Source organism: Phyllobates terribilis, unplaced genomic scaffold (assembly GCF_046119375.1).
Source record: "Phyllobates terribilis strain yellow unplaced genomic scaffold, ASM4611937v1 Scaffold_12__6_contigs__length_324123572, whole genome shotgun sequence".
In the NCBI taxonomy this organism is placed as follows: Eukaryota; Metazoa; Chordata; class Amphibia; order Anura; family Dendrobatidae; genus Phyllobates; species Phyllobates terribilis.
This window is the reverse complement of record NW_027362772.1, coordinates 124170265-124663285: the sequence shown is the minus strand read 5'-3', so window position 1 is coordinate 124663285 and position 493021 is coordinate 124170265. Positions and strand designations below refer to the sequence as shown.

Sequence of the window (493021 nt, the reverse complement as noted above, 5' to 3'; positions counted from 1 at the left end):
GGGGGGGGGAAATAATCGTGTTTGACAGCTGAAACCCCATCCAACCAACAGAAATTCCACTCACCCAGTGCTTTAATGGGCTGGCTACAAGTGAGCAGGGTTTTGGACGAGATGATTTCATCTTAAATACGCGTTCATGTGCAGTGAACATATATTTCAAAGGGATCCGTTTGGGATATGAAAAAAACAGCTCTTTTTTGTGAGTGGAGCCAAGTGATCCAGATTAGCAAAAAGAGCCGGACTGCTGGAATGCTTGCTGCATATTGATTGATAAATCCTATTTACTGGACTGTGTGCTGCATTAAGCAGCGAGCTCCCTCTACTGACAACTACCAGTAGAAACACTGTGTCAAAGGGAATAATAATAATCTTTATTTTTATATAGCGCTAACATATTCCGCAGCACTTTACAGACATTATGGGCACTGTCCCCATTGGGGCTCACAATCTAGATTCCCTATCTGTATGTCTTTGGAGTGTGGGAGGAGCCTGGAGAACCCTGAGAAAACCCACGCAAACACCGGGGGAACATACAAACTCCTTGCAGGTGTTGAAGACTGGCAAAACCCACACGCTATGGTCCAGATTAATCCTTTACATATTTTTCAAGACACTTATTTTTTCTCTTGTGGAATTTGATGTTTTTTGTGCCAATTTTTTTTAATGCCTTACGGATTTTATAAATTTTATGCAAAATAAAAATATTGTTTAGTTTTGTTTTTAGCTTGTTTTGCTGCTTTTTAGAACAAAAAGTTGCATATTCTGAAAATTCCAGTGCACATAAAATCAGGGGACAGGAGTACATTAGAGCAAAAATTTGGTGACTTTATAAAAAGTCACAGTTGAGGAATCAGCCTCAAACATCTGGAAAAGTAAAACCTCATCCACATTGGCGAGCAGAAAAAACAGGCAAACACATATAAAATATAAAAAGGCGCAAACTAAAAAAATTTGGCCTAAATAAAAAACAGCTTAAAAGCGCCAAAAGCAAGACAAAAATCAGGCACAAATGCAATAATGAATCACATCCTTGGAATACAATTTGTGCTTCAGCGCCCTGTATATTCTCAGATTATGATAGCACTCAGAAGATGTAATGTTTCCACAAATACTATCAGCATTTGGTTCGCAATATAAAAGGTCTTGAAAGTGGCACGCGTAGGGTATGTTCACATGTTCCATTTTTGCCACTAGAGATGAGCAGATCGATCCTTGGCTGATCAAGGCGTGGGCCTCTACATAATGCCCTGCAGCTATGACATTTTACAGATGATCATACCTTGTACAGTGGTCATCAGTACCTGGGTCATCCCAGATCAGTGGGTACCAGTGGAGCACATTTGTATGGCTGAGTCAGTTTCCATCTTCAGAGTCACTGGGTAAGTTTTTCTCTTCTGTAGAGTGTAAGCTCTTATGGTCAGTGGGGTACTCTCTCTTTCATAGAGTGTAAGCTCTTATGGTCAGTGGGGTACTCTCTCTTTCATATAGTGTAAGCTCTTATAGCCAGTGGGGTTCTCTCTCATAGAGTGTACATTCTTATGATCAGCGGGGTTCTCTCTCTCATAGAGTGTAAGTTCTTAATGTCAGCAGGGTTCTCTCTCTCTCCTGTAGAGTGTAAGTTGTTATGGTCAGCATGGTTCTCGCTCTCCTGTAGAGTGTAAGCTCTTATGATGAGTGTGGTCCTCACGCTCTTCTGTAGAGTGTAAGCTCTTATGGTCAGTGGGGTACTCTCTCTTTCATACAGTGTAAGCTCTTATAGCCAGTGGGGTTCTCTCTCACAGAGTGTACATTCTTATGATCAGCGGGGTTCTCTCTCTCATAGAGTGTAAGTTCTTAATGTCAGCAGGGTTCTCTCTCTCCTGTAGAGTGTAAGTTGTTATGGTCAGCATGGTTCTTGCTGTCCTGTAGAGTGTAAGCTCTTATAGTCAGTGGGGTCGCCCTCTCTCTCTCCTGTAGAGTGTAAGTGACGCGCCCCTGGGCCTGTGTCGCGCTGCGATGCGCACGCGGGAGCTTACCCGGAGCCGGATCTCTTGAGGGTTGTAGTCTCGTGGCGGCGACCCGGTCCGTGCCCAGGGAGTCAAACTGAGCGGCGATGTACTAGCAGTAGATGGTTGGTGACTACGCCACCCGTTGAATGCAGCTATGGAGCTGCCGCTGCAGGGCAGACCGCTGAGGCCGGTGGAAGGATGGTGCAGCGTGGATGGTATAACCCCCAACGGGAGGGGTATGGCCTCAGGGCAGCCGACGTGGATGATGGGGGTAGCAGGAACCACTCAGAGACGGTGCGGTGTAGTTCAGGGTCTTTACTGGTGACAAAGAAAGACCCTCCCGGAGTACTTGCTAGTGATAGGGGCCTGGTCAGTCCTTGAGCAGATGGGATTTCCCCTGGCCAGGCGGAGTTGTAGGCCTTCCCAACTAACTGTACTCTTCTGGCTACCTTGCTAGAGGCGGGAATAAGTAGCCCACGTCCCTGAGTGTACCGTGTGGTGCTCACCCGTATGGCCGGTGACTCGGGGCCTTCTAATGGCTTCCGCTCCACGATGGCGGTGCTGGTCCCACGCGTGTGACCGTGCCTTCGGGCTTCTGGGCCAGAGGACCTGAAATCCTCTGCCGGACGGTTTCTGCTGCTGGGTAGGAGTTAGTCCCCACAGCCTCGGACTCCGGGTCCGGTTAGAAATCTTCTCAGTCAGGGCGAGCTCTGCAGCTGCCAGCCCCTGACTCGTTGTAACACTGCTCCCCACAGAGCTCCTGATGTTTCTTGTTATGCTGCTTCTCTTCTCTACTCTTGTTCTGTCTTCTTTCTCACTAACTCTGCCTCAGCCCCGGGTTTATATAGGGGAAGTCCTTCCCCTCCCAAGACTGGGCAGGAGGTGTGGCATGCACAGGATCCCTGACCAAAGGACCTCCCACCTGCTCTCAGACGTAATATCTCTATCACTGTGGCAACCAGACCCCTGGGGTGTCACATTCCCCCCTAGTGAAATTTAGTACTCCGGGACTAAACATATTTTTTTTTTTTTTTTTTTAGAAAAACATAACAAGGTATAACAATAACAATACAATAAGAAAAACACATAAGATGGTTACGGCGTGTCCGCAACCGGGTGCAGTTTTGAAAAGCAAGGTGTCCATTTCACCAAAACAGGGAGACGTAACCAGGTAGGGGCCTGTCCTGCCCCGAGTCCTTAACAGTCTTTAGTCCATCCTGGGTTACGCTCCAACTATGTACAAGGATTCCCGGTAAATCCACCAAGGACTCCTAAAAAGAACTAGAAACACAAAATTATACACAAGCAACTATAAACAAGTAAACATATAAGATAGCTTAAACATTTAGATCCTCCAACGTGCGGGTAGCTGGCCTCTAGTGGCCCTAGTGGACCTACGGAGCTGACTGTCTGGCCCTGAACTACAGGGTGTAGGAGCTGTCAAGGGTAAACTGGGCAGCTGTCTATGGGCCCTCTGGCTCACTAGGGGTATGGCAGGCTCACTATAAGCAGAGGGTTGATTTTCCGGGTCTGCTTGTGTAGAGTCTTCTGCCTCCTGGACTGGCTGTTCTTCCAGCTCTACCGGTTGCTCCGTAGGTTCTTGGGATGATGGTTGGAGGAAGGTGAGTACGGGTACCACAACTGCACCATTGACTTGAGTCCAAGACCGAGGGAAGTCCCCGAGCACGGTACTAACCATATCTTCCCTTTCCTCTACGGGTCGATGGTCTTCTTGTTCCTCTTCAGGGTTCCTCAGTTGTTCGGGACACTTCTTCAGGTGGTCCCGAGATACAATGGCTGTGGTTTCCCCTCCGTCTTTACTGATGGTACAGACCTTCGGGTTTTCGTGGCTTGAGGGCAGTACGGTGTACGGGTCCTTCTCCCACTGGTCGTCCAACTTGTGGAGCCGTCTCTTCCTCTTCAAGACCTGCTCTCCGGGTACCAGGGGAACAGCGGGAGCATACTGGTTGTAAGTTTTCTCTTGTCTTTCCCTAGCCTGACAGAGACTTCGCTCCACGCTCTCCTGTACTCTCCGGTACTGCTGCTGCCTCTCTGTGTCCCAGTCTGTTTCTGGTGAAGTGTCCTCGGGTGTCAGGACTCCCATTTCCAGGTCAACAGGTAACTTACCAGGTCTTGCCCTCATTAGGTAAGCCGGGGTACAGTTGGTGGACCCTACCGGGATGTGGTTGTATAGGTCCACCAGATCGGGCAACTTTTCAGGCCACAGACTGCGTTCTTCCAGGGGCAACGTTTTTAGAAGATCCATTACCACCTGGTTCATTTTTTCACAAAGTCCATTAGTCTGCGGATGGTAGGGTGTCGTCCTTATCTTCCGGCAGCCATACAGATTACAGAATTCCTGGAAGACCTCCGCTTCAAAGGCAGGTCCCTGGTCCGTCAGCACTTGGTCCGGGTACCCGTGTGGACGGCAAAAGTGCTGCTGGAAGGCTCTAGCTGCTGTTTGAGCCGTTAAGTCCTTGACGGGGACGACAACCAGAAACCGGGAGTAATGATCCACGATGGTTAACGCGTAGACGTAGCCACTTCTGCTTGGGGTCAGTTTTACATGATCCAAGGCTACCAGTTCCAACGGTTGCCGGGTGACGATGGACTGCAGGGGAGTCTTCTGGCTGGCGCGGTCCTTCCTTCTCAGGTTGCACGGGCCACAGTCTCTGCACCACTTCTCAATGGTTCCCCTCATGCCTACCCAGTGGAATCGCTCGCGCAGCAGGAACTCCAGCTTCTTCCACCCGAAGTGTCCAGCTCCGTCGTGGTATGCCTCCATCACCATGGCTGCGTCTCTTCGTGGCACCACTACTTGCCAGAGTAATTCATGCGTCCGGGAGTTAACCATTCTGCGGCACAACTTCCCTTTGTAAAGGAACAGTCGACTCTTCTCTGCCCATAGTTGTTTGGCTTCCTCCGGAGCGTCTGGTTCAAGGCGAGCCTCCGGCCGAGTCAGCATCTCCTTCACCAGTCGGACGGCAGGGTCGCTGTCTTGCGTTTCCGCCCAGTTGTAGTGAGGTAAGGGGTTCAACGTAGCAGCCTGCTTACTCCTTACCCGGTGGGAATACTGGATAGTCCCATGACGGTGGAACGCAGGGAGTTCAATTTCCTCCAGTCCCTCCGGATCTTCTCCTTCGTCCGGCAGGTTGGGCATCCTGGACAGGGCGTCCGCGTTAGTATTGGAGCACCCTGCCCGGTATTTGATTATGAACTCGTAGTTGGACAGACGGGCCATCCACCTCTGCTCCAGGGCACCGAGTCTTGCCGTGTCCAGGTGTGTCAACGGGTTGTTATCCGTGTACACGGTGAACCGGGAAGAAGAAAGGTAATGCTTAAAGCGCTCAGTGACTGCCCATACCACGGCCAGGAACTCTAGCTTAAATGAGCTATAATTCTCGGGGTTCCTTTCGGTGGGTCGCAGTTTTCGGCTGGCGTAGGCGATTACTCGTTCTTTCCCCTGCTGGATCTGGGACAGTACGGCTCCTAGCCCGATGTTACTGGCGTCGGTGTAGAGGATGAAGGGCTGGCTATAATCCGGGTACGCCAAGATTTCATCCCCCGTGAGGGCCATCTTCAGCTGGCGGAAGGACTCTTCTTCTAGCTCTTCCCATTTGAAGGGCGGCTTCTGGTTCTTGGCCTTCCGGGACTGGCCTATCAGGAGGTCCTGCATAGGCGCTGCCTTTTTGGTGAAACCGGGAATAAACCTTCGGTAGTAGCCTACCAACCCGAGGAACTGCCGCACTTCTTTTACGCTGGAGGGGCTTGGCCATCCCTTAATTGCGGTGATCTTATCGGGGTCGGGAGCCACTCCGTCAGCGCTCACCACGTGTCCCAGGTACTGCACCTTTGGTTTCAGGAGGTGACACTTGGAGGGTTTCACCTTTAGGCCGTAACTCGCCAGAGCTTCGAACACCTCCGCCAGGTGTTTCAGGTGGTCCTCATAAGTTTTGGAGTATACGATGACATCGTCCAGGTACAACAGGACCGTCTCGAAGTTTCTGTGGCCCAGACAGCACTCCATTAATCGTTGGAAGGTTCCTGGGGCGTTGCAGAGTCCGAACGGCATGCAGATGAACTCACTAAGTCCCATCGGGGTGGTGAATGCGGTCTTCTCCCGGTCCGCCTCTGCTACAGGAACCTGCCAGTACCCGCTAGTGAGATCCAAGGTAGAGAAGAAGTTAGCAGATCTTAAAGCAGCCAATGACTCCTCTATCCTTGGTAAGGGGTACGCATCCTTGTGTGTGATACGGTTGATTTTCCGGTAATCTACACACATCCTCATGGTGTTGTCTTTCTTTTTGACTAAAACTAGCGGGGCTGCCCAGGGGCTACAGCTATCCCGGATTACCCCAGCCTCCTTCATGTCTCTAAGCATCCCCTTGGCGTGTTGGTAATGTGCAGGGGGTACGGGTCGATACCTCTCTTTTATGGGAGGATGATCTCCCGTGGGGATGCGGTGTTCTACCCCCTTGACTCGCCCGAAGTCTAACGGGTGTTTACTAAACACTCTCTCATACTCTTGAACCACCCGGTAGACTCCTTGTTTCTGGTGGGAGGGAGTGGAGTCAGTTCCCAAGTGTAGTTGCTGACACCAATCCTCCATTACTTTCTTAGAGCCGTTACCTTCCTCCGGGTGAGATGGAGGCAAGGGTTCCACAGACTGTATAGAGTTTTGGTTGATGGTATATAATTTTGCTAGCGTGGCATACCGGGGCAGGTACACTTCCCTCTCCCCGATATTGATTATGCGAACGGGCACCCTCCCATGGCGTACATTGACCACCCCCCGTGCTGTCAAAATGGTGGGCCTACTGTCTGAGTAAACTGGTTCTACCATTGCCTGGTAATCTCTACCTCTCAGACCAATAGCTGCCCGGCACCAAATCATCATTTCGCTTTTTGGGGGCATGGCAATAGGGAAAGGGTCACACATTCTTACGCTACCAATCTCACCGCCGGAGAGTTCCACCTGTTGCCGTCGCATCAGTGCCCGGATCTCTTTCTGGAGCACTCGCTGCTCGCCGGAGCTGGCGTTCTTGGCAACCTGCTGTAGAAGGAAAATCACCTCTGCAAGACAATTCTCAATTACATTAGTTCCTAGAGTTATTTTTGGGTGGCTCTCATGTTTGTCAATGTCTACAATGATCAGTCCCTGTGCTGCCAGTTCGACTCTACCGATTTTGATGGTCACCTCTTTAAATCCGATCTGTGGCACGGGCTGGCCATTGCTGGCGATGATACTCAAGTCGTCGTCAGGGTAGCGGGTAATATCCGAGTCATTCCAGTACTGCTTAAAGAGCACGTACGGGATAGTGGTGACCTGTGACCCGGTGTCCAGTAGGGCACTCATGGGAATGCCATCCAGTACCACAGGCAAGACTGGACGTCCTCCCACATATCTGTCGCGCCAGTTCGATGGGCCTGGTGATCTTTTTCCTGGGGGTTGGCCCTCTACCCCAGGTTGTGCCCGTTTAAAGAACAGTACCTTTCCATATGTCCGGGTTGATTGCAGCGGCGGCAGATGGGTCGTCCGTCCTCTCTGTATCGGTCACTGGGTCTTCCTCTGGCCGGTGGGGTCCTCCTTGGTCGACGCCACGGGATGTCCTCCGGTCCGGATGCCAGCTGGATCTTCCCTGGGGTGGAAACCTGTAAAGACTGCACAGTTCGGGTTAGCGCAGCAACGCTCTTAGCTAGCTCTTGGACCTGATGGCGTAGGTCTGGAGCCGGGTCATTGTCCAAAGCCTGCGCATCAGCTCCCACAGGCCCTGCCGACAAGGGCGCCGCCTCCTGGTGGTAAGTGATAGCTGGGCGCCTGTGGGTCACAACGCCACCCGGTGCCGGTTCTCGGAGCACCCGGATGGCTCTGTCCTTGAACTGTGCAAAGTCCAGATGGGGATCCTGTAAGGCCATTGCCCGCAACTGGGTTCGGTGGGCATTGCAATATAAACCCTCTATAAATTGTTCAGTCAACAGCCTGTCCTCGTTTCCCACCCCATCAGGGTCGGTCTGCTTTATGGCCCTCAGGGCCTCTTGTAGGTTTAGTGCATAGTCCCTTATACTCTCATGCGCTCGCTGCTTGCACCCGTAGAATCTAAGCTTAATCTCGGCTGAGGTGCGGGTATCAAAGGTGTCCTTCAGCCGGGTTAGTATCCCTGCGACAGTCTTCCTCCCAGGTGGCCAGGATTTTACTTCCCTTTTGGCTGCCCCGGTTAGTTGGGCCACCAGGATGCTCACTTTTTGCTCTTCTGTGAGGGGGTACACCTGGAAGAGGCTATCCAGCTTTTCTCTAAAGTCATGCAGGGTATGTGACTCCCCTGAGTACTGGGGTAGCCAAGCTGCTCCCGGGATATAGGGCATGGTGAAGGGCATAACTGCAGCAGCGGTGGCGCTGGCGGGGGTTGAGGCAGTGAAGCTCTCCTCCGTATCCGACATCTTCCTCCCCCCTAGTGGACCGTGGCCTACCTTGCGATGATCCTGTTCTGTAGGCCGCGGCTCCGCAGTGGATCGTCAGGGTTGAGGACCTTCCGTCGCGCTCCGGTGACGTCGGCGTCTGCTGGGCTCCTTCCAGGACCTTACGCAACGTCCGGACGTGAGGCGGGGCTTCAGTTCTCGCGCGCTTTCGGAGTCCACGCCCCTCTTCTTCCCGCGCGGCGTCCTCAAGATGGCGTCCAATGGCGGGAAAACTCCACGGATGGCGGGAAGAAGGTCGAAGATGGCGCCGGATGGCGGGAAAACTTCGCGGATGGCGGGAAGAAGGTAGAAGATGGCGCCGGATGGCGGGAAACCTCCACGGATAGCGGGAATCTTCACCACTGGTAAGTTTGAACAGTCTTTGCTTTTCAGGCACGCAGTACCCAGTGGTTGCGGGCACGAAATCCTGCCGACTACGCCAAAGTTGACGCGCCCCTGGGCCTGTGTCGCGCTGCGATGCGCACGCGGGAGCTTACCCGGAGCCGGATCTCTTGAGGGTTGTAGTCTCGTGGCGGCGACCCGGTCCGTGCCCAGGGAGTCAAACTGAGCGGCGATGTACTAGCAGTAGATGGTTGGTGACTACGCCACCCGTTGAATGCAGCTATGGAGCTGCCGCTGCAGGGCAGACCGCTGAGGCCGGTGGAAGGATGGTGCAGCGTGGATGGTATAACCCCCAACGGGAGGGGTATGGCCTCAGGGCAGCCGACGTGGATGATGGGGGTAGCAGGAACCACTCAGAGACGGTGCGGTGTAGTTCAGGGTCTTTACTGGTGACAAAGAAGGACCCTCCCGGAGTACTTGCTAGTGATAGGGGCCTGGTCAGTCCTTGAGCAGATGGGATTTCCCCTGGCCAGGCGGAGTTGTAGGCCTTCCCAACTAACTGTACTCTTCTGGCTACCTTGCTAGAGGCGGGAATAAGTAGCCCACGTCCCTGAGTGTACCGTGTGGTGCTCACCCGTATGGCCGGTGACTCGGGGCCTTCTAATGGCTTCCGCTCCACGATGGCGGTGCTGGTCCCACGCGTGTGACCGTGCCTTCGGGCTTCTGGGCCAGAGGACCTGAAATCCTCTGCCGGACGGTTTCTGCTGCTGGGTAGGAGTTAGTCCCCACAGCCTCGGACTCCGGGTCCGGTTAGAAATCTTCTCAGTCAGGGCGAGCTCTGCAGCTGCCAGCCCCTGACTCGTTGTAACACTGCTCCCCACAGAGCTCCTGATGTTTCTTGCTATGCTGCTTCTCTTCTCTACTCTTGTTCTGTCTTCTTTCTCACTAACTCTGCCTCAGCCCCGGGTTTATATAGGGGAAGTCCTTCCCCTCCCAAGACTGGGCAGGAGGTGTGGCATGCACAGGATCCCTGACCAAAGGACCTGCCACCTGCTCTCAGACGTAATATCTCTATCACTGTGGCAACCAGACCCCTGGGGTGTCACATAAGCACTTATGATCAGCGGGGTCCTTTCTCTCTCGCTGTCCTGTAGAGTGTAAGCTCTTATGATCAGCGGGGTCCTCTCTCTCTCCTGTAAAGTGAAAGCTCTTATGATCAGCGGGGTCCTCTCTCTTGTCAAGTGCGCTGTCTTTGTCCACATCACTCAGTGCACATTGCACAGGTACTTCCCCAGCCCCTGAAACAAACTTCACTGAGGACGCTTAGTTTCATGAAGGGGGCAGAGGCTGCGGCAGTGATCGCAGCTTCTGCCCCAGATGACGCTTTGTTTGAATATCCCAGCATGCACTGGGATTTTCAAACAAAGTGTCATCAAAAAGGAAGTAGGAAAAAAAAAAGAAAAGCGGTTAGATAGTGTAGTTAGAGAAGGATAGGGAATTTGTAATGTAAGTGTAGTGAGCTGGCCGGCTCTGGCTGTTCTGTGATTATTGATATAGAGCCTGTTACAGAAGTGATTACACAGGATGATGTTGCCACCTTGTGGCCAGAGGTTGCACCTGCGCAGGGTGTGATGACAGAGAAAAAGACTGAGCCTCCTGTGTCCCGCCCTAGAGAGTCACGTGACCAAAGTGGGAAGCAGAAAAAAGCGCGAAAAGAGTTTGCTGTGGTCTGTGAAAAGAGCCAGGACGGTGTGCAGGTCCTCGTGCGTGGCGCAGGAGAGACTCTCAACTTGATTTCTTCTATCTGACACCATATCCTCGGAGCCTTCCCCAGCTTCTTCACTGCCGAGGGATACAGCTATTACACTCCCTGCTACTGGAGTGTGGACTACATAAGGGATCCACCAAAGCTGCTATCCGGATCAGAGAGACTGTAAGCGGGACCTCTGGCGAGAGGCCGAAGTATTCCCTCCTTTCAGCGTAATTTGTTGTTCCTGTTTTTTTTTTCTCTGGCTGGGACGCCCTCCTGCAAAGACGGACAGGCCTGCGACGGGGGACACATCCTTCTGGAGTAAAGGACTGGTAATGTGTGAGTAGGGACAGTGAGGGTCAGCTTATCAGTACACGTCATTACTGTGCATATTTACGGTTGTCATTTATTGTTTTTTTTCTTTGCTGTGTTAAAAATGTATACGAGTAAAGATACGGTTATCAAGATGGAGTCTGTGTGTGGGGATTTTGCTAGGCCAGATCATAGATACCAACGCGCGGCCTTGCCCGCGGTCACTTCATCTGGCGTAGTCGGCAGGATCTGTGACCAACAAGATTCCCACCCAGGCCATGTGAACAGTCAGAAACCCCCGCCGGTGTCTATTGTGAATCAGGTCAGGAAATTTGGCGGACGAAACTACCCTGTACCAGAGTGGGCGGAACAAGTACGGATACTGGGGGAAATGTATAATATTGACCCTAAGACCTTGGCAGAAATGGCGGTACTGACGCTAGAGGTGGAGGCATGGACGACAGTCAGACTGGAGACGGTCAGGGGCCAGCGTACAGTAGATGATTTGGTGCGGGTGCTGGAGAACACCTATGGGCCGACCACATACCAGGGAACACTGCGACACATGTTCTTTAGACGGATGCAGCTTGAATGGGAGGATATTCCCCAATATGCGAACGCCCTTCAGGTACTCCTTGAACAAACCTGTGGAAAAGGGGAGCAACTAGCTGGTATGGCTTCTCGTGACCTGGTACTGAGAGACCAATTTGTAATAGAACTGAGAGACCAGTATCTTAACCGCACGTTACAGGACTTGATCCGGATGATGCCGCTCTTACTTTTGCTGAAGTCAAACAGGAAGCCATAGAACGCTCAAGGGGACCCGTCATGGATGTGGGGATTCAAGGTGCTGCGTGCAGATCCATATCTGACATTAAAAATCCGAACAGTGACACGGAAGACCTGAAACAGATGGTAGCAGACTTACAGAGACAGATATTACAGTTAACATTAGACCGACAGGGAGACCAGCGAAGACAGCCTAGTCGTCCCGTGGGACAGTGTTGGTCATGCGGTGATCCTCGCCATAGGGCAAATCGTTGTCCTCAACACTTCCCTCCGCAACAACCTCCGTCGCACCAACGAACAAACCCTCAGTCACCCCAGCAAAGGGAATTTCGATCAGACCAGCGAATTGAACCCCAGCCATATCCACAAGCAGAGCTACCACGCCGGGCCTCACCACAATGGCCGCCGTTAAACTAGAAACCCCTGCAGCTGAGGCTCGCGCAGCAGGGGAGGCCAAGGAGAGGGGTGTGGAAAAACAGAGCCGATGGCGAAGTGCTCTTGCCTCGAATAGCCTGACACTTGAAGTTGTCCTGGAAGGAATTGCCGTACAGGGACTGATGGACACCGGGTCACAAGTGACCACGATCTCTGAACAGTTTTACGAAAATTACCTCAAACCAAGAACTGCTCGTGACCCAGACACCACCATTAAGATTATTGCGGCTAATAATCTACCCATTCCAGTGACCGGAGTTGCTTGGATGGACACAAAGGCCTGCGGACAGGACTTAGGGAAACGAGGGATCGTCATCGTCAAGGAAGGTTTCGGCTCTGAGACCCCAGTGATAGTTGGAATGAACATCTTGAAAGACCTGGATCTTATGCTGTTGACAAGAAAAGGACCCAAATACTGGCAGAAAGTCACCAAACATAAGCCGACTCGTCTGGCGTTCCAGCGCGTAATCCGGACCATTGGACTTCAACAGATGGCAGAGGAACAACTACCCCTAGCCGCCATTACGGTGCCACGCCGTACCCGGATTACTTTGCCCGCTGAAAAAGAGACAGTCATTTCCTTACCCCTTAACACCCACCAACAACTTGAGGGGGTTGAAGTGTTGATCGAGCCGAGGACCCCAAGTGGGGGTAAGCTAAACCCACTAGTTGCTCGCACTCTAGCTGTCGTGAGGAACGGGAGAGTCCCTGTCAGGCTAAACAACACCGCAGACGTAGGCCTAGCCCTTGAAGCCGGCACTCAACTTGCCCGGGTATATGCTCTACCCACGGAAGTGAATCCCATTGGACCCCTAGAATTCACCCCGTCTACAGAAGGCGACTGGACGGTAACCGTCTCAGCCATAAACGCTCAAGTAGACGATGAAGACATTGGGCGAAAACTACGGGAAAAAGTGCAGCTAGACACATCTCAGTACACCGAACAAGAAGTGTTTCAAGTGGAGGAACTTCTGCTGGAACACCAAGACTCCTTTGCAAAGCATGACACAGACTTTGGGTGTACCACCAGCATCCAGCACGAGATACCCATGGGAGATACCCCCCCTATCCGCGAGAGGTACCGGCAGATACCACCTCAGCAATACCAGGAGGTGAAAAGCCTGTTAGAATCTATGCTACACGCCGGAGTGGTACGTGAAAGTCAGAGCCCGTGGGCTGCACCCGTGGTGATAGTCAAAAAGAAAGATGGTTCCCTAAGGTTTTGCGTGGACTACCGTAGGCTGAACGCTTGCACTATCCGGGACTCATATCCTCTTCCTCGGATCGAAGAGTCACTGACCGCCCTGAAGAAGGCCAAAAATGTTTCGTCCCTAGACCTGGCCAGTGGATATTGGCAGGTTCCAATGAGTGAGAAGGACAGGGAAAAGACCGCCTTCATCCTTCCCATGGGCCTGTATGAGTTCGACCGGATGCCGTTCGGCTTGAATAACGCACCGGGGACCTTTCAGAGACTAATGGAACGCTGTCTGGGGGACTTCAACTTTGAGTTTACGCTGATATACCTTGACGACATCGTGGTATACTCCGCCACCTTTGAAGATCATCTTCACAAGCTTGGCCAAGTGTTCCAGCGCTTGAGGCGACACGGCTTGAAGCCCAGCAAGTGCCGTCTGTTCCAGCAGGAAATCGACTACTTGGGTCACCGGATCTTGGCCGAAGGCGTCCAGCCCTCTCCGGAGAAGATAACAGCCGTTCAAGAGTGGCCGCAGCCAACTACCGTCAAAGAAGTCCGGGCTTTTCTGGGGCTAGCAGGCTACTACCGTCGGTTTGTCAAGGACTTTGCTCGGCTTGCTGAACCACTGCATGAGGTTCTCCGAGGGACCGCGAACAGCCCCAGAGGACGACGCATCAGTTGGGGGCCTGACCGAGAAAAATCCTTTCAGGCACTTAAGGCTGCTCTAACATCACCCCCTGTTCTGGCATATGCAGACTACACATTACCGTTTCAGTTGCACACCGACGCCAGCCTTCAAGGTCTAGGGGCGGTCCTCTCTCAAGTTCAAGATAATAAAGAACGCGTGATAGCCTATGCCAGTAGGTCTCTCCGTGACACCGAAAAGAATCCCGTCAACTACAGTTCCTTCCGCTTGGAACTCTTGGCTCTGACTTGGGCTATGACGGAGAAATTTGCCAGCTATCTGACAGGAGCGGAGGTGCTGGTCATGACGGACAACAATCCTCTTGCCCACCTAGAGAATGCCAAACTAGGGGCAATGGAACAGCACTGGATGGCCAGGCTCTCTAGATTACAGTACAAAATTAAATACAGAGCGGGGAACGAGAATCAGAATGCTGACAGCCTGTCTAGAGTGACATCATCTCCGCCAGTGGGGGACCGGGATGAAGAGTTGGAGGAAGATGAGATGCCTGGCTTTGCCCGGCTCGCAAAGCAAATAGAAGATAACCGCCAGTATGCTGTAGGAGGGATTGAAGCCGTAGTGGGATCTCCCCTGTCCCAGCAAGAATGGGCCAAGCTTCAAGATCGAGATCCCGAGCACGTCTTACTGAAACAGTATGTGAATAAACAAGAGAAACCGCCCTCTGAAGTGCGAGCCCGACTATCGACCGGAGCCTTGGCTCTGCTTGCCCAGTGGGATCGGCTGATTGTGAAAGATGGAGTCCTGTGTCGCAGGGCCCTTTTATCCCATATGCTGGAGGAGTGTTTGCAGATTGTCGTCCCGGTGCAGTTGGCTCATGAGATGGTGGGCGAAGCTCACAGGAGGAACGGCCACTTCGGCATAGACAAGACCCTCCGGTGGACCCAGCAGTTCATTTTTTGTCCGGGGCTCCGTAAGCTGGTTGAAAATGTCTGTCAAGCATGCCGTACCTGTGAATTCCACAAGTCTGCAGAGCAGCGTGCCCCCGTCCAGACTATTAAGACGTCGAGGCCCCTCGAGCTGTTGATGGTGGACTATCTGTTGATCGGAACGGCGAATAGTGGCTACCAGTACTGTCTGGTGATGGTGGACCACTTCACGAAATTCGCTGTCGCTGTTGCTACGAAGGATCAGACTGCTGAATCAGCTGCACAGGCTATCTGTCAGCAATTCATTCGGGTCTACAGGTGTCCGGAGCGGCTACACTCTGATCAGGGGGCTTGTTTCGAAGGGCGAGTCATTGAAGAACTCCAACGGATGTATGGAATCAAGAAGTCCAGGACCACCCCTTACCATCCACAAGGGAATGGCGCGTGTGAACGCTTTAACCAGACCCTCTTACAACTGATCCGGACTTTGGCTGAAGACAAAAAGCCGGACTGGCCTCGATTCCTCCCGGAACTGCTGTGGGCCTATAATAATCAGGTCCATTCCGTCACCGGATACACCCCATACACCCTTCTCTTTGGCCGTCCAGGCAAAGACATCCATGAGTTGCAACTGTCTAGCTCCGAAGAAGATACCTGTGGTACCTATCCTTCCTGGCTACAAACACACCGCCAGAGAATGGAGACTGTCTACCGGCTAGTAGGCCGACAAATTCAGGATCAAGTGCACGCTGACCCACTTCCGGTACAAGAAGACCCACTGAATGTAGGTCAACTGGTCCTAGTCCGAATAAAGAAGCCACAAGGGAAACTCCAGTCCAAGTGGGAGACCGAAGTCTATCGAGTAATTGGACAGCCGTACCCCGGTGGCCCCGTCTATCGAGTGCAGGGCGAAGACAGCGGCAGCATCCGAACTTTGCACCGTAATATGTTGCGCCCCTGCCGTTCCCAGCCTGACTCCCCTACTGTGATACCTAGAGAGATGGATATCACTAATACTGTCGGAGACACTGACCCCGGGGATGTAGAGACTGAATGCATGCCTACCCCTGTGAGTCCGACTGACGCACTTGAACCAATTACCTCCTCTACTGACATGTTGACTGGGAAAGAGAGTGGGGTGACTGATAGGAGAGAGGGGATCCAACCCGTTAGGCGGACAACGAGGACCACTGCAGGGGTACCTCCAGGACAGTCCTACAGAGACCAATATGTGTGGCCCTCTTCCCAGCCGCCCCCTGTCACATCCACAGCCATCGCCGCCCTGGAGCCGGTCGTTGACAGGGACTGCCAACCTTTGAGTGGGGGGGCGTGTAGTGAGCTGGCCGGCTCTGGCTGTTCTGTGATTATTGATATAGAGCCTGTTACAGAAGTGATTACACAGGATGATGTTGCCACCTTGTGGCCAGAGGTTGCACCTGCGCAGGGTGTGATGACAGAGAAAAAGACTGAGCCTCCTGTGTCCCGCCCTAGAGAGTCACGTGACCAAAGTGGGAAGCAGAAAAAAGTGCGAAAAGAGTTTGCTGTGGTCTGTGAAAAGAGCCAGGACGGTGTGCAGGTCCTCGTGCGTGGCGCAGGAGAGACTCTCAACTTGATTTCTTCTATCTGACACCATATCCTCGGGGCCTTCCCCAGCTTCTTCACTGCTGAGGGATACAGCTATTACACTCCCTGCTACTGGAGTGTGGACTACATAAGGGATCCACCAAAGCTGCTATCCGGATCAGAGAGACTGTAAGCGGGACCTCTGGCGAGAGGCCGAAGTATTCCCTCCTTTCAGCGTAATTTGTTGTTCCTGGTTTTTTTTTCTCCGGCTGGGACGCCCTCCTGCAAAGACGGACAGGCTTGCGACGGGGGACACATCCTTCTGGAGTAAAGGACTGGTAACGTGTGAGTAGGGACAGTGAGGGTCAGCTTATCAGTACACGTCATTACTGTGCATATTTACGGTTGTCATTTATTGTTTTTTTTCTTTGCTGTGTTAAAAATGTATACGAGTAAAGATACGGTTATCAAGATGGAGTCTGTGTGTGGGGATCTTGCTGGGCCAGATCATAGATACCAACGCGCGGCCTTGCCCGCGGTCACTTCATAAGTATAATAGAAAATAGATTAGATTATGGCATTAAATAGATAGGGGTTTAGGAGGAAAATGAATTTCTATTTCGGAACACCCCTTCAAGCTATTCTGTACAGGTAATTAATAATAACCACATTCAGACGCTGAACATAAATTTGTTTTATTATTTAATTCTTCCTTAGCCAGTCTTAGCTGAGCTTGACTCCGCATTATAGACATTCATCCCAGCTGAATTTAACATCAAGGTCTTTCATTTTCTCCTGATACATTTTATCCATAGTTTCTTTTTGTTTTTGTGTGAAATGGTTTTTCCAGTCACCAATGATTCCTAAAAAGAAAAAAGTTGAATAATTCAGACATTTTGAACAGTCATAGCTACTATATCTATTATCAGTGACTCATTATAGATCTAGTCCAAAACCCCACAGGATCGACAGAAATGTCAGCTTCCTATCATAGACGGTGATGGCTATTGGCGGATCTGTTAGCTCCTGTTTTTTTCTGCGATTGCAGCTAAGCTCCATTCTAATTTTTTTTCCAATACTATCACAGGCCTGACAACTCTAAAAACAAATCAGGTCTATACCTCTGACCTTTGGGTAAAATTTGGCAGGAATCTGACATCTTAACCCTCAACTGGTGAGGTGGGGTTTTTGTCACGCACCCGGTGATGTGGAGTTTCCTATACCCCAGTGTTTAGAAATCTCTTATTTTTACAGAAAATGCAAAGATCACGTTTGTTTTAATAGTTTTCTTATTGGCGATTGATTACACATGAGTATAACAAATTTTTGACACCCACAAATGGATGGAAGCTAGTGAGACACGTATCCTCATACCTGCATTTTTAAAAGAATGGCAGCCGAACAAAAATTCCCTGGGGTGTGGCAAACCCCACCTCACCAGTTGAGGGTTAAGATCTATATGTGTCCATTATGCTATTAGAGTAAAATAAATTACATACATAAGGGCTCTTTCAGACAAGTGTATTAAATGTCCGTGTGCTGTCCATACGCAAAACTAATAGCATACAGACAGCACACTGACCAACGCAAGTCAATGTGCTAGTTGCTTTGTCAGCGTGTAAAATATCGCAGCATGCACTATTTTGATCCATATTTTGGATCATCCTAACCCATTATAAATCTATGGGTGCAAAAACAGATCACATAGGGCTTATCATCCGTATGGTATACATATTTTAAGGATCCCTTGCACCTATTAACACAGAAAACTCTATTTGCCCCTCTATTGTTTATTAAATTGTTGATGTAAAAATCGGATGTCATACAGATGTCACATGGATGTAAAAATTAGACATATTAATTCTATACAGATAACAATATGCATGAAATTCACCTGCCTTTTTTTTTCATAAAAATATGGACAATTTTTCATACGCTCTTGAACTTAGCCCTGAGCACACACCCGCAAGATATGTAAGGTTTTTAATAAGTACACCAGTTTTACCTAACTGTTAACTTTAACAATCACCTGGTGCCCCAATATACTGATTTAATCGCTGTTATAATGTGTAAGGTGGATAACGGTCGCATAGCCGATGGGAGATATGTATCACAGAGATGGCTGTCCTCTGTGATGTAACCCGGAGTGTTGCTCTAGTGCATGTAAGCACTAAGAGGATGTGGAGAGTTGGGCGGGTCCAGCTACCCACATACCTCACCTCTGGGTATGGTTAACAACCTATAAAATGGACTGTGTGTTTGGAGGGAGAAGGCCTCCTGCGGGTTGTTGTCTCCAGACCAAGCCAGGACACTGGACGCTACCCAGACTGTGTGCCCACAGGACTGGCTAAACAGAGACTTGCTTGAAGGACACTTTACTTTGTTTGCCTGGACTAAAGGCTGTTTGTTTTCCTTTTTTGCTTTTTGGTTTATGAAGTAATAAACCGACCTGGACATTTAAAGGAACATGCCTTCTGTTTTCCTCCCATCGCACCCAAGTGAGTAAAAAACCCTATAAATGGTATATAAGTTGTGCAGAGTAGGGAAGTGATTTACGTTGTTGTCGTCCTCCTTTCCTCCCAGAATATACAACATGGCAGTTGTAACTGAAGAATATATTCATTCAGTTTGCTTTCAAAGAAGGGTAGGTATTTCCCTAACATCCTCTTTTCTTGCCTTTAGGTCTCATTCAGATGTTTGTGCAAATCGGTCTGAGCAGAGACTGCTAATGCACGGACTGGCCATAGGTCTCTATGAGGCTGTCACACTTGGGTCGGGAGACCCACAGCCAGCGTTTGCATTGCGGTCCAAGATCTACGGACATCTGCATGAGCCCTTATTCTGAGTACCTCGCCATACTTATTCTCTTCCTCTCTCTCCCTGGCCCCTCTCATGTCGGGTCTTGCATTAAATGACATTACTGCAGTCCCCCACCTTGGCTACTTTAACATTTAGGCATTTACAACACCAAAGGGCTCAATAAACCAGAAAAACCATGTTCCAGGAGACCCATTTTAAAGCTTGCAACATACCAGAAGGTAATCCTAAATATTATGCTACTTGGTCCCAGAACCTTCATCTGAATAATAAATTAGGTGGGTTCTCTATTGTACTTCATAAGCCCCTACAATTTAAACTTTTAAATTCTGTGACCAACTCTGAATGGAGATAACTGATTCTTAAACAGTTGATTATGGGTTTCATATTGATAGTATCTAACAAAACAGTGGTGGCTAAACATTTTGAGACTGACAACATTTTTATTTTTCATACTTTGCTGCTTCAGTGTTTTTAGATATTTCAATTGATCCTATAGTTACTGAAGTTTCAACATTTCATAACATTTTAAACTTTTATGGACAAATATCTCACGTTTATGAAGCAACTCAATATTTACAGTGTTGACACTTATTTTCAAGACTTCTACAATTCGCCCTGACATGCTGGATATTACCTTCTGGGCCAAATCATGCCTGATGACAACCCATTCTTGCCTAATTGGTGCTTAGAGTTCAAACACAATTTCTTTGCTGTTAATTGTACACTTGCTTTATGAGGATTAATCACAGGTTTTCAATGGGATTGATATCTTGGGAGTTTCCTGGACATGGACCCAAAATTACATTTTTTTATTCCCCGAGTCACTTAGTTATCACTTTTGCCTTGTGATATGGTGATCCATCATGCAGAAAATGCATTTTGTGTCACTAAATTGTCCTTGGATCTTTGGTTAGAAGTTGCTCTTGGAAGATGGGATGTTTAGATACCATTCATGGCAGCGATCCTAGGAAAAATTGTGAGTTGATCCACTACCCAGGATGTAAACCCCCCACACATGAAGGGTTTCAGGGTGTTTTACTGTTGGCATGATACAGGAATCTCCTTTTCATCTCTGGACAATCATTCTTCTAGATGTCCCAGTCTGAACTGGGTTTCATCAGAGAAAATACTTTTACGCCAATCTTCTGCAGTCAAATCCTTGTACTTTCTGGAAAGCTATTTTCTCTGACCACATTTTTTTTTTTACTTTATTTTTAATGGGCAGGGTGTGGGAGGGAATAGTGTAATTTGAAATGTTATAGTTTTTTACATTTTTAAAAGTTTTTTCATTTTCATACTTTACTTGTTGTTTCCCATATGGGACTTGAATCGTCCAATCACTTTTACTATAAATTGGAATACCAGAAATTGAGATCTTCTATGAAGATCAATCTGGAGCTCAGCTTCATAGGAGTACCAATATGATAGAGACTGGAGCCTTTAACAAGTCTCGGCAACTATGGCAACCTATTAGTGTCGCATGATCTGGATGTGCAAAAGCACTGATGCAAGCTCCCTCCACACTGCAATCATATAAATGTTTGTTATATATTAACATAAAACTATTCTCTAAGGCCTTGCCCTAAGATTGCAAACTTTAATCCTATCTGTTATTCATAGCGAGCAGGTGACGTTTGTCCTAGGTTGTGAAGCATGAGACATTAAAAACATATCCCTGATTGTCAAAGCTCAACTCTTGGTGGCCCTCTTTGTCTCTTGACTATAGACACTGAAAAAGAGTCTGGAAGTTCCTGGAGGAGACTATCTATAAGATCGACCTAGGATGACGGAGTGGGTGATGATCTTATACCATAACACCTCTGAAACAATAAGATTAAGGGCTCTTTGTCAGGTACTTTTAGGATCAGTAATGAGACCAAATAGGGCTGTAACTTTTCTCAATTCCTCTATATTTTACTCATGGATTCCATAGCAAACAACGGCAATATCCAAGCCCCTGGCCTCTGGGTGAGCCATCCTTCAAAGTCCTTGGATGATGAATTCAAAGGGATTCGCTGGGTTACCTGAGAAACCTCGTGTTGACTACTGCAAACGGAGACTATCATTAAAGGAGGGAGTAAAGGCCAGTGCTTGAGCTGGGACAGCCAAGTAACACCAATCAGTTTTCCCCTTTACATGACAGAGGTTCTACATTAAATAAGGTGGGGTCCAAATGCAATCAAACACAAGGGAAATCTTAAATCTCAAGTGCAAACTATTAATACTTTTCTCTAGAGTCTGAATGAAAAAAAATGGAAAGAACTGCCATTATCTTGGCTTGAGAGGGTTAATGTGCTAAAAATTGATCTCTGCCTGAACTATTCAGCATAATTCAGACATGACACATTGACCTCTCCGAATTATATTTTTGACTAGCTATTGAGCCCGTTCTATGCCCGGGTGGCAAGCATTTTTATTGGTATATGGTTTCCCATGCTGGTATGTGCTGCCCCCATCCTGGTATTTGTGCTGCCCACATCCTGGTATTTGTGCTGCCCCCATCATGGTATTTGTGCTCCCCAATCCTGTTCCTCCATCCTGTTATGTGCAACCCTCATCCCTATCCTTGTATGCATGGCACGCCTCATCCCTATCCTGGTATGCATGACACCCCTCACCACTAATCCTGGTATGCATGGCACCGTTCACCCCCAATCCTGGTATGCATGGCACCCCTCACTTCTAATACTGGTATGCATGGCACCCCTCATCCCCAATCCTGGTATGCATGGCACCCCTCATCCCCAATCCTGGTTTGCATGGCACCCCTCATACCCAAACCTGGTATGCATGGCACCACATCTCTCATCCTGGTATGTGTAGAACGAGCTAAAAAGCTTGTAACAGAACTTCAACATGACGTTTCAAGGATGGAGCGAGACTGCCATCTACTGGCCAGAGACAGTCAAGCGGAACCAAAATACACAAAGGAAGCTGCAGGCAGGGCAGATTCAGAGGCTGGACCCGATCAGGTGACTTCCAGGAAGGAGTTCAGAGAGATAAGAGGCCAGCGCGCCAAACCTGAGGGGTCTTTGGCGCCAAGCAGCAGAGAGGAGCAGACGTGCTCCCTGCGTCCTGAGAAACCCCGCGTGACAGGCCAAATCCAGAGGCCTGAGAGGTGCTCCAGCCGGGCACCGGTAAAAGAGCTCCGGATCCCTCACAGTTGTGACTCGAGTGCTGTGCCTGCTGAGGATACTAGGAACCTGATCGCTGTGCTGAGTGAGTTCGCGGAACCCGACGTCGGCCGCTGACAGACGAGGCCTGGACCCCCCTATCCAAGGCTCGAGAGACTGCCCCCAACAGCCAAGCAGAGAGGAGCTGCATACGTGAGCAGGGCCGTCACTTCCGCTGCTCACCCACGGTACCGGGGACAATTGGGTTTAAGTACTCAGGTTGGGAGGGGGGCGGTTGGGGCTAAAGTAGCACAACGTGATTTAATTGAATTCATCCGGAAAGAGACTCACGGCCTAGCGGGAATAACCGGTGACCCCCGCTAGGGCCAAATTCACGGTTAAAGAACTTGTGTGGTGCTTCTCATGCTTGAGGGCATCACCTTACTTTAAGAGACTGCGCCTTATTTTAAGAGACTGCGCCTTACTTTAAGAGACTGCGCCTTATTTTAAGAGACTGCGCCTTATTTTGTGAAATTTCGTATTTTTCTGATATTTCAAACCACTGTTCATTACCCTTGTTGCTAATCCCTTGTTTCAGTATACCTGTTGTATAAAACTGTTTACAAACATCTCTGACTGTTCTCGCCTTGTGTCTCTGTGCGTTGCATTCCGGCACCTGCATTACATTTGGCGTAGTCGGCAGGATGCAACATTCAGACGCAGAGATGGCGGATCAGTCTATGGCTGGGTCCGGCCGGAGCCATATACCCCTGGGGGCTATGCTCAGCCATCTTCCCAAGTTTACAGGGGATGGCATGTCACTTTGGGACTGGGCAGAAAGACTGAGAAGTATGCTACGTATGTATCCCCTTGACCCTCTAGCCCAGGCGGAGTTGGCCCTCCTAACCCTTGATGGAGAGGCCCGACAGACTGTGATGTACCGCCCACCTGGGGACCGTGACACCGTGGATAAAGTGATAAAAATTCTAGAGGACATGCACGGTGACACTACAGATTTGGGACACTTGCGCTTACGGTTGTTTCAGCGGGTCCAAGGGGAAAATGAGACAGTAAATCAGTATGTTAATGCATTACAGGAAGTGACGGCCCATATCACTAAGAAAACTCGAGATGGGAACCGAGGACTGGGACCATTGGATGAGGTGTTGCGTGACCAACTGATTGTTGGCTTGAAAGACCCTTCCCTGAGGCAAATCCTGAAGGAGCGGCTGCGATTGAGCCCTGATATGGGCTTCCTGGATGTAGGGGCTGAAGCTAGAGTCCTGGAGAGAGAAGTTCCTGTTCTCAAAGCCACAGTTAGAAGTCATGAGGCAATTGCTCCTGGATTCACCAACCAAGAGCCTGATTGGGTACGGGAAATACGTCAGGAAATTCGAGACATTCGGGGTGAGCTGAATTCTATTAGGAAGACTCCTACTGCCCCCTTGCCGACGGACCGTACTGCTCAACGCGGACGGAGACCAGAACGAGAAAGACGTTCCTATCCGACCCCAGCACGACATGTACCCGACCTATCGGCAGAACGAGGACCGGAGTGCTGGACCTGCGGAGGTAGGGGGCATATCTCCAAAGACTGTCCCCTTCATCCCAAATTTGATATACATGGCACCCCTCATCCCAATCCTGGTATGTATGGCACCCCTCATCCCCCAATCCTGGTATGCATGGTACCCAATCCCTCATTCTGGTATGCATGGTACCCTTCATCTCTATTCTGGTATGTATGGTACCCCTCATCCTGGTATGCATGGCACCCCTCATCCCAATTCTGGTATGTATGGCACCCTTCATCCCCCAATCCTGGTATGTATGGCCTCCTCATCCCCCAATCCTGATATGCATGGCACCCAACCTCTCATCCTGGTATGCATGGCTCCCTCATCCCCAATCCTTGTATGTATGGCCCCCTCATCCCTATCCTGGTATGCATGGCACAACATATTCCTATTCTGGTATGCATGGTACCCCTCATCCCTATTCTGGTATGCATGGCACCCGTCATACCCAATGCTGGTATGCATGGCACCCCTCATAACCAAAGCTGGTATGCATGGCACCCCTCAACCCCAATCCTGGTATGCATGGCACCTCTCATCCCCAATCCTGGTATGCATGGCACCCCTCACCTCCCAATCCTGGTATGCATGGTCCCCTCACCCCCAAATCCTGGTATGCATGGTAAACCTCACCCCCCAATCCTGGAAAGCATGGTACCCCTCATCCCCCCTCCTGGTATGCATGCTACCGCTCATACCCCAATCCTCGTATGCATGGTTCCCTGACCCCCAATCCTGGTATGCATGGTCCCCTCACCCCCCAATCATGGTATGCATGGTCCCCTCACGCCCTAATCCTGGTACGCATGGTCCCCTCACCCCTCAATCCTGGTACACATGGTTCCCTCACCCCTCAATCCTGGTATGTATGGTACCCATCATCCCCCAATCTTGGTATGTATGGTACCCCTCATCCCCCAATCCTGGTATGCATGGTCCCCTCACCCCCAAATCCTGGTACACATGGTCCCCTCACCCCTCAATCCTGGTATGTATGGTACCAATCATCCCCCAATTCTGGTATGTATGGTACCCATCATCCCCCAATCCTGGTATGTGTGGCCCCCTCATCCCCCAATCGTGGTATGAGTGGCCCCCTCATCCTCCAATCCTGGTATGAGTGGCCCCCTCATCCCCCAATCCTGCTATGTGTGGCCCCCTCATCCCCCAATCTTGGTTTGTGTGGCCCCCTCATCCCCCAATCCTGGTATGTGTGGCCCACTCATCCCCCAATTCTGGTATGTGTGGCCCCCTCATCCCCCAATCCTGGAATGTGTAGCCCTCTCATCCCCCAATCCTGGTATGTGTAGCCCCCTCATCCACCAATCCTGGTATGTGTAGCCCCCTCATCCACCAATCTTGGTATGTGTGGACCTCTCATCCACCAATCCTGGTATGTGTGGCCCCCTCATCCCCCAATCCTGGTAAGTGTGGCCACCTCATCCTCCAATCCTGGTATGTGTGGCCCCCTCATCCACCAATGCTGGTATGTGTGGCCCCCTCATCCCACAATCCTGATATGTGTGGTCCTCTCATCCCCCAATCCTGGTATGTGTGGCCCCCTCATCCCTTTCACGCTGCACACATACAAAAAGGACCCAATCATACTCACCTTTCTTCCCTGTGCTCCAGCGCTGCGGTGTCCTGTTTTGCTGAAGGCCGGGGGAGGAGTGTGGCGCTGGAGTTCGCGCGTGCCCATACTGCGCTGTCCGGCACCATTTTGCTGAAGACACACTGCAAATGTGTCTTCAGTAAAATGGCGCCGGATAACGCTATGTGCATGCGCTTACTCAGACGCCTTCACTCCTGCCCCGGTCTCCGGCGAAAAGAGAGGCGCCGCAGCAACGCTTCTCCCGGTCAGGTAAGTATGTAAGTATGGCGCCGGAGATCGCGGTATGCATTCAGTGTCTACGCATACTGCGATCTCCGGCGCCATACACTCCTCTTACCTGTAACGGCTCCCTCGTTCTTCTGTCTGAAGCCAGACTGTGCAGGCATGTCGCACTTCTGCAGTCTATAGAGGTTTCAGACAGAGGGAGGCTTGTAGCGTTATATTATAGACTACCTATTGATCCCGTTCTACGCCTGGGTGGTGAGCATTTTTATTGGTATATGGTCTTCCATGCTGGTATGTGCTGCCCTCCTCCTGGTATTTGTGCTGCCCCCATCCTGGTATTTGTGCTGCCCCCATCCTGGTATTTGTGCTCCCCAATCCTGTTCCTCCATCCTGTTATGTGCTGCCCTCATCTCTATCCTGGTATCCATGGCACGCCTCATCCCTATCCTGGTATGCATGGTACCCCTCACCACTAATCCTGGTATGCATGGCACCCCTAACCCCCAATCCTGGTATGCATGGCACCCCTTACCTCCAATCCTGGTATGAATGGCACCCCTCACCTCCAATCCTGTATGCATGGCACCCTTCACCCCCAATTCTGGTATGAATGGCACCCCTCATCCCCATTCCTGGTATGCATGGCGCCCCTTATGCCCAATCCTGGCATGCATGGTGTCCCTCATCCTGTTATGCATGGCTCCCTCATACGCAATCCTGGTATGCATGGTACCCCATCCCTCATCCCTATCCTGGTATGTATGGTACTCCTCATCCTGGTATGCATGCTAACCCTCATCCCTATCTTGGTGTGCATGGCACCCCTTCCCTCATCCTGATATACATGGTACCCCTCATCCCTATCCTGGTATACATGGCCCTTCATCCAAATCCTGGTATGCATGGCCTCCCCATATCCCTATCCTGGTATGCATGGTACCCCACATCCCTATCCTGGTATGCATGGCACCCCTCATCCCTATCCTGGTATGCATGGCACCCCTCATCCCCAATCCTGGTATGCATGGCAGCACTCACCCCCAATCCTGGAATGCATGGCATCCCTCACCGCCAACCCTGGATGTCCCCTGACAAAGGGACACCAAAATGTGCGTTGGAGCGTCCGCTCCAGTGTGCAACTTCTCAATATATGCCCTTACATACTTCTGGCTGTCCTCTGTTGTCTGCCTGTGACTCCCTGGTATGTATACACAGGGTGCTGTGCGGACCCTATATGTTTGATATATGACTTCAGATGGTATCTAATTGATTAAATATTTTATTAATTAACAACTAAGTGTATTATATTGTAAATCATATCTTCTAGTTCACAACTTGTGGTTAATTTGGTGCCACAGCTAAAATAAAGGTAGTACCTAGATGGTAAAACAATATATATATCTATACTGACATTTACTTTGTTACAGTTTTACCCAGGCTACCATTTTTGATAGGACCCTGCATATTAGATATGAATGATGTAATTATATATCCACATTTATTATTCCCAGCATTTGCCATGTGGAGCTACGAGCTTTAGGTTCTTTACCGGTTACACTTGCACTTTCTTTCCCCAATTTTTGTGCTTGTCATTATTCTTAAATAAACTTTGATGTACTTTCATAAAATTTAGAGGCTTGTGTATCGTTGTTTGATCTAGTGCCCCAATCCTGGTATGCATAGTACCCCATCCCTCATCCCTATCCTGGTATGTATGGTACCCCTCATCCTGGTATGCATGGTAACCCTCATCCTTATCCTGGTATGCATGGCACCCCTCACTTCCAATCCTGGTATGCATGGCACCCCTCATCCCCAATCCTGGTATGCATGGCACCCCTCACCCCCAATCCTGGTATGCATGGCACCCCTCACCTCCAATCCTGGTATGCATGGCACCTTTCACCCTCAATCCTGGAATGCATGGAACCCCTCACCCCCAACCCTGGAATGCATGGCACCCCTCATCCCCAATCCTGGTATGCATGGCACCCCTCATCCCCAATCCTGGCATGCATGGAGCCCCTCATCCTGGTATGCATGGCTCCCTCATACCCAATCCTGGAATGCATGGTACCCCATCCCTCATCCCTATCCTGGTATGTATGGTACTCCTCATCCCTATCCCGGTATGCATGGCACCCCATCCCTAATTCTGATATACATGGTACCCCTCATCCCTATCATGGTATACATGGCCCCTCATCCGAATCCTGGTATGCATGGCCCCCCCCAGATCCCTATACTGATATGCATGGTACCGCTCATCTCTATCCTGGTATGCATGGCACCCCTCATCCCCAATCCTGGTATGCATGGCACCCCTCATCCCCAATCCTGGTTTGCATGGCACCCCTCATACCCAAAACTGGTATGCATGGCACCACATCTCTCATCCTGGTATGCATGGCCCCTTCATCCAAAATTTAATATACATCGCACCCCTCATCCCAATCCTGGTATGCATGGCACCCCTCATCCCCCAATCCTGGTATGCATGGTACCCAATCCCTCATTCTGGTATCCATGGCTTCCTCATCCCCAATCCTGGTATGCATGGTACCCCTCATCCCCAATCCTGGTATGCATGGCACTCCTCATCCCTATCCTGGTATGTATGGCACCCCTCATCCCCCAATCCTGGTATGCATGGTACCCAATCCCTCATTCTGGTATGCATGGTACCCTTCATCCCTATTCTGGTATGTTTGGTACCCCTCATCCTGGTATGCATGGCACCCCATCCCTCATCCTGGTATGCATGGTACCCCACATCCCTATTCTGATATGTATGGTACCCCTCATCCTGGTATACATGGCACCCCTCATCCCAATTCTGGTATGTATGGCACCCTTCATCCCCCAATCCTGATATGTATGGCCTCCTCATCCCCCAATCCTGATATGCATGGCACCCAACCCCTCATCCTAGAATGCATGGATCCCACATCCCCAATCCTTGTATGTATGGCCCCCTCATCCCTATCCTGATATGCATGGCACCACATATTCCTATTCTGGTATGCATGGTACCCCTCATCCCTATTCTGGTATGCATGGCACCTGTCATACCCAATGCTGGTATGCATGGCACCCCTCATAACCAATGCTGGTATGTATGGCACCCCTCAACCTCAATCCTGGTATGCATGGCACCTCTCATCCCCAATCCTGGCATGCATGGAGCCCCTCATCATGGTATGCATGGCTCCCTCATACCCAATCCTGGAATGCATGGTACCCCATCCCTCATCCATATCCTGGTATGTATGGTACCCCTCATCCCTATCCCGGTATGCATGGCACCCCATCCCTCATCCTGATATATATGGTACCCCTCATGCCTATCATGGTATACATGGCCCCTCATCCGAATCCTGGTATGCATGGCCCCCCCAGATGCCTATACTGATATGCATGGTACTGCTCATCCCTATCCTGGTATACATGGCACCCCTCATCCCCAATCCTGGTTTGCATGGCACTCCTCATACCCAAACCTGGTATGCATGGCACCATATCTCTCATCCTGGTAAGCATGGCCCCTTCATCCAATATTTGATATACATCGCACCCCTCATCCCAATACTGGTATGTATGGCACCCCTCATCCCCCAATCCTGGTATGCATGGTACCCAATCCCTCATTTTGGTATCCATGGCTTCCTCATCCCCAATCCTGGCATGCATGGTACCCCTCATCCACAATCCTGGTATGCATGACACTCCTCATCCCTATCCTGGTATGTATGGCACCCCTCATCCCCCAATCCTGGTATGCATGGTACCCAATCCCTCATTCTGGTATGCATGGCACCCTTCATCTCTATTCTAGTATGTATGGTACCCCTCATCCTGGTATGCATGGCACCCCATCCCTCATCCTGGTATGCATGGTACCCCACATCCCTATTCTGATATGTATGGTACCCCTCATCCTGGTATACATGGCACCCCTCATCCCAATTCTGGTATGTATGGCACCCTTCATCCCCCAATCCTGGCATGTATGGCCTCCTCATCCCCCAATCCTGATATGCATGGCACTCAACCCCTCATCCTGGTGTGCATGGATCCCTCATCCCCAATCCTTGTATGTATGGCCCCCTCATCCCTATCCTGGTATGCATGGCACAACATATTCCTATTCTGGTATGCATGGTACCCCTCATCCCTATTCTGGTATGCATGGCACCCGTCATACCCAATGCTGGTATGCATGGCACCCCTCATAACCAATGCTGGTATGCATGGCACGCCTAAACCCCAATCCTGGTATGCATGGCACCTCTCATCCCCAATCCTGGCATGCATGAAGCCCCTCATCCTGGTATGCATGGCTCCCTCATACCCAATCCTGGAATGCATGGTACCCCATCCCTCATCCCTATCCTGGTATGTATGGTACCCCTCACCCCTATCCCGGTATGCATGGCACCCCATCCCTCATACTGATATACATGGTACCCCTCATCCCTATCATGGTATACATGGCCCCTCATCCAAATCCTGGTATGCATGCCCCCCCCCCCAGATGCCTATACTGATGTGCATGGTACCGCTCATCCCTATCCTAGTATGCATGGCACCCCTCATCCCCAATCCTGGTATGCATGGCAACCCTCATCCCCAATCCTGGTTTGCATGGCACCCCTCATACCCAAACCTGGTATGCATGGCACCACATCTCTCATCCTGGTATGCATGGCCCCTCATCCAAAATTTGATATACATCGCACCCCTCATCCCAATCCTGGTATGTATGGCACCCCTCATCCCCCAATCCTGGTATGCATGGTACCCAATCCCTCATTCTGGTATCCATGGCTTCCTCATCCCCAATCCTGGTATGCATGGTACCCCTCATCCCCAATCCTGGTATGCATGGCAACCCTCATCCCCAATCCTGGTTTGCATGGCACCCCTCATACCCAAACCTGGTATGCATGGCACCACATCTCTCATCCTGGTATGCATGGCCCCTCATCCAAAATTTGATATACATCGCACCCCTCATCCCAATCCTGGTATGTATGGCACCCCTCATCCCCCAATCCTGGTATGCATGGTACCCAATCCCTCATTCTGGTATCCATGCATGGTACCCCTCATCCCCAATCCTGGTATGCATGGCACTCCTCATCCCTATCTTGGTATGTATGGCACCCCTCATACCCCAATCCTGATATGTATGGTACCCAATCCCTCATTCTGGTATGCATGGTACCCTTCATCTCTATTCTGGTCTGTATGGTACCCCTCATCCTGGTATGCATAGCACCCCATCCTTCATCCTGGTATGCATGGTACCCCACATCCCTATTCTGGTATGTATGGTACCCCTCATCCTGGTATACATGGCACCCCTCATCCCAATTCTGGTATATATGGCACCCTTCATCCCCCAATCCTGATATGCATGGCACCCAACCCCTCATCCTGGTATGCATGGATCCCTCATCCACAATCCTTGTATGTATGGCCCCCTCATCCCTATCATGGTATGCATGGCACAACATATTCCTATTCTGGTATGCATGGTACCCCTCATCCCTATTCTGGTATGCATGGCACCCGTCATACCCAATGCTGGTATGCATGGCACCCCTCATAACCAATGCTGGTATGCATGGCACCCCTCAACCCCAATCCTGGTATGCATGGCACCTCTCATCCCCAATCCTGGTATGCATGGCACCCCTCACCTCCCAATCCTGGTATGCATGGTCCCATCACCCCCCAATCCTGATATGCATGGTAACCCCCACCCCCCAATCCTGGTAAGCATGGTACCCCTCATCCCCCCTCCTGGTATGCATGCTACCCCTCATACCCCAATCCTGGTATGCATGGTACCCCTCATCCCCCAATCCTGGTATGCATGGTCCCCTGACCCCCAATCCTGGCATGCATGGTCCCCTCACCCCCCAATCCTGGTACGCATGGTCCCCTCACACCTCAATCCTGGTATGTATGGTACCCCTCATCCCCCAATCATGGTATGTATGGTACCCCTCATCCCCCAATCCTGGTATGCATGGTTGCCTCACCCCCCAATCCTGGTACACATGGTCCCCTCACCCCTCAATCCTGGTATTTATGGTACCCATCATTCCCCAATTCTGGTATGTATGGTACCCATCATCCCCCAATCCTGGTATGTGTGGCCCCCTCATCCCCCAATCCTGGTATGTGTGGCCCCCTCATCCCCCAATCCTGGTATGAGTGGCCCCCTCATCCCCCAATCCTGGTATGTGTGGCCCCCTCATCCCCCAATCCTGGTATGTGTGCCCCCCTCATTCCCCAATCCTGGTATGTGTAGCCCCCTCATCCCCCAATTCTGGTATGTGTGGCCCCCTCATCCCCCAATCTTGGTATGTGGGGCCCTCTCATCCCCCAATCCTGGTATGAGTGGCCCCCTCATGCCCCAATCCTGGTATGAGTGGCCCCCTCATCCCCCAATCCTGGTATGAGTGGCCCCCTCATCCCCCAATCCTGGTATGTATGGCCCCCTCATCCACCAATGCTGTTATGTGTGGCCCCCTCATCCCGCAATCCTGGTATATGCGGGCCTCTCATCCCCCAATCCTGATATGTGTGGCCGCCTCATCCCTTTCACGCTGCACACATACAAAAAAAACCCGCTCATACTCACCTTTCTTCCCTGTGCTGCAGTGTCCTGTTTTGCTGAAGGCCGGGGGAGGAGTGTGGCGCTGGAGTTCGCGCGTGCCCATACTGCGCTGTCCGGCACCATTTTGCTGAAGACACACTGCAAATGTGTCTTCAGTAAAATGGTGCCGGATAACGCTATGTGCATGCACTTACTCAGATGCCTTCACTCCTGACCCGGTCTCCGGCGAAAAGAGAGGCGCCGCGGCATCGCTTCTCCCGGTCAGGTAAGTATGTAAGTATGGCGCCGGAGATCGCGGTATGCGTTCAGTGTCTAAGCATACTGCGATCTCCGGCACCATACATTTCTCTTACCTGTAACGGCTCCCTCGTTCTTCTGTCTGAAGCCAGACTGTGCAGGCATGTCGCACTTGTGCAGTCTATAGAGGTTTCAGACAGAGGGACGCTTGTAGCGTTATATTATAGACTAGCTATTGATCCCGTTCTACGCCTGGGTGGCGAGCATTTTTATTGGTATATGGTCTTCCATGCTGGTATGTGCTGCCCCCCTCCTGGTATTTGTGCTGCCCCCATCCTGGCATTTGTGCTGCCCCCATCCTGGTATTTGTGCTCCCCAATCCTGTTCCTCCATCCTGTTATGTGCTGCCCTCACCTCTATCCTGGTATCCATGGCACGCCTCATCCCTATCCTGGTATGCATGGTACCCCTCACCACTAATCCTGGTATGCATGGCACCCATAACCCCCAATCCTGTATGCATGGCACCCCTCACCCCCAATTCTGGTATGAATGGCACCCCTCATCCCTATTCCTGGTATGCATGGCACCCCTCATGCCCAATCCTGGCATGCATGGCGCCCCTCATCCTGTTATGCATGGCTCCCTCATACGCAATCCTGGTATGCATGGTACCCCATACCTCATGCCTATCCTGGTATGTATGGTACCCCTCATCCTGGTATGCATGCTAACCCTCATCCCTATCCTGGTGTGCATGGCACCCCATCCCTCATCCTGATATACATGGTACCCCTCATCCCTATCCTTGTATACATGGCCCTTCATCCGAATCCTGGTATGCATGGCCTCCCCATATCCCAATCCTGGTATGCATGGTACCCCACATCCCTATTCTGGTATGCATGGCACCCCTCATCCCTATCCTGGTATGCATGGCACCCCTCATCCCCAATCCTGGTATGCATGGCAGCACTCACCCCCAATCCTGGAATGCATGGCACCCCTCACCGCCAACCCTGGATGTCCCCTGACGAAGGGACACCAAAATGCGCGTCGGGGCGTCCGCTCCAGTGTGTAACTTCTCAATATATGCCCTTACATACTTCTGGCTGTCCTCTGTTGTCTGCCTGTGACTCCCTGTATGTATACACAGGGTGCTGTGCGGACCCTATATGTTTGATATATGACTTCAGATGGTATCTAATTGATTAAATAATTTATTAATTAACAACTAAGGGTATTATATTGTAAATCATATCTTCTAGTTCACGACTTGTGGTTAATTTGGTGCCACAGCTAAAATAAAGGTAGTACCTAGTTGGTAAAAAATATATATATCTATACTGACATTTATTTTGTTACAGTTTTACCCAGGCTACCATTTTTGATAGGACCCTGCATATTAGATATGAATGATGTAATTATATATGTACATTTATTATTCCCAGCGTTTGCCACGTGGAGCTACAAGCTTTAGGTTTTTTACCGGTTGCACTTGCAATTTCTTTCCCCAATTTTTGTGCTTGTCATTATTCTTAAATAAACTTTGATATACTTTCATAAAATTTAGAGGCTTGTATATCGTTGTTTGTTCTAGCGCCCCAATCCTGGTATGCATAGTACCCCATCCCTCATCCCTATCCTGGTATGTATGGTACCCCTCATCCTGGTATGCATGGTAACCCTCATCCTTATCCTGGTATGCATGGCACCCCATCCCTCATCCTGATATACATGGTACCCTTCATCCCTATCATGGTATACATGGCCCTTCATCTGAATCCTGGTATGCATGGCCCCCCAGATCCCTATCCTGGTATGCCTGGTATCCCCGCATCCTTATCCTGGTATGCATGGCACCCCTCATCCCAAATCCTGGTATGCATGGCACACCTCATCCCCAATCCTGGTATGCATGTCACCCCTCATCACCAATCCCGGATTGCATGGCACCCCTCATCCCCCAATCCTGGTATGCATGGTACCCAATCCCTCATTCTTGTATCAATGGCTTCCTGCTCCCCAATCCTGGTATGCATGGTACCCCTCATCCCCAATCCTGGTATGCATGGCACTCCTCATCCCTATCCTGGTATGTATGGCACCCCTCATCCCCCAATCCTGGTATGTATGGTACCCAATCCCTCATTCTGGTATGCATGGTACCCTTCATCTCTATTCTGGTATGTATGGTACCCCTCATCCTGGTATGCATGGCACCCTATCCCTCATCCTGGTATGCATGGTACCCCACATCCCTATTCTGATATGTATGGTACCCCTAATCCTGGTATACATGGCACCCCTCATCCCAATTCTGGTATGTATGGCACCCTTCATCCCCCAATCCTGGTATGTATGGCCTCCTCATCCCTCAATCCTGATATGCATGGCACTCAACCGCTCATCCTGGTATGCATGGATCCCTCATCCACAATCCTTGTATGTATGGCCCCCTCATCCCTATCCTGGTATGCATGGCACAACATATTCCTATTCTGGTATGCATGGTACCCCTCATCCCTATTCTGGTATGCATGGCACCCGTCATATCCAATGCTGGTATGCATGGCACCCCTCATAACCAATGCTGGTATGCATGGCACCCCTAAACCCCAATCCTGCTATGCTTGGCACCTCTCATCCCCAATCCTGGTATGCATGGCACCCCTCACCTCCCAATCCTGGTATGCATGGTCCCCTCACCCCCCAATCCTGGTATGCATGGTAACCCTCACCCCCCAATCCTGGTAAGCATGATACCCCTCATCCTCCAATCCTGGTATGCATGCTACCCCTCATACCCCAATCCTGGTATGCATGGTACCCCTCATCCCCCAATCCTGGTATGCATGGTCCCCTGACCCCCAATCCTGGTATGCATGGTGCCATCACCCCCCAATCCTGGTACACATGGTCCCCTCACCCCTCAATCCTGGTATGTATGGTACCCCTCATCCCCCAATCCTGGTATGTATGGTACCCCTCATCCTCCAATCCTGGTATGCATGGTCCCCTCACCCCCCAATCCTGGTACACATGGTCCCCTCACCCCTCAATCCTGGTATGTATGGTACCCATCATCCCCCAATTCTGGTACGTATGGTACCCATCATCGCCCAATCCTGGTATGTGTGGCCCCCTCATCCCCCAATCCTGGTATGTGTAGCCCCTCATCCCCCAATCCTGGTATGAGTGGCCCCCTCATCCCCCAATCCTTTTATGAGTGGCCCCCTCATCCCCCAATCCTGGTATGTGTGGCCCCCTCATCCCCCAATCCTGGTATGTATGGCCCCCTCATTCACCAATGCTGTTATGTGTGGCCCCCTCATCCCGCAATCCTGGTATATGCGGTCCTCTCATCCCCCAATCCTGGTATGTGTGGCCCCCTCATCCCTTTCACGCTGCACACATACAAAAAAATCCCGCTCATACTCACCTTTCTTCCCTGTGCTGCGGTGTCCTGTTTTGCTGAAGGCCGGGGGAGGAGTGTGGCGCTGGAGTTCGCGCGTGCCCATACTGCGCTGTTCGCCATCATTTTGCTGAAGACACACTGCAAATGTGTCTTCAGTAAAATGGCGCCGGATAACGCTATGTGCATGCACTTACTCAGACGCCTTCACTCCTGACCCGGTCTTCGGCGAAAAGAGAGGCGCCACGGCAACGCTTCTCCCGATCAGGTAAGTATGTAAGAATGGCGCCGGAGATCGCGGTATGCGTTCAGTGTCTATGCATACTGCGATCTCCGGAACCATACACACCTCTTACCTGTAACGGCTCCCTCGTTCTTCTGTCTGAAGCCAGACTGTGCAGGCATGTCGCACTTGTGCAGTCTATAGAGGTTTCAGACAGAGGGACGCTTGTAGCGTTATATTATAGACTAGCTATTTATCCCGTTCTACGCCTGGGTGGCTAGCATTTATATTGGTATATGGTCTTCCATGCTGGTATGTGCTGCCCCCCTTCTGGTATTTGTGCTGCCCCCATCCTGGTATTTGTGCTGCCCCCATCCTGGTATTTGTGCTCCCCAATCCTGTTCCTCCATCCTGTTATGTGCTGCCCTCATCTCTATCCTGGTATCCATGGCACGCCTCATCCCTATCCTGGTATGCATCGTACCCCTCACCACTAATCCTGGTATGCATGGCACCCCTAACAACCAATACTGTATGCATGGCACCCCTCACCCCCAATTCTGGTATGAATGGCACCCCTCATCCCCATTCCTGGTATGCATGGCACCCCTCATGCCCAATCCTGGCATGCATGGCGCCCCTCATCTTGTTATGCATGGCTCCCTCATACGCAATCCTGGTATGCATGGTACCCCATACCTCATGCCTATCCTGGTATGTATGGTACCCCTCATCCTGGTATGCATGCTAACCCTCATCCCTATCCTGGTGTGCATGGCACCCCATCCCTCATCCTGATATACATGGTACCCCTCATCCCTATCCTTGTATACATGGCCCTTCATCCGAATCCTGGTATGCATGGCCTCCCCATATCCCAATCCTGGTATGCATGGTACCCCACATCCCTATTCTGGTATGCATGGCACCCCTCATCCCTATCCTGGTATGCATGGCACCCCTCATCCCCAATCCTGGTATGCATGGCAGCACTCACCCCCAATCCTGGAATGCATGGCACCCCTCACCGCCAACCCTGGATGTCCCCTGACGAAGGGACACCAAAATGCGCGTCGGGGCGTCCGCTCCAGTGTGTAACTTCTCAATATATGCCCTTACATACTTCTGGCTGTCCTCTGTTGTCTGCCTGTGACTCCCTGTATGTATACACAGGGTGCTGTGCGGACCCTATATGTTTGATATATGAATTCAGATGGTATCTAATTGATTAAATAATTTATTAATTAACAACTAAGTGTATTATATTGTAAATCATATCTTCTAGTTCACGACTTGTGGTTAATTTGGTGCCACAGCTAAAATAAAGGTAGTACCTAGTTGGTAAAAAATATATATATCTATACTGACATTTACATTGTTACAGTTTTACTCAGACTACCATTTTTGATAGGACCCTGCATATTAGATATGAATGATGTAATTATATATGTACATTTATTATTCCCAGCCTTTGCCACGTGGAGCTACGAGCTTTAGGTTCTTTACCGGTTTCACTTGCACTTTCTTTCCCCAATTTTTGTGCTTGTCATTATTCTTAAATAAACTTTGATATACTTTCATAAAATTTAGAGGCTTGTATATCGTTGTTTGTTCTAGTGCCCCAATCCTGGTATGCATAGTACCCCATCCCTCATCCCTATCCTGGTATGTATGGTACCCCTCATCCTGGTATGCATGGTAACCCTTATCCTTATCCTGGTATGCATGGCACCCCATCCCTCACCCTGATATACATGGTACCCTTCATCCCTATCAAGGTATACATGGCCCTTCATCTGAATCCTGGTATGCATGGCCTCCCAGATCCCTATCCTGGTATGCCTGGTACCCCTCATTCCCAATCCTGGGATGCATGGTACCCCTCATCCCCAATCCTGGTACTCATGTCACCCCTCATCCCCCATCCTGGTATGCATGGCACCCCTCATCCCCAATCTTGGTATGCATGTCACTCCTCATCCCCATTCCTGGATTACATGGCACCCCTCATCCCCCACCCTGGTATGCATGGCACCCCATCTCTCATCCTGGTATGCATGGCCCCCTCATCCCAAATTTGATATACATGGCACCCCTCATCCCAATCCTGGTATGTATGGCACCCCTCATCCCCCATCCTCATATGTATGGTACCCAATCCCTCATCTTGGTATGCATGGCTTCCTCATCCCCAATCCAGGTATGCATGGTACCCCTCATCCCCAATCCTGGTATGCATGGCACTCCTCATCCGTATCCTGGCATGCATGGCGCCACTCATCCTGGTATGCATGGCTCCCTCATACCCAATACTGGTATTCATGGTACCCCATCCCTCATTCCTATCCTGGTATGTATGGTACCCCACATCCTGGTATGCATGGTACCCCTCATCCCTATCCTGGTATGCATGGCACCCCATCCCTCATTCTGACATACATGGTACCCCTCATCCCTATCCTGGTATGCATGGCCCTTCATCCAAATCCTGGTATGGATTGCCCCCCAGATCCCTATCCTGGTATGCATGGCACCCCTCATCCCAAATCCTGATATGCATGACACCCTTCACCCCCCAATCCAGGTATGCATGGCACCCCTCATCCCCAATCCTGGTATGAATGGCACCTCTCATCCCCAATCCTGGTATGCATGGCACCCCTCATCCCCAATCCTGGTATGCATGGCACCCCTCATCCCCAATCTTGGTATGCATGGCACTCCTCATCCCCAATCCTGGTTTGCATAGCACCCCTCATCCCCAATCCTGGTATGCATGGCACCCCATCTCTCATCCTGGTATGCATGGCCCCCTCATCCCAAATTTGATATACATGGCACCCCTCATCCCAAACCTGGTATGTATGGCACCCCTCATCCCCCATTCTGGTATGTATGGTACCCAATCCCTCATCCTGGTATGCATGGCTTCCTCATCCCCAATCCTAGTATGCATGGTACTCATGGCACCCCTCATCCCAATCCTGGTATGCATGGCTCCCTCATACCCAATACAGGTATGCATGGTACCTCATCCCTCATTCCTATCCTGGTATGTATGGTACCCCACATCCTGGTATGCATGGTACCCCTCATCCCTATCCTGGTATGCATGGCACCCCATCCCTCATTCTGACATACATGGTACCCCTCATCCCTATCCTGGTATGCATGGCCCTTCATCCAAATCCTGGTATGCATGGCCCCCCTGATCCCTATCCTGGTATTCATGGCACCCCTCATCCCAAATCCTGGTATGCATGGCACCCCTCACCCCCCAATCCTGGTATGCATGGCACCCCTCATCCCCAATCCTGGTATGAATGGCACCCCTCATCCCCAATCCTGGTATGCATGGCACCCCTCATCCCCAATCCTGGTATGCATGGCACCCCTCATCCCCAATCCTGGTATGCATGGCACACCATCTCTCATCCTGGTATTCATGGCCCCCTCATCCCAAATTTGATATACATGGCACCCCTCATCCCAATCCTGGTATGTATGGCACCCCTCATCCCCCATTCTGGTATGTATGGTACCCAATCCCTCATCCTGGTATGCATGGCTTCCTCATCCCCAATCCAAGTATGCATGGTACCCCTCCTCCCCAATCCTGGTATGCATGGCACTCCTCATCCCTATCCTGGTATGTATGGTACCCCTCATCCTGGTATGCATGGCACCCCATCCCTCATCCTGGTTTGCATGGTACCCCGCATCCCTATTCTGGTATGTATGACCTCCTCATCCCTCAATCCAGGTATGCATGGCACTCCATCCCTCATCCCGGTATGCATGGTACCCCGCATTCCTATCTTGGTATGCATGGTACCCCTCATCCCTATTCTGGTATGCATGGTACCCCTCATCCTAGTATGCATGGCACCCCATCCCTCATCCTGGTATGCATGGCACCCCATCCCTCATCCTGCCCATATTGCACTGTCCGGCGCCATTTTGCTGAAGACACACTGCAAATACCTTCACTACTGCCCCGGTCTCCGGCGAGAAGAGTGATGCCGCAGCAACGCTCCTCTCGGTCAGGTAAGTATTTAAGTATGGCACTTGAGATCGCGGTATGCGTGCAGTGTCTATGCATACAGCAATCTCCGGAGCCATACACTCCTCTTACCTGTAACGGCTCCATGCGTTCTTCTGTCTGGAGGCAGACTGCGCAGGCATGCTCACGCTTGTGCAGTCTATAGAGGCTTCAGACAGAGGGACCCTTGTAGCGTTATATTATAGATAAACTATGTAAGATGTGCTTGCCATTTACTGTATATAGAAAGGCAGTAGACCACATCTGAATTATTTCCTGTGACGCAATCAAATGTGAATGGTGGCACTGATCTTCCTGATTTTTCCCTTTATGAAGGTGCAATGTGTAACAGACTCTGATAAAGTTCTGGGAGTATTCTGGTTACTGCCAGGGACAAATAAAAGTGACCTACATTTGTTAAACTTATCCCTCGCCCTTCAAAACTTCTCCAAAGTCTTGGACAGGTCCGCAACACACTTGGGTCCACTAAGTCCCTATTAAAAAAAACTGAAATTGGCTAAGGCTAGTAACTCATCATTATTATCTCTTACTCCACTACAAGTATTAGGAGTTAGAAATGTGCTACCCTTTAGTATATAAATGCTGGCAGGTATAATGTGAAGTTCACGGCCTCACTCGAGGAAAGAATCCAGCTTTTACAATTATCTCAAGTCTTTGGCGCCGAGTTCTGTGCTTACAGCTTCACTTACAACATTTGAAAATGTGTACAGTGCCTTAGAGCTTGGATGTCAAATACACAGAGGGCCAAAATTAGAAGCTTGGAAAAGTTGCGGGCAAACCTTGATATTTATTAAAAAAAATGTCTACAATAAGTAGGTTTTTCTTTATGATCAAATATAATGAAGAACCTTTTCATATGGAAACAAACTTAAAAGGGTTGTCCCACAAACAAAGTACATTTTAATTTATATATCTTAGCATATTAGAATAATATAATATGTTAAGTAAGAGCAGTGAAAAGCAAATGGCCCAATGTCATAATTTAAATAAGTAATAACAAAGGATAAAAACCTTGAATGATACAGATACAGTATGATGCCAACAAAAGTGCCCCCCAAACACAGTAAGACACTCCTACAGTGAATTTCTCCACAGTACCCTCCACATGCATGGTATGATGACCCTACTGTACCTGCCCTTAACACACCCAGCAAAGGATGGTGACCCCATCACAGTGTGATTCCCCAACTGTAATCCCAACACAGCCCTCCATACAGTATAATGGCCCCACATAGTCCTCCATAAAGTATAATCGGCCCTGCATTGCCTTCCATACAGTACAATGGCACTTGCATAGTCTTCCATACAGTATAATGGACCCTGCATTGCCTTCCATACAGTATAATGGCCCCAATAGGGCTCCATATATTATAATGGGCCCTGGATTGCCTTCCATACAGTATAATGGCCCCACATAGTCCTTGGGACAACACAGCTTCTAATCTTAATTAGCCAGATGTCTAGATTTGTTAGGCCAAGAGAATTACACTATTGTGCTTGTGTTGGCTTTTGAGTGGAAGTGTTTTTCTTTGGCTGGTCAAGAAGGACATAAACATGTTTATTGGCTTCTCTTGGTCTGGAAACAATGATGTTTGTTAATATGCTAATAACATATTTACTAAGCCAACTGGCTGTTGATTTAAAGAGTAGGGGGATACCAACTATGTAAATTGATTAAATGCTCAAACAATGAGATCTGAGCCCTGCACCTCCCCCCTGATCTGTGAATGATGACTTTAGCCACATACAGTATGTAAATAAAAAAAGGGTTTTCTCTCCTGCTGCAAGGAGAATCAAGGAGAATCAGAGATTCAGAGGGATGCTTCAACACGGCAGATTGGTAGCATGGCTCCATCCAGAGAGACACAGATTTGGATTCTACAGGATGCCAGCCTAAGGGTACACGGCCCTGGCTGGAAGGATACAGATATGCTCCACTGACCATCAGAGAACCCATAGGTACATTTGGGGAAACCAGGTTGGGACAATGAGGTCACCTGGTCCCATGGATATGTTGTTTAGGGTTGCCAGGTGGGACCCTCCTTGCCTGGAACCCATGGAGACATTCAGAGAAGCCAGATTGGGACCAGCTGGTCATCTGGCCTCATGGAAAATCTCGGAGAGGCCAGGGTGGGATCTTCGGGTCTCCTGGCCTTGTACCTCGATGGACTGTCAGCTTCCTAAGCTTGCCGCTACCTCCTCTCTGTGGGGGCCTGCCAAAAGTGGGGGGCCACTGGTTGAGGTAGCTGGCCCTGGAAGTCCTAAAGTCGCAGCTGTTATATTCACGGCGGGCCAGTGGAAGAGTGAGACTGTGTAATTTTGCACCATCTTGGGTATTTGCTGGGACTGTACAATATGTTTATTGTCTGTTTGGTGGTTCAATAAAATATTGCCACATTGTTTTACCTTCACCCTGTGTTGTCTGAGTAGTATTATGATCACGGAAGACCCTGTGTCTTCACATTCCTCCACACAGTATAATGGCCCCATATAGTCCTCCATACAGTATTATGGGCCCTGCATTGCCTTCCATACAGTATAATGGGCCCTGCATTGCCTTCTATACAGTATAATGGCCCCACATAGTGCTCCATGCAGTACAATGGCCCTACATAGTGATCCATACAATATAATGGCCCCACATAGTGCTTCATACAGTATAAGGCTATGTGTGCAGATTCAGGATTTAAAACAGAAATTTGTGCAGCGTTCCTCCATCTCCTTGGCAGGAAAAATGCTGCGGAAAAAATGTGCATTTTGCCGCGTTTTTGACGCGTCTTTATAATGCGTTTTTTGAAGTGTTTTTGTACATCAGTGAATGCTTTTTGGAGCTAATAAAGTTATTTGGTGGGACATTGCTTTTGGATTACCATCATAACTAAGGTGAGTATATTGGTTAATTTAAATGATTAAACAATATGTCTGTTGTATTTCAAATAAAGTGTTTACTCTGTGTCTGTGTGTTTATTTAACTCTTTACTTTACTTTAATTACGTTTGGTGATGAAAGGGTCAGATTGACACCTTGTCATCACCAAACAAAAGAGGTAGGTGCCAGCTAATCCCATTCACCCAATCTTCATTAGCATTTCCATTCATGTAATTTCTGGGGCAGCTGTGAGCTGCTATTTTAGCCTAGGAAGGTGCCCTTAGACAAACATGGTCCCTGGCTATTATTAACAGCTCAGAGCTGTTTTGTTAGCCACTACATCCCCACAAACAGCAACCAGCAGCACTTTGGACACAGCGCACTTTTGCTGCATCCAAACCGCGGTGTTCTAATGCCGCACTTTTGTTGTCAGTACATGTGAATTCACCGCATATAATGACACTTCAATCGGTCAAATTCTGCAGCGGACACTAGCGTGTACGCTACAGAAATTGACATGCTGTGGGTGAGTTTGGGTACGTGGCCATGGTCAGGAGCCGCTGCAAGTTTGACGCTGTGTGTTTATACAGCGTCAAACCCGCAGCACCCAAATGATACAGCATAGTGGATGGGATCTCTAGAAATCCCATGTTCACTATGCGTGCATGCGAATCACCCACTGACACTGACCTGCCGTGTGTCTTTCAGGACCGCAGCATGTCAAATTCTCTTGCGGAGTCGTTAGTCTCTGGAATAAAGTATTTTAATGAAATAAAAAACACGTTTTTTTTATTGTACTCTCAGTCCCCAAAGCCCTCGTCTCCTGAAAAAAAAGTTAAATAAAAAACAACCATATCCCTCACCTGTCTGCCGTCATGACGTAGTCCACGATTACCACCGTCACAATTGTCCCTCGGCGATCCGGGTCACTTCTACAGCAGTGACATAGGCAATCACTGATGTCACTGCTGTAGAAGACAGCAATGTATACTGACAGGAGTGTAAAATCATCCTGTACATGCTGCTGCAGGAGTGAGGTCACTGGGGTTCATCAGCTGATCAGCCCCAGTGACCTCAGGACCAGTACTGGTGGGAACATTCTTAAGAATGTTCCCACGCAGCACCGATGCCGTAAAGTGAGGTCAAGTGAGCTATCAGCTGATCTTCAGCTGAGAGCTCACGTGACCGCAGGTACTGGCAGTACACTGCTGTGACCGAGCGCGCTCCCGGCAGTGTACCGCCGGCTGCTGGGAGGATAACATCGCCGGGGCACATCGCCGGCCAGATGAGAATAGCGTAAGTGGCGGTCGGATGAGGGGAGAGTACTCCTCCTCTGCCGACCCGGGTACCACTCGCAGTGTTTCTGCAGCATTTCACGCCCATTGGCTTTAATTGAAACACAGCCAATCCGCAGGTATAAATATTTTACCTGCGGATTTGCTGCAGTTCAAGGAAAGTCAATGGGCGGGAAATGCTGCATAGAAATTACATGCTGCATTTTTTTCCGCAATGGTAATCCTGAGCGGAAATTTCCGCATCATGTGCACAGCACATCAGGATTGCCATTGCAATAGCTGGCAGATCAATTACCAAGCATTCTCGATGCATTTCCTTGGTTTTTCGCAGTGAAAATGCATAAAAAATGCTACGTTTGCACTTTACCTAATAGGCTCTGCATTGCGTTCCATACAGTACAATGGCCCCTGCATAGTCTTCCATACAGTATAATGGCCCCAATAGTGCTCCATACAGTATAATGGGCCCTGAATTGCCTTCCATACAGTATAATTGTCCATATAGTCCTCTATACAGCATAATGGCTCCACATAGTCCTCCATACAGTATAATGGCCCCGCATAGTGTCCCATACAGTATAATGGCCCAACATAGTGCTCCATAAGTATAATGGCCCCACATAGTGCTCCATACAGTATAATGGGCCTTGCATTGCCTTCCATACAGTATAATGGCCCCACATAGTCCTCCATGCAGTATAACGGCCCCATGTAGTCCTCCATACAGTATAATTGCCCCACAAAGTGCTCCATACAGTATAATGGCCCCACATAGTGTTTCATACAGTATAATGGCCACACATGATACTCCACACAGTATAATGACTGCAAATAAGGCTCCACACAGTACAATGGGCCCCACCCATTGCTCCATATAGTATAATGGGCCCCACATAAAAAAATAAATACACACCTCTCCCAGTTCCCCCGCTGCTCCAATCTCTGCAGGGCATCTTATGATGCTCTGCACGGCTCAGCACAGCTGGTATGTTGTAATGATGTCATGGCGCCTGCTGCACTGAGACGTCAGATGCACAGAGAGAATGACGGCAGAGGCTGATGCTGCTTCCTTCATCATTGTTTTCAACTGTATCAGAATCCAGGATGCCAATATAGTTAAAAGTGTGATATCGGGCGGGCCCCCCAGATTTGGTCCGCAGGTCAGAGTTTGACATGTGTGCCTTAGAGGGGATTCCAAATCTGTTTGTGTTCTGGAATGGGAAAAAGAACTGGGTTGAACACTCCCACGAAAAATGTCAGTCACACACAAATTATTACTCTCTTGTAGATTACAGAAACTCAACATTAAAATCCTTTCACAATGGTACAGGATTCTTGCAAAATTATATAGAATGTTCCCCTCAGCCTCACATGTTTACTAAAGCTATGAAAGTATGCCTCAGCCCCAGGTTCAATTAATTATGTGTAATGGACCTGTCCATCCATATTTTCATCTCATTGTGTATCATGTAATGTCATACACTCCTCCAAATTACCCAAATTGATAAGCATGCACCCCAGACTACAATTAACCCCTTCATGACATAAGACATAAATTTAAGTCATATGTAGTGTCCCTGCCTTTGATGCGGGCTCACACGCTGAGCCCGCATCTTTTCCGGCCACAGGTGGATCAATGACTGTTAGCCTGTTAAATACCACTGTCAATTTCTGACAGCGGCATTTAGCATACGCTGAAGGGCATGCGTCGTTCCACACACCCAACAGCGCCCGTGACTTGAAGGGTTGTTATGACAGCCGAGAGTTTGCTGAAGACCCCCATGCCTGTCATTATGATACTATACCTATTATAGGAGATTGTGATTTTAGCTATACATAGAAGTGCTGATACACTGCTATGTATAGTACAATCGATCGGATGATTGCAGCTTCAAGTCCCCTAAGGAGACTGTTAAATGTAATAAAAAGTGGGAAAAAAAGGTTTTAAAAATATCAAAAAAAATGTACAAAGTTCAATTCACCCCTTTCCCCATTAAAAATAAAGCAATTAAAAAAATACACATATTTGGTATTGGTGCATTCGTACAAGTCCAACCTATCAAAATATAAAATAAATTAATCAGATTGGTAAATGGCTAAATGGATAAAAAAAAAAATCAAAATTCCAGAATTACGTTTTTTTGGGCCTATGGCAACATTGCAATAAAATGCAATGAGAGGCGATCAAAACATTGCATCTACCCCAAAACAGTATCAATAAAAACGTAATGTCACGGCGTAAAAAATAAGCTATCACCCAGCCCTATATCTCGAAAACTGAAAAGGTTACGGGTCTCGCAAAATGGCAGCAAGAGCAACATTTTTTTTCTTACAAATTTCTGATTATTTTTTCACCACTTAAATAAAAAAAATGAAACAGGTCTTGTATTTGCGTACTCATAATGACTTGGAGAATAATATTGCCAGGTCAGCTTTACTGTATTGTGAACATGATAAATAAAAGAAACAATTGTGAAATTGCACTTTTTTTGCAATTTCAATGCACTTGTAATTTTGTTCCCGCTTTCCAGTGCATCACATGATAAAATGAATGATGTCATTCAAAATTACAACTCGTCCCACAAAAAACAAGCCCTCATACGGCTATGGGGACGGAAAAATAAAAAAGTTATGGCTCTTAGAAAAACCCGATGAAAAAAATGAAAACGAAAAAAAGGGAAAATGGCGATGGCGTCAAGGAGTTAAAATAGGACTACTGACTGAGACATTCAAACCGGCAAAGCGCCAAATTATTTCCAGACTATGGACATCTTCATTCTCCCCTACCAGTCTATTGTGGGTTGAGGCATTAATTGCAATAACACAGAGGAAGGGATGATGACAATAGAGCAAAATATTTATTTAAAGGGAACCTGGCATGTAAAGAAATGCTATTAACCTGCAGATATAACGTTAGTCTATTGGTTAATAGCATTACAATATTATCTGGCCACCTTACTTTGCACAGTTACTGGGAGAAAATAAGCGGCCTGATATCTGATTATTACTACAACATAACAGTTATTGAACTGTAAAAGAGCATACCAGCGGAATGGAAAAGTGAAAAATGTTTAATGGCAATGTGATACACTCTTACTTGTTTGATTTTTACCTTTTCTCATAAAATTGCTGTTTTTTCTATCAAAGATGAAGTTTGGAGTCTGACTGTTATTAGCCATGTTGTTGAATTTCATGCTGCTGAAGCTGGAATGCTCCACAATTAAGTCAATGGCGTCTTCTTCTAGCTCTTTCTCAAGGAATGTACAAATCTTCTTTACAGTTCCTCTATGGTCCTAGAATAGAAAAAGTAAGCTTTTAAGCACCATAACCCTTTACACTTTAGACATGAAAAAAAAAACAACTGTATGACAAAATTCTAAAAATTACATTAGGAGAATATAAGTAGAGATGAGCGAACATGTTCGGAAAACGTTAACCAATTTCAAATTCGGCACTAGCGTTGCACATTTGGATTCGTGATCGGACACCCGATCGTTTTTACTTAAAATCGGCAAAATCGGTAAAAGTGCAAGAAATGATTGTGTTTCCACTACAGTATTTTTATCACTTTGGCTAGGATAGTGGTGATGTATGATGAGCAGGGGGGACCTGTTTTATGATGGGAGGGGGTGGAAAGAGGTCAGAGTAGCGGTGGGCTGTTAATCTTATTTTTTTTTTAACTTAATGTGTGCAGTGTTAAATGTTAATTATGGATATTCATTTTATTCTTAATTCTGAGTTCTGTACCATACATTATAGGTACAATGGTATAATTAAGAAGGGTATTACATGCAAAGTTGCATAATTTAATAATTTTTGGTAATACAAGGTTATGACAAATATTATATCATCCAGATAATGGAAATATAAGGGTATTTTTATGAAGAATATAATTACTCTGCATTTGTCATTAACATATAAACGCCTTATTTTTATTTTTATTCTTATTTTTTATTCTTAATTTTATTTTTCATTTTTAAATTTTATTCTTACTTTCTTCTTATTTTTCCATTTTTCATTTTTAATTCTCATTTTTTTATTTTATTTCAGTTCAATATCTCAATTGAGAAAACACATTAATGTTTAATAAAGTAATGTCTAGTACAAGAATATTGCTTCATTAAATATAAGGATATGGTTGAATATAATAAGAAAAATGTTTATATTTTCTGAGTAAACTCAAGTCATTCATTCATTCATTCCTATATTTATTCATTTTGGTTCATGAGTAGACATCCTTTGGTATTATTGGTTTAATAAAGATATAAACACTTGTTGTTTCAAAACATACTGGCACCTATGGGTTGGAAAAGGTAATTACACCTATGACATAAAAATGTTCTATCACATGAAGAACTTGATTAATAATGAATTACTATCTATTATTGTTTATTATTCCAAACATAATGTATTTTAATATTTTGATAATAATTAGAAGGATATTATTGATTGTTATGGTACGCTGTGATATTATAAGTTAGGAAAATTGCCAGATTTGGTATCAGATTAGGGAATGAAGACTTCAATCAAGACATCGCAATTATGGATTCTATCTTAATAAAGACTTTTCATATTTATAAATCAAAGAGACTCTCAAAAGTTACAAGAAGAAGCAACTGATATCGGGAAATCTCAGAAGGTAAAGATGTTGTGAATGCTGCATGATAATAGACTGTGTCAAATACAATACAATTCACATCACTGATAACCGGGACGGCAGAGGACGATGATCCTAAATGAACTGTGTTGTGTTCAAGTTTCATCACGTTCCAGTAGTTTCTTATCACCTGCAACACTTCAATGAAAGCTGGTGAACAAGTAATTGTCAGAGAGCTGCCAGCCTGACATATGTATCCTGTACATTAAGGACTGAATACTGGTTATGGTGCTATATAAAGCAGGGAAGTGTCAAGTTAACCCTTGCTTTGCTGACCAAAGACGTCATATCTGTTCCAAAAGTGACACGAGACCAGTGCGGATGACACGGAGGATTCCAGAATTATCCAAAGACAATCCAACGTAAGTCCAGGTGACACTGCACAGATATTAAAGCTACATTTCATCCATGGACTTTGTTTTCTTATCAATTAACACACATGATCTTTCTAATAAAGAGAACAGTTTATGGACTGAACAATAATGAACACAATTATGGACTGTACAATATCTACACGCTATAATTTATTTCAAAGGAGTTTTCATCTAAAGACCGTGCTTTAAAAGAACCAAGAAGAAGACGAGACGAAGACCCGATGACATCAGATGATGACGATTGGACCCGTGATTACTTCGATTTAGATTTAGGGGAGTATAATTATATATGTTAAATGAATATTAGTCACGGCTTATCATAACATGAATTCACATCATTATATAACAATAATCCGATATTGATATTATTATTATTATTATTAAGAACATTAAATGATATTGCCAAGGAAGAAGAAAAAGGAAAATGAACCTGTTATCCTAATGATGAACGTATCTCCTTTGAGGATTTCAGTTGTCTGTCATCCTCAAAAAGGGGGAATTGTTTAATATTTATTATGGATATTCATTTTATTCTTAATTCTGAGTTCTGTACCATACATTACATAAGATTGCATCAGCCATCGTTTCTAGATGACACGCGCTATTTGTGTGTATATTTTTAGTTCACTACCATATGCGGAATGACAGGTGCTATAAAAACCCATGTTAGAGACAGGGGGGGTCTCTTGCCATTCCACAGGACACAGGACGAGCGCTGTGTGTAAACCAGCTGCTGATGTAGGCCCAACGGACACATGGTGTCATCCTGACAGACGTGCTGGACACAGAGAGACGCAATCTACCATTCAGGATCCCAGGAAAAGATGGGTGAATCTCAACAATTAAGCTAATTATGGACAAATGGACAATCACTCTGTAACTATATAATTGCTTTATGTAACTATCGCAATAATTCTTTTTAATGGACAATCCAAGAATAAATATATACATTTTTTTATAAGAATATCTTGATATTGATACTTTGAGAAGTCCTCGATAGAGAAAATTATACAGAAAGAAGCATTTTTTTACATGCAGATTCCGGCAAGCCAATCAGGGCGCAGGAACCATCCATGTCCAGACAAAAGGGCTTGTGCCTTTGGCTGCTGAAGTCACATGTCCCTCTCCATATAAAGAGCAGACATGTTGTTTTAGCGCCATCTTGTCAGTATAACTGCGCAAAGAGGATGCTCCTGGATACTGAGAGATTTTAAATAGTTATCTAGGCGGTTGCTTCTAAGTCAGATAGTTTAGATAGATAGGATCCTGTGTGGCTGGGAAATCGACTTTCCAGCAGATCTATCATTTTTGCCATTAGTGAGGTCCAGACAGAGACAGCAGGCCACATTTCTGCATAGAACACTGTTGTGCACTACTTATATTGTGCTCCATGCATGAGTACACCTTTGAAAGTCAATTTTTTCTGTTCCTACTGTGCTACATGAAGCAAGCCACATCTGAACTTGTTATTGTTTGCGCTGAGACTCAGCAGTATCCAGGGCTCCACAGTAAAAAATCTATTTTTTTCTCTTACTACCGTGATACATACAGCAGGCCACATAGCAGTTTGAAATATTTTTTGGGGCGCATATATTCTGCCGTATACAGGCCTCATAAACTGTCAAAAAAATCCAATTTATTGTGCTACTAACATGATACATAGAGCAGGCCACATCTCTGTTTCTAATTTTTTTGGTGTTGATATTGTTCTCCATCCAGGGGCTCACAAGATAAAATCCAACTTTGTTGTCTTACTACCGTGCTACAAAAACCATACCATATTTGAGCTTGAAATTGTTTGGTGCTGATATTCACATGATAACATCTAATTTTTTTCTGCTATTACCATGCTACAAAAAGTAGGCCACATCTGAGGTTGCAATTCTTTTCTGCTGAGATTCTGTTGTATCCATGGCTAGTTCACAGTAAAAAATCGATTTTTTTCCATTACTACTGTGCTACATAGATCAGGCCACATTTTATATTTTAATTATTTTGTGCTAGTATTGTGCTCCAGTCAGGAGTCCGCATTTCACAATATAAATTATTTGTGCTAATAGCGTGTTCCAAAAACCCGGCCACATTTCAGCAGATAAATATTTTGTGCTAATATTGTGCTACATCCAGGAGTCCAACTTTCAGAATCTAAATTGGTTGTGCTAATAGCGTGGTTCTGAAACCTTGCCATATTTAAGCATTGGACAGGGCTTGGAGCAGTATTTCTAGCTTAATCTTTGATCAGTAAATGGTGGATGAGTGACAGGTGTAAGCCTGGTGCTCTGAGACCTCTGCCAAATTCAGGCAACACAAATGAAGGAGACCCAACTTGGAGACCAAACATTTCCAATAATTATGGGCAGATACCATTAAAGTGGCATCAATTTCTATTTACACTACAGTTCAAAAGTTTGGGGTCACCCAGACAATTTTGTGTTTTCCATGAAAACTCATACTTTTATTTATCAAATGAGTTGCAAAATGAATCGAAAATATAGTCCAGACATTGACAAGGTTAGAAATAATGAATTTTATTAGAAAGAATAATTTTCTCCTTTGAACTTTGCTTTCGTCAAAGAATGCTCCCTTTGCAGCAATTACAGCATTGCAGACCTTTGGCATTCTAGCTGTCAATTTGCTGAGGTAATCTTGAGAAATTTCACCCCATGCTTCCTGAAACCCCTCCCACAAGTTGGATTGGCTTGATAGGCACTTTTTGCGCACCATACGGTCAAGCTGCTCCCACAACAGCTCAATGGGGTGGAGATCTGGTGACTGCGCTGGTCACTCCATTAAGATAGAATACCAGCTGCCTGCTTCTTCCCGAAATAGTTCATACATAATTTGGAGATGTGCTTTGTGTCATTGTCCTGTTGTAGGATGAATTTGGCTCCAATCAAGTGCTGTCCACAGGGTATGGCATGGCGTTGCAAAATGGAGTGATAGCCTTCCTTATTCAAAATCCCATTTACCTTGTACAAATCTCCCACTTTACCAGCATCAAAGCAACCCCAGACCATCACATTACCTCCGCCCTGCTTTACAGATGGAAACAGGCCCTCTTCCAGTATCTTTTCAGTTGTTCTGCGTCTCACAAATGTTCTTCTTTTTGATCCAAATACCTCAAACTTTGATTCGTCTGTCGATAAAACTTTTTTCCAATCTTCCTCTGTCCAATGTCTGTGTTCTTTTGCCCATATTAATCTTTTCCTTTTATTAGTCAGTCTCAGTTATAAGGCTTTTTCTTTGCCACTTTGCCCTGAAAGCCAGCATCCCGGAGTCGCCTCTTCACTGCAGATGTTGACACGTGCGTTTTGCGTGTACTAATTAATGAAGCTGCCAGTTGAGGAACTGTGAGGCGTCGATTTCTCAAACTAGAGACTCTAATGTACTTGTCTTGTTGCTGAGTTGTGCAGCGGGGCCTCCCACTTCTCTTTCTACTCTGGTTAGAGCCTGTTTGTGCTCTCCTCTGAAGGGAGTAGTACACATCTTTGTAGGAAATCTTCAGTTTCTTTGTAATTTCTCCATGGAATAGCCTTCATTTCTAAAAACAAGTATAGACTGTTGAGTTTCACATGAAAGTTCTCTTTTTCTGGCCATTTTGAGAGTTTCATGGAACAAACAAATGTAATGCTCCAGATTCTCAACTAGCTCAAAGAAAGGTCAATTTTATAGCTTCATATTTGTGCAAGGGTTTCTAGGGTTTTCTAAACATCCATTAGCCTTCTTACACAGTTAGCAAACACAATGTACCATTAAAACACTGGAGTGGTGGTTGTTGGAAATGGGAATCTATACACCTATGTAGATATTGCAAAAAAAACAAGACGTTTGAAGCTAGAATAGTCATTTACCACATTAACAATGTATAGAGTGTATTTCTGATTCATTTAATGTTAGCTTAATTGAAAAAAATGTGCTTTTCTTTAAAAAATAATGAAATTTCTAAATGACCCCAAACTTTTGCACAGTAGTGTATGTATTTATTTATTTTACTCACTTATAAAGCATCAATAATTTCACAGCGCTTTACAAACATTAGTGCCATTGTCCGCATTAGGGCTCACAATCTAAACTTTCTATCAGTATGTCTTTTGAGTGTGGGAAGAAAAATGAGTACCCAGAGAAAACCTTCGCAAACACGGGGAGAACATACAAACTGCTTGTCCTTGGTGGGGTTGGAGCCCAGGACTCCAGCACTGCAAGGCTGCTAATGTTTTTGCGTTGACGACTCAATGTTCCCGGGGTTGGAAGTCTATCACTGTGATGCCCACTGTGTGCCTCACTGCTGTCTCGGGAAAAAACACTCTCAAAGGTGCAGATATCCTTCATCTGTGTCCACCAAATCCATACTGCGTTTGCCCAGGCTGTACGATATGAGATGAGTGCGTCATGGCTCGTCGCTGCTGCCAAAGTAGCTGCAACATGTGCATAGTTGAATTACACCATGTCAACACATTGCATATCAACCGGTTAATCGGTAGGCCGAAAGATCTCTGTAGTGACGCAAGTTGATGACCCGCGGGTTGCGAATGGGGGAAGTGAGCACACAGCGACCGTGTTTTTGCAGAAGAAAACATCCAAGCCGGGATAGTAGCGGTGAATTTGCTGTACCATCAGGTTGAGTATGTGAGGCTGCCCCTGCGTAGGGCCGCCACCAGGTTTTCACCATTATCGCACATGGCCTTCCCTTTCTCCAGGTTCAGTGGAGACAGCCATTGCTGAAACTCGGCATGGATAGCTGTCCACAACTATTGATCTGTATGACTGCGATCTCCAAGGCATATTAATTTAAACACTGCCTAATTGCGATGAGCCGTGGCTGCGCAGTACGAAGGTGGGGGGATACTCTCTGCACTGTTGAAACGCGTGTCTCATTAAGGCAGTGGTTGATGGCGCATGTGGAAGCCCTAAAGGAGGTGGAGGAGGAAGAAGCATTGGAGGAAGTGTTAGATACAGAGGTTTGTCCCACAAGCCTTGGGGATTCCAAGATGTGGTGTCTAGGGACACCTTGGTGTCTAATGGTTTGGTTCTCCATCCCCTGGTGTCTAGTGGTTTAGTTCTCCAACTATAGCTATTTAGTAGTTTAGTTCTCCAAACCCTGTTGTCTAGTAGTTTAGTTTTCCATCTTATGGTGGGTAGTGGTTTAGTTCTCCATTAGAGATGAGCGGTGTTCGACTAGAACTGTTCGCCAATCTCAAATTCGAGCTGTTTTGGGCGGTGTTCGAGTCGCTCGAAGAACGCGAACGATTTGCAAAAAATTCGGCTGTTCGAGGTTATGTTCGATAACTGTTCATGCACCAAAAGCGTGTCCTGCATGTCTGGCGCTATTTAGAGCACCAATCATGCAGGGATTGTCTGCCACTCACTGTAATGCCACAGCCATGGTGGTTGTGGCATTACAGTGGTTGCCCAAATCGATGGGAAAAGCGGGCAATTCAGCAGCAACATACACCGGTACCCGACAATTTAGAACCGAAAGAATAGAGTATCACACATAGATTAGATACATAGAAACATGTCAGTCACATATATAAGAAGTACAGTGACAGTGTTGGTTACTGTACTTGTCATTTAGTGTTAAAGGATTTATTTAAAAAAATATTAGTGTTTTCATGCACCGTCTCTTTAAAAAAGCCGGCCGGCAATTCAGCATCGGTACCCGACAATTTATAACAGAAAGAATAGAGCATCACACATAGATTAGATACATAGAAACATGGCAGTCACATATATAAGAAGTACAGTGATAGTGTTGATTACTGTACTTGTCATTTAGTGTTAAAATAAAGGATTTATTAAAAAAAAAAATAGGCGTGGGGTTCCTCGTAATTTTAGTCTCTAGCGGAGGTTAAGCAGACGGCTGGGGCAGATGTTTGAAGCCTGGGAAGGGGGTAATACCCACGGAGCTTCCCAGGCTACTAATATCAGCCCCCAGCTGAATACCTAGCCTTTACTAGCTATTAAAATGGGGGACCCCCAAAAAAATGATGTGGGGTCCCCCCTATTTTAATAGCTAGCAAAGGCTAGGCAGACAGCTGGGGGCTGATAATAATAGCACAGGAAGGGTGCCATGAATATTGGCCCCCTCCCAGGCTAGAAACACCAGCCGTCAGCCGCCCCAGAAATGGCGCATCCATAGGATGCGCCAATTCTGGCACTTAGCCTCGCTCTTCCCACTGCCCTGTAGCAGTGGCAGTGGGGTAATAGGGTTGGGGTTGATGTCAGCTTATAATGCCAGCTGACATCAAGCCCAGGTTAGTAATGGAGAGGCGTCTATAAGACACCCCCATTACTAACCCCATAGTCAAAGTTACAAAAAAAACACAAACACCCAGAATAAAGTCCTTTAATTGAAATAAACACACAATTCTTTATTGTTCTAAATTAAACCGTACTTACCGTCACGCCCATTCCAGCTGAAGCCAACGATCTCCTGCAATAAAAGTAAAATAATAAAGCAACATCATCCTTACCTTTCCATGGTTCCCACGACAGCTTCAGCTCTGCTACATTCACATGACAGGCTGGATCGCAGCCGAACGCTGCCATCCAGCTTGCCATGCGGCAGACACTGAGAAGCGCAGGCATGCTTGCGCTCTGCAGTGTCTCTGAAGGATGACAAGCTGGATGGCCGCGCTCAGCTGCGATCCAGCCTGTCATCTCAATGCCATCCCAGCGTGGGAGAATTCTCCTGCTCAAGCGTTGAGCGCTGAGAATTTTCCCACGCTGTCAGTGACGTGCATGAGGTGAGCCGAGTTCATTGGACATGAGCTCACCTCATGCACGTTACTGACAGCGTGGGAAAATTCTCCTGCACTCACCGCATGCGCAGGAAAATTTTCCCACGCTGTCAGTGACGTGCATGAGGTGAGCTGAGTTCATTGGACATGAACTCGGCTCATCTGGATGCCGTTACAGCCAGACACTGAGGAGCGCAAGCATGCCTGCGCTTTTCAGTGTCTGCCGCATGACAAGCTGGATGGCAGCGTTCTGCTGCAGTCCAGCCTGTCATGTGAATGTAGCAGAGCTGAACCTGTCGTGGGAACCATGGAAAGGTAAGGATGATGTTGCTTTATTATTTTACTTTTATTGCAGGAGATCGTTGGCTTCAGCTGGAATGGTTTAAGTATGGTTTAATTTAGAACAATAAAGAATTGTGTGTTTATTTCAATTAAAGGACCTTATTCTGGGTGTTTGTGTTTTTTTGTAACTTTGACTATGGGGTTAGTAATGGGGGTGTCTTATAGACGCCTCTCCATTACTAACCTGGGCTTGATGTCAGCTGGCATTATAAGCTGACATCAACCCCAACCCTATTACCCCACTGCCACCGCTACAGGGCAGTGGGAAGAGCGAGGCTAAGTGCCAGAATTGGCGCATCCTATGGATGCGCCATTTCTGGGGCAGCTGACGGCTGGTGTTTCTAGCCTGGGAGGGGGCCAATATTCATGGCACCCTTCCTGGGCCATTAATATCAGCCCCCAGCTGTCTGCCTAGCCTTTGTTAGCTATTAAAATAGGGGGCACCCCACATCATTTTTTTGGGGGTCCCCCATTTTAATAGCTAGTAAAGGCTAGGTATTCAGCTGGGGGCTGATATTAGTAGCCTGGGAAGCTCCGTGGGTATTACCCCCTTCCCAGGCTTCAAACATCTGCCCCAGCCGTCTGCTTAACCTCCGCTAGAGACTAAAATTACGGGGAACCCCACGCCTATTTTTTTTTAATAAATCCTTTATTTTAACACTAAATGACAAGTACAGTAATCAACACTATCACTGTACTTCTTATATATGTGACTGACATGTTTCTATGTATCTAATCTATGTGTGATGCTCTATTCTTTCTGTTATAAATTGTCGGGTACCGATGCTGAATTGCCGGCTGGCTTTTTTAAAGAGACGGTGCATGAAAACACTAATATTTTTTTTAATAAATCCTTTAACACTAAATGACAAGTACAGTAACCAACACTGTCTCTGTACGTCTTATATATGTGACTGACATGTTTCTATCTATCTAATCTATGTGTGATGCTCTAAACCTTCTTGTCTAAATTGTCGGGTACCGGTGTATGCCGCTGCTGAATTGCCGGCCGGCTTTTTAAAAGAGAGTGTCTTCTGAGCAGTTTATCAGCTTTTGGACTCCTTTGAAGGTGTTTTCTATGTGTTTCTATGTGTTTTTGTTTGCCTGCCATTGGTTTTAACGGTGATCGATGGTGTTCTTAGGTGTTCGACGAACAGTTCCACGAACATCCCGGTGTTCGACGAACCGAACCGAACTCGAACACTATGGGGGTGGCTCAACACTATTCTCCATTCCCCAAGCACCCTGCAAGCCTTGGGGATTCCAAGACTTGTGAAGCAGCTCATTTCCCGCCTGCCCCTAAGCCGCCAGAGTCAGCCAGTGCCCAGTTAAGTGAGATGTAACACAGCTGGCCATGCTTGCTTGTCTAGGTGTCAGTGGTGAAGTTCAGCCTCGGAGACATAGATTTTTTCAAGGAATGGGTGATGTTGTCTGGAACATGCCAGTGTAGCGCATACACATCTTTCTTAGAGAAGTAATGGTGACTGGGCAACTGGTACTGGGGGACTGCGAAGGCCATCAGCTTTCAAAAAACATCTGTATCCACCAGGCAGAAAGGAAGCTTTTCTGTACCCATCAGATTGGAGATGGTGAAGTTCAAGTTCTTTGCTTTGGCATGTGTAGGAAGAAACAATCTTTTACGTGACTGCAGACCAAGGGCTGGCTGCTATGCTGAGAGAGGTTGAAGTAGGGTGAACACGACAAACTGCTGGACTGTGAGAGATATGTCCATTTCCGTAACAACTAATGGGCTCTCACTCACCCCGACTGTAGCGGGTAAACAAGTGGAGGTTCTGCGGCCAGAGACCTGTGTGAGAACACTTTCCACGGTGACTGAGGAGGAAGAAGAAGCATTTGCGGTTGATGTGGCGGCTTGTGGTTGGCGAGTCTTGCTAGTCTGCATTTTAGCGCAGTGAGATTCCAAGTCTAACGCATGTAGATCATGTATGTGCCAGTTCATGCATGTAGTAGTCAAATTATTGCAATTTTTGCCTCTACTCATATATATATATACACACACACACTGCTCAAAAAAATAAAGGGAACACTGAAATAACACATCCTAGATCTGAATGAATGAAATATTCTCATTGAATACTTTGTTCTGTACAAAGTTGAATGTGCTGACAACAAAATCACACAAAAATCATCAATGGAAATCAAATTTATTTACCAATGGAGGCCTGGATTTGAAGTCACCCCCAAAATTAAAGTGGAAAAACACACTACAGGCTGATCCAACTTTGATGTAATGTTCTTAAAACAAGTCAAAATGAGGCTCAGTATTGTGTGTGGCCTCCACGTGCCTATATGACCTCCCTACAATGCCTAGGCATGCTCCTGATGAGGTTGCGGATGGTCTCCTGTGGGATCTCCTCCCAGACCTGGACTAAAGCATCCGCCAATTCCTGGACAGTCTGTGGTGCAATGTGACATTGGTGGATGGAGCGAAACATGATGTCCCAGATGTGCTCAATCGGATTCAGGTCTGGGCAACGGGCGGGCCAGTCCATAGCTTCAATTCCTTCTTCTTGCAGGAACTGCTGACACGCTCAAGCCACATGAGGTCTGGCATTGTCCTGCATTAACCCCTTTACAACCCAAGGTGGTTTGCACGTTAATGACCAGGCCAATTTTTACCATTCTGACCACTGTCACTTTATGAGGTAATTACTCTGGAACGCTTCAACGGATCCCACTGATTCTGAGAATGTTTTTTCATGACATATTGTACTTCAGGATTGTGGTAAAATTTCTTCAATATCACTTGCATTTATTTGTGAAAAAAATGGAAATTTGGCGAAAATTTAGAAAATTTTGCAATTTTCAAAATTAGAATTTTTATGCCCTTAAATCAGAGAGATATGTCACACAAAATAATTAATAAATAGCATTTCCCACATGTCTACTTTACATCAGCACAATTTTGGAACCAAAATTTTTTTTATTGGTGAGCTATAAGGGTTAAAATTTGACCAGCGATTTCTCATTTTTCCAATAAAATTTACAAAACCATTTTTTTAGGGACCACATCACATTTGAAGTCACTTTGAGGGGTCTTTATGACAGAAAATACCCAAAAGTGACACCATTCTACAAACTGCACCCCTCAAGGTGCTCAAAACCCCATTCAAGAACTTTATTAACCCTTCAGGTGCTTCACAGGAATTTTTGGAATGTGGAAGAAAAAAATGAACATTTAACTTTTTTCACAAAAATGTTACTTTAGACCCAATTTTTTTTATTTTCGCAGGGGTAACAGGAAAAAATGGACCCCAAAAATTGTTGTGCAAATTCCCCTGGGCACGCAGATACCCCATATGTGGCGAAAAAACACCGTTTGGGCGCACGGCAGGGTTCGGAAGGGAAGGAGCGCCATTTGACTTTTTGAATGTAAAATTTGCTTGAATAATTAGCGGACGCCATGTTTCATTTGAGGAGCCCCTGATGTGCCTAAACAGTGGAAAACCCCCACAAGTGACACCATTTTGGAAACTAGACCCCTCAGGGAACTTATCTAGATGTGTGGTGAGCACCTTGAACCCCCAGGTGCTTCACAGAAGTTTATAACATTGAGCCGTAAAAATAAAATTTTCCCATTTTTCCCACAAAAATGTTTTTCAGCCCCCACTTTTGCATTTTCATAAGGGTAACAGGAGAAATTGCACAATGCAGTTTGTTGTGCAATTTCTTCTGAGTAAGCAGATACCCCATATGTGGGGTAAAACCACTGTTTGGGCGCACGGCAGGGTTCGGAAGGGAAGGAGTGCCATTTGACTTTTTAAATTTAAAATTTGCTTGAATAATTAGTGGACGCCGTGTTGCATTTGGGGAGCCCCTGATGTGCCTAAACAGTGGAAATCCACAACAAGTGACACCATTTTGGAAACTAAACCCCTCAGGGAACTTATCTAGATGTGTGGTGAGCACCTTGAACCCCCAGGTGCTTCACAGAAGTTTATAACATTGAGCCGTAAAAATAAAATTTTCACATTTTTCCCACAAAAATGTTTTTCAGCCCCCACTTTTGCATTTTCATAAGGGTAACAGGAGAAATTGCACTATGCAGTTTGTTGTGCAATTTCTCCTGAGTTAGCAGATACCCAATATGTGGGGGAAAACCACTGTTTGGGCGCACGGCAGGGTTCGGAAGGGAAGGAGCGCCATTTGACTTTTTGAAAGTAAAATTTGCTTGAATAATTAGCGGATGTGCCCCTGATGTGCCTAAACAGTGGAAACCCCCCCCCAAGTGACACCATTTTGGAAACTAGACCCCTCAGGGAACTTATCTAGATGTGTGGTGAGCACCTTGAACCCCCAAGTCCTTTACAGAAGTTTATAACATGGAGCCGTGAAAATAAAAAAATCAAACTTCTTCCACAAAAATGATGTTTTAGCCCCAATTTTTTTATTTTCACAAGGGTAAGAGGAGAAAATGGACCCCAAAAACTTTTGTGCAATTTCTTCTGAGTACGCCAATACCCCATATGTGGGGAAAATACAGTGTTTGGGCGCACGGCAGAGTTCAGAAGAGAAGGAGCACTGTGTGACTTTTTGAACACAAAATCGGATGGAATCGAGAGCGGACGCCATGTCGCGTTTGGAGAGCCCCTGATGTGCCTAAATAGTGGAAACCCCCCACAAGTGACCCCATTTTGGAAACTACACCCCTCAAGGATTTTATCAAGGGGTATAGTGAACATTTTGAACCCAGAGGTACAACACAGAATTTGATGACATTAGGTCATCATATTGAATAAGTTGTCATTAGTCTTGAGCGCAAGTGTTCACTACTTGAGTTTGCATCGGGTACTCAGGTATGCACCATGTATCGCGGGTGCTCAAGTGAAATGCTCGAGTCCCCGCCCGCATGTTTCACGGTTATTAGACACCCCAAAAAAACATGCGGGGATTGCTCGTGCATGGCATGCAATCCCCGCGAGGTTATTTTGGCCGCAAAGCATATGGGGCGGAGACTCAAGCACCCGCGATACTCAATGCATACCCGAGCACCCGATGCAAACTCAAGTAGCGAGCACTTGCATTCAACACTAGTTGCCATATCGTCATCTTTTTTTTTTTTTACTTTTGAAAAAAAAAAACAACCCTAACCCCAACCCTAACCCAACCCTAACGCAACCCTAACCCTAACCCAACCCTAACACCAACCCTAACATTAGCACAACCCTAACCCAAACCCCAGCCCTAGCGTTTATTTTTTACGCCGTTCCTAGTGCAGTATAAGTGATTAGACAATCTTATTCTTCGGGCCGGTATGACTACAGAGTTACAGAATCATATCGGGTTTTTATGATTGACAGCTGTCACACACTAAAAGACTAAGTATTTTGTAAAATCTAGTTTTTGCAACGCCATATTTTGAGAGCTACAATTTTTCCATACTTTGACCGACAGAGTCATGTGACAGCTTGTTTTTTGTGGGATGAGTTGACGTTTTTATTGGTGCCATTTTCAGGCACGTGCCATTTTTTGATCGCTTTCTATTCCAGCTTTTGGGAGGCAGAATAAACAAAAACGAACAATTCAGGAATTACCACTCCGCATGTGGTAAAATTGATAAGGTAGCTTTATTCTTCGGGTAAGTAAGTTTACAGCAGTACCACATTTATATTGTTTTTTTATGTTTGGCGCTATTACACAATAAAAGCTATTTTATAGAAAAAAATATTTTTTTGCATCGCTTTATTCTGAGAGCTATAACTTTTTGATTTTTCGGATGATGGAGCTGTATGGCGGCTTGTTTTTTGCGGGACAAGATGATGTTTTCAGTGGTACCATTTTTATTTACATTTGTCTTTTTGATCGCATGTTATTCCATTTTTTGTTTGGCGGTATGATGATAAAGCATTGTTTTTTGCTTCTTTTTTTTTTTTTTTTTTACCGTGTTCACTGAAGGGGTTAACTAGTGGGACAATGTTATAGGACAGGTCGTTCCGGACGTGACGATACCAAATATGTGTACTTTTACTGTTTTTTTTTTTTTTTTTCATAATAATATTTATTGATGGGTACATTATATTTTTATTTTTGGTGGATTATTTTTTTTATTTTTTTTTATATTTTTTTTATTTTTTTTTTTAAAAAAATTTCACTTTTCTTACAGTTTTTTTACTTTTTTACTTTGTCCCACTATGGGACTTTCACTTTTTTTATTCTGATCGCCTGCATAGCATAGGGATGGAGCACCATCCCTGTGCCATGCAGGCAGTCAGCGCTGCACAGTGAGAAGATTGTTTGGTCATGCACTGCGCATGACCAAAAAATCTTCCTGCTGTCTAGTGACCTGGATGTTGTCATGACAACATCGGGTCGTCATGGCAACACCCAGGAAGCCGCGGCAGACAGCGCTGGAGGCCGGAAGAGGAGGTGAGTATTGCGATCACCTCCCCTTAGCCACCGCAATGCTGTGATCGACTTCGATCGCAGCTTTGCGGGGGTTAATGTGCCGGGAACGGTGCGGGACCACTTCCTGCACATAGTACCGGGTGTCAGCTGTAACAATCAGCTGACAACCGGCGGCGATCGCGCCCGCACAGCCTGTGTGCGCGCGCGATCGCCATGACGTACTAATACGGGTCAGGCTCTTAAGTCCCAGGGCACAGAAACGTAATAGTACTTCATGGGCTTTAAAGGGGTTAAGAGGAACCCAGGGCCAACTCCACCAGCCTATTTTCTCACAAGGGGTCTGAGGATCTCATCTCGGTACCTAACGGCAATCAGGCTACCTCTGGCAAAGAAATGCGGATGTGGGGTGGCAAAGAAATGCCACCCCACACTATTACTGACCCACTGTCAAACCAGTCATGCTGAAGGATGTTGCAGGCAGCAGATCACTCTCCACAGCATCCCCAGACTCTGTCCCGTCTGTCACATGTGCTCAGTGTGAACCTGCTTTCATCTGTGAAGAGCACAGGGTGCCAGTGGCAACTTTGCCAATCCTGGTGTTCTGTGGCAAATGCCAAGCATCCTGCACGGTGTTGGGCTGTGAGCACAACCCCCATCTGTGGACGTCGGGCCCTCATACCACCCTCATGGAGTCGGTTTCTAACCGTTTGTGCAGGCACATGCACATTTGTTGCCTGCTGGAGGTCATTTTGCAGGGCTCTGGCAGTGCTCCTCCTGTTCCTCCTTCCACAAAGGCAGAGGTAGCGCTCCTGCTGCTGGGTTGTTGCCCTCCTACAGCCCCCTCCACGTCTACTGGTGTACTGGCCTGTCTCCTGGTAGAGCCTCCAGCCTCTGAACACTACGCTGACAGACACAACAAACCTTCTTGCCACAGCTCGCATTGATGTGCCATCTTGGATGAGCTGCACTACCTGAGCAACTTCTGTGGGTTGTAGAGTCCGTCTCATGCTACCACGAGTGTGAAAGCACAGCCAACATTCAAAAGTGACCAAAACATCATCCAGAAAGCATTGGTACTGATATGTGGTCTGTGGTCCCCACCTGCAGAACCACTCCTTTATTGAGTGTGTCTTTGATAATTGCCAATAATTTCCATCTATTGTTTCAACAGCATGTGACATTGATTGTCAATCAGTGTTGCTTCCTAAGTGGACAGTTTGATTTCACAGAAGTTTGATTTACTTGGAGTTATATTCTGTTGTTTAAGTGTTCCCTTTATTTTTTTGAGCAGTGTATATATATATATATATATATATATATAAATATATATATATACTGTATATACATATATGTAAATAAATATATATATAGAATATATAAAATATCTAGAATTAATAAATATATATCTAAACTATAACGGGAGATGCGTGTCTCTGTCTGAAGCCTTTATAGACTGCGCAAGCATGACACACCTGCGCATTCTGGCTCCAGACGGAAGACCGCATGGAGCCATTGCAGGTAAGAGGAGTGTATGGCGCCGGAGATCACGGTGTGCGTAGGCACTGAGCGCATATCGCGATCTCTGGTGCCATACTTACATACTTACCTGACCAGGAGGAGCGTTGCCGCGGCGCCTCTCTTTGCCGGGGCAGGAGTGAGGCGTCGGAATCGGAGCATGCGCATAGCGCTATGCGGCGCCATTTTACTGAAGACACATTTGCAGTGTGTGTTAAGCAAAATGGCGCCGGACAGAGAGTTATGGGCACGCTTGTACTCCGGTGCCACACTCCTCCCCCAGACTCCAGCAGAACTGGACACAGCAGCGCTGGACCACAGGGAAGAAACGTGGTATAAGTGTTTATTTTTTTGTATGAGTGTGCAGCGTGAAAGGGATGAGGGGTGCCACACATACCAGGATTGGGAATGAGGGGGCCACACACACCAGGATTGGGGGGGATGAGGGGTAACATCCATACCAGGATTGTGGGGTGAGGGGACCATACATACCAGGATTGGGGGGTGAGGGGACCATGCATACAGGATTGGGGGTTGAGGGTATCATGCATACCAGGATGAGGTGTACGACACATACCAGGATTGGGGCATGAGGGGACCATGCATACCAGGATTGGGGGGTGAGGGGACCATGCATACCAGGATTGGGGGCTGAGGGGACCATGCATACCAGGATTGGGGGTGAGGGGTAACACACATACTAGGATTGGGGGCTGAGGGGACCATGCATACCAGGATGAGGGGTACCATACATACCAGGATTGGGGGGTGAAGGGACCATGCATACCAGGATTGGGGGTTGAGGGGACCATGCATACCAGGATTGGGGGGTGAGGGGTAACACACATACCAGGATTGGGGGGTGAGGGGACCATGCATACCAGGATGAGGGGTACGACACATACCAGGATTGGCGCGTGAGGAGAAAATGCATACCAGGATTAGGGGGTGAGGGGACCATGCATACCAGGATTGTGGGGTGAGGGTACCATACATACCAGTATTGTGGGGTGAGGGGACCATGCATACAGGAATGGCAGGTGAGGGGATCATCCATACCAGGAAGAGGTGTACGACACATACCAGGATTGGGGCATGAGGAGACCATGTATACCAGGATTGGGGGTGAGGGAACCATGCATACCAGGATTGGGGGGTGAGGGGTACCACACATACCAGGATTGGGGGGTGAGGGGACCATGCATACCACGATGAGGGGTACCACACATACCAGGATTAGGGGGTGAGGGGACCATGCATACCAGGATTGGGGGGTGAGGGGACCATGCATACCAGGATTGGGGGAATGAGGGGTACCATTCATACCAGGATTGTGGGGTGAGTATACCTTATATACCAGGATTGTGGGGTGAGTAGACCATACATACCAGGATTGGGGGGTGAGGGGACCATGCATATAGGATTGGGGGGTGAGGGGATCATGCATACCAGGATTGGGGCATGAGGGGCCCATGCATACCAGGATTGGGGGGTGAGGGGACCATGCATACCAGGATTGGGGGCTGAGGGGACCATGCATACAAGGATTGGGGGTGAGGGTTACCACACATACCCCGATTGGGGGGTGAGGGGACCATGCATACCAGGATTGGGGGGTGAGGGGACCATGCATACCAGGATTGGGGGGTGAGAGGATCATGCATACCAGGATGAGGGGTACGACACATACTAGGATTGGGGCATGAGGGGTCCATGCATAGCAGGATTGAGGGGTGAGGGGACCATGCATACCAGGATTGTGGGGTGAGGGTACCATACATACGAGGATTGGGGGGGTGAGAGGACCATGCATACAGGATTGGGGGTGAGGGGATCATGCATACCAGGATGAGGGGTACGACACATACCATTATTGGGGGATGGGGGGACTAACCATGCATACGAGAATTGGGGGTGTGAGGGGACCATGCATACCAGGATGAGGGATACCACACATACCATTATTGGGGGATAGGGGACCGACCATGCATACCAGAATTGGGGGGGTGAGGGGACCATGCAGACCAAGATTTTGGGGTGAGGGGACCATGCAAACCAGGAGTGGGGGTGAGGGGACCATGTATACCAGGATTGGGAGGTAAGGGGACCATACATACCAGGATTGGGGGGTGAGGGGCACAACACATACCAGAATTGGAGGGTGAGGGAACCAGACATACCAGGATGAGGGGTACCACACATACCAGGATTGGGGGGTGAGGGGACCATGCATACCAGGATTGGGGGGTGATGGGACCATGCATGCCAGGATTGGGGGGTGATGGGACCATGCATACCAGGATTGGGGGTGAGGGGACAATGCATACTAGGATTGGGGGGTGATGGGTGCCATGCATACCAGAGTAGGGATGAGGGGTACCTGTTAGAACCCTACTGTTTGTTTTTTTCCATCTTGTGTTTTGCGGTCACGTGACCATCTGCCTTTATATTCCAGCTCCGCCCTTTTGGCTGTGCTGGACTTCAGTGTTTGACTGTTTCTCTAGCCAGGTGCTTTGGTGCCTTTCTCTGTCAGTTCGCTTGGTCCTTCTGGGACCTCTAGTACCTTTTTGTCAGTTTGTCTTTTTGTGTTCTGCAACAACTTCTCTGTTTAGGAGATGTCCCATTTTTGTCCCAGTCCTTAGTTCTTTTAGGGACCCCTCCGCTTATGCTATAGGTCTTCGTTCAGACTAACCAAGGACTAAGGCGGGTCTGTTCGCTAGGAACAGGCAGCCCGCTACATCGTAGGGATTCAGCTTAGTCTTACTGTAGGGATGGCTTTCCCTATCTTTCCTTAGTACTATTTGCAGATCATAACAGTAAGTCCAGCCCAAAAAACTAAAAGGAAAGAAATTCGGGGATCAGTATGTTTTCCATCCAGGATTTGGCTCAACGCTTGCAGAGATTGTCTCTGGAGGTGGCCGAGCTACAGCAACACGTGTGTAGCTGTTCTGGAGCACATTTTGTGGAACCCAAGGTAGGGTTGCCTGATGTTTTTTTATGGTAAACAGCATGATTTTTTTTCCTTTAAAAATGCTTGTTTGTTATATTTTCGTTTGAGACCAAGGTCCTCTGGGAATGAATCACAGCGCATTGGTTTTATTATGTCACTTTTGTGCAATGAACCTCAGGGGTGGGCCTTTTCTCTCCAACCTAATGATCTATGCTTAGGGTCTGTAGAAGAATTTTTTTCTGCTATGGGTCTATTATATGACGATCCTGATAGAATCTCATCTGCTGAGGCAGAACTCAGGCATTTGAATCAGGGGTCAGGTGATGTTGAAAATTATTGCACACACTTCAGAAGATGGGCTTCAGAAGTCGTATGGAATGATCCTGTCCTGAAATGTTTATTTCTTGCTGGTCTGAGGTAAAGGGTTAAGGATCTGCATAATTGCTTTCCCTGCACCTGAGACACTGCAGGATGCCATGCAATTAGCTGTTCAATGTCGACAGGAGGCTGAGGTTCAGGCTGAATGAGGTAAAGACTCCTGTAATGTCAGGTCCTAGACCCCAGAAAATCTGCTCAGACGGCGCAGAACCGATGGAGGTTGGGGCGATGTCACTCCGCTCTCAGGAAAGAGACCGGAGGTTCGCTGAGGGATTGTGTCTTTATTATGGTAAAGCTGACCATTTGATTAAGTATTGTAAGCTTTGTTTAAGTAAAGAAAAACAAAAGGTCAGGTACGCCTGTATAGCTTGTTTATGCTCTGCAGGAGTATTTCTTTCTGGGAGTACTACTTTGCAGAGAGATTTGATTGAATTTCAGGTATTTGTGGATTGTGGTTCAACACTTAATATGATTGATAAATGTTTTTTGGAAAAACTTAACTTGAAATCCAAACCTTTGTCATCATCTATTTCTGTGATTGCAATTGATAACACTCCCTTGAAATGTATTACTCACAAGGTTGCTGCATTTCCCCTCGCTATCAATGGAGCTCACCAAGAAATTTTGGACTTGGTTGTTTTAGATAATTTACCCTCTCCGGTTGTTCTAGGATTGCCTTAGTTAAAACTGCACAATCCTTTACTGGACTGGTCTACTAATGTGATTAAGACTTGGAGTCCGAAGTGCTATGACAAATGTTGTAATGGTCGCATTGCGGCTGTGGAAAAAGGGGAATTACCGGTACCTATTCAAGATTTTTGGAGGGTTTTTTCGGAGGAGGAGTCGCAAGTTTTACCTCCTCATAGGGATTACGATTGCGCCATTGAGTTTGTTCCGGGAGCTACTCTTCCCAAGAGTCGCTTGTTTAATCTGACTATTCCTGAAAGAAAGGCCTTGGAGGAGTACATAGACTAGCCTGGCTGCTGGTCACATTAGACCTTCTAAGTCGCCTGTGGCAGTTGGATTTTTCTTTGTTAAAAAAAAGGACGGGGGTTTACGTCCATGTCTGGATTTTTGTGAAATTAATAAGATTACTGTACGCAATTCCTACCCATTTCCGTTAATTCCTGACTTGTTTAACCAGTTAGTGGGGGCCAAGTGGTTCTCTAAAATTGATCTCAGGGGGGCATACAATTTGTTTACGAGTGAAGGAGGGTGATGAATGGAAAACTGCTTTTAACTCTCCGGTAGGTCATTTTGAGAATCTGTTGATGCCTTTTGGTCTTACCAATGCACCTGCATTTTTTCAGAACCTTATTAATGATATCCTGAGACCTTTGATTGGTAAGAATGTGGTTGTGTATTTGGATGACATTTTGATTTATTCACCAGATCTAGGGTCCCATTGGCAGAGTGTACATGAAGTTTTGCAGTTATTGAGTGATAATTCACTCTTTGCTAAGCTGGAGAAATGTGAGTTCGCTGTGCTGAAAATTTGTATTTTGGGCTACATTGTCTCCAGCGAGGGCTTTGAGATGGACCCGGTAAAGGTTCAGGCTGTGCAGGAATTGCCTAGGCCTATTGGTTTCAAATCTATACAGTGATTTTTGGGTTTTGCCAATTATTACAGGAAATTCATTAAGAATTTTTCTGTAATTGTTAAACCTCTAACCGATCTCACCAGGAAAGGTGCGAATACGGTCCAGTGGACTACTGAGGCCATTGAAGCGTTGAAGTGCATTGAGGTGAAGGGTACATTGCTGGAAAAGGAAGAAAAAAAAAAAAAAAAAAAAAACACTTTAACCCCTTAATAACATCTGACGTACTAATACGCGTCTGTGCCCTGGGACTTAAGAGCCATACCCGTATTAGTACGTCATGGCGATCGCGCGCGCACACAGGCTGTGCGGGCGCGATCGCCGCCGGGTGTCAGCTGATTGTCACAGCTGACACCCGGTACTATGTGCAGGGAGCGGTCACGCACCGCTCCCAGCACATTAACCCCCGCGATGCTGCGATCGAAGTCGATCGAAGTCGATCGCGGCATTGCGGGGGCAAGGGGAGGTGATCGCCGATACTCACCTCCTCTTCCGGCTTCCAGCGCAGTCTGCAAAGGCTTCCCGGGTGTTGCCATGACGACCCGATGTCGTCATGACAACATCCGGGTCACCAGAGAGCAGGAAGATTGCTTGGACATGCGCAGTGCATCTCCAAGCAATCTTCACACTGTGCACTTCTGACAGCCTTCATGGCATAGGGATGGTGCTCCATTCCTGTGCCATGCAGGCGATCAGAAAAAAAAAAGTGAAAGTCCCAGAGTGGGACAAAGTAATAAAGTGTATAAACTGTGTGAAAGTGGAAAAAAAAAAAAAAAAAAATGTGCAAAAATATTATAAAAAAATAAAAAAAATAATACACCAAAAATAAAAATATAATGTACCCATCAATAAATATTATTATAAAAAAAATAAAAAAAAAACAATAAAAGTACACATATTTGGTATCGCCGCGTCCGGAACAACCTGACCTATAAAACTGTCCCACTAGTTAACCCCTTCAGTGAACACGGTAAAAAAAAAAAAAAAAAAACCAAGCAAAAAACAATGCTTTATCACCATACCGCCAAACAAAAAGTGGAATAACACGCGATCAAAAAGACGCATATAAATAAAAATGATACCGCTGAAAACGTCATCTCGTCCCGCAAAAAACAAGCCGCCATATAGCTCCATCAGCCGAAAAATAAAAAAGTTATAGCTCTCAGAATAAAGCGATACTAAAAAATATTTTTTTCTATAAAATAGCTTTTATTGTGTATAAGCGCCAAAACATAGAAAAATTATACAAATGTGGTACCGCTGTAAACGTACTGACCCGAAGAGTAAAGCTGCCTCATCAATTTTACCACACGCGGAACAGAATAAAAAAAAAAAAAAAAAAACAATTCCTGAATTGTTGGTTTTTGTTTATTCTGCCTCCCAAAAATCGGAATAGAAAGCGATCAAAAAATGTCACGTGCCTGAAAATGGCACCAATAACAACGTCAAGTCATCCCGCAAAAAACGAGCCGTCACATGACTGTCTGCCAAAATTTGGAAAAATTATAGCTCTCAAAATATGGCGATGCAAAAACTAGATTTTACAAAAAATGCGTCTTTTAGTGTGTGACAGCTGTCAGTCATAAAAACCCCATATGATTCTGGCATTGCTGTAATCACACCGACCCGAAGAATAAAGTCGTCTAATCACTTATACCGCACAAGGAACGGCGTCAAAAATAAACTCTTGAGTTAGGATTGGGCTAGGGTTAGGGCTGGGTTTGGGGCTAGGGTTGTGCTGGGGCTAGGGTTGTGCTGGGGCTAGGGTTGTGCTGGGGCTAGGGTTGTGCTGGGGCTAGGGTTGTGCTGGGGCTAGGGTTGTGCTAGGGTTAGGGCTGGGGTTGGGATTTTTTTCAAAAGTAAGAAAAAAAGATGACGATATGGCGACTAGTGTTGAGAGCAAGTGCTCGCTACTTGAGTTTGCATCGGGTGCTCTGGTATGCATTTAGTATCGTGGGTATTTGAGTGACATGCTCGAGTCTCTGCCCCATATGCTTCGCGGCCAAAAAACTTTACGGGGATTGCCTGCCATGCACGAGCGATCCCCGCATGTTTTTTTTTGGGTGTCTAATAACCGTGAAACATGCGGAGCAGGGACTCGAGCATGTCACTCGAGCACACGCTGTACATGGTGCATACCTGAGTACCCGATGCAAACTCAAGTAGCGAGCACTTGCGCTCAAGAATAATGAAAACTTATTCAATATGATGACCTAATGTAAACAAATAATGTGCCGTACCTCTGGGTTCAAAATGTTCACTATACACCTTAATAAAATCTTTGAGGGGTATAGTTTCCAAAATGGGGACACTTGTGGGGGAGCTCCACTGTTTAGGCACATCACGGGCTCTCCAAACGCGACATGGTGTCCGCTAACAAATTGAATGGAAAATCGGCTCAAATTGTTAGCGGACGCCATGTTGCGTTTGGAGAGCCCCTGTGTGTCCAAACATTGGAGCTCCCCCACAAGTGACCCCATTTTGGAAACTAGACCCCCCAAGGCACCTATCTAGATGCATAGTGAGCACTTAGAACCCCCAGGTGCTTCACAAATTGATTCGTAAAAATGAAAAAGTGAAAAAAAAAACACTTTTTCATTTTTATGAATCAATTTGTGAAGCACCTGGGGTTCCAAGTGCTCACTATGAATCTAGATAGGTGCCTTGGGGGGTCTAGTTTCCAAAATGGGGTCACTTGTGGGGGAGCTCCAATGTTTGGGCACACAGGGACTCTCTAAATGCAACATGGTATCCGCTAACAAATTAAATGGAAAATCGGCTCAAATTGTTAGCGGACACCACATTGCGTTTGGAGAGCCCCTCTGTGCCCAAACTTTGGAGCTCCCCCACAAGTGACCCCATTTTGGAAACTAGACCCCCCAAGGCACCTTTCTAGATGCATAGTGAGCACTTGGAACCCCCAGGTGCTTCACAAATTGATTCGTAAAAATGAAAAAGTGAAAAAAAAAACACTTTTTCATTTTTATGAATCAATTTGTGAAGCACCTGGGGTTCCAAGTGCTCACTATGAATCTAGATAGGTGCCTTGGGGGGTCTAGTTTCCAAAATGGGGTCACTTGTGGGGGAGCTCCAATGTTTGGGCACACAGGGACTCTCCAAATGCAACATGATATCCGCTAACAAATTGTCGGCTCAAATTGTTAGCGGATATCATGTTGCATTTGGAGAGTCCCTGTGTGCCCAAACATTGGAGCTCCTCCACAAGTGACCCCATTTTGGAAACTAGACCCCCCAAGGCACCTATCTAGATGCATAGTGAGCACTTGGAACCCCTAGGTGCTTCACAAATTAATTCGTAAAAATGAAAAAGTGTTTTTTTTTTCACTTTTTCATTATTACGAATCAATTTGTGAAGCACCTGGGGGTTCCAAGTGCTCACTATGCATCTAGAAAGGTGCCTTGGGGGGTCTAGTTTCCAAAATGGGGTCACTTGTGGGGGAGCTCCAAAGTTTGGGCACAGAGGGGCTCTCCAAACGCAATGTGGCGTCCGCTAACAATTTGAGCCGATTTTCCATTCAATTTGTTAGCGGATACCATGTTGCATTTAGAGAGTCCCTGTGTGCCCAAACATTGGAGCTCCCCCACAAGTGACCCCATTTTGGAAACTAGACCCCCCAAGGCACCTATCTAGATGCATAGTGAGCACTTGGAACCCCTAGGTGCTTCACAAATTGATTCGTAAAAATGAAAAAGTGTTTTTTTTTTCACTTTTTCATTATTACGAATCAATTTGTGAAGCACCTGGGGGTTCCAAGTGCTCACTATGCATCTAGAAAGGTGCCTTGGGGGGTCTAGTTTCCAAAATGGGGTCACTTGTGGGGGAGCTCCAAAGTTTGGGCACAGAGGGGCTCTCCAAACGCAATGTGGCGTCCGCTAACAATTTGAGCCGATTTTCCATTCAATTTGTTAGCGGATACCATGTTGCATTTAGAGAGTCCCTGTGTGCCCAAACATTGGAGCTCCCCCACAAGTGACCCCATTTTGGAAACTAGACCCCCCAAGGCACCTATCTAGATGCATAGTGAGCACTTGGAACCCCTAGGTGCTTCACAAATTGATTCGTAAAAATGAAAAAGTGTTTTTTTTTTCACTTTTTCATTATTACGAATCAATTTGTGAAGCACCTGGGGGTTCCAAGTGCTCACTATGCATCTAGAAAGGTGCCTTGGGGGGTCTAGTTTCCAAAATGGGGTCACTTGTGGGGGAGCTCCAATGTTTGGGCACACAGGGACTCTCTAAATGCAACATGGTGTCCTCTAACAAATTTAACGGAAAATCGGCTCAAATTGTTAGCGACACCATGTTGCGTTTGGAGAGCCGCTGTGTGCCCAAACATTGGAGCTCCCCCACAAGTGACCCCATTTTGGAAACTAGACCCCCCAAGGCACCTATCTAGATGCATTGTGAGCACTTGGAACACTCAGGTGCTTCACAAATTGATTCATAAAAATGAAAAAGTGGTTTTTTTTTCACTTTTTCATTGTTACGAATCAATTTGTGAAGCACCTGGGGGTTCCAAGTGCTCACTATGCATCTAGATAGGTGCCTTGGGGGGTCTAGTTTCCAAAATGGGGTCACTTGTGGGGGAGCTCCAAAGTTTGGGCACACATGGGCTCTCCAAACACAACATGGCGTCCGCTAATTATTCAAGCAAATTTTACAATCAAAAAGTCAAATAGCGCTCCTTCCCTTCCGAGCCCTGCCGTGCGCCCAAACAGTATTTTTTCCCCAAATATTGGGTATCTGCGTGCCCAGGGGAAATTGCACAACAAATTTTGGGGTCCATTTTTTCTTGTTACCCCTGTGAAAATAAAAAAAATTGGGTCTAAATTAACATTTTTGTGAAAAAAGTTAAATGTTCATTTTTTTCTTCCACATTCAAAAAATTCCTGTGAAGCACCTGAAGGGTTAATAAAGTTCTTGAATGTGGTTTTGAGCACCTTGAGGGGTGCAGTTTTTAGAATGGTGTCACTTTTGGGTATTTTCTGTCATAAAGACCTCTCAAAGTGACTTCAAATGTGATGTGGTCCCTAAAAAAATGGTTTTGTAAATTTTGTTGGAAAAATGAGAAATCGCTGGTCAACTTTTAACCCTTATAGCTCCCTAACAAAAAAAAATTTTGGTTCCAAAATTGTGCTGATGTAAAGTAGACATGTGGGAAATGTTATTTATTAACTCTTTTGTGTGACATATCGCTCTGATTTCAGGGCTTAAAAATTCAAATTTTGAAAATTGCAAAATTTTCAAAATTTTCGCCAAATTTCCGTTTTTTTCACAAATAAACGCAAGTGATATCGAAGAAATTTTTCCACAATCATGAAGTACAATATGTCACGAAAAAACAATCTCAGAATCAGGGGGATCCGTTGAAGCGTTCGAGAGTAATTACCTCATAAAGTGACAGTGGTCAGAATTGTAAAAATTGGCCCGGTCATTAACGTGCAAACCACCCGCGGGGCTTAAGGGGTTAAATCTCTTAGTTTGCGAGTGTGAACGAGCTGCGTGTGTCCGGAGCGTAAGTGCGAACGAAAGTAAGTGTGTGACTTGTTTTTCAGTGAAGAGGTATTTGGGAATCCTGCAGAAAATACCTGTGTGAATTGCGGTGAGTGCTGCATTGTGACCTGCTGAGTGCTTTTCTACCTGTTTAGATTTATTGGGCTTTTTAAAACCTATTTTCTCACTACAGTTTTAGTTTCTTAGTTTACTACCTGTGTATTTAAGGATTAACTACATTGCACTAAAATCCTGAGGTGTAGATTTACTCACAAGGGGTTAATTAAGGGGAAGGGGTCATAATTAAGGGTTTATAAGGGGCAGCTGGTTGGACATCAAGTCCTTTGGAAGTGCATTGAGGTGAAGGGTACATTGCTGGAAAAGGAAGAAAAAAAAAAACTCTTTAAATCTCTTAGTTTGCGAGTGTGAACGAGCTGCGTATGTCCGGAGCGTAAGTGCGAACGAAAGTAAGTGTGTGACTTTGGATTCAGGGAGTTTGGAAGGGAGGACTTAGGACTGAATTGCTGACTGTATTTCATTCTTTCTTTACTTTACTTTTTACTTAATTAATCCACCTGACCTACTTATCTGATTCCCCCGTCCATACTTGATACTTAACTGATCCCCCGCCGATATCTAATTGATACACTTGCACATCCCTAATTGATCCCCGTCCATACACCTATATATAAATAATTGTGTTTTGTACTTGTATATATATACTGACTGTATCCCCATATTTAGAATGACGTCCATTTTGGCCGGAGCCGTGCAGTGTACATCTTGCACAATGTATGCATTCCGTGAGCAACCGCTCGAGGATCCATACCGCTGCGAGAGATGTGAGCATATCGTGCACTTGGAAGCCCAAATTCTGGATCTAAGTGCTCAGATAGCGGTACTGAGGAGCATCGACAACATGGAACGGAGTTTGCTGCTCACCGAGCAGACACTCAATGGGTCAATACTGGGGGTGGAGCATAGAGGGGAAGTGCAGGCTGAACAGGCAGGGAGCTGGATAACAGTTAGGAGGGATAGAGGGATAGAGGGAAGAAGTATAGGAAGGCTGGTTCAGAACCGGCATTATTGGAGCACGACAGATCCTCTGACCGCCGGGGGAGTGTATGCTCCAGTAATGAGGGGGAGGGGGGAAGTGTAGGGCAGGCAAGACAGGTTCTGGTAGTGGGTGACTCTATTATTAGGGGGACAGACAGGGCAATCTGTCACAAAGACCGGGATCGCCGAACGGTGTGCTGCCTCTCTGGCGCTCGAGTCCGGCACATCACGGATTGGGTTGACAGGTTACTGGGTGGGGCTGGCGAAGACCCAGCGGTCATGGTCCACATCGGCACCAATGACAAAGTGAGTGGTAGATGGAGGGTCCTTAAAAATGATTTCAGGGACCTAGGTAGGAAGCTTAGGGCAAGGACCTCCAAGGTAGTTTTCTCAGAAATACTACCAATCCCGTGAGCCACACAGGAGCGCCAACGGGAAGTTAGGGAGGTGAATAAGTGGCTAAAGAGTTGGTGCAAGGCAGAAGGGTTTGGGTTCATGGAGAACTGGGCCGACTTCGCGGTCGGCTACAGGCTCTACCGTAGGGACGGGCTGCACCTCAATGGGGAGGGTGCAGCGGTGCTGGGGAAGAAGATGGCTAATAGGTTGGAGGAGTTTTTAAACTAGAGACGGGGGGGGGGAACCAAGGAAATAGGTGGGATGTGAGGCAAGCAAGGGGGAAGGGGAGAAATGAATATAATGAGGGTGGAGAGGGGGGTGGGGATAGTACAGTTAGATCGTTAGAGAAGAATAGGATGCTAAATAACCCCAAAGTTTTATCTTGCATGCTGACCAACGCAAGAAGCCTGACCAATAAGGCGGATGAGCTGCAGGCGCTTATATTGGAGGAGAGGTATGACATCGTAGGTATAACAGAGACTTGGCTAGACGATAGCTACGACTGGGGGGTAAATTTATTAGATTATAGTTTATTTAGAAGGGACCGGAAACAGGGGAAAGGCGGAGGAGTCTGCTTATATGTAAAGTCATGTCTAAAACCCAGACTAAGGGAAGATATAGGAGAGGGAGAAGAGGGGGTCGAGTCCATGTGGGTAGAGATAGAGGGAACTAAAAATAATAATAAAATATTACTGGGGGTCTGCTATAAGCCACCAAATATAACAGAGGAGAATGAGAATCTGCTATTAGGACAAATAGACAAAGTAGCAAAACATAATGAAGTGATTGTAATGGGGGATTTCAACTACCCGGATATTGACTGGGAAACAGAAACCTGTAGATCTCAGAAAGGAAAAAGGTTCTTGACAAATATTAAGGATAATTATCTCTCCCAACTAGTGCAGGAACCAACGAGAGGGAAGGCCGTGTTGGACTTAATATTGACTAATAGGCCTGATAGAATAACTGAGGTACAGATAGGGGGGCACCTAGGTAATAGCGACCATAATATTATCGACTTCAAAATGCCCTTCAGTAGGGTTATCAATAAGGGAACAACAAAAACATTAAACTTTAGGAGGGCGAAGTTTGATCAGCTGAAAGAAAGCCTTCAACTTATTGACTGGGACAAAGTTCTTAATCAAAGGAATGCGAATAGTAAATGGGAAACCTTCAAAAGAATTCTGAATACTCAGTGCGAGAGATATATACCGTATGGGAATAAAAGGGCCAGAAATAAGAGGAAACCAATATGGTTGAACAAGAACGTCAAACCGGCGTTAAATAGCAAAAAAGAGGCATTCAAGAGATTAAAACAGGAAAACAGTAAGGAGGCACTAATGTGTTACAAGGAAAAAACGAGAACCTGTAAAAAACAAATAAAAATAGCGAAGGAGGAAACAGAGAAACGTATTGCTAGGGAAAGTAGATCAAATCCCAAACTGTTCTTTACGTATATAAATAGTAAAAGGATTAAATCGGATAATATTGGACCGATAAAAAGTGAGGAAGGCAAAATCATAGAGAAAGATGAGGATAAAGCTAATCTATTAAATAATTTTTTTTCGACAACTTTCACAAAGGAAATAGAACTAACAGGAGAAATGAGAAGTGACAAGCTTAATCCTCCACTAAGTATGACAAATCTAACCCAAGCTGGGGTACAGAAACGCCTCAGTAACATTAAAATAAACAAATCACCAGGACCTGATGGCATACACCCACGGGTACTAAGGGAACTAAGTAATGTGATAGACAGACCATTATATCTTATATTTAAGGACTCTGTTGAGACTGGGTCTGTGCCACTTGATTGGCGACAGGCGAATGTAGTGCCAATATTCAAAAAGGGAGCGAAAAGTGACGCCGGAAACTATCGGCCGGTGAGTCTGACGTCCGTTGTGGGCAAAATTTTTGAAAGCTTCATTAAAGAGGCAATTACGGAGCATCTTGATGCTAATAATCTTTTAATCCCGAACCAACATGGATTCATGAGGAATCGCTCCTGCCAAACAAACCTGATTGACTTCTACGAGGAGGTTAGCTCTCGAGTAGATCAGGGGGAACCAGTGGATGTCGTGTATCTCGACTTCTCAAAAGCGTTCGATAGCGTGCCACATAATAGGTTGGTATACAAAATGAGAATGATGGGGCTGGGGGAAAATGTCTGCAAGTGGGTAGCTAACTGGCTAAAGGATAGAAGGCAGAGGGTGGTTATAAATGGAATATACTCAGATTGGGTAAGCGTCACTAGTGGGGAACCACAGGGGTCTGTACTAGGCCCAATGTTATTTAATATCTTTATTAACGACATAGTCAATGGGATAAATAGTAAAATATCAATATTTGCAGATGACACAAAGTTATGTAAAACAATTAATACAAAAGAGGACAGTGCAGACCTACAGAGGGATTTGGATAAGCTGGGTAGGTGGAGCATTAAATGGCAAATGAGGTTTAACGAGGAGAAATGTAAGGTCATACATATGGGAAGGAAAAATGGAAGTCACCAGTACTCACTGAATGGGAAATCATTGGGGAATTCAGAGATGGAGAAGGACTTGGGCATCTTGATTGATAGCAAACTAAATTGGAGTGCCCAAAGTCAGGCCGCTGCTGTAAGGGCAAACAGGGTAATGGGATGTATCAGAAGAGGTATAGCTGCAAAGGATGAGAACATTGTTCTTCCACTGTACAAAGCACTGGTCAGACCACACTTGGAATACTGTGCTCAGTTATGGGCCCCAATATATAGAAAGGATATAAATGAGCTTGAAAAGGTACAAAGGAGGGCAACAAAATTAATAAAGGGAATGGAGGGACTGCAATACCCAGAGAGGTTGGCAAAACTAGGACTATTCAGCCTGGAAAAGAGAAGGTTGAGGGGGGACATAATAAATGTGTACAAATATGTTAGGGGACAGTATAGAGATCTTGCCCGGGATTTGTTCAAAAGGAGGGATATTACGGTAACAAGAGGGCATTCACTAAGACTGGAAGAGATAAGGTTCCAGCACCAGCATAGGAAGGGGTTCTTTACGGTAAGAGCAGTGAGAATATGGAATTCACTGAGTGAGGAGACGGTAATGTCGGATTCACTACACCAGTTCAAGCGGGGACTGGATGCATTTCTAGATACCAGGCAGATTTCAGCATATACTTAAAAATAAAATAAAATAGTAGGTTGATACAGGGATTTATTCTGACTGCTGGTTTCAGAGTCGGGAGGGAATTTTTCCTCAGGTGAAGATTGGCCAAATCATTTGGGGTTTTTGCCCTCCTCTGGATCAACTTTAGCAATTACAGAACTAACAGGTCGAACTTGATGGACGCAAGTCTTTATTCGGCTTTACAAACTATGTTACTATGTTAAGTATCTTCAAGAGAGGTTCAGTTCTGCCCCTATCCTTATGCAGCCTGATGAGACCAAGCCTTTTTTGGTCGAGGTCGATGCTTCATCGGTGGGGGTCAGAGCAGTTTTGTCTCAGGAGAACAGGGATGGAGTACATCCTTGTGCCTTCTTTTCAAAAAAATTTTCGGAAACCGAGCTGAATTATGATGTTGTAAATCGGGAGTTGCTGGCTATTAAACTCACGTTTGAACATTGGCGTCATTTCTTGGAAGGTGCTAGATTTCCTATTCAGGTTTTCACAGATCATAAGAATTTGATCTATCTGGATGCTGCCAAGCGCTTGAATGCCCGTCAAGCTAGGTGGGCACTTTTTTTTTCTCGGTTTCATTTTTCTGTTACCTATATCCCTGGTACTAAGAATGTTAAACCCGATGCTTTATCTCGCAGCTTCTCTCCTATGGTCGGTGTCGAGGAGGAGGAGAGCATTTTACAGAAAGGGGTTGTGGTGGCGGCATTGGACTCCGTTTTGGAGGATGGGATTCTGAAAGCTCAAGATGATGCCCCATCTAACATGTGAGGTTGTTCGTGCCTAGAACCTTTAGGAGAGATTTGTTTATGGAGTGTTATGAGTCTCGGTTGGCAGGTCATCCAGGAATTTCGGAGACTAAGAGACTTATTAGTCGCAGTTTTTGGGTTGCTTTGCCCTCTGGAGGTTCCTAGTGCGCCTTGGATGCATCTCACAATGGATTTTATTACTGATCTTCCTGTGTCTGAGAGTTTTACTGTCATCTGGGTAGTCGTGGACCGTTTTAATAAGATGTGTCATTTGGTTCCATTCATTAAGCTGCCCTGCGCCAAGACACTAGCTAAGGCGTTTGTTAAGGAGATTGTCAAGCTTCATGGCGTTCCCACGGATATTGTTTCTGATAGAGGACCTCAGTTTGTGGCTCGCTTTTGGCGTGCTTTTTGTGACAGGTTGGGAGTCCATTTGTCATTTTCGTCTGGGTATCATCCTGAGTCTAATGGACAGACTGAAAGAAAGAACCAGGATGTTGAACAGTTTTTGAGTTGTTTTGTGGAGGACAATCAAGAGATGTGGTCTGAGTTACTGTAAGGACAGCTTTCCCCTATCTTTCCTTAGTACTTCTTGCAGATCATAACAGTACCATGTATACAAGAAGAGAGATGAGGGGTACCATGCATACCAGGAGTCAGATGGGGGGCCATGCATACCAGGATAGGGATGAGGGGTACCATGTATACCAGGATAGGGATGAGGGGTACCATGTATACCTGGATTGGGGATGAGGGGCTCATGCATACCAGGATAGGGGTGAGGAGTGCCATGCATACCAGGATGGAGGTGAGGGAGCCATGCATACCAGGATGGGGGATGAGGGAGCCATGCATATCAGCATTGGAGATGAGGGAGCCATGCATATCAGAATTGGGGATGAGGAGTGCGATGCATAACAGGATTGGGGGAGGGGTGCCATGCACACCAGGATTGGGGATGAGGGAGCCATGCACACCAGGATTGGGGATGAGGGGTGCCATGCATACCAGGATTGGGGATGAGGGGGCCATGCATACCAGGATAGGGATGAGGGGGGCCATGCATACCAGGATTCGGATGAAGGGCCATGCATACCAGTATTGGAATGAGGGGGTACCATGCATACTAGGATAGGGATGTGGGGGGCCATGCGTACCAGGATTCAGATGAGGGGCCATGCATACCAGGATAGGGATGAGGGGTGACATGCATACCAGGTTGAGTTATGGGGTACCATGCATACCAGGATAGGGATGAGAAGTGCCATGCATACCAGGATGGTGGTGAGGGGTGCCATGCATACCAGGATGTGGGTGAGGGGCCAGGATGAGGGATACCATACATACCAGGATAGGGATGAGAAGTACCACACATACCAGGATTGGGGATGAGGGGTGCCACGCATACCAGGATTTTGGATGAGTGGTGCCACGCATACCAGGATTGGGGATGAGGGGTGCCACGCATATCAGGATTGAGGTTGAGGGGTGCCACGCATACCAGGATTGGGGATGAGGGGTGCCATGCATACCAGGATTGGGGGTGAGGGGTGCCATGCATTACAGGATAGGGATGAGGGGTGCCATGCATACCAGGATAGGGATGAAGGGTGCCATGCATTGCAGGATAGGGATGAGGGGTGACGTGCATACCAAGATAGGGATGAGGGGTGCCATGCATACCAGGATAGGATGGTGTGGACAGGATGGGGGCAGCACAAATACCAGGAGGGGGGCAGCACATACCAACATGGGAGACCAGATTCCAATAAAACTGCTCGCCACCCGGGCGTAGAACGGGTTCAATAGCTAGTATATATATATATGTATATATATATAACGGGAGATGCGTGTCTCTGTTTGAGGCCTTTATAGACTGCGCAAGTGTAACACACCTGCACAGTCTGGCTCCAGATAGAAGCACTCATGGAGCCGTTACAGGTAAGAGGAGTGTGTATGGTGCCGGAGATCACGGTAGGCCTAGACACTGAATGCATACCGCGATGTCCGGCGCCATACTTACATACTTACCTGACCAGGAGAAGCATTGCCGCGGCGCCTCTCTTCGCCGGAGACCGGGACAGGAGTGAGGCGACGGAATCGGTGCATGCGCATAGCGCTATCAGCGCCATTTTACTGAAGACACATTTGCAGTGTGTCTTCAGCAAAATGTTGCCGAACAGCACAGTATGGGCATGTGCGTACTCCGGCACCACACTCCTCCCCCGGCCTGCGGCAGAACAGGACACAGCAGCAATGGAGCACAGAGAAGAAAGGTGAGGGTCTGGTTGCCACAGTGGTAGTAATACCATGTCTGGGAGCAAAACAGGAGTTTCCTGATCAGGAACACATTACATGCAACATCTCCTGCCCCAGACCAGAAAGGGGAGGATCCTGCCCTATATAACTGGATCTGGAGGCGGGGTTAGTCAGTCTGAGTCGGAGTCTAGAGCTCAGTGTGTGGAGTCAAGTAGGACACGAAGGAGAAAAGAGCCAGGGGCTGGAGCTGGAGTTAGCTCGTCCTGGATAGTATCTACAGAGGACCGGACACCGGAGTCCGAGGCTGTGGGGATTGCATACCAAACAGCAGATACCGCAGGGCAGGAGATTGCAGGTCTCCTTGCCCAACAGAAGCCCGGAGGCTCAGCCACACGAAAGGACCCGTACCGCCACAGAGGAGCGAGGAATACACAAGGTCCGAGTCGCCAGCCATACGGGTGAGCGCAGCACGTTACACTCAGGGACGACTATAAGCGGGATAGCCAAAGAGTATAGTCAGAACGGCAGGCCTACCAACTTCACCTGGCCAGGAGGACTCTAGGATTGTTCCCAGACTGATCAGGCCCTCATCACTAGCCAGTACTCCCGTTGGGGCCTATTTAATTGCCAACAGTAAAGACCCTGGGACTGCACTGCAAAGACTCCGTGTTGTCATTACTGATACCTTACACTACCACCACCATCATCCATACACGCTGCCCTGAAGCTCCACTCTTCCTGTGGGGAGTTACATCACCTTGCTGCACATACCACCAGCTTCAGCGGACTGCTCCGCAGCGCCGGTTCCCAATAACCGCATTCCACAGGTGGCGTAGTCGGACTATACATAACAGATATACATAAACTACCCTTAGATTGACCACCTGGGTCACGGACCGGGTCACCGCCACGGTGACTATGTAGTGCCCCGAGGGTTCGGCCACTACAGAGGTATTGCATCTCATCCAGATGTGCGATATCTCACTTCCAGGTAAGGATGAAGTGTGGATCAGGACCCCGATACCTGCATGCATTACACCACATTTCCGGGGAGGCAGGGCGACCGATATGCTCCAAGTAGAGCACGACAGTCCCTGTCCCTGGCTGGAGTGGGGGGAGGGAACACCGAGGAAGGGGGGACCCTGTAGTGCATAGGAGGGAGAGGGCAGTTCCTGGGTGCACCTAGAGGGAGGTATAAAAGGTGGGCACCATCTTACTTCAAGAAGAAGTCAGTCGGCTCAGTAGTTGGGAGAGAAGGAGGCTGGGAGCAGAGGCTCTGCATGGGCTCTGCTTCGCAGGCCGGCCGGAGAGGGCGGCCGGAGCCTGGAGGAAGGAGAAGGAAGGAAGAGGAGCGGAGGAGGCTCCAGGAACAAGGAACGAAGGGACCCCAGGGGTGTGGACAGGCGAGTCGCCACCACACGCCCGAATCTACCTGCGTAGAAGGGTCAGGCCAAAGGGGGAGACCGGTCCCCGAAACTAGTGGAGGCGGGGAACTACCGTCAGCTAGAAACCGGAGGCTGTGACATTTCATGTGGCGCAGCCCCTCGCTATACCCGCTAGGAAGGCACCACATAGGGTCAGGGAAACTGGCGCCAAGGTTTACCAGAGAAGGCCCGAGGCAGCCGGACAGAAGCGAGGTCACTAGCGGGGTATGACAGGTCAGAGAAGGGACACACAAAGGGGGCCCTGTGAAACGCTCCAAAGTTATCTGGGAGTAGGCCGAGCCCCTCACCTGGTGAACACAGTGCGATGTGGGACGTTATGACCAGCTGTAGTAAAGTGGATAATGAACGGTGAGTAAATACCCTGGACTGCATTACAGGACTCTGTAATGCTCCCGCGCACCATCACCCGCAACATCCGCACTTGCTGCCCTGAGGCTATACTCCTCCCGTGGGGAGTTATACTACTCTCTGCTGCGCACACAACCCCACAGGCTAGGGGGCGCGTCAACTTTGGCGTAGTCGGCAGGATTTTGTGCCCGCTACCACCGGGTACTACATTCTCCATGCCATATATACCGGGGGCAGCGTGGTTGCCCCAGTACTCAGGAGAGTCGCACACCCTGAGTGACTTCAAGGAGAGACTAAGTAGTTTATTTAAAGTATACCCCCTGTCCGAGGAGCAGAAAGTGAGCATCCTCGTAGGCCAGTTGATTGGTGCAGCCCAGAGAGAAGTAAAATCAGAGAAAAAGGACTGTAAAAGAGATACTGGTCCGCCTAAAGGACACTTTTGACACCAGTACTACAGCAGAGATAAAGATGAAGATGAAGTTTTATGGGTGCAAACAACGGGCACAGGACAGTGTACGGGACTATGCTTTAAACCTGCAGGAGGCGCTGAGGGCCATCAAACAGGTAGACCGTGACAGTGTGCGTGATGAAAACAGACTGTTAACTGAGCAATTTATTGAGGGTTTATTGTCCAGCGCCCACCGAATCCAGCTGCGCATAATGGCTCTGCAAAACCCTGACTTAGACTTTGCTCAATTTAAGGACAGGGCCATCCGGGTGCTACGGGAACCAGCACCAGGTGGCACTACAGCTCACCGGCGCCCAGCTATCACCTACCACCAGGAGGTGGCACCCTTTTCCGGGGAGCCTGTAGGAGCTGATGCATAGACTCTGGACAATGCCCCGTCTGCAGACCTGCACCATCAGGTCTAAGAGTTAACTAAAAGTGTAACTGCGCTAATCAAAACTGTGCAGTCCTTGCAGGTGTATCCCAAAGGAAAGATCCAGCTGGCTTCCAGTCCGGAGGACGTCCCGTGGCACCGACAGAAGAGGATTCCACCAACCAGAGGGAGGAACAGCGACCGCTACGACCAGGATGGACAACCCATCTGCCGCTGCTGCAACCAGCCAGGACATTATGCAAGGTACTGTCATTTAAACGAGCAAAACCTGGGGCAGAGGGCCAACCCCCAGGCGTAAGACCACCAGGCCCATCAAGCTGGCGAGACAAATATGTGGGAGGACGACCAGTCCTACCTATCATGCTGGACGGCTTTCCAATGAGCGCATTGCTGGACACTGGGTCCCAGGTGACCACCATCCCCTACATTCTTTTCAAACGTTACTAAACTGATTCGGACATTACCCGCCATCCAGGCGAACATTTGAGTATTTATGCTAGTAATGGTCAACCCATACCTCAGGTGGGGTACAAAGAAGTGACCATAAAGGTTGGCAAAGTCGAACTGCCAGCACAAGGACTGATTATTGTCGACATTGATCGCTGAGAAAGTCATCCCATGATAACCTTAGGCACTAATGTCATTGAAAATTGTCTTGCAGAAATAATTGTCTTGTTACAGCAGGTTGCGGAGACCGCCAGTTCCAGCCAACAGCGGGTTCTAAGAAAGAGAGATCAGAGCCCTGATGAAAAGACAACAGGTAGAACTGTCTGGTGGTGAAATTGGCAGTGTCAGGATGAGTGACCCATTCCCTATTGCCATGCCCCCAAGAAGTGAAATGCTGATATGGCGCCGGGTAGCAATCGGTCTCCGGGGTAGAGATTACCAGGCCCTGGTAGAGCCTGTCTACTCTGACAGTAGGCCCACCATTTTGACAGCCAGGGGGGTGGTTGATGTCCGCCATGGGAGAGTGCCAGTCCGCATCCTGAACATTGGGGTAAAATAGAAGTCCATTTGCCCCGGTATGCCACCCTAGCCAAGCTATTTACTGTCAATCAAAATGCTATAAAAACAGTGGAACCCTTACCTCCATCCAACCAGGCGGAGGGTAATGGCTCCGAGGGACAGATGGAGGACTGGTGTCAGAAGCTGAATGTGGGCACTGACTCCACCCCTCAACACCAAAAACAAGGAGTATACCGGGTGGTCCAAGAGTATGAAAGGGTCTTCAGTAAACACCCGCTCGACTTCGGGCAGGTAAAGGGGGTTCAACACCATATCCCCACAGGAGACCATCCACCCATTAAAGAAAGGTAACGGCCTGTACCGCCAGCACACTACCAAAATGCCAAAGGGATGTTGCGAGAGATGAAGGAGGCTGGGGTAATAAGAGACAGTTGTAGCCCCTGGGCAGCTCCATTAGTTCTTGTAAAGAAAAGGGATGGCACAATGAGAATGTGTGTAGACTACAGGCAAATTAACCACATAACACATAAAGATGCATACCCGCTACCCAGGATAGAGGAGTCACTGGCTGCGTTAAAATCTGCTAATTATTTCTTTACTTTGGATCTTACTAGTGGGTATTGGGAGGTTCCTGTAGCAGAGACGGATAAGGAAAAGACCGCATTCACCACCCCGATGGGCCTCAGCGAGTTCAACTGCATGCCATTCGGGCTCTGCAACGCCCCAGGAACCTTCCAGCGGTTGATGGAGTGCTATCTAGGGCATAAGAATTTCGAGACAGTCCTGCTGTACCTGGATGACGTCATCGTATACTCCAAGACATATGAGGATCATCTGAAGCACGTGGCGGAAGTGTTTGAAGCCCTGGCTGGCTTTGGCCTGAAGGTGAAGCCGTCTAAGTGCCACCTGCTGAAGCCCAGAGTAGAGTACTTAGGACATGTGGTAAGCGCTGACGGTGTAGCACCAGACCCCGACAAGGTCACCGTAATCAAGGACTGGCCGAGACCTTCCACCATCAAAGAAGTGCGGCAGTTCCTCAGGTTGGTAGGCTACTAGCGAAGGTTTATACCAGGCTTCACCAAGATGGCAGCACCCATGCAGGACCTCCTGATAGGCCAGTCCAGGAAGGTCAAGAACCAGAAACCACCATTCAAATGGGACAAGCTGGAAGATGAGTCCTTCACCAGGTTGAAGATGACCCTAACAGGAGACGAGGTCCTGGCCTACCCTGATTATGGCCAACCCTTCATCCTTCACACAGACGCGAACAACGTGGGACTAAGAGCGGTGCTGTCCCAGATCCAGCAAGGCAGAGAAAGGGTGATAGCCTATGCCAGCAGGAAGCTCCGGCCCACAGAAAGAAACCCAGAAAACTACAGCTCCTTCAAGTTGGAGTTCCTTGCCATCGTCTGGGCTGTGACTGAGAGCTTCAAACATTATCTCGCCTCATCCAAATTCACTGTGTACACGGATAATAACCCGCTGACACACCTGGACACTGCAAAACTTGGTGCTCTGGAACAAAGATGGATGGCCCGACTGTCTAATTATGAATTCACCATCAAGTACCGGGCTGGGCACAAGAATGCAAATGCAGATACGCTGTCCAGAATGCCTAACTAGCCAGACGGGGGAGAAGACCCAGAGGAGCTGGAAGAGATAGAAATCCCTGCATTCCACCGCCATGGGATAAAGCAGTGCTCCCATTGTGTGAAGAACAGGTGCTCTGCCAACAGAGAAGCCACGTTCAATCCATTGCCCCACCATGGATGGGCAGAAACACAAGACAGTAACCCGGCTGTTCGCCTAGTCAAAGAGTTGCTGACACAAGCTGACTCATACCCTGATTCAGATGCTCCAGAAGAGAGCAAACAGCTGTGGAAAGAAAAGAGCAAGCTGTTCATCTATGAAGGGAAGCTGTGTCGAAGAACTGTCAACTCTCGGACACATGAGCTGGTCTGGCAGGTGGTAGTCCCGAGGCGAGATGCTTCTATGGTCCTGGAAGCGTACCACGATGGAGCGGGACATTTTGGATGGAAGAAGCTGGAAGTCCTGCTACGTGAACGGTTCTATTGGGTTGGAATGAGGAAAGCAGTCGAGAGGTGGTGTCGAGAATGCGGACCATGCAACCTGATAAGAAAAGACCATGACAGCCAGAGGGCTCCCCTGCAGCCCATCATCACCAAGAAGCCACTCGAACTGGTAGCCCTGGACCATGTGAAGCTATCCTCGAGCAGGTCAGGCTATGTCTACGCTCTCACCATCGTAGACCACTACTCCCGGTTCCTGGTAGTAGTGCCAGTCAAGGACCAAACGGCTCAGACAGCAGCCAGAGCTTTCCAACAGCACTTCTGCCCCCGGCATGGTTACCCAGAACGTGTGCTAACTGACCAAGTTCCGGCCTTCGAAGCAGAAGTATTCCAGGAATTCTGCAACCTGTACGGCTGCAAGAAGATCAGGACGATGCCTAATCACCCCCAGACCAACAGGATGTGTGAAAAGATGAATCAGGTGGTGATAGACCTACTGAAGACGTTGCCCCTGGAGGAACGCAGCCTGTGGCCAGAAAAGTTGCCAGACCTGGTGGATCTCTACAACCACATCCCAGTGAATTCCACCAACTGCACACCTGCTTACCTGATGAGAGCGAGACCTGGTATGCTGCACATCGATCTGGATATGGGAGTTCTGACACCAGAGGATGCCTCACCAGATGCGGATTGGGATACTGAGCGGCAACAGCAATACCGTAAGGTACAGGAAAGTGTTGAAAGAAGTCTGTCCCAAGCAAGAGAAAGGCAAGAGAGGACTTACAATCAACATGCACCTGCTGCCCCCTTGTCACCTGGAGAGCAAGTCCTAAAGAGAAAAAGGCGGCTCCATAAATTGGATGACCAGTGGGAAAAAGAGCCATACACCATTCTACCATCAAGTCATGATAACACCAAGGTGTATCTCATAAGTAAGGATAGAGGAGAAATGACAGCAACAGTTTCCAGAGACCACCTGAAGAAATGTCCCGAGCAGCTACAGCATGCTGAAGAAGGCCAAGATATCCCTCAACCCGCAGAGGAAGTGGAAGAAATGGTCAGCTCAGTACTCGGAGAATTTCCCCGGTCATGGACGCAAGTGAATAATGCCATTGTTGTGCCAGTCCTTACATTTCTCCAACCAGCCCCTCAGGGAGCTGTAGAAGTCCCAGTAGAGTTGGAAGAACCATTGGCTCCGGAGACAGAAGATTCCTCATCAGCAGACCAGGAGAATCTACCCTCTGCTAGTAGCGAGCCTGTTGTACCCACGGTAAGCCAAAGGATCCATAGGAAGCTGCCCAACCTACCTCCAAACACCTGTAGTGTGGTGAACATTGAACCCACCACACCAGGGGTAGACACAAGGGACCAGGGTAGAGCACTGACAGAAAGTGTACTCCGTAGATCCACCAGAAGTACAAGAGGTCAGCCCCCTGCCCGTTGGAGAATTTAAAAATGTAAAGTTTAAAGTAAATGCATGTTGTATATAGTTACCCGTAAGGGTATGCCAGAGACAATGCTATTTTGAAATGTTTTATATGAGTGCATTTAACCTGTTTATCCTGTTACCCAAAAAGGGTCCAAAGACTTTTAGGTTATGGACAGTGAATAACCAAGAACTTTCCCTTATAAATAGTTGCACCTGTAAAAGTGCCCCTTTGTGCCAGACCACAGAGCAAAAACCTGTGGAGGTGGCTGAAGACGTGGTCCAACATCCGGATCATCAATGCCCTGTTGCCACCCCAGGCCCCCGTGGAGAGTTTGGGACGGGTCCCTCAAACTACATCTTCTTCAGTGGAATGGACACCTGGTTACGGATGATACCGTGATCTAAAAAGACAGTAATGCCTGTAAATATGTTCATGCATTGTTATTGCTATTGTTTATTGTTGTCTGTTATATTTTTGCAAAATATGCTCAGTCCCGGAGTACTGAAATTTACTAGGGGGGAATGTGGCACCCAGAGGGTCTGGTTGCCACAGTGGTAGTAATACCATGTCTGGAAGCAAAACAGGAGTTTCCTGGTCAGGAACACATTACATGCAACACCTCCTGCCCCAGACCAGAAAGGGGAGGATCCTGCCCTATATAACTGGATCTGGAGGCGGGGTTAGTCAGTCGGAGTCTAGAGCTCAGTGTGTGGAGTCAAGTAGGACATGAAGGAGAAAAGAGCCAGGGACTGGAGCTGGAGTTAGCTCGTCCTGGATAGTATCTACAGAGGACCGGACACCGGAGTCCGAGGCTGTGGGGATTGCATACCAAGCAGCAGATACCGCAGGGCAGGAGATTGCAGGTCTCCTGGCCCAACAGAAGCCCGGAGGCTCAGCCACACGAAAGGACCCGTACCGCCACAGAGGAGCGAGGAATACACAAGGTCCGAGTCGCCAGCCATACGGGTGAGCGCAGCACGATACACTCAGGAATGTGGGCTACAACATGACTATAAGTGGGATAGCCAAAGAGTATAGTCAGAACGGCAGGCCTACAACTTCACCTGGCCAGGAGGACTCTAGGATTGTTCCCAGACTGATCAGGCCCTCATCACTAGCCGGTACTCCCGTTGGGGCCCATATAATTGCCAACAGTAAAGACCCTGGGACTGCACTGCAAAGACTCCGTGTTTTCATTACTGATACCTTACACTACCACCACCATCATCCATACACGCTGCCCTGAAGCTCCACTCTTCCTGTGGGGAGTTACATCACCTTGCTGCACATACCACCAGCTTCAGCAGACTGCTCCGCAGTGGCGGTTCCCAATAACCGCATTCCACAGGTGGCGTAGTCGGACTATACATAACAGATATACATAAACTACCCTTAGATTGACCACCTGGGTCACGGACCGGGTCACCGCCATGGTGACTACAACCCCCAGCATCTACAGGCCCGGCTCCGGGTACCCCATGGCCCAGGGGGCGCGTCAAGTGCAACGTGAAAGGGATGAGGGGTACAATGCATACCAGGATAGAGATGAGGGGTGCCATACATACCAGGATTTTGGGGTGAGGGGACCATGCCTACCAGGATTGGGGGCTGAGGGGTGCTATGCATACCAGAATAGGGATGAGGGGCACCATGCATACCAGGATAGGGATGAGGGGTACCATACATACCAGGATTGGAGGATGAGGGGTGCCATGCATACCAGGATGAGGAATGGGGTGCCATGCATACCAGGATGAGGGGTACCACACATACCAGGATTGGAGGTGAAGGGACCATGCATACCAGGTTTGGGGGGTGAGGGGACCATGCATACCAGAATTGGGGGGGGTGAGGGGACCATGCATACCAGGATTGGGGGGTGAGGGGACCATGCATACCAGGATTGGGGATGAGGGGTGCCATGCATACCAGAATTGGGATGATGCATACCAGAATAGGGATGAGGGCTACCATTAATACCAGGAAAGGAATGCGGGGTACCATGCGTACCAGAATAGGGATCAGGTACCATGCATACCAGGATTGGGGATGAGGGGTGTCACTCATACCAGGAATGGGGGGTGAGGGGTGCCATGCATAGCAGAATAGGGATGAGGGGTACCATGCATACCAGGATAGGAAAGTGGGGTACCATGCATACCGGGATAGGGATGGGGTACCATGCATACCAGGATAGGGATGAGGGGTACCATACATACCAGAATAGGGATGAGGAGTACCATGCATACCAGGATAGGGATGAGGGGTATCATGCATACCAGGATAAGGGAAGGGGTACCACGCATACCAGGATAAGGGATGGGGTGCCATGCATACCAGGATAGGGATGAGGAACCCATACATACCAGGATTGGGGCTGAGGCGTGCCATGCATACCAGGATGAGGGATTGGATGCTATGCATACCAGGTTTCTGGGATGAGGAGGCCATACATACCAGGTTTGGGGCTGCGGAGTGCCATGTATACCAGTATAAGGGATGGGGTGCCATGCATTCCAGGATAGGAATATGGGGTACCATGCATACCAGGGTGAGGGATGGGGTGCCATGCATACCAAGATTGGGGGATGAGGGGTACCATACATACCAGGATTGAGTGATGAGGGGTGCCATGCATATCAGGATGAGGAATGCGGGGTACCATGCATACCAAAATAGGGATGAGGGGTACCATGCATACCAGTATAGGGATGAGGGGTACCATGCATACCAGTATAGGAATGAGGGGTACAATGCATACCAGTATAGGGATGAGGGGGTACCATGCATTCCAGGATAGGGATGAGGGAGCCATACATACCAGGATTGGGAATGAGGCGTGTCATGCATACCAGGTTTCTGGGATGAGGAGGCCATATATACCAGAATTGGGATGAGGGGTGCCATGTATACCAGGATGAGGGATGGCGTGCCATGCACACCAGGATGAAGGGTACCATACATACCAGAATAGGGGTGAGGGCTACCATGCATACCAGGATAGGAATGCGGGGTACCATGCATACCAGGATGAGGGATGGGGTGCCATGCATACCAGGATTGGAAGATGAGGAGGCCATACACACCAGGATTGGGGGATGAGGGGTGCCATACATACCAGAATAGGGATGAGGGGTACAATGCATACCAGGGTGAGGGATGGGGAGCCATGCATACCAGGATTAGGGATGAGAAGTGCCATGCATACCAGGATTGGGGATGAGGGGTGCCATGCAAAGCAGGATTGGGGATGAGGGATGCCAAGCAAACCAAGATTGGGGATGAGGGGTGCCATGCATACCAGGATTGGGGATGAGGGGTGCCATGCATACCAGGATTGGGGATGAGGAATGCCATACATACTATGATTGGGAAGAGGGGGCCATGCATACCAGGATAGGAATGAAGGGTACCATGCATACCAGGATAGGGATGTGGTGGGGCCATGCATACCAGGATAGGGATGTGGTGGGGCCATGCATACCAGTATTCGGATGAGGGGCCATGCATACCAGGATAGGGATGAGGGGTACCATATATACCAGGATAGGGATGAGGGGTGCCATGCATACCAGGATGAGGGATGGGGTGCCATGCATACCAGGTTAGGGATGAGGGGTACAATCTATACCAGAATGAGGGGTACCATACATACCAGAATAGGGATGAGGGATGGGGTACCATGCATACCAGGATAGAGATGAGGGGTGCCATGCATACCAGGATAGGGATGAGGGGTGCCATGCTTACCAGGATAGGGGTGAGGGGTGCCATGCATACCAGGATTGAGTATGAGGGAGCCATGCATACCAGGATGAAGGGTGCAATGCATACCAGGATTGGGGGTGAGGGGTGCAATGCATACCAGGATTGGGGGTGAGGGGTGACATGGATACCAGGATTGGGGATGAGGGGTGCCATACATACCAGGATGGGGATGAGGGGTGCCATGCATACCAGGATGGGGATGAGGGGTGCCATGCATACCAGGATGGGGATGAGTAGTGCCATGCATACCAGGATTGGAATGAGGGGTGCCATGCAGACCAGGATAGGATGGTACGGACAGGATGAGGGCAGCAGAAATACCAGGAGGGGGCAGCACATACCAGCATGGTAGACTATATACCAATAAAAATGCTCGCCACCCGGGCATAGAACGGGTTCATTAGCTAGTATATACAGTGCCTACAAGTAGTATTCAACCCCCTGCAGATTTAGCTGGTTTGATAAGATGCAAATAAGTTAGAGCCTTCAAACTGCAAACGAGAGTAGGTTTTATGAACAGAAGCATAAATCTTACAAACCAAAAAGTTATGTTGCTCAGTTGAATTTTATTAAATTTTAAACATAAAAGTGTGGGTCAATTATTATACAACCCCTATGTTTAATATTTTGTGGAATAACCCTTGTTTGCAATTACAGCTAATAATCGTCTTTTATAAGACCTGATCAGGCCGGCACAGGTCTGTGGAGTTATCTTGGCCCACTCCTCCATGCAGATCTTCTCCAAGTTATCTAGGTTCTTTGGGTGTCTCATGTGGACTTTATTCTTGAGCTCCTTCCACAAGTTTTCAATTGGGTTAAGGTCAGGAGACTGACTAGGCCACTCCAACACCTTGACTTTTTCCCTATTGAACCAGGCCTTGGTTTTCTTGGCTGTGTGCTTTGGGTCGTTGTCTTGTTGGAATTTGAAATTACGACCCATCTTAAGATCCTTGATGGAGGAGCGGAGGTTCTTGGCCAAAATCTCCAGGTAGGCAGTGCTATCCATCTTCCCATGGATGCGGACCAGATGGCCAGGCCCCTTGGCAGAGAAACAGCCCCACAGCATGATGCTGCCACCACCATGCTTGACTGTAGGGATGGTATTCTTGGGGTCGTATGCAGTGCCATCCAGTCTCCAAACGTCACGTGTGTGGTTGGCACCAAAGATCTCGATCTTGGTCTCATCAGACCATAGAACCTTGAACCAGTCTGTCTCAGAGTCCTCCAAGTGATCATGAGCAAACTGTAGACGAGCCTTGACATGACGCTTTGAAAGTAAAGGTACCTTACGGGCTCGTCTGGAACGGAGACCATTGCGGTGGAGTACGTTACTTATGGTATTGACTGAAACCAATGTCCCCACTGCCATCAGATCTTCCCGGAGCTCCTTCCTTGTTGTCCTTGGGTTAGCCTTGACTCTTCGGACAAGCCTGGCCTCGGCACGGGAGGACACTTTCAAAGGCTGTCCTGGCCGTGGAAGGCTAACAGTAGTTCCATAAGCCTTCCACTTACGGATGATGCTCCCAACAGTGGAGACAGGTAGGCCCAACTCCTTGGAAAGGGTTTTGTACCCCTTGCCAGCCTTGTGACCCTCCACGATCTTGTCTCTGATGGCCTTGGAATGCTCCTTTGTCTTTCCCATGTTGACCATGTCTGAGTGCTGTTCACAAGTTTGGGGAGGGTCTTAAATAGTCAGAAAAGGCTGGCAAAAGAGATCTTTAATCCACACATGTGAAGCTCATTATTCTTGGTGCCTGAACTACTTCTTAATACTTTAGGGGGACCAAACAGAATTCTTGTGGTTTGAGGGGTTGAATAATAAATGACACTCTGAATTAACTTTTTACGTTTTAAAAAAAAAAAAAAAATTTGCTGCAGTGCATTTCCCACTTCCAGGCTGATCTACAGTACAAATGTCACAATGCCAAGTTAATTCCGCATGTGTCAACCAGCTAAATCTGCAGGGGGTTGAATACTACTTGTAGGCACTGTATATATGTATGTATATACTGTATATACACTGTGGGTATCTAAAGTATTCAGACCCCCTTTCACTGTGTGTTTCATTGCAGTCATTTGGTAAATTCTAAAAAGTTAATTTTTTTCTTATTAAAGTACACTCTGCACCCCATCTTGACTGAAAAAACAAAAATGTTGAAATTTTTGCAAATTTATTAAAAAAGAAAGACTGAAATATCACATGGTCATAAGCATTCAGACCGTTTGCTCAGTATTGAGTAGAAGCACCCTTTTGAGCTAGTACAGCCATGAGTCTTCTTGGGAATGATGAGGTTTTTCACACCGGGATTTGGGGATCCTCTGCCATTCTTTCTTGCAGATCCTCTCCAGTTCGGTCAGGTTGGATGGAGAAAGTTGGTGGACAGCCATTTTCAGGTCTCTCCAGTGATGCTCAATTGGGTTTAGGTTAGGGCTCTGGCTGGGCCAGTCAAGAATGGTCACAGAGTTGTTCTGAAGCCACTCCTTTGCTATTTTAGCTGTGTGCTTATGGTTATTGTCTTGTTGGAAGGTGAACCTTTGGCCAAGTCTGAGGTCCAGAGCACTCTGGAAGAGGTTTTCATCCAGGATATCTCTGTAGTTGGCAGCACTCATTTTTTCCTTCAATTGCAACCAGTTGTCTTGTCCCTGCAGCTGAAAAACACGCCCATAGCATGATGCTGCCACCATCATGTTTCACTATTAGGATTATATTGGGCAGGTGATGAGCAGTGCCTGGTTTTCTCCACAAATACCGCTTAGAATTATCACCAAAAAGTTCTATCTTCGTCTCATTAGACCAGAGAATCTTATTTCTCATAGTCTGGGAGTCCTTCATGTGTTTTTCAACTCTATGCAGGCTTTCATATGTCTTGCACCGAGGAGAGTCTTCCGTTGGGCCACTCTGCCATAAATGCCCGACTGGTGGAGGGCTGCAGTGATAGTTGACTTTATGGAACTTTCTCCCATCTCCCTACTGCATCTCTGGAGCTCAGCCACAGTGATGTTGGGGTTCTTCTTTACCTCTCTCACCAAGGTTTTTCTCCCACGATTGCTCAGTTTGGCTGGATGGCCAGGTCTAGGAAGACTTCTGGTTGTCCCAAACTTCTTCCATTTAAGGATTATGGAGGCCACTGTGCTCTTAGGAACCTTGAGTAATGCAGAAATTCTTTTGTAACCTCGGCCAGATCTGTGCCTTGCCACAATTCTGTCTCTGAGCTCATTGGGCAGTCCGTTTGAGCTGATGATTCTCATTTGGTCTGACATGCGCTGTGAGGTCTTATAAAGACAGGTGTGTGCCTTTCCAAATCAAGTCCTATCAGTTTAATTAAACACAGCTGGCCTCCAATGAAGGAGTAGAACCATCTCAAGGAGGATCACAAGGAAATGGACAGCAGGTGACTTAAATATGAGTGTCTGAGCAAAGGGTCTGAATACTTATGACCATGTGATATTTCAGTTTTTCTTTTTTAATAAATTGGCAAAAATTTCTACATTTCAGTTTTTTTTCAGTCAAGATGGAGTGCAGAGTGTACTTTAATGAGAAAAAAAATTAACTTTTTAGAATTTACCAAATGGCTGCAATGAAACAAGGAGTGAAAAATTTAAAGGCATCAGAATACTTTCCGTACCCACTATATATAGCATGGAGTACGATAAAATGTACATTTTAATGAAAGTACGATTAAAATATACACGCAACAACCACAAATAGGGAATTATAAAAACAATGCATATTCTTGCACATACAGTGAAGGAAATAATTATTTGACCCCTTGCTGTTTTTGTAAGTTTGCCCACTGACAAAGACATGAACAGTCTATAATTTTAAGGGTAGGTTAATTTTAACATTGAGAGATAGAATATCCAAAAAAAAAAAAATCAAGAAAATAACATTGTATAAATTAGATAAATTTATTTGAATTTTGCAGTGAGAAATAAGTATTTGAACCCTACAAACCATTATGAGTTCTGGCTCCTACAGACCAGTTAGACGCTCCTAATCAATTCGTTATCTGCATTATCAGCTGTCTTACATAGTCACCTGTATAAAAGAGGGGGTGGAATATGGTGAACCAGACAAACTGCTGGACTGTGAGTGATGTGCAGGCGGAGATGTTACGGTGGATTGATGTGGTGTGCTCGGTGAAACAAACACAGCAGGTATGTCCGCTTCAGTTACAGTTGACAGGCTCTCACTCAGCCTGACTGGAGCGGATAGAGAACCAGAGGTTCTGCGGTGGGAGACCTGCGTGACAATACTTGGCACGGTAACAGAGGAGGAGGAAGAAGCTGCGGATGAGGTTGATGGGACAGCTGATTGTTGTTCAGGTTCGCTGGTCTGCATTTTAGCACAGTGAGATACCCAGCGTAATGCATGTTGTGTGCGCATGTGAAGGTTCATGCATGTAGTACTCAAATTATTGCACTTTTTCCCTCTACTGAGTTTTTTATCGCAAAGTGTGCAGATAACGTGAGTTGGCTCATCCTTTGCGATCTCAAAAAAGGCCCAGGTTAGGCAACCCTTGCTGCCCCTGCAAGCTGCAGACCCACAATCGTCGCTGGCCACAGTCACAGTTGTGGCTAAGGATGCAGTGCTCATCGCGGTTGCATCACTCCGTATGTGCACCGTAGGATGCAATGTAACCTCCTCGTCTTCCTCCTTCAACACCTCCTCACATGAGCTACTCAGCTGCATGCCTCTGGGTTCACACTAAGTGGGATATACAACCTCATCATTATCCATTCCTAGCCCTGAGAGTCACCCTCCTCCTCTTCTTGCCCTGACAATACAGTGCAGTCAGAAAGCTGATTGGACACAACCTTTTATTTTTTTTCCCCTGTAAGGAGAACAATATCTGCCCCAACAAATTTTAAGCCGAGATGTAGTCTGCTTAATATACTAATTTTGAGTTTATCAGGTCTGTGTACCCCTGTGTAGAGAAAAATATCTGCCCCAAAGAATTTTAAGCTGAGATGTAGCCTGCTTTATATACCAAAGTAGTAGGAAAACAATTTTGAGTTCATAATGTCTGTGTACCCCTGTGTGGAGAACAATATCTGCACCAAAAAATTAATTTCACTAGAGTATAACAATTGTAAAGGAGACCAAAACCTCTTCCAGTACAGCCAAACTACCAGGAGATGGAGATCTAACCAGGAGTGTTCACTAGGCCCTAAATTAGGTCCTAACACTACCAAAGTGGCATCAATTTCACCAGAGTAGAAGTAGTTTAATGGATACCAAAACCTCTTCCACTACAGCCCACCCAATAGGTGGAGACCCAATCAGGCTTCTACACATTTCCAAAAATTAGTGTCAGACACCAGGTAAGTGGCATCAATTTCACTACAGTAGAAATTGTAGAGTTAGGACCGACACCTCTTCCAGTACGGCCAACCCAGGAGATAGATACCTAACCAGGAGTGTTCACTAGGCCATAAATTAGGGTCTAACACAACCACAAAGGCATCAATTTCACCAGAGTAGAAGTAGTTTAATGGAGACCAAAATCTCTTCCACTACAGCCAACCCAATAGATGGAGACCCAATAAGGATTCTCCACATTTACAACAATTAGTGGCAAACACCAGCAAAGCGGCATCAATTTCACTACAGTACAAATAGTAGAATTAGGAATGACATCTCTTCTACTACAGCCAACGCAGCAGATGGAGACACAATCAGGAGTGTTTACATTTAAAAAAATGAGGGCCTATAACCACCAAAGTGGTATCAATTTCACTAGAGTATAAGCAGTATAATGGGGACCGACACTTCTTACATTACAGCCAACCCAGCAGATGGAGACACAATCAGGAGTGTTCACATTTTAAAAAATGAGGGCCTAAAAACACCAAAGTGGCATAAATTTCACTAGAGTATTAGTAGTATAATGGGGACCAACACCTCTTCCACTACAGCCAACCCAGCAGATGGAGACACAATTATTATTATTTATTGTTATAGCGCCATTTATTCCATGGCGCTTTACATGTGTTAGGAGTGTTCACATTTATAAAAATGAGTGCCTAATACCTGCAGCAGCAAGAGCAGGCACAGAAGCCATATCACAGACTGCAGCACACTAAAAACTAGAACATCACCTAGTCTGTACAGTCTGCGATTGGGGTGCAAAAGTCCTTGGAGATCCATGACTTGTTCATCTTGATGAAAGTTAGGCAGTCTACACTTTCATGGGATAGCCAGCTGTGCTTATCCATCAGGACACCACCAGCAGTGCTGAAAACACGTTCTGAGAGAACGCTGGCTGCCGGGCATAATAAAACCTCCAAGGCGTGACAGGAGAGCTCAGGCCATTCATCCATTTTTGAAGACCAAAATGTAAAAGGGTCCACATCCTTCCTGATGGTATTCATATTGAGCTCTAGATACTCCTGCACCATCCTCTCCAGTCGTCCACCACGTGTCAGACTTGTACTCTGTTGTGCTGGTGCACGATCTGGTCTAAAAAAATGTGTGAAAGGACTCACAGAAATTGCTTCTGCCATTTACTCTGCTGCTGCTGCTAATGTTTTAGCATTGACGAACTGATGTGCCAAAGGTTGAAAGACAACAGCTGCGATGCACACTGTGTCATCACTGCTATCTTGGGGAGCACCTCTCTTAAGGTTGCTTAAAAGCTGGCTTTGATACTCCAGCATTAGCGGGTCCCTTTCCAGGACGGGAAGCATCTGGCAAAATTTACTTTTATAACATGGATCTAACAGAGTGGCAACCCAGTAGTCAGCATTATTTCAAATCCTAACTATACGGGGATCATGTTGCAAATAGTGCATCAAGAAGGCACTCATATGTCGGGCTCTTCCAGGAGATCAAAAGACAGGCTGTTTTGATGGCTGCGTAACACTGATGCTTGTTTCCTTCGTTCCCTTCTGAAAACCACTATGTTCAACAGAGAGGGGATGATTACCCTCTTCATCTTCTGACTGTTGCTCGCCCATCACCACTTCCTCCTCCATTTGCACTGTGACGCCTCTACTCGAAAAGCCCTTTTCTTTACCCTGGGAGATGGGGGACTCGGAATCGGGTCCTGTGATGGAGAGATGGGGTGCAGCCGTGGCCCGGAGCCGACCCGTGCTCAGGGCCGTCACAATTAAAAGGATGGTGTGGGCTTATCCGAGTTGAGTGGCTGATTAATGACTACGCCACCTGTGGCACCTGGTGAAGGCCACCAGCGCCGCTGCAGTCCGCTGAGGCATGGTGTTATGGTGGCCAAAGTTATTACTACTCCCCATAGGCGGAGCAAGGCCTCAGGGCAGAGAGACAGGATGGAGGGGGTAGTAGTAGAGGAGAACAGATGCCGCGTCGCGCGGTGTGGCGCAGAATAAACAGTCCGGAGGCGATGGGGGTGAACTTCCAAGGCTTTACTCACTTTAGAGTTGGCAGAAGGAAGGCGACTCCCTGCTCCCCGCGGAGTCCTGTGGTCACCAGAGACGGGGGTCCGACAACCTCCGAGTAAGTCCAGCGTTCAATCGGGACCCTACGCCAGAGTGTTCCTGAACTACAGATTAATCCTTTCCTGTCCGTGTGTGTGCGAATAGGCCGGATCTCCCTCTGAGCTCCTCTCAGAACAAGGGTACGGGTGGCAGCTCCGCTCCTTCCGATACTCGGTGGGATCCTCAGGGCCTACCGGGCTTTCCCGACCAGGACATGGAGTAGCAAGGTCGGGTGTCGGGGGCCGGTACCCCTCTTGCAGCCAGACTCCCTCTGAATATATCAGGTTGGTGAGGACAGGTTGCGTACACCGCTCTGTCTGCATCCTCCCCGGGATCCATTTGCTATGGAGCCACAATATTAAGCTCCGGGCCTTCTTGGTCGTGGTCCTTGACTGGGTCGAGACATTCCTTGTCTACAACCTACCCCTCGTCCCAAGGCCGGGGCACGAGGGCTGTGTCTCCATCCGATGCGGGCCCACACAGGATCCGCGTTAGGGTGGGAGATCACAGTACCCTCCACAATTGACAGCATAAAGACAGTCAAAGAGCGATCAAAGAGCAGTCAAAGACCCAAAACCCAAGATGGCTTTTTATTAAATATGAAATTTAAAGTGCAAGTAACTTGTAAGTCCTCCACCCTCACCCACTAACTGGTTCCCCTCACTCTTGGTTCCCCAGTCTCCCTGTAACCAGGAGGACAGCACCTAGTGCATACTAGCCCCCTCTGGTGGAGAAATGTGGTGTTGGATGCAAAGGTTGGGTCCCGACCATCACACTGTTCTTACCTCAGAGGAGGAATACTACACTCCATTAGAGAAGTGCAGCATCCCTGTGGCGGTCGAAGCCTCAGGGGCGCCACATTCCCCCGTGGTAAAACACAGCACGTCCATGGGCTGCAAAAGAGTAACACCCAGGAAATTTTCTTTTTATATAACAAAACCATCTTCCCTTTATGGGAGGCACATCTTCTTAAACGTTTCAAAACAGGTTATACAGTACAAAAGTGCAAAAGTATAAAATTATAAAAGTTCTAGCATTTTCCAGAGACATTATGTGCAGACAGACGGGTTAAGGTGCAAAGACGCAGAGTCAGTTCAGAAGTGCGAGGGACCTGTCCCAAACCCTCAATGTGGGCCCTGGGGTGGCTGCAGGGCATGAAGATCCCGAGTTGGACCTCCCAGAGAGCCACCCTGACAGGTTTTCCTTCTGAGGTCTTGAGGTAGAAATCTCCGCGGTTTTGTATAAAACCAATATGGAGCACCTAAAGAGATGCAAACTATTTACAAAGGAAAGAGTCTGTCTGCTGCCAGTCCGCAGGGACACATGTCTCTAGAATCCGGGGATATAAGAAAATTAAAACTTAAATGTCAACATTTCAACTTTTAAACAAACTGCAACAGCCAGGGCTGCCTAAACCTCGGGTTCCCTCCTGGGAAAAGGTTCGTTCCTCCCGACGGAAGCTAATCGGTCCCCTGAGGCCGAGCGCGAGGGGGCGTCGCCCCGGACACTTTGTGTACATCCAGGGCGTACCACCCCCGCACCCCCTGGTGGCGAGAAAAGGTCACTATATCGCCCGGGAAGAGGTTCTGGCCAGGGTGTCCCTTCTTCAGATGCGGCTCGACGTCCCGCCGACTGACAAAGACGTCGTCCTGGTACTGGGGACTCCTGATGAACCCCCACCCCGCCTCAAGGTGGAAGCAGACGACCTGCCCTTCCACCCGGGGACTGGGACGGGTGGCCTCTTCCTGACGAGCCCGGGATTTCGCAGCTTTGGCCCGTACCTCGAGGCGTTCGCAGCGAAGCTCCCGTTGACGTTGCTCCCGAGCGAGCTGGAATATTTGGTCGCCGCACCACTGGCTCCTTCTGTGTGCTTCAGCCCGGGTCTCCCGGGGGAAGCCCATCAGGTCCCCCCCCTGGTTGTCCCAGGCCCACTCTTCAGCCTCTGGCCAGGTTACTGCTGGTGCGGGTAGCGGGGTCATCAAGGGTTGCTGTGGGTCCTCTGCAGGTGCGGACCAATCCGGGTTGGAGCCGGTGGATACCTCTGCAGCTTCAGGCACTTCGGGATCAGGGTTAGGGTGGCATCGCAGGTCCCCACCTATAGCTGCCGCTTGCAGCTCCGGAGCCAAGGCCTGCTCCCAGGTGGCCTCGTGGGGTATGAGGTATTCGGCCATGAGGTCCAGGATAGGGACGGTAGGCTCTGCAGCTGGGGCAGGGATAGCACACTCACCCGCCGCTGGGCCGCTCACGACCTCTGTCACCGCGTCTCCCTGTCCTGGGACTTCAACTCCTTGGCGGCAAGACCGGATACGTAGCAACATCTCTTCCCGCCACGCAGCCGTCGCCGCCTCCTGGGCCTATCTCTGTCTCCGCAAGAGACCCGATGCTTCCTGCCGGAGAAATTCAAAATCTCCAGAGGTTAACGCGCTGCCGCCTCGCTCTCTGCCGGGTGAAGGGCCTGAACTGGGTTCAGAAGGTGCGTTGGTTTGCTCTCCAGAAGCGTCCATGTCTGCCTTTGACAAGTGCCAACCTCCGACTGCAATGGCCGCACCTTGTTGCCTCTTTTCTTCCTCCTCTTTCGAGGTGGTTCCTGGGTGGCATGCTGACAGGCCCGCCTTCGTTCAGCCCATCCGGTTTGACGGGCATTACCCCGCGGACAGTCTCTGAAGGAAGGGGCAGTCCACACTTTTCAGCCCAGCCCACGATGGGAGGTGTTTAAAGACAGTCTTTTCACAGCATTATGGCACCTGTTCCTCTTGGGCGGGCACCATTTTAAGTGTAAAACAACAGTTCAAGGTGTAAGGCACACAGTACCCGTTAGCAATAGGTAATTCCTTCCTTTGCTGCGGGCACGCGATCCTGCCGACTGCGCCAGGTTTGTGACGCCTCTACTCGAAAAGCCCTTTTCATTACCCTGGGAGATGGGGGACTCGGAGTCGGGTCCTGTGATGAAGAGATGGGGTGCAGCCGTGGCCCGAACCCGACCCGTGCTCAGGGCCATCACAATTAAAAGGATGGTGTGGGCTTATCCGGGTTGATGATATGAGGGGTGTGAACGGCAGAAGTGAGCAGTTCGGGATAGTGGCGGAGAAATCGCTGCACCACCAGGTTGAGGACGTGAGCCATGCAAGGCACGTGTGTGAGCTTGCCTTGGCCTAGGGCCGCCACCAGGTTCGTACCGTTTCCACACACGGCCTTCCTTGGCTCTAAGTTCAGCGGAGACAGCCATTGCTCAAACTGAGCCTGGAGAGCTGTCCTCAACTCTTCATCTGTAAGACTGCGATCTCCAAGGCATACTAATTTTAAGACTGCCTGGTTGCGGTGAGCCCTGACTGCGCAGTACGGAGGTGGTGTGGATTCACTCTGCACTGTTGTCTCATTAAGGCAGAGGTTGAGTGCGCAGGTGGAGGCCCTAGAGGAGGTGGAGGACGCAGAAGCACTGGAGGAAGTATGAAATATAGAGGTTTGTTCTGCAAGCCTTTGGGATTCCAAGATTTGTGGAGCAGCCCCTTCCCTGCCTGCCCCCATTGCCACCAGAGTCACCCAGTGCCCAGTCAGCGAGATGTAACGCCCTTGGCCATGCTTACTCGTCCAGGTGTCAGTGGTAAAATGCACCCTGGCAGACATACATTTAATCAAGGAATGGGTGATGTTGTCTGCGACATGCTAGCATAGCACAGGCACAGCTTTCTTAGAGAAGTAATGGCGACTGGGCAACTGGTACTGGGAGACTGCAACGGCCATCAGTTTTCGGAAACTGTCTGTATCTACCAGGTGGAAAGGCAGCATCTCCGTGGCCAACAGATTGGAGATGGTGGAGTTGAACCTCTTAGCTTTGTCATGTGTAGGATGAAACAATCTTTTAAGTGACCACAACTGCAGGACCGAGGGCTGCCTGCAGTGCTGAGAGAGGGTGGAGTACGGTGAACAGGAGGACAAACTGGTGGCCCGTGAGTGAGGTGCAGGCGCAGATGTTACTGTGGATTGAGAAACATGCTTGGTGAAACAAAAACAGCAGGCATGTCTGCTTCTGTTACAGCTGACAGACTCTCACTCAGCCTGTCTGGAGGGGGTAGAGAACCAGAGGTTCTGTGGTGGGAGACCTGTGTGACAATATTTGGCATGGTAGCAGAGGAGGATAAAGCAGTGAATGCGGTTGATGGGGCAGTTGATGGTTGTTGAGGTCCCCTGGTTCGCATTTCAGCGCGGTGAGATTCCCAGCGTAACGCATGTTGTGTGTGCATGTGAAGGTTCATGCATGTAATAGTCAAATTATTGCACTTTTTCCCTCTACTGAGTTTTTTAGGGCAAAGTGTGCAGATAACATGAGTTGGCTCATCCTTTGCGATGACAAAAAAAGCCCAGGCTAGGCAACCCTTGCCGCCCTTGTGAGCTGCAGACCCATGACCGCTGTTGGTCACAGCCACAGTTGTGCCTAAGGATTCAGTGCTCCTTGTGCTTGCATCACCCGTTTCTGCGCCGTAGAGCGAAAGGTAACCTCCTCGTCTTCCTCCTCCACCTCTTCAGATGAGCTACTCAGCTGCGTGACTCTGGGTTCACACCAAGTAGGATCTTCAACCTCATCATCATCATCCAATGTGTTATTCCATTCCTCGCCCTCAGAGTGACCCTTCTCCTCTTGTTGCCCTGACAGGAGAGTACAGTCCGCATGTGCCTCAGGTATCTGAATCTGATCAGGATCACCTCCCTTCCCGGTGGTTAACATCTGGTGACGAGGGTCAGGAATCTGCTTGGACCCTACTCTGTCCTGCCCAGAATCCAACCTAAAAAAAATTTTGGACATCGGTGCAGATGCTTTCCTCCTCTTCTTGATTCTGTGAATGTTTGGAGTACACTTCTGATGCCCATGGTATAGAATGGGTGAAGAGTTCTAAAGACTCGCCCATCTGTGGTTTGCTACAGTCAGTTGGGTACTTGGACAGTTGTGATGCGGGGGGAAGCAAGAGTAATAGGGGTGCCACCTTTGTGGCCACTTGAAGCAGCGCTTGCCATCCACTGGAGCACCTGCTCTTTCTGACCCTTATCAACAAGGTGTATCGCTGTGTGGCTGCCAAAGAAAGGGAGTGGAGTCGCCCGTCCACTAACAGAAGTTGTCAGTTGTCTTCAGATAGGACATGACGGTGTTGGTTCACTAGTGCTTTCACTAACATTACCACCTACCCCATGTATACCCTGAACACCAAGCCTATTCCCCCTTTCACCGCGACCTATCTTTTTCCCACTCATGTTCCTCAGATACTGTGGTAGGAGTACGCTATTAGCAAAAGAAAATTAGATTTTTTCCTCTGCAACAGCTCTGCACACACCTGAATTTCAGTGGCACTAAATGGCTGTATAACGTTACTAACAGAAGAAAGTATTTTTTTTAGTGTGGAACTGTGAGTGAGGCCTATATAACATACGAGCTATTCTCCAAACTATTTCAAACTGAGATGTCCACTGCTGTATAATGTTACTAACAGAAGAAAGTATTTTTTTGTGTGGATGAGGCCTATATAACATACAAGATATTCTCCAAATTATTTCAAACTGAGATATCCCTGCTGTATATCGTTAGGAACCGAACACAGTATTTTTTTTACTGTGGATGAGCCCTGTATAACATACGAGATATTGTCCAAACTACCATATTTTTCGGACTATAAGACGCACCGGACCATAAGATGCACCTATGTTTTAAAGGAGGAAAATAGGGTAAAAAAATGTAAGCAAAAAATGTGGTCATGATTAGTGATGAGTGAGCATGCTCTCTACTGCTCGGTGCTCGCCCGAGCATCTCACTACTCGAGATGCTCGGCGCTCGCAGAGTATTTCCGGGGTTGCTCGGCGGGAGCTCGGGTCCCCTCCCTGTATGTTTGGCGCTCTTTAGAACACCAATCAACATGCAGGGATTGCCTGCCACTCACTGTAATGCCATAGCCATGTTGGTTGTGGCATTACAGTGATTGGCTGGCCGCACAGCGTCATCAGGTCTATATCAGACCTGGCCCTGCCATGTTTGTCACAGTCACTCCAGAATTAGACAGTGTAGGGAGAGGTGCTGCTGTGTCAGGGAGAGATTTGCTTGTGTATTAGGTAGTGTAGGGAGAAAAACTGTAGATTACACATATCCATCTTAACAAACAGTCCTTTTGAGGACTAACTAATCCATCTGCAGAGATATCAGGCAGGCAGTGTATATAAGCAGGCAGGCAGGGTATATAGCAGACTGCAGTGCATATAGCACAAGAGGCTCCATTCCAATTCTGCCTTTTGCTGCTGTTAGATATTTCTATACAAAGGCCCAGGTCTCAGGGGCCAAGAATACTTTTCTTTGGATCTTAATCCTCATTATTTGATTCAAAAAGCAATGCAGAGAACACCGTTTTTTCTGCGCCATTTGCTTGTTGGCACTGCAGAATACAGCCAGGTCCTTTCCATATTACAGCGCTAGAAATCCAGCTATTTGAAACTGTGTTTTCTCCGACAAACGGATCACATATACGTTGTCAGAAAAAACTGCCATTTCTGGCCTCCATTAAAAATTTCCTTTAGTGGGTCAGTGAAGCAATTCACAGCAGTTTACTGTTCAAACTACTTACCTACTGGCCAGGTATTTAAAACTCTGCTTTCTCCGTCACACGGATGACATATAAGTTCACTCCAAACTCAGTCATTTGTAGTGAGCGTGGAAGATACTGTCCTCCATTTAAAATGGGCAAGGCACGTGGCAAGGGACGGGGAACTTGACGTGCTGGTAATGGTGCATGCAGAGGCTGAGGACAAGGCCGTTGGCAAGCTGAAATTGTGCCACAACAAACACCCACATCTTCTCGCCTGACTTTCCTGTCCCAATTTCTAGGGGACCGCAGCACACCACTATTGAATCCAGAGCGGTGTCAAAAGGTTGTTGGTTGGATAGTGGATAATGCTTCCAGTTACTTAGCCACCACCACCACCACCCTGTCTTACACAGGTCAAGTCACAGTAGCAGTGAGTCTGGATCGCATATTCCTCACACTGATCCTCCTTCCTCCCACCATGCCGAGGTGCCCAGAGACAACTGATCCCACACTTGGACACTCTGAAGAGCTGTTCACTTTTCCATTCATAGATTCGGGCCTCTCGCCTGGTCCACTTGAAGCGGGGCAAGAGGAGATCGCGTGTAGCGATGGCCAAATATTTGAGCAGCCACAGTCACACGAAGGTGACGGTGGTAAAGTGTCACAAGAGGTGTACGATGATGAGACACAATTGCCAGAACGTCAGAAGGAGGACCAGGGTGCGGAAGTGGAAGACGAGGTGGTGGATGATATAGTAACTGACCCAACCTGGCAGGAAGACATGCAGAGCGAGGACAGCAGCAAACAGGGGGAGGGAGGCAGAGCACCCCAATAGGCAGGAAGAAGCAGTGTGGTGGCCGCAGACTGAAGGCAGGCAAACATTCCCCGTAACACCAACACAAAGGAAGTTGCCAGTACAACTGTTAGGTCTTCCCGAGTCTGATTGTTTTTTAAAGACGCTGCCGATAACCCCAAAAAGGCCATTTGCACCACCTGCCAGGCCAGCATCAGCAGGGGTGGCAAAATGACCAGCCTGACCACCACCAGCATGATCAGACACATGGCAGCAAAGCACCCGACTTTGTGGGCCGAACCCCAGGGTACAGGAACAGTGTCTGCAGGAGGCAGCATTGCTTCTTCCGCTGTTGTGCATGCAAGCCAATTCCCTGTCTATGGTGCATGCGAAGATGCCTCCTGCCCTGCACCTGTTGTTGCGCACTCACAAGTAGCAGAATCAGGAAGCACGTCCATGTCCTTGTCCCAGTGCAGCGTTCAGTTGTCCATACCCCAGTCCTTGGAACGCAAGTGCAAATATGCAGCCAACGCCCCCCAGGCCACACTACTAAATTCTCACATTTCACGACTGCTTGCGCTCGAAATGTTGCCTTTTAGGCTCGTGAAGACGGAAGCATTCAGCAACCTGATGGCGGTGGCCATCCCTCGGTAGTCGGTCCCCAGCTGCCACTATTTCTCTCAGTGTGCAGTTCACACATTACACAAGCACGTGTCCCAAAACATTTGCCCTGCCCTCAATAACACAGTTACCGGGAAAGTCCACCTAACCACGGACACGTGGACAAGTGCTTGTGGGCAGGGATGGTACATCTCGCTGACGGCACACTGGGTTAACATAGTGAAAGCCGGGACCCAGTCGGACCTTGGGACGGAACACATCCTCCCGACGCCAAGGATTGCGGACCCTAGGTCAATCAGGGTTGCCCCCACGGTCTACAGCTCCTGCACCTCATCCTCCTCAGCCTCCTCCTCCTCTTCAGCCTCCATCTCCGAAATGACCACATCAGTCACAAGCTGGAAGCACTGCAGCACTGCCTTGGCCAAGAGGCAACAGGCTGTGCTGAAGTTAATATGCTTAGGTGACAAACCGCACAATGCTGAAGAGTTGTGGACTGCTCTGTAAGAGCAGGCAGATCTGTGGCTCACACTGCTGAACCTACAGCATGGTCGTGTGTGACAATGGCCAGTACCTGGCGGCGGGTCTGAGGCGAGGTGAGCTCACACACGTACCATGCCTGGCCCATGTGTTTAACCTCGTGGTTCAGCGGTTTCTCAAATCCTACCCGGAGCAGCCGGATCTGCTTGTTAAAGTACGCCGCCTGTGTGCCCATTTTAGAAAGTCAGCTAGAGCTTCCGTTGTCCTTGCTGCGTTTCAGCAGCATTTGCAGTTTCCGGCTCACAGACTGGTGTGTGATGTCCCCACGTTTGGAACTGCAGATGTTGGGAAGGATTTGTCAGCAGAAGAGGGCAGTTGTTGAGTACCAGCATCAACAAGGCCGTCGTATTCAGTTCAGACTCCACACATAAGACATCAGGAGTGGACATGGATGTCAGACATATGTACCATCCTCTAAAACTTTGAGGACTCCACCAAGATGGTGAGCGGCGATGATGCCATAATTAGCTTCTCTGTCTTCTGAAACACTCTCTGCTTACAATCAAAGAGGATGCATTGCAGGCGGAGCACGATGATATGGAGCAAGGAACCATACAGGGTGATTACACACCACCACCACCACCCTGTCTTACACAGGTCAAGTCACAGTAGCAGTGAGTCTGGATCGCATATTCCTCACACTGATCCTCCTTCCTCCCACCATGCCGAGGTGCCCAGAGACAACTGATCCCACACTTGGACACTCTGAAGAGCTGTTCACTTTTCCATTCATAGATTCGGGCCTCTCGCCTGGTCCACTTGAAGCGGGGCAAGAGGAGATCGCGTGTAGCGATGGCCAGATATTTGAGCAGCCACAGTCACACGAAGGTGACGGTGGTAAAGTGTCACAAGAGGTGTACGATGATGAGACACAATTGCCAGAACGTCAGAAGGAGGACCAGGGTGCGGAAGTGGAAGACGAGGTGGTGGATGATATAGTAACTGACCCAACCTGGCAGGAAGACATGCAGAGCGAGGACAGCAGCAAACAGGGGGAGGGAGGCAGAGCACCCCAATAGGCAGGAAGAAGCAGTGTGGTGGCCGCAGACTGAAGGCAGGCAAACATTCCCCGTAACACCAACACAAAGGAAGTTGCCAGTACAACTGTTAGGTCTTCCCGAGTCTGATTGTTTTTTAAAGACGCTGCCGATAACCCCAAAAAGGCCATTTGCACCACCTGCCAGGCCAGCATCAGCAGGGGTGGCAAAACGACCAGCCTGACCACCACCAGCATGATCAGACACATGGCAGCAAAGCACCCGACTTTGTGGGCCGAACCCCAGGGTACAGGAACAGTGTCTGCAGGAGGCAGCATTGCTTCTTCCGCTGTTGTGCATGCAAGCCAATTCCCTGTCTATGGTGCATGCGAAGATGCCTCCTGCCCTGCACCTGTTGTTGCGCACTCACAAGTAGCAGAATCAGGAAGCACGTCCATGTCCTTGTCCCAGTGCAGCGTTCAGTTGTCCATACCCCAGTCCTTGGAACGCAAGTGCAAATATGCAGCCAACGCCCCCCAGGCCACACTACTAAATTCTCACATTTCACGACTGCTTGCGCTCGAAATGTTGCCTTTTAGGCTCGTGAAGACGGAAGCATTCAGCAACCTGATGGCGGTGGCCATCCCTCGGTAGTCGGTCCCCAGCTGCCACTATTTCTCTCAGTGTGCAGTTCACACATTACACAAGCACGTGTCCCAAAACATTTGCCCTGCCCTCAATAACACAGTTACCGGGAAAGTCCACCTAACCACGGACACGTGGACAAGTGCTTGTGGGCAGGGATGGTACATCTCGCTGACGGCACACTGGGTTAACATAGTGAAAGCCGGGACCCAGTCGGACCTTGGGACGGAACACATCCTCCCGACGCCAAGGATTGCGGACCCTAGGTCAATCAGGGTTGCCCCCACGGTCTACAGCTCCTGCACCTCATCCTCCTCAGCCTCCTCCTCCTCTTCAGCCTCCATCTCCGAAATGACCACATCAGTCACAAGCTGGAAGCACTGCAGCACTGCCTTGGCCAAGAGGCAACAGGCTGTGCTGAAGTTAATATGCTTAGGTGACAAACCGCACAATGCTGAAGAGTTGTGGACTGCTCTGTAAGAGCAGGCAGATCTGTGGCTCACACTGCTGAACCTACAGCATGGTCGTGTGTGACAATGGCCAGTACCTGGCGGCGGGTCTGAGGCGAGGTGAGCTCACACACGTACCATGCCTGGCCCATGTGTTTAACCTCGTGGTTCAGCGGTTTCTCAAATCCTACCCGGAGCAGCCGGATCTGCTTGTTAAAGTACGCCGCCTGTGTGCCCATTTTAGAAAGTCAGCTAGAGCTTCCGTTGTCCTTGCTGCGTTTCAGCAGCATTTGCAGTTTCCGGCTCACAGACTGGTGTGTGATGTCCCCACGTGTTGGAACTGCAGATGTTGGGAAGGATTTGTCAGCAGAAGAGGGCAGTTGTTGAGTACCAGCATCAACAAGGCCATCGTATTCAGTTCAGACTCCACACATAAGACATCAGGAGTGGACATGGATGTCAGACATATGTACCATCCTCTAAAACTTTGAGGACTCCACCAAGATGGTGAGCGGCGATGATGCCATAATTAGCTTCTCTGTCTTCTGAAACACTCTCTGCTTACAATCAAAGAGGATGCATTGCAGGCGGAGCACGATGATATGGAGCAAGGAACCATACAGGGTGATTACACACAGCCAAGCCTCATCTCATCCCAACGTGGATTGGGTGACAATGAGGAAGAGGAGGAGGAGGAGGAAGGACAGGAGCTAGTTTCATGCACTATAGATGGCACTACCTGCACAGCTGTCATACCGTCTGTTCAGCGTGGATGGCCAGAGGACAGAGAGGAGGAGGAGGAGAGCATGGTCAGTCATCCTCTTGGTGAGGACACGGAAGTCCTCCGTGATTCCTCTGTGCCTTATAATTATTGGGTATCCAAGCTGGATACGTGAATGAACTGGCTCTCTATGCCTTGAAGGTCCTGGCCTGGGCTGCTGCCAGCGTTTTATCAGAGCGGTTTTTTATTGCCGCTGGTGGAATTATAACTGATAAGCGCATCTGCCTGTCAACTGAAAATGCTGACAGGCTGACTCTTATAAAAATGAACAAGGGCTGGATTGGGCCAGACTCCTCAACACCACAGAATGATAGCAGCGTAACATAAATTCAAATCCAGTGTCTTTTCTTGGGAGGTGTATTCCCATGCACCTTTTCACACCCAGACATGGGTATACGCTTCCTGATTTTGGCTATTTGCTCTTGTCCTCTTCCATCTCCTCATCCTCCACGAACATATCACCAGGGTGACCATGGTCCGTGATGCAACACCCACATCATTTTTTTTTTTTAAAGGGTGTTTATGATGCCCGTAAAAAAAAAATTTATACAGTAAGTTCATGCATATCCCCCAGGGGTAAATATTTGTCAGCCCATACAGTTAGCGCATGGGCATTATAAGTATAGGAGGCCCGCTCCTTTCTAATGGGAACATTTTTTTATGAGGCCCTCCTTCACGTCTCTTCCAAGGAGCATTAAAGTGCCTCCAAATTTTAGGCACTCCCTTGGATTCACTGCATAGGCCAATACTATGGGAAACTCTGTCCTTTCTAATGGGAATTTGTCATTACTGTGGCCCTGCATACCTTATAACTACATAGCAGACCCTCTCCTTTCTAATGGGAACATGTCGTACTTGTTACTGTGGCCCTGCTCTGTGTGTCTTTAAATTCTTAGTGGCGTTTTTCCTAAAATTGGTCAGCCGTTGGACTCACTGCATTCCCTATAACTGTATAGCCGACTCTCTCCTTTCTAATGGGAATTTGTCGTTACTGTGGCCCTGCTCTATGTGTCTTTAAATTCTTAGTGGGGCTTTTCCTAAAATTGTTCAGCCGTTGGACTCACTGCATATGTAGCGCCCCTGAGGGTTCAGTCGCCACAGGGGTACTGCACCTAAGATAGAGGTGTGGTATCTCCTCTTTCAGGTAAGGATGGAGCATCTCACAGGACCCCACTTCACCACTCAACACTACACCACTCCTGTCCTGTAGGGGGCCAAAATGCACCAGGATGCTGCCCTGTCCCGGGATAGAGGAGCTGGGGGGAACCAAAGATAGGGGGAACCAAGTAGTGGTTGAGGGTGGAGGACACACTTATAGGAAGCATTTATAGAATCTATATAATTCCCGGCCATCTTTAGTTCAAGGTCTTTTGATTGTGGTCTTCTGTCTGGGTCCAGCAAGAGTCTGCAGCTGGCTGAAGATACACGGTCCTCGTACTCTGGCCTTGAGACGAGGAGTGGGTCAGAGTTAACCCGTGTCTCTGCCCGGTCAGGGTCCTGTTCTAAGAAGGCCTTGGAGGGGAGCAGAGGAGATAGGCTCCACAGGCAAAAGGACCCCAGGGGGATACGGACGGAGCGGAGTCGCCACCTGTATTCTTCATTTTGGCCTAGTCAGAGGGATTCCTGCTGCAAAAGGGGTAACCGGCCCCCGATATCTGACTTTGTCACTTCAAGTCTCAGTCAGAAAAGCCCGGAGGCTCAGTGGACCCCAGGGGGATACGGACGGAGCGGAGTCGCCACCCGTATCTCTCCAAACTGCGTTTATCCAGTGGGACCCGGCCTTACATCACGTTCATACCACATACAGTGAGGAGAAGACTCAGTTGGAGAACAAACTAAGGAGAGGAACACACCAGCGGGGTCTCGACAGGTGCTCCTGATCTACCTGGAAAGTGCTGAACCCCCCTACCCGGTGGCCGCAGTACGCCGTGTGTAGCAGAGAGAAGCTTTGTGGCTGAAAGTTCATCTAATGTGAGTAAAGACCAGGGTGACTTCATACACCACCTCCGCTTGTTTATTCCTTCACGGCACTGCACCCACCATACTTCCACATAGTCCTCCTACCCACTGCCCTGAGGCCTACTCCGCCTGTGGGGAGAAGTACCAACTGTGCTGCCAGAACACCGGCCTCAGAGGACTGTCGCAGCGCTGGTGGCCATCACCAGGAACCGCAGGTGGCATAGTCGAAGAAACCACTCATCTTTGAAAGCCCAATATTTTTTATGTGACAGGCCTGGTCACGGAACGGGTCGAGGCCGCGACTGCATCCCCCCCACCACCACATCTACACTGACCTGGCTCCGAGTAACCCCATAGCCCAGGGAGGGCGAGTCACTCACATACCCTATAACTGCATAGCAGACCGTCTCCTTTCTAAAGGGAACATGTCGTACTTGTTACTGTGGCCCTGCTCTGTGTGTCTTTAAATTCTTAGTTGTTTTTTTCCTAAAATTGGTCAGCCTTTGTACTCACTGCATACCCTATAACTGTATAGCAGTCTCTCTCCTTTCAAATGGGAATTTGTCGTTACTGTGGCTGTGCTCTATGTGCTTTAAATTCTTAGTGGGGTTTTTCCTAAAATTGGTCAGCCTTTGGACTCACTGCATACCCTATAACTGTATAGTAGACTCTTTCCTTTCTCATGGGAATTTGTCGTTACTGTGGCCCTGCTCTATGTGTCTTTAAATTCTTAGTGGGGCTTTTCCTAAAATTGTTCAGCCGTTGGACTCACTGCATACCCTATAACTGTATAGCAGACTCTCTTCTTTCATATGGGAATTTGTCATTACTGTGGCCCTGCTCTATATGTTCTTAAATTCTTAGTGGGGTTTTTCCTACAATTGGTCAGCCGTTGGACTCACTGCATATCCTATAACAGTATAGCATACTCTCTCCTTTCTAATGGAAATTTGTCGTTACTGTGGCCCTGCTCTATGTGTCTTTAAATTCTTAGTGGGTGTTTTCCTAAAATTAGTCAGCCTTTGAACTCACTGCATACCCTATAACTGTATAGCAGACTCTCTCCTTTCTTATGGGAATTTGTCGTTACTGTGGCCCTGCTCTATGTGTCTTTAAATTCTTAGTATGGTTTTTCCTAAAATTGGTCAGCCGTTGGACTCACTGCATACCCTATAACCTTATAGCAGACTCTCTCCTTTCTTATGGGAATTTGTCGTTACTGTGGCCCTGCTCTATGTGTCTTTAAATTCTTAGTGGGGTTTTTCCTAAAATTGGTCAGCCTTTGGACTCACTGCATACCCTATAACTGTATAGCAGACTCTCTCCTTTCTAATGGGAATTTGTCGTTACTGTGGCCCTGCTCTATGTGTCTTTAAATTCTTAGTGGAGCTCTTCCTAAAATTGTTCAGCCGTTGGACTCACTGCATACCCTATAACTTTATAGCAGACTCTCTCCTTTCTAATGGGAACATGTCGTACTTGTTACTGCTGCCCTGCTCTATGCGTCTTTAAATTCTTAGTTGGGTCTTTCCTTAAAATTGGTCAGCCGTTGGACTCACTGCATACCCTATAACTGTATAGCAGACTCTGTCCTTTCTAATGGGAATTTGTCGTTACTGTGGCCCTGCTCTATTTGTCTTTAAATTCTTAGTGGGGTTTTTCCCAAATTTTGGCAGCCCTTGCAGTCACAGCATGGGCATTACCACTATAGGAGACCCGCTACTTTATAATGGGAACTTTTTTTTACTGAGACCCTCCTCTGTGTATCTTCAAAGGGGTATTGGGTTGCGTCCAAATTTTTGGCAGCCCTTGCAGTCACTGGATATGCAATAACAGTATAGGAGACCCACTTGTTAATAATGGGAACAACAAAGCATAGCTGGCTGATGGCTCTCTAACAATAGCGAGGGCCGAATGCTGGCCTTTTAAGAATAGTAAGGGCCATCTGATGGCCCTATAAAAATAGGCTTTATGACTTTCAGAGTCCCTCCATCATAAATAAAAAAGGATGTTGCCAGATAAGATTGTAAAATGTTAAAATGACATTTCCCGGTGAATGCATTTGTCTTAAAAATAACGTAAAAAAACAAAACAATAGCATATTTCTTTAGTATAAAAAACAGCATCACCAATTTAACCTCAATGTAATCACATTGTTTAGCTGCTGCACCTCCTCCTCCATCTCCAAAATGACCACATCGGTCACAAGCTGACAACACTGCAGCACTGCCTTGGCCAAGTGGCAACAGGCTGTGCTGAAGATAACATGCTTAATGCTTAATTGACAAACCGCCCAGCGCTGCAGAGTTGTTGAAAGCTGTAACACAGGAGCCTGATCTGTGGCTCTCACCGCTGAACATACAGCCAGGCATGGTCGTGTGTGACAATGGGTGGAACCTGGTGACGGAGAAATGACACCAAGAGTAGATACGGTTTCCCTCTATGCCAGTCCTTTCACCGAGCTAAAGAATATGGCTGTGGTGAAATACAACTCAGCAAAAAAAGCTGTGGACTGGCTCCGTACCGTCCCTGGCCACATTCACCTGTTCACGCGTTTGTGGTTAGGCGGTCCTTCCCAGTAAGTGCACTGGGGAGGGCAAGGGTAATGTTGCGGGACCCGTGCTTGTGGAAGGCGGAGACGACACCGGGAGAAACAGTGGCGGCTGGGGACCGAGTATGGACACCTGGCCGCCGCCGGCATGAGGTTATGAAAAGCTTCCGCCTCCACGAGTCTAAAAGGCCACATTTCAAGTGCAAGCAGCTGCCCAGAAATCTGGCAGTTTAGTCTTGCAGCCTGTGGGTGGATAGGCGGCTGGCTGCATACTTGCGCTTGTATTCCAAGTAACAGAAACCTAAGCAAATGGTGGCCTCTATCATAATCATGGCCTCACCTCGGCACTATGAACTCTCCTGAAGGAGAAGCCGGGGCCCACCGGAGGAGTCTCCGGTTTTCTGGTGGGTCCTTCCAATCCTGCCGAGAAGCAGCCCTGGCTAAGAAAAGTGTGGGGGGAAGGTTCCCGGACACTCTATCGCTGTTTTTTTAAAGTGGATCGGACGTGCTTATGCATGTTATTTCTCAAACCGGATTGCAGATCAGGCCATTGCCCAACTCTGTAGTCATGAAATTAAATGCGCAAAGAAAGATGTTTGTGTGTCAAAACACCACCGAGAAGTGCGAGTTGATGTTGGATGGGCTGCCATTGCTTCTGCAACAAGCTGCTTTAGAGGACTTCCTGGGTGAAATGACACCCAGAGTAGATACTGTTTCCCTCTATGCCAGTCCTTTCACCAAGCTAAAGAATATGGCTGTGGTGAAATACAACTCAGCAAACAAAGCTGTGGACTGGCTCCGTACCGTCCCTGGCCACATTCACCTGTCCATGTGTTTGTGGTTAGGCGGTCCTTCCCAGTAAGTGCACTGGGGAGGGCAAGGGTAATGTTGTGGGACCAGTGCATGTGGAAGGCGGAGACGACACCGGGAGAAACAGTGGCGGCTGGGGACCGAGTATGGACACCCGGCCGCCGCTGGCATGAGGTTTTGAAAAGCTTCAGCCTCCACGAGCCTAAAAGGCCACATTTCAAGTGCAAGCAGCTGTCAAATATTTGGCAGTATAGTATTGCAGCCTGTGGGTGGGTGGGTGGCTGGCTGCATACTTGCTCTTGCATTCCAAGGAATGGGGTAGGAACAACTGAACGCTGCACTGGGACAGGACGTGGACGGTGATTGTTGCAAGTCTGCAACGACAGGTGCATGGCGGGAGGCATCTTCGCATTAGCCAAGGATCACTTATGATGAACACACTTTTAGGCAGTGACCTGGGAGTCAGAGATGCTTCCAGAGGTCTTCCCCATGCTGTTCCCATGTCTTTTTAGCACTGTATGCATGTGTCTCATGATGTGTCACACAACACATGGCCAGATAAGGTTGTAAAATTTTAAAATGACACTTCCTGGTTAATGTATTTGTCTTGGTTGAAAGCAATGCAAAAGTGCAAAAACGCATCAAAAACGTTACGTGTGAACATAGTCCAAGGTGTGGAGGAGTATTTTTGTTTTTGGTTATTTATTTTGCCTTATATACAAGTCATTACCCTGGAAAGGATGCTCCTTAACATACAGTACAGACCAAAAGTTTGGACACACCTCATTTAAAGATTTTTCTGTATTTTCATAACTATGAAAATTGTACATTCACACTGAAGGCATCAAAACTATGAATTAACACATGTGGAATTATATACTTAACCAAAAAGTGTGAAACAACTGAAAATATGTCTTATATTCTAGGTTCTTCAAAGTAGCCATCTTTTCCTTTGATGACTGCTTTGCACACTCTTGGCATTCTCTTGATGAGCTTCAAGAGGTAGTCACCGGAAATGGTTTTTACTTCACAGGTGTGCCCTGTCAGGTTTAATAAGTGGGATTTCTTGCCTTACAAATAGGTTTGGGACGACCATCAGTTGTGTTGTGCCGAAGTCTGGTGGATACACAGCTGATAGTCCTACTGAACAGACTGTTAGAATTTGTATTATGGCAAGAATAAAGCAGCTAAGTAAAGAAAAAGGAGTGGCCATCATTACTTTAAGAAATGAAGGTCAGTCAGTGAGAAAAATTGGGAAAACTTTGAAAGTGTCCCCTAGTGCAGTTGCAAAAACCATCAAGCGCTACAAAGAAACTGGCTCACATGAGGACTGCCCCAGGAAAGGAAGACCAAGAGTCACCTCTGCTTCTGAGGATAAGTTTATCCGAGTCACCAGCCTCAGAAATCGCAGGTTAACAGCAGCTCAGATTAGAGACCAGGTCAATGCCACACAGAGTTCTAGCAGCAGACACATCTCTTCAACAACTGTTAAGAGGAGACTTTGTGCAGCAGGCCTTCATGGTAAAATAGCTGCCAGGAAACCACTGCTAAAGACAGCCAACAAGCAGAAGAGACTTGTTTGGGCTAAAGAACACAAGGAATGGACATTAGACCAGTGGAAATCTGTGCTTTGGTCTGATGAGTCCAAATTTGAGATCTTTGGTTCCAACCACCGTGTCTTTGTGCGACGCAGAAAAGGTTAACGGATGGACTCTACATGCCTGGTTCCCACCGTGAAGCATGGAGGAGGAGGTGTGATGGTGTGGGTGTGCTTTGCTGGTGACACTGTTGGGGATTTATTCAAAATTGAAGGCATACTGAACCAGCATGGCTACCACAGCATCTTGCAGCGCCATGCTATTCCATCCGGTTTGCGTTTAGTTGGACCATCATTTATTTTCCAACAGGACAGTGACCCCAAACACACCTCCAGGCTGTGTAAGGGCTATTTGACCAAGAGGGAGAGTGATGGGGTGCTACGCCAGACGACCTGGCCTCCACAGTCACCAGACCTGAACCCAATCGAGATTGTTTGGGGTGAGCTGGACCAGAGAGTGACGGCAAAAGGGCCAACAAGTGCTAAGCATCTCTGGGAACTCCTTCAAGATTGTTGGAAGACCATTTCCGGTGACTACCTCTTGAAGCTCATCAAGAGAATGCCAAGAGTGTGCAAAGCAGTCATCAAAGGAAAAGGTGGCTACTTTGAAGAACCTAGAATATAAGACACATTTTCAGTTGTTTCACACTTTTTTGTTAAGTATATAATTTCACATGTGTTAATTCATAGTTTTGATGCCTTCAGTGTGAATGTACAATTTTCATAGTCATGAAAATACAGAAAAATCTTTAAATGAGAAGGTGTGTCCAAACTTTTGGTCTGTACTGTATTTCCCAGGAAAATCCATTTTGGTTTAGTTTTTGTAAGTTTTATTGTGAGTCCGTAAAAGTGGCGTAATACTCTGACAACGTTGTTGGCAGCAGTGATCTGGAAGACAGAGATGCTTCCAGGGGTCTTCCCCATGCTGTTCCCATGTCATCTGAGCACTGTTCCCATCGATTTGGGCAATTTTCAGGCCCTCTGCAGACCGCCAGGGGGAGCCGCCTGAAAAATGCTCGAGTTTCCCATAGACTTCCATTGGGCTCGTTGCTTGGGTCGAGCACCCGAGTCTTCCAATTTGCTCGACCCGAGCAACGAGTACCCGAGCATTTTAGTGCTCACTCATCACTAGTCATGATGCCCTGTTATGGGGGAGGGGGTCTGCTGCTGACACTGGTATTGGGGTAATATTCCCCAATTGTGCTAATATCCTCCATCCTGGTATGTATGGCCCCTCCTTCCTGGTATAAGTAGCCCCCATCCCATCCTGGTATACCTGGCACTTATCCCCATCCTGGTATGCATGGTACCCCTTGATCCCCCACCATGGTATGCATGGCACCCCTTAATCCCCCATTCTCATATGAATGGCACCCCTTTATACCCCATCTTAGTATTCAAGACACCCCTTGATTTCCCATCCTGGTATGCATGGTACCCCTTTATCCCCCATCGTGGTATGCATGGCACCCCTTTATCCCCCATCCTGGTATGCATAGCACCCTCTGAGCCCCCATCCTGGTATGCATGGCACCCTCTGAGCCCCCATCCTGGTATGTATGGCACTCCTTGATACCACATCCTGGTATGCATGGCACCCCTTGAGCCCCCATCCTGGTATGCATGGCACCCCTTAATCCCCCATCCTGGAATGCATGGCACCCCTTGAGCCCTCATCCTGGTATGCATGGCACCACTTGAGCCCCCATCCCGGTATGCATGGCACCACTTGAGCCCCCATCCTTGTATGCATGGCAACCCTTAAGCCCCCATCCTGGTATGTATGGCACCCTCTGAGCCCCCATGCTGGTATGCATGGCACCCTCTGAGCCACCATCCTGGTATGCATGGCACCCCTTGAGCCCTGATCCTGATATGCATGGCACCCCTTGAGCCCCCATCCTGGTATGCATGGCATTCCTTGATTCCCCATCCTGGTATGTATGGCACCCCTTGAGCCCCCATCCTGGTATGCATGGCACCCTCTGAGCCCCCATCCTGGTATGCATGGCACCTCTTGAGCCCCCATCCTGATAGGCATGGCACCCCTTGAGCCCCCATCCCGGTATGCATGACACCCTCTGAGACCCCATCCTGTTATCCATGACACCTCTTGACCCCCCATCCTGGTATGCATGACACCCCTTGAGCCTCCATCCTGGTATGCATGGCACCCCTTGAGCCCCCATCCTGGTATGCATGGCACCCCTTGAGCCCCCATCCTGGTATGCATGGCACCCTCTGAGCCCCCATCCTGGTATGCATGGCACCTTCTGAGCCACCATCCTGGTATGCATGGCACCACTTGAGCCCCCATCCTGGTATGCATGGCACCCCTTGAGTCCCCATCCAGGTATGCATGGCACCACTTGAGCCCCCATCCTGGTATGTATGCCACCACTTGAGCCCCCATCCTGGTATGCATGGCACCCCTTAAGCCCCCATCCTGGTATGCATGGCACCCCTTAAGCTCCCATCCTGGTATGTATGGCACCCTCTGAGCCCCCGTCCTGGTATGCATGGCACCCTCTGAGCCACCATCCTGGTATGCATGGGACCCCTTGAGCCCCCATCCTGGTATGCATGGCACCCCTTGAGCCCCCATCCTGGTATGCATGGCATCTCTTGAGCCCCCATCCTGGTATGTATGGCACCCCTTGAGCCCCCATCCTGGTATGCATGGCACCCTCTGAGCCCCCATCCTGGTATGCATGGCACCCCTTGAGCCCCCATCCTGGTATGCATTGCACCCCTTGAGCCCCCATCCTTTAATGCATGGCACCCCCTGAGCCCCCATCCTGGTATGCATGGCACCCTCTGAGCCCCCATCCTGTTATGCATGACACCCCTTTACCCCCCATCCTGGTATGCATGACACCCCTTGAGCCCCCATCCTGGTATGCATGACACCCCTTGAGCCCCCATCCCGGTATGCATGGCACCCCTTTATACCCCATCTTGGTATTCATGACACCCCTTGATTCCCCATCCTGGTATGCATGGCACCCCTTGAGCCCCCATCCTGGTATGCATGGCACTCCTTGAGCCCCCATCCGGTTATGCATGGCACCCCTTGAGCCCCCATCCTGGTATGCATGGCACCCCTTGAGCCCCCATCCTGGTAGGCATGGCACCCCTTGAGCCCCCATCCTGGTATGCATGGCACCCCTTGAGCCCCCATCCTGGTATGCATGGCACCCCTTGAGCCCCCATTCTGGTATGAATGGCATCCCTTGAGCCCCCATCCTGGTATGTATGGCACCCCTTGAGGCCCCATCCTGGCATGCATGGCACCCTCTGAGCCCCCATCCTGGTATGCATGGCACCGCTTTAGCCCCCATCCTGGTATGCATGGCACCCCTTCAGCCCCCATTCTGTTATGCATGGCACTCCTTTATCCCCCATCCAATGCATGGCACCCTCTGAGCCCCCATCCTGGTATGCATGGCACCCTCTGAGCCCCAATCCTGGCATGCATGGCACCCTCTGAGCCCCGATCCTGGTATGCATGACACCGCTTGAGGCCCCATCCTGGTATGCATGGCACCCCTTTATCCCCCATCCTGATATGCATGGCACCCCTTTATACCCCATCTTGGTATTCATTACACCCCTTGATTCCCCATCCTGGTATGCATGGCACCCCTTGAGCCCAACATCCTGGTATGCATGGCACCCTCTGAGCCACCATCCTGGTATGCATGGCACCCCTTGAGTCCCGATCCTGATATGCATGGCACCCCTTGAGCCCCCATCCTGGTATGCATGGCATCCCTTGAGCCCCCATCCTGGTATGCATGGCACCCCTTGAGCCCCCATCCTTTTATGCATGGCACCCTCTGAGCCCCCATCCTGGTATGCATGGCACCCTCTGAGCCCCCATCCTGGTAAGCATGACACCCTCTGAGACCCCATCCTCTTATCCATGACACCCCTTGACCCCCCATCCTGGTATGCGTGACACCCCTTGAGCCTCCATCCTGGTATGCATGGCACCCCTGGAGCCCATCCTGGTATGCATGGCACCCCTTGAGCCCCCATCCTGGTATGCATGGCACCCTCTGAGCCCCCATCCTGGTATGCATGGCACCTTCTGAGCCACCATCCAGGTATGCATGGCACCCCTTGAGCCCCCATCCTGGTATGCATGGCACCTTCTGAGCCACCATCCAGGTGTGCATGGCACCCCTTGAGCCCCCATCCTGGTATGCATGGCACCCTTTGAGCCCCCATCCTGGTACGCATGGCACCCCTTAAGCCCCCATCCTGGTATGCATGGCTCCCCTTAAGCTCCCATCCTGGTATGTATGGCACCCTCTGATCCCCCATCCTGGTATACATGGCACCCTCTGAGCCACCATCCTGGTATGCATGGCACCCCTTGAGCCCCCATTCTGGTATGTATGGCACCCCTTGAGCCCCCATCCTGGTATGCATGGCACCCTCTGAGCCCCCATCCTGGTATGCATGGCACCCCTTGAGCTCCCATCCTGATATGCATGGCACCCCTTGAGCCCCCATCCTTTTATGCATGGCACCCTCTGAGCCCCCATCCTGGTATGCATGGCACCCTCTGAGCCACCATCCTGGTATGCATGACACCCTCTGAGACCCCATCCTGTTATCCATGACAACCCTTGACCCCCCATCCTGGTATGCGTGACACCCCTTGAGCCTCCATCCTGGTATGCATGGCACCCCTTGAGCCCATCCTGGTATGCATGGCACCCTCTGAGCCCCCATCCTGCTATGTATGGCACCCTCCGAGCCCCCATCCTGGTATGCATGGCACCTTCTGAGCCACCATCCAGGTATGCATGGCACCCCTTGAGCCCCCATCCTGGTGTGCATGGCACCCCTTGAGCCCCCATCCTGGTATGCATGGCACCCCTTGAGCCCCCATCCTGGTATGCATGGCACTCCTTGAGCCCCCATCGTGGTATGCATGGCACCCCTTAAGCCCCCATCCTGGTATGCATGGCACCCTCTGAGCCCCCATCCTGCTATGTATGGCACCCTCTGAGCCCCCATCCTGGTATGCATGGCACCTTCTGAGCCACCATCCAGGTATGCATGGCACCCCTTGAGCCCCCATCCTGGTGTGCATGGCACCCCTTGAGCCCCCATCCTGGTATGCATGGCACCCCTTGAGCCCCCATCCTGGTATGCATGGCACTCCTTGAGCCCCCATCGTGGTATGCATGGCACCCCTTAAGCCCCCATCCTGGTATGCATGGCACCCCTTAAGCCCCCATCCTGGTATGCATGGCTCCCCTTAAGCTCCCATCCTGGTATGTATGGCACCCTCTGAGCCCCCATCATGGTATGCATGGCACCCTCTGAGCCACCATCCTGGTATGCATGGCACCCCTTGAGCCCCCATCCTGGTATGCATGGCACCCCTTGAGCCCCCATCCTGGTATGCATGGCATCCCTTGAGCCCCCATCCTGGTATGTATGGCACCCCTTGAGCCCCCATCCTGGTATGCATGGCACCCCTTGAGCCCCCATCATGGTATGCATTGCACCCCTTGAGCCCCCATCCTTTTATGCATGGCACCCTCTGAGCCCCCATCCTGGTATGCATGGCACCCTCTGAGCCCCCATGATGTTATGCATGACACCCCTTGACCCCCCATCCTGGTATGCATGACACCCCTTGAGCCCCCATCCTGGTATGCATGGCACCCCTTTATACCCCATCTTGGTATTCATGACACCCCTTGATTCCCCATCCTGGTATGCATGGCACCCCTTGAGCCCCCATCCTGGTATGCATGGCACCCTCTGAGCCCCCATCCTGGTATGCATGGCACCCTCTGAGCCCCCATCCTGTTATGCATGATACCCCTTGACCCCCCATCCTGGTATGCATGACACCCCTTGAGCCCCCATCCTGTTATGCATGGCACCCCTTGAGCCCCCATCCTGTTATGCATGGCACCCTCTGAGCCCCCATCCTGGTATGCATGGCACCCCTTGAGCCCCCATCCTGGTATGCATGGCACCCCTTGAGCCCCCAACCTGGTATGCATGGCACCCCTTGAGCCCCCATCCTGGTATGCATGGCACCCCTTGAGCCCCCATCCTGGTATGAATGGCATCCCCTGAGCCCCCATACTGGTATGTATGGCACCCCTTGAGCCCCCATCCTGGTATGCATGACACCCCTTTAGCCCCCATCCTGGTATGCATGGCACCCCTTCAGCCCCCATCCTGTTATGCATGGCACCCCTTTATCCCCCCATCCAATGCATGGCACTCTCTGAGCCCCCATCCTGGTGTGCATGGCACCCTCTGAGCCCCCATCCTGGTATGCATGGCACCCTCTGAGCCCCCATCCTGGTATGCATGACACCCCTTGAGCCCTCATCCTGGTATGCATGACAGCCCTTGAGCCCCCATCCTGGTATGCATGGCACCCCTTTATCCCCCATTCTGATATGCATGGCACCCCTTTATACCCCATCTTGGTATTCATGACACCCCTTGATTCCCCATCCTGGTATGCATGGCACCCCTTTAGCCCACCATCCTGGTATGCATGGCACCCCTTGAGCCCCCATCCTGGTATGCATGGCATCCTCTGAGCCCCCATCCTGGTATGCATAGCACCCCTTGAGCCCCGATCCTGGTATGCATGGCACCCCTTGAGCCCCCATCCTGGTATGCATGGCACCTCTTGAGCCCCCATCCTGGTATGCATGGCATGCTCTAAGCCCCCTTCCAGGTAGGCATGGCACCTCTTGAGCCCCTATCCTGGTATGCATGGCACCACTTGAGCTCCCATCCTGGTATGCATGGCACCCTCTGAGCCCCCATCCTGGTATGCATGGCACCCCTTGAGCCCCCATCCTGGTATGCATGGCATGCTCTAAGCCCCCTTCCAGGTAGGCATGGCACCTCTTGAGCCCCTATCCTGGTATGCATGGCACCACTTGAGCTCCCATCCTGGTATGCATGGCACCCTCTGAGCCCCCATCCTGGTATGCATGGCAACCTCTGAGCCCCCATCCTGGTATGTATGGCACCCCTTGAGCCCCCATCCTGGTATGCATGGCACCCCTTGAGCCCCCATCCTGGTATGCATGGCACCCTCTGAGCCCCCATCCTGGTATGCATGTTACCCCTTGAGCCCCTATACTGGTATGCATGGCACCACTTGAGCCCCCATCCTGGTATGCATGGCACCCTCTGAGCCCCCATCATGCTGCCTCCAAAAAAAAAAGAAACAATCATACTCACCTCCTCTCTCCTCCAGTGCTGTCCTGCTCTTCTGCTGACACTCTCACTGTGTGAACCGCACATGACATGGTGCGCATGGCGTAACTGCCATGCGCCCTCACACAGTGTGAGACGCTGTGCTGGAATAGTCACTGCTCCCCACACCGGGACTGTGTGCGTGGGGAGCAGTGACCATTCAGTCTGTTCAATAGCCGGCACACTGTACCGCAGCGCGGCTCCTGCTTCCACTCTGTGGTCAGTGTGCCTGCTATTAAAAACCATGGATATTCACTACAACCCATGGGAGTGGGTTGTAGGGAATATTCATGAGCTTTAATAGCAGGCGCACTGAGCACAGAGCGGCAGCAGGAGTGCACTGCAGTACAGTTTGCTGGCTATTAAGAAAAATGAATATTCATTGCTCTCCACGCACATGGGCGTGGGGAGCATGGAATATTAATTTTCTTTAGTAGCGGGCACAGCGTAGGCTACAGCAGGCGGCTGCTGCCTCCTGTGCCCCGCTTATCCTCCACTGCCGCTCCCCCACAACCACCACCATGCACAGCCATGTGTATAGTATTTGGACTATAAGACGCACACCCCACTTTCCTCCAAAATTTTGGATGAAAAACGTGCGTCTTATAGTCCAAAAAATATGGTATTTCAAACTCAGATCTAGCCTGCTGTATCAATTTAGTAACAGCAAAAAATAGATTTTTTTACTCTGCATACAGCTGAATTTCACCGCCACTAAAGTAGTAGATGGCTTATAGCAGAGTGTATCACGTTTGTCACATAAAAAATAATTTTTTGAACTCTCTCTAGCAAGAGAAAAAAATCTAATTTTTTACTCTGAAAACAGCTGAACTTTAACTCCACTAAAATAGTAGGTGGCTTTTAGCAGAGTGCATCACGTTTGCGACACAAAAAAATCTTTGGTGGACTCTGGCTAGCAAGAGAAAAAAATCTATTTTTTTTACTGTGCATACAGCTGAATTTCACCCACCAAAAAATGGCAAGTGGGCTCCTATAGCTTGCACATTAGCAAATGAAAAAAAAAGTTTTTTTGTGCTCTGCACTGAGAAGCTCTGCAGAGTCTGCATACAGCTCAATTTCAATCCCACAAAATCAAAAGGTGGGTTGCAAGGGCTTGCTAGCTTTATCACATTAGCAAGTGAAAAAATAGATTGAAGGCATACTCATGCATGGAGCACAATACAACCGCTGCACAACACTGTTTTATGGCATAGGCCCTGCTCTTTTTGTGAGAATCTCAGTAATTGCACAAGAAAAAAAAATGTGCTGCAACATCGATTTCACAGGTAAACAGCACAGGAATTATCTACACTCTCTGACTTCCACACAAGCGCCCATCTATCTATCTAAAATCTCTCAGTACACAGGAGCACACTAAGCAGTGTCTGGCAGTAGTCAGTGACATGCATAAAATGGCACTGAGGGAACATGGCCGTTCTTTATATAGAGAGGACATGTGATTTCGGCAGCCAATGGCAGAAGCCCTTGTGTCTGGACGGTGTGGATGCTTACTGCGCTCTGATTTGCTAGCCGTGCTTTCCTCCCTTAAAGTTACAGGCAAAAAAAAAAGATTACAAGTGCGCCACTGATTTGACCTGTTCTGAGCTATTACTAGCCCCCCCCAATCATCTAACACATCCCCCCGTTCATTATAAATAGTCACTATGCTAGCCAAACTGTTCAAAACGCTGTATTTGCCCCGCATTCACGTTCCCGCACTTGTTCGCCAAACAGTGCCGATTTTTACTGAATTTAAGAAAAAATGCTCACCTTTCCGATCATGAATCGGAGATCAGATTTCGAAAATATTCGCTCATCACTAATTACTAGCGCTGAGACCAATCTCCTCTGCACGGGCGCCCTCCTATCAGGCCATGCACCCTCTCATCAGTCTTCGCACTGCTTATGAGGGGGAGGGGGAGGAGGGAAGCACTACTGATGAGGGGATGGCGTGTGGACTGAGAAAAGTAGCTGCGGCGGCAGTGCTGATGAGATGATGCGTGTGCCCGCAGGTATTAGTGTGATATATGAAAAGATCAGATCAGCGTTGGAATGGGCAGAGGTGAGTAGTTTTTTTTTTTTTTAATGTGGGGCCTTTATACTATATGGAGCACTATGTGGGGCCATTATACAGTATGGAGAATAATGTGGTGCCATTATATTGTATGGAGCACTATGGGGCCATTATACAGTATGAAGGACTATGTGGTGCCATTATACAGTATGGAGGACTATGTGGTGCCATTATACAGTATGGAGCATCACGTGGGGCCATTATACAGTATGGGGCACTATGTGGGGCCATTATACAGTATGGAGGACTATGTGGCTCCCTTATACAGTATGAAACATTGTGTTGGCCATTATACAGCATGAAGCAGTATGTGTGGCCATTATACTGTATGGAGCACCATGTGGGGCCATTATACTGTATGGAGCACCATGTAGGGCCATTATACAATATTGAGCACTATGTGGGGCCATTATACAGTATGGAGCACTATCTAGGGCCGTTATACAGTATGAAGCACTATGTGGGGCTACTATACCATGTAGGGCCATTATACAGTATTAAGCACTATGTGGCTATGTGGGGCCATTATACAGTATGGAGCACTATGTGGGGCCATTATACAGTATGAAACACTATGTGGGACCATTATACAGTATGGAGCACTATCTGGGGCCATTATACAATATGAAGCACTATGTGGGGACATTATACAGTATGGAGGACCATGTGGGGCCATTATACAGTATTGAGCATTATGTGGGGCCATCATACAGTATGGAGCACTATGTGGCGCCATTATACAGTATGCAGCACTATGTGGGGTCACTATACAGTATGGAGGACTATGTGGGGCCATTATACCGTATGGAACACTATGTGGGGCCATTATACAGCATGGAGCACTATGTGGTGCCATTATTCTGTATGGAGGACTTTTTGTGCCCATTATACTGAATGGAGCACTATGTGGGGCCATTACACTGTATGCGGAACTATGTGGGGCCATTATACTGTATGGAGGACTTTTTGTGCCCACTATACTGTGTGGAGGACTATGTGGGGCCATTATACTGTATGGAGGACTTTTTGTGCCTATTATACTGTGTGGAGGACTATGTGTGCCCATTATACTCCATGGAGCACTTTTTGTTCTCATTATACTGTATGGAGCACTAACAGGGACCTTTATACTGTATGGAGGACTATGTGGAGATTACAGTTGGAGAATCATACTGTGATGGGGTCACCATTCTTTGTTGGGGGGATTGAGAGAGTGGGGTACAGTAGGGTCATCATACTGTGCGTGTCTAGGAATTCACTGTGAGATGTCATACTGTGTTTGGGGGCACTTTTGTTTACATTATACTTTATTATCTGTTTTATTCAAGGTTTTTTATCCTTTGTTATTACATATTTAAATTAGGCCATTGGTCATATGCTACTTACTGCTCTTACATAGCATATTATATTATTCCAGTATAATTTCAAAAGTTAGTCGTTTTATTTGATAAGGAAAAACTTCCTCAATTGTAGACATTTTTTTTAACAAATACCAAGGTTGGCCTGCGACTTTGTCCATGCTTTTAACTTTGTCCCTCTGTGTATTTGAGTTTGACATTCCTGGCTTAAAGGGTTATTCTCATCATGATAAAGGGTTACAATTGCAAAGCGGTTGTAACAACAAACAACTTTGTAATTTTACTTTTGATTAAAAATCCTCTCCATTCTCAAGAAGAAACCTCTGTGGGCACTTTAAGGTTATTGTGTTTTTTTATAGGCTATATGTGCAAGAATATGCATTGTTTTTATAATTACCTATCTGTGATTGTTGAGTGTATATTTTAATCATACTTTCATTAAAAGTTACGTTTTATTGCATGACAGAGGCATATAAGGCGCATAGTCCTGGGGGCAAACATATATTGAGTACTGCAGAGAAAAGTATCTCCTTGTAGACATTTGTAGACAATCTGCTATTGACAATGGGCCCGAAGCAGCAGGCAATGATTGCAATTGTTTCTAAATCTAAACCAGACATAAGTAGGTTTAAAATACTATAGATGGGAAAACATCTCAGGGACAGGTAAGAAAATATTTTATTTACCTGAATTAGGTCTTCATATGTAACAAACAGGAAATTTTTGTTTTCCTTCATCTGCATCCAGTCCTTAATGTGATCAAACCAGGAGCCAAAAGGTACTGAAGAGAAATGATATAGGTAGTACATTTGTGTATTGAAATAAAATAGCAAAAGCAAATAATAATAATAATTGAATTAACCCCTTCATGTTGCAGCAAGTTTTGACCTTCAAGACAGAAATCGACTTTTAAAACCTGACATGTGTCACTGTATGTGGCAATTACTATAGACTGCTTCTGTCAATCCCCTTTTCACATATTAAGAGAAGACCTACCTAGAGCGCCACCTATTGGAAGTTGTAATCCTATAGATCAATACTATCTCTACAACATGACATAGAATAAAAAGCAAAAAACCCTTATCCGAGCACGTTCGCTCATCACTAATCATAAGTCATGCTTTTTCCTGAAGCGTCTTCTGCTTCAACATCTTCAATATGTGTATGTACAGCTGTAGCAGTGTCTCCTATTTGATGTATAATGACTTGAAAAACTATTCATACGCCATGAACTTTTCCACATTTTTTCACTTTACACCAACAAACTTAAATGTATTTTATTGGGATTTTATGCGATATACCAACAAAAAGCAGCAAGTATTTGTGAAGTGTAAAGAAAATGATACATGGTTTTCTAATTATTTTAAAAATATAAATTGGAAGATTGTGACGTGCATTTGTATTCAACTCGGTGTAGTCTGATACCCCAAAATAAAATCCTGAGTGATCAATTACCTCCAGAAGTCACATAATTAATACCAGAGTCCACCTGTGTGTAATTTATTCTCAGCATAACTACAACTGTTCTGTGAAGGCCTCTGAGGTTTGTTTGAGATCGTTGGGAATCAAACAGCATCATAAAAACCATGGAACACAACAGACAGGTCAGGGATAAAGTTGTGGAGAAGAGTAAAGCAGGATTAGGATATAAAAAATAGCCCAAGCTCTTAAAATCTCACAGTACAACTACAAACCTACCAAGACAAGGCCGTCCACCTAAACTGACATCCCAAGCAAGGAGAATCAAGCATTAGAGACTCAGCCAAAAGCCTCATGATCACTCTGGAGGAGCTGCAGAGATCCACAGCCCAGGTGGGAGAATCTGACCACAGGACAACTGTCGTACGCTCCGCTGTCAGGGAAATATTGAGAAATATTGAAAATATTCTTTCTCTCCCGTCATAGATATTAAGAAGTCTTTCTCCCAAGCCCCTCTTCACCCCTCCCTTATCCCCCGTTTGTCATAGGAGAACTGACAGTCCAGCATCTGTCTCTCTGCAAATTATCACCTACAGAAGAAGTGACTTGTAAAGATACAACCTAATTAAAATGCCTTTCTCCCTGGCAGAAACAGAGGGTGATTAGACACAGGCTGGCGATCCATTTACACGTAACTGTTGGAGCTTGATTACCGGGACGTCAAAGTGAGTTTTAGGCGAAGCCCCAGTCCGACCGGAGCCGATATGAAATATGGAATAACTGAAGTTCCATAATTCTGATAATAATGGGACCTATATTTTCAGTAGCAGGGTCAGCCAAGGAACCATATGTTATTTTTACATTGCTGTGAGCCCCTTCAGGGAGCAGTAATGCAAAAGCACCAGAATAACGGATCACAGGTACACCATGTGTGGTCTCTAAATGAAGGTAAAATCATAATAGAAAATATGGTACCACTTTTGAGCTTCTGGGATCAACTAGCAATAAGTTATCCCAAAAAACAGATTTTTAATACAAATATGAAGAGTAGAGCCCAAGCCCACATGATGTCATCACAGGGGTGTGCGGGCCGATCTTCCCCTTCGGCATAAGAGAGCCGACGTAAGATTGATCAATATTCTTGCCGGGAGTATATATTTAGTATAGCAACGAATCCTGTTCGATAACAGAAAAATCTGCAGCGTCTCCCCTCCACCTATGCTGATTCGTCCCTGCAAACAGTATAGAGTAAGTTTCTTCTTTAATTCTTAGTATTTTGTGTAACTGCTTATGTATTGTAATGTATCCTTTGTAAAATCTTTTATATTTTTCTTAAACACTGCCTCCCTTTTGGATTAAGTATAAAATTTAATAGCCCTGTTTCTTTTGTCCTGTAATTGTTCCCTCCCCCGAAGCCATACGCTACCAGAACGCAGGCGTCTGGCCAGGCCTGTATTATATTTCAAACTCGGCCAGTGGTGGCAGAGAATAATATTAATAATCGGGCTATCGTGAAGCTGACAGTGACAATACAGAGGGAATAAACACATATTCCATGCATTGGAATCCAGAGGTGTGACGCCATAGAGTAGTGGGGACCGTGTGCTCGCGGATCCCTGACGAAATCTCGACAGAGTGAGGGCACGGTGAGATATTGTGTGATCTCCCTGGTGTCGTCTCTGTGGAATACCTGACAAATTGGTGGCAAGCGGTGAGATATTCCAGAACATCAGTGGCTGGATTGAGCAATCATTCCTGTCACTGAAAACTTGTGGGGTTCTTGAGAGAAACCTGTGCAGAGTTTTAAGAAAGCAGACTCAGTGTTTTAATATTTTTTATCTGGGACATTACTGTACGTCAAGCAGTTGCATCCCCTCCCCTTCTCTTGTTTTTCTGTCCTATCTTTTATTTGGCAATGATGGTTATGCGTGGAGAGTCCTGGTATCAACAGCAGGTGAAGACCACTATCACGGCCCTCTGTGAGCTGAGGCAGATTGACCCCCCAGGCAAAACCAAGGCCCAAAGGATTGCTTAACTGTTGCAAGGTGCCACAGAGCCAGTCCGACAGCAGAGCCCGGATGGCGCTGCTGCAGGGGTCCCACCTGTGATTGCCAGCCAGACCCACAGCCAGAGTATTGTGGACCCCCACCTGCAGATGGCCTTGGAGCAGCTAGCTGCAGACGATCGTGATGGATGGCTGCAGCTGATCCTGAAATTCCAGGAGTGAGCAGAGCAACGGGTCCAAGCGGACCGGGCTGAGCGAAGGCCCAGGCTGAGAGAGATGAGTGACAGGCCGAGGCTGACCGACAGTACCAGCTGGAGCTAGCCTGGATTCAGAAGAAGCCATCCATCCTGCAGGTCCATCAGTCCAACAGCTTTAAACCCAGTCCTGAGCATTTTCCTGTAATGGAGAAGGACGGAGACTTGGACCTATTTCTGCGGGGATTTGAAAAAGCATGCAGACAGTACCAGTGGGCCAGGTACCTAACTACAGGACTCATAGTAAAAGCTCTGGAGGTGTTTGCTTCTCTCCCTTGAGAACACGATGGAGACTATGAGGCCGTCAAGCAGGCCCTGATAAAAAAGTACCAGCTGACTCCGGAGGATTACCAGAAAAAGTTAAGAGTTTTGAGCAGTGGATCGGAGTACTGTCAGTCACCACCTTCGAGGACCTGTAGGAACTGATGTTGAAGGACCAGTTTCTTCGTCTTTGTCCTGTGGAAGTGCAACAGTTTGTGCTGGACCGGGAGCCAAAGGAAGCCGCCAAAGCAGCCCAGATCGTGGATGCCTATGAGGCCCACCACACACCAGAGGTGCGGAGGTCAGGCGCCGAAGATTGATAAATATTCTTGCCGGGAGTATATATTTAGTATAGCAACGAATCCTGTTCGATAACAGTAAAATCTGGAGCGTCTCCCCTCCACTTATGCTGATTCGTCCCTGTGAACTGTATAGACTAAGTTTCTTCTTTAATCCTTATTATTTTGTGTAACTGCTTATGTATTGTAATTAGTGTTGAGCGAGCACTAAAATGCTCGGGTGCTCGAAGCTCGGGCCGAGCTCACTGTGATACTCGGGTGCTCGACCCGAGCAACGAGCCCAATGTTAGTCTATGGGAGACCCGAACATTTTTGCGGCGGCTCCCCCGGCAGTCTGTAGAAAGCCTAAAAGTGCCCAAAACGATAGTGACAGTGCTCAAATGACATGGGGACAGCATGGGGATTGCCCCTGGAAGCATTTCTGACCCCCAGGTCACTGCTGTCAACAACGTGGTCAGAGGTATTAAGCCACTTTTACAGGCTCACAATAAAACGTTCAAAAACGAAAGTGAAAGTGCTTTCCTGTGAAATATGTTAACCCCTTAACGACCATGGGTCTTTTTGTTTTTGTGTTTTCCTTTTTTGCTCCCCTTCTTCCCAGAGCCAGAACTTTTTTAATTTTCATTCAACATGGCCATGTGAGGGCTTATTTTTTGCGGGACGAGTTGTACTTTTAAACACTGGTTTTACCATATCGTGTGCTGGAAAATGGTAAAAAAAATCCAAGTGCAGTGAAACTGCAAAAAAAATGCAATTCCACAGTTGTTTTTTGGGTCCTTTTTTTACCACGTTCACAGATTGCTAAAACTGACCTGCCATCATTATTTTCCAGGTCGTTACGAGTTCATAGACACCAAACATGTATAGGTTCTTTTTTATTTAAGTGGTGAAAAAAAAATCCAAAGCTTGCTAAAAAAACAAAAAAAAATGACGCCATTTTCCGAGACCGTTAGCTTCTCCATTTTTCGGGATCTGGGGCCAGGTGAGGGCTTATTTTTTGCGTGCCAGGCTGACGTTTTTATTGATACCATTTTGGGGTAGATCCGATGTTTTGATCGCCCGTTATTGCATTTTATTGCAAAGTTGTAGCGACCAAAAAAACTTAATTCTGGCGTTTAAAATTTTTTTCTCGTTACGCCGTTTACTGATTGTATTAATTCTTCTTTTATATTGATAGATCGGGCGATTCTGAACGCGGCGATACCAAATATGTGTATGTGGCTTTTTTTTTATATACAGTGCCTACAAGTAGTATTCAACCCCCTGCAGATTTAGCTGGTTGACACATGCGGAATTAACTTGGCATTGTGACATTTGTACTGTAGATCAGCCTGGAAGTGGGAAATGCACTGCAGCAATTTTTTTTTTTTTTTTTTTTTTTTTTTAAAAAACGTTAAAAGTTAATTCAGAGTGTCATTCATTATTCAACCCCTCAAACCACAAGAATTCTGTTTGGTCCCCCTAAAGTATTAAGAAGTAGTTCAGGCACCAAGAATAATGAGCTTCACATGTGTGGATTAAAGATCTCTTTTGCCAGCCTTTTCTGACTATTTAAGACCCTCCCCAAACTTGTGAACAGCACTCAGACATGGTCAACATGGGAAAGACAAAGGAGCATTCCAAGGCCATCAGAGACAAGATCGTGGAGGGTCACAAGGCTGGCAAGGGGTACAAAACCCTTTCCAAGGAGTTGGGCCTACCTGTCTCCACTGTTGGGAGCATCATCCGTAAGTGGAAGGCTTATGGAACTACTGTTAGCCTTCCACGGCCTGGACAGCCTTTGAAAGTGTCCTCCCGTGCCGAGGCCAGGCTTGTCCGAAGAGTCAAGGCTAACCCAAGGACAACAAGGAAGGAGCTCCGGGAAGATCTCATGGCAGTGGGGACATTGGTTTCAGTCAATACCATAAGTAACGTACTCCACCGCAATGGTCTCCGTTCCAGACGAGCCTGTATGGTACCTTTACTTTCAAAGCGTCATGTCAAGGCTCGTCTACAGTTTGCTCATGATCACTTGGAGGACTCTGAGACAGACTGGTTCAAGGTTCTATGGTCTGATGAGACCAAAATCGAGATCTTTGGTGCCAACCACACACGTGACGTTTGGAGACTGGATGGCACTGCATACGACCCCAAGAATACCATCCCTACAGTCAAGCATGGTGGTGGCAGCATCATGCTGTGGGGCTGTTTCTCAGCCAAGGGGCCTGGCCATCTGGTCCGCATCCATGGGAAGATGGATAGCACGGCCTACCTGGAGATTTTGGCCAAGAACCTCCGTTCCTCCATCAAGGATCTTAAGATGGGTCGTAATTTCATCTTCCAACAAGACAACGACCCAAAGCACACAGCCAAGAAAACCAAGGCCTGGTTCAAGAGGGAAAAAGTCAAGGTGTTGGAGTGGCCTAGTCAGTCTCCTGACCTTAACCCAATTGAAAACTTGTGGAAGAAGCTCAAGAATAAAGTCCACATGAGACACCTAAAGAACCTAGATAACTTGGAGAAGATCTGCATGGAGGAGTGGGCCAATATAACTCCACAGACCTGTGCCGGCCTGATCAGGTCTTATAAAAGACGATTATTAGCTGTAATTGCAAACAAGGGTTATTCCACAAAATATTAAACATAGGGGTTGAATAATAATTGACCCACACTTTTATGTTTAAAATTTAATAAAATTCAACTGAGCAACATAACTTTTTGGTTTGTAAGATTTATGCTTCTGTTCATAAAACCTACTCTCGAATGCAGTTTGAAGGCTCTAACTTATTTGCATCTTATCAAACCAGCTAAATCTGCAGGGGGTTGAATACTACTTGTAGGCACTGTATATATATATTTTATTTTGAATGGGGAGAAAGGGGGGTGACTTAAACTTTTATATATTTTTTATTTTCTTTATTTTTTTAAAAACTTTTTTTTTACACTTTCTGCTTGCTTCTATAGTCTCCAGAGGAGACTAGAAGCAGCAGTTGTCTGATTGCTTCTACTGCATACAAGCGATGAGCAGATCGCTTGTATGCAGGAGAAATGCTCACTTGCTATGAGCGCTGACCACTAGGTGGCGCTCATAGCAATTGAGACATGACAACCACAGGCGTCTGCTGCAGACACTGAGTTGTCATGCCCACCCATTGGTGACCCGCGATCACGTGACGGGGTCACTGATGGGTGGGGCTTAGGACTCCCGGAAGCGCGAGTTAAATGCCACTGTCAAAGATTTAACATATTAACAGCCGCGGGTGGATTGCGATTCCAATAATCAGCTGACGTGCTCGCTTCAGTGCGGGCTCACCGCCGGAGCCCCCGCTGAACCGGCCTTCCCGACCTGGTGCGTACTATTACTGACCAGGTCGGAAAGGGGTTAAGGAACATCCTTTCCAGGGTAAAGACTTGTGTATAAGGTAAAATAAATAACCAAAAACAAAAATACTCCTCCACACCTTGGGCTACGCTCACAAGTAGCATTTTTTATGCGTTTTTGCACTTTTGTATTGCTTTCAACCGTGACAAATGCATTCACCGGGAAATGTCATTTTAACATTTTACAACCTTATCTGGCCATGTGCTGTGTGACACATGGATACAGTGCTAAAGAGACATGGGAACAGCATGGGGAAGACCCCTGGAAGCATCTCTGACACCCAGGTCACTGCCTAAAAGTGTGCCCATCAGAAGTGATCCTTGCCGCATCAGAAGATGCAGACTTGCAACTATCCCCGTGCAAGTCCTTGTCCCAGGGCAGTGTTCAATTGTACCTCCCCCATAACTTGCAATACAAGCGCAAGTATGCAGCCTGCCACCCACCCACCCCCCAGACTGCAATACGATACTGCTAGCTTGCTTGAACTTGAAATTGGGCTTTTAGGCATGTGGAGGTGGAATCTGGCCACCACGTCATGGCTGCGTTGGTAACCTGGTATTCATACTCAGTCCCCAGCCGCCCGGCGGCCGGGTGTCCACGCTTGGTCCCCAGCCGCCAGGGGGCGGCCGGGTGTCCATACTCAGTCCCCAGCCGCCCCGCGGCCGGGTGCCCACACACAGTCCCCAGCCGTGTGGGGGTGGCCGGGTGTCCATAAACGGTCCCCAGCCGCCCCTATTTGTCCCGGTGCGCCTTATACACAAGCGCGCATACCAAAACATTACCTGTGCCCTCCCCAGTGCATTTAGTGGGAAGGACAGCCTAACCACAAACACGTGGACAAGTGAATGTGGCCAGGAATGGTCCATCTCACTGACGCCTTCACACTGGGTTAATATTGTGGAAGCCGGGACACAGTTGGACACTGGGATGCAACACGTCCTCCAGACGTAGAGGATTGCGGGTCCTGGGTCAATCAGGCTTCAACACAAAGTTCAGAAGGTAGACAGCAGCAGTGGTCGGCCTCCTACACAATGAGTAAATTATTCATGATCATGAGGTCATCCACCTCCTTAGCTTTCTGTTCCTTGGAATGCAAGCGCATGTATGTAGTAGCAGCTAGGCCTGAGGTGGTCAGCGTTTTGGCGCATATTCTACCTCCTTCGAGGATTGCTGGATGTTTTCCTGCTACTATCCCAGTTCTATGACTCCCGTTAAAACAAAGCTTCAGGTGATGAATGATGGATGAGGTGGTGGCAAAGGAGAAAGAGCAGGAGGAACAGGGACCATTCACATCAATATCAGGCCAGCCAACCACACATGTCTTGTAGGATATGTTTCCGTACCAAAAGGAGCGGTTCAGCTACACAGTTATAAGGCATACAGTGAATGCAATGCCTACCAAAAATTTCGAGGCACTCCAATGCCCCTTGGAAGTGACATGGAGGTCAGAGGGCCTTAACTAAACCGTTTTTTCCATTTATAGCAACTGGGTCTCCTGTACACTGTTGGCCTAAGCAGGGAATGGAAGGCTTTCCAAAAATTATTAGGCACTGCAATGCCCCTTGAAACAGACGTGGATTACAGCGTATTAAAAACCTTCTACCCATTATTGGGGAGTGGGTCTCCCTTAGTGCTCGCCTATGCATTGAAAAGCAAAAGCTGACAAAAATTAGGAGGAAATGCAATGCCCGTTACAAGAGTCGTGGAGGTTAGAGGTAATTAAAAACAACATGTCAATGCCCCTTGGAAGAGCTGTGGAGTTCAGAGTGGTTTAACAAGACGGTTTTAATGCCCCTTAGAAGAGACGTGGAGTTCAGAGTGGTTTAACAAGACAGTTTTAATGCCCCTTGGAAGAGATGTGGAGGTCACAGTAGCTTAACAAGATGGTTTTAATGCCCCTTGGAAGAGAAGTGGAGTTCAGAGTGGTTTAACAAGATAGTTTTAATGCCCCTTGAAAGAGTGGTGGAGGTTACAGTGGAATAAAAAGACAATATCAATGCCCCGTGGAAGAGACGTGGAGGTCACAGTAGCTTAACAAGACGGTTTTAATGCCCCTTGGAAGAGTGGTGGAGGTCGCAGTGGAATAAAAAGACAATATCAATGCCCCTTGGAAGAGTGGTGGAGGTTACAGTGGAATAAAAAGACAATATCAACGCCCTGTGGAAGAGAGGTGGAGGTCACAGTAGCTTAACAAGACGCTTTTAATGCCCCTTGGAAGAGTGGTGGAGGTCGCAATAGAATAAAAAGACAATATTAACGACCCTTGGAAGAGACGTGGAGGTCACAGTAGCTTAACAAGACGATTTTAATGCCCCTTACAAGAGCCATGCAGTACAGCATATTAAAAACACTATTCCCATTATTGGAGAGTGGGTCTCCCATAGTCTTTGCCTATGCCTTCCAAGCAAAAGCTGCCAAAAATTAGGAAGGGGGAACTTGCAATGTCCCTTACAAGAGCCATGCAGTACAGCATATTAAAAACATTATTCCCATTATTGGGGAGTGGGTCTCCCATAGTCTTTGCCTATGCCTTCCAAGCAAAAGCTGCCAAAAATTAGGACAGAGGAACTTGCAATGCTGGCAACATGGACCAAGGTCACCCTGGTGGTATAGTGGTCGTGGAGGCTGAGGATAAGGAGAAGAGCAAAAAACAGCCGAAATGAGGAAGCGTATACCCATGTGTGGGTGTGAAGCGATGCATGGGAATACACCTCCCGAAATAACACAGTGGATTTGACTTTATGTTACTCTGCTGTCATTTGGTGGTGATGAGAAGTCTGGCCCAATCCAGCCCTTGTTCATTTTGATAAGGGTCAGCTTGTCAGCATTGTCAGTTGACAGGCGAGTGCGCTTATCAGTTATAATTCCCCCAGCGGCACTAAAAACACGCTCCGATAACACGCTAGCGGCAGGGCAGGCCAGGACCTCCAAGGCATACAGAGTGAGTTCATTCCAAGTGTCCAGCTTGGATACCCAATAATTAAAAGGCACAGAGGAATCACGGAGGACGCTGGTACTCCCTCACCATCTTTTGAAACTTTCCACTCCTTGTGAGAGTACCCCGCGCCTCAGGGCCTGTAAGCTGGGCAGGTCTCAGAAAACTGTCCTAGAACATTGACAGTGTTCCCCTGCCTCTGCTGGATTGGAGTTGCGTCTCTCTCGCCTGTATGCCTTAGTTGGGCAGCGAACTGTGACCTCTGCCGCTACCGTGTTCAGATGGGAATTTTTTTAATAGTTCTGCAGCAAGGGCCTTCTGGTACTGCCCCATTTTTGTAGACCTCTCCAACTCAGGAATAAGAGAGTGAAAGTTCTCCTTGTAGAGGGGGTCTAAAAGTGTCATCAACCAGTAATGACTGTCACCCAACATTTTGACAATGCGAGGGTCACGGTTAAGGCAGCGTAACATAAAGTCAGCCATGGGTGCCAGACTGGTAACGGGCAAGACTTCCGTGTCCTCACCTGGATGACGACTGATAGTGTTGAGCGATCACTAAAATGCTCGGGTGCTCGAAGCTCGGGCCGAGCTTACCGTGATACTCGGGTGCTCGACCCGAACAACGAGCCCAATGTTAGTCTATGAGAGACCCGAGCATTTTTGCGGCAGCACCCCCGGCAGTCTGTAGAAAGCCTAAAAAGTGCCCAAAACGATAGTGACAGTGCTCAAAAGATATGGGGGCAGCATGGGGATCGCCCCTGGAAGCATTTCTGCCCCCCAGGTCACTGCTGTCAACAACGTGGTCAAAGGTATTAAGCCACTTTTGCGGGCTCACAATAAAACGTTCAAAAACGAAACTGAAACGGTTTTCCTGTGAAATATGTTAAGGAATTTCCTTTCCAGGGTAAAAACTTGTGTATAAGGTAAAATAAATAACCAAAAACAAAAATACTCCTCCACACCTTGGGCTATGTTCACAAGTAGCATTTTTCATGCGTTTTTGCACTTTTGTATTGCTTTCAACCGTGACAAATGCGTTCACCGGGAAATGTCATTTTAACATTTTACAACCTTATCTGGCCATGTGCTGTGTGACATATGCATACAGTGCTGAAAAGACAAAGGATCAGCATGGGGAAGACCCCTGGAAGCATCTCTGACCCCCAGGTCACTGTCTAAAAGTGTGCCCCTCAGAAGTGATCCTTGCCGCATCAGAAGATGCAGACTTGCAACTATCCCCGTGCAAGTCCTTGTCCCAGGGCAGTGTTCAATTGTACCTCCCCCATTCCTTGCAATGCAAGCGAAAATATGCAGCCAACCACCCACCCACCCGCAGGCTGCAATACCATACTGCTAGCTTTCACTTGAAATGGGGCCTTTTAGTTTGGAGGAGTCCGAAGCTGGCCACTACCTCATGGCCGCTTCGGCAGCGAGGTATCCATACTCTGTCCCCAGCCGCCCGGCGGCCGGGTGTCCACGCTCGGTCCCCAGCCGCCAGGTGGCGGCCAGGTGTCCATACTCGGTCCCCAGCCGCCCTGATTTCTCCTGTCACCTTCCCCCACACTTTTCTTAGCCTGGCCTGCTTTAGGGCAGCATTGGACGAGCCCACCAGAGAACCAGACTCCTCCGGTGGGCCCTGGCTTCTCCATCAGGGGAGTTGAGAGTGCCTAGGTGAGGAGCATGATGATGATGATAGAAGTTAGCATCTGATTTGTTTTCTTGGAATGCAAGCGCATGTATGTAGTAGCGGCTAGGCCTGAGGTGGTCCGCGTTTTGGCGCATATCCTACCTCCTCCGAGGATTGCTGGATGTTTTCCTGCTACTATCCCAGTTCTATGACTCCCGTTAAAACAAAGCTTCAGGTGATAAATGATGGATGAGGTGGTGGCAAAGGAGAAAGAGCAGGAGGAACAGGGACCATTCACATCAATATCAGGCCAGTCAACCAGATATGTCTTGTAGGATATGTTTCTGTAACAAAAGGAGCGGTTCGGCTACACAGTTATAGGACATACAGTGAGTGCAATGCCTACCAAAAATTTCGAGCCACTCCAATGCCCCTTGGAAATGACATGGAGGTCAGAGGGCGTTAACTAAACCTTTTTTTAGATTTATAGCAACTGGGTCTCCCGTGCACTGTTGGCCTAAGCAGTGAATGGAAGGCTTTCCAGAAATTATGAGGAACTGCAATGCCCCTTACAAGAGCCATGTGTGGCACTCCAGGGGTCTGGTCACCACAGTAATAGAGATATTACGTCGGAGAGAAAGTGGGAGGTTTCCTGGTCAGGATCCCTTAAACATGCAACATCCTCCTGCCCCAGTCCTGGGAGGGGAGAATTCTGCCCTTATAAACTGGATCTGGGGCGGGGTTGAGTGAGTCAGAGAACAGTCAGAGTCAGAGTGAGAGCAAGGGAAAGTAACAGCAAGGAGCTCTGTAGGAGCTAGGAGCTAAAGACCAGGGGCTGGAAGCTGAGCAGAGCTCGCCCTGGCAGAAGACAATAGGAACCGGACACAATAGTACGAAGCTGTGAGGACTTATATATCCAGCAGCAGAAACCAGCCGGCAGGGGATTTCAGGTCCTCTGGCCATAGATGCCCGGAGGCTCAGTCACAAGCAAGGGACCAGCACCACCGTCGTGGAGCGGAGGCTAACAGAAGGCCCCAAGTCACCAGCCATACTGGTGAGCACTACACGGTACACTCAGGGACGTGGGCTACTTCTACCCGCTTACAGCAAGGTAGCCAGGAAGAGTGCAGACAGACGGGGAGGCCTACAACTCCACCTGGCCAGGGGAACTCCTGCTTGCTCACAGACTGACCAGGCCTCTTATGCTAGCCAGTACTCCCGGGAGGGTCTACCTTATAATCATCAGTAAAGACCCTGAACTGCACTGCAAAGACTCTGAGTCATTCCTGCTGCGCTCGTGCACCATCACCCCCATCATCCACACTCACTGCCCTGAGGCTATACTCCTCCCGAGGGGAGTTATCCCATTCTATGCTGCGCACACAGCACCAGCCTCAGCGGTCTGCCTCGCAGCGGTGGTACTCCCTGACCGCAATCCACGGGTGGCGCAGTCGGACAATTAACCTCAAAACCTAAGAAAGACTGCCACTGGTTTGACCAGCCTGAGCCACGGGACCGGGTCACCGCCACGGAGACTACAGACCCCAGAGACCCGGCACCGGGTATCCCACACACGTGTACACACGGCCCAGGGGGCGCGTCACATGCAGTACAGCATGTTACAAACATAAGTCCCATTATTGGGGAGTGGGTGTCCCATAGTATTTGCTTATGCCTTGCAAGCAAAAGCTGCCAAAAATTAGGACGGAGCAACTTGCAATGCCCCTTACAAGAGCCATGCAGTACAGCATATTACAAACATAAGTCCCATTATTGGGGAGTGGGTCTCCCATAGTATTTGCTTATGCTTTCCCAGCAAAAGCTGCCAAAAATTAGGACGGAGCAACTTGCAATGCCCCTTACAAGAGCCATGCAGTACAGCATATTACAAACATAAGTCCCATTATTGGGGAGTGGGTCTCCCATAGTATTTGCTTATGCTTTCCCAGCAAAAGCTGCCAAAAATTAGGACGGAGCAACTTGCAATGCCCCTTACAAGAGCCATGCAGTACAGCATATTACAAACATAAGTCCCATTATTGGAGAGTGGGTCTCCCATAGTATTTGCTTATGCTTTCCCAGCAAAAGCTGCCAAAAATTAGGACGGAGCAACTTGTAATGCCCCTTACAAGAGCCATGCAGTACAGCATATTACAAACATAAGTCCCATTATTGGGGAGTGGGTCTCCCATAGTATTTGCTTATGCTTTCCCAGCAAAAGCTGCCAAAAATTAGGACGGAGCAACTTGCAATGCCCCTTACAAGAGCCATGCAGTACAGCATATTACAAACATAAGTCCCATTATTGGGGAGTGGGTGTCCCATGGTATTTGCTTATGCTTTCCCAGCAAAAGCTGCCAAAAATTAGGACGGAGGAACTTGCAATGCTGGCACCCTGGTGGTATAGTGGTGGTGGAGGCTGAGGATAAGGAGAAGAAGATTAAACAGCCGAAAAGAGGAAGCGTATACCATGTGTGGGTGTGAAGCGGTGCATTTGAATACACCTCCCGAAATAACACAGTGGATTTGACTTTATGTTACTCTGCTGTCATTTGGTGGTGATGAGAAGTCTGGCCCAATCCAGCCCTTCTTCATTTTGATAAGGGTCAGCTTGTCAGCATTGTCAGTTGACAGGCGAGTGCGCTTATCAGTTATAATTCCCCCAGCGGCACTAAAAACACGCTCCGATAGCACGCTAGCGGCAGGGCAGGCCAGGACCTCCAAGGCGTACAGAGCGAGTTCATACCAAGTGTCCAGCTTGGATACCCAATAATTAAAAGGCACAGAGGAATCACGGAGGACGCTGGTACGATCGGCAAGGTACTCCCTCACCATCTTTTGAAACTTTCCACTCCTTGTGAGAGTACCCCGCGCCTCAGGGCCTGTAAGCTGGGCGGGTGTCAGAAAACTGTCCCAGAACGTTGACAGTGTTCTCCTGCCTCTGCTGGATTGGAGTTGCATCTCTATCGCCTGTACGCCTTGGTTGGGCAACGAACTGTGACCTCTGCCGTTAGCGTGTTCAGATGGGAATTTTTTTAAGAGTTCTGCAGCAAGGGCCTTCTGGTATTGCCCCATTTTTGTAGACCTCTCCACCTCAGGAATAAAAGACTGAAAGTTCTCCTTGTAGCGGGGGTCTACAAGTGTCTCCAACCAGTAATGACTGTCACCCAACATTTTGACAACGCGAGGGTCACGGTTAAGGCAGCGTAACATAAAGTCAGCCATGCATGCCAGACTGGTAACGGGCAAGATTTCCGTGTCCTCACCAAGATGACGACTGACCATGCTCTCCTCCTCCTCCTCTTCCTCCTCCCCCCTGTCCTCAGGCCACCCACGCTAAACCAACGGTATGACACTTGTACAGGTACTACCGTCTACAACGCATGATAGCAGCTCCTGTTCTTCCTCCTCCTCCTCCTCCTCCTCTCCCTCATTGTCCCCCAATGCACATTGGGATGAGATGAGGCTGGGCTGTGTGTAATCGCCCGCTACGGCTTCTTGATCCATCTCATCATACTCTGGCTGCAATGCCTCCTCTTTAATTCTCTGCAGAGAGTGTTGCAAAAGACAGACAAGTGGGATGCTGACACTAATGATGGCGTCATCGCCACTCACCATCTTGGTGGCCTCCTCAAAGTTTGTCAGGATGGTACATATGTCAGACATCCAGGTCCACTCCTGAGGTCTTATGTGTGGAGTCTGACCTGAATATCGACGGCCTTGTTGCAGCTGGTACTCCACAACTGCTCTCTTCTGCTCACAAATCCTTTGCAACATGTGGAGGGTAGAGTTCCAACGTGTGGGGACATCACACACCAGTCGGTGTGCCGGAAGCTGCAAACGCTGCTGCAACACAGCAAGGGCGGCGGAAGCTGTAGCCGACTTGCGAAAATGAGCTGACAGGCGGCGTACTTTCACGAGCAGATCTGGCAACTCGGGGTACGATTTAAGAAACCGCTAAACCACGAGGTTATGCACATGAGCCAGGCATGGTACGTGTGTGATCTCACCTCACCTCAGAGCCGCCACCAGGTTACGGCCATTTTCACACATGATCATGCCAGGATGTAGGTTCAGCAGTCTCAGTCACAGATCTGCCTGCTCTTTCACAGCTGTCCACAACTCACAAGCAGTGTGAGGTTTATCACCTAAGCTTATGAGTTTCAGCACAGCCTGTTGCCGCTTGGCGGAGGCAGTACTGCAATGCTTCCAGCTTGTAACTGATGTGGTGATATCTGAGATGGAGGCTGAACATGAGGAGGAGGAGGAGGAGGAGGATGCGCAGGAGCTGTACACTGTGGGCGCAACTCTGACTGACATAGGGCCCGCAATCCTCGGTGTGGGGAGGATGTGTTCCGTCCCAAGGTCCGACTGGGTCCCGGCTTCCACTATGTTTACCTAGTGTGCCGTCAGAGAGATGTACCGTCCCTGGCCACAAACACTTGTCCACGTGTCCGTTGTCAGGTGGACTCTCCCAGTAACTGCGTTGTTGAGGGCACGGCAGATGCTTTGGGACACGTGCTTGTGTAGTGCGGGGATGGCACACCGGGCAAAATAGTGTCGGCTGGGGACCGAGTACCGAGGGACGGCCACCGCCATAAGATTGCGGAAGGATTCCGTCTCCACCAGCCTTAAAGGCAGCATTTCCAATGCAAGCAGTCGTGAAATGTGCGAATTTAGGACTGTGGCCTGTGGGGCGTTAGCTGCGAATTTCCGCTTTCGTTCAAAGGTCTGGGATATGGACAATTGAACGCTGCGGTGGGACGTGGACGTGGATGTTGATGCTGTTTCTTGAGAAACTGCCATAACAAGTGAAGACTGAGAGGAGGGGGCATCTTTACATGCAGTATGGACAGGGGATTGCCTTGCACACACAACAGGGGGTTTTATTGCACGCACAACAGTGGAAGAAGCAGTGGTGACACCCGCTGACACTGGTCGTGGACCCTGGGTTTCGCCCCACAAAGTCGGGTGCTTTACTGCCATGTGCCTGATCATGCTGGTGGTGGTCAGGCTGGTAGTTTTGTCACCCCTGCTGATGCTGGCATGGCAGGTGGAACATATGGCCTTTTTGGGGTTATCAGCAGAGTCTTTAAAAAAATTCCACACTCTGAAAGACCTACCGCTTGTACTGGCAACGTCCCTCGTGTTGGTGTTAGGGGGAACGGATACCTGCCTTCTGTCTGCGGCCACCACACTGCTTCTTCCTGCCTGTTGGGGTACTCTGCCTCCCTCCCCCTGTGTGCTGCTGGCCTCACTCTGCATGTCCTCCTTCCACATTGGGTCAGTTACTAGATCATCCACCACCTCCTCCTCTTCCACTTGCGCACCACGATCCTCCTCCTCACTTCCTGGCAATTGTGTCTCGTCATCGTCCACCTCTTGTGACAGTTTGCCAACGTCGACTTCCTGTGGCCGTGGCTGTTCAAATATTTGGGCATCGCAACATGGGATCTCCTCTTCCACCACTTCAAGCGTATCAGGCGAGGGGCCCAAATATGGAAATGGACCAGTGAACAGCTCTTCAGAGTGTCCAAGTGTGGGATCACTTGCTGTCTGACGACACTCGGCATGGTGGGAGGAAGGAGCATCAGGGTGAGGAGGAGTATGCGGTCGAGACTCACGGCTACTAAGAGTTGACCGTGTGGAAGACAGACCGGAGGTGGTGGTGCCCAGGTAACTGGAAGTATTGTCTTCTATCCAATTAATAACCTGTTCACACTGATCAGTTCTCAATACTGGTGTTGTTCTGTGCTTTCCTAGTAATTCGGTCAAGAAGTGGGAGCGAGAAGATGTGGCTGTTGGTTGTGGCACATTTTCACCTTGGCCACGGCCCCGTCCTCTGCACGAACCATCACCAGAACATCCACTTCCACGTCCCTTGCCACGCGCCTTGCCCATTGTAAATGAAGTAAAATAGCTTACACTTGCACTACCAATGGAAAAAGGGTAATAAAGAGTAGATTAGAACCGTGGAAGAGGAAAACCATAGTTGTTTTTTACTGGGGTATACCACACTTTTTTAAATTTAGATATTTGCGGCTGAACAGTGAGCGACACACTCAAACTGCTTTTTTTTTTAGATACCAAAGGCCCAAAACTGGATAGTACAGCGATTTGACCCGTGGAACTGTGAAACCACACTGGGATGTCGGGCCTACACAAGACTATTTTCAACAGATATATTTTTGTGTCACAACAGTCAGGAGACACTACTGTTTTTCTTTACGGAAAAAAATACCAAAACCTGAATAATAGAGATTTTTTACCGTGGAACAGCAAAACCACAGTTATAATTTACTGGTGTATACCAGGCTTTTTAAAATATATATATATTTGCGGCTGAACAGTGAGCGACACACTCAAACTGTTTTTTTTAGATACAAATGGCCCAAAAGTGGATAATACAGAGGTTTGTACCGTGGAACTGCAAAACCACACTTGTATTTCTCGGGCCTACACCAGACTATTTTCAACAGATATATTTGTGTCTGAAAAATCAGGGAGACACTATTATTATTTTTATACAGCAAAAAATGCCAAATAGATAATAGAGATGTTTTACCATGGAACATCAAAACCACAGTAATAATTTACTGGTGTATACCAGGCTTTTTAAAATATATATATATTTGCGGCTGAACAGTGAGCGACACACTCAAACTGTTTTTTTTAGATACAAATGGCCCATAGAACTGCAAAACCACACTTCTATTTCTCTGGCCTACACCAGACTATTTTCAACAGATATATTTGTGTCTGAAAAATCAGAGGCACACTTTTTTTTTTGGGGGGGGGGGGGGCACCAAAAGGTTAATAAGATGGGTATTTGTACATAGTGAAGGAGGAAAAAAAAAAGAGGATTTAGATAAAAAAAAGGATTTTTCCTGGCCCCCGGGACCTGGAGCTAAGTCCAGCAATTTCAGCAACAGGAGCAGCACACAGGACTGTAATGCAGCGTTTGCTGGTATAACCACTGCGTCTCCTATACAGCCTGCCTGCCTGCCTGCCTGATATAACTGGGATGGATATTAGTCCTGAGAAGGACTGTTTGTTTGATCTGGCAGCCTTTACAGACCCTACACTAACTATTTTGCAGGATATATCTCTCCCTAAATCAGCAGCGCTGTCCCTACACTGTCTGATCCGGAGCGACTGTGTCCAAGATGGCGGCGCCCAGTTTTAAATACTCGAGGTGACGCTGTGCGGCCAGCCAATCACTGTAATGCCCACAAACAACATGGCTGCGGCATTACAGTGACTGGCTGGCAATCCCTGCATGTTCATTGGCTCTGTAAAGAGCGCCAAACATGCAGGGCGGAGACCCGAGCTCCCGCCCGAGTAACCCGGAAATGCTCGGTGCTCGCCGAACATCCCGAGTAGCGTGATGCTCGGGCGAGTACCAAGCAGTGTCGAGCATGTTCGCTCAACACTAATTGTAATGTCTCCTTTGTAAAATCTTGTATATTTTTTCTTAAAAACTGCCTCCCTTTTGGATTAAATATAACATTTAATAGTTCTGCTTCTTTTGTCCTGTAATCGTTCCCTCCCCCGAAGCCATACGCTACCAGAACGCAGCCGTCCAGCCAGGCCTGTATTGTTATGAACTGCTACAAACACTAAGGAAAGATAGGAAAACTGTCCCTACAATAGGACTAAGCTGATTCCCTACGATGCAGCGGGGGACCTGTTCCTTGTGAACAGACCCGCCTAAGTCCTCGGCTAGTCTGAACGCAGACCTATAGATATAAGGGAGGGGTCCCTACAAGAACTAAGGACTGGGATATAGTTGGACACCTCCTAGCAGAAACTGTAGCAGGGAAAATACAAACATACAAACAAAAGTACAAGTGGTCAAAGACCAAGCAAACTACAGAGAAAGGTACAAAGCACCTGGCTAGCTTAAGAGTAAAAGTAACACTGAAGTCCAGCAAGGCCAGGAGGGCGGAGCTGGATTATATAGGCAAAAAGTCATGTGACCAGCAAAATAGAAAAAACTAACAGGAGGGTTCTAACATGTATTATATTTCAAACTCGGCCGGTGGTGGCAGAGAATAATATTAACCCCTTCGCAACCTTGGGTTTTGTCGTTTTTGCTTTTTCGTTTTTTGCTCCCCTTGTTCCCAGAGCCATAGCGTTTTTATTTTTTGGACAATATGGCCATGTGAGGGCTTATATTTTGCGGGACAAGTTGTACTTTTCAACGCCATTACTAGTTTTACCATATTGTGTACGAGAAAACGGGAAAAAAATTCCAAGTGCGGTAAAATTGCAAAAAAAGTGCAATACCACAGTTGTTTTTTATTTTAATTTTTTACCACGTTCACTGAATGCTAAAACTGACCTGCCATTCTTATTCTCCAGGTCATTACGAGTTCATAGACACCAAACATGTATAGGTTATTTTATATTTAAGTGGTGAAAAAAAAATTCCAAAATTTGGTAAAAAAAACTAAAAAAAAATAGTGCCATTTTACGAGACCTGTAGAGTCTCCATTTTTCGTGATCCGAGGATGGGTGAGGGCTTATTTTTTGCGCGCCGGGCTGACGTTTTTATTGATAACATTTTGGGGTGGATCCGATGTTTTGATCGCCCGTTATTGCATTTTATTGCAATTATGTGGCAACCAAAAAACGTAATTCTGGCGTTTAGAATTTTTTTCTCGTTACATCGTTTACCGATCGGATTAATTCTTTTTTTATATTGATAGATCGGGCGATTCTGAACGCGGCGATACCAAATATGTGTATGTGGGGGGGGGGTTATATTTTATTTTGAATGGGGCTAAAGGGGGGTGATTTAAACTTTTATATATTTTTTTTTTTTTTATTTTTAAAAACATTTTTTTTTCACTTACTGCATGCTTCAATAGTCTCCATAGGAGACTAGAAGCAGCAGTTGTCTGATCGTCTCTGCTACATACAGGGGACGAGCAGATCCCCCGCATGCAGCAGAAATGGTCCTGTGCTATGAGCGCCGACCACTAGGTGGCGCTCATAGCGACCAGATCATGACAACCACAGGCGTCTGCTGCAGACCCTGGGTTGTCATGCAAGCCCATCGGCGACCCGCGATCACGTGACGGGGTCGCCGATGGGCGGGGCTTATGAAGCGCAACCCAGAAGCGCGCGTTAAATGCCGCTGTCGGAGATTGACAGCGGCATTTAACATGTTAACAGCCGCGGGTGGATCGCGATTCCACCCGTGGCTGTTGCGGGCACATGTCAGCTGTAAGAATCAGCTGACATGTGCTCGGTTCAGAGAGGGCTCAGCGCAGCAGCCCTCACTGAACCGGGGGTACGCAAATGTGTGTACTAATACGGCAAGGGTTGGAAAGGGTAATCGGGCTACTGTGAAGCTGACAGTGACCGTATGGAGGGGGTAAACACGTATTCCATGCGTTGGAATCCAGAGGTGTGACGCCATATGCACATTGGTCGCTTGCCGATACCTACGTAGAGAGTAGTGGGGACCGTGTGCTTAGCGATCCCTGACGAAATCCCGACAGTGACGGCACGGTGAGATATTGTGTGATCTCCCCGGTGTCGTCTCTGTGGAATACCTGACATGATCATTCTGGAGAAACTGCAGAGATCCACAGCCCAGGTGGGAGAATCTGTCCACAGTGCAACTAATAGTCGTATGCTCCACAAATCTGGCCTTTATGTTAGAGTGGAAAGTTCCGTTAGCAGTTTGCAAAAAGCCATGTATTGGACATGGCTTCTAGCATGTGGAAGAAGATTCTCTGGTCAGAAGAGACCACACTAGAATTTTTTTATGCTAAATGCAAAACACTATGTGTGGCTGAAAAAGTAACAGTATACATAACCCTGAAAACTCCATCCCCACCAGCAAACATAGTGGTGGCAGCATCATGTTGTGTTGATGCTTTTCTTTAGCAGGAACAGGCAAGATGGTCAGAGCTGATGGGAATATGGATGGAGCTAAATACAGGGCAATCCTGGAGAAAAACCTGCTAAAGGCTACAAAAGACATGAGAGTGGGGCGTAGGTTCACCTAGCAGAACAACGACCCTAATCATACTGGCAGAGCTACAATGGAATGGTTTAGATCAAAGCATATTCATGTGTTTGAATGGCCCAGTCAAAGTCCAGACCTAATTCCCATCGGGAATCTGAGGCAAGATTTGTAAATTGCTGTTCACTGATCTTCTCCATCCAATCTCACTGAGCTAGAGCTTGTTTGCAAAGAAGACTTGGCAAAAATTCAGCCTCAAGATGTGCCAAGCTAGTTGTTATGGGTGTGTCAGATGTGACAGACAGTCACCCTGCAGTTGGTTGCAGAAGATCTCTTTGTTTGGCATTACAGACACTTTCTTAGCTGTTTCACTCTAGGACCCAGCGGCTCTCTCCCGCTCTAATTGACACCCTTGCCTGGGTGTTTAAATAGTTTCATATTGCTACAGGGGGGTGCCGGTGATATTCACGTTTCCTTGTGAAAGCTTGGAGCGAGTGCAGTTTGTTTACTTCCTCTCTGGTGCTAAGAGGTCTTCCTCTCTGATGTCGGCTCAAGCTAAGTTATCTTTCCCCTGTGTCTGTCTACCTTGTTGTCTTTAGTTGTTAGTGGGGATCGACTAGTGCTCACCCCCCCTTCCTTATCCAGGGCCAAGCGTTAGGGAAATACAGGGATAGGTTCCTGTGAGGCAATTGGTGAAGAACCAATGTAGGGATGGTAGGGGAGACAGGGTGATATCAGATCGGCCTAGGAGGTCTCCACTCCCCCCTTTCCCTAGAGTCTGGGCTCCCTTCCCCTCTTTCCTTTGTATTGCACTTAGTCTTTCCAACACCTTGCGTGACACTAGTAGAGACATACCCCAAAAGACTTGCAGCAGTAATCACAGCGAAGGTGGTCTTACAGACTATTATCTCATAAGGGGCTGAATACAAATTCATGACTCAATTTCAGGTTTATATTCTAAGTAAGTAGCAATCCTAAAAGTCAATAACAACTTTTTAATGAGCCTTACGATATACTGAACAGTCGGACATATGTATTCAAAAGTTTAGAGACGGTCACATTAAGTTCACCTGAAAAGCTTAGAGTGCATTTTAGGATCATCCTGAAATTTCACCCGAAAACCAAATATACCTAACTTTTAGTGAGTAGTGCATATATATTGTAAGGTGGCTGGAAGATAAACCTGAAGTAATGCTTTAGTACATATAGTACAAAAATGGGTTAATCAGCCATGACAGGTTGATTATGAGCAGCTGAACATCTCATCATATCTCCATCCCTGGGTGTGGTTCACTGAGTAAAATGAGACCTGTTGGTCTCACACGTGGTTGTACATATGTAGGTGTGCAGGATTGAGTGCCTTTGCTAAAGAACTAAGATGCTGGACTCCAAGCCAGGTGGGCTAACCAGCACTATTGTATTGACTTGCTGTTTTATGTTTTATTTCATGTCGGACAAGAGCTGCATTTGAGTTTCCTGTGATGTAGTTTATGAGGACTGAAAAAAAAACAGCCAGATGTCACATAGAAATGGTTCCTGTGATACCTCAGATCGCTCCCAAGTGAGTAGCATTGTTACAATTGGTGTTAGAAGTGCGGGCAGTTTTCCCAGGGAACACGTGTGACTGCTACAAAACTACTGCATGTTGTTGGTGAAGGCAGTGTGACAGAGTCACTGGTGATATATGTGAGGGGAGATATGTTTCACTGCGGCTGTTAGCTTCAGTGAACTGAACCTTGAAGTTTTCTCCAGCATGTTATGTGCTGGAGGGTTAAACCACCATTTTAAAGGGGCTTGGTTTTTTGTGAATGACTATAGAGCAGGAGGGAGGTCATTCACTATATCTCCACCTCAAGGGTGTGGCTGGGAAATTTAAATGCTCAGTCACTGTTTATTTTCTCTGGTGTGGTCTGGAGAAGGAAGTCTCCAGACTCCAAATAGAAGCCAGAGAGCTCCACAGAAGGAATCTGCTGAACTGTTTTGTGTTACCCGGAGTGGGCGAAACCTTGCTCACCTATGAACTGGGCTATACTTTATCTTTTTGTTTCCCTTTATCCTGGAGAGGCCATGTTTATTTTGTGTAATCCTGATGTGGTTTATGCCGTATATTAATAAACCCACAGAAAGTTAACCCAAGAAGTGCTTCCTGTGTCTGCCTCTGTGAGAGCCGAGCAAGTCGCTTTACCACAGCAGCTATAAGTCAGGGAGCAACGTCAGACAGCATAAAGGACCTGATTAAACACCTGGTGCAAACCCAAAAGCTGCACCAGCAACATCTACAGTAGCAACAGCTGTAACAACAGGAGACAAGTAAGCTGCTTATGCAACAGTTCCAGCAATAGCACCGATAAAAGCAGCAGATTGAATTACTAACAGAGGCGGTTCGTGGTATGGTCGCAGCTCCAACTCCAAGGTCAGCTGATGATTTTTCTATCCGGAAGGCAGTGAAGAAAGCCTTGCAGAAAATGATCCCGGTGACAATATAGAGGCCTTTTTAACCGTTTTTGAAAGGGTTGGCGATATGGAGACACTCCCTCCTGAGCAGTGGGCGGAAGTCCTGGCACCATACTTAATGGGGGAGCCTCAAAAGGCCTAATATAATTTAGCCTTACAGGATGCCAAAGAATATGAAAAATTGAAAATGGAAATTTTGGCGTGCTTGGGGGTGACAATGTATGTCATGGCACAACGGATCCATCGCTGTGCATATCATCATGAAAAAAACCCTCGCTCCCAAATGTTTGATCTGCTGCACCTTGTCCAAAAGTCCTCTACCCCAGAGCAGATTGTAGAGCGAGTTAGAATGTATCTGATCGTGCACTCCCTACTGAGTCCAATGCAGAGTTGAGTTGCCCAGGAAGATCCCTGGAATGCCAATGACTTGGTCGGACTGGTCAAAAGGTATCAGAGGGTCGATGGTTCATTGGGAGGCATCCCACTCCATACTGTGGGTCCAATCAGGGGACAGAGGCTAAAAAGGGGGTGAGGAATCCAAAATACAAGGGGGCGGTGGAGGTCATGCCGAAGGTCTCATTGGGGAATGTAATTTGTTGGAGAAGTCATGGCCCAGGTCATATAGTTGCCCATTTTCCCCTGACCACCGAGCAAATGGACTGTAGCATGGGACGCCAATGTCCATTCTATGCATATCCGACTTGCAGCGTGGACTGTCCACCTGGTGAGGGGTTCCAAGATTGTCCTGCAAAAGTAAATGATCTGCAAATGACTAGACTACTAGACTCAGAGAGTTTGGTGACCCTCGTGAGTGCCACACTCCCTCTCCAATTGATCCATGGGAAGCAGGTGGATGTCTGCTACATTCAAGGGGATGCTAAAGACTATCCAGTGGCCAAAATGGTCATTAAGACAGCCCAAGGTACTGAGTCCCATGAGGTCGGCGTGGTCCAAGATTTATTGCGCCCAATTATCATAGACCGGGACTTTTGGGGGAGACCTCAATTGCTCGGCTAAGAGATAGGTTGGCCCTAAATAAGTTTCACCAACCCAGAGCCTGATGAAATTCCTTTCTGCGTAATTGTGGGAGATGAGGAGGTTTTATCCCTCAAAACTCAAGAACGGGCCATACGGAGGTTCTATTGGCCTGGATGTCACTGGGAAATCCTAAGGTATTGCAAGTCCCTCGTGCCGCTACCCATCAAGGCATGGCAAGACCCCGTTGAAACTCCATGTTTGCTGGTTAAACTAGAAGGGGACATTGAAGACGTCACAATAGCAAAGACGTTGTTAAAGGCCCTAAAACAGAAATGTGGGGAATTGCTGCAGCAGAAATGAAACCTGTTCTCAGAATTGCAGGGATCTACCGAAGTCATAGAACACGAGGTTCTGACGGAACCCCATGTGCAAGTGAATTCGAAGCTCTACCAAATTCCAGAGGCCAATCGACAACTGATCTCCAAGCAAATGAAGCGTATGCTGAATCTCAGAGTCACTGAAGAATCTAAGAGCGGGTGGTCTAACCCGATTGTCCTTGTTGCAAAACCCGATGGAGAATGGAGATTCGATAATGATTATTGGAAGCTGAATGAAGTCTCCAAGTTCGACGCATATCCGATGTCGCGTGTGAATGAGATGATCGAGAGACTTGGGCTGAGCCGGCAAGGTACATAACCATCTTGGGTCTAACAAAGGGGTATTGGCAAATGATCATGTCAAGAGAAGCCAAGGAGAAGATGGCTTTCTCTATGCCCGACGGTTGCTTCCAATATATCTGGATGCCATTCGGACTGCATGGAGCTCCGGCCACCTTCCAGAGGGCCATGGACCGGATTCCTGCACCCCATAAGAATTATGCTGCGGCATACCTGGACGGTATCGTAATCTTCAACCCGGATTGGGGAAGTCATCTGGGTCCAGGCAGTGTGTGATTTTCTCAGGAAGGCGGGGTTCTTATTACAATGGGTACGGAAAGTATTCAGACCCCTTTAAATTTTTCACTCTTTGCTTCATTGCAGCCATTTTGTAAATTCTAAAAAAGTTCATTTTTTTTCTCATTAAAGTACACTCTGCACCCCATCTTGACTGGAAAAAACAGAAATGTAGAAATTTTTGCAAATTTATTAAAAAAGAAAAACTGAAATATCACATAGTCATAAGTATTCAGACCCTTTGTTCAGACAGTCATATTTAAGTCACATGCTGTCCATTTCCTTGTGATCCTCCTTGAGATGGTTCTTTTGCTTCATTGTAATCCAGCTGTGTTTAATTAAACTGATAGGACTTGATTTGGAAAGGCACACACATGTCTATATAAGACCTCACAGCTCACAGTGCATGTCAGACCAAATGAGAATCATGAGCTCAAAGGAACTGCCCAAGGAGCTCAGAGACAGAATTATGGCAAGGCACAGATCTGGCCAAGGTTACAAAAGAATTTCTGCATTACTCAAGGTTCCTGTTAGAATCTATGTTGTTTTACTATCGGCCATCTTGTTGTGGTTTGCTGGCTTCTAGTCTTTTCTTCTGGTTTCTGGGTCACGTGATCTCTGCACCCTTTATTACTCAGCACCTAGCTCTCATTCCCCGCTGGACATCAGTGTTGTAACGCTCGTGCTCTGGCTAAGTAGCCTTGTTTACTTCTTCTTGCTTTGGACTATTGTTATCCTGGGACTTCTTGTTCCACCAGTTTTGTTTCCTTTGATTTTCGTTTCTGCAACTAACTTTTTTGTTAGGAGGTCTCCTGCTTTCGCTCTCAGTCCTTAGATCTTTTAGGGACCCCTTACCCCTTCCTACAGGTCTTCGTTTGAGTTCAGTGCAGGAGTTTCGGTGGGGCTATTCATAAGGAATAAGGCACCCACCCCAGCGTAGGGTAAAGCTGAGTCTCAGTGCAGGGACAGCTTTTCTCTCCTATTCCTTAGTTCTAAGTTGCAGAACATAACAGTATGTCCAGCCGCGGTTAAAAAAAAAAGGGGGTTTTTTTTTGTTTTTTTTTCTTTTCTTCTCCTCTTCCTGGATTTTCTTCAGTATGGTTACCATCCAGGAGCTTGCTCAACGCTTGCAAGGGTTGACTCTGGAGGTTGCCGATCTTCAGCAGTACGTGAGTAAATACCCTGCAGAACGTTATGAAGAGCCTAAGGTAGGATTACCTGAGTGTTTCTCGGGGAAACAACACAATTTTTTTTCATTTAAAAATGCTTGTTTGCTGTATTTTCAGCTCAGACCTAGATCTTCTGGTAGTGAACTACAGCGTGTAGGAATTATTATGTCTCTATTGTGTAAGGAACCTCAAATCTGGGCGTTTTCCTTGTCTCCTGATGATTATTGTTTGAGTTCTGTGGAGGCATTTTTTAATGCCATTGGTTTGCTATATGATGATCCTGATCGGGTTAGATCAGCTGAGGCAGAGCTCAGACATCTCAAACAGGGATCTCTTGATGCTGAGAGTTATTGCACCCTGTTATATGAATATGGTCTGCAGAGGTCAGGTGGAACGACCCTGCTCTCAAGTTTCACTTTCTGGCAGACTTGAGTGAAAGGGTTAAAGATTTGCTCATTGCATTCCCTGCACCTGATACTTTGCAAGTTGCCATGCAGTTAGCTATCCGTGTGGATAGAAGGTTGAGGGCTAGACAGAATGAGAAGTTTCCTGTATTGCTGGATTCTGTTTCTCACGATATTCCTGCCGACACCGGGGAACCTATGCAGGTCGGGGCAATGTCCAGCAATGTCCAGCTCCAAGGAGAGGGACAGGAGGTTCTCTGAGGGACTTTGCTTGTATTGAGGTAAGGCTGCTCATTTTTTAAAGCAATGTGAGGTTCGCTTAAGGAAAGAAAAAAAAATGGTCAGTAGAAATAACACTCCCGTTCGTATCGCGTTTTTACGTTCTGCTGGGGTGTTTTTTCCTGGTAATACCACCTGTCAGGGTCATTTGATTGAGTTTCAGATTATGGTGGATTGTGGTTCTGCACTTAATTTGATTGATCAACAATTTCTTGAAAAGTATAAGTTTGATTCTGAACCTTTGTCGTCTCCTTTTCCTGTGGTGGCGGTTGATAATACTCTCCTGGAGCATGGGAGCATTCTTCGAAAGGTCACTGGGTTTCCGCTTACTATGAATATGGAACATCAGGAGCAGATTGACTTATTTGTACTTGCTAAGTTGCCTTCCCCGGTCGTCCTGGGGTTGCCCTGGTTAAAAGTGCATAATCCTTTGCTGGACTGGTCGTCTGGTTCCATAGGATCCTGGGATCAGGGGTGTTATGGTAAGTGTTGTAATGTTCACATTGCGGCTGTTGTGAAAGGGGAGTTACCTGAACCCATTCAGTATTTTTGGAGGCTTTTTTCGGAGGTGGAGTCTAAAGCTTTACCACCTCATAGAGATTACGATTGTGCTATTGACTTCGTCCCTGATGCTAAGCTCCCTAAGAGTCGGTTGTTTAATCTGACAATTCCCGAGAGGGAGGCTTTGAAGGAGTACCTTCAGACTAGTTTAGCTGTAGGTCACATAAGACCCTCTAAGTCTCCTGTGACTGTTGGGTTCTTTTTTGTCAAAAAGAAGGATGGGGTCTTAGGCCATGTCTGGATTTTCGGGAGATTAATAAGATGACTGTGCGCAATCCTTACCTGTTACCACTTATTCTGGATTTGTTTAACCAATTGACCGGAGCTAAATGGTTTTCTAAGATTGACCTTCGTGGGGCATATAATTTGCTGCGGGTGAAGGACGGAGATGAATGGAAGACAGCTTTTAACACCCCGGAAGGACATTTTGAGTGTTTGGTGATGCCTTTTGGGCTTACTAACGCTCCTGCATTTTTTCAGAATTTCATCAATGACATTCTGAGACCCTTGATCGGTAGGAGTGTTATTGTTTATCTGGATGACATTTTGATTTGTTCATCTGATCTTGAGTCTCATTGGCAGAGAGTCTGTGAAGTTCTTCAGATTCTGAGAGATAACACACTCTTTGCTAAATTGGAGAAGTGTCAGTTTGCTGTCCAGAAAATTTGTTTTTTGGGTTACTTTGTCTCTTGTGATGGTTTTGAGATTGACCCGGTTAAAGTTCAGGCTGTGCTGGAGTGGCCGAGGCCTGAGGGTTTGAAGTCCGTTCAGAGGTTTTTGGGGTTTTCCAATTATTACAGGAAATTCAGAAAGGATTTCTCTGTCATCGCTAAACCCATTACTGATCTCACCAAGAAGGGTGCTAATACAGTCCAATGGTCCATTGAGGCTATTGAAGCTTTTGAGTATCTCAAGGAGAGGTTCAGCACTGCTTCTGTTCTTATCCAGACGGATGAGACCAAGCCATTTTTGGTTGAGGTGGATGCCTCATCTATAGGCATAGGGGCAGTTCTGTCCCAGTAGGGTGAGGATGGGGTTCATCCCTGTGCTTTCTTTTCAAAAAAATTTTCTGAGACAGAGCTCAACTATGATGTTGGGAATTGTGAGTTGTTGGCTATTAAACTCGCGATCGAGCATTGGCAACATTTTTTGGAGGGGGCTCGACATCCTATACAGGTTTTCACTGATCATAAGAATTTGATTTATATGGACGCAGCTAAACGTTTGAATGCCCGTCAGGCTAGGTGGGCACTGTTTTTTGCCCAGTTCAATTTTTCCGGAACCTTTGTCCTGGGGACAAGGAATGTTAAGGCTGACGCTTTGTCTCGTAGTTTCTCTCCAGCGGTAAATGCTGAGAGGGAGGAGTGTATTTTGCAGAGAGGGGTGGTGGTGGCCGAATTGGATTCTGAGTTGCTAGGAGCTCAGAGTGTGGCACCAACTAACACTCCGTGTGGTAAATTGTTTGTGCCTAGAGCCTTGAGGAGAGCATTGTTGTTGAATGTCATGAGTCTCGGTTGGCGGGTCACCCAGGGATTTCGGAAACTAGGAAGTCTATCGGTAGGAGTTTCTGGTGGCCAGGGTGGCAAAGGGAAGTCATCAAGTGGGTGCGTCAGTGTTCTGTGTGCGCTAGGTCAAAGGCCTCTCACGCTCCGACTGCGGGGTTGCTATGCCCCTTGGAAGTTCCTAGTTCACCATGGACGCACCTTGCCATGGATTTTATCACCGATCTGACTTTATCGGAGGGTTTCTCTGTCATCTGGGTTGTTGTGGACCGGTTTAGTAAAATGTGTCATCTGGTTCCGTTCAACAAGTTACCTTGCACCACGACTCTTGCTAAAGCTTTTGTGAAGGAGATTGTTAGGCTACATGGTGTTCCCACGGACATTGTTTCCGATAGAGGACCACAGTTTGTGGCTCGCTTTTGGCATGCTTTTTGTAACAGATTGAAAATTCATTTGTCATTCTAGTCGGGGTATCACCCAGAGTCCAATGGACAGACTGAAAGGAAGAACCAGAATGTCGAGCAGTTTTGAGATGTTTTGCGGCAGACAATCAGGAAATGTGGTCAGAATTTCTACCACTTGCGGAGTTTGCCCTTAATAATCATACTTCTTCCTTGGCTGGTTGTTCTCCTTTTTTTGTTGTACTGGCAAGTATCCATCTATTCGTCCATTTTCCAAAGTTGGGGCTGCTGTACCGGAGGAGGACAATTTTTCTGGTGATTTGGAGAGGGTTTGGACCAGTGTACGTCTAAACCTTAAAGAGGCTAACAGGTGATCAAAAAGGTATTTTGACAAAAAAAGAAAGGAGTCCTTGTTTGCTGTTGGGGATATGGTTTGGTTGTCCTCTAGGAATCTTCGTTTTAAAATTCCTTCTAAAAAACTGGGGCCAAAATTTGTGGGTCCTTTCAAAGTGGTTCAGATTGTCAACTCGGCAGCGGTGAGGTTGGTCATTCCCTCGTCCTGGAGGATTAATTCTGTGTTTCATGTGTCATTACTTAAGAAGGCGGACACGCCTGATAAGCAGGCGAAGCCTACTGTTCCTCCTGTTGATGAGGACGGTGAATTTGAGATTTCTCACATTTTGGATTCCAGGTGGCATAGAGGAAGATTACAGTATCTTGTGTCCTGGAGAGGTTTCGGCCCCGAGGATAATTCCTCAAGGCTAATTAAGGCTTTTCACAGGAGATTTCCTGGTAAGGCTTGGCCTAGAGGATCCGGAGGATCCTCGTAAAAGGGGAATTACTGTTAGAATCTATGTTGTTTTACTATCGGCCATCTTGTTGTGGTTTGCTGGCTTCTAGTCTTTTCTTCTGGTGCGGGGTTTCTTGGTCACGTGATCTCTACACCCTTTATTAATCAGCACCTGGCTCTCAGTTCCCACTGGACATCAGTGTTGCAACGCTCGTGCTCTGGCTAAGTAGCCTTGTTTAGTTCTTCTTGCTTTGGACTATTGTTATCCTGGGACTTCTTGTTCCACCAGTTTTGTTTCCTTTGATTTTCATTTCTGCAACTAACTTTTCTGTTAGGAGGTCTACTGCTTTCGCTCCCAGTCCTTAGATCTTTTAGGGACCCCTTTCCCCTTCCTACAGGTCTTCGTTTGAGTTCAGTGCAGGAGTTTCGGTGGGGCTATTCATAAGGAATAGGGCACCCACCCCAGCGTAGGGTAAAGCTGAGTCTCAGTGCAGGGACAGCTTTTCCCTCCTATTCCTTAGTTGTAAGTTGCAGAACATAACAGTTCTTAACAGTGGCCACCATAATCCTTGAATGGAAGAAGCTTGGGACCACCAGAAGTCTTCCTAGACCTGGCCGTCCAGCCAAACTAAGCAATCATGGGAGAAGAGCCTTGGTGAGAGAGGTAAAGAAGAACCCCAAGATCACTGTGGATGAGCTCCAGAGATGCAGTAGGGAGATGGGAGAAAGTTCCACAAAGTCAACTCATTGTCAGAATCCCCCGGTCAGATATGTTGGGCAAGTGCAAAAAACAGCAGAGACAGAAAAATAAAAAAACGGTATTTGTAACAACATACAGCAAGGAATATAGTCAGATTGAGTTAATTGTTAAAAATACTTGCCAATGTTAAAAAGCAACCCAATCCTAGACAATATTCTGAAGGAAGGTTGTCTATTTTCAACCAGGAAAGCTCCAACCTTATCCAATCTTTTATCACAAGGTTTGGTGATGACAGGTTTGGGAAATAGAACATGGCTATCAACAAGGGGTTTTTTTAAGTGTTGAAATAATAAGTGTGGAACATGTAGATATGGAGTGAACACTAAACAGTTCCAAAAGGTAGCGACTGGTGTTGAGCGAGCATGCTCGACACTGCTCAGTACTCGCCCGAGCATCTCACTACTCGGTATGTTCGGCGAGCACCGAGCATTTCCGGGTTACTCAGGGTGGAACTCGGGTCTCCGCCCTGCACGTTTGACGCTCTTTACAGAGCCAATGAACATGCAGGGATTGCCAGCCAGTCACTGTAATGCCCCAGCCATGTTGTTTGTGGGCATTACAGTGATTGGCTGGCCGCACAGCGTCACCTCGAGTATTTAAAACCGGGCGCCACTATCTTGTGCACAGTCGCTCCAGATCAGACAGTGTAGGGTCAGTGCTGCTGAGCTAGGGAGAGATTGATACTCCGAAATAGTTAGTGTAGGGTCTCTAAAGCCTGCCAAATCAAACAAACAGTCCTTCTCAGGACTAATATCCATCCCAGATATCAGGCAGGCAGGCAGGCTGTATAGGAGACGCAGTGGTTATACCAGCATACGCTGCATTACAGTCCTGTGTGCTCCTGTTGGTCAAATTGCTAGACTTATCACCCCGGTCTCAGGGGCCAGGAAATTTTTTCTTTTTTCATCTAAATCCTGTACTTTTATTTTCCTCAGTCAGACTGTCCAAATACGCATCTTATTAACCTTTTGGTATACCCCCCCCCCCAAAAAAAAAAATTGAGTGTGTCTGTGACTGTTCAGACACCACTATATCTGTTTAAAAGAGTCTGGTGTAGGTCAGAAAAATATAACTGTGGTTTTGCAGTTCCACGAGTCAAATCTCTGTATTATCCTGTTTTTGGCATTTTTTGCCGTAAAAAAAATCTGTAATAGTGTCTCCCTGACTGGTCAGACACCAATATATCTGTTTAAAAGAGTCTGGTGTACGCCACATAGCTATAACTGTGGTTTTGCAGTTCCACGGTTCAAATCTCTGTATTATCCAGCTTTTGGTATTTTTTCCGTAAAGAAAAACAGTAATAGTGTCTCCCTGATTGTTCAGACACAAATATATCTGTTTAAAAGATTCTGGTGTAGACCAGAAAAATATAACTGTGGTTTTGCAGTTCCATGGGTCAAATCTCTGTATTATCCTGTTTTTGGCATTTTTTGCCGTAAAAAAAATCTGTAATAGTGTCTCCTTGACTGGTCAGACACCAATATATCTGTTTAAAAGAGTCTGGTGTAGGCCAGAAAAATATAACTGTGGTTTTGCAGTTCCACGGGTCAAATCTCTGTATTATCCAGCTTTTGGTATTTTTTCCGTTAAGAAAAACAGTAACAGTGTCTCCCTGATTGTTCAGACACAAATATATCTGTTTGAAAGATTCTGGTGTAGGCCAGAAAAATATAACTGTGGTTTTGCAGTTCCACGTTTCAAATCTCTGTATTATCCAGCTTTTGGTATTTTTTCCTAAAGAAAAACAGTAATAGTGTCTCCCTCATTGTTCAGACACAAATATATCTGTTTGAAAGATTCTGGTGTAGGCCAGAAAAATATAACTGTGGTTTTGCAGTTCCACGGTTCAAATCTCTGTATTATCCACTTTTGGGCCTTTTTTACATAATTAAAAACAGTTTGAGTGTGTCGCTGACTGTTCAGCCCCAAATAAATCTATTAAAAAAAGTCTGGTATACGCCAGTAAATTAGAACTGTGGTTTTGCAGTTCCGCGGTTCAAATCTCTGTATTATCCAGCTTTTTGCCTGTTTCACATAAAAAAAAAAATAGTGTCTCCCTGTCTGTTCAGTCACAAATATATCTGTTTAAAAGATTCTGGTGTAGGCCAGAGAAATAGAACTGTGGTTTTCCTCTTCCACGGTTCTAATCTCCTTTTTATTACCCCTTTTCCATTGATAGTGCGAGTGTAAGCTATTTTACTTCATTTACAATGGGCAAGGAGCGTGGCAAGGGACGTGGAACTGGACGTTCTGGTGATGGTGCGTGTAGAGGACGGGGCTGTGGCCAAGGTGAAAATGTGCCACAACAAACAGCCACATCTTCTCGCTCCCACTTCTTGACCGAATTACTAGGGAACCACACTACAAAACCAGTATTGCGAACTGATCAGTGTGAACAGGTTATTAATTGGATAGCAGATAATACTTCCAGTTACCTGGGCACCACCACCTCCGGTCTGTCTTCCACACCGTCAAGTTTTAGTAGCCGTGAGTCTCAACCGCATACTCCTCCTCACCCTGATGCTCCTTCCTCCCACCATGCCCAGTGTCGTCAGACAGCAACTGATCCCACACTTGGACACTCTGAAGAGCTGTTCACTGGTCCATTTCCATATTTGGGCCCCTCGCCTGCTCCGCTTGAAGTGGTGGAAGAGGAGATCCCATGTAGTGATGCCCAAATATTTGAACAGCCACGGCCAGAGGAAGTCGACGCTAGCAACTTGTCACAAGAGGTGGACAATGACGAGACACAATTGCCACGAAGTGAGGAGGAGGATCGTGATGCGCAAGTGGAAGAGGAGGAGGTGGTGGATGATCTAGTAACTGACCCAATGTGGCAGGAGGACACGCAGAGCGAGGCCAGCAGCACACAGGGGGAGGGAGGCAGAGTACCCCAACAGGCTGGAAGAAGCAGTGTGGTGGCCTCACACAGAAGGCGGGCAACAGTTCCCCGTAATACCAACACGAGGGACGTTGTCAGTACAATCGGTAGGTCTTCCAGAGTCTGGAATTTTTTTAAAGACTGCTGATAACCCCAAAAAGGTCATTTGTACCACCTGCCATGCCAGCATCAGCAGGGGTGACAAAACTACCAGCCTGACCACCACCAGCATGATCAGGCACATGGCAGCAAAGCACCCGACTTTGTGGGGCAAACCCCAGGGTCCACGACCAGTGTCAGCGGGTTTCACCACTGCTTCTTCCGCTATTGTGCATGTAATAGAACCCCCTGTTGTGAGTGCAAGGCAATCCCCTGTCCATACTGCATGCAAATATGCCCCCTCCTCTCAGTCTTCACTTGTTATGGCAGTTTCTCAAGAAACAGCATCAATGTCCACGTCCACGTCCCACCACAGCGTTCAATTGTCCATATTCCAGACCTTTGAAAGAAAGCGCAAATTCGCAGCCAACGCCCCACAGGCCACAGTCCTAAATTCGCACATTTCACGACTGCTTGCATTGGAAATGATGCCTTTTAGGCTGGTGGAGATGGAATCCTTCCGCAACCTTATGGCGGTGGCCGTCCCTCGGTACTCCGTCCCCAGCGGACACTATTTTGCCCGGTGTGCCATCCCCGCACTACACAAGCATGTGTCCCAAAACATCTGCTGTGCCCTCAACAACGCAGTTACTGGGAGAGTCCACCTGACAACGGACAGGGACTGTACATATCCATGACGGCACACTGGGTAAACATAGTGGAAGCCGGGACCCAGGCGGACCTTGGGACGGAACACATCCTCCCCACACTGAGGATTGCCGGCCCTATGTCAGTCAGAGTTGCCCCCACAGTGTACAGCTCCTGCAACTCATCCTCCTCCTCCAGCCTCCATCTCAGATATCACCACATCAGTTACAAGCTGGAAGCGGCAACAGGCTGTGCTGAAACTCATAAGCTTAGGTGATAAACCTCACACTGTTTGTGAGTTGTGGACAGCTGTGAAAGAGCAGGCAGATCTGTGGCTGAGACCGCTGAACCTACATCCAGGCATGGTCATGTGTGACAATGGCCGTAACCTGGTGGCGGCTCTGAGGCGAGGCGAGATCACACACGTACCATGCCTGGCTCATGTGCTTAACCTCGTGGTTCAGCAGTTTTTTAAATCGTACCCCGAGTTGCCAGAAATGCTCATCAAAGTACGCCGCCTGTCAGCTCATTTTCGCAAGTCAGCTACAGCTTCCGCCGCCCTTGCTGTGATGCAGCAGCGTTTGCACCGACTGGTGTGTGATGTCCCCACATGTTGGAACTCTACCCTCCACATGTTGCAAAGGATTTGTGAGCAGAAGAGAGCAGTTGTGGAGTACCAGCTGCAACAAAGCCGTCGATATTCAGGTCAGACTCCACACATAAGACCTCAGGAGTGGACCTGGATGTCTGACATATGTACCATCCTGACAAACTTTGAGGAGTCTACCAAGATGGTGAGTGGCGATGACGCCATCATTAGCGTCAGCATCCCACTTGTCTGTCTTTTGCAACGTTCTCTGCAGAGAATTAAAGAGGAGACATTGCAGCCAGAGTATGATGAGATAGATCAAGAAGCCGTAGCGGGCGATTACACACAGCCCAGCCTCATCTCATCCCAACGTGCATTGGGGCACAATGAGGGAGAGGAGGAGGAGGAAGAACAGGAGCTGGTATCATGCGGTGTAGACGGTAGTACCTGTACAACTGTCATACCGTCGGTTCATCATGGGTGGCCTGAGGACAGGGGGGAGGAGGAAGAGGAGGAGGAGAGCATGGTCAGTCGTCATCTTGGTGAGGACACGGAAGTCTTGCCCGTTACCAGTCTGGCACGTATGGCTGACATTATATTACGCTGCCTTAACCGTGACCCTGGTTGGTGACACATTTAGACCCCCGCTACAAGGAGAACTTTCACTCTCTTATTCCTGAGGTGGAGAGGTCTACAAAAATGGGGCAGTACCAGAAGGCCCTTGCTGCAGATCTGTTAAAAAAATTCCCATCTGAACACGCTAGCGGCAGAGGTCACAGTTCGTTGACCAACCAAGGCGTACAGGCGAGAGAGACGCAACTCCAATCCAGCAGAGGCAGGGCAACACTGTCAACATTCTGGGACAGTTTTCAGACACCCGCCCAGCTTACAGGCCCTGAGGCGCGGGGTACTCTCACAAGGAGTGGAAAGTTTCAAAAGATGGTGAGGGAGTACCTTGCCGACCATACCAGCATCCTCTGTGATTCCTCTGTGCCTTTTAATTATTGGGTATCCAAGCTGGACACTTGGAATGAACTCGCTCTGTAAGCCTTGGAGGTCTTGGCCTGCCATGCCGCTAGCATGTTATCGGAGCGTGTTTTTAATGCCGCTGGGGGAATTATAACTGATAAGCGCACTCGTCTGTCAACTGACAATGCTGACAAGCTGATCCTTATCAAAATGAACAAGGGCTGGATTGGGCCAGACTTCTCATCATCACCAAATGACAGCAGAGTAACATAAAGTCAAATCCACTGTGTTATTTCGGGAGGTGTATTCCCATGCACCGCTTCACACCCATACATGGGTATACGCTTCCTCATTTCGGCTGTATTTTGCTCTTCTCCTTATCCTCAGCCTCCACCACCACTATACCACCAGGGTGACCTTGGTCCGTGTTGCCAGCATTGCAAGTTCCTCCCTCCTAATTTTTGGCAGCTTTTGCTTCGAAGGCATAGGCAAAGACTATGGGAGACCCACTCCCCAATAATGGGAATAATGTTTTTAAGATGCTGTACTGCATGGCTCTTCCAAGGGGCATTAAAACCGTCTTGTTAAGCTACCCCGACCTCCACCATTCATCCAAGGGGCATTAAAACCATCCTGTTAAGCTACTGTGACCTCCACCACTCTTCCAAGGGGCATTAAAACCATCTTGTTAAGCTACTGCGACCTCCACCACTTTTCCCAGGGGCATTAAAACCGTCTTGTTAAGCTACTGCGAACTCCACCACATTTTCAAGGGGCATTGATATTGTCCTCTTATTCCACTGTGACCTCCACGTCTCTTCCAAGGGGCATTAAAACCATCCTGTTAAGCTACTGTGACCTCCACCGCTCTTCCAAGGGACATTAAAACCATCTTGTTAAGCTACTGCGACCTCCACCACTTTTCCAAGGGGCATTAAAACCGTCTTGTTAAGCTACTGCAACCTCCACCACTTTTCCAAGGGGCATTAAAACCGTCTTGTTAAGCTACTGCGACCTCCACGTCTCTTCCAAGGGGCATTAAAACCGTCTTGTTAAGCTACTACGACCTCCACCACTTTTCAAAGGGGCATTAAAACTGTCTTGTTAAGCTACTGCGACCTCCACCACTTTTCCAAGGGGCATTAAAACCGTCTTGTTAAGCTACTGCGACCTCCACGTCTCTTCCAAGGGGCATTAAAACCGTCTTGTTAAGCTACTGCGACCTCCACATCTCTTCCAAGGGGCATTAAAACCGTCTTGTTAAGCTACTGCGACCTCCACGTCTCTTCCAAGGGGCATTAAAACCGTCTTGTTAAGCTACTGCGACCTCCACGTCTCTTCCAAGGGGCATTAAAACCGTCTTGTTAAACCATTCTGAACTCCACAGCTCTTCCAAGGTTAATTGAAATGTTGTTTTTAATTAACTCTAACCTCCATGACTCTTCCAATGGGCATTGCATTTCCTCCTAATTTTAGTCAGCTTTTGCTTTTCAATGCATAGGCGAACACTAAGGGAGACCCACTCCCCAATAATGGGTAGAAGTTTTTTAGTATGCTGTAATCCACGTCTGTTTCAAGGGCCATTGCAGTTCCTCATAATTTTTGGAAAGCCTTCCATTCACTGCTTAGGCCAACAGTGCACAGGAGACCCAGTTGCTATAAATGGAAAAAAAGGTTTAGTTAAGGTCCTCTGACCTCCATGTCACTTCCAAGGGGCATTGCAGTGCCTCTAAATTTTTGGTAGGCATTGCACTCACTGTATGCCCTATAACTGTGTAGCAGAACCGCTCCTTTTGTTACGGAAACATATCCTACAAGACATATGTGGTTGACTGGCCTGATATTGATGTGAATGGTCCCTGTTCCTCCTGCTCTTTCTCCTTTGCCACTACCTCATCCATCATTCATCACCTGAAGCTTTGTTTTAACGGGAGTCATAGAACTGGGATAGTAGCAGGAAAACATACAGCAATCCTCGGAGGAGGTAGGATATGCGCCAAAACGCTGACCACCTCAGGCCTAGCCGCTACTACATAAATGCGCTTGCATTCCAAGGAACAGAAAGCTAAGGAGATGGATGGCCTCATGATCATGAATAATTTACTCATTGTGTAGGAGGCTGACCACTGCTGCTGTCTACCTTTTGAACTTTGTGTTGGAGCCTGATTGCCCCAGGACCCGCAATCCTCTATGTCTGGAGGACGTGTTGCATCCCAGTGTCCAACTGTGTCCCGGCTTCCACAACATTAACCCAGTGTGAAGGTGTGAGATGGACCATCCCTGGCCACATTGACTTGTCCACGTGTTTGTGGTTAGGTTGTCCTTCAATTAGGGGGGACTGGGGACCGTTTATGGACATCCGGCTGCCCCCAGGTGGCTGGGGACCGTGTGTGGACACCCGGCCGCGGGCGGCTGGGGACCGAGTATGGACACCCGGCCACCCCCTGGCAGCTGGGGACCGAGCGTGGTTATCCGGCCAGGCCACCGACGCAGCCATGACGTGGTGGCCAGATTCCGCCTCCACATGCCTAAAAGGCCCAATTTCAAGTGCAAGCAAGCTAGCAGTATGGTATTGCATCCTGGGGGTGGGTGGGTGGCAGGTTGCACACTTACGCTTGCATTCCAAGAAAACAAAGCAGATGCTAACTTCTATCATCATCATGCTCCTCACCTTGGCACTCTCAACTCCCCTGATGGAGAAGCCAGGGCCCACAGGAGGAGTCTGGTTCTCTGGTGGGCTCGTCCAATGCTGCCCTAAAGCAGGCCGGGCTAAGAAAAGTGTGTGGGGGGAAGTTGACAGGAGAAATAGGGGTGGCTGGGGACCGTTTATGGACACCCGGCCGCCCCCAGACGGCTGGTGACCGTGTGTGGACACCCGGCCGTGGGGCGGCTGGGGACTGTGTATGGATACCAGGCCGCCAACGCAGCCATGACGTGGTGGCCAGATTCCGCCTCCACAAGGCTAAAAGGCCCAATTTCAAGTGCAAGCAAGCTAGCAGTATGGTATTGCAGCCTGGGGGTGGGTGGGTGGCAGGCTGCATACTTGCGCTTGCATTGCAAGGAATGGGGGAGGTACAATTGAACACTGCCCTGGGACAAGGACTTGCATGGGGATAGTTGCAAGTCTGCATCTTCTGAGCCCAAAAACGGATCCTCACAAAACGATGTGTCTGAATGTCATATCTTGAAACCCATTGACTTTGCTGGGATGCCCAGAGACACTGCATTTTGCTGCAAAAAACAGATCAGCAAAAACGCTGTGTGTGAATCATGGCGGTAGCCAGCGAGGGGCAGGTGGGGTGGCTGCCCCCCCTAGAAGCAGGGGCACGCACCTATCAAAACTCACTTGTATGCTGCAGTGCTCCCGTCCTGCACTGGCTCCAGACTGCAGGGGGCAATCTCCCCTCCTCTGTCCTGTCTTCTGCCATCTTCACCAGAGAGAGGAGGGGGAGGGTTGCCTGCCCTGCACAGGATCTGATTCCTGGGCCCCGAGCTGGAGAAAGTGAAAGTACTACTGCTCATCGCTGTCACAGGAAGGTAACTAATGCTAATATTGTAGGTGATTATGATGTGCTCTCTGTACAATGTGTGTAAACTATATGTGCGATATGTGCAATGTACTATTTGCTGTCTGTAGCTGTCATCTGTCTATCACACTCTATCCCTCCATCTATCTATCTATCTATCTACCTATCCATTCATCTATCCCTCCAGCTATCCATCATTATATTCTATCTAAATATCTTGATTATTGTATCATAAAAATGATTAAATGTCTGATGTTCACATTGTACTACACTAATTTTCTCACTTAAATATAAGCAATATATGTGGGAGTCGGAGTCGGAGTCGGTGTAAGGGAAATTGAGGAGTCGGAGTCGCAGGTTTGGCTTACCAACTCCACAGCCCTGCTTTCAGCATGACAATGACCCTAAGCGTACCATCAAACCAACAAAAAAATGGCTATCAGTTTTCGAATGGCTAGCCAGTGCCCAGACATGAATCCAATTGAAAATCTGTGGGTTGATCTCGGCTCATGCTGAGGAAAGACAGATTCTGGAGCTCTGTTAAACTTGATCTTTGTTTGGAAAAATCTCAAGCATCCAACACTCCACAGCCTCCACAATGAACAGTAAGAACAGATTACACATCCAGAGGCGGTTTACTCAGTCCTTCCTTGTCCTGAACACAAAAACTGAATCGCGACATAGTGGACTGCCTAAAACCTTTGCCTAGATCTTGGGTCTTATGTGGTAGCGGGGACGGACTATGAATTTCTCCCGCCAACTTTTCAGTCTATCTCTGGGGTTTGATGATCTCCCCGGTCCTAACTGTGACTGCTACCAGTTGCTGGAATAGTTTGCCGACTGCATGGGAGCGGCAGTGCCCAAAGGAATTACTTCTCAGTCAGCGAAAACATCACGCTTGACGAGGAAACCCTGCTCCTTACCTCATGTGTAGCGAATGGTTAAGCTTGACCGGCCCTAGTCCATATCCATATTCTGGCCTATCTAGAGAGGCTGCTTATAGGCCCATATCTGGGCCCACAACATGGGAAGTCTTTTCCGTGACAGCAATCACTGTTTCCCCAGTGAGAGTCAGAGTGTTGTCCCCTGCAGCATCCAAAGATATCTTTACCGCATCATATCTCCTGTGACCCCTCGGCGAAGGGGAGTGAGATGGTCAGTTGTATTCTTTCCCCATCTTCGGTGGCAGGCCCTGGGCGGTCTGACTTCTGCATTCAGAATTCCCTCAACCATAACTACCGTGGCCTGGGGCTGTGCTGGGCTCAGAAACTGCACTACTATAGTGCTGTGGACCTACTTCATCTCACCCACAGCACCAATCGGTAGTCCATCTGGAATGGAGGCTGTCGTGCAAAGAGGGGGCTCATCGCTGTAATGCGTTTGGATTCGAAACCTAGAGCTTGTGCTTCTCTTTCTGCCAAGCCACAACAGATACTCCTTTTCTGTTGTGTTTAGTTTCTGTCATCCTCGCTTCAGTATTTTTAGGGTAACAGGTATTTTCATTTACTTTTCACCCTATTACCTCTCAGGTGCTGTTTTATATACTTTCCCCCTGCTGGAATTTACTGCTGGTGACTTGGATGTCCAGCCATACTACTATAATTTAAATGGAAGGTGTCATAAAAAAAAACATTTTTCAACTATTGAAAAAATGTTAAGTATTAATGTTTTCATTTTTTTTAAATATAATTTATTATTAATGAAGTAAAATATGAAAAAAAAATTAAAAAGGTTTGGTATTTCCATTTTTAAAGACTAGGGGGAGCAGCTGCTGAAATTTGCCATGAAAACCTATTGTACAACTAGCTCACATTATGTAGGCTGAATCTGCTCACATGTAGGTGACGTCACTTCTCCCCTCCCCTTCTGGGTGTTTGCAAAAATATAAGAGAGGATGAAGTTTAGGATCACAGTGCAGAGCCATTTTGTTGGTGACTGCAAAGTGATACTGACAAGTAAACAGTGTCACCGAGGATGGCCGGCAGCACTGATTCTGTTAGTGCTGCTCGCTTTATCATAAGCTGGAGTTAGATACATGGAGTGTATCACATGCGCGATTAGATACGCTTAGACTAAAACACGCTGGGATTAGATACAGGGCTCAGTGTAGTGTATCACATGATGGATATTGGGCTCAGGATCGGATTAGATAAGCAGCATCTAATGTATGTAAGATGTGACCCTGCTCCGTCTACCTCAATGGGACAAGTGGTGTAATGTGTGCCCCCTCTCCATCCGCTACATTACTACTCCCATGGAAGTGGACGGAGCGGGGTAACACATTACACCACTGCTCCCATAGAAGTGGATGGAGCTGGGTCACGCATTACACCACTGGTCCCATAGAAGTGGACAGAGTAGGGTCACATATTACACCACTGCTCCCATAGAAGTGGATGGAGCAGGGGTCATGCACAACACCACAGCTCCCATAAAAATGGATGCAGCAGAGTCACACATTACACCACTGGTCCCTTATAAATGTGTGACCCTGCTCTAATCACTTCTATGGCTGCTGTGGTGAAATGTGTGTCCCTGCTCTGTCCACTTTTATGGGAGCAGTAGTGTAATGTGTGACCCTGCACTGTCTTCTGTTTTACTACTCCCACAGAAGTGGACGGAGCAGGGTCACACATTACACCACTGCTCCCTTATAAATGTGTGACCCTGCTCTAATCACTTCTATGGGTGCTGTGGTGAAATGTGTGTCCCTGATCTGTCCACTTTTATGGGAGCAGTGGTGTAATGTGTGACCCTGCTCTGTCTTCTGTTTTACTACTCCCACAGAAGTGGACGGAGCAGGGTCACACATTACACCACTGCTCCAATAGAAGTGGACAGATTAGAGTCACACATTACACAAATGCTCCCATAGAAGTGGATGGAGCGGTGTCACACATTAAACCACTGCTCCCTTAGAAATGTGTAACCCAGTTCTGTCCACTTCTATGGGAGCAGTGCTGTAATGTGTGACCCCGCTCTGTCCACTATATTACTACTCCCATAGAAGTAGACAGAGCGGTGTCACACATTACACCACTGCTCCCTTAGAAATGTAATCAAAATAAAAGAACTCCACAGCAACCAAATACTTGCAAATTGTACACTGGTAAGAAATATTACAATTAAATTCATGTCGCTGCTCAAAAGAGAGGATTGATAATGCACCAGTCGTCATACACAATATATAGGGGGGGATGGCCGAGGCCAGAATGAACGACAGAGAGGTGATGTTAGAAATATAAAAATGCTTTATTACACATACATCTATGGAAACAGGGAAAGATTAAAAAATAGGATACACAAATATAAAAACAACAACGGCTGTCCAGCAAGGTGGCACTTTATAATATAAGTACTTTGCTCTGCATAAATAATGGGAATGGGTACTACTAACTAAATCGAAATGCTCTCCATATGCCAATAAATATAAACTGACCCATTACATACCTCCCAGAGCGTTGTATACAACCAGGCCACCGAGCTGAGGCCATTCCCCAAAGCGCGTTTCGGCGCTTGCCTTTCTCAAGGAGTAATGATGGTTGTCACATACCTGCTATAAATAGGGGGCTAGATACTTCTCAATCACCGCACACATGGTTATCATAAACACGCCTCCTTACAAACACATGGTAGCGGCGTCATCCCCTGCCGCTATGCATACATGCGGAAATGATGTCAATCACGTCATCAAGTGAGGTGGAAGTGACCAATGACTTACTTACAGCCAAAGCTAACAGACAATTCTCTGTACTCTTTCTTCTTGACCTGTCTTCTGCTTTCGATACAGTTGACAACTGCTCCTACTACAGATCCTCTCTACCTTTGGCGTCAAATACCTTGCCCTATCTTGGATCTCCTCATACCTTTCTAACCGCACGTTTAGCGTCTCCCACTCCCACACTACCTCCTCACCCCGCCCTCTCTCTGTTGGAGTCCCTCAAGGCTCTGTCCTAGGACCCCTACTCTTCTCAATCTATACCCTTGGCCTGGGACAGCTCATAAAATCCCATGGTTTCCAGTACCATCTGTACGCTGATGACACCCAGATCTATCTCTCTGGCCCAGATGTCACCTCTCTCCTGCCCAGAATCCCAGAATGTCTAGCAGCCATATCCTCCTTCTTCTCCTCCCGCTTCCTCAAGCTTAATGTGGACAAAACTGTCCACATTATCTTTCCCCCATCTCGCATATCTTTCCCACATCTCGGATATCTTTCCCACCTGATCTTTCTATCACAATAAATGACATCACTCTTTCCCCTGTACTGACAATCCGCTGCCTCGGAGTAACCCTTGACTCTGCCCTGCCCTTCAAACCCCACACCCAAGCTCTCGCCACCTCCTGTCACCTCCAGCTCAAAAATATTTCCAGATTCTGTCTTTTCCTCAACCTACTAAACTTCTTGTGCATGCCCTCATCATCTCCCGCCTCGACTACTGCAACATCCTCCTCTGTGGCCTACCTGCTGGCACTCTCGCACCCCTCCAGTCCATCCTTAACTCTGCTGCACGACTGGTCCATCTCTCGCCTCGAGAGATTGACCAGTCGAGAGGAGAAGGAAGAAGTAGCAAGGGGGCAGAGGAGCATACCAGGCTCACCACGAGATATATACCGGACACCGGGTCCGTGCCTACAGGGACTCCTTACACCCAGTAGGGACTACCGGATCCCCTGGAGGACTACAGGTCCCAGGTTTGCCAAACGCTGACTACAATACCAGGGCTAGGAGTCACGGAGGCCCCAGCGTCCAGGGAGAGTGATCTCCAAAGAGAAGGCCCTACCACCAGGTCAGCAGGCGCAAGGGAGAGAGAGACAGTAACCAAGCTAGGCCTAGTTCCAGGCAGGCCAGAAGCTTAACGAGAAAAGCCACGGATCAGGAGGCCCTATACCCGCTCACTGGGGAGAGTCCAAAAGTGCACCCTTCGCCCGGAGTACCCTGGACCATGCCTGCAGCATCACCAGTAAAGGTACTGAAGCTTACCCCCGTGTGAGTGTCCGTCTTTCCTCCTGCTGTCTCTCCCCTGCACCACCATCCATTACACCCCACGCTGCCCTGGAGCTAGCTCTACCTGTGGAGAGCCACACCATCCCTGCTGCCGTAACACCCGCTCCAGAGGACTGCTCCGCAGCGGTGGCTCCCCTTTTGCCGCATTCCACAGGTGGCGTCACGAACTTTCCAAATCCCCTATAAAAATTCCCCTTTTTACTGACCGCCCTGGGTCACGGACCAGGCCAGCCACCATGATATCCCCCACCAACATACACAGAGGCCCGGCTGCCGAGTACCCCACGGCCCAGGGGGCGCGTCAATCATTGTTAGTTTGTTTACTGTAAGTGATATCTGTATTTGGTATGTAACCTCTTCTAATGTACAGCACCATGGAATCAATGGCGCTATTTAAATAAATAATAATAATAAAAAAGTGACGTCAATCGCGTCATTGATTAGGGCGGAAATATAGAGCAGGACGCTGAGGATGCCGAAAGCCAGCGCGTACACTAGGACCGTGGCCCCACTGCGTACAGGCATCGCATCTAAGCGGATGACAAAAAGAGATCAATCTATATCGCACTATACTATGGTCCATATATATAGGCAAAGGAAATCTATTGTATAAAGTCCCAGCATAGTTATCATAGGAAGACAATATAGAAATAAATGTATTATAGCCCTTATGGAAAAAAATTAGTATGACATAATGTTAACATTATTTAGGATTTCATTAGGATCCATCTTGATAACAATGTGATAGAAATGTGACCCAGCTTTGTCCACTTCTATGAGAGAAGTAGTGTAATGTGTGACCCCGCTATGTGCACTATATTACTACTTCCATAGAAGTAGACAGAGAGCGGTCAAACATTGCACCACTGCTCCCTTAGAAATGTGTAACCCTGCTCTGTCCACTTCTATGGGAGCAGTGGTGTAATAAAATAGAAAAATAAAATAAACGTCCTGTACATATATAATTTCACAAGCCCCCTACATATAATAAAGGTGCACCGTTTAGTGCATTTCATATGGCACTAAAGGGTGTTTACCCTTATAAATGAAAAACACGACATGGGATCCTCACCCCCAATTTTGGTAAGCAGCCAAGGTAAAGCAGACAGCTGGGGACAGCTGGGGACTTATATTATCTGGATGGAAAGGTCCCTGGTTATTGGGTCCTTCCCAGCCTAAAACTACCAGCCCATATAGTGCCCCACAGTATAATAGCCCCATATCGTTCACCACAGTATAATGGCCCCATATAGTACACCACAATATAATGGCCCCATATAGTACACCACAATATAATGGCCCCATATAGTGCACCACAATATAATGGCCCCATATAGTGCTCCACAGTATTAAGTCCTCATATAGTGCCCTACAGTATAATGGCATATAGTACAACACAGTATAATAGAGCCATTATAATGTGGTGCACTAAATGAGTCTATGTAGTGTCCCACACTATAATGTGCCTCACATAGTGCTACACAGTATAATGGTCCCATATAGTGAATCCTGGTATATAGCCCCCATCCTGGCATATGGCCCCCATCCTGGTTTATGACCCTCATCCTGGTATATGGCTCCTCCATCCTGGTATATGGCTCCTTCGTCCTGGTATGTGCCCCCATCATTCTGGTATTGCCCTTCCATCCTGGTATATGGCCCCTACATCCTGGTATATGGCCCCTCCATCCTGGTATATAGCCCCTCCATCCTGGTATATCCCCCCATCTTGGTATATGACCCATACATCCTGGTATATGGCCCCCATCTGGGTAAATAGCCCCCATCCTGGTATATGGCCCCCATCCTGGTATATATGGCCCCCATCCTGATACATATGTCCCCATTCTGATATATATGTCCCCATCCTGGTATATATCCCCATCCTGGTATATGGCTCCTTCATCCTGGTATGTGCCCCCTCCATTCTGGTATATGGCCCCTCCATCCTGGTATATGGCCCCCATCCTGGTATATGGCCCCCTTACTGGTATATGGCTCCATGTATTCAGTGCATAGAAAAAGAAACAAAACACTTGTACTTATCTCCCCTGCGCTCCCACACAGCGCTGTGTCCTATTCTGTCTGTTCAGAGTACAGCAGATGGATGTGTGGCGCCCCTGAGGGTTCAGTCGCCACAGAGGTACTGCACCTCACCCAGAGGTGTGGCATCTCCTTCTCTCAGGTAAGGAGGGAGTGCTGCCGGGAACCCCAACACCTGCATCCAACACTACACTGCTCCAGGCCAGCTGGAAGGGCAAGACGCAATGTATGTTCCTGCTGAGCCCTGTCCCTGGCTGGAGTGGGGGGAACCCAAAGGTAGGGGGAACCAGTAGTGGGTGTGGGTGGAGGAAGAAGTCAGGGGAGCACTTTGTTAGGAGAGATAAATAGGGAAGCCATTTTAGGGTGGCAGGACAGTAGTGAGAAGACAGTTCAGAAGAACAGTCTGGGAGCAGAGTCTCAGTAGGAGCTCTGCTCCACAATTAGGGCCCAGTGTCAGAGGCCCAGGATGGGAGCAGGGAGTAGGCTCTGTTCTGTTGAAGGGATCCCAGGGGGTACAGCGAGTGCAAGACGGCACCCGTACACCCCGAATCTGTCAGAAGACAAAGGGATCGTAGGCCGCAAGAAGGGGACCAGTCCCTGGACCAATTGTGCACTTCAAGTCTCGGCTGGAAAAACCGGAGGCTTCTGGCTTATATAGTCAGTTGCCGGAGCCTCATTCTAATCTCCGCGAGGGTCAAGCAGGTCTGTCAACTCCGACGGACAGGAGGAACTTCAGAGCACCCGAGCAGGATTCAGAGTGGGGAAGCGCAGGGCAGGAGAGAGAAAGACCCAGCGTGAAGACGGTCTAACTAGGAACACGAGAAAGCGGGGTTCTGTCAGGTACGCCTAACCTGCCTGAGGAGGAACTGAGCCCCTGCCTGGTGAACGCAGCGCGACGTGGGAGGCTAGCACCCGTACAGTGCACCAGTGGAACGGTCATAATAACTGTGAGTAAAAACTCGGATGACTGCACCGCACTGCCTCCGTCCATTCTTTAATCTGCGTCATCGTTTCCTCTCTGCACAACAACGCCCAGCGCAACCACCATTTTCCTACACTGCCCTGGAGCTTGCTCTACCTGTGGAGAGCCACACCACCCCTGCTGCCGTAACACCAGCTCCAGAGGACTGCTCCGCAGCGGCGGCTCCTTTTGGCCGCAATCCACAGGTGGCGTCACGAACAATCCCAAAAACTCCATATAAAAGTATTCCCCCCTTTTTGCACTGACCGCCCTGGGTCACGGACCGGGCCAGCCACCGTGATACTCCCCAGACCGGCATCCATAGGCCCGGCTGCCGAGTACCCCACGGCCCTGGGGGTGCGTCAGATGATCTCCCTGCTGAGCCCTGAACAGGTTGGTAGTGAGCGGTGATCGCAGCCTGTACTGTAATACTGACAGGCTGTGATCACCGCTCGCCGCCGCAGATATTCACCTCACCCGGTACATCTGCTCCCCGGCACTTCCTCTCCTCGGCAGCTCCTGTCATCGCATGTACTGAGCAGTGTGTGCGATCTCAGGGGGAAAAAGAAGCTCGCAGCATACACTGTGGGCTTCACAAAGATGGCCGCTATCTCCTCCCACAGCTGTGACCTGGACAGCACAGAAGGCATGCCCAGGTCACAGCTAGAGGCAGGAGGAGCGGCTTTAATGCAAGAGATGCGGGAAGATGGCGAATCGCAAACACTATGCCCTGAGGCTGCTGTATTTGAGGTGTGTCAGTATCGTGCTCGGACACTTACACATGCCCAAATGCAAATGGCAACCCCCAGTGGATGAAATAAAAATTAATTTTAAAAAAACTATTAAAGTATTATATTTAATTTTGTATTAAAAATAATTGATTTTAGAATCAATAATTATTAATTTCAAAATTAAAAATTGCAGCACCTTCCCTTTAAGCCAGTCAGTGAAATACCAGCTAGGGTTTATCTCTCTGCTGTTTATGTTCTTTACCCTGCACCTATCTTCTGTTTCTTTTTAGGAAGTAGGCGGCATATTCTCTAACTGTATGTACTAAATCCTTTATTTTGTTTTACTCACTCTGGGATCTCTTTCTGTTTCAGCACACTTTCCCTTCCGTAGGTAATTTACACCCTGTTCTGCCCTCCTGTGCTTAGGAAGAACGTGAAGTGCTTGACGGCCTTTCAGACAGCATAGGTCCAAGTTGCCATCTTCTAGTCTGTGATAAGGGTTATCTCAGCTCATGCAGGAACCACTAGGGATGGCAGGGTCAGGATCTCTAGTCTGTACAGGAACCATCAGGGTCCGTTGCAGTTTTTAATGTTATCTATTTTCCCAAGTGAGTTGCTACACTATCATATCAACTCCCGAACATACTATATAAGGATTACCACACAAAAGAACCTGAGGCATCCTAGAGCAGATAAGCTGTGTGAATATCGAGCTATAACTGGCACTGAAGCCATTTTCTTTCATTTGTTTCTCCTCTACATCAATATAGTGTGAACATCTGCTGCCATCAAGTGGAAATAAACCTAACTGCACCTGCAGAAATCACCGCTAGGAAGAGATATTTGCTTACAAAGAACTGCTTTGGTCCATTTCCAGTTGAATCTTTTTGCACATATATCTTCTAATTATACCAATAAGAGTTTAACTCCAAAGTTCCATCTGTAAAATAATATTTTCTTCAGATTTAACCCCATAGTCTCTATGCTGTTTGCATAATTATGTAAATTCACTGACTGTGGTGGAATAAAAATAAAATATACCTTTTATTAATTATTATTATTAAAATAATACCAACTTATCCACCGTGCTTGTTTGCAGTCTGTCCACAGTGTCTTAATAAGTAGGTATCAGGAGCATGATATGTGACAAAAATCTGTATCAAAACATCTAAGTAGAGAGGTATACAGGTATGTCCAGAGAACCATATTCAACTCCAATATAGTGACATCTTTGGCATATTTAATATATTATATTCTAGGATTAGGGCAAAGTGCAATAGATGAAAAAATATTTTGATTGCACTTTATACTTATATGGGCTGTATAACATTTGATAAGGTCACATATATCTTAGTATTTACTATTGAGCTGTTTCTTGGACTATTAAAGACACTGAGTTGTCTGTTTTTAGAGGGATTATTGTCCACATCATGATCCGGATACTTACTTATTAGGACACTGTGGACAGACTGCAAACAAGCACGGTGGATATTTTTTTCCACCAGTCAGTGAATTTATGTATTATGTGGGTGGTCAGTTTAATTTGAGTTTATAGGTCTTCTTGTCAGTGAATTCTGCATAATTATGTAGACTTGCTTATGTAATATAAGGATATTCAGATCTGCATCACTTGTGAAATCGTCAAAATTGGAGAAGTCACTGTAAGAGAGTCTAACTGTGATCTGAAAACTATTAACCCAAAACATAATATGGAAAAATACGTTAAAAAACCAACATCAGCACAGAGCACAAATTTAGTGTACTATTCAAAGATATAACGGAAAATAATAAGGAGGTCTCAAATGACGACTTGGACAGTGACAATGAGAGATCATCCCAGAGTTCCCTGCTTGGGTCTCACTCGTTTATTCAGAGGGCTCTTACCAAAGCTTTGGGCCTTGTTGTAAAGGACTTACGTGACATCAAACAAGAGCTAAACCAAATGGGTTCCAGAGTTGAAAAACTAGAGTCCACACAAGAAAAACTCTGCCATTATTCCACAGTCAACTGTTTATCTCAATCCTAAATGACAACTTCCAAGAAGAAATTATTATTGAAAGAGCACACAGAGCCCTCGGTAAATGTCCAAACTCTACAGACCAACCAATAGACGTCATTTGCGACTTACTAAACTTTCGGGTTAAATAGGATATATTAAGGAAACTGAGGAACTTGAATCTATCAAGAAGACATTGCCACACGTACCTAACTGAAAGGAAGAAATTTAAAGCCTTTAACTGACAGACACAACTAATTTTCTCAGGCTAGAAAAAACTGATTTCAACTGTATCCATCTTTTTAACACGGAAGTCTATGGAAAACTGATCCGCTAATTAGACATCCATTTTTCTTTCACTTGTAAAGGATCTAGTTTTTGCTTGATGGATCAGTTTCAAATGGAAGAAAACGGATGGCAGATCAATTTCAATGGACTTCAATGATAAAAACCAGATGCAGTTAAAATCAGTTTTTTTTAGCTGGGCAACTTTTTTGTGAACCGATTGCTGCTCGATCTGTTCTAATGGATGATTACTGGACATGTGAACATAGTGTAAGGTGGCTACGGTCACATAGTTGATGGGAGGTATCTATCACAGAGATGATTGCCTTCTGTGATGTAAACCTGGAGTATTGCTCTAGTGCACATAGTACTAAGAGACTTGCTTTGTGCATCTGGTCCAGGTTTTATGGGCAGCCTGAGAGATGGGCGGGTCTGGCTGCCCACATACCCACCCCTGGGTGTGGTTCACAAGGTAAAATGGGGTTTGTTGTTTGACACATGGTTTGACACATTGTTCTGAATCTGAAGGTGAGAAGGCCTCCTGTGTGATATCCCCAGACTGGGCTGGTGTACTGGATGCTATCCAGACTGTGTTTCTTGGACAGTCTCAAAAGTGACTTTGATAGAACTGTTTATTTTGATTTGCCAGCACTAAAAGGCCATTTATTTTCCATGGCTTATGACCTGGGTTATGAAGCACCAATAAACCAGCATGGACATTTTAATGGAAATGGTTCCTGTATTACCTCACCAAGCGTCCCAAGTGAGTAGCATTGCTACAATAGCCTAGGACAAAAAAAATGCTATCCTTTACTAAAAGCACTTTGAATAGAGGGTAACATTCAATTTGTCTAAAAGTGCTCTATGTTAAAACAAGTTTCACATCAAATTTAATAAGTGTTTTCTAACATTTCAGTGAAAGAAGTTCTTAGTGTCACAATTCTCATTACTCAATTTATGGACTGCAAAATTACATTACAGTTATGTATAGGCTGAAAATAAACATTACAATACATACCTCTGCCTTGCAGGAAGTCCTCCATGAATTCATCAAAGCTGTTAGGTTTTTTCACAACATATGCCATATGAGCATGATGATAAAGAGATACCAGGACATCTTTTGGGCTTCGAGCTGTATAAATGATCTGCAAATAAGATAGAAACAGAAGGCTTTTCTAAGATACAAGCAATAACCAACAGTTTTGATTGCAAAGTCTTGACTTTTCATGAGAAGTTTCCGGCTAGCCTCCGCCTTAGCACTAGTAACTATACTGTATATTTGGTATGAATAGTCATCCTGCCTTGTGACTTTTTTTGCCTCCCACTTCCACTTCTGCTGAGACCGATGGTCTGGTTCTCTTGCATTCAAAATGGCCATCGAAGGGGCACAAGAAGCACAGGGGTGAGTCTGACCCACAATATCCTGTGCTGTGAAGGTGTGGTTAAGACTTACCACTGTCCTTATGCCACAGCATCTTGGATGTAGGAAGACCAGAACAATGGTTTTAGTGTAGGAGGCAGCAGGAGGTGAAGGGAGAGCATCAAGTATGGTGACTATTAGTGATGAGCGAGCACAAAAATGCTCGGGTGCTTGTTACTCAGGTCGAGCAAATCGCAATGCTCGGGTGCTCAACCTGAGTATCGAGCCCAATGTAAGTCAATGGGAAACTCAAGCATTTTTACGGCAGCCCCCCGGAGGTCTCGAAGGGGCCTAAAAGTTGGTCAAATCGATGGAAACAGTGCTGAAATGACATGGGAACAGTATGGGGAAGACCCCTGGAAGCATTTCTGAATACCAGATCACTGCTGTGAACAATGTTGTCAGAGTATTACACCACTTTTACGGACTCACAATAAAACATACAAAAACTAAGCCAAAATGGATTTTCCTGTAAAAAAATGTTAAAGAACATTCTTTCCAGGGTAATGACTTGTATATAAGGCAAAATAAATAACCAAAAACAAAAATGCTCCACACCTTAGGCTATGTTCACACATAGCGGTTTTTTTTGCGTTTTTGCACCTTTGTATTGCTTTCAATGGTGGAAAACACATTCACTAGTAAATGTAATTTTAACATTTTATTACCTTATCTGGCCATGTGCTGTGTGAGACATGATCAGATATATCCTGCTTCATTTATGAAGGAGGGACTCTGAATGTCACAAAGCCTAATTTTACAGGACCATCAGGTAGCCCTTACTATTGTTGGAGGACCATCAGCATATCAGATACTGCAATATAACGTATCCATCTGAGGTGGTAAAATTTTCTTTTTCGTATATATTCTATAAAGTTTGAAATTTGGATGTCGAGCAGGCGGACCTCACAATTTATGGATGTCCAGAAGGCGGCCCTCACAATTTATGGATGTCCAGCAGGCGGCCCTCACAATTTATGGATGTCCAGCAGGCGGTACTCACAATTTATGGATGTCCAGCAGGTGGCCCTCAGAATTTATGGATGTCCTGCAGGCGACCCTCACAATTTATGGATCTCCAGCAAGCGGTCCTCACAATTTATGGATGTCCAGCAGGCGGAGCTTACAATTTATGGATGTTCAGCAGGCGTCCCTCACAATTTATAGAATGGCACCAGGGCTCCTAATAATTTATACAATGCCAGGAGGCAACCTCCACTATTGTTAGAGAGTCAGCAGGCGTCTTGGGGACAGATGAGACCAAGATAGATTTTTTTGGTAACACACATCATTCAACTGTTTACTGTAAATGCAATGAGGCCTACAAATAAAAGAGCACAGTTCTTACAGTCAAATATGGTGGAGGCTCAAAGAAATTTAGGGGTTATTCTGCTGCCTCCGGCACAGGGTGCCTTGACTGTGTGCAAGGCATCATGAAATGTGAAGTTTCCCAAAGGATTTTGGGTTGCAATGTAGTGACCAATGTCATAAAGCAGGGTTTGCATCCTAGGTCAAGGGTCTTCCAGCAGGATAATGACCCCAAACATACTTCAAGAGGCGCCCAGAAATAGATGGAAACAAAGCACTGGAGAGTTCTGAAGTGACAATTCCAGCTCCAGTAGCGTCAAGTCTCCCACCACTAAATCTTACATTCAGAAGCTACAGAGAAACTGTGAATGGACACATTAAATCAGGATATTTTTTTACTTTGATTCATTTCTAACAAATTTAAAATATTTCTACCAAGTTTGATGATTTTCTGTGTTCTATGATAAATTTCTGTCAACTTTGATTAATTTCTGTGTACAGATCACCGTAAAAATTATGAATCGGTCAATGAGTCCATGGAAAGAAATCTATCAAGTTATGCACTGTTGAAGATATGTATGTGACCAGAATGAACACTCATTTCCAGCTGATGATACCTAGGACCTGTACCTATTCTAAATGCAGTTAAACAGTGGTATCAATAGGGAATAGAATTTTATTTTTTGGGGGGGGTTGGTTGCAGCAGCACGGACTATAAGGCAATAATCCATGTCTGGATTCGTGTAATACGCTATCCATAGAGCGATTGGTCACCCGTAAACAAATTGCAGATAAGAGAGGTAATATTGTAGAATATAGATTCCATTTGAATTGGTCTTCCCATTATTAAGGAGTGGGTATTCTATACTATTAATGTGTATGCAATGACTGCAAGGGCTGCCAAAAATTAAGACGCACTGCAATACCCCTTTGAAGAGACGTAGAGGAGGGCCTCAGTAAAAAAAAAAAATTCCCATTATTAAGGAGTGGGTCTCCTATACTGTTATTGCATATGCAGTGACTGCAAGGGCTGCCAAAAATTATGACGCACTCCAATACCCCTTTGAAGAGACATAGAGGAGGGCCTCAGTAAAAAAAATTATCATTATTGAAGGGGTTTTGTCACGGGGTTACCGCGACAAAGAGGTTCCAGAGAACTGCAGCGTTCTGGGCATAATTCACATGCAATGGACCGAAGCTCCTCTCCAGTTTATTAACTTATTGCTTTTTGCCAGCAGTGCAGGAGCTAATCTGGGTTGCTGGGTTTCCTGAGATTCTGGTCTCTCAGCTGATTTGGGTTAACTACTCTCCCCTTCTATATAGACTCAGCTCTGACTTCCTGGAGTGTCAGTGATAAGTTCTTCTGCCTGACTTGGAGAGTGAAGGAGGAGTGTTGTGTATAGGAGCTTGGAGGTTTACTTAGCTTTCGTGGTTGCTGTTTTGCTGCGTGTTTACCTGCATTCTCTCCTTTTTGGTTTCCCCTCCTTATTTCCCTTGTGTTTCCACTGTGGCTGAATGAGCATTTCATGTGACTGCTATTTCTGTTTACCCTGTCTGTATTTCCCTGTCCTGTCACAGTATCATTATTTTCTACTGTCTTCCTCCCTGGGGGTAGAGGGGGTCACTGTCAGGGTCTGCGCAGGAGATAAGGAGACGCTGGCGGCTCAGGCCTCTTCACCATCAGAGGTACCCCTGAGATAAGGGAAAGTCAGGGATCCCCTAGTGTGGCAGAGACAGGTGTGGGTCCCAACACTTAGCCATTTCCCAGATTCACCGTTTTGTGGCGTGACAGGTTTTCCCACGAACAAAAGTTCATTTTAAAATTGGCTCAATCTGACCGTGTACAGAACATACCACAGCTCCTGGGCAGGGGAGGAAGCAAAAGAGTGTACAGACATTACAGCAGGGGATCGCAGAGGATTCATTTTGTGAGGTAAAATATTTCACTGCCTGTTTTTAAACAATATTTTACCTCACAAAATGAATCCTCTGTGATCCCCTGCTGTAATGTCTGTACACTCTTTTGCTTCCTCCCCTGTCCAGGAGCTGTGGTATGATCAGAACGTGTTCCATACACGTTCAGACACAGTCAATTTTTAAAATGAACTTTTGTTCGTGGGAAAACCCCTTTAAGGAGTGGGTCTCCTGTGCATGGGCTGAAAAACATTTACCCCTGGGGGTATACATGAACATACTGTATACATGAAAATACTGTATAACATACAGTATGTTAAAGGTAGGCCTCTAAAAAAAAGTTCCTACGGGCATCATAAACGCCCTTAAAAAAAAATAATGTGGGTGTTGCATGATGGTCACCCTGTTGATATGGTGGTGGAGGATGAGGAGAAGGAGGCGGACAACATAAAATAGACGAAATCCTGACGCGTATACCCATGTCTGGGTGTGAAGGGGTGCATGGGAATATACCCCCCAAAAAATCAAAACACTGGATTTGACTTTATGTTCCACTGCTATCATTCTGTGGTGTTGAGAAGTCTGGCCCAATCCAGTCCTTGTTCATTTTGATAAGAGTCAGCCTGTCAGCATTTTCAGTTGACAGGCGGATGCACCTATCAGTTATAATTACCCCGGTGTCACTAAAAACCCACTCTGACAAAACGCTAACGGCAGGGAAGGCCAGGACCTGCAAGGTGTAGAGAGGCAGTTCATGCCATGAGTCCAGCTTGGATACCCAATAGTTGTAAGACACAGAGGAATCACAGAGGATGCTGGTACGGTCGGCAAGGTACTCCTTCAGCATCTTCCAAAATTTTTCCCTCTTTGTCAGAGTACCCCACGCATCAGGGCCTGGGCACTGGGAGGGTCTGAGAAAACTATCCCAGACCATTGACAGTGTTCTCCTGCCTCTGCTGCATCTGGTTTGTGTCTCCCTCACTTGTACTCCTTGGTTGTCCAACAAACTGTGACCGCTGCCGCCAGCATTGTCAGATGGGAATTATTTTAATAATTCTTCAACAAGGACCTTCTGGTACTGCAACATTTTAATAGACCTCTCTGACACAGGAAGGAGATAGAAATTTTCCTTGTAGCATGGGTCTATAAGTGTGACCAACCAGTAATTGCTGTCACCCAAAATGCATACAACGCGAGGGTCACGGGAAAGGCAGTGGAACATAAAGTCAGCCATGTGTGCCAGACTGCCAACAGCCAAGACTTCCCTGTCCTCACCAAGAGGATGACTGTCCATGTTCTTCTCTTTGTCCTCCTCCTCCTCATTCTTCCTCTCCTCAGGCTATCCACGCTGAACAGACGGTATGAATGTGGTGTGGGTAGTACCATCTGTAGCGAGGGAAACCAGCTCCTGTTCCTCCTCCTCCTCATTATCACTGAATCCGCGTTGAGATGAGATGAGGCTGGGCTTTGTAGCATCACCCTGTATAGTTCCTTGCTCCATCTCATCGTGCTACACCTGCAATGCCTCCTCTTTAATCGTGAGCAGCAAGTGTTTCAGTAGACAGAGAAGTGGGATGGTGACGATAATTATGATGTCATCGCCGCTCACCATCTTGGTGGAGTCCTCAACGTTTTGGAGGACGGCACAGATGTTGGACATCCATGCCCACTCATCAGCTCTTCTGTGCAGAGGCTGACCTGAATTTCGATGGGCATTTTGAAGCTGGTAATCAATAACTGGCCTCTGCTGTTCACAAATCCTTCCCAACATCTGCAACGTTGAGTTCCAATGCGTGGTGACATCGCACACCAGTCAGTGAGCTTGAAGCTTCAAACGCTGCTGAAGCACTGCCAGGGCAGCGGAAGCTGTAGGTGACTTTCTGAAATGAGCACACACGCGGCATATTTTCACAAGCAGCTCAGGCAGATCTGAGTAGGTTTTGAGAAACCACACTAAGTTGAGCACATGGGCCAGGCATGGTACGTGTGCGAGGCTGCCAAGCCTCAGACCCTCCACCTGGTTCCGGCCATGGTCACACATGACCATGTCTGGCTGTAGGTTCAGTGGTGACAGCCACAGATATTCCTGCTCTGTTACAGCTTTAAACAACTCTGCAGTGGTATGCAGTTTGTCACCTAAGCAGATTAGCTTCAGCAGAGCCTGTTGCTGCTTGGCCGAGGCAGTGCTGCAGTGCTTCCAGCTTGCAACTGATGTGGTCATTTCGAAGATGCAGGCTGAAGAGGAGGAGGAGGTGCAGGAGCTGTAGAATGTGGGGGCGACACTGATTGACCACAGGCCCGCAATCCTTGGCGTTGGGAGGATGTGTTCCGCCCCAGGGTCCAACTGGGTCTCGGCTTCCACAATATTAACACAGTGTGCCGTCAGTGAGATGTACCATCCCTGGCCACAAGCACTTGTTCACGTGTCCATGATTAGGTGGACCTTCCCAATAACTGCGTTGTTGAGGGCAAGGGTAATGTTCTGGGACATGTGCTTGTGTAAGGAGGGATGGCACATAGGGAAAAATAGTGGCGGCTGGGCACCAAGTACTGAGGGACGGCCGCCGCCATGAGGTTGCGGAAAGCTTCCGTCTCCACGAGCCTAAAAGGCAACATTTCCAGTACAAGCAGTCGAAAAATGTGACAATTTAGTATTGTGTCCTGTGGGTGGTTGGCTGCGTATCTGCGCTTGTGTTCCAAGGACTGGTGTAGGGACAACTGAATATTGTGCTGGAACAAGGACACGGACGTGGTTGCTGATGGTGGTGGTTGCAAGTGTGCAATGACAGGTGCAGGGCAGGAGGCATCTTCACCTGCGCCACGGACAGGGGATTGGCGTGCACGCACAACAGTGTAACAGGCAGTGGTGTTGTCAGGCAAAATTTATTTTTGTCCTAGTTTTAAAAATGTTGAAAGGACAGCCAGAGATGTCTTAAATCTCCACCCCCTGTTTACTTGGAAGGGACCTCCATAGAACCCTACTCTTGCTTTCCCCAAACAAGGAATTTTTATAACCGCCATAAACCTCAGCCAAGAGCAAGCATACTGGTCTACACTGGATTTCCCCTCCAAAGTCCTATTGTGTAACTGTACAAACTTTTAATGCTGAGTTTAATAACGCACATGACTGTCACAAACACATGGACCACATTTTTGGGATGCTCACCTTTTTCCAGTTATGATGGTGTATCTTTCATAACTGGGAAACCACCAGAAACCTAGGAAATGGGTTCTGAGCTTCTGAACATCATAGAAATATCATATTTGATATCAATCTTTGTGAACATTGGTGATGGCAAACATGATGTATCCATCTTGGATGTGGGCTCCCCCCCCCCATACCAAGATATGAAAGATGAAGGATTTTTATGTCTTGTGCTGCTGGGTGGGTTCACAAAACCGAGCCCCCCGTGTGAGGTAAACAACATGGGTGTGTCCTAGGGGGTACCTCTTCCGGAACGGCATTCTCTGCAGGATTCTTCCTGGAATCAGCTCTGAAGTCATCTGGTGGATGTTTGGCGATGTCATCTCGGCTGTCATCTCTGGAGGGATCTCGGACATCATCTGTCAGGCAAAGATTCAGCTGGCTACGGTGTACCGTCTTGATTGTCTTTTCATTCTCTTTAGAGATATTGTAGATTTCTACTCCAGGCAGAGGGATAGCTCGAACAATGTTTGGGCAAGTCTCCCACTTCTCATCTAGTTTGCTGGTGCAATGATTTTTCTTAAGCCAAGCTCGATCTCCGACTCTCAGGGGTTTTGCTTTGGCATTCGAGTTGTGGTTCTTTTCTTTTCTCTGACGAACAACTTTCATTCTCTCTTCTACAATATTAGCTTCTTTAGTCTTCGCTAATGCTCCGTGGCCCAATCCGTGTGTGACAGAGGGTTGACTGTCTCTGGAACTTGCACTTTTAAGGCAACATCTGCTGGTAGTCTTCCTTGTCTACCAAACATCAGGTAATAAGGCGTATACCCAGTGGAACAATGGACATTGTTATTGTAGAGCTAACATGTCAAACTCTGACCTGTGGGCCAAATCTGGCCCGCAGGGTGGTTTTATTTGCCAAGCGGCACAAAAACCACTACCGTTATTTTGTATGGGGGACTATGTGGGGCCCATTATTCCGTATGGAGGACTATATGGGGCTATTATTCTGTATGGAGAACTATTTGGAGCCCATTATTCTGTATGGAGGACTATGTGGGCCCATTATTCTATATGGAGGATTATGTGGGGTCATTATTCTGATTGGAGGACTCTGCGGTGCCCATAATACTGTATGGAGGACTATGAGGGGTCCATTAATTTATATGGAAGACTTTGTGGGGCCCAGAATACTATACACTAGTTGGCCCGCTACTTTGTCCAAGCTTTTCATTTTGGCCCTCTGTATGTTTGAGTTTGACATTCCTGTTGTAGAGGTACACCAATTCTGGCAATAGATTTGGCCAATCAATTCTCTGCTTAGCAGGTATTGCATGTAGCATGTCAATTAGAGTCTGGTTCATCCGCTCACACAGATAGTTACACTGTGGATGGTGTGCAGTTTTTCTTACTTTCTTACAGCCATACAGGGTACACAGGTCTTGGAACAGTTCAGATTCAAATGCAGCACCTCTATCAGTTAGGATCTTTTCTGGATATCCATAAGATTGTACGAAAGTCTTCCAGAAGATTTTGCTGTCGTTTTCACTGTAAGGTCTTTCACTGGCACTGCCACAGCAAATTTTGTATAGTGGTCGACGATAGGGCGTATGAGACACCAGTTGCACTAGGGTGTAGTTTCACATCATCCAATGCAACCAACCTCAGTAGCTTGTGAGTGACAATTGGGTGCAGCGGTGCTTTCTGGTCAGAGCTTTCTCCACGTCTCAAGGTACAAACGGTACATTCACGGCACCATTTTTCGCTGTCATTTCTCATCCCGATCCAATGGAGTCTCTTTTGGATGTTGGCCTCAGTTTTGTGACAACCAAAATGTCCAGATTGGTTATGAAAAGCTTCCAAGACAATGTTGGCATCTTGCCTTGGTAAGACGATCTGGATTACTCGCTCATGGGTAGTTGGATCAATGGTTCTTCGAACCAGCAGTCTTCTTTCAAAGAATAGCCATTTCCGCTGTTTCAAGAGTCTACTCGGCTCAATGTTCCGGTAGCTGCCCTGGTGTCTATGGAGTCCGTTCTTTGTACTGAAGATGTCCTTTAAAGTATGTCAAACAGTCACAAATCATGCGCATGGAGTGACTAAAACATAACGCCCGAGCATGCTGAAGATACTCGGCGAGCACCCAAGCATGCTCGCCGAAAGGGTTAACAGAGCATACTCGCAGGTCCAATTTTGAGAAGAATACAATTGACTTTAAAGCTGTGAAAGATTCATCAATACATGGCATGGGGTAGGCATCTTTGTAGGTGACACCATTCAGTAGTTCACGCAGAAGCGGATGTTCAGGTCTTTCTTCCTCACAAGGACAAGTGGTGCTGCCCAGGGACGGTAACTGTTTCTGATAACATCTGTGCTTTTCATGTCCTGGATTAACTTTTTCACTGTCTGGTACATCGATGGAGGGTTCGGCCGATGTCTTTGCCAGATAGGTGGGTGTGAACCAGTGGGGACGGTGTGTTGGATGTCTTTCTTTGACTTTCCCAAAATCCATTGAATTCTTACTGAAGGCTTGATGGTGTTCTTTTACGACATTCAGAACTTCAAACCTCCACACTTGCCTGGTGTGTTCTGATCTCCCACTTGAATCTCTTTCCACCATGAGTTTTCAGGAGTTTTCTCAGAACTAACCTTTATCTGGGCACCTTTTTTTCAGTTCAGCACCTCTTGAGTCAGGATATCTTGGACGGACACTCTTGACAGCTTGACAACAACATGCTACTTTCCCAACTTCACCTGTTGATCACTGAGATTCAGCAAACAAATAGGGACTCTCCCCCCAGTTACTGTAGCTAGACTCCGTGCGATCAGAATGGACACGTCACCATTCAGCGGGATTGGTTCCACCAGGACATCAAAGTTTTGACCTTGCGGTCCTATTCGTTCTGTGCACCAGATCACCGTCTCTGCGCCTGCGGGTAAAAAGATAGGATGTCTACTCATCACCCGGGCCATACCATCTGGGCCAGCAAACTTTTGCTGCCCATGCAGTAGGCGGATGGTCCTCTGGATCACTTCTCTTTCTGTAGATGGAGCCAGAGTCAAGTCATGCTTCAGTGCATCTAGCATCTCTTGCAGACAGTTTTGCAAAACGTTCATACCCAGGACAACAGGGGGAAGTCCATCATCCTGGATGTTAACAACAATTAGTCACCATTTTGGGAGGTCTGCTTGGCTGATTTTTACTGTAGGTTCACAATAACCTTGCTGAGGAACAGCTTGTCCATTGCTGGCAATAACATTTATCAAGTCCTCTGAAAAGTGCAGTAACAGGTCAGAATTCCAGTAGCGTTCATAGTAGGAGGCTTGAATGGTGATGACTTGCGAGCCTGTGTCAAGTATAGCTGAAAAAGGAATTCCATCAATTTCAATGGTGATTACTGGACACCTGCCAATGTATTTAGGGGCCCATTTTGGATAGTCTGGACCTAGGAGTTCTTCTCTCGAGGGTTGGTCCTTTCCTTGTTGGCACTCGCATTCAATGTGGCCGCTTCTCTGGCACTTCTTGCAGTTAGGTTTCCCTCGAGTGTCACACTGATCTGTGGGCCGTCTTCCTGGGTTGTCATAGCCACTGTCTCTGGAGTCGTAACGCCATCTGTCTCTGTGGAACCAGGAGTCTTCAGGTTGCCGATACTGCTGCTTCTTTAAATCCTTTGGCTCCTCACACACAGCTGTCAGCCTCTTGGTGAGTTCTACAACTTGCTCACGCAGGTCACCTGCAACATCATAGGCTTGAACTTGAGTACAGTTGGTAACAGTCTCTTTGAGGCCAGTTGGTGGTGCTATTTCCGGTCTAGGGAAAGCACATATTTGGTTCTTAGGCTGGTTACATGGGCTACTGCAAGAGGGCACTTGGCTGCAACTTGCTCCTACTCCCGGGACTGATATAGAGTGGGCCCAAGAACTGAGCCTGCACCATACCAGGCAGATGCCAGCTGTGCTATACAGCGGATATGTGCCTGTAACAGTCATGGCTGGAGTGAGCTCTGCCCGTGAATGTTTAATAGTTTAAATGCTGCTGTCAATATCTGACAGTGGCATTTAAATAGCATGATTCTCAGTGCACACATGAAAGGTGCACTTACTCCCAAGCAACACGATCGTAGGCAACCAATGGGTTATCATGGTAGCTGGGTATCTACTGAAGACCCCTGTTACTGCCATCTTGGTCCTCTTGTGAAGCTCACCTCATGGGTGGACTTCACAAGCGAAAACCACTTTCATTATACTGTTAAATTGCAGTATATAGTATATGCGATCACTAGTTGAAGTCCTCTAAAGAAAGTAAAACATAAATTTTCAATCACACCACTTTTCCAATTTTAAAAATAAATAAAAATGTAAACATATTTGGTATCGCTGTGTTCATAAAAGTCCAATTGTGGTTTAAATTTTAGTCAATCGTTAAAAGCTGCAAAAAAAGAAAAAAAGGCTCAACTCCAGAATACAATTTTTTTCTGTTGCTTTACTATCCATAAAACATGCACAAAAAAAAGATGAAAATGTTGTATGTGCACCAAAGTTGTAGCAATAAAAATGTACACTCAGGGTGCAAAAAACAAGTTCCCACACTGCTCCAAAAATAGAAACATCACAGGTCTCAAAAAATAATGACACAAACCATTTTTTTATATAAATATCAAAAACCCATAACTTTGTTATCTCTGTACTCATAGTGACCTGAAAAATAATACTGGCAGACCATTTTTATCAAATAATGTAAGTCTACTACATACAAAACCCCAAAAATGATGGTCAAATTGCATATTTCCACATTTGGAATTTATTTCTGTTTTTTTATTGTATTACATGGTGAAGTAAATGGTGACATTCAAAACTACAACTTGTTCCGAAAAAACAAACTATTTTGTTTTTTCTCCATCCTCCACTCCCTGGTGTTAACCTCTGTTGTTTGTGTGCATATATTTCTATGATTGGTATTTTCCTTTAGCCTTGTGTGTATTAAATTGTTAGTCTGGTTGGTGTACTGCCATACACTACAACTCTCTTCTTCCCTAGGTGGGGGAAGGGAACAGACTGAGGGCGGATTTAGGAGCTCAGACAAGGTATGTGGCTCCGGCGTCCTCACCTTCAGAAGTAATCCGGGTAACGGGGCCAGCAAGGGCACCCCTAGTGTTAGGAACAGGGAAGGAGCCCCGGCCTATGGAATACCTGACAACAGGGTCGTGACAGGACGTGTCTCATGTGATGCAGTATATAGAGGATGTGTCCTATGTAGTGTAGTATATAGAGGATGTGTCTCGTGTGGTGTAGTATATAGAGGATGTGTCCCATGAGGTGTAGTCTATAGAGGATGTGTCTCGTGTGGGGTAGTATATAGAAGATCTGTCAACTTTCCTATAGCGGATCTATCAGCTCTCCTGTGTGGTGTAGTATATAGGGGATCTGTCCACTCTCATATGTGGTGTAGTATATGGAGGATCTGTCAATTCTCCTGTGTGGTGTAGTATATAGAGGATCTGTCAGCTCTCCTGTGTGGTGTAGTATATAGAGGATCTGTCAGCTCTCCTGTGTGGTGTAGTATATAGAGGATCTGTCCACTCTCATATGTGGTGTAGTATATGGAGGATCTGTCAGCTCTCCTGTGTGGTGTAGTATATAGGGGATCTGTCCACTCTCATATGTGGTGTAGTATATGGAGGATCTGTCAATTCTCCTGTGTGGTGTAGTATATAGAGGATCTGTCAGCTCTCCTGTGTGGTGTAGTATATAGAGGATCTGTCAGCTCTCCTGTGTGGTGTAGTATATAGGGGATCTGTCCACTCTCATATGTGGTGTAGTATATAGAGGATCTGTCAGCTCTCCTGTGTGGTGTAGTATATAGAGGATCTGTCACCTCTCCTGTGTGGTGTAGTATATAGAGGATCTGTCAGCTCTCCTGTGTGGTGTAGTATATACAGGATCTGTCAGCTCTCCTGTGTGGTGTAGTATATAGAGAATCTGTCAGCTCTCCTGTGTGGTGCAGTATATAGAGGATCTGTCAGCTCTCCTGTGTGGTGTAGTATATAATAAATCTGTCAGCTCGCCTGTCTGGTGTAGTATATAGAGGATCTGTCAGCTCTCCTGTGTGGTGTAGTATATAGAGGATCTGTCAGCTCTCCTGTGTGGTGTAGTATATAGAGAATCTTTCAGCTCTACTGTGTAGTGTAGTATATAGACGATCTGTCCACTCTCCTATGTGGTGTAGTATATAGAGGATCTGTCAGCTCTCCTGTGTGGTGTAGTATATAGAGAACCTGTCAGCTCTCCTGTGTGGTGTAGTATATAATAAATCTGTCAGCTCGCCTGTCTGGTGTAGTATATAGAGAATCTGTCAGCTCTCCTGTGTGGTGTAGTATATAGAGGATCTGTCAGCTCTCCTGTGTGGTGTAGTATATAGAGAATCTTTCAGCTCTACTGTGTAGTGTAGTATATAGAGGATCTGTCCACTCTCCTATGTGGTGTAGTATATAGAGGATCTGTCAGCTCTCCTGTGTGGTGTAGTATATAGAGAACCTGTCAGCTCTCCTGTGTGGTGTAGTATATAGAGGATCTGTCAGCTCTCCTGTGTGGTGTAGTGTATAGAGGATCTGTCAGCTCTCCTGTGTGGTGTAGGGTATAAACGATCTGTCAGCTCTCCTGTGCGGTGTAATATATAGAGGATCTGTCACCTCTCCTGTGTGGTGTAGGATATGGAGGATCTGTCAATTCTCCTGTGTGGTGTAGTATATAGAGGATCTGTCAGCTCTCCTGTGTGGTGTAGTATATAGAGGATCTGTCAGCTCTCCTGTGTGGTGTAGTATATAGAGGATCTGTCAGCTCTCCTGTGTGGTGCAGTATATAGAGGATCTGTCAGCTCTCCTGTGTGGTGTAGTATATAGAGGATCTGTCCACTCTCCTATGTGGTGTAGTATATAGAGGATCTGTCAGCTCTCCTGTGTGGTGTAGTATATAGAGGATCTGTCAGCTCTCCTGTGTGGTGCAGTATATAGAGGATATGTCAGCTCTGCTGTGTGGTGTAGTATATAGAGGATGTGTCAGTTCCCCTGTGTGGTGTAGTGTATAGAGGATCTGTCAGCTCTCCTGTGTGGTGTAGTATATAGAGGATCTGTCAGCTCTGCTGTGTGGTGTAGTATATAGTGGATCTGTCAGCTCTCCTGTGTGGTGTAGTATATAGATGATCTGTCAGCTCTCCTGTATGGTGTAGTATATAGAGGATCTGTCAGCTCTCCTGTGTGGTGTAGTATATAGAGGATCTGTCAGCTCTCCTGTGTGGTGTAGTATATAGAGGATCTGTCAGTCCTCCTGTGTGGTGTAGTATATAGAGGATCTGTCAGCTCTCCAGTGTGGTGTAGTATATAGAGAATCTGTCAGCTCTCCTGCATGGTGCAGTATATAGAGGATCTGTCAGCTCTCCTGTGTGGTGTAGTATATAGAGGATCTGTCCACTCTCCTATGTGGTGTAGTATATAGAGGATCTGTCCACTCTCCTATGTGGTGTAGTATATAGAGGATCTGTCAGCTCTCCTGTGTGGTGTAGTATATAGAGGATCTGTCAGCTCTCCTGTTTGGTGTAGTATATAGAGGATCTGTCAGCTCTCCTGTGTGGTATAGTATATAAAGGATCTGTCAGCTCTCCTGTGTGGTGTAGTATATAGAGAATCTGTCAGCTCTCCTGTGTGGTGCAGTATATAGAGAATGTGTCAGCTCTCCTGTGTGGCGTAGTATATAGAGGATCTGTCAGCTCTCCTGTGTGGTGCAGTATATAGAGGATCTGTCAGCTCTCCTGTATGGTATAGTATATAGAGGATCTGTCAGCTCTCCTGTGTGGTATAGTATATAGAGGATCTGTCACCTCTCCTGTGTGGTGCAGTATATAGAGGATCTGTCAGCTCTCCTGTGTGGTGTAGTATATAGAGGATCTGTCAGCTCTCCTGTGTGGTGTAGTATATAGAGGATGTGTCAGCTCTCCTGTGTGGTATAGTATATAGAGAATCTGTCAGCTCTCCTGTGTGGTGTAGTATATAGAGGATCTGTCAGCTCTCCTGTGTGGTGTAGTATAAAGAGGATCTGTCAGCTCTCCTGTGTGGTGTAGTATATAGAGGATCTGTCAGCTCTCCTGTGTGGTGTAGTATATAGAGAATCTGTCAGCTCTCCTGTGTGGTGCTGTATATAGAGGATCTGTCAGCTCTCCTGTGTGGTGCTGTATATAGAGGATCTGTCGGCTCTCCTGTGTGGTGTAGTATATAGAGGATCTGTCCTGTGTGGTGTAGTATATAGTGGATCTGTCAGCTCTCCTGTGTGGTGTAGTATATAGAGGATCTGTCAGCTCTCCTGTGTGGTGTAGTGCATAGAGGATCTGTCAGCTCTCCTGTGTGGTGTAGTATATAGAGGATCTGTCAGCTCTCCTGTGTGGTGTAGTATATAGAGGATCTGTCAACTCTCCTGTGTGGTGTAGTATATAGAGGATCTGTCAGCTCTCCTGTGTGGTGTAGTATATAGAGGATCTGTCAACTCTCCTGTGTGGTGTAGTATATAGAGGATCTGTCAGCTCTCCTGTATGGTGCAGTATATAGAGGATCTGTCCTGTGTGGTGTAGTATATAGAGGATGTGTCCTGTGTGGTGTACTATATAGAGGATCTGTCAGCTCTCCTGTGTGGTGTAGTATATAGTGGATCTGTCAGCTCTCCTGTGTGGTGTAGTATATAGAGGATCTGTCAGCTCTCGTGTGTGGTGTAGTGCATAGAGGATCTGTCAGCTCTCCTGTGTGGTGTAGTATATAGAGGATCTGTCAGCTCTCCTGTGTGGTGTAGTATATAGAGGATCTGTCAACTCTCCTGTGTGGTGTAGTATATAGAGGATCTGTCAGCTCTCCTGTGTGGTGTAGTATATAGAGGATCTGTCAACTCTCCTGTGTGGTGTAGTATATAGAGGATCTGTCAGCTCTCCTGTATGGTGCAGTATATAGAGGATCTGTCCTGTGTGGTGTAGTATATAGAGGATGTGTCCTGTGTGGTGTACTATATAGAGGATCTGTCAGCTCTCCTGTGTGGTGTAGTATATAGAGGATCTGTCAGCTCTCCTGTGTGGTGCAGTATATAGAGGATCTGTCAGCTCTCCTATGTAGTGTAGTATATAGAGAATCTGTCAGCTCTCCTGTGTGGTGCAGTATCTAGAGGATCTGTCAGCTCTCCTGTGTAGTGCAGTATATAGAGGATCTGTCAGCTCTTCTATGTGGTGTAGTATATAGAGGATCTGTCAACTCTCCTGTGTGGTGTATATAGAGGATCTGTCAGCTCTCCTGTGTGGTGTAGTAAATAGAGGATCTGTCAGCTCTCCTGTGTGGTGTAGTATATAGAGGATCTGTCAGCTCTCCTGTGTGATGTAGTATATAGAGGATCTGTCCACTCTCCTATGTGGTGTAGTATATAGAGGATCTGTCAGCTCTCCTGTGTGGTGTAGTATATAGAGAATCTGTCAGTTCTCCTGTGTGGTGTAGTATATAGAGGATCTGTCAGCTCTCCTGTGTGGTGCAGTATATAGAGGATCTGTCGGCTCCCCTGTGTGGTGTAGTATATAGGGGATCTGTCAGCTCTCCTGTGTGGTGTACTATATAGAGTATCTGTCAGCTCTCCTCTGTGGTGTAGTATATAGGGGATCTGTCATCTCTCCTGTGTGATGTAGTATTTAGAGGATCTGTCAGCTCTCCTGTGTGGTGTAGTATATAGAGTATCTGTCAGCTCTCCTGTGTGGTGTGGTGTGACAGATCCTCTATATACTACACCACAGAGGAGAGCTGACAGATCCTCTATATACTACACCACACAGAAGAGCTGACAGATCCACTAAATACTACACCACACAGGACAGATCCTCTATATACTACACCACACAGGAAAGCTGACAGAGGATCTGTCAGCTCTCCTGTGTGGTGTAGTATATAGATGACCTGTCAGCTCTCCTGTGTGGTGTAGTATATAGAGGATCTGTCGGCTCTCCTGTGTGGTGTAGTATATAGAGGATCTGTCAGCTCTCCTGTGTGGTGTAGTATATAGAGAATCTGTCAGCTCTCCTGTGTGGTGTAGTATATAGAGGATCTGTCACCTCTCCTGTGTGGTGTAGTATATAGATGATCTGTCAGCTCTCCTATGTGGTGTAGTATATAGAGGATCTGTCACCTCTCCTGTGTGGTGTAGTATATAGGGGATCTGTCAGCTCTCCTGTGTGGTGTAGTATATAGAGGATCTGTCAGCTCTCCTGTGTGGTGTAGTATATAGAGGATCTGTCAGCTCTCCTGTGTGGTGTAGTATATAGGGGATCTGTCCGCTCTCCTGTGTGGTGCAGTATATAGGGGATCTGTCAGCTCTCCTGTGGTGTAGTATATAGAGGATCTTTCGGCTCTCCTGTGTGGTGTAGTATACAGATGATCTGTCAGCTCTCTTGTGTGGTGTAGTATATAGAGGATCTGTCAGCTCTCCTGTGTGGTGTAGTATATAGATGATCTGTCAGCTCTCCTGTGTGGTGTAGTATATAGAGGATCTGTCGGCTCTCCTGTGTGGTGTAGTATATAGATGATCTGTCAGCTCTCCTGTGTGATGTTTATAGAGAATTTGTCAGCTCTCCTGTGTGGTGTAGTATATAGAGGATCTGTCAGCTCTCCTGTGTGGTGTTGTATATAGAGGATCTGTCAGTTCTCCTGTGTGGTGTAGTATATAGAGGATCTGTCAGCTCTCCTGTGTGGTGTAGTATATAGAGGATCTGTCGGCTCTCCTGTGTGGTGTAGTATATAGAGGATCTATCAGCTCTCCTGTGTGGTGTAGTATATAGAGGATCTGTCAGCTCTCCTGTGTGATGTATATAGAGGATTTGTCAGCTCTTCTGTGTGGTGTAGTATATAGAGGATCTGTCAGCTCTCCTGTTTGGTGTAATATATAGAGGATCTGTCAGCTCTCCTGTGTGGTGTAGTATATAGATGATCTGTCAGCTCTCCTGTGTGGTGTAGTATATAGAGGATCTGTCACCTTTCCTGTGCTCCTGTGTGGTGTAGTATATAGAGGATCTGTCAGCTCTCCTGTGTGGTGTAGTATATAGAGGATCTGTCAGCTCTCCTGTGTGGTGTAGTATATAGAGGATCTGTCCACTCTCATATGTGGTGTAGTATATGGAGGATCTGTCAGCTCTCCTGTGTGGTGTAGTATATAGGGGATCTGTCCACTCTCATATGTGGTGTAGTATATGGAGGATCTGTCAATTCTCCTGTGTGGTGTAGTATATAGAGGATCTGTCAGCTCTCCTGTGTGGTGTAGTATATAGAGGATCTGTCAGCTCTCCTGTGTGGTGTAGTATATAGGGGATCTGTCCACTCTCATATGTGGTGTAGTATATAGAGGATCTGTCAGCTCTCCTGTGTGGTGTAGTATATAGAGGATCTGTCACCTCTCCTGTGTGGTGTAGTATATAGAGGATCTGTCAGCTCTCCTGTGTGGTGTAGTATATACAGGATCTGTCAGCTCTCCTGTGTGGTGTAGTATATAGAGAATCTGTCAGCTCTCCTGTGTGGTGCAGTATATAGAGGATCTGTCAGCTCTCCTGTGTGGTGTAGTATATAATAAATCTGTCAGCTCGCCTGTCTGGTGTAGTATATAGAGGATCTGTCAGCTCTCCTGTGTGGTGTAGTATATAGAGGATCTGTCAGCTCTCCTGTGTGGTGTAGTATATAGAGAATCTTTCAGCTCTACTGTGTAGTGTAGTATATAGAGGATCTGTCCACTCTCCTATGTGGTGTAGTATATAGAGGATCTGTCAGCTCTCCTGTGTGGTGTAGTATATAGAGAACCTGTCAGCTCTCCTGAGTGGTGTAGTATATAGAGGATCTGTCAGCTCTCCTGTGTGGTGTAGTGTATAGAGGATCTGTCAGCTCTCCTGTGTGGTGTAGTGTATAGACGATCTGTCAGCTCTCCTGTGCGGTGTAATATATAGAGGATCTGTCACCTCTCCTGTGTGGTGTAGGATATGGAGGATCTGTCAATTCTCCTGTGTGGTGTAGTATATAGAGGATCTGTCAGCTCTCCTGTGTGGTGTAGTATATAGAGGATCTGTCAGCTCTCCTGTGTGGTGTAGTATATAGAGGATCTGTCAGCTCTCCTGTGTGGTGCAGTATATAGAGGATCTGTCAGCTCTCCTGTGTGGTGTAGTATATAGAGGATCTGTCCACTCTCCTATGTGGTGTAGTATATAGAGGATCTGTCAGCTCTCCTGTGTGGTGTAGTATATAGAGGATCTGTCAGCTCTCCTGTGTGGTGCAGTATATAGAGGATATGTCAGCTCTGCTGTGTGGTGTAGTATATAGAGGATGTGTCAGTTCCCCTGTGTGGTGTAGTGTATAGAGGATCTGTCAGCTCTCCTGTGTGGTGTAGTATATAGAGGATCTGTCAGCTCTGCTGTGTGGTGTAGTATATAGTGGATCTGTCAGCTCTCCTGTGTGGTGTAGTATATAGATGATCTGTCAGCTCTCCTGTATGGTGTAGTATATAGAGGATCTGTCAGCTCTCCTGTGTGGTGTAGTATATAGAGGATCTGTCAGCTCTCCTGTGTGGTGTAGTATATAGAGGATCTGTCAGTCCTCCTGTGTGGTGTAGTATATAGAGGATCTGTCAGCTCTCCAGTGTGGTGTAGTATATAGAGAATCTGTCAGCTCTCCTGTGTGGTGTAGTATATAGAGAATCTGTCAGCTCTCCTGTGTGGTGCAGTATATAGAGAATGTGTCAGCTCTCCTGTGTGGCGTAGTATATAGAGGATCTGTCAGCTCTCCTGTGTGGTGCAGTATATAGAGGATCTGTCAGCTCTCCTGTATGGTATAGTATATAGAGGATCTGTCAGCTCTCCTGTGTGGTATAGTATATAGAGGATCTGTCACCTCTCCTGTGTGGTGCAGTATATAGAGGATCTGTCAGCTCTCCTGTGTGGTGTAGTATATAGAGGATCTGTCAGCTCTCCTGTGTGGTGTAGTATATAGAGGATGTGTCAGCTCTCCTGTGTGGTATAGTATATAGAGAATCTGTCAGCTCTCCTGTGTGGTGTAGTATATACAGGATCTGTCAGCTCTCCTGTGTGGTGTAGTATATAGAGAATCTGTCAGTTCTCCTGTGTGGTGCAGTATATAGAGGATCTGTCAGCTCTCCTGTGTGGTGTAGTATATAATAAATCTGTCAGCTCGCCTGTCTGGTGTAGTATATAGAGGATCTGTCAGCTCTCCTGTGTGGTGTAGTATATAGAGGATCTGTCAGCTCTCCTGTGTGGTATAGTATATAGAGAATCTTTCAGCTCTACTGTGTAGTGTAGTATATAGAGGATCTGTCCACTCTCCTATGTGGTGTAGTATATAGAGGATCTGTCAGCTCTCCTGTGTGGTGTAGTATATAGAGAACCTGTCAGCTCTCCTGTGTGGTGTAGTATATAGAGGATCTGTCAGCTCTCCTGTGTGGTGTAGTGTATAGAGGATCTGTCAGCTCTCCTGTGTGGTGTAGTGTATAGACGATCTGTCAGCTCTCCTGTGCGGTGTAATATATAGAGGATCTGTCACCTCTCCTGTGTGGTGTAGGATATGGAGGATCTGTCAATTCTCCTGTGTGGTGTAGTATATAGAGGATCTGTCAGCTCTCCTGTGTGGTGTAGTATATAGAGGATCTGTCAGCTCTCCTGTGTGGTGTAGTATATAGAGGATCTGTCAGCTCTCCTGTGTGGTGCAGTATATAGAGGATCTGTCAGCTCTCCTGTGTGGTGTAGTATATAGAGGATCTGTCCACTCTCCTATGTGGTGTAGTATATAGAGGATCTGTCAGCTCTCCTGTGTGGTGTAGTATATAGAGGATCTGTCAGCTCTCCTGTGTCGTGCAGTATATAGAGGATATGTCAGCTCTGCTGTGTGGTGCAGTATATAGTGGATCTGTCAGCTCTGCTGTGTGGTGTAGTATATAGAGGATGTGTCAGTTCCCCTGTGTGGTGTAGTGTATAGAGGATCTGTCAGCTCTCCTGTGTGGTGTAGTATATAGAGGATCTGTCAGCTCTGCTGTGTGGTGTAGTATATAGTGGATCTGTCAGCTCTCCTGTGTGGTGTAGTATATAGATGATCTGTCAGCTCTCCTGTATGGTGTAGTATATAGAGGATCTGTCAGCTCTCCTGTGTGGTGTAGTATATAGAGGATCTGTCAGCTCTCCTGTGTGGTGTAGTATATAGAGGATCTGTCAGTCCTCCTGTGTGGTGTAGTATATAGAGGATCTGTCAGCTCTCCAGTGTGGTGTAGTATATAGAGAATCTGTCAGCTCTCCTGTATGGTGCAGTATATAGAGGATCTGTCAGCTCTCCTGTGTGGTGTAGTATATAGAGGATCTGTCCACTCTCCTATGTGGTGTAGTATATAGAGGATCTGTCCACTCTCCTATGTGGTGTAGTATATAGAGGATCTGTCAGCTCTCCTGTGTGGTGTAGTATATAGAGGATCTGTCAGCTCTCCTGTGTGCTGTAGTATATAGAGGATCTGTCAGCTCTCCTGTGTGGTATAGTATATAAAGGATCTGTCAGCTCTCCTGTGTGGTGTAGTATATAGAGAATCTGTCAGCTCTCCTGTGTGGTGCAGTATATAGAGAATGTGTCAGCTCTCCTGTGTGGCGTAGTATATAGAGGATCTGTCAGCTCTCCTGTGTGGTGCAGTATATAGAGGATCTGTCAGCTCTCCTGTATGGTATAGTATATAGAGGATCTGTCAGCTCTCCTGTGTGGTATAGTATATAGAGGATCTGTCACCTCTCCTGTGTGGTGCAGTATATAGAGGATCTGTCAGCTCTCCTGTGTGGTGTAGTATATAGAGGATCTGTCAGCTCTCCTGTGTGGTGTAGTATATAGAGGATGTGTCAGCTCTCCTGTGTGGTATAGTATATAGAGAATCTGTCAGCTCTCCTGTGTGGTGTAGTATATAGAGGATCTGTCAGCTCTCCTGTGTGGTGTAGTATAAAGAGGATCTGTCAGCTCTCCTGTGTGGTGTAGTATATAGAGGATCTGTCAGCTCTCCTGTGTGGTGTAGTATATAGAGAATCTGTCAGCTCTCCTGTGTGGTGCTGTATATAGAGGATCTGTCAGCTCTCCTGTGTGGTGCTGTATATAGAGGATCTGTCGGCTCTCCTGTGTGGTGTAGTATATAGAGGATCTGTCCTGTGTGGTGTAGTATATAGTGGATCTGTCAGCTCTCCTGTGTGGTGTAGTATATAGAGGATCTGTCAGCTCTCCTGTGTGGTGTAGTGCATAGAGGATCTGTCAGCTCTCCTGTGTGGTGTAGTATATAGAGGATCTGTCAGCTCTCCTGTGTGGTGTAGTATATAGAGGATCTGTCAACTCTCCTGTGTGGTGTAGTATATAGAGGATCTGTCAGCTCTCCTGTGTGGTGTAGTATATAGAGGATCTGTCAACTCTCCTGTGTGGTGTAGTATATAGAGGATCTGTCAGCTCTCCTGTATGGTGCAGTATATAGAGGATCTGTCCTGTGTGGTGTAGTATATAGAGGATGTGTCCTGTGTGGTGTACTATATAGAGGATCTGTCAGCTCTCCTGTGTGGTGTAGTATATAGTGGATCTGTCAGCTCTCCTGTGTGGTGTAGTATATAGAGGATCTGTCCACTCTCCTATGTGGTGTAGTATATAGAGGATCTGTCCACTCTCCTATGTGGTGTAGTATATAGAGGATCTGTCAGCTCTCCTGTGTGGTGTAGTATATAGAGGATCTGTCAGCTCTCCTGTGTGCTGTAGTATATAGAGGATCTGTCAGCTCTCCTGTGTGGTATAGTATATAAAGGATCTGTCAGCTCTCCTGTGTGGTGTAGTATATAGAGAATCTGTCAGCTCTCCTGTGTGGTGCAGTATATAGAGAATGTGTCAGCTCTCCTGTGTGGCGTAGTATATAGAGGATCTGTCAGCTCTCCTGTGTGGTGCAGTATATAGAGGATCTGTCAGCTCTCCTGTATGGTATAGTATATAGAGGATCTGTCAGCTCTCCTGTGTGGTATAGTATATAGAGGATCTGTCACCTCTCCTGTGTGGTGCAGTATATAGAGGATCTGTCAGCTCTCCTGTGTGGTGTAGTATATAGAGGATCTGTCAGCTCTCCTGTGTGGTGTAGTATATAGAGGATGTGTCAGCTCTCCTGTGTGGTATAGTATATAGAGAATCTGTCAGCTCTCCTGTGTGGTGTAGTATATACAGGATCTGTCAGCTCTCCTGTGTGGTGTAGTATATAGAGAATCTGTCAGTTCTCCTGTGTGGTGCAGTATATAGAGGATCTGTCAGCTCTCCTGTGTGGTGTAGTATATAATAAATCTGTCAGCTCGCCTGTCTGGTGTAGTATATAGAGGATCTGTCAGCTCTCCTGTGTGGTGTAGTATATAGAGGATCTGTCAGCTCTCCTGTGTGGTGTAGTATATAGAGAATCTTTCAGCTCTACTGTGTAGTGTAGTATATAGAGGATCTGTCCACTCTCCTATGTGGTGTAGTATATAGAGGATCTGTCAGCTCTCCTGTGTGGTGTAGTATATAGAGAACCTGTCAGCTCTCCTGTGTGGTGTAGTATATAGAGGATCTGTCAGCTCTCCTGTGTGGTGTAGTGTATAGAGGATCTGTCAGCTCTCCTGTGTGGTGTAGTATAAAGAGGATCTGTCAGCTCTCCTGTGTGGTGTAGTGTATAGAGGATCTGTCAGCTCTCCTGTGTGGTGTAGTATATAGAGGATCTGTCAGCTCTCCTGTGTGGTGTAGTGTATAGAGGATCTGTCAGCTCTCCTGTGTGGTGTAGTGTATAGACGATCTGTCAGCTCTCCTGTGCGGTGTAATATATAGAGGATCTGTCACCTCTCCTGTGTGGTGTAGGATATGGAGGATCTGTCAATTCTCCTGTGTGGTGTAGTATATAGAGGATCTGTCAGCTCTCCTGTGTGGTGTAGTATATAGAGGATCTGTCAGCTCTCCTGTGTGGTGTAGTATATAGAGGATCTGTCAGCTCTCCTGTGTGGTGCAGTATATAGAGGATCTGTCAGCTCTCCTGTGTGGTGTAGTATATAGAGGATCTGTCCACTCTCCTATGTGGTGTAGTATATAGAGGATCTGTCAGCTCTCCTGTGTGGTGTAGTATATAGAGGATCTGTCAGCTCTCCTGTGTGGTGCAGTATATAGAGGATATGTCAGCTCTGCTGTGTGGTGTAGTATATAGAGGATGTGTCAGTTCCCCTGTGTGGTGTAGTGTATAGAGGATCTGTCAGCTCTCCTGTGTGGTGTAGTATATAGAGGATCTGTCAGCTCTGCTGTGTGGTGTAGTATATAGTGGATCTGTCAGCTCTCCTGTGTGGTGTAGTATATAGATGATCTGTCAGCTCTCCTGTATGGTGTAGTATATAGAGGATCTGTCAGCTCTCCTGTGTGGTGTAGTATATAGAGGATCTGTCAGCTCTCCTGTGTGGTGTAGTATATAGAGGATCTGTCAGTCCTCCTGTGTGGTGTAGTATATAGAGGATCTGTCAGCTCTCCAGTGTGGTGTAGTATATAGAGAATCTGTCAGCTCTCCTGCATGGTGCAGTATATAGAGGATCTGTCAGCTCTCCTGTGTGGTGTAGTATATAGAGGATCTGTCCACTCTCCTATGTGGTGTAGTATATAGAGGATCTGTCCACTCTCCTATGTGGTGTAGTATATAGAGGATCTGTCAGCTCTCCTGTGTGGTGTAGTATATAGATGATCTGTCAGCTCTCCTGTGTGCTGTAGTATATAGAGGATCTGTCAGCTCTCCTGTGTGGTATAGTATATAAAGGATCTGTCAGCTCTCCTGTGTGGTGTAGTATATAGAGAATCTGTCAGCTCTCCTGTGTGGTGCAGTATATAGAGAATGTGTCAGCTCTCCTGTGTGGCGTAGTATATAGAGGATCTGTCAGCTCTCCTGTGTGGTGCAGTATATAGAGGATCTGTCAGCTCTCCTGTATGGTATAGTATATAGAGGATCTGTCAGCTCTCCTGTGTGGTATAGTATATAGAGGATCTGTCACCTCTCCTGTGTGGTGCAGTATATAGAGGATCTGTCAGCTCTCCTGTGTGGTGTAGTATATAGAGGATCTGTCAGCTCTCCTGTGTGGTGTAGTATATAGAGGATGTGTCAGCTCTCCTGTGTGGTATAGTATATAGAGAATCTGTCAGCTCTCCTGTGTGGTGTAGTATATAGAGGATCTGTCAGCTCTCCTGTGTGGTGTAGTATAAAGAGGATCTGTCAGCTCTCCTGTGTGGTGTAGTATATAGAGGATCTGTCAGCTCTCCTGTGTGGTGTAGTATATAGAGAATCTGTCAGCTCTCCTGTGTGGTGCTGTATATAGAGGATCTGTCAGCTCTCCTGTGTGGTGCTGTATATAGAGGATCTGTCGGCTCTCCTGTGTGGTGTAGTATATAGAGGATCTGTCCTGTGTGGTGTAGTATATAGTGGATCTGTCAGCTCTCCTGTGTGGTGTAGTATATAGAGGATCTGTCAGCTCTCCTGTGTGGTGTAGTGCATAGAGGATCTGTCAGCTCTCCTGTGTGGTGTAGTATATAGAGGATCTGTCAGCTCTCCTGTGTGGTGTAGTATATAGAGGATCTGTCAACTCTCCTGTGTGGTGTAGTATATAGAGGATCTGTCAGCTCTCCTGTGTGGTGTAGTATATAGAGGATCTGTCAACTCTCCTGTGTGGTGTAGTATATAGAGGATCTGTCAGCTCTCCTGTATGGTGCAGTATATAGAGGATCTGTCCTGTGTGGTGTAGTATATAGAGGATGTGTCCTGTGTGGTGTACTATATAGAGGATCTGTCAGCTCTCCTGTGTGGTGTAGTATATAGTGGATCTGTCAGCTCTCCTGTGTGGTGTAGTATATAGAGGATCTGTCAGCTCTCCTGTGTGGTGTAGTGCATAGAGGATCTGTCAGCTCTCCTGTGTGGTGTAGTATATAGAGGATCTGTCAGCTCTCCTGTGTGGTGTAGTATATAGAGGATCTGTCAACTCTCCTGTGTGGTGTAGTATATAGAGGATCTGTCAGCTCTCCTGTGTGATGTAGTATATAGAGGATCTGTCCACTCTCCTATGTGGTGTAGTATATAGAGGATCTGTCAGCTCTCCTGTGTGGTGTAGTATATAGAGAATCTGTCAGTTCTCCTGTGTGGTGTAGTATATAGAGGATCTGTCAGCTCTCCTGTGTGGTGCAGTATATAGAGGATCTGTCGGCTCCCCTGTGTGGTGTAGTATATAGGGGATCTGTCAGCTCTCCTGTGTGGTGTAGTATATAGAGGATCTGTCAGCTCTCCTGTGTGGTGCAGTATATAGAGGATCTGTCCTGTGTGGTGTAGTATATAGAGGATGTGTCCTGTGTGGTGTACTATATAGAGGATCTGTCAGCTCTCCTGTGTGGTGTAGTATATAGTGGATCTGTCAGCTCTCCTGTGTGGTGTAGTATATAGAGGATCTGTCAGCTCTCCTGTGTGGTGTAGTGCATAGAGGATCTGTCAGCTCTCCTGTGTGGTGTAGTATATAGAGGATCTGTCAGCTCTCCTGTGTGGTGTAGTATATAGAGGATCTGTCAACTCTCCTGTGTGGTGTAGTATATAGAGGATCTGTCAGCTCCCCTGTGTGGTGTAGTATATAGAGGATCTGTCAACTCTCCTGTGTGGTGTAGTATATAGAGGATCTGTCAGCTCTCCTGTATGGTGCAGTATATAGAGGATCTGTCCTGTGTGGTGTAGTATATAGAGGATGTGTCCTGTGTGGTGTACTATATAGAGGATCTGTCAGCTCTCCTGTGTGGTGTAGTATATAGAGGATCTGTCAGCTCTCCTGTGTGGTGCAGTATATAGAGGATCTGTCAGCTCTCCTATGTAGTGTAGTATATAGAGAATCTGTCAGCTCTCCTGTGTGGAGCAGTATCTAGAGGATCTGTCAGCTCTCCTGTGTAGTGCAGTATATAGAGGATCTGTCAGCTCTTCTATGTGGTGTAGTATATAGAGGATCTGTCAACTCTCCTGTGTGGTGTAGTATATAGAGGATCTGTCAGCTCTCCTGTGTGGTGTAGTAAATAGAGGATCTGTCAGCTCTCCTGTGTGGTGTAGTATATAGAGGATCTGTCAGCTCTCCTGTGTGATGTAGTATATAGAGGATCTGTCCACTCTCCTATGTGGTGTAGTATATAGAGGATCTGTCAGCTCTCCTGTGTGGTGTAGTATATACAGAATCTGTCAGTTCTCCTGTGTGGTGTAGTATATAGAGGATCTGTCAGCTCTCCTGTGTGGTGCAGTATATAGAGGATCTGTCGCCTCCCCTGTGTGGTGTAGTATATAGGGGATCTGTCAGCTCTCCTGTGTGGTGTACTATATAGAGTATCTGTCAGCTCTCCTCTGTGGTGTAGTATATAGGGGATCTGTCATCTCTCCTGTGTGATGTAGTATTTAGAGGATCTGTCAGCTCTCCTGTGTGGTGTAGTATATAGAGTATCTGTCAGCTCTCCTGTGTGGTGTGGTGTGACAGATCCTCTATATACTACACCACAGAGGAGAGCTGACAGATCCTCTATATACTACACCACACAGAAGAGCTGACAGATCCACTAAATACTACACCACACAGGACAGATCCTCTATATACTACACCACACAGGAAAGCTGACAGAGGATCTGTCAGCTCTCCTGTGTGGTGTAGTATATAGATGACCTGTCAGCTCTCCTGTGTGGTGTAGTATATAGAGGATCTGTCGGCTCTCCTGTGTGGTGTAGTATATAGAGGATCTGTCAGCTCTCCTGTGTGGTGTAGTATATAGAGAATCTGTCAGCTCTCCTGTGTGGTGTAGTATATAGAGGATCTGTCACCTCTCCTGTGTGGTGTAGTATATAGATGATCTGTCAGCTCTCCTATGTGGTGTAGTATATAGAGGATCTGTCACCTCTCCTGTGTGGTGTAGTATATAGGGGATCTGTCAGCTCTCCTGTGTGGTGTAGTATATAGAGGATCTGTCAGCTCTCCTGTGTGGTGTAGTATATAGAGGATCTGTCAGCTCTCCTGTGTGGTGTAGTATATAGGGGATCTGTCCGCTCTCCTGTGTGGTGCAGTATATAGGGGATCTGTCAGCTCTCCTGTGGTGTAGTATATAGAGGATCTTTCGGCTCTCCTGTGTGGTGTAGTATACAGATGATCTGTCAGCTCTCTTGTGTGGTGTAGTATATAGAGGATCTGTCAGCTCTCCTGTGTGGTGTAGTATATAGATGATCTGTCAGCTCTCCTGTGTGGTGTAGTATATAGAGGATCTGTCGGCTCTCCTGTGTGGTGTAGTATATAGATGATCTGTCAGCTCTCCTGTGTGATGTTTATAGAGAATTTGTCAGCTCTCCTGTGTGGTGTAGTATATAGAGGATCTGTCAGCTCTCCTGTGTGGTGTTGTATATAGAGGATCTGTCAGTTCTCCTGTGTGGTGTAGTATATAGAGGATCTGTCAGCTCTCCTGTGTGGTGTAGTATATAAAGGATCTGTCGGCTCTCCTGTGTGGTGTAGTATATAGAGGATCTATCAGCTCTCCTGTGTGGTGTAGTATATAGAGGATCTGTCAGCTCTCCTGTGTGATGTATATAGAGGATTTGTCAGCTCTTCTGTGTGGTGTAGTATATAGAGGATCTGTCAGCTCTCCTGTTTGGTGTAATATATAGAGGATCTGTCAGCTCTCCTGTGTGGTGTAGTATATAGATGATCTGTCAGCTCTCCTGTGTGGTGTAGTATATAGAGGATCTGTCACCTCTCCTGTGCTCCTGTGTGGTGTAGTATATAGATGATCTGTCAGCTCTCCTGTGTGGTGTAGTATTTAGAGGATCTGTCAGCTCTCCTGTGTGGTGTAGTATATAGGGGATCTGTCAGCTCTCCTGTGTGGTGTAGTATTTAGAGGATCAGTCAGCTCTCCTGTGTGGTGTAGTATATAGAGGATCTATCAGCTCTCCTGTGTGGTGTAGTATATAAAGGATGTGTCAGCTCTCCTGTGTGGTGTAGTGTATAGAGGATCTGTCAGCTCTCCTGTGTGGTGTAGTATATAGAGGATCTGTCAGCTCTCCTGTGTGGTGTAGTATATAGGAGATCTGTCAGCTCTCCGGTGTGGTGTAGTATATAGAGGATCTGTCAGCTCTCCTGAGTGGTGTTGTATATAGAGGATCTGTCAGCTCTCCTGTGTGGTGTAGTATATAGAGGATCTGTCGGCTCTCCTGTGTGGTGTAGTATATAGAGGATCTGTCAGCTCTCCTGTGTGGTGTAGTATAAATAGGATCTGTCAGCTCTCCTGTGTGGTGTAGTATATAGAGGATCTGTCAGCTCTCCTGTGTGGTGTAGTATATAGAGAATCTGTCAGCCCTCCTGTGTGGTGCCGTATATAGAGGATCTGTCAGCTCTCCTGTGTGGTGCTGTGTATAGAGGATCTGTCGGCTCTCCTGTGTGGTGTAGTATATAGAGGATCTGTCCTGTGTGGTGTAGTATATAGTGGATCTGTCAGCTCTCCTGTGTGGTGCAGTATATAGAGGATCTGTCCTGTGTGGTGTAGTATATAGAGGATGTGTCCTGTGTGGTGTACTATATAGAGGATCTGTCAGCTCTCCTGTGTGGTGTAGTATATAGAGGATCTGTCAGCTCTCCTGTGTGGTGCAGTATATAGAGGATCTGTCAGCTCTCCTATGTAGTGTAGTGTATAGAGGATCTGTCAGCTCTCCTGTGTGGTGTAGTATATAGAGAATCTGTCAGCTCTCCTGTGTGGTGCAGTATCTAGAGGATCTGTCAGCTCTCCTGTGTAGTGCAGTATATAGAGGATCTGTCAGCTCTCCTATGTGGTGTAGTATATAGAGGATCTGTCAACTCTCCTGTGTGGTGTAGTATATAGAGGATCTGTCAGCTCTCCTGTGTGGTGTAGTAAATAGAGGATCTGTCAGCTCTCCTGTGTGGTGTAGTATATAGAGGATCTGTCAGCTCTCCTGTGTGATGTAGTATATAGAGGATCTGTCCACTCTCCTATGTGGTGTAGTATATAGAGGATCTCTCACCTCTCCTGTGTGGTGTAGTATATAGAGAATCTGTCAGTTCTCCTGTGTGGTGTAGTATATAGAGGATCTGTCAGCTCTCCTGTGTGGTGCAGTATATAGAGGATCTGTCGGCTCCCCTGTGTGGTGTAGTATATAGGGGATCTGTCAGCTCTCCTGTGTGGTGTACTATATAGAGTATCTGTCAGCTCTCCTCTGTGGTGTAGTATATAGGGGATCTGTCATCTCTCCTGTGTGATGTAGTATTTAGAGGATCTGTCAGCTCTCCTGTGTGGTGTAGTATATAGAGTATCTGTCAGCTCTCCTGTGTGGTGTGGTGTGACAGATCCTCTATATACTACACCACAGAGGAGAGCTGACAGATCCTCTATATACTACACCACACAGGAGAGCTGACAGATCCACTAAATACTACACCACACAGGACAGATCCTCTATATACTACACCACACAGGAAAGCTGACAGAGGATCTGTCAGCTCTCCTGTGTGGTGTAGTATATAGGGGATCTGTCATCTCTCCTGTGTGATGTAGTATTTAGAGGATCTGTCAGCTCTCCTGTGTGGTGTAGTATATAGAGTATCTGTCAGCTCTCCTGTGTGGTGTGGTGTGACAGATCCTCTATATACTACACCACAGAGGAGAGCTGACAGATCCTCTATATACTACACCACACAGGAGAGCTGACAGATCCACTAAATACTACACCACACAGGAGAGATCCTCTATATACTACACCACACAGGAAAGCTGACAGAGGATCTGTCAGCTCTCCTGTGTGGTGTAGTATATAGATGATCTGTCAGCTCTCCTGTGTGGTGTAGTATATAGAGGATCTGTCGGCTCTCCTGTGTGGTGTAGTATATAGAGGATCTGTCAGCTCTCCTGTGTGGTGTAGTATATAGAGAATCTGTCAGCTCTCCTGTGTGGTGTAGTATATAGAGGATCTGTCACCTCTCCTGTGTGGTGTAGTATATAGATGATCTGTCAGCTCTCCTGTGTGGTGTAGTATATAGAGGATCTGTCACCTCTCCTGTGTGGTGTAGTATAAAGGGGATCTGTCAGCTCTCCTGTGTGGTGTAGTATATAGAGGATCTGTCAGCTCTCCTGTGTGGTGTAGTAATAGAGGATCTGTCAGCTCTCCTGTGTGGTGTAGTATATAGAGGATCTGTCAGCTCTCCTGTGTGGTGTAGTATATAGGGGATCTGTCAGCTCTCCTGTGTGGTGTAGTATTTAGAGGGATCAGTCAGCTCTCCTGTGTGGTGTAGTATATAGAGGATCTATCAGCTCTCCTGTGTGGTGTAGTATATAAAGGATCTGTCAGCTCTCCCTGTGTGGTGTAGTGTATAGAGGATCTGTCAGCTCTCCTGTGTGGTGTAGTATATAGAGGATCTGTCAGCTCTCCTGTGTGGTGTAATATATAGGAGATCTGTCAGCTCTCCGGTGTGGTGTAGTATATAGAGGATCTGTCAGCTCTCCTGAGTGGTGTTGTATATAGAGGATCTGTCAGCTCTCCTGTGTGGTGTAGTATATAGAGGATCTGTCGGCTCTCCTGTGTGGTGTAGTATATAGAGGATCTGTCAGCTCTCCTGTGTGGTGTAGTATAAAGAGGATCTGTCAGCTCTCCTGTGTGGTGTAGTATATAGAGGATCTGTCAGCTCTCCTGTGTGGTGTAGTATATAGAGAATCTGTCAGCTCTCCTGTGTGGTGCTGTATATAGAGGATCTGTCAGCTCTCCTGTGTGGTGCTGTATATAGAGGATCTGTCGGCTCTCCTGTGTGGTGTAGTATATAGAGGATCTGTCCTGTGTGGTGTAGTATATAGTGGATCTGTCAGCTCTCCTGTGTGGTGTAGTATATAGAGGATCTGTCAGCTCTCCTGTGTGGTGTAGTGCATAGAGGATCTGTCAGCTCTCCTGTGTGGTGTAGTATATAGAGGATCTGTCAGCTCTCCTGTGTGGTGTAGTATATAGAGGATCTGTCAACTCTCCTGTGTGGTGTAGTATATAGAGGATCTGTCAGCTCTCCTGTGTGGTGCAGTATATAGAGGATCTGTCCTGTGTGGTGTAGTATATAGAGGATGTGTCCTGTGTGGTGTACTATATAGAGGATCTGTCAGCTCTCCTGTGTGGTGTAGTATATAGAGGATCTGTCAGCTCTCCTGTGTGGTGCAGTATATAGAGGATCTGTCAGCTCTCCTATGTAGTGTAGTATATAGAGGATCTGTCAGCTCTCCTGTGTGGTGTAGTATATAGAGAATCTGTCAGCTCTCCAGTTTGGTGCAGTATATAGAGGATCTGTCAGCTCTCCTGTGTAGTGCAGTATATAGAGGATGTGTCAGCTCTCCTATGTGGTGTAGTATATAGAGGATCTGTCAACTCTCCTGTGTGGTGTAGTATATAGAGGATCTGTCAGCTCTCCTGTGTGGTGTAGTAAATAGAGGATCTGTCAGCTCTCCTGTGTGGTGTAGTATATAGAGGATCTGTCAGCTCTCCTGTGTGATGTAGTATATAGAGGATCTGTCCACTCTCCTATGTGGTGTAGTATATAGATGATCTGTCACCTCTCCTGTGTGGTGTAGTATATAGAGAATCTGTCAGTTCTCCTGTGTGGTGTAGTATATAGAGAATCTGTCAGTTCTCCTGTGTGGTGTAGTATATAGAGGATCTGTCAGCTCTCCTGTGTGGTGCAGTATATAGAGGATCTGTCGGCTCCCCTGTGTGGTGTAGTATGTAGGGGATCTGTCAGCTCTCCTGTGTGGTGTAGTATATAGGGGATCTGTCATCTCTCCTGTGTGATGTAGTATTTAGAGGATCTGTCAGCTCTCCCTGTGTGGTGTAGTATATAGAGTATCTGTCAGCTCTCCTGTGTGGTGTGGTGTGACAGATCCTCTATATACTACACCACAGAGGAGAGCTGACAGATCCTCTATATACTACACCACACAGGAGAGCTGACAGATCCACTAAATACTACACCACACAGGACAGATCCTCTATATACTACACCACACAGGAAAGCTGACAGAGGATCTGTCAGCTCTCCTGTGTGGTGTAGTATATAGATGATCTGTCAGCTCTCCTGTGTGGTGTAGTATATAGAGGATCTGTCGGCTCTCCTGTGTGGTGTAGTATATAGAGAATCTGTCAGCTCTGCTGTGTGGTGTAGTATATAGAGGATCTGTCACCTCTCCTGTGTGGTGTAGTATATAGATGATCTGTCAGCTCTCCTGTGTGTGTAGTATATAGAGGATCTGTCAGCTCTCCTGTGTGGTGTAGTATATAGGGGATCTGTCAGCTCTCCTGTGTGGTGTAGTATATAGAGGATCTGTCAGCTCTCCTGTGTGGTGTAGTATATAGGGGATCTGTCCGCTCTCCTGTGTGGTGCAGTATATAGGGGATCTGTCAGCTCTCCTGTGGTGTAGTATATAGAGGATCTTTCGGCTCTCCTGTGTGGTGTAGTATATAGATGATCTGTCAGCTCTCTTGTGTGGTGTAGTATATAGAGGATCTGTCAGCTCTCCTGTGTGGTGTAGTATATAGATGATCTGTCAGCTCTCCTGTGTGGTGTAGTATATAGAGGATCTGTCAGCTCTCCTGTGTGGTGTAGTATATAGATGATCTGTCAGCTCTGCTGTGTGATGTTTATAGAGAATTTGTCAGCTCTCCTGTGTGGTGTAGTATATAGAGGATCTGTCAGCTCTCCTGTGTGGTGTTGTATATAGAGGATCTGTCAGTTCTCCTGTGTGGTGTAGTATATAGAGGATCTCTCAGCTCTCCTGTGGTGTGTAGTATATAGAGGATCTGTCGGCTCTCCTGTGTGGTGTAGTATATAGAGGATCTATCAGCTCTCCTGTGTGGTGTAGTATATAGAGGATCTGTCAGCTCTCCTGTGTGATGTATATAGAGGATTTGTCAGCTCTTCTGTGTGGTGTAGTATATAGAGGATCTGTCAGCTCTCCTGTTTGGTGTAATATATAGAGGATCTGTCAGCTCTCCTGTGTGGTGTAGTATATAGATGATCTGTCAGCTCTCCTGTGTGGTGTAGTATATAGAGGATCTGTCACCTCTCCTGTGCTCCTGTGTGGTGTAGTATATAGATGATCTGTCAGCTCTCCTGTGTGGTGTAGTATATAGAGGATCTGTCAGCTCTCCTGTGTGGTGTAGTATATAGAGGATCTGTCAGCTCTCCTGTTTGGTGTAATATATAGAGGATCTGTCAGCTCTCCTGTGTGGTGTAGTATATAGATGATCTGTCAGCTCTCCTGTGTGGTGTAGTATATAGAGGATCTGTCACCTCTCCTGTGCTCCTGTGTGGTGTAGTATATAGATGATCTGTCAGCTCTCCTGTGTGGTGTAGTATATAGAGGATCTGTCAGCTCTCCTGTGTGGTGTAGTATATAGGGGATCTGTCAGCTCTCCTGTGTGGTGTAGTATTTAGAGGATCAGTCAGCTCTCCTGTGTGGTGTAGTATATAGAGGATCTATCAGCTCTCCTGTGTGGTGTAGTATATAAAGGATGTGTCAGCTCTCCTGTGTGGTGTAGTGTATAGAGGATCTGTCAGCTCTCCTGTGTGGTGTAGTATATAGAGGATCTGTCAGCTCTCCTGTGTGGTGTAGTATATAGGAGATCTGTCAGCTCTCCGGTGTGGTGTAGTATATAGAGGATCTGTCAGCTCTCCTGAGTGGTGTTGTATATAGAGGATCTGTCAGCTCTCCTGTGTGGTGTAGTATATAGAGGATCTGTCGGCTCTCCTGTGTGGTGTAGTATATAGAGGATCTGTCAGCTCTCCTGTGTGGTGTAGTATAAATAGGATCTGTCAGCTCTCCTGTGTGGTGTAGTATATAGAGGATCTGTCAGCTCTCCTGTGTGGTGTAGTACAGTCATATGAAAAAGTTTGGGCACCCCTATTAATCTTAAGCTTAATGTTTTATAAAAATTTTGTGTTTTTGCAACAGCTATTTCAGTTTGATATATGTAATAACTGTTGGACACAGTAATGTTTCTGCCTTGAAATGAGGTTTATTGTGCTAACAGAAAATGTGCAATCTGCATTCAAACAAAATTTGACCGGTGCATATGTATGGGCACCCTTATCATTTTCTTGTTTTAAATACTCCTGCCTACTTTTTACTGACTTACTAAAGCACTTTTTTTGGTTTTGTAACCTCATTGAGCTTTGAACGTTATAGCCAGGTGTATGCAATCATGAGAAAAGCTACTTAAAGTGGCCACTTGCAAGTTGTTCTCCTGTTTGAATCTCCTCTGAAGAGTGGCATCATGGGCTCCTCAAAACAACTGTCAAATGATCTGAAAACAAAGATTATTCAACATAGTTGTTCAGGGGAAGGATACAAAAAGCTGTCTCAGAGATTTAACCTGTCAGTTTCCACTGTGAGGAACATAGTAAGGAAATGGAAGAACATAGGGACAGTTCTTGTTAAGGCCAGAAGTGTCAGGACAAGAAAAACATCAGAAAGGCAGAGAAGAAGAATGGTGAGATCAGTCAAGGACAATCCTCAGACCACCTCCAGAGAGCTGCAGCATCAACTTGCTGCAGATGGTGTCACTGTGCATCGGTCAACTATACAACGCACTTTGCACAAGGAGAAGCTGTATGGGGAGAGTGATGCGAAAGAAGCCGTTTCTGCAAGTACGCACAAACAGAGTCGGCTGAGGTATGCAAAAGCACATTGGAAGAAGCCTATTTCTTTTTGGAAGAAGGTCCTGTGGACTGATGAAACCAAGATTGAGTTGTTTGGTCATACAAAAAGGCGTTATGCATGGTGGCAAAAAAACACAGCATTCCAAGAAAAACACTTGCTACCCACAGTAAAATTTGGTGGAGGTTCCATCATGCTTTGGGGCTGTGTGGTCAATGCCGGCACTGGGAATCTTGTTAAAGTTGAGGGACGCATGGATTCCACTCAGTATCAGCAGATTCTTGGCAATAGTGTTCAAGAATCAGTGATAAAGTTGAAGTTACGCAGTGGATGGATCTTTCAGCAAGACAATGATCCAAAACACCGCTCCAAATCTACTCAGGCATTCATGCAGAGGAACATATTACAATGTTCTGGAATGGCCATCCCAGTCCCAGACCTGAATATCATTGAACATCTGTGGGATCATTTGAAGAGGCTGTCCATGCTCGGCGACCATCAAACTTAACTGAACTGGAATTGTTTTGTAAAGAGGAATGGTCAAAAATACCTTCATCAGGATCCAGGAATCATTAAAAGCTACAGGAAGCGACTAGAGGCTGTTATTTTTGCAAAAGGAAGATCTACTAAATATTAATGTCACTTTTCTGGTGAGGTGCCCATACTTATGCACCTGTCAAATTTTGTTTGAATGCAGATTGCACATTTTCTGTTAGTACAATAAACCTCATTTCAAGGCAGAAACATTACTGTATCCAACAGTTATTACATATATCAAACTGAAATAGCTGTTGCAAAAACACCAATTTTTATAAAACATTAAGCTTAAGATTAATAGGGGTGCCCAAACTTTTTCATATGACTGTATATAGAGAATCTGTCAGCCCTCCTGTGTGGTGCCGTATATAGAGGATCTGTCAGCTCTCCTGTGTGGTGCTGTGTATAGAGGATCTGTCGGCTCTCCTGTGTGGTGTAGTATATAGAGGATCTGTCCTGTGTGGTGTAGTATATAGTGGATCTGTCAGCTCTCCTGTGTGGTGCAGTATATAGAGGATCTGTCCTGTGTGGTGTAGTATATAGAGGATGTGTCCTGTGTGGTGTACTATATAGAGGATCTGTCAGCTCTCCTGTGTGGTGTAGTATATAGAGGATCTGTCAGCTCTCCTGTGTGGTGCAGTATATAGAGGATCTGTCAGCTCTCCTATGTAGTGTAGTGTATAGAGGATCTGTCAGCTCTCCTGTGTGGTGTAGTATATAGAGAATCTGTCAGCTCTCCTGTGTGGTGCAGTATCTAGAGGATCTGTCAGCTCTCCTGTGTAGTGCAGTATATAGAGGATCTGTCAGCTCTCCTATGTGGTGTAGTATATAGAGGATCTGTCAACTCTCCTGTGTGGTGTAGTATATAGAGGATCTGTCAGCTCTCCTGTGTGGTGTAGTAAATAGAGGATCTGTCAGCTCTCCTGTGTGGTGTAGTATATAGAGGATCTGTCAGCTCTCCTGTGTGATGTAGTATATAGAGGATCTGTCCACTCTCCTATGTGGTGTAGTATATAGAGGATCTGTCACCTCTCCTGTGTGGTGTAGTATATAGAGAATCTGTCAGTTCTCCTGTGTGGTGTAGTATATAGAGGATCTGTCAGCTCTCCTGTGTGGTGCAGTATATAGAGGATCTGTCGGCTCCCCTGTGTGGTGTAGTATATAGGGGATCTGTCAGCTCTCCTGTGTGGTGTACTATATAGAGTATCTGTCAGCTCTCCTCTGTGGTGTAGTATATAGGGGATCTGTCATCTCTCCTGTGTGATGTAGTATTTAGAGGATCTGTCAGCTCTCCTGTGTGGTGTAGTATATAGAGTATCTGTCAGCTCTCCTGTGTGGTGTGGTGTGACAGATCCTCTATATACTACACCACAGAGGAGAGCTGACAGATCCTCTATATACTACACCACACAGGAGAGCTGACAGATCCACTAAATACTACACCACACAGGACAGATCCTCTATATACTACACCACACAGGAAAGCTGACAGAGGATCTGTCAGCTCTCCTGTGTGGTGTAGTATATAGGGGATCTGTCATCTCTCCTGTGTGATGTAGTATTTAGAGGATCTGTCAGCTCTCCTGTGTGGTGTAGTATATAGAGTATCTGTCAGCTCTCCTGTGTGGTGTGGTGTGACAGATCCTCTATATACTACACCACAGAGGAGAGCTGACAGATCCTCTATATACTACACCACACAGGAGAGCTGACAGATCCACTAAATACTACACCACACAGGAGAGATCCTCTATATACTACACCACACAGGAAAGCTGACAGAGGATCTGTCAGCTCTCCTGTGTGGTGTAGTATATAGATGATCTGTCAGCTCTCCTGTGTGGTGTAGTATATAGAGGATCTGTCGGCTCTCCTGTGTGGTGTAGTATATAGAGGATCTGTCAGCTCTCCTGTGTGGTGTAGTATATAGAGAATCTGTCAGCTCTCCTGTGTGGTGTAGTATATAGAGGATCTGTCACCTCTCCTGTGTGGTGTAGTATATAGATGATCTGTCAGCTCTCCTGTGTGGTGTAGTATATAGAGGATCTGTCACCTCTCCTGTGTGGTGTAGTATAAAGGGGATCTGTCAGCTCTCCTGTGTGGTGTAGTATATAGAGGATCTGTCAGCTCTCCTGTGTGGTGTAGTATATAGGGGATCTGTCAGCTCTCCTGTGTGGTGTAGTATTTAGAGGATCAGTCAGCTCTCCTGTGTGGTGTAGTATATAGAGGATCTATCAGCTCTCCTGTGTGGTGTAGTATATAAAGGATCTGTCAGCTCTCCTGTGTGGTGTAGTGTATAGAGGATCTGTCAGCTCTCCTGTGTGGTGTAGTATATAGAGGATCTGTCAGCTCTCCTGTGTGGTGTAGTATATAGGAGATCTGTCAGCTCTCCGGTGTGGTGTAGTATATAGAGGATCTGTCAGCTCTCCTGAGTGGTGTTGTATATAGAGGATCTGTCAGCTCTCCTGTGTGGTGTAGTATATAGAGGATCTGTCGGCTCTCCTGTGTGGTGTAGTATATAGAGGATCTGTCAGCTCTCCTGTGTGGTGTAGTATAAAGAGGATCTGTCAGCTCTCCTGTGTGGTGTAGTATATAGAGGATCTGTCAGCTCTCCTGTGTGGTGTAGTATATAGAGAATCTGTCAGCTCTCCTGTGTGGTGCTGTATATAGAGGATCTGTCAGCTCTCCTGTGTGGTGCTGTATATAGAGGATCTGTCGGCTCTCCTGTGTGGTGTAGTATATAGAGGATCTGTCCTGTGTGGTGTAGTATATAGTGGATCTGTCAGCTCTACTGTGTGGTGTAGTATATAGAGGATCTGTCAGCTCTCCTGTGTGGTGTAGTGCATAGAGGATCTGTCAGCTCTCCTGTGTGGTGTAGTATATAGAGGATCTGTCAGCTCTCCTGTGTGGTGTAGTATATAGAGGATCTGTCAACTCTCCTGTGTGGTGTAGTATATAGAGGATCTGTCAGCTCTCCTGTGTGGTGCAGTATATAGAGGATCTGTCCTGTGTGGTGTAGTATATAGAGGATGTGTCCTGTGTGGTGTACTATATAGAGGATCTGTCAGCTCTCCTGTGTGGTGTAGTATATAGAGGATCTGTCAGCTCTCCTGTGTGGTGCAGTATATAGAGGATCTGTCAGCTCTCCTATGTAGTGTAGTATATAGAGGATCTGTCAGCTCTCCTGTGTGGTGTAGTATATAGAGAATCTGTCAGCTCTCCAGTTTGGTGCAGTATATAGAGGATCTGTCAGCTCTCCTGTGTAGTGCAGTATATAGAGGATGTGTCAGCTCTCCTATGTGGTGTAGTATATAGAGGATCTGTCAACTCTCCTGTGTGGTGTAGTATATAGAGGATCTGTCAGCTCTCCTGTGTGGTGTAGTAAATAGAGGATCTGTCAGCTCTCCTGTGTGGTGTAGTATATAGAGGATCTGTCAGCTCTCCTGTGTGATGTAGTATATAGAGGATCTGTCCACTCTCCTATGTGGTGTAGTATATAGATGATCTGTCACCTCTCCTGTGTGGTGTAGTATATAGAGAATCTGTCAGTTCTCCTGTGTGGTGTAGTATATAGAGAATCTGTCAGTTCTCCTGTGTGGTGTAGTATATAGAGGATCTGTCAGCTCTCCTGTGTGGTGCAGTATATAGAGGATCTGTCGGCTCCCCTGTGTGGTGTAGTATATAGGGGATCTGTCAGCTCTCCTGTGTGGTGTAGTATATAGGGGATCTGTCATCTCTCCTGTGTGATGTAGTATTTAGAGGATCTGTCAGCTCTCCTGTGTGGTGTAGTATATAGAGTATCTGTCAGCTCTCCTGTGTGGTGTGGTGTGACAGATCCTCTATATACTACACCACAGAGGAGAGCTGACAGATCCTCTATATACTACACCACACAGGAGAGCTGACAGATCCACTAAATACTACACCACACAGGACAGATCCTCTATATACTACACCACACAGGAAAGCTGACAGAGGATCTGTCAGCTCTCCTGTGTGGTGTAGTATATAGATGATCTGTCAGCTCTCCTGTGTGGTGTAGTATATAGAGGATCTGTCGGCTCTCCTGTGTGGTGTAGTATATAGAGAATCTGTCAGCTCTCCTGTGTGGTGTAGTATATAGAGGATCTGTCACCTCTCCTGTGTGGTGTAGTATATAGATGATCTGTCAGCTCTCCTGTGTGGTGTAGTATATAGAGGATCTGTCAGCTCTCCTGTGTGGTGTAGTATATAGGGGATCTGTCAGCTCTCCTGTGTGGTGTAGTATATAGAGGATCTGTCAGCTCTCCTGTGTGGTGTAGTATATAGGGGATCTGTCCGCTCTCCTGTGTGGTGCAGTATATAGGGGATCTGTCAGCTCTCCTGTGGTGTAGTATATAGAGGATCTTTCGGCTCTCCTGTGTGGTGTAGTATATAGATGATCTGTCAGCTCTCTTGTGTGGTGTAGTATATAGAGGATCTGTCAGCTCTCCTGTGTGGTGTAGTATATAGATGATCTGTCAGCTCTCCTGTGTGGTGTAGTATATAGAGGATCGGTCAGCTCTCCTGTGTGGTGTAGTATATAGATGATCTGTCAGCTCTGCTGTGTGATGTTTATAGAGAATTTGTCAGCTCTCCTGTGTGGTGTAGTATATAGAGGATCTGTCAGCTCTCCTGTGTGGTGTTGTATATAGAGGATCTGTCAGTTCTCCTGTGTGGTGTAGTATATAGAGGATCTCTCAGCTCTCCTGTGTGGTGTAGTATATAGAGGATCTGTCGGCTCTCCTGTGTGGTGTAGTATATAGAGGATCTATCAGCTCTCCTGTGTGGTGTAGTATATAGAGGATCTGTCAGCTCTCCTGTGTGATGTATATAGAGGATTTGTCAGCTCTTCTGTGTGGTGTAGTATATAGAGGATCTGTCAGCTCTCCTGTTTGGTGTAATATATAGAGGATCTGTCAGCTCTCCTGTGTGGTGTAGTATATAGATGATCTGTCAGCTCTCCTGTGTGGTGTAGTATATAGAGGATCTGTCACCTCTCCTGTGCTCCTGTGTGGTGTAGTATATAGATGATCTGTCAGCTCTCCTGTGTGGTGTAGTATATAGAGGATCTGTCAGCTCTCCTATGTGGTGTAGTATATAGAGGATCTGTCAGCTCTCCTGTGTGGTGTAGTATATAGAGGATCTGTCAGCTCTCCTGTGTGGTGTAGTATATAGGGGATCTGTCAGCTCTCCTGTGTGGTGTAGTATTTAGAGGATCAGTCAGCTCTCCTGTGTGGTGTAGTATATATAGGATCTATCAGCTCTCCTGTGTGGTGTAGTATATAAAGGATCTGTCAGCTCTCCTGTGTGGTGTAGTGTATAGAGGATCTGTCAGCTCTCCTGTGTGGTGTAGTATATAGAGGATCTGTCAGCTCTCCTGTGTGGTGTAGTATATAGGAGATCTGTCAGCTCTCCGGTGTGGTGTAGTATATAGAGGATCTGTCAGCTCTCCTGAGTGGTGTTGTATATAGAGGATCTGTCAGCTCTCCTGTGTGGTGTAGTATATAGAGGATCTGTCGGCTCTCCTGTGTGGTGTAGTATATTGAGGATCTGTCAGCTCTCCTGTGTGATGTATATAGAGGATTTGTCAGCTCTTCTGTGTGGTGTAGTATATAGAGGATCTGTCAGCTCTCCTGTTTGGTGTAGTATATAGAGAATCTGTCAGCTCTCCTGTGTGGTGTAGTATATAGATGATCTGTCAGCTCTCCTGTGTGGTGTAGTATATACTACACCACACTCTTTGTTTCATTGCAGCCATTTGGTAAATTCTAAAAAGTTCATTTTTTTCTCATTAATGTACACTCTGCACCCCACCTTGACTGAAAAAAACAGAAATGTAGAAATTTTTGCAAATTTATTAAAAAAGAAAAACTGAAATATCACATGGTCATACGTATTCAGATCCTTTGCTCAGACACGCATATTTAAGTCACATGCTGTCCATTTCCTTGTGATCCTCCTTGAGATGGTTCTACTCCTTCATTGGAGTCCAGCTGTGTTTAATTAAACTGATTGGACTTGATTTGGAAATGCACACTCCTGTCTATATAAGACCTCACAGTGCATGTCAGACTAAATGAGAATCATGAGCTCAAAGGAACTGCCCAAGGAGCTCAGAGACAGAATTGTGGCAAGGCACAGATCTGGCCAAGATTACTAAAGAATTTCTGCATTACTCAAGGTTCCTAAGAGCACAGTGGCCTCCATAATCGTTAAATAGAAGAAGTTTCGGACCACCAGAAGTCTTTCTAGACCTGGCCGTCCAGCCAAACTGAGCAATCGTGGGAGAAGAGCCTTTGTGAGAGAGGTAAAGAACAACCCCAAGATCACTGTGGCTGAGCTCCAGATATGCAGTAGGGAGATGGGAGAAAGTTCCACAAAGTCAACTATCACTCCAGCCCTCCAAGAGTCGGGCCTTTATGGCAGAGTGGCCCAATGGAAGCCTCTCTTCAGTGCAAGACATATGAAAGCCCGCATAGAGTTTGCTCAAAAACACATGAAGGACTCCTAGACTATGAGAAATAAGATTCTCTGGTCTGATGAGTTGAAGATAAAACTTTTTGGTGATAATTCTAAGCGGCATGTGTGGAGAAAACCAGGCACTGCTCATCACCTGTCCAATAGTATCCCAACAGTGAAACATGGTGGTGGCAGCATCATGCTATGGGGATGTTTTTCAGCTGCAGGGACAGGATGACTGGTTGCAATTGAAGGAAACATGAATGCGGCCAACTACAGAGATATCCTGGATGAAAACCTCTTCCAGAGCGCCCTGGACCTCAGACTTGGCTGAAGGTTCACCTTCCAACAAGACAATGACCCTAATCACACAGCTAAAATAACAAAGGAGTGGCTTCAGAACAACTCTTTGACCATTCTTGACTGGCTCAGCCAGAGCCCTGACCTAACCCCAATTAAGCATCTCTGAAGAGACCTGAAAATGGCTGTCCGCCAACATTCACCATCCAACCTGACAGAACTGGAGAGGATCTGCAAGGAAGAATGGCAGAGGATCCCCAAATCCAGGTGTGATTCCCAAAAAGACTCATGGCTGTACTAGCTCAAAGGGGGCTTCCACTCAATACTGAGCAAAGGGTCTGAATACTTATGACCATGTGATATTTCAGTTTTTCTTTTTTAATAAATTTGCAAAAATCTCTACATTTCTGTTTTTTTCAGTCAAGATGGGGTGCAGAGTGTACTTTAATGAGAAAAAAAATTAACTTTTTAGAATTTACCAAATGGCTGCAATGAAACAAAGAGTGAAAAATTTAAAGGGGTCTGAATACTTTCCGTACCCACTGTATACACTGTTTTGATGTTATATAACAATATTACAGCATTTTGCAATAGAATTGGTTATCTTGAATTATTTGTATATAACCGCAGGGTGGGCCCTAAAAATGATTTTTCTCTGGTGGGCCCAAGGTACTCCAGACGCTGCATAGATTCAGTGTATAATCAGGGGATACTGCATTACCATGATCCATTTATGATGACAGTCTTGTGATTTACCCTGTGCTAAAATCCTTCAGCTTATGTACAGATACAGGAGATTCTGCTGCTTGTATCTGTGTTTTTGCTGAAAGTTATCGGTGCCGGCATAAAAGAGGAAACAGACATAGAAGAATAAGAACCATTGCTGGTAAACTATGGGTCTACTATCATCATGGGTGCTATAGACATGGTGAACACGGTGTACATAAGATCTCAGGGGAGCAGAAGGCCTACAAGGGTTCTGTCGTAAAAACGAGGGGAGAGGGTCTATATAAGTGCATGTCAGTTTATGGGGTTTAAGAGATTTCATCAAAATTTTTCCAACCCCTCTAAGGAAAGAAATATAAATAAGACCATCTATAGGACTGTGTTCCAATGTGTAGGATATGTTCAGTGCAGAATAATGAAAACTTGCGTAAGATAAATATGGACACATTTCAGGGTGTGAGCCCCTTTCTGAAGCAGATCATAGTATACTTGTTTGAGAAAGTCCCAAAAGCCAACAAGAAGATCCAAAATATAGCCTGGAGGGATGTTTATACAATATTTACCAAATGGGGAAACCCCATATAATACCCCTCGCTATGGTCTATAAAATTTAACTTTTATTTAATATTCAGTTAAAATGTACACTGGGTATTAAAAATCATCCCTAATCTACCTAATCTTTCAGTATAATCACTTATATATTTTGTGCAGATGACCTCGTAGGAGGCAACCATTTGTGGTAGAATAGGACAACAGTTTATACTAGCACATGTCCCCCCCAACATGTTTCACCGCTTTAGCAGCGTCATCAGGGGATGGAACCCTGGCATGTGACTATACAGGAATTTTAACTGAATATTAAATAAAAGTTAAATTTAATAGCCCATAGCGAGGGGTATTATATGGGGTTTCCCCATTTGGTAAATATTGTTTGAGAAAGTAGTTCAAGCCTTACACACATACACATTACATAGCTGTCCTATCCCCCCAAAATCATAGGGTAGAATTGACAATATTTATGGCCTCCTGAAGTTATGTCCTGCGTGGAGGTGACAGTATACCATACAGTGTGTGGAGTGTATACAAATATAGTGGGAGATTTATGATAAGGGAACATTTGAAGTCGGTTTTGCTTGAGACAGAGATGCTTTTATTTGTGCCAAATTGATCAAAGTGTCACCCGATGTTTGATGAATATAATAGATTTTTAATGCAGCACTTTGGTCTACAGTGGTTTCTTCAATTTTTACTCTAACTCCTAGGAGAGAAGAATACAATTTTTGAACATTTTTTAATTGTCTCAATTCATAAATCTGGCATTGATCTACTTGTGTAGCTTTCTAATAGTGAATTGAGCGCTAATAAATTACAAAAAAGTCATAATTATTGTGCAATACACCCAACCAATATTTGCAACTTTTTGATGTCAAATAACTGAAGCAAAAGCAAGATCAGATTCCCCAATAGCCTTTTATTTAGTTGACACTTTATCACGCCTTTGTCTCAGTTTAATTTTAATTGTGCCTACCGTGCATGTATAATTATGGCATGTATGTATAGTATTATAGCATAACTGTGGAAGCATGACTACAAATGGTGTGTGATATCACTTGTTCTTCAGAGTCTTCACAAGGTCATGAAAAATTGAGTTAAGCTGTACATAGATAAATGGCAGTCAATTAAAATAGATTTGATATGATCGTTATGAACACCGACGCGTTTCTGGCATCCCCGTGCCCTTAATTGTTAGAGACTAAGAATAAAGGTGGGGAGATGCCAGAAATGCGTCAGTGATTATATCAAGGAGATTTTAGAGATGAGTGGATCAGGAAACATTCAAATTTGCTTATTCATGCAGTTTTTCCTGGAAAATGTAATTTGTAGAGAATAAGGGACTGTAATAAAATGTAATAATAAACATAATATGTAAAAAGTAAGAAAAAATCCTTATACTCATCACTCACCTCTAAAACTCCACTCCACACTGTCATGCGTCCAGTCCACACAGCATATTCAGATTGATGCCGCTCTCGCTGAAATTCCCGAGTCTCTCGGGCTGGGCAGGGACTTCTGGCTTTGATGGGACACAGGGCAGTTCTGCGTATGAGCGTGCAAGGTCACAAAGCACACCCTGACCTTTTGCGTACTTGCGCAGAACACTCCTGGGCCTTTATCAAAGTAGGAAGTCCTGGTCCAGCCCAGGAGACTCAGGATTTTAGTGCAAGCAGCACTGATCTGAAGATGACACACGAGTGACGCGGAGGGCCAGAGAGGTGAGTATAAGGATTTTTTTTTTTTTTTACAATTTAAAGGCCTTATATAGGTCAGAAAAATGGCCAGCAGCCTTTTTTCATTAGTAGTGTTGAGCGAGCAATAAAATGCTCGGGTGCTCGAAGCTCGGGCCGAGCTCGCCGTGATACTCGGGTGCTCGACCCAAGCAACGAGCCCAATGTTAGTCTATGGGAGACTCGAGCATTTTTGCGGCAGCACCCCCGGCAGTCTTTTAAAAGCCTAACAAGTGCCCAAAACGATAGTGACAGTGCTCAAAAGACATGGGGACAGCATGGGGATCGCCCCAGGAAGTATTTCTGACCCCCAGGTCACTGCTGTCAACACCGTGGTCAGAGGTATTAAGCCACTTTTACGGGCTCACAATAAAACGTTCAAAAACGAAAGTGAAACTTTTTTCCTGTGAAATATGTTAAGGAACATCCTTTCCAGGAAAAAGACTTGTGTATAAGTTAAAATAAATGACCAAAAACAAAAATACTCCTCCACACCTTCGGCTATGTTCACAAGTAGCATTTTTTATGCGTTTTTGCACTTTTGTATTGCTTTCAACTATGACAAATGCATTCCCCGGGAAATGTCATTTTAACATTTTACAACCTTATCTGGCCATGTGCTGTGTGACACATGCATAAAGTGCTGAAAAGACATGGGAACAGCATGGGGAAGACCCCTGGAAGCATCTCTGACTCCCAGGTCACTGTCTAAAAGTGTGCCCATCATAAGTGATCCTTGCCGCATCAGAAGATGCAGACTTGCAACTATCCCCATGCACGTTCTAGTCCCAGGGCAGTGTTCAATTGTACCTCCCCCATTCCTTGCAATACAAGCGCAAGTATGCAGCCTGCCACCCACCCACCCCCAGGCTGCAATACCATACTGCTTGCTTGCTTGAACTTGAAATTGGGCCTTTTAGGCATGTGGAGGCGGAATCTGGCCACCACGTCATGGCTGTGTTGGCGGCCTGGAATCCATACTCAGTCCCCAGCTGCCCGGCGGCCCGGGTGTCCATACTCGGTCCCCAGCCGCCCCGCGGCCGGGTGTCCACACATGGTCCCCAGCCGCCTGGGGGCAGCCGGGTGTCCATAAACGGTCCCCAGCCGCTCCTATTTCTCCTTGAACATCCCCCCACACACTTTTCTTAGCCCGGCCTGCTTTAGGCAGCATTGGACGAGCCCACCAGAGAAACAGACTCCTCTGGTGGACCCTGACTTCTCCATCGGTGGAGTTGAGAGTGCCAAGGTGAGGAGCATGATGATGATGACAGAAGTTAGCATCTGCTATGTTTTCTTTTAATGCAAGTGTAAGTGTGCAGCCTGCCACCCACCCACCCCCAGACTGCAATTCCATACTGCTAGCTTGCACTTGAAATGGGGCCTTTTAGTTTGGAGGAGGCCGAAGCTGGCCACTACCTCATGGCTGCTTCGGCAGCGAGGTATCCATACTCAGTCCCCAGCCGCCCCTATTTGTCCTGGTGTGCCTTATACATAAGATTAAGCGCGTATACCAAAACATTATCTGTGCCCTCCCCAGTGCATTTAGTGGGAAGGAGAGCCTATTCCGCTATAGTGTGTGCATGCCAAACCCCTGTTCATGGTACATGCGAAGATGCCTCCCACCTTGCACCTGTCATTGCAGACTTGCAACTATCCCCATTCAAGTCCTTGTCCCAGGGCAGTGTTCAATTGTACCTCTCCCATTCCTTGCAATGCAAGCGCAAGTATGCAGCCTGCCATCCACCCACCCCCAGGCTGCAATACCATACTGCTTGCTTGCTTGCACTTTAAATTGGGCCTTTTAGGCATGTGGAGGCGGAATCTGGCCACCACGCCATGGCTGTGTCGGCGGCCTGGTATCCATACTCAGTCCCCAGCCACCTGGTGGCCGGGTGTCCCCACTTGCTCCCCAGCCTCCAGGGGGTGGCCGGGTGTCCATACTCGGTCCCCAGCCACCCCTATTTGTCCCGGTAACCTTTCCCACACTTTTCTTAGCCTGGCCTGCTTTAGGGCAGCATTGACCGAGCCCACCGGACTATCAGACTCCTCCGGTGGGCCCTGGCTTCTCCATCAGGGGAGTTGAGAGTGCCAAGGTGAGGAGCATGATGAGGATGATAGAAGTTAGCATCTGCTTTGTTTTGTTGTAATGCAAGCGCATGTATGTAGTAGCGGCTAGGCCTGAGGTGGTCAGCGTTTTGGCGCATATCCTACCTCCTCCGAGGATTGCTGGATGTTTTCCTGCTACTATCCAAGTTCTATGACTGCCGTTAAAACAAAGCTTCAGGTGATAAATGATGGATGAGGTAGTGGCAAAGGAGAAAGAGCAGGAGGAACAGGGACCATTCACATCAATATCAGGCCAGTCAACCAGATATGTCTTGTAGGATATGTTTCTGTAACAAAAGGAGCGATTCGGCTACACAGTTATAGGGCATACAGTGAGTGCAATGCCTACCAAAAATTTCGAGGCACTCCAATGCCCCTTGGAAATGACATGGAGGTCAGAGGGCGTTAACTAAACCTTTTTTTCCATTTATAGAAACTGGGTCTCCTGTGCACTGTTGGCCTAAGCAGTGAATGGAAGGCTTTCCAAAAATTATGAGGAACTGCAATGCCCCTTACAAGAGCCATGTGTGGCACCCCAGGGGTCTGGTCACCACAGTAATAGAGATATTACGTCGGAGAGCAAGTAGGAGGTTTCCTGGTCAGGATCCCTTAAACATGCAACATCCTCCTGCCCCAGTCCTGGGAGGGGAGAATTCTGCCCTTATAAACTGGATCTGGGGCGGGGTTGAGTGAGTCAGAGAACAGAGAACAGTCAGAGTCAGAGTGAGAACAAGGGAAAGTAACAGCAAGGAGCTCTGTAGGAGCTAGGAGCTAAAGACCAGGGGCTGGAAGCTGAGCAGAGCTCGCCCTGGCAGAAGACAATAGGAACCGGACACAGGAGTCCGAGGCTGTGAGGACTTATATATCCAGCAGCAGAAACCAGCCGGCAGGGGATTTCAGGTCCTCTGGCCATAGAAGCCCGGAGGCTCAGTCACAAGCAAGGGACCAGCACCGCCGTCGTGGAGCGGAGGCTAACAGAAGGCCCCAAGTCACCAGCCATACGGGTGAGCACTACACGGTACACTCAGGGACGTGGGCTACTTCTACCCGCTTACAGCAAGGTAACCAGGAAGAGTGCAGACAGACGGGGAGGCCTACAACTCCACCTGGCCAGGGGAACTCCTGCTTGCTCACAGACTGACCAGGCCTCTTATGCTAGCCAGTACTCCCGGTAGGGTCTACCTTATAATCATCAGTAAAGACCCTGAACTGCACTGCAAAGACTCTGAGTCGTTTCTGCTGCGCTCGTGCACCATCACCCCCATCATCCACACTCACTGCCCTGAGGCTATACTCCTCCCGTGGGGAGTTATCCCATTCTCTGCTGTGCACACAACACCAGCCTCAGCGGTGTGCCTCGCAGCGGTGGTACTCCCTGACCGCAATCCACGGGTGGCGCAGTCGGACAATTAACCTCAAAACCTAAGAAAGACTGCCACTGGTTTGACCAGCCTGAGCCACGGGACCGGGTCACCGGCACGGAGACTACAGACCCCAGAGACCCGGCACCGGGTATCCCACACACGTGTACACACGGCCCAGGGGGCGCGTCACATGCAGTACAGCATATTACAAACATAAGTCCCATTATTGGGGAGTGGGTCTCCCATAGTATTTGCTTATGCCTTGCAAGCAAAAGCTGCCAAAAATTAGGACGGAGCAACTTGCAATGCCCCTTACAAGAGCCATGCAGTACAGCATATTACAAACATAAGTCCCATTATTGGGGAGTGGGTCTCCCATAGTATTTGCTTATGCTTTCCAAGCAAAAGCTGCCAAAAATTAGGACGGAGCAACTTGCAATGCCCCTTACAAGAGCCATGCAGTACAGCATATTACAAACATAAGTCCCATTATTGGGGAGTGGGTGTCCCATAGTATTTGCTTATGCCTTGCAAGCAAAAGCTGCCAAAAATTAGGACGGAGCAACTTGCAATGCCCCTTACAAGTGCCATGCAGTACAGCATATTACAAACATAAGTCCCATTATTGGGGAGTGGGTGTCCCATAGTATTTGCTTATGCCTTGCAAGCAAAAGCTGCCAAAAATTAGGACTTGGCAACTTGCAATGCCCCTTACAAGAGCCATGCAGTACAGCATATTACAAACATAAGTCCCATTATTGGGGAGTGGGTCTCCCATAGTATTTGCTTATGCTTTCCAAGCAAAAGCTGCCAAAAATTAGGACGGAGCAACTTGCAATGCCCCTTACAAGAGCCATGCAGTACAGCATATTACAAACATAAGTCCCATTATTGGGGAGTGGGTCTCCCATAGTATTTGCTTATGCCTTGCAAGCAAAAGCTGCCAAAAATTAGGACGGAGCAACTTGCAATGCCCCTTACAAGAGCCATGCAGTACAGCATATTACAAACATAAGTCCCATTATTGGGGAGTGGGTCTTCCATAGTATTTGCTTATGCCTTGCAAGCAAAAGCTGCCAAAAATTAGGACGGAGCATCTTGCAATGCCCCTTACAAGAGCCATGCAGTACAGCATATTACAAACATAAGTCCCATTATTGGGGAGTGGGTCTCCCATAGTATTTGCTTATGCCTTGCAAGCAAAAGCTGCCAAAAATTAGGACTGAGCAACTTGCAATGCCCCTTACAAGAGCCATGCAGTACAGCATATTACAAACATAAGTCCCATTATTGGGGAGTGGGTCTCCCATAGTATTTGTTTATGCCTTGCAAGTAAAAGCTGCCAAAAATAAGGACGGAGGAACTTGCAATGCTGGCACCCTGGTGGTATAGTGGTGGTGGAGGCTGAGGATAAGGAGAAGAAGATAAAACAGCCGAAACGAGGAAGTGTATATCCATGTGTGGGTGTGAAGCGGTGCATGTGAATACACCTCCCGAAATAACACAGTGGATTTGACTTTATGTTACTCTGCTGTCATTTGGTGGTGATGAGAAGTCTGGCCCAATCCAGCCCTTGTTCATTTTGATAAGGGTCAGCTTGTCAGCATTGTCAGTTGACAGGCGAGTGCGCTTATCAGTTATAATTCCCCCAGCGGCACAAAAAACACGCTCCGCTAACACGCTAGCGGCAGGGCAGGCCAGGACCTCCAAGGCGTACAGAGCGAGTTCATTCCAAGTGTCCAGCTTGGATACCCAATAATTAAAAGGCACAGAGGAATCACGGAGGACGCTGGTACGGTCGGCAAGGTACTCCCTCACCATCTTTTGAAACTTTCCACTCCTTGTGAGAGTACCCCGCGCCTCAGGGCCTGTAAGCTGGGCGGGAGTCAGAAAACTGTCCCAGAACGTTGACAGTGTTCCCCTGCCTCTGCTGGATTGGAGTTGCATCTCTCTCGCCTGTACGCCTTGGTTGGGCAACGAACTGTGACCTCTGCCGCTAGCGTATTCAGATGGGAATTTTTTTAAGAGTTCTGCAGCAAGGGCCTTCTGGTACTGCCCCATTTTTGTAGACCTCTCCACCTCAGGAATAAGAGAGTGAAAGTTCTCCTTGTAGCGGGGGTCTACAAGTGTCACCAACCAGTAATGACTGTCACCCAACATTCTGACAACGCGAGGGTCACGGTTAAGGCAGCGTAACATAAAGTCAGCCATGCGTGCCAGACTGGTAACGGGCAAGATTTCCGTGTCCTCACCAAGATGACGACTGACCATGCTCTCCTCCTCCTCTTCCTCCTCCCCCCTGTCCTCAGGCCACCCACGCTGAACCGACGGTATGACACGTGTACAGGTACTACCGTCTACAACGCATGATAGCAGCTCCTGTTCTTCCTCCTCCTCCTCTTCCTCTACCTCATTGTCCCCCAATGCACGTTGGGATGAGATGAGGCTGGGCTGTGTGTAATCGCCCGCTACGGCTTCTTGATCCATCTCATCATACTCTGGCTGCAATGTCTCCTCTTTAATTCTCTGCAGAGAGCGTTGCAAAAGACAGACAAGTGGGATGCTGACACTAATGATGGCGTCATCGCCACTCACCATCTTGGTGGCCTCCTCAAAGTTTGTCAGGATGGTACATATGTCAGACATCCAGGTCCACTCCTGAGGTCTTATGTGTGGAGTCTGACCTGAATATCGACGGCCTTGTTGCAGCTGGTACTCCACAACTGCTCTCTTCTGCTCACAAATCCTTTGCAACATGTGACGGGTAGAGTTCCAACGTGTGGGGACATCACACACCAGTCGGTGTGCCGGAAGCTGCAAACGCTGCTGCAACACAGCAAGAGCGGTGGAAGCTGTAGCCGACTTGTGAAAATGAGCTGACAGGCGGCGTACTTTCACGAGCAGATCTGGCAACTCGGGGTACGATTTAAGAAACCGCTGAACCACGAGGTTAAGCACATGAGCCAGGCATGGTACGTGTGTGATCTCACCTCGCCTCAGAGCCGCCACCAGGTTACGGCCATTGTCACACACGACCATGCCGGGATGTAGGTTCAGCGGTCTCAGCCACAGATCTGCCTGCTCTTTCACAGCTGTCCACAACTCACAAGCAGTGTGAGGTTTATCACCTAAGCTTATGAGTTTCAGCACAGCCTGTTGCCGCTTGGCGGAGGCAGTACTGCAATGCTTCCAGCTTGTAACTGATGTGGTGATATCTGAGATGGAGGCTGAACATGAGGAGGAGGATGCGCAGGAGCTGTACACTGTGGGGGCAACTCTGACTGACATAGGGCCCGCAATCCTCGGTGTGGGGAGGATGTGTTCCGTCCCAAGGTAAGACTGGGTCCCAGCTTCCACTATGTTTACCCAGTGTGCCGTCAGAGAGATGTACCGTCCCTGGCCACAAGCACTTGTCCACGTGTCCGTTGTCAGGTGGACTCTCCCAGTAACTGCGTTGTTGAGGGCACAGCAGATGCTTTGGGACACGTGCTTGTGTAGTGCGGGAATGGCACACCGGGCAAAATAGTGTGGGCTGGGGACCGAGTACCGAGGGACGGCCACCGCCATAAGATTGCGGAAGGATTCCGTCTCCACCAGCCTAAAAGGCAGCATTTCCAACGCAAGCAGTCGTGAAATGTGCGAATTTAGGACTGTGGCCTGTGGGGCGTTAGCTGCGAATTTCCGCTTTCGTTCAAAGGTCTGGGATATGGACAATTGAAAGCTGCGGTGGGACGTGGACGTTGATGCTGTTTCTTGAGAAACTGCCATAACAAGTGAAGACTCAGAGGAGGGGGCATCTTTACATGCAGTATGGACAGGGGATTGCCTTGCACACACAACAGGGGGTTCTATTGCACGCACAACAGTGGAAGAAGCAGTGGTGACACCCGCTGACACTGGTCGTGGACCCTGGGTTTCGCCCCACAAAGTCGGGTGCTTTGCTGCCATGTGCCTGATCATGCTGGTGGTGGTCAGGCTGGTAGTTTTGTCACCCCTGCTGATGCTGGCATGGCAGGTGGAACATATGGCCTTTTTGGGGTTATCAGCAGAGTCTTTAAAAAAATTCCAGACTCTGGAAGACCTACCGCTTGTACTGGCAACGTCCCTCGTGTTGGTGTTACGGGGAGCGGTTGCCTGCCTTCTGTCTGCCGCCACCACACTGCTTCTTCCTGCCTGTTGGGGTACTCTGCCTCCCTCCCCCTGTGTGCTGCTGGCCTCACTCTGCATGTCCTCCTTCCACATTGAGTCAGTTACTAGATCATCCACCACCTCCTCCTCTTCCACTTGCGCACCACGATCCTCCTCCTCACTTCCTGGCAATTGTGTCTCGTCATCGTCCACCTCTTGTGACAGATTGCCAACGTCGACTTCCTGTGGCCGTGGCTGTTCAAATATTTGGGCATCGCAACATGGGATCTCCTCTTCCACCACTTCAAGCGTATCAGGCGAGGGGCACAAATATGGAAATGGACCAGTGAACAGCTCTTCAGAGTGTCCAAGTGTGGGATCACTTGCTGTCTGACGACACTCGGCATGGTGGGAGGAAGGAGCATCAGGGTGAGGAGGAGTATGCGGTCGAGACTCATGGCTACTAAGAGTTGACCGTGTGGAAGACAGACCGGAGGTGGTGGTGCCCAGGTAACTGGAAGTATTATCTGCTATCCAATTAATAACCTGTTCACACTGATCAGTTCTCAATACTGGTGTTGTTCTGTGCTTCCCTAGTAATTCGGTCAAAAAGTGGGAGCGAGAAGATTTGGCTGTTGGTTGTGGCACATTTTCACCTTGGCCACGGCCCCGTCCTCTGCACGAACCATCACCAGAGCGTCCACTTCCACGTTCCTTGCCACGCGCCTTGCCCATTGTAAATTAAGTAAAATAGCTTACACTTGCACTATCAATGGAAAAAGGGTAATAAAGAGTAGATTAGAACCGTGGAAGAGGAAAACCACAGTTATTGTTTACTGGGGTATACCACACTTTTTTAAATAGAGATATTTGCGGCTGAACAGTGAGCGACACACTCAAACTGCTTTTTTTTTAGATACCAAAGGCCCAAAACTGGATAGTACAGCAATTTGACCCGTGGAACTGCGAAACCACACTGGGATGTCGGGCCTACACAAGACTATTTTCAACAGATATATTTTTGTGTCACAACAGTCAGGAGACACTACTGTTTTTCTTTACGGAAAAAACTACCAAAAGCTGAATAATAGAGATTTTTTACCGTGGGATGGCAAAACCACAGTTATTGTTTACTGGGGTATACCACCCTTTTTTAAATAGAGATATTTGCGGCTGAACAGTGAGCGACACACTCAAACTGCTTTTTTTTTTAGATACCAAAGGCCCAAAACTGGATAGTACAGCGATTTGACCCGTGGAACTGCGAAACCACACTGGGATGTCGGGCCTACACAAGACTATTTTCAACAGATATATTTTTGTGTCACAACAGTCAGGAGACACTACTGTTTTTCTTTACGGAAAATATACCAAAACCTGAATAATAGAGATTTTTTACCGTGGGATGGCAAAACCACAGTTATTGTTTACTGGGGTATACCACACTTTTTTAAATAGAGATATTTGCGGCTGAACAGTGAGCGACATACTCAAACTGATTTTTTTTTTAGAAACAAATGGTCCAAAATGGATAATACAGAGGTTTGAACCGTGGAAGTGCAAAACAACACTTCTGTTTCTCTAGCCTACACCAGACTATTTTCAACAGTTATATTTGTGTCTGAAAAATCAGAGACACGCTTTTTTTTTTTGGGGGGGGGGGGGTAGACAAACCAAAAGGTTAATAAGACGGGTATTTGTACAGTGTGAAGGAGGAAAAAAAAAGGAGGATTTAGATGGAAAAAAAAGGATTTTTCCTGGCCCCCGACACCTGGTGCTAAGTCCAGCAATTTCAGCAACAGGAGCACACAGGACTGTAATGCAGCGTTTGCTGGTATAACCACTGTGTCTCCTATACAGCCTGCCTGTCTGGTATCTGGGATGGATATTAGTCCTGAAAAGGACTGTTTGTTTGTTCTGACAGCCTTCACAGACCCTACACTAACTATTTCACAGTTTATATCTCTCCCTAAATCAGCAGCGCTGTCCCTACACTGTCTAATCCGGAGCGACTGTGTCCAAGATGGCGGCGCCCGGTTTTAAATACTCGAGGTGACGCTGTGCGGCCAGCCAATCACCGTAATGCCCACAACCAACATGGCTGCAGCATTACAGTGACTGGCTGGCAATCCCTGCAAAGAGCGCCAAACATGCAGGGCGGAGACCCGAGCTCCCGCCCGAGTAACCCGGAAATGCTCAGGGCTCGCCGAACATCCCGAGTAGCGTGATGCTCAGGCGCGTACCGAGCAGTGTCGAGCATGTTCGCTCAACACTAGTCATTAGTAATTATGTCCCACCTCAATTTTTTTAACTATTATGTCCTACCACTTTGATATTGATAATGTATCCTTCATGTAGGTCATAAATATCAGATCAATGAGGGTCCGATACCCATCTTCCCTATGTGACAAAGTCATTGGCAAAGTGCTGGACGGGATGGTATGTTTCACTGAGGCTATTAGTTTCAGTGATTTGAAACCCAGAAGATTTGCTCCAGCACACTAAGTGCTGCTTGGGGTTATTCAGCCATTTTAAGGGCTGGGTTTTTGAGAACAACTATAGAGTGGGTGGGATGTTATTCTCCATATCTCCACCCGAGGGTGTGGTCTGGGGTTTAAATAGACGGCCTACTCAGGCATTCAGTGTTCAGTATCTGGAGAGGCTAACTCCAGAGAGGTGGTCGTGGTTATTGCTAAACTGAACCATGTGTTTGCTAAGCCCTGAGTGGGCGGATCCCTGCTACCACAAGGACTGTGCTTTGTGTTGCCACTTTGTTTTGTTTTCCTGTTTTGCCCAACGGGCCATGTTTACTTTGCTGGACTCCATGTTGGTTTATGCTGGCTAATAATAAATCAACCAGAAATTTAAAGAGACAGCATTCCTGTGTCTACCTCCGTGTGCAGCTGAGTGAGAAGATCTACCACACCCACTAATCAAAACCCAAGAAAATCAAGAAGATGATACAGCTCTAAAGTAAAATCATGATTTTTATTAAGTACATTATTAAAAATCAATAAAAGATCTTATTGACAAACAAATGGGGGGTGAGGATTTGTGACATGGCACGCTGTCTCTGTGTCTTCCTGCACAGTATGGCCCCAGGAAGCGCCATTCAACCACCACATGTGTCACTTATTTTGGTATGTGCCTATATAAAGGAGCCCAGTATGATACCCTACTGTATGTATTCCCCCTGAAGAAGCTAATTTAAAACGCGCGTTGGGTTACTTGTCCTCATTCCATCCAGGTTGTACTTGATTTATATTGAGTCTATGTTCCGATATGTGTATTTCCTGCCTTGCATGCCACCTGTATCTATATCCGCTTATGCACTAGCATTATAAGAATAATTCAGCAGCACACCCTTATTAGGACTTGTTCCTTGTTTTTAGCTCTTATTGCCGCTTGTCTTTATTTATGACATGTGGCTGCATTAGTGGCATTGTCTTTGCAGATTTATATCTTTATGTGAATAAGTATTTTCTACTAACTTAGGCACTATACCCTTTAGGGCATATTCTTTGTACATTTTTGTCCATTTTATACATTCACGCTATTATCTGATCTGTCTGGTGACTTTATATTGAAAAGCACTTTTCTGCATATTGTATATCGTCTCATTTGAGAATTGGATTATTACAATATATATGACTTGCGTCATGGAGGTATTGTTTTAGCCGTATAATATATCAGACAGTATAGTATCTCTTGTATTCACAATATCATTTGCATTAATTACCTAGAACACCAGTTGTATTATCTGGATGGGTGGGGTCTCCATGTCACTTTTCTCTACATTTGTTTGTCAATAAGATCTTTTATTGTTTTTTAATAATACTTTAGAGCTGTGTCAGTTTCCTGATTTTCTTGGGTTTTTTTTAGTTGGAAGTGCAGCAGTATATAGACTGTTTATTTTTCGAATTTCTCACACTCACTAATCAGCTGCTGGCTGTTTGTTAGTAACTGCAGGGACTGCACTTCAGTTCCTATTCAGGAGGTCTTCAATATCCAAATGGTGGAAAACCCCTATAATAAGGACAGACTAATTACCGTAAATATAGATGAATAGTTAGCTAAATATATAATAAAAACATGTCTTCTTTAAGGTTTATCTCTACTACAGGAGCGAAAACATTGTCTACATTATAGTACCATTGGTACCATTGTACCATGTTCCATAAAAGCATCAATCGATGAGTGGACCAGTGGATGTCTGGGTTCGGTTGAACTGCAGCCTAGAGTTCAGTTCGGGTACCAGAACTTGACCCCAAATCCCATAGAAGTCAATGGGGACTCGAACTTTGGTGCTGTAAAATGGTCATAATAAGGGTTATGGGGCTGCAAAAGGAAGCAAAATGGAGGTAAGAGCAAGACAATTGCCCTGCAAACGAATGTGGAAAGGAGAATAACTTTAAAAAAAACATAGAAATAAAAAAAAAAATTATAATAATCTTGAACCAGGAGGCGGAGGTCCAACTGGAGGAGGAGGTGGAGTTGGACGTGGTGGTGTAGATGGAAGAGGCAGAGGAGGAGGTAGCCAATACTGCCTATGTGGGGGTACTCTGAAAAACAGCCTCTGTGGGGGCACTGTACAAAACAGCATCTGTGGGGGTACTCTGCAAAACGGCCTCTGTGGGGGCACTGTACAAAACAGCATCTGTGGGGGTATTCTGCAAAACGGCCTCTGTGGGGGTACTCTGCAAAACAGCATCTGTGGGGGTACTCTGCAAAACGGCCTCTGTGGGGGTACTCTGCAAAACAGCATCTGTGGGGGTACTCTGCAAAATGGCCTTTGTGGGGGTACGCTGCAAATAGGATCTGTGGGGGCCCTCTGCATACAGGCAGTGTAATAATCTGCTGGCCACGCTCTCTCTGTATACAGGCAGTGTAATAATCTGCTGGCCACGCTCTCTCTGCATACAGGCAGTATAATAATCTGCTGGCCACGCTCTCTCTGTATACAGACCGTTTAATACTCTGCGCTTTTTTTGGGTGCAAAAGATGAGGAGAGCATCAAATAGGGGACGTGTACATGGTGCTGCTGGTGGTGTAGCTGCTGCAGGGAGACAACATGGTCCATCTGTGCCTTTTACGCGCCAAAATAAAACACCTTCCTATGGTGCACGCAGGCGACAGGATGTTCTGCTTAATTTTGTATACCCGAGTACCGCTGGACAAATGGTGAGGCCAGAACAAGTAGATGCGGTTCTAGATTGGATGGCTGAGAGTGCCTCCAGTTCCTTTGCTTTATCTTTCACCCGGTCCCATGCTGAAAGTGACGCACCCCTGGGCCTGTGTCGCGCAGCGTTGCGCACGCGGGAGCTTACCCGGAGCCGGATCTCTTGAGGGTTGTAGTCTCGTGGCGGTGACCCGGTCCGTGCCCAGGGAGTCAAACTGAGCGGCGATGTATTAGCGGTAGATGTTGGACGACTACGCCACCCGTTGAATGCAGCGAAGGAGATGCCGCTGCAGGGCAGACCGCTGAGGCCGGTGGTAGGATTGTGCAGCGTGATAGTATCACCCCCAACGGGAGGGGTATGGCCTCAGGGCAGCCGACGTGGATGATGGGGGTAGCAGGAATCACTCAGAGACGATGCGGTGTAATTCAGGGTCTTTACTGGTGATAAAGATAGACCCTCCCGGAGTAGTGGCTAGCGATCGGGGCCTGGTCAGTCCTTGAGCAGATGGGATCTCCCCTGGCCAGGCGGAGTTGTAGGCCTCCCAAACTGACTGTACTCTTCTGGCTACCTTGCTAGAGGCGGGTATAAGTAGCCCACGTCCCTGAGTGTACCGTGTGGTGCTCACCCGTATGGCCGGTGACTCGGGGCCTTCTAGTAGCTTCCGCTCCACGACGGCGGTGCTGGTCCCACACGTGTGACCGTGCCTTCGGGTTTCTTGGCCAGAGGACCTGAAATCCCCTGCCTGACGGATTCTGCTGCTGGGTAGGAGTTAGTCCCCACAGCCTCGGACTCCGGGTCCGGTAAGAAATCTTCTCAGTCAGGGCGAGCTCTGCAGCTGCCAGCCCCTGACTCCTTGTAACACTGCTCCCACAGAGCTCCTGATGTTCTTTCCCATAGCTGCTTCTCTTCTCTGTCTCTACTTCTGGCATGGCCCAGGAGCTGGGCCCAGCCGGAGCACCAGCTCCCTGTCAGCCCTCCTGGCTGAACTCTCCCTCTCAACTCACTAACCCTGCCTCAGCCCCAGGTTTATATAGGGGAAGTTCTTCCCCTCCCAGGACTGGGCAGGAGGTGTGGCATGCATAGGATTCCTGACCAAGAGACCTCCCACCTGCTCTCAGACATAACATTGCTGTTACTGTGGAAACCAGACCCCTGGGGTGCCACATTCCCCCCTAGTGAAATTTAGTACTCCGGGACTAAACATATTTTTAGAAAAACATAACAAGGTATAAACAATAATAATATAATAAGAAAAACACATAAAGATGGTTACGGTGTGTCCGCAACCGGGTGCAGTCTTTGAAGAAAACAAAGGTGTCCATTTCACCAAAACAGGGAGACGTAACCAGGTAGGGGTCTGTCCTGCCCCGAGTCCTTAACAGTCTTTAGTCCATTCCTGGGTTACGCTCCAACCATGTACAAAGGATTCCCGGTAAATCCACCAAGGACTCCTAAAAATAACTAGAAACACATAATTATTTACAGGATATGGCCGCTCTCAGTACTCGGCCAGTGGGGATAAAGGGATGGCTGCTCACAGTCCTCAGCCTGGTTTAAGATAGGGGCACATGGGGAACAATTCACTAATCCCAACGGGGACCATATTTTAATTAGCAGCAGTCCTTGTACCCTTACGGGTAACTATTTACAGCTCTCTATTCACGCTACTTCCCTTCAGTAGCTATGTCCTCTTTGTGCTCCCTCCTGAGGGTAGTCCTCAGACCCGTCCGGGTCCTCTTGGCTTTCCTCGTATTGGTAGTACTGCAGCTCCTCCTCGGTTAGCTGGGTTAGTATCTCTGCGACAGTCCTCCCCCCAGGTGGCCAGGACTTTACCTCCCTTTGGGCTGCCCCGGTTAATTGGGCCACCAGGATGCTCACTTTTTGCTCCTCTGTGAGGGGGTACACCTGGAAGAGGCTATCCAGCTTTTCTCTAAAGTCATGCAGGGTATGTGACTCCCCTGAGTACTGGGGTAGCCAGGCTGCCCCCGGGATATAGGGCATGGTGAAAGGCATGACCGCAACAGCGGTGGCGCTGGCGGGGGTTGAAGCAGTGAAGCTCTCCTCCGTATCCGACATCTTTCTCCCCCCTAGTGGACCGTGGCCTACCTTGCGATGATCCTCTTCCGTAGGCCGCGGCTCCGCAGTGGATCGTCAGGGTTGAGGACCTTCCGTCGCGCTCCTGTGACGTCAGCGTCTGCTGGGCTCCTTCCAGGACCTTACGCGACGTCTGGATGTGAGGCGGGGCTTCAGTTCTCGCGCGCTTTTGGAGTCCACGCCCCTCTTCTTCCCGCGCGGCGTCTTCAAGATGGCGTCCAACGGCGGGAAAACTCCACAGAAGGCGGGAAGAAGGCTGAAAATGGCGCCGGATGGCGGGAATCTTCACCGATGGCGGGAAGAAGGCTGAAGGTGGCGCCGGATGGCGGGAATCTTCACCACTGGTAAGTTTGAACAGTCTTTTTCAGGCACGCAGTACCCGGTGGTTGCGGGCACGAAATCCTGCCGACTACGCCAAAAGTTGACGCACCCCTGGGCCTGTGTCGCGCAGGTTGCGCACGCGGGAGCTTACCCGGAGCCGGATCTCTTGAGGGTTGTAGTCTCGTGGCGGTGACCCGGTCCGTGCCCAGGGAGTCAAACTGAGCGGCGATGTATTAGCGGTAGATGTTGGACGACTACGCCACCCGTTGAATGCAGCGAAGGAGCTGCCGCTGCAGGGCAGACCGCTGAGGCCGGTGGTAGGATTGTGCAGCGTGATAGTATCACCCCCAACGGGAGGGGTATGGCCTCAGGGCAGCCGACTGGATGATGGGGGTAGCAGGAATCACTCAGAGACGATGCGGTGTAATTCAGGGTCTTTACTGGTGATAAAGATAGACCCTCCCGGAGTACTGGCTAGCGATCGGGGCCTGGTCAGTCCTTGAGCAGATGGGATCTCCCCTGGCCAGGCGGAGTTGTAGGCCTCCCAAACTGACTGTACTCTTCTGGCTACCTTGCTAGAGGCGGGTATAAGTAGCCCACGTCCCTGAGTGTACCGTGTGGTGCTCACCCGTATGGCCGGTGACTCGGGGCCTTCTAGTAGCTTCCGCTCCACGACGGCGGTGCTGGTCCCACACGTGTGACCGTGCCTTCGGGTTTCTTGGCCAGAGGACCTGAAATCCCCTGCCTGACGGATTCTGCTGCTGGGTAGGAGTTAGTCCCCACAGCCTCGGACTCCGGGTCCGGAAAGAAATCTTCTCAGTCAGGGCGAGCTCTGCAGCTGCCAGCCCCTGACTCCTTGTAACACTGCTCCCACAGAGCTCCTGATGTTCTTTCCCATAGCTGCTTCTCTTCTCTGTCTCTACTTCTGGCATGGCCCAGGAGCTGGGCCCAGCCGGAGCACCAGCTCCCTGTCAGCCCTCCTGGCTGAACTCTCCCTCTCAACTCACTAACCCTGCCTCAGCCCCAGTTTATATAAGGGAAGTTCTTCCCCTCCCAGGACTGGGCAGGAGGTGTGGCATGCATAGGATTCCTGACCAAGAGACCTCCCACCTGCTCTCAGACATAACATTGCTGTTACTGTGGAAACCAGACCCCTGGGGTGCCACAAAAGCACAGAGTTTGCACCTGCAGCCCATGGGCATCTGTCTTCCACCTCACCCCACAAGTGGAAGAGATTGAGTGCACAGAGGCCCAACCACTTGTTTTGTTTGAGGATGTGCATGTGGAAGGGTTAGTTCACAAGATTAGCGGACCACCGCAGCACATCTTTGATGATGATGACAAAACACAGGTGCCAACTGCTGCGACTTTCTGCTGTGTGCAGACCAGCAAGGAGGGCAGGGGTGTGGATTGGGTGGAAGATCATGAGGGGGATGATGAGGTCCTAGACTCCACGTGAAGTCAAGGCCATCCCAGTAATGTGAGCAGTTCAGAGAAAGAGGTGGTGGCCACGCTGCCCCAGGTGCACAGCAAAAGAGGGAGCATGGTGCAAAAGCACAACGGCCGGCCCCTAGCCAATACATTGGCTGATACTACCCACCGTGCAGACAAACTGAGCACACCAAAACCAGCTCAAAAGGAGCTCAAAAGGAGCTCCCTGGAGTGGCATTTGTTCAGGCAATGTGCTGACGACAAGACACGGATGGCTTGCACGCTGTGCCGTCAGAGCCTGAAGCGAGACATAAATGTTCTTAACCTGAGCACCACCTGCATGACGAGGCATCTGAATACAAAGCTCAAGCTGCAGTGGAGCACACACCTGAAAAACTCTGAAAGATCTGAGGCTCCTCTAGCTCCTTCTTTTGCTGCGGTCTCTGCCTCTTCCCTGAGCAACAGAGCCATCTGGCTCTGGTTGTTAGACTCCACTGCAGTTTGTTCGTTCTATTTACCATTCCCAATGTTTTGGTGCCTCCCCAAATTAAAAAAACAACAACAAAAAAAACAAGGCTGTTTTGCAGAGTACCTCCATAGAGGCTGCTGTTTTCAGAGTACATCCACACAGGCTCTTTTGCAAATTCTCCACACACAGGCTGTTTTGCAGAGTACACTCACAGAGGCTGTTTTGCAGAGTACACTCACACAGGCTGTTTTGCAGAGTACACTCACACAGGCTGTTTTGCAGAGTACACCCACACAGGCTGATTTGCAGAGTACATCCACAGAAGCTGTTTTGCAGAGTACACGCACAGAGGCTGTTTTGCAGAGTACACTCACAGAGGCTGCTTTGCAGAGTACACCCACACAGGCTGTTTTGCAGAGTACACGCACAGAGGCTGTTTTGCAGAGTACACTCACACAGGCTGTTTTGCAGAGTACACTCACACAGGCTGTTTTGCAGAGTACACTCACAGAGGCTGTTTTGCAGAGAACACTCACAGAGGCTGTTTTGCAGAGAACACTCACACAGGCTGTTTTGCAGAGTACACTCACACAGGCTGTTTTGCAGAGTACACTCACACAGGCTGTTTTGCAGAGTACATCCACAGAAGCTGTTTTGCAGAGTACACGCACAGAGGCTGTTTTGCAGAGTACACTCACACAGGCTGTTTTGCAGAGTACACTCACAGAGGCTGTTTTGCAGAGTACACTCACAGAGGCTGTTTTCAGAGAACACTCACAGAGGCTGTTTTGCAGAGAACACTCACAGAGGCTGTTTTGCAGAGAACACTCACAGAGGCTGTTTTGCAGAGAACACTCACAGAGGCTGTTTTCAGAGTACACTCACAGAGGCTGTTTTCAGAGTACACCCACACAGGCTGTTTTCAGAGTACACGCACAGAGGCTGTTTTGCAGAGAACACTCACAGAGGCTGTTTTCAGAGTACACTCACAGAGGCTGTTTTCAGAGTACACCCACACAGGCTGTTTTCAGAGTACACGCACAGAGGCTGTTTTGCAGAGTACACGCACAGAGGCTGTTTTGCAGAGTACACGCACAGAGGCTGTTTTGCACAGTACACGCACACAGGCTGCTTTGCAGAGTACACGCACAAAGGCTATTTTGCAGAGTACACTCACAGAGGCTGTTTTGCAGAGTACATCCACAGAGGCTGTTTTGCAGAGTACATCCACAGAGGCTGTTTTGCAGAGTAGACTCACACAGGCTGTTTTGCAGAGTACATCCACAGAGGCTGTTTTGCAGAGTACACCCACACAGGCTGTTTGCAGAGTACACCCACACAGGCTGTTATGTAGAGTACATCCACACAGAACCTAACACTGTCCCTCACTCGAGCTGCGTCTTGTTCACATGCTAGTCAGAGCAGAATGGCGGTGCCACTCATGATCCGAGCGGTTATACAGGTTGGATCACGTGGTGCACCGGCCAATCACAGCCATGCCAATACTCAGCATGGCTGTGATGGCTGCGGAAGTGCCCACAGCCGAAAAACTTGTTGATTGGCTGCACTGCAGCCTTTCAACAAGCTTTATTCATCATCCGAACAATAAAATTTAGAAGTCTGTGTGCAGGGTTCAGCACCGGACACTAGATGTCCGTTGCTAACTCCGAACTTTACAATTTGGGTTCGGTCATCTGTAGTCAATATCTAGTCTTGCAGTTCTTACCTTTGCTTTTGAAGAAAATAAAGACTTTGGGAAACACTGTATAGGCAAATGAGATGCAAAAAAACGTGGGGACTGACATTTTTCAACAAGCTGTTCCCCAATCCCACTAACGTCAAGCCAGGGGATTCTCAAAAAATTTGGAACTTGACGACACCAGGTAAAATCACCATTTCGGCGGATAAGGCTCAAGATTTCCATCATCCACGTGGTTCCTATAGAGAAAAAAAAGGAAAACAGCGGTTCATGATCATTTGCTGCTTTTGAAGAACAAGCTATTTTTTTTGTGGTTATACTTAGATATGAAAAAGCAGAACAAATATTTATTCATCTTTTATAAAACAGATGAAGGGACATATAAATTCTTTGTATGGTAGACTTTACAATTTTTATATCCTAATGAACAAATAATAATAAAGGAAAATACTAATTATTAAAGGGAACCTGTCACCAGGTTTTCCCAATATAAAGTACGGCCACCACTTTTAAGTCCTATTTTACAGCACTCTAGTAAGCTGTATGTAAGTCCCCAATCCCCTCTGCATAGCACAAAAAATAACTTTTGATATACCCCCATATGGTGTCGTCCGGTCCCATGGGCTTCACTGGTCTGGCTTCGGCGCATCCACTCTCATCACAAGCGCCGCACACAAACTTAATTCTGCTCAATATTAATATAAAATAATAAAAATAACATTTTAAAGGGAATTTGCCACCAGGTTCTGGCACTTAATCTGAGAGCAGCATGATGTAGTTACAGAGACCCTGATTCCAGCGATGTGTCACGAGCTGGGCCGTGTCACGAGCTGGGCTGCTTGCTGTTTTGGTACAATCATTGTTTTATCAGCAAGAGGACTAGTAAATCTGTTGCTATATTGTTAAAATCCACCCCCAGTGGTGTGGGCGGGTTATACAGAGCTCAGCGATCACAGAATTGGTAGATCTGCAGCAGAGAAAACAGTGATTTTAGCAAAATGACAAAAAACAGCCTGGTAAGTGACACATCACTGAGATCAGCATCTCTGCCCTCTACAATATGTTGCTCTCAAATCAGGTAGCAAAAACCTAATGACAGATTTCCTTTAATATAATATAATATTAATATTGAGCAGACTTAATTTCAGCCTATTAGTTCGGCCCTCTACAACAGTCACAGTCTGTCATATGGCCACTTGGGAAATGTAATTGCCCACCCCTGTTCTATGGTGTCATTTCCCTTCTGAGCCCTTCTGTGTGCCCGGGAAGCAGATTACATGCACATTGCCATACCAGGAAGAATCCGCTGAACAATATATAGGGTGAAAGTGTTTGGTGACGCAAACTAGACATGACACTTTTGGCATTGAGTAGAAGCATCCTTTTGAGCTAGTACAGCCATGAGTCTTCTTGGGAATGATTCAACAAGTTTTTCACTCCTGGATTTGGGGATCCTCTGCCATTCTTCTTTGCAGATCCTCTCCAGCTCTGCCAGGTTGGATGGTAAACGTTGGTGGACAGCCATTTTCAGGTCTCTCCAGAGATGCTCAATTGGGTTTAGGTCAGGGCTCTGGCTGGGCCAGTCAAGAATGGTCACAGAGTTGTTCTGAAGCCACTCCTTTGTTATTTTAGCTGTGTGCTTAGGGTCATTGCCTTGTTAGAAGGTGAACCTTCGGCCAAGTCTGAGGTCCAGAGCACTTTGGAAGAGGTTTTCATCCAGGATATCTCTGTACTTGGTTGCATTCATGTGTTCTTCAATTGCAACCAGTCGTCTTGTCCCTGCAGGTGAAAAACACCCCCATAGCATGCTGCTGCCACCACCATGTTTCACTGTTGGGATTGTATTGGGCAGGTGATGAGCAGTGCCTGGTTTTCTCCACACATACCGCTTAGAATTATCACCAAAAAGTTTTATCTTCATCTCATCAGACCAGAGAATCTTATTTCTCATAGTCTGGGAGTCCTTCATGTGTTTTTGAGCAAACTGTATGTGGGCTTTCATATGTCTTGCACTGAGGAGAGGCTTCCGTCGGGCCACTCTGCCATAAAGGCCCGACTGGTGGAGGGCTGCAGTGATAGTTGACTTTGTGAAACTTTCTCCCATCTCCCTACTGCATATCTGGAGCTCAGCCACAGTGATCTTGGGGTTCTTCGTTACCTCTCTCACCAAGGCTCTTCTCCCACGGTTGCTCAGTTTGGCTGGATGGCCAGGTCTAGGAAGACTTTTGGTGGTCCCAAACTTCTTCCATTTAAGGATTATGGAGGCCACTGTGCTCTTAGGAACCTTGAGTAATGCAGAAATTCTTTTGTAACCTTGGCCAGATCTGTGCCTTGCCACAATTCTGGCTCTGAGCTCCTTGGGCAGTTCCTTTGAGCTCATGATTCTCATTTGGACTGACATGCACTGTGAGCTGTGAGGTCTTATATAGACAGGTGTGTGCCTTTCCAAATCAAGTCCTATCAGTTTAATTAAACACAGATGGACTCCAATGAAGGAGTAGAACCATCTCAAGGAGGATCACAAGGAAATGGACAGCATGTGACTTAAATATGAGTGTCTGAGCAAAGGGTTCTTTGACCATGTGATATTTCAGTTTTACTTTTTTAATAAATATGCAAAAAATTCTACATTTTTGTTTTTTTTTTCAGTCAAGATGGGGTGCAGAGTGTACTTTAATGAGGAAAAAATGAACTTTTTAGAATTTACCAAATGGCTGCAATGAAACAAAGAGTGAAAAATTTAAAGGGGTCTGAATACTTTCCGTACCCACTATATGCAAAAATCGCAGTTTTTACTCTGTAACATTTGACTTCCTTTAAAATTTACAAAATACTTTTAGAGTCAATACTCTCATGCAACAACAGCCTCACCTAGTTTTTAAAAAACTACCTGTACACCTCTAAATAAATACCTTCAAGGGTGTACTTTCCAAAATATCTTATGTTTCTGTAAGGAGACTAGACACTGTGGAACCAGAACAGAGAGGAGATGTGGCAGAGGGGGGAGTTTGATCTGGACTCCAGGTACAGTGTTGTCAGGGAAATCAGCTCAGGAGAAAAACAGCACGTGTGCAAGTTCTAAGGTGATTCTGGCACCGAGGAGAGAGAAGGGAGGAGCAACAGCAGCGTCAGGAGCTCCTGTCCGGAAGAAAGGTGCCGCGTATCGGCCCAGCCCAGACGTCGACGGTCAAGCCCCGAAGACCCAAGCGACGCCAGTCAATGTTCCCAGCCCAGATGTCAACGGTCAAGCCCCGAAGACCCAAGCGACGCCAGTCAATGTTCCCAGCCCAGATGTCGACAGTCAAGCCCCGAAGAGATGAGCAATGCCAGTCAAGGTTCTTCACACGAGTCACGTCGATGGTTAAGCCGCGAAGACCCAAGTGACGCCACTCAAGGTTCCCAGCCCAGACGTCGACGGTCAAGCCGCGAAGACCCAAGTGACGCCAGTCAAGGTTCCCAGCCCAGACGTCGACGGTCAAGCCGCGAAGACCCAAGTGACGCCAGTCAAGGTTCCCAGCCCAGACATCGACGGTCAAGCCCCGAAAACCTGAGCCATACCAGTCAATGTTTCTCACCCGGGTGATGTCGATCGACAGGACAGGAGCAGGTTATGGCGGCACGGTTCTCAGACGTCAGTGACAGGACTTCACAGAAGCTCCAAAAGTGTCAGATCGAAGATTCACGGTCGGGTCGGCGACCAGGAAGGATGCGCCAGATGGGCCGTTACCTCTGACAGGGACATATGGTACCAGGCACGGATAGAGGGAAAGACAGTAGTCAGACGGGGACAAGCAGATGCCAGAGCTACTTCGCAAAAGTGGATAGAGAGTGACGGGGTAAATGGACAGCGAGTTGTGATAGGAACAGAGTATTGCCAAAGCTTTAAAAGACTGCCCTTGCCCAGTATAGTTAACTAGCTATTGAACCCGTTCTATGCCCGGGTGGCAAGCATTTTTATTCATATATGGTCTCCATCCTGGTCCATGCTCCGCCATCCTGGTCCCCCATCCTGTTATATGCACCCCCATCCTGTTATGTGAACCCCCATCCTGTTATGTGTGCCACCATCCTGGTCCCCCACCCTGTTATGTGCACCCCCATCCTGCTCCCCATCCTGTCATGTGATGCCTCTATTCTGTCATGTGCTGCCCCTATCCTGCTCCCCCCATCCTGCCATGTGCTGCCCCCATTCTGCCATGTGCTGCCCCCATCCTATCATGTGCTGCCCCCATCCTGTCATGTGTTTCCCTCATCCTGCACCCCCATACTGGTATGTGCTGCTCTCATCCTGCACCTCCATCATGTCATGTGCTGCTCACATCCTGTGCCCCATCCTGTTATGTGCTGCCCCCATCCTGTCATGTGCTGCCCCATCCTGTCATGTGCTGCTCCCATCCTGCGCCCCCATCCTGTCATGTTCTGCCCCCATCCTGCGCCCTCATCCTGTCATGTGCTGCCCCCCATCCTGCGCCCCATCCTGTCATGTGCTGCGCCCATCCTGTCATGTGTTGCCCCATCCTGTCATGTTCTGCCCCCATCCTGCGCCCTCATCCTGTCATGTGCTGCCCCCCATCCTGCGCCCCCATCCTGTCATGTGCTGCGCCCATCCTGTCATGTGTTGCCCCATCCTGTCATGTGCTGCTCCCATCCTGCTCCCCCATCCTGTCATGTGCTGCCCTTATCCTGTGCCCCCATCCTGTCATGTGCTGCCCCATCCTGTCATGTGCTGCCCCATCCTGTCATGTGCTGCCCCCATCCTGCGCCCCCATTCTCTCATGTGCTGCCCCCATCCTGTGCCCCCATCCTGTCATGTGCTGCCCTATTCTGTCATGTGATGCCCCCATCCTGTGCCCCATCCTGTCATTTGCTGCCCCATCCTGTCATGTGCTTCCCCCATCCAGCACCCCCTTCCTGTCATGTGCTGCCCCCATCCTACTCCCCCATCCTTCTATGTGCTGCCCCCATCCTGTCATGTGCTGCCCCCATCCTGTGCCCCCACCCAGTCATGTGCTGCCCCCCATCCTGTCATGTGCTGCTCCTATCCTGGTATGTGATGCCTCCATCCTGTTATGTGCTGCCCCCATCCTGTCATGTGCACCCTCATCCTGCGCCCCCATCCTGCCAAGTGCTGACCCCATCCTGTTATGTGCTGCCCCATCCTGTCATATGCTGCCCCCATCCTGCACCCCCATCCTGTCATGTGCTGCCCCCATCCTGCGCCCCCATCCTGTTATGTGCTGCCCCCAACTTGTCATGTGCTGCCCCATCCTCTGCCCCCATCCTGTTATGTGCTGCCCCCATCCTGTCATGTGCTGCCTCCATCGTGCGCCCCCATCCTTTCATGTGCTGCCCCCATCCTAATATGTGCTGCCCTATCCTGTCATGTGCTACCCCCATCCTGCGTCCCCATCCTGGTATGTGCTGACCTCATCATGTCATGAGCTGCCCCCATCCTATGCCCCCATCCTGTTATGTGCTGCCCCCATCATGTTATGTGCACCCTCATCCTGCGCCCCCATCCTGTTATGTGCTGCCCCCATCCTGGTATGTGCTGCCCCGATCCTGCACCCCCCATCCTGTTATGTGCTGCCCCCATCCTGTGCCTCCGTCCTGTCCTGTTATTTGCTGCCCCCATCCTGTCATGTGCTGCCCCCATCCTGCGCCCCCATCCTGGTATGTGCTGCCCCCATCCCGCGCCCCCATCCTGGAATGTGCTGCCCCCATCCTGGAATGTGCTGCCCCCATCCTGTGCCTTCATCCTGGTATGTGCTGCCCCCATCCTGCGCCCCCATCCTGTCATGTGCTGCCCACAAACTGGTATGTGCTGCCCTCATCTGGTCATGTGCTGCCCCCATCCTGGTATGTGCTGCCCTCAGCATGTAATGAGCTTCCCCCATCCAGCTCCCCCATCCTGTTATGTGCGGCCCTCATCCTGTCATGTGCTGCCCCCATCCTGGTATGTGCTGCCCTCAGCATGTAATGAGCTGCCCCCATCCTATGTCCCCATCCTGTTATGTGCTGCCCCCAACCTGTCATGTGCACCCCCATCCTGCACCCCATAATGTTATGTGCTGCCCCCATGCTGCGCCCCCCATCCTGTCATGTGCTGCCCCCATCCTGCGCCCCCATCATGGTATGTACTGCCCCCATCCTCTTTTGTGCTGTCCCATCCTGCTCCCCTATCTGGAGGCCAGGGGAGGAGTGTGGCGTCGGAGTACGCGCGTGCCCATACCGCATTGTCCAGCGCCATTTTGTTGAAGACACCCTGCAAATGTGTTTTCACTAAGGTGGCGCCGGATAGCGCTATGTGAATGCGCCAATTCCAACGCCGCACTCCTCCCCCGGCCTCTGACCCGATCAGAGGCGCCGCTGCAACACTCCTCCCAGTCAGGTATGTACGGCTGGATGTGTTCTTCTGTCTGGAGCCAGACTGCGCAGGTGTGTCGCTCTTGCGCAGTCTATAAAGGCTTCAGACAGAGATACACATCTACCGTTATATTATAGATGACAATCTAGTTCCCCTTCCCTCCAATGGATCATTTTAAACCCCAACCAGCCCCTGAATTCTAGTGTGTTCTGATAATTTATTCTGTTATGGGATTTCCTGCTTATTTTACTGTCAAACATTGTAAAGAAATTGTTATTATATAATACGTGTTTTATAATTAATATTAGTTGTTAAATAAAAGAAATATACTGATGTTCCGCCTGTATTTCTGCTGTTGCATTCTCGTTCCTGCTTATATTTCAAGACTTCTGATCTTCCTTTATCATGGTAAAATGGTGCAAAAATAACCAAATCAAGTCTCAAATATTTAAAGAAAATCTATTAGCAGGCTTTTACTATATAATCTGAGAGCAGTATGATGGAGGAGCTGAGACCCTGATTCCAGTGATGTGTCACCTTTTCGGCTGTATGTTGCTGTTTCAATAATATCAGTATTTTATCAGCAGGAGATTATCACTACAGGGCTAGGTGTTTTGTGCCTCCTAGTCAACAGCTCTGTATAACCCCCACCAATAATTATCAATTTCTACCTATGTACATATGTACAGTGTATACAGAAATCTGCAGCAGAGGAAACAGTGATTGTATCAAAATGACAGCATGCAGACTAGCAACTGACACATCACTAGAATCAGGGTCTCATCCTCTGCATCATGCTGCTCTCAGATTACATAGGAAAAAAATCTGATGACAGATTCCTTTTAATCATGCTATTTCTCTTCTCAGCCTTGTTGTTTATACAGGCAAAAGAATACACCAACATGTGAATTATTAACACCACATATTTGTACTGAAATGAAGTATTATTGCTACACTTTGTTGGCTGTGCTCAGGACTAATATGCTGAAATGCTATAAGCAGCAGACGCAAAATGATTGCGACCACGACCGAGCCCATGTGGAAAGTGAGCATGCCAACGCCAGCGCCAGCTTCACCTAGTTGAGCATCCTTGGACACACATTCAGCTGAAATGTATTGCGGTGCAGAGACCTGTCAGCTCCCTGATCTGCAATACACACTGCTGGCCAATCAGAGGCCAGCAGCTGACGCCATCTTGCCCATGACGGGCAGCGCATGCAAGTGACGTCATCTGCGGTCTGTCCCTGCACACTGAAGTTAGCTCTGGGCTTCTGCACTGGCTTCTGAGGAGGTGCCGCACGTCGTGGGAGTGGAGAAAGGTAAGATAAATAGTTTGTTTCTTTTTAAAATGTGCTGGAGTAGAATGGAAGGGGCCCAGGATGGGGCATTATACCAGGAAGGAGACCAGAATGGGGGGCATTCTACTAGAATGGGGGACATTATACCAAAAAAGGGACCAAGATGTGGAACGTTATTAACCCCTTTCCGGCCCAAGGCATACTAATATGTATCTGTGCCCTGGGCCTTATGGGCCAGATACGTATTAGTACGCCTTGGCGATTTCGCCCGCATACAAGCGGTGCAGGCAAGATCGCCACCGGGTGTCAGCTGATTGTCACAACTGACACCCAGTGCTATGTGCAGGGAGTGGTTCCGCACCGCACCCTGCACATTAACCCCCCAAAATGCTGCGATCTAAATCGATTGCAGCATTCAGGTGGCAAGAGGAGGTAAGCGCGATACTTACCTTCTCTGCCGGCGTCTAAGTCCGGTCCCGGATGTTGTCATAGTGACCTGATGTAATCATGACAACATCCGGGTCACCAGGAGGCAAAAAGTTACTTTGGTCATGCGCAGTGCACGACCAAAGTAACTTCTCCCTGTGCAGCACTGACAGGCTGTATAGCACAGGGATGGTGTTGCATTCCTGTGCTATACAGCCGATCAGGCTGCAAAAAGTGAAAGTCCCGTAGTGGGACAATGTGTAAAAGTAATAAAAATTTCAGAAAGTGAAAAAAAAAATTAAAAAAATTGTAAAAATATTTTTAAAAAATGAAAAAAATAATAAAAAATATATATATTGTACCCATAAATAAATAATCTTATGAAAAAAAATAATAAACCAATAAAAGTACACATATTTGGTATCGCCGCGTCCGGAACGACCTGACCTATAAAACTGTCCCACTAATTAACCCCTTTAGTGAACACAGTAAAAAAACAAAAAAAAAAACGAAACATAAAACGATGCTTTATCATCATACCGCCAAACAAAAAATGGTATAAAACTCAATCAAAAAGAAGAATGTAAATAAAAATGGTACCGCTGAAAACGTCATCTTGTCCCGCAAAAAACAAGCCGCCAATAAAAAAGTATTAGCTCTCAGAATAAAGCGATGCAAAAACTATTTTTTTTTCTATAAAATAGTTTTTATTGTGTAAAAGCGCCAAAACATAAAAAAACTATATAAATATGGTACTGCTGTAAACGTACTGACCCGAAGAATAAAGCTGTCTTATCAATTTTACCACACGCAGAATGGCATAAAAAAACAATTCCTGAATTGTTGGTTTTTGTTTATTCTGCCTCCCAAAAATCGGACTAGAAAGTGAGCAAAAAATGTCATGTGCCTGAAAATGGTACCAATAAAAACATCAACTTGTCTCACAAAAAATAAGCCTTCACATAACTCTGTCAGCCGAAATATGGAAAAATGATAGCTCTCAAAATATGGCGATGAAAAAACTAGTCTTTGCAAAAAAAAAAGGGTTTTTTAGTGTGTGACAGCTGTCAATCATAAAAACCCAATATGAATCTGGTATCGCTGTAATCACACCAACCCGAAGAATAAAGTCGTCTAATCACTTATATCGCACGAGGAATGGGGTAAAAAATAAACTCTAGGGTTAGGGTTGTGCTAGGGTTAGGGTTATGCTGGGGTTAGGGTTAGGGTTTTGCTAGGGTTAGGGTTAGGGTTGTGCTAGGGTTAGAGTTAGGGTTGGGCTAAGGTTAGGGTTAGGGTTGGGCTAAAGTTAGGGTTGGGCTAAAGTTATGGTTGGGCTAGGGTTAGGGTTGGGCTAGGGTTGTGCTAGGGTTAGGGATATGCTAGGGTTAGGGTTTTGCTAGGGTTATTGTTGTGCTAGGGTTAGAGTTAGGGTTGGGCTAAGGTTAGGGTTAGGGTTGGGCTAAAGTTAGGGTTGGGCTAAAGTTATGGTTGGGCTAGGGTTAGAGTTGGGCTAGGGTTGGGCTAGGGTTAGGGTTGGGGTTGTATTAGGGTTGGGGTTGTGGTTGTATTAGGGTTGGGGTTGAATTAGGGTTGGGGCTAGGGTTGTGTTGGCGTTGTGATTTTTTCAGAAACAAAGAAAAAAATGACGACGATATGGCGACTAGTGTTGAGCGCAAGTGCTCGCTACTTGAGTTTGCATCGGGTGCTCAGGTATGCATCGAGTATAGCGATTGTTTGAGTGACATGCTCGAGTCTCCGCCCCATATGTTTTGCAGCTGTTATAAAAAACTCATGGGGATTGCCTGCCATGCATGAGCAATCCCCGCATGGTTTTTTTGGGTGTCTAATAACCGTGAAACATGCGGGCGGGGACTCGAGCATGTCACTCGAGCAATAACGATACATGGTGCATACTTGAGTACCCGATGCAAACTCAAGTAGCGAGCACTTCCGCTCAAGACTAATGACAGCATATTTAATATCATGACCTAATTTTATCAAATTCTGTGTTGTACCTCTGGGTTCAAAATGTTCACTATACCCCTTAATAAAATCTTTGAGGGGCGTAGTTTTCAAAATGGAGTCACTTGTGGGGGGTTTCCACTGTTTAGGCACAAAAGAGGCTCTCCAAACACTACATGGCATCCGCTCATTATTCAGCCAAATTTTACATTCAAAAAGTTAAATGGTGCTCCTTCCCTTCCGAACTCTGCCGTGCGCCCAAAGAGTGGTTTTCCCCCACATATGGGGTATCTGGTTACTCAGGAGGAATTGCACAACAAATTTTTGGGTTCATTTATTAATGATACCCTTGCAAAAATAAAAAAATCTGGGGTCTAAAGTAACATTTTTGTGAAAAAAATAAATGTTCATTTTTTTCTTCCACATTCCAAACATTCCTGTGAAGCACCTGAAGGGTTAATAAACTTCTTGAATGTGGTTTTGAGCACCTTGAGGGGTGCAGTTTTTAGAATGGTGTCACTTTTCAGTCATAAAAGCCCCTCAAAGTCACTTCAAATGTGATGTGGTCCCTAAAAAGATGGTTTTGTAAATTTTGTTGTAAAAATGAGAAATCGCTGGTCAACTTTTAACCCTTATAGCTCCCTAACAAAAAAAAATTTTGGTTCCAAAATAGTGCTGATGTAAAGTAGACATGTGGGAAATGTTATTTATTAACTATTTTGTGTGACATATCTCTCTGATTTAAGAGCATGGAAATTCAAAGTTTGAAAATTGCTAAATTTTCAAAATTTTCACCAAATTTCCATTTTTTTCACAAATAAACACAAGTGATATCGAAGAAATTTTACCACTATCATGAAATACAATATGTCACGAAAAAACAGTGTCAGAATTAGTGGGATCTGTTGAAGCATTCCAGAGTAATTACCTCATAAAGTGACAGTGGTCAGAATTGTAAAAATTGGCCTGGTCATTAAAAGGGTATTCCCATCTCCAAGATCCTATCCCAATATGTAGTAGGTGTAATAACAGTAATAATATTAGCAAATACCTCCAATTAGAAATGTAGAATAGTTTTTCTGATTCGATAGGTCTCTTTCCTCATGTGCAGGCATTGCAGGACCTTAGGTATCCATGGTTACGACCACTAGCAACTAGATAACTATCACTATATAAGTGGTTGTAACCATGGATACCTAAGGTCCTGCAATGCCTGCATATGAAGGAAGAGACATAGCAAATCAGAAAAACTATTCTACATTTCTAATTGGAGGTATTTGCTAATATTATTATTATTACACCTACTCCATATTGGGAGAGGATTTTGGAGATGGGAATACCCCTTTAACGTGCAAACCACCCTCGGGGGTAAAGGGGTTAATAATAAATTTAGGTTAATATGTTTTCAGCAAATTATAAAATCCTGAAATTTACAAAATAAAAAATTTAAACATTTTTAAAAAGTAATTTCATTTTAATGTTTCTGCCCAAAAGATGACAGTCATTGCATATAAAATAGTTACTAATCAACATTTATTTACCATACATCTACTTTATGTTGGCATCATTGTTTTATACATCTATTTAATTTTGGTGACATCTTAACAGCTTCGAAATTAGCAGCAATTTTTATATTTTGAATATACCTATTTTTTTAGGAACCAATTCAGTTCTCAATTGACTTTGTGTGCCCTATGTATTAGGACCCTGCGAAGCACCCGATTTTACAAACTGGTCCCCTTAAAGTATTCAAAATAGCACTTAGGAAGTTTCTTAACCATCTCTGTGTTTCACAAGAATGAAAAGCAATGTGGACATTTTTTTTGCAGATATTTAATTTTAATTGATTTTCTTCTGTATCACAGCTGCCCAGAAGAGAATAAATGCCATTTGGGGCACAAATTTTGCTGGAATGGGTTATGGATGCCATATTGCACTTACAAAGCATTTTTACCCTACCGGTGTTTCACAGATTTCTTTACCACTAAGCGTCAAAAATGAAAAATCACGTTTGGTATAATAATAAAAAAAATAGCTCACACATTTTTCATTTGTACAACAGGTAGTGTTAGAAAATGTATCCAGTAATTTGTTACACAAATTCTCCAGCGAACGGTATCACCCTATATGTAGTCGACCACTACCGTTTGAACACATAGAATCAAGGCTCAAAAAGGAAAGTACTCCAATTTGATTCCAATGTTGAAAAAATGTATTTCAGAAAAATAATGTGAAGCAGCTGGCAAAAAGTTAAAAATGATTCTAGCATCGGCATCTCTGCCTCCTGCCCGGCAGAGAAGCCATCCCCCTTACCGCTTCGTTCCTGCTCCTGCGTCTTCTGGCCTCCCTGCAGCTGCTGCTGGTGCAGGCAGCTTCCCCGGCTCTGTGCTTAGGGCACGCGCACGCTTCCTCCCTCTTAAAGGGGCCGCGCGCATCGTCCTAAAAAGTCCCCGGCCAATGGCCGGAGGACTTCCCCTATAACAGGCACATCCTCCAATATGGAGGTGCCCGTGCAAGGTTGTTGCTCTGTATGCTAAACTCGGCTTCAGCCCACAGGTCCTGCTGCCTGTCTGACTACCAGTCCAGTCCGTCTGACTATCAGTCCAGTCTGTCAGCCTGATTACCAGTCCAGTCCGACAGTCTGCTTACAGCCCAGTCTGCTAGCCTGTCCATGGGCTTGGCCAGTCCGCTTATCCGGAGCCTTCACCTGCTACCTGTCTCCGCCTGCCAAGGACACTCTCCAGCTCGACGGTCTGCCTACGGTCAAACCCGCCAGTCTGTCTATGGGCTAGGCTTGCCTGTCTACCTGGAGAACTTGCCTGTTACCAAGAATTAGTTAATGACATCTTCCGTGACCTCTTATATTCTTGCGTGGTGGTGTACTTGGACGACGTCTTGGTCTTCTCTCCGGATCTTCCCACACATTGGAGGGATGTTCGTCAGGTCCTGCTTAGGCTCAGGCAGAATCACCTTTATGCAAAATTTGAGAAATGCCTCTTCGAGCAGTCCTCTCTTCCGCTACTGGGCTATATTATCTCTAAGACAGGTCTACAGATGGACCCCGAGAAGGTCTCTGTCGTCTTAAAGTGGCCCCGTCCGGAGGGGTTGAAGACAATTCAGCGATTCCTGGGCTTCACCAACTATTACCGTCTCTTCATCCCACATTTCTCTTCCCGGACAGCTCCCATCTCTGCACTCACCCGAAAGGGAGCAAATCCTAAGGAATGGCCGTCCGAAGCAGAGGAGGCCTTCTTCTCCTTAAAACAAGCCTTCTCTTCTGCCCCTGTGCTGCACCGTCCAGATAGCAACAAACAGTTCTTTCTGGAGGTTGATGCTTCCTCTTCGGGAACCGGAGCGGTGCTCACCCAGAAATCTCCGTCCGGAAGAATGGTAACCTGCGGCTTCTTCTCCAAGCTCTTCTCCTCGTCTGAGCGCAACAACTCCATAGGAGACCGAGAACTGCTAGCCATCAAATTGGCGCTGGAGGAGTGGCATTACCTGCTCGAGGGGACTCTGCATCCGGTGGTCATCTATACTGATCACAAAAACTTGGCATATCTACAGAATGCCCAAAGACTAAATCCGCGTCAGGCCCAGTGGTCTTTGTTCTTCGCCCGCTTTAACTTTACACTACATTACCGCCCGGCGGACAAGAACGTCAAAGCAGACGCCTTGTCCCAATCCTTTCTGTTTTCTGATCAAGAGGAGGAGCCTATGCATATCATCAACCCCTCCAAAGTAATGAATGTGGCCCCCTTGGGTCTGTCTCGCCTCCCACCCGGTAAGACGTTTGTAGCGGTTCCAGATCGTAAGAAGGTTCTTCACTGGGGTCCTTCATCCAAATTAGCCGGCCATGCAGGCCAGAAGAAGACATTCCTGCTCATTACCCGGCATTACTGGTGGCCTACCCTGCGCCAGGATGTGGTAGACTTCGTCATGGCCTGTTCGTCCTGTGCCCGCAACAAGGTTCCCAGACATCTTCCTGCCGGCCGCCTCCTGCTTCTTCCCGTACCTGCTGCCCCATGACAACACATTGCTATGGACTTTATTACGGATTTCCCTGTTTCTGCCGGTTGTACGATCATTTGGGTGGTCGCTGACCGCTTTTCTAAAATGGCCCACTTCATCCCTCTGCCCGGTCTCCCGTCTGCATCTGTGCTGGTTAAGGACTTCATCCATCACATCTTTCATCTCCACGGCCAACCCCTCCACATTGTGTCTGATCGAGGGGTCCAGTTCATTTTGCGCTTCTGTAGAGCTACGTGTAAGCTGCTGGATGTCACCCTGGATTTCTCCTCCGCTTACCATCCACAGTCCAATGGCCAAGTGGAGCGTATCAACCAGATCCTTACCAGCTACCTCTGGCACTTCGTCAACGGTCACCATACCGATTGGGTGGAGCTCCTACCATGGGCCGAGTTCTCCTACAACAGCCATGAGAGTGAATCTTCTTCCAAGTCCCCATTCTTTGTGGTCTATGATCAACATCCCCGGATTCCGTTTCCCGTCTCCGCTTCAGTGGACAACCCGGCCGCGCAGTCTCTGGTCAGCGAATTTTCCACTATTTGGGAGGACACTAGATCCGCACTTCTTCTATCCTCCGAGCGGATGAAGAAACATGCTGATAAGAGACATCTGGATCCGCCTCAGTTCCATCCAGGAGACAAGGTCTGGCTCTCTTCCAAACATGTTGGTCTCAAAATACCCTCCTATAAGTTGGGTCCACGGTTCATCGGTCCGTTTGAAGTCCTCAAGCAAATCAACCCTGTAGCCTACAAGTTAAAACTCCTGGCCACCTTACGGATTCCCAACTCCTTCCACGTATCTCTCCTCAAACCAGTTGTGTTTAATTCTTTATCTGACAATCCAGGTACCTCCCCAGCTCCGGTCTCCACTGAGGACGTCTATGAGGTAGAGAACATTCTGGCCACCAAGAGGGTAAGAGGAAAAACCTTTTTTCTGGTGGATTGGAAGGGGTTTGGCCCAGAGGAGAGAACTTGGGAACCCAGGGAGAACATCCACGCCCCGCTTCTCCTTAAAAAATGTCTTGCTGGCCTGAAAATGAGGGGGCGTAAAGGGGGGGTACTGTAGCATCGGCGTCTCTGCCTCCTGCCCAGCAGAGACACCGTCCCCCTTACAGCCGCGATCCTGCTCCAGCGTCTTCTGGCCTCCCTGCAGCTGCTGCTGGTGCACGCAGCTTCCCCGGCTCTGTGCTTAGGGCGCGCGCGCTCTTCCTTCCTCTTAAAGGGGCCGTCCTAAAAAGTCCTAAAATGGCCGGAGGACTTCCCCTATAATAGGCACCTCCTCCAATATGGAGGTGCCCGTGCAAGGTTGTTGCTCTGTATGCTAAACTCGGCTTCAGCCCACAGGTCCTGCTGCCTGTCTGACTACCAGTCCAGTCCGTCTGACTATCAGTCCAGTCTGCCAGCCTGATTACCAGTCCAGCCCGACAGTCTGCTTACAGCCCAGTCCGCTAGCCTGTCTATGGGCTTGGCCAGTCCGCTTATCCGGAGCCTTCACCTGCTACCTGTCTCCGCCTGCCAAGGACACTCTCCAGCCCGACGGTCTGCCTACGGTCAAACCCGCCAGTCTGTCTATGGGCTAGGCTTGCCTGCCTACCTGGAGAACTTGCCTGTTACCTGGAGGCTCCTGCCTGCACCTGCCATGTATACCTGACAGCCTACCTAGAGGCTCCTGCCTGTCACTTGCTGTGACCACCTGACAGGCTACCTAGAGGCTCCTGCCCGTCACCAGCTGTGCCTGCCTGACAGCCTACCTAGAGGCTCCTGCCCATCACTTGCCGTGCCTGCCTGACAGCCTACCTTGAGGCTCCCGCCTGTTACCTGCCGTGCCTACCTGTCAGCCTACCTGGAGGCTCCTGCTTGTTCCTGCCGTGTCTGCCAGTCCATCTGTCCGGACCACCCTTCAGCCTGCTTGCTGTGCTCATCTGCTGTACCGGTCAGTCCTTTCCATCTGACCCGTGGGAGTCACCTGCTCTCTTACAAAGTCGTCCCCAGAGTAGCACCTGGTCCCTCTGCTCGGTCCCTCCCTGGTCACGGAGTCGATTGAGCCGCCATACGACCTTGGTCGGTCTGAGTTGATACCTAGTTACGCCCCTCTGGTTCCCTCCTTGCACCGCAGCACAGAGGTTCCACCACCCGGATCCGTAACAATGATTTATTTAATTTTTTAGCGTTGACCGTGTGGTATAAGTGACATATTTTACTTTACTCTGTGGGATAGCACAATGACAGCAATACCAAATTTATATATCTTTTGCATATGGATTTAATTATGTTTGTGTAAGGGTGTGACAGGGGCTGTCATATGCCTCCTACTCTCTAAACAGTGTTTGTTCAAAATGTACCGTATACTGATTTGTGACTGTTATAATATGTTGAACTGCATAGAGTTCTATGAACACTAATGTACGCAGTTAATGTAATGTATTGTGATTACTGTATAATGTTATTCTTGCATAGTGTGTAGGAAAAGTCTATGATTATGATTAGAGTATAAGGTGTAGGCCAGGACATAGGGATTAAGTTATAATGGGAAAGAGTCAGTTATGGCACACTAGATATAGGAAGTAGGAAGTATATTGCACAGGTTAGGATACAGTTAAATGCCTGGGACCAGCCCAGCTTTGGAGGGAAAGGTTAGTTAATAAGGAGACCACTTCCTGTTTTTTGTCAGATAGAGATGGATGAAGATTAGATTGTAAGTGAGAGAGTGTTAGCAGCGTTCAACGTCAGAGGGCTAGAGGGCACGAAAAGTACGGACTGTTCGGGCAGCATGAGAACATCGGCTACTGTTTTCTGCGGACACCTGTGCAATGTGTGGGGCCTACCAACCGAATTGGACATGGAAAAGTGTGCCTTATTCCCTTCCCACAAGTGGAAGCAGGAAGGAGAGATGCATCAGGGAGACAGGATGGAACTAATGGGAGCTGAGGGGCCGGATGGAGTATCCCAGGGTCCACGGGAGCCATTAAGCGAAGGGATAGCTCAGGTCAAACGAACAGAGAACATGGAAATGTACTGTGCTGTAACATCAATTGAACATGGACAGCTAAGTAAAGTTGAACTGTTGGTTATGAAGCAAGTGTCCCCTGATTTATATGCGGCTGTTCCTGGATCCAGAAACGTGGAGACAGAGGAGGCCTCTGGCCGAAACTTGAGTGTTATACACTACACTCACAGCACATGGTAACTGGGACACTGTTTATTGGTGAGGTGCCAGGGTATGGGAGAACAGCCCCTTGCCCATGACTACTGCCCTGTGCACCTTACATTTGCACTATAAAAACACATACAAGAATTATTGTTTCGTGATATTCTGGGAGCCATAACTTATTTTTTCCGAGCTGCATGGGGCCGTAATCTTTGCAAGACAAGTTGTAGTTGTCACTGGTACTATTTTGAAGAACAGAATCCATTTGTCACCGAGTCCTCCCAGGGCCAGAAAGGGGCAGGTATTGTAGAGTGCCCCTACATGACTGACTCCCGAGACACAGTGTCCCACGCACTGTGTAGGAAAGACTAAGTGAAACACAAAGGGGTCAGGGGAAAAAATCCCAGACACAAGGGAAAAGGGGAGTGGAGACTAGAGATGAGCGTTGTTCTACTCGAACTGTTCGCCAATCTCAAATTCGAGCTGTTTTGGGCGGTGTTCGAGCCGTTCGGCGAACACGAACAATTTGAGAAAAATTCGGCTGTTCGAGGTTATGTTCGATAACTGTTCGTGCACCAAAATCATAACTGGATTTTTTCTCAGTAATGATGAAAATTAATGTTAATACGCAGTTTGAGTGTACAGCGGGGTGGGGGGAGGGGCAGGGGATGGATCTCTGCAGGAACAATGAAGATCTCCATTTTTTTTTCTCTTTCCCGCATTTACAGTGGGGAGGTGCAATCTGTCAGCCTATCAGCAGCGCACACACAGAGCGAAGTGCTTTTTTTCACACAAGCAAGGGCATGTGTCATTGGCAGTGTATGTCACATGTCCTTGCCCTATAAGACCAAGCCATTTTCCCCGTCACCACCATTTTCTCACTGCTGCAGCTGCGTGTTAGACGGCACCGCTGTTGCTGTGTGCGCTATACCTTGTTAATTTCAAGCCAATTTTCGCACAAATATACAGATAGCTTGGGAGTAGGGAATAGTTGTGATTGCAGTCCTTTTAAGGACTAGGTTACAGCATTTCCTACGACTTTTATCAGGCAGGTCTGTGCTCTTAAATAGATAGGTTGTGGGAGTAAAGACTAATTGTAATTGGAGTCCTTTTCAGGACTAGGTTACATCAGTTCCTATCAGTTTTTGCCAGGCAGGTCTGTGCCAGTGCTGTGCAAGTTTTTTTCACAGCATTTGGCTGAATCTAGCAAAGCTAATCCTTTTTGGCCTATTGCAGAGTGTGTTAGTCAGTGGAGTAGCCTATCTGTGTTGCAAGATATACCACCTGTGTATAGAATACCAATTTTTTTACTGCACCTAGTGAAGTAAAATCTTTTGGGCATAGCATCATTCTATTAGTCCATCTATACTGACCTCCATCAGGTTGCAAACTGAATCTAATTTTTTTCTGCATCTAGCTCTGAAAAAATATTTGGCCTTCTAGCAGTGTGTGGGACTTGTTCTATTAGTCCACCTATACTGACCTCCATCAGGTTGCAAATTAAAAATAATTTTTATCTGCATCTAGCTCTGAAAAAATATTTGGCCTTCTAGCAGTGTGTGGGACTTGTTCTATTAGTCCATCTATACTGACCTCCATCAGGTTGCAAATTCAAAATAATTTTTTGTCTGCATCTACCTCTGAAAAAATATTTGGCCTTCTAGCAGTGTGTGGGACTTGTTCTATTAGTCCATCTATACTGACCTCCATCAGGTTGCAAACTGAATATAATTTTTTTCTGCATCTAACTCTGAAAAAATATTTGGCCTTCTAGCAGTGTGTGGGTCTCATTGTATTAGGCCATCTATACCAAGCTCCACCAGCTTTTCAATTAATAATAATTTTTCGCTGCATCTAGCCCTGAAAATAATTTTTCTTCCCAATAGTGGTAGCAATAGAAATATGGGGCGCGCTCCTGGCTTACAAAAATATACGCTTCATAACAAAAAACACCAGCTTAGCGCACTGCATTAATAAGATGGCATCATCGTCTCTCCCAGTGCTAGGCCTACTACCCAGGCTAACATTCCTGTGCCTAAAACACAATGTATGGGTCCGCGCTAGCCACTATGTTGAGGGGTCTAAAGCTGCTGCTAACGCTTTATAACAATTCAATTGGCAGATTTTCACAGAGCTCTTCCACAATGCCCACCCATCGGGACAACAGTTGCCCACCTTCCCTATGGGATCTAGTGGCGAATAGTTGATGCCATTAATCAGAGCGTCAGTTGCCCCGTCGACGTGGCAAGCATACGGTAAGGCATGGGAAGAGTGGACACGACTAGTAGCAGGCAGACGGGTTGACCAATGTGAACAAGCCAGATCACAAGTCACCATAGAATTTCTCCACCAGCTAATGATGAGGGGCATATCAGGGGCGTCAGCGCAGCGGTGTCTGACCGGAGTAGCATTTCACTTCCAACTACTGAATTGGGGAGATGTGACAAAGATTCATCATCAGACAATCCATAAAAGGGTGGAAAAGGGGTCAGCCAAGTCAGGAGTGTAGACGTCCCGTCCCGTGTCACTAAAACTGATTTCTCACATCATATCCCTAACACCATTAACATGACACTCACAATTTGAAGCAACACTACTGTCTACTGCATTTGTGATCGCCTTCTTCGGGGCGCTATGCATAAGCGAATTAGTCCCTCAATCCAAAATTAGCACCAGTGGAGGCTTATTACACCAGGACGTAGTCATAGGCAATAATGCAATACGTCTACGCATACACAAATCGAAAATGGTTCCAGCGGGCAGGGGCACTTGGGTACTTCTACAACCCACAAACGGTACACTGAGTCGGGTAACAATTAGTGTTGAGCCACCCCCGTAGTGTTTGAGTTCGGTTCGTCGAACACCCGTGTGTTCGCCGAACTGTTCGTCGAACTGTTCGTCGAACACCTTCGAACACCGTTAAAACCAATGGCAGGCAAACAAAAACACATAGAAACTCATAGAAAACACCTTCAAAGGTGTCCAAAAGCTGACAAACTGCTCAGAAGACATAACTAACACATGGAAAAGTGACAAGTACATATAGTCATGCGAAAATAAAAGAGGTGGAGGAGTAAAAGGAGGGGGAGACACAGATATAGGCATGTCATGCCCTTCTAAAATCCAAAAAGTGAGAAGCCGACACGGCCAGTCCGTTCCTGCCCGTGCCACCTCCGTGTCGCCGGGTTTGTGCCAGAGCCGCGGTGGACCCTGACGGCCAGCCCCCCTCTCCTAATACTGGTGCCTGTCCGCTGGTGGGTCGAGCCCCCCGCGGTGGGGGGGGAGTAACATCTGCAGAAGAAAGACCATCTTCCAGCCAAACTAACATGTCGACTTCTTTTCGTGGACAATGTGATACGATCCCTTTGTTACGGACACGCCCATCGCTACAAATTCCAGATGAGGCACAAAAACAGCAGGTGCTTCAGCGGATATCAAGTGCTCCTTCAAGTGGGCTCTCCTCCACCTCAACTTCAACATCACAAATACTCCAGTCCTCAGAGGTGTCACCCCAATCGCACTTGCTTCCTCACAGCTCCCAAGTCTCCAGCTGCCCGTCTGAGTATGGGGTAACACAGATGGTTGAGTCTGCACAGCTGTTTACTCATACTATAGCCTGGGAAACGGAGGTCTGCTCCAGAGCTTCTGTTAATCCAGACGAGGAAATGATCTGCACTGATGCCCAGAATCTTTATAAGTCGGATCCAGGACCAGATGAAGAAGGTTCTGAGCATAATGTAGACCCTCGTTCCCAAACTGTAACTCCTGTTGGTGGAGACAATGATGAAGACGATGATGAGACTCAAATACCTGATTGGAGCGACAACTTGACTTTTCGGTCAGGGCAGGAAGAGGTTGGCTTTGAGGACGACGGGTGTGATAACACACAGGGTGATGATGACAAGGTTGGAGATCCCACTTACTGTCAACCCACAGTCAGCCAGTCGATGAGGTCACCCGGGCCTTTGCCTGGCCTTTGGGATGTCGCGGTGGTCGGCTCCCTGGCCCGTACCCTGGGGTCACTCTTTAAAAGGGTGGATAATTGTTAATTTTATAAGAGTTTGTGACACCACCTGTGGTATCTGGTGAGAAGCACCAGCGCTGCAGCAGTCCACTGAGGCCCGTGATAAGGCAGCTCGATGGTATAGCTCCCCACAGGTGGAGCTAGGTCTCATGGCAGCGTATGCAGGGGGAATGCAGGACAGGCGAGACCCAGCTGGGTCAGAGCAAGAACGGAAACGGACACGGTAGTCACTTCAGTACCTTTTACTGGAGGAAACTCAGGCACATCCTGGAGCACTGTAGGGTAAAGAGTGCATATCAGGATCCTCCCCAATGAGCGGGTGTAGGGCCTCCTGTTTCTTGCCTCTGCGCAGTAAGTTTCTGACCTGCCTGGAGCTAGGCCTAACTTTGTCTCTGTCCTGCGCTGGCTGACCTTGTGGTAGGGCCTTCTCTTGAAGTTCACGCTCCCAGTATGCGGGGCCTAAGCGTCTCCTGGCTCTGTTACGTATCAGCACCTTAGCGATCCTGGGACTTGTAGTTCTCCAGGGATTCCGGTTATGCCTTACTGGGTCATAGAGATCCCGGTAAGCTCGGATCCGGTGTCCGGTAAATGCTTTTGGGTGAGCTGGTTAAGCTCCTCTGCCCCTTATGTACTAACTCGCCACTCGCCTTCGGCCTACTCGGGCCCTCAATAGGCTATACACACTAACGGCAGCTTGCCGCGCTTCACCGATCTTATGACGCCGGCACACCTTAAGCTCTATCTGGGCTCCCTGAATCTAGCTAGCAGGAGCCTCGTGCTCCACTGCTGAACTATTAACTGAGTTCTCTAGACTAGACTGAGCTCCACTGCAGACTGACCTCTCTTAGGCTTCTCTACTGCAGGAACTCTTCAGAGGAACTGAACTGCCTAGCTCCACCTTCCCTATTTATATCCCTAACGGGCTCCCTCTGCTGGTCTGAGGTGGAAGGTGGAGATGTGTGAATGTTTATGGGGGCCTCTTGTGGAGGATTCCATCAATACACTCTTCTAGGATCTGTGATACCAAGCGCAGCGGGGCGTCACAGATGCTATTGACGACGAGGTTAGGTTGCGCCTTCCTGGACAGAGACGGAGTACTGGAAGCACGTCAACAACTGCATCCTCAACCACAACTCCGCCTCTGACCACAAGTCGTAGTGGCTCTTCAGGTCGCATGGGCTCTAAGACTTGCATAGCCTGGGCATTTATTCAGATCGATAAGGATGACCCAACTCGTGTTATCTGTAATATTTGTCACCAAAAGCTAAGTAGAGGCCAAAAAATCCATAGTTTGAGTACTTCATGCATGTACCGTCACATGGATATGAAGCATAAGTTGCAGTGGGAAGCTGACTGTGCTACAATGCGGCCTAGCAGGCTGGGCCAACCACCGTCTGCCCCATCTTGTGCATCCGCGGCCTCTTCATCCTCTGTGACTGGGGGGACAGCAGTCACACATGTTTTTGGACGCAGACCTGCCACCTCTTTACCTGCAACAGCCAGTGTGATTGGCAGGTCGTCAGTTCATTGGGAAGTGGAAACACCTGCTGGTGTTGAGAGTTCTCTGACATCGAGAGCACCACCTTTGGATCAAGGCAACCTAACATGTCTGCCTGCATCTTCCTCACAGACCGGCAGTTTGCCAGGGACACCCTACTCAACCCCGTCAAAGCACAACAGCCAGCCCTCGGTCCCTCAGATGTGGACAAGTAAAAGACCATTTCCTCCTAGCCATGAGAAAGCTAAGAGGTTGAATTTCACCATCTGCAAGCTGTTGGCTACAGAAATGCTGCCTTTCCGCCTGGAGGACACAGTGGATTTTTGAGACCTTATGTCCGTCGCAGTGCCCCAGTACCAGATGCCCAGTCGGCACTACTTCTCAAAGAAAGGTGTGCCTGCGCTCCACCAGCATGTCGCACACAACATCACCGCTTCTTTGAGAAACTCTGTGTGTGACAGGGTGCATTTCACCACAGACACTTGGACGAGTAGGCATGGACAGGGGCGTTACATGTCGCTGACAGGGCACTGGGTAACTATGGTGACAGCAGGACAAGGGGCTGCTGTCCAAGTCTTGCCGTCCCCGCGAGTTGTACGTCAATCCTCTTTATCTAGAAGTTCCTCCACTGCTTCTGCCTCCTCAACCTCCTCTCGGTCCTCCACCTGCACCCAAAGCCTGTCTGGTAATGCCACCTGCTTTCTAACTGCGCACCTCCTTACTATGCTGGCAGCAGGGCTCAACGGCATCAGTGTTTACTTTGAAATGTCTGGGAAATGTGAGTCACACAGCTGAGGACTTGTGGTCAGCTCTGGAGACCCAGTTTCATGAATGGTTGTCTCCACTGGACCTGCAACCAGGGAAGGCCGTGTGCGACAATGCTGCAAACCTGGGTGCGGCCCTTCGCCGGGGCAATGTTACACACGTGCCTTGTATGGCTCACGTGTTGAACCTGGTTGTCCATAAATTTTTAGCCCACTATCCCGGACTAGATGGCCTTCTGCAGAGGGCACGGTCGCTGTGTGCTCACTTCCGCCGTTCGCATCCCGCAGCTCAACGACTTACATCTCTACAGAAGTCGTTGGGCCTGCCAGTTCACCGGCTGAAATGTGATGTGCCGACACGGTGGAATTCAACTCTGCACATGTTGCAGCGACTGTGGCAGCACCGACAAGCCCTGGTGCAATAGTTTCTGACGTATAGCCTGGGCCAACGAGATCCAGAGGTGGGGCAAATCACACAGCAGGAGTGGTCTCAGATCAGGGACCTATGAAGTTGATGCGCCCCCTGGGCCGTGGGGTACCCGGAGCCGGGCCGGTAGACGCTGGGGGTTGTAGTCACTGTGGCGGTGACCCGGTCCGTGACCCAGGGCGGTCAATCCAACGGTAATTTGTATATATGGATTTTATAATGTCCGACTACTCCACCTGTGGAGTGCGGCCAAAAGGGCCGCCGCTGCGGAACAGTCCTCTGAAGCTGGTGGTTTTGCTGCAATGGTATTATTACTCACCACAGGAAGAGTGTAGCTTCAGGGCAGTGTGGGTGGATGATGGTGGTTATAGTGCAGGGAGTCAGTAATGAACACAGAGTCCGTGTGATGCAGTCCCAAGATCTTTACTCACAGTTGTTGCAGTCCAGATTACAGGTACCAGAGCTATCTCACCCGTCGTGCTGTGCGTACTCAGTGAGGGGCTCAGTCCACCCCCAGATAGCTCCGGAGTACTTAGCAGGACCCCCTTCTGTGTGTCCTTTCTCTGGCCTTCTCCCTGCACCTCACACCCAGTGACACTTCTATCCGGTATCCTCGGGCCTTGGCGGGCAACTTGTGTTCCGTCCTCTGGGTCCTATGTGGCTACCTTCTTAGTGAGACTGGTGTGGACTTTTGCCTGCAGTACATGAAATGCTGCAGCCTCCGGTTTCTAGTTGAGCCTTGCTGTTTCTCCTCTAGTTGAGGGACCGGTTCCCCTTATCTGGCCTGACCCCTCTACCTCCTGGTAGCAGGGGGAGTACAGGTGGCCTTCTGCACGGCCCGTAGCCCTAGGGTCCCTTCGGTTCCTGGAGCCTTCCTGCTCCCACTCCTCTCTTCTCTCCTTCAGTCCTGGGCCTCCCAGGCTAGGCCCGCCTCCGGAGCAGAGCTCATGCCGAGCCTCTGCTCCTGTCACTTTTCCTCCTCTGACTGGCTTGCTCTTTCTAAGATGGCTTCCTATTTATACTCTCCCTGTCATGTGCTCCCCTAAGCTGCTCCCCTAAGCACCCACTACATAGGATCCTCCCACCAGCTAGGGACCTGGGACTGTGCTCTCCCTTAGGAGCAATCTCGCCCTAACCCCACTGCGGGTATGTGTTGGATGCAGGTGTTAGGGTCCCGAGCCATACGCCTTCCTTACCTGAGGGTGAGATACCACACCTCTGGGTGAGATGCAGTAACTCTGTGGTGACTGCACCCTCAGGGGCGCCACACACCTTTCTGCACAGTTTTGAAATGGCGACGAAGATGTTTAGTGCTGACGACGATGCCATTATCAGCATAACTATTCCGGTGATTTACATGCTGGAGCACACATTAAACAGAATTCAGAGTCAGGTGGTCGGACAAGAGGAGGTGGAGGAAGTAGAGGAGGAGTCGTATGCGGAAGGGATAACATCTCCAAGGTCCAGACGGTTGGCAGCACCAAGGAGGCAGGCATGGGAGGGTGGGGGAGAGGGATTAAACAGGGCGCATGGTAGCAGCCAAACTGTTGAGGAAGGTGCAGGAGCCGAGGAAGAAGTGGAGGATGAACTGGCGATGGGCATGGAAGACTCATCAGATGAGGGAGACCTTGATCACATTTCTGTTGTGCGAGGTTGGGGGGAGAGGGCAGAGGAAAGAAGCATGATTCTTACCTCGCTACCAACACAACAAGGACTTGGTCCTCCTGGATGCGCAAGACACATGAGTGCCTTCTTGCTGCACTACCTGCAACATGACCCTCAGATTGCAGAATTCGAAGTAATCTCGACTACTGGGTTGCCACACTCTTAGATCCCCGGTACAAAAGTAAATTTGCCGAAATAATTCCTGCCATAAAAAGGGATTGACGCATGCAGGAGTATCTGCAGACGCTGTTGCAGAATCTTACATGTGCTTTTCCACAAAACACCAGTGGTGCACGAAGTGAATCTCACAGTTCTATCTTGCCAACCGCGGGACTGTCGAGTCTTCATCACTCAAACCGTAACAGTAACACAGTATCTGCTGGTAGCAATTTTGTGAAATCGTTTCACCACTTTTTTAGACCATCCTTTGCAAGGCCACAGGAGACAAGAAGTCTGACACATAGTCAATGCCTAGAGAGGATGGTGCAGGAGTATCTCCAAGTGAACATCGAAGCCAAGACTGTGTCACTGGACCCTTGCTCATTTTGGTATTCCAATCTGGAAAAATGGCCGGAGCTCGCCACTCACGCCTTGGAGATCTTGTCATGCCCTGCAGCCAGTGTTCTCTCTGAACGTGTGTTCAGCGCTGCTGATGGTGTGCTGACAGATAAGCGCACGCGGCTGTCCACTGAGAATGTAGACAGACTCACGTTCATAAAGATGAACAAATCATGGATTCGCAAGGACTTTTCTAATCCTGTGTTATCCTTGGGAGGCTAAAAGCTTGAGGATTTGGTAATATCACCTCACCAACCGTTTTAAGCAACTGTGGGGCAATTGATGCCACTTAACCCTAGAACGCATGACCATAAAAATCTACACTTTCATATACCTGGGGCCTTTTAGGCCCGTGTGCAAATAACATTGAATAACTCAAACTCAAATGACAAACAACTATATACATGAAGAATACCTAGAGTTTCAAAATTCTAACTAAAGTAATCTTGCAGAAAATAGAAAACAATTAACAGGGCGGGACTGCGAGGCCCCAGGTATGCGTTCTAGGGTTAAGTGGTGTCTGTGCCACAATTTTGGGAAAAAATGGAAACTCTTTTTGGAGTCCCCTTGCTGTGTCTTACGTGACGTTGGCATCGTCAATTCCAGGTGGGTTGGGTCGCTCCCCCCCACCTTTTAACTGTAAGAAACTACATACACTATGGCTTGGGGTAACACAGATGACTGAGTCTGAAGAGCTGTTTACTCAGAGGTCTGCTCCAAATCTTCAGTGTCTGCTAGTCAGCGTAGAATTTTTAACTGCATCTAGCCTAGGCAATACTTTGGGTGTAGTAGCCCAGCTGCGAAGCAAGCTGCACCGCCTGTGTATCTAATAAGAATTTTTAAATGCATCTAGCCTAGGCAGACTGTGGGGACCCCCAACCAAACCCAGACGCTCAGCCCCCCTACCGCCCCCCTTTCCTTGACAATACAATAATGTAACTCTTACAACTGGATGGGTGAGGATCGGTCACAGCTTTATTAACTCTTTATACTCATTCCATTAGAAAGACATTTTATTTCTAAAATAATTCAGCTTGTTGCAGCATGCCCTGGGTCTCCACTCCGGCAACTTGGCCACAAGTGTAACTCTCCAACATGTCCTTTCTATTTCCAGGCCACGGAGGATCCTGCGTACTCGTATGCAGGACTCTGACCCCCACCCATCACTCTTAACGCTTGTTCCACTCCGTCCTGGAGTCCTGACAGGAATATGTCCAGTCCAATATCCATTAAGTGAACACCGTCGGGCTGTATGAGGCCTGCTTTATCTCCTTCCAGTTGTCGGTGTCGTACCACTACACCGCCTCTGTCTCTTCTAAATTTTGCCATCCGAATATTTATTACCCGCCTTGTCCGTTCGATGGCCGTGATGTCTCGCGCACCTTGCCATACCGCTATCGGCACAATCTCTGACCATACTATAGCTAGTTTTGTGAAAAATTCTCTGAAGCGCTCAGTGTCTAGTTTCATTATTGCCATTAGTTATGCGCTCTTGTGATGACCTAGGTTGTTTCCCCCGGCCTGTATAACTAAGATGACCAGACATCTTGCCTCTCTCCCTACCTTGATTACCTCCATTAGTACCTGTGGCCATAGCAGGCCTCTAATACCTCTCCAGTTGAAATATGTGTTATGAAACTCTAATTTCCTCCCGCCTGGGCGGACTTTCGCCCTTTAATCTGCCCAATATATATACGAGTGGCCTATCACCCACACTGTTGGCTTAGCGTCACCTGTAAAAGAAACAAACCACGTTAGGATAACAAGTCCGGTCCTATGTATCTTGCCAAACACGTGGATCACCATCTCTCTATCCTCTGAACTTCCGTTTCTGACAGTCCTGCTCTTGCTGCTTCTGTGGCCACGCCTATGCGGAATGAGTGTGTCCCGTAATCTTTGGGGTGGTTCCCTGCCGATGTTATGCATTTATTAAATATAGCTTGGAACTGGTATCTTGATAATGGCGTCCCATCAATGTGTGATAGGAACAAATTACTTTGTGATCTGATGGTTAGATATGGTTTTACTATTGTTACCCGACTCAGTGTACCGTTTGTGGGTTGTAGAAGTACCCAAGTGCCCCTGCCCGCTGGAACCATTTTCGATTTGTGTATGCGTAGACGTATTGCATTATTGCCTATGACTACGTCCTGGTGTAATAAGCCTCCACTGGTGCTAATTTTGGATTAAGGGACTAATTCGCTTATGCATAGCGCCCCGAAGAAGGCGATCACAAATGCAGTAGACAGTATTGTTGCTTCAAATTGTGAGTGTCATGTTAATGGTGTTAGGGATATGATGTGAGAAATCAGTTTTAGTGACACGGGACGGGACGTCTACACTCCTGACTTGGCTGACCCCTTTTCCACCCTTTTATGGATTGTCTGATGATGAATCTTTGTCACATCTCCCCAATTCAGTAGTTGGAAGTGAAATGCTACTCCGGTCAGACACCGCTGCGCTGACGCCCCTGATATGCCCCTCATCATTAGCTGGTGGAGAAATTCTATGGTGACTTGTGATCTGGCTTGTTCACATTGGTCAACCCGTCTGCCTGCTACTAGTCGTGTCCACTCTTCCCATGCCTTACCGTATGCTTGCCACGTCGACGGGGCAACTGACGCTCTGATTAATGGCATCAACTATTCGCCACTAGATCCCATAGGGAAGGTGGGCAACTGTTGTCCCGATGGGTGGGCATTGTGGAAGAGCTCTGTGAAAATCTGCCAATTGAATTGTTATAAAGCGTTAGCAGCAGCTTTAGACCCCTCAGCATAGTGGCTAGCGCGGACCCATACATTGTGTTTTAGGCACAGGAATGCTAGCCTGGGTAGTAGGCCTAGCACTGGGAGAGACGATGATGCCATCTTATTAATGCAGTGCACTAAGCTGGTGTTTTTTGTTATGAAGCGTATATTTTTGTAAGCCAGGAGCGCGCCCCATATTTCTATTGCTACCACTATTGGGAAGAAAAATTATTTTCAGGGCTAGATGCAGCGAAAAATTATTATTAATTGAAAAGCTGGTGGAGCTTGGTATAGATGGCCTAATACAATGAGACCCACACACTGCTAGAAGGCCAAATATTTTTTCAGAGTTAGATGCAGACAAAAATTATATTCAGTTTGCAACCTGATGGAGGTCAGTATAGATGGACTAATAGAACAAGTCCCACACACTGCTAGAAGGCCAAATATTTTTTCAGAGGTAGATGCAGACAAAAAATTATTTTGAATTTGCAACCTGATGGAGGTCAGTATAGATGACTAATAGAACAAGTCCCACACACTGCTAGAAGGCCAAATATTTTTTCAGTGCTAGATGCAGAAAAAAATTATATTCAGTTTGCAACCTTATGGAGGTCAGTATAGATGGACTAATAGAACAAGTCCCACACACAGCTAGAAGCCCAAATATTTTTTCAGAGGTAGATGCAGAAAAAAATTATATTCAGTTTGCAACCTGATGGAGGTCTGTATAGATGGATTAATAGAACAAGTCCCACACACAGCTAGAAGCCCAATATTTTTTCAGAGGTAGATGCAGAAAAAAATATATTCAGTTTGCAACCTGATGGAGGTCTGTATAGATGGATTAATAGAACAAGTCCCACACACAGCTAGAAGCCCAATATTTTTTCAGAGGTAGATGCAGAAAAAAATTATATTCAGTTTGCAACCTGATGGAGGTCAGTATAGATGGACTAATAGAACAAGTCCCACACACTGCTAGAAGGCCAAACATTTTTTCAGAGCTAGATGCAGAAAAATATTATATTCAATTTGCAACCTGATGGAGTTCAGTATAGATGGACTAATAGAACAAGTCCCACACACAGCTAGAAAGCCAAATATTTTTTCAGAGGTAGATGCAGAAAAAAATTATATTCAGTTTGCAACCTGATGGAGGTCAGTATAGATGGACTAATAGAACAAGTCCCACACACTGCTAGAAGGCCAAACATTTTTTCAGAGCTAGATGCAGAAAAATATTATATTCAATTTGCAACCTGATGGAGGTCAGTATAGATGGACTAATAGAACAAGTCCCACACACAGCTAGAAGGCCAAATATTTTTTCAGAGGTAGATGCAGAAAAAAATTATATTCAGTTTGCAACCTTATGGAGGTCAGTATAGATGGACTAATAGAACAAGTCCCACACACAGCTAGAAGGCCAAATATTTTTTCAGAGGTAGATGCAGAAAAAAATATATTCAGTTTGCAACCTGATGGAGGTCTGTATAGATGGATTAATAGAACAAGTCCCACACACAGCTAGAAGCCCAATATTTTTTCAGAGGTAGATGCAGAAAAAAATATATTCAGTTTGCAACCTGATGGAGGTCTGTATAGATGGATTAATAGAACAAGTCCCACACACAGCTAGAAGCCCAATATTTTTTCAGAGTTAGATGCAGAAAAAAATTATATTCAATTTGCAACCTGATGGAGGTCAGTATAGATGGACTAATAGAATGATGATATGCCCAAAAGATTTTACTTCACTAGGTGCAGTAAAAAAATTGGTATTCTATAGACAGGTGGTATATCTTGCAACACAGATAGGCTACTCCACTGACTAACACACTCTGCAATAGGCCAAAAAGGATTAGCTTTGCTAGATTCAGCCAAATGCTGTGAAAAAAACTTGCACAGCACTGGCACAGACCTGCCTGGCAAAAACTGATAGGAACTGATGTAACCTAGTCCTGAAAAGGACTCCAATTACAATTAGTCTTTACTCCCACAATCTATCTATTTAAGAGCACAGACCTGCCTGATAAAAGTCGTAGGAAATGCTGTAACCTAGTCCTTAAAAGGACTGCAATCACAACTATTCCCTACTCCCAAGCTATCTGTAGATTTGTGCGAAAATTGGCTTGAAATTAACAAGGTATAGCGCACACAGCAACAGCGGTGCCGTCTAACACGCAGCTGCATCAGTGAGAAAATGGTGGCGACGGGGAAAATGGCTTGGTCTTATAGGGCAAGGACATGTGACATACACTGCCAATGACACATGCCCTTGCTTGTGTGAAAAAAAGCACTTCGCTCCGTGTGTGCGCTGCTGATAGGCTGACAGATTGCACCTCCCCACTGCAAATGCGGGAAAGAGAAAAAAAAATGGAGATCTTCATTGTTCCTGCAGAGATCCATCCCCTGCCCCTCTCCCCACCCCGCTGTACACTCAAACTGCGTATTAACATTAATTTTCATCATTACTGAGAAAAAATCCAGTTATGATTTTGGTGCACGAACAGTTATCGAACATAACCTCGAACAGCCGAATTTTTCTCAAATTGTTCGTGTTCGCCGAACGGCTCGAACACCGCCCAAAACAGCTCGAATTTGAGATTGGCGAACAGTTCGAGTAGAACAACGCTCATCTCTAGTAACAATAGTAAAACCATATCAAACCATCAGATCACAAAGTAATTTGTTCCTATCACACATTGATGGGACGCCATTATCAAGATACCAGTTCCAAGCTATATTTAATAAATGCATAACATCGGCAGGGAACCACCCCAAAGATTGCGGGACACACTCATTCCGCATAGGCGCGGCCACAGAAGCAGCAAGAGCAGGACTGTCAGAAACGGAAGTTCAGAGGATAGAGAGATGGTGATCCACGTGTTTGGCAAGATACATAAGACCGGACATGTTATCCTAACGTGGTTTGTTTCTTTTACAGGTGACGCTAAGCCAACAGTGTGGGTGATAGGCCACTCGTATATATATTGGGCAGATTAAAGGGCGAAAGTCCGCCCAGGCGGGAGGAAATTAGAGTTTCATAACACATATTTCAACTGGAGAGGTATTAGAGGCCTGCTATGGCCACAGGTACTAATGGAGGTAATCAAGGTAGGGAGAGAGGCAAGATGTCTGGTCATCTTAGTTATACAGGCCGGGGGAAACAACCTAGGTCATCACAAGAGCGCATAACTAATGGCAATAATGAAACTAGACACTGAGCGCTTCAGAGAATTTTTCACAAAACTAGCTATAGTATGGTCAGAGATTGTGCCAATAGCGGTATGGCAAGGTGCGCGAGACATCACAGCCATCGAACGGACAAGGCGGGTAATAAATATTCGGATGGCAAAATTTAGAAGAGACAGAGGCGGTGTAGTGGTACGACACCGACAACTGTAAGGAGATAAAGCAGGCCTCATACGGCCCGACGGTGTTCACTTAATGGATATTGGACTGGACATATTCCTGTCAGGACTCCAGGACGGAGTGGAACAAGCGTTAAGAGTGATGGGTGGGGGTCAGAGTCCTGCATACGAGTACGCAGGATCCTCCGTGGCCTGGAAATAGAAAGGACATGTTGGAGAGTTACACTTGTTGGCCAAGTTGCCGGAGTGGAGACCCAGGGCATGCTGCAACAAGCTGAATTATTTTAGAAATAAAATGTCTTTCTAATGGAATGAGTATAAAGAGTTAATAAAGCTGTGACCGATCCTCACCCATCCAGTTGTAAGAGTTACATTATTGTATTGTCAAGGAAAGGGGGGCGGTAGGGGGGCTGAGCGTCTGGGTTTGGTTGGGGGTCCCCACAGTCTGCCTAGGCTAGATGCATTTAAAAATTCTTATTAGATACACAGGCGGTGCAGCTTGCTTCGCAGCTGGGCTACTACGCCCAAAGTATTGCCTAGGCTAGATGCAGTTAAAAATTCTACGCTGACTAGCAGACACTGAAGATTTGGAGCAGACCTCTGAGTAAACAGCTCTTCATGCTCAATCATCTGTGTTACCCCAAGCCATAGTGTATGTAGTTTCTTACAGTTAAAAGGGGGGGGGAGCGACCCAACCCACCTGGAATTGACGATGCCAACGTCACGTAAGACACAGCAAGGGGACTCCAAAAAGAGTTTCCATTTTTTCCCAAAATTGTGGCACAGACACCACTTAACCCTAGAACGCATACCTGGGGCCTCGCAGTCCCGCCCTGTTAATTGTTTTCTATTTTCTGCAAGATTACTTTAGTTAGAATTTTGAAACTCTAGGTATTCTTCATGTATATAGTTGTTTGTCATTTGAGTTTGAGTTATTCAATGTTATTTGCACACGGGCCTAAAAGGCCCCAGGTATATGAAAGTGTAGATTTTTATGGTCATGCGTTCTAGGGTTAAGTGGCATCAATTGCCCCACAGTTGCTTAAAACGGTTGGTGAGGTGATATTACCAAATCCTCAAGCTTTTAGCCTCCCAAGGATAACACAGGATTAGAAAAGTCCTTGCGAATCCATGATTTGTTCATCTTTATGAACGTGAGTCTGTCTACATTCTCAGTGGACAGCCGCGTGCGCTTATCTGTCAGCACACCATCAGCAGCGCTGAACACACGTTCAGAGAGAACACTGGCTGCAGGGCATGACAAGATCTCCAAGGCGTGAGTGGCGAGCTCCGGCCATTTTTCCAGATTGGAATACCAAAATGAGCAAGGGTCCAGTGACACAGTCATGGCTTCGATGTTCACTTGGAGATACTCCTGCACCATCCTCTCTAGGCATTGACTATGTGTCAGACTTCTTGTCTCCTGTGGCCTTGCAAAGGATGGTCTAAAAAAGTGGTGAAACGATTTCACAAAATTGCTGTTACCAGCAGATACTGTGTTACTGTTACGGTTTGAGTGATGAAGACTCGACAGTCCCGCGGTTGGCAAGTTAGAACTGTGAGATTCACTTCGTGCACCACTGGTGTTTTGTGGAAAAGCACATGTAAGATTCTGCAACAGCGTCTGCAGATACTCCTGCATGCGTCAATCCCTTTTTATGGCAGGAATTATTTCGGCAAATTTACTTTTGTACCGGGGATCTAAGAGTGTGGCAACCCAGTAGTCGAGATTACTTTGAATTCTGCAATCTGAGGGTCATGTTGCAGGTAGTGCAGCAAGAAGGCACTCATGTGTCTTGCGCATCCAGGAGGACCAAGTCCTTGTTGTGTTGGTAGCGAGGTAAGAATCATGCTTCTTTCCTCTGCCCTCTCCCCCCAACCTCGCACAACAGAAATGTGATCAAGGTCTCCCTCATCTGATGAGTCTTCCATGCCCATCGCCAGTTCATCCTCCACTTCTTCCTCGGCTCCTGCACCTTCCTCAACAGTTTGGCTGCTACCATGCGCCCTGTTTAATCCCTCTCCCCCACCCTCCCATGCCTGCCTCCTTGGTGCTGCCAACCGTCTGGACCTTGGAGATGTTATCCCTTCCGCATACGACTCCTCCTCTACTTCCTCCACCTCCTCTTGTCCGACCACCTGACTCTGAATTCTGTTTAATGTGTGCTCCAGCATGTAAATCACCGGAATAGTTATGCTGATAATGGCATCGTCGTCAGCACTAAACATCTTCGTCGCCATTTCAAAACTGTGCAGAAAGGTGTGTGGCGCCCCTGAGGGTGCAGTCACCACAGAGTTACTGCATCTCACCCAGAGGTGTGGTATCTCACCCTCAGGTAAGGAAGGCGTATGGCTCGGGACCCTAACACCTGCATCCAACACATACCCGCAGTGGGGTTAGGGCGAGATTGCTCCTAAGGGAGAGCACAGTCCCAGGTCCCTAGCTGGTGGGAGGATCCTATGTAGTGGGTGCTTAGGGGAGCACATGACAGGGAGAGTATAAATAGGAAGCCATCTTAGAAAGAGCAAGCCAGTCAGAGGAGGAATAGTGACAGGAGCAGAGGCTCGGCATGAGCTCTGCTCCGGAGGCGGGCCTAGCCTGGGAGGCCCAGGACTGAAGGAGAGAAGAGAGGAGTGGGAGCAGGAAGGCTCCAGGAACCGAAGGGACCCTAGGGCTACGGGCCGTGCAGAAGGCCACCTGTACTCCCGCTGCTACCAGGAGGTAGAGGGGTCAGGCCAGATAAGGGGAACCGGTCCCTCAACTAGAGGAGAAACAGCAAGGCTCAACTAGAAACCGGAGGCTGCAGCATTTCATGTACTGCAGGCAAAAGTCCACACCAGTCTCACTAAGAAGGTAGCCACATAGGACCCAGGGGACGGAACACAAGTCGCCCGCCAAGGTCCGAGGATACCGGATAGAAGTGTCACTGGGTGTGAGGTGCAGGGAGAAGGCCAGAGAAAGGACACACAGAAGGGGGTCCTGCTAAGTACTCCGGAGCTATCTGGGGGTGGACTGAGCCCCTCACTGAGTACGCACAGCACGACGGGTGAGATAGCTCTGGTACCTGTAATCTGGACTGCAACAACTGTGAGTAAAGATCTTGGGACTGCATCACACGGACTCTGTGTTCATTACTGACTCCCTGCTCTACAACCACCATCATCCACCCACACTGCCCTGAAGCTACACTCTTCCTGTGGTGAGTAATAATACCATTGCAGCAAAACCACCAGCTTCAGAGGACTGTTCCGCAGCGGCGGCCCCTTTGGTCGCACTCCACAGGTGGCGTAGTCGGACATTATAAAATCCATATATACAAATTACCGTTGGATTGACCGCCCTGGGTCACGGACCGGGTCACCGCCACAGTGACTACAACCCCCAGCGTCTACCGGCCCGGCTCCGGGTACCCCACGGCCCAGGGGGCGCGTCAACTTCATAGGTCCCTGATCTGAGACCACTCCTGCTGTGTGATTTGCCCCACCTCTGGATCTCGTTGGCCCAGGCTATACGTCAGAAACTATTGCACCAGGGCTTGTCGGTGCTGCCACAGTCGCTGCAAAATGTGCAGAGTTGAATTCCACCGTGTCGGCACATCGCATTTCAGCCGGTGAACTGGCAGGCCCAACGACTTCTGTAGAGATGTAAGTCGTTGAGCTGCGGGATGCGAACGGCGGAAGTGAGCACACAGCGACCGTGCCCTCTGCAGAAGGCCATCTAGTCCGGGATAGTGGGCTAAAAATTTATGGACAACCAGGTTCAACACGTGAGCCATACAAGGCACGTGTGTAACATTGCCCCGGCGAAGGGCCGCACCCAGGTTTGCAGCATTGTCGCACACGGCCTTCCCTGGTTGCAGGTCCAGTGGAGACAACCATTCATGAAACTGGGTCTCCAGAGCTGACCACAAGTCCTCAGCTGTGTGACTCACATTTCCCAGACATTTCAAAGTAAACACTGATGCCGTTGAGCCCTGCTGCCAGCATAGTAAGGAGGTGCGCAGTTAGAAAGCAGGTGGCATTACCAGACAGGCTTTGGGTGCAGGTGGAGGACCGAGAGGAGGTCGAGGAGGCAGAAGCAGTGGAGGAACTTCTAGATAAAGAGGATTGACGTACAACTCGCGGGGACGGCAAGACTTGGACAGCAGCCCCTTGTCCTGCTGTCACCATAGTTATCCAGTGCCCTGTCAGCGACATGTAACGCCCCTGTCCATGCCTACTCGTCCAAGTGTCTGTGGTGAAATGCACCCTGTCACACACAGAGTTTCTCAAAGAAGCGGTGATGTTGTGTGCGACATGCTGGTGGAGCGCAGGCACACCTTTCTTTGAGAAGTAGTGCCGACTGGGCATCTGGTACTGGGGCACTGCGACGGACATAAAGTCTCAAAAATCCACTGTGTCCTCCAGGCGGAAAGGCAGCATTTCTGTAGCCAACAGCTTGCAGATGGTGAAATTCAACCTCTTAGCTTTCTCATGGCTAGGAGGAAATGGTCTTTTACTTGTCCACATCTGAGGGACCGAGGGCTGGCTGTTGTGCTTTGACGGGGTTGAGTAGGGTGTCCCTGGCAAACTGCCGGTCTGTGAGGAAGATGCAGGCGGACATGTTAGGTTGCCTTGATCCAAAGGTGGTGCTCTCGATGTCAGAGAGCTCTCAACACCAGCAGGTGTTTCCACTTCCCAATGAACTGACGACCTGCCAATCACACTGGCTGTTGCAGGTAAAGAGGTGGCAGGTCTGCGTCCAAAAACATGTGTGACTGCTGTCCCCCCAGTCACAGAGGATGAAGAGGCCGCGGATGCACAAGATGGGGCAGACGGTGGTTGGCCCAGCCTGCTAGGCCGCATTGTAGCACAGTCAGCTTCCCACTGCAACTTATGCTTCATATCCATGTGACGGTACATGCATGAAGTACTCAAACTATGGATTTTTTGGCCTCTACTTAGCTTTTGGTGACAAATATTACAGATAACACGAGTTGGGTCATCCTTATCGATCTGAATAAATGCCCAGGCTATGCAAGTCTTAGAGCCCATGCGACCTGAAGAGCCACTACGACTTGTGGTCAGAGGCGGAGTTGTGGTTGAGGATGCAGTTGTTGACGTGCTTCCAGTACTCCGTCTCTGTCCAGGAAGGCGCAACCTAACCTCGTCGTCAATAGCATCTGTGACGCCCCGCTGCGCTTGGTATCACAGATCCTAGAAGAGTGTATTGATGGAATCCTCCACAAGAGGCCCCCATAAACATTCACACATCTCCACCTTCCACCTCAGACCAGCAGAGGGAGCCCGTTAGGGATATAAATAGTGAAGGTGGAGCTAGGCAGTTCAGTTCCTCTGAAGAGTTCCTGCAGTAGAAAAGCCTAAGAGAGGTCAGTCTGCAGTGGAGCTCAGTCTAGTCTAGAGAACTCAGTTAATAGTTCAGCAGTGGAGCACGAGGCTCCTGCTAGCTAGATTCAGGGAGCCCAGATAGAGCTTAAGGTGTGCCGGCGTCATAAGATCGGTGAAGCGCGGCAAGCTGCCGTTAGTGTGTATAGCCTATTGGGGGCCCGAGTAGGCCGAAGGCGAGTGGCGAGTTAGTACATAAGGGGCAGAGGAGCTTAACCAGCTCACCCCGAAGCATTTACCGGACACCGGATCCGAGCTTACCGGGATCTCTATGACCCAGTAAGGCATAACCGGAATCCCTGGAGAACTACAAATCCCAGGATCGCTAAGGTTCTGATGCGTAACAGAGCCAGGAGACGCTTAGGCCCCGCATACTGGGAGCGTGAACTTCAAGAGAAGGCCCTACCACAAGGTCAGCCAGCGCAGGACAGAGACAAAGTTAGGCCTAGCTCCAGGCAGGTAAGAAACTTACTGCGCAGAGGCAAGAAACAGGAGGCCCTACACCCGCTCATTGGGGAGGATCCTGATATGCACCCTTCACCCTACAGTGCTCCAGGATGTGCCTGAATTTCCTCCAGTAAAAGGTACTGAAGTGACTACCGTGTCCGTTTCCGTTCTTGCTCTGACCCAGCTGGGTCTCGCCTGTCCTGCATTCCCCCTGCATACGCTGCCCTGAGACCTAGCTCCACCTGTGGGGAGCTATACCATCGAGCTGCCTTATCACGGGCCTCAGTGGACTGCTGCAGCGCTGGTGCTTCTCACCAGATACCACAGGTGGTGTCACAAACTCTTATAAAATTAACAATTATCCACTCTTTTAAAGAGTGACCCCAGGGTACGGGCCAGGGAGCCGACCACCGCGACATCCCAAAGGCCAGGCAAAGGCCCGGGTGACCTCATCGACTGGCTGACTGTGGGTTGACAGTAAGTGGGATCTCCAACCTTGTCATCATCACCCTGTGTGTTATCACACCCGTCGTCCTCAAAGCCAACCTCTTCCTGCCCTGACCGAAAAGTCAAGTTGTCGCTCCAATCAGGTATTTGAGTCTCATCATCGTCTTCATCATTGTCTCCACCAACAGGAGTTACAGTTTGGGAACGAGGGTCTACATTATGCTCAGAACCTTCTTCATCTGGTCCTGGATCCGACTTATAAAGATTCTGGGCATCAGTGCAGATCATTTCCTCGTCTGGATTAACAGAAGCTCTGGAGCAGACCTGCGTTTCCCAGGCTATAGTATGAGTAAACAGCTGTGCAGACTCAACCATCTGTGTTACCCCATACTCAGACGAGCAGCTGGAGACTTGGGAGCTGTGAGGAAGCAAGTGCGATTGGGGTGACACCTCTGAGGACTGGAGTATTTGTGATGTTGAAGTTGAGGTGGAGGAGAGCCCACTTGAAGGAGCACTTGATATCCGCTGAAGCACCTGCTGTTTTTGTGCCTCATCTGGAATTTGTAGCGATGGGCGTGTCCGTAACAAAGGGATCGTATCACATTGTCCACGAAAAGAAGTCGACATGTTAGTTTGGCTGGAAGATGGTCTTTCTTCTGCAGATGTTACTCCCCCCCCACCGCGGGGGGCTCGACCCACCAGCGGACAGGCACCAGTATTAGGAGAGGGAGGCTGGCCATCAGGGTCCACCGCGGCTCTGGCACAAACCCGGCGACACGGAGGTGGCACGGGCAGGAACGGACTGGCCGTGTCGGCTTCTCACTTTTTGGATTTTAGAAGGGCATGACATGCCTATATCTGTGTCTCCCCCTCCTTTTACTCCTCCACCTCTTTTATTTTCGCATGACTATATGTACTTGTCACTTTTCCATGTGTTAGTTATGTCTTCTGAGCAGTTTGTCAGCTTTTGACACCTTTGAAGGTGTTTTCTATGTGTTTCTATGTGTTTTTGTTTGCCTGCCATTGGTTTTAACGGTGTTCGAAGGTGTTCGACGAACAGTTCGACGAACAGTTCGGCGAACACACGGGTGTTCGACGAACCGAACCGAACTCGAACACTACGGGGGTGGCTCAACACTAGTGGAGACCTCCTAGGTTGATCTGATATCACCCTGTCTCCCCTATCGTCCCTCTATTGGTTCCTCACCAATCGCCGCACGGGAACCTAAAACCCTGTATTTCCCTAGAGCTAGGCCCTGGATAGGGAAGGGGGGATGAGCACTACTCAGTCCTGACTAAACAACTAAAGACAGCAAGGGAGACAAAACAGGGGAAAGCAACTTAGCTTGAGCCGACTTCAGAGAGATTACAATACATCCTCTCAGCAGTAAGCAGACTGCAATAGCACCAAACCTTCACAAGAAACATGTGAATATCACCGGCACCTTCCTATAGCAAACTGAAAGTATTTAAACACCCAGGTCAGAGTGTTAATTAGAGCAGGAGGGAGGTAGCCGCTGGGTCCTAGAGTGAGACAGATTCTAAGAAGGTGTCTGTAATGCCAAACGAAGAGATCTTGTGCAACCAACTGCAGGGCCACTGTCTGTCACATCTGACACACCTGTGACACTGTGTCTTAGGGGCCACAAGAGTTTAAGGTAGGAGGTGCCTGTGGTAAAGGAACGTGTGGCATTACAAGGTGAAGACAAGGGGCAGGACAACAAGGGACAAAAGGCCCTTTTACAGAAAACTGAAGGTAGATCCAACAAGCGGTCACCAGCTGCCAGCTCAAATCTTGCTTCGTGGCAGCAGCTTCAGAGTCCAGGGCTAGGATATAGACAAGCCAACTGCCAAAGTAATGAATATGAGGGTTGTGCAATGATGGTAAGGGTATATACTGGGAAGCAGAGGGATGAAGGATTTGCTCTAACCAATCCGGTGATTGTCTAAGTCATTCCAAAAGGCAGTCTCCAATACCAGGCAGGTTATCCTAATCAGATAGCGAATCAGCAGACTAGAATGGATATGGTGCTAGCAGCATGTAATTCAGGATGAGAGAAGCACAGTTTCACACATCTTCTCAGGCTGCCAACTTAGCGACAACCCAAGCAATATTTTGATACTCATTTTTCATGCTTAAAGCGCACCTGTCAGCAGAATTGAGCTAAGTAAACTACATACACTGTCAGGTGAGCGCCGTTACATTGACTAAAATGATACCTTGGTTGATGAAATCTGTCCTGTGGTTCTTGTTTAATCTTTATTTGCAGTTTGGAGATAATGCTATGCTCGTGCTCCGGGGCGGCCTGTGGGGGAGGCTCTATCTGGTGCTCTGCTCACATATTCATCTGTATGCGCTTACGACAGCTCACTGATCCCTCAGTGACCTGCCGTCTAATTTACATAATGCATATACTTTTGTGGGGATTGAAAAAACATTTACATCCAGCAAAATGGCGCCGGCGCCCGCACTGGCGAAGTAGCATCTGTCTCTTGCCATTAGATGCTACTGCGCATGCGCTGTGTTAATTTTGTTGGAACATATAAAAAATGTATCTTTTGCAAAATGGCCACAGTGCGTGCGCAGGAGCATCTATTGGCACGCGATGCTCTTATTCTGCGCAAGCCCTGCCCGCTGGTGGGCGGCGCATGCATAGTAGTATCTATCACTAGCCCATTGGGGCTTGAGCAGAATAAGAGCATTGCTTGCCGATAGATGCAACTGCAAATGTGCCGCAGCCATTTTGTTGCAGCCAGATATTTTTGCTCCAACAAAATGGCCGCGGCACGTGCTCAGTAGCATTTGGCAAGCGATAGATGCTACTGCCCCTGTGCGGGAACCGGGGCCATTTGTTTTTGAATGTAAAAAAAAATTTTCAAACCCCACATAGTATATGCACTATGTAAAATAGGAGACAGGTCACTGAAGGATAAGTGACCTGTCATAATGAATATGTAAGCAGAGTACCAGATAGAGCCCTGCCCACAGGCCACCCCGAAGCACGAGCATATCATCATTTCCAAACTGCAAATAAAGATTAAACAAGGACGGATTTCATCAACCAAGGTATCATTTTAATCAGTGTAATGGCATTTACTTCACAGTGTATGTATGTTTACTTTACAAAATCCTGCTGACAGGTTCACTTTAAATCCACATGTAAAAGCTCCATGTGAACAAACTCTTAGGCTATGTGCCCACGATGCAGAAATGAAGCAGAAAATTTCTGCATCATTTCTGCATCTCCCTGGCAGAAAAAACGCATGCAGATTGTGCATGCGTTTTTCCTGCGGAATACATGCGGATTCACATGCGTTTCCGCTTGACAACTAGGTCACACTATATAAATCCATGCAACCGGCATGGATTTATATAGTGTGACCGTAAAAGAATGTTTAAAAATAAAAAAATAAAGCTATACTTACCGTCCGATGGCCCGGCGTGTGCTGCCGCGTTCGTTCCTGGCTTGTTCCTGGCTGCCGGGATATCGCGAGACACTGCGCTGAAGGGCCTGCAGTCACATGACTGTGACATCACCTCAGGTCCTTCAGTCTTGCACGCGAGCAGAGGGAAGGAGACCGGGGGCTGTCGGAAGGTGAATATAATCTTTATTTTTTCTTTTATTCTTTTTTTTTACAGTTTCTATGGTACCCGGGTCCGGATGAGAGTCTCCTCTCCTCCAGACTTGGGTACCATCCGTACATTGAAACGCATATAATCCATGAGTACAAATGTACTGACACGGATTATGTGCGTCTCAATGCAAGTCAATGGCGGCGATTACACCGCGCTTCCGCAAAATTAATGGACATGCTGAGGATTTTTGAGCGCAGCATAAACGCTGCGGAAAAATCCGCAGCATGGGCATTAAAAGTGCGGAATTGCATAGGGGACCATGGCAGAAGGCTTACCATGCGTTTATCATGCGTTTACGCTGCGGAAATTTCCGCACCAAAAACGCATGAAATACGCATCGTGGGCACGCAGCCTTACAGTAAAAGTACAACAGTTAACATTATAAAAGTTGTTTGACTGGAAGGAGACAGGACAAGTGCTAAGAATAAAGATGAATTCTCATTGTCACACAATAAAACAAAGGACAGATCTACCTGTAGATGAGCATTGTTGTAGCCCTGATCACAGCATCATGGGCTTGAAAATATTAGAATTAAAAGGTAACTTCAAATCCCAGACAGACAGAAGCGTACAAGCTTAAGACACCAGTGACACACCAGGAATAAAGGTGAGGCATGAAGGTGCTTCTCAGACCATTTATGGGCATCACAACCATGGACCAAACCTTGTGGAGCATCACAACCATGGACGAGACCTCATGAGGTATTACAACCTTGGACCAGACCTCGTAGGGCATTTCAACCATGGACAAGACCTCATGGGGCATCACAATCATGGAACAGACCTTGTGAGGCATCACTATCTTGAACCAGTCCTTGTGGGGCATCACAACCATAGACCAGATCTTCATCAGTGGACAATAAAAATGTCACACTCCTTATCCATGAAATGCACCAATATTTACTGTCACAGCTGTTCCTCCCCTAATCACATTGATAGTTCTACTTCATTATAAACATTATTTGATCAATGTATAATTTATAATTCACATTTGATGGTAACTTATATATAAAATATTATTTAATATGCCTGTTACATGTTGTGGTGAACTATAAGATCTCAAGAGCCCTCCTTTCTCGTCTTTAATCTTTTGGTCTGAATTTGCTATTACATTTACAATAATATCATAATAATAGTATTATTATATGATAAAGTTGCCTTGATGGTCCCTTTTTTTGCTGTAGGTATTATATTGTTTTATACTATTCCTGATGAAGAGATCTGAGTAGTCTGGAAAACTTGCTATTTATTACCATCTTTTCAGTCAGCCATTAAAAGTTATCAACCACTGAGGACTCTCAATTTTGACTATTTTTCTATCTACTTACTAACAAGATACAAAGATGATATATTTTTTCTGCAACAGTTATCATGACATCTGCACTGAATAAAGGATCTTAGAAGTTTAGAAGAATAGCAAAAACACAACAAGCTTCTTAGAATTATACCTGACTTGGGATACGAAACGATGTAGACGTCATCATCACGGACATGAAATTCATTCTCCAAGTACTGCAGCCTTTCTTGTGAATATACTAAAGAAGCAAAGCAAATCCCTTTGTGGTGGAAATAGTCGGTGTCCATGGTGTCTCTGAAGAAAATTTTAAAAAAAATTGCAATGGAAAATCCTGCAGTGTTCTGCTTCCGTAAAATAAATATGGGAAAACACGCAACAATATTAAATGCACCTGGAAAGTAACGACTGTGTCTTACTAATAAAAGATGCCTTCTACTACTGTGCTGCTCCTTTTCCGAAACACAAACCTATCACAAGTTAAAGCATGTTTGATGCTTCAAAGAAGAAAAGAGCATAAAAGAGAAGTTGTATTTATAGATACTTACTTTGAAAGTCATGCCCATCCCATAAATATTACATTAAGACATTAGACCTGCCCAGCTCTATGTCACAGTATTAATACAGTGCTTTAAAGTTACTGTACTGTCATTTTTCTTCTATGACACAGTAATTATGATTAGGAAAAGTGTTCCATGTGAACATGTATGTGCAACAGATGATTAAAGCACCTGAATATTCTGAAAGTTATTATTATTGTCATATTATTGTAATATCGCAGAGCATAAAGGAGTCACAGGAGAGAAGATGATGTTTGGTAGACTGCAAGGAGATGAAAAAATATTACACCCACAAACTTAAATGTATTTTATTGGGATTTTATGTGATAAACCAATACGAAGTAGCAAGTATTAGTGGTGTAAAGGAAATGATACATGGTTTTCGAAATATTTAAAAAATATAAATCTGAAATTTGTGACATGCATTTGTATTCAGCCCTCTGTATTCTGATAACCCTAAACAAAAGGATGAATGACCAATTGCCTCCAGAAGTTACATAATTAATAAAAAAACACTCTCCACCCGGCTTCGGCATCAGGACAATGGAGCTGGACCAGTCACTTTTTGACTCCTTGATGATGCTCAGGCTCAACATTTTCCTTACCTCTTTCGAAATCACTTCATGGTGGGCTTTGGGGATTCGATATGGCTTTTGGTTCACCTGCACATGTGGTTCCGTCAAGATCTCATGCTCAGCAACCTGCGTATGTCCTGGCACCTTCGAAAACAGGTCTCTCTCGGGTCTGCTGAAGCAGTTCTTGGCACTGTTGTTTCTGGGCCGGTGACAGTATCTCTGCCACTGTGACATCCTCAACCTTGGCCCCCAGGCATGTAGCTTCCACCAGTTCCCTGCCTCAGCACGGTTTAAGCAGGTTGATGTGGTATACCTGGTACAGCTTTCTTCTCCCTGACTGGTGGACCTTGTAGTTGACATCACTCAACTTTTTGACCACCTCGTATGGCCCTTGCCACTTGGCCAGGAACTTACTTTCCACTGTGGGGAACAACACCAACACCCGGTCTCCAGGGCTAAACTGTCTCAGTCTCGCTGACCGATTTTAGACACTTGCCTGTGCCTCTTGTAAATAAAGGAGGCTCTCCCTCACAATTGGGATCACTTTCATGATCCTGTCCTGCATTTGGGTCACATGCTCGATGATGCTCTGGTGGGGTGTTACCTCAGCTTCTCAGGACTCCTTCGCAATGTCCAGAAGTCCCCGAGGGTGCTGTCTGTATAGCAGCTTGAATGGTGAGAACCCCATAGCAGTCTGTGGAACTTCCCTAATAGAGAATAACAGGTAAGGGAGTAGGCAATCCCAGTCTTGGCCATCCTTCTCCACAACCTTCTTAAGCTCTCTCCACCTGGCCGTCCATCTGTGGATACACTGATGTCCTGAGTTGTGTAATCTGGAGAGCCTTACACAACTTCCTCATCACTTTGGACAAAAAGGAGTTCCTTGGTCTGTTAGGATCTCTTATGGCAGGCCCGTCCAGGCGAAAATATGGACTAGCTCTCGGGCTATACTGCCAGGAGGCAAAGGAGTTTTTCAGTGGTACTGCCTTCAGGTATCGTGTAGCATAGTTCATCACCACTAGGATGTATTGGTGATCCCTGGCGGACTTAACTAGGGGGCCGACAAGGTCCATGGCAATCCGGTCAAATGGGACCTTCATAATGGGCAATGGCACTAGGGGCCTGCGGAAGTGGGATACTGGAGCAGTTAGCTGACAGGTAGGGCAGGATCGGCAGAAATTAACATCTTGGTGACATCCAGGCCAGTAGAACCACTGAAGGGCCCACTCTTGAGCTTTGTCTACTCCCAGATGCCAACCCAAGACATGAGAATGTGCCAGATCTAATATCCTATGCCTATAGGGACCCGGCACCAACAACTGCTATATCACTTCCTCTCTCAGTTTAGTGACCTGATAAAGCAGCTCCTCATTTAAAGTGAAATATGGAAACCTGGTGTTGGCCCCCGGCTCATGAGCAACCCAATTTATCACAGTCAAATTATCAAATGCACCTTTTAACCTAAGATCCTGCATTTGAGCAGTCCCAAAATTCCCCCCAGAAACACTCAGCGCAGGAATCTTGGCCTCATTGGTCCCCATTTCGTCCTTGTCACCAGCAAGGACACACAGGGGGAACTCATCCGCCTCTGACTGCAATGGGGATTCATCATAGTTGTAGCGCCGGCGTCCCTGCCCTCTGCTAGGCAGGGACGCTGTTCCCCTCACCGCTCTGCTCCGTGCCCGGCGTCCTCCTCCCGCTCTGCTGGCAGCGCGCGCTCCTTCCCGGCCACTGTGCTTAGGGCGCGCGCGCGCGCTCTCCCTCCCTCTTAAAGGGGCCGCGCGCGCCGTCCTAAGGAGTCCCCGGCCAATGGCCGGAGGACTTCACCATATATAAGGCACCTCCTCCAAAATGGAGGTGCCCAAGCAATGTTGTTGCACTGTTCACTACTCTGCTTCAGCCCTCAGGTCCCGTTGCCAGTTACCTGCCAGATACCTGCCAGATTCCTGCCAGCTTGCTGTCTTATGCCTGCCTGATTATCTGCTACCTGCCTGCTAGTCTGAGGTCCGATGGTCTGCCTTACTACTCCTGTCAGTCTGTCTAAGGACCAGCCTGTCCACTCACCTGGGAGCGCACTTCAGCCACCTGCCTGCTTGCCTGAGGTCCGACGGTCTGCCTTCCAACTCCTGTCAGTCTGTCTATGGACCAGCTTGCCTGCTCACCTGGGAGCACACATCTGCTACCTGCCTGCTAGCCTACCTGGAGGCTCCGCCGTCACGTGCTGTGACCACCTGCCTGTCCAGTGACTCCTGCCCGCTCACCTGGGAGCGCTCATCTGCTGCCTGTCTGCTAGCCTACCTGGAGGCTCTGCCGTCACGTGCTGTGACCACCCGCCTGTCCAGAGACTTCTGCCCGCTCACCTGGGAGCGCTCATCTGCCGCCTGTCTGTTGGTCTTCCTGGAGGCTCCGCCGTCACATGCTGTGACCACCCGTTCATCCAGAGACTCTCGCCTGCTCACCTGGGAGCTCACGTCTATCATCAGCCGCCACAGGTCGTACCAACCCTTTACCCAGAGACTGCCCCGGTCACTTGCCGTGACCATCTGCCCGTTCATCCAGAGACTGCCCCGGTCACTTGCCGTGACCATCTGCCCGTTCATTCAGAGACTGCCCCGGTCACTTGCCGTGACCATCTGCCCGATCATTCAGAGACTGCCCCGGTCACTTGCCGTGACCATCTGCCCGTTCATCCAGAGACTGCCCCGGTCATTTGCCGTGACCTCCAGCCCGTTCACTCAGAGACTGTCCCGGTCACCTGCTGTGACTCCCTGCCCGTCTTCCCTGGTCGCCACCCACTCCCTTACAAGGACAGCCCCCTTGTATAGTAGCTCAGAGGTTCCGCCTCCCAGACCCGTTACAATAGTTGAACCGGCTCCTATCTGAGTCACTGAGTTTCTTGAAGCTGATCCATAGCCTCATTGCATGTTTAGGTGAGATAAAAGTGAGGATTTGGAACATTCATTTTTTGGCTAAGACGTTTCCCTGCTCTGAACCTGATGAAAATTGAATTAGGATGAACTGGACTTTTTCTTTTGTCACTTTTGTAATACTTTGATTTCTGTGCGCACCTCATTTTGAAGTATTCTCATTATACAAGTGTAGTAAGTGTGAAATGGAAGTGAATAATTCTGTGCAAAATGGAAATCAAATATTTGTGGTCACATGACGGCCCACCCTCACTGTCAACACCGGAGAATCCAAACAACATGTGATGCATGCAAAGAAATGATTCAGAAGTCTGCAGTCACATACAGTGCCTGCAGAGTTTTAGCAGAAAGACTGGACAACCCCTTTAACAATGTGCGCCCATCGGTTTCTATGACAGCTGAAGTCTGTCGAAGACCCCCATACCTGCCATCACAGAGCTCTGTTGAAACTCAGCTGTGTCTTCAAAGAAGACTTTTGCTCTATATAGCAGTACTGAATTATTACATGGTAACACAAGACCCACTTAACTATCAATAAATTACACAAGACACCAAATTATTGAGTAATAATGGCCGTGGTGTTTATTCAGGGTAACTAAAAAATCATTTAACCATAAATATATTAATAAACATATAACCAATAAATTAATTTCCATTGCAACAAATCAAATCCACCCAGCAAAGACTGGGCGATTTTCCAAAAGGCCTTGACTCAAAGAGGCATGGCCTCCCCAAAACACCGCAGCCATTTTTCAATAATGGATTGTAAATCCAAATTAAAAATATCTAAGCCAGTGTCTGATAAATGAACCATGTCCTTCTGATAAATGCCCGATGCAAATCCTTCAAAGTCTGTATGTCTAAAAGAGAAACCATCAACTAGCAACATAAACTTTTCCATACTTCTATTAATTCTCTTCCTGATTTTGTCCATAAAGAGTAGGTTAGGCCTTGTCCACAGCAATCTCAGAACAATTTCGGAAAAAAATAAAACAGGATTGAAAAAATTCAGTTTTTAATAAAAAAAGGTCTTTTCTCATAGTGGCCAAAAGCTCCAATGTGTTGTTTTTACCCCAATTATTACCACCTAAGTGCAAAATAACTAGATCAGGATTAGGCCATTTAAAAGCTAGTTTACGCATTTCTGACATTAAGTTCTTCCATTTCATTCCTCTGACGCTATGCCACAAGATCGGAAATGAAGAGGAACTACTGTAAAAGAAAGATTCTTTGTATAAGACCTCAGGCTCACTCTCTTTTCAGCCCAGTAAATAAACATTTGTCCGATTATCCATATTATGATAGGACCTGAAAAATTAATTACAGATTAATAATTGGATAATTCTGGGAGAATGTACCTTCTAGATTCCCATCTATCTTCATGATTTTTTCATTGCACAATCCCAAACGTGAAGCTTCTGTTGCGGCTCCAATTCGGAAAGAATGGGATGAAATTCTTAGTTTATCCTTACCAAGTCTAACTAAGCATTTTATAGCACAGAATTCAAGTGAAAAACAGTGGCAGGCTCCCTATTAGCATGAATAAAAAATGAACCTTTAATATTTGGCCTAACCTCCTGCCATCTTTTTGCGTTGGCGACTGGGCAAATAGAGACATCTTTAATAGAATTTAATCTTACAGTTGCCCCCCTCTCTAACTGATCTGTTTTGTATTTTCTAATAAACAAAAGAATATGAGAATCTTTAAACACAATGTCCTCAATTAACCCCTTTAAAGCCCAAGACGTATTAATACGTATCTGTGCCCTGGGCTTTAAGAGCCTGACCTGTATTAATACGTCTTTGCAATCGCGCCCGCACAGCCTGATTGTCACAGCTGACACCTGGGAGCGGTAAAGCACAGCTCCCGGCACATTAACCCCCGCAAAGTCGATCGCAGCATTGCGGGGGCAAAGGGAGGTGATCGTGATACTCACCTCTCCTGCCGCCCTCCCGACATGTCGTCATGACAACATCCGGGTCACCAGACAGCAGGAAGATATTTTGTTCATGCGCAGTGCATGACCAAAATATCTTCTGCATCTGCAGCACTGACAGCCTGTATAGCACAGGGATGGTGCTGCATTCCTGTGCTATACAGGTGATCAGAATAAAAAAAAGTGAAAGTCCCCTAGTGGGACAAAGAATAAAAATAAAAAAAAGTGTCAGAAAGTGGAAAAAAAATAATTGTACAAATATTAAAAAAAATAAATAAATAAATAATCCACCACAAATAAAAATATAGTGTACCCATCAATAAATATTATTATGAAAAAAAAGACAATAAAAGTACACATATTTGGTATTGCCGCGTCCGGAACAACCTGACCTATAAAACTGTCCCACTAGTTAATCCCTTTAGTGAACATGGTAAAAAAAATAAAATAAAAAACGAAGCATAAAACAATACTTTATCATCATACCGCTAAACAAAAAGTGGAATAACATGCGATCAAAAACACGAATATAAATAAAAATGGTACAGCTGAAAACATCATCTTGTCCCGCAAAAAACAAGCTGCGATACAGCTCCATCAGCCGAAAAATAAAAAAGTTATAGCTCTCAGAATAAAGCGATGCAAAAAAAATGTTTTTCTATAAAATAGCTTTTATTGTGTAAAAGCGCCAAAACATAGAAAAACTATATAAATGTGGTACCGCTGTAAACGTACTGACCCGAAGAATAAAGCTACCTTATAAATTTTACCACACGCAGAACAGCATAAAAAATTAAAAAAAAAACAATTCCTGAATTGTTGGTTTTTGTTTATTCTGCCTTCCAAATATCGGAATAGAAAGCGATCAAAAAATGTCACGTGCCTGAAAATGGCACCAATAAAAACGTCAATTCATCCCACAAAAAACAAGCCATCACATGACTCTCTTGGCCAAAATATGGAAAAATTATAGCTCTCAAAATATGGCGATGCAAAAACTAGATTTTACAAAAAAATGCGTCTTTTAGTGTGTGACAGCTGTCAATCATAAAAACTCGATATTATTTTGGTATCACTGTAAAAGCACCGACCCGAAGAATAAAGTCATCTAATCACTTACACCGCAGGAGGAACGGCGTAAAAAATAAACTCTCGGGTTAGGTTTAGGGTTGGGCTAGGGTTAGGGTTAGGGTTGGGGTTAGGGTGGGCTAGGGTTAGGGTTATTGTTGGGCTAGGGTTAAAGTTAGGCTATTGTTAGGGTTGGGCTATGGTGAGGGTTGGGGTTAGGGTTGGGCTAGGGTTAGAGTTAGGCTAGGGGTAGGGTTGGCTAGGGTTAGGGTTGGGCTAGGGTTAGGGTTGGGATTTTTTTCAAAAGTAAACAAAAAAAAAGATGACGATATGGCAACTAGTGTTGAGCGCAAGTGCTCACTACTTGAGTTTTCATCGGGTGCTCGGGTATGCACTGAGTATCGTGAGTGCTCGAGTGACATGCTCGAGTCTCCGCCCTATATGCTTCGCGGCCAAAAAAACCGTGCGGGGATTGCCTGCCATGCACGAGCGATCCCCGCATGTTTTTTTTGGGGGTGTCTAATAACCGTGAAACATGCGAGCGGGGACTCGAGCACCCGTGATACATGGTGCATACCTGAGTACCCAATGCAAACTCAAGTAGCGAGCACTAATGACAACTTATTCAATATGATAACCTAATGTTATCAAATTCTGTTTCGTACCTCTGGGTTCAAAATGTTCACTATACCCCTTGATAAAATCCTTGAGGGGTGTAGTTTCCAAAATGGGGTCACTTGTGGGGGGTTTCCACTAGTTAGGCACATCATGGGCTATCCAAACGCAACATGACGTCCGCTCTCGATTCCAGACAATTTTGCTTTCAAAAAGTCACACAGTGTTCCTTCCCTTCTGAACTCTGCCGTGAGCCCAAACACTGTATTTTCCCCACATATGGGGTATTGGCGTACTCAGGAGAAATTGCACAAAAGTTTTTGGGGTCCATTTTCTCATCCTACCCTTGTGAAAATAAAAAAATTGGGGCTAAAACATAATTTTTGTGGAAAAATTTAGATTTTTTTATTTTCACGGCTCCATGTTATAAACTTCTGTAAAGCACTTCGGAGTTCAGGGTGCTCACCGCACATCTAGATAAGTTCCCTGAGGGGTCTAGTTTCCAAAATGGTGTCACTTGTGGGGGTTTACACTGTTTAGGCACATCAGGGGCACATCCGCTAATTATTCAAGCAAATTTTACATTCAAAAAGTCAAATGGTGCTCCTTCCATTCCAAACCCTGCCGTATGCCCAAGCAGTGGTTTTCCCCCACATATGGGGTATCTGCTTACTCAGGAGAAATTACACAACAAACTGCATGGTGCAATGTCTCCTGTTACCCTTATGAAAATGCAAAATTGGGGGCTGAAAAACATTTTTGTGGGAAAAATGTGAAAATTTTATTTTTACGGCTCAATGTTATAAACTTCTGTGAAGCACCTGGGGGTTCAAGGTGCTCACCACACATCTAGATAAGTTCCATGAGGGGTCTAGTTTCCAAAATGGTGTCACTGGTGGGGGTTTCCACTGTTTAGGCACATCAGGGGCTCCCCAAACACAACATGGCATCCACTAATTATTCAAGCAAATTTTACATTCAAAAAGTCAAATGGCGCTCCTTCCCTTCCGAACCCTGCCGTGCGCCCAAACAGTGTTTCTTCCTCACATTTGGGGTATCTGCGGGCTCAGGGGAAATTGCACAACAAATTTTGGGGTCCATTTCTTCCTGTTACTCCTGCGAAAATAAAAAAATTGGGTCTAAAGTAACATTTTTGTGAAAAAAAATAAATGTTCATTTTTTTCTTCCACATTCCAAAAGTTCCTGTGAAGCACCTGAAGGCTTGATAAAGTTCTTGAATGTGGTTTTGAGCACCTTGAGGGGTGAAGTTTTTAGAATGGAGTTACTTTTGGGTATTTTCTGTCACAAAGACCCCTCAGGCTATGTGCCCACGATGCAGAAATGAAGCAGAAAATTTCTGCAGCATTTCTGCATCTCCCTGGCAGAAAAAACGCATGCAGATTGTGCATGCGTTTTTCCTGCAGAATACATGCGGATCCACATGCGGATTCACATGCGTTTCCGCATGCAGATTGACAAGCGCTTTCCAGGCAATAGCATCACTTGGAAAGTGCTTGACAACTAGGTCACACTGTATAAATCCATGCAAACAGCATGGATTTATATAGTGTGAACCGTAAAAATGAAAACAAATAAAGCTATACTCACCCCCGAGGCCCCGGCGTGGCTGCAGCGCTCGTTCCGGTCTGGTTCCTGGATGCCGGCATATCGCGAGACAGAGCGGTGAAGGGCCTGAGGTCACATGACTGTGACGTCACCGCAGGTCCTCAAGCGATGCCGGCATTCAGAGAGAAGCCGCCGGATAGGTGAATATAAACTTTATTTGTTATTTTATTCTTTTTTTACAGGTACAATGGTACCCAGGTCTTGATGAGAGTCTCCTCTCCTCCAGAACTGGGTACCATCCGCACATAGAGATGCATAGAAGCCGCTTGTAAAAATGTACAGTCGCGGTTTCTATGCGTCTCAATGCAAGTCAATGGCGGGAGTTCCGCTGCGCTTCCGCAAAATGAAATGACATGCTGCGGATTTTTGTACGCAGCATAAACGCTGCGGAAAAATCAGCAGCATGTGCATAGAACATGCGGAATCCCCTTGGGGACCATGGGGTGCGGATTACCTAGCGTTTCACAAGCGTTTATGCTGCGGAAATTCCGCAGCATAAACGCTTGAAAAACGCTACGTGGGCACTCAGCCTAAAAGTGACTTCAAATGTGATGTGGTCCCTAAAAAAATTGTTTTGTAAATTTTATTGGAAAAATGAGAAATCGCTGGTCAACTTTTAACCCTTATAGCTCCCTAACAAAAAAAAATTTTGGTTCTGAAATTGTACTGATGTAAAGTAGACATGTGGGAAATGTTATTTATTAACTATTTTCTGTGACATATCTCTCTGATTTAAGGGCATAAAAATTCAAATTTTGAAAATTGCAAAATTTTCTAAATTTTCGCGAAATTTCCATTTTTTTCACAAATAAACGCAATTGATGTCGAAGAAATTTTACTACAATCATGAAGTACAATATGTCACGAAAAAACATTCTCAGAATCAGGGGGATCCGGTGAAGCGTTCCAGAGTAATTACTTCATAAAGTGACAGTGGTCAGAATTGTAAAAATTGGCCTGGTCATTAACATGCAAACCACCTTGGGTTGTAAAGGGGTTAAGAGACCTGAAGGTTCAGATTTCTTTTGTGAAACTAGCTCCCCTACTCTTAATGTGGCAAAAAATGCCAAAGTAAAAGCTGAACTGAATAAACACTATAGTTAGTGCAAACTGAATACAGTGATAAACACAAATCCTTTAACAAATTGAAAGATATCGGACGTCTATCATCTGATTTGATGTGACATTTCTTGAAGCCCTTCAAAAGTTGCTTCACAGGAAATAAACTTGTCAATGGGGTTTTACCCGCTGACTTTAAAAAGAATGAAATTCAAGCTAATGACTTAGACAAAGCTGAATACGGAAAACCTTTAATAATCAAATGTCTTTAAAGCAGACTAAGGGCGAGATTCCGCATAATCAAAACTATGCTTAAGACAAAAATTCACCCACTGATGCCATGTGACCGAATAATCGGTCCATGTTCGATCAGCTAGCGATTTCTCAATAAAATACAGGATTACCCCCAAATTACATCCCAAAGATGAGGTGGGCATGCTGCTCCTTCTCTGTCTGCTTCTGGTATCAACTGACGGAACTGTAGCCACTGGCGGTGACAAATGAATTTAGAAATTAGAAACTTCCTATCATGTGAAAAGGCAGCTTTTAACCATAAGTTACATTTTAGACATAACAAAACCAAATGTCTGATAATTCTAATGGCCCATCTGTTATTGGATGACAGGGTATTAAAGGGAATCAGTCACCCTATGGGACTTTTTGGACCTCTAATATGGGCATATGACGCGCCCCCTGGGCCTGTGTTGTGCAGGGGATACCCGGAGCCGGATCGCTGGGGGTTTTAGTCTCAGTGTGGCGGTGACCCTTTCTGTGCCCAGGGCCGTCAAACCAGTGGCAGTCTTAGGTAATAACAATGTCCGACTACGCCACCCGTGGATTGCGGTCAGTGGGGACCGCCGCTGCGCTGCAGACCGCTGAGGCTGATGTTGTTTGCGCAGCCGAGTATGGGATAACTCCCCACGGGAGAAGTATTGCCTCAGGGCAGCTAGTGTGGATGATGGGAGTGATGGTGTGAGCATCCCAGTACTGATGGTGCTGGTGCGGCGATGAAACACAGAGACGTGTGGTGCAGTTCAGGGTCTTTACTGATGGTATAACGCAGACCTTCCCGGGAGTACTGGTTAACAATAGGGGCCTGGTCAGTCTGTAAGCAAGTAGGATCTCCCCTGGCCAGGTGGAGTTGTAGGCCTCCCCGACTATCTGCACTCTTTCCTGGCTACCTTGCTCTATGCGGGTAGAAGTAGCCCACGTCCCTGAGTATACCGTGTGGTGCTCACCCGTATGGCCGGTGACTTGAGGCCTTCCGTTAGCTTCCGCTTCACGATGGCGGTGCTGGTCCCTTGCTTGTGACCGTGCCTCCGGGCTTCTAAGGCCAGAGGACATGGAATCCCCTGCCGGTTGGATTCTGCTGCTGGACCTGGATGTCCCCACAGCCTCGGACTCCGTGTCCGGGTTTGGTGTCTTCAGCCAAGGCGAGCTATCTAGCTTCCAGCCTCTGGCACTCGCTCCTGCTCCTACAGAGCTCCTGTTGTCACTTTCCCTGTGTCTGCTGTCCTCCAGACCCGACTGTGTCTCTGTCTGGGACTTCACTCTAGGCTCTGACTGCTCTGCTTGTTCTGCAGGCTCTGTCTCTGTCTAATCCCACCCCAGACCCAGTTTATAAGGGCAGATTCCTCCCCTCCCAGGTCTGGGTGGGCCGTGTCGCATGCTTAGGGCTCCTGACCAGAGAAACCTCCCACTTGCTCTCAGACATAATATTTCTATTACTGTGGCAACCAGACCCCTGGGGTGCCACATTCCCCCCTAGTAAATTTTAGTACTCCGGGACTAAACACATTTTTTTTTTTAAAGAAACATAAATACAGGGTATAACAACAACACAATAACATATTTACAAGTAGCTTTAGTTCTTTAAAGGTCACGGCGTGTCCGTAACCGGGTGTCCATATCACCCAAGGTGAAGTTTGTGAAGCTAGAGGGTGTCCATGTCACCCAAGGTGAAGCTTTAAGCGAAGTAGGGGACCTGTCCAAAGCAAACCCCTTGCGTTGGCCTTGGGCGTGGCTGCAAGGCTGGAGCTAGCTACTTTGGGCCGCAAGTAGGCCACGCCAGACAGGTTTTCTCTTCCGCGGCCGTCTTCGCAAGAGGCACAATGTGCAACTATCTACAAAACTGTTCCGGTTATCCAGCGTCCATAACCTGTTAGTCCAAATAAATCTGCAGGGTAACTGAGAAACATAATTAATAACAGGCAACAAACATAAACCATAAACAGTTAACCAGATAAATTCACAGTGCATTAGTTTAGATTTTCCAGCGAGCGGGCATCTGACCTCTAGTGACTCTAGTGGACCTACGGAGCTCACTAACTGGTCCTGCACTACAGGGTGTAGGAGGTGTTATGGGTAAGCTGGGCAGCTGTCTGCGCACTCTTTGGCTCACTAGGGGCACGGCAGGCTCACTACTAGCAGAGGGTTGATCCTCCTGCGCTGCTGGTGTGGACTCTTCTGCCTCCTGGGCCGGCTGCTCTTCCAGCTCTACCTGGTCTTCTGTAGGCACTTGAGGGGCTGGCTGGAGAAAGGTGAGGACGGGCACCACGATAGCATTGTTGACTTGTGTCCAGGACCGGGGAAAGTCTCCGAGTATGGTGGTGATCATTTCCTCCTTTTCCTCTACGGGTTGAGGGTCTTCCTGATCTTCATCCGTGCTTTGCAACTTCTCGGGGCACTTTTTCAGGTGGTCTCTGGAGACAGTGGCTGTGGTCTCTCCTCCATCCTTGCTGATGACGTACACCTTTGGATTATTGTGGCTTGAGGGCAGTACGGTGTACGGGTCCTTTTCCCACTGGTCGTCCAACTTATGGAGCCGCCTTTTTCTTTTCAAGACCTGCTCTCCAGGTACCAGGGGAACAGCGGGAGCATGTTGGTTATAAGTCCTCTCCTGCCTTTCTCTTGATTGACAGAGACTTCGCTCGACGCTCTCCTGTACTTTCCGGTACTGTTGCTGCCGTTCTGTATCCCAGTCTGCTTCTGGTGAGGTGTCCTCGGGTATCAGGACTCCCATATCCAGGTCAACAGGCAGCTTACCAGGTCTTGCTCGCATTAGGTAAGCCGGGGTACAGTTGGTGGAACCTACCGGGATGTGGTTATACAGGTCCACCAGATCGGGCAGTTTCTCAGGCCACAGACTGCGTTCTTCCAGGGGCAATGTTTTTAGCAGACCTATCACCACCTGGTTCATCTTCTCGCAGAGTCCATTGGTTTGGGGGTGATAGGGTGTTGTTCTTATCTTCTTTCAGCCATACAGGTTGCAGAACTCCTGGAAGACCTCCGCTTCGAAGGCTGGTCCTTGGTCCGTCAGCACTTGGTCCGGGTACCCGTGTGGGCGGCAGAAGTGCAGCTAGAAGGCTCTAGCTGCTGTTTGTGCTGTTAAGTCTTTGACGGGGACCACCACTAGGAATTGGGAGTAGTGATCCACGATGGTTAGGGCGTAGACATACCCGCTTCTGCTTGGAGCCAGTTTAACATGGTCCAGAGCAACCAGTTCCAGCGGCTGCCTGGTGATGATGGGCTGCAGGGGAGTCCTCTGGCTGGCACGGTCCCTTCTTCTTAGATTGCACGGGCCACAGTCTCTACACCACCTCTCAATGGCTCCTCTCATGCCTATCCAGTAGAACCGTTCACGCAGCAGGAACTCCAGCTTCTTCCATCCGAAGTGCCCTGCCCCATTGTGGTAGGCCTCCAGCACCATAGCTGCGTCCCGTCTCGGTACCACAACCTGCCAGATCAGCTCATGTGTCTGGGAATTGACCATTCTGCGGCACAACTTCTCCTTGTAGAGAAACAGTCTGCTCTTCTCCGTCCACAGTTGCTTGGTCTCTTCCGGAGCGTCTGGGTCCAGGCGGGCATCAGCCTGGGTCAGCATCTCCTTCACCAGACGGACTGCGGGGTCACTGTCTTGCGTCTCCGCCCAGTTGTAGTGGGGTAAGGGGTTGAACGTAGCGGATCGCTGGCCCCTCACACGGTGGGAATACTGGGTAATCCCATGACGGTGAAACGCTGGGAGTTCGATCTCTTCCAATTCTTCTGGACAGGGCATCCACATTGGTATTGGAGCGCCCTGCCCGGTATTTGATTGTGAACTCATAGTTGGACAGGAGGGCCATCCATCTCTGCTCCAGGGCACCCAGTCTTGCAGTGTCCAGGTGTGTCAACGGGTTGTTGTCCGTGTACACGGTGAACCTGGAAGAGGCAAGGTAATGCTTGAAACGTTCGGTTACTGCCCACACCACTGCCAGGAACTCTAGCTTGAACGAGCTGTAATTCTCAGGGTTTCTTTCCGTGGGTCGCAGTTTTCGGCTGGAGTAAGGAATTACCCGTTCTCTCCCCTGCTGGATCTGGGACAATACGGCTCCTAGCCCGATGTTGCTTGCATCCGTGTGGAGGATAAAGGGCTGGCTGTAATCAGGGTACGCCAGGATTTCATCCCCCGTGAGGGCCATCTTCAGCTGGCGGAAGGAGTCCTCTTCCAGCTTTTCCCATTTGAAGGGTGGCTTCTGGTTTTTGGCCTTCCTGGACTGGCCTAACAGGAGGTCCTGCATAGGAGCTGCCTTCTTGGTAAAACCGGGAATGAATCTTCGGTAGTAGCCTACCAACCCGAGGAACTGCCGCACTTCCTTTATGCTGGATGGTCTTGGCCAGTCCTTAATCACGGTGATTTTGTCAGGGTCGGGGGCCACTCCGTCAGCACTCACCACGTGTCCCAGGTACTGTACCTTTGGCTTCAGTAGATGACACTTTGAGGGTTTTACCTTTAGGCCATAGATTGCCAGGGCTTCAAACACTTCTGCCAGGTGTTCCAGATGGTCCTCATAGGTCTTGGAATAGACAATAACGTCGTCCAGGTATAGTAGGACCATCTCGAAGTTCCGGTGTCCCAGACAGCATTCCATCAACCGTTGGAAGGTTCCTGGTGGGTTGCAGAGCCCGAACGGCATACAGTTAAATTCTCTGAGTCCCATCGGGGTGGTGAATGCGGTTTTCTCCCGGTCCGCCTCTGCTACAGGAACCTGCCAGTACCCGCTAGTGAGATCCAAAGTAGATTAGAAGTTAGCAGATTTTAATGCAGCTAAGGACTCTTCTATCCTTGGTAACGGGTACGCATCTTTGTGTGTGATACGGTTGACCTTCCTGTAGTCTACACACATTCTCATGGTGTTGTCTTTCTTTTTCACTAAGACTAGTGGAGCTGCCCAGGGGCTACAGCTGTCCCTAATTACCCCAGCCTCCTTCATGTCTTTTAGCATCCCCTTGGCGTGTTGATAGTGTGCAGGGGGTACGGGTCGGTATCTCTCCTTTATAGGAGGGTGGTCTCTCGTGGGGATGTGATGTTCTACCCCCTTTACTCGCCCGAAGTCCAGCGGGTGTTTACTAAACACTCTCTTGTACTCCTGAACCACCCGGTAGACTCCCTGTTTTTGGTGTGAGGGAGTGGAGTCAGTACCCAAATGCAGTTGCTGACACCAGTCCTCCATTGGTTTCTTAGAGCCGTTACCTTCCTCTGGTTGAGATGGAGGCAAGGGTTCCACGGCCTGTACAGAGTTCTGGTTTATGGTGAACAATTTGGCTAGCGTGGCATATCGGGGCAGGTATACTTCTCTCTCCCCGATATTTATGATGCGGACGGGCACCCTCCCATGGCGTACATCGACCACCCCCTGTGCTGTCAAAATGGTGGGCCTACTGTCTGAGTAGACGGGTTCTACCATTGCTTGGTAGTCTCTACCTCTTAGACCAATAGCTGCCCAGCACCAAATCATCATCTCACTTTTTGGGGGCATGGCAATAGGGAACGGGTCACACATTCTCACGCTACCTATCTCACCACCAGATAGTTCCACCTGTTGCCGCTTCATCAGTGCCCGAATCTCTTTTTGGAGGACACGCTGCTGGCTGGAACTGGCGTTCTTGGCAACCTGTTGCAAAATAAGAATCACCTCTGCAAGACAGTTTTCAATTACGTTAGTACCTAGGGTTATTTTTGGGTGACTCTCTCGACAGTCAATGTCCACAATGATAAGTCCTTGTGCCGGCAGTTCAACTTTACCGACCTTGATGGTCACCTCTTTAAATCCTATCTGGGGCACGGGCTGACCATTGCTGGCTATAATGCTCAGGTCGTCATCTGGGTAGCGGGTTATGTCCGAGTCATTCCAGTACCGCTTGAAGAGCACGTACGGGATGGTGGTGACCTGTGACCCGGTGTCTAGTAGGGCACTCATAGGAATGCCATCCAGTACCACAGGCAAGACTGGACGTCCCCCTACGTATTTGTCACGCCAGTTTGATGGGCCTGATGATCTTAAGCCTGGGGGTTGGCCCTCTACCCCAGGTTGTGCCCGTTTAAATGACAGTACCTTGCCATATGTCCGGGTTGATTGCAGCGGCGGCAGATGGGTCGTCCGTCCTCGTTGTATCTGTCGCTGGGTCTTCCTCTGGCCGGTGGGGTCCTCCTCAGTCGGCGCCACGGGACGTCCTCCGGTCCGGATGCCAGCTGGATCTTTCCTAGAGAAGAGACCTGTAAAGACTGCACAGTTCTGGTTAGCGCGGCAACGCTCTTAGTCAGCTCTTGGACCTGATGGTGCAGGTCTGTTGCCGGGTCATTGTTCAAAGCCTGCGCATCAGCTCCCACAGGCCCTGCAGACAAGGGCGCCGCGTCCTGGTGATAAGTGATAGCAGGGCGCCTGTGGGTCACAGCGCCACCTGGTGCCGGTTCTCGGAGCACCCGGATGGCTCTGTCCTTGAACTGTGCAAAGTCCAGGTCAGGGTCCTGTAAGGCCATTGCCCGCAACTGGGTTCGGTGGGCATTGCACAGTAGACCCTCAATAAATTGTTCGGTCAACAGCTTGTCTTCATTTCCCACGCTGTCAGGGTCTGCCTGCTTAATGGCTCTCAGGGCCTCTTGTAGGTTTAGAGCATAGTCTCTTATACTTTCATGTGCCCGTTGTTTGCACCAGTAAAATCTTAGTTTTATCTCGGCTGAGGTTCGGGTATCAAATGTGTCTGTCAGCCGGGCTAGTATCTCTCTGACAGTCCTCTTCTTCCCAGGTGACCAGGACTTTACCTCCCTTTGGGCTGCCCTGATTAACTGGGCCACCAGAATGCTCACTTTTTGCTCTTCTGTGAGGGGGTATACCTGGAAGAGGCTATCAAGTCTTTCCCTAAAGTCACTTAGGGTATGTGACTCCCCTGAGTACTGGGGTAGCCAGGTTGCCCCCGGGATATAGGGCATGGTGAAGGGCATGACCGCAGCAGCGGTTGCGCTGGCGGTGGCTGTGGCAGTGGAGCTCCCCTCGGTGTCCGACATCCTCCTTCCCCCCTAGTGGACCGTGGCCTACCTTGCAATGCTCTTATTCCGTAGGCCGCGGCTCCGCAGTCAATCGTCGGGGTCGAGGACCTGGCGTCGCGCTCCGATGACGTCAGCGTCGCTCTTTCTCCCTTCCAGGACCTTGCGCAGCGTCGGTGCGTGGGGCGAAGCTTCGGATCTCGCGCGCTTTCGGCGTCCACGCCCCTCTTCTTCCCGCGCGGCGTCCCGAAGATGGCGTCCGAAGGCGTGAAGCGGCTGTGGATGGCGGGAAGACGGCAGAAGATGAAGGGAAACGGTCCAAGATGGCGTCCGATGGCGGGAAACGACTCCGGACGGCGGGAAACTTCACCACAGGTAAGTATAAAAGTCTTTTTCAGGCACGCAGTACCCGGTGGTTGCGGGCACAAAATCCTGCCGACTACGCCAAAGTTGACGCACCCCCTGGGCCTGTGCTGTGCAGGGGGATACCCGGAGCCGGATCGCTGGGGGTTGTAGTCCTCCGTGGCGGTGACCCGGTCCGTGCCCAGGGTGGTCAAACCAGTGGCAGTCTTAAGTAGAGATGAGCGGTGTTCGACTAGAACTGTTCGCCAATCTCAAATTCGAGCTGTTTTGGGCGGTGTTCGAGTTGTTCGACGAACCCGAACGATTTGCAAAAAATTCGGCTGTTTGAGGTTATGTTCGATAACTGTTCGTGCACCAAAAGCGTGTCCTGCATGTCTGGCGCTATTTAGAGCACCAATCATGCAGGGATTGTCTGCCACTCACTGTAATGCCACAGCCATGGTGGTTGTGGCATTACAGTGATTGCCCAAATCGATGGGAACAGTGCCAACAGTGAAACATGAAAAGCCGGCAATTCAGCAGCGGCATACACCTGTACCCGACAATTTAGAACCGAAAGAATAGAGCTTCACACATAGATTAGATAGATATATATGTCAGCCACATATATACGAAGTACAGTGAAAGTGCTGCTTACTGTACTTGTCATTTAGCGTAAAGGATTTATCAAAAAAAATAATAGTGTTTTCATGCACTGTCTCTTTAAAAAAGCTGGCCGGCAATTCAGCATCTGTACCCGACAATTTATAACAGACAGAATAGAGCTTCACACATAGATTAGATAGATAGAAACATGTCAGTCACATATATATGAAGTACAGTGATAGTGTTGGTTACTGTACTTGTCATTTAGTATTAAAATAAAGGATTTATTATTAAAAAAATTGGCGTGGGGTTCCCCTTAATTTTAGGCTCTAGCGGAGGTTAAGCAGACGGCTGGGGCAGATGTTTGAAGCCTGGGAAGGGGGTAATACCCACGGAGCTTCCCAGGCTACTAATATCAGCCCCCAGCTGAATACATAGCCTTTACTAGCTATTAAAATGGGGGACCCCCCCAAAAAAATGACGTGGGGTCCCCCCTAATTTAATAGCTAGCAAAGGCTAGGCAGACAGCTGGGGGCTGATATTAATAGCCCAGGAAGGGAGCCATGAATATTGGCCCCCTCCCAGGCTAGAAACACCAGCCGTCAGCCGCCCCAGAAATGGCGCATTCATAGGATGCGCCAATTCTGGCACTTAGCCTCGCTCTTCCACGCTGCCCTGGTGCGGTGGCAGGGGGTAATAGGGTTGGGGTTGATGTCAGCTTATAATGCCAGCTGACATCAAGCCCAGGTTAGTAATGGAGAGGCGTCTATAAGACACCCCCATTACTAACCCCATAGTCAAAGTTAAAAAAAGCACAAACACCCAGAATAAAGTCCTTTAATTGAAATAAAGACACAATCCTTTATTGTTCTAAATTAAACCATACTTACCGTCACGCCCATTCCAGCTGAAGCCAACGATCTCCTGCAATAAAAGAAAAATAATAAAGCAACCTCATCCTTACCTTTCCATGGTTCCCACGACAGCTTCAGCTCTGCTAAATCGAGATGACAGGCTGGACCGCAGCAGAACGCTGCCATCCAGCCTCTCATCCCGCAGACACTGAGAAGTGCAGGCTTGCTTGCGCTGCTCAGCGTCTCTCTGTGACGACATCCAGATGAGCCGAGTTCATGTCCAATGAACTCGGCTCACCTCATGCACGTCACTGACAGCGTGGGAAAATTCTCAAGCTGAAGCGGTGAGTGCAGGAGAATTCTCCCATGCTGTCAGTGACGTGCATAAGGTGAGCTCATGTCCAATGAACTCAGCTCACCTCCTGCACGTCACTGACAGCGTGGGAGAATTCTCCTGCACTCAGCGCTTCAGCGTGAGAATTCTCCCGCTGAAGCGCTGAGTGCAGGAGAATTCTCCCACGCTGTCAGTGACGTGCATAAGGTGAGCTCATGTCCAATGAACTCAGCTCACCTCCTGCACGTCACTGACAGCGTGGGAAAATTCTCAAGCTGAAGCGGTGAGTGCAGGAGAATTCTCCCATGCTGTCAGTGACGTGCATAAGGTGAGCTCATGTCCAATGAACTCAGCTCACCTCCTGCACGTCACTGACAGCGTGGGAGAATTCTCCTGCACTCAGCGCTTCAGCGTGAGAATTCTCCCGCTGAAGCGCTGAGTGCAGGAGAATTCTCCCACGCTGTCAGTGACGTGCATAAGGTGAGCTCATGTCCAATGAACTCAGCTCACCTCCTGCACGTCACTGACAGCGTGGGAGAATTCTCCTGCACTCAGCGCTTCAGTGTGAGAATTCTCCCACGCTGAAGCGCTGAGTGCAGGAGAATTTTCCCACGCTGTCAGTGACGTGCATGAGGTGAGCCGAGTTCATTGGACATTAACTCGGCTCATCTGGATGCCCTCACAGAGAGACACTGTGGAGCGCAAGCAAGCCTGCGCTTCTCAGTGTCTGCGGGATGACAGGCTGGATGGCAGCGTTCTGCAGCGGTCCAGCCTGTCATCTCGATGTAGCAGAGCTGAAGCTGTCATGGGAACCATGGAAAGGTAAGGATGATGTTGCTTTATTATTTTTCTTTTATTTCAGGAGATCGTTGGCTTCAGCTGGAATGGGCGTGATGGTAAGTATGGTTTAATTTAGAACAATAAAGAATTGTGTGTTTATTTCAATTAAAGGACTTTTTTCTGGGTGTTGTGTTTTTTTTAAATACTTTACTAGAAATTCATGGTGGTCATGTCTAATATTGGCGTGACCCCATGAATTTCGGGCTTAGGGCCAGCTGATAATGCCAAGCTGGCCCTAACCCCTTTATTACCCAGTGAGCCACCGCATCAGGGCCCTGGATGAGTTGGGTACAGCGCCAGAAGATGGCGCTTCTATGAACGCGCCATTTTCCGGGGTGGCTGCGGACTGCAATTTGCAGCGGGGGTGGCCCAGAAAGCTTGGGCCTCCCTGCGCTGCGGATTCCAGCCCCCAGCTGCCTAGTTGTACCTGGCTGGACACAAAAACAGGGCAAAGCCCCACGTCAATTTTCTTTAAATTATTTCATGAAATAATTAAGAAAAAAAGGGCTTCCCTATATTGTTGTGTCCGGCCAGGTACAAATAGGCAGCTGGTGGTTGGGGGCAGCCCGTTCCTGCCTGCTGTACCTGGCTGGACACAAATATAGTGCGAAGCCCCACGTCAATTTTTTTTAAATTATTTCATGAATTTCCTGAAATAATTTAAAAAAATTGAAGTGGGGCTTCGCACTATATTTGTGTCCAGCCAGGTACAGCAGGCAGGAACGGGCTGCCCCCAACCACCAGCTGCCTATTTGTACCTGGCCGGACACAACAATATAGGGAAGCCCTTTTTTTCTTAATTATTTCATGAATTTCATGAAATAATTAAAAAAAAAGTACGTGGGGCTTCGCCCTATTTTTGTGTCCAGCCAGGTACAACTAGGCAGCTGGGGGCTGGAATCTGCAGCGCAGGGAGGCCCAAGCTTTCTGGGCCCCCCCCCGCTACAAATTGCAGTCCGCAGCCACCCCGGAAAATGGCGCGTTCATAGAAGCGCCATAGAATCATAGAATCATAGAATGGTAGAGTTGGAAGGGACCTCCTGGGTCATCTGGTCCAACCCCCTGGTCAAAGCAGGATTCACTAGATCATCTCAGACAGATGTCTGTCCAGCCTCTGTTTGAAGACGTCCATTGAAGGGGAACTCACCACCTCTCGTGGCAGCCTGTTCCACTCATTAATCACCCTAACTGTCAAAAAGTTTTTTCTAATATCTAATCTGTGTCTCCTCCCATTCAGTTTCATCCCATTGCTTCTAGTCTTTCCTTGTGCAAATGAGAATAAAGATGATCCTTCTACAATGTGACAGCCCTTGACATATTTGTAGACAGCTATTAAGTCTCCTCTCAGTCTTCTTTTTTGCAAGCTAAACATTCCCAAATCCTGCAACCGTTCCTCATAGGACATGGTTTGCAGACCAGTCACCATTCTGGTCGCTCTTCTCTGAACTTGCTCCAGTTTGTCTATGTCTTTTTTAAAATGTGGTGCCCAAAACTGTACACAGTATTCCAGATGAGGTCTGACCAAAGAGGAGTAAAGACCGATAATGACTTCATGTGATCTAGACTGTATGCTTCTGTTAATACATCCCAGAATTGTATTTGCCTTTTTTGCTGCTGCATCACACTGTTGACTCATGTTCAGTCTATGATCTATTAGTGTACCTAAGTCTTTTTCACATGTACTGTTGCTTAGCTCTATTCCTCCCATTCTGTATATGCTTTTTTCATTTTTATTGCCCAGATGTAGTACTTTGCATTTTTCCCTGTTAAAAACCATTCTGTTGGTTGCTGCCCACTGCTCCAGTTTATTTAGGTCTTTTTGAATCCTCTCTCTCTCTTCTCTAGTATTAGCTATCCCTCCTAGCTTTGTGTCATCAGCAAATTTAATCAGTTTACCCTCAATTCCTTCATCTAAATCATTGATAAAGATGTTGAACAATACAGGTCCCAGGACGGAGCCCTGTGGTACCCCACTTGAGACATTCATCCAGCTGGATGTGAAGCCATTTACAACCACCCTTTGAGTCCGATCACTAAGCCAGTTATGAATCCACCTAACAGTTGCCTGGTCCATTGCATACTTGGTCATTTTTTCAATAAGGATGGTGTGAGATACTTTGTCAAATGCTTTGCTGAAGTCAAGATATACTATATCTACAGCATTTCCCTGATCCACCCAGTCAGTGATTCTGTCATAGAAGGAAATTAAGTTAGTCTGACATGACTTGTTAGTTACAAACCCATGCTGACTCTGGTTAATCACTTCATTCTTATCCATGTACTTACATACATGTTGTTTAATAATTTGTTCAAAGATCTTTCCTGGTATAGAAGTCAGACTCACCGGCCTATAGTTCCCTGGGTCCACCTTCTTCCCCTTTTTGAAGATAGGAACAACATTTGCTCTTCTCCAGTCTTCTGGGACTTCTCCTGTTCTCCAAGAATTTTCAAAGATTATGGAGAGTGGTTCTAAAATTTCTTCTACGATCTCGTTCAGTACTCTGGGGTGTAATTCATCTGGACCTGGAGACTTGAACTCATTTATGTTAGCTAAATATTCCCTCACAATCTTTCTGTTTACAGATAACTTGGATTCCTCTATTCCTTTAAAAGGACAGTGAAGATCAGTTGATGTTACATTTTCTTTCTGAGAGAAAACAGATGCAAAAAAGGAATTAAAAAGTTCGGCCTTCTCAACATCCTCTCTTACCATTTCTCCATTTTCATCCTGTAAAAATCCTATAGCATCTTTGACTTTTCTTTTACTTTTGACATACCCCCAAAATCCTTTTTTATTGCTTTTGACATCTCTTGCAAGCCTTAATTCATTGTCAGCTTTAGCTAACCTGATACGTGCCCTGCAGGATCTGCAGACTGCATTATAATCTTCTTTAGATATGCCTCCCTCTTTCCATTTAATAAACATTTCTTTCTTTCTTTTTAGCATGTGTTTAAGTTCTGTGTTCATCCATCCTGGTTTCCTTAAATGCTTCCCATTCTTCCTGCTTTTCGGGATTGTTAACGATTGTGCTTTGAGAATCTCATTTTTAAAAATTTCCCATCCTTCCTGGACATTTTTGTCCTTAAGGACATCCAGCCATTGGATCCCTCCTATTCTCTTTCTGAGTCTCTTAAAATCTGCCTTTCTAAAATCTAACCTTGAAGTTTGAGTCTTCACATGTCACAGTGTTTTGGAATGTCCGACTACGCCACCCGTGGATTGCGGTCAGGGATGACCGCCGCTGCAAGGCAGACCGCTGAGGCTGATGTTGGTGTGCAGCACAGGGATAGGATAACTCCCCACGGGAAGAGTGTAGCCTCAGGGCAATGTAGGTGGATGCTGGGGGTGATGGTGCAGGCGCAGCATAAATCACACAGAGTCCAATGGTGCAGTTCAGGCCTTTTACTCACAGTTGTTATCCAAGTCACTTCCATCGGCAAGGACTGCCTGAGCCGTGCTGCGTCCACCAGGTGAGGGGCTCGGTCAACCCCCAGGCAACTCAGGAGTGTGGCACAGGACCCCCTTCTATCCTTTCTCTGGCCTCTCGTGCCCCACCAGTGACCACGCTTCTGTCCGGCTGCCTCGGGCCTTCTCTGGTAAAACTTGGCACCAGTTTCCCTGACCCTATGTGGTGCCTTCCTAGCGGGTGTAGCAAGGGGTCGCACCAATAAATGATCACGACCTCCGGTTCTTGGCTGAGGGATGATTTACCTCCACCAACTTGGGAATCCGGTACCCTTCCACGGCCTGACCCTTCACCCGATATAACGCGGGTTTGCAACGGTTGCTGTCCGTTCTGCTCTCTTAGGGTCCCTTCTGCCTTCTTGTTTCTGGAGCCTTTCTACTTCTCTGTCTGTCCTCTTTCCTTCCTTCTCCTTCTTCTCTCTTCCCTCAGGCTCCTGCCTCTGTGCTAGGCCTACCCAGGGAGCAGAGCCCATGCAGCAGCTCTGCTCCCTGCCTTTTCCTCTCACAGAACTCCCTTCTAAGATGGCCCCCACCTTTTTATCTGCTTCTCTGTGTCTGAGCTCAAGTGACCTGCACCCAATGAGCTCCTTCTTATGCTCCAGAAACCATCCCCTACTGCTCCTACATCACTGGGTTCTCTCCCCCCTCCCCACTCCAGCCAGGGACATGGTCAGTTGTGCCTGCATAAATGGGAGCACCGTCGAGCTGTCCCCCCGAAATGGGGTGAGTGTAAATGTGTGTATGCAGCTAACTGAGCCCTGATCCACACTCCATCCTTACCTGGGAGTGGAATATCACACCTCTGGTTGAGGTGCAATACCCCTGTAGCAACCGAACCCTCGGGGCGCTACATTCCACCCTGGTAAACCACAGCACGTCCTCGGGCTGGAATAGAGCAAAAGAAAATTCAAAAACATGCAAGACATGCAAAACTTTCTCAAAACTTTTTACATTAGAAAACGGCCGACACTACGCAACTCCCTCCATGGGAAACACTTTCTCTTTTCCAACACTTTTCTTTATTAGACATTATAAGCCATTTTTAATATTACCGGAACTTCTTTTACCAACAACATTTTCACTATTATGTAACTCTTTTAGCAGCATATAAAACTTTTTAGGTAAAACATTTTTTTTTTTTTAAGTAAATTCTCTTCTTCACTGGCCACTGTGCAACTTGCGACCAGGTGTCCATTTTTTTTTTTTAATAAGGTGTAAAACTTCAGCAAACTTTCAAACATGAGGGACTCGCTCGTAAACCCTCAACGTAGGCCCTGGGCGTGGCTGCAGGGTATAGGTGATCCGGTAGTTGGACCACATCTTCGGCCACGCCAAACGAGTTTTTGTCCAGAAGTAGACGTTGCAGTAATTTTATAAAACCAATAGGGGGCGCTTTAAGAAGCGCAATTATGTACAAGATTGACCGCTCCCAGTCCTCGGCCGGATGGTTCATTACTTTGGCTGCCCCCAGTCCTCAGCCGGTTTTAACTGACCCGATACCGGGTAACTCTCTGTAACAGTTCCTTCACCCTGACGGGTAACTATGTACATTGGTACGCTGCCATTCCTCAGTAGCGGTGTCCTCCCTGCGCACCTTCTTCCTCCTCGCCATATTCTTCAGACCCGTCCGGGTCCTATGAAGTGTGACTCTCTGCGCCCACCCAGTGGATGTTGAGGGCATACCAGCCCCTTGCGCCGCGGTGCAGTGGGCCTTGCGGCGGGGCCTGGAGAGGGCCGCTGTTGATGACAACCGGGATTGGCGGCTCCACCAGGAGGCCCGGGAGCAGGCTGACGCTGGCAGCGTCCGGGACAGGGAGACTCCTCTTACCTGCTCCCGCGACCGCTCCTGTGTCACGCGTCTTTTCCTGGCGCTGGTCGGGGCCCGCGACGGCTGGGGCACTGCCGATGCTGGGCAGCTTAGTCTGCTGCTGGTCCACCATCTTGCCCTCCATTCCTGATGTTTTCCTCCCCCCTGGTTAACCTTGGCCTATCTTCCGGCGATCCTCTTCTGCAGGCCGTGGCTCCGCTGGCAATGGTCTGCGTTGAGGACATGGCGTCGCGCGCTGCTGACGTCAGCGCTCGCTGGGCTCCTTCCAGGACCTTGTGCGGCGTCAGCGTGTGGGGCGGGGCTTCGTACTTCACGCGTTTTTGACGTCCACACCCCTCTTCTTCCCGCGCGGCGTCCCGAAGATGGCATCCGATGGCGGGAAAACGGCTGAAGATGGCGGGAAACGGCTCCGAATGGCAGGAAACTTCACTCAGGTAAGTACAAAGTCTTTTTCAGGCATGCAATACCCGTTTGTGGCGGGTTGGTCACAATCCTGCCGACTACGCCAAAGCTGACTCGCCCCCTGGGCCGTGGGGCACCCGGGACCGGGCTTCTGTGCGAGCTGGGAGTAGTAGTGGCGACCCGATCCCGTGGCTCAGGGTGGTCAGACCAAATTGTGGCAGTCTGTTTATCAGTGTTTTGGAATGTCCGACTACGCCACCCGTGGATTGTGGTCAGGGATGACCGCCGCTGCAAGGCAGACCGCTGAGGCTGATGTTGGTGTGGAGCACAGGGATAGGATAACTCCCCACGGGAAGAGTGTAGCCTCAGGGCAATGTAGGTGGATGCTGGGGGTGATGGTGCAGGCGCAGCATAAATCACACAGAGTTCAATGGTGCAGTTCAGGCCTTTTACTCACAGTTGTTATCCAAGTCACTTCCGTCGGCAAGGACTGCCTGAGCCGTGCTGCGTCCACCAGGTGAGGGGCTCGGTCAACCCCCAGGCAACTCAGGAGTGTGGCACAGGACCCCCTTCTATCCTCTCTCTGGCCTCTCGTGCCCCACCAGTGACCACGCTTCTGTCCGGCTGCCTCGGGCCTTCTCTGGTAAAACTTGACACCAGTTTCCCTGACCCTATGTGGTGCCTTCCTAGCGGGTGTAGCAAGGGGTCGCACCAATAAATGATCAAGACCTCCAGTTCTTGGCTGAGGGATGATTTACCTCCACCAACTTGGGAATCCGGTACCCTTATCCTGGATAATGTGGTAGCCTTTAACATGGCACATGGTTGGTAATACAACGTTCTATCTGAATATAATATGTCTACTATATACCTGAATATAATATGCTAACTATTTGCTATGGTATATAAATGCTTAATATAGCACTGCATTGGGATGCAGGATAGTGTGGCAATCTATATGGTTGATCAGACAATGTTCTATCAAATATAATTAACTGATTTCTACCATGGTATATATTTGTTGACTAAACAGTGTATAGAATATTATGATGTATACAACCTAATCTTTAAAAAAAAAAAAAAACTTAGAAGGATTTCTTTGTTTAAAATGAATCTATATGTGATATGATGATCTAATTATTGTTCTGATTTGGGACACCTGATCTGTGACCCTCTATATTTCTAATTAATTATTGCTTTGATTCAAGACATCTAACGTGTAACCTTCTATATTCTTATGTGTATAACCATTGAGACTTATGGCTATTTATATGTCTTAGGCTATATATATATACCACATTGCCCGGAAGGGTTTTAAATGTTTTTATGGGCATAATGAAGAATTTTTAAAGATACTATCACTTTTCTGCTTGCTGTGATTTAATAAAAGTACTGATTAAATACGAATTAATATGATTATTTTATATAATATATTTCTATTGTTAGAACCCTCCTGTTTGTTTTTTCCATCTTGTGTTTGGCGGTCACGTGACCATCTGCCTTTATATTCCAGCTCCGCCCTTTTGGCTGTGCTGGACTTCAGTGTTTGACTGTTTCTGTAGCCAGGTGCTTCGGTGCCTTTCTCTGTCAATTCGCTTGGTCCTTCTGGGACCTCTAGTACCTTTTTGTCAGTTTGTCTTTTTGTGTTCTGCAACAACTTCTCTGTTTAGGAGGTGTCCCATTTTTGTCCCAGTCCTTAGTTCTTTTAGGGACCCCTCCCCTAATGCTATAGGTCTTCGTTCAGACTAGCCGAAGACTAAGGCGGGTCTGTTCGCTAGGAACTGGCAGCCCGCTACATCGTAGGGATTCAGCTTAGTTTTACTGTAGGGACAGTTTTCCCTTATCTTTCCTTAGTACATGTTGCAGATCATAACAGTAAGTCCAGCCCAAAAAACTAAAAGGAAAGAAATTCGGAGATCAGTGTGGTTTCCATCCAGAATTTGGCTCAATGCTTGCAGGGATTGTCTCTGGAGGTGGCCGAGCTCCAGCAACACGTGAGTAGCTGTTCTGGAGTGCATTTTGTGGAACCCAAGGTAGGACTGCCTGATGTTTTTTATGGTAAACAGCAAGATTTTTTTTCCTTTAAAAATGCTTGTTTGTTATATTTTCGTTTGAGACCAAGGTCCTCTGGGAATGAATCACAGCGCATTGGTTTTATTATGTCACTTTTGCACAATGAACCACAGGGGTGGGCCTTTTCTCTCCAACCTAATGATCCGTGTTTAAGGTCTGTAGAAGAATTTTTTTCTGCTATGGGTCTATTATATGACGATCCTGATAGAATCTCATCTGCTGAGGCAGAACTCAGGCATTTGAATCAGGGGTCAGGTGATGTTGAAAATGATTGCACACACTTCAGGAGATGGGCTTCAGAAGTCAAATGGAATGATCCTGCACTGAAATGTTTATTTCTTGCTGGTCTGAGTGAAAGGGTTAAGGATCTGCTAACTGCATTCCTCGCACCTGAGACTCTGCAGGATGCCATGCAATTAGCTGTTCGTGTGGACAGGAGACTGAGGTCCAGGGTGAATGAGGTAAAGACTCATGTAATGTCAGGTCCTAGTCCCCAGAAAATCTGCTCTGACGGCGGATAACCGATGGAGGCTGGGGCGATGTCACTCCGCTCTCAGGAAAGAGACCGGAGGTTCGCCGAGGGATTGTGTCTTTATTGTGGTAAAGCTGACCATTTGATTAAGTATTGTGAGCTTCGTTTAAGTAAAGATAAAAAAAGAGTCACTTAAGCCCTTATAGCTTGTTTACGCTCTGCAGGAGTATTTCTTTCTGGGAGTACTACTTTGCAGGAAAATTTGATTGAATTTCAGGTATTTGTGGATTGTGGTTCAACACTTAATGTGATTGATGAAGGGTTTTTGGAAAACCTTAAATTGAAATCCAAACCTTTGTCATCACCTATTTCTGTGATTGCAATTGATAACACTCCCTTGAAATGTATTACTCACAAGGTTGCAGCATTTCCCCTCACTATCAATGGAGTTCACCAAGAAATTTTGGACTTGGTTGTATTAGATAATTTACGCACTCCGGTCGTTTTAGGTTTGCCTTGGTTAAAACTGCACAATCCTTTGCTGGACTGGTCTACTAATGTGATTAAGTCTTGGAGTCCGAAGTGCTATGATAAATGTTGTAATGGTCGCATTGCGGCTGTGGAAAAAGGGGAATTACCTGTACCCATTCAAGATTTTTGGAGGGTTTTTTCAGAGGAGGAGTTGCAAGTTTTACCTCCTCATAGGGATTATAATTGCGCCATTGAGTTTGTTCCTGGAGCTACTCTTCCAAGAGTCGCTTGTTTAATCTGACTATTCCTGAAAGACAGGCCTTGGAGGAGTACATACAGACTAGCCTGGCTGCTGGTCACATTAGACCTTCTAAGTCACCTGTGGCAGTTGTATTTTTCTTTGTTAAAAAAAAGGACAGGGGTTTACGTCCATGTCTGGATTTTCGTGAAATTAATAAGATTACCGTACGCAATTCTTACCCATTGCCGTTAATTCCTGACTTGTTTAACCAGTTGGTGGGGGCCAAGTGGTTCTCTAAAATTGATCTCCGGAGGGCATACAATTTGTTACGAGTGAAGGAGGGTGATGAATGGAAAATTGCTTTTAACACTCCAGTAGGTCATTTTGAGGATCTGGTGATGCATTTTGGTCTTAGCAATGCATCTGCATTTTTTCAGAACCTTATTAATGACATCCTGAGACCTTTGATTGGTAAGAATGTGGTTGTGTATTTGGATGACATTTTGATTTATTCACCAGATTTAGAGTCCCATTGGCAGAGTGTACGTGAAGTTTTGCAGCTATTGAGTGATAATTCACTCTTTGCTAAGCTGGAGAAATGTGAGTTCACTGTGCACAAAATTAGTTTTTTGGGCTACATTGTCTCCAGCGAGGGCTTTGAGATGGACCAGGTGAGGTGAAGGCTGTGCAGGAATAGCCTAGGCCTATTGGTTTGAAATCTATACAGAGATTTTTGGGTTTTGCCAATTATTACAGGAAATTCATTAATAATTTTTCTGTAATTGATAAACCTCTAACTGATCTCACCAGGAAAGGTGCGAATACGGCCCAGTGGACTACTGAGGCCATTGAAGCGTTTGAGTATCTCAAAGAGAGGTTCAGTTCTGCCCCTATCCTTATGAAGCCTGATGAAACCAAGCCTTTTTTGGTCGAGGTCAATGCTTCATCGGTGGGGGTCGGAGCAGTTTTGTCTCAGGAGAACAAGGGTGGAGCACATCCTTGTGCCTTCTTTTCGAAAAAAATTTCGGAAACCGAACTGAATTATGATGTTGGAAATCGGGAGTTGCTGGCTACTAAACTCGGGTTTGAACATTGGCGTCATTTTTTGGAAGGCGCTAGATTTCCTATTCAGGTTTTCACAGATCATAAGAATTTGATCTATCTGGATGCTGCCAAGCGCTTGAATGCCCGTCAAGCTAGGTGGGCACTTTTTTTTTCTCGGTTTCATTTTTGTGTTACCTATATCCCTGGTACTAAGAATGTTAAAGCCGATGCTTTATCTCGCAGCTTCTCTCCTATGGTCGGTGCCGAGGAGGAGGAGAGCATTTTACAGAAAGGAGTTGTGGTGGCGGCTTTGGACTCCGTTTTGGAGAATGGGATTCTGAAAGCTCAAGATGATGCTCCATCTAACACTCCCCATGGGAGGTTGCTCGTGCCTAGAGCCTTTAGGAGAGATTTGTTTGTGGAGTGTCATGAGTCTCTGTTGGCAGGTCATCCAGGAATTTCGGAGACTAAGAGACTGATCAGTCGCAGTTTTTGGTGGCCTGGATGGCAGAAGGAAGTCATCAAGTGGGTATGTCAGTGTACTGTGTGCGCTAGGTCAAAGGCTTCACATACTCCTGCTGCGGGGTTGCTTTGCCCTCTGGAGGTTCCTAGTGCGCCTTGGACGCATCTCACTATGGATTTTATTCCTGATCTTCCTGTGTCCGAGGGTTTTACTGTCATCTGGGTGGTCGTGGACCGTTTTAGTAAGATGTGTCATTTGGTTCCATTCATTAAGTTGCCCTGCGCCAAGACACTCGCTAAGGTGTTTGTTAAGGAGATTGTCAAGCTCCATGGCGTTCCCACGGATATTGTTTCTGATAGAGGACTTCAGTTTGTGGCTCACTTTTAGCGTACTTTTTGTGACAGGTTGTGAGTCCATTTGTCATTTTCGTCTGGTTATCATCCTGAGTCTAATGGACAGACTGAAAGAAAGAACCAGGATGTTGAACAGATTTTGCGTTGTTTTGTGGCGGACAATCAAGAGGTGTAGTCGGAGTTTCTGCCTCTCGCAGAATTTGCTCTTGACAATCATACATCCTCCTCTGCTGGGTGCTCTCCTTTTTTTGGTTGTTCTGGGAGACATCCGTCTTTTGGTTCGTTCTCTAAATTGGGGTCGGCGGTGCCGGAGGAGGAGAATTTTTCTGGTGATTTGGAGAGAGTTTGGACTAATGTACGTTGTAACCTTCAAGAGGCTAACAAAAAGTCCAAGAAGTATTTTGACAGGAAATGTAAAGAGGTTTTGTTTACTGTGGGTGACATGGTTTGGTTATCCTTGAAGAACCTGCGGTTGAGGATTCCCTCTAAAAAACTGGGTCCTAAGTTTGTGGGTCCATTTAAAGTGCTTCAGGTTGTTAACCAGTCTGCTGTTAGTTGGATGTCCCTACTTCCTGGAAGATTAATCCTGTGTTTCATGTTTCCTTGTTGAAAAAGGCTGATGTGTCAGATAGGGATGCCACTGTCACAGTTCCTCCTGTGGTGGAAGACTGCGAATATGAAATTTTGCGAATCTTGAATTCCAGTTGGCATAGAGGGAGATTACAGTATCTTGTCTCCTGGAAGGGTTTCGGTCCCGAAGACAACTCCTGGGTAAGGACGGATGATGTCTCTGCTCCTAGGCTTGTTAAAGCTTTCCACAGGAGGTTTCCGGATAGGCCTGGGCCTGGAGGATCCGGAGGATCCTCATAAAAGAGGGGGTACTGTTAGAACCCTCTTGTTAGTTTTTTCTATCTTGTGTTTTGCGGTCACGTGACCATCTGCCTATATATTCCAGCTCCGCCCTTCTGGCTTTGCTGGATTTCAGTGTTGTTTGACTGTTTTGCTAGCCTGGTGCTTCGGTGCCTATATCTGTCAGTTTGCTTGGTCCTCTGGGACCTCTAGTACTTTTTGTCAGTTTGTCTTTTGTGTTCTACAACAATTTCTGTTTAGGAGGTGTCCCATTTTTGTCCCAGTCCTTAGTTCTTTTAGGGACCCCTCCCTTAATTCTATAGGTCTTCGTTCAGACTAGCCGAGGACGAAGGCGGGTCTGTTCACTAGGAACAGGCAGCCCGCTACATCGTAGGGATTCAGCTTAGTCTTACTGTAGGGACAGCTTTCCCCTATCTTTCCTTAGTTCTTGTTGCAGATCATAACATTTATTACATGTGAGGAATGTGTAAGAAATAGACATTCCTCACATGTATTAAAACTGTCAAACAGTTGCAAATCATGCACACGGGAGCGATTCAAACATATCACCGAGCAGCTGTAAATACTCGGAGCTCGGCCCGAGCATACTCGGTGAAAGGGTTAATAGAACATACTCGCTCAACACTATTAAGTACCTCTTTTACTAATGATTTAAAATCTACATGGGGAACAGACAGGGGCACATTGAAAATCTCACCCCTTCCATTCAAAGCTTGTCCTTGGTCCTGTTCTTCAGCACAGCCAACGCTCAAGCCCGGCATATGGGTCGAGCACGGCCGCACTTGTGTCTGCGTGGCTGGGTCTTTGTCCTCATCTAACCCTGGTGAAGAGGCTCTCCAGGACATAGCAGCTGCCATGACTGTTCGTTGTCCAGGTGCTGTGCTGCAGGCCGCATCTGGGATAGATGCCGCAGAGCATCCCTGGGCCTCCGTGGCGCTTTTATGATTGCAGTGGCTAGATGCATCACCGGTAGCTCCAGGACATCCCGCGGGTGTAAATCTTGTGCGGGGCTGTGAGACTTCCGAAGGGGCGGCCTTTGGCTTCTGTCATGCGATTCCTGTGCGCGGGTGATGTTCTTGGAGGACACTGGCGGGGAATAAGTCACCCGGGCACGGCGGTTCCTATTGGAGCTCCTGCTTCTCCTGGCTGAGGATTCTTGGGCAGAGTGGAGAGAGGATGACTATCCTGGCACTGAAGCCGCTATTACTTTGATGGTCGAGGTAGGTTTCATAGCAGATTGAATAGCTAAGCAGCTCCTTAGCCATTCAGCGCCACCCTCAGCCTCCGTCCTGTGGATCAGCTGTTGAAAGAGCATATCCATCACCGGTTTTGATCTTCTTTCTTCTGACAGGCAAATGAATAAACCGGCAAAAAAGCCGACTTATACACAAAAAATCTTCCCGCACTTTTTCATACTGACGAATCAGGAACTAGGAAAAGAGCGCCAATAAGAGACAGATGAAACCAGTTACAACCTGCTCGTGGATACCACAGCTTACATTCTTAACCTTTTAACTCTTGAAACTTAAAATGACCAACTGTTAAACCTTGACACCATACCATTAATATGTGCAAATTCTAAATGGGGGTCTGTGTTATCATGAGACCTCCCATTAGATCTTCGCTTCAGGGGAGGGATTCCAATATATAGCACAAGCGATCAGACAAACCCAGGTTCAGGTCACCTAAGGGGGCTAATAAATACAGTAAAAAGTAAAAAAAAAAAAAAAAAAGTTTTAAAAAACATGAAAAAAATTAAAGTCATCCTCCATTTCCCCATTAAAAATATATATCTTTCAATGTGTAAACGTAACGCACCTCTCCGGCATTTCTTTTTTAGTGCAGTGCTGGAATGGTGCCACTAATCTAAGTTCCAACGTGCACCTTATGTATTTGGTTAGTTTTTTTACCTCAGTATTTGTAAGCTAAAACCAGGAGTGGGTTATAAAAACAGAAGTGGTGACGTGTTTCTATTATACTTTTCCTCTGACTGTTCCACTCCTGGTTTTGGCTTACAAATCCGGATGTAAAATACTGAACAAATACTGAATGTATGCATGTGGCCTTATACTTACCAACTACTGTTTTCATCTGTTCCCAGCGCCGCTTTGGTCGTTCTCCAGCAGTTGTTGGGGCCATCATATATAAGAAGCTGTGGGGACCATTATACAGTGTATTGGGAGCTGTGGGGACCATCATACAGTGCACAGGGAGCTGTGGAGACCATCATACAGTGTAGGGAGCTGTGGGGACCATCATGCAGTGTGTAGTTAGTTGTGGGGACCATTATACAGTGTGTAGGGAACTGTGGGGACCATCTTACAGAGCATAGGGAGCTGTGGGGACCAACATACAGTGTTTAGGGAGCTGTGGGGACCATCTTACAGAGCGTAGGGAGCTGTGGGGACCATCATACAGTGTTTAGGGAGCTGTGGGAACCATCTTACAGTGTATCAGGAGCTGTGGGGACCACCATCATGCAGTATGTAGGGAGCTGTGGGGACAATCATGCAGTGTGTAGTTAGTTGTGGGAACCATCATAAAGTGTGTAGCGAGTTGTGGAGGCCATCTTACAGAGTGTAGGGAGCTGTGCGGACCATCATACAGTGTTTAGGGAGCTGTGGGGACCATCTTACAGTGTATAGGGAGCTGTGGGGACAAACATACAATACATAGGGAGCTGTGGGGACCATCATGCAGTGTGTAGAGAGCTGTGGTGACCATGATACAGTGTATAGGGAGCTGTGGTGACTATCCTACAGAGCGTAGGGAGCTGTGGGGACCATCATACTGTCATGGGTGTGTCAGATGTGACAGACAGCCGCCCTGCAGTTGATACAGGAGATCTCTTCATTACAGACAACTTCTTAGATCTGTCTCACTCTAGGACCCAGCACCTACCTTCCTCTTGCCAATTAACACCCTGGCCTGGGTGTTTAAATACCTTCACTTTGCAATAGGGAGGCACCGGTGATATTCACATGACCCCTTGTGAAGGCTTGAAGCAAGTGCAGTTCTTACTTCCTCTCTGGTGCTAAGAGGATGTGTGTGCCATCTCTCTGAAATCGACTGAAGCTAAGCTACTTCCCCAGTGTCTGTCTCCCCTTGCTGTCTTTAGTTGTCAGTAGGGATCGACTAGAGCTCATCACTCTCCTTCCCTATCTAGGGCCAAGCGCTAAGGAAATACAGGGATAGGTTCCTGTGTGGTGATTGGTGAGAAACCAATATAGGAACGGTAGGGATAGACAGGGTGATTGCAGATCAGCCTAAGAGGTCTCCACTTCCCCTTTTCCCGAGTGTCTGTGCTCCCTTCCCCTCATCCCTTTGTGTCGAACTTTGTCTTTCCTACACTGTGAGTGACATTATCATCGGCAGTGCACATTTAGAAGAGAAAAAAACAAAAACTGACACTTGGGTTAAACTGTGTGTTGTTTTTTTTTTCGGGCTTGGTTTTTTTTCCCTTGGTATGGGTTCAATTGCAGAGATCGCAGAGCAGCTGCATGGTCTATCTCTGGAGGTGAATGACCTCCGCTGTGAGTTTCAGCAACAGCATCAGCAGCTACATGTCGCTAATGTGGGAGTCTCTGCAGGTAGGCTTGCCCAGCCTAAATACAAGGTTGCCCTCCCGGACAGGTTTTCAGGAGGTAAAAACATATTTTTCATATTCAAGGAGGCCTGCAAACTGTATTTTATTTTTTTTTAATATATAATTTTTATTAACTTTTTCAAAAAGAAACAAAACATACCAGATTAAGGTGATAATCAGATACCTGTTCGCAGACAGAGTATAAAGAGATAGTTCTTACATATTTGATTGGTAAAGCAAAACAATATAATAAGAACTTACATCAGTTTAATTAACATGCAATCCAGTTGATACGCTGATTTATTGAAGCCATCTTGTTAGATTAGACCACCTATGTTAGTATTATAGACCATCACCAAATGATCCCTCCATTCCACTCTCACCCCCCCCCTCAATCCAGGCGTAATGGTCCCAGGCTATCCCCAAGATCTTCCAGAATGTACCACACTGTGGAAGTGAAGGGGTCCACCGTTTTCTTTTTTTATTTAATGAGCAGCAATTTACAATAAACTGTTTCCATTTCAGAAGAAATTTGCCAGCCTGCGTTTCCTTATTGCTAAGGGCGTCTTGTTGCTCTATTCCCATAAAATGTTTCATTTGAGCTGTTAACTCTTCAATGTGGGGGGGGGGGTGTGTTGGGTTCTAGCCAATATTTAAGTAATTGTTTTTTTGCCAGGATAAGTAGGGTGTGGAGCAATTTCCCCTCTTCCCCTCAGGGTTTTCTTTGTTGTTCCAAAAATGTAACAAGGCTAGATAACGGGAAAGAGTATAACCCGGACCCCATATGGTGTCGATCATAGCTGATACTTGTCCCCAATATGAAACTGAAGCCGGGCATGACCATAGGCCGTGCATGAGGTCGGAGAGTGGAAGGTGGTATTTAGGGCAAGCTGTTAGCCTGTTTGACAGCGGGTCTTTTTAAGGTATGTTAAATGCATAATTGGTACCATGCATGATTTTATATTGCGTTTCTCTCCATGCTTCTTTTATAATGTGTTTTCTTATTAAATTCCAGCCTGACCTGATCATATCAGAGATTTCCACATCCTTCAGCTGTTGTCTCCAATATTTGAAGAAAGTATCTGGGAGGAACTCCTAGTAGATTAGACTTCATTACAGAATAAAGGACAGATATCGAAGGGGTAGTCATTGGAGACAACAGAATGACATCCAAGACATTTTGGGAGACCTCAAAGGTCACATCTTTTAAATTGGCCATAATGGATAGTTTGATTTGTTCATTGTGGAAATAATGTTGTGGAGGTAGATTGTATCTGTCTAAACACTCGGTACATGTCATTTATCTTTGCTCACTTGAGTGAAGAAGATGGGATGCGTTGTATATGTTAAAAGGCTCGGATGCCGCACACAGCACACAGAGAGTATGGCAGAGGTTTAATTCAAGATTTGGTTTCTCCACGCAGGGAGTGTAAATTTAAGTAACACAACAATAAAACAGTAAAATCGGACAATAAACGATTGTGGTTTAACTATAACACGGAAAGGATGAACAATACGGCGCAGTCCCAAAAGTTCAGGCTGAATAAGAGGAGGTAGATTACTGGAGGCTTGCACTTATCTGTCCTTTAGCGATAACTACGTCCGTCTTCAGACACTCACTCCGGAGGGTGTCCGTCTTCTGGTGGCAGTGGGCGGTCTCGGGTCTCACCCACTGGGCCCCCAGTCCTTTGACCACACGACAGCGGTCACGACTCCTTTAAGAGCTGTAGCAAGCTCCTCCGGCGTACAACAAACTGCGTTAGGATCAGTAATCCCGGGTGCGTCCTCACCCGTAGGTCACCGTCAGATGTCTGGAAAACTGTGGTGATGCAGGTAACTGAACGATCACTTTCTGTAGGCCCGGTACAGACCGCACGCCCCTTGTTTTGCGGCAAGCTGTGTCACCCGTTCGTCCATCACCGCAGACAGGTCAGCACGTCTCTATTTGACCGAGGACAGGACAGCACGTCTCTATTTCACCGAGGACAGGGCAGCACGTCTCTCTCTCGTTGTCGGCAGGTCAGACTGTTTTCTCCCCAACTGCCGGTCTGCTCTCCACAACCAACTGTCTCTTTCGCGCGAGCCCAGACACCTGACTTCCTCTCTTCCGTCCCTCTCCTCTGTCCCCCAGCACTGGCCAGGAAGTCCCCCGTGCACTCTTAATCCCGTCCACTGGCAACACTGGGCAGGACCCTGGCAGTTCCGGTGCCGGAGCTCCACACTTGTCCCTAGGCAAGTCTTCCTTCTTACACTCCCGCTCCCTTTGAGCTCGCCATTCCACGGGCAACAGTTTTTTCACCAGGCGCTCACACTCTGTGACCTCTTGGATGATACGTTGCCAGGTGAACTGATCCTGATTGTAGTGGATAGGCGGCACACCAGCCGTGGATCGTTCGGACCAGAGTAACGCAGTTGGAGCGCAAGGTACTTGAGAGTCGCTGGGGTTCCCAACTTCGCCCGGCCCAGCTTGACGGAGCGGTGGGCCCTCCTCTCTCGTGTGGGAAGCTGTGGGCGATGTGAGAGTGGGGATCGCAGCCACTATCATCTCTTCCTCCTCACCATTGTGACGGCTGCGCCCTTAGAGGTGTTGATGATCGACTACCTGATTATCGGGCCGGCGCATCTCGGGTATGGACATTGCCTGGTCATGACCGACCACTTTACGAAATTCACGGTGGTAAGGCCGACCAGGGATCAGACAGCTGAATCTGCTTCCCAGGCTATCTGTTGGGACTTCATCAGGGTCTATGGCTGTCCGAAGAGAATTCACTCCGATCAAGGAGCTTGTTTCCAAGGACGGGTGATAGAGGAGCTGCACCGGCTATACAAGATCGAGAAGTCTAGGACCACCCCTTACCATCTGGAAAGGAATGGCTCCTGTGAACGCTTAAACATCACTTTGATCTAGATGCTTCGAACCTTGGAAGAAGATCGGAAGGTACGCTGGCCGGAGTTTGTGGCCGAGCTGGTGTGGGTCTATAATAACCAGGTACATAGTCCCACAGGGTTCACCCCCTACACCCTGCTGTTCGGACAAAAGGGTAGGGAGATCACAGAGCTCAAACTAGATCCCGTGGAGGACTGGCCCCGGACGGGCCCATCTACCTGGGTCCAGGAGCATCGGCACCGGTTGCAGACTCTTCGGAGGTTGGTGCAGCAGAAGTTTAAGGAACATAGGCACCATGAAACGCCACCTCTTCGGGGGATAGCCCTTAAGTCGGGAGAACGGGTGTTGGTACGGGACAAGAGAACCCGGGGCAAGCTTGATGCAAGTAACTGAACGATCATTTTCTGTAGGCCCGGTACAGACCGCACGCCCCTTGTTTTGCGGCAAGCTGTGTCACCCGTTCTTCCGTCACCGCAGACAGGTCAGCATGTCTTTATTTTACCGAGGACAGGGCAGCACATCTCTATTTCACCAAGGACAGGGCAGCACGTCTCTCTCTCGTTGTCTTCAGGTCAGACTGTTTTCTCCCCAACTGCCGGTCTGCTCGCCACAACCAACTGTCTCTTTCGCGCGAGCCCAGACACCTGACTTCCTCTCTTCCGTCCCTCTCCTCTGTCCCCAGCACTGTCCAGGAAGTCCCCCGTGCACTCTTAATCCTGTCCCCTGGCAACACTGGGCAGGACCGTGGCAGTTCCGGAGCCGGAGCTCCGCACCTGTCCCTAGGCAAGTCTTCCTAAATAAACTGGAGCAGTGGGCAGCAACTAACAGAATGGTTTTTAACAGGGAAAAATAGAAAATACTACATCCGGGCAATAAAAATGAAAAAAGCATATACAGAATGGGAGGAATAGAACTAAGCAACAGCACATGTGAAAAAGACTTAGGTATACTAATAAATCATAGACTGAACATGAGTCAACAGTGTGATGCAGCAGCAAAAAAGGCAAATACAATTCTGGAATGTGTTAATAGAAGCATACAGTCTACATCACGTGAAGTCATTATCGCACTTTACTCCTCTTTGGTCAGACCTCATCTGGAATACTGTGTCCAGTCTTGGGCACCACATTTTAAAAAAAACATTGACAAACTGGAGCAAGTTCAGAGAAGAGCGACCAGAATGGTGACCGTTCTGCAAACCATGTCCTATAAGGAATGGTTACAGGATTTGGGAAAGTTTAGCTTGCAAAAAAGAAAACTGAGAGGAGACTTAATAGCTGTCTACAAATATCTCAAGGGCTGTCACATTGTAGAAGGATCATCTTTATTCTCATTTGCACAAGGAAAGACTAGAAGCAATGGGATGAAACTGAATGGAAGGAGACACAGATTAGATATTAGAAAAAACTTTTTGACAGTTAGGGTGATAAATGAGTGGAACAGGCTGCCACGAGAGGTGGTGAGTTCCCCTTCAATGGACGTCTTCAAACAGAGGCTGGACAGACATCTGTCTGAGCTGATTTAGTGAATCCTGCTTTGAGCAGGGGGTTGGACCAGATGACCCAGGAGGTCCCTTACAACTCTACCATTCTATGATTCTATGATTCCTTCTTACATATACACCTGCTTGTCACCATTTCAGAAATAGTTTAGTTTCATTACCCTTCGGGAATTCTGGGTTTGCCATATCAGGAGGTGCTTTGAAATCCTGAAAGAAAGACCGTATTTTTTTCTGACTGCCTTCAATGCGGAAATAGTGTCCCTAAGGATTGTTGACTTTTTAACTGCCAAGGGAAGGGCGGTAAATAGAGAATGAAGGAGGGCAACCAGGTCAAGGGGGTATGCATAATCTGCTTCCAACATGTAGTCAGAATATGTACGTCTCTTATGGAACCAGTCAATTATATACCGGAAAAGGCAAGCAAGATTGTAATTTCTGATGCTTGCCATATTACCGTATTTTTCGGACCATAAGACGCACTTTTTTCCCCCAAATTTGGGAGGAAAATGGGGGGTGCGTCTTATGGTCCGAATATTGCGTACCTGCGGTGGTGGTGGAGCGGGATCTCCCTCCTTTAAGGTGGCGGCGGCAGTAAAGGAGGAGGAGGTGAGATGCTGCGGGTGTCTGGCTGGGGTCCAGCCCGGATTGGACTGAATGTCTGAGTGTCTGGCTGCGGGCCGGGGCGGTGAGCGGTGCAGGTTTCCTGTGTGCGCGGTCACTTCCTGAAGCTGAGATCCACAGGTGCATATACTGACTTGTAGCTTGGGCGGCTATTTTCGTGTAGACCACAGCTTTAGGAAGGTGGCCGCGCACACCAGAAACCTGCGCCACTCACCACCCCGGCCCACAGTCAGACACTGCCCCATCCAGTCTAACCCAAGCCAGACACCAAGGGCCCCCAGCCAGACACCCGCAGCCCCCAGCCAGTCACCCACAGCACCTTACCTCCTCCTCTTTTGCTGTTGCCGCCGCCGCCACCGCCACCACCACCGGTCCCCAGGCAGGCCTCGGCGGCACGCAGCCAGACCCCAGGCCCTGCCCTCAGGCAGGCAGGCCTCTATCGCCAAACACTGGCCCCGGCCCTCAGCCAGGCCCAGGGCCCCGGCCCCCAGCCATGCCCCCAGCCATGCACTGGGCCTCAGCCAGGCCCCCAGCCATGCACTGGGCCTCAGCCAGGCCCCGGTCCCCACCCAGGCCCCAGCCCCCAGCCAGGCCCCGGCCCCCAGCCTGGCATCGGACCCCAGCCATCTCTTCTGCTGCAGCCGCCAAGTTTCTGAGGGAGGGAACGGAGGGCCCTGCTATCCTGCTCCACTGCAACTCCCCGCTGCTGGAGCACAGGATTCCTGAAGGACCCTGCCTCCTGTGACCCTCGCTCCACTAACCCCCAGGTAAGATATTGTACCTATTAAGACTATAAGACGGACCCCATCTTATAAAAATATTTTTTTTTCTATATTCCACCCCAAAATTTGGGGTGCGTCTTATAGTCCGAAAAATACGGTAATGCCTCCGTCATCTTTGGAAGCCATAAGTTTGCTCATACTAATCCTGGGACGTTTTCCTTTCCAAATAAAGTGACTGAAGGCCCTATTGAGTGTTTCAGGAGTAATGGTAAGGTTTATAGTTGATACATAATCCTGGCTGTACTGATCATTTTTACCAAATGTGCCCTACCCATAAAAGATAGAGGCAAATCTTGCCATGACTTTAATTGACTGATGATTTTTTTTATAAGAGGAGGGTAGATTAAGGTGTATATAGATAAAGGCAAACGGCCTATGTGCTAGAGATATACCATTTAAAGACCCATATGGGCAGAGTTTTGTTCCCTATTCGGTTAATGGGAGTATTTCACATTTTTTTAAATTGATTTTAAACCCTGAGTAAGGGCCCAAATTTTTAGTAAGTCTAATACTATAGGTAGATGTTGGCTGAGGAGTGAATTTTATCTAGTACCAGTATTACTTTTCTGATATTTAGAGGGGCCGAGCGACCTTTTACAAAGCCCGTCTGGGCAGGAGAAATGAGATGGGGTAAGATAGAGGCCAGTCTGTCGGCCATTATTTTAGATATGATTTTAATATCAGTATTAATGAGAGAGATTGGTCTGTATGAGCTAGGGAGTAGTGGGTCTTTATCTTGTTTTAGTAATAATTTAATATATGCTGTGTTTGCAGAAGGAAAAATGGGGTCGCCTTGAGATAGCTTATTAAAAATTGATTCCAATAATGGGGAAATGTCCTCTCTCAGAGATTTGAAAAATTAATTTGTGTAACCGTCTGGGCCAGGTGCTTTGTTCGGTTTTAGGTTCTTAATTGTATTCATGACCTCTTCCAAAGAGGTTTGTTTAATAGCTTTTTGTTCCTCTGAGAAGATGGGTAGCTTAACTTTATCTAAAAGTGTAATTGAGGAGGAAGGGGTTTGATTTTAATTTTTGTAGTGGTCTTTATAAAAAGAACCTAATATCTTGTTTATTGTTTTAGGGTTGGTGTGGATTTCCCCGTTGGTACTTTTTAATTGAAAAAATTCCCTGTGGTTTTCTCATCCCCTTAGCTAAATTAGCTAACATCCGTCCCGATTTATTTCCGAATCTATAAAAATAAGCTTCAGATTTGGATAATTGAAATTTTTCCCTCAAGTCTGCGTATTGATTGAATTCCACTTGTTTTTGCGACCAGCGGTTTTTATTTATGATGGATGGGTCAAGCAAGAATTTGGTGTAGGCTTGTTTTAAGTCAGTAAAGTCAGTAGAGAGTTCCCCATATCTCTTTAGAACTTTTTTTTTGTGGGAAAATGTATACGCCAACATTTTCCCCTTGAGCACCGCCTTGGCCGACTCCCACAGTAATATTGGGTCATTTTGATGTTCCGCGTTGTCTGAAATAAATTCTTGCCACCATATTTTTGAGAGCTCTTTCTCTTGATCAAGAATTGAGTCCATCTTGGTATGATTAGAAATGTCAATATGGCGAGAAGAGGTGGGCTGCTTTTGCCCACTACAATGGAGGTGGCGGTCCATATACACAAAAGTTGGTATTTAAAGATAGCCTTCAGCTAGGTGACGACAACAAAGACCTTGAGGGTTTTGAATGTGGGGATCAAATGGTTAAATGTGAAACCATAGGGGAGAACATAAGCGGTTCATTAGAATTCACATGGTCGGCCCCTGAACCGGAAGACTTACAGATTCACATTTTGCAGGTTGTTCTTATTTAATGGTCATCAGAGCAAATTGCCTATTGTCCATTTATAGATTTTATAGATTTTATGCCACACAGTGGCTGGGTATTAGAAGGTAGCAGTAAAAAATCTTGGATGCAGTACCGGGTTAAGACTGGTTATGGTGTTATTTTGCATATATCCACAAGATGCCGCCAGAGACTCTGCGAAGGTGATATTAGAGAGCTGCTGTATATTAGAAAATGGAGAAAAGGAGCCCACTGCAGGATTTTCATGTGCACAGGCTTTTTTTTTTTTTTTTTCACCTATAGAGCAGTATCTATGTGACTATAGAGGTTTTATAGTGGAAGGGTGATGCCACATATAGGACCTGGTTCTATTGGATTACCCAGTGTGGATTTATTGTGGCCTCTGTCAGAGTCTGTGTTGCTAATAACCAGCTTCTCCTCGGGTCTCACTCTCCCCGAGATGGCGGGCGCTTCTGTGGCGGGAAACCCCCTCAGGCGGCAGATGCGGCTCAGAAGGCAAGCCTCCGCGACCGCCAGCAGCTCCGGTGTCCTCTCATCCATGTGGCCCGTGTGCACCTCAGGTGTCTGCGAGGGAACCACCAGCACCGGCCCCAGTATGAGCGTGGGTCCGGGACTCTGCGGCACACGGCCTGGGGCTGGGCGTCAGGGTCTTCCCCTACCTTCGCTCCGGATCTTACCGGACAGTGACTCAGCAGTCGCAGAGCTTCTCTCCGGTCACCGTCTCTTGTCCCTTGCGGCAGGAGGGAGCCGAGCCCCAAGCAATCCTCAGAGCCTCCGTGTGACCTCCCCAGTCAGGACTGCCGGCACCCTCCTGGGCGCGCTCCGGGACTGCCCAGCAGGAAAGACCGGGCTTCAGGGATCCAGGTAGGCCCGACTTCAGAAATCGGTACCGCTGCTCTTGGAGGCTCTCCGCGGGATGCCTTCCGATCCTGGGTTGTCACCTGAGATGTTAGAACGGTGGATGGACCCGAGAAACTTGTTTTAATTGCTGAAATTGAGAGTTAGACTCAGGGAGCTCCCAGCTTGATGTCCCTTTCCTTCAGCAGCTAGACACCGCAAACTGTATTTTAAACTTTGTCCGTACTCCTCCGGAAATGAGAAGCAAGGGGTTGAAATTGTGATCTCTCTACTGCAGGGAGATAATCAATTGTGGGCGTTTTCTTTCCAGCAGGATTCGGTTTGTCTCCCATCTGTAGAGGGTTTGGAAACGGATTCGAAATGGAATGACTCAGCCCTTAGAAGTCAATTTTGTGAGGGTCTTACTGAAAGGTTGAAAGATGCCTTGGCAGTATATGAAACCCCTCAGTCCGTGGAGGCTGCCATGTCGTTGGCCATTCATCTTGATAGACGCCTTCGGGATACAAGGGTTAGACCACCTTCTCGGGGGCTTCTTGTTGGGGTTATGTACCTCTGCCAGAGGGGAGTGGTCTCGCAATGAACCAGTAGTGGGAGAGGTGGAGGAAACCATGCAGTTAGGGGGTGCCTTTACATTATACATTTCCCCAGAAATTTGCAAGAAAAAAGGCATATTTTTTTTTGTGGGAAAAAGGAAAATTTTATTGGGACCTGTCCTTCAATTCCTAAACAAAAGGAGACTTGATTAACTCTTGGTAGTCTGGAGTTGGATAAGCAAGGGGTGCATTTGTTGCCAACCTGCAGTTCCCGGTTTGTCCTGACAGCAGAGGTGGTGGTAGAGAGCAAAACCGAGAAAATGTATGTGTTTGTTGACAGTGGAGCCGGAGTCAGCATGGTTGATGCTGAGTTTGTGAAAACTCATGGTCTTCCTTGCTATACTTTAGCTAAACCTATTTCCATCTTCGCAATAGACTCTGCGCCATTTGCACAGAAAGCATTTACTCAGATTGTACATAATGTAAAACTGAGGGTGGGGTCGGTTCATTGTGAAATAATCCCTTGCTATGTCCTGAACAGTCTTCTTATCCCAATTGTTTTGGGTCTTCCCTGGCTGGTGAAACATAATCCGTTGGTGGATTGGCAAACTGGGGAGATTATTGAGTGTGGAGATTACTTCCATGAGAACTGTTTAGATATTTCCCTTGATACTGTCTCTTCGGAAATATTACCTGCTTTTTCTGTCTGATTTTGAGGATGTTTTTTTCTGAGAGGGGGTGTCAGGAATTGCCTCCTCATCGTGCATATGACTGTGCCATTAACTTGAATCCCGGAGCTAAACTACCGAAGTCCAGACTGTATAATCTTTCTGGCCCTGAGAGACAAGCCATGAAGGATTTCATTGCAGAAAGTCTGGAGAAGGGACATATCAGACCCTCATCTACGCCAGTGGTGACAGGGTTCTTTTCTTTGTGAAGAAAAAACATGGCAGTCTACGTCCCTGTTTAGATTTTAGAATTAAATCAAATTACCATCCGTGATCCATACCCTCTTCCTTTGATTCCTGATTTGTTCAGCCAAGTTGTGGGAGCTAAGATATTCTCCAAGTTGGACACATTAGCTAAGGCTAGGGAAGGGAGGAGATGAGCACTAGTCGATGTCCACTAAATTCTATAGACAACAAGGATAGACAAACAGGGGGGGATTGCTTAGCTTTAGAAGACTACAGACAAATGCGCACACGGCCTCGAGCTCCAGAGAGGACGACGTACTGCTCTTGCTAGAGCCTCACAAGTAGTAATGAATATCGCCAGCACCTCCCTCTCAGACACACCAGGTATTTATACACTCAGGCCAGGGAGCTAATTAGCCAGAGGGAGGTAGCTGCTGGGTTCTAGAGACAGACAGCCTCTAAGAAGATGTCTGTAGTGCCAAACATAGAGATCTCTTGCAACCAACTGCAGGGCAACTGTCTGTCACCTATGACACACCCGTGACAGTACCCCCCCCCCCACACCCCTCTGTGAGTGGCCTCCGGACACTCAGGACCGGGTTTCTCAAGAAAATAGGTTGAAATGAGCGAACCAATCGGGAAGCGTTTACCTCTGACACTGAAACCCCAAACCTCTCCTCTGGACCATAGCCTTTCTAGTGCACCAGGTATTGTAGATAATGACTTTGGAGACGAGAATCTACAATCCTCGAAATGTGGAACTCCAGATTACCATCAACCATTACTGGTAGAGGGGAGGGCTCAAGAGGTTCCACATATTGTTTAAGTAAGGACCTATGGAACACGTTGCGGACTTTAAGGGCCTGATTAAGTTCAAGACGAAACACTGCTGGGTTAATGACGGCGGTTATTTTATAGGGACCAATAAACCTAGGTCCCAGCTTCCAAGAAGGAACTTTCAATCTTACAGTGGGTACGGAAAGTATTCAGACCCCTTAAAAATTTTCACTCTTTGTTTCATTGCAAAGATTTGGTAAATTCTAAAAAGTTCTTTTTTTTTCTCATTGAAGTACACTCTGCACCCCATCTTGACTGAAAAAAAACAGAAATGTAGAAATTTTTGCAAATTTATTAAAAAATAAAAAACTGAAATATCACATGGTCATAAGTATTCAGACCCTTTGCTCAGACACTCATATTTAAGTCACATGCTGTCCATTTCCTTGTGATCTTCCTTGAGATAGTTCTACTCCTTCATTTGAGTCCAGCTGTGTTTCATTAAACTGATAGGACTTGATTTGGAAAGGCACACACCTGTCTATATAAGACCTCACAGCTCACAATGCATGTCAGACCAAATGAGAATCATGAGCTCAAAGGAACTGCCCAAGGAGCTCAGAGCCAGAATTGTGGCAAGGCACAGATCTGGCCAAGGTTACAAAAGAATTTCTGCATTACTCAAGATTCCTAAGAGCACAGTGGCCTCCATAATCCTTAAATGGAAGAAGTTTGGGACCTCCAGAAGTCTTCCTGTATCTGGCCATCCAGCCAAACTGAGCAATTGAGGGAGAAGAGCCTTGTGAAGAGAGGTAAAGAAGAACCCCAAGATCACTGTGGCTGAGCTCCAGAGATGCAGTAGGGAGATAGGAAAAAGTTCCACAAAGTCAACTATCACTGCAGTCCTCCACCAGTCGGGCCTTTATGGCAGAGTGGCCCGACGGAAGCCTCTCCTCAGTGCAAGACATATGAAAGCCCACATAGAGTTTGCTCAAAAACATATGAAGGACTCCCAGACTATGAGAAATAAGATTCTCTGGTCTGATGAGATGAAGATAGAACTTTTTGGTGATAATTCTAAGCGGTATGTGTGGAGAAAACGAGGCACTGCTCATCACCTGCCCAATATAATCCCAACAGTGAAATATGGTGGTGGCAGCATCATGCTATGGGGGTGTTTTTCAGCTGCAGGGACAGGACGACTGGTTGCAATTGAAGGAAACATGAATGCAGCCAACTACAGAGATATCCTGGATGAAAACCTCTTCTAGAGTGCTCTGGACCTCAGACTTGGCCGAAGGTTCACCTTCCAACAAGACAATGACCCTAAGCACACAGCCAAAATTACAAAGGAGTGGCTTCAGAACAGCTCTGTGACCATTCTTGACTGGCCCAGCCAGAGCCCTGACCTAAACCCAATTGAGCATCTCTAGAGAGACCTGAAAATGGATGTCCACCAACGTTCACCATCCAACTTGACGGAACTGGAGAGGATCTGCAAGGAAGAATGGCAGACAATCCCCAAATCCAGGTGTAAAAAACTTGTTGCATCATTCCCAAGAAGACTCATGGCTGTACTAGCTCAAAATGGTGCTTCTACTGAATACTGAGCAAAGGGTCTGAATACTTATGACCATGTGATATTTCAGTTTTTCTTTTTTAATAAATTTGCAAAAATTTCTACATTTCTGTTTTTTTTCAATCAAGATGGGGTGCAGAGTGTACTTTAATGAGAAAAAAATGAACTTTTTAGAATTTACCAAATGGCTGCAATGAAACAAAGATTGAAAAATTTAAAGGGGTCTGAATACTTTCCGTACCCACTGTATATTCCTGGTAGACAACCACACAAAGTCATTCACATTCAGGTCTGGACCAGGCAAGCGTTTTCTGTCAGCCATATGTTTATACCTGTCTCCCATGATCTTTAAATTACTCAGCACACCCTGCCATACCGAGGAGAGCGACGAAGCAAACCGTTCCTCCTGAGGAACTTCTGAAGCTCCTCCCCCATTAAAGGTACGAAACTATGGATGATAACCGTATGCACCGAAAACAGGTGACCTGCCAGTGGATTCTTGATGATGATTATTAATGGCAAATTCTGCAGCAGTAGGTAGGATGCCCAATCCTCCTGATTTTCAGAAACGAAACACCTGAGGTAGGTCTTCTGTCAATTCTGATTGACACTCTCGGTCTATCCATTCGACTGAGGGTGGAAGGCAGAGGAAAAGGACAGCTGCACCCCCAGTCGAGAACAGAATGCCTTCCAAAACTTGGAAACAAACTGGGACCCCTGATCTGACATCACATCGGAGGGAATCACGTGAAGCTTCACAATCTCATTTATGAACACCTGAGCAAGTGTCTTGGCATTTGGAAGTGCAGGCAATGTGACAAAATGAACCATTTTAACCTATCTACTACCACCAAAACCACCGTTTTGCCTGCAGAAACCAGTAGGTCAGTAATAAAATCCATGGACAAGTGTGTCCATGGCCTACTAGGGATAGGTAGCGGAAAAAGAGTACCAGATGGACTGGTATGCAAAACCTTAGAACGTGCGCAAATTCTACAATCAGTTACGGTTTCAATTACATCCCGATGCAACCGCGGCCACCAAAAACGACCAGAGAGCGAGAGAGGAGGTCCGCGGTTGCCTTACCACCTGGATGCCCAGCAAGCACAGAGTTATGATGTTCCTTAATAACTTTGCGGCACAAATTAGATGGTACAAATAACTTTCCTGAAGGGCAGGAGGCAGGGGCGTCCCCCTGTGTCTCCAACACCTCACCCTCCAGTAGCGGATAAAGTGCCGAAATGACTACCTCTTTCTTTAATATCGGGGCATGGTTCTCATGATCACCACCACCAGAGAAGCTCCACGAAAAAGCATCAGCCATGACATTTTTGACCCCTGGACAAAAATTGACAACAAAATTTAACCTAGTAAAAAACAGGGACCATCTGGCTTGCCTAGGGTTGAGACGTTTAGCTGACTGGAGATATGACAGGTTCTTATGGTCAGTAATAACAGTAATAGGATGGACAGCCCCCTCCAACCAATGTCGCCATTCCTCGAACGCCAATTTGATCGCCAAAATTTCCTATTACTAACGTCTTAATTTCTCTCAGCCAAAGACAATTTTTTAGAAAAGAAGGCACATGGACGCCATTTACCAGGGGACAAATCCTGAGACAACACAGCCCCAACCCCCACATCCGACGTATCAACCTCTACAATAAAGAGTTGAGAAACATCGGGTTGACTGAGTATAGGTGCAGTGGCAAAATGATTCTTTAAGGAAGAAAAAGCCTGGAGGGAAGCAACCGACCATTTGGAAAAATCAGACCCCTTCTTAGTCATGTCAGTAAGGGGTTTCACTATAACAGAGTAATTTTGGATGAATTTCCGGTAAAAATTAGTAAAGCCCAGAAAACGTTGTAGAGCCTTCGGGTTCTCGAGACATTCCCAGTCAAGGACTGCACGGATCTTCTCCGGATCCATCCGAAAACCCAAAGATGACAACAAGTACCCCAAAAACTGCACCACCTGAACGGCAAAAACACATTTTGCTAGTTTGGCATAAAGTTTGTTATCCCTTAATATCTGGAGCACCTGCTTTACATGCCCCCGATGAGTCTCAAAATCAGGTGAGTAAACCAAAATATCACCCAGATAGACCACCACAAAACCTCGCCACCAAATGATGGAAAATATAATTTATGAAATGCTGGAATACCGCAGGTGCATTGGTCAAACCAAAAGGCATAACCAGACTCTCGAAATGTCCTTCCGGGGTATTGAACGCTGTTTTCCATTCGTCCCCTTCTCTGATTCTAACCAGGTTGTAGGCTCGCCTTAAATCCAACTTGGAGAATACCTTAGCTGCCACAACCTGGCTGAACAAATCAGGAATCAGAGGAAGAGGGTATGGATCACGGATGGTAATTTGATTCAATTCCCGGAAATTTAAACAGGGACGTAGACTGCCATCTTTTTTCTTCACAAAGAAGATCCCTGCATCCACGGGCAAAGATGAGGGTCTGATATGTCCCTTCTCCAGACTGTCCGCAATGAAATCCTTCATGGCTTGTCTCTCAGTCCCAGAAAGATTATACAGTCTGGACTTCGGTAGTTTAGCTCCGGGAGTCAGGTTAATAGGTCAGTAATAAGCATGATGAGAAGGCAAATCCTGACACCCCCTCTCAGAAGACACGTCCTCAAAACAAGACAGAAAAGCCGGTAATATTTACGTAGAGACAGTAGCAATGGAAATCTCTAAACAGTTCTCATGGCAGTAATCTCCCCATTCAATAATCTCCCCAGCTTGCCACTCCACCAACGGATGTTTAACAAGCCAAGGAATACCCAAGACAATCGGTGTGGGAAGATTGTCTAGAACATAGCAAGGGATTATTTCACAATGAACTGACCCCACCCTCAGTTATAAATTATGTACAATTTGAGTAAATGCTTTTTGTGCACGTGGCGCCGAGTCAATGGCAAAGATGGAAATAGGTTCAGCTAAAGCACAGCAAGCAAGACCATGAGTTTTCACAAACTCAGCATCAACCATGCTGACTCCGGCTCCACTGTCAACAAACACAGAAATTTTCTCTGTTTTGCTCTCTACCACTAGCTATGCTGTCAGGACATAGCGGGAACTGCAGTTTGGCCACAAATGCACCCCTTGTTTATGCAACTCCAGACTACCAAGAGTTAATGGAGTCTCCTTTTGTTTAGGAACTGAAGGACAGGTCCTAACAAAATGTCCCTTGTTCCCACAAAAAAAATATGCCTTTTTTCTTGCGAATCTCTGGGGAGATGTATGATGTGGAGATACTCCCTAACTGCATGGGTTCCTCCACCTCCCCCAGTAGTGGCTCAACCCAAGACCTCTCCCCCTGGCAGAGGTGCACAACACCGACAAGAAGGCCCCGGAGAAGGTGGTCTCACCCATCTATCCCGAAGGTGTCTATCAAAACGTATGGCCAACGACATGGCAGCCTCCAAGGACTGAGGGGTTTCATATACTGCCAAGGCATCATTCAACCTTTCAGTAAGCCCCTCACAAAATTGACTTCTAAGGGCTGAGTCATTTGGAATCCGTTGCCCATCTATGGAATTCCGTACTGTACTTTTCTACTGACTGATTCCCCTGCTGAACGCGACGTAGCCTAGACTCAGCCAAGTCGACTCGGTCAGGGTCATCATAGACGAGGGCCAGAGCCCCGAAAAACCCCTCCACAGACTGGAGACAAACCGAGTCCTGCGGTAACGAAAACGCCCATGACTGAGGATCTCCCTGCAATAGAGACATCACAATACCTACCCGTTGATCCTCATTCGTTTGGCATTACAGACATCTTCTTAGATCTGTCTCACTCTAAAACCCAGCGGCTACCTTCCACTTGCTAACTAACACCCAGGCCAGGGTGTTTAAATGCCTTCACTTTGCAATAGGGAGGCGCCGGTGATATTCACATGACCCCTTGGAGCAAGTACAGTTCTTACTTCCTCTCTGGTGCTAAGAGGACATGTGTGCCATCTCTCTGAAGTCTACTCAAGCTAAACTATTTCCTCCGCGTCTATCTCCCCTTGCTGTCTTTAGTTGTCAGTGGAGATTGACTAGCGCTCATCCCCCACCTTCCCTATCTAGAGCCAAGCGCTAAGGAAATACAGGGGTAGGTTCCTGTGCAGCAATTGGTGAGGAACCAATTTAGGGATGGTAGGGGTAGGGGTAGGCAGGGTGATTGCAGATCAGCCTAGGAGGTCTCCACTTCCACCTTCCCCTAGTATCTAGGCTCCCTTACCCTCATTCCTTCTTGTCGCACTTTGTCTTTCCTACACTGTAACACATACAGTGAATAGGGAGCTGTGGTGACCATCTTAAAGTGTGTAGGGAGCTATGAGGACCACCATACAGTGTATAGGGAGCTGTGGGGACCAACATACAGTGCATAGGGAGCTGTGAGACTATCATACGGTATATAGGGTGCCTGTGGGCTTTGAATATGGCTTTGAGGGAGCATTATTACTTTTAGGGAGGAGCATTGTTACTTAAAGGGGATATTCAAGGGTATTTGTTGCTCAGAGGGGACACTTCGGATATTTTAACTTTCAAAAGAGCATATCTAGCATTATTACTTGCTAGGTAGCACAATGGGGGCTTTACTACTTTCTATGGGATGCTATTATTTTTATAGGCCCCCTCTATCTGCACACAGTCTTTGTAGCATTAATTAGTGGAGGGGTAATCATAGTAATGACATATTTGAAGTATTGGGGTCACTGTTCCATGCTGGAAGAGCAGGCAGCATGGTGAGTTTGTTCAGTTTGGGAATAGATGAGGACAGTGCTGGAAATGTGAGAAGTCAGATGTGTCTTTGTTGTAATCTCTGCAGACTAGTCCTGGCTGGAAGAAACTGTTATGGTGGTCTGGACAAAACGAAAAAAAATGAGAAAAGTAAAGAAAACTATTCCATCAGAAAGAAAGTCACTATACTGTATATAATTGTACTATAATCTCTGTACTATGGTTGGCAGGACTGATATCTTCCACTATATGGCATTGTGTAGCAGTATTATTTTGGCTATGTATAGTAGTAATTTTGGTAATATTGGTCTTTGCATTGAGTATTTTAGGTTAGCAACAGTGGTAAAATGTAAATATATTTGTATAGATCCTCTTTTAAGTGGCAGGGAGGTTGTATGGGGAAACACCTACTTTGGGGCTTGGGCCCCTGATCTTTAAGGACCTTAACAACGCCCCTGATACAGTGTTATGCCTCCCACAGTCCATTGTGTATAGTATAATTCCCCACAGCTCCCTATATACAGTATGATGACCCATCATCTACTTATATACAATATGACTGTATATAGTCACCTATATACAGTAAGATAGTCCAACAGCTCCCTATATACAGTATGAATGCCCAACACCTCCCTGTGCACATTATAATAGCCACCACAGATCCCTTTATACAGTATTATTCCCCAAAACTCCCTATACACTGTATGATGGCCCCCACAGCTTCCTATATATATATTATTATGGCCTCTATAGCTTCTTATATACTGACTGATTCCCCACAGCTCCCTACATACAGTATGATGTACTCCACAACCTCCTCTACAGAATGATGGCCCCACAGCTACCTATAAACAATATGATGACCTCTCCCAAGTATCCTATATACAGTATGATGGCCCCAAAGCCTCGTCTATACAATATGATGGCCCCCGCAGCTCTTTACATACAAAATGATTCTCCACCGCCTCCTTTATATAGTATGGTGGCCCCCACAGCTACGTACAGAATATGATGGCCTCAAAGACCCTATATACAGTATGATTGCCCTCACAGCCCACTTTACACAGTATTATCTACCTCACAGCCTCAATATATACAGTATGATAGCCCCAAAGCCCCCTATATAAAGTATGCTGGCTACCAATGGCTCCATATACAGAGTATGATGGTCCCCACAGTTCCATGTACACAGTATGATGCCCCTCACATCTTCCTATACACAATATGATGGTCCCAAAGGCCCCTATATACAGTATGATGACTCCCACAGCCCTCGATACACAGTATTATCTCCTTAACACAGCATCCATTTATGCAGCATGATTTCCCCACAGCCCCATCACCTAGGCCTCACAATTTAAAAAAAACACACACACACACAAAACAAGTATGCTCGCATAACCTGGTTCATCATCTATGGTAGCCTACATCTCCTGTTCAGGCTTGTCTCAGACTGGGCTGACGCTGGTGCCCTGATGCCGTGATGTCATTGCACCACTCAACGTCCCCTTCATGGCACCAGCCTCCAGCAGGCCACAAACCTGAAGTAGCATGCAAGCGGCTGAAGAAAATAGCAGAGCAGGGAGCCAATGGCTCTCTACTGTACTCTGCTGCAGCTCTTAAAAGTATCTGCATCTTGAGGATGCTGGGCCAGCCCATCTGGCATTTGCCTGATGGCCAGTCCAGGCCTTCTCCCGAGGCAGGGTTAAAATGCCACTTTCTGTAAGAGCTAGTGATCACATGCTCCCTGGAACTCTACTAAGTATACTCCAGTTACAGTGGAAAAAAATCAACAAAAAAAATTGTTCCGCAGAGATCTTTTATGATTTCAAGGATAAATTATGTAAAAAAATATATGTATAAAAGATCTGCAAAAAATAAAAAAGTAATGAAATATATGTGGCCCATGATGAATAAAAAATCTTTTTTTTTAAATAAATTGCATTTTATATAATGTAGAAAAGGTGAGTGGATGACTTATAAATGTGTGGTGCCCAGAGTGAAGCATGGAAAAGGTGTGATGGTGATTTATTCAAAGCTTCAAAGCACACATAGCCAACATGGCTACCACAACATTCTACAATTAGATGCCATCCCATGTGGTTTGCTCTTAGTGGGACCACTGTCAAGGAATCACAGCTGGGGGGGTCGTCACTTAACACACTAGCTGTTATCTTTGGAGCAAACAGCTTTCTGCTGCACCCTATAGTGTTTATAAAAAATATACAAAATATTTTACAAAGGGGACAAAACAATACAGCATATAAAATTACATGAAATAAAAGGGATTAACAGAAAACTAAGTTCGATGGACATGGAGATGACTCAGCTAGAGGATGGAAGCAATCTGAAAACGTCTGGTTAACGAGATCAAGCCTATACTGTATCTTCCTCCGCATTGAACACAGATCATAATTTGCTTGAAATTTTATCAGCACCTGAGTTACACCCATACACCTCCCGTGATGACCTCACATGGGTCGGGTTGTGTGATGTCCTCAGCCGTTCAGGATTTTATGAAATTCCCACTTACGCGATAACTTCACTCCTGATGATCGCAGAAGTTCGACATCCCGCCATATTTTTCATCTGGATTTTACCTTTCTCCAGAGACCAAACATGACATGGCTGTTTTCAGTTATCTGGTAACTATGGATTTGAGGCTCATAAGCAAGTGTCACAGATATGAACAAATATGCATATTCTTCCCCAATTCATCCTGAAGTTGAAAATGTATTTGTAACATCCCTGGCGGCGTGCTTGCATAGTGCACCACCTCCCACTATGCAAGACCGCAATCTTACCTGTCAGTCCAGCCTGCAAACCTTGCTCCAGTTCATGCTGTGTGCATGTCTCTTGAATGACTGCTTAGGGCGGCGGCCCGGTTACTTTCTGATTCTTATAGCTGCTGTGGGCGCACCCCTAATGCGTCTCCAGCCTATTGCTGTGAGTCACTGGATATTTAAACCCCCTCCACCCAGAAGGAGGTGCCTGAGCACCACCTTCACTCAGTTTATCTTTTCAACTGAATTGCCAGGTCCTGTCTTGTATCTTATCTGTTTCTGCCACCCTGGGGGCCGCATACCCAGGCCTGTTATCTTGTCTGTTTCTGCCACCCTGAGGGCTGCATACCCAGGCCTGTTATTTCTGACTTCTAGTCTGTTTCCGCCACTCTGGGGACTGTATACCCAGGCTCGTTCTTGTATCTCATTGCAGTACCAGTTCCTGTCTGAACTGTATCCTAGCCTGTTACCTGTTTGTCTCTATGTCCGTACCTTCCCTTTTCCTGCAGTATCTGAACCTGCACCTAACTCCAACTGGTTGTCTCTGTACTTCTGTTTGTGAGTTTTGTGTCCACTTGCTACTTCATAGTAAGTACCTTGTGTGTATCTGGTTCTGATTGTCCCTTTTCCCTTCCTCCGTATCTTCCTCCTGTGTTCTAGCCATCTTCCTGTATTTTCCAGTCTGTCCCATGTGAAGAGAGCCCTGTCCTCTCTGCCTGCACCTTCAGCCCTGTTCGGCTCTGCTTGCTCACCGCGCCAGCGGTTTCTCTCTGCTCTGACTTGCCCACCGCTCCAGCGGCTTCCCTCTGCTCTGCCTTACCCACCGCTCCGGCGGCTTCTCTCTGCTCTGCCTTGCCCACCACACCTGCGGTTTCTCTCTGCTCTGACTTGCCCACCGCTCCGGCGGCTTCCCTCTGCTCTGCCTTACCCACCACTCCGGCGGCTTCTCTCTGCTCTGCCTTGCTCACCGTGCCAGCGGTTTCTCTCTGCTCTGACTTGCCCACCGCTCCGGCGGCTTCTCTTTGCTCTGGCTTGCTCACCGCGCCAGCGGTTTCTCTCTGCTCTGACTTGCCCACAGCTCCGGCGGCTTCCCTCTGCTCTGCCTTACCCACCGCTCCGGCGGCTTCTCTCTGCTCTGCCTTGTCCACCGCACCTGCGGTTTCACTCTGCTCTGCCTTGTCCACCACACCTGCGGTTTCACTCTGCTCTGCCTTGTCCACCGCACCTGCGGTTTTGCTCTGCTCTGCCTAGTCCACTGCACCTGCGGTTTCGCTCTGCTCCGCCTTGTCCACTGCTCCGGCGGTTCCGCTCTGCTCTGCCTTGCCCACCGCACCTGCAGTTTTCGCTCCGCTCTGCTTGCTCACCGCACCAGCAGTTCCTCTCTGCTCTGCCTTGTCCTCCGCTCCGGCGGTTTCGCTTTACTCTGCTTGTCTACCGCATCTGCAGCTCTGTACCTGTCTTCCAGTCTGTACTGGACCCTATCCAGCCTGCGTTCCAACCTGCTAGTACCTCCCTGTCTGCACTCCAGCCATGCTTGCCAGTGCCCACCTGTCTGCATACCAGCCGTGCTTGCCAGTGCCCACCTGTCTGCATACCAGCCGTGCTTGCCAGTGCCCACCTGTCTGCACTCCAGCCATGCTTGCCAGTGCCCACCTGTCTGCATACCAGCCATACTTGCCAGTACCCACCTGTCTGCATACCAGCTGTACTTGCCAGTACCCACCTGTCTGCATACCGGCCGCGCTTGCCAGGGCCCACCTGTCTGCATACCAGACGTGCTTGCCAGTGCCCACCTGTCTGCATACCAGCCGTACTTGCCAGTACCCACCTGTCTGCATACCAGCTGTACTTGCCAGTACCCACCTGTCTGCATACCGGCCGTGCTTACCAGTATCCACCTGTCTGCATACTAACCGTGCCTGCCAATACCCACCTGCCTGTATGCCATTCTAACCTGCCTTTTCCTGCATTCCCCGGTGTGGGTCAACAACTGTGACCGGGGTCTGACCTGGAGTAGCACCTGGTCCCTCTGCTCGGTTCCTCCTTGGTTCACGGAGTCGACTAAGCCGCCGTGCGACCTTGGTCAGATCGGGTTGATACTTAGTTAAGCCCCTCGGTTCAAGGTACAGTGTGATCACTAATCACGCTCACGCCAGTCAGTCCAGGCGCGAGCGCAACAGTATGTCACATCACTATCAGATCTATATAAGCCCAAATATTCCCAATTTTCTTTCGGAGACCCCCAAGTCTGGACTGGCTATTTTAGCTATAACATTTCCCCTGGGGGAACAAAGCTTCCCGGGATGTACAGTACAGACCAAAAGTTTGGACACACCTTCTCATTTAAAGATTTTTCTGTATTTTCATGACTATGAAAATTGTACAATCACACTGAAGGCATCAAAACTATGAATTAACACATGTGGAATTATATACTTAACAAAAAAGTGTGAAACAACTGAAAATATGTCTTATATTCTAGGTTCTTCAAAGTAGCCACCTTTTGCTTTGATGACTGCTTTGCACACTCTTGGCATTCTCTTGATGAGCTTCAAGAGGTAGTCACCGGAAATGGTTTTCACTTCACAGGTGTGCCCTGTCAGGTTTAATAAGTGGGATTTCTTGCCTTATAAATGGGGTTGGGACCATCAGTTGTGTTGTGCAGAAGTCTGGTGGATACACAGCTGATAGTCCTACTGAATAGACTGTTAGCATTTGTATTATGGCAACAAAAAAGCAGCTAAATAAAGAAAAACGAGTGGCCATCATTACTTTAAGAATTGAAGGTCAGTCAGTGCGAAAAATTGGGAAAACTTTGAAAGTGTCCCCAAGTGCAGTGGCAAAAACCATCAAGCGCTACAAAGAAACTGGCTCACATGAGGACCGCCCCAGGAAAGGAAGACCAACAGTCACCTCTGCTTCTGAGGATAAGTTTATCCGAGTCACCAGCCTCAGAAATCGCAGGTTAATAGCAGCTCAGATTAGAGACCAGGTCAATGCCACACAGAGTTCTAGCAGCAGACACATCTCTTCAACAACTGTTAAGAGGAGATTTTGGTTCCAACCACCGTGTCTTAGTGCGACACAGAAAAGGTGAACGGATGGACTCTACATGCCTGGTTCCCACCGTGAAGCATGGAGGAGGAGGTGTGATGGTGTGGGGGTGCTTTGCTGGTGACACTGTTGGGGATTTATTCAAAATTGAAGGCATACTGAACCTGCATGGCTACCACAGCATCTTGCAGCGGCATGCTATTCCATCCGGTTTGCGTTTAGTTGGACCATCATTTATTTTTCAACAGGACAATGACCCCAAACACACCTCCAGGCTGGGTAAGAGCTATTTGACCAAGAAGGAGAGTGATGGGGTGCTACGCCAGATGACCTGGCCTCCACAGTCACCAGACCTGAACCCAATCGAGATGGTTTGGGGTGAGCTGGACCACAGAGTGAAGGCAAAAGGGCCAACAAGTGCTAAGCATCTCTGGTAACTACTTCAAGATTGTTGGAAGACCATTTCCGGTGACTACCTCTTGAAGCTCATCAAGAGAATGCCAAGAGTGTGCAAAGCAGCCATCAAAGCAAAAGCTGGCTACTTTGAAGAACCTAGAATATAAGACATATTTTCAGTTGTTTCACACTTTTTTGTTAAGTACATAATTCCACATGTGTTAATTCATAGTTTCGATGCCTTCAGTGTGAATGTACAATTTTCATAGTCATGAAAATACAGAAAAATCTTAAAATGGGAAGGTGTGTCCAAACTTTTGGTCTGTACTGTATATGTCTCTATATGCTTGTGTGTGTGTGCGTGACTGCGTGCGGCCTCCCACTATATCTGGGTGGCGCCGTACGGCCTTCCGCTGTATCTGGGGGGTGCCGTGCGGCCTCCCGTTGTATCTAGGGGGCACCGTGCGACCTCCCGCTGTATATGGGGGGCGCCGTGCGGCCTCCCACTGTATCTTGGGGGCGCCGTGCGGCCTCCCGCTGTATCTGGGGAGTGCCGTGCGGCCTCCCGCTGTATCTGGGGGGCGACGTGCGGCCTCCCGCTGTATCTGGGGGGCGCCGTGCTGCCTCCTGCTGTGTGTAGATCACACAGTGCAGCCTCCTGCTATGTATAGATGGTGCCATGCGGCCCCCTGCTGTGTATAGATGGCTACATGCGGCCTCCCGCTGTGTAAAGATGGCTACGTGTGGTCCCCTGCTGTGTATAGATGGCTACGTGTGGCCCCCCGCTGTATATAGATGGCTACGTGCGGCCTCCTGCTGTATATAGATGGCACCGGGCGCCCCCCTGCTGTGTATAGATGGCACCGTGCGGCCTCCTGCTGTGCATAGATGACTACGTGCGCCCTCCTGCTGTGTATAGATGGCTACGTGCGGCCTCGTGCTGTGTATAGATGGCTACGTGTGGCCCCCCCCGCTGTATATAGATCGCTACATGCGGCCTCCTGCTGTGTATAGATGGCACCGTGCGGCTCCCTGCTGTGTATAGATGGCTATGTGCAGCCCCCTGCTGTGTATAGATGGCGCCATGCGGCTCCCTGCTGTGTATAGATGGTGCCGTGCGGCTCCCTGCTGTGTATAGATGGCGCCGTGCAGCTCCCTGCTGTGTATAGATGGCGCGGTGCGGCTCCCTGCTGTGTATAGATGGCTACGTGCGGTCCCCTGCTGTGTATAGATGGCTACGTGCGGCCTCCTGCTGTGTATAGATGGCTATGTGTGGCCCCCACCGCTGTATATAGATAGCTACATGCGGCCTCCTGCTGTGTATAGATGGCACCGTGCGGCTCCCTGCTGTGTATAGATGGGGCCGTGCGGCTCCCTGCTGTGTATAGATGGCGCCATGCGGCTCCCTGCTGTGTATAGATGGGGCCGTGCGGCTCCCTGCTGTGTATAGATGGCGCCATGCGGCTCCCTGCTGTGTATAGATGGCTATGTGCAGCCCCCTGCTGTGTATAGATGGCGCTGTGCAGCCCCCTGCTGTGCATAGATAGGGCCGTGCGGCTCCCTGCTGTGTATAGATGGAGCCGTGAGGCCTCCTGCTGTTTATTGATGGCGCCGTGCGGCTCCCTGCTGTGTATAGATGGCTACGTGCGGCCTCCTGCTGTGTATAGATGGCTATGTGTGGCCCCCACCGCTGTATATAGATAGCTACATGCGGCCTCCTGCTGTGTATAGATGGCACCGTGTGGCTCCCTGCTGTGTATAGATGGCGCCGTGCGGCTCCCTGCTGTGTATAGATGGCGCCATGCGGCTCCCTGCTGTGTATAGATGGCTATGTGCAGCCCCCTGCTGTGTATAGATGGCGCTGTGCAGCCCCCTGCTGTGTATAGATAGCGCCGTGGGGCTCCCTGCTGTGTATAGATGGCGCCGTGCGGCCTCCTGCTGTGTATAGATGGCTACGTGCAGCCTCCTGCTGTGTATAGATGGCTACGTGCGGCCCCCTGCTGTGTATAGATGGCTACGTGCGGCCTCCCGCTGTGTATAGATGGCTATGGGCGGCCTCCTGCTGTGTATAGATGGCTACGTGCGGCCTCCTACTGTGTATAGATGGCTACGTGCGGCCTCCCGCTGTGTATAGATGGCTATGGGCGGCCTCCTGCTGTGTTTAGATGGCTACCTGCGGCCTCCTGCTGTGTGTAAGAGGATTATGTGGCAGCTCATATTGTATGTAGGGTCTCATACTGTATATAGGGGATGTCAGCATACTTAATTGTGCTCAAAATTAAGTCATACAATTAATGTAAAAAAATTAATATAATATATTAACATTGTGCCAAATTAATTTCAAGTGAACTATCACATGATCTATGTAAGGGGATCATGTGACACGTCACGTGATACATCAGGTGTATGTGTGTGCAGGGGGGAAGGGGGGGGGGCATGCCTTCTAAACTGCCCGAGGCCCTTGCTACTCTTAATCCACCCCTGGGGGACCTGACAGGCTTTTTTTAAGTAAGAGAGGTTACTTGCATTTTTTTAAAAATAAGCATCAAAAACTCATCGTGGGGACATTACAAGGTCACTGTTAAGAAGGGTAGAAGAAGCTAATCTCACTTTTAACTATGTTTATACTGCCACCTGCAGTCCAGGAGAGAAATATATGTAGCACCCTGAGGATTCGGCTGCTACAGGGGTATTGCACCTCACTCCAGAGGTGTGGTATTCCACTCCCGGGTAAGGATGGAGTGTGGAACTGAGCTCAGTAGGCTGCATGCACTACATACATCCCATTTCCGGGGGACAGATCAATGGTACTCCCACTAGGTATATGTGCAGGTACGACAGTGTCTGTCCCTGGCTGGAGTGGGAGGGGGGTGGAACATCCCAGTAGTGTAGGGGCAGATAGGGGGAGCAGTCTGGGTAATGCTAGGAGCTCATTGGGTGCTGGTCACCTGAGCTCACACATAGAGGGAGTATATATGGTGGGAACCATCTTAGATCAGGGTCAGACAGGCAGACAGTGACCAGTCAGTCTGTTGTAGAGGGTCAAGCAGTCCTGAAAGAAGAGAGAGAGGAGAAAAGAAGGACCCAGAGAGAAAGACAGAGGGAACCCCAAGAGCCCAAATACAACCAGAAGGGTGAAGGGTTGGCACAAGGGTACCGGATCCCAAGCTGGTGGAGGGCACTAATCCTCAGCCAGAGACCGGAGGTTGTGGGCAGGATCTGCCACGACCCCCCACTAAATCCACTGCGAAGGCACACCGAGTATAGGGTCAGGGAACCCAGAGACAAGGGTTTTACCAACAAGAGGCCCGAGGGAGCCGGACATAAGTGGATCCCTGGTGGGGAAGGCCAGAGAAAAGGAACGTCAGAAAGGGAGCTCAGGATCACGCTCCAGAATTACCTGGGGGTTGGCCGAGTCCAGGACCTGGTGGACGCAGCGCGGCTCGGGCGGTCACTCAAGGCCGGAGTGACCAGCACAACAGCAGTAAGTAAAAACCCTGAACTGCACAGCCCGACTCTGAGTCTGATTACCATCCTCACTGCACCACCACAACCACCATCCTCTACAACTGACCCCCTGAGGCTATACCCCTCCCGTTGGGGGTTATACTACCAGAAGCTGCACACACACCACCAGCCTCAGCGGACCCTGCTGCAGCGGCGGCCGTATTGACCGCAAATCAACAGGTGGCGTAGTCGACACTGAAGAACATCCAGCAACATCTGTAGGACTGCCACACACTGAGTTTGACACCCTGGGCACGGACCGGGTCACCGCCACTCGGAGACTACAACCCCCATCTGATCCGGCTCCGGGTATCCCCCAAACAACACTGGCCCAGGGGGCGCGTCAACTTTTGGCGTAGTCGGCAGGATAACGTGCCCGCAACAACCGGGTACTGCGTGCCTGAAGAAAAGTTCACCGTTACCTCAAAAAGAAGTCTCCCGCCGGTTCCGGAGGGTCCCCACCAACGGACCCCATCACAGGTCGTTTCCCGCCGTTTGTCCGCCATTTGCAGCTTTTTCCCGCCATCCATGGCGTTTCCCGCCACTGGGAGACGATTCCCGCCATTTCCAAAGATTTCCCGCCTTGGAAGAGCGGACGCCATTATGGGCATGCCAGAGGGTGGCAAAAGGCCACCTCCCATCGTGGGCCAGGTCGAAGAATGGCGCCAAAAGCGGAAACCGCGCCCACCAACAGAGACTGTGATGCTGGAAGTGTCCATCAGCGTGAGAGAACTGCCCCTGGAACTGACAATCACTAAGTTGCCCCGGGACCACCCTCAATGTGGGCGGAGACAGAACAAAGGAGCGAAGATGGGTGCAGCCTGGAGAAGTCTGGAGAGAGCGCACCCGGAGACAAGAAGTCTGGAGAGGAGTCCAGAGAGAGCGTACCCGGAGATGGAGGGAGAGACAGGCAGCACCGACCCAGTGGTCAGGAGCCTGCTGCAAGCAACAACCCCACTAGGCTTAGTGGAGATCCTAGCACAGCTCCCCCGAGACCGGGAGTGTGCACAGACCGCGCTGGAGGGCCTCGCACGGAGGATGGACCAGGTGCAGCAAGACATGCTGACGGAGTGGAGCCGTGAGATGGCCCAGCAGACCGGAACCCGTCAGCGGAGCACGCCACCCGAGACGAGGAGACAGACCGCCTCTGAGGATGGCGCAGGAGGAATGAAGGCAGGAGACGGCGCCGAGAAGGGAGCTGAACGGACGGAGGCAGGTAAAGGGGGACGTCACTACCCCGAGCCGAGAAGCCGTGAGCCTGCCCCAGCTCCCCGTCGCAGAGCCCGAAATTTCCCCTGCCGTGCCCGTCGTTGCACCGTCACCGCTCCCGACTAGGCCTCAAACAGAAGCCGCGGCCGCGCTCCTCGTGACGTCACGCGCCTCAAATCAGAGTGCGACCAAACAGGAAGCGCCATCGACCTGGTCACAGGGCAGAGTACCCCCGGGCGCCGCAGTACCAACAGCGCCCTCTACCTCTGCCGAGCCACCGGCCTGGTCGCTGGGCCAAGTAACCCCGGGCGCCGCCGTCTTCACGGTGCCCTTCACCTTCAGGGTGCCCCAGGCCTGGTCGCAAGGCCTGGTGAACCCGGGCGCCGCTACCACCACCGCGCCCTCAACGTCCACAGCGCCACACCTGGGTGAAGACCTATTTGCCCAGCACACTTGCCCGGATGGGCAGCCCCCTGTGTGGCCACCGGAGTACCACCATCCCCGACTCCGGAAAGAAAGACCCCTGGATGAGCCCCTGATCCCGGCTCCGGCGCCCGCCAAGATCACCCCACTCTCGTTGGAGGAAGCGCAGTTTGCGTGGGACCCCACAGGAGAAGACCTCATCGGGTTCACCCAAGAGACCCGGGCGGCCGCAGCTGAGCGTGCGGAGTGCTGCCGGCAGCAGCTAGAGGTCTTTGACAGAGAAAGGAGAGAGAGGCGGGTCCGTGAGCAGCGGCTGCAAATAAAAAGTGCAGAACAAAAGAGCCGGACCCGAAGGAACCCCCGTGCAGCCCACGGTCCCCGTGCCACCGGGACTGTAATTAAATTCCAACTGCAGCACGGTTGGGGCTTCATCAGAGATCATCATACCCCCGGCGACGTCTTTGTAACCCTCAGAGACGTAGAAAGCCATCTGCCGGAGGGACACAGAGGTCGTGACCTGTACGTAGGGGACGAGGTCACGTTCACCCGGCACAAGTGTGCCAAAGGACCCTACGCCCTCCATGTACATCGCCTGACGGAGGAGGAGCTGCGGTGTGAGGAGGAGCAAGAGGACCTGGACGGGTCTGAAGACAAAGAAGGAGCAGGAGGACGCCGTCGTTAAAGTACGGTAAAGAGACTGTAAATAGTTACCCATCAGGGTATAAGAACTGTTACTGCTGCTAGTTAAAATATGTCCCCGTTGGGACAAGAGTGAACTGTTAACCCGTGTGTCCCTTAATCCCACTGGCCGAGGACTGAGAGCGGCCATACCTCCCCTTGTATATAGTTGCGCTTTTTAAGGCGCCCCCTACTGGTTTTATAGGAAACCGTGTTTCTAAAAGAGACTGTCGCACTTTACCCGGTCACAAGTCGACAAGAATGTTTATTATGAAGAAGTTTTATGCTGATATATATATATGAAGTTTTATTTGTTTATGTTTTATGAGAAAAAAAAAAAATTTTGTATGTTTGATGTTTTATTCTCTTACAGCCCGAGGACGTGCTGTGATTTACCAGGGGGGAATGTAGCACCCTGAGGATTCGGCTGCTACAGGGGTATTGCACCTCACTCCAGAGGTGTGGTATTCCACTCCCGGGTAAGGATGGAGTGTGGAACTGAGCTCAGTAGGCTGCATGCACTACATACATCCCATTTCCGGGGGACAGATCAATGGTACTCCCACTAGGTATATGTGCAGGTACGACAGTGTCTGTCCCTGGCTGGAGTGGGAGGGGGGGTGGAACATCCCAGTAGTGTAGGGGCAGATAGGGGGAGCAGTCTGGGTAATGCTAGGAGCTCATTGGGTGCTGGTCACCTGAGCTCACACATAGAGGGAGTATATATGGTGGGAACCATCTTAGATCAGGGTCAGACAGGCAGACAGTGACCAGTCAGTCTGTTGTAGAGGGTCAAGCAGTCCTGAAAGAAGAGAGAGAGGAGAAAAGAAGGACCCAGAGAGAAAGACAGAGGGAGCCCCAAGAGCCCAAATACAACCAGAAGGGTGAAGGGTTGGCACAAGGGTACCGGATCCCAAGCTGGTGGAGGGCACTAATCCTCAGCCAGAGACCGGAGGTTGTGGGCAGGATCTGCCACGACCCCCCACTAAATCCACTGCGAAGGCACACCGAGTATAGGGTCAGGGAACCCAGAGACAAGGGTTTTACCAACAAGAGGCCCGAGGGAGCCGGACATAAGTGGATCCCTGGTGGGGAAGGCCAGAGAAAAGGAACGTCAGAAAGGGAGCTCAGGATCACGCTCCAGAATTACCTGGGGGTTGGCCGAGTCCAGGACCTGGTGGACGCAGCGCGGCTCGGGCGGTCACTCAAGGCCGGAGTGACCAGCACAACAGCAGTAAGTAAAAACCCTGAACTGCACAGCCCGACTCTGAGTCTGATTACCATCCTCACTGCACCACCACAACCACCATCCTCTACAACTGACCCCCTGAGGCTATACCCCTCCCGTTGGGGGTTATACTACCAGAAGCTGCACACACACCACCAGCCTCAGCGGACCCTGCTGCAGCGGCGGCCGTATTGACCGCAAATCAACGGGTGGCGTAGTCGACACTGAAGAACATCCAGCAACATCTGTAGGACTGCCACACACTGAGTTTGACACCCTGGGCACGGACCGGGTCACCGCCACTCGGAGACTACAACCCCCATCTGATCCGGCTCCGGGTATCCCCCAAACAACACTGGCCCAGGGGGCGCGTCATAAACACATAATTTGCTTTAACGCCTTTAACCCGAAGGTTGTTTGCACATTAATGACCAGGCCAATTTTTACAATTCTGACCAGGGTCACTTTATGAGGTACTAACTAGAGATGAGTGGTGTTCGAATCGAACTGTTCGCCAACTCAAATTTGAGCAGTTTTGGGCGGTGTTCGAGCCGTTCGGCGAACACGAACAATTTGAAAAAAATTCAGCTGTTCGAGGTTATGTTCGATAACTGTTCGTGCACCAAAATCATAACTGCATTTTTTCTCAGTAATGCTGAAAATTAATGTTAATACGCAGTTTGAGTGTACAGCGGGGCGGGGGGAGGGGCAGGGGATGGCTCTCTGCAGGAATAATGAAGATCTCCATTTTTTTTTCTCTTTCCCGCATTTACAGTGGGGAGGTGCAATCTGTCAGCCTATCAGCAGCGCACACACGGAGCGAACTGCTTTTTTTCACACAAGCAAGGGCATGTGTCATTGGCAGTGTATGTCACATGTCCTTGCCCTATAAGACCCAGCCATTTTCCCCGTCGCCACCATTTTCTCACTGCTGCAGCTGCGTGTTAGACGGCACCGCTGTAGCTGTGTGCGCTATACTTTGTTAATTTCAAGCCAATTTTCGCACAAATCTACAGATAGCTTGGGAGTAGGGAATAGTTGTGATTGCAGTCCTTTTCAGGGCTAGGTTACATCAGTTCCTATCACTTTTATCAAGCAGGTCTGTGCTCTTAAATAGATAGGTTGGCAGTAAAGACTAATTGTAATTGCAGTCCTTTTCAGGGCTAGGTTACATCAGTTCCTATCACTTTTTGCCAGGCAGATCTGTGCCAGTGCTGTGCAAGTTTTTTTCACAGCATTTGGCTAAATCTAGCAAAGCAAATCCTTTTTGTCCTCTTGCAGGGTGTGTTAGTCAGTGGAGTAGCCTATCTGTGTTGCAAGCTACACCACCTGTGTATAGAATACAAATTTTTTTACTGCACCTAGTGAAGTAAAACCTTTTGGGCATAGCATCATTCTATTAGTCCATCTATACTAACGTCCACCAGGTTGCAAATTCAATATATATTTTTTCTGCATCTAGCTCTGAAAAAATATTTCGGCTTGTAGCAGTGTGTGGGACTTGTTCTATTAGTCCATCTATACGAACCTCCACCAGGTTGCAAATTCAATATAATTTTTTCTCGGTATCTAGCTCTGAAAAAATATTTCAGCTTGTAGCAGTGTGTGGGACTTGTTCTATTAGTCCATCTATACTAACCTCCACCAGGTTGCAAATTCAATATAATTTTTATCTGCATCTAGCTCTGAAAAAATATTTGGGCTTCGGCTTGTAGCAGTGTGTGGGACTTGTTCTATTAGTCCATCTATACTAACCTCCACCAGGTTGCAAATTCAATAAAATTTTTTTCTGCATCTAGCTTTGAAAAAATATTTTGGCTTGTAGCAGTGTATGGGACTTGTTCTATTAGTCCATCTATACTAACCTCCACCAGGTTGCAAATTCAATATAATTTTTATCTGCATCTAGCTCTGAAAAAATATTTCGGCTTGTAGCAGTGTGTGGGACTTGTTCTATTAGTCCATCTATACTAACCTCCACCAGGTTGCAAATTCAATATAATTTTTTATCTGCATCTAGCTCTGAAAAAATATTTCGGCTTGTAGCAGTGTGTGGGACGTGTTCTATTAGTCCATCTATACTAACCTCCACCAGGTTGCAAATTCAATATAATTTTTATCTGCATCTAGCTCTGAAAAAATATTAGGGCTTTGGCTTGTGCAGTGTGTGGGACTTGTTCTATTAGTCCATCTATACTAACCTCCACCAGGTTGCAAATTCAATATAATTTTTATCTGCATCTAGCTCTGAAAAAATATTTCGGCTTGTAGCAGTGTGTGGGACGTGTTCTATTAGTCCATCTATACTAACCTCCACCAGGTTGCAAATTCAATATAATTTTTATCTGCATCTAGCTCTGAAAAAATATTTTGGCTTGTAGCAGTGTGTGGGACTTGTTCTATTAGTCCATCTATACTGACCTCCACCAGGTTGCAAATTCAATATAATTTTTTTCTGCATCTAGCTCTGAAAAAAAATTTGGGCTTGTAGCAGTGTGTGGGACTTGTTCTCTTAGTCCATCTATACTAACCTCCACCAGGTTGCAAATTCAATATAATTTTTATCTGCATCTAGCTCTGAAAAAATATTTCGGCTTGTAGCAGTGTGTGGGACTTGTTCTATTAGTCCATCTATACTAACCTCCACCAGGTTGCAAATTCAATATAATTTTTATCTGCATCTAGCTCTGAAAAAATATTTGGGCTTCGGCTTGTAGCAGTGTGTGGGACTTGTTCTATTAGCCCATCTATACTAACCTCCACCAGGTTGCAAATTCAATATAATTTTTTTCTGCATCTAGCTCTGAAAAAATATTTCGGCTTGTAGCAGTGTGTGGGACTTGTTCTATTAGTCCAACTATACTAACCTCCACCAGGTTGCAAATTCAATATAATTTTTATCTGCATCTAACCCAGCCAATACTTTTGTGCTAATACCACAGTTTGGCCACTCAGCTCTGCTCGGTTCTCATCCATTGTTTTTTGTGCAAACAACTCCAGAGTTGTGAATTAGTTAACCACCAAAATGAGTGGAAAAAGGCCTGCTGCTGGTGGAAAGGGGAATAGGCGTCTTGGGAAGGGGAAAAAAGGTTGTGTCCGTGGGGTAGGTGTTAAAGCAACAGTAACATCTGCAGAAGAAAGACCATCTTCCAGCCAAACTAAGATGTCTACTTCTTTTAGCGGACAATGTGATAAGATCCCTTTCTTACGGCCACGCCAATCGCTACAAATTCCAGATGAGGCACAAAAACAGCAGGTGCTTCAACGGATATCAAGTGCTCCTTTAAGTGGGCTCTCCTCCACCTCAACTTCAACATCACAAATACTCCAGTCCTCAGAGGTGTCACCCCAATCACACTTGCTTCCTCACAGCTCCCAAGTCTCCAGCTGCCCGTCTGAGTATGGGGTAGAAAAGATGGTTGAGTCTGCAGAGCTGTTTACTCATACTATAGCCTGGGAATCAGAGGTCGGCTCCAGAGCTTCTATGAATCCAGACGAGGAAATGATCTGCACTGATGCCCAGAATCTTTATGAGTCGGATCCAGGACCAGACGCAGAATGTTCTGACCATAATGTAGACCCTCGTTCCCAAACTGTAACTCCTGTTGGTGGAGACAATGAGGAAGACGATGATGAGACTCAAATACCTGATTGGAGCGACAACTTTAGTTTTTAGTCAGGGCAGGAACAGGTTGGCTCTGAGGACGACGGGCGTGATAACACACAGGGTGATGATGACGAGGTTGGAGATCCCACTTACTGTCAACCCACAGTCAGCCAGTCGATGAGGTCAGCAGAGGAGGTGGAGGAGGATGCTAGTGACGACGAGGTCATGTTGCGCCTTCCTGGACAGAGACGTAGTACTGGAAGCACGTCAACAACTGCATCCTCAAACACAACTCTGCCTCTGACCACAAGTCGTGGTGGCTCTTCAGGTCGCATGGGTGCTAAGCCTTGCATAGCCTGGGCATTTTTTCAGATCGATAAAGATGACCCAACTCATTTTATCTGTAACATTTGTCAGCAAAAGCTAAGTAGAGGCCAAAAAATACATAGTTGGAGTACTTCATGCATGAACCTGCTCATGGATATGAAGCATAAGTTGCAGTGGGAAGCTCACTGTGCTACAATGCGGCCTAGCCGGCCGGGCCAACCACCGTCTGCCACATATTGTGCATCTGCGGCCTCTTCATCCTCTGTGACTGGGGGGACAGCAGTCACACCTCTTTTGGGATGCAGACCTGCCACCTCTTTACCCGCAACAGCCAGCGTGATTGGCAGGTCATCATTTTCTTTGGAGGTGGAAACACCAGCTGGTGTTCAGCGCTATCTGACATCGATAGCACCACCTTTGGATCAAGACAACCTAACATGTCCTCCTGCATCCTCCTCACAGACCGGCAGTAGTGTTGAGCCACCCCCGTAGTGTTCGAGTTCGGTTCGGTTCGTCGAACACCCGTGTGTTCGCCGAACTGTTCGTCGAACTGTTCGTTGAACACCTTCGAACACCGTTAAAACCAATGGCAGGCAAACAAAAACACATAGAAACACATAGAAAACACCTTCAAAGGTGTCCAAAAGCTGACAAACTGCTCAGAAGACACAACTAACACATGGAAAAGTGACAAGTACATATAGTCATGCGAAAAGAAAAGAGGTGGAGGAGTAAAAGGAGGGGGAGACACAAATATAGGCATGTCATGCCCTTCTAAAATCCAAAAAGTGAGAAGCCGACACGTTCAGTCCGCTCCTGCCCGTGCCACCTCCGTGTCGCCGGGTTTGTGCCAGAGCCGCGGTGAACCCTGACGGCCAGACCCCTCTCCCAATACTGGTGCCTGTCCGCTGGTGGGTCGAGCGAGTCCCCCTGTGGTGGAGGCAGCTCTAAGCTTTTTAATTTAAATTGTCTCTCTAATTTGAATGAATACACTTTAAATCCATTTACAAGGATCTATTGGAGGGCAAGTCTCATGCCAGCTGTTAGAACCTTGCTGTTAGGTTTTTTTTCCTTTGCTGGTCACATAACCTTGTTGGCCTATTTAATCCTGCTCCGTCCTTCTGGCTTTGCTGGACTTCATTGTATATCTACTTTCTAGCTAGCCTGTGCTCTGTATCTAACTCTGTTAGTTTGCTTGGTCTACGGACCTCTATGTTCTATCTATTTTGTTTGTTCGTCTGTCTGCTACTATTTCTGTTAGGAGGTGTCCCATATTCCTCCCAGTCCTTAGTACTTGTAGGGATTCCCTCCCCACATCTATAGGTCTCCGTACAGACTAGATTAGGACTTTAGCAGGTCTGATCGCAGGATCAGGTTCCCTGTTACATCGTAGGGATTCAGCTGAGTCCTATAGTAGGGACAGATCTCCTCTCTTTCCTTAGCTTTGGTAGCAGAACATAACAGTAAGTCCAGCCTGCAAATTCTCTAAGGAAAGATTTTTTTTTTTTTGTTCCATCATGGTGTCGGTTCAGGATTTGGCTAAACACCTGCAGGGACTCTCTCTGGAAGTGGCCGAGCTCCGTCAGCACGTGAGTAACTGTCCTGGAGCATATTTCTTGGAGCCTAAGGTATGTTTGCCGGATTTATTTTTTGGTGAACATCGAGAATTTTTTTCATTTAAAAATGCTTGCTTATTGTATTTTCGTTTGAGACCCAAGTCCTCTGGGGATGAATCCCAGCGCGTAGGGTTCATAATGTCACTTTTGCGCAAAGAGCCTCAGGAGTGGGACTTTTCTTTGCAACCTAGTGATACATGCTTCAGATCAGTGGATAGTTTTTTTTCTGCTTTAGGACTATTATATGATGATCCTGACCGTGTGGCATCAGCTGAGACTGAGTTGAGACGTTTAAAACAAGGATCAGGTAATGTCGAAAAATATTGTACTCATTTTCGTCGTTGGTCCACTCAAACAGGGTGGAACGATTCTGCTCTGAAAAGTCTATTTCTTGCTGGGCTCAGTGAAAGGGTTAAAGACCTGCTAATTGCTTATCCTACACCTGAGGATTTGCAACAGGCTATGCAATTAGCTATACGGGTGGATAGAAGACTGCGTGCTAGGGTTAATGAGAGCAAATCCTCTGCTATGTCAGTTTCTGGTTATGATAATGTGTGTACTAACAGTGGTGAACCGATGGAGATTGGATCGGTGGCACCTCGCTCTCAAGAAAAAGACCGTCGTTTTTCGGAAGGCTTGTGTTTCTATTGCGGAAAATCTGGTCATTTGATTAAAGGCTGTGAGCTTCGTATGAAGAAAGAAAAAAAAATGGTCAGTCACGCCCGTATTGCCTGTTTAAATTCCAAGGGTATATTTTTAGCTGCTTCCACGATTGCTCAGGAAAAATTAATGGAATTTCGGGTGTTTGTTGATTGCGGGTCTACACTGAATGTAATTGATGGGGGATTCGTGGAAAAACTCAATTTAATACCTGAACCTTTATCATCCCCCATTGCTGTGGTTTCTGTGGATGGCTCCCCTTTGAAGAATATTACTCTCAAGGTCAGTGAATTTCCTCTCACTATTAATGGTGTTCACCATGAGAAATTGGATTTGGTAGTGTTGAATAACTTGCCTTCTCCAGTAATATTGGGTTTGCCCTGGTTAAAATTTCACAATCCTGTACTGGATTGGTCTACCAGTGAAATTAAATCCTGGAGCCATAAATGTTATGACAAGTGTTGTAACGGGCGTATTGCAGCTTTGGATAGGGGAGAATTGCCTGTTCCTATTCAGGATTTTTGGAGAGTTTTTTCTGAGAAGGAATCGCAGGTTTTGCCTCCCCATAGAGACTATGATTGTTCTATTGAATTTGTCCCTGGAGCGACTCTTCCTAAAAGTCGTTTATTTAACCTTACTATTCCTGAGAGGAAGGCTTTGGAGGAATACATACAGACAAGTTTGGCCGCCGGTCACATTAGGCCCTCTAAGTCTCCTGTGGCGGTTGGATTTTTTTTTGTAAAAAAAAAGGACGGCGGTTTACGTCCTTGTCTGGATTTTCGTGAGATTAACAAAATTACGGTACGCAATCCTTACCCACTGCCACTGATTCCTGATCTGTTTAACCAGTTATTGGGGGCCAAGTGGTTCTCTAAAATTGACCTTAAGGGGGCATACAATCTGTTGCGCATGAAGGAGGGTGATGAACGGAAGACTGCTTTTAACACTCCTGTGGGTCATTTTGAGAATCTGGTTATGCCTTTTGGTCTTACTAATGCTCCTGCATTTTTTCAGAATCTGATTAATGACATCCTTAGACCTTTGATCGGTAAAAATGTGGTTGTGTATTTGGATGACATTTTGATTTATTCGCCAGATCTGGAGTCTCATTGGCGGAGCGTGCGTGAGGTATTACAGTTATTAATGGACAATTCGCTTTTTGCTAAGCTGGAGAAATGTGAGTTCGCTGTACAGAGAATTAGTTTTTTGGGCTACATTATCTCCAGCAAAGGTTTTGAGATGGATCCGGTTAAGGTTCAGGCTGTGCAGGAATGGCCTAGGCCTATTGGTTTGAAATCGATACAGAGGTTTTTGGGTTTCGCCAATTACTACAGAAAATTCATAAAAAATTTTTCTAGTATTGTCAAACCTCTGACTGATCTCACCAGGAAAGGTGCTGATGCGGTTCAGTGGTCTTCTGAGGCCATTGAAGCTTTTGTGTATCTCAAGGAGAGGTTCACCTCTGCTCCCATCCTTATGCAGCCTGATGTTACTAGGCCGTTTTTGGTTGAGGTTGATGCTTCCTCTGTGGGGGTTGGCGCAGTATTGTCTCAGGATAACGGGGATGGATTACATCCCTGTGCCTTTTTTTCAAAAAAATTTTCGGAGACTGAACTGAATTACGATATTGGTAATCGGGAATTATTGGCTATTAAACTCGCATTTGAACACTGGCGCCACTTCTTGGAAGGTGCGGAATTTCCCGTTCAGGTTCTTACGGATCATAAAAATCTGATATATCTTGATGCTGCCAAGCGCCTGAATGCCCGTCAGGCTAGGTGGGCACTGTTTTTCTCGCGGTTTAATTTCTCCGTTACTTACATCCCTGGTGCTAAGAATGTTAAGGCGGATGCCTTGTCTCGCAGTTTTTCTCCCATAGTCGGTGCTGAGAAAGAGGAAAACATTTTACAAGAAGGTGTTGTGATAGCTGCTTTAGACTCTGTTTTGGAAGATGAGATTCTTAAAGCTCAGGAGAATGCCCCATCTAACACTCCTCATGGGAGGTTGTTTGTGCCTGGGACCTTTAGGAGAGATTTGTTTATTGAGTGTCACGAATCTCGGTTGGCAGGTCATCCCGGAATCTCTGAGACCAAGAGACTGGTGGGTCTCAGTTTTTGGTGGCCTGGATGGCAGAAGGAAGTCATTAAGTGGGTGCGCCAATGTACTATATGTGCTAGATCTAAGTCCTCACATACTCCTGCTGTGGGGTTGCTTTGTCCTTTGGAGGTCCCCAGTGCTCCTTGGACACATTTGGCTATGGACTTTATAACTGACCTTCCCCCCTCTGAGGGTTTTACTGTCATCTGGGTGGTCGTGGACCGTTTTAGCAAGATGTGTCACTTGGTTCCCTTCGTCAAACTGCCCTGCGCTAAAACTCTCGCTAAGGCCTTTGTCAAGAAAATTGTCAGACTTCATGGCGTTCCTACTGACATTGTTTCTGATAGGGGTCCTCAGTTCGTGGCTCGTTTTTGGCGTGCCTTTTGTGACAGGTTGGGAATTCATTTGTCGTTTTCGTCCGGATATCATCCTGAATCTAATGGCCAGACAGAAAGGAAAAACCAGGATGTTGAGCAGTTCTTGCGTTGTTTTGTGGCAGACAATCAAGAGGGGTGGTCTGAGTTTCTGCCACTTGCCGAATTTGCTCTGAACAATCATACATCTTCTTCTGCTGGTTGTTCGCCTTTTTTTTGTTGTTCTGGGAGACATCCGTCGTTTGGGTCGTTCTCCAAGTTGGGATCTGCCGTGCCTGAGGAGGAGAATTTTTCCGGTGATTTGGAAAGAGTTTGGACGGATGTGCGTGGTAATCTTCAGGAGGCCAACAGAAAATCTAAAGACTACTTTGATAGGAAACGACAGGAGGTTTTGTTCGCTGTTGGTGACATGGTTTGGTTGTCCTCTAGGAATCTGCGGTTGAGGATTCCTTCTAAGAAATTGGGTCCCAAGTTTGTAGGGCCCTTTAAGGTGCTTCAGGTTGTCAACCAATCTGCTGTTAGGTTGGAGGTTCCTACCTCCTGGAGAATTAATCCGGTCTTTCATGTCTCTCTGTTAAAAAAAAGCTGTTGTGTCGGATGGTGACGCCTCTGCCTCTGTTCCTCCGGTGGTGGAGGACGGGGAATATGAAATTTCTCGCATCCTTGACTCTAGACGGTATAGAGGTAGTTTGCAGTATCTTGTGGCCTGGAAAGGTTTCGGACCCGAGGATAACTCTTGGGTGAGGTCAGATGATGTTTCCGCGTCCAGACTTATCAGAGCGTTTCACAGGAGATTTCCTGATAAGCCTGGTCCTAGGGGATCCGGAGGATCCTCTTAGAAGGGGGGGTACTGTTAGAACCTTGCTGTTAGGTTTTTTTTCCTTTGCTGGTCACATGACCTTGTTGGCCTATTTAATCCTGCTCCGTCCTTCTGGCTTTGCTGGACTTCATTGTATATCTACTTTCTAGCTAGCCTGTGCTCTGTATCTAACTCTGTTAGTTTGCTTGGTCTACGGACCTCTATGTTCTATCTATTTTGTTTGTTCGTCTGTCTGCTACTATTTCTGTTAGGAGGTGTCCCATATTCCTCCCAGTCCTTAGTACTTGTAGGGATTCCCTCCCCACATCTATAGGTCTCCGTACAGACTAGATTAGGACTTTAGCAGGTCTGATCGCAGGATCAGGTTCCCTGTTACATCGTAGGGATTCAGCTGAGTCCTATAGTAGGGACAGTAGCGTCCACTAAAGCTGCTGCAGTTAAAAAGCTTTTATAAGGATCGAGCTCGGCTGTCCACCGCAAGGCATCCTACTGCCAGTCCCAGCCCCTATGCCTTGGGGTGCCTCCTGATCCTCTTCACTGAGTATCCCTTGGTCCCGAAGCATTTCCTTTGAAAAAATTAAGTGTCCAAACTACAGGTGGTGTAGCTTGCTTAACAGCCGGGATAATCCGCTGACTAGCAGACACTGCTACAAGGCACAAAGTATTTCCTGGGCTAGATGCAGTTAAAAATTTGTAATTAGATACTCTCGTTGGATGCTGAGAAAGCATTCCATAGAGTCTCCTGTCACGCCATATATGATTCTCTTAAAAAGCTTGGGGTAGGGGTCTAGGGGACCCTTTTATAGCCAAAATCACGGCCCTGTATCACAATACGTCACCTAGGCTGAAGATAACTGGAACTGTAGCACCCTGAGGGCTCGGTTGCTACAGAGGTATTGCACCTCACCCAGAGGTGTGATATCTCACTCTCAGGTAAGGATGGAGTGTGGATCAGGACCCGACACCTGCATGCATTACACCACATTGCCGTGGGGCAGGGCGACCAATATGCCTCTGAGATGGGCACGACAGTCCCTATCCCTGGCTGGAGTGGGGGGAGGGAACACTGAGGAAGGGGAACCCTGTAGTGCAGGAGCAGGGAGGAAGCAGTTCCTGGGTGCATTGAGAAGGGAGTATAAAAGGTGGGCACCATCTTAGTTCAGTGCAGAGAAGTCTGAGCAGAAGTGGCAGGGAGCAGGGGCTCTGCATGAGCTCTGCTCCGGAAGCGGGCCTAGTAACAGAGGCCCAGGCCTGGAAGAGGGAGAAGGAAGGAAGAGGAGCGGAGAAGGCTCCAGGAACGAGGAATGAAGGGATCCCAGGGGTGCGGACGGGCGAGTCGCCACCGCACACCCGAATCCACCTGCGTGGAGGGGTCAGGCCAAAGGGGGAGACCGGTCCCCGAAACTAGTGGAGGCAGGAAACGACCCTCAGCTAGAAACCGGAGGCTCTGACATTTTATGTGGCGCAGCCCCTCGCTACACCCGCTAGGAAGGCACCACATAGGGTCAGGGAAACTGGCGCCAATTTACCAAGAGGAGGCCCGAGGCAGCCGGACAGAAGGGTTGGTAAGAAAGGCCAGACAAAGGACACACAAAGGGGGTCCTGTGAAGCGCTCCAAAGTTATCTGGGAGTTGTCTGAGCCCCTCACCTGGTGAGCACAGTACGACGTAGGCAGCCGTTACCTGCAGACGTGGTCTGGATAATAAGAACTGTGAGTAAAGGCCCTGGACTGCATCACTGACTCCGTGTCGTTACTGCTGCTGCCCTGCACCATCACCCCCATCCTCCGCATACACTGCCCTGAGGCTATACTCCTCCCGTGGGGAGTTATGCTACGCTCTGCTGCACCCACAACACCAGCCTCAGCGGTCTGCCCTGCAGCGGCGGTTCACTCTGACCGCAATCCACGGGTGGCGTAGTCGGACATTTAAACATCAAAACCACATAAATAGTTCCGCCACTGGTTTGACCGCCCTGAGCCACGGAACCGGGTCGCCGCCACGGAGACTACAACCACCAGCATCCACCAAAAAGGGTCCGGCTCCGGGTGTCCCAAGGCCCAGGGGGTGCATCAGAACATTTTCATCACCTTTCACAATCACCAATGGGACAAGGCAGGGATGTCCTCTGTCCCCTCTCTTATACATCCTAGTGACGGAGCACCTGCTCTCATCAATTCGCCATAACCCCAATATTAGGTGGATTGAGGTGGGAGGCACCGAGTACAAGTGCTCTCTATTTGCTGATGATGTCCTAGTATATATCACTCAATCACATATATCCATCCATGCTGTTATGGCTGAAATAGATCACTTTGTTACATGGTTAAATTTTAAAATCAATGCAGCGAAGTCTGAGGCCCTCGATGTCTCCCTCCCCAAATCCATATAGGATTCCATCCAGTCCAACTTTCCCTTTGCCTGGCCCTCACAGGGTATCAAATACTTAGGAATTCCTATTCATAGAGACCTCTCCCATCTATGTTATCTTAATTTTGGGCCCTTTATTGAACAACTCCATACAGACCACGGTTGGCAAGTTAGAACTGTAAGATTCACTACGTGAACCACTGGTGTTTTGTGGAAAAGCACATGTACACTGTGTTCCAAATTATTATGCAAAAAGTGTTTAGGAGTGATAAGGGAAGAATTTGTTTGTTTGTCAGTTAAACTCATTGATGGTGATGTGTGTCAGGGCTCTTTATATCACTGTAAGCAATTGCAGACACCTGTGCTAATTAGTTTGGCAGGTGTGTCCAATGAAAGGCAAGACTACTTAAGAAGGCTGTCTCACATTATTAAGCAGCCTACATTTTCTGCCAAAATGGGAAAGAAAAAGGATGTGTCGGCTGCTGAGAAGCAACAAATTGTGGAGTGTTTAGGTCAAGGCATGACTACAATCAACATTGTGCGATGATCAGGATGAAGTGTCTTGGCAATCAAGAAGTATGTAGCTGATTCACAGTACACACGTGTGCGTGCTGATAAGGGAAAATTGAGGACTCTTTCCTACAGGCAATTACGTCAGGTTAAAAGAGCAGCGGCAAAAAAGCCTTGTCATAGCAGCAGACAAGTTTTTGAAGCTGCTGGTGCCTCCAACGTCCCCCAAACAACAAGATGCAGGGTCCTTCAGAGGTTTGCAGCTGTGCATACGCCATCCTGTCGACCTCCTCTATCCACTTCACACAAGCAGAAACGGCTCCAGTGGGCTAAACATTACATGAAGACTGATTTCAAAACTGTTTTGTTCACGGATGAGTGCCGTGCAGCGCTCAATGGTCCAGATGGATGGAGTGGAGGATGGCTGGTTGATGGACACCCCACGCAAACACGGCTACAGCGCCAACAAGGAGGAGGTGGAGTAATGTTTTGGGCTGGAATCATGGGGAGAGAGATTGTCGGCCCCTTTAGGATCCCTGAAGGCGCTAAAGATGATCTCCATAATGTATGTGGATTTTCTCAAACAGCACTTCCTGCCATGGTTCAAGAAGAAGAACCGTGTATTTCACAGCAAGATCATTTTTTTGCATGATAATGCACCATATCATGCTGCACATAACACATCTGCATCTCTGGCTGATATGGGCATAAAAGGGGACAAACTTATGGTGTGACCCCCATGCTCCCCTGACCTCTACCCCATTCAGAACCTCTGGAGCATCATCAAAAGGAGTGTCTATGATGGCGGGAGGCAGTTCACAGCTAAGCAAAACCTCTGGGAGGGTATTCTGTCCTCATGCAAAACAATTGAAGCAGAAACCATCCAAAACCTGACAAATTCAATGGACGAGAGAGTTCAGAAGCTCCTTTCGAACAAGGGGTCCTATGTGAAAATGTAACATCACCTAGAATAAAGTTTTGAGTTGAAAACTGTTTGATTTCAGTTTCTAATAACCTGCTAATGCTTATAATTTAAAAAATGACCATTTTTTTGGTCTTTATTAAAATGAAAAGGTTGATCGAAAAGTTTGGGGGATCTAAGAGTGTGGCAACCCAGTAGTCATGATTACTTCGAATTCTGACAATATGAGGGTCATGTTGCAGGTAGTGCAGCAAGAAGGCACTTATGTGTCTTGCGCATCTCGGAGCCCCAAAATTATTTTCCGGGCTAGATGCAGCTAAAAATTATTATTAATTTTAAATCTGGTGGAGCTTAGTATAGATGGCCTAATAGGATCAGTGCTGCACACTGCTACAAAGCCCAAATTATTTTCAAGCCAAGATACAGATAAACATGATTAGTAATTTTAAATCTGGTGGAGCTTATTATAGATGGTCTAATAGAATCAGTGCTGCACACTGCTACAAAGCCCAAATTATTTTCCAGCCAAGATACAGATAAACATGATTAGTAATTTGAAAGCTTAAAACGATTGGTAGGGTGATTTTAACCAATCATCAAGCTTTTACTCTCCCCAGGATGACACAGGGGTAGAAAAGTTGTTTCGGATCCATGATTTGTTCATCTTTATGAACGTGAGTCTGTCTACATTATCAGTGGAGAGCCGCGTGCGCTTATCTGTCAGCACACCACCAGCAGCGCTGAACACACGTTCAGACAGAACGCTGGCTGCGGGGCATGACAAGATCTCCAAGGCGGAAGTGGCTAGCTCCGGCCATTTATCCAGACTGGAAGCCCAAAAAGAGCAAGGGTCCAGTGACACAGTCATGGCTTCAATGTTTACTTGGAGATACTCCTGTACCATCGTCTCTAGGCGTTGACTATGTGTCAGACTTCTTGTCTCCTGTGGCCTTGCAAAGGATGGGCTAAAAAAGTGGTGAAATGATTCCGCAAAATTGATGTTACCAGCAGATACTGTGGTTCTGTTACGGTTTGAGTGCTGAACACTTGACGGTCCCACGGTTGGCAAGTTGGAACTGTGAGATTCACTACGTGCACCACTGGTGTTTTGTGGAAAAGCACATGTAAGATTCTGCAACAGTCTCTGCTGATACTCCTGCATGCGTGCATCCCTTTCTATGGCAGGAATAATTTCGGCAAATTTACTTTTGTACCGGGGATCGAACAGTGTGGCAACCCAGTAGTCAGGATTATTTCTAATTCTCACAATTCGAGGGTCATGTTGCAGGTAGTGCAGCAAGAAGGCACTCATGTGTGTTGCGCATCCAGGAGCACCAAGTCCCTGTTGTGTTGGTGGCGAGGTAACAATCATGCTTCCTTCCTCTGTCCTCTCCCCCCAACCTCGCACAACAGAAATGTGATCAAGGTCTCCCTCATCTGATGAGTCTTCCATCAGTTCGTCCTCCACTTCTTCCTGGGCTCCTGCACCTTCCTCACTAGTTTGGCTGCTACCATGCGCCCTGGTAAAACCATCTCCCCCACCCTCACATGCCTGCCGCCTTGGTGCTGCCGACCGTCTGGACCTTGCAGATGTTAGCCCTTCCGCATACAACTCCTCCTCCTCTACTTCCTCCACCTCCTCTTGTGCCACCACCTGACTCCGAATTCTGTTTAACATGTGCTCCAGCATGTAAATCACCGGAATAGTCATGCTGATAATGGCATCGTCAGCACTAAACATCTTCGTCGCCATTTCAAAACTGTGCAGAAGGGTGCATAGGTCCCTGATCTGAGACCACTCCTCCAGCGTGATTTGCCCCACCTCTGGATCTCGTTGGCCCAGGCTATACGTCAGAACGTATTGCACCAGGGCTTGTCGGTGCTGCCACAGTCGCTGCAACATGTGCAGAGTTGAATTCCACCGGGTAGGCACATCGCATTTTAGCCGGTGAAGTGGCAGGCCCAACGACTTCTGTAGAGATGTAAGTCGCTGAGCTGCAGGATGCAAACGGCGGAAGTGAGCACACAGCGACCGTGCCCTCTGCAGAAGGCCATCTAGTCTGGGATAGTGGGCTAAAAATTGCTGGACAACCAGGTTCAACACGTGAGCCATACAAGGCACGTGTGTGACATTGCCCCGGCGAAGGGCCGCACCCAGGTTTGCAGCATTGTCGCACACGGCCTTCCCTGGTTTCAAGTCCAGTGGAGACAACCATTCATGAAATTGGTTCTCCAGAGCTGACCACAACTCCTCAGCTGTGTGACTCACATTTCCCAGACATTTCAAAGTAAAAACCGCCTGATGACGTTGAGCCCTACTGCCAGCATAGTAAGGAGGTGTGCAGGATCCCTTCTGCGCAGTTAGAAAGCTTGTGGCATGACCAGACAGGCTTTGGGTGCAGGTGGAAGACCGAGAGGAGGTTGAGGAGGCAGAAGCAGTGGAGGAACTTTGACATAAAGAGGATTGACGCACAACTCGTGGGGACGGCAAGACTTGGACAGCAGCCCCTTGTCCTGCTGTCACCATAGTTACCCAGTGCCCAGTCAGCGACATGTAATGCCCCTGTCCATGCCTACTCGTCCAAGTGTCTGTGGTGAAATGCACCCTGTCACACACAGAGTTTCTCAAAGAAGCGGTGATGTTGTGTGCGACATGCTGGTGGAGCGCAGGCACACCTTTCTTTGAGAAGTAGTGCCGACTGGGCATCTGGTACTGGGGCACTGCGACGGACATAAGGTCTCGAAAATCCTCTGTGTCCACCAGGCGGAAAGGCAGCGTTTCTGTAGCCAAGAGCTTGCAGATGGTGAAATTCAACCTCTTAGCTTTCTCATGGCTAGGAGGAAATGGTCTTTTACTTGTCCACATCTGAGGGACCGAGGGCTGGCTATTGTGCTTAGACGGGGTTGATAAGGGTGTCCCCGGCAAACTGCCGGTCTGTGAGGAAGATGCAGGCGGACATGTTAGGTTGCCTTGATTCAAAGGTGGTGCTATCGATGTCGGACAGCGCTCACCACCAGCTGGTGTTACCACCTCCAAAGAAAATGATGACCTGCCAATCACGCTGGCTGTTGCGGGTAAAGAGGTGGCAGGTCTGCGCCCCAAAACAGGTGTGACTGCTGTCCCCCCAGTCACAGAGGATGAAGAGGCCGCGGATTCACAAGATATGGCAGACGGTGGTTGGCCCGGCCGGCTAGGCCGCATTGTAGCACACTGAGCTTCCCACTGCAACTTATGCTTCATGTCCTTGTGCCGGTTCATGCATGAAGTACTCAAACTATGTATTTTTTGGCCTCTACTTAGCTTTTGCTGACAAATGTTACAGATAACACGAGTTGGGTCATCTTTATCGATCTGAAAAAATGCCCAGGCTATGCAAGGCTTAGCACCCATGAGACCTGAAGAGCCACCACGACTTGTGGTGAGAGGCAGAGTTGTGTTTGAGGATGCAGTTGTTGACGTGCTTCCAGTACTACGTCTCTGTCCAGGAAGGCGCAAACTGACCTCGTCGTCACTAGCATCTTCCTCCACCTCCTCTGCTGACCTCATCTCTTGGCTGACTGTGGGTTGACAGTAAGTGGGATCTCCAACCTCATCATCATCACCCTGTGCGTTATCACACCCGTCATCCTCAGAGCCAACCTGTTCCTGCCCTGACAAAAAACTAAAGTTGTCGCTCCAATCAGGTATTTGAGTCTCATCATCGTCTTCCTCATAGTCTCCACCAACAGGAGTTACAGATTGGGAATGAGGGTCTACATTATGGTCAGAACCTTCTGCGTCTGGTCCTGGATCCGACTCATAAAGATTCTGGGCATCAGTGCAGATCATTTCCTCGTCTGGATTCACAGAAGCGCTGGAGTCAACCTCTGATTCCCAGGCTATAGTATGAGTAAACAGCTCTGCAGACTCAACCATCTGTTCTACCTCACACTCAGACGGGCAGCTGGAGATTTGGGAGCTGTGAGGAAGCAAGTGCGATTTGGGTGACACCTTTGAGGACTGGAGTATTTGTGATGTTGAAGTTGATGTGGAGGAGAGCCCACTTAAAGGAGCACTTGATATCCATTGAAGCACCTGCTGTTTTTGTGCCTCATCTGGAATTTGTAGCGATTGGCGTGGCCGTAAGAAAGGGATCTTATCACATTGTCCGCTAAAAGAAGTAGACATTTTAGTTTGGCTGGAAGATGGTCTTTCTTCTGCAGATGTTACTGTTGCTTTAACACCTACCCCACGGACACAACCTTTTTTCCCCTTCCCAACACGCCTATTCCCCTTTCCACCAGCAGCAGGCCTTTTTCCACTCATTTTGGTGGTTAACTAATTCACAACTCTGGAGTTGTTTGCACAAAAAAACAATGGATGGGAACCGAGCAGAGCTGAGTGGCCAAACTGTGGTATTAGGCCAAAACTATTGGCTGGGTTAGATGGAGAAAAACATTATATTCGATTTGCAAGCTGATGGAGGTCAGTATAGATGGACTAATAGAACAAGTCCCACACACAGCTAGAAGCCCAAATATTTTTTCAGAGGTAGATGCAGAAAAAAAATATATTCAGTTTGCAACCTGATGGAGGTCAGTATAGGTGGACTAATAGAACAAGTCCCACACACTGCTAGAAGGCCAAATATTTTTTCAGAGCTAGATGCAGAAAAAAATTATATACAGTTTGCAACCTGATGGAGGTCAGTATAGATGGACTACTAGAACAAGTCCCACACACAGCTAGAAGCCCAAATATTTTTTCAGAGGTAGATGCAGAAAAAAAATATATTCAGTTTGCAACCTGATGGAGGTCTGTATAGATGGATTAATAGAACAAGTCCCACACACAGCTAGAAGCCCAATATTTTTTCAGAGGTAGATGCAGTAAAAAAATATATTCAGTTTGCAACCTGATGGAGGTCAGTAAAGATGGACTAATAGAGAAAGTCCCACACACTGCTAGAAGGCCAAATATTTTTTCAGAGCTAGATGCAGAAAAAAATTATATTCAGTTTGCAACCTGATGGAGGTCAGTATAGATGGACTAATAGAACAAGTCCCACACACAGCTAGAAGCCCAAATATTTTTTCAGAGGTAGATGCAGATAAAAATTATTTTTAATTTGCAACCTGATGGAGGTCAGTATAGATGGACTAATAGAGAAAGTCCCACACACTGCTAGAAGGCCAAATATTTTTTCAGAGCTAGATGCAGATAAAAATTATTTTTAATTTGCAACCTGATGGAGGTCAGTATAGATGGACTAATAGAGAAAGTCCCACACACTGCTAGAAGGCCAAATGTTTTTTCAGAGCTAGATGCAGAAAAAAATTATATTCAGTTTGCAACCTGATGGAGGTCAGTATAGATGGACTAATAGAACAAGTCCCACACACAGCTAGAAGCCCAAATATTTTTTCAGAGGTAGATGCAGATAAAAATTATTTTTAATTTGCAACCTGATGGAGGTCAGTATAGATGGACTAATAGAGAAAGTCCCACACACTGCTAGAAGGCCAAATATTTTTTCAGAGCTAGATGCAGATAAAAATTATTTTTAATTTGCAACCTGATGGAGGTCAGTATAGATGGACTAATAGAGAAAATCCCACACACTGCTAGAAGGCCAAATATTTTTTCAGAGCTAGATGCAGATAAAAATTATTTTTAATTTGCAACCTGATGGAGGTCAGTATAGATGGACTAATAGAGAAAGTCCCACACACTGCTAGAAGGCCAAATATTTTTTCAGAGCTAGATGCAGAAAAAAATTATATTCAGTTTGCAACCTGATGGAGGTCAGTATAGATGGACTAATAGAACAAGTCCCACACACAGCTAGAAGCCCAAATATTTTTTCAGAGGTAGATGCAGATAAAAATTATTTTTAATTTGCAACCTGATGGAGGTCAGTATAGATGGACTAATAGAGAAAGTCCCACACACTGCTAGAAGGCCAAATATTTTTTCAGATCTAGATGCAGATAAAAATTATTTTTAATTTGCAACCTGATGGAGGTCAGTATAGATGGACTAATAGAGAAAGTCCCACACACTGCTAGAAGGCCAAATATTTTTTCAGAGCTAGATGCAGAAAAAAATTATATTCAGTTTGCAACCTGATGGAGGTCAGTATAGATGGACTAATAGAACAAGTCCCACACACTGCTAGAAGCCCAAATATTTTTTCAGAGCTAGATGCAGAAAAAAATTATATTCAATTTGCAACCTGATGGAGGTCAGTATAGATGGACTAATAGAATGATGCTATGCCCAAAAGATTTTACTTCACTAGGTGCAGTAAAAAAAATTGGTATTCTATACACAGGTGGTATATCTTGCAACACAGATAGGCTACTCCACTGACTAACACACTCTGCAATAGGCCAAAAAGGATTAGCTTTGCTAGATTCAGCCAAATGCTGTGAAAAAAAAACTTGCACAGCACTGGCACAGACCTGCCTGGCAAAAACTGATAGGAACTGATGTAACCTAGTCCTGAAAAGGACTGCAATTACAATTAGTCTTTACTCCCACAATCTATCTATTTAAGAGCACAGACCTGCCTGATAAAAGTCGTAGGAAATGCTGTAACCTAGTCCTTAAAAGGACTGCAATCACAACTATTCCCTACTCCCAAGCTATCTGTAGATTTGTGCGAAAATTGGCTTGAAATTAACAAGGTATAGCGCACACAGCAACAGCGGTGCCGTCTAACACGCAGCTGCAGCAGTGAGAAAATGGTGGCGACGGGGAAAATGGCTTGGTCTTATAGGGCAAGGACATGTGACATACACTGCCAATGACACATGCCCTTGCTTGTGTGAAAAACAGCAGTTCGCTCCGTGTGTGCGCTGCTGATAGGCTGACAGACTGCACCTCCCCACTGCAAATGCGGGAAAGAGAAAAAAAAATGGAGATCTTCATTATTCCTGCAGAGATAGATCCCCTGCCCCTCCCCCCACCCCGCTGTACACTCAAACTGCGTATTAACATTAATTTTCATCATTACTGAGAAAAAATCCAGTTATGATTTTGGTGCACGAACATTTATCGAACATAACCTCGAACAGCCGAATTTTTCTCAAATCGTTCGTGTTCGCCGAACGGCTCGAACACCGCCCAAAACAGCTCGAATTTGAGATTGGCGAACAGTTCGAGTAGAACAACGCTCATCTCTAACCGGCAGTTTGCCGGGGACACTCTTCTCAACCCCGTTTAAGCACAACAGCCAGCCCTCGGTCCCTCAGATGTGGACAAGTAAAAGACCATTTCCTCCTAGCCATGAGAAAGCTAAGAGGTTGAATTTCACCATCTGCAAGCTCTTGGCTACAGAAACGCTGCCTTTCCGCCTGGTGGACACAGAGGATTTTCGAGACCTTATGTCCGTCGCAGTGCCCCAGTACCAGATGCCCAGTCGGCACTACTTCTCAAAGAAAGGTGTGCCTGCGCTCCACCAGCATGTCGCACACAACATCACCGCTTCTTTGAGAAACTCTGTGTGTGACAGGGTGCATTTCACCACAGACACTTGGACGAGTAGGCATGGACAGGGGCATTACATGTCGCTGACTGGGCACTGGGTAACTACGTTGACAGCAGGACAAGGGGCTGCAGTCCAAGTATTGCCGTCCCCAGGAGTTGTGCGTAAATCATCTTTATCTCGAAGTTCCTCCACTGCTTCTGCCTCCTCAACCTCCTCTCGGTCCTCCACCTGCACCCAAAGCCTGTCTGGTCATGCCACAAGCTTTCTAACTGCGCAGAAGGGATCCTGCACACCTCCTTACTATGCTGGCAGCAGGGCTCAACGTCATCAGGCGGTTTTTACTTTGAAATGTCTGGAAAATGTGAGTCACACAGCTGAGGAGTTGTGGTCAGCTCTGGAGAACCAGTTTCATGAATGGTTGTCTCCACTGGACCTGAAACCAGGGAAGGCCGTGTGCGACAATGCTGCAAACCTGGGTGGGGCCCTTCGCCGGGGCAATGTCACACACGTGCCTTGTATGGCTCACGTGTTGAACCTGGTTGTCCAGCAATTTTTAGCCCACTATCCCGGACTAGATGGCCTTCTGCAGAGGGCACGGTCACTGTTTGCTCACTTCTGCCGTTCGCATCCTGCAGCTCAGCGACTTACATCTCTACAGAAGTCGTTGGGCCTGCCACTTCACCGGCTAAAATGCGATGTGCCTACCCGGTGGAATTCAACTCAGCACATGTTGCAGCGACTGTGGCAGCACCGACAAGCCCTGGTGCAATACGTTCTGACGTATAGCCTGGGCCAACGAGATCCAGAGGTGGGGCAAATCACGCTGGAGGAGTGGTCTCAGATCAGGGACCTATGCACCCTTCTGCACAGTTTTGAAATGGCGACGAAGATGTTTAGTGCTGACGATGCCATTATCAGCATGACTATTCCGGTGATTTACATGCTGGAGCACATGGTAAACAGAATTCGGAGTCAGGTGGTGGCAGAAGAGGAGGTGGAGGAAGTAGAGGAGGAGGAGTTGTATGCGGAAGGGCTAACATCTGCAAGGTCCAGACGGTTGGCAGCTCCAAGGCGGCAGGCATGTGAGGGTGGGGGAGATGGTTTTACCAGGGCGCATGGTAGCAGCCAAACTAGTGAGGAAGGTGCAGGAGCCCAGGAAGAAGTGGAGGACGAACTGATGGAAGACTCATCAGATGAGGGAGACCTTGATCACATTTCTGTTGTGCGAGGTTGGGGGGAGAGGGCAGAGGAAGGAAGCATGATTGTTACCTCGCCACCAGCACAACAGGGACTTGGTGCTCCTGGATGCGCAAGACACATGAGTGCCTTCTTGCTGCACTACCTGCAACATGACCCTCGAATTGTCAGAATTAGAAATAATCCTGACTACTGGGTTGCCACACTGTTAGATCCCCGGTACAAAAGTAAATTTTCAGAAATTATTCCTGCCATAGAAAGAGATGCACGCATGCAGGAGTATCAGCAGAGACTGTTGCAGAATCTTACATGTGCTTTTACCCAAAACACTAGTGGTGCACGTAGTGAATCTCACAGTTCCAACTTGCCAACCATGGGACCGTCGAGTGTTCAGCACCCAAAACGTAACAGAAACACAGTATCTGCTGGTAACATCAATTTTGCGGAATCATTTCACCACTTTTTTAGCCCATCCTTTGCAAGGCCACAGGAGACAAGAAGTCTGACACATAGTCAACGCCTAGAGACGATGGTACAGGAGTATCTCCAAGTAAACATTGAAGCCATGACTGTGTCACTGGACCCTTGCTCTTTTTGGGCTTCCAATCTGGATAAATGGCCGGAGCTCGCCACTTACGCCTTGGAAATCTTGTCATGTCCCGCAGCCAGCGTTCTGTCTGAACTTGTGTTCAGCACTGCTGGTGGTGTGCTGACAGATAAGCGCACGCGGCTCTCCACTGATAATGTAGACAGACTCACGTTCATAAAGATGAACAAATCATGGATCCGAAACCACTTTTCTACCCCTGTGTCATCCTGGGGAGAGTAAAAGCTTGATGATTTGTTAAAATCACCTCACCAACCATTTTAAGCTTTCAAATTACTAATCATGTTTATCTGTATCTTGGCTGGAAAATAATTTGGGCCTTGTAGCAGTGTGCAGTACTGATTGTATTAGGCCATCTATACTAAACTCCACCAGATTTAAAATTACTAATCATGTTTATCTGTATCTTGGCTGGAAAATAATTTGGGCCTTGTAGCAGTGTGCAGTACTGATTCTATTAGGCCATCTATACTAAGCTCCACTAGCTTTGAAATTAATAATAATTTTTAGCTGCATCTAGCCCGGAAAATAATTTTGGGGCTCCTAGATGCGCAAGACACATGAGTGCCTTCTTGCTGCACTACCTGCAACATGACCCTCAGATTGTCAGAATTCGAAATAATCCTGACTACTGGGTTGCCACACTCTTAGATCCCCCACACTCTTCGATCAACCTTTTCATTTTAATAAAGAACAAAAAAATGGTCATTTTTGAAATTATAAGCATTAGCAGGTTATTAGAAACTGAAATCAAACAGTTTTCAACTGAAAACTTTATTCTAGGTGATGTTACATTTGCACATAGGACCCCTTGTTTGAAAGGAGCTTCTGAACTCTCTCGTCCATTGAATTTGTCAGGTTTTGGATGGTTTCTGCTTCAATTGTTTTGCATGAGGACAGAATACCCTCTCAGAGCAGTTGCTTAGATGTGAACTGCCTCCCGCCATCATAGACACTCCTTTTGATGATGCTCCAGAGGTTCTCAATGGGGTTGAGGTCAGGGGAGCATGGGGGTCACACCATAAGTTTGTCCCCTTTTATGCCCATATCAGTCAGAGATGCAGATGTGTTATGTGCAGCATGAGACGGTGCATTATCATGCATGAAAATGATCTTGCTGCGGAATACACGGTTCTTCTTCTTGAACCATGGCAGGAAGTGCTGCTTGAGAAACTCCAAATACATTATGGAGATCATCTTTACCCCTTCAGGGATCCTAAAGGGGCCGACAATCTCTCTCCCCATGATTCCAGCCCAAAACATTACTCCACCTCCTCCTTGTTGGCGCCGTAGTCGTGTTTGCGTGGGGTGTCCATCAACCAGCCATCCTCCACTCCATCCATCTGGACCATCGAGCGTTGCACGGCACTCATCGGTGAACAAAACAGTTTTGAAGTCAGTCTTCATGTATTGTTTGGCCCACTGGAGCCGTTTCTGCTTGTGTACAGTGGATAGAGGAGGTCGACAGGATGGCTTACGCACAGCTGCAAACCTCTGAAGGACCCTGCATCTTGTTGTTCGGGGGACATTGGAGGCACCAGCAGCTTCAAAAACTTGTCTGCCGCTATGACAAGGCTTTTTTGACGCTGCTCTTTTAACCTGACGTAATTGCCTGTAGGAAAGAGTCCTCAATTTTCCCTTATCAGCACGCACACGTGTGTACTGTGAATCAGCTACATACTTCTTGATTGTGCGATGATCAGGATGAAGTGTTTTGGCAATGTTGATTGTAGTCATGCCTTGACCTAAACACTCCACAATTTGTTGCTTCTCAGCAGCCGACACATCCTTTTTCTTTCCCATTTTGGCAGAAAATGTAGGCTGCTTAATAATGTGTGACAGCCTTCTTAAGTAGTCTTGCCTTTCATTGGACACACCTTCCAAACTAATTAGCACAAGTGTCTGCAATTGCTTACAGTGATATAAAGAGCCCTGACACACATCACCATCAATGAGTTTAACTGACAAACAAAAAAATTCTTCCCTTATCACTCCTAAACACTTTTTGCATAATAATTTGGAACACAGTGTACATGTGCTTTTCCACAAAACACCAGTGGTTCACGTAGTGAATCTTACAGTTCTAACTTGCCAACCGTGGTCTGTATGGAGTTATTCAATAAAGGGCCCAAAATTAAGATAACATAGACGGGACAGGTCTCTATGAATACGAATTCCTAAGTATTTGATACCCTGTGAGGGCCAGGCAAAGGGAAAGTTGGACTGGATGGAATCCTGTATGGATTTGGGGAGGGAGACATCGAGGGCCTCAGACTTCGTTGCATTGATTTTAAAATTTGACCATGTAACAAAGTGATCTATTTCAGCCATAACAGCAGGGATGGATATATGTGATTGAGTGATATATACTAGGACATTATCAGCAAATGCAGAGCACTTGTACTCGGTGCCTCCCACCTCAATCCACCTAATATTGGGGTTATGGCGAATTGATGAGAGCAGGTGCTCCGTCACTAGGATGTATAAGAGAGGGGACAGAGGACATCCCTGCCTTGTCCCATTGGTGATTATGAAAGGTGATGAAAATGTTCCATTTATCTTCAGCCTAGGTGACGTATTGCGATACAGGGCCGTGATTTTGGCTATAAAAGGGTCCCCTAGACGCCTACCCCAAGCTTTTTAAGAGAATAATATATGGCGTGCCAGGAGACTCTATGGAATGCTTTCTCAGCATCCAACGAGAGTATCTAATTACAAATTTTTAACTGCATCTAGCCCAGGAAATACTTTGTGCCTAGTAGCAGAGTCTGCTGGTCAGCGGATTATCCCAGCTGTTAAGCAAGCTACACCACCTGTAGTTTGGACACTTAATTTTTTCAAAGGAAATGCTTCGGGCCCCCGGGACACTCAGTGAAGAGCATCGGGAGGCACCCCAAGGCACAGGGGCTGGGACTGGCGGTAGGACGCCTTGCGGTGGACCGCCAAGCTCGATCCTTATAAAAGCTTTTTAACTGCAGCAGCTTTAGTGGACGCTACTGGAGCTGGAATTCCCGCAGCTGCTGGCATCAGACTTGCCCTCCAATAGATCCCTGTAAAAGGATTTAAAGTGTACTCATTCAAATTAGAGAGACAATTTAAATTAAAAAGCTTAGACCTGCCTCCACCGCAGGGGGGCTCGCTCGACCCACCAGCGGACAGGCACCAGTATTGGGAGAGGGGGGCTGGCCGTCAGGGTCCACCGCAGCTCTGGCACAAACCCGGCGACACGGAGGTCGCACGGGCAGGAACGGACTGGCTGTGTCGGCTTCGCACTTTTTTGGTTTTAGAAGGGCATGACATGCCTATATCTGTGTCTCCCCCTCCTTTTACTCCTCCACCTCTTTTCTTTTCGCATGACTATATGTACTTGTCACTTTTCCATGTGTTAGTTGTGTCTTCTGAGCAGTTTGTCAGGTTTTGGACACCTTTGAAGGTGTTTTCTATGTGTTTCTATGTGTTATTGTTTGCCTGCCATTGGTTTTAATGGTGTTCGAAGGTGTTCGTCGAACATACGGGTGTTCGACGAACCGAACCGAACTCGAACACTACGGGGGTGGCTCTACACTAGTACTAACTCTGGAACACTTCAACGGATCCCACTGATTGTGAGTATGTTTTTTCGTGACATATCGTACTTCATGATAGTGGTAAAATGTATTCGATATCACTTGAGTTTATTTGTGAAAAAATCGGAAATTTGGCTAAAATTTTGAAAATTTCGCAATTTTCAAACTTTGAATTTTCATGCCCTTAAATCAGAGCGTTATGTCACACAAAATAGTTAATAAATAACATTTCCCACATGTCTACTTTACATTAGCACAATTTTGGAACCAACATTTTTTTTTTGTTAGGAAGTTATAAGGGTTACATATTGACCAGTGATTTCTCATTTTTTCCAACTTCAAATCTCAGAGAGACAGAAAAGTTTGAGAATATTCATTCTACATCAACTAAGGAATGTGGTCCTCAGAACTGGGGGGGGGGTCATCAAAACCCTGGACCAGACCTCAGTCACAGGACAATAAAACTTTCACACTCCTTATCTGTGAACTGCTAAAATATTTACAGCCAGAACTGTTTATCTCTCTCCCAAAGTAATGACTCAGCTTTACGTCACCTGTCTCATCTATTGCATTATTTCTGTGTCATATTGTGTATAAATATGTGATTCTTCAGATTTTGTGTTATACTATGCCTGATGAAGAGGCCTGCGTAGTCTCGAAAGCTTGCAACTTGTTACCATCTTTTCAGTTAGCCATTAAAAGGTATAAACCACTGAGGACTCTCAAATCTAAATATTTTCCTATCTACTGGCTAACACGGTACAAAAATATATATTTTCCTTGTATCATTTTTCCAATAAATTTTATTGGAAAAATGATACAAGGAAAATATATATTTTTGTGTGGGGGTGCTTTGCTGGTGACACTGTTGGGGATTTATTCAAAATTGAAGGCATACTGAACCAGCATGGCTACCACAGCATCTTGCAGCGGCATGCTATTCCATCCGGTTTGCGTTTAGTTGGACCATCTTTATTTTTCAACAGGACAATGACCCCAAACACATATCCAGGCTGTGTAAGGGCTATTTGACCAAGAAGGAGAGTGATGGGGTGCTACGCCAGATGACCTGGCCTCCACAATCACCAGACCTGAACCCAATCGAGATGGTTTGGGGTGAGCTGGACCGCAGAGTGAAGGCAAAAGGGCCAACAAGTGCTAAGCATCTCTGGGAACTCCTTCAAGATTGTTGGAAGACCATTTCCGGTGACTACCTCTTGAAGCTCATCAAGAGAATGCCAAGAGTGTGCAAAGCAGTCATCAAAGCAAAAGGTGGCTACTTTGAAGAACCTAGAATATAAGACATATTTTCAGTTGTTTCACACTTTTTTGTTAAGTATATAATTCCACATGTGTTAATTCATAGTTTTGATGCCTTCAGTGTAAATGTGCAATTTTCATAGCCATGAAAATACTGAAAAATCTTTAAATGAGAAGGTGTGTCCAAACTTTTGGTCTGTACTGTAGCTGGAAGGCCGCTAGGTAAAGAGACAATGGCTGCTTCCAAAGACAAAGCGGGAAGCTCCCATTGTCATTACTATACTTAGTATATCTGGATAGTTCAATAATATCTACTTGGGACAAACTCTTTGGTCAGCTAGGGATTCTGTTGATCCTAAAAACACATTTTAATTGTCTATTTATGGGCTGACTTTTTATGTGTCAAACACTGGTTATATTTAATAAAGATTTGTGACATATTAATACCATAAAACTCCTCTTTCTCTTGTGTTTTACTGGTGAACATGTGTAGGAGCACGACACACATACAGCAGACACAGACACTTGAAGAGTAGGGTCAGTGTCCAACCCTGCAGTGGCTTGCAAAAGTATTCACTCCCCTTGGCTTTTTACCTATTTTGTTACATTAGAACCTGTGTTCAAATATTTTTGTAATCCGATTTGTGTGTGATGGATCAGCACTAAATAGTCTAAGTTGGTGAAGTGAGAAAAATATAGGCATAAATTACATTTATGGGATCAAATAACTAAAAATTGTCATATACATATATATTCACCCCTTTTGCTACAAAGCCCCTAAACATTTTTGGTGCAAGCAATTCCCTTCATAAGTCACATGCTTAATGAAAGGAAGTCCGCCTGTGTGCAATCTAAGTGTCCCATGTCTGTCAGTATACACACTTTACCTTTTCTGAAAGGCCACAGAGGCTGTAACACTATTAAGCAAGAGTCACCACTAATAGTGATGAGCGAACGTGCTTGGATAACGTGTTATCCGAGCATGCTCGAGCATGCTCTGATAATATGTTCCAGTCCCTGCAGCTGCATGATTTGCGGTATTCGATCAAGCCAGTATCAATGAAACCATCAAAGCACCACGTAAAAAAAACAAAAAAAAACTGCCTAAGCACGTCTACATCAACAGAAAAATAAAACGTTACAGATCTCACTGATAGCACAATGCTATTTATTTTTTTCCTACAAACTTCTGATTATTTTTCAGCAGTCCTAGTGCAGTCACAAACATTTTTTTTCAATTACATTATTTTTCTAAATTTACTTGAACACAGCCAAAAACAAGCAACTTTGCAATTTACTTATTATAAATCCTCTACACTCTCAAAAAAGGAGGGATCTTGAGTTCTATAGCGCACAGCTATAATATGTGCAACTGTAGTTACAGGAACATCAAGCTGCTTGGTGATGGTCTTATAACCTTTACCTTTAACATGCTTGTCTAGAATTTTCTTTCTAATCTCCTGAGACAACTCTTTCCTTTACTTCCTCTGGTCCATGTTGAGTGTGGCACACATCATGTCAACAAACAGCACAGTGAGTATCTGTAGCCCTATATACAGGCCCACTGACTGATTACAAGATTGTAGACACCTGTGATGCTAATTAGTGGACACAACTTGATTTAACATGTCCCTTGTGTCCAGGGTCGGTCTGGCCTGGCGGGAAATCGCGAAATTTCCCGGTGGGCCCCGATATGAGAGTGGGAAAATTGGTGGCGGGGGCCCTTTAAAAGCAAATGTAGCGTCGCGTGCACGGCACATTAATTGGTGACAGCGGGCTTGCAGTGACGTGCATGCAGCATACTTACCACGTGAGTCCCTGACACTAAGAGGATGGATTCTTTCTGGGCGGTGACAAGCACTGCGCTCTGCTTTCCCACTGGCTGGCAGACTGTGGTGTGGTGTCAGGTGACGCTGACGCCGCTCTCTTCTGGCCTCTGATACACCGCGCTCTGCAGTGCTTTCTCTCTGCTCCGGGGCCGGCCTCTGATACGCCAGCGCCACCGAACCCGACGTCTCGCTCTGCTCTCTTGCTCCCGGGCTTCTGATACGGTCCCATCCTGGCTCCATATCTGGCCTGGCCTGCTCCCTGTAGTAATACCGGCTCCCGACCAGGTGGTGGCACCAGAGCACCGCCCCCTTCTCTCCTGCTCTGACTCTGGGCTTTTTTATACCGGCTCTGGGGCTGGATATGTGGACGGTGACCGTCCTCTACAGTTCAACTCTGGAACCTGGCCTGGAATTGGTAACAAGGCAGCAGGCCTACAGCTCTCACTGCTTCAATTTCATGTCAAGAGCACCGTGCCAGATATTCAATAAAGATTTTATGGGTGAGTCATATGCCTGTGTGTGTGTATATGTCTGCTGGTGCGTGTATATGCCTGCTGGTGCGTGTATATGCCTGCGGGTGCATGTATATGCCTGCGGGTGCATGTATATGCCTGCGGGTGCGTGTATATGCCTGCGGGCGCGTGTATATGCCTGCGGGTGCGTGTATATGCCTGCGGGTGCGTGTATATGCCTGCGTGTGTGTGTGTATATGACTCGCCCCCTGGGCCGTGGGGCACGCGGATCCGGGCGATAGGGGAACGACGGGGGTAGTAGTAGTGGCGGCCCGGTCCCGTGGCTCAGGGTGGTCAGACCATTGGTAGTCTGCTACGTACTTGAGATAATGTCCGACTACGCCACCCGTGGATTGCGGTTGTTAGGAACCGCCGCTGCAAGGCAGTCCGCTGGGGCTGATGATGGGTGCAGCTGAGGTGATGTGACTCCCTACGGGAAGAGTGCAGCCCCAGGGCAGTGTAGTGGATGTTGGGAGTGATGGTAGTGCGGGTCCCGGTGCTGATAGTGCTGGAGGCGCGAAGGAGCACACGGACAACAAGTTACAGTCCAGGGTCTTTACTCACAGTTCGTTTATTCCGGGTCACTTCCGTCGGCAGTGACCGCCCGAGCCGTGCTGCGTCCACCAGGCGAGAGGCTCGGTCAACTCCCAGGCAGTTCAGGAGCATGGCACAGGACCCCCTTTAATCCTTTCTCTGGCCTGCCTCACCAGTGACCCACTTTTGTCCGGCTGCCGCGGACTTGTGCGGCTAAACGTGGGCCCCGTCCTCCGCTGTCCTATATGGTGCCTTCCTAGCAGGTTTGATGAGGTGTCGCACCAATAGATGATCACGACGACCGGTCTTTGGCTGAGGGTTGTTTCTCCTCCACCAACTTGTGATCCGGTACCCTTAATCTGCCTGACCCTGCACCCTGGATTCTCGTGGGTTCTTAGGGTCCCTTCCACCTTCTTGTTCCTGAGCCCTTCTGTTTCTCTGTCTCTTCTTCTCTTTCTTTCCTGTTCTGTTCCTTTCTGTTCCTTTCTCTTGGAGCTGAGATGAGCCAGAATCTCAGCTCCCCTTCACCTCCTCCTCGGCCTCTCACTAGGCCCTCCTGGAGTAGAGCTCCTACAGAGCCTCTACTCCCTGTCTTCTCCTCGGGCTGAACTGACCCAGAACTAAGATGGTGCCCACCTTTTATACCTCCCTCTGACCATGAGCCCAGGTGACCAGCAACCAATGGGCTCCTACCTACGCTCAGGAACCGCCCCCTATCTGCCCCTACAGCACTGGGTGTTCCACCCCTCCCTCCCCACTCCAGCAGGGACATGGTCGGTCGTGCCTGCACTTATGTCTAGTGGGAGCACCGTTGAGCTGTCCCTCGGAAATGGGGTGTGTGTGCTGCATGCAGCTAACTGAGCCCTGGTCCATACTCCATCCTTACCTGGGAGTGGAATATCACACCTCTGGCAGAGGTGCAATACCCCTGTAGCGGCCGAGCCCTCGGGGCGCTACATATATGTCTGCTGGTGCGTGTATATGCCTGCTGGTGCGTGTATATGCCTGCGGGTGCATGTATATGCCTGCGGGTGCATGTATATGCCTGCGGGTGCGTGTATATGCCTGCGGGTGCGTGTATATGCCTGCGGTGCGTGTGTCTATATGCCTGCGTGTGTGTGTGTATATGTCTGCCTGTGTGTATATGCATGTGTGTGTGTAAATGCCTGCATGTGTGTACAGTGTGTGTGTAAATGCCTGCATGTGTGTACAGTGTGTGTGTAAATGCCTGTGTGTGTACAGTGTGTGTGTGTGTATATGCCTGTGTGTACAGTGTGTGTATATGCCTGTGTGTACAGTGTGTGTGTATATGCCTGCCTGCTTGTGTGTGTATATGCCTGCATGTGTTTGTGTGTATGTGACGCGGTGACGCGCCCCCTGGGCCATATTCTTTATGGGAATATCCGGAGCCGGATCAGATGGGAGTTGTAGTCTTCCGAGTGGCTATGACCCGGTCCGTGCCCAGGGTGTCAAACTCAGTTGTATGTGGCAGTCCTACAGATGTTATTAAGTTCTTTATTGTCGACTACGCCACCCGTTGTATTGCGGTCACTATGGCCGCCGCTGCAGCAGGGTCCGCTGAGGCTGATGGTGTAGGTGCAGCTTGTGATGGTATAACCCCCAACGGGTGGGGTATAGCCCCAGGGGGTCAGGTGCAGAGGATGGGGGTTGTGGTGGTGCAGCATAGGTGTTAAAGGAAGACAGAGTCGGGTTATGCAGTTAAGGGTATTTACTCACTGCTGATGTTCCGGTCACTCCAGCTTCAAGTGACCTCCCGAGCCGTGCTGCATCCACCAGGTCCTGGATCCAGCCAACCCCCAAGCGAGTCCGGAGCGTGACCCTGAGCTCTCCTTCTGTCCTTTCTCTGGCCGTCCCCACTATTGATCCACCCAGGTCCAGCTCCCTCGGGCCTTCTGTTGGGAGACCCTTGGCCTTGGGTTCCCTGACCCTCCACGTGGTATGCCTTCGTGGTGGATATGGTGGGTGGCCGTGGCAGACGCTGCCCACGGCCTCCGGTCTCTGGCTGGGGTGTGTTTTTGCCCCCACCAGCTTGGGTTCCGGTACCCTGATGCCGACTCTTCACCCGTGGATTGGATTTGGGGTCTTAGAGTCCTCTCTTCTGCTTCCCCCTCTGGGTCTCTCTTTCTTCTCCTCTCTCTCTCTCTGGGGCTTCTCTGCTCCTCCTCTGCTTCTTACTCTGACAGACTGACCCTGTTCTTTGATGGTGCCCACCTTATATACACCCTCTATGTGTGAGCTCAGGTGACCAGCACCCAATGAGCTCCTATCTTTACCCAGGCTGCTCCCCCTATCTGCCCCTACACTACTTGGGATGTACCACCCCCCTCCCACTCCAGCCAGGAACAGACTCGGTCGTACCTGCACATTTCTAAGTGGGAGTACCGTCGGCCTGTTCCTCGGAAATGGGATGTATGTAGTGCATGCAGCCTACCGAGCTCAGGTCCACACTCCATCCTTACCCGGGAGTGGAATATCACACCTCTGGGTTGAGGTGCAATACCCCTGTAGCAGCCGAATCCTCAGGGTGCTACATTCCCCCCTGGTAAATCACAGCACGTCCTCGGGCTGTAAGACATAACACCAAAACATACAATTTTTGCATAACATATAAAACATATAAAACAACATATATTAGCATATAAAACATTCTCGTCGCCTCTGGCTCCTCCTCCGGTCACTGTGCAACGTGTGACCGGGTAAAGTGCGACAGTCTCTCTGGAAAACTGGTTTTCCTATAAAACCGGTAGGGGGCGCTTTAGGACGCGCAACTATATACAGGGATAGTGGCCGCTCTCAGTCCTCGGCCAGGTATTAGGGAGGAATGACCGCTCTCAGTCCTCGGTCAGTGGGATTAAGGGAAAAACGGGTAACAGTTCACACATGCTGGTCCCAACGGGGACTATATTAGCAACAACAGTTTCAATTTCACGGTTTCAGTTTACGGTTTCAGTTTACGGTTTCAGTTTACTGTTTCAGTTTACTGTGCCCCGACGGGCAACTATATACAGCTTCTGCTTCGCTGTCCTTAGCGACGGCGTCCTCCTGCTCTTGCTTTTTGGTTACCTTTGGCTCTAGTTTCAGACCCGTCCGGGTCCTCTTGCTCTTCCTCCTCACACCGCAGCTCTTCCTCCGTCAGGCGATGCACATGGAGGGCGTAGGGACCTTTGGCACACTTGTGCCGGGTGAAGGTGACCTCGTCCCCGATGTAAAGGTCACGACCTCTGTGTCCCTCCGGTAGGTGGGACTCAACGTCTCTCCTTGTTACGAAGACGTCGCCTACGGTGTGGTGGTCTCGGATGAAGCCCCACCCATGCTGCAGGTTAAACTTTATCACAGTCCCGGTGGTGCGGGGACTATGCGCTGCACGGGGGTCTCTCCTGGCCCGGCTCTTCTGCTCCGCGCTCCTTACTTGAGCTTGCTGTTCCCGGACCCGCCTCTCTCTCCGCTCCCTCTCGAAGTCCTCGAGCTGTTGGCGGCAGCACTCAGCACGCTCCGCTGCAGCTGCCCGAGTCTCTTGAGTGAACCCCATGAGGTCTTCTCCGGTGGGGTCCCACTCAAACTGCACTTCTGCTAGCGGGGGCGAGATCCTCTTTACGGGCTTTGGAGCCGGGATCAGGGGTTCATCCAGGGGTCTCTCTCTCCGGAGTCGGGGATGGTGGAACTCCGGTGGCCATATAAATGGCTGCCCATCCGGGCACGTGTGCTGGGCGTACAGGTCCTCTCCCAGATGCGGCACTTTTGGTCTTATGGGCGCGGTGGTGGTGGCGCCCGGGATGCCCGGGCCTTGCGGCCAGGCCTGGGGTATCTGGAAGGTAAAGGGCACCGTAAGGACGGCGGCGCCCTGGGCTACTTGGCCCTGCGACCAGGCCGGGGGCTCCGCGGAGGTAGGGGGCGCTGTTGGTATTGCGGCGCCCGGGGGTACTAGGCCTTGCGACCAGGCTGGTGGTACTTCCTGCTTGGTCACGCTCGGGGTCGAGGCGTGTGACGTCACAGGGGTCACGGCTCCCGTTTGAGGCCTAGTCTGCGGCGGTGACGTTGCAGCGACGGGCACGGCAGGATAGACTTCGGGCTCTGCGACGGGGAGCTGGGGCAGGTACGCGGTTTCCCGGTTTGGGGTAGAGACGTCCCCTTTACCTGCCTCCACTCGTTCGGCTCCCTTCTCGGCGCCGTCTCCGGCCTTCAGTCCTCCCGCGCCATCCTCAGAGGCGGTCTGTTTCCTCGTCTCGGGTGGCGTGCTCCGCTGACGAGTCTCGGTCTTCTGGGCCATCTCTCGGCTCCACTCCGCCAACGTCTCTCGCTGCACCCGGGCCATCCTCCTTGCGAGGCCCTCCAGAGCGGTCTGCGCACACTCCCGGTCTCGGGGGAGCTGTGCTAGGACCTCCACTAGGCCTAGTGGGGTCGTTGTTTCCAGCAGGCTCCTGACCAACGGGTCGGTGCTGCTCTGCTCTCCTACTGTTGTCTCCAGCAGGCTCCTGGCCAGCGGGCCGGTGCTGCTCTGCTCTCCCTCCTCGGTTTCTAGCAGGCTCCTGGCCAACGGGCCGGTGCTGCTCTGCTTTCTCGCCATCTCCGGGTAAGCTCCTCCGATATTCTTCTCCAGGCTTCTTGCCTCCGGGTGCGCTCGCTCCAGACTGCTCCAGGCGGCACCCATCTTTGTTCTCTTCTTTCGTCTCCTCCCCTTTCGAGGGCGGTCTCGGGGCCACTTGGTGATTGTCAGCTCCAGGGGCTGTTCTTTCACGCTGACAGACACCTCCAGCATCACAGTCTCTGTTGGTGGGGGCGGTTTCCACTTTTGGCGCCATTTTCGGTCCTGGCCCACGATGGGAGGTGGCCTCTTGCCATCCTCTGGCACGCCCATAATGGCGTCCGCTCTTCCAAGGCGGGAAACCTTTGGAAATGGCGGGAATCGCTTCCCAGTGGCGGGAAACTCTGCAGATGGCGGGAAAACGCTGTTAATGGCGGACAACCGGCTGGAATCGACCTGTGATGGGGTCCGATGGCGGGGACCCTCCGGAACCGGCAGGAGACTTCTTTTTGAGGTAAACTCGTTCTTTTCTTCAGGCACGCAGTACCCGGGTGTTGCGGGCACGTAATCCTGCCGACTACGCCAAAGTTGACGCGCCCCCTGGGCCATATTCTTTATGGGAATATCCGGAGCCGGATCAGATGGGAGTTGTAGTCTTCCGAGTGGCTATGACCCGGTCCGTGCCCAGGGTGTCAAACTCAGTTGTATGTGGCAGTCCTACAGATGTTATTAAGTTCTTTATTGTCGACTACGCCACCCGTTGTATTGCGGTCACTATGGCCGCCGCTGCAGCAGGGTCCGCTGAGGCTGATGGTGTAGGTGCAGCTTGTGATGGTATAACCCCCAACGGGTGGGGTATAGCCCCAGGGGGTCAGGTGCAGAGGATGGGGGTTGTGGTGGTGCAGCATAGGTGTTAAAGGAAGACAGAGTCGGGTTATGCAGTTAAGGGTATTTACTCACTGCTGATGTTCCGGTCACTCCAGCTTCAAGTGACCTCCCGAGCCGTGCTGCATCCACCAGGTCCTGGATCCAGCCAACCCCCAAGCGAGTCCGGAGCGTGACCCTGAGCTCTCCTTCTGTCCTTTCTCTGGCCGTCCCCACTATTGATCCACCCAGGTCCAGCTCCCTCGGGCCTTCTGTTGGGAGACCCTTGGCCTTGGGTTCCCTGACCCTCCACGTGGTATGCCTTCGTGGTGGATATGGTGGGTGGCCGTGGCAGACGCTGCCCACGGCCTCCGGTCTCTGGCTGGGGTGTGTTTTTGCCCCCACCAGCTTGGGTTCCGGTACCCTGATGCCGACTCTTCACCCGTGGATTGGATTTGGGGTCTTAGAGTCCTCTCTTCTGCTTCCCCCTCTGGGTCTCTCTTTCTTCTCCTCTCTCTCTCTCTGGGGCTTCTCTGCTCCTCCTCTGCTTCTTACTCTGACAGACTGACCCTGTTCTTTGATGGTGCCCACCTTATATACACCCTCTATGTGTGAGCTCAGGTGACCAGCACCCAATGAGCTCCTATCTTTACCCAGGCTGCTCCCCCTATCTGCCCCTACACTACTTGGGATGTACCACCCCCCTCCCACTCCAGCCAGGAACAGACTCGGTCGTACCTGCACATTTCAAAGTGGGAGTACCGTCGGCCTGTTCCTCGGAAATGGGATGTATGTAGTGCATGCAGCCTACCGAGCTCAGGTCCACACTCCATCCTTACCCGGGAGTGGAATATCACACCTCTGGGTTGAGGTGCAATACCCCTGTAGCAGCCGAATCCTCAGGGTGCTACATATGTATTTGAGTGCCTGCATGTCTACATGTGTATATGTGTCTTCACACGTGTGTGCGTGCTTCCCTGCGTGTCTGCATGTTTGTGTGTGATTGTCTGAGTGTGTCTGTGCATGACTGCATGTGCATTTCTGTGTGTGCTTGCCTGCATGTGTACGTGTCCCCCATATCTGTATCTGCGTGTGTATATTAGGGCTCTTTCACATGTCCTGATATTTATGGGACTGGAGATATCCGTGTCCACCTGTGTGTCATCCGTGTGACAAGTACCGGTGCTTGGTAATCAGTGTACAGTTGGCGCTGTTCCCAAGAGCCGGGTGCTGAGCGCTGCCCTCATCATAGATCCCTGCCGGTGCTGCGATCAGCAGCAGCAGGGTCAATAATGAGAGTAGTAGTCTACTCCCGCTGTGTCCAACTGTAAAAATAGGAATAAAATGAGGTGAGGTGAGTATAAGGATTTTTTATTTTATTCCTATTTTTACAGTTGGACACGGCGGGAGTAGACTACTACTCTCATCATTGACCCTGCTGCTGCTGATCGCAGTGCCGGCAGGGATCTATGATGAGAGCAGCGTTCAGCACCCGGTGCTTAGGAAGAGCGCTGTCATCAGTGTGCAGGACGTTTTGCGGGAGGTGCAGCAGGTAAAAACATTCATTTGAATGGGTCTACGTGTACCAATGTCTCTGGTACGTGTGGAAACTGTCATCGCATGTACTGACGTGTGAAAGAGTCCTTAGTATGTGTCTGTGTGCGCTTGTGTTCGTGTGTGTAAGCGTGCTTCTGCATGTCTGTGTGCTCTTCCGAAAATTTATTATATTTGGGGAGAGATGGGAGAGAAATTTTAGGAGACAGAATGGGGAGATGTGTGAAGAAACTAGGGGAGGGGTGAGAATGGGTGCGGGAACAGAATGGGGAAGGGGGATGTATGAGGAAACAGTATGGAGAGTGGGGGAATAGTGTGAGGAGACAGTATGGAGGGAGAAAAGTGTGAGGTGACACAGCACAGAGACTAGGTAGTGTGGGGGAAGGAATTGAGATGCGGCAGTATGGGGGAAACAGTGTGAGGGCACAGAAAGGGGGGAACTGTATGCTGAGGAGGAGGAGTGTGATGAAGGGGCACAGTATAGAGACTGGGCAGTATAGGGGGGACACAGTGTGAGAGGACAATGTGAACAGGGGGCCCAGTATGGCAAGGAGAGGACAGTGTGGAGAGCAGGTACCATAAGAGGGGTAGAGTTTATGTCATGTTTTGTGCAGGGAGCATTGTAAGAGTTAGGTTTATTCAGGGGCTCAGCGTAGATATTTTTATTCGGGAGCATTATAATGACACTGCTATCTTTAAAGGCATCGTGTGGGGATGAGCTGCAGAAGACCGGAGAAGATGGAAGTCTGCAGAGACGAGCTGTGGATAAGAAAAGTCATCATGGAGTCTGGACAAGAGGAAGAAAGGAAAGAGAACAACTCTAATCAGAGAAGACGTCTCGGGTAAGATACCTGGATGTAAATGTTCATCTGTGATCCTCCCTGTGTCTCATCAGTACTCTGGTTCCTGTATGGTTCGGAGTCTTATGATGACTGATAACAACTCCCAGTATCTCTATTGTTAATTACATACTGGGAGTTGTAGGTTTATGCGATACAAAGATATACGGGGCTGACCTGACATTACAATTGATGGTGGTTCAGATGATGTATTCATATACTGATGTGTTTGTGCGCGTCTGCGTATCTGGAATAATATGTATTTTTGTAAGATGCGTGTATGTAACTGTGCATTGTGGTGTGTAATAACATTCATATGCTTGAGGCACCTTTACTAAATCTATTAGGTCTCTTTCACATGTGTTAGGGAATTCCATTTGTCTTTCCACATTTAGGAACAGACAAGTGAAATTTGCTAACCCTGACATAACTGTCACCATTGGGATGTGCTTGTATGGAGCTGGTTCAGGAGCTGAGCCTGCTCCATACCGGGTGTAACATACCTGGCGGCGTCCTTGCATAGTGGTCCATCTCCCACTGTGCAAGAGCGCTCACTTGATCTCCTGTCCAGAATGTCTCTCTGGCTTCCCTCCATGCTGTTTGTGTCTGTTTCTGCTGCTTAAGGGCGGCGCCCGATCACTTCCTGCTTTTTGTACCTGCTGTGGGTCACACCTCTTGTGCGTCCTCAGCCTATTGCTGTCTGTCACCTGGTATATAGCTCAGCTGCGCCCATCTATCCCTGCCTGAGCATAGTGTTTCTTTCAGTGTGTGCTTGCACTCTGAAGGTGCCAGGTCCCGTTCTGTGTTCTTGTCTGCCTATCCTGGAGGCTGTATTTCCAGGCCTGTCTGAACACGCTCCTAGCCTGTTCCTCCTGCCTTCTAGGGGCCGATTACCTAGACCTGTTCCTGTATCTTGTCTGACCTGTCTGAACACGCTCCTAGCCTGTTCCTCCTGCCTTCTAGGGGCCGATTACCTAGACCTGTTCCTGTATCTTGTCTGACCTGTCTGAACACGCTCCTAGCCTGTTCCTCCTGCCTTCTAGGGGCCGATTACCTAGACCTGTTCCTGTATCTTGTCTGACCTGTCTGAACACGCTCCTAGCCTGTTCCTCTCGCCTTCTAGGGGCTGATTACCTAGACCCGCTCCTGTATCTTGTCTGTCCTGTCTGAACACGCTCCTTGCCTGTTCGTCCTGCCTCTCTGGGGGCCGTATTCCCAGACCCGCTCCTGTATCCCGCTGCAGTGTCGGTCTCCTCCGTACACTCAGTTCCAGTCTGAACTCTCTCCTATCCTTTACCTGTTTTGCCTCTATGTCCGTTCCCTTCCTTTTTCTGCAGAGTCTGAACTCGTACCTAACTCCTGCTTGTTGTCTCTGTACTCCCGTTTGTGAGTTTGTGGTCCACTCGCTACTTCACTGCAAGTACCCTGTGGGTGTCTGGCTCTGCCTTTCCCTTCCTGTCTGTTCCGTGTGAACAGAGCCCTGTCCCCCCTACTCAGCCTAGCCTGCTCTGACTCCTTTGCTCACCGCTCCGGCGGTTCTAGCCTGCTCTGACTCCTTTGCTCACCGCTCCGGCGGTTCTAGCCTGCTCTGACTCCTTTGCTCACCGCTCCGGCGGTTCTAGTCTGCTCTGACTCCTTTGCTTACCGCTCCGGCGGTTCTAGCCTGCTCTGACTCCTTGCTCACTGCTCCGGCAGTCCTGTCCTGCCCTGCTTCTGCCCGCTGCTCCGGCAGTCCTGTCCTGCCCTGCTTCTGCCCGCTGCTCCGGCAGTCCTGTCCTGCCCTGCTTCTGCCCGCTGCTCCGGCAGTCCTGTCCTGCCCTGCTTCTGCCCGCTGCTCCGGCAGTCCTGTCCTGCCCTGCTTCTGCCCGCTGCTCCGGCAGTCCTGTCCTGCCCTGCTTCTGCCCGCTGCTCCGGCAGTCCTGTCCTGCTCTGTTCTTGCCCACCGCTTCGGGCGTTCCCTCTCTGCTGTGGTTGTCTACCGCATCTGCGGTTCTGTGACCCAGTCTGTACTGGGTCTTAACCTTTCTGTGCTCCAGCCCGTCCTTTCGGCCAGTACCTCCCTGCCTGCATACTCGCCTGTATCCACCCATCTGCATACCTGCCGTGTTTGCTTATATCCACCAGTCTGTGCCAGCCTAACCTGCCTGTTCCTGAGTCCCAGTGTGTACTGGGTCCTATCCCGCCTGTGTTCCTACCTGCTAGTGCCTCCCTGTCTGCACTCTAGCTGTGCTTGCCTGTACCCCTCTACCTATATTGTTCCTGAGTCCCAGTGTGTACTGGGTCCTATCCCGCCTGTGTTCCTACCTGCTAGTGCCTCCCTGTCTGCACTCTAGCTGCGCTTGCCTTTACCCGCCTGCCTGCATACCAGTCGTGCCTGCCTATACCCTCCAGTCTGTGCGCCAGCCTAACCAGCCTGATCCAGTAATCCCTGTGTGGGTCAACCCCCGTGTCCGGAGTTTGACCTGGAGTAGCACCTGGTCCCTCTGCCCGGTTTCTCCCTGGTGCACTGGCGTCGTATGCCGTCGTGCCATCTTGGTCGGATCGGCCAGATACTTAGTCACGCCCCTCCAGGCACTCTCCGGTTCATGGTCCAGTGGAATCACTACAATCACACGCACACGCCGCTCAGCCCGGGCGTGTGCATAACAGCATGCTCAGGCCATGGTTCCCGTTGAGCCCCACGGCCTTCGCTCTCTGAGAAGTTTTCCAGCGAATACATGCATTAAAATAAATAAATAAATATTTTTTTTTTCCCTTAGCTGAGTTCCAGGCGAATTACGCACCGTCCAGATGGATCTATCAGCTCTCGTTCCTGCGGATCCGCCACGTTACTATGGGGATCCAAGACAGTGTCGTGCATTTGTGGAGCAATGCATGCTACACTTTAAGGCCTACCCTCTCTATTTTCCTTCCGATTGGGCTAAAGTGGCCTTTATGATTGACTACCTAGCGGGTGATGCCTTGAAATGGGTCACCCCCCTATGGGAAGCATGGGATCCTGTCGTCCTTGACCTGCAGGCCTTCCTGGTGGCCTTTCGTATGGTCTTCGAGGACCCTAACCCTGAAGCCCCTGCTGAAGCTTCACTTCCCAATATCCCGGAGCAGCCCCGACGGGTAATGTGTGTGGGTAGCGCAATAGTCCTCCAGCCCAATGAGACTACTGCCCACCCAGAATCCTCACAGGGTGACTACGCTTTCCGGAATACTTCTCCCAACCTCAAGAGGCAGTCCAGACGTGCTAGACATAGAGGCAAGCCGTCACGCCAGGGTCTGTCCTCCCTGAGACCTCCTGACCCCAACCTTGAAGTCCCTACTGAAGCTTCATCTCCCTGTATCCCGGAGAAGCCCCAACGGGTAATGTGCGTGGGTAGTGCACCAGTTCTCCTGCCCGAAGAGACTTCTGCCCATCCAGACTCCACACAGGAGAACTTCCTGCACCCGGCATCAGATGCTTCACCCACTTTAACCGGTGTGCATGTCCAAGGATGCTCCAAAGCTGTGGTTACCTCAGAGTCTGTGCACCTCTACTACCTGGTGGAGGACCCCCTGTTGCCTCCTGAATCCTCCGGGATACCACTCGATGACAAATGGAGAGAGACTTCTCTACACCCGGTACTCGATACTTTGTCCGCTTCGTCCTGTGAGCCTGACAATGGGTACCCCAAAGTGGTAGTTACCCCCGAGTCTCTACACCCCTCCGACCAGGCGGAGGACCTCCAGTTGTCTCCTGAACCCTTCGGGGTGCTACCTGGTAGCGAAAGGACAGAGACTCTCCTATACTCTGTACCTGATACCCCGCTCGCTTCGTCCAGTGAGTCCAACCTAGTGTACTCCGAAGCAGAGGTTACTCCCGAGTCTCTACACCCCTCCGACCAGGCGGAGGACCTCCTGTTGTCTCCAGAACCCTTCTGGGTACCACCTGGTGGTGAATGGACAGAGACTCTCCTATATCCTAGATCTGATACCTCGCCTGCTTCGTCCAGTGAGTCCGACCTAGTGTACTCTGAAGCAGATGTTTTCTCTGAGCCTCTGCACTCTTCTGACCCGGCGGAGGACCTCCAGTTGTTTCCTGAATCCTCCGGGGTACCACCAGATAACAAAGAGACAGTGACTTTTCCTCATTATGTACCTGATAACCCGTCTATTTCTTCCTGTGAGCTTGACAAGATGTACCTCGAAGCAGAGATTACCCCCAAGTCTCTGTCCCCCTCCAACCCGGTGAAGGACTTCCAGTTGTCTCCTGTACCCTCTGGGGTGCCACCTGAAAATATGTGGAGAGAGACTTCCTTGTGTGCTGTTCCTGGTACTCCACCCGTTTCGTCTGTTGCTGAGGATGGCTGGATAGGAGGTAGCATCCTAGCTAACCAGATGAGATCAGTTTTTCCTGTGGACAGTGGAAGTGATCTCCTTGAAGTGAACGACTGGTCCTCGAATTCCCTGCGGAAGATTCTGGCAGGCCTGAAGAAGAGGGGGCGTAAGGGGGGGGGTACTGTAACATACCTGGCGGCGTCCTTGCATAGTGGTCCATCTCCCACTGTGCAAGAGCGCGCACTTGATCTCCTGTCCAGAATGTCTCTCTGGCTTCCCTCCATGCTGTTTGTGTCTGTTTCTGCTGCTTAAGGGCGGCGCCCGATCACTTCCTGCTTTTTGTACCTGCTGTGGGTCACACCTCTTGTGCGTCCTCAGCCTATTGCTGTCTGTCACCTGGTATATAGCTCAGCTGCGCCCATCTATCCCTGCCTGAGCATAGTGTTTCTTTCAGTGTGTGCTTGCACTCTGAAGGTGCCAGGTCCCGTTCTGTGTTCTTGTCTGCCTATCCTGGAGGCTGTATTTCCAGGCCTGTCTGAACACGCTCCTAGCCTGTTCCTCCTGCCTTCTAGGGGCCGATTACCTAGACCTGTTCCTGTATCTTGTCTGACCTGTCTGAACACGCTCCTAGCCTGTTCCTCCTGCCTTCTAGGGGCCGATTACCTAGACCTGTTCCTGTATCTTGTCTGACCTGTCTGAACACGCTCCTAGCCTGTTCCTCCTGCCTTCTAGGGGCCGATTACCTAGACCTGTTCCTGTATCTTGTCTGACCTGTCTGAACACGCTCCTAGCCTGTTCCTCTCGCCTTCTAGGGGCTGATTACCTAGACCCGCTCCTGTATCTTGTCTGTCCTGTCTGAACACGCTCCTTGCCTGTTCGTCCTGCCTCTCTGGGGGCCGTATTCCCAGACCCGCTCCTGTATCCCGCTGCAGTGTCGGTCTCCTCCGTACACTCAGTTCCAGTCTGAACTCTCTCCTATCCTTTACCTGTTTTGCCTCTATGTCCGTTCCCTTCCTTTTTCTGCAGAGTCTGAACTCGTACCTAACTCCTGCTTGTTGTCTCTGTACTCCCGTTTGTGAGTTTGTGGTCCACTCGCTACTTCACTGCAAGTACCCTGTGGGTGTCTGGCTCTGCCTTTCCCTTCCTGTCTGTTCCGTGTGAACAGAGCCCTGTCCCCCCTACTCAGCCTAGCCTGCTCTGACTCCTTTGCTCACCGCTCCGGCGGTTCTAGCCTGCTCTGACTCCTTTGCTCACCGCTCCGGCGGTTCTAGCCTGCTCTGACTCCTTTGCTCACCGCTCCGGCGGTTCTAGTCTGCTCTGACTCCTTTGCTTACCGCTCCGGCGGTTCTAGCCTGCTCTGACTCCTTGCTCACTGCTCCGGCAGTCCTGTCCTGCCCTGCTTCTGCCCGCTGCTCCGGCAGTCCTGTCCTGCCCTGCTTCTGCCCGCTGCTCCGGCAGTCCTGTCCTGCCCTGCTTCTGCCCGCTGCTCCGGCAGTCCTGTCCTGCCCTGCTTCTGCCCGCTGCTCCGGCAGTCCTGTCCTGCCCTGCTTCTGCCCGCTGCTCCGGCAGTCCTGTCCTGCCCTGCTTCTGCCCGCTGCTCCGGCAGTCCTGTCCTGCTCTGTTCTTGCCCACCGCTTCGGGCGTTCCCTCTCTGCTGTGGTTGTCTACCGCATCTGCGGTTCTGTGACCCAGTCTGTACTGGGTCTTAACCTTTCTGTGCTCCAGCCCGTCCTTTCGGCCAGTACCTCCCTGCCTGCATACTCGTCTGTATCCACCCATCTGCATACCTGCCGTGTTTGCTTATATCCACCAGTCTGTGCCAGCCTAACCTGCCTGTTCCTGAGTCCCAGTGTGTACTGGGTCCTATCCCGCCTGTGTTCCTACCTGCTAGTGCCTCCCTGTCTGCACTCTAGCTGTGCTTGCCTGTACCCCTCTACCTATATTGTTCCTGAGTCCCAGTGTGTACTGGGTCCTATCCCGCCTGTGTTCCTACCTGCTAGTGCCTCCCTGTCTGCACTCTAGCTGCGCTTGCCTTTACCCGCCTGCCTGCATACCAGTCGTGCCTGCCTATACCCTCCAGTCTGTGCGCCAGCCTAACCAGCCTGATCCAGTAATCCCTGTGTGGGTCAACCCCCGTGTCCGGAGTTTGACCTGGAGTAGCACCTGGTCCCTCTGCCCGGTTTCTCCCTGGTGCACTGGCGTCGTATGCCGTCGTGCCATCTTGGTCGGATCGGCCAGATACTTAGTCACGCCCCTCCAGGCACTCTCCGGTTCATGGTCCAGTGGAATCACTACAATCACACGCACACGCCGCTCAGCCCGGGCGTGTGCATAACACCGGGCAGATGTCGGCGGTGTTACATAGCGGGCGTCTGCCTGTAACAGCAGTGATCAGAGCTCGCCTTGATTGCTGCTGTTTTCAGTATTTAAGTGCCCTTGTCAATCACTGAGAGCGGCATTTAGATAGCACAATGGCCAGTGCATGCAGTCACCTGTTCCCTTCAGCCCCCTGTGACGCAGTTGCAGGTTGCTGATGGGTTGCCAGTAGTGCTGAGTGAGCATGGTCGGATAAGAGACATTAGTCACCGCGAACTACAAAGTGAGTGTGCTGCAATAACGTCCGGCACCTTGATTGTGACACTTCCATGGAGCCCAACCTCAGGCTGAGCTTCATTGAATGACTAACATGGTAGCAGCACCTGGCAACTAGTGCTGAGCGAGCGTGGTTGGATAAGGTGTGATCCCAGCATGCTCGGGTGTTATCCGAGTATCTTGTAGTGCTCTGCTACTATGCTCGAGTCCCTGCGGTAACATGTTTTGCGGCGGTAGACAGAAGCAACACATGCGGGGATTACCTAACAAACCGGCAATTCCTGTATGTGTTGCGGCTGTCTACCGCCGTAAAACAAGCTACCCCGAGGACTCAAGCATAGTAGCAGAGCACTACAAGATACTTGGATAACACCCGAGCATGCTGGGATCACACCTTATTCGACCACGCTCGCTCAGTGTAGCGTCGGCGTCCCTGCCCTCTGCTAGGCAGGGACGCTGTTCCCCTCACCTCTCCGCTCCGGGTCCGGCGTCTTCCTCCCGCTCTGCTGGCAGCGCGCGCTCCTTCCCGGCCACGGTGCTTAGGGTGCGCGCGCGCGCTCCCTTCCTCTTAAAGGGGCCGCACGCGCCGTCCTAAGGAGTCCCCGGCCAATGGCCGGAGGACTTCACCATATATAAGGCACCTCCTCCAAAATGGAGGTGCCCGAGCAATGTTGTTGCACTGTTCACTACTCTGCTTCAGCCCTCAGGTCCCGTTGCCTGTTACCTGCCAGTTACCTGCCAGTTACCTGCCAGTTACCTGCCAGTTTCCTGCCAGCTTGCTGCCTGATTCCTGCCTGTCATCCGCTTACTTGCTTGCTAGCCTGAGGTCCGACGGTCTGCCTTCCGACTCCTGTCAGTCTGTCTATGGACCAGCTTGCCCGCTCACCTGGGAGCGCTCACCTGCTACCTGTCTGTTAGCCTACCTGGAGGCTCCGCCGTCACATGCTGTGACCACCTGCTTATCCAGAGACTCTCGCCTGCTCACCTGGGAGCACTCATCTGCATCCGCCTGTTAGCCTACCTGGAGGCTCCGCCGTCACATGCTGTGACCACCTGCTTATCCAGAGACTCTCGCCTGCTCACCTGGGAGCACTCATCTGCATCCGCCTGTTAGCCTACCTGGAGGCTCCGCCGTCACATGCTGTGACCACCTGCTTCTCCAGAGACTCTCGCCTGCTCACCTGGGAGCACTCATCTGTCATCCGCCTGCTAGCCTACCTGGAGGCTCAGCCGTCACAGGTCGTACCTACCCTATACCCAGAGACTGTCCCGGTCACTTGCTGTGACCTCCTGCCCGTTCACCCAGAGACTGCCCCGGTCACTTGCTGTGACCTCCTGCCCGTTCACCCAGAGACTGCCCCGGTCACTTGCTGTGACCTCCTGCCCGTTTACCCAGAGACTGTCCCGGTCACTTGCCGTGACCTCCTGCCCGTTTACCCAGAGACTGTCCCGGTCACCTGCTGTGACTACCTGCCCGTCTTCCCTGGTCACCACCCGCTTCCTTACAAGGACCGCCCCCTTGTATAGTAGCTCAGAGGTTCCGCCTCCCAGACCCGTTACAGTTTGCTCGGGCCATGGAACCCGGTGGTACCCAAGCTCCCTCGCTCTCGGACCTATGTCATGAACTGTCCCGTCAGAGGTCCCAACAGGAGTCCATCCTGGGTCACCTGCGGAATGTCAACTCACGCCTGGACACTCTTACTGCTCCACCAGCAACCACCGCTAGTGTCATGACTCGCAACCCGGCAGCGCCGCTGCCCACCAATACCATGGTATCCTGCTCCGGACCCCGGCTTTCTGCACCTCCTCGCTTCGGAGGCGACTCCGCTCAGGCTCGGGGCTTCATAAACCAGTGCACCCTGCACTTTGATCTCCTGTCCCACCAGTTTAATTCCGACCGGGCCAAAGTAGCCTTCATCATGTCCCATCTCACGGGGGAGGCACTGGCTTGGCTGAATCCTCTATGGGAGAGAGGAGACCCCCTGGTGTCCGACTTGCCTGCCTTTCTCACGGCTTTCCGGAAAGTCTTCGACGAACCCGGACGGAAGACCTCATCCGCATCGTCTCTGCTACGCCTCGGTCAGGGAAGTCTCACCGTGGGCCAATATGCCATACGGTTCCGTACCCTTGCCTCGGAGCTGGCCTGGGATAACGATGCTCTGGTATCTGTATTCTGGGAGGGCCTGTCCGGCCGTATTAAAGATGAACTCGCCGGTCGGGACATTCCTACCACTCTCGATGATTTAATAACTCTTGCCACCCGGATTGACCTACGGTTCCAGGAGCGTGCCAAAGAGGTCACCCGTGAGAGGAGGTTTCCACGTCTAGCTCCTTCCTTCCAGAAACCCGTCACTCCCTCCGTTTCTCCCCAGGTACACCCTCCTGAGCCTATGCAGGTCGACCAGACCAAGATGGTCAAAACCCGTGAGGACTTACGCCGTGCCGAGGGGAGCTGCTTCTACTGTGGCAGTAAGGAGCACCGGATCCGTACCTGCCCGGAGAGGTCGGGAAACGCCTGTGTCTAGGTTCGCTCAGAGAGGTCGACCTAGACAAGAATAAATCCTCTCCATCTCTGCTGCTGTCAGTCTCAATCGTCTGCGGGGAGAACCGTTATTTCGAACTAGCCCAACTTGACTCTGGAGCAGCCGGGAATCTTATTTCACAGTCCCTGGTAGAGAAATACCGCATCCCCACCAAACCTCTGGCTGTACCCTTGTCTGTTGCTGCCGTGGATGGGGGCCTCTTACCACGTCCCATCCAACTCATCACCGAATCCATTACTCTGCAGGTGGGAATGCTGCATTCTGAGAGTATCTCCTTTCATGTTCTGCCTGGACTCTCTCACGCCCTCTTGCTAGGCCTACCTTGGCTCCAGAGACATGCACCCGTGCTTGACTGGCAGACCGGAGAGGTCCTTCGCTGGGGACAGGACTGTCATAAGACTTGTCTGGTTCCCGTCCATCCCGTCCGTCCTTCTCCTACCCCAGCTAATCTACCTGGACTTCCGATTCCTTATTGGTCATATGCTGATGTCTTTAATAAAAAGGAGGCAGAGACACTACCCCCTCATAGACCATACGACTGCCCTATCGACCTGTTACCCGGTACTACTCCTCCCCGTGGGCGTATTTACCCATTGTCCGCTGCTGAGACCCGGTCTATGTCCGAGTATATTGAGGAGAATCTGGCCCGGGGATTTATCCGGAAATCTACCTCCCCGGCGGGAGCAGGCTTCTTCTTTGTTAAAAAGAAGGACGGCTCTCTCCGTCCCTGCATAGACTATAGAGGCCTAAACCAGATCACGGTGAAGAATAAGTACCCCCTTCCGCTCATTCCGGAATTATTTGATCGTCTGAGGGGGGCTAGAATCTTCACCAAACTGGACCTTCGTGGGGCGTACAACCTGGTCCGTATCCGTCAGGGGGATGAATGGAAGACGGCATTCAACACCCGGGACGGCCACTACGAATATCTGGTAATGCCCTTCGGTCTCTGTAACGCTCCCGCCGTCTTTCAAGAGTTGGTCAATGACATCTTCCGGGACCTTCTCTACTCCTGCGTGGTGGTGTACCTGGACGACATCTTGGTCTTCTCTCCGGATCTCCAGACTCACCAGAGGGATGTTCGTCAGGTCCTGCTCAGGCTTAGGCAGAACCACCTCTTCGCTAAATATGAGAAGTGCCTCTTTGAGCAGACCTCGCTTCTGTTTTTGGGCTACATAATTTCTCAGACCGGCCTACGAATGGATCCTGAGAAACTGTCTGCCATCGAGAAGTGGCCTCGACCGGAGGGGTTGAAGGCCATTCAGCGGTTCCTGGGCTTCGCCAACTACTACCGCCTCTTCATACCGCACTTCTCTTCCCGGACTGCCCCAATTTCCGCGCTCACCCGTAAGGGCACTAATCCCAGAGAGTGGCCGCCCGAAGCAGAGGAGGCCTTTCTTTCCTTAAAACAGGCCTTCTCTTCCGCCCCGGTGCTGCATCGCCCTGATGGCAACAAGCAGTTCTTCCTGGAGGTTGACGCCTCCTCCTCTGGAGCCGGAGCGGTACTTACCCAAAAATCGTCTTCCGGGAGAATGGTAACTTGTGGCTTCTTCTCCAAACTCTTCTCCTCTTCTGAGCGCAACTATTCCATAGGAGATCGAGAGTTATTGGCCATCAAGCTGGCATTGGAGGAGTGGCGTTACCTGCTCGAAGGGGCTCTTCACCCGGTAATAATTTACACTGACCACAAGAACTTGGCTTACCTCCAGCATGCCCAGAGACTTAAGCCCGGTGGTCCTTGTTTTTTGCTCGCTTTGATTTTGTTCTTCATTTTCGCCCAGCTGACAAAAACATCAAGGCGGACGCCTTATCCCGATCCTTTCTGGTGTCTGATCTCGAGGAAGAACCGAAACACATCATCGATCCCGCCAGAGTAATGCAGGTGGCTCCCGTGAGTCTAAATCGTCTCCCTCCCGGTAAGACGTTCGTATCAGTACCTGATCGGGAGAAGATCCTACACTGGGGTCACTCGTCTAAACTAGCTGGCCACGCCGGTCAGAAAAAGACCCTCCAGCTTATTACCCGGCACTACTGGTGGCCTACCCTGCACAAGGACTTAATAGACTTTGTTTCTGCCTGTGTGTCCTGCGCCCGCAACAAGGTTCCGAGACATCTGCCAGCCGGTCGCCTCCTTCCGCTTCCAGTACCTGCTGCCCCCTGGCAGCATATAGCAATGGACTTTATAACTGATCTCCCCGTCTCTGCCGGTTGTACGGTCATTTGGGTGGTCGCTGACCGCTTTTCCAAGATGGCTCATTTCGTTCCCCTTCCAGGCCTCCCGTCTGCACCCGAGCTGGCTAAAGACTTTATCCGCCACATTTTCCATCTTCATGGACTGCCCCTCCACATCGTGTCGGATCGTGGGGTTCAGTTCACCTCACGCTTCTGGAGAGCCACTTGTAAACTGCTAGACGTCACCCTGGACTTCTCCTCCGCTTACCACCCTCAGTCTAATGGTCAAGTGGAGCGGATCAATCAGAACCTGACCAGTTACCTCCGGCACTTCGTTAATGCCCACCATTCTGACTGGGTGGATCTCCTGCCATGGGCCGAGTTCTCTTACAATAACCACGAGAGCGAGTCTTCCTCCAAATCCCCATTTTTTGTAGTCTTCGGTCAGCATCCTCGGATCCCTTTTCCTGTCTCCACCTCTGTGGACAACCCGGCTGCGGAATCTCTCGTTAGCAAATTTTCCTCCATTTGGGAGAGTACCCGATCCGCACTCCTTCAGTCATCCGAGCGGATGAAAAGACACGCTGGCAAAAAACGTCTGGATCCTCCACAATTTCGTCCTGGAGATAAAGTCTGGCTCTCATCTAAATATGTCCAGCTCAAGATTTCCTCTTACAAGTTAGGGCCCCGGTTCATCGGTCCACTGGAGGTTATCAAACAGATCAACCCGGTGGCCTATAAATTGAAACTCCCGGTCAACTTGCGGATCCCTAACTCCTTCCATGTATCTCTCCTCAAACCCGTGGTACTTAACTCTTTTTCCAAGTCTACAGGTACGCCTCCTGCTCCGGTTTCTGCTGAAGACGAGTTTGAGGTAGAGAACATTCTGGCCACCAAAAGGGTAAGAGGAAAGACCTTTTTTCTTGTAGATTGGAAGGGGTTTGGTCCTGAAGAGAGAACGTGGGAGCCCCGGGAGAACATCCATGCCCCTCTCATCCTTGCTAAATTTCTTTCTGGCCTAAAAAAGGGGGGGCCTAAAGGGAGGGGTACTGTAGCGTCGGCGTCCCTGCCCTCTGCTAGGCAGGGACGCTGTTCCCCTCACCTCTCCGCTCCGGGTCCGGCGTCTTCCTCCCGCTCTGCTGGCAGCGCGCGCTCCTTCCCGGCCACGGTGCTTAGGGCGCGCGCGCGCGCTCTCCCTTCCTCTTAAAGGGGCCGCGCGCGGCGTCCTAAGGAGTCCCCGGCCAATGGCCGGAGGACTTCACCATATATAAGGCACCTCCTCCAAAATGGAGGTGCCCGAGCAATGTTGTTGCACTGTTCACTACTCTGCTTCAGCCCTCAGGTCCCGTTGCCTGTTACCTGCCAGTTACCTGCCAGTTACCTGCCAGTTTCCTGCCAGCTTGCTGCCTGATTCCTGCCTGTCATCCGCTTACCTGTTTGCTAGCCTGAGGTCCGACGGTCTGCCTTCCGACTCCTGTCAGTCTGTCTATGGACCAGCTTGCCCGCTCACCTGGGAGCGTTCACCTGCTACCTGTCTGTTAGCCTACCTGGAGGCTCCGCCGTCACATGCTGTGACCACCTGCTTATCCAGAGACTCTCGCCTGCTCACCTGGGAGCACTCATCTGCATCCGCCTGTTAGCCTACCTGGAGGCTCCGCCGTCACATGCTGTGACCACCTGCTTATCCAGAGACTCTCGCCTGCTCACCTGGGAGCACTCATCTGCATCCACCTGTTAGCCTACCTGGAGGCTCCACCGTCACATGCTGTGACCACCTGCTTATCCAGAGACTCTCGCCTGCTCACCTGGGAGCACTCATCTGCATCCGCCTGTTAGCCTACCTGGAGGCTCCGCCGTCACATGCTGTGACCACCTGCTTATCCAGAGACTCTCGCCTGCTCACCTGGGAGCACTCATCTGTCATCCGCCTGGAGGCTCAGCCGTCACAGGTCGTACCTACCCTATATCCAGAGACTGTCCCGGTCACTTGCTGTGACCTCCTGCCCGTTCACCCAGAGACTGCCCCGGTCACTTGCTGTGACCTCCTGCCCGTTCACCCAGAGACTGCCCCGGTCACTTGCTGTGACCTCCTGCCCGTTTACCCAGAGACTGTCCCGGTCACTTGCCGTGACCTCCTGCCCGTTTACCCAGAGACTGTCCCGGTCACCTGCTGTGACTACCTGCCCGTCTTCCCTGGTCACCACCCGCTTCCTTACAAGGACCGCCCCCTTGTATAGTAGCTCAGAGGTTCCGCCTCCCAGACCCGTTACACTCAGCACTAGTTGCCATGTGTTGCTGCCATGTTAGTCATTCAATAAAGCTCAGCCTGAGGTTGGGCTCCATGGAAGTGTCACAATCAAGGTGCCAGACGTTATTGCAGCACGCTCACTTTGTAGTTCGCAGTGACTGTAATGTCTCCCTCCTTGCACTGACCCTATGACAGGAAGAGAGTGGCGGCAGGGAGAATAAAATGTAATTTTCTCCGTGTAGCCAATGCTTTTCCAATAAGCCGTCTAACCAGGCTTTAAACCCTATTTACCTGCAGATTACCCCTATATCTGCAGATAAATAGCGTTTTTCAAGGTGACAAGTTACCATTAAAGGGACTCTGGCAGTAAGGAATGACTGTTTGAAGAAAGTCCTGCCGCTTGGTGCACCACAGCGTGGCCAATCATGTAATTATAGTACATTATAGAAAAGCATAACAAGTAATAAAACCGTTTATGGTGGGCTGTAGTGTGGGCCCCTAGAGTCAGTTCCCCTGGTGGGCCCTAGGCACCCCAGTCCGACCCTGCTTGTGTCACATTATTTTCAGGCGTATCATCATTTCTGCCCAGGCCTATTTCATGAGTTTAATTTTTTTTTAAATTCTGTGGAAGCAGGGTTGAAAAGCAATAACTGACTTTCATTTGTTCATTTTCATAGATTTTTAATTTATTATTACTTTTGTCAGATTCAAGTTATTTCTGAGACCATTGTGGGTTTTTCTTTCATTAAACGAGGGGTACCAACAATTTTGACCACGTGTGTAGGTCTATGGTTGAGGGTCATGGCGCCAGTTAGGTTTGGCCATACTTTTCAAAGCTGGGCCGGTTTATCAGGGAGCAACATTTAATCAGGATAGACGGGAGGCCAAAAGGAGGGAGTATGCTGGCAGTTCAATGAAAACCAGTGCAAATTTGGAAACCGTTGCAAATTCAAACATCTGTGTTCCTATTGAAATGTTTTAGAAAAGCGAAAGGGAAAGCTCCTCCCGGTTATTTCCAAGGGAGTGACGCCAGTGAAACTACAAGAGATGCGTCCTTTTCTAAATAGATTCCCAGATAGGACCAAAGCCGAATTACTAGCGGTCGGCTTTGAGGAGGGGTTTAGGAAACCAGCACTGCCTTTTGTAGTCCCACTCACTAGAAAAAACTTACAGTCCGCTTACCATCACCCGAAGTTGGTAGTGGAAAAACTGAACAAGGAGGTATTATTAGGACGCATGGCAGGACCTTTCGTTGAATTACCATTCGCTAATCTGGTTGTGTCTCCGCTGGGAGTAGTACCCAAACAAGTACCAAATAAGTTTAGTTATTTGGTACTTAATTTCGTAAATTCACCATCTGTCGTATCCCAGAAGAAGGTTGGTAAATGAAGGCAAAGCTCCCGAGTTATGCTCGATGATAAATACTTCTTTCGACAAGGCAACTCGATTGGTCTGCAAGTTGGGAAAGGGGGCTCTCATGGCAAAGACCAATACTGAAGCTGCCTTCAGATTGCTACCAGTTCACCCCGAAAGCATGCGGCTACTGGGTTGCTTTTGGGAGGGTAAATACTTTATTGATAGGAGCTTGCCAATGGGATGTTCCCTTTCGAGTTCAGTTTCGAGTAGTTTTTTAGAGTGGATGGTATGGGACGTATCCGGCGGGGTACCTGTTATTCACTATTTGGACGATTTTCTGTTTTTTCAGCCCAAAGGACTCCATATTGTGTGACTCAACATTACGTTCTATGGAATGGGTGGTGAAACGTTTTGGAGTCCCGTTAGCCCCAGATAAAACATAGGGGCCAAAATCGTGTATACAAGTTTTGGGAGTTGAAAATGACTTGGCTAATTGAGAGTTTAGTTTACCACAGGATAAACTTTCAGCACTAAAAGGGGAAGTTGCCAGGGCAATGAGTGTAGAGAAGCTAATGCTCAGAGAAATCCAATCACTGCTGGATAAATTTAGCTTTGCATGCAGAATTATGCCCATGGGACGGGTCTTTTCAAGAAGGCTGGCTAGCATGACTGCTGGAGTGACAGCCCTTCATCATTATATTCGACTGATGAAGGATCATAAGGAAGATCTAGCAGTATGGGAAAATTTTTTAGAATATTACAATGGTCGCTCATTGAAGATGAAGGAGTCAGTCGACAATTATCAGTTATAGTTATTTAAGGACGCAGCAGGGAGTACAGGTTTCAGAGCATACTTTCAAGGGCAATGGTGTGCAAGCAAGTTCCCAGACGAATGGCGATTGGCTGGTATAGTAAAGAACGTTACATTCTTGGAGATTTTTCCTATCTAGGTGTCGGTCAAGTTATGGGGACAACACTTTAAAGATAAACGTATACGTTTTAATTGCGACAATATGGCCGTAGTCTTAGCGATAAATAGTATAACAGCATCTTCCCCACTCGGGTATTGCGTTGCTTGGTCCTAGAATGCTTAATGTTGAATGCTTGTGTAACTGCTTCTCATGTTCCAGGAATAAATAGCTCGATAGCTGACGCTCTTTCTCGTTTCCAGTGGGATCGATTCCGGTCGCTGGCGCCCGACGCAGTCATGAAAGGGTTGAAATGTTCACAGAAGTTATGGAACTTGGCATTGGAGCAGCCCAACTGTTGAATGGCGCATCACCGTCAAGTAATACGTGGTCGTCCTATCAAACTGTGTGGGAGTCTTGGGAACAGAGACTGGGAAGGGTAGAACAAGTTTGGTCTGAGCAGGATAAAGTAGGGCTGCTGCTCATCTGGCTTAGCGAAGGAGCATTAGAACATTGGTCAGCGTCCAAGATGAAGAAGCTGGTTGCTGGTTTGTCTTTTAGTTTTAAACTAAGGGGGCAACGGACATTGCTAAACATTTTCTAATGCGACAGGCCATAAAAGGCTTCAGTAGGGGCAGAACTACGAAAGACTGCTGGCGCCCAGTGTCTTTTGACCTGTTGTAACGTTTAGGTTCCGTTTTTTGAAGGAATATGCTTTTCGGAGTTCGAGCTCAGCTTATTTTGGTTATCCTTTTCGTTAGCATCCTTTGATGCTTTCCGGATAAGCGAGCTGGTGGCCCCGTCAAGGAAAAGATCAGGGGGCCTATTATCCCAAGATGTAGTAGGTACTAAAAAAGGATTAGATATATGGCTTAGGCGTTCAAAAACAGATCAAACAATGAGAGGGAAAAGGATTAGCTTAGGGTACGTACAAGGGTCTGTTATGTGTCCGTTAAGGGCCTTTTTAGATTTTAAGGGTAGACATAAGGGCTGTGAGGGCCCGTTGCTTTGTAACAAAGATGGAACTTTTCTATGAAAATATCAGTTCATAAAGGTTTTAAGGTGCAGTTTAAAAAGCTTGGGTTTAGATCCACTCACTTTTGCTCACCATTCTTTCCGGATGGGGGCAGCTACGGAAGCAGTCGTATGCAGCTTGAATCCAGAAACTGTAAAGATGATTGGTAGGTGAGAATCACGCTGTTTTTTGTCCTATGTGCGACCGGAAGCGGTAGCCTCAGTTAAGTAATAGTTGCCAGCATATACTATTACCAATTAGTTGTCTCTATGCAGGTCCCCCCTTCTTGGTCTGGATAATGGGACATTCATATGTTCATTGGGGGCCATTCGAGCCGATATGTGACGAGACGGGAGGCAGATCGGTTTTCAAGAAACAAGGCCGTGGTTCGATGGCTAGGTTTTCAGAGTATGGGCTGGGATAGAGTGTTGGGGGAAGTGCATAATTTTGTGCGTTTGGACAGACCACCAGACGTCTTATGTTTACATTTAGGAGAGAACAACCTAGGGGTCTGTCCATGTAGGGAGTTGATACGGAACATGAAACACGATTTTCTTTGTATTTGGACATCTTTTCCGGGTCTAGTGACGGTGTGGTCTGACATTGTTCCGAGGCAAGTTTGGCGGAATGCACGATCTGCTGAAAAGATAAATAAGGCTCGGAAAAAGGTTAACCGAGCGGTTGCAAGTTTTGTGTCTCGGAACGGGGGGGTTTCAGTAAAACATCTGGATTTGGAAGATAATAATCACTTTTATTTATATAGCGCTAACATATTCTGCAGCACTTTACAATTAAGTAGGTACATGTACAGACAATATAAACAATACAATGAATCACATTTCAACAGTTACATGATGAGTAAGGGCCCTGCTCGCAAGCTTACAATCTATATGGAAATGGGGGGGACACAATAGGAAGAACATGGTCATCACCAGTATCCGTCTAAGGGCAGTTACCGTGTGGTATTTGGTGCATGGCAGATGTGGAGACATTTTAATACGCCGGGGCAGATTAAGATTATTATTTAGGAGGGAACAGGGGAGAGTTAGGTTGATGAGTTGAGGTGGTAGGCTTGTCTAAACAGATGTGTTTTTAAAGCACGTTTAAAGACATGGGGGCTAGATATCAGTCGGGTCGTTTGGGGCAGTGCATTCCAGAAAACTGGCGTGGCATGAGAGAAGTCTTGGAGCCTGAGGTGTGAGGTTTGGATTAAGGAGGATGTCACTCTTAGATCAGTTGCAGAACGGAGGGCACCCGAGGGGCGATAGACAGAAATGAGGACAGAAGATACCTCAGGGAAGTTTTGGCTGGTAGATGGTGTACACCTGAATGAGGTGGGGATAGACTTATGGACTCTGGCACTGGCATGGGGCATTGAACAGGCCTTATTCTTAAAGGAAAAGGGGGTCTCGAGCATTTGAGAAGGTCAAACGCTCTCGTGGTGTCGTTTATCAAGTTGGTAAAAATCGTTCAGGGAATTCATCAAGGCTTGGATCCCTGGGATACCTTGGCTTTGGGTCAGGTGATTTCTAGGGCTTACGGCAAAAGGAATGCCGGGCTACTGGTATAGCAGCTTTCCGCTTATAAATCCTTTGGGGTTATGGGTGCTCCTGAGCCTGTGGTAGCAACTGGGAGTAATTATTGGTAAGTTAATTTGTGGTCAGATTTCGGAACTTCAAGGACCTTAGCAAGTGTTCTTTTACAAATGTTTTCATGTTTATAATAAAGGCCACTGTGGCCGAGATTTATCCAACCTTTCATGTTTGTGGTCTTTGGGTAGGGTTGAGGGGGATTGGGTAGGCTGAGAGTTCAAGAAGGGATGAAGGGGGATAAAAATTAGTCAATTGACCACACTGATAATCGACAATACCAGTGTCAGGCACTTGCTGAAAATTTCTGTATTCTATGTTATGTTGATCACAGGTGCACAACAGCCGTGCCCCAACAATTACCTTAGGAGCCTAGCGGTGTCTAACAGCTGGCATTGGAGATCATTCAGATTCTGCTCATTTAGACCCTTTAAGGTAGCGCCATCCCCATGAGGCCAAAACACCATCCAACCCGCATAGGGACTGCTGAATGAAAAATAAAATGCAAGATCAGCTGTTCTGCTTTTCCGGTCTATACAAAAGTCCTATGTATAACTAAAGGGTTCCAATAAAAACTACAGCTTGTCCAGCCAAAGAAAAAAAACTCAACAAGCTCTGACAAGTGCCATTAATGTAAAAATAAAAATGTCACAGGCTTAAAAAATAAATAAATTAATCCCCTTACAATGCAGCATGTAGTAATACAGTATATGGAGCAGGCACAGGAACTGTACCACACAGCCGGCAGCAGCCACCAGATCTGCTTAACCATTTAAATGCCGCTGTCAATATTTGACAGCAGCATCTAAATAGACTACACAAGACTGCTCCCATCTCCCCCTCAACGCGATTGTGGGGTATTGATAGGGTGGCCTGACAGCACAGGGGGTCTGCGCAAGGCCCCTATCACTGCCATCTTAGTTTTCCTATGGAACACAGCCTACGGCTATCATTTTTACCATCACAGGTTCAACTTCCTCAAGGGAAATAAAATAGTTTTTTTTTAAAAAGTTTTTAAATGTAACAATAGTTATATTCAACCCCCTTCTCTCAGTTTTAAAAGAAACAGAAATATTTGATAACATTTAACCCATAGAGTAAACACTATGAAGAGAGGAAGAAAATTATTGCTGTTTTTCAGTTACCGCACCCCCTAATAAATAAATATATATATATATACACTACCGTTCAAAAGTTTGGGGTCATTTAGAAATGTCATTATTTTTTAAAGAAAAGCACATTTTTTTTTCAATGAAGCTAACATTAAATGAATCAGAAATACACTCTATACATTGTTATTGTGGTAAATGACTATTCTAGCTGCAAACGTCTTATTTTTATTGCAATATCTACATAGGTGTATAGAGGCCCATTTCCAACAACCACCACTCCAGTGTTTTAATGGTACATTGTGTTTGCTAACTGTGTAAGAAGGCTAATGGATGTTTAGAAAACCCTAGAAAACCCTTGCACAAGTATGTTAGCCCAGCTGAAAACTGTTTGGCTGATTTGAGAAGCTATAAAATTGACTTTCCTTTGAGCTAGTTGAGAATCTGGAGCATTATATTTGTTTGTTCTATGAAACTCTCAAAATGGCCAGAAAAAGAGAACTTTCATGTGAAACTCGACAGTCTATTCTTGTTCTTAGAAATGAAGGCTATTCCATGCGAGAAATTGCCAAGAAACTGAAGATTTCCTACAACGGTGTGTACTACTCCCTTCAGAGGAGAGCACAAACAGGCTCTAACCAGAGTAGGAAGAGAAGTGGGAGGCCCCGCTGCACAACTGAGCAACAAGACAAGTACATTAGAGTCTCTAGTATGAGAAATTGACACCTCACAGCTCCTCAACTGGCAGCTTCATTAGATAGTACACGCAAAACGCCAGTGTCAGCGTCTACAGGGAAGAGACGACTCCGGGATGCTGGCCTTCAGGGCAAAGTGGCAAAGAAAAAGCCATATCTGAGACTGGCTAATAAAAGGAAAATATGAATATGGGCAAAAGAACACAGACATTGGACAGCGGAAGATTGGAAAAAAGTTTTATGGACAGACGAATCAAAGTTTGAGGTGTTTGGATCACACAGAAGAACATTTGTGAGACGCAGAACAACTGAAAAGATGCTGGAAGAGTGCCTGATGCCATCTGTCAAGCATAGTGGACGTAATGTGATGGTCTGGGGTTGCTTTGGTGCTGGTAAAGTGGGAGATTTGTACAAGGTAAATGGGATTTTGAAGAAGGAAGGCTATCACTCCATTTTGCAACGCCATGCCATACCCTGTGGACAGCGCTTCATTGGAGCCAATTTCATCCTACAACAGGACAATGACCCAAAGCACACCTCCAAATTATGCATGAACTATTTAGGGAAGAAACAGGCAGCTGGTATTCTATCTGTAATGGAGTGGCCAGCGCAGTCACCAGATCTCAACCCCATTGAGCTGTTGTGGGAGCAGCTTGACCGTATGGTACGCAAAAAGTGCCCATCAAGCCAGTCCAACCTGTGGGAGGGGCTTCAGGAAGCATGGGGGGAAATTACTCAAGATTACCTCAGCAAATTAACAGCTAGAATGCCAAAGGTCGGCAATGCTGTAATTTCTGCAAAGGGAGCATTCATTGACGAAAGCAAAGTTTTAAGAGAAAATTATTCTTTCAAATAAAAATCATTATTTCTAACTTTGTCAATGTCTGGACTATATTTTCTATTCATTTTGCAACTCAATTGATAAATAAAAGTATGAGTTTTCATGGAAAACACAAAATTGTCTGGGTGACCCCAAACTTTTGAACGGTAGTGTATATATATATATATATATATACATATATATATATATATATATATATATACAGGGCTGGCTCCAGGTTTTTGTGGGCCCTGGGCGAAAGAGTCTCAGTGGGCCCCTTTAACACATACCACAATTCATGGTGCACAGATACCGCAGAGAAATATATATATATACTGTATATATATATATATATATATATAGTAGAATGCCAAAGATTTTACTTCTTACATTACATGACCGATATCTATTGTAAATTCCACAATAGCTCAGAAACCGGCGAATCGCTCCATACAGAATACTGGCCCCCACATAACGCTCCATACAGGATACTGGCCCCCATAAAATGCTCCATAGAGGACACTGGCCCCCATATAACGCTTCATACAGGATACTGGCCCCCTTATAATGTTCCATACAGGATACTGGCCCCCAAATAATGCTCCATACAGGATACTGGCCCCCTTATAACGCTCCATACAGGATACTGGCCCCCTTATAACGCTCCATACAGGATACTGGTCCCCATATAACGCTGTTCTGGCCACCATATAACTGCAGGCTGTGCCCCCACATAATGCTCCATGCAGGCTGTTCCCCCCACATAATGCTCCACGCAGGCTGTTCCCCCCACATAATGCCCCATGCAGGCTGTTCCCCAAAATAATGCCCCATGTAGGATGTCACCCCATTTATAATGCCCCATGCAGGATGTCACTTGTTCCCCCCATATAATGCCCCATGCAGGATGTCACTTGTCCCCCCCATATAATGCCCCATGCAGGATGTCACCCCCTTATAATGCCCCATGCCTCCACACATTAAAAAAAAATCAAATACTCACCTCACTTCTCACATGCTGCCGCTGCTCTGGGCCCCTCACCCGCACCGGCGTCTTCCTGCTCTGCGTTGCCTGTGACGGCTCAGGAGAGAGCGCGGTGTAAAGACGTCACCGCGCCCTCTGACCTGAGACGTCACAGTGCAGCAGCCAGAGCTGCTGTGGAGGCATGGGGAGAGGTAAGTGTTTTGCTGCCGGGGCCCTGAGCAAGCGGGGTGGAGCAGGCGCTGATACCGCACCGTTCACGGGTCCCATAGCGCGGGTCCCGAGGGTGAGTGGGTCTTCCCCCCTGCTCAGGGCCCCGGCACTTGCCCTGGTGTGTCGGGTGCTGATGCCGGCCCTGTATATTTATATATATAAATATATTTATGTTTATTGTGGTAAAGAGGCTTGCTCGGCTGTACATGGAGGTAGACACGGAACACTGTCTCTTTAAGTTTTTGGGTTGGTTTATTAAAACGTCATAAACCAACCTAGAGTTCATAAAGTAAATACAGCCCATTTGGCATAACAGCAAAAACACAATACAAAGATGCAGCACAGTCTGTATATCGGCCGGGGTCCGGCCACTCAGGGTTAACCACACACGGTTCAGCACAATACATGCAAGCTCCTCTCTGGAGCATTTCTCTCCAGATACTGAACCACACTTGAGTGAAAAGGCTGGCTATTTAAAGCACAGACCCCACCCTAGGGTGAGGATATGGTGAATGACCCCCTCGCCCGCACTCTAGTCATTCACCAATAAAACATGCCCTTTTTAAATGGCTGATTAACCCTCTCTGCACCTACCATGCAGGAGAAGACTTCCACGATTCACATCACTGAAGCTAACAGCCTCAGTGAAACATATCTCACCTCCAGTATTCTGCCAGTGACTTTGTTACATATCCCCCCTCTGCCCAAAGCCGGAGGTCTGGACAGGGCATCTGTGTCACCATGTAGTTTTCCGGGCCTGTGCACCACCAAAAAACTAAAGTCCTAGAGTGCTAGAAACCACCTAGTCACCCAGGCATTCTTCCCCATCCTTTCCCTCATCCATCTTAGGGGAGCATGATCTGACACTACACTGTGTTCCAAATTATTATACAAATAATATTTTCTCAGATTTTCCAAAATTACCTATATGAATTGCAGTCATTGTAATTTTCCAGTCAAATAACTATTAGAGTACAATTGAAAGGTTTTTGTACAAACTGCCTATGATAACAGTATATTTTTAAAAAAAATCAAAAACTCAAACTGCACTCAAAATGCATGTTCCAAATTATTATGCACAGCAGAGTTTTCAACCTTTTCATTTTAATAAAGAACAAAAAAATGGTCATTTTTGAAATTATAAGCATTAGCAGGTTATTACAAACTGAAATCAAACAGTTTTCAACTCAAAACTTTATTCTAGGTGATGTTACATTTGCACAAAGGACCGCTTGTTCGAAAGGAGGTCCTGAACTCTCTTGTCCATTGAATTTGTCAGGTTTTGGATGGTTTCTGCTTTAATTGTTTTGCATGAGGACAGAATACCCTCCCAGAGCTGTTGCTTAGATGTGAACTGCCTCCCGCCATCATAGACACTCCTTTTGATGATCCTCTAGAGGTTCTCAATGGGGTTGAGGTCAGGGGAGCATGGGTGCCACACCATAAGTGTGTCCCCTTTTATGCCCATAGCAGCCAGAGATGCAGATGTGTTATGTGCAGCATGAGACGGGGCATTATCATGCATGAAAATGATCTTGCTGCGGAATGCACGGTTCTTCTTCTTGAACCATGGCAGGAAGTGCTGTTTGAGAAACTCAACAAACATTATGGAGTTCATCTTTACCCCTTCAGGGATCCTAAAAGGGCCGACAATCTCTCTCCCCATGATTCCAGCCCAAAACATTACTCCACCTCCTCCTTGTTAGCGCCGTAGCCGTGTTTGCATGGGGTGTCCATCAACCAGCCATCCTCCACTCCATCCATCTGGATCATCGAGATCATTTCATGCATGCTAATGCCCCATCTCATGCTGCACATAACACATCTGCATCTGTGGCTGCTATGGGCATAAAAGGGGACAAACTTATGGTGTGGCACCCATGCTCCCCTGACCTCAACCCCATTGAGAACCTCTGGAGCATCATCAAGAGGAGTGTCTATGATGGCGGGAGGCATTTCACATCTAAGCAACAGCTCTGGGAGGGTATTCTGTCCTCATGCAAAACAATTAAAGCAGAAACCATCCAAAACCTGACAAATTCAATGGACGAGAGAGTTCAGAAGCTCCTTTCGAACAAGCGGTCCTATGTGCAAATGTAACATCACCTAGAATAAAGTTTTGAGTTGAAAACTGTTTGATTTCAGTTTGTAATAACCTGCTAATGCTTATAATTTCAAAAATGACCATTTTTTTGTTCTTTATTAAAATGAAAAGGTTGAAAACTCTGCTGTGCATAATAATTTGTAACATGCATTTTGAGTGCAGTTTGAGTTTTTTATTTTTTTAAAAATATACTGTTATCATAGGCAGTTTGTACAGAAACCTTTCAATTGTACTCTAATAGTTATTTGACTGGAAAATTACAATGACTGCAATTCATATAGGTAATTTGGGAAAATCTGAGAAAATATTATTTGCATAATAATTTGGAACACAGTGTAGTCTGAACTTCCGGCCTAATAAGTAGTATCTCAGGGTGTCAATTGCCCACTTGATGGCCAGGCACTCTTTTTCCACAATAGCATAGTTCTTTACACAGGCCGAGAGCTTTCTGCTAAGATAAAGAATGGGATGTTCCTCCCCATTTACTTCTTGGGATAAGATGGCTCCTATGCCGACCTCTGAGGTGTCTGTCTGGACCACAAACTCTTTATTGAAGCCAGGCACTATCAAGATCGGCTGCTTACAGAGGGCGAGCTTCAATTCCTGGAATGCCACCTCTGCCTCAAAAGACCACTTGGCCATCGCCGTCTTCGTACCTTTAAGCAGATCGGTCGGGGTGCCGCTATCATGGCGAAATTCTGGATAAATCGCTGATAGTATCCCAAGATTCCCAGAAATGCCCTTCCTGGAGGCCAGTTGCGGCCAATTCTGGATGGCTTCCACCTTGTTCACCCCTTTATTTCGCCCCTTCCAACGTAGCCCAAGTATTTCGCCTCTTCTTTTCCCATGGCGCATTTTTTTGGGTTTATGGTAAACCCAGCCTTTCTTAGTGCCCCCAATACCGCGTGGACCTTCTGCAGGTGAGTTCCCCAATCTGGGCTGAAGATCATGATGTCACCAAGGTAAGTGCGGTGGGGCTATGATCTGGTCCATGGCCCTCTGGAAGGTAGCTGGGGCTCCCTGCAGTCCGAACGGCATCCTGGTGTGCTGAAAACACCCGTCGGGTGTAGAAAAGGCAGTCTTCTCCTTGGCAACTGGGGACAAGAGAATTTGCAAGTACCCCTTTGTTAGGGCCAGGGTAGTGATGTACCTGGCAGGCCCCAGCCTTTCAATAAGTTCATCGACCCGGGGCATTGGATAGGAGTCAAACTTGGACACTTTGTTTAGTTTTCTGTAATCGTTACAAAAGCGCCATTCTCCGTCCGGCTTCGGTACAAGAACAATGGGGCTGGGACAGCCACTCTTATAGACTCCTCGATGAGGCCCAGGCTCAACATTCTTCGCACCTCCTTGGAGATCACCTCGCGGCAGGCTTTGCGGATTTGATATGGCCTCTGGTTCACCCATACATGCAGTTCCGTCAAGATCTCACGCTCTACAACCTGCGTACATCAGTGTAACTCTGAGAACATGTCTCGGTTTCTCTGCAGCAGTTCTCAGCACTGTTGTTTTTGGGCCGGTGATAGTGTCTCTGCCACTGTGACATCCTCGACCCTGTCTTCAGGATTGGCCCCCCAGACACGTAGCTTCCACCGGTTCCCTGTCCCGCCATGGCTTAAGGAAGTTGAAGTGGAAGATCTGGTTTGGCTTTCTTCTTCCTGGCTGGTGGATTTTATAATTGACTTCACTCAACTTCTTGACCACCTCGTATGGCCTTTGTCACTTGGCCAGAAATTTACTTTTGACTGTGGGTACTAATACTAATACCCGGTCCCCAAGGCGGAATTGTCTCAGCCTTGCGGCCTGATTGTAGACCCTCGCCTGGGCTTCTTGTGCCTGTAGGAGGCTCTCCTTCACAATTGGCATCACCCTAGCGATCCGGTCCTGCATTTGGGCCACATGCTCGACGACGCTCTGGTGGGGTGTAATCTGTGCTTCCCAAGTCTTCTTCGCTATGTCCAGCAGTAGTGTATAGTAGCTCAAACTGTGAGAATCCCGTAGAGCTCTGGGGACTTCTCTAATGGAAAACAGCAGTTATGGCAATAGGCAATCCCAGTCTCACCCATCCTTCTCCACGACCTTCTTCAGCATAAACTTCAAGGTCTTGTTGAATCTCTCTACGAGGCCGTCCGTCTGCGGATGGTATACAGACATCCAGAGTTGTGTAATCTGGAGAGCCTTACACAACTCCCTCATCACCTTAGAAATAAGAGAAGTTCCCTGGTCCATCAGGATCTCCTTTGGCAAGCCCCTCCGGGTAGAAAATATGCACAAGCTCTCTGGCGATACTCCGCGCAGAGGAGTTTCTCAATGGTACCACCTCCGGATACCGAGTTGCATAGTCCAAGACTACCAGGATGTATTGGTGCCCCCTGGCGGACTTGCCCAGGGACCCGACAAGGTCCATGACAATCCGGTCAAAAGGGACCTCTATAATACGCAATGGTACTAAGGGGCTGCGGAGCAGTTAGATGACAGGTGGGCAGGACCGGCAGTAATTCACAATCTCTCGGTGACATCCATGCCAGTAGAACCTCTTCAAGACCCGATCCCAAGTTTTGTCTACCCCTAGATGCCCACCCATGATATAAGAATGGGCCAGGTCTAATACCTTACGCCTATAGGGCCCCGGCACAACCAAGTGCTCTATCACTTCCCCTCTTGGCTTAGTGACCCGACAAAGAAGTTCCCCATTGAATGTAAAATATGGGAACCTGGTGTCAGCCCCCGGCTCTTGAGCAACCCCATTGATTACAGACACATTAACAAATGCATTCTTCAAGGTAAGATCCTGCATTTGAGAAGTACCAAATTTCCCCCCAGAAACTCCCAATTCAGGAATATCTGCCTCTTGGGTCACCATCTCGTCCTCATCACCGGTAAGGATACATAGGTGGAATTCATCCGCCTCTGACTGTGTTGGGAATTCATCACGGTGGAAACGGCTCCTTCCTGAGTCACATGGTATGTCTGCTTTCCGTCATAAGACCCAGAACAGGATAAAGTCCCGCCCTATTATTGCTTGATGTAGGAGGTCCTTAACCACCCCGACCTCATGGGACTCATCCCCACAGTTAGTTTATATGGTCCCTCTGGCCACAGGGTAATCCTTGGCGTCCCCATGAATACAACGTACTCCCACGTGTTTCTTGGGGATCAACTGATGGGGAAGTGTGGCTCTCAACAGAGTTACCAAACTCCCCGAGATCAAGAGTCCTGCAACAAACACCCCATTTATGGTCACAGGACATGATTGTGGCCCCTCACTGGGCTGATAGTCCACACTGCAGGTGGGGTAGGCATAGTGGGAACAGCAGCATCCCAGGCTACAGTCCATTTTCTCGGAGGACAAGGGGCAGCGGGCAGCTATATGGCCTGGGCCATGACACCTCCAACATATAATCTCTCCCGCAGGGACCATGGGCATTACCTCCCCGGCCCCTTTGGACCTTGGACGCTCTACCCCTTTTTGGGCCTCCGCCCCCTGGTGAGTTCCCCAGTATGGACTGGGCTGCGTTCCAAGGAACCCTCAGCCCCCTGATACCTCTCTCTACTAGACCCACCAGTTCATCAATGTTCCGGGGATCACATTGGGCAACCGAAGTCTGAATTGGCCTTGATAGTGAATGCACAAACTTGTCCATAACCACTCGATCTACCATCTGCACAGGGGTAGAGGACTCTGGCTGAAGCCATTTCTGGACCAGGTGCAACAAGTAAACACCTGGGAGCGAGGGGGTTTGTCCCAGTAATACGCCCAGCGGTGGACCCGCTGCACCCTGACAGTCAGCGTCACCCCCAAGCGCGCCAGAATTTCAGTTTTTCGTTTTCCATATTCCTTGCCGTTTTACAAGGCCAAGTCATAGTAAGCCTTCTGGTGCTCTCCCGTCAAGTATGGTGCCAGCTCCTCTGCCCAATGCTCTGGCGGGAGCTTCTCCCTCTCGGTGACCCTCTCAAATAGAATCCTAGAGTCTGGAGGAAGAGGGGAGAGGCACACAATCCAAGCTGCTTGAGGTCTAGTGTGAAGTTTCCACAATCAGTGATGGTTTGGGGAGCCATGTCATCTGCTGGTGTAGGTCCACTGTGTTTTATCAAGACCAAAGTCAGCTCAGCCGTCTACCAGGAAATTTTAGAGCACTTCATGCTTCTTTCTGCCGACAAGCTTTTTGGAGATGGAAATTTAATTCTCCAGCAGGACTTGGCACCTGTCGACACTGCCAAAAGTACCAATACCTGGTTTAAAAACAACAGTATTGCTGTGCTTGATTGGCCAGCAAACTCACCTGACCTTAACCCCATAGAGAATCTATGGTGTATTGTCAAGAGGAAGATGAGAGACACCAGACCCAACAATGCAGACAAGCTGAAAGCTGTTATCAAAGCAACCTGGGCTTCATAACACCTCAGCAGTGCCACAGGCTGATCGCTTCCATGCTACGCCGCATTGATGCAGTAACTGATGCAAAAAGAGCCCCGACCAAGTATTGAATGCATTTACTGAACATACATTTTAGTAGGCCACCATTTCAGATTTTAAAAACATTTTTCAAGCTATTGTTATAAAGTATTCTAATTTACTGAGATAATGACTTTTGTGTTTTCATAGCAGTACGCCATAATCATCAACATTAACAGAAATAAACACTAGAAATAGATCACTCTGTTTGTAATGACTCTATATAATATACGAGTTTCACTTTTTGTATTAAAGAACTGAAATAAATTAACTAACTTTTTGATGATATTCTAATTTAGTGAGAACCACCTATATGTACTGTATATGTATATATATACAGTTGAGCTCATAAGTTTACATGCCCCGGCAGAATTTTTCCTTTCTTGGCATTGTTTCAGAGAATATGAATGATAAGAAAAAAAAAATGTCTCCACTCATTGTTATTGGTTGGGTTAAGCCATTTATTATCAAACTACTGTTTTCTCTTTTTAAATCTTAATGACAACCAAAAACATCCAAGTGACCCTAATCAAAAGTTCACATACTCCAGTTCTTAATACTGTGTATTGCCCCCTCTAACATCAATGACAGCTTGAAGTCTTTTGTGGTAGTTGTGGATGAGGTTCTTTCATTTCTCAGACGGTAAAGTTGTCCATTCTTCTTGGAAAAAAGCGACCAGTTCTTGTAATTTCTTGGGCTGTCTAGCATGAACTGCGCGCTTGAGATCTCCCCAGAGTGGCTCAATGATATTGAGATCAGCAGACTGAGATGGCCCCTTCAGAACCTTCACTTTGTTCTGCAGTAGCCAATGACAGGTCGACTTGGCCTTGTGTTTTGGATCGTTGTCATGTTGGAACGTCCAAGTAAGTCCCATGTGCAGCTTCCGGGCTGATGAGGGCAAATTTTCCTCCAGTACTTGCTGATAACGTGCTGCATTCATCTTTCCTTCAACTTTTACCAAGTTTCCTGTGCCTTTGTAGCTCACACATCCCCAAAACATCAGCGATCCACCTCCGTGCTTTACTGTAGGAATGGTGTTCCTTTCATCATAGGCCTTGTTGACCTCTCTCCAAATGTAACGTTTATGGTTGTGGCCAAAAAGTTCAATTTTGGTCTCTTTACTCCAAATTCCCCTGTTCCAAAAGTTTTGAGGCTTGTCTCTGTGTTGTTTGGCGTATTGTAGGGGAGATACTTTGTGGCATTTGCGCAGTAATGGCTTTCTTCTGGCTACTCGACCATGCAGCCCATTTTTCTTCAAGTGTCTCCTTACTGTGCATCTTGAAACAGCCAAACCACTAGTTTTCAGAGAGTCCTGAATTGCAGCTGATGTTATTTGTGGGTTTTTCTTTGCATCCCGAACAATTTTCCTGGCAGTTGTGGCCGAAATTTTTGTTGGTCTTCCTGACCGTGGCTTGGTTTTTACAGAGCCCTTGATTTTCCATTTGTTAATCACAGTTTGAACGCTGCTGACTGGTATTATCAATTCCTTGGATATTTTTTTGTATCCCTTTCCTGTGTTATACAGTTCAACTACCTTTTCCCGTAGATCTGTTGACAATTCTTTTGCTTTCCCCATGATTCACAATCCAGAAACGTCAGTGGTTAGATGAAAGATGCAAGAGTCTGTCTGGATCCCAGAAACGCACTCAGCTTTTATGCATACACACTGATTACAAGCAAACAGGTCACAGGTGAGGATGTTACCTTTAGTAGCCATTCAAACCCATTTGTGTCAAATTCTGTGCATGTTATCAGGCCAAAATCACCAGGGTATGTGAACTTTTGATCAGAGTCATTTGGATGTTTTTGGTCGTCATTAAGATTTAGAAAGAGAAAACACAGTAGTGTGACAATACATGGCTTCACCCAACCAATAACCATGAGTGGAGAAAAAGTTTTTTTTGTTACCATTCATATTCTCTGAAACAAGGCCAAGAAAGGAAAAATTCTGCCGGGGTATGTAAACTTTTGAGCACAACTGTATATAAAAAATAGCAAAAGGAAATGGTACTCACCAGCCAAGGTTTCAAGCAAAATGCACACCAGGACGCAGCCAGCTGCGTCCTGGTGTGCATTTTTCTTGAAACCTTGGCTGGTGAGTACCATTGCCTTTTGCTATTTTCTAATTTGACTTTGGAATTTAAAAAAAAAATTCTGTTTATTGCTCTGGCTATGCGGTCTTTTTTTAATGTTAGAGTAGGGACTCGCAAAACCGTGAGGACCCTTGACGATGGGTTGCGAGCTTACGTATTTTGGCCAAAATATTAACTAATACCTCATATGATATTTTTTGCACTTTTTTTTATCTGCCAGGGCGCAGCCAGGCCCATTAATGGTGACCTTGTGAGTTGGGGCTTCGCACCTCTGCGATGCACGGATAGGGTGCCGGGTATCCCGCCTAATCGAATAGTAGGGGCGTGTAATAGGATGCTGACTAGGCACGGTGCCGCGAGTGTGTAAATTGCACCCTACTGCAAGTTTCATCTGTGTGCAGCTTTAGTGCTAGGCAGTCGCTCCTCCAGTGAGAGTGTGTGAGAGTGATTGTTCATCAGCATTCTGCACCTGTGTTACCTCCTTCAAACAAAAGGGGGCCGGCTGCGTCCTGGTGTGCATTTTTCTTGAAACCTTGGCTGGTGAATACCATTGCGTTTTGCTATTTTCTAATTTGACTATGGAATTTTTTTTTTTTTTTTTAAATCTGTTTATTGTTCTGGCTATTGTCATCACTGCTTTCTGGTTCTTCTATCCTTTAGTATACAGGCCCGGAGAGAATAAGACACAAGACAGGTAGTATGCGTCAACAGACTCTAACTTTATTACAAAGCATAGGGTTTATATACACCCTGGAGGCAGAAACGGATTTACCATATATGGTCCGATCATACAATTTAGCTGTGCAAACAAAAACTGGTTTCTGTTCTCGTGATGCCTATGCTTGTGTTGAAACATTTAATCAGACACATTCTGATGACTAGCAAGGACACGTTAGTTTCTATTGATACAAGGAAGGAACATTTAGTTGTTGTTTTTGACCTAAGGTAACCGTCAGACTTATATAGCATAGATGAGGTCTTTGAACTTGGGGGACCTCATCTTCTGCTGTAACATTCCGTCCTTTTGTTCCTTCATTTATCAATATGAATCTTTATATTTTCTTTTTCTTTTAGTACAACGCTGAATACACATTAGAAAAAGCTTTAAAACCAAATAAACCGCAAGACACATTAGCAAAACCTGAAAAATAGCTTGCACTATACCAGCCAACCACCCACCGATACCTTTAAACCAATTGGCGGGATTCAGAAAGGAAAAGGTGCTTGCCCACCAGGAATTCTGGTTCTTGAGGTTGGCCTCATCATAAAGCTTCCTTAATTTTACAACATCTTCTAATTTATGTTTGAGTGTCAACACACTAGAATTATCTATATAATGGCAACACGCAGGCCCTATTACCTGGCACATTCGTCCTTGTGCCGCCGTCAAATAATCTAGTACAAGGGTATGTTGGTTCGTGACAATAATCAATTGATTTTGTACTGCAAGAGACCCATTAACTACTTCTAAAATCCCCCAGATCTGATCATCCAAATAATCTGTAGCCTCAACTAATTTATCCCACATTTGTGTCAGCATAGGGTATATAAACAATGCACTGAAAAACTTATTTACCCCCCCCCATTTGAACTATGTGGGGTCTCCCATTCGGCCTAGGATTGTTATCCGCGGCTCTTTTATGTAGTGTATGTTTCGGGATAGACAAGGGATCTAGCTGGTCTGGAGTAACAATATAAGTTGCGGGTGTCAATCTGGCTAAAGTACAAGTTCCTGTTACTCCTACTGGGAGCCACTTGAATGCCTTGTCTCCACATACCCAATACATGGATGAGGGAAGATCCCATAATGCTGAATGTTGCAGTATTAAAAGGTGAACTAAATCAACAAACTTGGAAACATTAGACATCATACACCATCCAGGCTGCTGACCTAAGGGAGAACAATACCCTGCGTCGGGCGCACCACAAGTGGGGGCACCCTGCTCGTAACTTGAACTGTCATTACATTGTAGATTGCCAGGTACGTCGGCACAGGTATCACTTGTCCCATTTTTAAAATAAACATTGTTCACCCAATCAGGGGTGTGTAGATATCTTTCCAACAGGGAAGGTTTAAATGCATCACTAGTGCCTGAGGTGGGCTTGAAACTTACTTTTAACCCTTGTTGAGGTAGCTTACCAAAATCAGTAATTTTTGTTTTGTTTCGGGGTACCCACTCCCCTCCTTTAAAAGCTAGATATAACCTGGGGATTACTTGATCTGTCAGGTTCCCTTGCCACCAAGGAAATTCTGTCCATCCTACCACAGGAATCCCAACGGTGGTATTTCATAATTTCTGTGTGGAATTATTGGCCAAAGTATCTGAGCAGTTCACCCAAAAGTTTATCTCTTCCCATGAGACTGGGACAGCGAGAAAGGGTATGCTAGTGGACGTCACAGGGGCATGTGTACATATCCAACAATTAGCAGTAGTCTGGTTTTGCTCCTTTAGTCCATCGATTAGAGCAAGATGGTGTTTAATGAATCTATTGTCATCTCCATCTGTGGTGCCTAACGTAGTCCATGCACCTGTGGTCGCAAGGATGCAGGTAAGTATAAACAATGTCTTCATTCTTTGTCCGCTGGGTCTCCTAGTATCTTTTTGCAATGGGACGCGTGGATCCAGACCTCTTTTCCCTCTAGCTTAACGGCTGTGCTTGTGGTCAGCAGAACTTCAAAGGGTAAGTCAAACCGTGGATCTAGGCTTTTCCTCACATGTCTTTTTATAACCACCCAGTCTCCAGGTTGCAGCGTATGGCTGCTAGAGTCTTGATCTGGATCTGGAAGAGAACTGAAGACATTATCATGTACTTGCTTAATCTTTTTGTGTAAAGCCCTCACGTAGGAACTTAGCACATGGTTGTTCACTTCTAATGCTTGCGGATAGAAACACCCTAGGCTGGGTACGTTGCCAAACAATATCTCATATGGAGAGAGTCCAGTCTTTTTATTGGGCGTGTATCTTACTGAAAACAGAGCAAGCGGTAAACAATCCGGCCATGGTTTTCCTGTCTCAGCCATGGCTTTCTGAATTTTTAATTTCAATGTCCCATTCAGTCTTTCCACTTTACCACTACTTTGTGGGTGATATGGGGTATAGAATGCTTGTTGAATTCCTAGAGCTGACATGACTTCATTCATTATTTCACCCGTGAAGTGTGTACCTCTGTCACTCTCAATTACCTCTGGTACCCCATACCTGCAGACCACCTCCGCAAGCAGTTTCTTTGCGGTTGCCGCAGCCGTGGCTTTGGCAATCGGGAAAGCCTCTGGCCATCCTGAGAACAAATCAATACAGATCAACACATATTCCCATGATCCTGACTTCGGCAGCTGAATATAATCAATTTGCAGTCTCTGGAATGGATAGAGGGGCCGGGGGTGTGTTTGGGTGGTGTTTTAACTACTCTACCCTGATTATGTGTAGCACATATCATGCACCCTTTTATCAGTCGTTCAATACAGGTGGAGAATCCTGGTGCCACCCAATGTTTCTGCATCACATTCATCACAGCCGTTTTAGATTGGTGTACTGGCCCATGTAGCATCTGGGCAGCCGCTGGGTACAGTGCCCTTGGAAGGCATCGTCGTGTCCCTTTCCCCCATACCCCATTTGCTTCATTCAGGCATGCACCTTCCTTCAACCACTTATCAACCTCCTCCTTCAGAGCCTGAGCCTGCATTTGGGATAAGATGTCCTCCGACACAAAGGGGTTTTTAGGGGCACTTATCTGACGTACTGTTGACCCTTGTTGCGGCTTGCAGGCTGCTGTTTTTGCTGCTGCATCTGCCATCGCATTACCTCTGCTTACCTGGTCGGTGCGTCTGGTATGTGCTCTTACCTTTATGACAGCTACTTGTTTGGGTAATTGTAGCGCAAAAATTAACTGCTGGACCGCATCAGCATTCTTTATGGGGTGTCCTGCTGCCGTCAGGAAACCTCTTGATTTCCATATTGGACCAAAATCATGCGCTATACCGAATGCGTACCTAGAATCCGTGTAAATGTTAACAACACTACCTTTTGCTAATTTACAGGCCTCGGTTAGGGCCCTAAGTTTGGCCTCTTGAGCCGATTGGTGTGGGAGCATTGGTTCTGCCTTGATTACTGCATTGAGGGAGACAACTGCATATCCAGTATGGAAAGTAAAATGTCACTAGTGTGGTGTGTGGGCGCTGGTAGGTGGGCCTGGATTACCTGCCGCAAAGGATAGTCCCCCTACCACAGGTGGACGAGATTGGAAAGGATCCAATGTACAAACAAAATGGAAGTAATCCTGTGCTGGTATAGTTAGGCCGTAATAGTTGGGGTTGGAAAGGGGGTAAAGGATAAGAGTAGAATGTTCTGATGCACAATTCAGTTTTTAAAAAATTTTTTATTTTAAAATAATGTCACATAAAATATCATATAAAATTAGCACTTGAGGATGTTGTAAGAAAGTTTTTTTGTATAAAAATGCAATTAAAAGTGGGTTGTCCTTTCTGGTAGAGGTTCTTTGTGAGTTCCTTCTAGTTTTGGCTTGTTATATTTCTTAGCCAGTTGTGATCTGGATGTATTCTGGGTGAAGAAGAGAATATTAATTATAAGGGGTTTTGAACCTGCGGTTCCTATAGCAATGAGTTGGAGGTCCTCTTTTTAGGGAGGAAGGTAATTTACCTGTTATCGGTCCAGGTGGGATTCACGGTGAAGATGAACAGAGTTAGTCTAGACGGGTAGTGTTTGAGCCCTCTTATGGACACCAGGGGTAGGAGTAGCTGTTCAGGGTACAAAATGTACGTTAGAGTATGGAAGTGGGGTGTCACAGGTGGTAGGGTGTATTGTTTTACCTGTAAGAGGACTTTATTAGATTCCCAGGATGTGCGTGAGGGTTTTGGCAGTATAGATGGATGTTTTGCCGGTCCTGGATCGTGGGCGGCTTCTGCGTCAGGGATGCCTAAACAGTACTAGTGGAAGTATAGTTAGTATATAATGTGGAAAGGCAAATAATATGGGTCATAGAGAATACCAGTGGGATAATTTAATGTTACCTCTTGAGTTTTGATGCTTGAGGGTATACTTTTTCCTTTTGGACTCACCAATATAGTAGCCGTGATCAGGGAGGCAGTGTGTGTGCTTAGGTTTAGGGCACTTAGTCTGCTGGTCCTTTTGGCTCACTAGTAGAGGTGGTCACAGTCAGAAGGGTGCTTACAGGGGGTACTGTACCCTAGGTAAAAAGTATTTGCATAGATGGCGTTTTGCTGGTATACAGTCTCTAATATAAGCAGTATAACACCACCACGAGTACCAGCTAGCGCCACCTTCGTAACTCTTGATGAAGTGGTAGCAAGTCCTACACCTTTAAGCCCTTCACAATCTGAGGAATGCTTTTCTATACACATCACCCCAGACAGACAATCCCACATATCCCAGGACACCAGCCCCCATCAGAATAGGCCCAACACCCATCCCAATCTTTCTAATCCTCCCCCTAATCCCATTAATCCCGTAATCCCATCCCTCATGACTATATCTGTCCCACCTCCTCCAGCCACTCCCACCACCTTAAGCAACAGGTTTGAAATTTTGGATACCATTAATGAATCCCCATCCACTGCTGTGTACCGATCGGATACAGCTCCCAACAACACTTCTAAAAGAAAGAACCGGGACACCAACTCCAAACCCCCAGAAGTTCGCAAGAAAACTAGCTCCTCGAATTTTTTTCAAGTGGTGCAAAGAAAAGACGCCAGAGGGGATGTAGAGGAGGGCAACTCTCCAAAAAGAAAAAGATACACACAGAGGAAATAAATCAAAAAGCCAACACCATTCTTAACCTCAGTAAATACCACCTCACACCCAATGAAAGCAGCCTTCTAACCAAAGGCCTCAAATATGCTCCCTCCATAGGATTTAACAAGTCCCAAGCCTTTATCGGAGTAAAACAGTTCATGGGTAAATTAGCACTTAAAAAATATTACTCAAAACACCAGAACGAAGGGTGCCGTAATGAATCAAACAATCCTCTCACTCTGAAATACGTCCATAGAGACCTAAAAAATAAATCCAAATTTCATCCATTAAAAGAATATTCACCAGCTTTCGAAAGTTTCCAAAATAACGTCATTTCTGACATTCGTAATCTAAGTAACAAAAAATGCAACCAATTCCAATATAACCTTAATGCCTCCGAAAGGAAAGCCATTAACCTTCTACAAAAGAACCAGAACATCATTATCCGCCCAGCGGATAAAAGAGGAGGTTTAGTTATACTAGACTCTGAACATTACCAAATGGAAGCCACTAGACTCCTAAGCGATACAAGAACCTATAAAACCATGAGAGAGGACCCCACAAATATATATTTAAAGGACCTAAAAAAACTAACCACTAAAGGATTAGACCAAGGCTTTCTTACCAAACAGGAATTTGAGTACATCACCATCCCACACCCTAGGCTTGCAGCATTCTATTATTTACCAAAAATACACAAATCACTTTCCCATCCCCCAGGCAGACCCATAATTTCAGGCATTCAATGCCTAACATCTAATCTATCTAGGTTTGTAGATAAACATCTACAAGACCTAATACCACTCCTGCCCACATACTTAAAAGATAGCCAACATGTGCTCAAGCTCCTACAAAAAATCAAATGGTGCGACAACTTCATTCTAGGCTCTCTGGACATCTCTTCTCTATATACAGTGATTCAACATGACGCAGGCTGCGATGCCGCTACACACTTCCTCCTGAAACAGAATAAGCTACCAAAAGAACAAATCATGTATATTAAGGAATGTATGAAATTTATACTCACACACAACTATTTTAAACACGACAAACACTTCTATGCTCAACAGTGGGGCACAGCAATGGGCACGAGATTCACACCAAGTTATGCCAACCTGTATGTTGGCAAATGGGAGGAGTCTGTCATCCACCCAGGGGGAACACTGAGACCCAATCTAATAATGTGGCACAGATTCATTGATGACATTTTGTTCATCTGGTCGGGCGACCAAGAATCCCTCGACTCCTTCATTAAGGAGATCAATACCAATGAATTTTTCTTGGAATTCACCGCCAACACTAGTAAAAAACAGGTTAACTTCTTAGACCTCAATATTCACATCCAGGATCAAAAAATCCAAACAAAAACATATATTAAACCAACAGATGCGAATAGTTTTATATCTTTGGACAGCTGCCACCTCCCCAGCTGGTTACTAAACATCCCACGTAGCCAGTATACGCGACTGCATAGGAATTGCTCCAATACTGAGGATTTCAATGAAGAAGCCTCTCAACTAACTCAGAAATTTCTAGAAAAAGGATACAACATGCAATTCCTACAGAAAGTGAAAAACCAAATCCAAGCCATGCCCAGACAACTTTTTCAAACCCCCCCCCCCCAAAAAAACTGACTCCACTAAAGTAAACACACAACTTAATATCCCAATTATAACACAATACAACTCCAACACACAACTACTAAGAAAAATTATCACCAAACACTGGCATATCCTCCATAACAACAAATTGATAGGTGACCTGATCCCACCAAAACCAAGATTCATTTACAGGAAAGCCAAAAACCTGGGAAATCTCATTGCTCCCACAGTTCGCAACCCCCAAATGAATGAAAAATCCTCACTTATTGAGAAAACTGTTGGCTTTTTTCCTTGCAGCACTACGCAGAAAAACATGGATGCTCTATAAAGGGCACCACGGTTACAGGACTACAGAAGATTCACAAACAATGGAGCAAAGGGGATTACATAAAACAAATGTCTAGGATTGAAAGTAAGTGGATATTCAATCTAGACACATTGAGGCCAAAAGGACTCAACTCTGAGATTGAGCTGTTTGCCTTTAATGACGATTAACCCCTTCACTGACCACACCATGCCAAAACACTCAGTTGACCCTGCCCCCACCAATTCTATGCAGGAACGCGCATATATAAGTGACCAACTTACAGCCACTGACCATCCCTGAGGAAGAGAACCGCTGTTTCTCGAAACGCGTTGGTTTCTTGGTCCCTGTAAGCCTCCGTACCGGTACGGGTCACATGTGCCGTCACGTGCTCTGACGTCACGCAGGTCCTACTGCACTAGCACGAGACGCCTGCCACAGGTCCTCCCCGCCGTCCACAGACTGCCGACGGAAGACGCTGAACGCAAGGGAGCACAGCTGGTCTCCGGCCGGGACCCTGTCATACTCCCTGCGTCTCTCTTATCTCTCCCCCCTCTCTCTGACTCCTCTCCCCTCCTCCACTGCCCTCCTCACCTCCGCTGCCAACTGAGACTCCCAGGATTTTACAAGCAGGACGCTAATCACTCCCTGTCAGTGGGACTCATCCTGACAGACAACGAACTGTAAGTTACGGAGCTCTGCTCCCATGAGGACCACACTATAGAGTGCACACACTGCTTATATTAGAGACTGTATACCAGCAAAACGCCATCTATGCAAATACTTTTTACCTAGGGTACAGTACCCCCTGTAAGCACCCTTCTGACTGTGACCACCTCTACTAGTGAGCCAAAAGGACCAGCAGACTAAGTGCCCTAAACCTAAGCACACACACTGCCTCCCTGATCACGGCTACTATATTGGTGAGTCCAAAAGGAAAAAGTGTACCCTCAAGCATCAAAACTCAAGAGGTAACATTAAATTATCCCACTGGTATTCTCTATGACCCATATTATTTGCCTTTCCACGTTTATATACTAACTATACTTCCACTAGTACTGTTTAGGCATCCCTGACGCAGAAGCCGCCCACGATCCAGGACCGGCAAAACATCCATCTATACTGCCAAAACCCTCACGCACATCCTGGGAATCTAATAAAGTCCTCTTACAGGTAAAACAATACACCCTACCACCTGTGACACCCCACTTCCATACTCTAACGTACATTTTGTATCCTGAACAGCTACTCCTACCCCTGGTGTCCATAAGAGGGCACAAACACTACCCGTCTAGACTAACTCTGTTCATCTTCACCGTGAATCCCACCTGGACTGATAACAGGTAAATTACCTTCCTCCCTAAAAAGAGGACCTCCAACTCATTGCTATAGGAACCGCGGGTTCAAAACCCCTTATAATTAATATTCTCTTCTTCACCCAGAATACATCCAGATCACAACTGGCTAAGAAATATAACAAGCCAAAACTAGAAGGAACTCACAAAGGACCTCTACCAGAAAGGACAACCCACTTTTAATTGCATTTTTATACAAAAAAACTTTCTTACAACATCCTCAAGTGCTAATTTTATATGATATTTTATGTGACATTATTTTAAAATAAAATTTTTTTTAAAAACTGAATTGTGCATCAGAACATTCTACTCTACCCTTTACCCCCTTTCCAACCCCAACTATTACGGCCTAACTATAGCAGCGCAGGATTACTTCCATTTAGTATGGAAAGTACCTGAATCGTCCCGATGACGGGATCCATCTACAAAAAATTCAAAATCTGCATTTTCTAATTCATGTTCAAATACAGTAGGTAAACCTGCGGTTTCTTGTGCCATCATTTGTACACAGTCATGAGGAACATCCTCTCTTGGATCTTCCTTATAAAGCACAGTACCTGACCCCTCCTTCAGATCCGAGAGAGGTAACAAAGTTGCTGGGTTCAAAGTAGTACACCTCTGTAAAGAAACATTGGGAGGCATTAACAGTGCACATTGTAACCTGAGATGACGTGCTGCTGAGAGGTGAGCGGGTTGCACTTGATTCAATATAGTATAGACATCATAAGGTGTTAGCACGGTGAGCGGATGATCTAGAACAATGTCTGCAGATTTGTGGAGTAGCAGTCCAACAGCATGCAGAGCACGTACACAGGATGGTGCACCTCTGGCTACCGCATCCAATCTGCCACTAAAATAGGCAACAGGTCTCTGATTATCACCGTGTGTTTGAGTTAAAACTCCTGCTGCATGTCCAGCTTGCTCGTGAAGGTACAGAGTAAATGGGAGCTCATAATTAGGTGTACCCAAAGCTGGAGCGGCCAAAATACGTTTTTTGAGAGAATAAAAAGAGTCTATTGCCTCTGGTGTTAGTACAAAAGGTGTTGGGGTAAGACAGTCATAGAGGGGCTGCATTAAAACACAGATGGCATGAATCCACTGTCTGCAATAGGAAACAAGTCCAAGAAAAGTTCTGAGGGCTGCAACATTAATGGGGACGGTGAATGTCTGTACTGCTAGTTTACGTGCATTTGTCAAATGGCGGGCTCCTGGTGTAATGCAATGACCCAAAAAGGTGACTGAAGATTTACAAAACTGAAGCTTATTTTTCGACGCCTTGCAGCCAGCGTGATAAACAACATAAGTGATATAGTTGCGTTATGACATTGTTTCCTGGAGGGGGCACAAATGAGCAGGTCATCGACATATTGCAGAACAACGATATGTGGTTCAGACCATCCCTCCAGTATATTGTGGGTGAATTCTGGGCACCCTGTGGCAACACTGTCCATGTATAATGACTGCCCTGGAACGTGAAAGCAAACAAGTACTGGCAGTCAGGATGTAATGGTACACTGAAAAATGCATTTGCCAAATCGACCACTGAAAAACAAAGAGAGTTAGAAGGTATCTGTGACAGAAGAGTATGCGGGTTGGGCACAACTGGTGTTAGAAGTTCTGTGGCTTTGTTAACCAACCGGAGGTCATGGACCATTCTATATGCGGCTGGTTGTCCTGGCACGCTCTTTTTCTTTACTTGGAACAGGGGAGTGTTGCAAGGGGACTGGGTTTTGACTAAGACTCCCCTGTGTAGTAATTTTTGGACTTGCTGGGCTATGGCATTCTCCTGAGCCGAGCTAAGGGGATACTGCTTCTGTTGAGGCAAGATGGCTCGATGGTTTTAGATTCACCATTACTGGTTGAACTCTTAACCTACCAACATCTGTGTTATCTGAGGCCCAAAAGTCGTAGGGTACAGCCTGCTCCAATATCAGGGGAAAATCGTTTGTCTCTTCTATGCTGGCAATATCTAGTGACATAATTTTGCAAAGGGTGCTTGGTTTTAAACCTGGGGTCATGGTGACGGTGCCATCAGGATGATATTCGATATGTGCTTGTAATTGAGACAATACATCGTTTCCCAAAAGGTTACATTGACCTCGGGGCGATACCATGAGCTGGCTATGTACAGTAGCTCCTTGAATTTGCAGGGGAATTTTTTTAGTGACAGGGAGCAGGACAGACGGGGAATTGAAAGGGGTGGCAATGACATGATGTGAAAAATCAGTGTCAGTGTATGGCCAATCACCTCGCGTAATTACTGAATTGTCGGCCCCCGTATCTACTTGGAAATCGATTTCATGTCCCCCTGGTAGGTTCACCTGCACTATACAACTGGGAGTTGGGGGTAAGGAGAGGAGGGGGTTCATGTGCAAGCTACCCTCATCCTATGGGGGCGTTGTTTGGTTGGCTGGAGGACCCGTACTCTGAGCATCTGGATACGGGTTGGTCCTACAGTCCTTTCTAAAATGTCCTGGCTTTCTACATCCATAACATAGTCTCTGTCCCCCTCCTGCAGTCTGTCCTCTGCCTCTGTTGTTTCTGGGGGTCGTCTCTACTATATGTATTCTGGCAGCTCTCTTTGCCTGTATTATGTCATGCTTTTACCAATGCTGTTGTGAACAGGACTCCGGCCGCTGCATTATTGGGTTCTGCGTCTTTGGGTCCGGTCCTATTGTTATACTGCTTGTACGTTTCGTCTGTCAACCTATCATAGCGGGCTTCATCTGCCAATTTTCCCTTAATTACCCCTTGTAAATCCAACCTAGTTGCATTGTACGTATCCTGTATGGTTCTTATCATTCTGGAAAAACCCATCGGGGACTGGGACGGATCTGGCAACTGGGAAATCAACGCCAATTGTTCTGAGGGACTCCATGGTCTATACATTAACATTGTACGGGCTTCTTGACCTGGAACAACTGCGTCCCCTACTGCTGCTGCCGGTGCTCCTGGCACAACTACCGTCCTCATTGGGAATAGTCTAGCTGGGTGGGGTCTTGGTCCTCCGCATGCCACACAGATATCTACAGTCAAGGGATTCTGCTGTCCACATCTGGGGCAAACCCAGCAATTCGGTTCCTGGGAATTCTGGTACTGGGGTGGGGGTGACGTCGGGGGCAGATAGGGAGGAAAATCTGTCATTCCGGTTTTTGTCAGTCTGTAACATCCGTTTCCTAATTCTTCAATTCTTCCTTCAAAATGAGCGCATGCATTCATCCATACATCCACTGCCTCCAACAGACCCTTATCTCTCAGCCATCCATGATAGGAGTTAAAGAAGGATTTCCATTTCTCTCCGTTCATCTCTCCATTTTCATTCATTCCTGCCTTACACAATATTTTGTCAATTCCAATCAGTGCCTGTTTCCCTTCTCTGCGTACTACTAAGTCTTTGGCTGTAACGCCTTCTATGGCATTTTGGCTCCCCATTCTTTCGGTTCTCCTCACTCAGAGTAGATTCCTCAATCACTTAGACAATGGGCCACAAAGATTTCTGAACCACGCCACTACTTGCCCTCCAGGACTTATACGCCAACCAGAAAAACAGACCAAAAACACCGATCCCGAGACACACACACAACACAATCATCGGATCCATGCTGTCATTCTTAAGTTTTTCCAAAGGATAGAAGGTAGGACTGACAATTTATCAGAGGGGATTCTACTAGTTCAAAGGGACCTGAGCCAGACAACAATCTGTGAATTACCTGGGAGCCGACCGCTCGGGGGTGAGGGAGTCTCTTCTATGTAGTGATATAATTTAGGTAGAATATAACAGCTATTCTTACATCAGCGCTGTATATATCACCAACAGAGAGCTTCGCTCGTCCCACATCTCGGACCGGTCGAGCACCCCTGGGCAGATTAACTCAGGTCCCTGTTCGGGCGCCAGCTTGTCGTCACTGCTTTCTGGTTCTTCTATCCTTTAGTATACAGGCCCGGAGAGAATAAGACACAAGACAGGTAGTATGCGTCAACAGACTCTAACTTTATTACAAAGCATAGGGTTTATATACACCCTGGAGGCAGAAACGGATTTACCATATATGGTCCGATCATACAATTTAGCTGTGCAAATAAAAACTGGTTTCTGTTCTCGTGATGCCTATTATTGTGTTGAAACATTTAATCAGACACATTCTGATGACTAGCAAGGACACGTTAGTTTCTATTGATACAAGGAAGGAACATTTAGTTGTTGTTTTTGACCTAAGGTAACCGTCAGACTTATATAGCATAGATGGGGTCTTTGAACTTGGGGGACCTCATCTTCTGCTATAACACTATGCTGTCTGTTTTTTTTTTTTTCACAACTGTATATACACACACAGTCATGGCCAAAAGTGTTGGCACCCTTGAAATTGTTCCAGAAAATGAAGTATTTCTCCCAGAAAATTATTGCAATTACACATGTTTTGTTATACACTTTCATTTCCTTTGTGTGTATTGGAAGAACACAAAAAAAGAAAAAAAAGGCAAATTGGATATAATTTCACACAAAACCCCAAAAATGGGCCAGACTAAACTGTTGGCACCTTTCCAAAATTGTGGGTAAACAACTTTGTTTCAAGCATGTGATGCTTGTTCCAACTCACCTGTGGCAAATAACAGATGTGGGCAATATGAAAATCACACTTGAAACCAAATAAAAAGGGGAGATGTTGACTCAATCTTTGCATTGGGTGTCTGTGTGTGCCACACTAAGCATGGGGAACTGAAAGAGAAGAAGAGAGCTGTCTGAGGACTGGTGAACCAAAATTCTTGAAAAGATCAACAATCTCAAGGTTACAAGTCCATCTCCAGAGATCCTGATGTTCCTTTGTCCATGGTGTGCAACATAATCAAGAAGTTTACAACCCATGGCACTGTAGCTAATCTCCCTGGATGTGGACAGCAGAAAAAAAATGATGAAAGTTTGCAGCAAAGGATAGTCCAGATGGTGGATAAGCAGTCCCAATCAAGTTCTAAAGAAATTCAAGCTGTCCTGCAAGCTTAGGGTGCATCAGTGTCAGTGAAAACTATCCGTTAACATTTGAATGAACTGAAACGCTATGGCAGGAGATCCAGGAGGACACCACTGCTGACACAGAGTCCTAAAAAAGCTAGACTGTGGTTTGTCAAAATGTACGTGAGTAAGCCAAAATCCTTCAGGGAAAGCATCTTGTGGACAGATGAGACCAAGCTAGAAATTTTTGGTAAAGCACATCATTCTAATGTTTACCAAAAATGAAATGAGACCTACAAAGAAAAGAATACAGTACCTACAGTCAAATATGGTGGAGGTTCAAAGATGTTTTGGGGTTGTTTTGCTGTCTCTGGCACTGGGTGTCTTGACTGTGTGCAAGGCATCGTGAAATCTGAAGATTACCAAAGGATTTTGGGTCACCATGTAGTGCCTAGTGTCAGAAAGATGAGTTTGTGTCCTAGGGCATGGGTCATACAGCAGGACAATGACCCCAAACATACTTCAAGAAGCCCCCAGAAATGGATGGAAACAAAGCGCTGGAGAGTTCTGATGTGGCCAACAATAAGTCCGGATCTAAATCCCATTGAACACCTGTGGAGAGATCTTAAACCCTTTCCGACATGTGCCGTACATGTACAGCGCATGTTGGGTCTCTCCTTTTGATGCGGGCTCCAGCGATGAGCCTGCACCTTTCCGGGGACATAACAGCTGATCTGATCAGCTGTCATGTGCCCTAACAGCCACGGGTGGAATTGTTAAATGGCGCTGTCAATCTCTTACAGCGGCATTTAACAAGGCTGCGGAGGAAGGACGCCACTAGTGCCACCCATCGGAGCCCATGTCACATGACCGTGGGTTGCCAATTGGTTTGCATGACAACCCGGGGTCTGCAGGAGACCCCTGCGGTTGTTATTGCCAGGAGGCTATGGGCCCCGCCCAGCGGTTGGTGCTCATAGTCAATGAGCATTTCTGCTACACACAGGCCATGTGATGATCGCCTGTGTGTAGTACTGGTGATCAGACAATCGCAGCTTCTAGTCTCCCATGGTGACTATTGAAGATAGTGTAAAGTTAAAAAAAAAATGTTTTTAAAAATAATATAAAAGTTTAAATCACTCACCTTTCGCCCCATTCAAGATAAAACAATAAAATAAAATCACATATACACATATTTGGTATCTCTGTGTTCAGAATCGCCAGATATATCAATATATAAAAATAATTAATCCGATTGGTAAACTCTGTAACGAGAAAAAAAATCAAACACCAGAATTACAGTGTTTTGGTCGCCACAACATTGCAATGAAATGCAATAGTGGGCGATCAAAAGATCGTATCTATCTCAAAATTGTATCAATAAAAACATTAGCTTGGTGCACAAACAATAAGACCTCACCCGGCCCCAGATCACAAAAAATGGAGACACTAAGGGCATCATAAAATGGAGACCTTTTTTTTTTTTTTTTTTTTTTTACAAAGTTTGGATTTATTTTTCACCACTTAAATAAAAATGTACCTATACATGTTTGGTATCTACAAACTCGTACTGACCCCTGGAGAATCATAATGCCATGTCAGTTTTAGCATTTAGTGAACATGGTAAAAAAAAAAAAACAACTGTGGAATTGCACTTTTTTGCAATTTCTCGGCACTTGGATTTTTTTTCCCTTTCTCCAGTACAAGATATGGGAAAACCAATGGTGTCGTTCAAAAGTACAACTAGTCCCGCAAAAAATAAGCCACCACACAACCATATTGACCTAAAAATAATAAAATTATGGCTCTGGGAAGAAGGGGAGCAAAAAACGAAAGCGCAAAAAAGGAAAATGGCCCGGGGTAAAGGAGTTAAAATTGCTGTTGGGAGAAGGCACCTTCAAATATGAGAAACCTGGAGCAGTTTACAAAACAAGGGTGGTCCAAAATTGCAGCTGAGAGTTGTAAGAAGCTTGTTGATGGTTATAGGAAGCGATTGATTTAAGTTATTTATTCCAAAGGGTGTGCAACCAAATATTAACCCCTTTACCCCCGCAGGCTGTTTGCACATTAATGACCAGGCCAATTTTTACAATTCTGACCACTGTCACTTTATGAGGTAATTACTCTGGAATTCTTCAACGGATCCCACTGATTCTGAGACTGTTTTTTATGACATATTGTACTTCATGATAGTGGTAAAATTTATTTGATAAATCTTTTTATCCTAAGTCATACTGCACGACTCGTTAAAGGGTTGATTGTGACTTGTAGGACTGCTACTTCCAATAGGTGGCGCTATAGAGTACAAGTCCTCTTTTTCTCTGAAGAGACAATTTGCATAAAAAAATCTGAAATTTGGCTAAAATTTTAAAATTTTTAATTCTCATGCTCTTAAATCAGAGAGATATGTCACACAAAATAGTTAATAAATAACATTTCCCACATGTCTACTTTACATGAGCACAATTTTGGAACCATTTTTTTTTTGTTTGTTAGGAAATTAAAGGTTAAAAGTTGATCAGCGATTTCTCATTTTTCCAACAAAATTTGCAAAACCATTTTTTAGGGACCACATCATATTTGAAGTGACTTTGAGAGGTCTTTATGACAGAATATACCCAAAAGTGATAACATTCTAAAAACTGCACCCCTCAAGGTGCTCAAAACCACATTCGAGAAGTTTATTAACCCTTCAGGTGCTTCACAGGAATTTTTGGAATGGGGAAGAAAACTATGAACATTTAACTTTTTTTCACAAAAATGTTACTTTAGACCCAGATTTTTTTATTTTTGCAAGGGTAACAGGAAAAAATGCACTCCAAAATTTGTTATGTAATTTCTCCTGAGCACACTGATACTCCATATGTGGGGGAAAACCACTGGGTGCACGGCAGGGCTCGGAAAGGAAGAAGCGCCATTTAACTTTTTGAATGTAAAATTTGCTTGAATTAGTGGACGCCACGTTGCGTTTGGGGAGCTTCTGATTTTCCTAAACAGTGGAAACCCCCCACAAATGACCCCATTTTGGAAACTAGACCCTTCAGGGAACTTATCTAGATGTGTGGTGAGCACTGCTGTGGAGTCGGAGTTGTGGACTCCGTGTCCATTTTGGTGGAGTCGGAATCGGTATAAAATGGACCGACTGTAAATCCTAAAATATATAATAAATTGGGTACGGTAGTTCAATGCAGTTTGTGGGGAATATTTTTTTCATAAGAATTTGGGAAAGTTATGAAATGTCCTATAAATAGTTTTAACATAGTTTACATAGTTTTTAAGGTTGAAGGAAGACTAAAGCCCCCATCACACTAAGCGAGATCGCTAGCGAGATCGCTGCTGAGTCACAAGTTTTGTGACGCAACAGCGACCTCAGTAGCGATCTCGCTACGTTTGACACTTAGCAGCGACCAGGCCCCTGCTGTGAGATCGCTGGTCGTGTCGGAATGGTCTGGACATTTCTTTGATCGTTGAGGCCCCGCTGGGTAGCATGTATCGGTGTGTTTGACACCTTACCAACGACCTCGTTGACGACTCAGACACAGAAACACATAGGCGTGCATCGTTATACAGATCGTTACGGGTCGCCGCATCGCTGCTGCGTCGTTGGGAAGATCTGACTGACATCTCACCAGCGACCACATAGCGACGCAGCAACGATCCGTGACAGGTCGTATCGTTGTCGGGATCGCTGTAGCGTCGCTTAGTGTGATGGGGCCTTAAGTCCATCTAGTTCAACCCATAGCCTAACATGTTGATCCAGAGGAAGGCAAAAAAAACTCCATGTGGCAAACACTAAGCTCCACATTGGGGAAAAATATTCCTTCCCGACTCCATACGACAATCAGACTAGTTCCCTGGATCAACGCCCTATCAAGGAATCTAGTATATATAACCTGTAATATTGTACTTTTCAAGAAAGGCATCCATGCCCTTCTTAAATTTTAGTAGTGAATCACTCATTACAACATCATACGGCAAAGAGTTCCATAGTCTCACTGCTCTTACAGTAAAGAATCCGCGTCTGTGATTATGATTAAACCTTCTTTCCTCCAGATGTAGAATATGCCCCCTTGTCCCCGTCTCAGGCCTCAGAGTAGAAAGATCAGTAGAAATGTCTTTGTACTGTCCCCTCATATACTTGTACATAGTAATAAGATCAACCCTAAGCCTTCGTTTTTCCACAGTAAATAACCCCAAGTGTGATAACCTGTCTTTGTATTGCAGACCCCCCAGTCCTCTAATAACCTTGGTCGCTCTTCTCTGCACCCGCTCTAGTTCAGCTATGTTTTTCTTATACACTGGAGACCAGAACTGTATACAGTATTCTAAGTGTGGTCGCACTAGTGACTTGTATAGAGGTAAAATTATGTTCTTCTCATGAGCATCTATGCCTCTTTTAATGCATCCCATTATTTTATTTGCCTTTGCAGCAGCTGCCTGACACTGGCCACTAAACATGAGCTTGTCGTCCACCAATACACCCAGGTCTTTTTCAGTTACAGTTTTGCCCAGTGTTTTACAATTAAGCATATAATTATACATTTCATTTCCTCTGCCAAGTGCATACCTTACATTTATCCCCATTAAAGCTCATTTGCCATTTATCAGCCCAAGCTTCTGGTTTACATAGATCCTCCTGCAATATAAAATTGTCCTCCTCTGTATTGATTATCCTGCAGAGTTTAGTGTCATCTGCAAATATTGAAATATTACTCTGTATGCCCCCCTACAAGGTCATTAATAAATATGTTAAAAAGAAGGGGGCCCAATACTGACCCCTGTGGTACCCCACTGTTAACTGATACCCAGTCTGAGTGTGTTCCATTAATAACCACCCTTTGTTTCTTATCACTGAGCCAATTCTTAACCCACATACATATATTTTCCCCTATCCCCATTGTTCTCATCTTATGTATCAACCTTTTGTGTGGAACCATATCAAAAGCTTTTGAAAAGTCCATATACACAACTTCCACTGCATTTCCTTGGTCCAGTCCGGAACTTGCCTCCTCATAAAAACTGATCAGATTAGTTTGACAGGAACGGTCCCTTGTAAACCCATGTTGATATTGGGTCATAAGGTTATTCTTCTTCAGATACTCTATCATAGCATCTCTTAGGAAACCCTCCAGGATTTTACCCACAGTAGAGGTTAAGCTTACTGACCTATAATTTACAAGTTCAGTTTTTGTCCCCTTTTTGAATATTGGCACCACATTTGCTATACGCCAGTACAGACCCTGTTATTATGGAATCTTTAAAGATTAAAAATAATGGTCTATCTATGACTTTACTTAATTCCTGCAGTACTCGCGGGTGTATCCCATCCGGGCCCGGGGATTTGTCAACTTTAGTGATTTTTAGACGCCGCCGTACTTCCTGCTGGGTTAAGCAAGTGACATTTAATGGAGAATTTTTGTTATCGCTAATCATGTTTTCTATCATGCGATTTTCTTGTGTAAATACGGTTGCAAAAAAAATCATTTAGCATATTGGCTTTTTCCTCATCCTCATCCACCATTTCACCCAGACTATTTTTAACGGGGCCAACACTATCATTTTTTAGTTATTTACTATTTATGTAGTTAAAGAATATTTTGGGATTATTTTTACTTTCTCTGGCAATTATTCTCTCTGCCTCAATCTTTGCTGCCTTGATTTGGTTTTTACAGAATTTATTTAATTTTCTAGATTTATTTAATGCCTCATCACTACCTACTTGCTTTAGTTCTCTAAATGCTTTCTTTTTGTCACTTATTGCGCCCATTACAGCTCTATTTAGCCATAGTGGTTTCCTCTTATTTGTAGCATGTTTATTCCGATAGGGTATATATTATACACAGGTCCTATTCAGGATGCTAATAAATGTCTCCCATTTGCTTTGTGTAGCTTTAGGTCTCAGGATATCGTCCCAGTTTATTGCACTAAGATCATCTCTCAACCGTTGGAAATTTGCCTTCCTGAAGTTTAGTGTCCTTGTAACCCCTCTACTACACATTGTATTAAAGGTTACATGAAAACTTATTATTTTGTGATCACTATTACCCAAGTGACCCCCAACTCGTATATTTGATATGCGGTCTGGCCTATTGGTTAATATTAGGTCTAGCAGTGCCCCCCTTCTTGTTGGGTCCTGAACCAGTTGTGAAAGGTAATTGTCTCTCATAGTTGTCAGAAACCTATTACCTTTGCTTGAACTACAGGTTTCTGTTCCCCAATGTATTTCAGGGTAGTTGAAGTCCCCCATAATAATGACTTCTCCTTGAGTCGCTGCTTCATCTGTTTGCTTTATGAGGATATTCTCCGCTGCGTCCATTATTTTTGGAGACTTATAACAAACCCCTATCAGTAATTTATTATTTTTTCCCCCTCCCCTTATCTCCACCCACAGGGACTCTACATTTCCATTAGATTCATATATATCCTCCGGCAAGATGGGTTTTAAGGATGATTTTACATATAAACACACACCCCCCTCGCTTGTTTGTACGGTCATTTCTGAACAGACTATAGCCCTGCAAATTAACTGCCCAGTCATGGCTCTCGTCCAGCCATGTCTCAGATATCCCCACCATGTCATAATTATTTTCCAACAAAATTAATTCTAATTCCTCCATTTTGTTGGTGAGGCTTCTGGCATTAGTGTACATGCATTTTATGTATGTCTCTGTACCTCTATTCCTTCTTACTTTATTGACTGTTCTAACCCCACCCCCAATTTCTTTATTTGTGCCCAGGTCACTATCTGCACTATCTTCCCCAATGTCTGTCCTATTCCTGATCTAAGGGTCTAGACTTTTAGCTGAGATTAATCTGTGCTACAGTAAATTTATCACTTAAACATCAGCCATGTATGACGAGTCGGAGTCGTGGAGTTGGAGTCGGTGTCATGGATATTGAGGAGTCGGATTGGAGCTTGGCTTACTGAATCCACAGCCCTGGTGGTGAGCACCTTGAATCCCCAGGTGCTTCACAGAAGTTTAGGACATTGAGCCGTAAAAATACATTTTTCTCATTTTTCCTACAAAAATGTTTTTCAGCCCCCAATTTTGCATTTTCATGAGGGTAACAGGAGAAATTGCACCATACCATTTGTTGTGCCACTTCTCCTGAGTAAGCCGATATCCTAAATGTGGGGAAAAAACACTGTTTGGGCTAACGGCAAGGCTCGGAAGGGAAGGAGCGCCATTTGACTTTTTGAATGTAAAATTTGCTTGAATAATTAGCGAATGCCATGTCGCGTTTGGGGAGTCCTTGATGTGCCTAAACAGTGTAAACCCCCACAAGTGACCCCATTTTGTAAACTAGACTCCTCAAATAACTTATCTACATGTGTGGTGAGCACATTGAACCCCTAGGTGCTTCACAGAAGTTTATAACGTAGAGCCATGAAAATAAAAAAATCTAACTTTTTCCACAAAAATGATTTTTTAGCCCCACATTTTTTATTTTCACAAGGGTAAGAGGAGAAAGTAGACCCCAAAAATTGTTGTGAAATTTCTCCTGAGTATGGCCTGGTGAGAGACAACGGCCTGGTGAGACACCACGGCCTGGTGAGAGACCAACGGCATGGTGAGAGACCAACGGCATGGTGAGACACCACGGCCTGAAAAGAGACCAACGGCCTGGTGAGACACCACGGCCTGGTGACAGACGAACTGCCTGGTGAGACACCACAGCATGGTGAGAGACCAACGGCCTGGTGAGAGCAACGGTCTGGTGAGATACCACAGCATGGTGAGAGACCAACGGCCTGATGAGACACTACAGTATGGGGAGAGACCAACGGCCTGGTGAGACACCACAGCATGGTGAAACACCACGGCTTGGTGAGAGACCACCGCCTGGTGAGACACCACGGCCTGGTGAGACCAGCGCATGGTGAGAGACCACAGCATGGTGAGAGACCAACGGCCTGGTGAGAGACCAACGGCCTGGTGAGAGACCAACGGCCTGGTGAGAGACCAACGGCCTGGTGAGAGACCAACGGCCTGGTGAGAGACCAACGGCCTGGTGAGAGACCAACGGCCTGGTGAGAGACCAACGGCCTGGTGAGAGACCAACGGCCTGGTGAGAGACCAACAGCCTGGTGAGAGACCAACAGCCTGGTGAGATACCAACAGCCTGGTGAGATACCAACAGCCAGGTGAGATACCACGGCCGCCTGGTGAGAGACAACGGCATGGTGAGAGACAACGGCATGGCAAGAGACCAACGGCCTGGCAAGAGACCAACGGCCTGGTGAGACACCACGGCCTGGTGAGACACCACGGCCTGGTGACAGACGAACTGCCTGGTGAGACACCACAGCATGGTGAGAGACCAACGGTCTGGTGAGATACCACAGCATGGTGAGAGACCAACGGCCTGGTGAGACACTACAGTATGGGGAGAGACCAACGGCCTGGTGAGACACCACAGCATGGTGAGAGACCAACGGCCTGGTGAGAGACCAACGGCCTGGTGAGAGACCACCGCCTAGTGAGAGACCACCGCCTGGTGAGAGACCACCGCCTGGTGAGAGACCACCGCCTGGTGAGAGACCACAGCATGGTGAGAGACCACCGCCTGGTGAGAGACCAACGGCCTGGTGAGACACCACGGCCTGGTGAGACCAGCGCATGGTGAGACACCACGGCCTGGTGAGACCAGCGCATGGTAAGAGACCACAGCATGGTGAGACACCACAGCATGGTGAGAGACCAACGGCCTGGTGAGAGACCACGGCCTGGTGAGAGACCACGGCCTGGTGAGAGACCAACGGCATGGTGAGACACCACGGCCTGGCGAGAGACCAACGGCCTGGTGAGAGACCGCGGCCTGGTGAGATACCAACAGCCTGGTGAGATACCAACAGCCTGGTGAGATACCAACAGCCAGGTGAGAGACCACGGCCGCCTGGTGAGAGACCACGGCCGCCTGGTGAGAGACCACGGCATGGTGAGAGACAACGGCATGGTGAGAGACAACGGCATGGTGAGAGACAACGGCCTGGCAAGAGACCAACGGCCTGGTGAGACACCACGGCCTGGTGACAGACGAACTGCCTGGTGAGACACCACAGCATGGTGAGAGACCAACGGCCTGGTGAGAGCAACAGTCTGGTGAGATACCACAGCATGGTGAGAGACCAACGGCCTGGTGAGACACTACAGTATGGGGAGAGACCAACGGCCTGGTGAGACACCACAGCATGGGGAGAGACCAACGGCCTGGTGAGACACCACAGCATGGTGAGAGACCAACGACCTGGTGAAACACCACGGCCTGGTGAGACCACAGCATGGTGAGACACCACAGCATGGTGAGAGACCAACGGCCTGGTGAGAGACCACAGCATGGTGAGACACCACAGCATGGTGAGAGACCACCGCCTGGTGAGACACCACAGCATGGTGAGAGACCACCGCCTGGTGAGAGACCAACGGCTTGGTGAGACACCACGGCCTGGCAAGAGACCAGCCACCCGGTGAGACACCACAGCATGGTGAGAGACCAACGGCCTGGTGAGACACCACGGCCTGGTGAGACCAGCGCATGGTGAGAGACCAACGGCCTGGTGAGAGACCACAGCATGGTGAGACACCACAGCATGGTGAGAGACCACCGCCTGGTGAAACACCACAGCATGGTGAGAGACCACCGCCTGGTGAGAGACCAACGGCTTGGTGAGACACCACGGCCTGGCAAGAGACCAGCCACCTGGTGAGACACCACAGCCTGGTGAGAGACCAACGGCCTGGTGAGACACCACGGCCTGGTGAGACCAGCGCATGGTGAGAGACCAACGGCCTGGTGAGAGACCAACGACCTGGCAAGAGACCAACGGCCTGGTGAGACACCACAGCATGGTGACAGACCAACTGCCTGGTGAGACACCACAGCATGGTGACAGACCAACAGCCTGGTGAGACACCACAGCATGGTGAGAGACCAACGGCCTGGTCAGAGATCACGGCCTGGTGAGACACCACAGCATGGCGAGACACCACTGCCTGGTGAGACACCACAGCATGGTGAGAGACCAGCCGCCTGGTGAGACACCACAGCATGGTGAGAGACCACCGCCTGGCAAGAGACCACAGCATGGCGAGACACCACGGAATGGTGAGACACAACCGCCTGGTGAGACAGCACAGCATGGTGAGAGACCACCGCCTGGTGAGGGACCACCAATCGCTATCATCAGTGGAATACTAAGTGATGGCCACGTCTCATGTAATGCAGCTTCTGTAGCTGTGCTGCTGGGGGCGCTGTGCTAGCACTGACTACACAAGCAGTGTATACCCAGCACAGGCGAGTGACGCAGAACACTGTCGGTGGTCTCTCAGCAGCCGTCCACAGTGTCAGTCACTGCCCTCACCCCTCCACTGATTGCAGGTGTGGGACAGCGGAACTAGCGCTCTTACTCTGTAGAGGGCGCCTCAGCCATCTCCCCGCCCCTCTGCCAGCTCCTCAGCTCGCTGGCGCCATCTTTCTTACTGGCATACTGCGGGCAATAGAGCACGTTCATGTCCGCCATTTTGGTTTCAAAGAGAGGCTGATCCACACTTCCGGTTTTGAAATCTGAACCTCCCCACTGGGATGGATGTAACATAACAATACAAGAACATAAACATCGAGGATTCTGTCCCTGCAGCAAAGTGACGGCGGCTACCGGCAATATGGAGGCCAGTGGCGATAATGAGCCGGCTATTGAGAAGGATGCTCATCCTGATGGGGAAGCCCAGCACAGCTGCCTGCTGCACCAGGTATGGCAGCAGATCCTGCTCATCTCCTGGCACATTGCTACTCTGGGGATCTTTATACATAGATTTGTAATATGTATTTTAAGGCATAAATGTCATTTGATACAGGAGTCTACATTATAAATGGGCAGATGTGCTACAGATCATACAATAGTCTGTGTAAGGACAGGGTGCAGGTTACTGATAGTCTCCTCTGATGGATACATGCTAGGCAACATTGGTGCCATATTTATCCTTCTTGACTAGAAAACAAAATAGACTCGGTTTCCCATAGCAACCAATCCGAGCCCATGTTTCATTTCTGAAACTGCTGTGGAACAATGAAAACTGCGCTGTGATTGGTTGATGGGAAATAAGGCTGGGTGTAGTTATTCATAGGCTATGTTCGCACAATCAGGATTTGGGGAGTTTTTGGTGTTGCAGATTTTCTGCAATCATGAAGTAAAATGGGTTATTTGCATTTTTTTTTTAAAACACGCTGCGTGAAAAACTCATCGTGGGAACGTAGCCATTTTCTATGAGTAATGTGAGTTTGGTGAGTTTTTGATGTTGTTGAATTTCACCGCCTATTTATATTAGGTTACTTGTGTTTTTTTTATTGCTTTTTTTTTACATACGCTTTTATCACATTTTTGACTCAGTGGTTTTTGTCTCTTTGGTTGTCATGCTTTAAATAAAGCTGCTTCTTGGTATTTCGTTTTGACAACTTTATTGCTATACTTCAGTCTGGATTTCATGCGTTTTCGCCTCAGAAATGGACTTTGGAGCGTTTTCTACCTGTGGAATTTCCACGCCTCATGTAAGTCTATGGGGAAATTACAGAAAACCCAGCGTACCCGCAAGAGAGATTGCCATCTTGTGGATATGAAACCTGCACCGCAGGAGAGTTTATGGTGAGTAACACAGAAGCTCAGAGCACATGAGATTTCTATAATCCCCATCCACTTTGCTGGAACTGTAAGGTTAAGTGCACACGTAGCGTTTCTGATGCATTTTCGCAGCAAAAACACTTGGTAATCAGTCTGCCAGCTATTGCAATGGCAATCCTGATGTGCTGTGCACATGATGGAGAAATTTCCGCTCAGGATTGGCATTGCATTTTAAAATGCAGCATGTTTTTTCTATGCAGTGTTTCCGCAGCGTTCCCGCTCATTGACTTTAATTGAACCGCAGCAAATCCACAGATATAATATTTATACCTGCTGATTTGCTGCAGTTCAGTTATAGTCAATAGGCCGCGGAAAAACTGAAAAAACGCTGCATAGAGTGGTACGCGGGTCAGCTGGGGAGGACTACTACTCCCATCATCCGACCGCTGATAACAGCGACAGCGGTTCGGCTGAGGGGAGTAGTAGTCTCCTCAGCCGAGCCGGGACTGCGAGCGGTGTAAAAAAAAAAAAAAAACACTATGCTAACCTGTTCGGCACCCCCCGGTGTCCTGATCCTTCAGCAGCCAGCGGTACACTGTGGGAAACGCTCTCACTCCCAGCAGTATACATCGCTGCGCTGCCAGGACCTGGGGTCACGTGAGCTCTCAGCTGAAGATCAGCTGAGAGTTCACGTGACCTCACTTTACAGCACCGGTGCTGCATTGGAACTTTCTTAAGAATGTTCCCACATACGACTGATGTTGAGGTTACCGGGTATGATCAGCTAATGAACCCAAGTGACCTCTCTCCTGCAGCAGAGCCATGTACACTGACTGGAGTGATTTTACACTCCTGTCAGTGTACATTGCTGTCTTCTACAGCAGTGATTGCTTATGTCACTGCTGTAGAAGTGACCCGGATCGCCGAGGGACAATCTGGACTACGCCGTGACGGCAGACAGGTGAGGGATATGTTTGTTTTTTATTTTTTTATTTTTTACAGAAGATCGAGGGATACAGAGACTGGGCGTGAAATAAAAATAATTTTAAAACCGTGTGTCATTTTATTTCATTAACCTTTTCCCGACCGCCCACTGTAGATAAACGTCTGCGCTTGCTGGGCTCTGTGCAGCGCCGACGTTTAAAAATGGTGGGTGGTCTCGCAGTGCTCAGGACCCCCAGGGTCCTGCAAGCGCTGCGATTCCGGTGCAGAGCGTTAGCTCTGACAGGGGACATAATCGGGACCTGATTGGATCAGGTCCCAGTGATGTTAACCCTTTGCTATGTTCTATATGCCACGATCTATAGTGATCGCGGCATATAGAAGATAGAAGGAGGAGAGGGGGTCGTCTTACTTACCTCTCTGACGACCCCTGATAGCTTCCAGGACCTGGGGTTGCTATGGCAGCTGGAGGTCACATGACCGCCTCCAGATCTGCCATATATGGTGTCCTGCCTGGCTCAGCCTGCAGCTGAAGCCAGGCAGGAGACTGACTGTGAAACAGTCAGCGAAGATCTCATGTAATGTAATACATGTCTATTACATTACATGAGATCAGTGATCAGAAAAATAAAAATTAATGTCCCATACAGGGACTAAGTAAAAATGTAAAAAAAAGTAAGAAAACAGTTTTTAAACTGTTAAAAAAAAAATAAAAATCACAAAATAAATAAAAATAATAAATAAAATATTAAACCAATAAATCCGTATATTTTTACAAAACCAAAAAAAGTACACATATTTGGTATCGCCGCGTCCGAAACAACCCGAGCTATAAAACTGTCACACTAATTAACTCCTTCTGTGCACACCGTAATAAAAATAAAAAAAAAACGGAGCAAAAAAATATGCTTTTTCATCATATCTCCAAACAAAAAGTGGAAAAAAATGCGATCAAAAAACAAAATAGAAATAAAAATGGTACCGCTGAAAACGTCATCTTGTTCCGCAAAAAAAAGCCGCCATACAGCTCCATCAGCCGAAAAATAAAAAAGTTATAGCGCTCAGAATAAAGCAATGCAAAAAAAATATTTTTTTCTATAAAATTGTTTTATTGTGTAAAAGCGCCTAAACATAAAAAAAAATACAGTAAGTGTAGTATCGCTGTAAACGTACTGACCCGAAGAATAATGCTGCCTTATCACTTTTACCACACGCAGAACGGCATAGAAAAAACCTCAAAAAACAATTCCTGAATTGTTGGTTTTTGTTAATTTTACCTCCCAAAAAACGGAATAGAATGCGATCAAAAAATGTCACGTACCCAAAAATGGTACCAATAAAAATGTCAACTCGTCCCGCAAAAAACAAGCCGTCACATGATTGTCGGCCGAAATATGGAAAAATTATAGCTCTCAAAATATGGTGATGCAAAAACTAAATTTTGCAAAAAAAAACGTCTTTTAGTGTGTGACAGCTGTCAGTCATAAAAACCCGATATAAATCTGGTATCTCTGTAATCGCACCGACCCGAAGAATAAAGTAATCTAATCAGTTATATCACACTAGGAACGGCGTAAAAAATAAATAAAACCAATTCTTCACCTGCTACTGATTTGTTTATTATGTCTCCCAAAGATTGCAGTAAGGCTCTGCTCACATTTATCCTGCGCTCTGCGCTGAGCACTTACACCAGAGTTTCCATGTAAATCTCTGAAATACGTGATTCAGACGGAACCCATGACGGAAGATTCCCTGTAATGAGGCAGATATAGGCCACTGTGAATGCCGTCTGGCCTGTGATCCCACGGTGTCATTTGTTTTAGGCGTGCATAAAAGTGCGGTTGGCCACAGTTTTGTGCACTTCTCAAAACAAGGACACCGCTAAACAGAGGCCAGACGGAGTCCAGAGTAACTCTGCTGCCTCATTACAATGAATGGATCCCGCAGGGGTTTCATCTGAATTACATCACTTGGAAATTTAGATGGAAACCCCGATGTAAGTGCTCAGCCTAGAGCGCCTTATAAATGTTACGTAAAATGTTCCCAATAAAAGCTTCAACTCAGTCCTCAAAAAAAGCTAGTCCCCACTCAGGTCCGTCATCTGTTAAAAATATAAGGGACTTCCAAGTTACTGGTAGCAGAAAGGCTCTGGAAAAGCGAAATGGCCCTTGCCCCTCAAAAGAAATTCAGAAAATTTTGTGCTCCCAAATCCAAATGCCTATTCTACAATAATTTGTTCTCCAATTGTCAAATAGCGCTCCGTCCCCCCCAGATCTCGCCGTATGGCTGAGCGGTACGATACAGCCACATATGGGGTATTGCCACTTTTAGAAGAAATTGTGTGACACATTTCGGCACCATTTTTACCCATTGCCCTGTGTGAAAATGTAAAATCTGAGGGTAAAACATTTTTTTGTGGTAAAAATATAATTATGCTTTTTTCACTGCCCAATGGTATAAATTTAAAAATTAAAAAATACTCACTACTTCCCTAGATGAATTCCTTGAGAGGTGTAGTTTATAAAATGGGGTCACTTGTGGGGGTTTCTGCTGTTTCGGCATGTCAGCGACTCTTCAAATGTGACATGGTGTCTGCAGCCTTTCCCAGCCAACATAGCGCTCATTTCTCTTCCGAACCCTGCCGTACACCAAAGCAGTGGTTTTCCCCCACATATGGGGTATCGGCGTACTCAGGAGAAATTGCACAACAAATTTGTTATTGCAATTTATCCTGTTACCCTTATGATAATGCAAAATTAGGGAATGAAAAACATTTTTTGTGGGAAAAATGTGAAAATTTTATTTTTACAGCTCAATATTATAAACTTCTGTGAAGCAGCTGGGGGTGCAAGGTGCTCACCACACAACTAGATAAGTTCCCTAAGGGGTCTAGTTTCCAAAATGGTGGCACTTGTGGGGGGTTACCACTGTTTAGGCACATTAGGGGCTCCCCAAATGCGACATGGCGTCCGCTAATTATTCAAACAAATTTTACATTCAAAAAGTTAAATGGCGCTCCTTCCCTTTCAAACCCTGCCGTGCGCCCAAACAGTGGTTTGCCTCCACATATGGGGTATTGACGTGTTAAGGAGAAATTGCACAACAAATTTCATGGTGCAATTTTTCCTATTACCCTTATGATAATGCAAAATTAAGGGATGAAAAAAACGTTTTTGTGGGAAAAATGTGAAAATTTTATTTTTACAGCTCAATATTATAAACTTCTATGAAGCACCTTGGGGTTCAAGGTGCTCACCACACATCTAGATAAGTTCCCTGAGGGGTCTAGTTTCCAAAATGGTGTCACTTGTGGGGGGTTTCCACTGTTTAGGCACATCAGGAGCTCTCCAAACGCAACATGGCGTCTTCTAATTATTCAGACAAATTTTACATTCAAAAAGTCTAATGGCTCTCCTTCCCTTCCGAACCCGGCAGTGCGCCCAAACAGTGGTTTTCCCTCACATATGGGGTATCAGCACGCTCAAGAGAAATTGCACAAAAAAATTTGGGGTCCATTTTTTCCTGTTACCCCTGTGAAAATAAAAAAAATTGGGTCTAAAGTATCATTTTTGTGAAAAAAGTTAAATGTTAATTTTTTTCTTCCACATTCCAAAAATTCCTGTGAAGCACCTGAAGGGTTAATAAAGTTCTTGAATGTGGTTTTGAGCACCTTGAGGGGTGCAGTTTTTAGAATGGTGTCACTTTTGGGTATTTTCTGTCATAAAGACCCCTCAAAGTGACTTCAAATATGATGTGGTCCCTAAAAAAAAAAATGTTTTTGTAAATTTTGTTGGAAAAATGAGAAATCGCTGGTCAACTTTTAACCCTTATAGCTTCCTAACTAAAAAAAAATTTTGGTTCCAAAATTGTGCTGATGTAAAGTAGACATGTGGGAAATGTTATTTATTAACTATTTTGTGTGACATATCTCTCTGATTTAAGGGCATGAAAATTCAAAGTTTGAAAATTGCAAAATTTTCGCCAAATTTCCGATTTTTTCACAAATAAACGCAAGTTATATCGAAGAAATTTTACCACTATTATGTCATGAAACTATCATGTCATGAAAAAACAATCTCCGAATCAGGGGAATACGTTGAAGCGTTCCAGAGTAATTACTTCATAAAGTGACAGTGGTCAGAATTGAAAAAATTGGCCTGGTCACGAAGGCAAAAACAGGCTCTGGTGCGAAGTGGTTAAAATACTTTATTCTGGCCTTGTCTTTTATTGTAAAAGTGGCAAAAACTTTACTACTTAGTAATGGGGGCGTTTTATAGACACCTCTCCATTACTAACCTGGGCTTCATGTCAGCCGCCAATACAAGGCTGACGTGAACCCCAACCCCATTACCCCACTCGCCACCGCTACAGGGCAGTGGGAAGAGTGGAGGCTAAGCGCCAGATTTGGCGCATCTTATGGATGCGCCATTTCTGGGACTCCTGAGGGGTGACATTATTAGCCATGGAGGGGGCTAGTATCCATGGCCCCTTCCCTGGCTATTAATATCAGCCCACAGCTGTCTGTTTATCATTTTCTGGTTAGAAATTGACCCTACGTCAGTTTTTATTTGGGGTCCCCCTGTAATCTAGCCAGTAAAGGCTAAGCAAACAGCTGTGGGCTGATATTAATAGCCAGGGAACATTTTTGGCTAATGGGCCCCTTCCCCGGCTACTAATATCAGCTCCCAGCAGTCGGCTTTCCCTCTGCTGGTTAGGAAAATGACGCGAGAGCCCACGCCATTTTTTTTTTTTTTAATTTTAGGCTCTGTGCCCATGATTCAGACTTAGCTGCGCTTTGGACGCATATTTTTTGCTGTGTCCAAAACATTGTATTCTATTGAATGCAGGTACAACCACATGTGTTCACTGAACCATGCGAATTTACCGCATTCAATACATTCTAGTGGTCACATTTCTGTTATGGAGACTAGTGACTCCGCAAGAGAAATTGACATGCTGCGGTCCTGAAAGACGCGGCGCATGTCAGTATCCACAGATGATCCGCAGCCTCAGATGCACGCAAAGTGGATATGGGATTTCTAGAGATCCCATCCACTATGCTGTAACATCTGGACGCCGCGGGTTTGACGCTGTATAGACACACACCGTCAAACCCGCAGCAGCTCCTGACCTTGGCCACGTACCCGAACTCACCCGCAGCATGTCAATTTCTGTAGCGGACACGCTAGTCTCCGCTGCAGATTTTGACCGATTGAAGTGTCATTATATGTGGTGGATTCACATGTACCGACAACAAAAGTGCAGCATTAGAACACAGCGTTTTAGACGCAGCAAAAATGTGCTGTGTCCAAACGGTGCTTCCTGCTGTTCGTGGGGATTTAGTGGCTAACGAAACAGCTGTGAGCTATTAATAATAGCCAGGGACCATGTTTGCCTAATGGCACCTTCCCAGGCTAAAAATAGCAGCTCACAGCTACCCCAGAAATTACATTAATGGGAATGCTAATGAAGATTGGGAATATGGGATTAGTTGACACCTAGCTCTTTTGTTTGGTGACAACAAGGTGTCAATCAGACTCTTTCATCAACAAAACCTAATTGAAAGTAAAGAGTTAAATAAGCACACAGATACAGAGCAAACACTTTATTTGAAATACAACAGGCAAATTCTTAAATTAATCAATATACTCACCCCAGTTCTGACAGTAATCCAAGGGTTAAAGCAATGTCCCACGTTCCTTTTCAAATAACTTTATTTAGCTAGAAAAAGCATTCATTGATGTACAAAAATGCATTAAAAACGCTTAGAAATCGCTGCAAAACGCGTATTTTTTCCACAGCGTTTTTCCTGCCAAGGAGATGAAGAAACGCTGCAGAAATTTCTGCTTCAAATCCTGAATGTGCGCACATAGCCTAAGGCTATGTTCACACGTTGCATTTTTGTTGCGTTTGTTTTGCTGCATTTTTTAAATCAAATTTTAAGCTGCGTTCTACAGTACCAGCGAAGTCTATGAGATTTCAGAAATGTCATGCGTACACACACAGTTTTTTTTTCCTGACTGATTTGGAAAACTGCTGCTATTTTGCAAACTGCAGCTTGTCACTTTTTTCAGTGTTTTTCAGCGTTTTTTCACCCATAGAAAGCAATGGGTAAGTGCAAAGAACACTTGTATCAGGTTTTGCTGCGTGTTTAGTAAAAAGAGCAGGTACAGCAGTATGTGAAACCCATTTATTTTTGTGATTTTTTTTTTCCCAAGTTTAAACCATAATGTCTTAGTGTTTATGGCAGTTGAGATTAGTGCAGTTTAATTAAATTAGTGATATGTAAAAAGTAAACATTGGTTGACCAAGGTGTGAGATTGAACAATGCCTGTCGCCGACTAAAGTGAGAAAGTAAACTGTGTCCTACAATCTCAATGCTCTACCAATGTCTTAGGCCTCTTTCAGACATCAATGTGTCCTGTACGTGTGGTGACAGTTTCCACACGTACTGGAGACACTGACACACGCAGACCTATTCTATGGGTCTGTGCACGTCAGTGTGTTTCCACGGACCGTGTGTCTGTGGGCAAAACACGCTGACGTATCCGTTTTTTACCCGCTGCACGGGCCGCAAAAGTCCCACACTGATGACACACGGATGACATCCGTGTGCCATCTGTGTGATACGTACCGGCGCCTGGGAATCTGCGCTACAGGTAGCACTGTTCCCAAGCGCCAGGTGCTGAACGCTGGCCCCTTGCGCTGCGATCAGCACTAGCAGGGGCAATGATGAGCTTAGTAGTAGTCTGCTCCCTCTGTCTCCAACTGTAAAAATAAGAATAAAATATAAAATCCTTATACTCGTCTGTCCTAGGTGTCCCCTGCTGTAATCCATGTGACCGCTCATGCCGGGGAGAATGACTCCTGCAGCGAGCGGCCCCTGAGCTGCACTGAGCTCAGCGAGCGGTGTCCTGTCACTCACTGAACTCCGTTACGGGGCCGCTCGCTGCAGTAGTCATTCTTCCCGGCTCCTCGGCATGAGCTGTCGCATGGAATACAGCGGGGAACACTTAGGACAGGTGAATATAAGGATTTTTTATTTTATTCTTATTTTTACAGGTGGACACTGTGGGATAAGACTGCTACTCTCATCATGGTCCCCTGCTGATGCTGCAAGCAGGAGACAATGATGAGGGCAGCATTCAGCACCCGGCGCTTGGGAACAGCGCTAACTGTATGCTGATTCCCAGGCGCCAGTATGTGTGCTGTTAATGCGCCACATGTGGGACACACAGGTGGACACGAATATATCTGGTACAGGTTTTTCCAGTACCGTAAATATCCGGACATGTGAAGCGCACCTTTGGTAAACTTTTCCCCACCAATTCACCCCCCCCCCCACTTTTAGATTTGTAATTGTTTTTTTCATGAATTTTCTGTTCAGAACAGTCACTATTTTTTCAGACATAAAAATCTTTTTCCACTAAATAATTTGATCAAATTGCCCTTCTTACAAAAAATTTTTTTATGGTTTCACATAGGTCTTGCATTGGTGACCTGTGTTCATTCTTCTGTGGTGGAAGCAAAGCTGAACTTTGGGATCCTGAAAAACACAGCAAAACCTGTTTTTTGTAAGCAGCTTCTTTACTGCCAAGAGAGCAGATTTTGCCTGCTGAAAAAAACACAGCAAATACTCAACGTGTGAACATAGCCTAAGACACTGCGTTTTTGACACAGGAAATAATACAGTGTCAAAAATCTCACTAAAATCTCATCGTGGGAACGTAGTCTAATGAGGTATTTGGTGCATTTTTTTTCTGCTGTGTATTATCGTGAGCAAAAAACACAGGATATTACAGTTCTAGCAAAGGAAAGGGATCTATAGAAATCTCTTAACCGCTGTTCTATTTTTTACGCTGCGAAAACTGACCTGCGGTGTGATTTTTGAAATCCACAACATGTCAGTTCAATTGCAGTTAATGTGTAGATTTTCACCATAGGCTTAAATGAGATGAAGAAAATTTTCAGATAAAAAATGCATATGCCTTTCTATTGCATTTTTTCGCAGCAGAAACACACTAGAATCGCATTTAATCCAGTCATGACTGTATCAATAAAGTTTTATCAAAGCCAAATACCATAACGTATGAAACTCAAAACATGACATATCAAGAAGAGACAAAAATCGCGGCTAAAAAATGCTGGTAAAAAAACGCACTCAAAAACACAGTGGGAAAAAAATGCACATCACCTAATTTAGCTGATAGATGCAGAAAATCTACATCATGAAAACCGTCTTTCAGTCAATGGTGAAAGCAGAAAATAACGTAATATTGAGGGTACTTCGGTCTACAAACCGTCATACCCTCTGATTTGTCCCTTGTCTTCATTACTGAGCGAGAGCTGTCAAAAATCAATGACTGTTTCTGTGCTTGCACACTAACACTGGAGGTGACCACCAGCACACTTGCAGTGTCAGTGTGATTGTGCTCATGATGTGGCTCCTGCGCGCACCGAAGCCTGACTCCTGCGCTCTTTACAGCCTGGCTCCTGCGCTTGAGAGCTGTCATACTCCCCTGTATTGTATAGGGAATGGTCGGGTGATGAATAACACAGCACCAGGGTGACTGCCCATGCTCGGGAGCTGTCATATTCCCCTGTATTGCATAGGGAATGGTCGGGTGATGAATAACACAGCACCACGGTGACTGCGCATGCTCGGGAGCTGTCATATTCCCCTGTATTGTATAGGGAATGGTCGGGTGATGAATAACACAGCACCAGGGGGACTGCGCATGCTCGGGAGCTGTCATACTCCCCTGTATTGTATAGGGAATGGTCGGGTGATGAATAACACAGCACCAGGGGGACTGCGCATGCTCGGGAGCTGTCATATTCCCCTGTATTGTATAGGGAATGGTCGGGTGATGAATAACACAGCACCACGGTGACTGCGCATGCTCGGGAGCTATCATATTCCCCTGTATTGTATAGGGAATGGTCGGGTGATGAATAACACAGCACCAGGGGGACTGCGCATGCTCGGGAGCTGTCATATTCCCCTGTACTGTATAGGGAATGGTCGGGTGATGAATAACACAGCACCAGGGGGACTGCGCATGCTCGGGAGCTGTCATATTCCCCTATATTGTATAAGAAATTGTCGGGTGATGAATGACACAGCACCAGGGGACTACGCATGCTCGGGAACTGTCATATTCCCCTGTATTGTATACGGAATGGTCGGGTGATGAATAACACAGCACCAGGGGGACTGCGCATGCTCGGGAGCTGTCATATTCCCCTGTATTGTATAGGGAATGGTCGGGTGATGAATAACACAGCACCACGGTGACTGCGCATGCTTGGGAGCTGTCATGTTCCCCTGTATTGTATAGGGAATGGTCGGGTGATGAATAACACAGCACCACGGTGACTGCGCATGCTCGGGAGCTATCATATTCCCCTGTATTGTATAGGGAATGGTCGAGTGATGAATAACACAGCACCAGTGGGACTGCGCATGCTCGGGAGCTGTCATATTCCCCAATATTGTATAGGAAATTGTCGGGTGATGAATAACACAGCACCAGAGGGACTGAGCATGTTCGGGAACTGTCATATTCCCCTGTATTGTATACGGAATGGTTGGGTGATGAATAACACAGCACCAGTGGGACTGCGCATGCTCGGGAGCTGTCATATTCCCCAATATTGTATAGGAAATTGTCGGGTGATGAATGACACAGCACCAGGGGACTGCGCATGTTCGGGAACTGTCATATTCCCCTGTATTGTATACGGAATGGTTGGGTGATGAATAACACAGCACCAGGGGGACTGCGCATGCTCGGGAGCTGTCATATTCCCCTGTATTGTATAGGGAATGGTCGGGTGATGAATAACACAGCACCAGAGGGACTGAGCTTGCTCGGGAGCTGTCATATTCCCCTGTATTGTATAGGAAATGGTCGGGTGATGAATGACACAGCACCAGAGGGACTGAGCTTGCTCGGGAGCTGTCATATTCCTCTGTATTGTATAGGGAATGGTCGGGTGATGAATCACACAGCACCACGGTGACTGCGCATGCTCGGGAGCTGTCATATTCCCCTGTATTGTATAGGAAATGGTCGGGTGATGAATGACACAGCACCAGGGGGACTGCGCATGCTCGGGAGCTGTCATATTCCCCTATATTGTATAGGAAATGTTCGGGGATAAATAACACAGCACCCCGGTGACAGCGCATGCTCGGGAGCTGTCATATTCCCCTGTATTGTATAGGGAATGGTCGGGGCTGAATAACACAGCACCACGGTGACTGCGCATGCTCGGGAGCTGTCACATTCCCCTGTATTGTATAAGGAATGGTCGGGTGATGAATAACACAGCACCAGGGGGACTGCATTTTTCCCTTTCATTAGCTTCATTATTCTCCATTAGGACAGTGAAATACCCAGCATTTCTTCTCGTAAAGATGGTCAGGAGCAAAATGTGGTGGACAACAGATCTGTGCCAAAGAAAAAGACGTCTAAGTCATTCAAGAGAAAGAAGGATGGAATCAGTAATAGAAAAAGAGCACATTTTTCCCCTCGGATCCGGAAGGATGTAGGTGAGAACCAGATATTAATGATTTTGTTGTTAAACATGAATATATGTGAAGGTCAATAATGAAGGAACAGACGTGTAAGGAGAGCTGACGGTCCTCTTTAAACTCTGTCTTTCCATTTCTCCTCCTTCAGCAGAAGTTCAATCCAGCATTGGTGATTTGGTTTTAGCTGCAGAGTTGATGGAGAAAGCAAATGAGGCAAAAATCCAAGATGTAGGAGATAGGCATGAGTGTATTGTACATGACCATGGCGATTACTGTGTACCTGATGACCCTGAGCTCTTGAAACAGATGGTGAGAGAACTGAAGACGACAACCCATCAGCAGAGCCAGATGCTGCAGTCATTGCAAGATGCACTGGATAACAAAGAGATGCAGTGCCATCAACTCCAGGTAATACAGGCGCTGGCATTGTCCAGGATAACAATGACTAATAACACTGGATCCACCAATAACAGTATGTGGTCACAGCTAACACTGCTCCCTTCCTTTGCACATGCTCATTCGATGTTCAATAGAAAAGCTAGGGGTTGGGGGTCTGACCATTGTGACTAATGTCCATGTCTTGTTGCCTGAAACAAAAGCAAGTATGAGCCTAAAAAATCCAATGACCAGTGTGAAAATTGAAAGATTTCCATTTTTTATATTTAATATATATTGTGAGGGGGAAAAAAAACACAAAAAGTTGATTTAATAAAAAAAGTCATTTTCTAATGATAGCTTCTGTGAAGATCTGAGGTTGTGGGTTGTAATAATCACCGAGGCAGGTTAACAGTGTAACTATTTTTATTCCTTACCTCCACGGTTTTACAGCAATTCCAGGCTGATGGTCACAATGCAATGTCCCCAGTCCACAAGATCCCATCCTGGGGCCGATAGTTCTACTGCCACCGTACCAGGTGATACCCACTGTCTCCCAATGGGGGAAGACTTGAGATGAGGACTCTGTATTCAGTTTGCCGGGATAGGGATCTGTTCCTCTCATGGGGTTTCCCATATCCACTCCCTGATCGCCGATTTGACCTGGGGAAACTCCACACGTAACCAACGAGAACCAAACTCGTGTTCATTACGTCCAAACACGGTGTACTCTGCATCCTGTGGATCCTGGAAGCTGATGAAGGCAAACGGTGCGGCGTCGCTCCCACCACGATTCTTCAGCTCGATGGTACGGATCTGCCGGTACTGAGGGAACAACTCCTCCAGCTCCTTTTCCCGTATATCGCTTGTTAAATTGCCCACATAAATGCTCCCATCCCCAGAGGCCTGAAACCCAGCTAGGGGGATGGTCGCTTGGTGGCCGGGTAAATGGTTTTCTGAGGGGACAATACATGAGCTGACCAGGGTTATGGAAGACCCAGTGTTCCGAAGTCCCTGGGTCTCCTCCCTGATGTCATTTACCTCCCCCGCGTCATGGTAACTGGCATTGTATTTTGTTCATTACTCACCACTGGCGGGGAGTTAGTCTGCATGTTGAGATCACTCTGTTCCCTCTCGGCTGACGCAGTCGGAACCTCACTTTGGCTTAGGGTTACGACATTGGCCCAGTGGCCTAGCTTCCCTGCTCCTAGGTTGCTTCCCAGCAACACATCTACCGGTATGTGCCGTACTACTCCTACATCCACCATTCCATGACTGTGATGCCAGTCTAAATGTAGTCGGGCTCTCCGAATGTTCAGAGATTCTCCTCTGTCTACGTTGACTAACATACGGGTGGCGGGAACAACATTGGTCCGGTACTAGATATTCTTACATGAATGTGACTGAGGCTCCGGAGTCACGGAGCCCTGCAGCCCCCACACCCTCTACCCAGACTGGCTGCAGCTGCTGGTTCATGGTCGCTGAGGCATCCCATCTAGTCCGGGACACTTGTCCTTGTACCACATATGCCTCTTCCTCTTCCGGTCGGGGTAGTGGGATCCTTTCTCCCCTAGCATTTCAGTTCCATTGCAGCACAGTGTTCACCAGTTGGGGACGCAGGTGATGTAGGCTAGAACGTTCCTGGAATTCCCTGGCAAATTGTCTCATGCATCCACAGTCATGGTAGCTTAGCCCCCTCACCCTGACGCGAGCCATACCTGGGGTTTGGGAACCCCCCTTTCCACTCCCCCCACCAGGGTAGTCCAAAATCTTCACCGGTCCATGGGTCTCTCTGGCCTCCCTGTAAGCTCCTGTTCCTGACTCATTGGGACTGTCCTTGCATGTAGCCCTGGTCGATTGGCAGACCAATCATCAGCCAGTCTTGTAGCCTCATGCAGACTGAGTGGTTTTCTATCTGCCACCCATTCTTTTAAGTCTCCTGGGAACTTGGACAAAAATTGTTCCAGCATGAATATATCCAAGACATGTTCTGCTTCCTGAGCCCCCAGTCGTTCTATCCACAGGGTGCATGCCGTACGTAATGTGTTGGCAAACCCCCAGTGCGTGTGTGCACCGGGCTTGTCAGTCTCCCAAAACTTACTTCGGTAGGTTTCAGTAATGCACTGTAACGGTAAAGTAACATATCTGATCCCCGGAAGACAAGTTGTTAAACTGACACCTCATGCAGAAGGCAGAGGTTCTCAAACAACCAGAGATGTTCATCAATATCCGAGGTGTCTTCATTGAACTGTGGTATGTCCCGGTACCTTAAAGATGTGGGCCCCTATCTACTGTCATCCACACTGTGGCGGGTGGGGTACGCTACATGCACACCCAGATGTTTGCTTACCACTGCCGCCTACTCTCCTAGTACAGCCAGCATCGGCCTCAACTCAGTCGGTCGATCTTCCGCCATCTGGATTAGAGCCCTGGGCTGTAGTCTGTCCACAGAGCGGTCCTCCTCTATATCTGAACTGACCGCTTCCTGTGGTTGTTCTCCAGCAACCACTCTAGCTCTCTTTGAGCAAAGGGCTCTCAGCTCCTCCTTCTTGATCCTCTTGTATATGGAGTCTGCCATCTCTTCTGCCAAGTCACCGCTCAGTAACTTTTTCCCCGGTATGCTGACCACTTGTGAAGATCTGAGCTTGTGGGTTCTAATAATCACCTATGCAGGTTGAAAATGTAAGAATTTTTATTCCCTACGGCTACGGTCTTACAGCAATTCTGGGTAGATGGCCACAATGCAATGTTTCCAGTCCACAAGATCCCATCCTGGGGCCGATAGTTCCACTGCCCCCATACCAGTCGATACTCACTGTCTCCCAACTTTTGGTTGGGCCACAGCTTTTTGTATCTCTTGCCAGTATAGTCTGCAGTCACAGCCCATGCTCCTCCAGCCATGACCGTAGCACATGTATGCAACTCCAGCCAGCAGCAGCCCCTCCATTTCCTTGTCAGTGTCCTAAATACCCCAAGCTGACCCCAGAATTAATCCCGGCCCTAGGGAAACATACCCCTCTTCCCCGAAAGCTAACTGTGCATTGATGGTGGTATTTTCCTCAGGTCGAGCCCCATCACTTGGGACTGCATCTGAGACCCCTGTGCTCATGGTTCCACTGGGTCTACTATCCCCATCCACATAATAGGATTAGTGACTGGGAGAATAATGGCTTGAGGCGCCTGAGGCACTAATGAGAATAATGGAATGATTGCTTTACCTGATTACCAATCTTGTGTCTGGCCTTATTTATGCATAAGTTCCAGCACTCATGTTTTCCTCTGCTTACTGTCACTGAATGGAAACATTGATTCCTGAGGCTGAACGGAAGAGCAAGCAAATCTCTAATAAAACATAACAATAAGTACGATGTAACCAGTGCTCCGTGCTCCGCATCCCTTAGAGCCGTGGATTCCGCTCTACGTGCATTAGTCCAATAGTCTTTAGAACAAGGCCATCTCCTCACAGCTTCCCTTTAAGAAAGGTTTATGTCATATTAAAAGTGTATATACCATAGGTGTCTTTCTCACTATTCACCCATTTATACTCCGGAAAGGCAGAGATCATGCATGTCACTCTGACAATTAGGGGGAATGCACACTGTGCAGATTTTTCCTTGGATTTGCATGCCGTAAATCTGCAACACGATAGAGTACAGCTAAGTAAATGAGATGTTTAAAGACTTTCATCTCCATTTGTGGATATTTTCTAGCTATCAGTTGATCTGTGCTGCAAATTTTGAAACATTCAGGATGTTTTCTTTTCTGCTTTGTAATATCTGTGGCAGATCAGCATGTAACACGTTTTGCTGTAGATTTTTGCTACTGTTTTCATTTTACATTTTTACCTGCTTTTATCTATTTTTGTTCCAACATTAAAGGAGAAATGGGAGAATGAGAAATGGGTGTTGCTGTCTGACATGGGGCAACAGATTACAGAGTTGGAGTCAGAGATCCGGAATTTGACTTGTGAGAAGGAGATTCTGGAGAAGAAAAATAAGGAGTTAGAGGAGCAGCTGGAGAGGAGTTCTGGGACAGTCCTGTATTTAGGTCAACAAGTGAAGCACCAGGAGCAAAACAGGGAGGATTCCAGCTTCTGTATGAACAGCATTAAAAATGAGAGCAAATGGGTGCGCTTTTATACAGGCTTCGACAGCTACAGTCATCTCATCGAATTCCTTGGCTTTATTACAGCAGACCAAAAACTTTGTACTGGCAGAATTTGGAAAAAAACAGAGGTGGGACCTCAGAGTGCCTTATGTTTAGAAGATCAGCTCCTCCTTGTACTCACCAGATTGCGCTTAGGTTTACTGCTCCAGGACTTGGCTTTTCGATTTCGAGTATCAGAGTCCACTGTCTCTCGGTACTGGTTAAACTGGACAGAACTTTTACATGCACGTCTTACCCAGGTAAGAACCAGTAGAAAAGTGTATTTGAGGCCGTTTCTGGTATAGTATTTTTAAGTGAAAGCCAGAAGGACGTGGCCAATTTTTGTTTTTTGTGTTTTCATTTGTTTCTCCCCTTTTTCAAATAGTCATGACTATTTTTCTGTTAACATAGATATATGAGCACTTGTTTTTTTGCTGGTTGAGTTTTAGTTACTGTTTAGAGTAAGGGAAAATGGAAAAAAAAATGCAAGAGCTGTAAAATGGTTAAAAAAATGCAATTCAGACATTATTTTTGGGGTTTTATTTTTTTAATTGTGCAGTAAAAATGACCTGACAACACGTCTCATCACTACTATGATGTCAACAACATAATACAATCAGCATCTGCCCTGTGAGGTGCGGACTCGGCACCTGAACCTGTGCCACACACTTCCAGACACGCTCCATGACATATGTATTCATCGTTGAGAGTTAAGGGGTTAAAAGGAATGAAAGAAATAAAGGAAACACTTCAGTCTCTTTCAACTAGTTCCACTTCTGGCTTTAGCTCATAAAACTGCCAGAAAACGTGTGTGTGTGTCCAGCCTTAAGCCCCCGTCACACTAAGCGAGATCGCTGCTGAGTCACAAGTTTTGTGACGCAACAGCGACCTCAGCAGCGATCTCGTTACGTTTGACACTTGGCAGCGACCAGGCCCCTGCTGTGAGATCGCTGGTCGTGTCAGAATGGTCTGGACATTTCTTTGATCGTTGAGGCCCCGCTGGGTAGCATGCATCGCTGTGTTTGACACCTTACCAACGACCTTGTTGACGACTCAGACACAGAAACACATAGGCGTGCATCGTTATACAGATCGTTACGGGTCGCCGCATCGTTGCTGCGTCGTTGGGAAGATCTGACTGACATCTCACCAGCGACCACATACCGACGCAGCTATGATCCCTGACAGGTCGTATCGTTGTCGGGATCGCTGTAGCGTCGCTTAGTGTGACTGGGCCTTTAGGCTCTGTTATCTTGTTTATTGCTTCCACTATTGTGCAAAACTTTTAGGCAGGTGTGGAAAACATGCTGCAAAGTTAAAGCTTCCCGTTCACATTAGATGGCTGTTGGCTGAATGCTTCGGCCGATCTTGTGACCGTCCGCCATTTCGTCTGACTCTCGCATACACAGGAACGCTCTTTGGCTAAATCCTCCTGTATTCTCTATGAGAAAGCTGGCGGCTCATCATCGGGAGAACAAACCAGTCGACATCTTCCCCAACAGTCAGTTATCCAGCATCAAAAATAGAAGTATCAATCGTTTAACTTTTGCATTTTTTAAATTATTTTTTATCAAAGAGATTTTACCATGATAAAAAAAATGCATCCTCTCAAAATGATCGGGGGAAAAAATACTTTTCTCACATAGAATTCCATTTGTGACATGCAGCCTTATTCTTCATCCAGCAGCAGCTCATATCCTTCACGTGGCCCCAGGCAGACAGCGGAGTGCTCGTAGCTCAAGGCCGAGCAGGTAAGTCACCATTATAAGGGCTCGCTCACACGAGCGTATACATTGGATGAGTGCTATGCAATGTTTTATAGGATAGCACTCGGACAATGTTATACTAAGGGGCACTGCCCGTCAGCATTTTTTTCCGCATACCGATTCGACATGAACCCGATTCGGTCACGAGAGAATCTCCGCTGGTGTGAGCGAGGCCTTACAAGCACTGATGACCATATGATGCAGGCACACAGTGATGATCTATATAGCTGTCTGTTTATACTATGACTGATGATCACTTTCTACCATAGTAAAGACAGCTTTCTTTTTTCGTTCATTCACTTTGCATTTTATTCATCCATAAAAATAAACTATTGACACTTCTATTTTTGAAAGCTTCTTACTTTGCTGCATTTTCCTACAACTGCCTATTAGTTTTGCACAGCCCTGTGTAGATAATATTGAATAATTCTGTAAATCTCCAGTGCTGTACAGACACTGTGTATCGCGATCAAGTGATGACTTTGAAGTCCCAAATTGACGGCAGTGAAGCAGGTGTAACAATGCGCAGACACCAGTTTTCTGGAATAACCACATGAAAGTTTGCCATTTTGTGAAGCCCCATCACCACTTACACAGGCATACCAATGATAGGACTCATTACTGATTTTCAGATATGCCGACACGTATCTAGTTTGACCCAATGTTTTTTTCTAGACAACCCCTTTAAGGGTTCATCCCACCACTTCTACAAAGTGCTAGAATATGTAGATCTTCCTCAGTGACAAGTATGGGAGAGTTGTGGTAACATTGTGTTTTCTTATTTCCAGATACCCATACTGTACAGTGCCCGATATCTGGAACTCTTTGAGCCAAAGAGAACGGTGCAGTGCCAAGGCCTTACTTGTACGATAATGGACTGTACAGACCTGTTCTTTGAAGTACAATCCAAAGACCGCGCTAAGCCTTCTCCCAGCCATCCCTCCAGGAATCATTATCTAAGACGTGGCTATGCTGTTGCTTCTTCCAATGGCTTCATCACTTTTTCATCAAGCTTACCCTTTGGAATAGCTACTAAAGTAATGGATGGCCAGCCTCAAGAAGAGCTGTACGAAAGGAGAAGTCCACAATTACAATTACCAGATTTTATGCAAAACTTTCCCACCCTGCTGTCAGATCAGCAGAAGGAGATGAGTAGACAGGTTTTAAGTATTTTGAGTCTCATAGACAAAGCTCTCAACTTTCGCTTTTTAAAGTGTGTATATCCCCAGAATATGGAAGCACAAGTAGATAGAGCCTGGGTCATCTGCTGCTACTTGGCTTGTTTGCTTCATGATCCAATGGGACTATCATAAATCAATTCTAGAAGGCTCTGAATAAGTACATGAAAAGGCACAAGTTCTGCATTGCAACAGATCTCCGGGATGTGTGCTTTGCTTAGCTGGGTCTCATCGATCAGCTGTGTGAAGGGCGCAGCGCTCGTTCCCTCTCGGTTGCCTCTCCAATATCTGAATTGGGACACATGGTCCAGTGGCACCAGAGTTTGGTGATGCCCATACAAGTGAATGGGACAACAATGCAAAGTCTTTCTTATGAGCCAGACTGCAGCGATCACACGACTATCAGACTCCCACAGATCTGATATCGATGGCCTATCCTAACAATAGGCCATGCATTGATAAATGTTGGAGAACATCTTTAATACACAGTCTCCATTAATATGTTACAATACACTTTTACTTTAGGGTAACTGATGGGTTACCTTTTTTTTCCTTACAGTCTTAGGGCTCTGACGTCTGTTTTATTTCATGTATGAGAAAAATCGTTCTAGTTTCATCAGTGGTTTTGTTCAGTGTGATCCAAGTTTCATCAGTTTTGTTTTGGATGAGAAAAATAAAATGTTTTTCTACCTTCTATCTAGAAGTCTGTGGAAAACAGACCCATAGACTTACATTGCCGATATTTATCCAACACTCGAATTAATATCGGACATGTGGTCATGCTGTGTTTGCCTGTCATGGATTTTTAAATGTATCCAAATAAAGGCTGAGAACTTTATCCTATGCTGGAGCACTTTCTTTTTTCTTCTGAATATCGGACATGTCTCCACAATTTCGCATGGATCACTCGGACATGTGAACAAATAGGTACGAGTTCTACCCGTGAAAAACACAGATATAAATTATATGCGAAAAGTGGACACCCGAATGAAACCGTAAAGGGAGCGTCAGCACAGACCGACTGTTCAAAATTAGTACAGGTTCTCTGTGTACCACAATCATTTACCTACACCTTCCCACCTTCTTGTTTTCCATCTTTCTCCACCCTGCTCTGGCTCCATGAAGCCCGAGCTGTCAATCAAAGAAGGGGGTGGTGGGGATGGAGATTGAGGGAAAACAAGCAGGTGGGAAGGTGCATATACATGATTGGCCGTACCATGATGCACCAAGCGTCGGTACTTAGTTTGATCAGTCATTCTGTACTGACAGTCCCTTCCCTTTAAACAGATTTTCCATTAGGATAGGCCATCGATATGATTGGTGTTGATTCCAACTCGAGGCTTCCTAACTAGGCAGCTAGAAAATATCAATTACCAATCAGCGGAACAGACTGCAGCGTTCTCATAAACTTTCATAGTTTTCATTAGTGGTCTATATTTGGTACTGCTGCTAAGTCATTCAAGTTAATGGGACAAAGCCGCAGGACCAGGCAAAACCACAACTAATGTATGGTGCTGAGCCTGTGTAAAGAATGAAAGGGATTTAATTCCTTTTTTATCTTAAAAAAAAAACGTTATTAATATAGCTGTATGCTAAACCATTTTTAAAAAGGAAAGTCCACTGGTGTTCATTCGTGGTCTGCTCCCAGGTCTGCATAGGCACAGTGAACACTGCATAGATCTTTTCATAATTTCATATTCTAATTTACAAAGTGGCTGTACCATAGGGATGACAGACGGTAAAGGGTATGGACATCGTCCCCATGGAAAAAATAGGAATTAGTCCTGCCGGTAATTGTATTTGCAGGAGTCCATCATGACAGCACAACAGGAGGTTGTCCTACTCATCCTTTAGGGACAGGAAACACATGAGAGGTTAAAAGCCCCCCTCCACCTCACCCTCAGTGTTTTACCAATCACCACACCAGGATGGATGCAACTCTATTTTATTGAATTCTCACACACAAATGTTAACATCACGTAAGTATTTGGAATTCAGGGGAGGGAATGTACAGTAGTGTAAAAAATAATAGCAGTCCAATATGACTAACTGGATTAATCACTATTTTTGATATAAATTATATTACCACATGTCAAACAATATACCAGTTGGTGCAGTAGATTCTAAGAAAACCAACAGACTCGGCGTTCATGATCTGCATGGTTTTGAATCTGTATTTGAATAATTAATTGAAAGGGGGTGTGCTCAAAATAATAGCAGTGTGGAGTTCAATTAGGTCAATCATTCTGTGAAGAAACAGGTATGAATCAGGTGGCCCTTATTTAAGGGTGAAGCCAGCACATGTTGTACATGCATTTCTCCTTGAAAGCCTCAGAAATATGGGTCGTTCAAGACATTGTTCAGAAGAACAGTGTACTTTGATTAAAAAGTTGATTGGAAAGGGTATAGGGAAAATATATATTCTTGTACCGTGTTAGCCAGTAGATAGAAAAATATTTAGATTTGAGAGTCCTCAGTGGTTGATACCTTTTAATGGCTAACTGAAAAGATGGTAACAAATTGCAAGCTTTCGAGACTGAGTAGTCTCGAAAGCTTGGAATTTGTTACCATCTTTTCAGTTAGCCATTAAAAGGTATCAACCACTGAGGACTCTCAAATCTAAATATTTTTCATTGGAGAGGGTAAAACTTATAAAGAAGTGCAGACAATGATAGGCTGTTCAGCTAAAATGATCACCAATGCTTTAAAATGGAAAGCAAAACCAGAGAGACGTGGAATAAAACGGAAGACTACCATTCGAATGGATCGAAGAATAGCCAGAATGGCAAAGGCTCAGCCAATGATCAGCTACAGGATGATCAAAGACAGTCTCAAGTTACCTGTGAGAAGCTAATCTCATAGCAAGAATTCCCCGCAAAGTCCCACTGTTAAAAAAATAAATAAATAAATTTAAAAAAAAAAAGACGTACTGAAGCGGATACAATTTGCCAAAGAACCCATCAACTGGCCTAAAGAGAAATGGAAAAACATTTTGTGGACAGATGAAAGTAAAATTGTTCTTTTTGGGTGGAAGGGCCACAGACAGTTCGTCAGACGACCCCCAAACTCTGCATTTAAGCCACAATACACTTTGAAAATATGATGCTAGCACTACCATGCTTAACTGATATGGACATGCTTCTCTTACTATGGTGCCGGACCTATTTACCGCATACCAGGGATCATGGACCAGTTTGCATATATTTAAAATACTGGAAGAGGTCATGTTGCCTTACGCTGAAGAGGATATGCCTTTGAAATGGGTGTTTCAACAAGACAACGACCCTAAACACACCAGTAAACAAGCAAAATCTTGGTTCCAGTCCAACAAAATTGAGGTTATGGAGTGGCCAGCCCAATCCCCGGACCTTAATCCAATAGAACACTTGTGGGGTGACATCAAAAATGCAGTTTCTGAGGCAAAGCCAACAATTGCCAAAATTTGTGGGATGTAGTAAAAGCATCCTGGGCTGGAATGACAGGAGCCAGAAGTTGGTTGACTCTATGCAACATAGATGTGAAGCAGTTCTAAAAAAAAACTGGGTAAACAATGAAATATTAGGTTAGTGATTTACAGGAATGCTAAATCCTCCAAAAGAAAAAGTACATATTGTGAGTCTCTTGGTGGTATTTTAAATTTTCGTTTGTTTAAAAATGTTCAGTTGTACTATTGTGCTTTCATATGATAACTGAACATTTTTAAACAAATTTGAAATACTCCCAAGAGACCAGAATGGTGGTTTGAGTTTATATATATATATAGAGATTGGAAAAAACTTCAAACACTCACAGCAGCCTAATGAATAAAGAACATGAATCCTTATTACTCGCCTCACAATAACCTGGGTTCTAATTCAATTTTATTTTATTCAATTTCATTTCATTTGCAATACAAAACATTTTTATTAAATAAATGTTTTTCTGACTTTTGAATATGTCCAATGGTATATGTATTTTATTCCACATACTTTTATTCACTTTTTTATGTATTTATTGGATTCAATTGCTCATTAGTATTACTGGATTTTATCATGTGCCGATCTTGTGAACTTTGACACAGCAAATACTGTCATGTGTCAGTTTGGCACTTTTATTCAAAAGTCAATCCTTTAAAAACTGTCTTGTATGTCTGATGCTTGTATGTGGTCATTTCCTGAAGAAGTGCTAGACACTTTGAAACGCGTTGAATGAATAAAGGCCACATGTTTAAATAAATCCCTAGAATTGACGTCTTCCATACACAGCAGCCCGGGAGGGATCCACAAATTATTCCTATCTTCATGCTTGTCGGTTTTGCAACCTGAGGATCCGCATGAGCTGTACAATGATTTAAAATGTATGTCGGATAAGACCCTATTTGCGCATTCTCCCTAGTGTTTTAAAAAGGAGAATGATCTCTTGGTTCAAATTTATGTTAGATACTACTTTTGGAAGGAAAGAGGGGTCGAGTCTGAATATTATCCGGTCATCTAGAATGTGTAGATAAGGATCCCTTATTGATAAAGCCTGGATCTCGCCTACCCATTTTGCTGAGATGACTGCAACTAGAATGCAGTCTTCATGGAGAGTAATCTGATGTTAGACTTTTCCTGAGACTCAAAGGGAGTTTTGCTGAAAGTGTCTAGCACTAGATTTAGGTCCCATGGCGGAACGAATTTCCTAATTGTGGGTCTTAGACAGGGTGACTGCCCTAGTAGATCTCACAACCCAATGATGGTCTGCTAGCGGGATGGCTAAAACGCGCTAAGCACTGAGTTTTGTACCCTTAATGTGCTAGGCCTTAACCCTTTCTTGAATCCTAGCTGGAGGAGCTCTAGGATTTTGGAAATATCCAGATGTGGAGACTCCGCAATGGATTCTCCTACGAGCAGAATTTTTTCCATACTTTGGAGTAGATGGCCGAGGTAACTTGTTTCCTGCTTGCCTGCATGGTTGTTATTACACTATCCAACTGGCCTTTAGAACTTAGGATCTTCCTCTCAGGATCAAGGCAGTCAGGCGCAAGAAGTGTATATCCTGATGTATGAGGGTCCCTAAAACAGCAGTTTGCATATCTCCGGGAGGGAAAATGGATCATCCAGAGCCATGTGGTGTAACAACGGGAACCAACTTCTCTTGGGCCAGAAGGGGGTCACCAATATCACCATGACTCGATCTTCCTTGATCTTTCTTAGGACCCTTGGGATAAGAGAAAATGCTTATAGGAGATCCATTTCCCAATTCTGAGACAAGGCATCTACTCCTTCTGGTTGTCTCTTGGGTCTGTAGAGAAAAATCGTATTAACTTCATATTCCTTCGGGTTGCGAATAGATCTACCTGTGGAATACCCCATCTCTAGGGTAGCTGATGAAACACTTCTAGATTTAGCTCCCAGTCGGCTGACCAGGCTTTTTTCCTGGTGAGAAAATCCGCCACTTTGTTTTTGGAGCCCTTCAGGTGAACCTCTGAACCGGAAAGAACGGTTTCTTCTGCCTATTGATATATTTGTTCTGCTAGGGCCTGCAGGAGTTGACCCCTTGGACCTCCTTGGCGACGTAGAAAGGAAACAGTACTGATGTTGTCCAAGAAAACCTTCACATGATGACCTCTGACAATATTTTGGCATTGTTGGAATGTTTCCCATACAGCCTTTAACTCTCTGTAATTTTTTGTTTTAAATCAGATAAATTTTTATTAACAAAATTCAAACAAAGAAACAGAGTCCAGACATTACAATGTCCAACAAGGTCACATATTTTCAATTATAGCGCATCCCCTCCCTTATAAAAATAACAAATATTCAGAAGTACATCCTCCTTTCAGGATCATCGTCTCACCACCCACGGTGTCCACAATGCATTGAACTTTTTTCCATTTCTCTTTTGGCATAAATACCTTTTTCCATATTTGCAATAAAGTCTGATTGTCTAAAAAAATTCTTGTATCGTTAGCGGTTCTTCCTTTATCCAATGCCTGGCTATTAATTTACGTGCAGTGTATAACAACCTAGCTATCGCCAATTTGAACTGATTTAGAATCTGGACTCCTCCACTTAACCTAAAATACAAACCACAGGATCCCTCTCAATTCTACAGTCATACACTCCCTCTATAGTGTTATTAACCGCTGTCCAGTAGGAGTCCAGTCTGGAGCACTGCCACAACATATGTAAGATTCTGGCCCCATCAGCCTGACAACGAGGGCATTCAGAAGTCTGTCTCAGTCCTGCCCTATATAGTCTTTCAGGGGTCCTGTATACTCTATGGAGCACATATATTTGTGAGAGTCTACCTGGCTCACTCAGTGACAATTGGGGTATGTATTCCATAATCGCCTCCCACTTATCCTCTTCTATCGGTCCCAATTCGTCTTCCAACTTTCCTTTAGCCTTAATCGGGTAATTGATTAAAAAGGTGTGCATTAAGTCCTTATAAATACCTGGCATAACTCCTTTTGTTCCCCCATCACTACACACACAGTCCACCAATATGTCTTTTTGGACCCTCATAGAAACTGTCTTACCCTGCGCTATGTAAGCGTGACAGAACTGTCTATACTGGAATGTACAGATCTCAGATAACTCATATTCCTCCTGTAGTTTCTCAAAAGTCACTAGTCTTTGGGCCATGTATTGAATTCCTTTCCTCGTCCAGTTTTTAAATTTACCCATTTTGTCAAACTCCAGCAGTTTTTCATTTGGCCATATAGGGGAATAATTAGTCAGGGCCTCCACTCCCCTAATCCTTTTAATCTCCTCCCATACCTTGTGTATCAGGGCCAGAGTGGGGCATGACAGTCCCAGTTTCCTAAAACTACCTGCCTCCAGTCCTTGAAACAATGGATCTCTCCCCAGTACCCGAGTCAATATCCGTCACACCGAACCCGTGCCCTCTGTCTCTTTCCATCCCCTCAGCTGTTGACCCTGAGCTGCTAGATAGTAAATCTACGGGCTTGGGAGTGCCAGCCCCCCCTCATCTTTGGGCCTCTGTAATATTTCCAATCTAATCCTCGGTTGTTTTTTTTCCCCCATACAAGATCCCTAAATATAGAATTGATTGTACGGAACCACCGTTTAGGTAACTATATGGGGGCATTGTGCAACACGTACAGCACCTGGGGCATCAGCACCATTTTAATCAGATTTGTCCTTCCCACCACTAAAGTAATCTACACCACGCCCCCACTTTGCTTCTGAACTTAACCAGTAGTGCGATCAGATTCAGGTCTATATACAGTAGCTCAAGAGCGGGAGCGATACCTGAATGCCCAGGTACTTGAACTGCCGCACAACCGCCAACCTACTACCATCCCCCTCTATCCTAAGGTCTTCACCACTACCGTCCACAGCTAGAATGTTGGATTTCTTCCAATTCATTTCCAGGCCCGACATAGCCCCAAACCTCCCAAGGATGCTCATCACACCCCGCAAGGACTCATCAGGGTCTTCCAGGAAAAGCAGCACAACTGGGTATAAATCAATTTTTTTCCTCTATAGATCCATATTTATACCCCTTGACCGAGGCTGCCTTTCTAAGTGTTTGCACCAAAGGCTCCACTGCCAATGCAAAAAGCAGCGGAGATGGTGGACACCCCTGTCTGGTCCCCCCATGAAGAGCGAATTGTCTGGATGTCTGCCCATTAACTCTGACCCTAGCAGTTGGGGATGTGTACAACAGCCGTATCCACGATATGAAGGTTGGTCCAAATCCCAAGCACTCCAACACCTTCCAAAGATAGCTCCATTCGACGCTGTCAAATGCTTTACGTGCATCCAACGACACTACCACCCTATGACCCCCGTTATCCGACGGCAGCTGCAGATTAAGGAAGAGTCTACGTATGTTTATTGTTTTAGACCTATCCGGCATAAATCCGGATTGATAGGGGTGGATAAGATCTTGCACCACACTCACCAATCGGTTGGCCAGAATTTTGGCCAGAATTTTTACATCCACCGTCAGCAACGATATGGGCCTATAGGACTCTGCCAACTTCGGGTCTCTACCTTCCTTAGGGATGACCACTACCACAGCCTCACGCATGGACAATGGCATTGCACCACATTCCAAAGCCTCCTCAAAGACCGCCTTTAGTCTAGGTGCTACCATCTTAACCAACTGTTTATAGATCTCACCCTGGAGTCCATCTGCCCCTGGAGCCCTATTATTTGTCATAGACATTATAGCTGTTTCAACCTCCTCCTGTGTTACAGGCTCTTCCAGTCTCCTCCTGTCACTCTCTGCAATCCTAGGGAGTCCCGCCGCCCCAAGAAACCCTTCCATCTCTGCTGATGAGGCTCCTGATTCAGAAGAATATAGCTGCTCATAAAACCGTCTAAAATTTTCCAGTATATCCTCCGTATCCACCACCTCCATCCTCTCTTCTGTCTTCAGCTTGTGTACAATTGAGGATTCCCTCTGTGCTGCCACCACTACTGATAGCAAATGCCCCACCCTTTCAACTTTATCGTAGAATTGTGTCTTCTAAAAAGCTCTTTTCCTCTCTACTCTCCTTATATATAGTTCATTGACTCCCTTCTGAGCTTCCTTGAGCCCGTTCTGACTCTCCACTGATGGGTTTACTATCAGTTCCCTTTCCGCCCTTTCTAAAGCCTCCATCACTGCCCTGTCTTCCGATCTAGTTTTAGACTTACATCTAGAAATTTCTCGAAACAGAAGACCCCTCAAACATGCCTTCATGGCATCCCACACCACTCGCCTGTCAGCACCACCTTCATTGATCTGCCAATATTCGTGTAACTCCCCCTTTATTGCTTCCATATTAATATGTTCCAGCCATAGTGGATGAAGCCTCCACCCTCACCCCTGTCTAGAACCCCCCCCCCCGTCTTTTTAATAAGCAGCTCCAGATGTTTATGGTCCGAGATATTCCACACCAGAAATCAATTGTGTCAACATTTCATTACCCAGCGCCAAATCATTTCGCGAGAGAGATCCATGAGTGAGTAGCAGAGTAGCAGGAGTAACACACCACATCCTCAATTCCTTACCCTCCACAGGTCTACCATTCCAAGATCTTTCACATAGTTTCCAAATAATGTCGATTTCTGGCCACCTTTTCCTATTCCCTGTTTACGCCTATCCCATCCCTCACCCATCACATTATTAAAATCGCCAATAATTAATAACGTTAGTCCCATATCCCTTTTGTACAACTCTATCACCTCCTGGATCTTCTTCCCCGAGTACAGATGTGGTATGTACATGGCCACTATACATAACAATTGTTCATAAATTTTACAGATTACAAAAATGTATTGGCCTTCACTGTCGATATGGCTTTCAATTTCCTCAAAGGATGTGGACGCTCCCACCAACAACGAGACCCCCCTGGCATATGAGGAATACGTGGAGTGATATGCCCTCCCGATCCATCTTCTCTTCAACACCTCCACTTCCTCCTTAATCAAATGTGTCTCTTGAAGGCACATCACATCCGGTCCCTCCTTCCTAATATAGTCCATAATCGCCGCTCTTCGTGTTCAGACAATCCACTCACATTCCAATTAAAAATTTTAATCTTATCACCCACCATATTTCCCTATACGTATCCATTCCCAATCCCGTAGAGGACAATACTTCTCCCAAGAACCCCTAGAAGCAATCCATAGCCTGAAGGGCCTCCCAACTCCCCACTGTTGTTGAACATAACAAACCATTACCATAGAGTCCCAATGTGTTTCTCCCCTCTAAACCAGAGAGTGGGTGACTCTATACCTAGCAAACTTACAAACGTTATCTCAAAACCGTGAATTACTTTCAATCCCTCAATTTCTCCTCTGCTTATATGTGCTATCATCTACAGTCCCTCCATTGTCTGTGATAACTAGAACGCAGGAACAAAATGTCTCTATATAATAGCATTATCCATCTTTCTTCCTTCACAAGTATACGGCCCGCCAAGTCTCTCAGCGCGTCTTCTCACTTCTCCCTTCCTTTACCAGCTCTGATCTTTTTCTCGTTCAATTCCAGCCACTGGGTGGCCTCCTCCGGAGTTGGAAAAAAATGAACAGATCCCAGGGCCACAACCCTGAGCTTAGCAGGATACAAAGTAGAGTACACCAGTTTCATACTCTCAACCTTTTCTTCACCTCACCATACCGCATTCTTTGCTTCTGAACCTCAGCCGAGTTGTCGGGGTATATGGACACTGTTTGGCCATTAATACTCATATCCTTAGCCGTTCTTGCCTTCCGTAGGATAATGTCTCTATCCCTATAGTTAAGAATCCTGGCCTGGATGGTATGGGGGGAGGAACCCGGAGGGAGGGGCCTCATGGGAATGCGGTGTGTTCTCTCCACTGCAAACAGTTTGGTCAGATTGTTAGCGCCAATTTTATTGTGGAGCCAGTCCTCAACAAATGCTGTCCCTTCTGCCTTTTCAGGGATACCCACCAGCCACACATTGTTCCGCCTGGAGCGATTTTCTAAATCGTAATTTTTATCAGCCAGAATGGCACACCGCTGCAGGCATTGAGTATGAGACGTCGCAAGCTTAGAGAGCTGGTCCTCCAGTGTGCTCATTCTTTCTTCCACCACTCCCCTCTGGTATCAGCCTTGTTAATGGTTGCCTTCATATTGATCATTTCCTCCTTTATACCGTCCACTCTCTTTGTAAGGGTAGTTAATGTAGTTTCGCAAAACTTAACTAGACCATATATGTCCCTCATTGTGGGCTCCCCTACTACAGGCTCCTCATAAGTCTCCTGCATCATGCTTTCCTGCTCCTGTCGTCTCTCCTCTCCCTCTGGCCCCTCCTGTACTGCATAGTCCTCCAGATCTTCTCCATTCAGTTCATCCCCAGTCTTCTCCTCATCCCCTTCTGCCACTTCCTGTGCTGCTCCATCCACCCACGCAAATCTTTCAAGTTTAGCAGCAATTTCAAGCCGCTGTGTGTATGCTGCATTAGCTTCACCGGATTTTTCCACTTCCTCCGCACTGTCGGCGCCATCATGGACCTGGCTCCCTGCTCCTGCTTCCTCGTCCCTCTGCCTTCTTCTCACCATTGCCGCAGTCCTCAGTTACATCGCACGTCAGGGGCGGTTCCTGCGATCTTGTGCCACCGGTATAGGGCGGTATCGGTGCTTTTAACCGGATAAAATCAGGATTACAGTGGAGGAGTCCTGAAAGCAGTCTGCTAACATGGAGTGCTAGGCCACGCCCCCCAACTCTCTGTAATTTGACGATTTATTTCATTCTTCCGGGCACCACGTACCCTGAAAGCACAGACCCTCTACTTCTGCTCCCCAGCCTATCTGGCTTGCGTCGGTGGTAATACGAATAAAGGGGGATAGGAACCACGGTACTCCTTCCTGGAGCTTCATTGGGGATGTCCACCATGACAGGGAAGTTTTTAGATACGCTCATATTCCTGTCTAGTCCAGACGGATGCCTGTTCCAGGCTGACAGGATTGCCTTTTGCAGTAGTATTGAGTGGGCCTGACCCCACCGCATGCTTAAGATGCAAGAAGTCATCAGACCTAGGATCCTCAAAGCGTACCTGATTGAAATTGTATTTTTCCTCTGGAAGACCCGGAAGATCCGGACTCTGGAAGACTCTGTTCCCTGTTTCCTCTGTCTTCCCTACTCCTTATATAAAAAAAATTCTGCTATGAGTCGAGGAGAACTCCTAAAAATACTTTGTGTTTGGCTGTAAATCAGAATTCTACCAGTTGTTGCGCCACCCTAGATTTTTTAGTGTGCGGATAGTTTGGTCAAGCTGTTGATTGAGGTGGACTGTTGAATCTGCCACTAAGAGGAGATCGTCCAGGTATGGGAATACAATAATTCCTTTCTTCCTCAAGGCCGCCACCTCTGTCATTATCTTTGTGAAGATAATAGGTGCTGAGGACAGGCTGAACGGTAGGCAACGGAACTGATGGATTATTCCCTGATGTTCCAGTGCAAATCTCAGAAATTGTTAATGGATGGGCAAATGGTAATATACAGTACATATATTGGGTCCACAGTCACCAGACCTGAACCCAATCGAGATGGTTTGGGGTGAGCTGGACCGCAGATTGAAGGCAAAAGGGCCAACAAGTGCTAAGCATCTCTGGGAACTCCTTCAAGATTGTTGGAAGACCATTTCCGGTGACTACCTCTTGAAGCTCATCAAGAGAATGCCAAGAGTGTGCAAAGCAGTCATCAAAGCAAAAGTTGGCTACTTTGAAGAACCTAGAATATAAGACACATTTTCAGTTGTTTCACACTTTTTTGTTAAGTATATAATTCCACATGTGTTAATTCATAGTTTTGATGCCTTGAGTGTGAATGTACAATTTTCATAGTCATGAAAATACAGAAAAATCTTTAAATGAGAAGGTGTGTCCAAACTTTTGGTCTGTACTGTACATCTCTCAAATCTAATGTGCACATTACAGAGTTCCTCCCGAGCAATATAATTCTTGATGTAATTGTCTCCATTTTTAATCTGACCCGTTTATTTAGGGGTTTTAGATTTATAATGGTACGGTATTTGACTGAAGGCTTTTTTTATGGAGAAAAGGAAGGAACAGTGACTCTGACCCATCTCAGAGTGGTACTGGACTGACTGCCCCTGATCCAAGAAGGTCCCTGATATCTTTCCAGAGCCTTCCTGAGGCGGAAAGGGATTGCGGTTTGGTGAAGCGATACTCTTGTGGGGGGAGATGGGGAAAAGTCTATCCTGTAACCTTCCCCTATGGTCCGCAGAATCCACTGGTTCTCTGCCTTTGCCAACTTCCAGAAAAAAACCGAAGTCTCCCCCCAAACTTCCCTGGCGTTAGGGTCTCCCTGATGGGCTGGATGAAAGCTGAGTGGATCTACTCTTACCTCCCTTAGGGTACCTCGATCTTCCCATTTCATCCTTCCCCTTGTAATCCTGTCTCTGGGACTGACAGGGTCTACGAAAGGAATGGTATTTTTTTAGATTCTTCTTCAAGGAAACCTTTTTTGTCATAGGAGGCCCTCTCTAGAATCTCATCTAAAATGGGACCGAAGAAGTGTGCTTAAGAACGGAATGGAACAGAGTTTGTTTTTTGAATGACTGTCCCCCAGACCACTTTTTTAGCCAGATGGCCTGTCTCGTTGAATTGGATAACACATTGCTTCTGGCCGCAAATCTCACAGATTCTGCTGAGGCATCCGCCATAAATTGTGTAGCCGTTTTTAACATAGGGAATCTAGCATAACTCTTTCGCAGTGTTGGATTTTAACTGGTCTGTCAACTCGTCAATCCAAAGGCACATGGACCTAGCTACCGAGGTGGCGACGCTGATAATGGCAGCTGATAACTCCCAGCTTCTCTTTAGTAACCCTTCCACCTTCCTATCCATAGCATCATGGAACAGGATGAATCCTCAATGGGTATTGATTCTTCGCCACTTTGATGGGAATGTCAATTTTTGGGATTTCTTCGCAAACCTCGACTTTCTCAGGATCAAAGGGGAGACAAGCCTTAAAATCTCTGGGAATGATCAGTTTTCCCCTCACCCATGACAGCACACCTTGAGAGAGGGATCCGCCCCACCAAGGACAGGAAACCGTCTGAAATAAAAGGGCGGTACCTCTCCCTCGCTTCAGTTGGTTTCCTGTCCTTGATGGGAACCTAATTTATAACAGAGAAAAATTGAGCCTTCAATATCTTAGAACGAGGGGGACGTGGGGAATCTTCTCACCAGGCTGACGGTCCCATTGGCGTCCATCTCCAACTGCTGGGTATGTTCATGAGTCCAATTATTTAATATGTATTCTCCCTTGAGCCTATTGACAACTACCAAGATGTACTAGGTACTATACCTTCCCTATGGCTCAGGGTTTTAACTTATGGATTCATTAGATACTATCAGTATGTACTATGTATAAGAATGCCCTTGTGGCATAGTCACTATTCATGATACCACATTGTAATTGGCGCCACTGGCTACTCACAGCTTGAGGTCTTTGTTGATCACATCTTTGTGCATAAATGTTATATGGGTGTTTTTTGTTACTGATTTTAATCTTTATATGCAATAAAATTTGAATAATCGTTCTAAGATATTGAAGGCTCCATTTTCTCTTTGTTATAAATTATGACATGTATATGGAGTTGTTTTTGGGGGAAAAAAGGGGCACTGTTCCCACTTTTGAACCTCTAACCATGATGTTTGTGATCCGAATGGGTTGTTGTATAATCCTTGATGGTAACCTGTCTGAAAGATGTTCGTACTTACCTGGGCCTTTTCCGGTGTGGAAGAGCGGACGCCAGCCTGTGCACCGGGTTCCAGGTTCCAGAAGCGCCGTCCGCGGTTCCCTGGAGCCGTGTCCGATCGTGCGCAAGCGGTGAGGAGGGCTCCGGCTCCCAGCAGACCGCTGCGCTGTCCTCTCCCTGCCGCAGGCTCCTGGCTGGCCGCACGGTGTTAGGGGTGTCTTCCGGTTGTGACGCGCCTGACGTCACGGCGCACGCTGGGAGAGGCGTGCCCGATGACGTCGGTGGGGAGGCACCCGGATCCATCATGGCGGCGCCCTGTAAGCGTTTGCCGGCCAGCTTTTGAAACCTTGGCCGGCGGGCGTCAGGAGGGGAGAGGACACCTGAACCGGAGGAGGTTCCGGATGTGCCATATTTTAGGTGGGGGGGGGTTTGTCCTGGTAAACGCTGCCTTGACTCGTGCTTGTGGTATAGCAGCTATGGCAGACCAGGACAGCCAGGAGCAGCAGCAGCTGACCCCTCCACCTCAGCAACGCCAGCGAAAGAAGCAGTTGGACGCCTCTCACACGGACAGCCGCTCCAGTAACCGTAGCGGCTGCAGGAGAAGTAAGGTGTCGGATGCTTCAGGGCCATCCAGAAGGGATTCATCTTATGTCCCGCCACAGCCTCCAAATCTGGTACCCTTTTGTGACTTCAGGGGTGAGTGATCTTCATGAATGTCACTTAATAGTAATGGAAAGTTATGAGCTTCATTCCTTAGGAACCTAAGAAGAGTAGCGCCAAACAGAAGCACAGGGTTTGCGCCTTATGCCAAGTCCCCCTTTCCATAGATTGGCAGAAACAGCTTTGTGCTAGCTGTATTAACCAAACCATAGCGGTGAGCACACCGGATTTTGCTTCTAATTTGAGATCCATAATCCGTACAGAGGTTCAAGATTCCCTAAAAGGCTTACTTAAGGGGAAAAAGAGATCCCATAAGGATATCTCCTCCGACTATGATTCATCCTTCCAGTCGGAGGATCCATGCCTCAGTGATTCATCATCTTCCTCTTCATCAGACAGTGATAGGCCCTGTTTCCCTATTGAGGGCACGGACAAGTTGGTCAGAGCTGTCAGATCAACCATGGGGTTGAGGGAGGAGAAGGAAGGCAGCCAGGTCCCTGGAAGACATTATGTTCGCAGGCCTGGAGGAAAAAAAGAGACGCTCCTTTCCAGTGAATCCTAAAATTCAGACCTTTATAGACCGGGAATGGAGGAAGCCTGAGAAATCGGGAGTGTTGCCCTCATCCTCCAAAAGAAGATACCCCTTCGAGAATAGTGTCTCTGGGTCCTGGGATAAAATTCCTAAAGTTGATGGGTCTGTCGCCCGATCATCCAAAAAATCGTCCCTACCCCTGGAAGATTCAGCCAGTCTAAAGGATGCTCTAGATAAGAAGGCAGACTCCTTCCTGCGTCACACTTGGGAAGCGGCGACAGGGGGCCTGAAACCAGCGGTAGCAGGCACTTGGGTTGCTAGGTCACTCATGGTGTGGCTTCAACAATTAGAAGACCAGCTCAAGGATAAAAAGATAGCCAGAGATGAAATCCTCTCCAATCTACCTTTACTACAGGCAGCGTCCGCTTTCCTTGCTGACTGCTCAGTGGATTCGATTAAACTCGCTGCCAGATGAGCCCTGTGGCTCAAGGGTTGCCCAGGAGACCTGCAGTCTAAACATAAACTATGTTTCCTTCCTTGTGATGGTAAATTCTTGTTTGGCCAAAAACTTTTGGAGAAGGCTGGCGACAGGAAGAGAGGTTTCCCAGGGTTCACGGGGGACACGAAAAGGTCCTACTTTCGGAGGAAAAGATTTAACCGGGGTCGCCCTCTTGGAGAAAGGAAAAGATGGGAGCCCAGATCTAAAAAAAGACTCTGGTTACGTTTGGGGGGCCATCCTCCAATACCCCAAAAATCTTCCCAATGAGGCAGGGCTAGAGGTCGGGGGAAGGCTTTCCCATTTTATCCCAGCTTGAGAAGCCATTACTTCAAATCCCTGGGTGTTGAGTATCATAAAGAATGGCCTAAAGATACGCTTCAGTCAAATCCCTCACCGAACCTTCGTGATCACCCCCAGGAGGAAGTCCAGGGAGGAGCAGATAGCCATAGAGTCGGAGGTGCTAGATTTAGTCAACAAGCAGGTTCTTCACGGAGTTCGAATTCACAAAGGGGAAGGGGATTTTATCCCCCCCTATTTGTGATAAAAAAAAACAAATGAGTCCTTTAAGGACCATTATCAACCTCAAAAGTCTAAATCAGCTGATAGTGAACCAGACTTTCAAGATGGAATCAGTGAACTCTGCAGTAAAACTCCTATAACAATTTTTTCGTTGCAGTTATCGACCTAAAAGATGCCTATTATTCACGTCCCAATCCATCCAGACTACCAGAAGTACCTAAGGGTAGCCCTATTCATCCAAGGGGAATTGAGGCATTTCCAATTTACTGCCCTACCCTTTGGACTCTCGATAGCACCGAGTGTTTACAAAGGTTATAGCGGAGGTGACAGCTTTTCTCCGAATCAAAAACGAGGTGATTGTTCCCTACTTAGACGACTTTCTGGTAATAGGGAAATCAGAAGACCACTGTTCCTCTCAACTTTTAGAGGTCAGGACAGCCTTACATCAGCTAGGATGGTTGATAAATATTCAAAAATCAAAACTATCCCGCTCAAGGACTCAGATCTTTCTGGGCTTGACCCTAAATTCCCAACTCCAAACCTGCTTCCTCCCAGAGGACAAGGTTTGCAAAATAATCAGCTTCGTCTCAAGGGCCATAGAGTCTCCAGTGATGTCCCTGAGAGGAGCAATGTCCCTACTGGCTCCATGATGTCCTGTCTCCCAGCAGTCAAATGGGCCCAAGGTCATATGAGGCTTCTTCAGTGGGAGGTCCTGTCAGCGCAAAAATCATTCAACGAACATCTAGAAAGAGGAATATCTCTTTCCCTAGAGACGGTAGACTCCCTCTCATGGTGGACAAACAGGGAGAATCTGACCTCAGGCTTGCAGTGGTCCAGATCAGTCGACCATACAATTACAACAGATGCAAGTGGCTCTGGCTGGGGGGGTCATCTAACAGATCTCTCGGTTCAGGGGCTCTGGCTATGTCACGATAGAGGGACATCATCGAACCTAAAAGAGCTTTTGGCAGTGGAGAAATCCCTGATAGGCTTCCTTCCCCACATACAGTTTCGCCATGTCCAAATCAGATCCGACAATCGGACGACAGTGGCTTATACACTGCTCAAAAAAATAAAGGGAACACTTAAACGACACAATGTAACTCCAAGTCAATAACACTTCTGTGAAATCTACCTGTCCAGTTATGAAGCAACACTGATTGTGAATCAATTTCTCTTGCTGTTGTGCAAATGGAACAGACAACTAGTAGAAATCATAGGCAATTAGCAAGATACCCCCTATAAAGGAATGGTTCTGCAGGTGGTGACCACAGACTATTTCTCTGTTCTCATTCTTTTTGGCTGTTGTTTTGGTCACTTTTTCATTTTGCCATTGCTCTCACCCTTAGAGGTACAGTAGCATGAGGCGGTCTCTACAGTACAACCCACAGAAGTTGCTCAGGTAGTGCAGTTCATCCAGGATGGCACATCAGTGCGAGCTGTGGCAAGAAGGGTAGCTGTGTCTGACAGGACAGTATCCAGAGCAAGGAGCAGATACCAGGAGATGTGGAGGGAGCCATAGGAGGGCAACAACCCAGCAGCAGGACCGTTACCTCCTCCTTTGTGCAACGAGGAACACTGCCAGAGCCCTGCAAAATGACCGCCAGCAGGCCACAAATGTGAATGTGTCTGCACAAACGGTTAGAAACCGACTCCATGAGGGTGATATGAGGGCCCGACCTCCACAGATGGGGGTTGTGCTAACAGCCCAACACCATGCAGGACGCTTGGCATTTGCCACAGAACACCAGGATTGGCAAAGTCGCCACTGGTGCCCTGTGCTCTTCAAAGATGAAAGCAGGTTCACACTGAGCACATGTGACAGAGTCTGGAGACGCCATGGAGAGCGATCTGCTGCCTGCAACATCCTTCAGCATGACCGGTTTGGCAGTGGGTCAGTAATGGTGTGGGGTGGCATTTCTTTGGAGGGCCACACAGCCCTCCATGTGCTTGCCAGAGGTAACCTGACTGCCATTAGGTACCGAGATGAGATCCTCAGACCCCTTGTGAGACCATATGCTGGTGCGGTTGGCCCTGGGTTCCTCCTAATACAGGATAATGCCAGACCTCATGTGGCTGGAGTGTGTCAGCAGTTCCTGCAAGATGAAGGCATTGAAGCTATGGACTGGCCTGCCCATTCCTCAGACCTGAATCCGATTGAGCACATCTGGGACATCATGTCTCGCTCCATCCACCGTCACGTTGCTCCACAGACTGTCCAGGAGCTGGCGGATGCTTTAGTCCAGGTCTGGGAGGAGATCCCACGGGAGACCATCTGCAACCTCATCAGGAGCATGCCCAGGTGTTGTAGGGAGGTCATATAGGCACACGGAGGCCACACACAATACTGAGTCTCATTTTGACTTGTTTTAAGGACATTACATCAAAGTTGGATCAGGCTGTAGTGTGTTTTTCCACTTTAATTTTGGGGCAGTTGTGAGGAACATTCAGGAGGAGGGGGCAAGGATAATTCTGATAGCCCCCTTTTGGCCAAAAAGACCCTGGCTCTCCCTGCTTGATCTAATGTCGGTCTCAGATCCTTGGGTTCTGCCAGACAGGCCGGACCGTCTCATCCAGGGGCCCATGTTCCATGCCCAAGCCAAAGGTTTCCATCTGGCGGCTTGGAATATGGGAGAATGTTACTGAGGAATAGGGGGTTTTCACCAGGCCTAGTTTCCACCCTATTGGGTAGTAGGAAGCCCATAACAACTAAGATTTATAGCAGAATCTGGGGAAAATTCCTGGATTTTATTGACTCCCCATTGTCGGATAAACCTCCAATTAAAGACGTCCTAGAGTTTTCACAGAAGGGACGTGACCTGGGGTTAGCTACGGGAACACTTAACCCCTTAAGGACCAGAGTTTTTTCCGTTTTTGCGTTTCGTTTTTTGCTCCCCTTGTTCCCAGAGCCATAGTGTTTTTATTTTTTGGTCAATATGGCCATGTGAGGGCTTATTTTTTGCGGAACGAGTTGTACTTTTCAACGCCATCACTGGTTTTACCATATTGTGTACTGGAAAACGGTAAAAAAATTCCAAGTGTGGTAAAATTGCAAAAAAAGTGCAATACCACAGTTGTTTTTTATTTATTTATTTTACCACGTTCACTGAATGCTAAAACTGACCTGCCATTCTTATTCTCCAGGTCATTACGAGTTCGTAGACACCAAACATGTATAGGTTATTTTATATTTAAGTGGTGAAAAAAAATTCCAAAATTTGGTCCAAAAAAAAAAGAGCCATTTTCTAAGACCTGTAGCGTCTCCATTTTTCGGAATCTGGGGCTGAGTGAGGGCTTATTTTTAGCGCGCCGGACTGATGTTTTTATTCATAGCATTTTGGGGTAGATCCGATGTTTTGATCACCCATTATTGCATTTTATTGCAATTTTGCGTCGACCAAAAAACGTAATTCTGGCGTTTAGAATTGTTTTCTCGTTACGCCGTTTATCATTCGGATTAATTCTTTTTTTATATTGATAGATCGGGCGATTCTGAACGCGGCGATACCAAATATGTGTATGTAGGGTTTTTTTTTATATATATTTTATTTTGAATGGGGTGAAAAGGGGGTGATTTAAACATTTATATTTTTTTAATATTTTTAAAAACTTTTTTTTTTTTTTTTACTTTTTGCATGCTTCAATAGTCTCCATAGGAGACTAGAAGCAGCAATTGTCCGATCGTCTCTGCTACATACAGGGGATGAGCAGATCCCCTGCATATAGCAGAATTGGTCCTGTGCTATGAGCGCCGACCACTAGGTGGCGCTCATAGCGACCAGATCATGACAACCACAGGCGTCTGCTACAGACCCTGGGTTGTCATGCCCACCCATCGGTGACCCGCGATCACGTGATGGGGTCGCCGGTGGGCGGGGGTTAGGACGCGCTTCCCGGAAGCGCGCGTTAAATGCCGCTGTCGGAGATTGACAGCGGCATTTAACAGGTTAACAGCCGCGGGTGGATCGCGATTCCACCCGCGGCTGTTGCGGGCACATGTCAGCTGTAAGAATCAGCTGACATGTGCTCGGTTCAGTGCGGGCTCACCGCCGGAGCCCTCACTGAACCGGGGGAGGAGCCCTATGACGTACTAAGACGTCATAGGTTGCAAACTGGTTAAAGTTCAGGTGTCCGCCCTAGGGGCGCTCTATAATTGCAACCTGGCGGGGAAAGGGTGGGTCTCTAGATTCATTAAATCCTGTTCCAGAGCTAAGCCAGTTCGGGGGCTCCGAGTTCCTCCCTGGGACTTGAATTTGGTTTTAAACGCACTCTCTGGCGACCCATTTGAACCCCTGCAGGTTCTCTCTCCAAAGTTCCTCACCCTCAAAACCATTCTCCTAGTGGCCATAACATCAGCCCGTAGGGTGAGTGACCTGCAGGCCCTTTCTGTCGATCCCCCATACACCCAAATTCATGATGACCGGGTCGTCCTACGTACAGATACAGCATACCTTCGGAAAGTAGTTTCCAGATTCCACTGTAATCAAGAGATTGTGCTTCCCTCATTCTGCAGTAACCCAAAAAAACCCGGGGAGGTTAGATTCCACAATCTAGATGTTAGAAGGGCTTTACTGCAGTACATAGACAGGACTAGTCAGTGGAGGAAGGACCACTCCTTGTTTCTGGCCTTTCAGGGGAGTAGGAAAGATCACAGGGTGTCAAAGGGAACTATTCCTAGGTGGCTTAGGGAGGCCATTTGTCTAGCTTACATATCTACAGGTGTTCCGGCACTGGACGGTATTAGGCTTAGTGCCCACGATGCAGAAATGAAGCAGAAATTTTCCTGAGCATTTCTGCATCTCCTTGGCAGAAAAACGAAAGCGGTTTTTACATGCGTATTTGCCATGCGTTTTTCCAATGCATTGTATAGGCAAATACGCATGCAGAAATGCACAAGAATTGGTCATGTCCGTATTTTTTCTGCGAGTAAAATCTGCGCAGAAAAAATCCTGACCATGTGCACAGAACTTGCAGAATGTCATAGGAAGTCATGGTATAAGGTATGCAACGCGTTTCTGGAGCGTTTACGCGCTGCAAATAAGCACCAAAAACGCATTGTGGGCATACAGCCTTAAAGCTCATTCCACCAAAGCTGTAGCGACCTCCTGGGCAGAGAGCAGACGTCTCAATTGACCAGATATGTAAAGCTGCAACTTGGTCTGCACCATCCACCTTCTACAAGCACTATAGGTTGGATCTATCACCTCTGACCTCACCTTTGGGAGAAGGGTACTTCAGGCGGTGGTCCCTCCCTAGGGAGCTCATATTCTCCAAAATTCTCTCAAGGTGTGCCGTCATGGGTGAGGGGAAAACACCAAGGTTACTTACCAGTAGCCGGTTTTTCCCGAACCCATGACAGCACCCGTAGTCGTCATCCCCCCCCCTTTCTCACACATTGTTTTGGTGATTATATATATTGTAGGTGTTGGTTATGTGTCTAACCTTTTCTGGAGGTCCTCTCAATGCTCTGTAATCAACTGAAGCGAGGGAGAGGTACCGCCCTTTTATTTCAGACGGTTTC

At 47.3% G+C, this 493021-nt stretch overlaps 2 protein-coding genes and 1 long non-coding RNA gene across 6 annotated transcripts; 1 reads left to right on the top strand and 2 right to left on the bottom strand.

Annotated features, from left to right (window-relative positions):
• Nucleotides 1-17122: 17122 nt before the first annotated feature.
• On the bottom strand, nt 17123-291631 carry LOC141173125 (sulfotransferase 2B1-like). Its single transcript, XM_073657767.1, has 6 exons — nt 291259-291631; nt 247633-247844; nt 182936-183062; nt 130476-130570; nt 47594-47774; nt 17123-17265 (listed from the first exon to the last, which is right to left on the bottom strand). The coding sequence occupies exons 1-6, from the start codon at nt 291392-291394 to the stop codon at nt 17147-17149; spliced, it is 870 nt and encodes a 289-aa protein (XP_073513868.1). The 5' UTR covers nt 291395-291631; the 3' UTR covers nt 17123-17146.
• Nucleotides 291632-430940: 139309 nt separating this feature from the next.
• Nucleotides 430941-434913, bottom strand: LOC141172258 (uncharacterized). The gene is made up of 5 exons (XR_012252446.1): nt 434539-434913; nt 431608-431783; nt 431407-431523; nt 431237-431334; nt 430941-431137 (listed from the first exon to the last, which is right to left on the bottom strand). It is a non-coding gene; the product is annotated as an uncharacterized lncRNA (long non-coding RNA).
• LOC141172257 (uncharacterized) lies at nt 434637-473586 on the top strand. 4 transcript variants are annotated; one of them, XM_073656256.1, is made up of 7 exons: nt 434637-434937; nt 435050-435177; nt 435311-435427; nt 463503-463671; nt 463802-464061; nt 467907-468434; nt 470729-473586. In XM_073656256.1, exons 5-7 carry the CDS (start codon nt 463849-463851, stop codon nt 471251-471253), a joined length of 1266 nt encoding a protein of 421 aa, XP_073512357.1. In that variant the 5' UTR covers nt 434637-434937; nt 435050-435177; nt 435311-435427; nt 463503-463671; nt 463802-463848; the 3' UTR covers nt 471254-473586. The 4 variants fall into 4 exon arrangements, with proteins under 4 accessions (XP_073512357.1, XP_073512355.1, XP_073512354.1 ...); XM_073656254.1 differs by having other exon boundaries at nt 435050-435225; XM_073656253.1 differs by lacking the exons at nt 434637-434937; nt 435050-435177; nt 435311-435427 and adding an exon at nt 451062-451305 and having other exon boundaries at nt 463805-464061; nt 470729-473585.
• The last annotated feature ends 19435 nt before the right edge of the window (nt 473587-493021 follow it).

Coding starts and splice junctions, on each gene's coding strand:
- LOC141173125 (XM_073657767.1), bottom strand. CDS start 291,394: ATGGACACCGACTATTTCCACCACAAAGGGATTTGCTTTGCTTCTTTA. Junction 183,063..247,632: donor TATTTTCTTCAAAAGCAAAG/GTAAGAACTGCA, acceptor TCTTATTTGCAG/ATCATTTATACAGCTCGAAG. Junction 47,775..130,475: donor CATATGAAGACCTAATTCAG/GTAAATAAAATA, acceptor TTTCTATTCTAG/GACCATAGAGGAACTGTAAA.
- LOC141172257 (XM_073656252.1), top strand. CDS start 451,219: ATGGAGGCCAGTGGCGATAATGAGCCGGCTATTGAGAAGGATGCTCAT. Junction 451,306..463,502: donor ACAGCTGCCTGCTGCACCAG/GTATGGCAGCAG, acceptor ATTCTCCATTAG/GACAGTGAAATACCCAGCAT. Junction 468,435..470,728: donor TACATGCACGTCTTACCCAG/GTAAGAACCAGT, acceptor TCTTATTTCCAG/ATACCCATACTGTACAGTGC.